This window comes from Atractosteus spatula, chromosome 12 (assembly GCF_055471065.1).
Source record: "Atractosteus spatula isolate fAtrSpa1 chromosome 12, fAtrSpa1.hap1, whole genome shotgun sequence".
Lineage (NCBI taxonomy): Eukaryota > Metazoa > Chordata > Actinopteri > Semionotiformes > Lepisosteidae > Atractosteus > Atractosteus spatula.
The window spans coordinates 8,935,141-9,511,856 of NC_142717.1; the positions used below are offsets into that span (position 1 = coordinate 8,935,141).

The 576,716-nt window shown below is 34.8% G+C and overlaps 6 protein-coding genes across 6 annotated transcripts; 1 reads left to right on the forward strand and 5 right to left on the reverse strand.

The window, feature by feature from the left end:
• Positions 1–211,284: 211,284 nt before the first annotated feature.
• fam135b (family with sequence similarity 135 member B) lies at positions 211,285–278,495 on the reverse strand. Its single transcript, XM_088929474.1, has 20 exons — positions 278,295–278,495; positions 254,118–254,214; positions 245,401–245,480; positions 234,930–235,069; positions 232,915–232,985; positions 231,167–231,340; positions 229,630–229,756; positions 224,363–224,516; positions 223,833–223,882; positions 221,159–221,314; positions 220,271–220,344; positions 219,409–219,563; positions 216,723–218,814; positions 216,038–216,204; positions 215,362–215,453; positions 214,970–215,067; positions 214,045–214,196; positions 212,925–213,035; positions 211,910–212,023; positions 211,285–211,496 (listed from the first exon to the last, which is right to left on the reverse strand). Exons 2-20 carry the CDS (start codon positions 254,192–254,194, stop codon positions 211,291–211,293), a joined length of 4,290 nt encoding a protein of 1,429 aa, XP_088785600.1. The 5' UTR covers positions 254,195–254,214; positions 278,295–278,495; the 3' UTR covers positions 211,285–211,290.
• A 7,162-nt stretch (positions 278,496–285,657) lies between these two features.
• col9a1c (collagen, type IX, alpha 1c) lies at positions 285,658–328,500 on the forward strand. The gene is made up of 38 exons (XM_088929666.1): positions 285,658–285,686; positions 293,041–293,117; positions 297,743–297,811; positions 299,074–299,203; positions 302,317–302,713; positions 302,866–302,946; positions 303,928–303,948; positions 305,277–305,378; positions 307,077–307,112; positions 308,498–308,569; positions 308,856–308,900; positions 309,923–309,958; positions 310,374–310,397; positions 312,431–312,484; positions 312,831–312,902; positions 314,000–314,041; positions 314,437–314,493; positions 314,890–314,943; positions 315,509–315,562; positions 316,922–316,975; positions 318,452–318,505; positions 318,778–318,831; positions 319,738–319,791; positions 320,255–320,308; positions 321,045–321,098; positions 321,693–321,737; positions 321,854–321,907; positions 322,071–322,124; positions 322,512–322,565; positions 322,969–323,040; positions 323,186–323,221; positions 323,349–323,393; positions 323,549–323,581; positions 324,944–325,090; positions 325,898–325,952; positions 326,097–326,279; positions 327,703–327,780; positions 328,298–328,500. The coding sequence occupies exons 1-38, from the start codon at positions 285,658–285,660 to the stop codon at positions 328,498–328,500; spliced, it is 2,835 nt and encodes a 944-aa protein (XP_088785792.1).
• A 5,356-nt stretch (positions 328,501–333,856) lies between these two features.
• Positions 333,857–334,848, reverse strand: LOC148822624 (uncharacterized). The gene has a single exon (XM_088929357.1). The coding sequence runs from the start codon at positions 334,748–334,750 to the stop codon at positions 333,938–333,940; it is 813 nt and encodes a 270-aa protein (XP_088785483.1). The 5' UTR covers positions 334,751–334,848; the 3' UTR covers positions 333,857–333,937.
• Positions 334,849–340,116: 5,268 nt separating this feature from the next.
• col22a1 (collagen, type XXII, alpha 1) lies at positions 340,117–425,412 on the reverse strand. The gene is made up of 64 exons (XM_088928484.1): positions 425,297–425,412; positions 423,935–424,492; positions 416,491–416,568; positions 408,980–409,091; positions 407,498–407,621; positions 406,643–406,918; positions 405,893–405,973; positions 405,034–405,147; positions 404,316–404,360; positions 402,701–402,763; positions 402,251–402,289; positions 399,328–399,381; positions 398,814–398,867; positions 397,339–397,392; positions 396,640–396,693; positions 395,224–395,268; positions 392,133–392,186; positions 390,216–390,269; positions 389,251–389,286; positions 388,247–388,276; positions 387,888–387,941; positions 386,859–386,912; positions 381,116–381,169; positions 380,279–380,332; positions 379,848–379,901; positions 379,031–379,084; positions 378,122–378,175; positions 377,781–377,825; positions 377,606–377,668; positions 376,424–376,477; positions 375,375–375,416; positions 374,604–374,636; positions 374,208–374,261; positions 371,196–371,249; positions 370,082–370,135; positions 369,534–369,587; positions 369,189–369,242; positions 368,581–368,685; positions 366,649–366,693; positions 362,815–362,892; positions 361,102–361,137; positions 359,315–359,368; positions 358,505–358,549; positions 357,944–357,991; positions 356,868–356,981; positions 355,706–355,759; positions 354,936–354,989; positions 354,767–354,820; positions 352,526–352,579; positions 352,003–352,056; positions 351,387–351,440; positions 350,693–350,746; positions 349,831–349,875; positions 348,656–348,709; positions 348,368–348,421; positions 347,084–347,137; positions 346,404–346,475; positions 344,998–345,033; positions 344,874–344,918; positions 343,995–344,174; positions 342,880–342,946; positions 342,101–342,283; positions 341,481–341,558; positions 340,117–341,222 (listed from the first exon to the last, which is right to left on the reverse strand). The coding sequence occupies exons 1-64, from the start codon at positions 425,391–425,393 to the stop codon at positions 341,035–341,037; spliced, it is 4,866 nt and encodes a 1,621-aa protein (XP_088784610.1). The 5' UTR covers positions 425,394–425,412; the 3' UTR covers positions 340,117–341,034.
• A 10,641-nt stretch (positions 425,413–436,053) lies between these two features.
• On the reverse strand, positions 436,054–438,255 carry LOC148822626 (uncharacterized). Its single transcript, XM_088928643.1, has 2 exons — positions 438,197–438,255; positions 436,054–436,969 (listed from the first exon to the last, which is right to left on the reverse strand). The coding sequence occupies exons 1-2, from the start codon at positions 438,230–438,232 to the stop codon at positions 436,112–436,114; spliced, it is 894 nt and encodes a 297-aa protein (XP_088784769.1). The 5' UTR covers positions 438,233–438,255; the 3' UTR covers positions 436,054–436,111.
• Positions 438,256–487,660: 49,405 nt separating this feature from the next.
• Positions 487,661–567,050, reverse strand: kcnk9 (potassium channel, subfamily K, member 9). Its single transcript, XM_088929299.1, has 2 exons — positions 566,459–567,050; positions 487,661–488,502 (listed from the first exon to the last, which is right to left on the reverse strand). Exons 1-2 carry the CDS (start codon positions 567,048–567,050, stop codon positions 487,661–487,663), a joined length of 1,434 nt encoding a protein of 477 aa, XP_088785425.1.
• Between the last annotated feature and the right edge of the window lie 9,666 nt (positions 567,051–576,716).

Sequence of the window (576,716 nt, forward strand, 5' to 3'; positions counted from 1 at the left end):
GAGTGCTGAATGAATGCACGTTTAGGCTTAAGTAGCCAAAAAGACAAAAACAACTAATACATTTTTGCTTTATTTGTTAATATTCCTGTGATTTTAAAGCCCATGGCAACAATTTGAAGTTGAATCAGGTTCCTTCGAACTGTTGTTGCCGGGCAATTCAGACACCATTCCTTTATGGGGCAAAGCACTGTATACAGCCATATAGGTCAGAAAAAAATCTTTAGAAAACATTGAAAGAACTATATTCCTAAGTATCATTTCAGCCCTAAAACACAGCCATGCCATCAAAAACTGTCTACATTGTATGGGAATAAAACCCTAACCCTAGCTTGGGGTTTTGCTAGTTAGGGTTAGGGTTCAAATATTTCTCAAAGACAATGTTCTCAATATTCCGCTCATTTAACTGGAAAATGTGCTTCTCTGAATCAAAATATTAGTTTAAAAAGACAATACAACACTGCCAAAACCAAAAGAGTGTGTCAGGAATGGTCCAATTCATTTTTGAAAGGTTTTCTTTCATTGGAAATTTCGTTTTGAACGGAGTGCTGAATGAATGTACGTTTAGGCTTAAGTAGCCAAAAAGTCCAAAACAACTAATACATTTTGGCTTTATTTGTTTATATGCCTGTGATTTTAAAGCCCATATCAAGAGATTGAAGTTAAATCAGGATCTTTCGAACTCTTGTTGTCGGGCAATTCAGACACCATTCCTTTATGGGGCAAAGCACTGTATACAGCCATATAGGTCAGAAAAAAATGTTTAGAAAACATTAAAAGAACTATATTCCTAAGTATCATTTCAGCCCTAAAACACAGCCATGCCATCAAAAACTGTCTACATTGTATGGGAATAAAACCCTAACCCTAGCTTGGGGTTTTGCTAGTTAGGGTTAGGGTTCAAATATTTCTCAAAGACAATGTTCTCAATATTCCGCTCATTTAACTGGAAAATGTGCTTCTCTGAATCAAAATATTAGTTTAAAAAGATAATACAACACTGCCAAAACCAAAAGAGTGTGTCAGGAATGGTCCAATTCATTTTTGAAAGGTCTTCTTTCATTGGAAATTTCGTTTTGAACGGAGTGCTGAATGAATGCACGTTTAGGCTTAAGTAGCCAAAAAGACAAAAACAACTAATACATTTTTGCTTTATTTGTTAATATTCCTGTGATTTTTAAGCCCATGGCAACAATTTGAAGTTGAATCAGGTTCCTTCGAACTGTTGTTGCCGGGCAATTCAGACACCATTCCTTTATGGGGCAAAGCACTGTATACAGCCATATAGGTCAGAAAAAAATCTTTAGAAAACATTGAAAGAACTATATTCCTAAGTATCATTTCAGCCCTAAAACACAGCCATGCCATCAAAAACTGTCTACATTGTATGGGAATAAAACCCTAACCCTAGCTTGGGGTTTTGCTAGTTAGGGTTAGGGTTCAAATATTTCTCAAAGACAATGTTCTCAATATTCCGCTCATTTAACTGGAAAATGTGCTTCTCTGAATCAAAATATTAGTTTAAAAAGACAATACAACACTGCCAAAACCAAAAGAGTGTGTCAGGAATGGTCCAATTCATTTTTGAAAGGTCTTCTTTCATTGGAAATTTCGTTTTGAACGGAGTGCTGAATGAATGTACGTTTAGGCTTAAGTAGCCAAAAAGTCCAAAACAACTAATACATTTTTGCTTTATTTCTTAATATTCCTGTGATTTTAAAGTCCATGGCAACAATTTGAAGTTGAATCAGGTTCCTTCGAACTGTTGTTGTTGGGCAATTCAGAAACCATTCCTTTATGGGGCAAAGCACTGTATACAGCCATATAGGTCAGAAAAAAATGTTTAGAAAACATTAAAAGAACTATATTCCTAAGTATCATTTCAGCCCTAAAACACAGCCATGCCATCAAAAACTGTCTACATTGTATGGGAATAAAACCCTAACCCTAGCTTGGGGTTTTGCTAGTTAGGGTTAGGGTTCAAATATTTCTCAAAGACAATGTTCTCAATATTCCGCTCATTTAACTGGAAAATGTGCTTCTCTGAATCAAAATATTAGTTTAAAAAGACAATACAACACTGCCAAAACCAAAAGAGTGTGTCAGGAATGGTCCAATTCATTTTTGAAAGGTCTTCTTTCATTGGAAATTTTGTTTTGAACGGAGTGCTGAATGAATGTACGTTTAGGCTTAAGTGGCCAAAAAGTCCAAAACAACTAATACATTTTTGCTTTATTTCTTAATATTCCTGTGATTTTAAAGCCCATGGCAACAATTTGAAGTTGAATCAGGTTCCTTCGAACTGTTGTTGTTGGGCAATTCTGACACCATTCCTTTATGGGGCAAAGCACTGTATACAGCCATATAGGTCAGAAAAAAATCTTTAGAAAACATTGAAAGAACTATATTCCTAAGTATCATTTCAGCCCTAAAACACAGCCATGCCATCAAAAACTGTCTACATTGTATGGGAATAAAACCCTAACCCTAGCTTGGGGTTTTGCTAGTTAGGGTTAGGGTTCAAATATTTCTCAAAGACAATGTTCTCAATATTCCGCTCATTTAACTGGAAAATGTGCTTCTCTGAATCAAAATATTAGTTTAAAAAGACAATACAACACTGCCAAAACCAAAAGAGTGTGTCAGGAATGGTCCAATTCATTTTTGAAAGGTCTTCTTTCATTGGAAATTTCGTTTTGAACGGAGTGCTGAATGAATGTACGTTTAGGCTTAAGTAGCCAAAAAGTCCAAAACAACTAATACATTTTGGCTTTATTTGTTTATATGCCTGTGATTTTAAAGCCCATGGCAAGAGATTGAAGTTAAATCAGGTTCTTTCGAACTGTTGTTGTCGGGCAATTCAGACACCATTCCTTTATGGGGCAAAGCACTGTATACAGCCATATAGGTCAGAAAAAAATGTTTAGAAAACATTAAAAGAACTATATTCCTAAGTATCATTTCAGCCCTAAAACACAGCCATGCCATCAAAAACTGTCTACATTGTATGGGAATAAAACCCTAACCCTAGCTTGGGGTTTTGCTAGTTAGGGTTAGGGTTCAAATATTTCTCAAAGACAATGTTCTCAATATTCCGCTCATTTAACTGGAAAATGTGCTTCTCTGAATCAAAATATTAGTTTAAAAAGACAATACAACACTGCCAAAACCAAAAGAGTGTGTCAGGAATGGTCAAATTCGTTTTTGAAAGGTCTTCTTTCATTGGAAATTTCGTATTGAACGGAGTGCTGAATGAATGCACGTTTAGGCTTAAGTAGCCAAAAAGACAAAAACAACTAATACATTTTTGCTTTATTTGTTAATATTCCTGTGATTTTAAAGCCCATGGCAACAATTTGAAGTTGAATCAGGTTCCTTCGAACTGTTGTTGCCAGGCAATTCAGACACCATTCCTTTATGGGGCAAAGCACTGTATACAGCCATATAGGTCAGAAAAAAATGTTTAGAAAACATTGAAAGAACTATATTCCTAAGTATCATTTCAGCCCTAAAACACAGCCATGCCATCAAAAACTGTCTAAATTGTATGGGAATAAAACCCTAACCCTAGCTTGGGGTTTTGCTAGTTAGGATTAGGGTTCAAATATTTCTCAAAGACAATGTTCTCAATATTCCGCTCATTTAACTGGAAAATGTGCTTCTCTGAATCAAAATATTAGTTTAAAAAGACAATACAACACTGCCAAAACCAAAAGAGTGTGTCAGGAATGGTCCAATTCATTTTTGAAAGGTTTTCTTTCATTGGAAATTTCGTTTTGAACGGAGTGCTGAATGAATGTACGTTTAGGCTTAAGTAGCCAAAAAGTCCAAAACAACTAATACATTTTGGCTTTATTTGTTTATATGCCTGTGATTTTAAAGCCCATGGCAAGAGATTGAAGTTAAATCAGGTTCTTTCGAACTGTTGTTGTCGGGCAATTCAGACACCATTCCTTTATGGGGCAAAGCACTGTATACAGCCATATAGGTCAGAAAAAAATGTTTAGAAAACATTAAAAGAACTATATTCCTAAGTATCATTTCAGCCCTAAAACACAGCCATGCCATCAAAAACTGTCTACATTGTATGGGAATAAAACCCTAACCCTAGCTTGGGGTTTTGCTAGTTAGGGTTAGGGTTCAAATATTTCTCAAAGACAATGTTCTCAATATTCCGCTCATTTAACTGGAAAATGTGCTTCTCTGAATCAAAATATTAGTTTAAAAAGACAATACAACACTGCCAAAACCAAAAGAGTGTGTCAGGAATGGTCAAATTCGTTTTTGAAAGGTCTTCTTTCATTGGAAATTTCGTATTGAACGGAGTGCTGAATGAATGCACGTTTAGGCTTAAGCAGCCAAAAAGACAAAAACAACTAATACATTTTTGCTTTATTTGTTAATATTCCTGTGATTTTAAAGCCCATGGCAACAATTTGAAGTTGAATCAGGTTCCTTCGAACTGTTGTTGCCTGGCAATTCAGACACCATTCCTTTATGGGGCAAAGCACTGTATACAGCCATATAGGTCAGAAAAAAATCTTTTGAAAACACTGAAAGAACTATATTCCTAAGTATCATTTCAGCCCTAAAACACAGCCATGCCATCAAAAACTGTCTAAATTGTATGGGAATAAAACCCTAACCCTAGCTTGGGGTTTTGCTAGTTAGGGTTAGGGTTCAAATATTTCTCAAAGACAGTGTTCTCAATATTCCACTCATTTAACTGGAAAATGTGCTTCTCTGAATCAAAATATTAGTTTAAAAAGACAATACAACACTGCCAAAACCAAAAGAGTGTGTCAGGAATGGTCCAAGTCATGTTTGAAAGGTCTTCTTTCATTGGAAATTTCGTTTTGAACGGAGTGCTGAATAAATGTACGTTTAGGCTTAAGTGGCCAAAAAGTCCAAAACAACTAATACATTTTGGCTTTATTTGTTTATACGCCTGTGATTTTAAAGCCCATGGCAAGAGACTGAAGTTAAATCAGGTTCTTTCGAACTGTTGTTGTCGGGCAATTCAGACACCATTCCTTTATGGGGCAAAGCACTGTATACAGCCATATAGGTCAGAAAAAAATGTTTAGAAAACATTGAAAGAACTATATTCCTAAGTATCATTTCAGCCCTAAAACACAGCCATGCCATCAAAAACTGTCTACATTGTATGGGAATAAAACCCTAACCCTAGCTTGGGGTTTTGCTAGTTAGGGTTAGGGTTCAAATATTTCTCAAAGACAATGTTCTCAATATTCCGCTCATTTAACTGGAAAATGTGCTTCTCTGAATCAAAATATTAGTTTAAAAAGACAATACAACACTGCCAAAACCAAAAGAGTGTGTCAGGAATGGTCCAATTCATTTTTGAAAGGTCTTCTTTCATTGGAAATTTTGTTTTGAACGGAGTGCTGAATGAATGTACGTTTAGGCTTAAGTGGCCAAAAAGTCCAAAACAACTAATACATTTTTGCTTTATTTCTTAATATTCCTGTGATTTTAAAGCCCATGGCAACAATTTGAAGTTGAATCAGGTTCCTTCGAACTGTTGTTGTTGGGCAATTCTGACACCATTCCTTTATGGGGCAAAGCACTGTATACAGCCATATAGGTCAGAAAAAAATGTTTAGAAAACATTGAAAGAACTATATTCCTAAGTATCATTTCAGCCCTAAAACACAGCCATGCCATCAAAAACTGTCTACATTGTATGGGAATAAAACCCTAACCCTAGCTTGGGGTTTTGCTAGTTAGGGTTAGGGTTCAAATATTTCTCAGACAATGTTCTCAATATTCCGCTCATTTAACTGGAAAATGTGCTTCTCTGAATCAAAATATTAGTCTGAAAAGACAATACAACACTGCCAAAACCAAAAGAGTGTGTCAGGAATGGTCAAATTCATTTTTGAAAGGTCTTCTTTCATTGGAAATTTCGTTTTGAATGGAGTGCTGAATGAATGCACGTTTAGGCTGCAGTAGCCAAAAAGACCAAAACAACTAATACATTTTTGCTTTATTTCTTTATATTCCTGTGATTTTAAAGCACATGGCAACAATTTGAAGTTGAATCAGGTTCCTTCGAACTGTTGTTGTTGGGCAATTCAGACACCATTCCTTTATGGGGCAACGCAGTGTATACAGCCATATAGGTCAGAAAAAAATGTTTAGAAAACATTAAAAGAACTATATTCCTAAGTATCATTTCAGCCCTAAAACACAGCCATGCCATCAAAAACTGTTTACATTGTATGGGAATAAAACCCTAACCCTAGCTTGGGGTTTTGCTAGTTAGGGTTAGGGTTCAAATATTTCTCAAAGACAATGTTCTCAATATTCCACTCATTTAATTGGAAAATGTGCTTCTCTGAATCAAAATATTAGTTTAAAAAGACAATACAACACTGCCAAAATCAAAAGAGTGTGTCACGAATGGTCCAATTCATTTTTGAAAGGTCTTCTTTCATTGGAAATTTCGTTTTGAACGGAGTGCTGAATGAATGTACGTTTAGGGTTAAGTAGCCAAAAAGTCCAAAACAACTAATACATTTTGGCTTTATTTGTTCATATGCCTGTGATTTTAAAGCCCATGGCAAGAGATTGAAGTTTAATCAGGTTCTTTCGAACTGTTGTTGTCGGGCAATTCAGACACCATTCCTTTATGGGGCAAAGCACTGTATACAGCCATATAGGTCAGAAAAAAATCTTTAGAAAACATTAAAAAAACTATATTCCTAAGTATCATTTCAGCCCTAAAACACAGCCATGCCATCAAAAACTGTTTACATTGTATGGGAATAAAACCCTAACCCTAGCTTGGGGTTTTGCTAGTTAGGGTTAGGGTTCAGATATTTCTCAAAGACAATGTTCTCAATATTCCGCTCATTTAACTGGAAAATGTGCTTCTCTGAATCAAAATATTAGTTTAAAAATACAATACAACACTTCCAAAACCAAAAGAGTGTGTCAGGAATGGTCCAATTCATTTTTGAAAGGTCTTCTTTCATTGGAAATTTCGTTTTGAACGGAGTGCTGAATGAAAGTACGTTTAGGCTTAAGTAGCCAAAAAGTCCAAAACAACTAATACATTTTGGCTTTATTTGTTTATATGCCTGTGATTTTAAAGCCCATGGCAAGAGATTGAAGTTAAATCAGGTTCTTTCGAAATGTTGTTGTCGGGCAATTCAGACACCATTCCTTTATGGGGCAAAGCACTGTATACAGCCATATAGGTCAGAAAAAAATCTTTAGAAAACATTGAAAGAACTATATTCCTAAGTATCATTTCAGCCCTAAAACACAGCCATGCCATCAAAAACTGTTTACATTGTATGGGAATAAAACCCTAACCCTAGCTTGGGGTTTTGCTAGTTAGGGTTAGGGTTCAAATATTTCTCAAAGACAATGTTCTCAATTTTCCGCTCATTTAACTGGAAAATGTGCTTCTCTGAATCAAAATATTAGTTTAAAAATACAATACAACACTGCCAAAACCAAAAGAGTGTGTCAGGAATGGTCCAATTCATTTTTGAAAGGTCTTCTTTCATTGGAAATTTCGTTTTGAACGGAGTGCTGAATGAAAGTACGTTTAGGCTTAAGTAGCCAAAAAGTCCAAAACAACTAATACATTTTGGCTTTATTTGTTTATATGCCTGTGATTTTAAAGCCCATGGCAAGAGATTGAAGTTAAATCAGGTTCTTTCGAACTGTTGTTGTCGGGCAATTCAGACACCATTCCTTTATGGGGCAAAGCACTGTATACAGCCATATAGGTCAGAAAAAAATCTTTAGAAAACATTGAAAGAACTATATTCCTAAGTATCATTTCAGCCCTAAAACACAGCCATGCCATCAAAAACTGTTTACATTGTATGGGAATAAAACCCTAACCCTAGCTTGGGGTTTTGCTAGTTAGGGTTAGGGTTCAAATATTTCTCAAAGACAATGTTCTCAATTTTCCGCTCATTTAACTGGAAAATGTGCTTCTCTGAATCAAAATATTAGTTTAAAAAGACAATACAACACTGCCAAAACCAAAAGAGTGTGTCAGGAATGGACCAATTCATTTTTGAAAGGTCTTCTTTCATTGGAAATTTCGTTTTGAACGGAGTGCTGAATGAATGTACGTTTAGGCTTAAGTGGCCAAAAACTCCAAAACAACTAATACATTTTGGCTTTATTTGTTTATATGCCTGTGATTTTAAAGCCCATGGCAAGAGATTGAAGTTAAATCAAGTTCTTTCGAACTGTTGTTGTCGGGCAATTCAGACACCATTCCTTTATGGGGCAAAGCAGTGTATACAGCCATATAGGTCAGAAAAAAATCTTTAGAAAACATTGAAAGAACTATATTCCTAAGTATCATTTCAGCCCTAAAACACAGCCATGCCATCAAAAACTGTCTACATTGTATGGGAATAAAACCCTAACCCTAGCTTGGGGTTTTGCTAGTTAGGGTTAGGGTTCAAATATTTCTCAAAGACAATGTTCTCAATATTCCGCTCATTTAACTGGAAAATGTGCTTTTCTGAATCAAAATATTAGTTTAAAAAGACAATACAACACTGCCAAAACCAAAAGAGTGTGTCAGGAATGGTCCAATTCATTTTTGAAAGGTCTTCTTTCATTGGAAATTTCGTTTTGAACGGAGTGCTGAATGAATGTACGTTTAGGCTTAAGTAGCCAAAAAGTCCAAAACAACTAATACATTTTGGCTTTATTTGTTCATATGCCTGTGATTTTAAAGCCCATGGCAAGAGATTGAAGTTAAATCAGGTTCTTTCGAACTGTTGTTGTCGGGCAATTCAGACACCATTCCTTTATGGGGCAAAGCACTGTATACAGCCATATAGGTCAGAAAAAAATGTTTAGAAAACATTAAAAGAACTATATTCCTAAGTATCATTTCAGCCCTAAAACACAGCTATGCCATCAAAAACTGTCTACATTGTATGGGAATAAAACCCTAACCCTAGCTTGGGGTTTTGCTAGTTAGGGTTCAAATCTTTCTCAAAGACAATGTTCTCAATATTCCACTCATTTGACTGGAAAATGTGCTTCTCTGAATCAAAATATTAGTTTAAAAAGACAATACAACACTGCCAAAACCAAAAGAGTGTGTCAGGAATGGACCAATTCATTTTTGAAAGGTCTTCTTTCATTGGAAATTTCGTTTTGAATGGAGTGCTGAATGAATGCACGTTTAGGCTGCAGTAGCCAAAAAGACCAAAACAACTAATACATTTTTGCTTTATTTGTTTATATTCCTGTGATTTTAAAGCACATGGCAACAATTTGAAGTTGAATCAGCTTCCTTCGAACCGTTGTTGTTGGGCAATTCAGACACCATTCCTTTATGGGGCAAAGCACTGTATACAGCCATATAGGTCAGAAAAAAATGTTTAGAAAACATTAAAAGAACTATATTCCTAAGTATCATTTCAGCCGTAAAACACAGCCATGCCATCAAAAACTGTTTACATTGTATGGGAATAAAACCCTAACCCTAGCTTGGGGTTTTGCTAGTTAGGGTTAGGGTTCAAATATTTCTCAAAGACAATGTTCTCAATATTCCGCTCATTTAACTGGAAAATGTGCTTCTCTGAATCAAAATATTAGTCTGAAAAGACAATACAACACTGCCAAAACCAAAAGAGTGTGGCAGGAATGGTCAAATTCATTTTTGAAAGGTCTTCTTTCATTGGAAATTTCGTTTTGAACGGAGTGCTGAATGAATGTACGTTTAGGCTTAAGTGGCCAAAAAGTCCAAAACAACTAATACATTTTTGCTTTATTTCTTAATATTCCTGTGATTTTAAAGCCCATGGCAACAATTTGAAGTTTAATCAGGTTCCTTCGAACTGTTGTTGCCTGGCAATTCAGACACCATTCCTTTATGGGGCAAAGCACTGTATACAGCCATATAGGTCAGAAAAAAATGTTTAGAAAACACTGAAAGAACTATATTCCTAAGTATCATTTCAGCCCTAAAACACAGCCATGCCATCAAAAACTGTCTAAATTGTATGGGAATAAAACCCTAACCCTAGCTTGGGGTTTTGCTAGTTAGGGTTAGGGTTCAAATATTTCTCAAAGACAGTGTTCTCAATATTCCACTCATTTAACTGGAAAATGTGCTTCTCTGAATCAAAATATTAGTTTAAAAAGATAATACAACACTGCCAAAACCAAAAGAGTGTGTCAGGAATGGTCCAATTCATGTTTGAAAGGTCTTCTTTCATTGGAAATTTCGTTTTGAACGGAGTGCTGAATAAATGTACGTTTAGGCTTAAGTGGCCAAAAAGTCCAAAACAACTAATACATTTTGGCTTTATTTGTTTATACGCCTGTGATTTTAAAGCCCATGGCAAGAGACTGAAGTTAAATCAGGTTCTTTCGAACTGTTGTTGTCGGGCAATTCAGACACCATTCCTTTATGGGGCAAAGCACTGTATACAGCCATATAGGTCAGAAAAAAATGTTTAGAAAACATTGAAAGAACTATATTCCTAAGTATCATTTCAGCCCTAAAACACAGCCATGCCATCAAAAACTGTCTACATTGTATGGGAATAAAACCCTAACCCTAGCTTGGGGTTTTGCTAGTTAGGGTTAGGGTTCAAATATTTCTCAAAGACAATGTTCTCAATATTCCGCTCATTTAACTGGAAAATGTGCTTCTCTGAATCAAAATATTAGTTTAAAAAGACAATACAACACTGCCAAAACCAAAAGAGTGTGTCAGGAATGGTCCAATTCATTTTTGAAAGGTCTTCTTTCATTGGAAATTTTGTTTTGAACGGAGTGCTGAATGAATGTACGTTTAGGCTTAAGTGGCCAAAAAGTCCAAAACAACTAATACATTTTTGCTTTATTTCTTAATATTCCTGTGATTTTAAAGCCCATGGCAACAATTTGAAGTTGAATCAGGTTCCTTCGAACTGTTGTTGTTGGGCAATTCTGACACCATTCCTTTATGGGGCAAAGCACTGTATACAGCCATATAGGTCAGAAAAAAATGTTTAGAAAACATTGAAAGAACTATATTCCTAAGTATCATTTCAGCCCTAAAACACAGCCATGCCATCAAAAACTGTCTACATTGTATGGGAATAAAACCCTAACCCTAGCTTGGGGTTTTGCTAGTTAGGGTTAGGGTTCAAATATTTCTCAGACAATGTTCTCAATATTCCGCTCATTTAACTGGAAAATGTGCTTCTCTGAATCAAAATATTAGTCTGAAAAGACAATACAACACTGCCAAAACCAAAAGAGTGTGTCAGGAATGGTCAAATTCATTTTTGAAAGGTCTTCTTTCATTGGAAATTTCGTTTTGAATGGAGTGCTGAATGAATGCACGTTTAGGCTGCAGTAGCCAAAAAGACCAAAACAACTAATACATTTTTGCTTTATTTCTTTATATTCCTGTGATTTTAAAGCACATGGCAACAATTTGAAGTTGAATCAGGTTCCTTCGAACTGTTGTTGTTGGGCAATTCAGACACCATTCCTTTATGGGGCAACGCAGTGTATACAGCCATATAGGTCAGAAAAAAATGTTTAGAAAACATTAAAAGAACTATATTCCTAAGTATCATTTCAGCCCTAAAACACAGCCATGCCATCAAAAACTGTTTACATTGTATGGGAATAAAACCCTAACCCTAGCTTGGGGTTTTGCTAGTTAGGGTTAGGGTTCAAATATTTCTCAAAGACAATGTTCTCAATATTCCACTCATTTAATTGGAAAATGTGCTTCTCTGAATCAAAATATTAGTTTAAAAAGACAATACAACACTGCCAAAATCAAAAGAGTGTGTCACGAATGGTCCAATTCATTTTTGAAAGGTCTTCTTTCATTGGAAATTTCGTTTTGAACGGAGTGCTGAATGAATGTACGTTTAGGGTTAAGTAGCCAAAAAGTCCAAAACAACTAATACATTTTGGCTTTATTTGTTCATATGCCTGTGATTTTAAAGCCCATGGCAAGAGATTGAAGTTTAATCAGGTTCTTTCGAACTGTTGTTGTCGGGCAATTCAGACACCATTCCTTTATGGGGCAAAGCACTGTATACAGCCATATAGGTCAGAAAAAAATCTTTAGAAAACATTAAAAAAACTATATTCCTAAGTATCATTTCAGCCCTAAAACACAGCCATGCCATCAAAAACTGTTTACATTGTATGGGAATAAAACCCTAACCCTAGCTTGGGGTTTTGCTAGTTAGGGTTAGGGTTCAGATATTTCTCAAAGACAATGTTCTCAATATTCCGCTCATTTAACTGGAAAATGTGCTTCTCTGAATCAAAATATTAGTTTAAAAATACAATACAACACTTCCAAAACCAAAAGAGTGTGTCAGGAATGGTCCAATTCATTTTTGAAAGGTCTTCTTTCATTGGAAATTTCGTTTTGAACGGAGTGCTGAATGAAAGTACGTTTAGGCTTAAGTAGCCAAAAAGTCCAAAACAACTAATACATTTTGGCTTTATTTGTTTATATGCCTGTGATTTTAAAGCCCATGGCAAGAGATTGAAGTTAAATCAGGTTCTTTCGAAATGTTGTTGTTGGGCAATTCAGACACCATTCCTTTATGGGGCAAAGCACTGTATACAGCCATATAGGTCAGAAAAAAATCTTTAGAAAACATTGAAAGAACTATATTCCTAAGTATCATTTCAGCCCTAAAACACAGCCATGCCATCAAAAACTGTTTACATTGTATGGGAATAAAACCCTAACCCTAGCTTGGGGTTTTGCTAGTTAGGGTTAGGGTTCAAATATTTCTCAAAGACAATGTTCTCAATTTTCCGCTCATTTAACTGGAAAATGTGCTTCTCTGAATCAAAATATTAGTTTAAAAATACAATACAACACTGCCAAAACCAAAAGAGTGTGTCAGGAATGGTCCAATTCATTTTTGAAAGGTCTTCTTTCATTGGAAATTTCGTTTTGAACGGAGTGCTGAATGAAAGTACGTTTAGGCTTAAGTAGCCAAAAAGTCCAAAACAACTAATACATTTTGGCTTTATTTGTTTATATGCCTGTGATTTTAAAGCCCATGGCAAGAGATTGAAGTTAAATCAGGTTCTTTCGAACTGTTGTTGTCGGGCAATTCAGACACCATTCCTTTATGGGGCAAAGCACTGTATACAGCCATATAGGTCAGAAAAAAATCTTTAGAAAACATTGAAAGAACTATATTCCTAAGTATCATTTCAGCCCTAAAACACAGCCATGCCATCAAAAACTGTTTACATTGTATGGGAATAAAACCCTAACCCTAGCTTGGGGTTTTGCTAGTTAGGGTTAGGGTTCAAATATTTCTCAAAGACAATGTTCTCAATTTTCCGCTCATTTAACTGGAAAATGTGCTTCTCTGAATCAAAATATTAGTTTAAAAAGACAATACAACACTGCCAAAACCAAAAGAGTGTGTCAGGAATGGACCAATTCATTTTTGAAAGGTCTTCTTTCATTGGAAATTTCGTTTTGAACGGAGTGCTGAATGAATGTACGTTTAGGCTTAAGTGGCCAAAAACTCCAAAACAACTAATACATTTTGGCTTTATTTGTTTATATGCCTGTGATTTTAAAGCCCATGGCAAGAGATTGAAGTTAAATCAAGTTCTTTCGAACTGTTGTTGTCGGGCAATTCAGACACCATTCCTTTATGGGGCAAAGCAGTGTATACAGCCATATAGGTCAGAAAAAAATCTTTAGAAAACATTGAAAGAACTATATTCCTAAGTATCATTTCAGCCCTAAAACACAGCCATGCCATCAAAAACTGTCTACATTGTATGGGAATAAAACCCTAACCCTAGCTTGGGGTTTTGCTAGTTAGGGTTAGGGTTCAAATATTTCTCAAAGACAATGTTCTCAATATTCCGCTCATTTAACTGGAAAATGTGCTTTTCTGAATCAAAATATTAGTTTAAAAAGACAATACAACACTGCCAAAACCAAAAGAGTGTGTCAGGAATGGTCCAATTCATTTTTGAAAGGTCTTCTTTCATTGGAAATTTCGTTTTGAACGGAGTGCTGAATGAATGTACGTTTAGGCTTAAGTAGCCAAAAAGTCCAAAACAACTAATACATTTTGGCTTTATTTGTTTATATGCCTGTGATTTTAAAGCCCATGGCAAGAGATTGAAGTTAAATCAGGTTCTTTCGAACTGTTGTTGTCGGGCAATTCAGACACCATTCCTTTATGGGGCAAAGCACTGTATACAGCCATATAGGTCAGAAAAAAATGTTTAGAAAACATTAAAAGAACTATATTCCTAAGTATCATTTCAGCCCTAAAACACAGCTATGCCATCAAAAACTGTCTACATTGTATGGGAATAAAACCCTAACCCTAGCTTGGGGTTTTGCTAGTTAGGGTTCAAATCTTTCTCAAAGACAATGTTCTCAATATTCCACTCATTTGACTGGAAAATGTGCTTCTCTGAATCAAAATATTAGTTTAAAAAGACAATACAACACTGCCAAAACCAAAAGAGTGTGTCAGGAATGGACCAATTCATTTTTGAAAGGTCTTCTTTCATTGGAAATTTCGTTTTGAATGGAGTGCTGAATGAATGCACGTTTAGGCTGCAGTAGCCAAAAAGACCAAAACAACTAATACATTTTTGCTTTATTTGTTTATATTCCTGTGATTTTAAAGCACATGGCAACAATTTGAAGTTGAATCAGCTTCCTTCGAACCGTTGTTGTTGGGCAATTCAGACACCATTCCTTTATGGGGCAAAGCACTGTATACAGCCATATAGGTCAGAAAAAAATGTTTAGAAAACATTAAAAGAACTATATTCCTAAGTATCATTTCAGCCGTAAAACACAGCCATGCCATCAAAAACTGTTTACATTGTATGGGAATAAAACCCTAACCCTAGCTTGGGGTTTTGCTAGTTAGGGTTAGGGTTCAAATATTTCTCAAAGACAATGTTCTCAATATTCCGCTCATTTAACTGGAAAATGTGCTTCTCTGAATCAAAATATTAGTCTGAAAAGACAATACAACACTGCCAAAACCAAAAGAGTGTGGCAGGAATGGTCAAATTCATTTTTGAAAGGTCTTCTTTCATTGGAAATTTCGTTTTGAACGGAGTGCTGAATGAATGCACGTTTAGGCTTAAGTAGCCAAAAAGACCCAAACAACTAATACATTTTTGCTTTATTTGTTAATATTCCTGTGATTTTAAAGCCCATGGCAACAATTTGAAGTTGAATCAGGTTCCTTCGAACTGTTGTTGTCGGGCAATTCAGACACCATTCCTTTATGGGGCAAAGCACTGTATACAGCCATATAGGTCAGAAAAAAATGTTTAGAAAACATTAAAAGAACTATATTCCTAAGTATCATTTCAGCCCTAAAACACAGCCATGCCATCAAAAACTGTTTACATTGTATGGGAATAAAACCCTAACCCTAGCTTGGGGTTTTGCTAGTTAGGGTTAGGGTTCAAATATTTCTCAAAGACAATGTTCTCAATATTCCGCTCATTTAACTGGAAAATGTGCTTCTCTGAATCAAAATATTAGTCTGAAAAGACAATACAACACTGCCAAAACCAAAAGAGTGTGTCAGGAATGGTCAAATTCATTTTTGAAAGGTCTTCTTTCATTGGAAATTTCGTTTTGAATGGAGTGCTGAATGAATGCACGTTTAGGCTGCAGTAGCCAAAAAGACCAAAACAACTAATACATTTTTGCTTTATTTCTTTATATTCCTGTGATTTTAAAGCACATGGCAACAATTTGAAGTTGAATCAGGTTCCTTCGAACTGTTGTTGTTGGGCAATTCAGACACCATTCCTTTATGGGGCAACGCAGTGTATACAGCCATATAGGTCAGAAAAAAATGTTTAGAAAACATTAAAAGAACTATATTCCTAAGTATCATTTCAGCCCTAAAACACAGCCATGCCATCAAAAACTGTTTACATTGTATGGGAATAAAACCCTAACCCTAGCTTGGGGTTTTGCTAGTTAGGGTTAGGGTTCAAATATTTCTCAAAGACAATGTTCTCAATATTCCACTCATTTAATTGGAAAATGTGCTTCTCTGAATCAAAATATTAGTTTAAAAAGACAATACAACACTGCCAAAATCAAAAGAGTGTGTCACGAATGGTCCAATTCATTTTTGAAAGGTCTTCTTTCATTGGAAATTTCGTTTTGAACGGAGTGCTGAATGAATGTACGTTTAGGGTTAAGTAGCCAAAAAGTCCAAAACAACTAATACATTTTGGCTTTATTTGTTCATATGCCTGTGATTTTAAAGCCCATGGCAAGAGATTGAAGTTTAATCAGGTTCTTTCGAACTGTTGTTGTCGGGCAATTCAGACACCATTCTTTTATGGGGCAAAGCACTGTATACAGCCATATAGGTCAGAAAAAAATCTTTAGAAAACATTAAAAGAACTATATTCCTAAGTATCATTTCAGCCCTAAAACACAGCCATGCCATCAAAAACTGTTTACATTGTATGGGAATAAAACCCTAACCCTAGCTTGGGGTTTTGCTAGTTAGGGTTAGGGTTCAGATATTTCTCAAAGACAATGTTCTCAATATTCCGCTCATTTAACTGGAAAATGTGCTTCTCTGAATCAAAATATTAGTTTAAAAATACAATACAACACTTCCAAAACCAAAAGAGTGTGTCAGGAATGGTCCAATTCATTTTTGAAAGGTCTTCTTTCATTGGAAATTTCGTTTTGAACGGAGTGCTGAATGAAAGTACGTTTAGGCTTAAGTAGCCAAAAAGTCCAAAACAACTAATACATTTTGGCTTTATTTGTTTATATGCCTGTGATTTTAAAGCCCATGGCAAGAGATTGAAGTTAAATCAGGTTCTTTCGAAATGTTGTTGTCGGGCAATTCAGACACCATTCCTTTATGGGGCAAAGCACTGTATACAGCCATATAGGTCAGAAAAAAATCTTTAGAAAACATTGAAAGAACTATATTCCTAAGTATCATTTCAGCCCTAAAACACAGCCATGCCATCAAAAACTGTTTACATTGTATGGGAATAAAACCCTAACCCTAGCTTGGGGTTTTGCTAGTTAGGGTTAGGGTTCAAATATTTCTCAAAGACAATGTTCTCAATTTTCCGCTCATTTAACTGGAAAATGTGCTTCTCTGAATCAAAATATTAGTTTAAAAATACAATACAACACTGCCAAAACCAAAAGAGTGTGTCAGGAATGGACCAATTCATTTTTGAAAGGTCTTCTTTCATTGGAAATTTCGTTTTGAACGGAGTGCTGAATGAATGTACGTTTAGGCTTAAGTGGCCAAAAACTCCAAAACAACTAATACATTTTGGCTTTATTTGTTTATATGCCTGTGATTTTAAAGCCCATGGCAAGAGATTGAAGTTAAATCAAGTTCTTTCGAACTGTTGTTGTCGGGCAATTCAGACACCATTCCTTTATGGGGCAAAGCAGTGTATACAGCCATATAGGTCAGAAAAAAATCTTTAGAAAACATTGAAAGAACTATATTCCTAAGTATCATTTCAGCCCTAAAACACAGCCATGCCATCAAAAACTGTTTACATTGTATGGGAATAAAACCCTAACCCTAGCTTGGGGTTTTGCTAGTTAGGGTTAGGGTTCAAATATTTCTCAAAGACAATGTTCTCAATATTCCACTCATTTAACTGGAAAATGTGCTTCTCTGAATCAAAATATTAGTTTAAAAAGACAATACAACACTGCCAAAACCAAAAGAGTGTGTCAGGAATGGTCCAATTCATTTTTGAAAGGTCTTCTTTCATTGGAAATTTCATTTTGAACGGAGTGCTGAATGAATGTACGTTTAGGCTTAAGTGGCCAAAAAGTCCAAAACAACTAATACATTTTTGCTTTATTTCTTAATATTACTGTGATTTTAAAGCCCATGGCAACAATTTGAAGTTGAATCAGGTTCCTTCGAACTGTTGTTGTTGGGCAATTCAGACACCATTCCTTTATGGGGCAAAGCACTGTATACAGCCATATAGGTCAGAAAAAAATGTTTAGAAAACATTGAAAGAACTATATTCCTAAGTATCATTTCAGCCCTAAAACACAGCCATGCCATCAAAAACTGTCTACATTGTATGGGAATAAAACCCTAACCCTAGCTTGGGGTTTTGCTAGTTAGGGTTAGGGTTCAAATATTTCTCAAAGACAATGTTCTCAATATTCCGCTCATTTAACTGGAAAATGTGCTTTTCTGAATCAAAATATTAGTTTAAAAAGACAATACAACACTGCCAAAACCAAAAGAGTGTGTCAGGAATGGTCCAATTCATTTTTGAAAGGTCTTCTTTCATTGGAAATTTCGTTTTGAACGGAGTGCTGAATGAATGTACGTTTAGGCTTAAGTAGCCAAAAAGTCCAAAACAACTAATACATTTTGGCTTTATTTGTTTATATGCCTGTGATTTTAAAGCCCATGGCAAGAGATTGAAGTTAAATCAGGTTCTTTCGAACTGTTGTTGTCGGGCAATTCAGACACCATTCCTTTATGGGGCAAAGCACTGTATACAGCCATATAGGTCAGAAAAAAATGTTTAGAAAACATTAAAAGAACTATATTCCTAAGTATCATTTCAGCCCTAAAACACAGCTATGCCATCAAAAACTGTCTACATTGTATGGGAATAAAACCCTAACCCTAGCTTGGGGTTTTGCTAGTTAGGGTTCAAATCTTTCTCAAAGACAATGTTCTCAATATTCCACTCATTTGACTGGAAAATGTGCTTCTCTGAATCAAAATATTAGTTTAAAAAGACAATACAACACTGCCAAAACCAAAAGAGTGTGTCAGGAATGGACCAATTCATTTTTGAAAGGTCTTCTTTCATTGGAAATTTCGTTTTGAATGGAGTGCTGAATGAATGCACGTTTAGGCTGCAGTAGCCAAAAAGACCAAAACAACTAATACATTTTTGCTTTATTTGTTTATATTCCTGTGATTTTAAAGCACATGGCAACAATCTGAAGTTGAATCAGCTTCCTTCGAACCGTTGTTGTTGGGCAATTCAGACACCATTCCTTTATGGGGCAAAGCACTGTATACAGCCATATAGGTCAGAAAAAAATGTTTAGAAAACATTAAAAGAACTATATTCCTAAGTATCATTTCAGCCGTAAAACACAGCCATGCCATCAAAAACTGTTTACATTGTATGGGAATAAAACCCTAACCCTAGCTTGGGGTTTTGCTAGTTAGGGTTAGGGTTCAAATATTTCTCAAAGACAATGTTCTCAATATTCCGCTCATTTAACTGGAAAATGTGCTTCTCTGAATCAAAATATTAGTCTGAAAAGACAATACAACACTGCCAAAACCAAAAGAGTGTGGCAGGAATGGTCAAATTCATTTTTGAAAGGTCTTCTTTCATTGGAAATTTCGTTTTGAACGGAGTGCTGAATGAATGCACGTTTAGGCTTAAGTAGCCAAAAAGACCCAAACAACTAATACATTTTTGCTTTATTTGTTAATATGCCTGTGATTTTAAAGCCCATGGCAAGAGATTGAAGTTAAATCAAGTTCTTTCGAACTGTTGTTGTCGGGCAATTCAGACACCATTCCTTTATGGGGCAAAGCAGTGTATACAGCCATATAGGTCAGAAAAAAATCTTTAGAAAACATTGAAAGAACTATATTCCTAAGTATCATTTCAGCCCTAAAACACAGCCATGCCATCAAAAACTGTTTACATTGTATGGGAATAAAACCCTAACCCTAGCTTGGGGTTTTGCTAGTTAGGGTTAGGGTTCAAATATTTCTCAAAGACAATGTTCTCAATATTCCACTCATTTAACTGGAAAATGTGCTTCTCTGAATCAAAATATTAGTTTAAAAAGACAATACAACACTGCCAAAACCAAAAGAGTGTGTCAGGAATGGTCCAATTCATTTTTGAAAGGTCTTCTTTCATTGGAAATTTCATTTTGAACGGAGTGCTGAATGAATGTACGTTTAGGCTTAAGTGGCCAAAAAGTCCAAAACAACTAATACATTTTTGCTTTATTTCTTAATATTACTGTGATTTTAAAGCCCATGGCAACAATTTGAAGTTGAATCAGGTTCCTTCGAACTGTTGTTGTTGGGCAATTCAGACACCATTCCTTTATGGGGCAAAGCACTGTATACAGCCATATAGGTCAGAAAAAAATGTTTAGAAAACATTGAAAGAACTATATTCCTAAGTATCATTTCAGCCCTAAAACACAGCCATGCCATCAAAAACTGTCTACATTGTATGGGAATAAAACCCTAACCCTAGCTTGGGGTTTTGCTAGTTAGGGTTAGGGTTCAAATATTTCTCAAAGACAATGTTCTCAATATTCCGCTCATTTAACTGGAAAATGTGCTTTTCTGAATCAAAATATTAGTTTAAAAAGACAATACAACACTGCCAAAACCAAAAGAGTGTGTCAGGAATGGTCCAATTCATTTTTGAAAGGTCTTCTTTCATTGGAAATTTCGTTTTGAACGGAGTGCTGAATGAATGTACGTTTAGGCTTAAGTAGCCAAAAAGTCCAAAACAACTAATACATTTTGGCTTTATTTGTTTATATGCCTGTGATTTTAAAGCCCATGGCAAGAGATTGAAGTTAAATCAGGTTCTTTCGAACTGTTGTTGTCGGGCAATTCAGACACCATTCCTTTATGGGGCAAAGCACTGTATACAGCCATATAGGTCAGAAAAAAATGTTTAGAAAACATTAAAAGAACTATATTCCTAAGTATCATTTCAGCCCTAAAACACAGCTATGCCATCAAAAACTGTCTACATTGTATGGGAATAAAACCCTAACCCTAGCTTGGGGTTTTGCTAGTTAGGGTTCAAATCTTTCTCAAAGACAATGTTCTCAATATTCCACTCATTTGACTGGAAAATGTGCTTCTCTGAATCAAAATATTAGTTTAAAAAGACAATACAACACTGCCAAAACCAAAAGAGTGTGTCAGGAATGGACCAATTCATTTTTGAAAGGTCTTCTTTCATTGGAAATTTCGTTTTGAATGGAGTGCTGAATGAATGCACGTTTAGGCTGCAGTAGCCAAAAAGACCAAAACAACTAATACATTTTTGCTTTATTTGTTTATATTCCTGTGATTTTAAAGCACATGGCAACAATTTGAAGTTGAATCAGCTTCCTTCGAACCGTTGTTGTTGGGCAATTCAGACACCATTCCTTTATGGGGCAAAGCACTGTATACAGCCATATAGGTCAGAAAAAAATGTTTAGAAAACATTAAAAGAACTATATTCCTAAGTATCATTTCAGCCGTAAAACACAGCCATGCCATCAAAAACTGTTTACATTGTATGGGAATAAAACCCTAACCCTAGCTTGGGGTTTTGCTAGTTAGGGTTAGGGTTCAAATATTTCTCAAAGACAATGTTCTCAATATTCCGCTCATTTAACTGGAAAATGTGCTTCTCTGAATCAAAATATTAGTCTGAAAAGACAATACAACACTGCCAAAACCAAAAGAGTGTGGCAGGAATGGTCAAATTCATTTTTGAAAGGTCTTCTTTCATTGGAAATTTCGTTTTGAACGGAGTGCTGAATGAATGCACGTTTAGGCTTAAGTAGCCAAAAAGACCCAAACAACTAATACATTTTTGCTTTATTTGTTAATATTCCTGTGATTTTAAAGCCCATGGCAACAATTTGAAGTTGAATCAGGTTCCTTCGAACTGTTGTTGTCGGGCAATTCAGACACCATTCCTTTATGGGGCAAAGCACTGTATACAGCCATATAGGTCAGAAAAAAATGTTTAGAAAACATTAAAAGAACTATATTCCTAAGTATCATTTCAGCCCTAAAACACAGCCATGCCATCAAAAACTGTTTACATTGTATGGGAATAAAACCCTAACCCTAGCTTGGGGTTTTGCTAGTTAGGGTTAGGGTTCAAATATTTCTCAAAGACAATGTTCTCAATATTCCGCTCATTTAACTGGAAAATGTGCTTCTCTGAATCAAAATATTAGTCTGAAAAGACAATACAACACTGCCAAAACCAAAAGAGTGTGTCAGGAATGGTCAAATTCATTTTTGAAAGGTCTTCTTTCATTGGAAATTTCGTTTTGAATGGAGTGCTGAATGAATGCACGTTTAGGCTGCAGTAGCCAAAAAGACCAAAACAACTAATACATTTTTGCTTTATTTCTTTATATTCCTGTGATTTTAAAGCACATGGCAACAATTTGAAGTTGAATCAGGTTCCTTCGAACTGTTGTTGTTGGGCAATTCAGACACCATTCCTTTATGGGGCAACGCAGTGTATACAGCCATATAGGTCAGAAAAAAATGTTTAGAAAACATTAAAAGAACTATATTCCTAAGTATCATTTCAGCCCTAAAACACAGCCATGCCATCAAAAACTGTTTACATTGTATGGGAATAAAACCCTAACCCTAGCTTGGGGTTTTGCTAGTTAGGGTTAGGGTTCAAATATTTCTCAAAGACAATGTTCTCAATATTCCACTCATTTAATTGGAAAATGTGCTTCTCTGAATCAAAATATTAGTTTAAAAAGACAATACAACACTGCCAAAATCAAAAGAGTGTGTCACGAATGGTCCAATTCATTTTTGAAAGGTCTTCTTTCATTGGAAATTTCGTTTTGAACGGAGTGCTGAATGAATGTACGTTTAGGGTTAAGTAGCCAAAAAGTCCAAAACAACTAATACATTTTGGCTTTATTTGTTTATATGCCTGTGATTTTAAAGCCCATGGCAAGAGATTGAAGTTAAATCAGGTTCTTTCGAAATGTTGTTGTCGGGCAATTCAGACACCATTCCTTTATGGGGCAAAGCACTGTATACAGCCATATAGGTCAGAAAAAAATCTTTAGAAAACATTGAAAGAACTATATTCCTAAGTATCATTTCAGCCCTAAAACACAGCCATGCCATCAAAAACTGTTTACATTGTATGGGAATAAAACCCTAACCCTAGCTTGGGGTTTTGCTAGTTAGGGTTAGGGTTCAAATATTTCTCAAAGACAATGTTCTCAATATTCCACTCATTTAACTGGAAAATGTGCTTCTCTGAATCAAAATATTAGTTTAAAAAGACAATACAACACTGCCAAAACCAAAAGAGTGTGTCAGGAATGGTCCAATTCATTTTTGAAAGGTCTTCTTTCATTGGAAATTTCATTTTGAACGGAGTGCTGAATGAATGTACGTTTAGGCTTAAGTGGCCAAAAAGTCCAAAACAACTAATACATTTTTGCTTTATTTCTTAATATTCCTGTGATTTTAAAGCCCATGGCAACAATTTGAAGTTGAATCAGGTTCCTTCGAACTGTTGTTGTCGGGCAATTCAGACACCATTCCTTTATGGGGTAAAGCACTGTATACAGTCATATAGGTCAGAAAAAAATCTTTAGAAAACATTGAAAGAACTATATTCCTAAGTATCATTTCAGCCCTAAAACACAGCCATGCCATCAAAAACTGTCTACATTGTATGGGAATAAAACCCTAACCCTAGCTTGGGGTTTTGCTAGTTAGGGTTAGGGTTCAAATATTTCTCAAAGACAATGTTCTCAATATTCCGCTCATTTAACTGGAAAATGTGCTTCTCTGAATCAAAATATTAGTTTAAAAAGACAATACAACACTGCCAAAACCAAAAGGGTGTGTCAGGAAATGTCAAATTTATTTTTGAAAGATCTTCTTTCTTTGGAAATTTCGTTTTGAACGGAGTGCTGAATGAATGCACATTTAGGCTTAAGTAGCCAAAAAGACCAAAACAACTAATACATTTTTGCTTTATTTGTTAATATTCCTGTGATTTTAAAGCCCATGGCAACAATTTGAAGTTGAATCAGGTTCCTTCGAACTGTTGTTGTCAGGCAATTCAGACACCATTCCTTTATGGGGCAAAGCACTGTATACAGTCATATAGGTCAGAAAAAAATCTTTAGAAAACATTGAAAGAACTATATTCCTAAGTATCATTTAAGCCCTAAAACACAGCCATGCCATCAAAAACTGTCTACATTGTATGGGAATAAAACCCTAACCCTAGCTTGGTGTTTTGCAAGTTAGGGTTAGGGTTCAAATATTTCTCAAAGACAATATTCTCAATATTCCACTCATTTGACAGGAAATTTTGCTTCTCTGAATCAAAATATTAGTCTGAAAAGACAATACAACACTGCCAAAACCAAAAGAGTGTGTCAGGAATGGTCAAATTCATTTTTGAAAGGTCTTCTTTCATTGGAAATTTCGTTTTGAACGGAGTGCTGAATGAATGCACGTTTAGGCTTAAGTAGCCAAAAGACCAAAACAACTAATACATTTTTGCTTTATTTGTTAATATTCCTGTGATTTTAAAGCCCATGGCAACAATTTGAAGTTGAATCTGGTTCCTTCGAACTGTTGTTGTCGGGCAATTCAGACACCATTCCTTTATGGGGCAAAGCACTGTATACAGTCATATAGGTCAGAAAAAAATCTTTAGAAAACATTGAAAGAACTATATTCCTAAGTATCATTTAAGCCCTAAAACACAGCCATACCATCAAAAACTGTCTACATTGTATGGGAATAAAACCCTAACCCTAGCTTGGGGTTTTGCTAGTTAGGGTTAGGGTTCAAATATTTCTCAAAGACAATGTTTTCAATATTCCACTCATTTAACTGGAAAATGTGCTTCTCTGAATCAAAATATTAGTTTAAAAAGACAATACAACACTGCCAAAACCAAAAGAGTGTGTCAGGAATGGTCCAATTCATTCTTGAAAGGTCTTCTTTCATTGGAAATTTCGTTTTGAACGGAGTGCTGAATGAATGCACGTTTAGGCTTAAGTAGCCAAAAAGACCAAAACAACTAATACATTTTTGCTTTATTTGTTAATGTTCCTGTGATTTTAAAGCCCATGGCAACAATTTGAAGTTGAATCAGATTCCTTCGAACTGTTGTTGTTGGGCAATTCAGACACCATTCCTTTATGGGGCAAAGCACTGTATACAGCCATATAGGTAAGAAAAAAATGTTAAGAAAACATTAAAAGAACTATATTCCTAAGTATCATTTCAGCCCTAAAACACAGCCATGCCATCAAAAACTGTTTACATTGTATGGGAATAAAACCCTAACCCTAGCTTGGGGTTTTGCTAGTTAGGGTTAGGGTTCAAATATTTCTCAAAGACAATGTTCTCAATATTCCGCTCATTTAACTGGAAAATGTGCTTCTCTGAATCAAAATATTAGTCTGAAAAGACAATACAACACTGCCAAAATTTAAAGAGTGTGTCAGGAATGGTCCAATTCATTTTTGAAAGGTCTTCTTTCATTGGAAATTTCGTTTTGAACGGAGTTCTGAATGAAAGTACGTTTAGGCTTAAGTAGCCAAAAAGTCCAAAACAACTAATACATTTTGGCTTTATTTGTTTATATGCCTGTGATTTTAAAGCCCATGGCAAGAGATTTTAGTTAAATCAGGTTCTTTCGAACTGTTGTTGTCGGGCAATTCAGACACCATTCCTTTATGGGGCAAAGCACTGTATACAGCCATATAGGTCAGAAAAAAATCTTTAGAAAACATTGAAAGAACTATATTCCTAAGTATCATTTCAGCCCTAAAACACAGCCATGCCATCAAAAACTGTTTACATTGTATGGGAATAAAACCCTAACCCTAGCTTGGGGTTTTGCTAGTTAGGGTTAGGGTTCAAATATTTTTCAAAGACAATGTTCTCAATATTCCGCTCATTTAACTGGAAAATGTGCTTCTCTGAATCAAAATATTAGTTTAAAAATACAATACAACACTTCCAAAACCAAAAGAGTGTGTCAGGAATGGTCCAATTCATTTTTGAAAGGTCTTCTTTCATTGGAAATTTCGTTTTGAACGGAGTGCTGAATGAAAGTACGTTTAGGCTTAAGTAGCCAAAAAGTCCAAAACAACTAATACATTTTGGCTTTATTTGTTTATATGCCTGTGATTTTAAAGCCCATGGCAAGAGATTGAAGTTAAATCAGGTTCTTTCGAAATGTTGTTGTCGGGCAATTCAGACACCATTCCTTTATGGGGCAAAGCACTGTATACAGCCATATAGGTCAGAAAAAAATCTTTAGAAAACATTGAAAGAACTATATTCCTAAGTATCATTTCAGCCCTAAAACACAGCCATGCCATCAAAAACTGTTTACATTGTATGGGAATAAAACCCTAACCCTAGCTTGGGGTTTTGCTAGTTAGGGTTAGGGTTCAAATATTTCTCAAAGACAATGTTCTCAATTTTCCGCTCATTTAACTGGAAAATGTGCTTCTCTGAATCAAAATATTAGTTTAAAAATACAATACAACACTGCCAAAACCAAAAGAGTGTGTCAGGAATGGTCCAATTCATTTTTGAAAGGTCTTCTTTCATTGGAAATTTCGTTTTGAACGGAGTGCTGAATGAAAGTACGTTTAGGCTTAAGTAGCCAAAAAGTCCAAAACAACTAATACATTTTGGCTTTATTTGTTTATATGCCTGTGATTTTAAAGCCCATGGCAAGAGATTGAAGTTAAATCAGGTTCTTTCGAACTGTTGTTGTCGGGCAATTCAGACACCATTCCTTTATGGGGCAAAGCACTGTATACAGCCATATAGGTCAGAAAAAAATGTTTAGAAAACATTGAAAGAACTATATTCCTAAGTATCATTTCAGCCCTAAAACACAGCCATGCCATCAAAAACTGTTTACATTGTATGGGAATAAAACCCTAACCCTAGCTTGGGGTTTTGCTAGTTAGGGTTAGGGTTCAAATATTTCTCAAAGACAATGTTCTCAATATTCCACTCATTTAACTGGAAAATGTGCTTCTCTGAATCAAAATATTAGTTTAAAAAGACAATACAACACTGCCAAAACCAAAAGAGTGTGTCAGGAATGGTCCAATTCATTTTTGAAAGGTCTTCTTTCATTGGAAATTTCATTTTGAACGGAGTGCTGAATGAATGTACGTTTAGGCTTAAGTGGCCAAAAAGTCCAAAACAACTCATACATTTTTGCTTTATTTCTTAATATTACTGTGATTTTAAAGCCCATGGCAACAATTTGAAGTTGAATCAGGTTCCTTCGAACTGTTGTTGTCGGGCAATTCAGACACCATTCCTTTATGGGGTAAAGCACTGTATACAGTCATATAGGTCAGAAAAAAATCTTTAGAAAACATTGAAAGAACTATATTCCTACAGATGCAGCCATTCAAAATGCGCGGGCGATACCGCATTATTTTCCGGTACGCTGTACGCAGTCTACCGCAAGCTACCGGTAAATACCGCGAGTTACCGGTAAATACCGCTAGCAAAATAATAGTATCCGGAATTTCCGCAAGGTGGAGCTAATAAAGCTCAACCTCTCATGTTTGAGCTGTAGCCATCAAAGTCTTTAACGAAGATATTAATAATAGTATTAATAATAAATGACCTTGGACAAGCTGTAAACTCAAAGTATTGCCCTGGTCCACATTCTTTTTTTCATTGACCGTCTTTGTAAAAGTAACGCCACAGCATTTCGCAATCACGCATTTTTTTCCAATCATGCAAAGTACAGTGATTCACCATGCCTTTCACATGCTCATAAGAGATTGATTTAGGGACATAAACATATTACCGTATGCAAACTGTACTGTATACAGTATGTATATGTATATTTAATGTCTTAACTGTGCCCGTTTAAGTATTGAATATTCATATCTAATTTTACCACTGAAGGGAAATCTTAGTAGCTGAGCATAAAAACAATAGGAGCATACTGCAACGCGTGTGAAGGCCATAAACGATATTAATTTTGGAACATAAACATACAGTATATGGCTGGTCTCGGTACTTTAAAGAAAACATACACGAAACATGGTTTCATTATGACCAGAATCTTGAGATATTTTTAACTTGATTTACAGTATTTGAGAGGTATGTCTTAACACCGATACTACAGTGCTTAAGTACTACTCACGTATATGTTTCTAGGTTTATATTATGCATTTCATACGGTCAAATTACTTTTGAGCAACTAATAAGAAGCGCGAAACGGTATGCGTTTTACTTTCGTTTCGTGCTGGGACCCGTGGATTGATTAGAGATATCAAGTACATACAAGTCATTTTTTAAATGTTGTAGTTCGTCTTGAAAAAATGTTACGAGTACATCATCTATCAACAATTACACAGGTTCTGTTTCCATATTGCGGATTTTGGTTACGTAATATTATTTTCTAGATTTCACGTTGTGAATATATGATTTGGGCAAACAGAACCGCAAAGAAGTACATTATGGGTTGTTGTTTTTTTTTGCAGTTTTATCTAGAACAAGCGATGCTTAAACCTTTGTCTGATTCTTGTGAAACTATCCACACGACAGTTACAGTACCTAGGAGTTGACTTCAGTGATGTCACTGATGGGATGTTTCTAAAAATCCATCCTCTGTAAAACGTCTTCTCTAGTTGTCCTGCATATGTATTCGCTAATGAAGCTGTGTGTTCTGAGCCTGGATCTCTACATTTCTGTATGAACCACCTTAGAGGGCTAAAGACAGCTTGTGTTTAAATTGAGTGTAAGGCAATTTATGCTTCTAAAGTCATGGTCAGCATTTTTGTACTGTGCTGTAAACTTGTTCTGTGCCTAGTCACATTATTTTATAGCGTTTTCATAGCGTTATCAAATCTGGTGGCGCTGTGTTAGTTTCCTGACTCCCATGTCACATGGTCTGTGATTGTAACCTGTAATACCGGTTTAATTCGTCACAGCCAGCACTCCGGTTGTAAAGTAGAAGCAGGCGAGATTTCCAGCGAAAAACACCTCCCCCTTCTTCAGGTGTGAGGGTCTTCTGCTCAGAATGAAACGCTAAAATGTAATGTAGGCTCTGAATGGGTTCTGACTTGCTTTAACAAAATATGTTTACAAATCCTTTCACCTGGCATTTTCGTAGTTAGAAATTATGGAACGCTCTGTTAAAAGCAAGGGAGTTTTTATGTCCGTTGCAGTTCTTTTGCAACATGAATATAATTATATCGTTATTAATTTCTTGAGATACGCGATTCCATATTATATTCCCTTTTAATCAAATTCTAAAAGTATGCTTGTTGACTCCGGTATCGCGTTAGTTAAAGACTTCGATGCTTAAAATGTTTAGGAGAAATGGAATACTGGTGTGTATGTTTTCTTTAAAGTACCGAGACCAGCCATATACTGTATGTTTAAGTTCCAAAATTAATATCGTTTATGGACTTCACACGCGTTGCAGTATGCTCCTATTCTTTTTATGCTCAGGCACTAAGTAAAAGGAGATGCTTCATATTGCTTGACTAATTTTAAAAACTAAGTTAGAAATGCAGACGCTCCCTCGGTGCGCTGCTCTGGTGCGCCGGCTCTTACACAGTGCCTGTCTGCCGTAAGCGTTACAATATACATACCCAACACTGCTTGTACCCATCTGTCATGCAAATAAAACACCTTGAATTGAATTGAATTGAGGGGAGAGGGGGGAATACTAAAGCCAATACTGGCTCAATACCCTCGATGGGCTTTGACGTGCTAATGCGTTGGTTTAACAGTCCGGGTGTGGCAGGCTTCCAATGTCAACTCGACTCGATTGGAAGACAATGAACGTATTTTGTGATATTTAGAAATATAAATTTGTTTGGTGCGAGTGAGGTTTTATTTAATCTCTGACCAAGGGAAACGTTTCATTTTTTCAAAGAAATGTTTGTTAAAAAATAAAGTCATAGTTCTATGGGATTCAATCACAGACCATGTGACATGGGAGTCAGGAAACTACTGTAACACACAGCGCCACCGGATTTAATAACGCAATAAAAACGCTATAAAATAATGTGACTAGGCACAGAAAAAGTTTACAGCACAGTACAATAATAAATGCTGACCATGACTTTAGAAGCATAAATTACCTTACACTCAATTTAAACACAAGCTGTCTTTCTGTATGAACCTCTAAGCTGGTTCATACAGAAAATGTAGAAATGCATTAGCCTGATTATGATTAAAAAACACATAATTAAACACGCGTTTGCGATTTAAATCAGAACACGATTTAAATCAATATAAATGTTTATATTGTAACGCATACTGTCCAGCCTCCATTTCTCTATAAAAATTTACTCTGTTGCACACACACACACAATAGAAGGAGGAACCGCTGTCAGAAGGGAAGATATGTTCAAAATATCGCAAATATCGTTCATGTTGCGATATTTTGAAATATAAAAGTCAATTTATTGTCCATAATATCGCTATTCTATTTTTTCGAAGAAATGTTTGTTAAAAGAAAAGTCCGGCACCAGCTGGATTCGATCACACAACCTCCCAGTTGCTAGTCACGCACCTAGACCAGTCGGCTAGAAGACAGCTCGCATGAACAGGCAGGCGAAAAAGCCCTACACAGCCCTGTCGCAGCACACGAATACCGTTATTAAATTCTTTAGATACGCGATTCCATATTATATTCCCTTTTAATCAAATTCTAAAAGTATGCTTGTTGACTCCGGTATCATGTTAGTTAAAGACTTCAAAGCTTAAAATGTTTAGGGAGAAATGGAATACTGGTGTGTATTTTTTTCTTTAAAGTACCAAGACCAGCTACAGTATATACTGTATGTTTATGTTCCAAAATTAATATCGTTTATGGCCTTCACACGCGTTACAGTATGCTCCTATTCTTTTTATGCTCAGCTACTAAGATTTCCCTTCAGTGGTAAAATTCAATATCTACAACGGGCACAGCAAAGACGTTTTTACTGTAAGTCTTTCTACGACAGACCAACGGACCACGAGTGCCCCTGTCGGTCAACCAATCACGTACTGCGGTGCCACGCGTCATCTTGCGTCATACTGAGCGACGTCACCTGCGGTACGTGTCTGTGACGCGCACTTTGAATGGCTGCATCTGTAAGTATCATTTCAGCCCTAAAACACAGCCATGCCATCAAAAACTGTCTACATTGTATGGGAATAAAACCCTAACCCTAGCTTGGGGTTTTGCTAGTTAGGGTTAGGGTTCAAATATTTCTCAAAGACAATGTTCTCAATATTCCGCTCATTTAACTGGAAAATGTGCTTCTCTGAATCAAAATATTAGTTTAAAAAGGCAATACAACACTGCCAAAACCAAAAGGGTGTGTCAGGAAATGTCAAATTCATTTTTGAAAGATCTTCTTTCTTTGGAAATTTCGTTTTGAACGGAGTGCTGAATGAATGCACGTTTAGGCTTAAGTAGCCAAAAAGACCAAAACAACTAATACATTTTTGCTTTATTTGTTAATATTCCTGTGATTTTAAAGCCCATGGCAACAATTTGAAGTTGAATCAGGTTCCTTCGAACTGTTGTTGTCGGGCAATTCAGACACCATTCCTTTATGGGGCAAAGCACTGTATACAGTCATATAGGTCAGAAAAAAATCTTTAGAAAACATTGAAAGAACTATATTCCTAAGTATCATTTAAGCCCTAAAACACAGCCATGCCATCAAAAACTGTCTACATTGTATGGGAATAAAACCCTAACCCTAGCTTGGTGTTTTGCAAGTTAGGGTTAGGGTTCAAATATTTCTCAAAGACAATATTCTCAATATTCCACTCATTTGAAAGGAAATTTTGCTACTCTGAATCAAAATATTAGTCTGAAAAGACAATACAACACTGCCAAAACCAAAAGAGTGTGTCAGGAATGGTCAAATTCATTTTTGAAAGGTCTTCTTTCATTGGAAATTTCGTTTTGAACGGAGTGCTGAATGAATGCACGTTTAGGCTTAAGTAGCCAAAAGACCAAAACAACTAATACATTTTTGCTTTATTTGTTAATATTCCTGTGATTTTAAAGCCCATGGCAACAATTTGAAGTTGAATCTGGTTCCTTCGAACTGTTGTTGTCGGGCAATTCAGACACCATTCCTTTATGGGGCAAAGCACTGTATACAGTCATATAGGTCAGAAAAAAATCTTTAGAAAACATTGAAAGAACTATATTCCTAAGTATCATTTAAGCCCTAAAACACAGCCATACCATCAAAAACTGTCTACATTGTATGGGAATAAAACCCTAACCCTAGCTTGGGGTTTTGCTAGTTAGGGTTAGGGTTCAAATATTTCTCAAAGACAATGTTTTCAATATTCCACTCATTTAACTGGAAAATGTGCTTCTCTGAATCAAAATATTAGTTTAAAAAGACAATACAACACTGCCAAAACCAAAAGAGTGTGTCAGGAATGGTCCAATTCATTCTTGAAAGGTCTTCTTTCATTGGAAATTTCGTTTTGAACGGAGTGCTGAATGAATGCACGTTTAGGCTTAAGTAGCCAAAAAGACCAAAACAACTAATACATTTTTGCTTTATTTGTTAATGTTCCTGTGATTTTAAAGCCCATGGCAACAATTTGAAGTTGAATCAGGTTCCTTCGAACTGTTGTTGTTGGGCAATTCAGACACCATTACTTTATGGGGCAAAGCACTGTATACAGCCATATAGGTAAGAAAAAAATGTTAAGAAAACATTAAAAGAACTATATTCCTAAGTATCATTTCAGCCCTAAAACACAGCCATGCCATCAAAAACTGTTTACATTGTATGGGAATAAAACCCTAACCCTAGCTTGGGGTTTTGCTAGTTAGGGTTAGGGTTCAAATATTTCTCAAAGACAATGTTCTCAATATTCCGCTCATTTAACTGGAAAATGTGCTTCTCTGAATCAAAATATTAGTCTGAAAAGACAATACAACACTGCCAAAACCAAAAGAGTGTGTCAGGAATGGTCCAATTCATTTTTGAAAGGTCTTCTTTCATTGGAAATTTCGTTTTGAACGGAGTTCTGAATGAAAGTACGTTTAGGCTTAAGTAGCCAAAAAGTCCAAAACAACTAATACATTTTGGCTTTATTTGTTTATATGCCTGTGATTTTAAAGCCCATGGCAAGAGATTTTAGTTAAATCAGGTTCTTTCGAACTGTTGTTGTCGGGCAATTCAGACACCATTCCTTTATGGGGCAAAGCACTGTATACAGCCATATAGGTCAGAAAAAAATCTTTAGAAAACATTGAAAGAACTATATTCCTAAGTATCATTTCAGCCCTAAAACACAGCCATGCCATCAAAAACTGTTTACATTGTATGGGAATAAAACCCTAACCCTAGCTTGGGGTTTTGCTAGTTAGGGTTAGGGTTCAAATATTTTTCAAAGACAATGTTCTCAATATTCCGCTCATTTAACTGGAAAATGTGCTTCTCTGAATCAAAATATTAGTTTAAAAATACAATACAACACTTCCAAAACCAAAAGAGTGTGTCAGGAATGGTCCAATTCATTTTTGAAAGGTCTTCTTTCATTGGAAATTTCGTTTTGAACGGAGTGCTGAATGAAAGTACGTTTAGGCTTAAGTAGCCAAAAAGTCCAAAACAACTAATACATTTTGGCTTTATTTGTTTATATGCCTGTGATTTTAAAGCCCATGGCAAGAGATTGAAGTTAAATCAGGTTCTTTCGAAATGTTGTTGTCGGGCAATTCAGACACCATTCCTTTATGGGGCAAAGCACTGTATACAGCCATATAGGTCAGAAAAAAATCTTTAGAAAACATTGAAAGAACTATATTCCTAAGTATCATTTCAGCCCTAAAACACAGCCATGCCATCAAAAACTGTTTACATTGTATGGGAATAAAACCCTAACCCTAGCTTGTGGTTTTGCTAGTTAGGGTTAGGGTTCAAATATTTCTCAAAGACAATGTTCTCAATATTCCGCTCATTTAACTGGAAAATGTGCTTCTCTGAATCAAAATATTAGTTTAAAAATACAATACAACACTGCCAAAACCAAAAGAGTGTGTCAGGAATGGTCCAATTCATTTTTGAAAGGTCTTCTTTCATTGGAAATTTCGTTTTGAACGGAGTGCTGAATGAAAGTACGTTTAGGCTTAAGTAGCCAAAAAGTCCAAAACAACTAATACATTTTGGCTTTATTTGTTTATATGCCTGTGATTTTAAAGCCCATGGCAAGAGATTGAAGTTAAATCAGGTTCTTTCGAACTGTTGTTGTCGGGCAATTCAGACACCATTCCTTTATGGGGCAAAGCACTGTATACAGCCGTATAGGTCAGAAAAAAATGTTTAGAAAACATTGAAAGAACTATATTCCTAAGTATCATTTCAGCCCTAAAACACAGCCATGCCATCAAAAACTGTTTACATTGTATGGGAATAAAACCCTAACCCTAGCTTGGGGTTTTGCTAGTTAGGGTTAGGGTTCAAATATTTCTCAAAGACAATGTTCTCAATTTTCCGCTCATTTAACTGGAAAATGTGCTTCTCTGAATCAAAATATTAGTTTAAAAAGACAATACAACACTGCCAAAACCAAAAGAGTGTGTCAGGAATGGACCAATTCATTTTTGAAAGGTCTTCTTTCATTGGAAATTTCGTTTTGAACGGAGTGCTGAATGAATGTACGTTTAGGCTTAAGTGGCCAAAAACTCCAAAACAACTAATACATTTTGGCTTTATTTGTTTATATGCCTGTGATTTTAAAGCCCATGGCAAGAGATTGAAGTTAAATCAAGTTCTTTCGAACTGTTGTTGTCGGGCAATTCAGACACCATTCCTTTATGGGGCAAAGCAGTGTATACAGCCATATAGGTCAGAAAAAAATCTTTAGAAAACATTGAAAGAACTATATTCCTAAGTATCATTTCAGCCCTAAAACACAGCCATGCCATCAAAAACTGTTTACATTGTATGGGAATAAAACCCTAACCCTAGCTTGGGGTTTTGCTAGTTAGGGTTAGGGTTCAAATATTTCTCAAAGACAATGTTCTTAATATTCCACTCATTTAACTGGAAAATGTGCTTCTCTGAATCAAAATATTAGTTTAAAAAGACAATACAACACTGCCAAAACCAAAAGAGTGTGTCAGGAATGGTCCAATTCATTTTTGAAAGGTCTTCTTTCATTGGAAATTTCATTTTGAACGGAGTGCTGAATGAATGTACGTTTAGGCTTAAGTGGCCAAAAAGTCCAAAAAACTAATACATTTTTGCTTTATTTCTTAATATTACTGTGATTTTAAAGCCCATGGCAACAATTTGAAGTTGAATCAGGTTCCTTCGAACTGTTGTTGTTGGGCAATTCAGACACCATTCCTTTATGGGGCAAAGCACTGTATACAGCCATATAGGTCAGAAAAAAATGTTTAGAAAACATTGAAAGAACTATATTCCTAAGTATCATTTCAGCCCTAAAACACAGCCATGCCATCAAAAACTGTCTACATTGTATGGGAATAAAACCCTAACCCTAGCTTGGGGTTTTGCTAGTTAGGGTTAGGGTTCAAATATTTCTCAAAGACAATGTTCTCAATATTCCGCTCATTTAACTGGAAAATGTGCTTTTCTGAATCAAAATATTAGTTTAAAAAGACAATACAACACTGCCAAAACCAAAAGAGTGTGTCAGGAATGGACCAATTCATTTTTGAAAGGTCTTCTTTCATTGGAAATTTCGTTTTGAATGGAGTGCTGAATGAATGCACGTTTAGGCTGCAGTAGCCAAAAAGACCAAAACAACTAATACATTTTTGCTTTATTTGTTTATATTCCTGTGATTTTAAAGCACATGGCAACAATTTGAAGTTGAATCAGGTTCCTTCGAACCGTTGTTGTTGGGCAATTCAGACACCATTCCTTTATGGGGCAAAGCACTGTATACAGCCATATAGGTCAGAAAAAAATGTTTAGAAAACATTAAAAGAACTATATTCCTAAGTATCATTTCAGCCGTAAAACACAGCCATGCCATCAAAAACTGTTTACATTGTATGGGAATAAAACCCTAACCCTAGCTTGGAGTTTTGCTAGTTAGGGTTAGGGTTCAAATATTTCTCAAAGACAATGTTCTCAATATTCCGCTCATTTAACTGGAAAATGTGCTTCTCTGAATCAAAATATTAGTCTGAAAAGACAATACAACACTGCCAAAACCAAAAGAGTGTGGCAGGAATGGTCAAATTCATTTTTGAAAGGTCTTCTTTCATTGGAAATTTCGTTTTGAACGGAGTGCTGAATGAATGCACGTTTAGGCTTAAGTAGCCAAAAAGACCCAAACAACTAATACATTTTTGCTTTATTTGTTAATATTCCTGTGATTTTAAAGCCCATGGCAACAATTTGAAGTTGAATCAGGTTCCTTCGAACTGTTGTTGTCGGGCAATTCAGACACCATTCCTTTATGGGGCAAAGCACTGTATACAGTCATATAGGTCAGAAAAAAATCTTTAGAAAACATTGAAAGAACTATATTCCCAAGTGTCATTTCAGCCCTAAAACACAGCCATGCCATCAAAAACTGTCTACATTGTATGGGAATAAAACCCTAACCCTAGCTTGGGGTTTTGCTAGTTAGGGTTAGGGTTCAAATATTTCTCAAAGACAATGTTCTCAATATTCCGCTCATTTAACTGGAAAATGTGCTTCTCTGAATCAAAATATTAGTTTAAAAAGACAATACAACACTGCCAAAACCAAAAGAGTGTGTCAGGAATGGTCAAATTCATTTTTGAAAGGTCTTCTTTCATTGGAAATTTCGTTTTGAATGGAGTGCTGAATGAATGCACGTTTAGGCTGCAGTAGCCAAAAAGACCAAAACAACTAATACATTTTTGATTTATTTGTTTATATTCCTGTGATTTTAAAGCACATGGCAACAATTTGAAGTTGAATCAGGTTCCTTCGAACTGTTGTTGTTGGGCAATTCAGACACCATTCCTTTATGGGGCAAAGCAGTGTATACAGCCATATAGGTCAGAAAAAAATGTTTAGAAAACATTAAAAGAACTATATTCCTAAGTATCATTTCAGCCCTAAAACACAGCCATGCCATCAAAAACTGTTTACATTGTATGGGAATAAAACCCTAACCCTAGCTTGGGGTTTTGCTAGTTAGGGTTAGGGTTCAAATATTTCTCAAAGACAATGTTCTCAATATTCCGCTCATTTAACTGGAAAATGTGCTTCTCTGAATCAAAATATTAGTCTGAAAAGACAATACAACACTGCCAAAACCAAAAGAGTGTGTCAGGAATGGTCAAATTCATTTTTGAAAGGTCTTCTTTCATTGGAAATTTCGTTTTGAATGGAGTGCTGAATGAATGCACGTTTAGGCTGCAGTAGCCAAAAAGACCAAAACAACTAATACATTTTTGCTTTATTTCTTTATATTCCTGTGATTTTAAAGCACATGGCAACAATTTGAAGTTGAATCAGGTTCCTTCGAACTGTTGTTGTTGGGCAATTCAGACACCATTCCTTTATGGGGCAACGCAGTGTATACAGCCATATAGGTCAGAAAAAAATGTTTAGAAAACATTAAAAGAACTATATTCCTAAGTATCATTTCAGCCCTAAAACACAGCCATGCCATCAAAAACTGTCTACATTGTTTAGGAATAAAACCCTAACCCTAGCTTGGTGTTTTGCTAGTTAGGGTTAGGGTTCAAATATTTCTCAAAGACAATGTTCTCAATATTCCACTCATTTAATTGGAAAATGTGCTTCTCTGAATCAAAATATTAGTTTAAAAAGACAATACAACACTGCCAAAATCAAAAGAGTGTGTCAGGAATGGTCCAATTCATTTTTGAAAGGTCTTCTTTCATTGGAAATTTCGTTTTGAACGGAGTGCTGAATGAATGTACGTTTAGGGTTAAGTAGCCAAAAAGTCCAAAACAACTAATACATTTTGGCTTTATTTGTTCATATGCCTGTGATTTTAAAGCCCATGGCAAGAGATTGAAGTTTAATCAGGTTCTTTCGAACTGTTGTTGTCGGGCAATTCAGACACCATTCCTTTATGGGGCAAAGCACTGTATACAGCCATATAGGTCAGAAAAAAATCTTTAGAAAACATTAAAAGAACTATATTCCTAAGTATCATTTCAGCCCTAAAACACAGCCATGCCATCAAAAACTGTTTACATTGTATGGGAATAAAACCCTAACCCTAGCTTGGGGTTTTGCTAGTTAGGGTTAGGGTTCAGATATTTCTCAAAGACAATGTTCTCAATATTCCGCTCATTTAACTGGAAAATGTGCTTCTCTGAATCAAAATATTAGTTTAAAAATACAATACAACACTTCCAAAACCAAAAGAGTGTGTCAGGAATGGTCCAATTCATTTTTGAAAGGTCTTCTTTCATTGGAAATTTCGTTTTGAACGGAGTGCTGAATGAAAGTACGTTTAGGCTTAAGTAGCCAAAAAGTCCAAAACAACTAATACATTTTGGCTTTATTTGTTTATATGCCTGTGATTTTAAAGCCCATGGCAAGAGATTGAAGTTAAATCAGGTTCTTTCGAAATGTTGTTGTCGGGCAATTCAGACACCATTCCTTTATGGGGCAAAGCACTGTATACAGCCATATAGGTCAGAAAAAAATCTTTAGAAAACATTGAAAGAACTATATTCCTAAGTATCATTTCAGCCCTAAAACACAGCCATGCCATCAAAAACTGTTTACATTGTATGGGAATAAAACCCTAACCCTAGCTTGGGGTTTTGCTAGTTAGGGTTAGGGTTCAAATATTTCTCAAAGACAATGTTCTCAATTTTCCGCTCATTTAACTGGAAAATGTGCTTCTCTGAATCAAAATATTAGTTTAAAAATACAATACAACACTGCCAAAACCAAAAGAGTGTGTCAGGAATGGTCCAATTCATTTTTGAAAGGTCTTCTTTCATTGGAAATTTCGTTTTGAACGGAGTGCTGAATGAATGTACGTTTAGGCTTAAGTAGACAAAAAGACCAAAACAACTAATACATTTTTGATTTATTTGTTAATATTCCTGTGATTTTAAAGCCCATGGCAACAATTTGAAGTTGAATCTGGTTCCTTCGAACTGTTTTTGTCGGGCAATTCAGACACCATTCCTTTATGGGGTAAAGCACTGTATACAGTCATATAGGTCAGAAAAAAATCTTTAGAAAACATTGAAAGAACTATATTCCTAAGTATCATTTCAGCCCTAAAACACAGCCATGCCATCAAAAACTGTCTACATTGTATGGGAATAAAACCCTAACCCTAGCTTGGGGTTTTGCTAGTTAGGGTTAGGGTTCAAATATTTCTCAAAGACAATGTTCTCAATATTCCGCTCATTTAACTGGAAAATGTGCTTCTCTGAATCAAAATATTAGTTTAAAAAGACAATACAACACTGCCAAAACCAAAAGGGTGTGTCAGGAAATGTCAAATTCATTTTTGAAAGATCTTCTTTCTTTGGAAATTTCGTTTTGAACGGAGTGCTGAATGAATGCACGTTTAGGCTTAAGTAGCCAAAAAGACCAAAACAACTAATACATTTTTGCTTTATTTGTTAATATTCCTGTGATTTTAAAGCCCATGGCAACAATTTGAAGTTGAATCAGGTTCCTTCGAACTGTTGTTGTCGGGCAATTCAGACACCATTCCTTTATGGGGCAAAGCACTGTATACAGTCATATAGGTCAGAAAAAAATCTTTAGAAAACATTGAAAGAACTATATTCCTAAGTATCATTTAAGCCCTAAAACACAGCCATGCCATCAAAAACTGTCTACATTGTATGGGAATAAAACCCTAACCCTAGCTTGGTGTTTTGCAAGTTAGGGTTAGGGTTCAAATATTTCTCAAAGACAATATTCTCAATATTCCACTCATTTGACAGGAAATTTTGCTTCTCTGAATCAAAATATTAGTCTGAAAAGACAATACAACACTGCCAAAACCAAAAGAGTGTGTCAGGAATGGTCAAATTCATTTTTGAAAGGTCTTCTTTCATTGGAAATTTCGTTTTGAACGGAGCGCTGAATGAATGCACGTTTAGGCTTAAGTAGCCAAAAGACCAAAACAACTAATACATTTTTGCTTTATTTGTTAATATTCCTGTGATTTTAAAGCCCATGGCAACAATTTGAAGTTGAATCTGGTTCCTTCGAACTGTTGTTGTCGGGCAATTCAGACACCATTCCTTTATGGGGCAAAGCACTGTATACAGCCATATAGGTAAGAAAAAAATGTTAAGAAAACATTAAAAGAACTATATTCCTAAGTATCATTTCAGCCCTAAAACACAGCCATGCCATCAAAAACTGTTTACATTGTATGGGAATAAAACCCTAACCCTAACTTGGGGTTTTGCTAGTTAGGGTTAGGGTTCAAATATTTCTCAAAGACAATGTTCTCAATATTCCGCTCATTTAACTGGAAAATGTGCTTCTCTGAATCAAAATATTAGTCTGAAAAGACAATACAACACTGCCAAAACCAAAAGAGTGTGTCAGGAATGGTCCAATTCATTTTTGAAAGGTCTTCTTTCATTGGAAATTTCGTTTTGAACGGAGTTCTGAATGAAAGTACGTTTAGGCTTAAGTAGCCAAAAAGTCCAAAACAACTAATACATTTTGGCTTTATTTGTTTATATGCCTGTGATTTTAAAGCCCATGGCAAGAGATTTTAGTTAAATCAGGTTCTTTCGAACTGTTGTTGTCGGGCAATTCAGACACCATTCCTTTATGGGGCAAAGCACTGTATACAGCCATATAGGTCAGAAAAAAATCTTTAGAAAACATTGAAAGAACTATATTCCTAAGTATCATTTCAGCCCTAAAACACAGCCATGCCATCAAAAACTGTTTACATTGTATGGGAATAAAACCCTAACCCTAGCTTGGGGTTTTGCTAGTTAGGGTTAGGGTTCAAATATTTTTCAAAGACAATGTTCTCAATATTCCGCTCATTTAACTGGAAAATGTGCTTCTCTGAATCAAAATATTAGTTTAAAAATACAATACAACACTTCCAAAACCAAAAGAGTGTGTCAGGAATGGTCCAATTCATTTTTGAAAGGTCTTCTTTCATTGGAAATTTCGTTTTGAACGGAGTGCTGAATGAAAGTACGTTTAGGCTTAAGTAGCCAAAAAGTCCAAAACAACTAATACATTTTGGCTTTATTTATTTATATGCCTGTGATTTTAAAGCCCATGGCAAGAGATTGAAGTTAAATCAGGTTCTTTCGAAATGTTGTTGTCGGGCAATTCAGACACCATTCCTTTATGGGGCAAAGCACTGTATACAGCCATATAGGTCAGAAAAAAATCTTTAGAAAACATTGAAAGAACTATATTCCTAAGTATCATTTCAGCCCTAAAACACAGCCATGCCATCAAAAACTGTTTACATTGTATGGGAATAAAACCCTAACCCTAGCTTGGGGTTTTGCTAGTTAGGGTTAGGGTTCAAATATTTCTCAAAGACAATGTTCTCAATATTCCGCTCATTTAACTGGAAAATGTGCTTCTCTGAATCAAAATATTAGTTTAAAAATACAATACAACACTGCCAAAACCAAAAGAGTGTGTCAGGAATGGTCCAATTCATTTTTGAAAGGTCTTCTTTCATTGGAAATTTCGTTTTGAACGGAGTGCTGAATGAAAGTACGTTTAGGCTTAAGTAGCCAAAAAGTCCAAAACAACTAATACATTTTGGCTTTATTTGTTTATATGCCTGTGATTTTAAAGCCCATGGCAAGAGATTGAAGTTAAATCAGGTTCTTTCGAACTGTTGTTGTCGGGCAATTCAGACACCATTCCTTTATGGGGCAAAGCACTGTATACAGCCATATAGGTCAGAAAAAAATGTTTAGAAAACATTGAAAGAACTATATTCCTAAGTATCATTTCAGCCCTAAAACACAGCCATGCCATCAAAAACTGTTTACATTGTATGGGAATAAAACCCTAACCCTAGCCTGGGGTTTTGCTAGTTAGGGTTAGGGTTCAAATATTTCTCAAAGACAATGTTCTCAATTTTCCGCTCATTTAACTGGAAAATGTGCTTCTCTGAATCAAAATATTAGTTTAAAAAGACAATACAACACTGCCAAAACCAAAAGAGTGTGTCAGGAATGGACCAATTCATTTTTGAAAGGTCTTCTTTCATTGGAAATTTCGTTTTGAACGGAGTGCTGAATGAATGTACGTTTAGGCTTAAGTGGCCAAAAACTCCAAAACAACTAATACATTTTGGCTTTATTTGTTTATATGCCTGTGATTTTAAAGCCCATGGCAAGAGATTGAAGTTAAATCAAGTTCTTTCGAACTGTTGTTGTCGGGCAATTCAGACACCATTCCTTTATGGGGCAAAGCAGTGTATACAGCCATATAGGTCAGAAAAAAATCTTTAGAAAACATTGAAAGAACTATATTCCTAAGTATCATTTCAGCCCTAAAACACAGCCATGCCATCAAAAACTGTTTACATTGTATGGGAATAAAACCCTAACCCTAGCTTGGGGTTTTGCTAGTTAGGGTTAGGGTTCAAATATTTCTCAAAGACAATGTTCTCAATATTCCACTCATTTAACTGGAAAATGTGCTTCTCTGAATCAAAATATTAGTTTAAAAAGACAATACAACACTGCCAAAACCAAAAGAGTGTGTCAGGAATGGTCCAATTCATTTTTGAAAGGTCTTCTTTCATTGGAAATTTCATTTTGAACGGAGTGCTGAATGAATGTACGTTTAGGCTTAAGTGGCCAAAAAGTCCAAAACAACTAATACATTTTGGCTTTATTTGTTTATATGCCTGTGATTTTAAAGCCCATGGCAAGAGATTGAAGTTAAATCAGGTTCTTTCGAACTGTTGTTGTCGGGCAATTCAGACACCATTCCTTTATGGGGCAAAGCACTGTATACAGCCATATAGGTCAGAAAAAAATGTTTAGAAAACATTGAAAGAACTATATTCCTAAGTATCATTTCAGCCCTAAAACACAGCCATGCCATCAAAAACTGTCTACATTGTATGGGAATAAAACCCTAACCCTAGCTTGGGGTTTTGCTAGTTAGGGTTAGGGTTCAAATATTTCTCAAAGACAATGTTCTCAATATTCCGCTCATTTAACTGGAAAATGTGCTTTTCTGAATCAAAATATTAGTTTAAAAAGACAATACAACACTGCCAAAACCAAAAGAGTGTGTCAGGAATGGACCAATTCATTTTTGAAAGGTCTTCTTTCATTGGAAATTTCGTTTTGAATGGAGTGCTGAATGAATGCACGTTTAGGCTGCAGTAGCCAAAAAGACCAAAACAACTAATACATTTTTGCTTTATTTGTTTATATTCCTGTGATTTTAAAGCACATGGCAACAATTTGAAGTTGAATCAGGTTCCTTCGAACCGTTGTTGTTGGGCAATTCAGACACCATTCCTTTATGGGGCAAAGCACTGTATACAGCCATATAGGTCAGAAAAAAATGTTTAGAAAACATTAAAAGAACTATATTCCTAAGTATCATTTCAGCCGTAAAACACAGCCATGCCATCAAAAACTGTTTACATTGTATGGGAATAAAACCCTAACCCTAGCTTGGGGTTTTGCTAGTTAGGGTTAGGGTTCAAATATTTCTCAAAGACAATGTTCTCAATATTCCGCTCATTTAACTGGAAAATGTGCTTCTCTGAATCAAAATATTAGTTTAAAAAGACAATACAACACTGCCAAAACCAAAAGAGTGTGTCAGGAATGGTCAAATTCATTTCTGAAAGGTCGTCTTTCATTGGAAATTTCGTTTTGAATGGAGTGCTGAATGAATGCACGTTTAGGCTGCAGTAGCCAAAAAGACCAAAACAACTAATACATTTTTGCTTTATTTGTTTATATTCCTGTGATTTTAAAGCACATGGCAACAATTTGAAGTTGAATCAGGTTCCTTCGAACTGTTGTTGTTGGGCAATTCAGACACCATTCCTTTATGGGGCAAAGCAGTGTATACAGCCATATAGGTCAGAAAAAAATGTTTAGAAAACATTAAAAGAACTATATTCCTAAGTATCATTTCAGCCCTAAAACACAGCCATGCCATCAAAAACTGTTTACATTGTATGGGAATAAAACCCTAACCCTAGCTTGGGGTTTTGCTAGTTAGGGTTAGGGTTCAAATATTTCTCAAAGACAATGTTCTCAATATTCCGCTCATTTAACTGGAAAATGTGCTTCTCTGAATCAAAATATTAGTCTGAAAAGACAATACAACACTACCAAAACCAAAAGAGTGTGTCAGGAATGGTCAAATTCATTTTTGAAAGGTCTTCTTTCATTGGAAATTTCGTTTTGAATGGAGTGCTGAATGAATGCACGTTTAGGCTGCAGTAGCCAAAAAGACCAAAACAACTAATACATTTTTGCTTTATTTCTTTATATTCCTGTGATTTTAAAGCACATGGCAACAATTTGAAGTTGAATCAGGTTCCTTCGAACTGTTGTTGTTGGGCAATTCAGACACCATTCCTTTATGGGGCAACGCAGTGTATACAGCCATATAGGTCAGAAAAAAATGTTTAGAAAACATTAAAAGAACTATATTCCTAAGTATCATTTCAGCCCTAAAACACAGCCATGCCATCAAAAACTGTTTACATTGTATGGGAATAAAACCCTAACCCTAGCTTGGGGTTTTGCTAGTTAGGGTTAGGGTTCAGATATTTCTCAAAGACAATGTTCTCAATATTCTGCTCATTTAACTGGAAAATGTGCTTCTCTGAATCAAAATATTAGTTTAAAAATACAATACAACACTGCCAAAACCAAAAGAGTGTGTCAGGAATGGTCCAATTCATTTTTGAAAGGTCTTCTTTCATTGGAAATTTCGTTTTGAACGGAGTACAGAATGAATGTACATTTAGGCTTAAGTGGCCAAAAAGTCCAAAACAACTAATACATTTTGGCTTTATTTGTTTATATGCCTGTGATTTTAAAGCCCATGGCAAGAGATTGAAGTTAAATCAGGTTCTTTCGAACTGTTGTTGTCGGGCAATTCAGACACCATTCCTTTATGGGGCAAAGCACTGTATACAGCCATATAGGTCAGAAAAAAATCTTTAGAAAACATTGAAAGAACTATATTCCTAAGTATCATTTCAGCCCTAAAACACAGCCATGCCATCAAAAACTGTTTACATTGTATGGGAATAAAACCCTAACCCTAGCATGGGGTTTTGCTAGTTAGGGTTAGGGTTCAAATATTTCTCAAAGACAATGTTCTCAATTTTCCGCTCATTTAACTGGAAAATGTGCTTCTCTGAATCAAAATATTAGTTTAAAAAGACAATACAACACTGCCAAAACCAAAAGAGTGTGTCAGGAATGGACCAATTCATTTTTGAAAGGTCTTCTTTCATTGGAAATTTCGTTTTGAACGGAGTGCTGAATGAATGTACGTTTAGGCTTAAGTGGCCAAAAACTCCAAAACAACTAATACATTTTGGCTTTATTTGTTTATATGCCTGTGATTTTAAAGCCCATGGCAAGAGATTGAAGTTAAATCAAGTTCTTTCGAACTGTTGTTGTCGGGCAATTCAGACACCATTCCTTTATGGGGCAAAGCAGTGTATACAGCCATATAGGTCAGAAAAAAATCTTTAGAAAACATTGAAAGAACTATATTCCTAAGTATCATTTCAGCCCTAAAACACAGCCATGCCATCAAAAACTGTTTACATTGTATGGGAATAAAACCCTAACCCTAGCTTGGGGTTTTGCTAGTTAGGGTTAGGGTTCAAATATTTCTCAAAGACAATGTTCTCAATATTCCACTCATTTAACTGGAAAATGTGCTTCTCTGAATCAAAATATTAGTTTAAAAAGACAATACAACACTGCCAAAACCAAAAGAGTGTGTCAGGAATGGTCCAATTCATTTTTGAAAGGTCTTCTTTCATTGGAAATTTCATTTTGAACGGAGTGCTGAATGAATGTACGTTTAGGCTTAAGTGGCCAAAAAGTCCAAAACAACTAATACATTTTTGCTTTATTTCTTAATATTACTGTGATTTTAAAGCCCATGGCAACAATTTGAAGTTGAATCAGGTTCCTTCGAACTGTTGTTGTTGGGCAATTCAGACACCATTCCTTTATGGGGCAAAGCACTGTATACAGCCATATAGGTCAGAAAAAAATGTTTAGAAAACATTGAAAGAACTATATTCCTAAGTATCATTTCAGCCCTAAAACACAGCCATGCCATCAAAAACTGTCTACATTGTATGGGAATAAAACCCTAACCCTAGCTTGGGGTTTTGCTAGTTAGGGTTAGGGTTCAAATATTTCTCAAAGACAATGTTCTCAATATTCCGCTCATTTAACTGGAAAATGTGCTTTTCTGAATCAAAATATTAGTTTAAAAAGACAATACAACACTGCCAAAACCAAAAGAGTGTGTCAGGAATGGACCAATTCATTTTTGAAAGGTCTTCTTTCATTGGAAATTTCGTTTTGAATGGAGTGCTGAATAAATGCACGTTTAGGCTGCAGTAGCCAAAAAGACCAAAACAACTAATACATTTTTGCTTTATTTGTTTATATTCCTGTGATTTTAAAGCACATGGCAACAATTTGAAGTTGAATCAGGTTCCTTCGAACCGTTGTTGTTGGGCAATTCAGACACCATTCCTTTATGGGGCAAAGCACTGTATACAGCCATATAGGTCAGAAAAAAATGTTTAGAAAACATTAAAAGAACTATATTCCTAAGTATCATTTCAGCCGTAAAACACAGCCATGCCATCAAAAACTGTTTACATTGTATGGGAATAAAACCCTAACCCTAGCTTGGGGTTTTGCTAGTTAGGGTTAGGGTTCAAATATTTCTCAAAGACAATGTTCTCAATATTCCGCTCATTTAACTGGAAAATGTGCTTCTCTGAATCAAAATATTAGTTTAAAAAGACAATACAACACTGCCAAAACCAAAAGAGTGTGTCAGGAATGGTCAAATTCATTTCTGAAAGGTCGTCTTTCATTGGAAATTTCGTTTTGAATGGAGTGCTGAATGAATGCACGTTTAGGCTGCAGTAGCCAAAAAGACCAAAACAACTAATACATTTTTGCTTTATTTGTTTATATTCCTGTGATTTTAAAGCACATGGCAACAATTTGAAGTTGAATCAGGTTCCTTCGAACTGTTGTTGTTGGGCAATTCAGACACCATTCCTTTATGGGGCAACGCAGTGTATACAGCCATATAGGTCAGAAAAAAATGTTTAGAAAACATTAAAAGAACTATATTCCTAAGTATCATTTCAGCCCTAAAACACAGCCATGCCATCAAAAACTGTTTACATTGTATGGGAATAAAACCCTAACCCTAGCTTGGGGTTTTGCTAGTTAGGGTTAGGGTTCAGATATTTCTCAAAGACAATGTTCTCAATATTCTGCTCATTTAACTGGAAAATGTGCTTCTCTGAATCAAAATATTAGTTTAAAAATACAATACAACACTGCCAAAACCAAAAGAGTGTGTCAGGAATGGTCCAATTCATTTTTGAAAGGTCTTCTTTCATTGGAAATTTCGTTTTGAACGGAGTACAGAATGAATGTACATTTAGGCTTAAGTGGCCAAAAAGTCCAAAACAACTAATACATTTTGGCTTTATTTGTTTATATGCCTGTGATTTTAAAGCCCATGGCAAGAGATTGAAGTTAAATCAGGTTCTTTCGAACTGTTGTTGTCGGGCAATTCAGACACCATTCCTTTATGGGGCAAAGCACTGTATACAGCCATATAGGTCAGAAAAAAATGTTTAGAAAACATTGAAAGAACTATATTCCTAAGTATCATTTCAGCCCTAAAACACAGCCATGCCATCAAAAACTGTCTACATTGTATGGGAATAAAACCCTAACCCTAGCTTGGGGTTTTGCTAGTTAGGGTTAGGGTTCAAATATTTCTCAAAGACAATGTTCTCAATATTCCGCTCATTTAACTGGAAAATGTGCTTTTCTGAATCAAAATATTAGTTTAAAAAGACAATACAACACTGCCAAAACCAAAAGAGTGTGTCAGGAATGGACCAATTCATTTTTGAAAGGTCTTCTTTCATTGGAAATTTCGTTTTGAATGGAGTGCTGAATAAATGCACGTTTAGGCTGCAGTAGCCAAAAAGACCAAAACAACTAATACATTTTTGCTTTATTTGTTTATATTCCTGTGATTTTAAAGCACATGGCAACAATTTGAAGTTGAATCAGGTTCCTTCGAACCGTTGTTGTTGGGCAATTCAGACACCATTCCTTTATGGGGCAAAGCACTGTATACAGCCATATAGGTCAGAAAAAAATGTTTAGAAAACATTAAAAGAACTATATTCCTAAGTATCATTTCAGCCGTAAAACACAGCCATGCCATCAAAAACTGTTTACATTGTATGGGAATAAAACCCTAACCCTAGCTTGGGGTTTTGCTAGTTAGGGTTAGGGTTCAAATATTTCTCAAAGACAATGTTCTCAATATTCCGCTCATTTAACTGGAAAATGTGCTTCTCTGAATCAAAATATTAGTTTAAAAAGACAATACAACACTGCCAAAACCAAAAGAGTGTGTCAGGAATGGTCAAATTCATTTCTGAAAGGTCGTCTTTCATTGGAAATTTCGTTTTGAATGGAGTGCTGAATGAATGCACGTTTAGGCTGCAGTAGCCAAAAAGACCAAAACAACTAATACATTTTTGCTTTATTTGTTTATATTCCTGTGATTTTAAAGCACATGGCAACAATTTGAAGTTGAATCAGGTTCCTTCGAACTGTTGTTGTTGGGCAATTCAGACACCATTCCTTTATGGGGCAACGCAGTGTATACAGCCATATAGGTCAGAAAAAAATGTTTAGAAAACATTAAAAGAACTATATTCCTAAGTATCATTTCAGCCCTAAAACACAGCCATGCCATCAAAAACTGTTTACATTGTATGGGAATAAAACCCTAACCCTAGCTTGGGGTTTTGCTAGTTAGGGTTAGGGTTCAGATATTTCTCAAAGACAATGTTCTCAATATTCTGCTCATTTAACTGGAAAATGTGCTTCTCTGAATCAAAATATTAGTTTAAAAATACAATACAACACTGCCAAAACCAAAAGAGTGTGTCAGGAATGGTCCAATTCATTTTTGAAAGGTCTTCTTTCATTGGAAATTTCGTTTTGAACGGAGTACAGAATGAATGTACATTTAGGCTTAAGTGGCCAAAAAGTCCAAAACAACTAATACATTTTGGCTTTATTTGTTTATATGCCTGTGATTTTAAAGCCCATGGCAAGAGATTGAAGTTAAATCAGGTTCTTTCGAACTGTTGTTGTCGGGCAATTCAGACACCATTCCTTTATGGGGCAAAGCACTGTATACAGCCATATAGGTCAGAAAAAAATCTTTAGAAAACATTGAAAGAACTATATTCCTAAGTATCATTTCAGCCCTAAAACACAGCTATGCCATCAAAAACTGTTTACATTGTATGGGAATAAAACCCTAACCCTAGCTTGGGGTTTTGTTAGTTAGGGTTAGGGTTCAAATATTTCTCAAAGACAATGTTCTCAATTTTCCGCTCATTTAACTGGAAAATGTGCTTCTCTGAATCAAAATATTAGTTTAAAAATACAATACAACACTGCCAAAACCAAAAGAGTGTGTCAGGAATGGTCCAATTCATTTTTGAAAGGTCTTCTTTCATTGGAAATTTCGTTTTGAACGGAGTGCTGAATGAAAGTACGTTTAGGCTTAAGTAGCCAAAAAGTCCAAAACAACTAATACATTTTGGCTTTATTTGTTTATATGCCTGTGATTTTAAAGCCCATGGCAAGAGATTGAAGTTAAATCAGGTTCTTTCGAACTGTTGTTGTCGGGCAATTCAGACACCATTCCTTTATGGGGCAAAGCACTGTATACAGCCATATAGGTCAGAAAAAAATCTTTAGAAAACATTGAAAGAACTATATTCCTAAGTGTCATTTCAGCCCTAAAACACAGCCATGCCATCAAAAACTGTCTACATTGTATGGGAATAAAACCCTAACCCTAGCTTGGGGTTTTGCCAGTTAGGGTTAGGGTTCAAATATTTCTCAAAGACAATGTTCTCAATATTCCACTCATTTGACTGGAAAATGTGCTTCTCTGAATCAAAATATTAGTCTGAAAAGACAATACAACACTGCCAAAACCAAAAGAGTGTGTCAGGAATGGTCAAATTCATTTTTGAAAGGTCTTCTTTCATTGGAAATTTCGTTTTGAACGGAGTACAGAATGAATGTACGTTTAGGCTTAAGTGGCCAAAAAGTCCAAAACAACTAATACAGTTTGGCTTTATTTGTTAATATGCCTGTGATTTTAAAGCCCATGGCAAGAATTTGAAGTTAAATCAGGTTCTCTCGAACTGTTGTTGTCGGGCAATTCAGACACCATTCCTTTATGGGGCAAAGCACTGTATACAGCCATATAGGTCAGAAAAAAATGTTTAGAAAACATTGAAAGAACTATATTCCTAAGTATCATTTCAACCCTAAAACACAGCCATGCCATCAAAAACTGTCTACATTGTTTAGGAATAAAACCCTAACCCTAGCTTGGTGTTTTGCAAGTTAGGGTTAGGGTTCAAATATTTCTCAAAGACAATATTCTCAATATTCCACTCATTTGACAGGAAATTTTGCTTCTCTGAATCAAAATATTAGTCTGAAAAGACAATACAACACTTCCAAAACCAAAAGAGTGTGTCAGGAATGTTCAAATTCATTTTTGAAAGGTCTTCTTTCATTGGAAATTTCGTTTTGAACGGAGTCCTGAATGAATGCACGTTTAGGCTTAAGTATCCAAAAAGTCCAAAACAACTAATACATTTTTGCTTTATTTGTTAATTTTCCTGTGATTTTAAAGCCCATGGCAACAATTTGAAGTTGAATCAGGTTCCTTCGAACTGTTGTTGTCGGGCAATTCAGACACCATTCCTTTATGGGGCAAAGCACTGTATACAGCCATATAGGTCAGAAAAAAATCTTTAGAAAACATTAAAAGAACTATATTCCTAAGTATCATTTCAGCCCTAAAACACAGCCATGCCATCAAAAACTGTTTACATTGTATGGGAATAAAACTCTAACCCTAGCTTGGGGTTTTGCTAGTTAGGGTTAGGGTTCAGATATTTCTCAAAGACAATGTTCTCAATATTCTGCTCATTTAACTGGAAAATGTGCTTCTCTGAATCAAAATATTAGTTTAAAAATACAATACAACACTGCCAAAACCAAAAGAGTGTGTCAGGAATGGTCCAATTCATTTTTGAAAGGTCTTCTTTCATTGGAAATTTCGTTTTGAACGGAGTACAGAATGAATGTACATTTAGGCTTAAGTGGCCAAAAAGTCCAAAACAACTAATACATTTTGGCTTTATTTGTTTATATGCCTGTGATTTTAAAGCCCATGGCAAGAATTTGAAGTTAAATCAGGTTCTCTCGAACTGTTGTTGTCGGGCAATTCAGACACCATTCCTTTATGGGGCAAAGCACTGTATACAGCCATATAGGTCAGAAAAAAATGTTTAGAAAACATTGAAAGAACTATATTCCTAAGTATCATTTCAACCCTAAAACACAGCCATGCCATCAAAAACTGTCTACATTGTTTAGGAATAAAACCCTAACCCTAGCTTGGTGTTTTGCAAGTTAGGGTTAGGGTTCAAATATTTCTCAAAGACAATATTCTCAATATTCCACTCATTTGACAGGAAATTTTGCTTCTCTGAATCAAAATATTAGTCTGAAAAGACAATACAACACTTCCAAAACCAAAAGAGTGTGTCAGGAATGTTCAAATTCATTTTTGAAAGGTCTTCTTTCATTGGAAATTTCGTTTTGAACGGAGTCCTGAATGAATGCACGTTTAGGCTTAAGTATCCAAAAAGTCCAAAACAACTAATACATTTTTGCTTTATTTGTTAATTTTCCTGTGATTTTAAAGCCCATGGCAACAATTTGAAGTTGAATCAGGTTCCTTCGAACTGTTGTTGTCGGGCAATTCAGACACCATTCCTTTATGGGGCAAAGCACTGTATACAGCCATATAGGTCAGAAAAAAATCTTTAGAAAACATTGAAAGAACTATATTCCTAAGTATCATTTCAGCCCTAAAACACAGCCATGCCATCAAAAACTGTCTACATTGTATGGGAATAAAACCCTAACCCTAGCTTGGGGTTTTACTAGTTAGGGTTAGGGTTCAAATATTTCTCAAAGACAATGTTCTCAATATTCCGCTCATTTAACTGGAAAATGTGCTTCTCTGAATCAAAATATTAGTTTAAAAAGACAATACAACACTGCCAAAACCAAAAGAGTGTGTCAGGAATGGTCCAATTCATTTTTGAAAGGTCTTCTTTCATTGGAAATTTCGTTTTGAACGGAGTGCTGAATGAAAGTACGTTTAGGCTTAAGTGGCCAAATAGTCCAAAACAACTAATACATTTTGGCTTTATTTGTTTATATGCCTGTGATTTTAAAGCCCATGGCAAGAGATTGAAGTTAAATCAGGTTCTTTCGAACTGTTGTTGTTGGGCAATTCAGACACCATTCCTTTATGGGGCAAAGCACTGTATACAGCCATATAGGTCAGAAAGAAATGTTTAGAAAACATTGAAAGAACTATATTCCTAAGTATCATTTCAACCCTAAAACACAGCCATGCCATCAAAAACTGTCTACATTGTTTAGGAATAAAACCCTAACCCTAGCTTGGTGTTTTGCTTGTTAGGGTTAGGGTTCAAATATTTCTCAAAGACAATATTCTCAATATTCCACTCATTTGACAGGAAAATTTGCTTCTCTGAATCAAAATATTAGTCTGAAAAGACAATACAACACTTCCAAAACCAAAAGAGTGTGTCAGGAATGTTCAAATTCATTTTTGAAAGGTCTTCTTTCATTGGAAATTTCGTTTTGAATGGAGTCCTGAATGAATGCACGTTTAGGCTTAAGTATCCAAAAAGTCCAAAACAACTTATACATTTTTGCTTTATTTGTTAATTTTCCTGTGATTTTAAAGCCCATGGCAACAATTTGAAGTTGAATCAGGTTCCTTCGAACTGTTGTTGTCGGGCAATTCAGACACCATTCCTTTATGGGGCAAAGCACTGTATACAGCCATATAGGTCAGAAAAAAATGTTTAGAAAACATTGCAAGAACTATATTCCTAAGTATCATTTCAGCCCTAAAACACAGCCATGCCATCAAAAACTGTCTACATTGTATGGGAATAAAACCCTAACCCTAGCTTGGGGTTTTGCCAGTTAGGGTTAGGGTTCAAATATTTCTCAAAGACAATGTTCTCAATATTCCACTCATTTGACTGGAAAATGTGCTTCTCTGAATCAAAATATTAGTCTGAAAAGACAATACAACACTGCCAAATCCAAAAGAGTGTGTCAGGAATGGTCAAATTCATTTTTGAAAGGTCTTCTTTCATTGGAAATTTCGTTTTGAACGGAGTACAGAATGAATGTACGTTTAGGCTTAAGTGGCCAAAAAGTCCAAAACAACTAATACAGTTTGGCTTTATTTGTTAATATGCCTGTGATTTTAAAGCCCATGGCAAGAATTTGAAGTTAAATCAGGTTCTCTCGAACTGTTGTTGTCGGGCAATTCAGACACCATTCCTTTATGGGGCAAAGCACTGTATACAGCCATATAGGTCAGAAAAAAATGTTTAGAAAACATTGAAAGAACTATATTCCTAAGTATCATTTCAACCCTAAAACACAGCCATGCCATCAAAAACTGTCTACATTGTTTAGGAATTAAACCCTAACCCTAGCTTGGTGTTTTGCAAGTTAGGGTTAGGGTTCAAATATTTCTCAAAGACAATATTCTCAATATTCCACTCATTTGACAGGAAAATTTGCTTCTCTGAATCAAAATATTAGTCTGAAAAGACAATACAACACTTCCAAAACCAAAAGAGTGTGTCAGGAATGTTCAAATTCATTTTTGAAAGGTCTTCTTTCATTGGAAATTTCGTTTTGAACGGAGTCCTGAATGAATGCACGTTTAGGCTTAAGTATCCAAAAAGTCCAAAACAACTGATACATTTTTGCTTTATTTGTTAATTTTCCTGTGATTTTAAAGCCCATGGCAACAATTTGAAGTTGAATCAGGTTCCTTCGAACTGTTGTTGTCGGGCAATTCAGACACCATTCCTTTATGGGGCAAAGCACTGTATACAGCCATATAGGTCAGAAAAAAATCTTTAGAAAACATTGAAAGAACTATATTCCTAAGTATCATTTCAGCCCTAAAACACAGCCATGCCATCAAAAACTGTCTACATTGTATGGGAATAAAACCCTAACCCTAGCTTGGGGTTTTGCTAGTTAGGGTTAGGGTTCAAATATTTCTCAAAGACAATGTTCTCAATATTCCGCTCATTTAACTGGAAAATTTGCTTCTCTGAATCAAAATATTAGTTTAAAAAGACAATACAACACTGCAAAAACCAAAAGAGTGTGTCAGGAATGGTCAAATTCATTTTTGAAAGGTCTTCTTTAATTGTAGATTTCGTTTTGAACAGAGTGCTGAATGAATGTACGTTTAGGCTTAAGTGGCCTTAAAGTCCAAAACAACTAATACATTTTGGCTTTATTTGTTAATATGCCTGCGATTTTTAAGCCCATGGCAAGAATGTGAAGTTAAATCAGGTTCTATCGAACTGTTGTTGTCGGGCAATTCAGACACCTTTCCTTTATGGGGCAAAGCACTGTATACAGCCATATAGGTCAGAAAAAAATGTTTAGAAAACATTGAAAGAACTATATTCCTAAGTTTCATTTCAGCCCTAAAACACAGCCATGCCATGAAAAACTGTCTACATTGTATGGGAATACTGTAGTTCCTTGGGGAGTTATTATTTTTGCTTGTGTGTTTGATCCTTTGAACTGAAAATAAAAACATTTTTCCCTATCTTTGGATTGGATTGTTTTCCCATGTCAGAGATAAATAAGAACTAATATTATTGATTAAAGGATAAGAAACACTTGACAACTTCAGCCCGACACCAACTTGCTGGTCTTTATGCATTGTATTTCCACTGGTGTTTACTTAGAATATTGATTTGTTTTGTAGAAAGTGTCACCATTGCTAGTTCCAAAATTACTGTAATAATCAGTAAGTTAGTGCAAGTCTCTTCAGTTATGATTTCCCCCTTTAATGTCCATGCTTCCAACAACGCTTCACATTACCTTGTTTTAAGAGCTTTAGAAGATGATTCTTTAAAGTCTTGTCCACACTTGAGCATCCTGATACTTGGTAAGCATGGGTTGCAGTATATCCATATATAATGCATTTTGCCGTGCCCATTATTGCACTTGTTTTTTAAAGAACTAAAGAGAATGCCACAGTTAAGGATACAGCAGCAAATATACAGCTGCCCAGGTTCCGATTAAACATTCTGAAGCTGTAATACCTTTCCATTCCAACACTGCTTTTATAATCTGTTTGCTGTCATAAAAATAATAGAAAAATAAACTCCAATTAGGATTGGCACAGCACACAGCAATATGAATAGAATGCATTTTATAAGGTAAAAACAAAACCAAAAAGGTGATGCATAAAACAGTATTTATTTTTAAATAGCTGATTGGAACCTGCATGTACTGTAACAGGAGATAGGAAAGGGAGTATGGATCCTGTGCAGGACTCTGGAGAGAGAAAACTAATCCAAATCGCTAGGCAAAAACGTAATCCAAGAAACAAGCATGAAGGTCTGATAACGGTAGACGTTGCAGGAGAGCAACAGTCCGAAACACAAGACTAAATCGTAAACGAGGGGGCAGGCAAGAAGATCTGATACCAAGTAGGGTAGTAGTTAACGCTTGGGAGCTCAAGGAAAATCCACAATGGTGAGCGAAGAAGTGAGGAAAAATGAACTGAAATAGAGACGGGAGTGAACGGTGTTTGCTAAACACAGTGCGCGTGGGAATGCGAGATGGGTCAGAGACACGTGCGGAATGCGTAACACTACAATAATGTATAAAACGTTAATATGTGATACTATATTATTTTAATTTTCTTTTGTGTTTTTGTACTGTATTCTCAGCTAATTATGCAACACGGTATAACGTTATACAGATGCAGCCATTCAAAATGCGTGAGGTATTTCGCGGCATACCCCGGTGGGCGTGTCACAGTATCACGCGGTATGACGCAGTTAACGTGGTGTCACGTGGTTAACTATCCGGCGTCGCCTTGTAAAACCGCCAGGGGGAGCTTAACCTCTCATGTACAGCATTTGAGCCTTTAATTTTGAACTGTGTATTACAGCATGTTAATCATCAGTCATTAAAATGTTGGTATATTTTATGAAAGCAAGATTGCTCAGTTGGACAAAAGTACACAGCCTACCTTTATCATAAATATTTATGCATCAAAGCCTTTACTGAAGATATTACTAATAGTATTAATAATGGATGACTTTAGACAAGCTGTATACTCAAAGTATAATTTCTTTAGCACATTTGTACAAGCACTTGGAATCTGTCCAAGCCATACTTTGTCAGGCATTTTGTTTTACTTCAACGGGCATAAAAACTTCCTTGCTTTTAACAGGGCGTTTCATAATTTCTAACTACGAAAATGATTTAAAATGCGACACTTATCATTCAACTAGAGCTTAAAATATCACAAGGATCCTCAAGAGCACAGCAAAGAGTGTATTAAAAGACACTTGTATTTATCAACGCTTTCTTTTCCGTATACCAGATTTTATGGAACCACTTCAGAGGGGTGTCAGCCAGTCAGATTCCAGGATTCGGCACTTTAAAGGAAAAATACACACCGGTATTCCATTTCTCCCTAACGATTTTAAGCATCGAAGTATTTAACTAGCATGTGAAATAGCGTGTGAAAAAGTGGTAGTTTTAAGCTTTTCTGCTAATATAATATGGAATCGATATTGATTTAAATCGTGTTCTGATTTAAATCGCAAACGCGTGTTTAATTATATGTGTTTTTTAATCATAATCAGGCTAATGCAACATAAATTGATACAGTATCTTTGTCTTCTAAGCATCTTAATAAACTTTCAGCATAGCTTTCTACCCGTCAAGATTTATATTTCTTGGGATTTTGGGATCAAACGTGGAAGGATTAGATTATAATCGTTTTTATTTGTCAAATACGTGATTGTATTTCTGAATGTTATGTGACACCTACAGTAGTTCACTGCTTTAAATACATCGAATTAAGAAAGTTATGTGTAGCACTTTAGATCTTTTTTCTGAACCAGGGAAAATCTGATCATGTTTCTCTATAACAATAATAAAAAAAACTTTATTTTACATATCGCCTTTAAAAGTGGCATCTCAAAGCAATACAGTAGATCGAAAAACAGTTAAAAGGGACCAGATTAAATACCAGACAATCGCAAACGCATTTTCAATAAAATTATTTTATTCATTCAGCAGTTTGTGAGAGGAACATCCAGCAGGGAGAGACACACACACCGGTTTTCATTGACAAAATTGTTTTTTTTCAATTCCTTTTGTCTAACAGGAATGTTTTGTTTGTGGACAAACTGTTAGACAAGAGGAAAAGACCGCCTCCTCCTACGAAGCATTAATCGCGTATCTAAGGAAAATTGCAGTATACCTTTGTTCATGCACATCATTATACAGTACAGTATCTCAATTTGTATTTCGATAAAAAAAATCGTTTGCCCAGCCACTACTGTTGTTATTGTTTTTATCCTGTAAAGCGTTTTCTTTTTCTGCGTTTTCCATTTCCTTTTTCTGATCACTCGCTTTCTGGATACACATCTCACCTGTCCTGTTCTTTGTTTTCCTGGTTTGCTGATTATGCCTGCTGCGGTCCACTCCTACCCTCACACCTAAAGAATACTATTTTAAATTTCTTGGCGCAGTTCATTAACCCTTGTATGTGCTGTCCGCGCCCAAAATGCAATTAAAAAAAAGTAAAAAACCGCGCTCAAAATGCAATTTAGAGCTTAATAAGATACACTCCACAGGCAAAATTAAAGACAAAATTAAAGACGATTAAAATCTGTAATCTTTCCACTTGTACTGTGAGTCATCGGACAGTTTCTGCTTTGTGTAAGGATGGTGAGAAAGCTGTGTTCAATGTATTTAAGGGACTCAGAAGTAAAAGAAGATGCTTCATATTGCGTGACTAATTTTAAAAACCAAGTTATAAATGCAGACGCTCCCTCGGTGCCGCGCCGGGTGTAAATATCAAAGTATACATTCCCAACAAGAATTGTACCCATCTGTCAAACAAATAAAACACCTTGAATTGAATTGAGGGAGAGATGGGGGTAGTGGGACAGAGATACTGTAGACAGACTCAAGGCAAATAAGATACTTATGGGTACGCAGGCATTCACGACAGCAACATACGAAACGTTTGCACGTACTGTATAGTTAAGTTATTACTTGGTTTTCAAAGTGCAACGAAATACAATATTGTTGTTGCTGCTGTTCTGGTTGTTTTTATCCCGTAAAGCGTTTTGAGAAGCCACCTTTAAAGGCGATATATACTGTAAAACCACTGATTCTTATGGAATGTGCTCCGCAGGAGATTCAAATTTTTATTTATTTATTTTTTAATCGCGTATCTTAGGAAATCTCAGTATAACTTTGTTCATGAACAGTGGCATGTTACATTATCATTCGTTTTTTTAACAAGGCTCGCCAGCTAATGTGAATCGAAACCTGTCTTGCTAGCTTTTAAAGTCGTGCATGTGTAAACTGTACTAGAGGGCATGCAAGTTACTCTGCCCCTTTCAGCGGCAGGGAGTCCCTCTGCTGCAACACACAGCAGACAGAACGGGAGACTATTGCCTTTCATATCTGACACCAGTGAAGTAAAAGGGGTGTCTAAAGGGGTGATTTTAGACCACATTTTAGTTACTTTATTTTGTTTACTTTTAACATTTCTGTAATTTACAGTAGATGTCACAATAGAAGCCCGAAGCCTATTATACTCAGTCTAGCCTTGGATCCTCTGAGTCCCTTGACTCAGTTATTGCATATTAATTTCTTGAGATACGCGATTCCATATTATATTCCCTTTTAATCAAATTCTAAAAGTATGCTTGTTGACTCCGGTATCGCGTTACTTAAAGACTTCGATGCTTAAAATGTTTAGGGAGAAATGGAATACTGGTGTGTATGTTTTCTTTAAAGTACCGAGACCAGCCATATACTGAACGTTTAAGTTCCAAAATTAATATCGTTTATGGACTTCACACGCGTTGCAGTATGCTCCTATTCTTTTTATGCTCAGGCACTAAAATCTCCCTTCTGCTTTGTGTAAGGATGGTATCAAGAGCAATCTTAAGTGGTGAGAAAGCTGTGTTCAATGTATTTAAGGGACTCAAAAGTAAAAGAAGATGCTTCATATTGCTTGACTAATTTTAAAAACCAAGTTATAAATGCAGACGCTCCCTCGGTGCCGCGCCGGGTGTAAATATCAAAGTATACATTCCCAACAAGAATTGTACCCATCTGTCATGCAAATAAAACACCTTGAATTGAATTGAGGGAGAGATGGGGGTAGTGGGACAGAGATACTGTAGACAGACTCAAGGCAAATAAGATACTTATGGGTACGCAGACATTCACGACAGCAACATACGAAACGTTTGCACGTACTGTATAGTTAAGTTATTACTTGGTTTTCAAAGTGCAACGAAATACAATATTGTTGTTGCTGCTGTTCTGGTTGTTTTTATCCCGTAAAGCGTTTTGAGAAGCCACCTTTAAAGGCGATATATACTGTAAAACCACTGATTCTTATGGAATGTGTTCCGCGGGAGATTCAAATTTTTATTTATTTATTTTTTAATCGCGTATCTTAGGAAATCTCAGTATAACTTTGTTCATGAACAGTGGCATGTTACATTATCATTCGTTTTTTTAACAAGGCTCGCCAGCTAATGTGAATCGAAACCTGTCTTGCTAGCTTTTAAAGTCGTGCATGTGTAAACTGTACTAGAGGGCATGCAAGTTACTCTGCCCCTTTCAGCGGCAGGGAGTCCCTCTGCTGCAACACACAGCAGACAGAACGGGAGACTATTGCCTTTCATATCTGACACCAGTGAAGTAAAAGGGGTGTCTAAAGGGGTGATTTTAGACCACATTTTAGTTACTTTATTTTGTTTACTTTTAACATTTCTGTAATTTACAGTAGATGTCACAATAGAAGCCCGAAGCCTATTATACTCAGTCTAGCCTTGGATCCTCTGAGTCCCTTGACTCAGTTATTGCATATTAATTTCTTGAGATACGCGATTCCATATTATATTCCCTTTTAATCAAATTCTAAAAGTATGCTTGTTGACTCCGGTATCGCGTTACTTAAAGACTTCGATGCTTAAAATGTTTAGGGAGAAATGGAATACTGGTGTGTATGTTTTCTTTAAAGTACCGAGACCAGCCATATACTGAACGTTTAAGTTCCAAAATTAATATCGTTTATGGACTTCACACGCGTTGCAGTATGCTCCTATTCTTTTTATGCTCAGGCACTAAAATCTCCCTTCTGCTTTGTGTAAGGATGGTATCAAGAGCAATCTTAAGTGGTGAGAAAGCTGTGTTCAATGTATTTAAGGGACTCAAAAGTAAAAGAAGATGCTTCATATTGCTTGACTAATTTTAAAAACCAAGTTATAAATGCAGACGCTCCCTCGGTGCGCTGCTCTGGTGCGCCGGCTGTTACACAGTGCCTGTCTGCCGTAAGCGTTACAATATACATACCCAACACTGCTTGTACCCATCTGTCATGCAAATAAAACACCTTGAATTGAATTGAATTGAGGGGAGAGGGGGGGAATACTAAAGCCAATACTGGCTCAATACCCTCAATGGGCTTTGACGTGCTAATGCGTTGGTTTAACAGTCCGGGTGTGGCAGGCTTCCAATGTCAACTCGACTCGATTGGAAGACAATGAACGTATTTTAGCCCTAAATGAATTAATAGCAAACATGGTTTACATAAAATACATTTTTCCAAGAAAGTTTATAATAATACGATCTATAGTTGAAATCTGAGCCTACTTTAAAAATAAAGGAAAAGCATTTTCAGAGAGTAATCATGCTGTGTTTATGTAGAAAAAGCGATTAGGTTTACGAGCAATCTAATTACCTATTCGCTTAAAACGCTATTAAAAATTTACTCTGTTGCACACACACACACAATAGAAGCAGGCACCGCTGTCAGAAGGGAAGATATGTTCAAAATATCGCAAATATCGATCATGTTGCGATATTTTGAAATATAAAAGTCAATTGATTGTCCATAATATCGCTATTCTATTTTTTCGAAGAAATGTTTGTTAAAAGAAAAGACCAGCACCAGCTGGATTCGAAAACACAACCTGTCAGCTGGTAGTCACGTCTACAAGACAGCTCACATGAACAGGCAGGCGAAACAGCCCTACACAGCCCTGTCGCAGCACACGAATACCATTATTAAATTCTTTAGATACGCGATTCCATATTATATTCCCTTTTAATCAAATTCTAAAAGTATGCTTGTTGACTCCGGTATCGCGTTAGTTAAAGACTTCGAAGCTTAAAATGTTTAGGGAGAAATGGAATACTGGTGTGTATTTTTTTCTTTAAAGTACCAAGACCAGCTATACACTGTATGTTTATGTTCCAAAATTAATATCGTTTATGACCTTCACACGCGTTACAGTATGCTCCTATTCTTTTTATGCTCAGCTACTAAGATTTCCCTTCAGTGGTAAAATTCAATACCTACAACGGGCACAGCAAAGACGTTTACTGTCTTTCTACGACAGACCAACGGACCACGAGTGCCCCTGTCGGTCAACCAATCACGTACTGCGGTGCCCCGCGTCATCTTGCGTCATACTGAGCGACGTCACCTGCGGTACGTGTCTGTAACGCGCACTTTGAATGGCTGCATCTGTAAGAGCTTCAAAATTGTAATCTAACACCTAATTATAACACATGAGATCAAACAGCAACACAATTATCACGATCATTTTCGGTTTTACAGAAATGAAATTAAACTGATCCTTAATAAAATAGTCATAATATTGTAATATAAATAATTTCATTTTAAATTGCTTAGTGCATTACTTCATTTTTACAGGAGAAAAGGCTATGAGAATCAGTAATGCTTGTGAAAGACAGGGTGAAACATAGCACAATTATTAATTTGTCCTGACCTTCAAAACAGCAGCTGAAAATTTGTTTTAGATTTTTTCTGCTTCTCTACATAAATTTAAAATAAAAGTAACAGTGCTTTAGTGAAAATTAATGACAATTAGCACGTTAAAAGCAATTCTTATGAAGTCTCTTTTTCATCTGTTTTATATTATTTACTTTCTTTTTCTGACCAAAATGTGTAAATTGAAAGAGATCCATCAAACAATACTGAGAAACTATTTAGAAAATAAAAGAAGAAAAAGCAATACAATGTTGCTCTGATTTAATTTTACTCATGTATTGTTAAGATGCCTAAATACAATACTAACAGGCTTTATTTTTTCTCTGTTAAACATTTTAATTTAGTCTCACACACAAACATTGTAGCTAGCTTCTCTATTAAAAAATCTACAGTATACAGTATCATCTAAAGATCTACAGTATATAATTGAATTTGAATAAATGTGGGACAATTAAGACAAGAAGTATTCTTTCTATATACTAAATATAATGCTTCTCTTTGGGGAAAAAATAAGCTTCTCCCACAGACTAATTATGAAAATGCAATTTCAGACCTCAGAACTCTTTGCAGCAATAACTGACAAACAGATGTTTGATGTTGTGACTAAATGACACCAGGCACCAGAGAATATTAGTGATTACTAAAATTCCTTAATTATTGACATGATACACGACAGTACCACGCAACTTTAAAGTAAAAGGTTGAATATTGAAGTTGAACTTAAATATGTGTATAAAGGCTAAATTTTGATAGCATTTTAAAGTATTCTGGATATTGTTGACTGTGGCATATTTTCTCCCTTTTCAAGTCTTGAAACTTTAAGCTCTTTCAAAGCTGTTATTGGCCTCAAAGTGACATCCCTTACCAGCGTCTTTCTTGCCTGGCTGCTCAGTGTGGAAGGAAGGTCTGATCTAGGCAGTGTCTAGGTGGTACACTGTACATTCCATTTCTCGATGACTAAGTAGACAGGGATACTCAGAGACTTCAGTTTTTTATATTCTTTTCCTGATCTATGCTTTTAAATGACTTATTCCTCACCTTCTTTGAAAGCTCCTTAGTCTTCATGGTTGAGTCTATAGTTGAATTTTGCTACCTGAACAAGGAACTTCACAAAGACGGATATTTTTATTCTGAAATTGTTTGAATCACAATTATTGCACTCAGACAGAAGCCACTCAAATGTGTGGCCCAATTAGATCATTTTGTGCACCTCAATTAATGTAGCTATGCCACAGCAAAATCAAGTGTAATCATGACTGTTCATTTTTGTCTTTATTATTAAGTATCTTTTTTTTATCTTGAATGTGTGAAATAAGTTGACTATAACAAATCTGAATTTCTGCTACAAAGTTTCATTACTCTAGTGTCAAAACAACAAAATACGAAAAGTGCAGACTTCGGAATACTTTAACAGGGCATTCTACATAAGTTTAACACTTTTTAGTATAATTATTTAAACTCCTTTACACAAAAGAAGACATATTTCTATTTGCAGTATAGCAGGTGTACCCTAACAGAATTGTATATAGCTTTTTCCAATTACATTTTTTATAAACTCAAGATTTGTAATACGTAAGTTATCAGTTTCTTACATTGTGAAGATTTCAATCAACATTTTCTGAAGATAAGAATGGATATTGTTGTGAAGCCACAGATCCCCCAGTACACAAACACGTTTTACCTTTTCTTGACATATTTGTCTATCATGCCTCTCTTCTGTATCAAGGTAGTTTTAGCATACTGTACCTTATCAAATTGTAAAGTTTCAAGGTGACTTTGACTAATATCTGGCTCACATTTTCTATCTTTGCAATTTAAGGAAAGAAAAAAAGAACATAATACTATCTAGGAGTAAATAGATTATAAAATAATCTATTATTATTTTAATTATAATAAATGATAATAAAATCAACATACACATTTCAACAAAAGCAAAGCCTAGCAGATACAGCATGCAGTAAAGTATCATAGCAAACATGAAAAAAATGTATACAAAAAAATGTATACAGTAAGTACTGAAACACATCTTTAAACAAATTGTATTGCATAAAGGTACAATTGGTTGTGATATATGCTCTTTTGTTTGTTTGATTTAGATGTGGGAGAGGCACTGTGTGAATTTAGGGGATCTAGCACATGTGCATATTCTCCAATCTTCTTCAGAAAAAGGTATAAGCAATTTTATTTACTGTAAAATTTACACTACACTACAGAATGAGCTCTGCCCCACTCCGCCCCACTCTCCCCCACTTTCAAGGTAGCAGTTCAACTACTGCTACCTTGAGAGCAAGGATACACATACAGTAACATGGGATTGGCAGGCATACAGGGTTTTTTGTGCCTTCAAGAAACTGCAGGGTCATCAATTGTTTTTGACTATGTATGACAATACATGTGTTTACTCAGCTTATTCTACATGTGGCCAAAGATTCATGGTTGTATAAACTGAGTGAAATTATGTAGAAACTTTATGGGATTACATTCACACTGATGGTACTGTAGGTGCACAAATGTGTGCAGGTCTCAAAATGCAATCAGCATAAATGTTGTGCAGTTAGATAAAGTTAGCAATGATGATAAGCTGACTCTTAAAGCTGGCATTATGGGACTGGCATAAATGGGACCATTACACTCCTACAATATGTTTCTCTTGCATAGGTCTCAATTAATGTTTCACCTATACAATTATCACATACAGTATGATATAAGACTGGTATTCGTCGTAAAACACTTTGACCAATATACACAATCTACAACCAAGAAGCTTTATAATGCAGAGTCATGCCATTACTGTTGCAGAGTTTTGTGCATCACATACAATCTGCTAATGTCTTAATCAGGTTTATGGATTCATACCTAATATTTGGAACATTACACAGTTTGTCACTGCTGTGAGAGAGACTTTATCGGTAAAAGTCACAATTATTTACAACCTCCCCTATTTAGCAAAATCTTATTCCAAACTACACAATAGACATTTGGGTTAACAAGGAGGTGTACTGCTTTGATATAGTGACATGAGGAAACATTAGGAATGGAAAGAGATGCAATAATAAAACTAGGAATGATGTGTTTTGCTGTGTGCTGCTGATTCTTCCTTAACCAAGTCTACTCAAATGAGATGTAATTCCTCTAAAACATTGACTTTCAACTGAGTGTATATTTAGGGTATTCTGTTTTAACTTAAGCAAATGAGATATCTTAATTAAAACATAATGGAGAGTACAATGAATCAAGTTTGTGTTTGTCTGTGTTGACTTGGTAGAATAAAGCAGACAGTTTTTTTAGCAATGGTGACACAAAGATAAATAAAGATCTTTAGCTGTTAATGGAGTAATTTAAACAAAGTCATTTGTGTAAATGGTACACATTTACCAGAATGTTTAGTATTTAGATGTGTTGTATTCATGAATTTTATCAATTTTAACACTATCTTCATTGTGAATACAAGTTACCAATCATTTAATGCTGTGCTATTATCAGTGAAATGCAAATGGCAACCTCAGTTATACAATTTGCCCGTTTGTGAATGTGGCATTCATTCAAGAGTGTCATTTTATTGTAAAACTGGCAACAAAAACTGAGTTTATTCAAGTGCAGCCATAAATTGAAGCTTGGGACAACCATCATTTGTAAAAATAGAAAAGAAACAGACTTTTCTTTGTGAAAATTTGTCATTTCAGCACAAGTTGTAAAAGTGAATGGTAATTCCAGGGTTTCATTAGTGTATGTATTATTTAATATGGAAATTAAATGTATTTAATAAGCTACCTCTCTACCATGGACATACTTTCAAATATACACTTACAATAATATATTTTGTATGGTTGAAATCATTTCAAACCTTCCTCCATCATACATGTTGCTGAACAACTATTTTGTCACAGCTTTTTGCAAACACACAGCCATCATTTCTAAAGACGTGTAAAGAATTTATATTTATTTTTGTATTTATTTTGTATATACTAGGAGGTCTCAAAATAATTTTGCTTACCATCTCATTTACTTTATTGTAAACATGAGTATGATCAGATATCCACAAAAGTGGCAGGCTTGCTCAGGAAGGTTCTGCAGTTACAGCCAACCTGCCAAAATAGACAACTTTTGGCCTTTAATTTTTGTAAATAGCAACAGCGGGGATTATTATTTTTTAATTATGGTATATTGGTGGATTGAGAGTTTCACATGGGTGCAATGAAGTCTTTGTTTTTTAATATATAGCAATATTGGAAGGTTTGCCAAAGAGTAAAGCAATTCATATTTGTGACCTTGAGATTAATTGAATGATATACACAATCTGTTGTACATTTTTAGGGTAATTTGTTGTATACAGTACATTTAATCATAGTAGAACAAAAACTTATTTTGTATTCAAACCAGTGATTAAGTGGTTATATGTATGATGACAGTCACTTAAAGTATATTTTAGAATGTACAAGTCAGTATTTAGTTGCATGCTCCTTCAAGTCAAAACTTTATAAATTTTCATTGACCTCACCAAACTCTTTGTGCAATTATTTGAGATGCTTTGCCAAATATTTATTTCAGTCATTTTGAGTTTTTGCCAATACATAGGTGGTTATGACATCACCTTTTCAGCAAAATGCATGTAAAATGCATGCTTAAATGGATCAAAATCAAAAGATTGACTTGGCCAGTGTAAGACTTTCCATTTTTGCTTCTGAAGCAGTTGTCATGCTGCCCAATAAGTGTGGAAGCATTTGTTCTTTCACATCATAGACATCATGCTGCTGACATCATTAGTTACATTATTAATAGAGACTAATAGTGAGTTAGTTACAAATGAAGCCATGTTTGCTCAGTGATTAGATATGACTGACAAGCACTTATGGACATCAGATCGAATATTGGCACAGTTAAGTCTACACCAATAATTACTGCCGGCTATCTGGACTGTTGTGTCTCACTTGTACCTGTACTGGGAAGAAGATGGCGTCATAGGAAGAGGGGTAAAAGAGCGGGCATTCTGGTAAGATTGAGGCAGTGCAGCAATCATGCCCCGCTCCCGAGTATACTTCTTGCTAATATTCAGTCACTGGACAATATGCTGGATGAAATGAGCGCAAGGCCTGCATTCCAACGAGACATCAACAACTACAACGTCCTGGCATTTACCAAAACCTGGCTTGACCCGTCCATTCCGGACCCTGCTATCCTCCTGGGAGGATTTTCTATTCACCATCAGGACAGAACAACGGATTCGGGTAGAAGCAAAGGCAGCAGGGTATGCTTCATTGTAAACAATTCCTGGTGCACAGACGTGGAGATTATTTCAACACATTTAGCTCTACACATCTTGAACTACACAGTTAGGGCAGCTCGCAGAAAAGACATTTCATTGCCAGCAACTACTGCTGCATGCTGTATTGTTGTGCATTTGATAAATAAACTTTGATTGACAATTGATGATTGAGGTGTACCCTTAATGGATAGTTCACTGCAGGGCAGGACAAAAACACATTTAAGTTTCTATTTAAGTTTCACATTTTTCAGCTTCAAAATCGCCAGCTTTTCTTTAGAAGCAAGTCATTTCTTTAATTTTGAATTCCAACAGCAGATTCAGTAGGAGAATCCCAACTCTTTATGAATATCTTGTTATGTACTGTAATAACATACACCTGTTTAGAAGTGGGCACCTGTCAGCTAATTCTTACAATACTTTTGCTCCTACAAAATAAAGATATCCAAAGCTATCAATTAGTTTATTTATCAATTGGTTTAATAATTATGAAATTTATTATTATTACCTGTAGCCCGCTGCTTGCTGGGAACATATGCTCCAGGTAGGTGACATATTGGTTCATCAACATTTTTGTAAGTCAAACAATAGACTGTTGTGGCTACACTTACTGTGTGTTAGTAAATCATGTATACAACTGTTAATCTTTATCCCTGACTTATGACATATTCATTTGAATTAATAACTGCACAAAGTCTTGTCTTTATTCTGGCTTGAAACTGTGAGTCATCACTTTCTGAATGAATTCCTGAATTTGTAGTATGTTTCTGCCTCTTCTAGTTTTTTACAGTTGCTTGTTGCGTAATGTTTTCTGAATCAGAATTAAAAGGTAATTTAACACTTTCATAAATACCTATGAAATAAACATAAAGTAAAAATTTCTGTAAACTGTAGTGACATCTGTCAATTTAAATAAGTCACACCTTTTCTTTTATTAATTCCAGTCCTAAAAGTCATTGTTAGCATAACTAATTCTATAGAAGTGGCTGATATGTTCAATACTCTCCCAGGTGCCTTTATAGATTGGAGCTCAAGAATTCCTTGGTGTGAGCTGTAAATATATCTACATTATTAAAAATGTAACACTTTCTACATTACCATTTTGACAGCTGTCTGCAATATTTAATCATTTATCATCATAAGGTGTTCATGCCAGAACTCTCTTAAAATCTTTTATTTCAACAAAGAATAGTTTTTTCTTTCCTCTGCAATCTGTTTTGTGTGTTTACCTAAACTTATTCTAAAACCAAGTTCTATCCTTATTTCATGTATTATACCTATGGAGGTCATGTTTTTTGTTTGCTCCTAGTTTGAATGAATTGCATAGATGACAAAAAATGAAATTCTCATAATACAATGAGTGGGTGGTGGGCTATGGTGCTTGAATAATAGGGTTGTGGCCTCATGAAATCGTTGAAGTGTATGGATTCATGCAGACACAGCAGCTGTATTAAGGGAGTGCTTGCCTAGACAGTGCAGTGGAGAATAGCAGATGTTACGAGCCAAAATAAAAATTGATCTTCTGGGTCCTGGCCTATACTAAATCAAGTGTTATTGTGCAGCGATGGCTAAACTTTATAATGATAGCTGGTGTACTGTGACACCATCACTGGATTTGACCAGATTCCTATTTCTTCTACTCAGATAAGCCAAAGATCTGAATAAGTTTAGCACTGAATTATTGCTATTTATGAAAATGCTTTGAATTTCTTTTGCATTGGAGCACATTCATAGTATACTTTAATCACCGGATGCCACTTTAAACGTATAATTATTTTCTATTCTGCTCTATATCTTATATTGGATGTGGGAATAGTGTATTTGTAAAAATATTCACTTTTCATGTTCTTGCAAAATACTTGTGTAACCAGTTTATCTGTTACATTGTGCCATTTCACACATTATTTTTGGTAAATATTTAAACATTGTTGTCACTTTATTTCACAGGTTTTTGTGATTATATGTGTTTAACAGGTGTCTCTTAGAAAATTAATACTTTGAAACCATACAGTACTTTGCAAGTTTGAATGTTGTAGTCTGAAATGTGTTTAGGGGGGAAAAGCAAAGGGGATAATTAGATTCTGTTCATGACTTTACATACAGTAACATGCTAGAGTTTTCAGATTATGACATTCAGTTTTATCTTTTTGGGGCTGGGAGTAGGAGTGGAAATTAGTTGGGAGGGGGTTGTGAAACATATAATAGCAACTGTTAGGCGCTTGCGGAGACAGGATGATCAAAATCCAGAAGCTTATGTAGAATTATTCCGTATCAATCAAATAATGGAGGAGGACAATAAATAAACTACTCAATTAACCTGTACTCTCACCCAAAGCATTTATGAAACACTTTCTGAAATCATTACATATTTCTGCAAGAAAATACAATATCTATGCCTTTCCAATATTTTTATGCATCTATCCCTGCATCTCTGCATTACTGACATAATTGTGTTTTCCCCTTATGAAATTCAAAAGGGATAAACAATCATCTTTTAATTAAGGTCATTTTTGAGTATTCTTCTTTTCCCACATAGCATAATAAGACAATCACTACAATTATCTTAAACCAACCAGTAAAAAGAACTTGGTAGAAAAAAAACATTTCTATCATAAAAAATAACAAAAATGTCACATAACATAATTAAGTGTTTTGTGTTTCTGTATTTAGCTTTTGTAATTAAATCGAGGTAAATGCTGCATGTATTTAATGGATTTCTACATCATCTTAATGTTCTCTTTTACCCTTGGATAATTTGACAAGAGATTGTGTTTTACCTGATATGTGAAAGGTGTAAGCTTAAATTCACCTGAGAGCATTGCTGTCTGTTCTATCTCCCCACAAACTCCGATATGCACTTTCTCTAAATATATGTTCTCAACTAGATTTGTGCACTTTAATAATTGCCCATTAAATAAGAAAGCTTTTATTCTGAATGAATTCAATATTGATTATAAAACTGATTTCTACAGTATCATCTACAGTATCTCCTAACTATTTGCAACTTTCTTTATTGAATCCAAGTGGCTGCTGTGATTGTTGAGAGTACTGATATGAAACCATTGACCAAAGTTAGTTGTCATTTAAAATGCATATTAGAACCATCATAAGGGTATCTTTATTCCACCTGAGTAATATTGTTCAGGTAAAATCTTTGCTCTGCATATCTGATGCTCATTGATACCTACCTGCAATTCATCAGGATTAGACTATTGTAAAGCCCTACTTTACAATAAAAGAAAAGATGGGGCATCTTCTAAACAACTAAAAAGGCTGGAGTATGCCCAGAGCCTGTATACTATAGTACATACACTATTCTGCATCAACATCTACAGTATCTCCTAACTATTGTAAATTTGTATTGTATTATAATAGTCCAGTATTTTCTCTGGGATCTTTTGTACTCTACTGAAAGCCAATCTACACTCAATGAGCTATACATCCTACTCATGTACAGCACTGTGTCTGTGGAATTCATGTCCAAATCCATTAGAGACTCTGTGACTGTCAATATTTTTAACACTAGATTAAAAACATAACAAATATATAATTATCATCATATACATTAAAAGTACAGCTTTTAATGTGGTATGTTGTTCAACGTAGTATGAACTCTAATTATTAATATGAGAGAAGCAATACATTCAGCAAAACGTATAAATACAGTATGTCCCCACACTACCCAACAAAATGATTCAAAATTATGAATGGTGCCCCAGTCTTGAACCTTTTATGGAATTCACTGAAATAGTTACATTTTTGTTCTTTGTAAACAGTTTTTAAACTAGTGCCTCTTTTTAATAAAGAAAAGACCAGAACTTACTTATACCAAATATGTTGTAAATAAACTTTTACTCATTTCAGAAAAAAATAGTTATTCATTGCCAAGTGGAGGTATTGATAAACATTGGTTCCTAACTTGGAGAAAGTATATTTCCACAAAAGAGCTGCTATTTTTGTAGGCAACAGGCAAAATCAATTTATTGATTGTCAACAATTGCTTATGACGTCATTTGTAAGTTTTTTGTATCAAAGAAACATTAAGAACAATGATGAAGCATTGGCTGGCATTGATTCACAGATTAAATTAATAAAACACTTTAAAGTATTCATTTTTGATTATTTGCATACTCACATTTTAACAGTATTCCTAAAGGAATAGAAGTGTAATTATTTAAATGATTAATTACCAGCTCATTTCTGCTCACTTGGACAAAAATAAATATGTGGCCATTTCTCTTCTGGCCTGTCTCTAAGCTGAAATTATTCTGTTCAGTGAGGCACAGGTGGTGATTTTCCTAACCTGATTTGGTCATTAAAATCCTCTAGCTGCTTCAATACTTCTTCCCTGAGGCCCAGATCAGCACACATCTCCAGTGATTAAAATGCAACCATTTGGCCTTATGAACCTATTACAACCCCCTTTCTAATGATCTTCTAATGACTGCCAGCCCTAGCCAAGCCAGCAAACAGATAATGATGTCAATTATGCAAATGAAAGTGATGACTTCAAAACTAATAAGTTATCTCTAGTGGGGGGGGGAGTTTATTTTTAGGAGAGCATAATAAATCTGCTGTGTTTCAAAATACTTTCAGAGGTTAATAAATGATTCTTCGGAAACATTGATTCCATCATTTAAAAAAAATCGTAATTAACGTAAAGCTGTTCTGTGGTTTGCAATTTTTTTTTCTCCCTATTCTTCATATTTGGGAAGTGACTTTGAGGTTCAAAATGAGTCTTCTGAGCTGTGGTTATTGATATAGTGTTATTGAACAGGACAGCTGTGACGTGAGAGGTGAACCCTAGTATGACACATCCCAAACATATTTTATATCTAATTAGAAATGAGCAGTTATTTCTATTGGACATTTTTCTCTTCAGCTACCAATCTTTACACTATTAAGGCATATTTGCTATAAGACAAAATTAACTTTAAAGGAAAGTCGGCACATATTCAGTTCTTTAGAAATACAACAGAGGTTTATTTTGCTCAAATGAAGTGATGCAACTAAATTTGGTTGCTTCTAAACATAATAAAATAGTCAGGAGCTAATTCACTCATGTGGCATTAGTTTGCATGGATTATAATTGGCTCAGCCATGACTGCAAAGAATGTAACTGTAAAAATAAGATTTCATACAGTACATTTACAAAGCTAAATATGTATACTATTACATGATTGCAGATGTTAATACAGAGAAGAGTATGATGTTATAGAATCCAAAATTACAGTACAGTTTCTTAATGCAACAAAACATGAGATATCCTACATCCCAATTAACCCTTTCAATTAATATCAGTCTTACTTAATCATGGATCTGTGAAAATCTGTAAAACACAAAAAGGACAATAGAAACCGGTTTTCAATCTAAAGCATGTTTTTGTAAATTTGGGCTACATAATACACTAATTGACTTTGAAAAGCAGTGTCACCATGGCATAAAATACAGTAAAACATGAAGATAAAACATAATTGTAGTAATGTGATGGTTTTAATTTACTGACACAATTAGAAATTAAAACAGTAACTGGCCAGTGTTTTCATGCTTACTAGTAATCAAACAGATTATTGTATTTATTGTTACAACATCAAACATGTTACAAATAAAGTTATAATATACAGTTTGTGAATATATCTGCCCTAAAACTGATGGCTGAACACTCAGAGATTACAAATATAATGTATGAATAATAGTAGAGTTACTGTAAAATAAATGGACTAAAACACTTGCAATTGTGAACCTCATAATATCAATCTCCTATAACTCCTATAAGGTTTAGAGTTTTTCCCCATCCAACAGGTCCCTCATTTGTTTGTCACCTTTGAATGGTTTACAGCTGACCACTGCTAGGGTCCTTGTCCAGATGGGTCTCCCCTTGAAGTTTCAGGCAAAGAAGTACCGAGTGTTGGGCACTACATCACTGGAGGTGTCAAAAGGGACCTAATTTATGGTTGTCCCAGTTTGTGGTAAAAGGAAATATTGCTGTATGTATACTAGAGACAGCTACTGTATATGAGTCCCATCTCAGGCAAATTCTAAGGTCTAATAAAGAGGAGCTACATTAAACTGTGCAAAGGTTATTGTCTTATCGAGGCAACATCAAGACTATTAAAATCTTTTTTAACACATAATTCTAAGCATAATAATAACTTGTGTTGCTAGAAACAGATCCATCTACAAAACCTGAAGAAAAGAGGGCACAGGCTCAATCTTTCCTTGAAAAGCACTATGAATAGAGAATTCTTTTCAATTACATACAAAATACAAATTGAATTTCTGAAACCCAAATTCACCAAAATAAATTGCATGTGGTTTCTAGAGTTCTATAGGATTACACATTGAAAAAAAAAAGGTTTTAATTAATAATCACTTAATAATAGGTAAAAATTAATAATTCAATTAAAAATTAAAGAATCAAATTAATGATCTTTTCATTAAACTGACTTTCAAATTGCTTTATCCAGGGTGGCACAGGATATTTTGATCTAAGTGTCCTATGTACAGTTACAAAAGTGAATCTGAGGCTAAATTAGATTAAAAAGGAAGACAATAGTCATCACTGCATGCCACAACTACAAAAAAGTTTCAGTAAAATATATGACTCCATTGTAGCATAATAAAAATAAACATTTCAAGCAGTTCTTAAGGTCTTTAAATCAAAATAGAATTCAATTTCAGGGCTAGATTTATAGTTGGAAAAAGACAAATTTATATTTAAAAAAACAAAGTATTGTGATCATAAACGTAAACCAGTTAAGTAATAGTTTACTCAGAAATTCTACACATGCACTGTTTACATATGTAAATAGAGTATTATAAGCAACTGTATTACAATTTTTATTATATGAGTGCTAAATATTATTATAATTATTATTATTTATTAAAACAAGAAACAAGGAACATGAAATGCTGCTGAAGAAGGACATGAACTGCGTTATACTGTATATATATATATTTAAACACAAGGAAAACTTGACACATTTTCCAGCGACTTTACAAAGCTTTTCAGCATTGTGAAATGTTGACATCTAATTAATATTCATATTAGTAGTGACTGCTTACTCTTTAAATACACACCATAACCTTGAGAGGTGTTTCTCATAAGATACAGCATGTTTAATATATTAAAGAATGTAAGAAAGATTACCAATGAAAGCGGGCCACCCACCACTCACCCCATCTACAGTAGCTCAAGATAGCACATAAGAGATTAAATAAAGCAGTTATAATGCATGATGACATCAAATATAGTCATAAATAAAATATTAATATATGAGCCTTTACTTAAAGAAAAAGTTAAGGAAACTGTAACGCATAATAGAAATCTTATATTATGATACTCTTTATTGTACGTCTTATAATAAAGATACAGGTTGCACTATAAGAGGTGATATGAAAATTAAGCAAAATCCTTAGGTTAAAAAATTAGGTTTAGATTTTTACATTTGAATTAAATTAAATCTAAACTGCCTGGGAGCCACCAGAAGCCACAGACAATATCTTCAGATTGCACTGCAAAGGTGACCGCTGTGATTTGCCATCTATTGCCTTGCTGTGTTACAGTATCTGTATCCACTCATCCTTAATTATTATTGGAATATTTATTAAACCATTATGTAGTCAATTTAATCTAAGTAATATAATTACAAAAGTATTGTTTCTACTTATTTACTAATCATTATTTGAATAATCATAAAATATATGATACATAATAGTTGTTTAAAAAAATCTACAGCACACCTAGGCAGAAAACTCAATTTAATTTTGTTGAACAGGTAAAACTGAAAAAGTCTGATAAAGTGAAATTCCTTATGACTTATTTATGAAACATCATGTTCAGTTTTAGCCTATGATTGTCTTTGTGTGTGCAGTTCTGAGTCTCACTGTTAAAGCCTGATCTTTTAAATTCTTATTAACCCCAATTTTGCGATAATAAATCAGCGTGTTTAAGAAGACACAATCACAATATGTCATGCAAAATGCACAAGGACTGAGGCACTAAAAATGTAGGTCATAGAGTGTCTTTGCAGAACAAAAAGAACCCCCCTGAAAATAATGAAACAACCTATTACCTATACTGCCTTGCCTAAACAGGTTTTATAAAATGTATAGGGTCCTGGGCAAAAAGAATATCTGGACTAATTAAAAACAGCAAATGCATTCAAAATGATATGTAGACTCCATTCAATATCCCCACACGTTATTAGTAATGCTATTTTAATAATTCTATTTATCTATTACATTACCAAAAATATAAACATAAAATATCATGATAATGTGTGTCTTTGGGTTTCTTCAGTGTTTAGAAAGAGCATAAGTTGTTTGTAACGTTGTCAAAGTCCATTTGTTGTACAAGTGCTGGCACAACTGCCATCAAAGATAAATATTCAGATGTTTTTAAAGAAATGTTAATCTCAGTTAATTTTTTATCTTTACCATCTTCAATAAAATGTTTTCCTTCACAATTTCTAACTGGTATAGTCAGGAAAATTCTTAGAGCATAACTATACCTTTACAACAAGCATACTTGCTGTAAGCTATGCCTGTGCTGTGACTTGGCACAAAGACATGGAGGATGATGACCTTATCAAAAGCAATCTTGATGTCTTTAATCAGTGGTGCCTCAGAATAATTCCCTGTATCCACTGTACTCAGCACTTCACAAATGAGGAAGAGCAGAGATGACCCTCTCACATGAGCTATGTGGGCAAATATTGATGGCTCATCAAGATATAAGAGATATCCTAAATTTCAAACACATAAGTGCATAACCTAAAGCTTCAACATATACTGTAACTAGATAGCTTGTTCCAGACTCCCCCAACCATTTGTGCACAAATATGCCACTCATCTTCAGCTTTAAATTCCTTCCCAATAGTTTCCATGTTTGTACATATTTCACTGTTTTCATCCATTCGGTTGACTTTGTCAATGTCTTTGAGAAATTAAAATAATTTAATATCGTGCCCTCATAATCAGCTTTGTTGTAGATATGTTGTTTTAGCTTGTCAATGTAGGATATTTCTTTAAACTCCGTTCTAAATGCTCTTCTCTGGACTGATTCCAGAGCATCATTATTTTTTCTGTAATGTTGTGATCAAAGCTACTCTAACTGAGGTTTTTACTAGAGCATTGTATAGTTCTAACATAATATACATATCCCTTGATTTAAAAAAATGTTTTTATCATTTGCGTTTTATTGCTTTACCAACACAATATAGGAAATGTACAGTACCAATATAGGAAATGTACCTAAGTGTTTCACATTCTTCAAGGTCAGTGTTTCCAATTTTTCCATTTATCATTTATGTTTTTTCTACCTGTATATACAGTTCTATGTGCACTCTGCAATTGTCTACATTTAAATAAAATATCATTACATAGATATCAGATATAGAGTACATAGATATCATCTAGCAGGTATTTGCCAAGTACTAAATATATATTGTCTGTTTTTTTACAACTTCTACAACTATTTTTTGACCTAATAATACAGTCTTTATATAATGCTAATGACTGTACATAGGATAAGAGTTGCATATCATGCATGGTGTGACTCACAAACATGAAACTGGATTCAAGCTTTTTGATGCATTACAGTACCAGGGAGAAAATGTGAAGCTCCTTTTCTACAATAGAAATTCCTATTGTTACACCCATAAACCCGTACAGCTGTATAAGATCACCAACAGAAAAGTCTTCTCTTAAGAAGAGACCTTTTTGTGAAACAGATCTTTCTAATATTACAGTACAAGAGTAAAAAGAGGCTTTCTGTTGTATTCCATAAACACAAAATTCCCACTAAGTACTGTATATAAAATATTGTTACAGAAAAGGTAGTTAAATTAAATAATTAAATATATAGCTGGTCAATCCCTACACCAGACTTAGTATAAATTGTGCTAAACTGAGTACTATTTATATAAATTCAAAAATCACACATACCACTAGGCAGGGAAAACAGAACTTGGACATTAATCTTCACTGAAGAATTTTGTGGTGAAGAAAAAAGAGGCTACGTAACTTACAAAACAAAAATGTATTAAACAAACTAATAGATACAAAAAACATAAATACTAATAAAGGAATAGAAGTTAGTTCTTAGAGCCAGTTACCTTAAATGCAATCTTTTCCTACTAGATTATCCCAAATCATTCAAAAGTGAACATAGAACTTTATAAGGCTAGATGAGACTACCTTCTTAAATGAAATAATCATTGATTGAAATAATCAATCGAAGTATCCTAGGGAAAGGAGACAACTTTTGGTCCGTAAGGAAAAAATCTCCAAATGAACAAGAATGACAGACTCATTCTGGTAGTTTTAAAAAGTTAACTCATATGATTCCACAAATAAGAAACCACGTTTACTTCGCTTAAATATAGTCCCTTAGGTGCCCTGTATGTATTAGTTTTCAGTTAATCAAAAAGACATGGGGAGGGGGGGGAATTATTGCATTTTTGTATGCAAAGTTTCTGTTCCTTGCTGTCTACCTTTTGTAAAGCAAATGAGCTGTTGGTTATTTGATGTCAGTATCTAGCCTGAGAAGTCTGCTAGATCTCCACATACAGTAAATCAGGCTGTTATATTGTTAAAAACTACTCAGATGTGCAAAGACGTCAGTTCCCAACCTAATTATGCTAGTGCCTAATATATGTTGGTATTCATCTTTAGAAAAAAAACTTCAACTTCTGTGGAATGCTGCAATCTAAAATTTGATTTAAACTGTTTACAAGCATGGGAGAACAAACTAGTCAATAGCTTTTAATACAACTCCTTACATATTGTTAATTGGAATGAGGAAAAAATCTACATAGCTTTAGTAAAACCTGCTGCACCATTATCCAGAGGTTTTAGTCTGGAATGCATTATATATAAAATCAATTATAATACAATAAGTTACTTCCTACATTAGATACTGAACAGAAAGAAAATCTGAAAGCTATAATACAATGCAGTACATACAGTAGAGTATATATGCATAAAAGCATGCATTTAGAAATGTAACAACTTTAGTGAATACCACCACATGTAATATGTATATAATGCAGTCCATGGGTACTTCCACACTATAAAATGCATTCATTCTAACAAAGGTGAAGCTCAATATAAGATGAATCTACTGTATATGAAAAAAAACAATTCAATTAATACCATTGTTGAAATGAAATGCTGTTTTGCTATGATAAAATACATTTCAAGCATAAAAATCAAATTCTCATTCATTATTCTTTTTTCACCTGGAATGCTAATGCCATTACTTTCACACCATTTTCATAACAAGTCCATATTCAGCGATTGTAAATTTTTCACCATAATGTCTGGGTCATAGGCTAATATTTTATTGATACGTTTGCCTCTGGCGAGATATTGCTAATGCAACTTATACAAGTACAGTACTGTATGTGTGGTAGAGGTGAATGGGAGGTCACTGGTTACAGATTAACAGTCAGCATCTGGTATAGTCATATTTTCATTAAAAAATATATTAAATCTACTTAGGTGTTTCAAATACTGTATAAACACCTACAGTTTACAATAACAATCAGAACACCTAGACATTTCAAATTGAACTAATAAAGGAGTAGTAAACAAACTTGTTTTGTGTGTTTTATATGTATTATCAATATTAAATACAACAATATGTATTCATCCAATTTTTTACAGCAAAGATTTCTGTCAATATAATAAAATATATAACCTTGTTCCCTTCTTCTTATGTCTTCTGTGTTAGTTACATAATAATTCAGTCAATCCCAAATTCCTCTTTGTACTGTATACTGTTATATTGTTAACATGGTAGTGTCACACTACTTTTGGACAAGACTTACATGGCATTATATTCAGATTGTTTGCTGTTGTAGGATATTATAATTTGAGTAAACCAATGATTGCTTCAAAACTATGTATTTCAGACAATGCTGAAATTACCATACCAAATAATAAATAAAGAAAGACATTTAAGAGACGTTAATATAATAATAATAATATATATATAAGATCACTTCAAGGTTAGAAGTTTGCAATTGCTACCACATTTTTTTATTTCATAGATATCCACAATCCCATCCACTTTTAGTACACGGAGGAGGATTTATAGACTACAGGATCATGAGAAATTTGTGAAATGAAGTGTAAAATAAAGATTGCAAATGACAGCTTGTGCACTCATGTAACAAATGATTGAAGATAATTAAAATGGATCTGCAAAGGGAAAAAAAAACAATGCAAAACCGATGCATTCTTAATGACAACGTTAAAATTTCTTTCTCACTTATTGTAAGACTATACAATTTATGTATCTTAATAAGAATCCTTGGTACTTATTAGTCCATTTGTCTCCTTAAACAAATATGCATTACACTAAAACACAAACCACATAATACATGTGTACTTCCGTATGATGTCACAGTTACCAAATAAAAAAAATCGACTAAGACTAGAAGTTCCTGCCGTGTTACTGAAATTTTCTTGTAATACTTTTCACATGGCACCCTAAAAAAACACATCTTAGAAAGGTAAATAATGAAAGTGGGACGTTAATGTGTATGTTGTTGTTGAAGATCACCACAAGGTCATTGTGAACATGCAAACACATACTCCACCACACTCTTCATACATCCCTACATTGCCACCTTATCACTGTAGTTTTTTTTGTGTTATAAGTGGTCTGTCCTGTCCTTTCAATCTCTCTCTGGGTTTCTAGTGCTAACCTATTGATCCTTTCTTGGGGAAAACTGAACAATCTTCTTCCATTAGCTGGTTTTCTCGACTCAAACACACACATTACACTCTCTGAAACTCTATCTGCTTACACAATCTTTTCACCAGAGACTGGAGTATTCAGTTACATTCCTGACTAAGTCTCTGGCACCTACATGTATCTCTACACTCTTATTCTTATTTCTCTTCTCCTTTTATGTATCTTCTTGTCAAAATTCTTTTGAAATGCAGTGAGAAGATCATTCTTCAGTAACACTCCTGCTGATCCAGTCTGGCCAGTGTCAAATCTGTATAATATACTGATGGAAAAAATAAATGCAACACCCCCTCCACACTCTGGCCCTCCCATCTGCATGGAACTGGCTGAAAAGTGACTCATCTGTGAAGAGGACCTGATGGCACTGTTGATGAGTCCATCGCAGCCTCTGCCTGGCCCATGCCAGTCGGGTGTGACTTCTAGGAGGTGTGAGCAGAGGGCCTCTCACAGGTCTACTTGCTCTAAGCAGCAGCATGGAGCCTCACTGTCCTGTCATTGATGCGGGCATTGTGTCTGCCGGCCGTTCCAGCAGCAGTACGGTTGGCAGATCTGAAACAATCTCTCAGATGGACCAGTCCAATGTGTCGGTCCTGCTCTGGTGTGGTCACTCAAGGGCAACCGGATCTTGGACAGTCATCTGTCCTGTCGGTCTGCTGAAACCTTCTCTGCAGTTGGGCCACAGTGGAGCAGCTTACTCCGTAGTGTTTGGCAACACTGGCACATGACATGCCTGCCTGCAGCATGCCTATGGCCCTCTCCCTTGATTCTGGTAACATTTGAGGCATTACGGAATGCACAGAAAACTGACTGTGTAGGCTTTTTCTTGCTGTGACCTAAACTTTAAATTAAGGCCATTGTTCCACCTGGACCTCATTGGGTAAAGGTGTACCCAACAAGCTTGTGTGTGATTGGCAAGTTGCAATGCCTCACTGCACAAGCTGTATTGCTGGTTCGAGGGCTTAAAACAAATTGACAATATTTACTTCACTCACTAAATCTCTCTTGCTCTTTTTCCAGACCAGAGCCTGGATGCACACTGAAATTGTATCTTCCTAACCATTTTGATAAGCCTCTCAATTAGTCCAGAGAAGTGTCTAGGTCCATGGAGAGTTATCCTGAAACTAAGTTGCTTGTGTTTGTAGCTGCACAGTAACTTTGAAGCTTAAACACAAAACATTCTAGGCCATGCAATAAAGATTATCTCTCTGAATATAGTATTCAGCAGTGGAGTTGTGGAGTTTGTCAATAGACATTTATTGTACATTATGTGATGAAGAAGAATGAGCCATGTGTGATGAGGAAGAATATTGCAATTGAAATAAAACTAGGTGCCATATAAATCAAACATTCCAATAACGTTTTCTTTGCACACTTTGGGGGCATACCTGAGTTTAACACGTTTTGTACACACTTGGATTGCTGAGAGTATTGATGTTTATGCTCTTGAGATGCTACAGTTTGATGAGGGTGTAAAATAATTGAGGAAACATTGACCACAGTCACTTAATATGATATTGAATAAAAAACAGTGTAGTGCAAGAATAACATTATACACAATAGCATATAAAATGTTTGAACAAATATGAAATTAATCTATCTTAAGGTTCAAATGGAAGTCAGAACATTTCCCTAATTCTTTTGACCAATACGGTTCTTTGAGCTACATGTGGTACAAACTTTGGACTTCAAGGTGACTTTATCTCCCAAAAATATACCTAACTCATTTGCCGTTTCATAATACAATGCACTTTAGTCATAAACTACATGCTTTCTCTTAAAACACTATATCACTTTTCTCTACTCATCATCCTTTTCAAACCAAGTGAATCAATGAGCAATCATATATTTTATATACAGTAATGTAATATAAAGCCTTTCCTTCTAACTATGGAGCCACAGGGAACTAAATGTGATAAACGTATACAGTATATAGAAAACAGTTACAGTACAAAGCCTTAAACTAGTTTTAATTTTGGCTGCGACAAATAACATAATAACAAATAACATAGGTCTTATAAGTAAGTTTTAAAAATATCCACTGTTGCAGTGACTCTATTGGGTGTGGGAAAATAATTTCACAATCCCAAGAGAAGGGTTAATCACCCATGGTGTGGAGTCTGGTCTTATGTGCAGTATGAAGACCTGAATCTACAGATCTCAGATTAAATGTTGGACTACACCCAACAACTCTAAAAAAACCTGGAAATTCAGTACCTTATATGCAAAATAGTGTTTTTTTCCACAAGAAGCCAATGTAATGTACGCAGGATATATGCTGAGGCAGAGTAATTTTAGTCAGCACACATGAATTCTAGTAGATTCAGAAGATGCTGAAATATATTGTAAAGAACAGGGGGATGATACAATTGGAAAATAAGGAATTATCACATCAATTATAAAAATCCAATAAAGTCAGGTCCTGATAAATATTTATTATAATAAGTTACACATGTTGTTTACTAAATCTGTACAAGTATTTACACTTCTGCAATTGCCAGAGTTCTGCCTTCATCAGATATTGAAAACACATAATCAACTGTCTGAAATAGACACACAACACTTTATAAGGACAAAATGGTCATCTGTGGTCATAACTAATAAGGATCCTACCCAAAATAAATCACTATCTTAAACAGATTCTAAATGAATGGGAACTTATTCATTATATAAATGAATGAATCAATGCAAGATTACACAATTAAGAAATCATTATTTCCAACAACATATACAACAAGTCAAGTTTATGATGTTTTGAGTCTTACTCCTTTATATGTCCCATCCTCAAGAGCACTGGATTAATGACCTTATGTAAAATGATGTAGTCACTATTAAATTGATTGGTGTTCTAAGATGGCTTTCACTATTTATTCACTTGGCTCTTTTACCATTGTGACTAGCTTCAAGTGAGCCATTTTGATAAAGACAATCTATTTTAATACTTAAACAGTGATCATCGTATCATACTTTTAGAATGGGGAGCTTTTCTTTGTAACTTTAAACGCTCTGCTATCCCCCAAACAGTAACAATATTTAGTGTTTAGTAACTTATTGAAATACAGGCAGAGAATCAATTCTTCAGCATCAGACAGCAACGGGCCTGACAATGTTATTTAGATGAAAAAATACTTTTCTTCTAATGAGATTCAAATAATAATATAGGGCATCCCTCTTTGTAATCTCAGACACAGAATTACCTAGTGGTCTTTGCGTGTGGGAAAGTAAGGGAGGTGAGTTTGTCTTTGGATAATGGTCTTCCCAAGGACAGTGACGATCTAAACTCCCATGATGGATGTCAAATGCTGGCACCTGGATATCTAATAGTCACAGGGCATGATCAATCACCCAAAGGAACATCCAACAGTGAGTGATCTGTAGGGTGAATACCAGAACTATAACTGATGGCGTCTCACCCAATAACCAACTTGTGATGTTGCCCCATATAAACTGTAATCCAACACATTTTTACTCAGTGGCTATCTCTGTCCCTCCAACTGAACCATCTGACATTTACAACCATATGACTGTAGGCAGTCTGAGTCAGAACTTAAATGTTTCTCCAAGAGGCCAGGCTGAGAGAGTGAGTTAGTAACGTACAGAATTCTGCCCAAGATATTCTTCCTGAAACAAAAGAAATCTTGTGTTTGTGAACCCACTGTTATCAACTCCTGATCAAAGAAATTATGCAGCTTGACTCCTTCATGTCTTCATTTTGAATATATGAGCGTATTTCTGAAAAACTATGGCTGGAATGAACTCAGTTCTCTTGTCTACCTTGCAGCTGGACCTTAAGAAGAGAAACTGTGCACAGACTGTTTTTAAAGACTGAAGCCAGCATTACACTACTTTGACAAAGCTGCCTGAGACCAAACACAAGGCCAAAGCTCTTTATCTCTGTACTCTGTCTGCGCCGGGCCCCTCCCAGCATAGAGAATTTGCAAGTGAAGATCACAAACCAATCCAGACCAGCTCCATTTTACTAGCGCAATATTTAAAGGATGTTTGGACAACTGATCTTTGAGTATTAAATTGTGTAATTCACATTATAATTACCCCAAAAGTTTATTTCATGAAGTTTATTTCATGATGGTAAATACATATTTACTTGTGTCTGGGAATATAAATATGTTTTAATTATGAGGCTGATAGAACCTAAAGGCTAGATTCTAACACGTTTACAGTTGAAGCATATTTAAACTCTGAAGTTATTAATTCTGCTCTTTGTAATCTCTGAGTGGATCTCGGAGAGGATGATCATTCAGCATTCACAGCAGATAATTTCACATATACATCTTGTTACGTTTGTTGTTTGTTTTACATGTTTTAGTTGTTAATACATTGCATATTGTGTATTTAGAATCTGTGAGACTGTAAATCATAATAGTTCAGGTGGGTAGCTGCGTCAGCATGCGTAGGCTACAAAAGAACAAGTAATAGGTTTATTCCAAGCTGAAAAAAAGAAGAAAGAAAACACAACGTTTCGGCCGTGGAGCCTTCTTCAAAGCCTGAAGAAGGCTCCACGGCCGAAACGTTGTGTTTTCTTTCTTCTTTTTTTCAGCATGGAATAAACCTATTACTTGTTCCTGTAAATCATAATGTTTGATTGGTTCCTAAAGTTGTCAGGTACTTTTGCAAATTACTGTTACAAGATCTGATTGTTACAGCAAATCCAAACCACCATCTCCTACAGAGGTGAGACAAAGAAGAGCTGGAAAGTTTTTTGATCAGTGCAAGAAATTCAGGTAGAAACTTAATAATAGGTTTAGGTGGAACGTAAACCAGGACTATCAGTGGAGACGGAGATTCTCCTATATTAAACATTATGCATTCAAAGGATATATTGGATGAACATGCTACTGTATAAACACACATATTGTGTCCAAAACCAGCATCCAGAATCCAAGACCCAACAGCTGCGAGACAGCAGTGTTATCTACAACACCACCACTACCATACCATTTTACAATAATGGAAAAATAACTTGGCATTTAAAGGTTTAGCTTTATTATCATTGTGCTCAGCAATAAAAGAATGAATAGCACATTATGCAGTTGCATTTTTTCTGTCATTCTGAATAGAAATTGAATAGAAAGCTCTCATAATTAGAATTATTCAAATGTCGAAAATGGATAGTGTGTAATTATGTACTCACAAATAAAGTGCTGTACCAGAGAATGAATTAATTAAAGGCATTTTTCAAAATTATGTATTAAAACAATTAATTAGTATTTAAGTCTCACAAGTATTATACTGAAGCAAGTCGTTGTTTAAGGAAGGGAAACAGAATACACATTCACTAATTAGCCAGAAAACTCTTGTTATATTTAAAAAGCAAAGTCATTTATATAATTTACGTAAACCATCAATAGAGGGATACACAAAAGTGTATTACAGTATATGCTAATGAGATACATTCTAAAACACGTACTGTCTTTCATGATTAAAGGGGTTAAATTGAAATGTGACTATAAGCAAGCTGTGCCGAGATAAAGTGACATTATGCAGAATAAAGGTGGGACAGCTACAGTTGTTAAAGGTTCAAAAGAACTGAGGAGGAAAGAAGACATGAATTAATCTTTTCAAGAACTCTATAAAAACTTGGAAGGAAACTGCAGAATGAGGTTTAAATGTTAGACGCAGATTCATGTTTTTTTATTAACAGTCATGAAAATTGAACAGGGTCGGTACCCATATACACATACTAATAGGTCATATGTGGAGTCATCATTTTTGGGAGGCTGTTCAATGGTTTTGTCTTGCCATTAAACAGAATTATATTACAGAAATGCACTACATCTTAATCTCTTTCAACTTATATATATAGGACCTCAGATATGTGCATGTGACAGAGTGCTTGTTATTTTTTCTTTCTTTCTGAATGTGAAATACTCCAATACTTCCCCCTACCCTTCTGGTATGTTTGAGAGAGTGTATGTGATACGAATGAAGTGTGAATGATACTTACCCTTTTGTTGTTTCCCAAAAATCACTGCAGTGTTTTCCCCATTTGGAGTATTGTATTGTTTTGTGTTGATCAAGATGGCCACCAGTCACCTTTCCTGTTTGTAGTATCACACAAATGATCTTAAAGGGAAAGGTTACTGGTGAGCCATCTATTAATAACCAATGTAAGGTTAGTTGTTTTGTTTAAGTGAATATATATCAGTTGCATGACTCTGTTAAAATTTATAAGTTATTTTGGGATGGTTAAATACTTTATTTTGATCAATCTGCCCATCTCTGTTAACAAAAATGTGAGTGAGTCCCTTTAAGAGGATGCTCCTTAGAAGAGGAAGGGCTATAAAAAGGACTGGGAGAGCTCAGTATAGAGGAGGGTGCCTTGGAGGAAAGGTGTGGAGAGTACTCCTGTGTGGTTTTTTTTTTGTTATCTCTATTTTTTGGGCAATAAATCTAGTTTTGTTTGCATTTGAAGACTGCTTGTGGGAGTTTCTTTTCTTTTGAGCCAAGCCTGGTCACTTGGCCAGTGACAGTGCAACATTGCTGTATAATTAAATTAAGTATAATAGGCATGTAAGTGTACCAACTGCTGTACACTACATGTGAATTAACCTACAGTACATACTGTGATGTCCAACTGCGGTGGGAGAGTTTAACCTCTACCACAATAGGGTAACTGTAAAATATTGATTAACCAAGTGCATTTGGCACATACACATTTTCAGTATCTTAAACATCTTTCTTGGGATATCAATGTCACGCCCTCTGCAGCCAGAGGGCTCTCCTACTCTGTCCTGTCTCTCGTTTCCGGTGCTTTGCTGTCCTTCTGGTGTTTCTCTCTCTCTGGGGCTATATATTTCTGGGTCTTTCATTTGCCTTTGCTCAGCATTGACGTTCGGATGTCCTGAAACCCGCCTAGCTCCAGGTCACCCCACGTTCGCTACTTGAGGGCATAGGTTTCTATACGGCATTCCCTGAACAGCTGAGCCCAGGCTAAACCCCTGTCTCGCCGCTACGCATAGGGTCTTTTTCACTCTCCTGCCTCTCCATGGTTTGTCCCATCCAACATCCATGACAATCAACTCTGTGCCGTCTGCGTGGTTTCTTCTAGTATGAAGAAACTAGAATAACTGTTATTTACCTGTATAACCAAATAACTGTTATTTACCCATAGTATCTACCACATGGATAATTACTGAGTGCGGATTTGGGCACCTACAGTATGGTGAAGGCTGTGCAGGTGGCGGCACTTTGCTGTGGTTGTCGCAGGGTTTTGATGTAAGGAAATGTGCTTGAGCACCTGCCTCTTGTTTACCGCTGTTGCTGGGCAATAGCAACAGTGATAATGGACTTCCATTCGACAATGTACGAGACTGCACTCAATGATTGTAAATTCTGACAGAAAGAGTAAAAAAAAATTACCTTAAGGAAATACTGACAGCTGCAGCTTTACCAGTTCTGCACTTCCAATACATATCAGTGGTCAAAACGTATACCTCTGTGCTTCACAGATGCCTTCATGTGGTTTTCAATATAAAAAACCTTGTGTGGCTTTGCTTTATATAAGCAAAAGGGTCAATGGTCCTTTTTTCAGCTACTAAAATTTCCATTTATTTTATGATTCCATATTAAGTAGATTTAAAGAATTTGGCTTCCAGTACCTGAATGTTACTGAACTTAGATGTAATCTCCTTTTCAGACAAAAAAATAACTGTACAGCCACATTACATTTTAAAACGTTATCTAGTATGTATGTATTTTATGTTATATTTTCAAGAAAATGATTATTGGGAATGATATAAGGAAAAAAAGCTTAAATTAAGCTACTGTTTTAGGAACATTTAATGCAACACAAGTGCAATCTATAAATCTGTTTTGAGCAGTGGTATGCCAGACAGAACTGTATGCTTTCCACTAGTGCAAATTTTGATGCACATTCTAGATGGCTACATATGTAAATATTCCTTACTAAAAACCAAATGACAGTCATACCACATCACTGCAGTAAAATCTGGAGACTCGACCTTTCAACATAAGCATTGATGATCTGCTCAGGGTTAATATCTCTTGTAAGGTCACTTAGAATGTGTAGTACACAATCTTGTCTGACCCATTGTTAATCACAATCAGTTTTAAACACATCATAGCAGAAAATAAAAGTGCTCATGTGCCAACAGGTAGGGTAATTCCCAGTTTCAGATTTTCAAAAAATCTGAATAAAATGTCATTGGAAGTCACTGCTTTGAGGCTCTCAAGAGAGATTTTCTTGGTTTCTATTTTTTATTTAATTTTATCATTTCTAATTTTATAGTTCTCATCTCTATGTGAGCAAGTTCAGAACTGAGTTCTGAATTGAATAAAGGGGCACTTTCACATTTATTGAGCATTTTGTTAATTTCCTCACATTTCTGCACTGCCTCTAAATTTCCTCCTGATGTTGACTGCGGTCAAAATCTGTGATTTACATTTTTCCAACAGTGTGTCCCAACACAAGAAAATACAGCAGTCTCTCCCATTTATCTTTTGTGCTCTCATTTTCACCCAGCTGGTATTTTTGTTGCCCCAGTGTTCTGGTAATAACTCAGCGGTCAAGCAAGGCAGTTTTCTTGCACAGGCCATTTGTGAGCAATGACTTTACTGGCATCATCATTAAAAGGGACATCATTCAGTTCACAGAACCATTGAGTTTCCATCCAGTCATGACGTATCATTGTTGTGCATACTAGGGCTTTGACAATGCTGTGCAATATATTGGAGGGTTGATAAAGTGTTTTGTCTTGTAACTCTGATGTGTTGTGTGTTACATAAAGGATGCTAAGCACATACAGTATATAAAATGATCTAGCACAAATAACATTCTATTTCATACACTTTATTCTACTGATAAAGTGATACTACTTGCATCAATAAATCTTAGGTAAAAAGGCTCAGACACTGACAAGAAAATAATAAGAAGTTTAACTATGTCAAGAAGTCTATTTGTTTTAGTACTGCAGGTACTGTAGGCAATTTTTTCATGTGCAAACCCATCTTGTGTTACCTAAACTAGACAATTTCATTTTGATTCTAAGCATCTACTGACGGAGATGTCATAAAAAGAGGACTGTTTCATAAAGCATGATTACTCCGTCAACTATATACCTTTTGAAAACATGTTGATAAAAGGCAGGATCTTGCTTTGTGGTTTCACAAAGCAAGATTGAATTGCATCTGGTTAAGTAGATATAGCAACATATACACTATTCTGAACCTGCTCCGACTCAAAGACTGATTAGTTCCCTGCACAAATAATGGGAGTTTTCTTTAGGGATCCACTTGACTTCAGTGCTTTATGGAGGAATACAAGTTTAAAGATAATCCTATACAATAATAGGATATAATTTAATAATAATTTATTTGAAAAATACCTTTTCAACAGACAGGCTATACTAGTATATACTTCACGATCTCTTAAACCCATACATTGTTAATACTGATTGTTGTAGCTCAAAAGAAACTGTGCACAGGGCTGAGATTCCTTGTGACGGGTTCAGTTTTTTACTTTGTTGCCAACTCTGAGTGCTTCAGTGCAACTGTATGTTGTGCAATTAGGAAAGTGGTGTGTGCACAAAAACACTTTTTCCGTGCATTCATAACGTTTCCCAGCCATACATTAGTGAATGTCATTAAGCAGGGGTTTCATCAAATAGCTGGTGATATTCTCATATATAATTCTATCTACTGTAAATGTAGCTTCTGTTGCCCCATGATCAGAACATTTCTTGCAGCATTTCCTAATATAATTGGTGCTCTAGACCGCTAGACATCCTCATTAAATGCCCCACAGAGCCAAACGAATAGGAACAAAAAACATTTTGAAACATCAATTTAGTAGAAAATCAATTCACAGCATCAATGTAAAGTAAAAAAAAAAAATTCTAAAAAAAATATGAACGTTGATTATACAAAAGACATTTTTTCCTGGCTTAAGGCTTTCTGCAACTTGGGGGGGAGGGGGAGGTTCCCTCCTCCTCCAGTCTTACGCTGTTCACACTTCTTGTTGGCTAAAATTAGAGAATATTTTACTTGGCCTGGACTTGCTGTCAGGTCCTCCCATTGTGGTCCTGCTACTGTAAATACGTGAATTACATAAAAAACATTGTAAAATTACACAATAGTTTAAAGAGGAGCTCCACTTCAAGTTTAATGAAGGCAACGAGATCCAAATATAGCAGTCTACTGCATGACAGGACATACTACGCATGTTGAATTAAAAACAGAGTAACCAAATTACTCAAATAAAAAAAAACCTCAAATAATGTTACTAAATAACTATCTGCTATAACCAACTAAGTGACATATGTATTAAACAGAACATAGAACTAGCGTTACTCAATAACTACCTGATATAATGATCTAGCTGCCATAATAATGTAAGTTAAGTAAAGCAAACACATACGTGCTTGCACATTTTTACTACTTTGATTTATCTTGAGAGATTTCATTGGATTTCAAAATTTACTTCCCCATTCAGTTTATTTGGCAAATCTTATTGCAGTGGCTACAGTAGCTCCTACAACAGATTTTAGCCTCATCGTTTTCCATAAAGAAAATGATGAGGCTGAAAGGCTAAAAGGCTAAAACTGTGAGGCTATGAGGTTTTCCATAAAGAGCTGTATTTCACTGTCACTGGGTTAAGACAAACATTCTTTCTCCATGGTTTTGCTGGCACAGATGAAGGATTCTATGCTCAACTCTCCTTGCTAGTGAAGTGCAGTGTGAACTTGAAATTATTTATGAGTTGCTTCATCTGCATAACCTGAACTGAAACCTGAACTTGCCTTCGTGAAGCAGTGTTAACATGAACGTGGAATTGGGTCAATTCTGTCAGGAGAACTTGAGAAAGTCCTGAATTAGTGAAACCTGCTTCGTTAGACACCCCCCCAATCAGTGTAAAGCTTAGAAAAGAACATAAACAAATCTTGAAGAAAAATATGTTCCTATCCATTTCACTTTGCAGGCCTTAACTAAATTTCAATTCAATTAATTAGGCATGGAGCAGGTAACAAAATTATTAGTATTTCTTCTATGTTTTTGTTTTAACAAAGATGGAAGTGTAATGGGTATACGTTATCTTCAGGCAGTCTCCCAAAGCTAAATGGTAGAGACCACAAGCCAATTATGCTGACAGTTAAACCATTCGGCACAGAGGAAATTGTCTGCCTTTCCTGAGGAAGCTCTCCAAGGTCATAAGCTCATTGATCTCTACAAGGATAAGGGATCAGTAAACTCCATCTTATGATGAAGTTTCTGAAGTAGACAGACGTGTTTGGATATTTGGGGGGGATTGTCAAACAAAACCGCCAACACCTTTTAAGGGTATTTGGCTGTCAATTAATTTTCTGACTTTTCTTCATGTGTGTATTCGTCTATATTTATGTCCATAAAACTAATCAAATTTAAATCTAAGAGCATATCAATAAATAACAAAACCTTGCTTTTGTTACAAAAATACTTATCCCATTGTTTTTAATACAATAAGGCACTATTGCACAATAATATGCGTTATCAAGGGCCCATTATCATGTGCCACCTGTCCAAGGTAATAATAGTTGGTTACCAAGATGGTTGGTTTTAATCAGTCAGGGTCAAATGCTGGGGTGCGTAGTATAATTCAAAGAAAAGTTCCTAAATGGTGATTGTGTATGTATGTAGCTATGCACTTGCTGATTAGAGCATAAGAATACAAGATTAATTGTATAAAGAATGCTCAACAGCCAAAATGTTGTGTTTCCTCTTTTTACTTTTCAGCGAGGAATTAACCTTTACTTGTTCCTTTACAAGATTAATGGTTCCCTCTGTTTGTGCTGCATCGGCTTTGTGGATAGAACATCAGTTTCCATTGTTATCTTTTAAGTACCTTTCATTATACAGAAAGAAATCGCTACCAAAAATAAAATTAAATAAAGCAGTAGCTTTGTGGTTTGCCCTGACAACGCTTCCCTGCCCTATAATTACAAAGTCGCCGGTATCAATCATTCTGCCGAGAGACGATCCTTTTTATCCTCAATTACCTTGAACGTTTTGGACAGTGATCAGACAAACCCTGTCTTTACTTGACAGCAGTGCTGTCATTGCTGCTAATGGAATTTTAAATCTTCTACCACAGTGGATTTCTGCAGGGAACTACTTAAGTGCATCTCCCAATTAATGAAAGGGTAATTCTACCAATCTCTAAGGAGCCAGTAATAGGCTGCAATCAATAGCAAAAGATGTGCTTTGCTTGACAGCAAGCAATTTTTACCTCTTTCTAAAGCATTGGGGGTTCATTTGGTGAGTACTCTATCAGTGTTTAGATATATGTAATCAATATTCAATGAAGAAGTGTTATAAAGAGATGGTGAGTCTATGTTATGCATAAAAATAAAAGGAAGACCAATTTTAAAAACATCTTCTCCAAAACTGTCAAACCAATATTAAAATGAATTTATTTTTGTTTAAAAATCTAAATTATGAAAAGCTGTTTTTGAATTATTTTTTCTTGGTATAATAACTTATATTGTAAGCTTCTCAACTAAAAATTAAAAAGCAAATTTGAACAAATTGTACAAAAACAAAACTTTTAATATCGCTAAAGAAAAGATCCAATCTAATTACTCGTTATTTAAAAAAAAAGATTTGTCTCAAAAATCTGAAAAAAGATAACTAATTATTTTCAAAGATAGTTCAGGAAGATCTACACAACTTGTGCCAAGGGAAAACAACATATTTAAATGTAAGTAAATGACTTTGTTTGTTGTATTTACTTCCTTTCTTGCTATCATAGTTTACCATAGGAATAAAATTGTAACTTCTACATTATTACCAGGACTCCTGAAAAAAGGTGACAGAGAATATAAAGATACACTCCTCCTAGCAAAGGTGCACCAGTATTTTAAATCCAGTATACTAGTGTTCCAAATTTGTTGTGCAAAGAAACTTTGAAATATATTGTCTGACTTTCATGTTTGACTAATTTGCCATCAGCATTACCGATGTGACAGCACTTTAATCAAAAACATTATACAACAACATAAATGATAAATATGTTCTCTGTATCATCAAGTTTTATTAGATGTGTCTGAACATTATAGCCTTATTATAAAGTTCTTTCAGTGTCATATAACTGGCACAATTCACATTTCCATTCTTATGTCTTGAATAGATTAAGCTCTATTAAAACTGTCTCAGCGTAACATGCTTTTCAAGGTGTGCACACTGTCAAGGACAGCTGTATAATGAGGTTGGGGTATTATTTTTATTAAGATCTTGAACCTGACTTGAGTTGGGAATAGAAATAAGTTTCAGAAGGCTAAAGCAGTATTTTAAATATCAATGTTGGAATAGGATTAGGGTCAATTGCTGCACATAACAGAAATATTCCAAAAAGACGTGCCCTGCAGTAATGACTAATTTGTGTAGTGGAAGCAACATTTTAAAACTCCAACCTATTCTATTAACCCTTTTAATGCCAATAAATATATTTTTTATAAATTAAACTAGAAAGAAATTATCTCAACTGTAACTATACCTTGAGCACTGGTAATGCCATTTTTTTGGAGAAACTTTCCTTTTGGTATAATCAAAAAAATGATTTTCAGGCAACCTTGAGTACAAAATGGGTGAATGGGTAAAAGTTGAGATTCACTCAATTTAAGTTAAACCTCTTAAATTAAAAGTAGAAAATAAGTACTATAATTCACTAAGAAGTTTGTACGTGCAAAAATGAGAACATTACCTATACAGTATGCATGTATACTGTTTATATAGATTTTTAAGCTTCTGTGAGAGATCATTACTTTGGGTCTCAGGGACCTTTGCAAATGAAAAACGTGTCTTACAGCAATTGGTTAGGAGTCTGAGGACTCCATGTCTTTCTGGTGAAGGTCTGTTACACTGATTAGTTATCATAACAAAGTTGAGGATCTGGTGTTCAGATCACCATCAGAGTACATTAGCATTGTTTATACAGTATATCACAGCGCACATGTTGTGTTATGACCAGGCTTGGCTCAAAAAAAAAGAAACTCCCACAAGCAGTCTTCAAATGCAAATAAAACTGGATTTATTGCCCAAAAAATAGGGATAACAAAAAAAACCCTCACAGGAGTACTCTCCACACCTTTCCTCCAAGGCACCCTCCTCCATACTGAGCTCTCCCAGTCCCTTTTATAGCCCCTCCTCTTCTAAGGACCATCCTCTTAAAGGGACTCGCTCACATTTTCTTAACAGAGTAGTTCAGGTGGGTAGCTGCGTCAGCATGCGTAGGCTGCAAAGGAACAAGTAATAGGTTTATTCCATGCTGAAAAAAAGAAGAAAGAGAACACAACGTTTCGGCCGTGGAGCCTTCTTCAGGTGTGACAGTTATTCTGTGTGTTGCCAATACACATTTTAAACCAATACTGGTTTTCATTCAATTATTTTACTACAGTCCCATTACATAATGAATCCTTTAAACATTTTTGTAACTTTACAAAGTTTCCATCTGCTCCAGAGCTAGTTTTTTTTTGTTTTGCTCAAATATATTCACACAGACACAGCTATCAATGTCACTAATACAGGAGTGTGACTGAGTGTGAGTGTGTAGCTTAGTTTTACTGTAAATTTAGGAAAACTACATCTAAGTAAAAACATGTGACTAATATAGTGACAACAATAATACATGTAATACACACGTGAACATACAGTATATAATATTTATAAAAAATATATGTGGAAATGTGAGAATATTTATTAAAAAATCAAATGAGTGGAAAAATAAAAGCTGTATTGCTATTATTTGAGCACAGTCCTTTGTTAGGGTGGGTTAGGACTAGAAGCCCTCTCTTTAGTTTTTAAAATTTATTTGAATACCTGAGGTAACTGAAATGTTCTTCTGAGACAAAACATTTTCTGAATTGTGTTTCTCCAAAAAAGAATTTGGTTTTACCTTTTTAATAAAATGTTGAACTGTATTCTTCAAACGGAGATATAACAATCTTAATGATAGTGAAATTAATAAAACCCATTAATAAAAGAGATGAATCCCGATGTCAGTAGTACTGGCGATTTTCTGAAGCATTAAACATACCAGAAATGCAACTCTTTAACTTGGCATTATTGTGTATTTCTGGCAATGCTTTACTACTGAAGGCTACGTATTATAAAGCCATTAGCTGATTCTGTTTTTTTCTTAACACACTATTGAGTAAATACAATGACCTGCATGCATTGATTAAGGAGAAGTCAGGGTGGTGAATGTATATAGAAGATTTATTACCTAGATGTAGGACAAATTAACAGTCATCAATCCCTACCAAATCCATCACATAAAAGACTGAATGCCAATTTCCACTTTGTTGAAAAAATAACTCCTTACTAACGATTTTAATATCTTCACCCATGTTTGACAGCTGATAAAAGATAAGTGCGTCTGTTTTGTATTTGAAGCATGTACTATTGGTTGCAGCTGAGCGTTCTTCCTGAAAGGGGAGGATTTACTTTCAAAGGTCATGCAAGCCAATGATCCTACTTACTCCCTTTCAAGGATGAACAGGTTGTTTGTGTCTAAGTGCAGTGCACTTTTTTTCACGGCAAAAATGCTTATAGAATCCAATGAAAAGAGCATGCCCTTTGATATCTAATTCTGGATGAGATAGAAATAAAAGCGGATCTTAGCGAATGTTAATTCCAAAAATTATAAGTCAGAAGTAATTAGGTAGAAGATAACAGTCGGTATCAGACAAAGATTATTACCTATAAATGTTTTTTTTAATGCATTATTTGATAATTATTGGTAAACAATAGTACTTTACAGAATAATGGTTGTGAACAAAGGCAAAAGAGGAAAATATTTTGTTGAAAATCTTGATCCATAGTAAAAGCTAAATGGTACATCAAGGGTATAAAATGCAGCCTCTTACTGTGGAGAAAATATGCTGCTACTTTACATCCTGGCCCTAAAACAGAAAACTATTTTAACACTTAACAACAATGAATCATGCAGACCTTAAAAGAGTATCTGAGGTGATCTGGCTTTAAGACTGGGTTTTCCGAAATGCACACAATAGTGTGCAACGGGATAATTATTTTTGGCTCTGTACTATTACTATTATCTGTTAGAGATTATTACGGAATCAAAATTCCATCAGCTTTTGTTGTGGGGGTTCTACCTGTTGAGTTGCCTTCAAAGAGGCCTTTAATGTGCAATATCTATTAGCTACACCTTCAGTCATAAATTAAGTGGTATCCTGAAAACTTCTGGAATGAAGTTTTACCTTAGGGTTGAAATCTCCCTGCTGTAATGAAGATAAAATACTCGAGGCAACGAGGAATAATAACCAGCCCTTTCGGCAATGCTAATTCTAGGCTCTGAAGAACAAAAACAGTCCATGCATGAACAAGTGTCAAAGATGGCTGGGTAGGAAAATATTTATTTCAGATTTCAATTCAAGAGTCCAAGAGGTTAAACATTTTAACATTTTTAGACTAGGGGTAACAGATTAAGACAAGAAAAGGTCAAGAACTTGATCAATATTACTAACACTATAAATATTTATCAGTTATTCTAAAAAAAAGTTTTATTTTGTTTCTTAGAGAGACCCAAAGGATAATTTCCATATAGTTGAGATTATAATCAGTGATAATAAAGCTTTCTAATGAATTTGGTTTATCATTTAATCATCTAATGCAGTTCATACATAACACACACAGCATTGGAAGTTAAGGGCCTATTATATGGAAACCTGAGATACATTTGAAATATGAAAATGGCATACTGTAGCTGGAAATCGTGTAAAGATGCTAATAATTATCCAACAACAAAATTATCTTAAACCATTCCAGACAAAATAAAATTGACCTTAAATTACTGTATATGAGACATTTTCCATAGAATTGATTTACTTTTGAGATAAGATAAACATACAGTAATTACAATGGATTATCATGAATATCCAGTTTTCATTGTCTCTATTTAATACTTAATCTTCATTGTTTTCAGTGATAGAAAAAAAAGATGGTAAAAAGTATCAAATATGCAAGGTGAATGGACAAACATTGCACCAAACCACTGTGTACATTTTGGTAGAGACTTAAATAATTGCTGTTAAAGGTGCTTCCTCCCAATATGCAGCTCACAAGTCTTAATACTTTGAAATCAACATTTTTTTTCTGTTTAGTTTTTGCTAACGTGTACTGTAACTTGTCTTAGTTGTCTAGAAAATAGGAATTGTCTGAATAATTGCATTAAGCACTGTATTTAGTTGCCAAACGTCTGTAATAGGTCATGTTTTTTTTAACTTCTATTGATGTTTCTTCATTGTTTTGTGTTTAAATCTCAATGTTGTGTTAGAATAGATTAATTCATCTGTTGTTGAAGGTCCTCTGTGCCTTTAATAATAAAAGTAAAATCTATTACTGTAAATGCAAACTATTTAGCAGTAAACCATTAGAGAACAATATTTTTTTTTCCAGAAGATTGCTCATTTTACAGTGTTTGTTGCTTTCAGAAACTTGGTTTCTCTCACTTCAATTTTTCTAAAATGCACATGCTCAAATTTAGAAAAAAAATTTAAACTTTTAAATAGAATTTTGAGTTTAATTTTGTTCTTTTTTTCTTCATACCATAATTGAAAATTGAGCTTATTCTGTTCCCTCCAATTTGTAGTGTACCTAAGCTACTCTTCTTTTTGAACCATTTACTATTTTTTCAGGTATGTAGAGCGTGGCAGAATCTCTATTTTACTAGCCGCATCATTACTCCTGTTCCTGTTTATTAGTATAATTATTCTGAACCAAAAGCCACATGCCTAGCCGGGAATTCAAGCAATCCTAATAATGGGGCATGATCTACCTTTGTACTGCATGTACATGTATGAGACGTAGTCGAAATTCAACAAAGTGTCAATAAACCTCAAGGTAAATTATACATGAGCAGTCAATATGAAATGTTGTAGTTACAAATCCATCAAAAAATCGATTGTCAGGTGTACATCATCATTAACATCACTCTTCTTTCCACATTTATAAAGGTACAAGGCTGTTTTTTCTACTACAAAAATGTACAGATACAAAATACAGATACCAATATAAAAAGCCAAAAATACAGATGTGAGGTGTAATTGATATTATAAACAAAATAACTCTCTATCAGTAGAAAATCACCATATATTATATATTACATATTATATATAATATATTATATATTATTCTTTCTACATACAGAAGAAAAAAAACACATTGAATGGGAATAGTAAAACAAAATAAAGTGGTTATCAGTGTTACAACATTATACATGTACTGTATGTACTGTACCACTGCCTCATCTTAGAAATGCACCTCTAAACAGTACTACAATAATGAATGGGGACATTTTATTTGCATTTGTTGTTACTTAGCTGTGTCAGTACATGCATTGAGAAATTTGTGTTTGTGGGGTTTTGGTTTGTCATTTTTAATAACAATGCACCGATGCCGAGGCTCAGCGAAAGCGAAAGCTAGCATGCTCTGGGAATGTTACTGGCAGAACCACTGCAGTATTGAGTTTCTAGGGCTTTCAGGGTCCATTCTTCCACCCTCACTAGGGACTTCCAGCACTACAAGCTGACAGGAAGAACCCTTGATTGACCAGGACAGGGTCAACCCAATGCAATAACCTACAAAGGGCAACCAGAGGGAATGTTTCCACACTAAAATCTTTATAAAAGATCAAATGATTACAGTACAGCTCCTGTCTGATGAAGGCACCCTTACAGTGTCAATGGTATAACTAACAGCAACACCTTAATATACTATATATATATATTCCACTTAGGGCAGCATGGTGGTACAGTGGTTAGCATTGCTGCCTTACAGCATTGGGTCCCTGGGTTTCAAACCTGCAGTGCTATCTGCAAGGAGTTTGTATCTGCATGGGTTTATGCTGGATGTTCCGGTTTCCTATTTTATTCAAAACCTCAATGCTCATTGACCAGAAGGGTGGTATTGGCAGGATGATGCACTATGTGGGTTTTGTGCTATACTGTACAGTATGTAATAATTTTGAATTACACCAAACTTTGCAGTATAAATTAAATGCTTTGTTGCAAACTATGCATTGACTCAAAGCACAGAATTCTAAATTCTAATCCATAAACACATCTTAAATCACAGCTGTAATGCAGATAAAGTAAACAAACACTTGTCTGTAAATACTAGGCATATACAGTATTACTCTAGGTTGAATGAAAGCTTATCTTACTTTTGAAATCACCATAAGAAATGTCTTAGCAAATATGTTTTACTAATGTATTATTCTATGTGCTTTATTATGCTGAACATTACTAAAACAAGAAAGCTTTTCTCATTTGCATTGCTACAGTATGGTTTACTATGTAACAGATGTGTTATTGTTACTGACTTATTTTACTTTCCCCACATTATAACAGGCTTTATTAACATTAATAAAAATTGTATTTTGTGTGGTGCCACTATATTTTAAAATAGATCTCTTTTTCTAAATTTGCATATGTCTTGAGAATATAAGGTTTCTATTGTGTATTTATTGTGTTTTGAAATACCTCATACTTTGGACCTGTGGATGATGATATCCTCATGATCTTGCAGTGAAATTAGTCTGAAATGCCCCATTAATCCAACTGAATCCTGTTATGATTTCTGTAAGGTACTCCAGAGCTCACAGCATGTCACAATCCTCTAACTAGAGAGAAGTACATCCACCAGTCATCATTAATATGCTACAGAGATTCTTGTATTAAGTTAATTTAATAAATTAATGTTTATTGCGGTTTTTAATATCAAGAAGAAACAATTGCTGGTTTAACTAAAAAATGCAATACAAACTTTTCCCAATTTAGATACTGCCAAAGCATATATTTTTTAAGAAGTTGACTTTTATAGTACTATTATCATTTGTCTGTATCTTTTGATTTTGGGCTAGGACTTGTGACATTTTGATTGCTTTAAAATGGGTTTACAGGGACTGTAGCATCTAAATGGCCTATATTTTTTAAAAGACGTACTGTATAAAAGGTTATATGGAATGTTTTTTTTTTAAAGGAGCAAAACCATTGCAATAAAACTGTCAGAAATGTCAACCACAATAGCAACACAGTTTACTAAAACTGTATTAAACCTATTTGCTCTTTACAACACTATGATGTCTGTTTAGACATATCAGTCAAGTTATAAGACTTCTGTTTCTAATGAGCAATGATGCATGTAATATTCAATTGAATATGAACCTTTTCATCAAATTGCATAAAACAGAAATGTTTTTTACAGTTCATTATATACTACATTTCTCCACAGTGAACTTTAGCTGAGGGAAAACAGTTAATTAAAATTAAAACTCAATAAAAAGACCGTCATAAACCTGGATATCAGATTGCCTCTGTGCATTATCCTGCAGTTCCTTCTCCTAGTAGATACAGAACAGACTGGGATTTTAACCCTAACCTAAACATTGCAGACAGAGCACCTTTTCAACAATCCAAGTGCCACTTGCATGCCGAAATGTAGATTCCATGTCTAACATAAGGCACTTTATTTGTTCTTTAGGAGTAATTGTGTAGTCAACATACTGTACCTGCTCTAAACTTACCCAGATGCAACTTTACACAGTCAGCTCCGGAAAATAAAAAAAATATTTATTCTGTGTAAAATTCGTCCAGCATGCCTACGAGAGCTAGTAAGTGAGCCTATACAGTTGTATTATGTACTTTTATTTACTGTTTTTATAACTTTAATATCTTGAAGTACCACAAAAAGTTAGTAGGGGTTTTAAGCATCTGCTGATTTTAATACTCATTCTGACCTTGTCACTAACGCTATACAGTATATGTTATGAAGTAAATTGGGTTGGTATGAACTACATTTACCAGCTACCCAAGAGAAAGAATAATAGTAAGCTACTGTAAATATTGTAGTTAAAGCTTGAGTTCTGAATATATAATGTCATGACAAGCCAGACCAAAGGGTTCTTTTCTTTGAGTCTGTACAGAGTTTTGGGAATCTGATTATTTAATCTAATTGTATTCTTGAGAAAGAGTTCTTTTGGTGAAAAAAAGACTAAAAACTAAAAAGACTCTTTGTTAAACTGAGCATTTGTTTAAGATATTGCAGGTAATTAAATTAATCCAACCTTTTAGACAGGTGTATACATCTTAAAAGTGTAATTAGGACTCCAAAGAATTACAGTTTTATTTTGATGCTTATTCTGCTTCCTTAAATCTATAAAAATTCCATGTGGTCATTAGGAGAGGATATAAACTCTACACAGAAGGTGTCCCATTCTGGGACTGAACTCAAGAACTGTGAGGCAACAATGTTAACGGATGGCTACCAACTTATATACATATATATAGTAATAAAAGTACTGGATTTTCCAACATTAATAATTGCTTGCAATGTGATTAGTTTTGCAAAAACCACAAAATAGGCTATTTCTTTGAATTTAGAATTAGTTACCTTCCAAGTGTGCAGTGACCATTTGTTTATGCTTAGAAATTTTAAAAAAGTATATTTCTTTTTATAGAATAATGCAGCTCTGGAAAACAGTGCTGCTGGTACAACTATGGACAAAACAGCTAAGAATATAGATACTTTGCTTGAAATAAATTTGGAGAAATTTTTGCACTTTTCTTAGCATTTTAAGTCCTTTGTAAAAAATGACTGTTAAGCTTTTTTTCAGCATATTCCACATCTCATTTTTTTTCCTTTTTTCCTTTTGCTTAGGATCATTGCTTTCAGCATTGAAATCTTTATGGTTAGCAATTTTCAACAAGAAGATGAAACATTCCTTTAAAAGCAATCACTGCCTCTCAGATGACTTAGAAATGTGTGTCTGAAAAAAAAACAGCATCCAACTTGAAAGATAAAGTATACTGCTTTTCAGCAAAGAAAACCATAGAAAATGAGAATGGACTTTCACCCTCAAGACTCAAGCCTTAAAAACTGTACTTTTATATTTGATACCTCCATGGGTGCCCCAACAAAAACCTTAGGGAAGCTATGGTTTAACCAGCAGAACCTTTGTTGAAATTCGATTTTCATTTTCAAATTTCCTTTTCTCCCGTGACACCGTATGGTATAAAACGGTTTGGCAAATGACATGACATGACAATTTTCCTTTTCAAAAATTAAATTCCATTTACATGTTTCTTTTAATAGGCTGACTTTCTTGTTCAAGATCTTATACAAGGATTCATTTTGATTATTTTTTTTATACAAGGATTCATTTGATGCAGATATTAGCTTCAGGCATTTTCATTATGAAAAATAAACATGAACATAAATACAAACACTTTAGTTATTACAGTTGTCACATATGGGTGAGGAAAGAAAACCTTAGCCTTATTGTTACATTTCACATCCCTCCTCTAGAAGGCACTCTGACCCTTTTCTGTTATGATTAGGTTCCATTATTTCCTGGTGTATTTGTTTAAAAGCCTAGCGTCTCCGTAGTTCCTCCATAGTCTGAAGGCCCGTCTATCCACGGGGCTCAGGAGAAGCCCGAGGGCAAGGCCTTTTCCCCAGGCATCCTGACCATCTGAGTCCAGGGCTCGGACCGCCTGGTCCTGTTATGCTTTTAGTCAATAAACTCATCAAGAAGGCTGGCTCTGTGTTGGGGCTGAGCTTTGACCCCCTGGAGGTGGTGGCAGAGAGAAGATTGCTGACCAAGCTCACAGCCATCATGAACAATGCCTCTCATCTGCTACATGGGACTGTTATTAGACAGGGGAGCACTTTTAGTAACAGACTGCTCCAGCTACGGTGTTCAAGGGAACGTGTCCACAGGTCCTTCCTCCCAGCGGCTGTCAGGGTGTTTAACACTGTCCTAGGCTAGGACTGCTAGCCCTTCATCTGCTCATCTATGGACAGCATGTTGCACTAATGTACTTTTTTGGGCAATGCATTACTTTACTGTTTATGCTGTGGTACTTTCAATCTGTATATACTGTGCCTACTGTATGCACATTTTGCACATACTTTATTATTTTACAGTGACTCTTAGCATATTTTGCACACACCTAACTTTTTATTTTATGTATTTTACTTTTTATTGCTGTACTTATTTTAATTTTTAGTCTATTCTGATGTCTGTTTTACTGTAAAATATAATATGATAAATATCTGGTCAAAAACATTTTCCACTTTTCTCAGTGACCACTTTTCCAAGAGCAGGTAGACAATGTAACAACATTAAAGGGTTTGAAAAAGAGCTGTAATTATAACTAAGGATAAATAAAGCTCTTTTCCAACCGCTCTAAGTGCATATACAATTCCTTTCCTTAAAGTGTACCTTATTTTTTACATATGTTTACTGTATATAACTTATTTAATTAATATATTTAAATGCTCTCACCTCCCTGGGGAACAATACTTCTAATGCAAACATATGTACTTACAGCAGATGCTACAGATTTTGTAAAATAATCATATTACTCTGCTGGAAATGAATTCAATTTTGAAACATTGTTGAGTTACAAAAATGTAAAAATATAAAGAATATAAGAATATAATTTATAAGTAAAACAAAATTGAGAGAATTGGGCTATTTTGTAGTGTATTAATATTAGGTCTACTATAATTATATCTATAAATATGGACATGGTGTTAAAAATGAAGCCTATAAATAATAAATAATCACTAAACTGCTTTTTGCACCACATAAGGCCTGGTGATAAGCCTGGCTTAAGATATTTCATTGTGATTTTCACAGTTAATGCCAAATGTATGATTGATATGAATATGGACTTTCCATATTTAATCTATGTTTAATTTTCTGACACTTTTCATGTTGTCTCATTTAAATGACTTCTAAAACAACTGCTTGTTATTAAGTGATCTCAGATTTGTTAACAGTTAACACGCATCAAAGTCAATGACTTTCAAAGAAAAGGAATGGCTACATTCTTATATTTAATGGTAGCATTATAAAAAATAACATTTGATGTGTATCTCTTTGTTTGGACAGAATATGATTTGAATATTATTTTTTTATGAGAAAGAGATAGACTTGCTCTGTTTTAGGATTTTTGCTAGCTGTAATAAAAAAACTTTACCTTGATCTGTATGCACTAAATCTAGGCAGCAAATTAAAAATATAACAGGTTGTACATAAAATAATGTCCAGTTAAAAAGATTGTCTCCAAAATGATTTCTATCAATTAGTATTCAAATTACTAATGATTATACCATTTTTTTCTATAAACAAGCATTAGAAACTTTGAAATGTAACATTGTAAAAAGAGCTTTTAAAATTCAAAATCTTACAGTATTGACAAAGTTAAACTAGAAAAAAAACAGGCCAAATGGTAGAATTGCAAATGTGCCAAAATGTACTTTTAGCCTCCTGAAAAGAATATTTGCAGGAACTATTTCTCGAAAAACTTCTATTTGAGAATTTAATTAAACTCACTATAATTTTCTGCACATCTCAATTTGAAAATCAAATAAACTATATATTGGGTCTCTTACTAATAAGATACAGTACATCATTAAGTGTCATAGTAGAAGGGATATTTCATTTGTTGCTTTAGTTATTAATGACTGTTTTTAAGCATTTTCACTACTGGTAGTGTTACCTCAATTATAAAATGAGGTATTCCTATATTTGTTAAATGTCATTTTTTTATGACACTTAAAAGTGTTAACGATGGCTGATGATTCAACTGTGTAGCAGCAAATAGACGTTTTTTTCAAACAGCTGCATACATCAGTGGTGCTCATTGTGCTTTACCAGTTTTATATCACTCTTTGTTTCTCACCAGCTATTTCTCCATTCACCCTTATTAGCTGCAGGATTCACTGAATCATAGCCAACAAGCAACCTGTGGGAAGAAATATCCCATTAGTCTTAGCTAGAAGCAAAGAAAATGGAAGATTTGTATAGATCTTGAAAGAACATAGGCCAGAGGCTACCCTAGAGTATTGTGCCATGGCATGTTGCTCACTGCCCTGAATGCTGTAACAATGATGGCAGTTCATACTATGCAATCCTCTTAGGTCACTCTGGAGGCAATGACAATAATGATATATTTCTTTCAGAACCCTTTGCAATGCACCTTCACAAATCACAGAACAGAAACGATGCCACTTAAGCCTAAGAAATTTTCAGATTTGCTTTGGTTATTTGTCTTCTCTGAAAAAAACGTTTGCAATCTGAATTGATGGCGTGTGAAATTTCTTTTCATGTCTTAACATGTTACTGTAAAATATAATATGATGAATATCTAAATGAATTATGCATATTGTAAATTAAAATTCCTAAATTAAAGGATGTCTTGTCAAAATACAACAGCAATTCAAATACCATGTTCTTGTATACATCTCCTGACTTGTAATGTCAAGTTGCATATTGTACTGTAACTGCACTGCAGATCAGGACACAACTGCTTAATTTAAAAAACTATAATAAAAATCCCAGAAATTGTATATTTATTTTAAATGAAGTTAAGTACTTGAAAGACAAAGAACATATTGTAATGTTCTGGACTAAATAGCAATTTTTATAACTGACTTTTACCCAGGACACACAATGCAGACAGGCAGAAAGAAACACGCTCTGCTATAAACCTTGTTATTTAAAATATGGTGAATCCAAATCTTTGTTTTTAGGATATATACTTACTGTAATTTTGAAGCCATGCCTCAGCAAAACGTATGTCAGGTGGAAGGCAGTTATTCATCTGTTACAAAATCCCATTACACACCATGAAGCATTGCTCTATTAGACCTGCATTATTTTGTGCTGAGTGTGCTTAACTGTGAAAGTCATTCAAATACCTTTTTCTCAGATTTTCACCACACAGTGACCACAGTTACTTAAATGAAAATGCTATATGAATTGATAGCAAATATTTGCATAAATTTAATGATATATTAAAATCTCTCCTCAGAAACTTTTATCACAATACATTTAAGATAAATAATGGAACAGTTATTTATTGCTATTTAAATAATGTATTAAGGCAAAAAGATCCTTTTTGTATTAGACTTAAAGAATTCTGTATATAATTCATAAATGACATACATGACATTCATAAATGAATGGAGTGTCTCTCTATTGCTCGTATTGACATGTCTATTACAAAGATATACTGTAGGACTGTAGAGATTCCAATAGAAACATCTTTGAGTTTCCTATGATTGTTACAGGCAGATGAACACAAATTTCCACTTTCTCCATACATCCATAATCCTGCTCTTTAACATAAAAGGACGTTCCCTTTCCGAGATCTAATTTTCTGTCTGAGATGACAGATGTCACCACATTTATGGCAGTATTTGACAGGGTTCATGGAAATCCTTACTGATAAAAGTCAATAGTCATGTCCTCCATTTTTCAGCATTTTCCACCAATGGAAACTGAAGCTGTCCCTGGCCACAATTGCCCATAGTGGCCAATGTCCCACAATGTAGTACAAAAATTTAAAACATTATTTTTGTAAATTTGTATTGTGCCAAGTTACAGCCTAGTTTGATGGTGATGATACTGTTTCCTGGCAACAACTTGAAGAAAATGTTGTTTTTCCTTATACATGTATATTACAACATCAAATTTATTCTATAATTTCTCTTCTGAAACAAAGTGGCTGCTTGCTTCTGAGCCAGTGCCCAGTTTTAAACATCGTCTTCCCAGAGGATTGCAACTGACAGATATTAGTTTTGAGACTATGGCGTTTCTGGGTTTACTTTTTAGGGTCAAATGACCAGAGCATGTGTCATCTAGGACCAGATACCTAACTTCCCTTAATGTTAGGGAAACTTAATAGAGGTGAATGAACTTAATTTTTTTTTTTAAATATACATTTATAATATAATGTAAGGTTATTTTGTGAAGTTTTGTGATGCCTTGCCTGAATAGGTGTTGAATAGAGTTTTTGGAATACTATGGAGATTCTAATATATCAGTTTCAAACAATACAATTTATTTCTTTTTTTTCTTAAGTTGAGGTGAAATACAGGCAACCTTTGTGGACTGAGGATAATTTGATCAAGCTGCCAAGGGTGAGCCCTTGGCATTTGCTATGGACCAAGAGAGCATAGGGGCACACCAATCCAATCACTAAACAGAACTGTGACAAATAGCTCTGACAATCTTGTCTGAAGAACAGACATGAGACTGGAGCTTCAGTGAGTAGAGCATCGTAAGCTTTCCATGATAAATTGTTTCAAACTGTCAATCTGTTTCACTGGCTAAACTTTCATCAGTCATATAACAAGAGGCAAAATAAATGATAAAATACATAGTTTCTTTTTATTTTTGTGCACCCAAGTTATTTAAGTACATGAATCTTGTAGTAGGAAAGAATAATAAACATTAAAAAATACCAATAAAACTGCCAAGAAAAATGTATCTAAGAGAAATGACTCTTGAGGCTTTTATTCCATTACAAAATATTGATTTTTAAAAACATTTTAGGTTAAAGCAAGCCTTTTTGCATCCTTGTATGGAAATATGAAGACAGAACTATATGAAGCAAAAATGAATTAAGTAATTTAATTCTGGTCATAATGTAATGCTGGTCTGAGCAAGGAAAGATAAGCTGATAAAATGACAGACTTCTTAGACTTAATGACCTTTTTCAGTGTGTATAAAGCTTTTCATGGTCTGAGATTGTCAAATGGATTATTAAGATCTGTGGGTCTATAGCAAGATATACCCGTGTAAAATTTCATGGATTTTGCCCACTTTCTGAAAACATGAGATTAGCCATTATCTCAAAGTGATGGCATTCACATATGGGTCCTCTGTTTCTAGACTTATAAAATATTTTATTTTTATATGACGCCTTTTTACAAATTTTAAATTGACAGGCATATTGTTAACAAAAGAACTATCCAAATCCAGAACTCTGAATACAAAGTAACCCATAACAACCCTTTTGTACACCATTATCTTTGCCCCTTGTACAAAGTAAAATAACAAAAATAATTGGAAATATAGTAAAAATATGAAAAAGCACTGTAGAACAGATTCAAGATTTAAACTAAAATAACATATTTTCCCTGAAAAAAGAAAGTATTTAGAAATGTTATCAGACAGCAGATATTATCGGTCTGAAACGGCAACTTTCTTGAAGGTCACATTTGCATAACAGTTACCATTGACTGTTCACCCGGCAGGGACAGCTTTCAGTTCCAGTAGATATATACTGACACTGGCAGCTCAACTAAAAGTATACACATGAAACCCTGCAGCCTTAGCTTGTATTTTACATATTTATAGTAGTTCATCCAATCATTGAGTTTCTGGTATTCCAACTGTACACAAAAGAAGAATTAGAAGAGCACCTTTTATCACTGGTGATAAACATTTCTTGACAAATGATGTCAATGCTAGTTCAACTTGGAACACTCTCTTACACACAGTAGCATTTTTTGTTTCTTATATACTGGAATGAATAAGAAATATACTCAGCATTAAATTAATGTGTGTTCTATTAATACCATTTCAGCAGGAATAATATCAAGCTACTCTTTTTAAGAAAAATTAAAACAGTTTTTAAAGTTAAAGAAATTGGTTTATCAGAGAAAAGGAGCAAAGTCAGCAACTAAGGCAAAACTGAATTTTAAACACACAAACAATAACTGAGTGTATTACTGCAATAAAAAATACACACCTTTAGAAAATGTATTTTAATAAAAATGAAGCAATCATCAGTATTTGCAGAAAACAGAATATTTAACTGTCTTTATTAACAGATCTTTTGGACAGTAAACAGAATTTCTTCACTTGTCTAGCTCTGTAGCTTTGGTGTGATCTACCCTTTGGAAGTCTGGCATTTACACATTCAGTGTTTCCAGTTACTCCATATCCAATGAGTGCAAAGAATTTTCAGATTTGTTGTATTTATACAGAAAATGCAAATTCTCTTCTGAAAATGCACATCTTTTCCTAAAGGGCAGTAGAGTTTTGTTGAAGAAAAATATCATCCTGACATGCAGATGTAAAATATGTGGAATGTTTAAATAATTAACCTTTTATTTAATCTCTTATAAGTTCATTTTCCTGTATACTTTTTATTGTACTTTTAACATCTTCAAATTGAGATGCTTATTATAGTTGCAAACAACTTTTTTCTGGTTCCTCTGCAATGCTGAAAAAGAAGAGTTTTGCCACTCCCCTTCTTTGCCACATTGCCACCTCTTCTTCTGTTGAGTCCCCTACCTCTGTAAACTCTGTGTAATGAATACCGATACCTAACAATCCAAGGAATTTGGTGTCTATGCTTTCAGGTAACCATTGTTACAGGAATAACTAAATATTGCCTTTCATTTCAAAGAGCAGCCACCAACTAAAAGGATTGTCTACTTTCTCTGTTGCATGGTAAACAAAACAAGAAATGGTGGGGCAAGAAAGTGCCAAAGCCCTGCCTCTAATGGAATGCACTGCCACACCATCTGGAGTGCCAGGATTATCTCATCTACAACCCAGTGGAAGAGGTCCTACCTCGATATGTCCAGCCCTTGCACCCCAGAGCTCTAAAAGACTATCAAGGAGTCACCATAGCATATCATCCCAGTCTGGTCTACTTAACAGTGTAATTGTCACCAAATGGGTACCATATGTTCAAGATGCTGGTCCTCATACAAGGCAAAGGGAGGAGAAATGAATGTGATCAACACCATCACCTAGTTAAAATGTAGTAGAGATAATGTTAGAGAGAAATATTTCAGTTGCCTCAATAGATCACATAAGAGTCCTGCACTTAAAGGGTATGGAGAACATCATCACATTTATTGCAGAGGAAATAGCACCAAGCACAACATTAAGACAGAAGCAAGTTAAGAGAGGGTGAAGACACCACTCCAAGGCTAGTGAACATCTGGTTAGAAGATCTGCCAAAAGGACACAAGGGTTGCAACCCCATTAGGAGCTATACCACAGTAAAAGTGAGGATCCTGGACCTCAAGACCCCTTGGTGTGTGGTCCATCCTTATGAGTATTTTAGTTTAGAGCACTGAAATAAAGGGCTATAAATACTGCTCTGAGCTCCGAATCAGTCATGTAAACAGACTGGCAGGTGTCTCTTCAAAGGCTGCTCTCAATCTTCCTGCTTCAGACTGTGCCTTAATCTATATTGGATGCTTCCATGGTAAATATTTCCCTAAACAAATATGTACCTGTATATTCTTGAAACAGAATTAGCCATACATGGCTATGAACCCACAGATACACAAGGGGGATTGACACATTGGCACAAGTGCTGACAGTCATCTCCATCTGCTCACCTTTGAGCAACTCATTTTTGAAAACATTACAGGTAACCCAGCCTCGTACAACATGTGTGACTGAAGCAATGTTGTAAGTCTCTAGGGGTTACAGATGAAGATGGAGCAGGCAGTGCCACAGCCCTGAGATGTGGACATGATGATTGCTTTCTAAACCATCTTTAGTTAAGGGAATAACAGGCTGAAGCATTTTTCTTCTTTGCTCAGATACCTCCTTGGTCACCTGTGATTGGAATATCATTAAACACCAGGGGGAAGGCAAATAAAGATGTCTAGAAGTCTCTCATTATCTTTGATTTAGACCTATGCCAGACCATGCTGGTGATGTTGCACTGTAATGGTGATAACAGTAGCCCAGGTAGAGGCTTTCCACAACCTGTGAGACATGAGAGACCAAAGTTATTGCTTGATAAAATCAGCTGGACAGCTAATAGTTGAAATTTCTCAAAGGAGGGCAGCATGGGTATTTCCTTTACAAGAGCATGTCATACATTTTGTTACCTTGAAGTTTTGTTCTGATGATAAATTGTTATCCAAAATACTACATTTTGTCATGAAGCTTTTCATTTTTCCATTCATTTTATCAAGAAATGTAATGTATTTCACTATGTATTTGAGGGAATCAAGTATTCTTAGAGACCAGATGCACATTATATTGGCTTTTAAAAAATATTTGACAACAGAGCCAGGTTTTATTAACTGGAGAGTGCTGAAGTGAGTAATATAGAACACTGTTTCAAAAATCTATGGTTATTACTCATAGCAAAGCCCATTAATATTGATGTCAATAAACCCACAATCCTTTTTTTGCATCATGGCTTTTAAACAAGGATTAGTGAGAATGCTTTAGGAAGCTATATATTACCCTGTAGCCAGTAATAACCATATCAGTGTCAAGTGAGGTTTTGGTCATTGGACATGAAGGAAATTACACATAGAGAGTAGAAAAATTATTAAGTCTAAATGTACTGTTAAATTTCAAATTTTACAAGCAAATATTGAGGTATAACAAAGATTTGGATTCTTTTTGTAGTAATTTTAAAACTTGAGGAAAAATAACAAGAAGTGCACAGATGACTGAAAGGCGCATTTTCTCATACTGTATATGCCACTACATAGGATAGAATACGACGGATATCTTTTCTGTATTTTAAAATGGAGCTTCCTATACAATATAACAAATCCTTTACAAGAACCTTATCCAAAAATTAAATTCTATATATGCCTTAATGTAAATTAAAAATGTATTTGTATTTTCCCAAAACGATTCAGTTTGAATGTAGAAATATTATAAGATCCTTCATCCAGCAAAAAACATTTTTTTATCAAATAAACTGTCTTAATATTACTAATTGACAGAATTATTTTAATTTTAAATAAATATAATTCAACAAGGATATAATATGATATTTTAAATTAAGTAACTCTCTAGATGATCTGCTGTACGCTTTATCTCATATCTACTGTACCCTTTAAAACTTCTACTGTACATCATAAGACATGCACTAATACTGTAAAATATAACACCAGAAATGTTTTCTTTTATATAATTGTAACAGAAAAAGTTACAAGACAGTTAAAACAATATTCACACTCAATATTCAAAATATACATTCTAGAAAATATAACTTATTTAGGGAATCAAATTAGTACATTATACATTCATACCACAATTGTAAATTAGGTAGATAGTTTCAGGATGAATATGGACAGAACAATCGGTACATGCAGAACAAGTGTTTTCTAACATTTGATTTTTGACCATTTTGGATTGACAGACACATGGCTCGGCAAAAACTGCACAGTGGGCCCAATTTCTTTTTCCAGGAAACAACCGAACAACACTTTTCCTGTATTTCAAATGCATGACAAAATACAGCAAAAAATATCACACGATGTCCAGTTGTTGAAAAAACCTAGACCGTAACCCTCGCTTGGGCCCTTCTGGAACATATATCAAAAACTTCGGCTTTGAAAACTGTGCTCAAACATCCTCATGACTCATGACATGCTGCCTGCCTCATGACATGAGGTGTATACAGTACAATATATGACTGTGCAATCATAAATATGGTATTCATACTCAAGTGTTAAACAGTCATCAGTATGGCTTAGAGATTTTTCTGCCAATTTGCAAGTTCCTGTCTTATTACTTTTTCTTTCCCTATTCCTGTGTGAAACATATAATAATTTCCAGGCTATTTAGAGCCATGATTTATAGTACTATCAGTCTTGGTGAGTTCCCTATGGTTGTAAAACCATATGTTCTTGAAGTGCTTTTCCTGTGTAGAACAGATGGATTCTACTCCTTTAGACATAGGATGGAATTTCATGCTGGTATAATCATCCTTTTGAGGTAATCTTTTAATACTTTATATCTTTTCATACCCATATGTCTCACAAATTTTTCCTTGCAGTGTTTGCCATTGCCAGTGCAGTTTCTTTTGTGGGAAAAAAAGTAGCAGTAAATATCTAATGAATTTCCACCTTACTTTATCAAAAGACCCCCCCCCCCCCCTAATCTCAATTGCTGAATGTTCATTCACCTTATGGTGACCCAAAATATCTAATAAAAAAATTAATTAATTCTGTAATGTAAGATGCTTTCCTGCCCCTGTGGTCTCTGTTATAATCAATAGTGTGAATCTGGTCTCTCTTTGGTCAACCTACCACAGAGCAAACATTGATTCTCAAAGACAGAAGGAACCATAGCTGAATGAAGAATGAAAAATGACCCATGTTGCACATTAAATTCAACTAAGCGGTTTATGAGAGCTGAACTTTTTCCACATCAGGTTTCTAAGCAATGCACAAGCAAGGAATGTTGTAGCCTACAATATTGTTCTTAAACACATGCATCTCTACCTGTACAGTTTTAGTTGCAAGAGAATATAAGAGATTGTAAGTTTGGAAATGAGTTATGTTTTTTTAAAGGGAAACTCCTCCATGTTAATGAGGAGGATCAGATGCAAGAGCCTGATAACATTCTCCCGTCACAGTGTCACACCCAGGTTGCAATCAAACATAAACCTTTAGTCAACTAAATCTATTTATTACTGTATATGCAACAGATGTTCATTTTATAAAGCTCTTGAGTTTTAAAAACAAGTGTAACAGTAATAGGAATTATAAACAGACTAATTGTGGCCTCTTCCTTCTTCTTGTGGAGCAAGCTATATCATTTCCCTAGTATTATTTTAAAGGGGAATAGAATATTCAATTATTTAGAAAGGGTACAGATTTAATTGAGATACAGTCTCATTGTTTCAACAAGTAAAATAACATCCTCCCCCCAAAAAAATTCCCCTTCAGTTTGCTATGTTGTGTTGATGTTTTCTATATCAGTCTAAACATTTCAGATTGAGAGTGTGTCTGAATCCCGCACATCTTTGGGAAGGCTATTCCATAATTGGGGAGCTCTAAAAGAAAATTCTTCGTTGCCAGATGTGACTTTTTTATTTCTAGGAACAACTACAGTAGGTAACCTGCTCCTTGTGATTGAAGTGTACGAAAGGGATTATAAGGAACTAAAAGATCACTCAAATATTGTGGGCCAAGACCACGCAGAGATTTATACAGTAAGTGAACAACGACTATTTATAATCAATGCGGAATTTAACAGGAAGACAATGCAGAGATGAAAGAACAGGACTAATATGTTCAGGTTTTCTAGTTCTTGTGAGTACTCTAGCTGCCGCATTCTGAACTAAATGAAGTCTATTTAGGGACACTGAAGAGCAACCAGAGAGCATTCAGCGTGAATTCAGAGTTCGTACGGCAGTGGGAATGAAGCTGAGATTGAATTGGGCAGTCCTTGAAGAAGGATTTATAACGTATTCCAGAAGGGAGAAGCTGAAAGAGATTATGAGCTGGGTGAGAGGGGTTTGAGATGATTTTCTTGGCACGAATGGAGGTGCGGCTTGAGTAGAGAGATGAGATAGAAGGGAGTTCACAGCCAACAAGTTTTGCAGCTTTGGACGCAATCCTTTCCAGTTTGCCTTTTGAGTAGTTATCCAAGCTCCCATACCAGACTGTAATAGAGGTTGTCAGAACACTTTGGATTTCTGACCTGTTCATTAAAACTTTTGAATTTATGCCTGTAAAATGAATATCACCATTATTGTTTTTAACTATTTCAAATCCACTGCAAGAGTGAAAGACAATTGTTTTGGAAAAAAAAAATATACAGAGCCTCACATGAACTGTGAATATTTGATTTATTTTTTAATTTTAATATCAATTAGATTAAAATTAGCAAAATACTTTCATTATTGTTACGACCCCAAGTGTCTAGGGGAAAAGGGGTGTAACATTTAGGATAATTCTTTTGGAAGCAGGGGGGTTTTGGTGAGGGACTAGGAAGCGTGATAAGAAGGGTAAGGAACTAGAGTGGTGCCAAAGGAAAGAAAATAACAAACAAAATGGAGCTGGCTAGGACAGTGAGGGAAAACTAATCTGACTACAAAAGAAAACCCGAAACACATGGTCTTCGGCGTCTTCAACACCCTAGCTAACCTGCACTGACTACCCAAAACCATACAAGACAAACGGCACTCACCCGTACTAACTAGTGTACTAATACAAAATCAACTAAGTGTGTAAAGTGTACCCAACAACCTAAACTAACCTTATATACAAAAGTTCACACAAAAACACAAGTGAACCAGGAATACAAATAAGGGAAAACAAGAGTAATCAACAGGAGCAGGGTACAAAAGAACACAAAAGTTGAACATGTAACACTGGGGCAAGGTAATGACAAAACAAGGATGAACAAACAAATGAAAATACAAAGAAACTAACAAAAAAACCAACAAAACAACAAAGCCGAAGCTATACGAAAATACACACACAAAGCAAAACAAAACAAACCAACAAACGAAGCCGAAGCAATAACCAGAAGCGAAGCGAAGCGAAGCGAAAACCAAAACCGAACGGGACCAAAGTCAAACGAAAGGCCTCTCCTTGCTGAAAACCTCCAGGTTATATACTGAATAAGATGCACTCTGATTGGCTGAGAGGCTGATTGATGAAGATGTCATACTGAGAGTGTGGTGTAATGGTGGGCCAATGGGGAAGGGAGAACAATCAAGGGTCAGCAGTGTGGAACATAATAGAAAAAACACACACAGAACACACACTGGGACGTAACAATTATGTTTATATAAATACTTGTTTTTTTATATTGTTATATTGTAGGAACATAATTTTAATTCAATATTCCACACATTTCAATGTGCTTTGTTGTATATGCCCCAGTACTGTATATGCAGTGTGGGCAGTGTGATTGAATTAAACCAATTGCTCAGATAGATTCTTAGTAAAATCATTTACAAATTGTGGGTTATGGTTGTTTACTGTAATTATCCATTCATTTTTGATATCTCACTATTTTTATAACCCCCTATTTGTAACAATATAGAGAATATATATATATATATGTTGCCATGTTCTTTTTGTACAGCGAATCTTTCATTTATTTTTCCAATACTGTAAATCAATTATGAGGCAATCATTCTGAAATGAAATACATAACAGTGTTAACATGATCTACTGGGAACACTCAATAACTGCTTGGAGCAAGTAGTATCATTACTGACAACTCTGACTCTTGGCTCTAGGGTCCGCACTCCCATGAGATGTTTGAAAGAGATACTAAGAGTTCAGCTACATGAGAAAACACTGCTATATAGAAAACCTTTCAGGGTAACAGGCTGCATATCCATATGACACTACAAAATGTACACATTTGCATTCCTTGTACATCGTCACATAGGAGGATGGAGAGTTGTAGTTTTTAATTTAGAAACTCCGTAGCATATAAGAGGTAGATTAAGCAAAACATGTATATTTCTATTCATGATAATGCATTTTTACACATGAGAAATTATTTTTTCCATAATATTAATTTAAATTATGCAAGAACATTATACACAATTTTAATGCTTTATATTGATGCATTGTATTTTATATCGTACTGTTCATAAAAACAGAAATAAAATAAAAGAGAAAATTTTCATGTAACGTATCAAGAGACCTTCCCTCTCACCCATGAAAGAAAACAAAAAGGTTTGTAGGTGACCTCACATGGAGCTTGAATAAACCATTTGAATTTTGTTATTTTTTATCGACGCAAATAATACTGGAAGTTGTTGCTTATGGTCCACCTTTGACTACCTCCTATTCAATTTCATCTTCCAGGGTTTCACAACACCATGGTGATTCTACCTAGACAGGCTATACACTCCTATCTTTCCAGAATGCTTTCCAGGAAATTATTTTTTATGCAATAGCCATAGAAATAAAAAATATAGGCCACAAAATCTGAATTAAGAATACTGATGTTTACTGATGATCACATTACTACTTTGAATTTATATGATGACAACAATATGAGGTTCACCAAAAAACATCTTTCAAACTACACACTTTAAAATGAATTCACTTAACACTTTTACACAGGACTGAAAATACAGACAATGAAACAACTGAAAAATTAAAAAAACGTAAACATACATTTAAATAAAATATATTTCTTTTAAATACTCCTATGACAGTGTAGAACACCAGAAAATAATAAAAATTAAATTTTAAATGATTTGGATATTATGCAGTGTGTTGAGTAACTTAAAATATAAAGTGATGAATACATTTTAATTTATTTCGTTGTGTAGACTTGCAGCAGAACTAAATAATTTTGTGCACATGAAAGACAGACTAGTGAAGCTCACAAGAAAGGTTACATTGGAAGTTATTCAGTCCATCCATCTTTTCTGGTTGCCAGTAGGTAATTGATCCAAAGATCTCATCAATTTGTTCCTTAAAAGATACTAGGATATCACCTTTGACAATATGACCGTACCGTACTCCAGCAGCCCCTTTGATGTAAAAATGTGCATACCATTCACCTTTTTAAATACATTTTGCCTTAGTTTCCATTTTTGTACTTCATGTCTTTTTCACAGGTAGCTTCTTCAAGCTCATTACCTTACAGATGACCCTCATTAATGCAGGTGCTGAATTTAGACATTTTGCAAAAGTGTATAATGAGGAAAGGAACTAAATTCTATGGGGAACAGAAACCATCCTAATCCTGGCTAAGAAATCACATGGTACTGTATATACATTACATTCCTCAACAAACCTACTGTAAACAGTATGATGTATGCGTTAAAAGCACAACAGTGAGATACTCTCTATACATAATCATACAAAATTGTTCAGATACAGTACTGTATGTGAACTATCCTGTCAGGTGTTGTAGAGCTTACAATGTGTCAAATGAGGAACAAGACTGCCAGTGGAAATTAATTCAAATTAATTAATGTAATACCTTACATCCCAAAGGTCTCTAAAGTGCTTCACATAAAGGAAGGGGCCCACTTCATTCATTACTAAAAGTGGATGTGTCTTGTTTAGGTTCTGAGATCTGACAAGATCTGGCTGCAGAGTGGTAAAGCTGCTGTCATATGCTTACATCTCATTCTTTCCTGAGTAGGTGCGTTCATTGTTATTGGTGAGTCACCGCAAAAAAGAAAACAGTAAGTGCTGTTTACAAGTTGGAAGTGTACATGATCTCCAAAAAATACATTTCTTCATACACTGGATCAACAAATTCTGTAGATTCTGTAGCAATTTACAGTAATAAAGCAAACAACTTTACCAGTCCATCAGCTGCATTATTTTGCTAATGTGTCAGCCCTTGAAAACTAATATTAAGCAATAACAACACCTAACCTTAACTATTCAGCGAAGAACATCAGTCGGACAGACACTGCTCTACAAGGTGAACACATGATGACAATGAAATATAAAGTCCAAAAGGCTTTATGGAACATGGCAATCTTCTAAGGTGCAATTGTGAAAGACCGACATGGCAAAAACAAATCTGCATTTTTAGACAATGGCAATGCACTCCTCCTTAGCATGTTATAATGTTGCCCCCAAATACTCCTTCTTTACCTTCTACTGTCATTATTATTTTTTCTTATATTTTTCAAGACACATCAAAAACATCTGGAGTACACCAAACAGTAAGCTGTCAGCACATCACAAAGGTGCCCACAATCACCAAAACTCCACAGGGTAACAAAAGAGGAAAACCACCACAAGATGTGTGGCAACATATATCCATCCATTTTCTGACTGCCTTATACAATAGGGTCTCATGGGAGCTGGAGGCAATCCAGGCAAGCCAAAGGATGCCAGTCCATCGCAAGGCAGACACAGACACACTTACACCAGGCCAAATTTCACAGAGACCACGTTACCTAACAGTATGCCTTTGGACTGTAAGGGAAAACTGGAGCACCTGGAGGAAGCCCATGTAAACATGGAGTGAACATACAAACTCCATGCAGATAGCGCCACAGTAATTTAACTCAGGGCCCCAGTACTAACCTCTGCAACACAGTGCCACTCACAAAATAGCTCTTAATCCATTTTAAGTCTTTCGTTTTTTACCTCCAAGTTGAATTGGAGGTAAAAACTGTTTACCGAACTGTTTTCCCCCGCAGTCCAAAGACATATTGATAGGTTAACTATAAAAAACCCTAAGCAATCCAATAGGAAGTTAAGAGCTTATCCTCTCAGTTCAAATTCTGTATTACCTGAAATCAGGCCTTCTAAAGCATTTAAGTACAAAATGTACAACAATAGGTAGTCTGTTCTGTTTAAAGCAGTGTATTTGGTTTCCACATAGTATCATGTTGTACAGTACTGTATATTGTTACAATACACAGCATAAGTACTAAGCAGTTTATTAGGTGTTTATTGATTTGAAGAGTAAAATCTGTTTAGCTTTCTTCTGGGAATTATTCAACAATGTTCCCATTTTCCTTTAGTTTCAATTCAGATTATTATAATTTCTCCAGTGAGGTAAACTACAAGGCTCATTAAAGACACTGTCTCTCAAAATCTGTTATCAAAGCATGTATTACTGCTTGAATTGATATTTACTGTATGGAAGAGAACACAGTGCATGAATAATTAAGAAAGAGAATGCATAGCTAATAGAAAATGTATTAAATATGTTTAATATTGTAATTTAAGAAATATTTCTTCGTTTTACTTAATATATATATTCATTATGTATTGGTTAAATTTTTTAATATTTAAATCTGCAGCTTTAAGTAGGCAAAACAAACGCAAATGTGCTGTGCAGAATAAGTTAGTAATTTTATTGTTTGTGTTTTGTGTTTTACAATCATCATCATGCAGCAACTACTGCATTTATCTAAGTTACAATAGTATAAAAAGAAAGCTTGATTTGATGTTTTTAGCTTTAAAAGGACAAAATACATGTTATGTTAAAACACAAGTAATTACAGTTCTATTTATACTATAGAAAAATGTTCTTTTGTTGGTACTATTTGTGGGGTCAACTGCTGTCACTAGTTTGAGATACTGTACCTGTGCATATCATGTCACATCAAATTATTCCTTGTTACCAGATTAAGTAACTATGTTATTTGTAGTGTTGTTTATGGATTGCAATGAACTGTAATTCAAGGCAGGAAAAAATCTTTTGTAGGCTAGGGGAGAAATATGCCTCAATAAGAGGAAGAAATGTAACTTGCTAAATAATATAAATTGTTACTTATACAAACCAGGCATTTCTTAGAAAATTAAACGTATCAATTAAATTTTGGGCACATGGTGTGTCCCATTTTTGTGTCCCAATTTCTAATAATCATATACTGTATCTTATCATATTTTTTATAACATTAATCTTATAATGTTCTTTTTTACCTAATTTAAAGCACTTTGAGATGCTTAGATGTTTAAAAGTAGCAATTTAAAATGAAGTATATTATTATTGCACTTAATTTAGCACACCCAAAACTCATCGTTGCACAAGCAATATGGCCCATTGAAAAATTAAAAGATATTAAACATATCCTCAAATATAATATAAAGAGAATTGTGTATTTCATGTATTGTTCTGCAGTACTAAAGGTAAACAACTATCATGGTCAGATTCTAATTCTCTTTTACTATTGAGAGATGCACAAAAACCACAACAACTGGATTGCTAGATCAAAGTCTTTACTTATTTTGAAATGTATCCACTAAAAATGCAGGTAAAGCTTTAGGCAAATTGCGGTGTGTTTCGGTATACCAAATTTAGCACTTCACTGCACAAAGAAGATCAATAGGTGGCGTTAGATGTGAGTGAAAAGGTAGCTTCATTTAATCTGTTTTACTGCTTCCTTAAATCCACTTAATATGGAATATTAATCTTGTAGCTAAAGGGCAACTTTGGTAGCTGAATAAAAATAACCAAAGTATAAAAAGATTTCTGAACATTATTGATTAGGGTTATTTTATAAATATGAACATTATGTAATTACTGAATATAGCTAATAGTGGTATCTGAAAATAAAACACAAGGTACAAAACAAAATTCCACCTTTTTCACAAACATTTTCTACATCAAATTCCTTTACTGGAACACTTGTCATTATTTTTGTAAAGATATAACATGCCGGTTTAAACTACGTTTCCCATGAACACTTGCAAGGTACAACTTAAAAATAATAAACAACATATATTGGAACAAACATAAGTTATATACTGTAAGTACTTATAAACCTCTAATGTTGGGTGGGACCTGCCAGGGCTTAGGATGCAGAAATGTGGATATCTGGGAGGTGAAGTTTTTGCGAGCAGTTTCTCAATCTGTCTTATACTTGGCTTTCTCCGGTGTTATTTTGGAATCATCTGTTCCTTCTCTGTTTAATCAAATTCTTAATTACATATTTCCTCAGATATGAAAACGTATTTTTCCTCCAAAGTTGTTACTATGTTTCTCAAATGTCAATGTGTTATGCTCGTTACAGCTATGGTACTTATAAATTTATTTAACATACTGTAAATAGAATTTTAATCACTTCTGTTTTGTTTGTTTTGAATTACACAAAAAGAGGATATAATCTAATTAAATGTATAAAAACATGGCAAAAACATGTATAAAAACAAGTTTAATGCTTTTTAAAATAATCTGATGCAGGACTGCACAACTTTGTAACACAGTGAATGCTTAACGTGGTGTGTGGAAGTATTCTGGACCATCACCTGAAACACCTTGTTTCGAATTTGTATACTGTTTCAACATTGTTAATTAATTTTATATTGTATATTACAGTATGTTAAATATTAAATTAATATTTGAAATGAAAATAGGGCTGTTTTAAACAGCTAGGATTGAAAGCTAAGTTATTCAGCAAGATATATACAAAATATTTCAAGTAGTACCACACTTGAAGAAGACTCCACAGCCGAAACATTGTGTTTCTTTTCTTCTCTTTTCAGCATGGAATACATCCTTGTTTATTTCCAGCTTATGCATGTTGATGCAGCTACCTACTTGAACTACCTCAGCCCACTTCTGCTGCGACCCTCTATGCCTTCCGCTAAATCTTTTTCCAGATCTATTTATCATCCCTTCTCCTCCTCCCTGGGCTACTTGTCCCCTTCTTTACCTAAACCAGCATTCCGTCTCTTCACAGCCTGTTCCAAGACCAGGCTTTCTCACTACCTCCCATTCCTTTACATATGTCGTCATTATAACATAATTCCCAAAGGATTGTGTCTGAAATTTAACACCTTTTCCTTTGACTCAGATACTACCCAAAATAACATACACGTATACAACAATTTTCGAGGTAACTAATGCTTTCTACCATGTTCTCCCTTAAACAACAAATTACTCTTTCTGACAACATCAAAGAAGTTAGGAATTTTTACTAACAGCTCCACATCATCTTCTCTTTATAACTAACCTCATCAGATCCCTCAACTCCAAGCTTTACCAGTTCCTCACTGCAGAGAAGGATAAAACATTCAATCATTGACACCCAAAGAAGGCTCCACAAGCAAAACATTGTGTTTCTTTTCTTTTCAGCATGGCATATACAGTAAAAATAGTTTATTATTATAGCTTCTTGTGAACGGAATGTGCTTTTTTGGTTTACACCTGCATTATAATAATATATATTTAATGCTAATTTCAGCAACAAGTAATTAGGAAACAATTTTACCTAGATTTTGATTAGGGAAAATATATTTCACACATACTGTACTGTAGTCTATATACTGTACAGTAAAATATATTTTTAATAAACGAATTCTTAAATAAAATATTTTTTTCTAATTTTTCTATCTACTATTTACACACAATTACTTATAGTTCTGTATACTGTATGTAATTAAAAAACAATAATCCTATTGAAAAAGGAAGTGTTTAAGAATTAGCATTATATAGTATTGTGTAAACCTATGTAAACATTTAATACAGTACTGATTTGGCTAACACATGCTGAACACATGCGGCTGTGGTACTTTAAAGATTCACTGTGCCACCTGGCAGTTTTACAGAGTAGTGCAGTCCTGCATCAGAATATTTGAAAAAACAAATGCCGTGATGCAGTGCCTACTGCAGTATATGACTGAATCCTCACAAATTCTAGATGGCTACATCTGTATATCACATTTTCACATGAACAAGTTTCTGAAAGATAAAAAACTGGCCAAATAAGTTTGTACTGTATATTCATTTTGAACTTTCACAAATATTTCCCATTATTTGCCAAATAATTCCTGGAATGGAAACAATTTTACTTTGTCTTCATTGCTTTTCCCCCCCCTATTCCCACAGCATGGTACTTAAGGACTGGTACTAAACATTTTCTTGCAGATTTTACTATGGGTTCCATCCAATTTGGCAAGAGTCAATTTATATGTGTCAGAGACAATTCATACATGTGTGTTTAACACGGTGATGAAAGGGTTACTTTTCAATTGATTCAGAGTTGCACATAATTTAAAACTTGATTTGTCTCCATTTTGACATCTTATACAAATATTTATATAAAGGTTTTTTACCCATACAGAAATAATTTGTCCAATAAAAATTTTATTATTATACATTTATTATATCAATTATTCAAATAAAACTGATATATATATATATATGTTCTAAATAAAGCAGTGATTAGAAAACACTCTGAACTGGTTTAACAATACAATATAAAGAAAAAGAAAGATTGTTTTTAGGCTCCATTATTCTCTTGTCTCTCTGTCAACTAAATTTAATTTAGAATATCAAATAGAAAAATTATATTTGTTCTCTCTTAGGATTGTACATTAGGTTTATATTTCCTGTTTCAATAATTCATGTAATCTGACTAATTTCTCATCTGAGCATATCAAATTTTACATTCATTATGCAAAAATAGATTAAGCATTTTGATTAGGTTTTTGATAATCCAGAATGGAGCTCCATATTTCACTTCAAGATACTAGTGAGACTGACGTATTATTGAAATAAAAAACCTGATCAATGTTCTAGACTTTTAACTAATATTACAGCTGCAGGAGTTGGAATAGCATTCCCCACCATGCAAAATATAGTAAAAACAACATTCTCAGCAGCAAACCATGGAGAATTTCAGCAATGTCCTATTTAATCCAAAAACAGCTTTTGCACAGCTTTTATAGTAGATATTGGTAGAAGTATTTTGATATACAGTCATTGTGTCAATTACCTTAAGTTGACCAGTTTTATAATGGTATGAATTATTAACTGTTTTTTTAAATTCCAAATTACTGTATGTACAGTAAGACATTTGTGAGAACTTTGGATAATTATATTGAAGGTAAACGTTCATTGGAGACAATCAAATAAATTAAAAAACAAGTCAATTTTAAGCCGTGATTTGCAGTATATTTCAAATAATGTTCCATATTTATGGTGAATTTCCAGAACAAAGCTCAGCAGTGAATGAAAAGATGTGTTAAGGTTTCTAAAAAAATAAGTGAATTCAGTTATATTAAGGAAGGGTAATTCACATCTTTTCTTTTTTATGCAAATCACTGTTTGTCAGAATTTCCAGAAAACCACTCAGCAGTGAATTAAAATTTGTTAAGGTTTCTAAAAAAATAAGTCAATACACCTGTATTAAAGCAGGATTATTCACATCTTTTCATTTTTATGCAAATCATTGTTCGTCAAGAAAAACTTAAACTTATGTTTAATACACATTTGAATGCACTGTTATAAGTTAATTACTGGTTTTCAACACATTCTCCACCTTTATAGTCTATCCTGAACCTTCTTAATACTGTTTTATAAACCTTTCTCATCAATTGCTTTAGAAATTGTAGGAAAATAACTGTTTTAGGTCAAACCAGATCATGCTAACTGGCCTGTTTGAATTTTTTAATTTGATTTTAAAAAGTAAATGTCTTGTATGTGATAGGTATTTTACATTAACCATGAGACTGTTTCCGCAGCTTTCATGATTTTTATATACAGTATGTATTTTAAAGCACAAATCATTCATTGCATTTAACATACAGTACAAAAGATATGGACTTATCATTAAAAGTCCATATAAATCCTTAAAATTGAAGAGAGGTGATTTCATGCTTGACTGCATCATTTCACAAAGTGTAGCCTCTCCCTCCTGATGTTAGCTTTCTGACCCATATCTCTTGCAGATACTTTAGGATTGGTTGGATCTGATGTTGCTGAAAATGGCATAGGCAAAGAAGAGACTGGTTTGATAGAAGACGGCAGTTTACTGAGTGCTCTTGAAGCCTTTCCAGAATTTTCATACAATCAGATGTTGTTTTTTTTTATGTTGTTGATATTGTGTCATATGTATTGTTCCAATTAATTTACCATTAACCATATTTATATCTATGAAATTCATAAGGTTGGAATATATTCTCCTGATAAATTAATGAGGCATCGATATTTGTTTCCTGGGAGGAAACTGACCAAGGGAGTTCAGACTCTATAGAAGCCTTTGAATCTGTCCCGTAATATACTACAGTGTCTTTGTACGAGATTGGCCATGGCATTGAGCCACTGTGCAGGGAATATACAGTATCTGTCTTTACAAATTTAGTTTCACAAGGAGGTAAAATTACTGGTCTGACCCACTTCACTCTTTTATGCATTGTTGTGCAAGCAAGTGCTGGTTTAAATTTACTGGTAAATTTAAAAAAGTGGAATAGTAAATTCCGAGAGTTCTTTTATGGTTACATGGAATAAATTAAACAAAACAAAAAGTGATACAAAGATTCAAAGTGTATAATATTCTATTTGAATAATCCCTCAGGGATTACAAAGATACTAGTAAAGGCAGGGTTAATATACTGTACATGGACTATAATACTTCTTGTCAAACACATTTAAATTAGTCTTATATAATTATGCCAAACACACTCAAAAGACAAGCAACTATTTAGTTATTTTCATTAACTAAACTTTATCAATCACATTTGGAATAATTAATTCCCAAGGTTTTTACTATGAGCATTGGATTTACAATACAAATGATATGATGGTGTAGCGGCAAGGCTTAATAAAATACAGAATTAAGTGTTGCTGTGCTTTCCCAAAATGAGGCCCCATCTCTCTCTTCATCTCTGTGGTGCAGCCACAGAGAAACTATTCATGCAGGCTGATTTAAAGATGTTTTCTTTTGATAAGGGACAGCTCCCAAATGGGGATGCACTTAGCTAAGCCTGGCTATCATGATCAATGGTCATCCATTGGCGCCTAAAAGTCTCCAAGATTCCAAGGGAGAGCCTCATCCAAGTGGTTTACAACCCCAAGGTCAGAGGGCATGGTTACTCATCATCAGCCAATCAGGAACTGGTAGGGCAGAGTAGCCCACGTGGGTCTCTGATGCCCATGAAACTTTCAGCCAATGAATGAGCTGAAGTTCCTCCAGGTAAAAACAGGCAACACAGAGGGCAAAGGGAACAATTCCAAAAAGGAGAATTCCAAAGGGGTTCAGACAATTCCAGGGCAGGACGGCCCGCACTCCAGAACAGTTCCCAAGGGCAGGACATTCTCACAGCACGCCTCCTGACCATCCTGAGACTCAGCCCGGACAACCACGTAACGGCCAGTGCGTCTGAGTGCCAGAACTTTCCTTTGTTCTAAGAGTCGAGAGCGGAGGTTGTCAGAGAGTAACCAAAAGATCCACCCGAGGTTAGCATCAGCAGCAAGCCTCGTGAACAGGTCGGAACTGTGGACAGCTGAATCAGTATTCAGAACTAGTGCTTCATCAGGAACGAACCGGTCTTCTTCCTGACCTGCTGGGACCCACAGTAACTTTTCTCCTGAGCACAACTTTGCTAGTTAAAGCCAACACGAACTAGCCAGTCTTCAGAGAGCAGCGCAGAGCATCGCAGGATCTCCACTGTCGCAAGCCGCACAGCACAGCCTGGCACGGAGCCAGAAAGCGCGGATTGGACAGCAACAAACCAGCAACTGTTTCTTTGCTTGCGCCTGCAGGAGATCTGAATCCCCAGAGATTGGATGAGTATTCAACTTCACTGCATTACAGCTCGAGAATTCAATTGTTATCCCAACCAGTTGATATCAATTTAATTAAAGAGTTACAGTATGTACTTGTTTTGAGTATCTAATGTAGAAGTTATAACCAAGTTCATTTACGAAACGGTCTAAATGAATGATATACCGACCGTATGTCCTCTTGATATGTGTAACTCTTCGTAACTGGTTGAATACATACCTTTTGTATTCTGCTAACCATCACGATAAGATCTGTTAGATTTACATGCATATTCTATGTATTAATAAATGTATCCTCGTGTATTAGTACCTGAGTGTGTGCGTTGTTTGAGTTATATCGCATGGTTGGATTCTAAGGCCATTAAAAGAATCATTTTGTGATTTACTGCCACAATTAATAATTGTCCCAATAAATGCCCAAACCCCTACAGAACTGATGCCTCGTGAGAGCACACTACAATGGCATAGGTGGGGAGAATTTAGGACGTTTGCTCACTGCGGTTGTAGCTACTACATTGATTATGAATTGATGATCAGGGGTGTTGCCAGAAGTATTAATTTTGTTGGCCAGGCAGAGAAAATCTTGGTTTCACATATTTGCTCTCTCCCTAAGAGTTCCAACTTACTTGAAGCTAAATTTGTTTTGTTTTTCTGAAGATCAGACAATGGTGGTTCCAGCCGTGTGGTTGGGTAACTTGTCAGGCTGCCAGAGTTGGAATGAGAGACAGGCTGGATTTTCATTGTTGTACAGCACCTACAATGCCTCAATGTTACTGACTAATGGTTAGACTTCCAATGCTTCAGCTAAATGCTTTATGTTGCTGTGTCCAACAAAAGCAGACACAATCTAGATGTGTATGAAGCAGGAATTTCCTTTATTACGTATGCTTCCAGGAGTCAAAGCCGATGAAGCACTGACTCAACTTATTGATACAAAAGGATGCCATTTATACAAAATCACAAACAGAAAACCCATCCAGAATAGTTTCAGTACAATTTCATGCTGTCCTGTAAAGCCAAGGCTGCTAGCCTTGTTCTGTGATAAACTGTAAGAATTGTAAGAACATTCTTGGCTACCTTTAATCATTGTTTAAGCAGATATTGGGCACTCTTAGTTCTGGTCAGACTGCCCGAAGCTAGCTCTGCCCTCACGTTCCAGGCATGCAGCCAGCTCACACTTAAGTTGCAGTTAGTAATTTTCCATTATTCTAGCAGGATAGTTAGTAAATGATTTACATAGTAAACGCAAACTAGTGTAATAAGGCAAATAAATGTTTGATACCTCAGTCCCCCCTTAGAACATATTGACACATTTTCCAATCATGTTCTACGCAAACAAATGTAACAGGCGTTCTGATGGTTTTTTGTCTTCAGAATGGACTATCATCATAGATGTGGTAACCTTGGTGCATGAAGTTTTAATATATGATATGACTAGGACAAAAATAACAAATATTACCAATCCCACCAATAAATATTGAGCCAGGGTACCACCACATTAGCCGAACACCAACTTTAACCATGAGCTGATGCCCCATTCATCAAGATTATAATTGTGATACTTGTGCTGTGCTGTGCTAAATCTGTGATGTGTTCCGAATTGTCAGGAATGTAAGTACAACACTCAGCTCCAATTACTGCACACGTCCCCTCTTGAGAGCCAATCGATTTTGCATTGCGACAGTCCTCATGGCCAGCATAGTTAGTTAATTATTTGCACAGTAAAAGCAAACTAGTGTAATAAGGGAAATAAATGTTTGATCCCTCAATGTCAAATTTTAATACACTAATTCTCTTAATTCAGTTACTTTATTATTTAAAAATAGGAATTGTGAACAAATAGAAGATGATTCCAGTTGGGAACATCACTTGTAAGGCAGTTGCATTGCACTGCTCAAGATTTCAGGTAAAGTTTCATACATCATTTGGAAAGAAAACCATTTGACCCTTGCTTATATTTCTAATATATCTCCAGCTGGAATCTGGTAAAATTGTTATATGTGATTCTGCTGTGGCCTGAATCCAGTCTGGTAGTTTTTTTAATGAAATTTGCTTCTTAAAATATTGTTTATTGTGTATATGAGGTAGACATAATTTATGTTAAAAAGGGTATACTTTAATAAATACAATGTTAAGAGATTAAAACGTTTCTTTCAAATATCCCTGCATACTTTTAATTTCCTAATTTCTGTAATGGTGTTGTGGTGTATTTTAGCATATTACATATAGTAAAATTATGCCATAATTTATTTTAAGGATTAAATGTTTCAGAACATGCAATACAGTATATTAGGAAACATGCATCAAGAAATTTAAAATTAACAGCAGCAAAGTGTTGCCCAGGATGCACTTCAGTTTCATATACCTGGGAGTACACATCGACGATAGACTGGAATGGTCTAAGAACATCGCGGCCATCTATAAGAAGGGACAGAGCTGACTTTACTTCTTCAGGAGGCTCAGGTACTTCAATGTATGTAGTAAGATGCTACATATGTTCTATCAGTCGGTGGTAGCGAGCGCCATTTTCTACGCAGTGGTATGCTGGGGCCCTGGGATTAGAGCAGTGGATTCTAAAAGGCTGAACAAGCTCATCAGGAGAGCAAGCTCTGTCATTGGGTCTGACCTGGACCCCTTGGAGGTAGTGGCTGAGAGGAGAATGTTGTCCAAACTAGAGGCCATCATGGACAACGTCTCCCATCCCCTCTATGACAGGCTTGTAGAAATGAAGAGCACGTTCAGCAATAGAACGATTCATCCACGGTGTGACAGGGAGCGCTACAGGAGGTCATTCTTGCCTTCTGTCATAAGACTGTACAATGCATTTTTTGTGCAATATATGCCAGGGACCCGTGCAATACATTTATATTTATATTTATATCTATATTAACATCTATATTTATATTCATATGTGCAATACAATTTTTCTGCGTACTGTTCTGTTCTTTGTGTGTTCTGGACTGTGAGTAACTCTTTTCATGCACCCCTCACTGTACTGATTGTATTGTATTATTATTATTATTGTATCATTCGTTACACTGTGGCTGTGTTGTCTGTGTTAAGCTGCTGTTGCACTGCAATTTCCCTCACGGGATCAATAAAGTATCTATCTATCTAATGTCAAGACAATGAACTTACCAAAGAAATGCTCACTTCAACTTGCATGAACTTTGATCGATGCAGTCTGAATTTATTGGATTGATATGCTTTCAGAATTGTAGTTGCTTATGTTCAAAGGGCAGTTCCCAACACAAATATCTAATTCTTTGAATCATCAAAAAGCGAAAGCTTTTAGGGCACTTTAGGTTTGAAGGTTCCTATAACTTTGAAGTGATTAACAAAGTAATCTACTTCTGATTAATTTAGGATTTGTGGGATTGTTCTTCACTTTGGTAGGCTATAGGAGATGTTTAATCAACTATGCATGAGCTGGCTGTAATGGATTTTTCACAGAAAGTCCTCTGCCAGTTATTAGGAAGACAGCTCATGTGGAACAGCCTTCACCCCAAGAGAAGAGAATTACACCAGTTTGTGAGAAACTGGCATTATTGAACCAAAAAAGAGAAAGATTTGATTCACATGTTTCATTTCAGCTGGCCTAATGAATTGAAGTGTTATGGAAATGTGAACAGGCAGCTTCTGAAAACATAAATGTAATTTAATATGACATGAATCATTTGCTGGCCAAACTTATAATCTTGAAACAGCTCTGTGGAAGCCCTGAAATCATGCTTATTACTAAATCTTAAATACTGTATATCTTCTTTCATTACTGAAATAAAGATTTTAAAGGAGCTATATGGATTTGACTACTTGACAAAGACAAATACTGTAGTTCACTTTTATTACTACTTAATTGCTAATTTAAGAATTAAGGGGTTGGATCTTTTGGAAGTGCATTTCATTTGTAGAACAAAAGCACTACCTTCCCATTTTTTTGTTTATTAAAACCCTGAATTTTAAGATAGGAAATAAATGTGGGGTTTTGCTATCAAAATACTCCATATCATACAAACATAAAATGCATTCTTACTGATATTTTATTGGTGATAATTTTGTCTTTTTAAAACTTGGTAGAAGTCACCATAATTGTGTGGATATTATTATTTACTGTTTACACAAAAGAAGGCCAAGAATGTTTTTTGTCAAACTTTAATATTATATTTTGATTTAGAATGTTTCTACAAAAAAACATTTTGTATGTTTATAAAATATTCACAAAATTTAACATTTGAACACTCGTTTTCTGTTAATAGGATTTTTTTTAATGGTATATATTTAATTAGTAATATATCAAACATAATTATAATTGTATACTTAGATTGTAAACATTATCATTATGTAATAGTATACTGGTATTTATTCATTGTCCTGGCTGCTAACCACAGCAGGTTGTGTTCAGTACAATTCATAAGTAAAGAGCACCATATATTACTCTATAAAAGCATAAGAGATTTACTAGAAAGATTAAATTACTTGCAATACAGGTGGGGCTGTTTATGAACCAGTCCCAGTACATGTTATTATGAATGTAAAAAATAAAGACAGTTTTTAAAGAAGACTCAGTGAAAGTACAATATATCATTCAATATGCTTCTAAACTGCATTGCCATAAAACATACTCTGAACTTGCATTGAGAAAGAAGGTACAGGTTAAAGAGATGGCAACATCTTTCAAATGCATAACTGAAAAAAATAATTTTCCTTAAACAGGCTATGCGTGCAGCAAAGTTCCCTGCAGATTAATATTTTAGATTCTGTGCAACAAAATACATTTCCCACTTATTGTAGTTTATGCATGGATGATTAGAAAAAATGTATATGGGCAATTTTGGATATTGAATAAATATTCAAAATATTTCATTAATTGATCTCTGCTGACTGACTTTCATATGCTTAAGTGAATCTGACAATAAGCACTAACAGTCAAAGTGATGATTAGGCAGTGGTGATTTAACCCGTTGAATGACAAGTTTGGTAAAAACTCAGAAAAGAAAAACAGTATCATCTGATAATTTTTATATATAATAACAAATGAGTTCATCATATTCCAGTAGTTTGCACTTCAAGGTAATTCAATAACATTTTTAAGGACTTTGGGGGTTATTTCTCTATGTTGCATACTTTATATTCCCAGTCGAAAAATGAATCACCTGCAGTTGGTCTCAACAGATCTCTGTAAAGGGCAAACAAAAATCATTGCCAGCTGAAAATTTCTTTTAGGTTGTGAGGTGGCCTTGGTCTCATTAACTCATGTGTTCTGATCCTGTACCAGAGTGACCTCCTGTTGGAAAGTAGTCTTAGAGACCTTTACAAAACAGTTTAATGCATTTAGAAACCCTGCACTCTTAATAGTGAGTTTGGCACTGCACTGATGGACAGCGTGGTCTGCCCTGTTCGTAAGCTACCCGGCCTGTTCATATTCACAAAGTGAAAGCATGCATTTTTTCAAACATGAGAAGTTTGGATGCACATTGAAAGGTTCCACTAGCTGTTTGCCAACCTTTTCTCTCTCATTCGAAGGCTTGGAGGTTCTTTCTACCATTAGCACCTGGTTTTGTTCTTTTTAGAACTCTGAGATACATTTTTCTAAAAACAGAAACATGATACAGTTTTAACATTTTTGTCTTTTACTAATATGTCTTACATACAGTATAAGTACTATTACTATTTATTGCACAGTCTCATTTTTGATTATGAGTCATGACAAAATGCATTAAAAAGTATGGGAGATAAGAAAGCTTGTAGGTTTTTGTTATGAATACATTAAGTGAGAGTGCAACATCTGGAGGGCTGTGCCAATTCTTTATTTTTGAATGAAAATCCTGAAATGAAATTAAAAAACAATATTAAAAGCAAACATTTAAATCATGAGAAAATTTATTTAAGACTCTCAAATTCCTCTCCTGCGCATTATATTTATGTGATTTAATAGGGGTTTAAAATTTGAGATTTGAGAACAATTTAAGATTTTCTGTAGTATTAATTTGGAATCTTGTTGAGAACAGAAACTAAAAGTCTATCAACAAAGACAAGTGTAACTGAAGTGCTAAAATGCATTCAAGATGCATTGAATATTAGTTCATACAGAAAATGCCCTAATGCAATATCATAATGAATATGTTTCATGGGCAGGGAGCAGTTTTTATTTTATGATTAATGCTAAAGATCTAGTCAGCCTATGTTACAATTTGATTTAATACAGAGTACCTGAATAAGTAAAGTGAATTACAGTATGTGTATTGGAGTCTTTATCAGAGGACATACAAATTACTGAAAATAAAAATCAAAGAATTTGTCAGATGTGGAGCTAAAACATATCGTTTTCCCCTTTGGCTCTTCTGTGCGGAATTGAACTCTGCCTGATCCTTTGCAGCTCACACACTAATGCAGCTACACACACAAGCCTCTTAAAATCTTTATATTCTGGTTACATAGGTATTAAGGGTCAGATATTCAAAAGGTACAGTATGCATGTTTAACAAAAGGGATTACATGTATTTGTGTTTGTCTGATCTGTTCCAGACAGAAATTGCTTGTGTATTGGACAAAGTGAATAATTTCATTTAACAAAAGCCTTTTTTCTACAAATTGCATTCTTTTGTTTGGTTCCTTGTTTTTTCTTCCCTAATCTAAATAATTCAGTGTTTCAGAACACTTTAACTTCCTTTATAATACAGGAAACCTATGTTTTGTACTGCCATTACTTTCTGAGCACTCAATTAATCTCTATTTATGCTCTCACTTCTGTTGTAATAAAGCCTAGCTGCAGTCAGAGGATTTTTACATAAAGATACATGTATCCTTAAGGATGTATGTTTAAGGGATTATCCGGATGAGTTCTTCTTATTATTTTATTCAATCAATTACAGCAGCTGGCCTATTTGAGGAAGCATCCAACACTTACCACAATATTCCCAAGCAATCATTAAATTGACTAATGTCCATTAGGTTGCTTCTTTCTTCCTTCCAATGATATGAGTTGTAGTGTTTCATAGCCGTTCAGGGACGCCAAATATGTAATCATAGTGGCTCTCTGAAGGCACCAGTTCTGTAGGGTTTGGGCATTTACTGAGACAATTATTAATTGTAGCAGTAAATCACAAAATTGATTCTTTTGATGGCTTTAGAATCCAACCATGCGACATAACTCAAACAACGCACACACACAGGTACTAATACACGAGGATACATTTATTAATACATAGAATATGCATATAAACCTAACAGATCTTATCGAGAGGGTTATCAGAATACAAAAGATATATATTCAATCAGTTACGAAGTGTTACACATCAAGAGGACATACGTTCAGTATATCATTCATTAAGACCGTTTCGTAAATGAACTTGGTTACAACTTCTACATTAGATACTCAAAACAAGTACATAACTCTTAGGAATTAAATTGATATCAACTGGTTGGGATAACAATTGAATTCTCGAGCTGTAATGCATTGAAGTTGAATACTCATCCAATTTCTGGGGATTCAGATCTCCTGCAGGCACAAACAATCAGCTGCAGGCTTGTTGCTGTCCAATCCGCGCTCTCTGGCTCCGTGCCAGGCTGTGCTGTGCGGCTTGCGACGGTGCGCTGCAGATGCTCACTGACCGGCTAGTTAGTGTTGGCTTTAACTAGCAAAGTTTGTGCACAGGAGAAAAGATGACTGTGGGTCCCAGCAAGTCAGGAAGAGGACTGGTTCGTTCCTGATGAAGAGCTAGTTCTGAATGGTGATTCAGCTGTCCACAGTTCTGACCTGTTCACGAGGCCTGCTGCTGGTTACTCTCTGGCAACCTCCACTCTAGACTCTTAGAACAAAGGAAAGTTCTGGCACTCGGACACACTGGCCGTTCCGTGGTTGTCCGGGCTGAGTCTCGGGATGGTCAGGAGGCGCGCTGCGAGAATGTCCTGCCCTTGGGAGCCTTCTGCTCCTGGGCCGTCCTGCCCTGGAATTCTCCTTTGAACTCCCTTTAGAACAGTCCACAGAATCCTCTCCAGAATCTTACTGAATCTCCCGAATCTGAATCTTGTTGAATCTTTCTCCAGGCCTGTGTTGCCTGTTTTACCTGGAGGAACTTCAGCTTGTTGATTGGCTGAAAGTTCCATGGGCATCAGAGTCCCACGTGGGTTACTCAGCCCTACCAGTCCCTGATTGGTTGATCAAGGTGAGATATGAGTCACTTAGTCCTGACACTTAGTAATGCAGTCCAGATGTCCATCCGGCACTCCCTAGACTGATAGGCGCCAGTGGATGACCATTGATCATGATAGCCAGACTTAGCTAAGTGCATCCCCCTTTGGGAGCTGTCCTAGGAAACCTTAAATCACCCTGCACTAATGGTCTCTCTGTGGCTGCTCCACAGAGATGAACAGAGAAATGGGGCCTCATTTGGGAAGCTCAGAAACACTTAATTCTGCCTTATTATTAAGCCTCGCCGCTACAGAGTTTAGTATCTGACAATTGTGTATATTGTATACTCTCCCATTTCCAAAATAAACTGGATAAGGACATTATTTAGTCCACACAGGCATACAGTACTGTAAGTATGGAGAGAGTTATTGGAATTTCTAAGGTCAGACTCCAAGCATTGTTATATAATGATACCTTGACAGATTATTGTACAGTATAGTAGATGACTATGCACATTACCATATTCATTATTACTGCTAGAGGCAAAACAGTAATGCTCCCATACAAATGTTTAAACTGCAGATATTGGTCTACATTTTGTTAACCGAATGATTACCTCAATTGAAGCTGGTTATTTTATGAATTTTGCGGACACTAATGACTTTCCCTGATGATATGGCCTCCCGAGTCACAATGATCATTTCTATATTTAGGAACTATAGTATGTTACATGCCAACAAATACAAACAGAATTTCTTAACTGAATTTCAGGAGGATTATGGCAACTACAGTACGTTTCTTGTCTTGGCTATTCTAAATCATAATCAATCCCAACATCATTTCTCAAAGCTATATGCTATATATAGAATATTTAAATTCTTCTTTGCATTTCACACTCACTCAATCCTCTCCCATGCCTTTCCACCTTTGAGCGGTTCACTCATAACTCTGCTTCTCATTGAGGTCCTAGCCTCCTCATCCTATGGTCAAGGGGCTGAACCTCAGCGAAGTTGGTAAGGACAAAATTCACTTATCGAGAAACATCCTGAAACACATCTAATTTTTGGGTGTCATTATTCCTCGTGAACACTGAATTGGAAGAATTGTTCATCTCCTCGCTATCGTGAGAATGAAATGGTATTCTTCAAGAGCTGATGTTAAGTTTGTGAGCATGCCTTGTCCATTTTTGCTGCTGTTTAAATGAACAGAATACCACATTTAAAGATATTCTAGGACTTGTGTTCTGCATATACTGTATGTAGTGTAATGTTAACCCCTGCTAGCTGGATTACAAGAAAAACAGTGACTTCCAATATGCAATGAGGAAATCTACTGGTTAGCAGACATGTAGTACATCTGTCTCCAGACAGAAGTTAGAGGTTTGAATCTAGATAAATGAATTATAGTAAACTTCCTTTTTCATAAATGTTTTACAGTATATTTATGGATTTTCAGGAATGCTCTTTTTCTGGCATACTTTATATTGAGTGTTGTGTGATCATTTTTATTTCCCACTTTAGTATTTTATAATAATTTATTTATCTTTACCTTCGGATTATTTTTATTTGTTCCTTCATTTATTCACTGCGTTTTTGTCCTAGATTTATAAAGCAGCTATTTTAAAGGAATTCTCTTGAGCACATTACTAATTAAATAATTTAAATAAATTAGTAAATTTCATTAAATAAATAATGAAGATCATTTGCAGTAAAAGTTCAAATACACATATTACAATCAATTTTTAATTTGATGACATAATTTAAGCTACAAAGGTTTACAGATTTCATTAATATGAGAAATATCTGCTCTTGAAATGTAGTGCTTTATTTGAAAAGGAAATGCTGTATTGCAAAAATGATCTAGGCTATGAGCAAATCAAGTAAACATTTCACAACTTTATTAGTTTAACTATAGATTGTTTGTAAACAAGTCTACCACATTACGTATGCATTGATTTGTAAGGGGTTACTATCAAACTGTCATATATATGAGAAATCACTGTATTGGATGTATAGATAAATACTATTTTTGGATTAATCTGAAGAAGGGGCTAAATTTCAGAAAGTTTACTAAATATACTGCTTCACAAAATAACAAAAAAATGGAAAATAATATTTTGTAAATGATGTTTTGAAAGAAATATCTGTAAGACATTTTTATTGTCTGGTGTAGTATACAGTAGTATTATATCTTGCACTAATTTTCTGTTTGCAAAAATTCTCAAAAGTGTTCAGAACTGAAAATGCAATTTTAATATTGTCAATGTTTAACTTTCATTTTTTGTGTCCTTCAAATATTCAACATCCAGGGGGGACCTGAGCCCACTGTGCTTCAGAAGCTATATTTTTTACCTCACTTTTCTTCATTATATCTAATTTCTGCTCCTTCCTCTGCCTGTCTGTCCCTTTCATTCCTTTCAGCTTATTTCTATCAATTTCTGTAGTTTCCTGGGTGAAGCCACCACCTTGGTCCTGGTCCTATCTGGTGTCTTACCTCTAGCTCTGTTTTCCTTCTTGTTTTCTGGTGTCTAATAGAATACAGAGCGGTTACCAATTCCCTAACTTTTCATCCCTATAATTTCACTATTACAGCTCTCCATTTTTTTCCTGTATGCAAGTTCTATGAACACATCAAGCAACATTTCAATTGACATTTATACTGCAGAGCCTTATGCGTGGCAACCTACTACTCTATTCTGCGAGTGTTAGATGCCTCTCCTACAACATACGCTCCTTTATACCATGCTTCAACCTATCCACTGCTGCTACCTCCAGATTGATCTTACACCTTCCACCTCCTTCCCTCTCCTACTGTCCTCCCTCTGTCTCAAGGGATACAGAGCTTGGCTTTCTGTTCTCTGTGGCTTTTCTTGCCTTTCACTCTCTGTGTGAGTAGGAGGGAAGATGCCTGTGCTCCTGCCTTCTCATCAAGGTTTGAACCTCCACCTTGGTGGATGAATTTCACCTGGAGTTCAAAAAGTTCCCAGATCTCTAACTCCAGTCTGCAAATGGTGTAATTCAACTTCACTCTTCTGATCTATTTCACTCCTAACCTTGGCTACTGTGCATCATAAATCAACCTGCTCTTCAGAGCAGCCGTGACCTACTGTATCTCGATGATGTTACAGCCTTTGAGGTTGAGTATAAACAGTGACACTGGGGCCATCCCCCCCGATGGTCTGCATGCATGCATCATAAGACCATGTCAGCTTCTTGATTCTCCTTCATTGGCTTCATTGACCCCCTTGAAGCCCCCTTGAAGCCCTCATGCTGCGATCCCTGATTCTTCAGGTGTCCTGTGTAGCAGCAACAATGGATCTTCTTCCATTCTACTCCTTCCCTGTTGGTGCCCTACTTATTACAATGTAATAACCCCACAATCACTTTTTCTGTACCATCCTCGATGCCAGGTGTCCTCCTAGTTACAGCAATGTATCCTGACCCACTTGGAGCAGCATCAGCCCCTGAAACTCTAACCCTCCCCCCACCTCCACCACCCTCGCTGACATCATTGGGTGTCCTATCTGTCATATCCTTGGCCCCAGCAATATCTAATTTTGTCATCTCTTCCAATTTCTTGCTGTCATCCCACCTGGGTGGGGTTAGCCCCAACCCATTTCTTCTTTCTTCATCTCTCCTCCACCCTATTTTCCCCTTTGTCATCTACAATTTCAAGTAAAAGTTATTTCTTTTTGCCAATGACAGAAAGAGAAATTTAATTATTTACTTAGAGAAATTGTAGTCACTGTGAGCTTAAAAATAATATGTATATATATTTGAAGGAGACCACCAGGTAAAATAGTTTTTATTTGATCTTATTTTTCTTCAAAAATTATGATGAAGGCACAATTGTACAGAGTATCTTTATTCATTTTGATTTTTTTAAGTAATAGAAATAGTGTAGAGTACTTGTATACATCTGTTTTATACAGCAGCACACTGCTTTAAATAAAGCAGTACATTTTAAGTGATTTACTGTACACCTATTAACTAATACCTAATATAATATAACTAATACTAATATAATCTGATGGAATATTTAAGCCTGTACTATATAAGTGAATACAACTGACATATGTTTTAAAATAGACAGTGTCTAAACTGGATGCTCATATTTTTTTTCCAAAAATTTACAATACACTTTTTTGTGCCCTGTTTCTGAAAAGAGAGGGAACCTGGCCTCTGCAATTCACTTGTTTTGGATAATGTAGCAGGAAGTAGAATGATGAAGCGATTGATAGAATCAGATTTTTCCTAATCTGACGCTTTCTGTGAGTAGTTGTTATTAAAACTTAAATTTAATCAAATCAGATCACTCAACAGACCTACCACAGACGCCATTACAAATTACAAAATTGTAATAATAATTCACATTAAATTGTTGCAATTAAAATTAGAGCTAGGTCATTAAGAATATCACTGTTCCTCACAATAGGAATTGTTCTGATCCTGGTCCACAATTCTGTCTAGTTAACCTAAATACAGATTTTACATATTCTTTTATAATGGAGTTTAAAATATAACCTCAGTAAGTTTTGTTTTGCATGTGGTGCTTGCTCTTGTGAGAGACACACCATATCTTACTGTTTTCTGTGGTTGCCTTTCTTATTCTGTCTCTTTGAAGGAAACCAAACTCCAGTGCTCCAGCTGAGCAAATCACAGAACTCCAGCTGACTTGAAAGCGAAACCAACCCTCAGTGCTGCCTTCTTGCCATGCCAACCTCCATCTATTCCTGTTCAGCAACAGCAGTCTACTCATAACTCTTCCAACAGCTGAATCCATGTTTGGCTCTATATCTCTTTCCCAAGCACATCTTTTTATTCTTAAGCAAGCTTTATTTTTCAGACCTCCAGACAACCACCATGCTGCCCTTCCTTTTTCCTCACCCTTCTGGATGACACCACATCCAAGGAGTTTCAGAACCACTGCTCCACTAATGCTACCACCACATTTTACCTTCTGTGCCCTTCTTTCCCTGTCCCAAGCAGAAAGCATAAAGTTAAAAAAAAAATTATCAGCACACCTCATTACTGTATTAAGATTCGTCACAACTACTGACATTAACTTTAAAGCTGTAGGGATGCAAAAAGTCATAGTACAGTAAGATCTGCCACCTACAGTATATCCAGGCAGACTGTTATATGTTTAATGCACAGTTTATGTATTAATAAATGTATCTTGATTATTAAATCCATGTGTGTGCATCGCTGATCAATTGATTTTCTAAAAGCCATAACAAACCACCTCGTGATTGCAGCTACAATTAATAAATTGTCCCAGTAAATTCACAAAACCCCTACATACACAAGACTAGAAAGACAATGCTTACAGTGCTCTTTTATACAGTGAAACAAACAATACAAGATACACTCCCACATTAATCTCTGCTTGCACTGTGGCTATATATGGTCATTCTAGAAACCTGACCAGTACATATATTTTCTTTATTGCTGGCTTGCGTAACAAGCAGCCCCTTCTGCGGAATAGACCATTTGTTCCAGGAGAGGTCACTCAGTCATTTCCCGGAGAACTATGCCAGCTAGGTGTAAAGATACAAAGTGGCTATATTATCTTTTGAGACAAAACATCTTGAGACAGAGTTGTTAAAATATCTGTGCAGAAATACATAGTTAACAAGATATAATACAAACATTTAGTAAAAATGTTTAGTTAATTCCCTCAAAGGTTACACTAATTTTAACGGAGAAGCATCTGTATGAATCTGAAACCTCTATTCTATTAGATCTTTATACCTTGAAATAGAGTTCAACATTGAAAGGGATTTATCTGTAATAATTAAACATATGGAAATTACTTTTTTTTTCTTTGGTGTTGCAATTTATTAAGCCCAACTCCATTAAAACAATGAGACATTTGTGAGTTAAAAATTGGGAAAGCACACTGAAACCTGTTTTTACTGTCTCTTACATGAATGTAAAACCATTCCTTAACATTTTAATTAATCCCTCCTGGAACAACTCAATTTCCTTGTTAATACTGATAAGTATAATAAAAGGCAATTCCAAAAACCTATTCAAACTGAAAGGGAATATTTTAATGTAATAACTAAAAGTCACACTAACCAATGAGAGAATATTAAATTATTTTCTATTCTGGTACAATATTGTAATTTGCATTTGTCTTCCTCACTATGATGTCATGGTTTTTAGAAAAGGGAGTTTACAATAATTTTAAGTTCAGCTTCTGTTTAGTATTCTTCTAGATGAAACAGAATAATAGCAAATTATTTCAAAGTTAATCGATGGCGTTGTACACCATTTCATAATGTGTTATAAAGGACATAGGATGAAAAAAATAATTAAACTGGTAAGAAAATAGAAAATGCATTTCAATTAAATCAAATAAACATTATAATGTAACATTACTAGATGTTTTTTACATGTAAAATCTGGACATATTAGAAATCCTGCTAAAAACAAAAACTGAAACCAAATAAATTGAACCCAAGTCAGTTCCAAAACTACATTTCTACATATTTTTATTAATTTCATTGCTGTGAATGTTAAAATTTTTAGACCCACATTATTGTTCATATAATACAATTTGTTGTAAAGAAAGCATTATATTTAATACAGAAATAAATGTTTCTGTATTAAATACTAAGTTTGTTTTATAACATCAAAAAGAAAATAGAACAGAAAATTTGAATGATGGTAGTTTTCCTCTCACCACATTTATTCAGTATTTGTGAAAAAGATAAGTAAGTTTCAAATGAGAGACTGCAATCTGACTTTTCTAATTCATTTTGTTGCTGGTGACCATTATAGACCTTCTAATTCTTCCAGTTGCTCATAATTAATTGATCCAAAGATCAATGTTCAATGAACCATTTTTTTTTCACTCCAGAAACAGTGGAAAGGTGTGATATAAATAATAAGAGCCAGAGTTCCTTATAGAGGAAGAATGTTAAAGGAGACCCAGAAAACTGCTGTGAACAGTAGGTTTTGATTATGTTTGCAATGCTACAGTAAACTGTCAAAGTTTTGGAAAGGCTTAGGTCAATTGTTTGCAATGTCATTTAAATTCAGCAGTGTGGAAATTTCATTTCTACAACTGCTGTCAGGGTGCTTTTCATTATGATAAACATGAATGACTGCCCACAGCTACGATAGTTTGGGAATACACATAATTTCAGAATAGTAGTACCTACTTTTTGTGTAGGCAATGACAGGAAGCTCAAAGTGTGTAGCAGGCAGGTTGTATGTAGACTGTTCTAAAAATAAGCACTTTTGAATGTAAGTACACTGTTACTGATGGGCACCATGTATGGTGCAAGTAAAGGATAAGCTTCTCTCAGTTAAACATGACTTACATTGTACAGTGTATGATTTTATTATTTGCAATATTTACTGTAACAGACTCTTGGCACTGATTATGAGTACAACAAAAACAATACAAAAAGGTAAAATTAAACAAATACACAAAAATAAGTTAATTTTTCCACTTGTACTCCTATAGTTATCGGTTGATGAAATACCTATTCACGTACTTTTACAGGTAGCTATTCTCTTTTCAACCTATAATTCAAAACTGAAACTTGCAGGGCTCAAAAGTCAGCCAGTGAGCAGACAATTAGAATTCTTGCACCAAATAAGTGTCCATAACCTTAAGATACCCCATAACTCTCACGATTCAATGGGAAAAAAATGGAAAATTCCCTGACACTGCTCAAAGCCGGAGAACATGGAAACTTCGCATGGAAGAAGTGCCAATCCACAAGCTGTATGACAGCAGTGCGAACCACCAATCTACCATGCCGCCCTGCTCAAAATCATTCATTCACTGACTATTCATCTTGGTCAAAGATGTTTGTCATGAATTTTAGGTAACGTCTTGGTATTAAAAAAGGGTCAAAGGGTGACCTAATGTGATTATAAGCGTTCCTACTTCTGCTCTCTAACTCCTAAACATTTTTGATATTGTTAAATTTATCTCATTGACTTAATAGAAAAAAGAGGAGTCTTCAGCAGTTAATTATCTAAACAATGTAAATGTAAGCTACAGTATCTCTCTGCACAGCTCTGTCATCCCAAAATTTATGCAACTGAATCTTTTGTAGATCAGCCCCAACTCCTGAAAAAAAGGTTATGTGTGAACAAGGTCTTAGTGATGTCTCTGTGGATTCTCAGCTACAGGCACATGTGGCACAGACAGTTATATTAAGGCTGTAGGACATAGCCTGCATTCTGAATGACAGCTTTTATGAGATAAGATAGTTAAGAGATAAAATATGCTTAAAGGCAGATTTTAGAGTAAAATCATGCATATTTGTATTAGACTAAAACATTAAAATGAAGGTGATTTCAAATTGTCTATGCTCTAGAGGACTTCATTATTCCATTTTACTATCACATCTTAAACATGTATTTATTCAGCTGTGATTAATATTTTCCTACATTTTAATTTTGTTAGCTTTTTGCCTATTAGATCACAGCTGGTAGCCACAAGGAAATGTGTACCAATATATTTAAAGCATTTTCCCATCTGTGACTATAAGATTTGGGGCAACAAATTTTTGTCAGTTATTTTCTTTAAGCTAAAATCATTCACTTCTGATTTCACGGTAGCACTATCATTTGGAGTCCCATAGTATTTCTTATATAATTTAAAAATATAACATCATTTTATGTTAAAATGTATAGTAAACAATAGTCCTAATAAAATAAATAACAATTCTGCAGTTTTTGTGAACATAAAGTTGTGAAACACTTACTCAGTGTTTACATAATTAAATATATAAGGTAATAGAAAACGATTAATTGAAAATCTCTAAACCCCTTCCTCCATTTATTGTCTGTCATGTTCTCTTATTTGGCATTTTTATTTTGATTAGCATGGTTTGTTATGTACGCCCATGGTTTAATGTAAACTTTATATACAGTAGCACACAAGATAACTTTTTTTTCCTTTACATGCGTTGCCCATGAATAAGGAGGACTGGGTGTATATTTTTTTAGTCTTGCCTAAGAGTAGCAAAAAATCCTAACATGAGTGAATTTTCTTGACAAAAACACAATAATACTTGTAATTATAACAGATATGTACCAACAGCACCTAATGGACACAAACATTACATAACTGAGAATGCACAAACAGCATTATGATATCCTAATGAACAAATAGGTATACAGTATTTACTATTACGCTAATCTCTAACATGCAGAAATGTAACAGAATACACTTCAGGTATCTCAAGGACAGTTTTACTGTTTTGGTCCCCTTTAATGCACCTACAATCTCCCTAGATAGAGAATATATAATTAAGTTATGAGCAGAGCAACCTCATTCACTGGATGAGCTTTGCTATCAATTGAAACAGAGTAAGTCAGAGGGGAGCTTTTTATACAGTAAAATTAATATTGATATATTATGCCATTGTCCAATTTCAGAGTGTTGAAAAAGATAATGGGATCCATACTACTATGGTCGTTTTCAACTAAAGTATCGTTTTCTGTGCAAATGTGTTTGAATGTCATGATTCCGTATTATTTAGAAATTTCTGTTAAATTTTATGGACTCATTTACCAATTCTGTGTTTAACATTTTACATACCAGATAATATCTCTAAAAGGAAAAGTACCCTGTATCCAATTTAAATGGTTACTAACCAGAGATGTTAATGATCAATGACATTATCATTGAATAACATGAGCTCAGAAAGGGAAAAAGACAGAACTGGGCTGAATTATGGCTCAAAAGATCCTTGTGAGGAAATATGAAGTGCCTTTTATATGCCAGCTTCACCCAGCTCTTTCACAATATACCTTAACTGTGATCACTGTATCAGTGTAATTATAGAATATTGGTATTAGATGGTGTCTTGAATTTCATGTTTTTCAAAAAATGTTTACGAACTAGAGGGGCAAGCATACTTATATTTATATAGTGGAGATGCTCTCAGAAATGTACATGCTTGCTTTATACTTGTAGATTTGATTCTGTACCAGCTCGGTCCAAAAACCTACAAATGTCTGGGTTTTTGGCTAGTCTTTGGAATAAGATTGACCATATTTTCTCATTGTATGTAGAGCTACAGAATATTAAATAACAACATTAGCTGTATAAAAGTCTCACTTTGTTACCAATACATAAAAACATTGGCAGCTGTAAAGTGAGACCTTTAATATTTACAACAAATACATGTCTCAGTTGAAGTATAGCTATTGTGATGCAACTGGTGGTTGGGGTTCCATTATGCTATCTTTAAAATTAAGAGGCCCAGGAAAAGAGAAAATGTTATTTATAGTTCACAAATGCAAAACAAGAACCCAAGTTCCTCTTCAAGATGCTAACTGATGTTTCAATGTCCCTTACTACACATTGTGGTTAGATAAGCTACTTACTGACTTCCACAGTTTCTCTCTGAGACTCTTCTCTCAAAAACACTACTAATAAAATCTGCTAAAATTTTCAGAGTGACATCTTCCAAAAGTAGCAGTTCATGATTGATCAGTGGCTTCATTTTTCCTCTGGTAAAGTTTGCAAACAGAAAATCTGCTATCTGCTTCCAGACAGTTAATGAAAACTGGCCATTGGAATCCTCCACCTCCTGGTTTTTAAATTGTAACTCTTTTTAACTATATTTAAACCAACTATTTTTCCTCCCCTGAACAGGCGACAGAAGGCAGTAGCTAAATTGACACAAGCCTCAGTGGAATGTGTTTCAAATAAGGATCTACAATTTGTCTAAACGTATTGCCATCTTATTCTAACTTCTTTTCCAGCACAAGTGAAATTTTATCACTTGTTCTATTTTATAGATATCCTTTCTTCATGCTTGCCTTTCTGCCTTTAAGTACATCACTATTAACAACAGTGATCCTTTATTTGCTGTGCTAGTTTTTGTATTTTCCAAATGCTTCACATCATAATAAAGGACATCAGGCACAAAGGTCACCATTCTAACACCTTTATAATAAGAAGACCATTTGGCTAATGCCAAAGCCATGAGGTTAATTACACAAAACATAAGCTTGAATTTGCATTTCTTTGTACTGTTTTTGAAGATTTAGAATGCACTGTCATAGTCACAAAAGTAACCTTTGCCCTTTTGAAAAAATGTTCTGTCATTAATGTGTTTAATTCTAGAACCCATGCAATAATGCAATGATTTTATACAGTATACCACAAACAGTATTGTGCATTATAATAACACTGACACATTCTGATATTTTTCAGTTCAGAATTGGCAGTAGAACCATATCAAACATTAAAATGCAGTTTGCATTGCAGCATGCCTCATCTCAGGTTGTTTAGAAACATTCTGTCTTTGCTTTTCTGAATTATTCAATTTTGCTTCGTTTTCAAATAAAAAATCAGTAGCTATAAATTATTTATTTAAATAATTCTGCATATCAACAGCAGATGATGTCTCAAATATTTTATTCATTCCCGGCTCTCAAGTTAAAGGAAGTCTTGTCTCCTTAAATTAAGCCCTAGATAGTGATTCTTCATTATCCATGAGTGAAAAATAACAGGTGAGAAAACAAAGGGATAGTTGTTTTACATTCCATATGGCATCCCCGACCACTACATTCCTGAAGTTACAACATTCCTTTAGTGTGTTAACTCCTGTGTTCTTAAAACAGCGTCAGTGCAGTACTAGTTCCTGAACAAAGGTGAGCCCATGAGAAATGAATTGCATGAACTGGGGAAGATATGTTGTCATGGAAGCTCTTTGTTGATTCCTGCTTTGTAGATATCTGATGATTGGAGCTGGTTTGTGCACTGCACATATCTTTTCACAGTACTTTAGACACAGACTTGCTCATACATTATTTTCCAGAAATGCCTTTGAAAGTTCTTGTTATTTTGAAGGTCTAACTGTTAAGCTTACTATCGACAATCCAAGTTTGCATCTGAGACAAGCCAGCAAAAAGCTTTTTCATCATTTTGAATAGATAAGTACATAAATAAAGAAATATTATTGAATGCAGTACTTCCAACTGTGTACTCTAATTGCAATAACCAGCTGAAAGGTTATCAACACTCCATGAAACATATTATTATTCACACAGGTACCAAGTTTGCATATTCTGTGTTTAATCACAGTATGAGGCATCAACCTCACTTACTGATGCCATAAAAAGGACAAATATTTACATTCTTTTCATCAGGAGTTTACTCAAGTTTGAAAAAAAAACTTACTTTATATGTTTGTGAGCAAAAAGACTTTAAATTATTTTTCCCAGTACATCTGGGTAGCCCTGGAAGATTTTTGTGAGCAACCTGTCAGGGTGGGCTTATTATTGTGAAGACTCTATTAGATGTGAAGTAGGTCTGACAGTGCGCTTTTTTCTGTAAGGTCTAGAGTCAGGATAGGACATATATAACATCACAGTATTATATATGAGGTTCATGGCTTCATAAACATACACTGCTTCAAAAACATTGATTTTTGCACATTTACAAAACCTGTTTTCAAAAGCATGCTTGTAGTCAAATCACCCAGACTTCAGTAAACATACTCTTGTTTACTTTATGTTTTGTCAATTTATGTTTTGTTGACTAGTTTTTATATATAATAGTACATATGCATTGTAACAGTGCCCCTGATCAGGGTTATATTTATATTTTATTTATGTTTACATATATCTTTGCTCTTTTTTGTAAATGTCCTTGATAAGCAAATTAATTTAGGTTTTACTTTTTAGTGTGCGTCATTTTCAAAACTACCATATTATATACTGTATTATAAAGTGGCTTAAAAAGCCAACAGTTTCAACATATTGTAACATCTGTTTATTTTCAAAAACGTTTTACTCTTATAGTGTTTCACAGTGAGCCAGAGCTTGTCCTGGTGTAAAATAAATCCTTTTGAAGACACAATTTCAAACACTTATTAACCTCGTCACCATTTCTGTGGACTGTGGGAGGAAATTAGAGCAAACCAATGTGACCATGGGAATAATGCACAAACAAATCAAACTCAGAAACAAAAAGCTGTGAGGCAGCAATGCTAATATCCGTGCCACTGTGCTAACTTTCATGTAAAACTCACAGTAGTACTATATTGTATTAAGTATAAAAATATACTTGAATAAGGAAAATTACCATTTGAGTTGAAAGGAAACTACTTGTTTTCAAACATCTAATTATGATAAATTAAGTCTCAGTAATAATAATAAACATCCTCAGTATATTTTTCTATTTCTGAATCTATTCTGTAGTTGTACAGTTTTAAATGAGGTGTTTTGGTTAATCTTTTTCATTTAAGAAGTAGAGATGAATTTCTGCTATGTTTTTTTAGTGACACTATAGGAGCTGTGGGTAGATGCTTTGAAAGAATAAGAAATTGCTGCAGAAATTCAAAAGTTTCACGGTTGGTAACCTATCATAATGAAATATAGTCTGTTTAGTTGACACAGTATACAAGGTAGATAACAAAGCAAGAAAAGTAATATGGTTATGTGAACAAATGTCTACCTCAAACATCCTGTTCAGTACATGGTACCAGCTCAGAATGATAATGCATGTTATTGTGAGGCATTCAGCAGACATCACACAGAACAGGAAAAGCTGCAACATAAATGTATAGTTTGCAGCCAAGGGTCAATAAAGAAAACAGATAAAATAGATAGAGAAAAATAGATACAGGTTATTAGTGCCCACCATGGGGTGCAAATTGAAACATTTGTCATTTGTTTTCTAACATACTGTACACCCAAGCTGAATGATAGCAAGTTCTTTCGGTAATGACAATGTTGTACTTAATGAATCGCTTTTGGGAGCTGAGACATTTTAAAATTAATTTGTTGGATAGTGCCTCGCTACAGGGGAGAAGAAAGGCATAGGAAATGTAGTGAACTGGAAAAAAGGTCTTGCCACAGAGGTGTATATATATTCAGTGCTCTCCAGATTTATTCATACTCCTGATGAAAAGGAAACATAAAACATTCTATTGTATAACAAAATGGGTTACGGATAGGACAATGTATCATGTTTAAAAATCAAAATGTTAAACTGTAATGTACAGTAACTGTAATAGCATTGCATGGAACAAAGTTATAGCTGTCATATAAAATGTAACTGAATTTCAGAAAGCACAAGTATCATTTACTTACATGTTTAAGTACTCCTATAAAAAACACCCAACACAAAGAGAACTAGAATTATATTCTTCCCTTTAGAAATGCAATGAAGCCCTACTGTATATGTTGCTATATAGAGGCCATTGAATGTTTGCCATATCATTGGGGTATAAAAGGAGATAACATACAGTATAACATTCACATTATTAAAGCATTAAGGATGTATAACAACATACTAATATTCAGTCAGCTGCATGCATCATTATAGTTATGTTTAGAGAGCTCTCGAAAAACTACAGGCATTGACCTCCACAAGCTGGTGGGTGAATATGAAAAAAGTCACATAAATCTGAATCTACCACTTTCCACTGTAGTGTCCATTATTAAGAAATGTAGGTCTACAGCTATAGTGGCAATCCTACCAGGAAAAGGACGCAATGGTATCTCACCACCATGAGATACCCATGAGACTACCTGTGAGACAGGTAGCCCAGGAGGCAACACAGCCTTCTAGCAGATCTCCAATAGAAAGTGATATCCTCAGGATGACAAGTTGTGTTGATGAAATGTTGAAAACCAACATGCCCGCATGATTGTGGCTGGGTTGCAAGGAATAAACCTCTTCCAAGGGTGTGCAACAAAAACTGGAGACTCAGATTTACAAATGTACACAATTGGATAATTGGAATTCTGTCTTATGGTAAGATGGAAAATGAGTTTTTTGGACATACTGTACTTATAAGCATTATGTTTGGTGGAAAAATGGTTAAGTTCAAGATGAGAAATCAATCATGCTCACTGTGAAGCATAAATGGGGATTAAGACAGGGGGAAGCATACTGTCTAAAACATACTAGGACATATTGGCCAAACACTTGGTTCCTACTGTCAAAAGCTCTAGCTTGGCCAAAAATGGAAATTTCAGCCTGGCAGTGATGCAAACCATAGATCCAAATCAACATAGGACAGATTAACTGTATACAAAAAATAAATCTCCAAGGCTCAAATCAATTGAACATTTGTGTTTCGAACTCAAGAAAGTAGTTCACCAATGGAAACCAAAGGAGTAAGGGCCTATAATAATTCTGCCTGAAGGAATGGAAAAAATTCAATGCATTTGCAAACTTGAGACATTTCAGAAGCTTGTAGCACAATGCTGGAGGCATTAAAACAGTGTAATCCCTGCCAGAGGAGGATTTTCAAAATGCTAAGGACAAGGGTGTGAGTAAATGTGAGCCTTTTGTTTAATTATTTATAACAGTCTGGATTTTGAACTGTGCAAAGTTATCAAAATTACTGAATGAAGTGTTTCTTTTTTTACGAAAGACAAAACATACAATTCTTAAAACCTTCTGTAATATTTTATGTTTTTAACTTGTTTTAATAAAGTACAAATAAATGTAATGGGCACGAAATATACATACAAATTAAATAAAGGATTTTACAAGACTCTGAGAACTGGTCCATAAGAATCATCCCAAAAAAACAATCATGGCAACTGTCATGTCCTGGCAAGCCTGAGTTTCCAGCCCTCAATCTGGAGTGCATTCCCATTAGCATAAAACATTTACAACATTGTAGGGAAATGTTTTTTTGAGCAAATCAAAAAGCAAATGTATAAAAAGTTAAAAATTTTATGACAGTTAATTTATAACATTTAAACCATGCCACAGATAACAAGTGTAAAACTAACAACTCTTTGTGGTGGCCTTCACACTGCAACTGGATCAAACGGAACACTGTTTTATGTAAAAGAAGGCTCTTGTTGTTGTACTGCTGTTTACCACAAAGTGGTTTTAAGTGAGAAAATGAAGTCAAATAATGATTAGCTTGTATCATTGAATGAAAAGGAAAAGAGGTCGATTTGAACTGGTCTCCATTTCAGAAATCCTGATATGTTTATTTGTACTTGTATACAGTACATGCCATATTTCATGTCTCTGCAAATACCCCAGAAATACTGTTTTCAGAATAATCAGATATTGTGTAAATATTGTGTTTTTCCATCCATAAATTCTTTTGCAAGAAAATTAAATGTTGCAATCTTGGTGTTGATATACTGTGATGATGTTGACAGCTTAACCGCAGAACGCAACTCAGTCAGCATGTCACCTTAAAATCTGTGCATTTGAGTGGCCAGTCATTACGTCTGGCAGAAGGAGCCCTTTCAAGTTCAGTTTTTCACCTCCTGACATTTTCAGTTGCAGAGTCACGATAAACTCTTCTATCATTGGTCAATCTTAAGAAGTCCAGAATGGGAAAAGTCCTCACAACTACTCCCTGTCTCTCGTTAATCATAAACTTGGATAAACCTGCATAACTTGGTTTAAGTCTTATTGCCAGTTTTCCCAAATCCTTATTAATCAGTGCTAAGCACCTTCCATAATAATACACTGGAGCCTTATATACCAGAATATGCTTCCTAAGTGTCCTGAACACCAAATAACTCTTTATTTCTTACAGTAATCATCTCTTCCTAATCATTTTCCTACCACAGACACTGTGGTATTAATATTAAAACCCAGAAGCCCATAGGACTTCACCTGGACTACTGTATATACATTCTCTACATTCATTTCTGAGTACTCTCTTTCTTTCCTGCAGAAGCCTAGACTAGTTGCTGTTAAACTCATTAAATTCCTTGCTGCTAATATACACCAGCTCACTAATCCAGAGGGGTTGCCAATTACACACATGATTGAATTTATAGCACATAACCTAACCATTATAACAAACCAGTACAGCATCTGGAGGGGCAGTACATTCTTTGCTGTATACAGTAGAAATGATGGAGAATGGGGAACATCATTAACTTAAAGTGAAAACTTTGAGTGGTGATAAGTCAGTTAGACATTTGATTTTACACGAAAAAGGTATCTTGTTCCTGACACACAAAGAAGTGAATGGATATCTGTAAAATAAAAACACCTCAACAAGAAAAACTATTTAAAGTTAAAATGAATGTAGACAAAACACAAGAAAATGGAAGACCTTTGTTTTCTTTACCACAGCCTTCACTCATCCCTCACTCAAAGGTCATTTGAAAGTTTTAGGAAATCAATTCACCATGCTCTGCTCTGCATAAGACTCCCTGCTGTCAGAACCCAGTGTGAAAAAACACACAGACAACACTGGCAACCTGACAAGAAAAAAAAAGCATTCACCTTTGCCCTTTTCTTCCTTGCAGAAACATACTGTTGCTTAATTCCAATGGCTTCCATTTGAGTCACAATCCAAGGTTGTGACACATTATGCTAACTGTTCAAAAAGTGGACTATTTAAAAATAAATCAGTGAGCTACAATTACTGATAATTCTTCAAAGGCTTTGATGGAAAACATAATTTCATATTGACTCAAAGGCATTTTGCATAGGGTGTGTGAAGCTGAGAAATATTAAAAAATGCACTAGGAACATGACACACAGGAGTAAATCTAAAGCAGTTTTATAACCCATTCTGAAGTTAATCTAGAGAATTTCCAACCAAGTTGGAAAATAAAGAGGATGAACAGGAAAATATCTATTGCAAAGGTTATTACTACAGATATATAGAAAACCATTTATTGTTATAATCATAGATGTTCCAATATCACTAAACTGCAATTTATGTATAAAACAGTAGTTTGTAATTTTGAAATATATTATGTTCTGTATTGAAATATATAAATTATGATTCTATAACAGACACATATGCTCAGGTGTGTGAAATAAGTTCTTACTTTTTGTCAGACATTTTTCAACTAAAATACTGGATCTGTATTACTATTGCTAGAAGGTTCTCTTAACCTTTTTTGGAGTACTCACTTATACTGTAGATCCTAATATTTCAGCTTCCAAAGAACAAATTTCCCCTTAAAAACAACATTTTTTATTATAAATGTATTAAATACCTTTCAATTTATAGGTCCAGCCAAATACTGGTTAAACAGTTTACTTGTGTATGCAGAGAAATAGCTTTGAGAAGATCAATTATCATTGAATTAATTTCTGGTGCTGTTGGTAGTGTTGTGAATCTGGTCATTACTAAAAAAGGGATTGTAATATTTTGTATTTTAAAATTAAATTAAGATTAAAGTTACCTCTATCTAAGGTAACTTTAATTTTAATAGTCAAAGGTTTATTATTTTTAACCCTTGTCTGAGTATGTTTAGAATGTACTCATGTATTTCTGGTAGCAACAGAATTTTATTAGCAACATCTCACAGATTTTCAGTTTCATATGATATTTTATTGATTTTCCTAATCCTATTGAAGCTACCATGGCAGTGTTCCATACTAGTGTCCATTCCGTCAACATCAATCAGCAAACCCAGTGTTCAATTATTTCTTTGTGGTACTAGGCTGACAGTTCCTGAAGTGTACAGCTTTTTGTTTTGTGTTACACTGCTGCTTTTGAGAACAGTAAGCATCTGCCACATCTTGTTTTCATAACATTTATGGAATAATGTCACATAACTACTTAATTTTATAAGGATATAAGCTGCCAATTAAATTTTAAACTTGTTTTCAATAGATAGAACCAGCATGTTTCTATGACCTCTCAAAACAGCTGCTACTGTTTATTATGGATATTTTTATTTATATAATTCTTTTCAAAGAAATTCAGCAACTTTAAGGTAGAATTATGTTAACACTTTCCCGTACATCCTTGGTTGAACGTATTTTAATTGATAACTGCCAGGTGAAGATTTGGTAGGAGAAGCCAGAACTCCTCCTCTTCCTCAAGACTTATAGCTAATCTGCTGATTTCTCTGTGGCCTTCCAAAGATGCCAAAGCAGCTGTACACTTCAGGAACTGTCAGCCTAGTACCACAAAGAAATAATTGAACACTGGGTTTAAATCTGATCATCTCTATGTGAAACCCAGATATGTATGCCTCCAGGAAGCCTATCTATATTGCCGTTTTCTTCATCCTGGTTCCTATCCTGAAATAATGTTGTTAACTGTTTTTTAAAGGGTTCCCAAGATCCCCAACATATCCATCTCATCGCCTCCCACCTGACTTCAGCTCCAGAACCACCACCTCTGATTCAACTACAGCTCAAAACAAGTGTTGGGTTGGAGGTACATTCTTCGGGTGAACTCATTTTCCAGACCTCAGGTTGGCATCACCACTTTGATCCTCTCAGGGGAGGTTCTCACCATGTGGGTTAGGTAGCCACACTATCCTTACTTTCCAACGCTATTGTTTACTTGCTAATCGCTTCATTCTTCTCTGCCAGTTCCCTTAGAGCTCAGCTCCCAATTTTGAGGCAGTGCCACTTGAAGCAGTTCTCTATGAGTCTTGCTTCATTTCCAGTTCTACTCTGTGTAGCAGTCTAATCATCCAGTTTCCTGTAGGAGTCCTTTAGCAACTCCAAAACCGATTCCAGTAGGAGTACCTTGCTGCACGGAACCTTTATTCCTTCTCTAACGCTGAGGGCTTAGATCCCGGTTGTGAGTCAGTTCCTCTTGAAGCAACACTCAGTGAGTCTCATCTTTTCCCAGTGAACAAATAGTCTCACTTGCTGGTTTTACAACATCAGTACCACTCTCGGATGTTGTGGAATGCAGTTCAGTATATTATCATAAATGATGGATTCCTGATAAAACAGATTTTAAATTGCAACTTCCAAAAGGTATTCACTCCCTTGCTTTCCTTTTTTTAGGTATTTCCTTTCCTTATGATCCAGATATTCGATTGAATCTTTTGAAACGTGCAGAATTTACAAAGCCATATTGATTTTTGATGGAAAATCCCACTTCATGAATTCAAAATTTTCCTTCTAATCTCACAGAAGAAAGTATAACCACCTACATTTTCCTTGAGCTGCCTGTCTCCAGTTCATCAGATTCCACTCAAGGAGGTGATATTGATCTCATATATTTGGAACTCTTGGTGTACAGATGCAGTGGATTATTGTGCTTAATCATTGCCTGATCAGTCCATGAAGTCTTGATGCTCCATGTCATAATTTTTTTGTATTTTTCAAACAAAAATGTTAATATCCAGTCAGGAGTGCTAAGGCTAACTGTCTTTTTCTTCTCCGTTTTTAACATCTTCACAAAAAACGGATTTGATAAAAATAAGGCTATAACAGTTCATCTAAATGGACTTCTGCATCAATCCAAGTGCTTGGAAACCTCATGTAACAGCCATCCCTGTGGCAGAGGCATGACTAGGAGCTTCCAGACATTATTATTAGATCGTCATCAAATTACTTGGAGAATGTTCTGAGAGAAGGAAGATATCTTTTTACAACATCTTTCATTGTGGGGAAATGACTGGACACCAGCTTCCACACATAACTTGAAGAACAAAACCTTGATCATACTGTATGGCATGCAGACCAAGACCATTTGAAGTCTCATTCTGCTACAGCCTTCTTTAATCATTGTGATATTCCAGGTGGTACCGTACATCTTCTACCACCTGATTGAATTATTGGGAAAGATAGATAGATGTTGCTTAGACTCTCTATTAAATGATAAGCATTCTCATTATTGTTATTTTTATCAGTGAATAATTATCATTAATTGTGTATGCTTCAGAGAATCTTCAGAGATCCAAATTGAGTTTGATTGTAGTCCTGAAACTAAAAACATGCTGAAAAAACATGCATACTTGTATAGCTTGAAAAGCACTATTTTTACCTCACTAATAACTGTTCAGTTTATTTCCCATGAGCTTATCAGTGAACTTGTGAATGGTTTAAAAATCAAAAACTAGAAGTAGACAAAAAATCAAAAAGTAGAAGAAATTAAATTAAAAGAAAAATGTATTCTATACATCAGTACTGTTTTTAGTCCAATTATGTAACTGTCCAGTTTATAATCTGACATTTTAAAAGAAGACATAACTTATTGTGTCAATTAACAAATACAGCCATCAGTGTCCAAGTTTCTATGAAGACTTACTGTATCAACTAATACATAACATAACGTACTGTAGATTGCTTTCAATACTTAAAGAATGGGAAATAACCAAATTGAATTAACCTTTATTGCCCCTAACAGAATTTGTCTTGCACATCAACAGATCATAAACACATATCATACAGTATACTGTATAGAATTCATTTTAAAAACGTTAAATATATGTTCATGAAATAAAGTTGTTAATACTATTAAACCTGCATATGTTGAGCTTGTCTTGATAAACATCTAGAACATCTATCTCACTGCTTGAGAATATTTCATTTTCCAAGATGCATAATATACATTAGTAATTTATTAAATGGCCATGCACAATTAATGCATACGCTATGTTCAATGGACTGAAACTGAATAAGGAATGATATTTTGCCATTCAAGATCCGTAGTAATAAGATAAGCCAGTGTGGGATGTGGCTGATTAGAACAACCTGATTTATTTCCAGTGACCAAGATCAATTCTGATTTAGGGGAAAAAAAGGGTTATTAAGCAAACAATGTTGAAGCTAACTGCACAAATATTTATACACACAAAGCTTCAAAGTGCAGAGAGAAAGAAACAGATTTTTGATTTGGCTACCCTTTTAAGGGATAAAACAGTTTTAATGAAATAATCATAATGTTATTAATGGCAGACAGAATGCATTTTAGACAGCACTGACAGCAAGATTAGACTGTTTCCCAAATGATGCAGTTTGGGCATTTATTCCACTAGATGTGGGCCATTTCATCTCAGACTTTTCTAAAACTGAATTCAGCACTGACCTTTACAAAAGCACATAATTTGAAATATATTTTTTTATACACATTTAAGGTTAGACCATTAGTTCATTCCCCTTTGGAATAATACAAAAAGATCAGCACCATAACATAAGATATGCATTAGAGACTTAATTATTTAAATTTTGTTCTGAGCAATAACTGGAAGCTACACACGTTGTGGCTACTAAGTCACCCATGAAGGTAATTACACGCTGATTGCATGTGAAATGGACATTCTCTAATTTATACCACTTTCATTTGTAGAATGAGACATTGCAGGGGTAGTAGAAGAGTAAAAGAGGAAGAAATCATTTACAGAAGAACTTTTTTTTCATTGCAATTTTCTCTGAAATGTGTGTTTAAAAAGAACTGCAGTATATCAGGACTTTTTTTTCTGATGTGCACCATTGCAAAATATCTTTTGTTGCATTCCTTGTCTGCACAGTTTACATCTGATTGCCTTTATTTATTTTCTTCCATTACAAAATCCTTAAAACATTCAAGATGGACCAAACTTACTAACGCATTGTGCCTGTTTTAAGAGCTGTTCGAAACCTGTTGGAAGTGCAAAACAACCGTAAAGATATCAGAGAGGTTTTAAAATACATTTTTCAATAATTCTTGATGTCTACATTATCAATTGTGCCAATTGCTTTATTTGAATGAATGCACAGAAGCATACAGCACATCCCTCAAACTTCTGGGTTTGACCCAGATAATTTTTGCCATTTCTAGTTTCCCAATACTTTTAGGAGCACACATTTTGTTTAATTGCAGTCTGTATGTGATTCAGACTGAAACACTACAAATGCAGTAATCAAGTGTCCAGTTTATGATTTATTTTAAGATCATTCATGCCTGTTATCAGGTGAAGGAGAGATACTGTACATGGAATTTCCAGCTCAGTACAACAGAGTTTAGTTTTTCTGCCTTCCCCTTTATCATTAGTGAGTAGTCCTGGTGAGGCAGACAAGGATATTATTCCAGAACATTTTTCTTTCTTATTAATACACAAATTGGACTCATTTGTGTCAAGACTACAGTTTTAAGTTGCCTTCTACTATTAATAAGCTCGTCTCACTAAAGTATTACACCAGAAATTTATAGTTTTCAGTTCTTATCCTTAAGATATATTCCCTTAGTACAGTACATGTTTTCTTTTTGAATTGACATAACGGCAAATAGGCAATACAATTTTCTCAAATTACCATTCAGTAGAGCGATAGCATAGCTGAATAAATATAAGGCAAAACAAAAAAAGTACCATATAAAGAAACAATTTAAGTGCCACCTGTTCTATGTTTTAAAAGCTGTTCCTTGTAGTTTATACTGGTGCCTTCTTGGTCGTGTTTCACTTTTTACTCAATTGGGTGGATTGTCAATGCCAAAGTATAGACTAGAATTACAGAACACAATTATCTGGTTGAAATACATCTAATAAAACATCTGGCTTATTGTTTGGCTCCCTTGCAAAAATGTTTTTCCACCACTAGAAATATTATACATCTTAAGATAAATGAACTAGTGCTAGAACAGAACAATTCTGATTAAGAGAAACATGTATTATGTCCAAAATATCATAACTGTTGTTAATCACTTTTAACAAGAAATGTGTCAGCAAAAACATAATGATAAATCTAAATTATGAAAAACATGTTGACAGTCCTTTTCAGCCTTTGAATTATTTATTAAAATGCTTAATGTGGGCTCCTCTAAATGTGAATTGAACTAAACAGAACTGATCTTTTTTATGTTTACCTCTACAAGCTTTTTATACTTTTTTCTTTTGACAAATAAAGTATTGATTAGATGCCAATGGACATATGTTTAATTAAAGCCCAATTTTCTGTCAGCAGTTTAGCTTCATTAAAAGTGCTGTCTCGGAGACTACTATTGTTTCCTTGTTCTTTAAAAGGTCAAGAATGATGCCTCATTCTAGATGTGATAAATGGAAGGTTTTGTTTTGTCCTGAAAGGATTCACCATGTTTTCAAGGAATGCATACATCCTCAGTTTATGGCTACTCTAAAAAAGAATGAAGTGCCGCAGAGATTCATACTTATGGAATGGCCTGTATTGAAGAATCTCATCGATAAGGCAATTCATTCGTATCCATGCTCCATCATAAATATTTTAGACACATTTATGTTTAAGTCTTGGGGTCACTTATCACTAAGTACTTTGGTTTCAATTCCTCATTACACTACAGTACAATGTACAGTACATTGTTATATGCTCTTAATAAAATATACCTTATTTTATTATGCTAATTGAATATTCTACAAGAAAATGCTTAAAACAATCAGAGCAATAGTTTTAATAAGATGGTGATTGTGACTCAAATGTCAGTTGGTTTATGATATACTGTCAATAAAAAAATTAAAGCACATCGATATTTTGTCAGCTTAATTACTGTACTGAACTATAAGTAAGCAAGTTTGTTATTGTTTTACTACCTATTGGGTAGCACTTTACAATAAGGTTGTGATATTAAGGGTTTTTAAATGCTCTATTAATGATGAACTGACAAGGATTCATAGTTTATTGAAAACCAACTAATGACTTTCAGCATGTTACTCAAATATTTGATCAGGAATTTAATTTCCATTATAAAAGTTTGACATTACAAATATTTTTTCCATTATAAAAAGTTTCTAAAAGTTTTATATAAGGAAAATTATGAGCCTATCCCAGTAAGCATCAGGTGCAACACAGGATATACTCTGAAACCCAGTTGATTAAAACTTTCTAATGAAAATCCTCACTACACACATCCTCAAAATACACATTGTATGAGTTATTTCACCTTGTGTGAATATACCTGTGTATTTAAAAAAATAATATTTTTATTAAAATATATATTTTATATATTAAAATATATATTTATATTTAATCAATGTTTATATTAAAGTTCACGTTAAAGTTAGTGGGAGTTTGTTTTCTATTATTTAAATAGAATTTTCTGTCATTATAAATACTAAATGAGACTTTAGAAAAATTAAAAAAAATATTATTATTTTTTAAAGTTTAAAACCCTAAGAGGGATATTTTTGCTCTTGCTACCCTTGATCTCATTCTGCTCCCAATATGGTGGTGCTAGTGACATCCCCTCAGCTTCCTGCTGATCATTTCTTGGCAATCCCATACAGCATGATACCAATGGCAACAAAAGCAGTTTCTTTCCTGCAATTGTCTGTTTGACAAAACAGGGTGGTCAGGGTCTTCCCCTGCACTGGCCCAGCGATCATACTGACTCAACCTCTGATCCCACCCAAGGCTTCATCTTGTGAAGGTTCACTTGTTGCCACTCCCATACAGGCTTGGCTACTTCAGGGTAGCCCAGCCAGTATATGTACCAGCCAGTATATGCATTCTCTAATGGCTTGTGTGTGTCTCATTAGCTTCCTAAAGCCCTCTACAGCTTCTCCTGGAGTTTTAACTGCTCATGACCTAGCTTTGACACCCTAATAGCTGCATGGAGTCCCTCAGTCCAATGTCTTTGCCACAGCTTCAGTTCCCCTATGTTATTAAAATGAGCAAACATAAGGGCACACACACAGAAGAGAATAAAACTCACATGACACAAATAAAACTGCTTATCAACAAATCACATGCACTATTTTTTTTCTACAGGGCTCTGGGGTATCATTGTTTTGTTGAAAAGTGAAAGTGTTATGCCTGAATCAGGTGTTATGCCTGTACATACTGTACTGTAACTCCATCTCTGTTTCCATCAGTCTTGACAAGCTTCCATACTTGACAGTAGGAATGGTGTTGACCATGTGATGCACCATGCTGGTTTTGTGTCAGATGTTACACTTTGAATTTTAACCAAAACATTTCAGTTTTGTCTGATCACAAAACTATTTGCCACATGTATCCATATCACATACTGTAGGTACTTCATTGCAAACTGCATGCAAGAGTTTGTGGAACCAGGATATTATCTATCCACGGATATGTTCTCCCATTTCAGACACTGAACTCTGTAACTTTTTCACAGGCACTGTTTGCGGCTAAAAAGTGTCTTCGAAATGTTTTATACCCTTTGTCAGGTTTGTGTCTTTATAAAACTTAATCCCTGAGTTGTTTAGAAAGCACCTTCATGGATGAATATTTGCTTAAAATTCAACACCTGACAGAGGGTCTAGCAGAAATGAGTTTATTCTGAAATCATGAAAAATCATTAATATTTAACACAAACAGAGGCTACTAAATTAATTGTGTGGCTTGTTAAGGTACAGTATTTTGTATCACTTATACAGTATGGAGTTTTGTATTTATTTTTTGCTTTGATTGTGTGGACTATATACTGTAGCAAATATTAACTGTTACTTCAAAGTGCCATGACTATTTTAAAGAAAATAACATGAAAAAACTGTAGTTTTGAAGTGTTTGAATAAATTTGAAAGTTACTGTATGAGTTATACAGTATAAGAGCACTGTAAGAGCATAATAATAGAAGACACAAAATGAAATGAAAAAACAAATAAAAGAATTGTAGGTTCATTCCTCCAGCTGCCTGTGTTTTAACGATTGTGTGATATATACAATACATACTGTAATCCTCTAAGAACATTACTAAAAACCAAGTGACAGGAAAATTGTCATTAGCAATTGACAGGATAGGATTAAATCTCTGATAGCAATGTAGTGGAAGAAAAGCAATCAATCGAGATGGCCACCTGACTGCTTTTTTCCAATGTGTGTCCTACAGTATATTGCAAAGTGCTCCTGTTCAAAATTTGTTAATGCCATATTGTAGTATATAGCTATATATTAGTATTAGTACAGGGATTTCTTTGGATGCTATCAAAACTGCATGAAGCTGATGCCCCTCTCTTGTGGTTACAAATAGACTTTTTTTTTTCCTTAGAGATTATAAAATCCAATTTACTCTGGCATTTCTCCTAATGCCAGTTATGATTTGGTCCTATTATTTCTTATCTCATCACCAAATGGAACAACACTAAATTTTAAAAAAGTGGTACAATATGCCTAGTTTTCAAAACGCAGTCCTCTTATTTATTGGTTGTCCCATGTTTTTCCTAATGGTCTGCTTTACGAATTCACAATCTGGAATATGTCATGGAAGTACATTCTAGGATCTCCATATATCGTCTGAGTTTCTCTCCTTGCAAAAAGTAATTTTTTTATAGGAAGAGCAGTGGTACTAGTCTTTTTGCTCTATATTTACAGTACCTATTGAGATTCTTGTATACTGTAAATCACTGGTGATCGGTGAAAGGGTCATATCCCAATAAATGTTTTCATCTAACAGACATACTGTATTATTTGCAATAATTGGAGCTGGAGTCTAAATACTCTGTCTGTGAGGTACACCATTTTCATTTTAAAATATAAAATGACTACTTTGAAAATGTTGCTAAAAGGTCCCACTAACACCCCCAATTGTGCTGTGTATGCTCAGGGAGAAACTGGCACTTTTTCATGTTTTACAGATGTAGCAGTGTTCTTCAGAGCAGATTTACTCAACTCTACCTACTATTTACAGAAGCCTATTCTTCCAATATGGTTTCTTCTGTTGACTGATGACACATCCCTAAAGTTTTACATGCAGAAGTGGAATTGGCTGAGGAGAACCATGTCGAGCTTGCCCCAGAATACTGCTATCTGCAATCATTTAGAGTTTGGGAGAAAAAGTTAGAGAGCTGGGCAGGGATAGTAGGAAAGGGAGAGGGTTGGGACTGTGTTACAGGGGAAGGGGACACGGTAGAAATTGTTTGTTTTTTTCAAGGGTATCTTTCTTTTTTTATTTTTACCTCCTGTACCTTCCCGCTCTTATGAAAATGAACACCATAATGTTCTCTAGTTACAAGTTCCTTTCCAAGTTGACACCTACTTAATCCTTTTTTATTTAGGAGAATGAAAGCTGAAATTAAAACTGTGCAACAATTTGCAGTATATTGTTTTTGTTGTCCATATCTGTATTATGAGTGATATCAATCGGTAACAAGATGATGGTAAACATATTTACAGCGGTATGACTATTACCATTTGTAACAGTAACATCTATTAATGTAAAATCGATAAGCCCCTGCCCCATGATATTTCTGTATTATAAAAATAGTGTTAAAGTCTATAAAATATTTAATAAATAATTGTGAGTTAGCAAATAATTAATCCTGCAGATATACAGGAGATAACTTAAGATATCATTCTGTATTAGACAAATTAAATGGGTGGAAAAAAAGACGTTTTTTGGGGGGAATAAATTGTAAAGTGAAAAACTGTCAACCTTTAAAATGGTCTGCCTTCATCAACAAGTAACAGCTTTGACAAAGCCATTTGACCAGCTTTTATTGGGCCATTAAATCCACTTTAACATTCAACAAGCTTTTACAGGGTCATTCAGACAGCTTTGAAGAGGCCATTAAAAAGGCTCTGAATAACAAGAATTTAGGATGATAGCCAGGAATTGTTCATCTTGTCCATGCCAATAACCTATCCGTGACAATGTGGTAGTGTAAAATTCAGTTTAAAACAATATTTGAAAACAGTCTTATGTATTTAGCTTGTAAGATATTTGAAATAAATATGATTTGAAAGTACTTCAAAAAGCTTTTACATCAACAAATTGTATTTGTATCAGGAGTAAATAAAAGCAACAAAATATCATTTTATCTGATCTGTAATTTCGTTTTACTAAATAACTACCTTTATGTTGGTGTTTATATTTCATGAATGCATAATTGTCACAACTTACGTGTAATAAAATAAACAACATCCACAGAGAATGATCTTTTTCACATTAGTGTCTTTTCAAATTCTAAAACCTACAGTATACCTTAAGCCAGCCACAGTCTATTAAGATATTGTCAGTCTTATCACCTGTTTCATCATACAGTATTCAATCTGAACTGCTATTAATATTTTATAAAGTGTCTTTCATGATCCATCATCTCAAAGCACTATGCAATTAAACCAACGAAACAGACAGGCATGCACAAAATAATGTATTAAATTAAACAGAGTTTAAAGCTAGATTTTAAAATTGAGTTTTAAGACAGGATTTGGAAGAAAGCAAGATTTGATAAGAGCAGAGAGATCATTCCAGTCTTGGAGCAAGAGAAGAGGAAGCCCAATGTTTGGAACATCGTGCTGGGAAATGAAAGAAGCCGAAGTCTGAAAGAACAAATGTGTGTAAGTGTATTCTGTTTGCTGATGTAGTCAGGAGACAAAATATTTAAGTCATTGAAGGTGAACAGCAGTATTTTGAATTTGATTCTGAAATTCACATGGGACAAAACTTCCTCTGGTTATATGTGCTCATATCTTTTAGTTTTGGTTAATATCCAAACAGTCAAGTTTTGAACACACTGCAATTACAAATAAAAGTATGGTTTATATAATTTGATACTGTTAATAAGTATTTTCAGAACGAAAGTTAGTAATATGTTTGTATTTAGCACATTACAGATATTATTAAAAAAAACAAATGTGCCAAGACAAATGTGTCAAACAATCAATTATCATAATAGTTACTGTAACTATAGTGTAACTCTGATTGCAAATCAAATAAATGCCAATGGAATGTACAGTATATTATATTCCTCTAATGTGTAGATTAATTTAATTTTGATCTTTGACAATCGTACTCTTTGGCCACTACAACTTTTTTGATTGAATAGAAATAAACGTTTTACTAGGTTATAATTAGGTAGTCTCTGTGTTTTTATTTCTTCTAATCAAAGACATGAAAGATGCAATAGGGATCATTTGGGAAAATGTGGCAGCAGTTGGGATCGTTTCGGAACTCAAAGAAATTTTTGATGGAATGGGGCATGTTTTGGAGGCCTTTATATATAACAAATACAAACTCATCCCATTATTGTGTAAAACGTTGCCATATGCAGACATTCAATAATTATAAGAACAAATGGTAATAGAATCATATTTCTGTTAGGTTTATTTTAATTCAAATAGTATAGTCTAGCTACAAGACATGCATGTAAAACAGTTCTTAGAACTATTCATCAATACCAACTGACCTGCTCATTTCATAATTCAGTTTAAAAATAGCTTCTCTCAATTCTACTATGTTCATTAGAAATAGACAGAGCAATTAGTCTTCTAGAAGAAATACAGAGTAATGTAAGATTTAACACACACAATTTTAAATATTAAAAGTAAGACCTCTCCCTTTTTGATTTATACTGTAATTTCAGAAGCAACTGTACTCACATTTGTATGGTACACATGGGTCATAGCCTGCTATTGATTTCACTCCACTTTAATAGATGGCTTTGTTTAGTAGTGAAAAAGTGAGCAATTTTCCTGACACTAGCCGCCTGTTTAATAGTCTCGAAATAATCTATATTTCATTAAAATGATGACATATTGCACCCAAGAACTCTTCTCTCCCCTACATTATTGATTCCCAGCAGTTTAACACTTGTAGTGTATAATAAATCAGTCTGTTGTTGGTGGCACTTCTTTAAAAAGTCAGTCTTTATTATTTAAACAATGGACCAACACATTTTACCATTGTTTGGTGGAAACTAAGGTCAGTTCACTGTGAATTTATTATGCCTCCCTAACCAAGGATTTTAGATTTTTCTCCTGCAGCTTCAAAAGCATATTGTAAATATAAAACCCAAACCAGTAAAAGTTATGTCCACACCTAGAGCAGAACTTGTATATCTAACTGGGTTTTATCGTGAACAGCTGAAACGAACAACAACAGAAAGTATTGAGTTTCATCATTTTTAAAAGTCCAGAGAGCCAGACTGCAAGTTTTCTGCCACTTAAAAGTATGGTTAGTGGTATAAGGCATGTCATTAGCAAATGCTCAATTACAGAGTCAATGCTTTGGAGATTAAATGGATTGCTAAAGCTAATAAAAAATTACAAGGGGGAGTTTTAACTGTAAATGATTTTGCTTTGTCTAGCAAAGAATTTGTGGGGGAGTAATAAGTGAAGCTTGGAATGACTAAGAGGACATTTTCATTATGCTGCCCTTTCAAACATTTAAAAAAAATAAGCATCTATTAGAACTAAAAGGCTCAACTGCATAATAGATGATAGCAGTGAAAATGTTACGGGAACCAAAAAATAGCAATAAGTTGATTAATAAATGAAGACGCATGAATGAAGAATGCTTAATTGAGAAAGCAGTGGGTGTTTTAATAAAGTACTCTTGAGGTGGCATTCCATTTCATGCTAACACTCATTCGCACTGTCATCCCCACAATGATAATCTTTCTAAAGTAAATGGTACCTTTGAGTGACCACAAGAATAATAACCACTTTTCAAAAAACCTGAAACACTGTACAATAGCATACAGGTAATGGACATTACAGGCGATGACAACAACTGGGTCCTGAATAAAGAATAGCTTTGTTTGTTTTTGTCAGTAAAGTACCACATTGAACAAAAAACCATTAGGCTACAGTATACAAGACTCAGAAATGTGGACATAAAGAGGAATTCCTATACCAGTTCTTTCAGTGTGTAATATGCTCTATCAGCTCATCTACTACTGTTTACACTAGTATTAGTATTATGGTGCCTAAAAATGGCTAAGCATTCAGTGGTGGAATGGAATGAGCTTTGTCATCTTTCATGGATGAAACTGACAATTTAATATTGCCCAAACATGACATGGATAACTATTGTAAGGTGAGCAAAGAATATTCTGGACTATTAAACCCAAACTGTTCTCAAGTAGTTATATACTGCATAAATTCAAATTCTAAATAACATAAGCAAACACTTGTTCAAGTAATAACTTTCTTCTTGCACAATCAGGCCTATCTCAGGTTTCACCTTAATTCAATTGCTGAAGCTACTACTCATTTCTCCAACTGAAGAACTCTGAAAGTAAAACAAATTAAACCTACTGTATAAGCACCTTACAACTAAAAAGTCTTTAATAATACATTTTTAAACTAATTACAACTACTAAATAAAGTAAATGGTACCTTTACTTTACAGCATTTACAATATCTGTTGAGAGAGATAAATGAGTACCAGTAACCATCAACTTTATTCTGTTTGTGAAAATATGTGATTTGAAGTAATGGAACAGTTATTTCATCAAGTGGTGAATATATAATAATGTAATCTTACCTTAAAACTGTGGTGACTTAACGGTTTGTCAGGTGGACTGAGATACAACCATAAAAGCAAATAGAGAAAAACACATGAGAAATACCAAGTTATATAAAACTTTCTTATACTGTTAATATCCACAAAATTACATAATAATAGAAATTGATAACATTTCTACTTTATTTTGCCACTGGATACAAATTGAAATTTTTGAAAAAGTATACCGGTTTCTAAAGCCTGAAATATTCAACAGTCACAATTCTGGTCGTATAAGATAGCTTCTGTTATAATATAGGTCATACTTGTAATATTATAAAAATGTAATAGTAGTTCAATCATTTAAAAATGTTATGTACCCTGGGTGACACAGTCATGTGCTAGTTAGTGATGCTGCCTACCAGCTGGGTTCGATTCTGGTCTGGGGCATCTTTTGTGTGGAATTTGCATATCCCACTGGATTATTTGATCGGTGTCTCTGAATTGTCCTGAGGAACTGTGTGCCTTGTTATGGATTAGTGTCTCACTTAGTACCAGCATGCAGTCCTCTGCCCCTGTGTGATTAGATCCATGATGCTGTTCTGTAGCTCTAACCAGGAATAAATCGATTTCTGACAATTCAAGGATGAATAAACATTGACAAGTGAAAAGAATTTAGGACAAAGACTTCAAATAGGAAGAATTATTAAAAACAGAGGTCAAACCAGTTTGAAGAACGTTATCAGGTACATAGATTTTTTACACCTCAGGACAGGCTGCAGGTAAAGACAAAATAAAATAAACAATGCTCCAGTCTAGTGCAGTATACATGATTGTTTTTTTTTTCTCAAATAGAAGCCTGGGGCACAAAGGTTAGAATTATTGTTTTCTTTAATGGAAGCCTAGTGGGTTGCTAATAAATGCTGGCCAATCTGTCTGTGTATGAAAAGGGTAAACATTTTTGACATTTAAAGTTGACCTTATCTCTTTGATTACAGTATGTGTCCTCTGACAAAGATGGATTAGGTCCTCTACCATCATTACTTCTTATAAAATGTATCCATTTAAGATAACAAGGTGCCCTTGTAAACATAACCTTGTATTTATTTATTCATTTTTCCCAATGTTTTGTCATTCTTTACTTTCGTTAGACTTCAACTACTGAGCATCATGAATATTTGCAAAATGATAAAATCGGCAGAGTTGAACTGCAATATACTATAATGTACACAATCCTGAAGGCAGGCATCTAAGACATGCAATATACATATATATTTTACACACATTTTTTAATGTGCTGTCTTGACTTCTACAAATGACTAAATAAAAAATAATATACAATAATATAATGATTTCCTTGTACTATAATACTATCTAAGCTATTTGCACATTTAAATTTAACAGTCAAGAGTCTTCTTTTATAAACATACTATAATGAAATATTTGTCCCTGTCAGTCTTCCCATTTTAATAGTCTTCTGATTTCCATAATGTGCTATATCTGGAAGACCTTTTGATACCAACAAATACACTAAGCACAGTATTTTAAGCTATATACTGTACTGTAAGCTACAGTACAAACACAATGCAGGAATTCATAGATAGAAGCACACTGCTTTTCAGCATATTTTATATGGAAACCCAAGGCCTTTATACAATCTGGTAACCGTCCAAAATGAATTTCTTCATGTTTACCGTGCTCCTTCAAGTATTGTACAGAACAGAACATGCACAGCACTTATTTTCTTTTGACATTACCCCCTACTTCAGCGACAAGAGGATTCTGAACTTACTTAATTTGTGGTGTATGTGATGGACTCCAATATTCATTTGACAATTTTCTGATCCTGATTCAGCAGTTGGTAGTGAGACTAAATATTAAGTTAATAATAAGTTCAGCTGGTAATTATGATGTATTGAAAAACTCACTTGATTTTCATATATTGTCACTTGATGACGTTTATAGATTTTTACAAGAAAGTTTTTGATTAGTCAAAATGTTCAGATAATTCTTTACAAAAATAAGCAGTTATTCGTGTAGGTGATGTTTCAAATTATTTTAATGTTAATATAGCTAAAAAGCTAATGCCAGTATTAAAACATTTTCCATTACAGTTTTTGCTTTTGTTTTAGATCACTTTCAAAAAAAGCTATGCAGCAGTCCACCTAAAAGAGAACAAAGAGTTTCTATTGCATAACTAAATATCTGGTATTACTGTATGATTAATTCATTTTGAAATAATCTGTTTCATAGTTTGCAGCAATACTATATGTAAATATGTGTCAACAAAAGATCAAATGTTATAAGCCCATAGCACAAACTTTGTATTTTCACCTCAAAATGTTAAAAAAATTACAGCCTAGCTCTGAAACAACAGAGCTGCAAATCACATCAAATCTGACCAGAAAATACCAACCTACAAATACACAGTCTTTTTGACAAAAATTGAATGCCTTATGTCATGTTTGTCTACAGACCAGTATGAGTTTTTTTCTCAAGAGGATAAAGACCTGAAGAATCATGGTATGTACAGTTCTTATAATTAGAAATTATGTAACAGCCTATTTAAAGAAATCAAGAAATCAGAGTGCATAAACCTTTAATAACTTTGTGATTTTATGGCTTAGCTTTAAAAAAACTGACTGCTCAGTATGACATGTGGTGTCCTCAACTATTAGTTCCATGTCAGTGTAACTGGTGAAGACACATCTTTCTTCTTCCATGTGTGGTGATTTTGAATAAAAAGAAAAACTTCTTGTGTGTGTGTAACAAAGCTTTGACAGCAATGAGACAAGAAGCATATAATGAATCCTGCTGTTTAACCTCAGCTTCTGTTTTGATTACAGAAAGACCAACACAAGATTAACCAGGTGGTGCATGACAGCTCCTTTTGAATATGTGCATTTTGATTTTAGGCAAACATTGCCCTACGCTGATCCTCATTATGCAAATAAGTGAAAATATTTTTGAGGAAAGAGGGTGTGTTGCTTACTGTATATGAATTAAAATGATTTGGTTGGTGAAGATTATGCATCTTCTGGCAATCATATGTTGTTGATTAAGCACGCATAATGGGAAGACAGAATGCAGAGTGAGGTAATTTCATACCAATCACTATTCATTATTTAATATCATTATGACACATTGCTTTCTTGGTCTCGGGTGACCCCATAAAAAAAACAATAAGGAATGATAGAGGAATCAAACCATTTTTTAACTGATGAAAACCTGCAGATCATTTAAATTGCAAATGGATTTGATTATCCATCAAACGGTCATTAGTGTTAGGCCATATTGTGAAAGTTTTTTATTGTTATTTTTTTTCCTAGATACACTGAAAAAGACACAGTTTGTGTTGGTTTATAATTAATACAGTATATTCAGCTTGTTTTGCTATCTACATTAAATATCTAGACTTGATAAACAAGATGAAGAAATACCAGTTATACTTGCATAAATATTGATCAAAAATGAAATATCATAAAAAAATATCAAATTTAATTGAAATATGCAAAAAAGTGTCATTAAAAATGTAAACTTTTGCTGTTAAAGATAAAAATCAGTTTATGACAAATTCATGAAGGTCAGTATCTTAATGTACTAACTTAAATTTCATGTTATTAACCAGAATTGTAGTAATCATCTGGGACATTTTTTCTGACATTAAGAGAACAAATAAAAGCTTCCCACAATATACTGTATTTGTGCATTGTATACACATTCTTCAGACAAAAAGTAAAGAATAAATACTATTAAGAAGCATAGTTTTTGCTGGCACTATAATTTAGGTGTCAAAATTGCATCTTCTTTTAAATGAATGCAATTTAATGTCATACTTCCCAGTACATCTGAGGTTTACTCGACACTCTAAAAATTGGTTCAGTATCACAATGGGTATACTTATCATTCACAAGATGAAAGCTCATTCCACTTATGGTGTGAAGTATTTTTCAAAATAATTAGATATGTAATTGCATTTTTCTTCCTTCAAAAACTGGGACAGAGAAAAGTGGTGACTTTATCAACAACTGAAAAGTAGTATAGTGTCAGGTGAAACAATGCAGCCCACATTCCTCCACAGCATTTTCTGGAGTCAGCACTTAATTGTTATAACACATAGCAGAGAAGAGAGCATGGCAATGTTGTTAGTAGAATTGTCGATCCGTGATTTTATTCCGATTTTTAAAGTTGGTACTGCATTTAGGTGCAAAATGTTTGCAAAGTGTGGGATTGTAAAACTCACTGACATTAGAGCACAAAAAAACTAAAGAAAAAATATATAGTTTTATAGGGAGTATATAGTTTCCAACCTGTCTACATTCAAGATAAAAAGCTCTACCCATTCTAAAAGGAAATACATTGGACAACTGTGAATTACCCTCATGTTTTTATCATATGGACTCCGCCTTATCATCTACTGCTCTACCTGCCTTTGTTAACATTCTGTCTTAATTTACTGAGATCAATTTAATTCATTGGGTGGTGCAAAAATCTTAGCTTGGAGTTTATGTTTCATACTGTATGCAAGACATTATTAAATGCACAAGCAAACAGAGACCAGACAGGTTAATTGAGATAGTATTAAATGTAATTTGTTAAAATATATTTTAAAACGTATCATCAGTGCATCACTTTGAGTGCGTTCCAAATGCAACTCCAGAATTAATATTTTATGAGGAACTGTCTGAAAACTCTTCTGAAAATCTAAATATGCCATACCATACTTAGTTAGAAACAGTCTACTTCACAGAAACTGGAATAAACTCTTGTTCTTTGAGATGCTAGGCATGTGGAAGACTAAGGAAAGTTACAAAAAAACTGAATATATAAACTGCTAATTTACCCCTTGGAATATGGCGTGTGTTTTTTATGCCAAATAGTAGATACAATTTTTACTGTGCCAAAAATACATGCAGTGCATTGGCTCCCATACATCCAACTCTGCAGGAGGCAGAAATGGCTTGGGGATCCACTGCCTACAGCTTCTCAGGTCCTCCTGTTCTTAGCTGGCACTGGCAGGACTTGGCAAGATCTGGCAGGATCAGCAAGAGTTGTGTTCTTTTCCTCATTGACATGGAAGCCGCCTCATCTCTGCTCCAAGACAACAAGAATTCATTTCATTGAGCAGTAAAAACAGGGAAGAACAGATAAGAGCATTAGATAAAATATATCTATATAAAATATAGATAAAGAACACATTCATTGGATTCAATTTGTTATTACAACATGATTGTGGAGAAGACAACACATATTGAACGTAAGTGTAATGTACTAAGAAAGTCCATATTTACTTAATAGTTACCATTTCACTAACATCTAAGACAAGTGTCATTTCTCAATCATCTTTGAACAGTGAAGCCCAAAATCATGTCAAGATACACTGTAGTAGACTGCCTCTTGACTTGCATTCTAGATGGCTGCATTCCCAAGAGGAATGTAGCTGGCTAAATGCTGGGAATGGAAATATAAAATTTCTGGTTATATTTATATTATGCTTAGTTTGTTAAAAACATAAATTGATGGTACAGTAAAATGGTACAGTAAAAGCATAAACTACAAGAGCAAAAATCCTTGCCCTAGACTGGATTATTATAATCTTTAAAAAAGGAAACTTAATACATACAATGCTACTTTCAAGAGCTAAAGGAACACATTTAGAGCTTACGTATTAACACAACATTTGAGTGCTTTCCTTCTGAAATGACCTGTCATATGGGAGACTAAAGGACATTTGAAAGCTCATATATTTTCTACATCATGTACAGTAACTACTTGACAGAAAGTAGTGTGTGGACAACTCATGCATGGCAAATTCTGGCTAACTATGCTGGAATCTGTCTTCACCATTTACTCAACAGTAGTGATAGTGTTGAATTATTTATTCATTTAATAATGTTTTCCTATTGCACTCAGTCATTTATAAACCTGTATTGAGTCATTTCTAACTATAAATATTATATAGGCAATTTTAAATAGAAATATAAAGTAAATTTTGCATTTTGTATGATGTGAAATAACCACTTAACTTTTTAGAAGTAAATATCTTTAATCTCATTAATGGAAGAGCAGTACAGAATTATAACAAATCAATAATCAAGTAATTGATATCAAAAACATATATACTGATGGAAAAAAGAAATGCAACACCTCCTTCTCCACACTCTGGCCTTCCCAGCTGCGTGGAACAGGCTGAAGAGTGACTCATCTGTGAAGAGGACCTGATGCCACTGCTGACAAGTCCATCGCAGCCTCTGTCTGGCCCAAGCCAGTCGGGTGTGACGTCTAGGAGGTGTGAGCACAGGGCCTCTGACAGGTCGCCTTGCTCTAAGGCCAGCAGCATGGAGCCTCAGTGTCCTGTCACTGATGCGGGCATTGTGTCTGCCGGCAGTTTCAGCAGCAACACGGTTGGCAGATCTGAAATGATCCCTCAGTGTGGTCCAGTGTAATGTGTCAATTCTGCTCTGGTGTGGTCACTTGAGGTCGACCGGACCTTGGACGTTCATCTGTGCTGCCGGTCTGCTGAAACCTTCTCTGCAGTCAGGACACAGTGGAGCGGCTTACTCCATAGTGTCTGGCAATGCTGTTACATGACATGCCTGCCTCCAGCATGCCAATGGCCCTCTCCCTTGCTTCTGCTGACATTTGAGGCATTATGGAATGCACAGAAAACTGACTATGTGTGGCCTTTTTCTTGCAGTGACCTAAGCTTTGAATTAAGGCCCTTTTAAAGGTGACCTGATCAGGCATTTTTCCACCTGGACCTTGCTGGGTAAAAGTGCTCCTAACGAGTTTTCGTGTGATTGGCAAGTTGCACTGCCTCACTGCACAAGCTGTATTGCTCGTCAGAGTTCTTAAAATAAATTTAAAACTTTTTGTTAAAGTACATAAACTATAACTATAGTATTCTCATTCTAGAAAATGTTGCATTTCTTTTTTCCATCAGTATACAATATATAGATGGCATTTTTAGAAAATTATTTCTTCTATTAAACCTACATTTTTTTTTCAAATTGCTTTCCATATTTAATGAGATGCTTTATTAATGACCTTTTTTTTAAAAAAACTATTGACTGAGTTCCATCACGTGATCAAATGTATTAACAGTATGATGGTTTTAATAAAAGTGATGAACTAGTAATTAAAATAAAGTGCATTTATTTTAAAATCACCACAGTACTATTCCAAGGATTGAACACTACAGGCCAACTGCTGGTTTAAAAGCTCCAGTCGTAACTTGCTCACTTAGAATCTACAATGAAAAGAACAGCACAATGGAATGGCATAGAGATCCTGATGGACAGCATTTTCTCTCCATATATTATATGAACTTTGGAAAGAAGTGAGCTTGCTGTGAAGCTTAATAGCCAAGCTAAGTTAAAAGCACTGTAGCATTTAGTCCAAGGACACCTGTCACTAAATTCAGCTGTAAAATAATCCTCTAATTTTGTACGTTGAAAAAATATATATGCTTAGCTAAAGTTACCACCATCTGGCACCACGTTTGTGGAGATGATGCCAATGGTGTACTAAATTTAGCTAGATTAGGAACATTTTAGATTAGTGTGTCGACCACTCTTTGCTTTTAGAAAGCGCTGTTTATTCCAGCTGTTTTCTTTTACTTATACCTTTCAGTTCCTGGTTTCAAGTGTATTTTGGCTCAACTTTGTTAATAGCTACTGTAGATCTTTCACTTTATCGCGTTTATTTTCTATGTTTCCTAGTTGTTGTTATTTTTAAATCTTCTATACTGGGAGATACAGCAATAAAATGCAACAAAGGAATACTAAAACCAACCATTTGTTGTCCTTTAATGCCTCTCAGAAAATTAAAGAGCATTAATTGTTTATCCTTTTATCTGCTATAAAAGTGGTAGGTTATACAGTTATAATTATTTTAATTAAAGAATACAATTGTACAATTCACTGGCAATAATTAACTTGCCATACATTGTACACTATAGTACAAAACGAGATACTGTACTTTTTGTAATTTGGAATTTGGAATACACTCCAATGGAAAGACCTGGAAAGCCTTGACTTTCTGCTTTTAAAACAATTACCTGTCCAATTGATTTCCAGCACCTACCAGGAGCAGTATTTCATTTCCCTCAGAAATTTCTTGGGAATGTGGTCTAGACTTGGCTGTTATCTTGTCTGGACTGGTTGTGCTCTTACAGGAGTAAAATTTTCAGAGCCTTTTTATAATTAACATTGTTTTATTTTGAGTTTTTATGAGATAACATTGGTTATTTTACAATAATATTTGCATTTTTCCAAGACAAGGAGAAACACCTTTGTCAAACCCACCATGAAAAATAAGCCATATTGTATATTTCTGTACTTGTCTGGTTTAACTGTTTCACAGTGAACATTTTAACACTTTCACAATAAATAAGTAAGCACTTTTAATTTACCTATAACATTAAGGATGTTTGTATTGGTTACTTTCCCTTCAGATTACACCCTTCTAGGAATATGTTTAAATGTTAAACACATTTAACCCAGGAGTGCTTAATTCCAGGGAATTATACAGTACTTGATATCTTAAAATAGATGTACTGTACTGTATTACTGTAAATGATGTCCTTTATACTAATTACTTCCCACAAAAGGGAGTGTGATAACATGATTTTATTCTTCTTAATGAAGTTCATACTGTCATGATGGCATTCTGGCTGCTAAACAATTACTTTTAAACAAAGTTTTTGCAAGATACTGTGTTTTTGTCTATTCTGTCTGGTTTTTGATTAATAAATATTGCATAATATCTTAATGTTATCTCAGAATAGTGCAATGTTGTTTTTTTCTCTGTGGTGCTAAAAGGGTTCTGTAAATACTGTAACGCATACGGCTGACAGGCACTGTGTAAGAGCCGGCTTACCAGAGCGGTGACGTCACCGCCCTTCCCTGTAATAGCAGGACCACAGCCGCTAGGCTGGGGAGAGATCTCTCTTTAGCTCACCAGGCTGGGTCCCTGTTGAGTGACGCCGGAGGTCCGGGTTCGCTTCCCCGACAGTGCGGGGCCGACCGTAAGCGGCAACGGCAAGGGTGCCCGCCAGAACCCCGAAGCGTTAAATTGGTGTCAGAAGCGGGGTGGGATATCCCTTCGCCGAGGACGGCGAGTTAAGCAGGGGAGAGTGTAATGCATACAGCTGACAGGCACTGTGTAAGAGCTGGCTTACCAGAGCGGTGACGTTACCGCCCTTCCCTGTAATAGCAGGACCACAGCCGCTAGGCTGGGGAGAGATCTCTCTTTAGCTCACCAAGCTGGGTCCCTGTTGAGTGACACCAGAGGCCCGGGTTCGCGTCCCCGACAGTGCGGGGCCAACCGTAAGTGGCAAAGGCAAGGGCGCCTGCCACAACCCCGAAGCGTTACAATACACACTATTGTAGGAGGCAATTTCTACCGTTTTAAGTGCTGCTATAGGTGAACTGAACTAACAGTTTTCTCTATTTTTTTGCCTTCTGGTGAAGTGTTCTGGGTGTTCCCTGCCTTGTGCCCTTTGCTTGCTGAAATGGACTCTGTCTCCCCCGTGAACCTGAACCAGAAGAAACACTTAGAAAATGGATGGATAATTTCCTATATTTAGATTTGACATTGATTTTGAATTAGGAAAGTTATTATTTGAAAGTACATTCTGATAACAGTACCTCTGGTTTGAATATCATGTGTGTAAAGGAATTTGTCCTGTCCACTTGACCCTTAAATAATATTGTTTATTGTTGTACATTTTGTGATTGTTTCTCTAAGTCTGTCATTATACTGTGCCTTATAATAAATGATTAAATAAATGTATTCTTTAATTCTAAATTATCTGCCTGCCTTGGTTGTGACAGTTTTTTTTAACAAAATATACAATTTGTTTTTGAAGAAAAATGCTAATTTATGATTTGGTATAAAATATTTGGAAATAGCTTTCTACAAACAGCAGAAAAACTCACTGCTCAATTCCTTAAAGTGAATGTACATGTAAAGAAAATGATAGAGCATCATGTTGCATTGCAGTTACTAATCAAAATAATTGAAACAATTTGGCAAACATAAAAAATAATATTTTAACTGATACATATTAAAATAGACATTTACTTTGCCTTTAGAACAAAATTACAAAAGTAGTGATGTTTTACCTCCTATATTTTTTTAAAATTAAATCCCTACAAAATTCATTTTATTGAGTTGTGAGAGAAAGCCAGATGTTCATTATACTGTACATTACAAATCAGACAACTTGAATATGTTTCAATTCTAAAATAACTCTGCCAATTATATTTGCATTTACCCTTAAGTTTAAAATTAAATAAAAGATTTATTTATCATTTTCACTTTCAAAAGAAGAATTAGGATTTCTTAGAGGTTTTGCATTTTGATTGTCAAGTATCAGGGTATGGATCTTAACTTCCAATGCAGACATCACCCAACAAGTGACTGTCTAAATACTTTTATTGATTCCTGGAAATTACAAACAATGTGATGAAGGCCAGGAGTTAGGAAATAAGCTTGAAGTTAAAAGACTTTATATAAGATTGTATCCTAAAATTTGACATTAACGTAGTGAGAGTCTAGCTTTAAGAGCCAGTTGTAGGTTATAAGGCTACAGTTTGCCCCTCATTGCAAAAAAGGTTTACAATGTTCTGTGAATCTAACTTGCTATAGATTTGATTTAATTGTTCTTAGTCTGTGGGCTGATTTACACCCTTAAAAAGTCTATTTTGACAAATCCACATGTTAAAAGTATTTCTCTAAGGTTCCCTATAGTTTCCCTATGGTTTTCATATGCTTATTCCATCCAGTTACTTTCTCGTGCCATGGATTCTTAAGGCCTAAATTGTATTTTACTACATGTGTCTTTCCATGCTTTTACCATGATTTTATACCACATTACCACACTCCCACAAGTTTTATATTTTTATGTAATGTTTTACACTTCAGAGTTTCCTTACTCTGCACCATCAGACCACCTACACATGAATGAGATGAGTTATTTGTAGCAGCACAGTGGAATCCAAGCTGCTTTGATTTGCTGTTGGTGATTTTTTTTGTAATGCTTTTCTATCCCCTGGCTTAAGAAACCAGAGTAGAATAAGACACAACCAGATGGGGAGTAATAACTTGCTCCACTTCTGCTGGTCTCAGTGCTGTTATGATTACTGACTATGGAATTGTAATTTCATTGACCTTTACATAATGAAAAATGTAAGCACTGAGCTGCTGTATGCAGAGTATGGTAATTCACTTACAAAGAATTCTGAACAAGAGTCTAATACCACTATGCTCACTAACAGTCACCAGCTGTTTTTTTTTTCTGTTTTTAACATCCTCGGTGACTTAATCCTGGGCAGACAGTTGTTACTGTTCTCTGCAATATTAATTAGGAGAAAGCAACTGCGTTTTATGAGAAATGGCAATCAGTGTAGTACAGGCTTTGAAATTCCCTTATCCCCTTCTCATTCCCAATTACTTATTATTCTAATTAGATTTTTGGGCTAAATTTACACATTAATTTACATTTGTCATCTGTGTCATATGAACTTAGCTCATTTTTCAGGGGAGAAACCAAGACCCACTCCTCAAATGCCACGTTAACTGTAAATAAACAACAACATGTATAAAGGAATACAGTATGTAAAGAAACTCACAGCAAATGGAACACTCTGAAATCTTTTATTTACATTGTACTTATTAAGAGTGTATTTACTTATGTGTTGTTTGCAGTATCTCTGTTGAAAATAGGTGAGATCTTGTAAATAATTTGTATCTTGCTCAGAACAATTTACATCTTTCGTCTTCCTCCTTTCATTAGTTATATCCAAAACAGAGGCTTTTGTTTAACTGCCTAAGCAGACCCAAGACCTTTGCAGATAAAAACAGTTGACAGACCTGGTCTTTCAGAAAGACAGAACATCCCTACAAACCTCAAAAGGAACAAAAAGATGTAAGGTTCTAGCGTTGTATTATTAAATGGTTAATTAAGAGATGGAATGCTACAGTTAAATAACTCCATAATGCTCTGACTTAATTTATCCATATCCAGGTCTTCTTCAATGATCTTTATGTGTGTGCAAAAAGTATTTTTGTGTGGGTGTGCTTTTAATTTCCCCTTGTTTATTTTTTTCTTTTAACTTTAACAGTTATTTCTTTATGTGCTCATCTCATTTATTGCAAATGAGAATTTGGGGGGATTGGAATATCTCTTGAAGATGATTACTGATGTTAGCATAATAATTCCTGTGCTATTACAAGATGAAAATAACAACAAAACAAATGTTTTTCTTTTGATTGGCAAACTTTAGTCATGAAAGTCATACATATTAATGTATATGATTAGTGAAAACCGTGGTGCGGTAAAAAATCAATTGATATTATATATTTTGTGGCAATAATTGGTTGCAGTGACCACTACTTAACTTGCTACCCAGATGATAACATCCAGTTTGTGGAAAACAAGGATTTAAAACTACCCTGGTATCTGAACCTAATTCTTTCCTGAAAATCTGTTCAGAAGGCAGGAGATCGTTATTCAAAAATAAAAATTCCATTATTTCTTATGGGGAAAATTCAACCCTGTTCCAAACCGAAAAGAAGTTCACTCAAAAACCACCCTGAACATATAATACCATACAGACCATTATAGCAAGCTTAGTGAACAACGCAGTTCTACTCAAATAAGCCAACTATAGCTGTAAAATAATTAATGATATAATATTTACATTTTTAATTATTTCATAGTAGATCTCTATCCAAGCGATCAGCTAGAACGATGTGCATACTGTTGTTGACTATTATGCCGAAGAATCTTTTTGTCTTCCTTAAGACCTTAAGACCTCATAATGAACAGCAACTACAAAACAAACAAAAAAAAAACTTTGAAAATGAGAGCTTTCGCTGTGATTGTAAACAAAGCACTGCTGTCTCATGGCGTCCTTAACCACAATGTCAAGAAACAAGCAGCTCTTTGGTGGCCCTCAATCCAGATATTCACAAACGGTTCTTGGCCAAAATCGGTCACTTTCAAACTTCAAAATTTGGATTAGTGAAATTTCGTTCTTATAACACATTACAGGGTACAAATTCTTCATGTTTGGATTAGCGAAAATTTCGTTCTTATAACAAATTACAGGGTACAAATTCTTCATGTTTGGATTAGCGAAAATTTGTATAGCGAATGTTCTTATACCAGGGTATGAGTGACCTGTAGGTGGCAGGTCACTTCCTGCCATCTACAAATGACATGCAGTCTAAGTGACATTGTGTCTTCAAATTGTGTTTTTATGCTTATGTGAGGAGGTAATGGATGGATTATCCAGAGCCAAAACAAAAGAAAATCTGTCAAAAAGGATAGGTCCCTTTTTAACAGAAAAGAAAAATGTTAAAGCAAAATGTGGCTAGATCATTCACTTAACTGTTATGTACTTTATGTTACTTCAGTCATACTTGAGTAGGGAGTTAACATTTCAATCATAGGGTGATTATGATAATTAATTTGCTTTTTAAATAATTTTGGGGTTTCATTTAATTTAAAATAATTAGGTTTATTGGCAAGGGATTTTAACCAATGGAAATTCAATGATTTATTAAGATGACACAGCATTGAGACGTAGGTTCTAAGAAATGTAATTACTTTTGAATTAAAATGTGTTACATTTTGAACTAAAATTACATTAAATTAAAATTTAATCAAGCTAAAACTTGAAATTAAATTATTTAAAATTAATTTAAGTTAAACCAAATACATTTTGTTTTCAGAATTCCACAGCCCTGTAGTGAAGAATAGTTGTAAATTCTATTACAACAGCTACAGCTTGTATTATAACAACTACAGCTCACAAATAAAAAATGAGCATATACTGTATGTTAGTGTATTCTCTGGGAATTTTATTTTTTGTTTTTAACACAATGCATTGTGATTGCGCAGCTGAAATGAAATAAATAACAAATCTAAAATATTTTAACTATTTTGGTAATTTGCAGAGTCACTGCACCATACATTCAATTTGGTAATAGTGTCAGGCAAATCCTGTATTTAGTACGTGTATTAAAAATGTTTTGGTTGTACCCTGAATCACCCAAAGGCTTACATGATTTTCTCTGAAAGAAGTGTCTGCTGCTCCTGTCATTCAACACATAAAGTGAACCAAGGAGATGTTGCAGTGCTAGTGAAATGAGAATGGTAATAGAAAAACCTAGCTCATATCTTACAGTGATGTGATAGAATGTTACAGTATGTGGTGCAAAATTGGTGGAAAAGGGGGGCTTGTCTTCTTTCTGTATGTTCATTATTAACTGCATTTATCTATGTCAGCTCTGTCTTTTTAAAATGTTTTTTTAAAAAATGTTTGCAGACTACAAAGAGTGCTCCTGTAGTGAAATAAAAACTTTTACTGTACATGCACATTCATACTTCAGAACTATTTAATAATTTTCTGCAGACGTTCATTATAATTTCACTGTGACCTAGTGGTAGCAAGTCAATTTATTAAAATTGCTCATTATTCAAATAATTCTTCAGGCATTCCTAGCTTAAAAGGTTAGATAAGCATTTAATAGTTTACATCATTATCTTAAGAAGGAGATTTATGGCTTTGCATCATATAAATAATTATGTCTTCAGACATAATTGAATAAAAGGGAAATTTTACATACTCAGAGCACCTTTTGCTTTTTTTAAAACAATTAATCTTGAAACATCCAACACTTTGCACTTTGTATAGCAAGGCAGCTCATTATTTAATATTATGACTGCTTTGAATGTTGGTGCATTATTTTCAGTTTCATGGAATATAATGGCTTTCAAGAAGGCATCAATTTACAAAGGAAATTAACTTTTTTATTTCTTTTTTTTAGATAAAAGGCATCCGGTTTCCTGTTAAGATATATGATTATTATGCAAACTAAAGTAATTATTTGGAATTAAAAAATAGATAAGGAAGATTTTGAAATTCTGAAGGATATGCATTTGTTGTTGGATTTGACTGAAATAATGCTAACATTGAGGTTTGTCCAACCACCTAAATTTAAACAGATAACCAGCCTCTCCAAACAGATATCGAAAGAAAAGAATTACTGGGCCAGAGATGCACAATTTTAGAGGCAAAATTACCAGCCACAGGGCCAGCCCTAACTGTGGCATGTTAGAGCCTTATTATACAAATCACAAGAGTCTTAGGGTTTTGCTCACAAATATTTGATTTTGTGTACAGTATGTGTATATACAGTTGACAATCTTAATAATTGTAAATTTGTATATACAAAGATAAGGACCTGAGACAGGTCTTATTTTAACTAGTAATGTACCTCTGGATTACCTACACACATTAAACATTATTAGAGGGGAAATGAGACCATACATCTCCTCTCTAAACCCTTAATCACAGGGTAGAGTGCACCAAACTGTACTTCTCCCTTATTAGTTCTAAACTGGAGAGCTTCCTCCCATCTGACCTACAGGAAATGCCCTCTTCCCTGGGTTAACCATTAACTCTTAGACTGTTCACACTGTCAAGAGACTTACTCAGAATTAGCCAACTTCTCCTATGTTCTTTACCTACTGTACTTAAAAAGAAGTCTAATTGACATCAACTGCAGCAGATTTCATTCTTCTTCCAATTACAATTCTCTAAATACAGACATTACGTGACAAAATTGATGCAGACAGCTGCTCCATTACAGAGCCCTTTTGTAGATATGTGCAATGAAAAATATGTATGTATACCATATACAACTCTACCTTTACCATACTGTATATGAATACAAATTATATAAGAACATGTTATGAATGGTGAAGGTGAAACCTCAAGGAAACAAGTATGCAACTGTAATGACCCCATAAATAATGAATATACTGTATAGGATGGGGAAGAGATGGAGAATGCATGTGGAAATATAGTAGACACAGCATGTGGAAGCAATTGAATATTGGAAAATATTATTATAAAATGCATATTTAAGTAATGATTATGTATTTAAAATAACATTACAGACATCATTCTGGAGCTTTCTTTTTCCTGTTTCTTTTGACAATGACACCTCTCCAAAGGTGCAAAAAGTGCTTCCGTTCTCAGAGAAGACACTTCTTGATAGATTTACAGTATATATTATAAGGATATTAGCTAATTACACCTATTTTCTTTCTGTTCAGACTCCATGGGAGTGAGGTGAAGTTTACAGCTAGAATTTATTTGTGAATACCAAAAGCTTATCATTATACTCATTGCTTGTTTTTGCACACATGAATTAGGATATATGACACATACAGTACTGTACACATCTTTGTTTTTCTGTGTTCTCAAACTTTACTATTAACATATTTTTAAATAAACATACAAGCAACTATTCTGGAACACTTTTTGTTCACAAATGTTTGTTTAGTGTTTAATTTTATAACTCTTGAGTTGACTAATGGAGGATTATTTTGCTTTTTGTATTAAATTGATTAAATTTGCTGTGATCCTCATGGCTTTAACTGTATTCCCATTTTCATACGTATACAGTAAGTGCAAGTTACATTTTCAAGTCATGCAAAATGACTAGTTCTTAAAAGCTACAGTATATGGCCATTAAAATTTTAACATACAGCAGCCTATTAAGGTGTTTATAAGTGATCATTATTAATGATTAATGCTGAACTCTTCAGCTTTCATCCATGATTTTTGTCATATCTTCCTGTTCTAACAATAATAATAATAATAATAATAATGTTATACATAAGCTCTTTTCAAGCTCCAAAGCTTGGTCCTACATGCAAAAAGTATTTAAAGTCACAAGCCTTTAGTAAAATGCCATATGCAAACATACAGTATGGAAGTTTTATTGTATTATATTTGATTATGATTTGAAACCTATGTCTTCACAAGCAGGCCATTTAAATAAATGCACAAAAAACATATTTCTTCCTACAATATTGAATGAAAAATTTCAAGATGGGTTCAAAATTAAGAATTTATTTTTTCCGTCACAGAAGATAAGATTGTAGCGTCATTTAAAAAATATCAACTGTACATGTTTATATGATGTACAGTCTTATGAACAATACTACCTTTTTTTCCTTAACCTTGTTATGTACAGTATATGTGTTATTGAACAAACAATTACCAAACAGTTATTTACAAAACTTGTAAATAATTTGCTTTATGTTGAATGGTTAATTTCAAAAGACTAACTGCCTGCTGTGTAGTAAAAAAATGCATCTGTCATTCATCTACAATGGAATATTTGACCTATTATGATTTGAATAAAGACACCAGACAATTATTTATGGGATTTAACATTTGCTTTGTAGTTTGCTTTTTCTGTCACTAAATGTCCTTAAAGGACATCACAATGTACTTAATAAAAAGATTTGAGCTGTATTAATTTATTTTAGAGCTCTTTTTTTCAAATTGCATGGGAGTCAGATGCAAAATTAGTGTCAACAAACGTGCAGCAAAACCCAACAACTGACACGGATCATAAAAGTAAATGGCTATTTTATGCTTCAGATGCCACGACAGCTCTTCAGTGTTATCTGATCAGCTACCACTATGTCCCCAGCTTTTTATGATGGTAATTTTGACATTTTGGGCATGGAAGTGCCATACCAAAAGGTTGCAATGGACAAATACAAGAATATTCTAACACTTGAACCTTCTTAAAATTCATGTTGGAATCTGGAAAATTACAAGGTGTCCCAGTATGTCTGTCAATAGCTTAATATTTATGCATTAGTTTCTTACAGCGTATGAGTTTAATTTGATGTTTTTCTTATACTTCTCATCAAAACGATACGAAATACTTAATTGTGAAAAACATTTTGCACACTTTATGCATTTTTATGCCAGCTAGAAATCGGAAAGGAGGAATAAAAAAAACTACACAGCGCTGTTAATGCGAGTTTTCTTGTTATTCAAAAATAGAGCCTATGTATCCAACAAAGGAGTGTTAATTGTTTCTGTAGATTTTTTTTCCAAACATCATTCTCCATTTCTTCTCATGCCAATAAATTAATGCTGAATTAATTACCATGTTCTTATACTGTGACATCTTACATGACTGACTCAATATTGTTAATGAATCTATAGAAACATATAGATTTCTCTAACAGTTACTGTATAACATAATAATGCACTTTCGTGCAATGACCAGGGTACAGAGAGCCATGATCAGGGGGATGAAATCCTAGCCCCTGCTACTGCAGGCAAACATTTTACATCTCTTGTAAAAGCATCTGAGGTTATTATTTGTTATGAGGCAATTATTTATTTGTGCTTTTTGCCCATTACATCCCCAAGGTGTACTTCCTCATGAGAGGTTATATTAAGTTCCATATATAAATAATACATATGTACAGCTTATGTTGTTTGACAGCAATGTTATGCCATGCAAAATGTATTTATATAACATGAAATCTAGGGGAAAGCCACATACCACCTTTTGAAAATGTGTAACCTGAGAGATTTAATTGAAAAAAGTAACGTATGTGAATGTTTTGTAGCACTCAACTTTTTTTGTGTTCTGAAAAGGCTTCTATTAGACTATATCACATTTTATTTTTCAGTTAATGGCAAACATGGTAGAACCTATTTTCCATTACTGCCATATGTAAACTGCCCTTTTGTTTTCAATGAACATATCTGATTTTACTTACAGTTTGGATGCTTTACACAAGTATCATTTTTAATATTTTCAGATACACCTTCTAAATCAAATATTGCCTGAAGCAGGGACAGTGCCAGAAGGAAATATACATTACAGGTTGTATGACTGCACATCTTAGTATTTAACTGTTTAATGAAATGAAGGAGTTTTCCATTTAGAATGAGTAAATTTAGTTTTTTTTTAGTAAATTTGTTCCTCTTGTCAAAGACAGGATAATTGGGAAGTAGAAAACAACAGTCAGCTGTCCCAACTATATCTATGTTCAAGTCTCATTTTCTGACTTTCTCTTTTCAAGCCTCCTGATTGTACAGAACAAAGTATAGTCATTAAATAATGGTGATCACATTTTATGTCTTCATATTTTTAAACAGGTCTGTTGAGAATAACAGAGAAAACAGTTACAGAGCAATTACATTTTCAGACAATTACTACACCATGTGTTTGCACATACTTCCCAGCAATGTATTATTTTGAGCATTGTAGTGGATTTACAGATCACATCAGGTGAAAGTATCAATCGATACAGCCCTGTATGCACTGAAAAATATATTCACATTTTCTTACTTTTGGTAAGAACACCTTCACTTGCTTACCTATCTTCTGTCCAGTGTCTCTTCAAATTGATTGTAATGGTTGTAGAAGTAAAAGATGGAATTAAAATAAATCAGAAAGTGTCCATTAAATATGTTGCTCTGTGATGCTTTGGCATTCCACCCAGGATTATAAATTGATATTTAATTATTAAATATTATTAAATATTTGATGTTTTTCCAAAGAAAATTTGGAACAGGCAAAGAAATGTGAACAGCATATGTGGTCATGGTTCCTCTGCAGGTACAATTTAATCAACTGTGTGTCCATCTTCAAGTTAATTCTTAGTTTAATTAATCAATCTTGCTCAAAACTACAGCTATATTTCAGAGACAGGGTCTACAAAATTGATTCAATTATGGTAGGTAGTTTTAAAAAAACCTCTTTAAAATTCTTTAAAAACTTTACTCAGATATAGTTCTTAATTTCTTACCAAAAATAAAAACTACTTATCAGACAGATATTTAATTCAGGGTTTACAGGTGAGTTCTGGAAACCGCTTATTATTGGTTTTGAGGTTCTATATATTTGTTCAGATGGTTCAGCTTCATAGTTTCTCTGAGTTGAGACTGAGACTCTTAGTTGTCAAATTGGCAAGCCAGATCAGCAAGATAGCAATTGAAAAAAGAGGTTACAGGGGATTGCAGTAGTCAAGAAAAGGACTGATTTGTCATATGCACATGAAATGAAAAGCATTCCTGGTTTGTATCTCCTATTAGTCTGGGAGGAATGGTCTAACCGATGAAAGGTAATCAGGTGATTATCCTACCTTATATTAATAATATTAAATTAATTCTATAATAAATGTAATTCATTTGTATTTGCTGGAACAAAACAGTAGCACTCTATTTTCAGAGGAACATAGATTTTGTTCTTCAAGTTCTTCATATTTCATATTACATATTGTGTGTAATGTCACCATGACATTCTTATTCACCACAGGTCACATTGATTTATTTATTTAGTACTTAAAAGACTGGTCCAGTACAAGGAAAAGAAGCATGGGAGGAGAAAGATTTGTTAAATATTAATTAATGAGACATATTTTATGCAGTATACAGTATTTAAACTGCATTGCTGTTTTTATGCTGTGGGATGTCACAGAAAACTAGACGTTTTCAAAAGTGCAGCTAAGTTCATTTTCTATTCCAGCTACTTTTTCCTTCAACGCAATAACAGCATTAGATTGGGATGGAGCTTTTTTATTTGGTTATTTGTGTGATGCTACAGTATGTTTAACTGGTGTGTCTACTACTGTAGTTCCAGGTATATTAAATAAAAATTGGAGTTTCACCCCTTACATATTTATTAATAATTTCCCCTCCAAAGTTGTGATTGAATTCTTCATAACTGATTTACCAGAAAGAGGGTTTATACAGTACTTGTTTGGACAACTCAGGTTTTCCAGAAAGTAGCAGCTGAAGGTTTCCAAGCTTAGATAAGTTCAGAGATGCCCAAAACCTTGTGATTCAGGAAGGGTCAGCATGAAGTGAAAAAGTTAGGTTCCACTATCATGTGTATTACCTCAGTCAATTTGTACTGAATTGAAAATTCAGAAACATTCAGGAGAGCTTAACTCACTTTTGGCAAGTTTTCAGAAGAGGTGGATAATGACAGGTTTTATGAACATAAGATTTAGAAATGGTTAACAAGCACCTAAAGATTTCAAATATAGTACTTGTGTTTTCTATAAAAAGGTTTTTAAACATATCATTAATTGAGGTTGTGGTAGTGCAAAATTAACAGAAGTATGAAGATCTAAATTGAGCTCAAGTTGATTTCTCTGGTCAAATCAAATATTTCACTTTAGGTTGCTCTTTCTCAGGTCATATTTGAATAGGATTCATTTCATATGAAATGAATGGAATGACCTCATAACATTAATATAAACATCATTGTTTAATCCTGGAAGACTGTTGACATTGCTTCACTTAATTGTCATCTCTGTCCATTATCTAGCTAGATCATGTATTGGTAATTATCCTTAAATTCATTTTTAGCTGTTAAATGTATGTCCTCAGTTATGATTTTACTATAATGGTTAGAACTTCTAGAAGTTCCAGAAAGATCTTTTTGATATCTGTGAGGAGCATTTCATAAGCGTGAATGTTTGTCATTATTCTGTATCCATTTCTTCCATTTGGGATGGTCTGAGTTCTCTAAATTTCTGAGTTCCTAAGCTCTGATTCACCTTGAATTTAGTTTTTTTAATGTGGATTTTATGTGATGTAGAGTTAAAACTGAATTATATGCTTTGTGTACTATTTTGGAGAAATGTCTAAGATTGAGTACTAATACTGTACATTTAGACTTTTTCTCTGTAAATCATAAATATTGTATTCCAGACTTCTTGCACATGAGGCAAATTATACTATACCCCTATATTCAGCAGGGAGTTTCACAGTGAGAGTGATTCTGAAGATCACTTCAAAAAGAATCAAAACATTAGATGTAACAAATTAAAACTACAGTGTTTTCCCAATCTAAAAGCAATACAATTAACATTTGAAATATTCTTTCCATTTCAGAGATTACATTGCTTCAAATGTCACAAGCATTTGGGTAACATAATTAAAAGGCTTAGACAATTGATATTAATCACATTCATGCCAAGTCTTCTGTCCTGATAATTAAAACAGGAGGTTTTGTATAGTCCTTCACAGGTGCATCAATTATTAAATGTCCCTAGCCAAACACCTGACAATGAGCCAAGTGAATAAGTGATTCACTAAGGTAACATACAATACAAATAACATATGATAATGTGAAAAAAATCTATGATCAATTATATTCTTGCAAAATTAGAAGATAAACTGTAAAGCACTTTAGGAACAAATGTCCCACTCAAGTACAATAAACAGCCATCATTAAAAGCAAGGTCTCGAAATTTATCAGAACAGGTCAGTGTGTGTCTCGGGTATCCAAAATTCATGGAGGCAAACAATCTGACTAAAATATCCAACAACTCTGTGTTAATGTACCAATTCATTAAAAATAATTTATAATGTATGCTGTATATTCTTATATCAATCAGACACAGGGAAGATAATTAAGCTGAAGACAAGTTTACAAACAAGTAAATGGCACAGAACTACAGTACCACCACCTACTCAATGTAAACTCTCTGATCTTGAAGAACTATATAGTTGTTATAAAAGATTATACTGTATGTAACCAAATAAACTGAAATACTTATGTATTCAAAAGTATATATAAATCTATTTTTGGAAAAGTACTGTATTATCTTATGTGCTATATTACAAAGGTAAAGACCTAGGGATTCACACTTTAATAACTACTGTATGACTATGAAACTTTTCTTCACTGAAAATTTGGAAAAGGTGTCTTGCAAAGGCTTTGCCCTGTCCAACTAGATCTTTGATATTGTCAAACAAGAACACTGTGATTGGATAGAGATAGATAACCAAGGAGAACAAGTATTTTCATGGCTGATACAATAACATTACCGGCCTGTGATAATTTGTGTCTGCTTCATACAGTATTTAGAGTATGCTGGCTCAGTCAACATGCAAACTGAATCTTGGCTGTTTGACTGTAATGGGAATTCCACTTGGGCTGGATCAATTTGCCTTCCCAATGGGCCATATGTTTAACACACTTGGTTTAGGGAGGATCTTTATTTTAATACACAGAATCCCTGTTTTCCCTTTACAGTACATGTTGAGACATGTAACTGAGGTTACAGGATGACTTCTTATTTCTGTTTCTGTACATGCCAAGACTCCAGTACAGATCTTTTAAATTTCTTTATAGTCATAGTCACGATCTATTGGTGTCTGTAATTCGGTGTAATTAAATATCTGTCCTTTCAAATTTTGCCATCTGGTTATTAGTTTATTACCATGCTGTGCTGGAGAACAAAGAAAACACATGTCATCCAGGTTACTGCACAGGATTCCCCTAACAACAGGAGGTGTGAAATTGTTAACTTTTAGAATTTATTTGCAAGGCAAGCTGGTGTCAGTGTTTGATTTGATTAATTATTGCATAAGCTTATACTCCCTTTATTTAACTATCCACACCCCCACATTTGTAGCAATATTTGGATATTTAAAAATAGTAAAATATTTATTATTGTAAATCAAACTCACATTGTATTTTCCAGGTAAAGGTAGATGCACTTCTATAATAATAATACTTCAGTTAGTTATTATGTGAAATTCATCTAGCTTTAGTGGCCAAAACACTATAGTATGATCATTTGTAATGCCTTTTATGAGCATAAAGGTTATATATATTGAGCAACCTCTGGGAGAAGATGAGCTATTTATGCATTTCTAAAATTATCTAAAAGTGTTTTTTCTGAAATCTACTATTGCTTTTATTTAATTTGTGTGGCACTGTCAGTGTTACTGTATAAAGGTTACATTAATAACTTGTTTTAAATGTCCCTTTATTGGGAATGGAGGTGACTTTAGCATTACATGAAAGAATGAATTATTACATTTTTAATATAACTAGATCTGGGATGCTCTTCTAGTAAAGAAGATGATGCAACCTGAAGATGATGGTTTATCTCTAGTTCTGTAATCCAGTTTTATATTTGATTTACATCATATGTGCCCTTTAATTCTCTTCAGAACAACTGCTTTTACTTAAACATTGAGTTATGCACCAGCATATAGGGAAAAGGCTCTTTGTATGTATGTACAGGTAGTATAGTCTTAATACATAAAGTAAGTGGATTTATTTGTGCCGGACATAGGAAAAGACAATATAAATTAATTAATTTGCATTCATGTTATCATTAGATCTGAAGATTTGTTTTCAAAAACTGAAAAAAACTCTGTTTCTGTCTGAGCATGATAAGGAAAATTCAGATGCAATTTAATCTTACTGTCTTTGTGTATTAAATATTTTAGCTCTGCAGTAAAATGAGGTATAAAAAGTGGTGTATTTTCTCATATTTAGATGGCATTAACATTAAAGGTCAGCAAGATTCACACATGATATATTGTCCAATACATACTGTGATACTATGAGGGGTACAGCCTTTGAAGGGTCGTGCAGCCCTGAAACATCTCACTGTGTATGGAATTTTTCTCCTACTCAGCACGGTCACTAGAGCTGCTGCATCCTGCTCTTTTTGAATGCCAAACATGAGTAGAAAGAGATAGAGACCAGAATTGACATGGAGGCTGGCAGAGGGCAACCTACAGTACAGCCGAAAGGGATGTCAGCAGAAAGAAGACCAACTGGTGGAACCTGGGAGAATCCAATAACTACTGCACCTGTGAAACGCTAATTATAATGAAAACAGAGATATGTAAGAGATCTGTACTAAAGTCCTAATAAGATGCCGTGAATACTGTGCCTATGAGACCATGTGAGACTGCACCTGTGATACAAGTCACTACACTTGACTACATGTCACTGGGCTGTGATACCAATTGCTTTGTAAGAAAAACAGTTATTGTAAATAGACTGCAGTATAAAATACAGAGTATAAAAGCAGTATTAAAACACTCTGGCTTTCAGACTTGTGTTGGGTGTGTCTGTGACCAGGGACCCACCTATGGACCTGCTGTGAACCTCCCCACATGGCATCAGAAAACATGGATTATGCATATGTACAGTATTCACTTTTTTGTGATCTGCACCTGTTAATGTCCATAGCAATTACTATCATTTCATACCCTTAATATTGCAGAAATAAAAACAACGTTTGGAGATTTCTTGAATTTTCTAAAAAATACAAAACGATAATAAAAAATTAAAATGAACATATACACATATATACATTTGTAAACCTCTAAATTATATGTACAGATAATTATAAATTATATAGATAAAAAACTCGCAAAGATGAATAAAGGTGAAGCATTTTAAGAATTTACACATAATCAACAAAATTGCATGATATTCCCAACTGTCTCTTCCAGTTCTTTCAACATAGCATTTTCCCTGGGTTTCATTATTCCTTTCATTTGCATGATTTAGCCCATTGTGCAATAATCTACACAATTTGTCCTCTTAATGTATCAGGTTTTCTTGAATTAAGAGAGACAGATCTTAGGATAAATATCCACTCTGCAAGATGTTCTCGTCATACAAGCTATGAATATAAAGTAATATGTATAAGATGTTAAAAATACAATGTGTATATTGTAAAACCTTGTGCCTTATCCAGACATTATGCTTTACACATACATGTACAATATATTAATATATTAATGACAATATCTAAAATATTGAATTGAAATACATCTACTTTAATTATTGTTTGTTTAATGACACATTCGGTATTCTTTTCTCTGGTGTATTTTTTCTTCTTTTTTATGTTGACTATTGGATTGTATGCTCATGGTGTCTGTAAGAATTTAAAATGTACTTGTTAAATCAATATATCTCCTACACCTTCTTTCTGTATGTGTAGGAGTCACATAGTTAACATTTTGTTAAGGGCATCGGTAAATCACAAAACTGATGCTGACCTACAGTATATGTCATTTCAAAGATTAGAAATAAGCCTTTTTAAAATGGTAAGTTGTATACTCTTACTGAGTGAGAAAAGATGTCTAGAAAATAAAAGCATTGCCTTTAATGCATTTGGAATTTCTTCTGGAGTGCCCTAAAAAGGTATTGTTTTTTTCAAATGTTATTTGCTTTAATAGGAGTTAAGGGATATATTAGAGTGGAACTATTTAGCAAGAAAACAAAACTACAGTACTCCCAGAGTTATACAGTAAACCTGGCCTACACAAAAAAATGTTATTTGTGAACATTTACAGATAATACATTAAATGTATATAAAAGTTTAAATTTACTGTATGCTTTAAATATAATATTGCATTGCATTGTAAGATAATATTGCCCACATTGTTTAAACTCAACAAACCATTAAAGCACTATTATGTTTTACTTTTTGTTACACTCTATTTCACAAATTGAAAATAGAAAGCTGCTTAGCTGCATAAGTGTCTGGCACCATCTACTGGAATATTGTGCTGCTATTTTCTTCTTTTTTAAACCATCAGTAAATACAATGTCTTATCTAGTATGATGCGTACGACTAACATAATATTGAAAACGGAATTCTTTTTTAGGATAGAATTTATTGAGATTATTATATGCTATAACCCCAATTTTTGTCTTAATATAGTTTATTTAACAGTTCTAAAAATGGGAAACTCACAAAACAAAGAGTAGAAAACATTTTTTAAATGATAAATACTTGCTGAAAGAAAGAGAAGATTTCATTCCATCTGATAATTATCTCACTCTCACAAATACAGCCTTATCTTGATTAATGTCTTCAGGGTAAAAAAAACATGAATATATATTGGTACTTCACAATGTTTTCAAGCAACTTAGGCAGTTGTTTTAGCAATTACAGTATGTCTTGCATTCTATCTCTGACAGCTTCTAAAAATATATATTTAAGCAATAAGACACTAGAGGCCGTGCTATATCGTGGATAGTCACAGTTAAAATGCGTTGTTAAGCCTGACGCGAAGCGAAGGGCCAGCAACCCTTTGAACTGTGACTATATCTGTGATATAGCACAGGTCTTGAGTGCCTTATTGCTTTTATAAAACGGTCCCCAAATATGTAATTGCTGTATAGAATGAATTTTAATTTAAAAATGTATTTAACACGAAAATTAAGCTGTTTACGTTCCTCCACCTGAGAATACAGTCCCTCGTTGCTATGCAACCCAGAAACACAGCCATAAGTAACTAGCAAAGAGAGGACATTAGCTAACCAATATGATAAAGGGATAAATGAGAATATCAGAATTGATCATACAAGCATTGAAAAACTGTCCAATCCCTAGTTCATCAAGCTGTAATAAAATATAGATGTAAATTTAAAAGGTGAATAAAAATATAGATCATAGGATGATGATAATTTTTTTCAGCAAGAAACCTGATAAACTGTAATGATGAAATTGTCTGTCAATATGGCCTTCTTGGCAACCAGCACAAACCCGGATCTGGTGATGCACAGAACTACCTCCAAGCAGATAGATTCTGCTGTGGGATGTTCTGTCTGCACTATTCATGTGCAGCGTCATCCTGCTAGCGAAGATCAACCAGAGTTTTCACCTCTTAAAGGAATTGATGAGTTGGCTTCAGAACTTCTACTGGACATACTGTAGGACGAAAGGCTTTCAACATTAATTTCTTAAGGTTGTACCATTGTCTTCCTAGGACTGTGTCGTCTTACATTATCAAGCTGGAAGACCAGAAAATCCAAAATGGATTGCATAAAAGGAAGATTTGTTGGCTCAAAGACTTTGTCAATGTAGCATTAATCAGTAAGGCTACCCTTAATCTGCACCATTGACACTTCTGTGTTAAAGGAGATTTCTCTCCCCATCATCACACTTCCACTGCCCAACCATTTGGCTCATGCAATGCAACAATGAGGATAATCTGTTTGTCAAGGGCAAAACAGCATTCATCAATGTATTAAAATGTTTTTTACCATAGTCTCCACCTTCACCTTAAATGTTCTATGGTCTATAGAAGATAGTGATTTCATTTCTCCGCTGTCAATGTTACCTCTTAATGGTCTCCAAGCATGCAGATCATTTTCATGCAGTAAGCGATTGTCATGCTGCTGATGTGCAGGTTATTTCTTCTTAGAATTCACTGTGCTGTAGTTATTGCAGTCTGAAAATAGACATAAAGTATTTATGTAAATTCTGGGTGTGAAGGTCCTGAGATGATGTGGTTATGAAGATGATGAATGAAGGTCCTGAGATGATGAAGTTAACATAACTTGTCCCACACAGAGTCACTTTCTGACTAGCTTGTTGATTGAAGAAGCAGAATGTCTCATGCTCTCAGCAATTTTTTCTCAAAGCCTTCAATGAGTGTCAAGTTAACCCACAGGATTAGTTCAGTTTAGTAAATTAGGAAGAAATAAATTTGTGACTGAAAATAAGAGACAATGCAGGACACAAAAAGTAGTAAGTACCTGGAACAAAATCTCTAGATGTTACAAAACCTATAGCTTTCAAAAAACAACAAAAAAATAGATCATCTACAATTTGTCCTTATGTGTTGACTTGCAATTAAATACCTATTTATTTGTTCACACTATTAAATTATCCCCCACACTAATGTAGCCTCACATAATACTAGATATGAGATTAGATTTAGGTTAATTGGGTAGTGTTTTCCTAACCCGCACAAGGAGTTTAAACAATATTCAACAATCAATCAACCATGCTAAGAGTAATGAAGGGTTAGTATTGCTTTTTATTTCCCTGGTCTTTGTGTTAAAAAACTCTGAGCACTTGGTTTTGGGTTACATCAATGTAAGAGCACTCAAATAATTTTATATTACTAGCTACTATGCAATAAATAATGACAATAGTAGAAGTATAGGTATAGTACGTAAAATGTTGCACATTTTTATTTATATTATGAGTGTACAAGTAACCTTTGAGTCAATACAAAGTAAATACGACTGCCAATGGGCATAATACAAAGAAATGTTGGATTGCAAAAAACTTTTTATTTTATTTTCCCTATACAGTATTGCTAAACAGGTTAATTTGCTTGGATTTACTTGTCCAATGGGCAGATTGCAACCTCCTGGTGAGCTAACATATTTTCCTGCAACACCACATTTTCTTTATCTACAGTATGTCTTGTCCCTCTACTAACCCAGCTTCATTCATTATCTTTGTTATTTTTTGTAGAAATTATTACAAATAATGAACCGGTCAGAGGGCACAGTTTAATCAGAAATACAGTTACAATTGCTTTTCACTATTGCAAGCTGTGAAGCATTTGCAAATGCTGTACAGTTGAAATTAGTTTAACATTTTCAAAGCTACTTTTGTAAACCTATTACTGAAGAAGAGAATAGACAAAGAAGAGAAGAAAAAAGTAAGAGCAATAAACAAGTAGGATCAGTCCACCATATACAAATTAAACTACACTGTTTAAATGCATTACACCCATGGTAACCATTAAATAAAAGATTTTATTTAAAAAATTGAGTTCTTCTGTTTAACATGTTGCTTAAGAATAGAGAATCACAAGGCTTTTGTGAGAGTTGAAGACATAAAAAAAAACATCTTCTCCTCTGAACTTTGGCTTAATAAAGTATTGAACCATCAGAGACAGTTCTTCAGGAGACTGTTGCCAAATAATGGAAAGTGCCTTTATGTCAGCAGGAAAGAGGATATATACAAGTAAACTTCACAGCACTTGTGTACCGGTGGGGTCTACCATGACTATATACTGTATTGCTTTCTTTTCCTTTGAAATGATAAACATTTCTTTTAAAAAGAAATGAACCAAGAAACATGACAGTTTTTTTCATTTTTGTCACATATGCAGTGTCACAATCTGTTATAATAAATCATAATCTGGTGATGGTTACACAATATGTGATTTTTGCTTTCTAAAATTACTTTACCTAGAGTAAAAATCCATAACCAGGTCAGCCTGCGAAATATATCTGTTGTTTGAGTTTCTATGAATTAATTAGCTAGATTAATTCCCCTTTTTAATATTCAGGTAACAAATCTACCCCTTGTTTTTTTGGTGGGGAAGTGTTTGTGCAAAACAAATGCAGTTTACCATTTAAAGAAGAGAAATAAGGCACATGCAAACACATTGTGAGCTCCTTGTGTTGAGCCATCTGTTGAAGTACACTTAACGGTGAATGAGTGAAAACGTGACCTTGGATAACAAATGTTTGATTCCTCTGAACTTCACAGAAATGACAATGCTGTAAGTCGGTCTAAGTGGAAAGCGTAGACAAAACTTAAAATGTTTCACATCATGCTGAAATTCATATGAAAATAGAGAAAATGTTTACATACAGTAAATAGTTAATACACATCTAGAATCTGTTAAGGACCTTGTGTTTTTACTGTATATATAGCCGGGACAGCTTAAACTGCTGAAATATTAATGAAGACAGATGTTCAAAAATGTCCTACCTAAAAGATTGTCTCAGTGTTTTATAATCAACTTTATATATATGGCCGACAGTTGTACTGGTGGGTGTGAGTGAGGGAGTGCACAGCTGTTATAAATGTAGTTGGCATAATCATTACACAATATAGGTGTGTACAGAAAAACAGAACGTTTAGCCGCAAATATCTGAAAGCACAGGACTTGCCCTAAAATTTAGTTTTTGTTTCTTTTTTTCTGCAAATAGCTCACCACCTTGTACCCTAAGAGTTTTCAGTCCTCATCTCAAAAAAGAGAAAACCTGCATACCAAACGTTTAACACATTTAAAACTCATGTTTTCACAAAACATTTTTTCCAGAAAAGTAATTTAGTTTGCACAGTGTATCTTCTTATTAGCACTGACTGATGTCCTCAAGTTAAATGATCTTTTACTCCAGTTTTTTTTTTAATCCCGGGATGTTACGGTGATCATGATGTCCTTGAGTGTGTCATGTATTTCATTACTGAAATAAGAATAAAAGAAAATGTTCCTCCTTCTGTACTTGAAAAGGGATTATTAGTCCCCAAGTGATAGTTGGGGAAAACACCATCACTAAACACAAACTCATGGGAATAGTTTTTACTATATATATGTACCACAATGAAATAAATAGCATTTCAAATTGACTCATTATACCATCTGTCCCATTAACGTTACTATCAGCGCAGACTGAAACATTACAAAGTCAAAGACAAATAAGACTATAATAATAAAAAAACAAATACTTCAAGGCAAGAGGATGCATTAATATGAGTGATAGCTTGTGTCAGACATTAAGACAGCAATATTTTATAAAAAATGATTTTCATTTAACTTATTTTAAAGCAGATCAGAGAAAATATTATGATTTTTTTTATTACAATAAGCATGGCTTTCTTTAAATTTGACCTATTTAGTGTATTTTATTATTTTTTTAGTAAACATTTATATAAACAGCCCATTTATTTGTAGGTATCAACACTTTTAATTAAATGCTCTTCCACTTTGTTTTACTGGAATCACACACTTCTCACATTTCCTTGAGATTTAGGACAGCACAAGATGTAAAAAGTTATAAAGACCTTCTGTACAAGTAAATATCTGCTTGACTTCCAGAATATTGTTACAATGGTGATTAGAAAGCTAATTTTTGCAGTCTGTCTAAGAAACAAAGAGTAGGAGTGTTCACTGAGCTTTAGTTGGTTAAAGGGGACCTCTCGGGGAATGACTCTACTTAAACATGATTAAAGTAAACATTTAACACATTTCTTAAGATAAGAAAACACAGGAAAGACAGAGTTAGGCAGTTAGAGAGGAAGAACAAAAGCAAGGAATGGAACAGAGAAATAAAGAAGGGTACCAGGCGAAAGGGTGTTTTTATCGCATCAACCTTAAAGACCTAATTCTTTCTAAGTATTCGAACGTTGCCATTCTGTTACTTTAGGAAACTCTGATTTCCTTTATGAGGAATCTCCAGGCTAAAGATGTTCTTTTCAGGTTAATGCTGACTTTTTAGTACGGGAAGATAGATTCACATTCATTTTGGAGCGCCCAGATTTAGATGAAGGCAGATTTACTGTAGATTTGGGTCATGTTCTGTTTTACTTAAGACACAGGTTAACTCTCTCGTTGTACTACATAGTGTTCACATTACTGGGTTTTTTCAGGGATGGTAAGAACATATGCCTCTGATACACCTTGTGTCATGTGATGTTTAGTTTGTGTTATTCTTATAATAAATAAATTTTTGTTTAATTTAGTTTGCCTCTGATTTCTGCAAGGGCCGTACTAGAGAATAAAGCACTGAGTTGCTTCAAACTATTCCAAACGCTCATGCATATTCTTAGCATATTTTGACATATTTTTGACAATTGAGAAATATGATTATTTACAATATTTGAATGTTTTAATATTCCACTCTATATTTTATGTTTTCTTAACCTCCTACGTGAAACAATATGCTCCATAGATTCTAGGTCTGCTGATTTTGACACCAACCACTGTGTTTGGGGACTCCCAGAGATGTTTAAATGCAAGGCATAGCCAACTAAACAGCAAAAGTTTCCTAACAGGGGTGCTGGCAGTATAAGCTGATAAAGAATTTACATGAGAAACACGTTTCAAAAATGTTTTGATTTGTTTGGATTTAGTAGATTAAATTAAATAAAAATTCATGTCTCTGCAGGTAAAGGAATTATAAAAAGAGATAAGTAAATTTCCCTTTCGTTTTCCTTTCTCTCTCACCCTTAAAAATAGAACTTCCTGCAGAGCACATATTGATCTACATTGTCCTTGGTTTTGAATGGAGTTGACGACCAGCAAAAATGTAAATATATGTGCATTTATTTTTTCTCCAGATAGCTAAGTTAAATGGAAGTTATATCACTCAAAAGAGAAGTTTTTATTTAGTGATCTTACATTGGAAAGCACAGTGGCAAAGTGCTGAGAATTGCTCACTTGCTGCACAGGGGCCAGGTTCTCGGACCTGGGGTGTTATCTGAACACCAGAACACTAGTATAGGACATTAGTGGAGGCTTACAAAGCTAACAAAATAATGCTAGTTCAGACAAAAAGCAATAGCATTGATATACAGGTTTTCTAACAGTGTCACTGTCTTACATAGTCAAAAGTCAAAATGTTCTCTGCTAATTTTCCTTTCTGGAAGGACTTGGTTCTATTAATCTTTCTGTGCCTTGACAAAGGAAGGTGATGCCTCTCTCTAAATGCAGAGGAATGTGGCTAAAGAGGCCCCTCTGGCCTCTGGCCCCTCAGTGAGAGACACTGTAAACCTGTATCAAAGCTATGGACATTATCTTAAATTCACAAGACGTGGCTGGTCCACCACATGGAAAGATCCACCAATCATTAGGGTGGGTAGCAAAACTACACCTGATAGCATCTCAGCCAATAACCAACTTGATATCATAAGGTGATATCATACTGTACCTTAAAAGCAAGAACCCAGCTCAATTTGATTGGTTAACCTACTGAATCCTTATATCTCTCCAACTGATTTGGCGGTTGGACTTTTCCAACCATGTGACTGCAAACAGCCGGAGTCAGGACATAAACGTTTCTTCAATATGCCAGGCTGAGGGAGTGAGTCAGTAAAGTATAGAATTCCGTCCCAAATATTCTTCATGAAACGGAAGAAATCTTGTGTTTGTGAACCAGCTGTTATTTTCACCTGATCGACAAAACAAAACAGTTGGACCCTCTCTTTTGTCGACATCCAGATTACCCAAGCATATCGTGAACAAAGCTATACTGTAGCTGGGACAAACCGAGTTCCCCTTTTGTCTACAGGTACCTCTCGGCCGAGACCCCAAGAAGACAAACTGTACACAGTCTGCTTCAAAAACTGAAGTCAGCGAGATGCTAGCTTTGACTGAGTTGCTACACAAAGCAAGGCAAAGCTCTTTCTCTCTCTCCTCTCTGCAACCGGGACCCTCTCAGGATGGTGGGAGCAGCTGCCATGGACCAATCTGCCCTGTTTTACCAGAGGGATGTTTAGTTCATCAAGAGTGTCTTACCAGTTTTGAACTTCTTTATTCACATTTTTATTTTCAAGAGTTGAACTATTATTCCAAACACATTTGATGTTTAGTTCACAAAGGTAAAATGCAGATGTATTTGTATCTGAGAATAAATGTGATTTAATCATGTGAACTTTATGAGATGGACTAGACCATGACACATTATAATCAAAGTATTTTAACTCGTAAGTTACTAACTCTGATCTTTGTAATCTCTAAGTGAATGATCAGCTATTTGTATTACAGGAGATCGTCACTGAGATACTCTATTACGTTTGTTGTTTGTTATGCATGTTTTTGAGGTTATATCAATAAATTGTATATTGTGTATTTTGAATCTATGTATGGGGATTATAAATTATTATGTTTGGTTCCTAGAAAGTTTCAAGTATGCTCACAAACCCCACTTTACCCACAATTCTGAAATCTAAACTGATTACAACAAGCTTCTTTTCCATTTTGCACAGAAACATGGTTGGATGTCGCTTAGTACCATTCAAATACACCAAGATAGATTTTTCTTGCAATGTTGTGTGTTTATACAGTATATAATAGCAGTTCAGTCAGATCTTAATAAATGCAATAGAGAAATGTACTGTATTAGAGGTTTGTTTGATGTAACTCAAATGTAAGAATGAGACTGAAAGAACCCACCCTTTTGTGATGGAACAAGCTGGGGTGCTGCATCAAGAGTGAAGATGGAGTGGTGGGAAGGGAGTGAGACAGACCTGCAAAGGGGAGAAGAGAATATCAGTAGGCGAGATATATTTGTATAGGAGAAGGAAACTATGCTAGATTAGGATCTGACCTTACTTCTGAATTACTCCATTTGTTATGAGACTCATATAATTGTATGAATAATCCATACAAATATACTGTACATTAATATTCTAGATTAATTTACTAATACACATATATTTTACACATTTGTCTACTAAATCTACAAAAGTACCTTCAGAGATACCTATAGAATTGGAATGTTTTATATGGCTTTAATCTTATTATGAATATAATCTGTCATTGAGTCTTTCATTAATTAAGATTATAGCTCTGCTGAGACTAGAGGTAGTGTGTGGGGAAAAAAAACATGTCTCACGCTGAGCTCATGAATAAAATTACTTTACATAAAAAATGATATGAAGCTTTCACCATAGCTCAGTTCATTTTTCCTGTTTCCCTTTGTGTCGTGGTCTTACATAGCTAGTATAAGAAATACATTCTGTAGAGTTTATATGCTTTAACAACAACCTTTTCTAAACTATATGCTAACGATGATGCAAAAGCTTTCATAATGACATTAACATAATATTAATCCTAACCATCACCATAAATGTAGAATATAATATAACCTCCACTATTTCAAATGTTATTATGAATAGCTTTCATGTGTTTTGGAACAGTTGTTATTAACGTTGTTACAGTGCAAGTGTATAAAAGCCATGTAAGACCATATTCAAAGAAGAGTTAGATGACAAAAAAATATATATTAACAGTAATTGCTCTTGTTTATACAGTATGTGGCATGCTCTTATCCAGCCAAGAAAAAAGGAATGGAAGAGGAGCAACGCGGGGAATTTTACAAGTTCGGAATTATCATTTACAGTACATATATAATTCTACTCACCCTGAATGACTCTTAATACAATACAATGACACTCACATTGCAATACAATAAACAGAATATCCACAAGTGCAGTTACAGTTTTTCTGAAAATTTCCTCTATAGATCCATAGAACATAAAGTAACAAGGACATAATGGTAACAAATAAAGTAAGAACTTACGTTTTGAGATCTTTGGAATGTTAGACGCGTAATTTGTCACATACTGAATGACAGATTTAACAGTAATGTGGCAGATTTATCAAACCAGAATTGATTGTTTTTTGTACTTTTCAAAACTTGAGCTTTCTTATCTAGTATAAGTTATAGCTATAAAATATGCAAATTATGATCATAAAAAAATGCAAATGTATAGCAAGGTATAGATTAAGTAGATTAATATGAGCAAGAAGTGCGAAATGGAGCAAATTGTAACACTGTCTGCTCAATTAACACCTTTATTGCTTGACTTGCTTGCAAGAGTGTACTAAAGTGTTCATTGTACTCTTGGCTATTTTATAGCTTTGAAAGGTCAGCCTTACTAAGTATGAAGCTATTCACTGCGAATCCGGCAATTTACTGCAGGCAATTACTCAACAACTTGATATTGCAATTTCCATTACACCACTTTTAATAATTGTGAATGTCCTTCTTGCCCAGCTGCATAATTTCATTGCAGTTTAGATACACATTTAAAGTGAGGGGTCAAACAGATGTTATTTTTGTGCTCATTTTTTTACATTAAACAGAACAAGTGTGTGGGATTCTTTGAACTCGCTCAACAGCTTCAAGAGAACTGTAAAAAGGATTAATGCATTGCATTTGATTTTTCATGTCATTTTTAATTGAAACACAGAGTTAGACAAACGTTATTGATTCCTTTTCTTAAGGACATGACCTTCCTATTAAACATAATGTCACAGCTATTAATAAATAATTCTTCAGGATGTGTTTAGTAATTTTTTAACTAGTACAACTGCCAATGTGAATAATTTACAATAATTTGAGGCTGCGTTTCCCAAAGATTGTTTTCTAAATAGCAGGACCAGTTTTGACTAAATATGTAATCCTTTTAACTGTAAAATTTAAGGTGATTACTTTTTTGAGTATTTCACATTTTTCAAGCAATAATAATTCTCTCCAGGAGAAATATTTTATGCTGTATATAAAATTTAAATTATGCTTTATAATGTAAAGGGAAATGTACATCAAATTATTTTCTAATTATTTTTAAAGTACCTGAGCAAGGTTTACTTTGAAACATGTACAATATACATTATATTTCTGAAATTCACTTTAGATTTGGGAATTCTATGTGAGTTTCAGAGAATTTAGTGGAGAGCATGGCAGTACAGTTAATAAGTATAATACAGGCAGTACAGTCACTAAATATAATAAACACTGTTGTGCTCTCTGTAATATTTATTTACAGTAGATTATTGTAGATTCAAAATAAATCCATGCAAATTCAGAATGGAAATATATTTTCCACAGACTTCTGTAAACATCCAACTGTATTGCAGGGAAGAATCAAATTTAATTTAAAAAAATCTAAATTTCAGTTTAAATTAACTTGACATTTTTAAGTGTGTACTGAACAGGATCCTGCATCTGCATGTAACATCTCATAAAGGCATTTTTCTGATACAGATAAATTGTAGACAATAAAAAACCTAGCAGCTACCATGCTACAATATGAATTCACTTCTGAACTTACCCAGCATAACTGATCTTATAAAGTTGCTTATTTTATGCATATTAACACATACACTTTAAAAGGTTTTTGAGATTACAAGTAGTGCTCATAATTCAATTGAAACAACATAACAAATTTTGCACTTAGTTCATTTGACCTTCACACTGTAAATCCATAAAAACGTAACACTCCTTTAATTGAACCTTTATCCACACATCAAACAAATATTGTCTTGAAATAGCATATTAACAATGGAGATTTCAAACCCTTGGGGTTATATCTGAGCTAAAGTTTTCTCTGGGTTCTCCCATAGAAAGTTTCCTTGCACAGTCGAATGACATGGTGTCTAGGTTAAGTGGTGTCTGTGTGCCAGGGGCCTTGGGTTCATTTCCTGGGGTGCTACCTGCGTGAAATTTGTCTGTCTCCCCATGTTTATGTGAGTTTCCTCTCGGTGCTCCAGTTTCTTCCCACAGTCAAAAGATTAACTGGAAAGTTAATGGATTCCTGGGAAAATTGGCCCTGGTGTGAGTGTTTGCGTGTTTATGTCCATGTATGTCCTGTGATGGATTGGCATCCCATCCAGGATGTATTTTGCCTTATGCCTGTTACTTGATAGACCTTGGCTCCCTAATAACCCTGTATTGGATAAAGTGGCTGGAAAATGACTGTGGAATACATGACACTGAAAATAAATCGGCAACTCTGTTTGATCTACTATGTGTTGCTGCCCTCTAGTGCTCAAATTATATGTATATACTGTAAACACATGATATGATCTTGTGAAGCACACAAAAGGTTTAAATGGTTAAAATGAGTTTCTTTTTCCCTTAATTAGGAAAAAAAAAATCTTTTTCAGCTGTACAAATAAAAAGAGCAGCAAACTAATGCCATGATTGAAGTATCAAGCAGTTGCAAACTTTGTGAATGTTCGACAAGGTGGCCTGCTAGAAGCCTTTTAGTTTAGTTTCTGTAGACAAAGCTTTAAACTTTGCTCTTACATGTGAATAATAAAAGGCTTGTGGATACTGAGAGATAATTTATGACCCTTTCAGTGTTTATTTCTGATTGATTCTCCACCAGCCCCACTTCCACCAAGAACAACTTGATAATTCAATCATTCATTGGATCATTTTATAGGGGCTTCTGTTTGGCCAGACTGTCCTCCTGCAAGCCAAGTAGGTTAAAAATTAATTAATTAATTAAATCTCTAAACATGTAACTCAGATGCGATGCAATGTTTGTTGGCATTTTTGCTTGTACCTCCTGAGCTGTTACTTAAAATGTCTTGTCTCTGATGGAAACATGGGGTTTAGCTTGTACGATGAAAGGAAGAAGCGAAATTTCAGTTGGTGAGTTTTATTGACATCACTTTCCTGGCTGTAGAGAACAACAACACATCCATAAGGAAAGATGAGGAAACCGCTGCCATGCACAAGCAATAAACGAAGCTAGAAAGACTGACCTTAAAACTAAAAGAATATAGAATTGTCAGTGTATATTTCTCTTTCCAGTACCTTGTGAAAATGGAACCTTTCTTAAGAAATATGATTTATATTTCCTCCCATTCAAAAAAATTGAAGGAAGTTGTCTTGTTTAAATCTGTACGTACAAATGTAATTTTTAATACATCTGGCTACTCAATGACCACCTATAGTGTGGCAAAACTCCCCATTTATGTACTGTACATGTAAGCTGATGCAAAATAATTTTTATATCTTTTCAAATATATGCAATGAAAAAAAAAATCAACAGGTATGCTTCAAAACTCGTTAGTTTGACTGCCTTCCGACCTCATTTTACCATTCCTGCATTGCTCACCAGAAAATAAAACCCTCTTGTAAGTAGCATTCCTGTGACTGCTGTCCCAGAGTACATCAGATATCAACTTTCTTCCTCTGCCCTTTCAAAGTTCTGTGTTGAATGTTTCTGCTCTCCTGTGACATGCTCATTATAGCTGCCAATCTTCACAGTTTCTTTGCTTAAAACAATGATGTTGAGTTTCACAGCCAAACATCAGATATATATGTATTAAGAATTTAAGAAAGAACAAGACAACTCTTAATTTCTTATCCTAATTTTATGTTCTAAATTTGTTTCAGAATTTTTAAAATTGTGAGGAGTAAAGGGGCTCATGATGAAAAACTTCACATCACATTAATGCCCATTTCCCCTAAAGTGGTACATTTCCTTAGAACTTTGAATTGTTTTTGAGACACAAAGCATTATAAATGAAACTGATCTTGTATGACTTTTAATTTAGAAGTGTAAATTCAGTATCATCTGTAAACCAAAATAAAAAAATAGGTTTCAAATGTGCCTTGATTTAGATATAGTGTACAAAAGTAATAAAATAACATTCATATTTAGGTTAAAACAATATAAATGTGCCTACAGATTATCATTAAATATTTTGCTGCCATCCAGTCTGTTATACAGGATTGGTTTCCCCTTAAAAGTAGGACCTAAATAAAATTAGATTAAAATGCATAAGAACAAAAGTTCTATCTTTCTATATAAAGCCACTGGTCAGCTCCAAATGGATTCAAACATCTTTTTACAAAAAAAATTATCTTGCTCTTGTATGTGAGACCTAAAATGATAGTATAAGAGACATAAAATACGTTGAACACCTACCGTGGGCTTAGTGCACAAATTCACCACAAAAGTTATTGTTAAAGCATTACATAATATTTGTTCATTTTAAACCTGCATTATACTACAAGGAATTTGAAGTACCTATTTCAGAGTTGCCTATCTATTAATATAAATTGGGTTATAACCTTGTCTTTTACTGTGTCTTTGATATGACTGAATTCGTATGAGTACAATATTTAAGCAGTAGCCAAACATAATTTCTGTCTGTGTTACATATCTTCCTCTGAGAGTCAACCTCTAGTTTTGAATGTGACCTTGGAATTTTAGCTGTTTTCAGGCTTTTCTCTTTCAGGATGGGCTTCTGTGTTAAGAGAAAAAAAAAAGCTAAAGCATTATTTTTTTCACCCTACTCTACTGCTCAATGGTCTTTAATCTTAAAATTTTAAAGTGAAAATTAACTGTTCTTAATAGAACTACACAACTTTTTCTGTAATGATGAATGCTGAATATACTATCAAACATTGTTTAGAAATCTATCAATAGTTTTACTTTTGCAATTATGTCGTGAGCATACAGTACGTAAATTACTGTGTAAATACTGTATATTAAGTCTTAAGAGTCTGTAGAGTGTTCTCTTAGGAATTTCATGACTTGAAATCTTGAAGGGACTAAAGACATAGTTTTGGAATTGTTTTATTACCATGTTTGACTTTAAAGAAATAAGAACCTCAACCAATCTGAAAAGGAAAAAGTTTATTATAATATATTATTTTATTTTTTTACACATGGGACACAAGCCACAGCAAAGCACATAAGCATACATAGAAAAATAGTAGAATCATATTGGCACTGATGATCTTTTGTTTATATAGATAATATCTGTTAAACAAAATAAATACATAAATAAATTAATACGTTACAATCTCACAGTGAATTAACTTTTTTTACATTCATTACTCAATTTACAGGAGGAATTGTGTGAAATATGAACCAGATAATAGCAGACAAATGATAATACAATAATGATAAGGATTCACTTTACAAACCATTGTTTTATAACAATTCAAGCTGCCTGGGTAGTAATAAGTACACCTCTGATGAAAAACAACATAATAACAATAGAACAAATAAAATACAGGTACTTATATAAGGAACTTACAGGAATCCATATTAAAAGCTGGCAATTGTGGAGAAGATATTATAGTGAGAATGATGACATCATTGGATATTTAAATAAAACAGGTTTTGATTTCAGGATCTAATTAAAATAATGCTATATTGAAAGTGAGACTTTTAAGGTTGAAAAGAGCAAAGGCATAGTTTGAAACTTTCTTCAATTCAGATTCTTTTAAGACTGTTTAAGCCTATTGTTAAAGCCATCAATTATCAGAAAGCCTCTGATTTCTACCAGTTTCTGTAATAGTGTTCCTTTGCTTAGATATAGAACTTGTTACTTGTTGAGAGATACAGTAGCTGACAAAGTGATATGGCATTTCTAGTAAATTATTATTCTTTAATTTTTCAACATCATATCCCAATCAATATTTTCAACACTGTGCAATGTAAATAATGATATATACAGTATGAGCTGTTAAGTACTTTCTTGATTTTAAAGATTTTTTTTAATGTAAGTGTTCCCAATCATTATGAACTTTAAAATACCTTGTATTTATTTAAGACTTTTTCAGTTGATGTCATATCTTACAGTAAAAAAGTCAGAACAAATGTATCTGTGTATGTTGTGTTAAGAAATATATTTAATATTTATTTCTGAACCATAATGTTTACACATCTTTGCAAACATTTTACATAATGACAATATACAGATGCAAACATGATTCTTCAAAAACATCTATTTTCTATCTCATAGTTGCCCATTTATTGTGATTTGGTGACATATTACATATTTATGCCTGATACTATGCTTCTCATTGTAAAGCTTCTATAATTTAATGAAAAATTATCTTAATTACTTCGGGCAAAACGATATAATTTACAGAAAGGCTAGCATTTGTTCTTTAACAGAACAAAAATACACCTTAAACTTTTTTACAGCTTTAAAAAGTCTCATGATTGATGAGGCATTCCAGTTGAAATTCAGAAATTTCTTACATACAGTAGTTAAAGATAACAGAGTCCAATACAAGCACCTAAAGGAAGCCGTTCAAGTCAATCACAATGACACATAGTTCACAAAGCAATGTTGGTCCAAACACGAAGAAGACATCTAAATAGAAAGAGTACATTCAAATGTCACCTTAACATACAGTATGTTTTCAGGAATGTCACCTGAAATAAAATTTAAACAATTTTAATGAAATAATGTGAGAAATGGCAGGTTCTGTTGTAACTTCTGAAATATGATTCAGAACTTCGGATAGACCCCCAGATATGGAGTAAATCTGTGGCTAAGGAATGTGTGTTATTGTTTTTGTTTTGATCTGCTCGCTGAGGGAATAACAGCACAACTTTAAGGATGATACTAGTAGAAGTCCCACTCAGAACCCACTAGAATGAGCCAAGACCTAGCTGAAAAGGTAGTGAAGAAGTGGGGGGAAAGGAATCTGAAGTGAAGAGTGCTGGGGATAGACACTTTTACACGTTTTATACTTAACTGGGCATAATTCTGTGGTTTGTCTTTTTCCCTGAACATTTGTTTTAGAAAACTATTTAATTAAAGTGAGAAATGTCAGTCAAATTCTTCATTTGTTAGCTGCTCTTCAGCATAGCATACTTAGAAGTATTAATGAGTACTGGAACCAACAGCATGTGTTGTATTTGTAATACCCTGCAGTATGCACGGCAGATTTGTGTGCACACAGTACAGGATGTTATATAGGAAGAAAGCACAGAGGTGTGGAAGAATTTTAACAAATTACCAAGAAAAGGCAAGAAAACAGTGCGTGAAACATTTTGGTTTGATTAGAGAGTTACAACAATAAGTTATAACAAAATAACTGTGCACATTGTCTCAGTCTCAAAGCACCAGTTTAAAAGAAAATTTTGGATTAATTGAAGTCTAAATCTCTGGACAGTAAACATTAACATGTTTAAATTATGCAGCAGTTCATTAGAGAATGTACAGTACAGAAGCTCTTGGATTGTGATCTAATATTGAAATTAAAGTTAATTCTATACTTGGGAAGAGGTCTTTTTTTCATTAAACATGAAAAACAGGTTAAACAACAATACAATACTGAATATGGTTAAAAATGTAAAAGCATAAATAAAGCAATGAGAAGATGGATAGAGATGGACCACATTCATCCACTTAAGTAACAATTTGTGTCATACTGTCAAAGTTTATTTATGTGTCTACTTCTCTTGGTATCAAGAAAAAAAGAAAAGGCGTTAACAATTTATTCTTTTATTTTACATAAAATGTATATTTTATAATTATAAGATGAAATTATTAACTCCTTGTACTGAAAATGTGTATTATCAAAATGTAAACATTATTTGGTGAAAGGAAATGAAAATACCTGGACTAATTTTAATAGCAGTCTCTAGTGGACTCCATTTACTGAAGTGCAATGCTCTGTTAATTTATTTTCTTAATGTTATGTTATTGGCCATCATAATACATTTCATAAAGCCTTTTTGATGTTCATTTTCCAGAGTAACCCATTTGGAGGGATAAAACAAAAATGCTAAAAATATTCTCTGAAAGTTAACTTTAGCTTGTTTCTTTTTTTTAGTTTTACTGATATGCCTTGAAAATTTACACTATTGCATGTCAACAAAGCTGCTCTGAGACAACAAATAGAAAATCTAGATGACAATATTAACATCAATTCAAACGTCAGGAATAACAATTGTGACTGTTATTTTTGAAATGGTGCTTTATCTAACCTAAAAAAGAGACATAGGAATATACAGAACATTCTGAAATTATGATATTGCATGATATTGGTTACCATGTGTGCTTCTAAGTAAAACAAAACAAAACAGTTGCTAAAATATATAAAGCTTCCACACCGAGGGTGCTTTTTTCTCACATACCTATCATTCAATAGAAAATGAAATGAAAGCTTGCAATCATTTTCGATCTTCTTGTTTCAGTTGTCAGCAATTAATATCAGTGTTCTTTCATGCCTATGGTGTGAGTTATAAAACTGTAGGTAAAGTACCCACAAATATTTTAAAGCAATAGTACCTTCAATCAATACTTTCCGCAAATCTGAACTCTTTAGCCTTTTAAAAGTTTAAGGCATTTAAGGGTAATTTTTAAGTAAATATACTAATGGATCTCACATGTATTGTAATAAGATGTACATAAAATTAGAAAGTATCACTTTTTATGAGTATAATACTTCCATTTATGATTTGGCTTGATTATGTCATTAGTATACCACATAATGAAATGTTGTGCAATATATATGATTCTAAATAAAGTACATACATATGTATATGAGGTATAAAGATTAAAGAGCTAACAAAAGATGGTGTTCATTAATAAATGTCCACTAGTTCATAAAACATTCCACTGTAAAATTCTGCTACATTACCCACAATTATATTCTTATTAGTTTTAAATTATGATCTCCACCATCTTTTTTGTAATATTATTAGTTATACAGTGCAAGTAGTTGTAATAAAATGCCAAATCAAATAGTTCTATGTATATTCTACCCTAATTTTAATCTAATGTTACTTAATAATTGTAGCGAATATTCAGAGCATGAATTTTGGTACTCCAAAAATTAACTGTACGAGACATCCCGGTTTTCTTAAAGAATCAAGTACAGTAAACTGGTATTGAGAAGAATGAAGTTTCAATAAGAATAATATATTTTATAGTATGTACTTGATATTAAATAACTTGAATTATTTTAATTAAAGTCTTGAAATATCAATACTGTATAACATATAAATCAGATTGGTTGCAAAATGCCTATCAAAGGGGAAAACTGTAATTAAAAAATGTAAAACTGTAATTTTATTTTCAATGTTCTTTCTTACTGTACCATACAAAGTTACGAAGACAACAAGATAAGGATATTTTCTCATCTATTATAACTTACATAATTTTTTTACAGTATGTGCATGAAAATGATTGCTTTAAAGCTAATTTTTATAAATGTATTATGACTATGTACAGACTCTTGGAGACAGTTCATTTCTGGACGAGTTAATTTGGGATATAAACTGGATGATTATAACTGAGAAAAATCCTATTTGAAATAATTAAGTCCAGCGACCAAGAAAAATTTCTCCAAGAAAAGCTCAGAATCTAATACAGCAATGTGAGCAGCCCGTCCAATCAAAGTATTGGCGGTATTTGGCAGAGCATGGAATACATTCTGACGTATCAGTGTACAGTCCTTGGCGTCCAACAAGGGCTGAAGTAGATTATTTATCATCTCTGTATATACTGGACCTTAAAAAGAAGAAAATAAGTCTTAAAATGTATCATTGAATTTTCTTTCATGTTGTTTATCCAAGGTATGTTGTGCTGGATAATATTTACCAGTGAATCACTTTATCCAACTATTACTCATAAGGATTTGCTAGATTTGCTAACTCATCTAGAGCAGCTTCTTTTTTAGACTGGTAATGTTCAGTAATAATTTACTACAACATGCAAGGGATTCATAGTAACAATAAATGTCATTGAAGGTTTTAAAGTGTGACCTATATTGAGGCTTACTTGTTTATCGTGATGTTGATTTTCACAGATTAGAATGGACTGCATGCTCTCTAATACTCTAAATATATAGGTGTACACAGAACAAGAGAGCAATATGGATGTACAGTATTAACAACAAAAATATCTTCAGAATGCAATCATACCTGTACTTCTGTCTCTCAGTGCCGTTCTACACATCTCTATTCGAGCAGAATGAAAGGGAACATAGCGATCTTGTGGAGATGCCACTAACACAACATTTTTAAAATACTGTAGTCCTGAAACAAAGATTAAAAACGTGTTGATTGAGAACATGGCAAGAATTAAGTGCTTTCTCTATTGTTAATATGTTAAAACCTAGCAGTAACAATGAAATTATTATGTTATATCTATTGGGCAAATTTAATATGATATTATATACTGTAGCAGTACATTTTCTACCTCTTGTGTTTGTGATTTGCTTTTAATCATTTGCAAAAGATTAATTTGTCCTGCAAAATACTTTTCTGTGGTATGTCAGACAAGAGATTCACAAGATTTCATAGGAGATTTTGAAAACATTCTTTTGTTTTTTAGGTAGAATCTCCTGATGATACTTTTAGTTTTTTCGTTGTTCTTTACATTGGAGTTCACACAATTTGTTTGGTAGACTAAAGTGCAAAAGGCAGTTAAAAAGAAACTTTACATGAAACTTCAATGGGCAGTGGCAGAAACCTGTAAACTTAATAAACTGTAAACTAAAATTAATCTGTAAACTTCAACTCTGTGTTAGAGCCCAGTTTGTGATGGTTGACAAGGGGTAAGATGTTTCAAGACAAAGGGATTGTCACAGATATAATACCTGTACAATGGAACTGATTTTTGATGGGGATAACAACTCTTACTCTCAAGAATACCACACACAACAGATGTGGTTTTGTGAAATATTTTCTAAAAACTGTTTTGCAATTCTTTGGCTGTTTTCAGCAGCTCTGATGTTATATTGTATAAGAACACATCTCTATATTAAACAGAAAACAAATATGTTTCTGACAAATCTTTAACAAAATAAATAATCTAGGCATTAATATATATTAATATATTATATTAATAATATATACATAATATCTGTATCTTCTTCAGGTGTACCTACCGCATGTGAAAATATATAATTTTAAGGCTTCATTGTTCCTCACATACCTGGTTTCTGACTCAACAAGTACAGGAAGGTTTTGCGAGGATCTGAATGATCTCTGAAGGTCAGTTGTAAAAGTGATCCAGATTTTTTCAGTTTCTGCATTAGCCATAGTCCTGAATTAGTCAGAATGTAGATGAGAATTCATCATTAAGTACAGTACAAACAAAAAACAACTCATTATGCTTCTTTTGACTAGACTTTCTATTGCTTGCATACTTTCATAAAATATTATTAGTTGCTCTATACCTTATAACTAAATTCATAACCATTTATTACTGTTCTACCAAAAAATACAACAGGTGCATACATTTTCATAAGAATCCAAGCTATAATCCTGAGGCTAGGTTTCTGTGTATATTTTTTTAACCTAGAATGACAGTGACACACCTGGCATTTTAGGTTGCTGTTGAATCACTAAGAAACCAGTGGTAATAATAACCAAGTGAGATCAATAATGTTGTTTAATTGCCTAGAGACCAACTACTACTACTATTTCAGAATGCTTTAGCATACTGTGTATGTTCCAATTTATTGAATACTTTGACTAGATGATTTTTTTCTAGTAGGCTTTTAATTAGGCAGCACACCTTTAATGTTGTTATTTCAATTTTCATTCTGGCTTACAATGAGTAGAGAATTTAATGTTTTTGTTATTTTCTCGTTGTAAGATATGTCAGTTTTTATTGTATATTATTATCAATTTTGTTCCTAAATAGGGAGTCCTCTGAATGCCACAGGATGAAAGTGGATAGAAAATAATGACATTTCTTTAGCAGGAATAGCCCGATTCGCTAACCATAGTTCTAAAATATTCTGTACACTTGTGTAAAGAATACATACAAGTAATTTAAACATTTTTGTAGTTTTATTTCTTTTGGAACATTTGGAACAATAGTGAATATTCTTTTAACATCTTATGACAGAGAAAAAGTTTGCGGACACTTTGGAATCATCTGTCCCATTAATTGGTCCTGATGTGTGATCTGAAAATCTAAGTCAAAATAATATGTACAATCTGATCAGAACAAATAACATACAGACAATTGTACTTTTTCTTGTCTACATTTTTAAAATCCATTTAATCTCAAACAATTGGAGATTTGTAATTGATTAAGGCTTTACCTGTGCTGACCAAAGTGCTGTTGTTATAGAGAGTTCCTAGGTGGGGGCCAGACAAGGAGAGGAATGTGTGAAGCTTATTGAGGTAATATCGAAACCGGGGACGAGTCAGCACTGACCGGATTATGACATTACCCAGGGAGTGTCCAATGAAACTGTAAGGGTAACACAATTGATTAAATAAATGAATCACAAAAGATAAATATTTACAATAAATATATTTTTGTTTCACATACTTCTGAAACTTTGCATCTTCTTTTACAGATAAAAACATTACAATCTTTGCACTGTACAGATAGAATACTTCACTGCTACGTAACTCTTGAAGGTTCATTTTGGCAATATAGTGCCAAAGAACATCTCTGTTCATTTTTAATATGTGGAATATAATTCTATTACTTTAAAGTGGTATTTTCAAATACAAACATTAAAAAAGAATATAAAATAAACCTATAACAAACAGCTGTAAATAATATTTAAGGTATTGGGAAATTTGAGTATACTTTAATTATCCATTAAACAACATTACATTAATTCCGATTACTGTATATGTAACAATGTTCCTTTTTATTTAATATGAGTTATTAGAGACAGTCTTATAATGTTAAATTGATATTTACGGCTATTATATACAAATTATTTACTGATTTTGAATGAATAAAATATTTCTTAAATATATATATTTGGTGCAAATTGGTTTAGTGGTTTAGAAGCACTGTTGTAATTCATATACTTTGAGAATTTCAAAGATGTGTATAATGAGTAACATATTTATTAAGTGAGTATACTGGAGGTACGGGTTAGTTTGTGAATCCAATGCTATGATGAAAGCCTCTGAAAAAAATGCCAGTTTTTTTATTTTTTCTACACTAAATGTGAGTTTTGCATATGATAGTGTGAGAAAGCTCTTAAGTGGTTTCTTCATTACCTTATCCTGGCTATGGTAAGGTTATAGAGCTGAATGTGCTGAATGATCTCATCCAATAGTCTGTCTGTCATTGTGTCAAAATCAGCAAATGTATCTGCCTGTAGAAGAAGAAAATAAATGAAACAAGGAAAATAAAGATTTATATTTCTGTCTTTGACAAAGCAGACAGTCAAAGGCCAATGTAACGGATATTTAACATAAAGTGGCTTAAATTAATATTAAACATGATCAGGGCAATAACAAATAATAGGCTTAAAAATATTTTCTAAATTTATATTTTGGTCAAAAGCAGATGAGATTGATTAAGTTCTACAGTCTTTTCTTAAACTGCTTTTGAAGAATTATTTCACAATGTCATGTTGGATGCAACTATGTTTCAATATCTGACATACCTGGTTTCTTTCTGACATTAAAAAGTCCAGTCTGGATCCAGGAAGACCTAGCTCAATAAATGTCTTCACCAGGCGTAGATCTGCACTGTTTCCTGTAAGACAACATCAAGAATGTGCTCTTTTAATTATTTAAATAATTAAAAACCTTAAACAAAAGTAATTTCAAGTTAAAATGTATTTAGTTATTTAATAATAAAATCTAACGTTCAAACAGATATTTTATTTACTGTAATTATATTTTTATAACAGCTAACAAATGGGTTTGTATAATTATAGAATGTTCCATGGTTGACTTCTGATAATGCAATCTTCTTAATTAGTTACAGTAAGTGGATTCCAAAATTAAGGAGCTGCTTATAACAAAAACTTTGCTGAAATAGATGCACATACAGTAATTTGACACCTACAGTACTACTCTACCTTGCTGAATGAAATTCATTAATATATAAATTAGTTCCTTCCACCAGAGGGCGCACTCTCCTTATTAAATTTCCTCAAGCTATTTCACAGCATAGCGAATTATACACCTCTCTTTTAAAGAGAAGTTATTTGAAATTTGTAATTTGAAAAAGATGTGTAGTATTCCACATATATCAAACAATACACAGTCTGAACTAACAAATGTCACTGCTTTTGTTATTTTATCAAGTATTACTGCCGTATTTTCATGTCTTACCGTCTAATCCATGGACACAGACCACCAAGTGAATTCCATCCTCAAACTCTTCATCCTCCTCCTCAGGTGGGAAATATGGCACCTCGGAGGCCAACTGGGGCAAATCACTGTACATAGTGCCCTGAAAGTTCATCTCATTCAGCAAGTCATCTTTGGCTTTGTAGAAACTACGCAAAATAAATTAAAATGAAAAGGATTAAAAAGAAAATTTGAAGTAAAATAAAATATAACAACAACACCATGCATTAAGATTGCGTTTTTACACATTTCATTTAATAGACATTAAATTTCCTTCTCAAAATATCTGTATGATCCATAGGACTCAAGAATTCAGAGTAACTTAATTGGAATAGGATTTTGTTACATTTATTTTTATTAGAAGTTGGTGTAAGCAAAAATATAGGGACATGTTATACTGATTTGTTGGTTGCTTCCTTATCTACATAATTGCTTGCTACTCAACTGCTTTACAGACCTTGTTAAGCTAATACACCATTGCACACTGATTTTCTTTTTCAAGACAGAATAGAAATTTCTGGCCGCCTCACATAGCTGGATTTTACAAACATTTAACCAAGAGTTCTTTGGGAAAAATGCAGCAAAAATCATGAGAAATATTAAACTATATCAGGTTCTGCAAACTTGCACTGTCATTTGACTTGCCATGTAGTAAGACATCACTTACTGTATCATTCTCTCATTGGTTTCTTCATCAGTACTGAAAGAACTGGAAGATATTACACCAAAGGATCCAAGGGGTTGTCTAGTGATGGGTGATGCTGTTTGCCTCATTGAAATACCACTGACAGATGGTGAATCTCTGAGCACGGATGAAAATGGCAGGCATGTAGGGGCACAGGACACTGACAAATTAACTACTTCAACCACTTTTCTGTTCACAAATGCTAACCCTGAACTCGGGATTTTTGAAGTTTTTCCTTGACTAGCAAAAAGCTGGTGCTCAGAGTCATCATTCTCACCACCACTGCAGTTAACATTGTCTTTTTCAGTTCCTTGGATTTCATTTTGGCTCTTATTTTGCTCAAGCACTTGATCTTGATCCACTTGCAATATTGTATCATGCTCATTCAATTCAATGTGATGGAATATTGGTTCGACATCACTGGCTGGGTCTTTGTCCCTGGTGTTAATGGATGTTCCAGTCTCATTCATAAGACATTCTTTTTGTTCCAGCAGATGAGTTTCATTACTGTGATGTGGTAGCTCTTGGCTATATATCAGTATATCTTCAGATGTTGACACACTACCATTTTTGCAGTTTCCTTTACTCTCAATTGGTTCAGAAAAAACTGTTTTTTTAACTTCATCTGCATCAACAAATTTTTGAAACAGCATTACCTCTGGTACACCACTTAATACTGATTCAGCTTCTTGAGGGTTCAACTTGTTCTTATCCAATTCTAGATCAGCAGGTCTCTGAGTATCCTTTGAGTACTCATAGCTTTCCACATAGGGTATAATCTCCTTTTTATCGGTACAGGTCTTCCATTTAAATACCGCACATTCTGTTATATCACCTTCTAGAATATCCTCTAGAGAAGAATGATTTCCAGTTGGATGATCAAATTGTCTGACTGCATTTGCACCCACAGCAGCATAACATTCTGGGTCATAGCCACTTGTTATGTCACTTTCTGTGTCAAGATGCTGTTCAGCAGCTTCTTGATCCTCATCAGCTTCCTCTGGACTACTGATCTGTGGAGCAGAGACTGACTTTGTCAGTTTACTGAGCTCTATCTCCTGTTCCTCTTCCTCATAAGGCAATGAACTTATGGAGGTTAAAGAGGCCTGTATTCCGCTTGGTAAGCTTGCATTACTCTCAGTCTGGCAGCCTTCCAAAGAGTTGCGATGCATAGCATGCCTCCTCACCAAATGTTGCAAAATATCCCGGTCATTGGAGAAATCCTGTGGTCTGATGCGAACGTCTGGCCATGCTACGGAGCTGGGTTCACTCTCAATCCCTGAATCCGAAATAACAGATGAAGATCTCTTCATGACTTTTAAGTTGCTGCCACAGGGTATCTTTCCTGCTTTGTTTACGTCTTCTTTGCTTGTGTCACATTCACTGGACACAGTTGGAGACCTGCTATGGTCTGAAGCTGGGTAATCTGTGATAGACAAACTGGTTAACAGCATGTCTTCATTCCCATAAGCTTTAAACTCAGGATGCTGCATTGCTTCTTTCATATTCATATTATCTAAAATGTTTAATTGAGATGCATTTACATCAGTCTCAACTGTGTCATTTTGATCAATATTAATAAAAACTTTGCTATCAGGTTCTCTTTCACATTCAGGAATGTGATCCGAGGTGTTACAGGTATCTGCAATTGCATTTGATGTTACTACAATGACTGCATCTCCCCTATAAGGGTCTATATCACTAGGCCTAACCTCAATATACTTCAGACCCGTGTTAGACTTTTCTTCTGTTTTGTTAAACAAAAGCTCCATATGATCTGCTTTCTTCAGCTCAAAATCACTTGAGTAATCTTGTGAGGGATGAGTCTTCTTGAAGTTATTATTGCTTTCCTGGAGTTCACCTATCCTTGAAACATAAGATGGCACCTCTTTAGACCCCTCACTGTTGGAAAGGTTTTCATTTATTGCTGGTGTTTCAGAAGCATGTTCTGCTGTTAAGCATGCAGTGATATCAGCAGCTGGAGAGGCGTCAATATCTGAAGATGCCTTCTCTGCATTTCCATCAGAAGTTGGCACATGTGGTGAGGACAATGTGACACTGTCCAAACTATGATCTATAGAAAGAAAATTGAAGCATTACACTTCTGAGTAATCAGTAATATATACATACATGCAGACAAATACAAGTTAAAAAGTCTCAAATTATCAAAATGTGAATTCTTAAAAAACAAGATAGCAAAGCATACGTGACTGAAATATTCAGTTGTTACACTAACATTTCTGACAAAAACGTAATCAAAACAACAAAGCTGAAAACGAGAAGGATTGCAATTATTGTCTTATACTGTATTCATTTTAACAGTTTATTATTAATCTTTTTAAAGTGTTTTTTACATTATATAAAATGGAGTGCGTGTAGATACTGTATGAGTTTTATATGTGCTCATTATACTGTATACTTGGGCCTTTCATATTACAAAGCAAAATAAGAACTAAAGCCTAGATTAAAAATGGAAAAAAATGCACACAAGGTTAAAACTCAACAGCAAAATTATATAAAGTACATGGGAATCCAATAACGAATAAACAAAAAAAACATACAATTATTAAAGTACCTATTCAAGTATTCAATTGTTTTGGATACGTAACTGTGCTGTTATGTGTAAATTGAACAGATATACTGTAACAGGGAAAAATGTGTAACTGACCTGCTCTGGGAAGGTCTACATATCTGTCTTCAAAAATAATGGGAAGAGTATTCCAATCCCCATCTATATCTAGACATTCCACTGGTAAAGGGGGCATCCTTGTGAGGTACTCTGATCCTCTCACCTCTGATGCAATCTGGCTGTGTCTCTGGATGCTTTTCCACACAAACAAATTGCATATTATATTATACATGCATAATATTATCATATTAAACAAAATCAAAAACATTTTAGTTATTATTTTAATGATATCACTATGAATACACTTTAATAACTTTTTTTAAATACAGACAGCTTTTATACATACAGTATGTACTTAAATATAACATATACAAACATGCTTATTAGTACGTGTATTTATAAATACAATATACTGTACTGTACTTATTGGAAAAACAATCTTCTGTGTTGAAATAAAGATATACAGGTAATACTTCTAAAAAAGGTTCACATGTAAGCACTGCTAGTGAATTCTTCTCTTATTATCTTTCAAATTTGGAATTGTTTATCCACTCTGACAGTCCTATTACTGAATCATTTGCCATTTGTTTCTTGTGCCCTACCAACAGCTTTTGGAGGACTGATGTGCTTTTCACTGACACTTTAAAGTATGCAGCATATGACAGGTGATGCAACTGAGTGTCAGCTGAGGACAAACTACCTGATTCAAGCCCATCTAGTCCTAGTGTTGCTCAGGCAACAATACACTGCTGATTGGTTATAACAGTCACAGTCAGCTAATATGTGACTACAGATGATTCTGAGGGCAACCAAGAACCTTTACAGACCCACTTACATGGGAAGGACTCAATTTAAATAAATGTGAAATAAATATATCTGAAAAAAATAATTAAATACTTACAGCTCTTCTTGAAATGTTAGAGATACAGTTTTGGGATGTTCTGTAAAAAAGTATGCCTCTGAAAATCTTCTGACCTGGGTGCAAAAAAAGATTACATCTGCAATAATAATAGAGCCAATAATATCCTTAAATACTAAATATAGCCTCCACTACAAACACAAATAAGTAACAGAATAATTATAAAGCATTCGTGTCACACAATGCTAAAAAATAAGTATGTTGCTCATTTCCTTTGCAGTAGAAGATGCAGAGTTTATATATGAGGTGAAAAAGAAAAATACCATGCACTCCAAAATACAATTTAAGGTGCAATTTCTCTGCTGGTGAATGTAGTGTATTGGCAAAAGCAAGTACAAAAAACCTTTGTATAACATGCTCCTCTGCATTTATTATTTGATAGTAGCTGCAATAACAGAAATGCTAAAGTAACTGTTGTCATCATACTTAAATGCAAAAAGTAAAGATCTGTGCTATTCTGAAAAAAAATATGACCATTAAATTAATATTGCAACAGCTAGCACTGTACATGTATATGCACCTTATTACTAAGAAAGTGGGTCTATATAAAGTATATAAATCAACATTTCCAAAAATGACATTTTTACATTATACATTTGCAGCATGTATTACAAGTTTTGTCAAAGCTTGAATAACCTTTTCTAGGAAACCTTTTTTTAATACAGTTTGTTATAAATGCAACTTTTTGAGTACGCAGGTATTTAATGGTGGTTTAAAATTGAGGATAACACAACTCATATCAACCTATTAGACCTTCAACTGTTTATAAAGCTAATTGAAAGACAATTCAATTATGATTGCCAGACTTACAGTATATCATACTTGACATATGTAACACAAATGTGTAAAAAATAGAAATGTTATATTTACCCTTAATGTGTGATGGTCCTGAGCCAAGTAAGACATAACTTCTGCCTGAGGAACTACGGTTTCAAGAAACTGGCTCCAGAGAGCCGTGAGGTGGGAACAGAGCTGGGTTAAATCTCTGCTGATCTGTTCAGCTACCTTATCATGACTGTTCTGTACCTGCAGGAGAGAAGAAATGTTAGGCAATATATTTCATTGGGCATATACCTTACCACATAAGTTATTTTCACTATCTTAACATTTTTTTTCACATTGTAAATACAGTGGAATTAATGCTCAAGCAGTTTGAATTTAATTTAATGTTTCTTTTGGAGAGAAAGTGATTTATTCTGATTTTCTAATATATGAGTTAATAAAACATTTTTAACATGGAATATACTCCCATTTCCTCAAGAATGCACTCTAAATCTCCATACTGAATGCAATCATGAATTCTTTTTCTTGAAATCCACAGTTCTGTGTTGAGTTTGTACACTGGGTGGCACTGCAGCTTTTTTCCAGTGCTGTTTCATAGGCTCTTTATACAGTATATATATAGATTGACTTCAGAGAAGCTGAGTTCTAGAAAATTATAATGCTGAAAATAATGCTGAGTACAGTGAAAGAGTAATTGAGCAGAGTATGAAGAACAATAATAGCACTGCTCTTCAAATGTTCAAACCACTGTGATATTGAAGAATATGTGGGTTAGCTGAATAATAAAAAAATTACAGGTGCCACAATTGGTTTATAGTTTCTGAAGTTCTGGACAAATCTGTCAGACTGCATTGGAACAGGGAATACATTCGTTTTTGTAATGCAACACACTACAAAGTGCTTTTAAAAAAAGCCTTTTAAAAATTAAAGGAAAACATTAAATAAAAAATTGTACAGTAATCTCTTTACTGACTAAGTTTTGTACTCCTAATATCCTTTCCTTAGCTATGATTTTTTTTTTATCTGCTTATGTTATTTCAAAAGTTTGATTTAATTTTATTTAACATGAGGAGACAACATATAGGGACAGTATACTTAATATTTTAATATTTAGCATTAATGTGGCTGGCTGAGGAAAATAATAACAAAATCCTCCTCACTTGTGTGGAATGAACCAGGGAGGGTGCTGGAAATGTGAAGATGGGGTGGAAGGAGGAATGCCATTAAAAATGCTCAGAAAGGGTACTCAGAAGGTGAAGTACTAGTACATAACACAGCAGACCTCCTACTTGATTTATGTTTAATATCACCATTTCAGTTGTTCAATTACGTTTTAATTGGTCTGGCTAGACCATGTACAGTATATAAAAGGATAGAGTATACTTTACTGTTTGGAATTAACTCAGCTGCTTAAGTCATTGGCAGCCTTCTTGGACATAAGGTTAAGCTTTACAAAATACACAAAGGGTATGAACTCCAAAACAGAAGCAGAATTCTTCAGAGACAGAGGTGCTGTTTGTTGGGTTAAACTAGTTTTGATAAGGTCTCAGACTAACGCATCAAGCAGTATGCGGATATCTATAATAAATGTATATTATATTGCGATTTGGATGATCTATAATAAGCAAACATTATGATATGATAAATCAACCATGTGATTGCAATTACTGCTGTCTGAGTCAGGAAAATGAACTTATATTCAAGATGCCAGGCCAAGACAGAATGAGTCTGTAAATAAACAGAAATCTGCCAAGATTCACTCTACACAAGAGACATCTAGTGATTGGCTTGCCAATTTTAAATTTCACATGATTAAAGAAAATAATATAGTTCAATCATTTCTTGACAACCTGAATATCAATGTATTTTCTATAAGAGTTATACAGCTCAGTACAAAGTAGGGTCTCTGCACCAGTCTCACTGGAGCGAATGGAATGAGTCAGACGTTGCACACAAACTGATTGGGAAGCCAAGCCTATCTCTACTCTAACAAGGAATCCACGAGCAACATGTCTTCAGCATCAAGCTCAGCAACAAACTCTCTTGCTGTTTCCCACTGCCAAGTGTACAGCAGTCCCAGAGCTAGCCAGCAAAGATTACACCCAGCCCCGCTCAGTCTCTCAGCTGAACAGCCTGACGGTGTATCAATTGCATGGGTAAATCCTCAATGTTCACATAAATTAATCTCAAAAGTTAAACTATTCTAAACACATTTGGAAAAATTTAGTTCACAACAGTTACTGTATTTGCTTGTCTTTGAGAGTATTAGTGTTAATTAATTGTATGAGACTGATTAACATATGAGGTAGGCAATATTAAATGTTACCATTGACGTGTTTTAAGTTATTCACATCTTTGTCATCCCTTAGTGAAAGGTTAGCCATTTGTACCAAAACTACTCTTGTCAGTTTGTTATGCATGTTCTGTTGTTATATTAATATATTTTATATTTAAAATCTGGGTGGAGAGATTTGTAAGGCTTGCAACTCTGTCAAAATGATCCCTAATAGCCATAAAACACTCCTGGAAGATGTTCAAACTTCTAGACATCACATCACTACACCCCCATTTTTTTTTGTTTAGTTTTAATTTAATGGATCTATTAACTATTTCAAATGATTAATCATTGAACAATTTTCACAGATATATTGCTCTTAAAGAAAGCAACCTAAAAGTACCATTATTTCATATACTGGACCTATGACCTACAGTACTGTATATTGTTTTTGCCACAGAGAAGGCATTCTTTTAGTGAACTAACCTGCAGTTCAATGGAAAGCTGAGTTAAGGTTCCCTCTATGGGGAGCTCTTCTAAAGACAGAAGCAGAAAAAAAAAATTGAAATGCAGTAATAATAGCAAGGATATTCAGGAAATACATCAACAGATGGAAAACGGGATTAAACAGCATTTTAAAACTCAATTAACACAATTCATCTTCAGCTACCTCTCAGGAGACTGCCAAAATAAACTACTGTACCTGTACATTACACACCGGTTCTCAATGAGTAGTCCTTTCAATTCACTCTATAATTTACTATATTTTTTTTTTACTTTGACATTGGTTTAATTGGCTTGTGTGGATAACTACATAGCATATTTTAACAAATTATTATTTTTTAATATAACTAGAGAAAAGAGAGAGACATAGTGATAAGGCAAATTGCCTTTCGGATCTACAGTAGTTATTCCTATTGCCACAGTACAGTTTCTCATTACACTATTGATTAATTTGCTGCCTGTGCACTCTTAATGAGAAAACAATTTCTTTCCAAATAATATTAAAACATTACCTATTTCCACTTGAGGCAGGTCAGGTATTTCTTTCATTAGGCCGATGAAGTAGGTGCGTAGACCTCTGTGTGCAGAGAGCAGAAGACGACAAAGTCTCCTGTGCCATGTGTGTGCACGCTGCATGCAGTTTTCTGAGGCAACATAAAAACTGCCCTATAGGGTCACAAAGGCAAAAAATAATAATTTAAATATGGATACACAACATCTGTAATAAAAATTAAGTCTATAATACTAACTGGTCATAATAATTTCCATTTTCCTAGTACACTATGTATATGGCCTTCAGGTGTTAAATACAATTTGAAAGTCTCATTCAGTAATGTGCTGTACAGAGAGAAATAAAGAAGAATAAACCACACAGATATACAAATATGCTTTTTATCTACAAAGATACACGTATGCTTGAGTTTATCTTATTCAAAGAAGGTGTCTACTGTATTTAATATACTGTATAAGTTTGTTTTACATTTATACTGTCATAGGGACCCTCTACCAAATGGTCATCTGATCCCTAGTGTTCACAGATGTCAGGTTCATCTGTTTTGCAGTAAAATCGAGTTAAAGTATTTCTGACCCATGTTCATATAGGCACACATAATCTCAATCTTCCTTGGCCCTGCTTCTTCAGAATGACCAAGGTCTGATTTATATACTCAAAGTTCCTGGTACCACCTATAGAGCAGAAATTTTGAGTTACAAGGAAACCTTCCTTTTTCACACAGAGTATAACATACTGTAGACAATAACTTTACAAAATGTTATACATAATTTATATGTTTCCTAAAAATAATACATAAATACATATAAGAAGTATTATGATGTAATGATAATAAATTATGCACCAGTGTGAATAAATGGATGGGGAGACTAGACTATTAAGGTAGATGACCTTTCCAGGTTTTACACAAATGTTTCTGAAACAGCAACACATCCATTACTTATTGTATTTGCAAGATCACATTGAGTGTTTATTATGAGAAACTTTATATCAGTTTTGGATAGCTTGACTTTCTTCACTGTCTACTTTTTTGTGTTGTTTGCTTTGTTTTCCATTTAATACAATTCTAGAAGCACGTCATGAAGGCTGTGCTCAGATGTAATATTTTTATTATGTTAATGTTAAATCTATAAAGGCAATGCAGTATAAAATGAAATATACAGTACTGTACAAGCCCAATTTACATATACTGTATTGTATCTAATGCTGTGATAAAACTGTTTTCACTATAATATTTATTACACATAAGCTCCTTTCTTTCCTTTCATTGAAACCAAGACTGTCTGTCTTTCATATAACATGTGTGTACAACATCTAAAAATATGTGTAGCATCTTAAGGAAGTGAATAAATTACGATCAAACAGTGAACTGGTAGTATGCTTTCTCTAAACCCAGCTTGTGTCCAACTGTAAAAATCAGTGCTTATGTGGCATGGTATTACGTAACTCAAAGGACTCTGACTTTGGCTGCATTTTAATTATTTTTCCTAGGACGAAGGACATACAGTAGCTTTAAATATATGATAGAATAGAAAAAAATTATGCACCATTACATCATATTCTGTGGGAGTTTTTATTCAGTTGTATTTGTTAATAAACTAAGGACTGTACACTGTAGTTAAAACTCTTTATTCCAGGGTGGGACTTTCACAGAGTTTAACAAAATACTATACAAACAGACTATTTTTAAATATTAAAACAGAAAACAAAGTTAGATTTTATTCTTCTAGATGTTGTATACCATGAGTGACGGCGAGACAGGGCTAATAGTTGGCTAACAGGGTCAGTGTAGAGTAATGAATCATGTCCTTGGAATGGGAGGAAATTCCCATGTGACCATGCAAAATTCACACAGAAAATGCCCATGCCCAGAATCTTATCTAAGACTTAACAGCAGCCCTTCTTACCACATCCTTGTGCCAAATTTTAGTTGTAATAATCATATAATAATCAGATATACAGTACTGTAAGTGTAGATTTAGAGGTATGTTGGGGGTCCGCAAGGGAAGGGTAAGATACCACATACCATAAGGAACCACAGTCTTCAATCAAGGTAACAGACAAGGGTGAATCATAGCTACACAAAATACAGTATACTGTATATGTTTTAGCACTGAATAAAGGTTTCATGCAATATGCCTGAAAAACAAACCATCATATATTTAATAAATATATGATGCATATTATCAGAATATTGTTGTAATGTATCCAATTATCTATCAGTATCCTATGGTGTTTCTAGTAATAGCAGTAATACATGTGTTATGAAAGTTGTTGACCAAAGCAAATAACTTTAACAACAGCAAAGGAAAAGAAATACAGAAAAAATAAATTAAATCTCTCCTCATTGTTACATACAGTAGAACACATTACAATTTAGCTGATACTGCTGGAATTATTGAAAAAGTGCAAAAATCAATAAAATGGGACTTCTTTAAAACTTTGTTCAGTCAAATGCTAGGTTATAAGGCAGTTAAACTACAAAGCACTAGAAACGTGGCAGCTCCAGGTAGAACTCTTACATAAATAAAGCAGGAAGCAGCAGGACTGTACTATACAAATTTCACCTGCAGGTACAGCATGGTAAACCCAGACTCATTACTGTGATCAAAAGGGCCCCCCTGTGCAGCTCAACCGCCTCGTTATTAAACCACCCCACAGGACACTGGTGTAAAAACCCGGAAGAGAGGGCAAAAGAACTCTCATTAGAATTTATAGTGTCTGCTTTCAGTCCAAGAAAAAAAAATATCTCACACCGTCAATTAAAGCATTTTAACCATTAGAATATTATATTTTCTAACATTTTCTATAAATTGTCCTAGATGCCACTGTATGTCTAGAAATGTAAAATGTACTCTAACAGAATTTTGGGAATAAAAATAAGTTTGCACATTTTTTTTTCTTTTCTTAACTCTAATTACACAGCAAAGATTGTGAATGGTGGTCATTCTGTTTGCAATTACGGAATATTAAAATTGCAAGGTAACACTGTTAATGTGGCTTTTATTTTCATGACTTTCAAATGTTTGCATTATATCAAAAAGGTTTCAGAAAATTACTATGCTGCATACTGTTTTTAGAAACCTTCAAATTACAATTTCTTACAATAGTTTAAATGTCTTCCAAAAAAACATTGCCATCAGGAAGGATGGTATTGTTATCAGGAAGGCAAAAAGCATACTTTTATCTTTAAAAACATTATAGATATAGTATAAGGCCGTGTCCCAATATGCACATTTGTGGTCTCATGCCCTTCACATGCGTGTTCTCGCTCAAGTCTTTGTTAGTGTGTACCATTTCTAATTTGTGTTTCAAAAGGTTGCTCACGAGCACCCCTAATGAGCACTTTATGAGCCTTTCTCTGAAGTCCACATCAGTGTAGACTTTACTGAAGGTAATTACCCCAAATTCCTTGCAGAATGGTGATGTTTCATGTTCTAACCTATTAAAGTGGAATGAAATTGCCATGGAGAATATTAGTATTAGTATTTACTAATTTCAAGTATAGGTAAAAGTGAACTTTTTCACACTTTTAAAATTCATAATATTTTACATTCTGTATAAACAAAATTTAATTAATCTACTTTAGATTTAAAATTATTCTAGATATGAAGTGTTGACATAAAGCTACTATTTGTTTCCCCATTTCGACTGATGAATTTGTTTACCTACTGTATTGTGTATTTTGTACATGGAAAGATTAAGTATTTAATAGTACAAAGCTCTGAGGTTTTGCCAAGCTTACCATATTTGTTTTACTTTGCCTACTTTGGATCAATCCCGTTTCATGTAAATGAACGTTATATATTTCTCATACTGTCATTTCTGTACTGGGAAAGATGTAATGTAAGGTATAAAGCTTTAAATAAATGGAGAGCTGTACTGCCAGGTTTTCCTAATTTAGTTTATTTATTTTGCGTCAAACCTGCTCAACATGAATGAACACGTTAATGTCACTACTTTTGTGCAGAGACGAGACATTCAATTTCATGCAGAGGATGAAAAATTATTTTAAAAATTCTCTGCCAATGTGTACTTAGCCAATGGAAAAGAAGCAGCTTTAAAGCAGCAACAACAGCAAGTATTTTGAGAGTGAGCTATAACCAATGAGTGATATCATGCAAGGATGTCCTGTTACCCTTTAAATAATGGTGCACCCTTGAATGCTTGTCCACAAGCTTGTTCTACGTCACAGAAGTGCTGACTTGGAGGAAGAGCTTAGGGCTTAGTGTGGCATTTGGGACACGCCCCAAGTGGTTTCAATGAAAGCAATGTTCTTATTCATGTGAAAGAATTTTTGTATTATAAGGTAATTATTTAACCTTAAGGTACAATAATACAATAAATGCAATCAATGTTTTGTGTTGACCACTTTTGGTTATGGGTTTTTATTTTGACTACATTAACTACATACAGTACTTTTCAAATGTCCTATTACTGTACTTTATAACTATAAAATTGTAATGCATTTGTAGTTTGTATAAGGCTGCTCATTTAATGGTATACTGTATTGAAATTGAATCTGAATATTATTCTGCATGACTTGACCTTTTAAAGATAAAACTCTCACAAATTTAGCTTTTACATTTTTATTATTGAAATAATGCAATTATTTTATTTTGTAAACATGGGAAAAATAATAAACTAGTTACATTAGGACACGCTGAGATCTTAGAATTAAAAAAGCCATGTTAGTAATGTTTGTACGGCACTAATGAAAAATCTGGACACTGTAATTTATGATCTTCCTCACTAGTGTTGTCGTTATGCTGGGCTGGTGTTTGACTGATGAGCTACCTTGCTCCCATGTGAAGTGAAGACCTGTTCCACCCCATTTTGTTTCAGACATTAATCTTTCAGAGGTCCTTAACCAACAGCACAAACCTTTTAAATTAGGTCAATCGACTACTAGATTTGCATATGTTGAAAGACTCTTGTAAAATGCTACATCAAGAGCTTTGTAAAGTGGCAATCATGTGTAAACTATAAAGCAGAAATAAAACTGAGTTTAGGAATATAATATATTTCATTTTTGAGTTGGAGAGAGAAATACTGAGTTCAGTAATGTGCAAATGTGGCATTCATTTTAGAGGAATAGAGTAAGTTACTGTTGCTTGTTACAACTAATTTGATGATAATTCATCTTATGACACTGCTGTCCAACTCAGTGCTCCTACTGTAGCAGATCCAATCTTCCATTCTATGAAAGGAAAAATGGGTCAGGAACTTTAATATTTATTACGAGCTACACTGGTGCTAACATCTTACCTCTGTTATAACAGGCTTGCAGTATCCAGCCCCAAACATGAGGTTCTCTAAAGACATAGCAGACTGATCTGTTCCATTTTCTGGAGAGCCCTTTCCCAGCCATGAGCTCTTTCCTGAACGAGCAAAACTGAAAGAAGAAAAAATACAACAAAACAATGTTCTAGAAGCCATAAAAACTAAAACAATTTGTTTAAATAGTCAGGATTCTGAATGAGCTATATTTAATTGAGAAATGTAAATGTAGATAGAATTTAATAAGCTAGTTCAGTTACAAAGATACTGTATCACTTAAAAATGCTGCAGGGTTTTGTTTGGGGAGTATATGAGATTATTTTTCAAGGAGAACTAATTATTTGCCCTGCCCACAAGAAGTAATGACCTGTCTATAATGATGATGGAAGCAGACAATAACACACACATGCTTGGTTAAAGTGCCGACATGTTCACTGACAGCACCCTACAAAGAGTTCAGATTTAGAGGGGGCTGACAGACACATTTAGGTGGAGAACACAAACAATAGTCCCATCATCCTTCAAACAGTTTGTCCAATAAAAGCAGCAACCCAGAAGCCTCCTAGTACCAAAATGATTCCAATTTTTTTACTCAAAACCTAGACATCTAGAATAGGCACTTGACATTTGCACTTCCCCACAAATCTAAATGTACATGTATCCCCAAAGCTAACATGCGAAAGTCACAAAATATTATGTTTCATGAGATGTGTTCTATTAAATGTATAATAGATTTCATCAATCAGAAGTTGAACAAAATGTGTCCCAACATACTAACATACAGTACAGCATGTAGCAAAGCAAAAGTTTTGGTTCTTTTTGTTCTAGCAACATTAGAAATCCCTCTGTCATAATAACATTGTTTTCTTTTAATATTATATACTAGGAAATTTTCACACCAATCCTTTCATGCTGAAGTGTTGGAATATTTCCAGTTGTGAGGATTTTCCATCACGTCTATTTACAGGCAAGAAGAGCTGGCATAAATCCCTCCATCTTCTTTCAACATTTGATAAATTAAATCCTTATTGACAAAAGGATTCTATTTCAGTGGTATTTTTTATAAGCTGTAAACAGTACTTTGTCCTTATATTGCAAATTGATTTGTGGTACATGAAAGACTTGGGAATTCTGTAGAGCCGACAACAAAACCCTCCAACCGAGAGCCTTTATTTATAGCAGGCAGGTTACAGACATTTCAATGCCTGCAAGCAACAATTTATAATGAAATTTGCACATGCATCTTTTTTGACAAAGCATGCTACTAATCCCATAAAAAATCGGAAGAAAAAAATCGGATGAATGTAATTATGTGTCCATCTGATGGAGTATCACCCTAGATATAAATACTGAACTTCAAATGGACTTTCTTTTTCTTGAAGGCTAGTAATTGTTACAGTAGGTACAAATAAATCTAATATACTGTAGTAATGCAAACAAAAATATAAGCACTGTGGAAAACATGCACATAAATATCAAGTTACATTTGCACGTTGCTAACATCTATGGTGCTGAGTTATGCTACCTGATCAATGGTTGATGTAAGGCAACCAGTGAAGCGTGGATGGAGACTGATATTACAGAAAGGTGGAAGTAGTCAAACATAACCGGGACATGGTGGTGCAGGCCTCTCCGTGGGTGGAAGTGCAGACCAAGTGTCCGACTGCTGATGAGAGGGACTGAAGAAATATCATTCAACCTGCAAATTCAACCAAGAAAACTCATTATAATGGGTAAAGCGATACAATTCCCTGCTTCTCAGATTAAAAGTAAAATATTAAGATCTGACACTAAAAATCATAAATCTAGAAATGGAAAGAGTGGATACCTTGTTGCCTTTAAAGATTTGTGGCAGAAATGAACAACCTTGTTGTTGGGATTCTGATAGTGTGATGTGTCATTCACAAGCAGACGGTCTTTTCATTCGCCAAGTCAACACGGAAATGTCAATTTTCTTCTTTTTTTTTCGAATGCTAATGGGCCAAAACCAGACTATCTCCCGGTGCCAGAGTATCTTACTTTTAAAGATACAGATCATTAACTGGTAATGGCTGGGAACGATAATCAAAACAGAGTGCTCTGATTCTGGCACGTTGTGTTGAGCTTGGCAAGGACCTACTCAACCTTTCAATGTGTTACTCTAGGTGCTAAAAATGGAAAAGGAGAGGATGGAAGTGTGTGGTACTAAATGTTACCTCTTCTCTGATATTGGTGCATCTAGTTTGAAATGAGGTAATTATGAAATGTAAGAGAAACAAGTAAAGGGGAAAGATATGATATGATATATATGCACAAAATGAATTAAATATCTAAATTATCCTTCTCTGTTAGATTTCATTTGTTTTCTAAAAGTATTAGCATATACTGTATATAGATGAATTTACATATTATTATATAATAAAAAGGCTGTCACCTTCTTTTCAAGGGGATTTACATTGAAAATTATTTTACTGAACTGTAACATTAACATAATGTGAAAGATACTGTAGGGTGCTTTAAACATGATGTTTTGATTTCAGCATAGTGCATTGAGTTATGCAAGTACAACATAAAAATAATTATAATACAAAGATGGAAAATAAGAAATCTACTGTATGTCTAAAGGAATCATTTCTGTAATTATTTAAGTAATTTAAAATTATTTTAAGTTTGGCTTAAACATTGTGTGGTCAATATTTTTAAAAATTAATTAAATATGAACTACGGGATATAAATGGAAAATAGGGAAATTTTTATGGCCAAACAACTGATACCTCATCGCTTTTGATTATGTTAAATTACCACTACTCTGTTGATGAAAATAATGAAAACAGATACTTTTTTCTAAATGATTATTGATTTTATCATTTAAATTGGTCTTATCACTCAGAACAAATCAGGGCCCTAGTTTTGTTTTGAATAAAAAAAAGCTAAAGGTTTGTTCTCACTAGAGGTTCTTTGAATTCTGCATGATTTCTCATCATGTTATTTGTTATTATTCCAGTAGTATGATCAGAATTTGAGCAGAAGACATTTTATGAAAAGAATCCAGTAAATACTGAAGACAGTGAGCTGCCTCCTTTTCATCCCTCCCATATCTCTGGGGTCAGGGACTGTTGCATTCATAACACAAAAAAAATATCCTATACAGTATACTATGTTTTAAATTAAAACTGCCTAAAACACGTTCTGTTCTGGAAATTATACTTTATGATATGGAAAGAAAATTTCCAAGTGTGAAAGGCTGTGGGAAAACAATTGCCTAATGTCCAGGAAACTGAAACAATTACATACTGCTGTTCGTTGTCAGTGAAGTGCAGGTCTAGTTTGAGTTGAAATTCTACTTCACTCAGTGCTTCTTCTACCTATTAAAGAAAAAAATACAGGTAAAAGGCTACAAAGAATTGCATTATTAATATAATCCAATCATATTTCATTTAAACAATTTAATTTAATACGTGGAACAACATCAAAAATGATATTTGTGAATAAACCATGCACAATGTGATATCACATCAGGCAGCTCACACTAAGGGCATTGATCCAAACCGGCCTACTCAGTTAGCACACCCTACCACAGACCACCAGGAAAATCTTTTGCTCTATCATTTGACCTCATATCCTATTTTTGCATGCACTCTCCTCCAAGAGTAGTGTTACAGTATATTATTGCCTCGTTTTGGGAAAAGTGCTAGAATTCTGGTGCTAAAGCAGGGTGACTCCAGATATTTTTACACTGTCTTTTGGAGCAAAGCTTAACTAAAGATTTTTGAGCCCTTTGTTTGCAGTTTCCCAGGTTCAAAGATCTGTCTGTCATGTTACGCTGTCTTTAGGAGCACGACATACAGGCACTTTCTTCTCATGCCTCAGCACTAGCTTTTATCCTCCGACCTTCCATGCTTGAGGATGGAACATAGGATTGCTGAGCCGTTCACTCTCATAAACACGACAACAGCAAAGTGTGCTTCTAATTTGGAAACTTCTTTAGCTCTTCCCCTAATTAGGAGCTCTCAGATTCTCTGTGTATTCATCAGAGTACCTGTGGTGTTGATCTGTGGTGTGGTGCCCAACCTGTTTGCTCTTTGGCTTCCTATTGGTAGTGTTAACATGGACCACACTCCTTCGGCATGTCTCCAGAAAATGGCTGTTTTACAATGCTCGCTTTTCAAATGAATCCCCTCCAGGTCCCTAGATCTCACTCATTACCCTTCCGAGTGGAACCTGCAGCCTGCATCCCTTGCTGACTTCCCATACCACTAATGCACACACACAACCCTCTGCTTGATGCTATATAAATTGCTGCTACACATACCGAGCAATACAGCCTCACGGCATGCTGCTACCGAAGGACCATTCCCTGCTATCTGTCTGTCCTGCCTCTCTCATACATAATACTAATACATAATAGAACATTCTTAACTATCTGTAAATTGATTTTCTGTTGTACAAACACACCCCCTAAGATTAATACTCCAAATTGACATTAGAATTGTGTACTATTCTCATATACTGTAGTTGATGCATAGTTTTTAATGTAGTTTATAATACTGGTCATTCACGGATTATGACCAGAAATGCTGGTTCCAATGGTACATTGGATACACATACAGTTGAGTGAACTGGAGCAATTGGGGTGAAGGATCTCACTCAAGTTAGAGCAAAAGTGTACATTGGGTACACTGCCCCACATTTAATTTAATTTTATTATATTATATTATATTCATTCATACAGTAAACAGTAAAATTCAAGATTTCAGTGTTAATAAAGTCAAAAACAGGTTGAAGCAAATTAAAAAAAAACAGTAATGAGATGTATTATCACCTCTAATGCTGGACTTTTCAAGCATTCCCATTTAGAAATGGGAAGTCAATTAAAGAGCTTTAATGAAAAGAAAACTGAAGCATAATATACCACAACATCATCTAATCATTGCAAAAATAAACAACAGGCATCTTTGTCAAACAAATAATCCAATTTCCCTACGTAATGAACTATGAGTAATTTTGAAATACCGTATTTATCTTTATATTTATCTGTTTATTCTTAATGTTAAGTTTTAAAAGGCCAAACAAAATGAAAATAATGCAGAAATAATCTCTCCAAAGATGTGAAGAACTGAGATGATAACTATTGTTGCACCAAAAAAAGTCACAAAAAGAAAAAAAAACATACAAATGTTTATCTTTTTAAAAATTTGCTTTTGTACACAATGTAATTAGAAACAATTCAAAGATGTTATCTTTTTGAAATGTAGCTGTTTTTTTTCTTTAGAAAAACTAGAAGGGCTATAGATTAATGAGTGGCTTACTCTTTCACCATCCAGAAGCAAGTGAACCTTGAAGTTCATAGAGTCATTAACCGCAATTTCTTCATTCCTGTACAAGATCTGAAATATCTTGCTGAGCACAGTACAGTCAAGGACACATGCAGAGGTAGAGCTAGATTCACCTAGGAAGAAAAAAATAAAGTAAAATAAGATTACATTATACCGATGCACAACATAAATGCAACACCATGCATTATTTTAATCATATTAGGTATATCCACTGTTAGCATTTCCAAGTTTGAAATAACAGAGTTCAAAGGAGAAGGACAAACCAGAACTCCCTCCAACTACTGTATCTATTCTCTAGGGAATGAATATAGGATATCAGACTTTCCTTTCCAGTATTCCTTGCTCGTGTTACATTTTAGAGCAGGTGGGGAGGGTCCTGTTTTAATCTTTTCCACTTTAATCAGTTCTTGTTCCTCAAGCCATGTCAATTAAATCTGATATACTGTATATCCTAAATCTTTATTCATCTGGGGGGGGGGCTTTAGCTGTACCTTCTAAATCACTAATGTGTGAAGATGTTTCACCCAGTTATTGAATATATCAGCAACTATTTCATGTTTTTTTTTCCCTGCAAGAATTAGTCTTACTGCCAGATAGTAATATCAGTAATTGATATGACCTCTTTCAAGGACTATCAAGGGTGTTTTGGTGTTATATGAGATAACAACCCTCATCACTAAATGGCATTTACAGTGGATCAAGAGCAAAATTATATTTATCTGAGAATAACATTAAAAATTGTTTCCCCTGAATGGTATCGGTGTTATAGTAATTCTACTGATTTGGGGAATGTTTTTTATTCTATGAAATTCTGTGAATTTCTAAAAACAGTTCTAAAAACAAGAGATGCAAAGAACGAATGCACAGTATCAGTATGTTCACTCTCTGCCTTCCCTTGATGTGGCCTCTTACAAATTGCTGGTGTTTTCCTAGACAAGGCTGCTGATAAAGCAAAGAACCTTCTTATGTTCTTATGAATCTCCTCTTCATTGTTTCTCTCGACTTTGCACTACAAGCCTAAGTAAACTGGTATTGCATATGAAATCCACCACCTGTCTACTAGATAACATTCCTTCTGCTTTGTTTCAGTCCTGTTTTCCAGCTCTCTGCTCTACCATCCTTGAGATAATAAATGATTTCTTGAGCACTGGAGTGGTGTCAAAGGACTTTAAAATGGCTTTAGTTATGCCTATGCCTAAAAAAAAACTTAACGAATGGCTCAGGAAGAACTAAACAATTTTCGTCCTATATCTTACTTGCCTTTTTGTGAAAATTCTAGAATGCGCTATTTCAATACAATTTAACAATCAAAATAACCTCTTTTAACCCCTCCAATCTGGTTTCAAACAGGTACACAGTACAAAAAAATGTCCTTGTTAAGGTTACTAATGATCGTCCTAAGGCAGCTGATTCTGATTCTCTATCCTAATTCTAGAAAAGTGTGGCTTTTCACATCATGATATTTTTCTCCCATATTGAGACTGTGTTTGGAGTTTCTAACATCTCTTTTAAATGGTTCAACTCTTCTCTTACTTATTGCCAACACTTTGTTTCTCTTGGAGGTTTTAGTGCTGAAGTTGGGTTCTTTAAATCTGGTGTTCCCCAAGACTCAATACCGGGCCCCATGCTATTCAGCATATACAGTACCTGTTCCCACTTGGTCAAATAAAATCACATTCTCTGAATTATCATTTCTATTCTGATTATACTCAGATCTACTGTATGTCCATACTAAGAGGTGATATTTAATCCAGGCTTGACATTTGACCCTCATGTGCAGAATCTTGAAAAAAAAAACATTCTTCCATCTCAGCCATCTCAGAAATATTGCTAGACTACGTCCTATGTTGTCCTTGACTGTAACAGAAAAGCTGTTCAATACCCTTGTTTCAAGTCAAATTCAAAATCTATATGGCTTGGCACCTCAGAACCTATCTGATGTACTCCTGTTTGCTCCTCAACATGAACCCTTTGTTCTCACTTAGGTCTTCTACACGCTGTATGTTCCCCAAGGTAGTTCACATTCTATGGGTAACAGGACCTACACCTACAGTTTCTCTTGTTACAGTTTCCCCACTGCACTACCCTGCACTCTGCCCTAACTGCTGTGGAGACAGGATATGCAGGGCACCTGGCTACAGTTAGAAGTGAAACAGAAGCAGGGGCTCTGAGGTTTTTACAGTAAACCCTACTCAGTCTCTCCTCAGAGATTTGGCATTGACATCGAGACCTTCACTTGACTACCCAATTCACCCTTCAGCTTCCCAGCAGAGTTCTTCTGTTCCTGGCTCCCAGTTTCCTTTGTTGCCTGGGCTTCATCTATGAAGCACTGACAATGGTTGTTCTGTCCAGGGCTTTGTGGACTAGAGATTGGGACCTCTCTTTGGACCCAAATCTCAGCACATGACTTGCTTGGCACAGTCTCTGGTGTGTCCCTTTGGTCTTGGCAAAAGACCCCCCCCCCCAAAACAAGTGCACACCTCATTCAGCTCGGCATTTGACACCTTCCTTTTAACCTCCCAGACTAGGAACATCCTGCCCAGCCTTGAAGTTTGGACCCTTCTGCCCTACTCTATACTCTGGTGCAAGCACAGCTCCGGACCCTGGTGGCTCTCCTCCGTCCTGCACCTGTCATCCCCACACTCCTCTCCTACATTCCAGTTCCAGCCAGCCTGCCTGTATCCTGGGTGATTCTGGAGGACTATTCAAAGTCTTGTGCTGCTATGCTCCTGGAGCCCAGCCGCTAGGAATCAGGATTGTACCTGTGGAGAGCCGGACACCCTGGGCTGCCCGTTCTTGGAGTCTGAATCTTCGAGTCTCCTGGCTGACTCTGTTCTCAGTTTCGTTTTGCTGTTTTTGCAGATTTTCATCCTAGCCACCTACATTCACTTTTGGCATTTCCACATGTACTGTAAAATGCTTCCTTCCTTTATTGTTTTGTCAAAACATAAATAATCTTTTGGCTAGGCAAGTTTTCAGCCACATCTTTTGGTTGTTTTCCCCATTCTCCGTTCTGTTTTGTCACACTTGATGGATTTATAGCTTTGAACACTTTGAACTTGAATCATTTCTTTAAGAAAACTGGAACAAAGTTTGCTCGGGAAACAGAAATCACCATTTTTACTGTACATTATGTTGCTTTTTATCAGATGTGTACAGTATTTGTCTGTGTACTGTATCTCTATGCAGTTGTTTCAAGCAAATAATTAGAGTAGGAAATGAACAGTAACTTGCTCATTGATTAATTCTACAGGGCATACTTAGGCTACACTAAGTTATAATTTCTTAATTAAAAACTAAGTCTTAATTCAATTAAATGACCAATTTATGATGAAAGAAACTGACTTAATAATCTTGAGTATCTTAATCGGTTACTCAAATTCTAATAATGCTTTTACCTATAGTGGTGATACAATGAGAAAAGGCATTTATGTCAAAAGTGTCCATATTGCCTAAGACAGGAATACAATTTGATTTTAATTATTGGTATATGCAGCCATCCAGGATAATGATAATGATAGTAATACAGTATTGTTGTTGATGTCAAAATACCAGTCCTTTGACATTTTCAGAAGACTTTAGTATACAATGAGCACAAAGGGTAAACCAAGATTTCACTTATAGTGGCACATTTTATTTTTCCCTGGTCTCATACAGTATACTGTATATCCCAATGCACAACTTTAACAACATTTTAAAGAGCCCTTGAGAGTGAAGTTATATGAATATATCAGATATGACTGCAATTATCGTCATTATCTAATGTCATATTGAAAAATGAATGACACAACAAACGAAGAATAGTGAAATGGTTATCTCAAAAGCAGTTTTAGAAACCACTGTGCAGAAGACTACAGTACACATTGAAACCACAAGGGGCAATATTATTGTATTTTATAATTGACAAACAAGAGTAATGCAGGAATGAGAGAGTCACCTAATAACACTGAAAAAGGTAAGAATTTGATGATCTCAAAAGAACTGTATGAAATTATTTTGGTTAAAGTCTAGAAAAGTCATGACTTTGTATATACCAATAAAATTCATCACAGAAGACACCTTTGTTTATTTTACGTTTTAAGCTCAGCTACTTTTAATGCAATCAGGAATTCAGAAGTATGATCAGTACATTTACATGCACATGTGTATACTGGGTCTTTAGCAAGCTTCATAGGTGTTCAGACATCACAATACACGGTGCCACAAAATATGTTCATTTCAGAAAAAAAGTATTTTTCTTTCCTTTAAAACCTTAGCTGCAGACCTTCCTAATTTCAGGAATCCATTTTTAGGAGTCAGATAACAATGCATTTATTTAAAGTGGTTTTGAAGGGAGACAAGTGTATGGCCAGACTAAAGACAATAGGTCTGTGGTCATGTGCCACATGGCCGATATATCATGCGATGTGGACTTGTTTTGATTTTGATAAATTATTTGAAAGAGGAGATTAAGAAAATATTTTATTCCATTAGGCTGCAAAATTAAAATGTCAAGCACACTCAGAAAATTCCAATATTCATTCTTCATATCCTGTCCTCTCAATTTAAAATGTTTACCTTGCTAGAACCAGCACAATAGCTAATTCATGACTAGAGAAATAATTCCTGTGAAAAGAGGCTCCAGACTAAAGGGCATATTGCAGTTTTGGCTCCCAATTAAAATATTGATCTTCATAAGGACAACTGAGTTTGCAGACCTGTCCTCCAGTTGTCAAATATCATACCACTGACACAACAATGTTTAACTTATGATACATTCAAAATACTTCAATTCACATTAGGTGTAATTAAATAATATTAAATGAGCATTGCAAACACACATTAAAATAAGAAAGCAATTACATTGTTCAGCATGTGATCCTGGAGAAAGTTCAGAGACACTGCTGCCAAAAAACACCTTTTCAATTATATGAGCTTGGCCAAAAGATGATCATTACAAGATTCTGTCCTTAACTGATATTCCCTGAAACATGTACAGTACAGTATGTTGTGACTTAAAAAGGACTTCTGGATGCCAGTAACAACAGTACCTGAAATCTTTAAATGAAGATGAATGTTATTAGATGTGAGATTTTCACTACTGATCAACATCGAAGAGTATATGCTCATATGCCTGAAGTACATACAGTGTCTGAATATGACATAATACAGTATGCCAGAATATTCAAGTGTTTCTCTAGTCCGCTGGCAAATACATCTAAGGTACTATTTTTTATTATTGAAAAAAACAAATATGTCAACTTCAAAGTGAACTCCAACTATAAGACAACAGCTAGAGGTTATTCTCGATAAAGAACAAACACTCATTCACATTAATTCTTATTATTAAATACTTATTGCTAGCTTGTGCATTATTCCTGCTAATGAGTGTTACACATAGACCATATATATGAATATTAACCTCTAATGCTGCTTGTTTGCAAGCATCCCCAGATACCAGCTGATCAACATTTGTTATTCTCTTCTCCAAAAGAAAGGAACTACCATAATTAAAATTACATTAGATAGAGCTCTCTTAAATGTAAACAGTGCCTAAATGAAGTTGGTCATTGTATTTTCCTTAGTTTATATTTACTTATGTTAAAATCCTGAGAGCCAAATCTGGGTTCTGCAAGCTCCGTTGTAAAGAGTGCACTATACGGAGAGAAACGCATAATATCAATTTCTTAAGACATAATCAAGCTTGTTGCCAAGGAGGCAATTAAGATTTGTGTCTGCTGTATTTTCAATGTGCGAGATGTGGTCTGTATGAATTCAGTCTCTCGGTTCAAACCAAGCTTTAAAGGGAAATGTCGGTAACCGGTACTGTATTATACAGGAAGAGATTTATCAGTCTTCCATACATCTTCTGAATTAATTTAAGCTTAACGTCATTTATTTCATTATAGCTTAAGCAAAGACACACATTATTAAATTATGACTGCACAGTCATCAGTTATCTAATGGATTTTCTTCATTTTTTTCAACAGATTATATTGATTTACATACAGTATACAGTATCCAGTAAAGTACACAACAATTTCCCACCCCATCACAAGATATATTCAGTCATGAGTTTTGCAGTGAATGTGTTCAGATTATTTTCGCATCCAAGAAATTGGTTAGAAATATAGTGAATTTCGATGTTTTTTTAAATTGTTTTTGTTATTCTAAGTCTTACAATAGCAATCATGGTGAATGATATTTTTATGTCTAGAGACTTCATCACTTGGTATGCAAAAATAATGAAAATCGACTGGAACCAATTCCTTTTACACATATAGAGAGTATGAAAAAATGAAAGACATCATATGTGTCATATATTATTGTGTTCACAAAGCACATGTGTTCCTGAGTACTTTGAGCCCTATTCTTAATTGAAGTACTGTATTTCATATTAGCAAGTGCAATGCTTTACAATTGAAGTTGAACAGGTGCTGTTCAGGTATTATTTGTTTACCTTTTTCATTCTTTTTAAATTAAAAAAAGTCTAATTCTCTTACATTCCACAGAAAAAACTGACATATTTCATCTGAATATGGTTTTAATTCAAAGTCTGAAATCCTTACACAGTCCAATAATAACAAGCATCTGAGCTGTTGATTTAAGCAAAATAGATATTTGTGTAAGTAGCTACTGTATGAACATTTATTATTTTCTAACATTATAACACTGTATAACTGATGACAGCACTAATCACTGCCTGTAAAATGAAACTGTTAATAAAATACATAAAAAATGTTAATCTACATCCTCCAGTTCTAATTGATGAATACTAATATTGTATGTGAAATTATACACAATAAATACAAATGCAAAATAATGCAGTATGTCCTGGTTTAAACATCATAAAAGCAGCAATTCACAGATATTCACATAGTGATTGACACTCAACAAAAAGACCTGTTGAGGCAAACAGAAGTGGTGAATTCACAATTTGGAAAAAGATTTTTCACAAGGAGTCAGACTGTATACTGTCTGTCCCAGAACCAAGCATTTCATGCTATAGATGCAAAGAGCCCAGGCTAATGAAAAATGTGTTGGAATTAATAACATTTCTGAAAGAACCTCTCCAAGCAAGTATTCAAGACAATGAAAAGTTACAGAGATAAATGTTTGTGTCTGGGCCTAAGTGCTCTCTTGGGGGTGCTGAAAAAATATTATTACTCATCTAGCGATAACCACTACAGTAAAGTACCTCTCAACTGTTTCTCTTTCTGATGAAAATCTGTTGATCTAGGCAGATTTCCAAATGGACTGATAATACTGTCACCAAAAAACTGAAAGTTACAAAAATAAATATAAGCATGCTATCGTTACACCTGGGCTGGGACTGACACACCAGAGGCAACCTGAACATTCCTCCGACCCCATTCAAACGAGATCAGGATGCCTCTCTGTTCGACTTTTAGATGTTGGCTTGTGAGAATGTGTGCATACTGTACATGCTTAATATAGTTTCCTTTTTACAATAATGCAAAGAAAAGAGGATACAAGAGTGAATCAGTATTTTTAATCCCTTTTCATAAATTCAGTGATGTTATGCTCTTTTCAGCTGTATCTGACTGATATCATTACTTCAAAATCAAGAGCCATTATGTATATTATACTGTATATACTGTATATCTTGTTTACTTGTTTACTGTCTTCCTCATGGTCAGTTTTTTGAACAAGTGCATTTCCTTTGACCAATCATAGTACTGTATAATCTTCTTGCAAAGTGCCTGAACCGCTATCTTTTTAGTCTCTTCTTACAATGATGTAATATATTGTTTTGCGTTGTAACAAATGTGTTTCTTTCTGTCTCTTCTTGTTTTCCAAGCCTAAATCTTTACATGCCTTTTTGGCTTGTTTGTAATTTCTGTATTATTATTCCAATCAGTATCCAAGTTTTGCATCCATTTTTTATATTAATATAAGCAAAATGCAATGGCCAAAAACATAATTCTAAGCATAAATAGTAATTTCACTGTTGAAATAGTAGATACTATTGTCCAATATCAGCTGTTTTATTTCAGTTATGCTGTCATAAAGAAATGGCACTGATGCATCCAAATACATCCAAATGATGACCTTTTCTAATTTTATGCCATTTGTTTTTGATTCATTGGGAACAGTGTACTGTATGTGTTAGACATCAGCTTGAAATCTATCTTCAGACTTGTCTTCATGTTTAGTTACAGTATGTGCTTCTTAAACTGCTGTTTATTTGGTTTTGGTGGAAACATATAATAGTTCTTATATTTCCATGACTGTAAGTTTGTAATTATTTGGAATTCTGTGGAATCTTATAGAGTAATGAAAACTGAATTAAAATACATGAGACTATGTAATGTATACATGTACTGTATATCAAGTTGAAAAGTTAATATGACACATGAGTTGTTACTGTCAGAATCACACTTATTTTGCATTGCATTCCAGGTATGCAATTAGGAATTATTCAGAAATATTCTTATATTCATGGCCTTCTATGGATCATATTAGCAAGGTTTTTACTGAGGAACAGGAATATTCTTCCTGCTGCTTTCAAGAGCAAAGATTAGAAACACAAATTCTGAGAGGAAACAGCTGTGTACCATTCAGAATGATGCCTTTGTTTATTTGCCTGAACTGAAAGAGGGTAAGGCTGACAAACACAAACTAGAAAATAATGATAATTCCTTTTTGCACCTCTGAGACTGAATTCTGATAAAATACATCAATTAACTACAGTTAATTGTTTGGAAAGTGCTTTAATTAAATTAATTAAAGCAGTAACAAATTAGATCTGCTACTTATTTTTTAAATACAATAGTTTCACAACATTTTGAGGAGAAGGTGTGTTCTTTTTTCCTGCTAAACTAGTACAGCAAAACCACCATTACAAGTCTACAAAGCAGTAAAACATACAAATATGGATGTTTAAAAATGTTGGATAAGAAATATCAACAACAGGTGTCTAATGTATCGTGCTGGAAGAATATTTCAAAACTACTTTTAAAATGGTGAATCAATTTAAAAAAACAATGTGAAAGTAAAGCCTTCAATGACACATTTCTGCAGTCCTTTTAAAATAACTTTAAGAGCAAAAGTTCCTACTATCCTCTTGTATGTTGTTTTCAGTTTTGTGAACATCTAAAACTGTCAAATTGAAACAAACTGGCTGCATTCCATTTCACAATGAAGGCATTCACTAAGGTGATTGAGACTTCAGAGAAAACTGAGTATGTGTTGTACTGTAATTCCAAGGATTTTTCAAGGTCCTACAAATGATCATAATCTTCATGATAATTACAGAGTGGCCAAATTACTCTTAACCAAAAGAATGTGTGATACGTTTGATATTATCTTCACTAAAATATACATTTCACACATCAAATAGACTACTGGTTTTCTACAGGCATGTACATACAATGAGCTCATTACGGTCCTTTCCCAGCCAACGTTATAAGGAGTGATACAGAACTGGTCACGCATAATAGCCTGATTCACTGCCAAGCCAGGTGGAGCAAAGGCTTGTAGTGTACAGGGCTATCACTTAAATTGGGGCCATACAAGCCGTGAGCTTCAGGGAAAAAATAAAAAAGATATAGTAGCTATTTTGCAAGGTGTGAATGAAGAAAACATTAGTGCTGGTTAATAATGCAGTTCAAATGTAAGACTTTGCATTTAGTGTAGCAGAGATACCAAATGAAATAGAACAGGTGATAAGAAATAAAAATGCATAAAGTTCAAGATATCATAGGGAGAATTTAAACGACTGCAGAAGTTTAAAGTCAGTGGAAGATGTGGAGGATGAAGGGAATGATACAGTAATAAATACCTCTATATTATAAAAATCCAGAACATAAAAATGAATGTAATGTACTTTAGTAAATTAATTCAGATATCATTATCAAACTATCATAACATCATTAGGTTTATATTTCAACAAATCTGTGTTTGCTTTAAGCAAAACTAAACTTTATATTTTGTATATTCCTTCAAAAACTCAAAAAAGGTTTTAGTTAATACTGTATATTTATGCAATGCTTTTGCTGCAGTATTTATGAGAGAATCACACAGTGTGTGTACACTACTGTATATATGTACTTACATAATTAATGGACTGTGCAGAGACTGCCTGGGTTGACTTAACTGGCAAATTAAGAGGTAATGAGGTGACCTGATTTGGTAAGCAGAACTGTTGCAGATTTCAAGGGAAAATGTATAATGTGCCTTCAGCAACAATTGCTTGCAATTCCTACTACTGTACATCGAAAGCCAGCCTTATAGTCATGTGGGTTAGACACTTATTTGGTCTGTGCAGAAACTCATAATTTTAATTAAGACTAATATGAAATGGTGCAGTCATGAAAATCAGGTATTGCTTTCCTTAATAAATTGTTAAGAAAACTGCAGTAATTGGCAACAGAACTGAGGGCCCTGTACTCACAACATGAGTGAATGTAAAACCCGATAAAACAAAAGACAACTCCTTTACCTGTGTTTCCTGGTATCGTTGTTATTAATCTATGTGGAACACGTGATGATATTTTCAAACCAACTCGCACTTGGTAGAACCTATGAAAATAAAACATCATCAGAAGGGAAATTTACTTCACAAATTACTTTTGAAAAACACATGTTTTAAGTAAAAGATATTGTACTGTACCTTGCACAAAGTAAGTTATAATTATACCTTAAACATAATATGTATGCATATACTGTATGTTGTTGAGAAAATCCAGCTGATTTTAACAACACTCAAGACACATGTAGATTTCTAGGGTTTTCTACCTTTTTAAAAAAGACTAGAAGAAGTCTATGATGGTTCTCATTTTGCCATTCCTGTGACAAGTTGAATATTTTAAGTAATACCAGTCACACTCTGTGGTTACTTAATTGTTTGGCTAAACCTACAGATGCTGCCATCTAGAATGCAAGAAGTATCAGTTGGTACACCACTGTAAGCACCATAAATATCTTCAGTTGTTAGCAGTCACTTTCTTACCTGTATTACAGCCTATAAACTCTGAAGTAAATGATACTGTATAATATAAGACTAGATAACCTTATTCAAATGATTGTGAACGAATTAACTAATCACGCTCTATGGTACATTCAATATAAGCTTTGTTTTGAACAAATGTGGAAAATATAGTGGATTTTCTTTGAAAACAAATTCCGTAGTAATTGCAAGTCACATAGACACTAGGATTTTGATCTACAGCAGATGCTGCACTTTCCCAGAGGTGCTGCAATTTATATGCTATCAAAGAGGGTAAAACTGTATGTGATCTGTGATCACACACTATCATCAGTTTTACCAAGTGCTAGCAGAAAGCAATAACGTGCATCTTCACACGTACTGGGACCTTATTATTGCCATTTTTTTTACGTTTTCAATGCTCTGCTGAGAGAAAAGGTTTATTACACATCACATATCTTTACTTAATGAAACGCAATGACGGTTTTGATATGTTTATTTGTTTAATCATTATAAAATAATTTTCAATAGTTTCATTAATTTATTTAATCATTCACCAATCAATAAAAATAAGGCACAATGTACTTAACTATTGTATACAGGTTTACAGATTACAGAGTTATTTTTTAATTACTACAATAATAATAATAATAATAGTCATCATCATCATTACAGTAAAGTATCACAGTTGTCAGAAATGACAAATTGCTACATACACTTAAATAAAAGCAATTTTAGTTCCACTAACAGTACACTGCAGTAAATCTAATTGGTTGGTATCAATTGCTTAGTCAAGAATTCTCACAATTTAAAAACACCAGTCAATACCAATTCATCAGTGACACAATACTGTATGTGTCACCCAATCATTGCAATTACCAGACCAAGGAAACATATTCTATTTGTAAAGGGTATGAGCTGTGGCTTCTGGAAGCAATACAGCTCCATAATTCAACTGTGGGAAGGGTCTCTTGTAAGCTAGAGGAAGGTAATATTGCGTAGTCATTGCTAGATTAAATTATTTATACAAAAAGTACTTAATTCAAAATAAATTATACAGTAGAAATTAAATATTAAAAAACATAACATTTCCCTCAATTTTATGATGCTAATCATTTACTACATTTCCTCCACTAACTCACTAGTGCTGCATACAACACTGCATTTGGTTCAAATCCCAGATTTTGCATAACATTTTCTCAAACACTATGCTCCTGGGTACCTTCAGTTTTTTTATCTCTCCCTACACCTGTCTTCTACCACATGTTCTGAAATCCCTCCCTTTCTTCCTACTCCCACAACCCGTTTCTTTCTTCATCCAGCCAAAGGACTGGCTCCGCACTCCTCAGTAGTAAAATTAACTACCGTCAGAAATCAAAACTTCCTAGTTCCTGACCACTGTTCAGGATCTGTTCATGACTCATACAGTATGTTTAGACAGCACCTGTGATGTTTCAACCCTCTACTATATTGTTCATTAACTCTTACACTTTATACTGTAGCAGATTCACATACTGTACAATACCTGTACATGTAAGGTAATGAATGGACTGGCACTCATTCACCATAAACAAGGTATACAAATCTAAAGTAAATTTAAATCACTGCTCTGTTTTCATTTTGTATAATGCTATATTATTTGTATAATGCTTTAAATCTTCAGAATAAAAGCAGCAAAAAAATGATATAAATTACTCTTTTTGTGCATGGAATTGTAGAACAAAATGTGACAGACCATTAGCTACTGTAGTGCTCTGTTGGGATGGCTGTGAGCTGATGCATTTATTGCAGCTGTGAGCTTTCCTATTTAAATGGCCTGTCTAGTAACATCAGACACATGGACGGTGAGTAACACCACATGGATGATATGAAAAGATAGCCCTTTTTTGAAGGAGAAGGGTCCAAGGGACAAAAGCTCCTGTGATCCCACAGACATTAGCCTGACGTGTGTTTGAATGAGCATTTCTATTTGATGCAGGATGGCCAGGTATAACTGAATGGGCCTCGGTGAGTGAGTTTAACACAGGCTGTCTGGGTGTGAAACAAGTGCCAGCAGCTGTGGGACTGTCTGAGTGTTTGTGAGCCAAGTCATCTTTAATGATTCATTAGACCACCCATGTACATACTGTATATACATATTAGACCACACATGTGCAGAATGATACACTATTTGTTGTGTATAACAGATCAATAGATAGGGATGTCCATGTTTGAAGGTCTAGGCAGGAGTGTCTATAGAGCTCTACTTGGAGCGATTGATGACAACCTGACTTCACAGGGCTACAGTATATTGATCTAGTTCTAGGACTTCACTTGCTGCCCTTACTGTGGGATCATTCAGACATGGCAACATTCCAGCTGGACAATACACAATCTAACACCGTTTCATGTAACAATGGCTTTCTGTGGAGATGTGAAAGTAACAATTACATTGTGGGTGCCAGACCTGGGCTCCAATTAACATTTATGGTATGAGGTGGAGTGACATGTAGTATCCAGGATTCAGAGACTAGAGAACAGGTATATGTTTTTTTTTCACGCTCCATGGAAGAAAAGGAATAAGAAAAAGAAAAATGATAGATAGTCACACAAGCTTCAATCGGTTCAAAGCATGTTTCGCTGTTATACAGTATACACTTACCTGTACTGCTTCCACCTTTTATAAGTGGTTAAGTTTGTAGTTATAGTTATATAGTAATAAGTAGTTATAAGTAACTCTTGATACTCAGTATATTCTGGGATCAAGAGACTTGAGTATGCATAAAGTAACATAGTGTAACACAGGGTAACACAAAGTTTGACACTCCCTTTCTGTTAATACATAACAATAATTAATCTCCAATCTTTTCCATGAAGGTACTGTATGTTTACTCCTAATACCTTTAACTCGGCAAGTGTCTAAAAGCTTCAGTTAGTGTAAGTACAATTTGAAGTACTGTACATCAAAAGGCATGATACAAGGCTGAAGACTTATATTTTTAATTAATACATCAGAAGTGTACCTTTATACAAGTGATTTGAAATGAACAAATAGAATACAATACATGCCAAAAATCTAATCATAATCTAGTCATTAATTCTTAATGTTTTAATTTCACTGCAGTACCTACAATACGAGGCCTTCAATGTCTGCTCTGTGGGGCAGTGGTTTCATTTCAATCATGAAGTTCAACAGTGAACAGATGGTTAGCTTTTTCATTTGCCAGATAATTAAAAAATGCATTGTTACATTTATTGTGCTTACTACATCCTTTAATAAAAGTTGATAGTTAATGGTCATTTTTTTTTCAGTGGGAAAATGCATTTCAAACCGAGGGCATGAGGTCCTTTAATACACAAAGGCTTGTGGGAGTCTGGAACAAGCTACTCAATTGATGTTGTTTATACTGATACCCTGGCTTCTATCAAAAAGTCTGAATGAGATCCCCATAACTTAGCTACTAGCAACTAAAAAGCATCTTACTATCCATAAAATTTCTCTTATTCTCACTGTCTTAACTGGGAAACAAAAATGTGTCTTTTAAGTTCAAGAAACAATTTCATTTTGTAATGTGATTTTAAGAATCACATGGCATACAGTATGCCAACTCCTCTGCAGTGAGCTGAGTCCTATCTCTTGGCAAGATTATGGCTATCAAAGACCTGAAAAAGAATATTGGCATCTTGAAATACTATATCGATACTGTGTAAAGCTTAAAGAACTCTCTCTTCAGGAAATCAAAGCCAAGAGATCAATCAGAATGCAATTTTAACTAAAAGGCAAATAAAGTGGCACATCTAATTCAGCATCCATTAATACAAACTAAAAGGCTAGCAATACTCTTATCACCATTTCCTGGTTTAAAAATTAAATGTAGATTTAATCAGTGATTTATTTAAGTCAACCTCTACGGTGTCTTTGTTTACTCACATGTGATCCATCTTAATATAGAATGCCTCATGTTACTTCATTGTGTAAAAACAAGATTTTATATTGTATTAAATCATATTGTATTATTGTATTTTCTTGTTAGTGTTGCCTCTTTTCCTATGATTATTTGTCATCTAAGTTGCAAAATTGCAACATGCCTGAAAGCAAAACAAATATATTAGAGCTTTCATCAGAGGAGATTATGCATGAAAAGGTTTAGCCTTTTTTTGCGTTTAGCAAATCAAATCTCAGTAAAGCTGGCATTTCAGTGAGCCACAAGCCAGATGCAGTTCTTAATCACTCTCTACACTGATATACAGTACATTAAATACATTAAAGTATAAAAGTGTTACTACAGTACAGACTTTAAAAGAGATGTAGTAACTGTGGCTACTGTTTAAGCTGGTCAACCTCAATTTGTTTTAAAACTGCATGTTTTGATGTACAAAATACAAAATAAGGTATTTAACACAAAAATCAAATTCTTCATTTGCAGAGCCACTAAAAATCCAAAATCCATTTTTACAAGGTGCACTTTTCCTTCATGTGTTGATATCATAGTGAGTTTCTATTGTGAAAGTTTGTGTACTGTGCTTTATCCAAATGTGAGATGTTACACTGAATTAATCTCTGCACACATACTGCCAAAGTAAACAGATAGTAGTGACATTTAAAATGTTCTTACTTTACATTTATCAGTACAATAGTAAATACATTTTCTTACTTCTCAGGATACCCAAATGATTTTGTATTGTATTCCAACTGCATCTCCAGACCTTGTAGCTCCAGAGCAGATGCAACTAATCTAATTAAACAGCCATTTAGAAAAAAATGCATTTCCAGTACTGAAAAAGCAGAAGCAACAGAATACAGGCATGTACCCATGAATTGAAGAACTGTAATACAATACAATAAGATATTTTTTTATTCTCTTTTAATATTTTTGTGACTATCCGAACAGACAGGTTTGGTCCTTTCACGAAATTGAGTGTATTTGACCTCCAGACATTTCTTTTCAGATGCAAATGTATGAAATGCAATTGAATCATATAAAATATTTTGGAGATTATGACAAGTAAACGTATTTAGCTGTGTGTTGCCGCCCTTTAAGGTTCACTGTTTTCTTTTATTTATTTTATGTTAGCCTTGATTTTGGATTTGTATTGAGAGCGTGAGGAATTTGTGTTCGTGTAAACGTATTAAACCGCCCCCCTGTAAATGAATAAAGTATTCTGAAATAACTGAAAGATGAGAGGGGGGTTTTAACAACTTTAGAACAAGACTGAGGTGAGAAAGAAAGAATTTAAGCATAGTAACTATGTAGCACCAGGCCATGAAAAACACCAAAGAGAGAATGAGACACACGGTGTAGATCTTGTGGCACAACAACATCGTAGGCTGGGGCCTATAGTAGCTTTAGCATTGCTATGTCTGTGCCAGGAATAACACAAATTTACCTCTTTTAGCCAAAATACTTTGGGATAGACTGCATTGTCATTTATGTCTGCTTTTATAGAATGAATCCAGTGCATAATGGGAAGCATGTCGGCATAAGGGAAAAACTGTCCAGATGGTTTTGTTAAGAGAGAGAAGATTAAATCTTAATATTCTAACACTCACCTTACAGTTTAAATTAAAAAAATAAAAAAGCCTTTTAAATATATACATATAAAACAAAACCTTTTTAACAGAGTTTGAACTGCTGCAGAAAGTTGGGCTTTTCCATACACTTTCTCTAGGTTTTAGCATCTGGATGTTATCAGGGAGGCTGGTCTCTTTGAAGCAACTTATGATTGCCACTGTCTTAGAGAACAGGGTGGCATTTGAGTCTTCATGCCTAAGCATTTGGGTCTTGGCTGCACTTACACCAACATTTTCTACTAGGCCTGCTACTCTGTGGTTTTCCTATATTATCTCCTCTGTTGGTAGCTACTCTTGAAAAGGAACATATATGTTCAGTTACTCCTCTAACCCTGGTTTTGTAAAATAGAACAACAGCTATCAAGCTCTTTTGCTTGCTTAGTATCCCCCTTGCTGGTTCATCAACAAAATAGGAAAAGAAGGAGGAATACCAGCCCTAAATCTCCTCAGGAGAGGAAATGAAGATGTACATTGGGATTCATACTCGTGTCGTTCACTCGGGACATGCACAGTACAGCAGGCAACATCACACGACGTAGACTGTACATTACAAATGGGTACATAATAGTGATAGTATAGTATGTACAGAAGAACAATACATACTGTATGTGGTAGTGAACAACAATACATGGTAGTCCATGTCAACACTTTATAGGACAGACATGTATTGAGTTTTGAGGCATTACATCAGAATGGTGTAAGTGATCCTTTGTACTATTGCCTCTAGTGGCAACAAAGAGGTGTTGAAAGTACGTTGGTAATATTGCACTCTTCCTGAGTTATTTGTGATGATGGTAGACAGAGTAGACTCTGTCCTAATATCACAGGAATGGCAATATACCCCCCCCCCATTGGCTATTCTTCTCTTTCAGCGAATCAGAGTCAGTTACTTGGAAATGTCTAAATCAACTCCTGCCTTAATGACTAATCACTAAGTAAAGACACGAGTACACATATTGTATGAGAAAATGTGAATATAAAATAAAAGTCCTTATACATTTTGAAGATTATATTAATAGTCCTGAAGGCTTGTCTTTCTTAATGCAAATACATCCTGAGATTTTGAAGACATCAAAAACAATTTTAAAAATCTTCTCAGTGTTCCTTTGTTTTGACATTGAAGATGAAAGCAAGTTAAAAAGCATTCAGCAGAATTCAGCATGCTTGACAACAAAGTACACTTCACTGTCTTCTTAAATCACAAGTGTTATTCTATTAATATATCACACCTGCCTTATACAGTATAGAGAGACTTATATAAGAGTTATTTTGTAAAGGAAAAAAGAGGAGTAATCAGAGAGGCAATAACACTGAAGGATTTTTCTAGGACTAAAATAACTTATAAAACACCGAGAGGAACCTTTAATGAATTACAGTCCACTGTCATGAAAAAATATTACGTGATTATTATGATTTGTCACGCGCACTGTTAAATGTCCACTTCATCATCAAGAAAAGGGGGAGGGCTCATAGACGTATGGTAGAGATGTGCTGTGAAGATTTGCAATAAAAATGTCCATTAGATAATGAGATCTTTACTGAAATGGCTCCAGCAGTGGTTTTGGTCAGGAGGTTCAAGGACTTAGAAACATGCTATTTTTAATAAAGCAGAATAAGAGAACAGCCCTCTAATTTTAGAGCATCTAATGAGTGGGCTTTATTACTCAGAGCTATACTCCATTTATCCCCTTTCTAGTAAATTTCTTTTATTTTCAATTTTCTCTTCTTAGTCTGTCTTTGTGAAATAATAAACATCTCATAATCCACAGTTAATGAGCATACATTTGTCTTATTTGAATTTAGCTTTAACTTGAACAATTTTGCACTTAAATATCTATATGCAGTTAAGGTGAATAAGAGGTACCTCACTTTATTTTTAACATTTTATTTATTTTTGAGAGATTTTTCTAAAATTTTCTTTAAAATACTGGGGTTTGCTGAGATTTGGTGTTATGACATCATATCTTATTTTTTAATGTGTACCTATTTACTGTATTTAATTTTATGTTTAAATTTACTATTTATGTTTTATACTTGAGTCTGTAGCAGCAATAAGAATTTCAAAAAAGTCTACAGATGAGTACATTATTGATCCAAGTATCTTTCCCATTTTATCTTGAAGTGTGCTGGGGATTCATCTTCAATACCATGGGATTAGAAATGCTGTTTTTGCAGATTTATTTCAGCAATGTTATAAAGGTTATAACATTTTACCATTATAATTTAGCACCTCTAGTGTATTTGTATAATGTTTTGCTGTGCAATCCCTGGCACTCATGTCATGTTTTCACTGTACTTTGCTCCACAGCACAGTGACTATAGCATGATAATCCATGCTAAAATTTCATTAGAAAATATATTTTCAAAATGTTCCAATGATTTTGCTCATCTTGATGAATGGACACATTGTATAGTTGATTAAGGTTTATTTTTATGATTTATACAGTTTAGGATTTGTTACTGCACATACCATTTATAAAGAGGGATTCCAGCAAAATATTTTTTCATTTGGAAATGTGTGTGTGTTTATCATCAGAAAACATAAATCATATAAAAATAAAACATCACAATGTAAAGCATCTAAAGCTAAAACAGAAAAAATGAACCTAAAAGAATATGCAGGTATATACAGTATGTCCTCTTAGCCCAATGTGACAGCAATAAAAAAATCTCTGCTTACCCTCTTTGAAACAGATCCACATTGTGAAACTTGTGTAACTCCACAGAAAACTCCACGGTTCCCTGTACTTCAGACATGATCTATTCCAGTGCATCACCTAATAATAAAAAGAAAGTTTTAAAATGTAACTTTTAATAATTTATTTTTAACATTATAATGTCTTTTATCATCAAATATAAAGTGCATATGTTATTAAAATGAACAATCTTTATTTTTAGAATAAACTGAAACATTTCTGAGATTTCACATGCAAATGGTCCTAGGACTGAAATTAAGGAATATACAGTAGCTACAACTATAAGAGCCGCACATTAAAATATTATAAATAATATGAATGTATTCAAACACAAGCTACAAATATTTGCCCTCGATCAAAGCTAAGTCTGTGGCATGTATTTAATGGCAAATTTTGTTTATGCACAGTTTAAATGAATGAGTAATGAAAATTAAATGACATAAATAAATGATAAAATAAAAGTGCCACACAATCCAAAGGAGTGTTTGAGAATCTTTAAAATAATAAACATTAAAAGTGCATTTCTGGATGTTTGAACACCACCACAATTTGTCTTTAAGGGAGAAAATGGAAAAGACCATTTAACATTACCTTTTCATTCTACTAATAAGGTGCTATAAAAAAGTGCAGGATTCTAATAGAGAGGCAGCTTAATTCTCAAGAGAGGCTCCAATTGCCTTCCATAGTATGTTTAAAAGTAGGAGAGTTATTAAATCACACCAAATCAATGGATTATGATTCTTAAATGCAAAACTCAATTCAAACTTTAGCAAACATTACCTAATTGAGAATTGACCTCAAAAATGAAAAGTGTTTACAATTGCTGCATTGCCTGCTCAAAAAGATCTTTATTCGGCATACTTCTCACATGACCTAAGAATGTTATCATGAAAACACATCAATGAAATGCTCTGTATTAAGTCTTGATTCTGTCTTGATTACCCTTAAAGGCATATTAAGGTCTGAAAACACTAGGTAGTGGCAGTAGACTTTCCTGTTCCTGGCATCCTACAGTGTTGTCACACAACCAAATGTCATTATCCCAGAGTGTCCCTAGTGTTTCAATTTCCTGGAGTAGAATTCTAGCACTCGCCACTCTTTTCCAGCTTCTTCCATAACAGTACAGTTTCTATGTCTGCGTCTTACTCCATAAGTTGCTCAAGAAAAGTAAGACATCCCCCCAGGTAAGGGGTGTTGTTTAACACTGTGGTGCCCATGGTTACTGTAATTCCCTTGTTAACCTGGTAGGACACCTGACAGGAAGTAACAGCCCTTCATAGGATAGGGCCTGCATGATATTTTTGGCATGTTTCGCCCAATTTTGTTTTGCAATTTCATTCTGCACATCACAAAGCCCAACAGAACTATACCAGCATTTACTCCAATTTGGGAATACTCTTGAACAAGCACTGTCCAAAAACCCCACATCACATTGCAGTTCGGAAAAGCCAGGACAGGGGGCTGTGTGAGTGCCCCTTGAGAACCTGAAAAGTCTTCACGCAGTTCTCTTTACATTTTTCACTCAGCCAGGGCACAAGCGTCTATAAAGTTCAGAGCAAGCTTCCAAATAGCAGAAGGGTCAACAAGTCTTCTCAGCTCTTTGATGCTGGTGAGAAAAGGTCATGCCTCTACTGCTCTAATTTTGGCGGGGTCAGTTGCCGCTCACAATTATATAATTATATAATATAATATATAAACAGGTCCAATTATATAATTGAGGACATCACGAGCAAAGGAGGCTGTACTTCCCAGGATGTACATTAGCTTCAAGTCTGGAATCTGCAAGTTAGACACAGCTTTTACAAACAGCTTTTTATAGCACTTGCATTGTATTTGGATCCAGTATTGTGTTGTGAATGTAACGCCTTTCTCTGTATCTCCAGCAGTGTGGTGTCTAAGGCTGCACTATGCAGATTTATTCACAGTTGGCAAGTTCCTTAATTACCTTCTCTTCTGCCCTGACGTTCTCTGTTTCCCAGTCAGACAGAATGGAATGCCAAAGCCATATCCATAGCACAGGTCAGATCCAAGCTGTTACCTGCTCATGTATGGTCGTGACATCCCTCAAAGGAGAGCTGTGAGAGCCATCTCATCTCATGGATCTTTCAGCATGGTTCTATCTAGTTAAATGTGAACACATGCTGCAAAAGACATCAGTCTTCTCTCAGTATCCCTACACTTCCCTGCAATTCTCTGCTGACAGCACATGGGTTTTTTGACAATAAGTGGTGGAAAATTGCAGTACAAACTCTTTAAGAAGTGGCTAGCATTCCTGCTAAGTCCAGGGGTATTTCTGGTGCTGGTCCCCTCAGTGACTCTGAGGTGCTATTGCCTCTCTCCCTGATATGTCTCTGAAGGAAGGCCAGCTGTAATGTTACTGCACATTATCCACTCTATGATACCAGTGTTAACCTCTGAGTGTGTCTGAAGGATTATAAAAGCATTTAAATAATGATAGAGGTATTTGTACAACAAGCACTTCCAAAGAGTCATGTGTGGCTTTAATCTAGGCAAATTGGTAAGAAAATGCCCTGAAGACAGTACTGTGGTAAACAAATGCAAGCATAAAATCAGCTCTAAAGATGAGCTGATTTCAATATTCATTGTCAAGCAGTATTTTAGGGTAAATTATAATGTTTTTTGACTTGTAAGCTTTAATGTACAGTATCCTTCATTTATTAAATTGAAAAATAATATGCACTGGATATAGAACTCAAATTAGTGTTGTTTTCTCCTTTGCTTGGTTGAGTATCTACCCTTAATCCAAATATATACTGAGAGCAAACAGATTGGAGCAGTTTAGCTTCCTCATCTTTTAATCTATATACCAGTCTCATTTGACTAAATCCTTTGTTTTAAAAATATTTGTGACAGTTTTAAACAAAACAAATTTAATAAAATTAAGCTTAGCATTAGTGTTGGTGTCTGGTGTTAAAAAGTGAGTCATCAGTGTTATAGTAACGGTACTGGAATGACAGGAGAAACACAATCATCTCAGTACAGAACCACTGTATTTAATTAGTCAACAGTGAGTCATTTGATGAATTACTTTCCTTGATCGTCGTATACTTAGGAAGAAATGCTATAAAGCAATGTGTGCTTCATATCCAGAGCACTACAATAAATTCAAGCAAGCACCAAAGTTTAGCCTTTCATTAAGAAAATGTCAAGTTTTAAAATTTGGAGAGGATATTGATTACACAGCTATAGGACATCATCAATAATTTTGAAGAAATTAAAATTAAATTAAATATATGAAAAAGACAATGCTAATTTCGAATAGTTCAGTTGCTGGCCAATTTTAATAACATACAGTGGGCTCAAGAATTATTGGAAATATTGATAAGGATGAACAAATACAGTACATAGACAGCACAGATAATGAGCTATATTTTATTACTAAAATGGGGAAAATGGGAAAACTATCAGGCTTTTGTTTTAACAAGATAATTTCAAAACAAATGGTTTTAAATGAATATTATTAATTTTTCTCAAAAGAATACTGTAGGTGTCAAAATGATTGGAACCCCTACGTTTCTTAAGCAAATAATACAAAATGAATTCTGCAATGAAATTCTGCTTATTTAAATACAACTCAATCCTAAGGAATGTTTTTTTTTTTAATTTCCTGATTCACAAGGGCATAAAAAAGAGGTAACACACATGAGAAAACCTTTTGTCATCCATTCATCATGCCTGGGAAAAGGCAAAGAACCGAGAAGTGGCTATTTCACAAATCAGATAACAGATACAAAAAATACATAGAAAACCTAAATATACGACTTTATATTAAAAATTAACCACTAAAACAGAAGTTACAAGGTCAAAGGGTCACAGCTGGAGAACGTCAGTGTCTGGTTGCATCTTGGGGTCACCAAATCTCCAAATCAACAATTAGACAAGACATCCATGCCAACAGGCTATTTGGTAGAGTTGCCAAAAGAAAGCCTGACAACAAAACCAATCTGAAGTGACTGGAGCTTGCCAGACACCATTGGGACTTTGATTAGAACTGGGTGCTGTGGTCAGGTGAGGCCAAAATTTAACTCTTTGGCCACTCGCACCATCAGTATGTTTGGAGTCAGAATAGAGATCGATACAAAGAGAAGAACCTCATACCCACTGTGAAATATGATAGTGGATTGTTGATGTTGTGGGGCTGTTTTGTTTGCCACTGGCCCGGGGCCCTTGTGAAAATCAATGGCATCATGACCTCTAACAAGTAACAGGATATTCTGGCCAAAACTCCTCGTTGACGCTCCGAGAAAGCAGTGACTTGGCCGCAGATGGACCTTCTAGCATGACAGTGACCCTAAACACCCCTCAAAATGAACAAAGAAATGGTAGACTGCAAACAAGATCAACATATCTTAATGGCCATCTCAGTCTCTGAACGTAAACCCGATTAAAAGCCTGTGGTCTAAATCGAAGAAGGCAGCCCATAAGGACATCGAGGATCTGAGAAATGTCTGCATAGAGGAATGAACCAAGATCCCTCCCAATGTTTTCTCTAATCTGATTACACATTATAAGAAAATATTTGTGCTGTTATCGGTGACAGGGGAGGTTGCACCAAGTACTAGAAACAGGGGATTCAATAACTTTAACACTTATGTTTTTGATATTATGTATTACTGTACAATTACATGTATTACTCATTAAAAAACATTTGTTATGAAATAATTGTATTAGAATAAAAGCCTGTAGTTTTCTCATTATCTATGCTGTTTATTTTGTATTGATTTTATTCATGTTTTTTAACGGTGACAATAATTTTTGAGCCTGATGTACTGTACTGTATATTGAAGTATATTGAAATTTAAAAATCTTTTTTGAACCGGTACAAAACATACCTCATTGGCATTCGCCAATGAAAGGCTGAGTAATCAAATAACTGAAAGTAAAAATGGAGTACAGTATATACGAATTAGTACATATTCAGGTCAAGCACACTTTAGAAATAACCCTATAAAAACATTTTGAAACAGTAAAGGAGTCACATGCTAAACATAATTTAGCAATATTCTTAGAAATTACATAGAACATCACATCATTTGACCTTACATCTCCCAGTAAAAATGAAAAATATTGTTGATATACTCACAAAACTGATAAAAAATTATCACTGCTGATCAAAAACCTTTGGTCATTTTTTATCTCCAAATAAATACCAATGATTTTAATGTTCATGATTTTCCCAGTTAATTCAGAGCAACAGTCTAAAGTCTATTTTTGTCAACTACCCCAAAACAAAAATTAAGAAATATCAACACATGCTTTAAGGTTATTACAGCCAAATACTGTGAAATATCCAGGACAAGTTGTGATTTTTTAAGAAAAATGTTTCACATAACATAAACCTTTTTTTAGAATCTAATATTTTGCACCACAATTATATAACTGAAAAGTCTGCCAGCGTAAATACCCAGATACAGTACCTGGCCTTGTGACCTCAACATTCTAAGAAAAATATCAATCAGTAGACTATAATAGATCATTCTTTTTCTAATCAGTTATTAGAGTATATTAGAGTCAGCTTCTAATATAGCAGTTCTTTGGTTTTAATTATTAATTGTTTTCCGCAGTTGTCTTCCATCAACATTCCAATTAGCTGGCACAATTACATGTATGCAATTGTAGGCTTTTGCTTTGTAAATATATCACATTTTACGCCTTGATTTAGTTAACTGAAGCTATTTCTAAATTAAAAAGGCATAATCAGTTTTTTTTTCACTGCTTTTGTGTCATTATAAACACCGCCTTAGCCTGACTAGATCAGTATTCTGCCTGATGTACAGTAGTTTGCACACACTGAGTACAGATGGTAAAAATGACTCATACAGTATGCCAGGTGATTACTGCTCTGTCTTTCCTTTGAGGCTGGGTCAGAACTGAATTATTCCAATAAATATAATGCTTGAAATGTAGGAAGGTTCATGGTAATCAATATAAAAATAGAAAAGCAAAGAATAACAGAAGAACATTTTAGCCATCTTTTTTATCTAATTGTTTATACTGCAGTACATTGCTCCTTGCCATATCCTAGAGGAGAAATATCCACAACTGTGTTAATAAAGGTGCATTCAGCTATATTGAGAAGTGCCAGCAGTTCTTAGCCAGGCCTGATTTAAGGAATTCTTCTAAGCATGAATCTACCTGTGTGGAACATTATTAATGGTACTGAATTGCCTAAATGTCTGAATGAAAATATCAGATCAAAGGCTTAACAGGCTGCCAGAATACACCCGGTGAATTCTGAATAGTATCTTGGATCAAGAAAAGCCATCTGTGCAAAAACAGTGTTACCATATTAAGATGCAGGGCATCATGCTCTACCTAAAATGATCCATTATTCATTTTTGTGACATTTAACATGAATAAAAATCTGATTATATAATAAATGTTGTCTCACTAAGAATTTTTGAACAGATTGAACATAATTACTTCTAAACTTAACTTAAGAGAAGAAGGTTTGGTTTGTTGAGATGAAAGTGGGGAAATTTTTATAATTTCATAAATCTAGTATAAGGAGTCTTGCTGATAAAGAAGATCCAGTATATTTATCAGACACTTTTGACCATGCTCCTATAATACAAATCTATAGTGCAACCACCACCATAATGTGAGTTTACCAACAGGGTTTATTTCCCTCTAACAATTTATTCAATTCCTGATACCTTCTGAACACTACAGCATTCGAGTTAACAGCATTATCTTAAAGCAAAGTAATTAACCCCTGACCTGTTCTGTAGTGTTTCAGACTCTTCTGTATACACTGTGCTGTGCACGGATGTATAATCCCGTGCCATAGCTCCAGTTTATATGATTGTTATTCTACTGTATTAATATATTCTCCTAGCTGCTGGTAGTCACTCTTAAAGAAAGCTATAGTCAAACTATTGTTGATACATACATATTGTTGATAAATAATTCCAATACATAATTCAGTGTCAGAGCACCCTTAGAGCTTAGTTACAGCAGTAGTGTCATTAATAAAATAACAAATATTAATATTATACGTATTAATATATTCTACAATTTACTGTTATTAAAATCAATTGAATTTCCTTTGTTTTCTACCTCCATGGGGTTACAAGTTGGAACATTACGTTTACATACTGTACTGTAACTGAATTTTGTGTAATAGTACAGGAAGCAGACACTACATACAGTAAGTACATGAATTAGTAATGAAATAGAACTAGAAGCAGCTGAAAAGTGAGCTGAGGGTATTACTGTTGTTGTTGTTATTGTTGTAGATGTTGTCATTGGAGGGAAACCAGTCCTATGAAAGATAATTTATCAACTGCTACATTAGTATTCATGAAATGTTAAGATAAAGCATAACTGCCTTTTTCAATGTGCTCATACTGTGGCAATAACAACATCTGCCCCTGTTTGTCCTATTCTACTATCAAACTATATTAAGATTCAGCTATTACAGTACATTAAAATAATTATACTTATAATAAGTCTCACAACTTTAAATTAATTCACCACATTATTAATATAATATGTTACAAAGCTCAGGGAAGTCAGAAACCCAATAATCACAAATCCTTTATTTTCTGAACTTCTTTCCATATGTCAGCTCTCACTTGAAGTCACTGCTATATACAGTACCATGTGCGCCTTTCAGGCTTCACGCTCTTAATTTTAAAATGCATGGCCAGAATGATTCTGGGCCACCTGTATCCTGCAGTTCCTGTGTTCATGCATACCTTAATGTTTTTAGAGAATCCTGTTTATGCATATATGCCGATGAATCTCACAATGGGTTTGATTTATGCTTTGTTTGTTGTGATGTTGTTTATAAAGAACAAGAAAAGGGACAGCATTATTAATAATAGAAATTAGTTATGTGTTATAACAAAATGTTAATTTTTAGGTTAATGAAATATCAGAATTCATCCATTATCTTTTAATCCAGTATCCATTAAAACGTACAAAGTGGGATCATACTCCAGACAGAAACATGCAAGACAAAGACATGGACACTTTTACAGACACCGGTTAATCTGGTTAGCATTGCTTTGAAAGGAGGAAATTGAGGCACCTAGAATAAACTTACACAAACCTAGAGTTTTGGTGGAAACTCTGCAGAGAAGCTATCGCAGTTTAAAACTGAATCTAGAATTGACGTACTGTACTGTGAAACAGGAGTGCTGACTGTTATGCCATCCAATAATAGAATACAAAGAAAAAGTATTTGTATTTTTCAAGCTCAAACTTCTTTTTTAAAAAAATTAAATATTCTCTGGAAAAGCACATCTTTTGTTCGTTTATAGTGCTTAATAAACATGCCTCATTATTTACCTCAAGGAAATGACATAGTGTACATAATTACATAAATAATTAAACCTGAGTCCATGGAAATCTGAAACAACAGACTACTGTTGGCTTATTCATTTAATTTTAGGCAATCTAAAATGTGCTCAACCCTCCAGTACATATTAATTAAGACTAGACGGTCCGTGTTGACATACAGTAGGTGGAGTGAAAAGCTGTATTTAGTCTTGTTCATTTGGACAAGCAGCTTTAGAAGTGGTTGAGAAGGAAATGGCATCAATAAAACTTGTCATACATTATTTCCCTTTACTGCTAGTAAAACTGTAATATTGAATACCCATCCATCAATTTTCTACCTACTTTACCCAATTCAGGGAACCTATCCCAGCAAGTGAAGAATGCAAGGAAAGATACAGCCTGGACTGGCCTGTCCATCTCAGGGCACACACAGGCACAAACACATACTCATGTCAGGGCTAATTTTCAAACGATCCAATTAATCTCCTAGTACAGTATGTCTTTAGACTGTGGGAGGAAACAGAAGCACCTGAAGGAAACCCATGCTAACATGAGAATATACAAACTACACTTTTAGTTCAAGGAATTCAACCCAGGACTACAGCGCTGTGAGACAGCAACACTAACCATTGTTCCATTGCGCAACCCATAATATGGAACATTGATTTTATTAATGTTTATATGCACGTACTTAGGCTGTTGGTAAATGTGATACTACTGAAATATCTCAAATGGGTTTAATAAAGACATACTGTATACAGTACCATGCCAATAATATATACTGTGTGTTAAAGACATGCCTACATTACACAATTTAGTCTTTGTGATGTAGTGATGAGAGGGTCTTTATTTACTGAATCAAGGAATTAGAAATTGAAGCTGTAAATCGTGACAGTGCTTTGAGACTATTTAAAAATCAGCTGGACAGAAAAACAAGCAGTCACTGCACACAGATTCCAAATATACAATAAACAATGTATTAATCCAACTCAAAACTCAAGATGAATAGTATATTGTATATGTCAAACAACAGGTTGTGAAATAAACAGTTGATCATTTGGGGTTTATAAATTATATATGGTATATAATTACATTAATAATAAACCAGATATGAATTGATAATGTCATGGTTAAAAATACTGTAGCATTCCACACACCACCAAAGTTTGACTGTCTCATGATCTCTGTCCTTTCCTCCTTGCTTACTTTTTTTCATCCTCTCCCATAAAACAGAACGAAAGTCTCTATTCTATCTCTTTCGCTTTGTGTCCATCCAGTGGATAATTTACTTTCATCTCTGTCTTCTCTCAAGCCTTCCTCTTACTCCCTGCAGTGACTAGCACACCGCTGTAAATAATAGGGCAATAAATCTGTGTGTGTCTGATTCACCTTCTTCACCAGTTTTTCTTCACCACCTGCACTAAGAAACACTGGAGCTATCCACAATACATTGACTATATAACATCTTATGCAATATATACAGTACAGTATATATAGTGCATATATACAGTAATACAGTAATATATATATAGTATGTCAAGCAGTGCAATACCTTTTTAAACTGAAAATCATGGCTGATGACGACTGTGACATCATTCAGGTTGCATCAGTTGTTCAGCAAATTTACAGATGCCAATGTTGGACATTTATCTTTACCACCCATTAGAGACCTTTAGAGAGTACATTCCTAGTGGCTTGCACAGGTCCAAGATGCTGGTCAAGGCAACAAGGATTATCAGAATTAGATCAATAGATTTTTCTTTTTGTGTAATATGAGTTGCGACAATGATGAAAATTAGAATTGATAACACAGTCACTCCTGGGACGTGCTACAGTACAGGTATGTGCATGGGAGCTTGCAGTGTTGCCAGTGAAAGCTACATCACTCTCCCCATCAATGTCAAAACTTACAACGATGCACAGTGTGAAAAAGCATGAATGACCCTGACAAGTGAAAGTTCCTGGAAAGAAAAAAGTTCCCTCTAATTTCCCTCAGCAAGGGAGTTCCTTTTGTGCGGGTCAGAGGATTGTGACAATGAGAAAGGCTGATTAACAACTGGTGATTTCAGACATTTGCAATCTGTATATTACAAAATACCTAAATAAATGGCACACAGACACATTGTCTCTAAGAACAGTTCAACAATACAGTTCTTGGAGCCAAAGGTGAGCATTATGTTATATTTAAGTTCCCATTTCCAAAAGCTAATATCTCTTACAGTAGGCCTGTTTAAATAACAAGCAATTTACAACCTGTGGAAAAGTATTAAATTGATCCGTTTAAACCATAATTGGTCTATTTTATCTCTCATTTTAGGTAGTCAACTAAGGGTAGTCAATATTGCCTATAACACAAGAGTTAAATACCCATTCGCAGTCTCCCCATCATGTACATTTTCATTATTTTGATTTGGTGACAGCTTGATTTTTTCATTAAAAGCAGAAACAAATGATAATTACAAGAATGAATCTAATTTCTATATCTTTCACTTCTTAAATTTGGAAACAGGACAACTGTAACACTCTGCTGGCCTGCTCTAGCTAAGCCCAGAACTCAATAGAACACAATAGTCAAGACGCAAGTCAAGATGTGACTGCTTATTATGTTAGACATGAACATCTCATGTTGTTTTTTAAATTGATCATTTATTTTTCTGTATGCTTTGAACATATTTTTCTAATGCACTTCATAATAATTCACAAATACAAATCCTGATTCTAGTATGGACACTATGTTTGTGAATTTCAAATTAAAAAAAAACATAACACTTATATTTGGTAGTATGAAAGTTTAACCATAAAAACGTACTGTAATACATACATTATGGATATGAATGGTACAAAAATACCACAAAAACACTAAAACAAAAAGAAAAAAGCCAGTTTCACTCTTAGTAGTGGATAAAGTGGTGGGTAGTACATGTGGAAGGGAATGTAAAGAAATACCAAGAAATCTTAATGGAATGATTAGTTTTTTGGTCACTTCATGAAGATTACGATTACGTTCTTACTACTACAGTATGCATAACACTGATATGCAAGAGGCTTATTGGTCTGCTGAAATTTTGTATCATGGTTATGCAAGAAAATAGGATTATGCTGAGCAAAAGGGATTATTTTCTATGAATGGTCACAATAGGAAAGGCTCTGAAATAACTGAGGAATAAAACGGTTTTCTGTCTTTCTGGATTCATAATTCCTGGTACTTTTATTGAATCAAATCATGCTATGAAATCAGCTTTTGTTTTGATTTTCTTTTCCTGGCAGCTACAGTATAAATATTTGCCTGTTTAATGGCTTCAGATTTCTATTAAAATACTTTTTGTCAGTTTCCTTATTCTTTTAAAACACAGAAAGAGGTACTTATGACAACAGAATATCCTGGTATAAAATACATTATTGTGGAATATATGGTTATTTAATCATACAAACTACAGTAGCATGTAAAAGCTTCTTTCAATAAGTGTTGATTCTCGGTTTGCAGACCATCCCTTCAGTCCAGCCTTCTGATTCTACCCACTCCTTCAAAGAATTATATATTGATCATTGTATAATATTTTTCAATCATACAAAAGAAAAATTAGATTTATTTTTTTTTTGTTCACATCAAATGTAAAATCATTTCAGGTTTAGCATGCACCAAGTGGACTAATTTGAGGACAGCTAATGTGGAACTTTGCTTAGGAACATCCCAACTTCGGATTTAAACAGTTCCATACACAACAATGCTCTCCTGATTTCAGTGCAGAATGCACTAACAATCTAACACATCGCATTGCAGAATGATGAACTAGGTGGAGCATTCATGAGCAATGCTGGTCTTTTTATTGCAAACCTTTTTACAGATATGTTTTTTTCTTGGGTGTAATGAGAGGGAGTTTGGTTAAGACTACACAGTTTGTGATTTTACAAACAAGCCCGGTAGTTAGGACTTCAGTTTCATATCTCATTCAAAGAACGGAACCTCCAAGAGCAAAGTGTCCCTTGTCACCATATTATTGAATTGATTTAGAAATTCTGCTCCAGAGGGAACAGTGCCATCTACTGTGGAGTGTGTCACTGTTGCTTGTTCACCCTGCTGAGAATGATTCATAAATTAATGACTCTTGAAGGTGACTCTGTGAGTCATGAATTTTCCTCCCACACACAAACAACTTACGGATTTTCTGATTTGGTTTTAAAAAAAGGCTTCTTCTGTTTCAGGATTGTTTGAGCTCATTTCAGGTGGTACAGTACGCATTTTACACATCTGCTTTTATAACTGGAAATGTGTCTTATTACAGATTTAATCCCTATTAGAATTATTTAAAATGTTGGTAACATTCATTAGGATATGCATGGGTACGTTAAGTTCAAATAGGCTGCCTTGACAAACTACAGTATTACTGTGATAAAATAAATCAAGTATGATTTTGCATGACCTTGTGCATCATGTTGTGTCTCATACAGTTAGGTTATAAACTGGCATTTGAACTGTGGATGTGGTCTGTGAATAAATTAACTATTGAGATACTGTTAAGTGAAACTGAAACCACCATGTTTCTTGCTAAATTATTTGTAGTACTCAAAATCAAGTTTATTCTTACAAACACAAGGAACTGTATGAAACTGTGCCTAACTAAAAACTAAGCAATTACAACAGCATGTGAGTACTTGATTTCAATTTTACTTGGAGACTAGCAGCTAAATTATATTTATCCATATGCTAATCATCTTTATTCTGATAAAATACAGAAAAGGGAACTAAAAATACTTTTACAAATGCAATTTATACTATTATATTAACCATTTAACTGTTACTAGGTTTGAGTGTGTGAAGCAAAAAAGAAATGGTAAATGTAATACACTGACTACCATATTTTTAATTTGTAAAGGAAAGCATGTGGGGTGCAAGTTGAACCCTACAGTTTAGCAACTGCCCACATTGTAGACTTGAGCTCTCCAAGATGTCCTTGACTTGTAATTATGACCCCTTTGACTTCCTAGGTGAACATGTACTGTAGCTTTGCCATTGAAAGTCACAATACATCTCTAAGAGAAGTCAGATGCTTCTGACTAGTGCATATTACAAAGGAAAGTGTGCCATGTTCCATTTTTCCACTCTTTTATGACAGTCATAACAGTGTAGCCAAATTAACAAAGGGTGATTCTGCACCAGGGAAGTAACCTAATAATTGTTTGAATCCAATATAATGAACATTAAAAGGGAAGACTGACAGAATGATTCTTAAATTGGGTACTGAATCATATTTTAAGACTCAGATTAAATTAACAAATTAGAAACTGTTAAATATTCATAGAGACCACCCATCTTCAATTGTATCTATTGGGTTCTTATGCTCAATGCAGTATGTTTGTACTAGTATTTTTTTACAGTCTCATGCAGTACTGATGATTATATAATAATATTGGTAATTCATCAGGAAACTTTCTTTATATGTGCATGTAAATGTTGCAATTATGAATACAGAATCAGTACTGCTATTAAACTGTACCTTAGAATGTTAAAAAATAGTATGTCTTATAAATCAATGTAATAGTTTTCACTTTCAATTCAATCAAGGTAGCAGTGTATGTTTGTATTCATCATTTTTTTTGCATTTTTTATATCCCTGTCCAAAATAAAATATATATATTTTTTTAAATCCTTACTTTGTAGGCTATCTGTTTTGTCTCTGTTTCTTGTATAGGTACAATTTTAATTTTAATGTGCATACCTTACCCACAGTGCACTGCATTTTCCCCCTTGAAGTCTATTACTTTTGCCATAATTGTTTATGATTGACTATAGACAATGTTTACATTCTTAAGCTTTTAAATTCAATTTGCACAGATGACAGAAAACAGCTGTATTCAACATGGTCACTGTAATTTTTAACGTCAAGTTGGATTAACGAGAACTTGTTTTGCTTCCCATTTTAATATGCCACCATCATTAGGCTGTTACAGGTTCAATGTACCTGTACAAGGTGCAAAAGAAATTGCAAATGCTTGTAAATTGTGTGATAATTACACGTTGAAATCGGATGCCAGATCAGTGTGCAATGATCTTAAAATACTTAAATACATCATTTTAAGGCTCAAATCACATGAGATGACATCATTGTCACCTCCTTATCATGAGCTAGAAGCATGTCAGCATGTGAACCAAAGTTATACTCCCATAGATGTTTTTTAGCTTGGATGATGCAGGTTTTTGGTAATTCCTACATATTGGTGGTTTAATAAACATTTGCCAGAAGTATTGGAATTACTAGCAGTGGTATCTGAAAATATATTTTCAGTATAGACATTGTCCCAGAGATATTGGCAACATTCCAATATGGTAAAAATATTGTAAAGCAAGTAAAAAAAACAAAGTCAGATCAATCGTAAGTACAGTATACAATACATTGATCCCAGCAGTAGTGAGTGATGTGCTCTAAAAATAATACTTTTGTACTTTTACTCTCCCGGTGGGCTAACCTTTATAACTCATCATAAATGTTCTGACTTCAAAAGAGCCTAAAACAATATACTCATCAACAAATTTCACTTGTTACTAGGAAGATTCATATGATCAAAGCAAAGCAGGTCTGACAAGCTCAACGACCTTGTGTTGTCTGTAAATTTCTAAGGTTGTTGTCTATGCATTTCCCTAAGAATAGTTTGCTGACTCTACACCAGAATGGTTTCGAAAAACAAAAACAGATATCAGCTTGGCAGGCTCACACTGCCAAGCAAAAAGAAAACTTTTTTTAAGAGACTGTTGCAGAAATATTTGTTTTTCATAAAACAGCAGAAGCATTTAAGCTGCTAAATTCCAATATATGGTGTATTAAAAGAACACCTGATATGACACTCCTTCAGGGGCGCAGATAAGCAACAGGAAAATATACCCAGTTTTCTTTTTGGAAAATGCAAAGTATTCTCTCTGGTCTTAATTTCATGTTACCCTTGTACATACTTTCTAATAAATACAGAAAATAATGGCCAAATTTAGTTAATAAAAATGACATTTACTGGAATTTCAAAGACAGGGCTCATTTCTTTTTAATTTAATACTTTTTACTTTTTAAAAAAGGGAACCAAAAGGTATATTTTACTGTAATTTCTTTGAATGTAGGATGCATTATCATAAATAAAGTGTGTAGCATAATTGCTTTTTGATACCTTAAACCTTAGTAACAGAAAACCAACTAGAAAACCTTCAACCAGAATTGGAAAACTTCCATTATTTTAGCAGCAGAATGCTGCACTGCAGGTTATCTGCAGAAATCTAAATGTCAGGCTAGAACCGAAAACAATAAATATGGGATTTTATAGTATTACAAATAAAGACATAATACCATTTGTGTATTTCTAAATACAAGTGTTGTGTTTTTGTTTTATCAAACGTGATTGGTTTATTGGACAAACGCATTCTTTTAGTATACTAGTCTGTTTAAAGTTCATCATATAATTTATGTGATCTTGCATACAATATTATTTGCATAATTACTGTGTTGTAGTCAGTTTAACAAAAACCTTCATTAACTGCTTGCACATATTTATCTTTGGATTCTGACACACTCATTTTGCTACTGAAACACATCTAAATTGATCTGGCTTCATGTGCATTACAAATGACACTAATCAGTAAGATTCTTATAGTACACTCCAGTTATCTTTTGCAACAAAGAACTTCATGGCAACAAAGATAATTAACAAACAAAAAAACACTGTTATGGCCAGCATTTGTCGCACAGTAGGGGAGGAATATCATTGTGTATACATATAGTGACAAATGGGGGACCAGTCCACCACTGGATGAGATCTTTTCAATTACATTAATTGCAATGTCTTGTAGTGTGAGGCAGGAAACAGGAGCCTCACAAATGTTTCTTCCAAAGTGATTTGTTACAAAGTGCACTTCCAGCATGGGGCTATATACAGTACCTATCTTCTACCAAGATGAGTTAAAATAAATCCTTGCTCCAACTTTAGAGCACCTGCTCACTTAAAAATACCTCAATGGGTTTTGTACTCTACTTCTCCTTTAGCGGAAGAAGCAAAGGTCTCAATGGTTCCTATCTTGCCAATAAAAGGCACGACGCTGAACTTGTCACTACCTCCTATACCCCTAGAGGCTAGCTAATAACAAACAGCTGAGTCTCATCACACAGGAGGTTAGCTAATTAGAGTTGCCTCTGTCTTACTGGAACATGGCAGAGGAAACTACAAACATTAGAAGACAGGGTTATAGGCGGTAGAGTCTTGGTCCAAAATATAATCCTTTTATAACTTGATTGATGCAGTTTATAAAATGTGTAATACTGTACAATTATATCTAAGAAGGGAATGGTACTAGTAAATCTACAAACAGACTACTTTAGTTCTACAAATAGATTAATGTTATTTGTATGTCTTGTACTGGATTCTAGATTTCACAAAAAAGGCTGAAAATACAGCTTATGGTAATCAAGTAATTATGATACTAGGTAATATTCTCTGCACAATGGACACTTATTAACAAATAATAAATTTGGGCAGATTTCTTTTAGGAAACGTTCATAGCATGTAGTGCGTGATATAATGACTAGAAAAATTACATTGACAATAACAAGATATAAACGTCAGAAAGTAAGTATTGCATAAAATATTTTAAAACAGAACACTGAATCATATGTTTTTGCATATGTACTGTATGGTTATGATTTAACATATTTATTTTTAAGGTTTCCACTTTGTTGCCTTACAAGATCTTGTCACAGTGAACTTCAAATTGCATAAACATTTAGTTAAAAACTAAACATTCTCTATGGGACTATACGATACTCATTTTTTTACATACTCCAACTATTTTCTGTCATTGCTGCATCTACATGATGCTGTTTGATTTTGTTTTCATTTTGTTTGCATTCCAGTATTTCACATTCATGTCTGTCCCTTCACATAACATATTTCTTGCTGTTTGCTGTGTAAATCCAAAGTCAAATGTACAGTATTTAATATAAGCTTTTTGTGTTTTTATGCTTAAATACAGAACGACTGTAAACCAATTGTGTCCAATGTTTAAAGTTTAGCTAACAACCTATCTGTGTTTCTGTAGGTTCACATTAAAAATAAAGCAAGTTTGTAAAGACATTTTTTCTGTTTTTCAAAAAAGGGTGAAAATGACATGTGATTAACCCAGGGATGCTCAAAGACAGGATGTTAAACTTGATGTACTGCATACCAAAGCCATTACAAATGCATCTTCATACTGATTAATTTGCACAAAAGGTGAGTGTGAGTACTGTATGTGTTTTGTTAATGAAAACAGAACTTTGCAATATTTTTGCATATACTGTATATTGCAATATATTAAAATATTGGAGGAATATTATTTATGCAATAATTATTGCTTTTAAATGCAATGTTCTTTTTAAACACATTTTTTTTTCTTTGGCACTAACTGCCTTTACTTATTTACTTAGCTATTACATTATTTTCCTACTGTCTATAGAGTAATGGTATTAACTCTTTTGTCTTGGATAACGTCCACTACAGGCCTGAACAGTCTGGCATGCCATAGTATATGCATGGTAGGGTTGCTAAACTATAATGGATGCCATTTGTACTGTAACTCAAGTAAGTGCGGCATTTCAGGTGCATACTTGAAGGTGGTACATGAAGTACTGTAGCTCCCCTGTTTTATGTAAAGCACTTTCGGAACCTTTCAGTGAAAATAGCTACAGTATATAACCTAGTGAAATACCTTAATTCAATGAAGTTAACTTCTCTTCACTAGGGTTAATTATCCTGGCCGTGTCACTTCATCTGCAGGGCAGTGTCTCACAACACATGCAAATGGATAAGAACCTTGTGTATTTCATTTTCCATGAATTTAAAAAAGGAAAATACAAGAGGTGCACACCAGGTCAAATTTACACATTACAAATGTTTCTAAATGTGTCTCTCTGTAGGTCTTTATTTTTAAGAAAAAAAGAATAATTAAGGAACAACTGATTTTGTTTATAAATATAATTAATTGAATTTTTATTGGTAATTTAAAAAATTAAGATACAGTTTACTCATGATTATAAGTTATAAGTTATAAGTTACTCTTGTTTAATAATATACAATTATACACACAATATAAATCTATGGTCCAATATTAATTTTAATCTAATTTACAAATTGTAAAAAATATTAATTGGACATGAAGTGTGGACATGAAGTGTGGCCTAACATTGATTAAAGTTAATGGAATTAGAATCATGCAATAAAAAGAGTGAAAATCTCAACCAAGGTCTAACTCAGCAAGCAACAAATAAATCAAAGAAGTTAGTTGTGGGCAGATTTCAGAAAGACAGGGGAAAGGAGAGATGTCACCAGAACAAGGACTGAACTTGAGTGACTTGAGAATTGTTTGCTGTCACAAATGAAGTGATACACTGAGTCTGTATCAGCCGCAAAACTTTAGATTTAGACCATTCTGCAATGTATGGATATTTAAATCTTTTGCTATCTTTATTTTGACTGTTATACAGTACCTTTTATAGTGAATTGTATACTTTTTATGAATTTAGCTCTGAAATGATTAAACCTTAGCAACAGACAAAATTTCCTTGAGAGTCTAGAGACCTAGACCTAGAGAGTCTAGAGTCTAGGGCCAAGTTATTGAAAAGGATTAAAAGAATTGGTGGAATTCACCAGAGAGAGAGAGAGAGAGAGAGAGAGAGAGAGAGAGAGAGAGAGAGAGTGTAAGTTGTGCCAAGGTGTATCCCTTCTTAATAGCTCAATGAGATTTAATTAATTAAAATCAAAATTCATTATTCACTTGTCTTTATTGTGGGTTGAATACAAAAATATTAAATGCAGTATGTATTAGAATTCAATTTCATAAGAAGATGCCTTCATCTGCAGTTTATAATTGGGAGAAACAAGATGCTTACTATACCATTTTGATGGCTATGATGGATCTCTTCTTGTAACAAGCACCTTGTACACCACTTGTAGACACAACAAGCAATAGGAAACGCCATGTATTTCAAAATTCTGTCACTGAATCATATCCCCAGTCTAATAGTGCAGCGGTGCATCAAAATTCAGCACAAGTGACACAAAAGCAATTTAGTACCGTTCAGAGGTGAATCCCACATTTCCTTGGGAGCCCATAATGGATTAAAATATATGCATTATCCTGAAAGAGCATTACTCCTTGTGTCATAGAACATTAGTCATGTTGGTAAATAATGGTAAGTTGTTAAATCACTTTAAGTCTCCTCTAAAACAAATCTGTCCTCAAAGGCATATGGTTCTTAACACAGGTCCTTTCCAAACTGGCAGGATGTAGAAATACCCTCAGACCTTAATATGCAAAGGTTCCTGTGCTATTTAATCATTCTTCCAACAAAAAATAATGTAACATACTTTGAACTGATGTGTAAAACAAACTAGGGTGAACCAAACCTAATGGTCGTCCAACACCTGGTAAGCAACTGACTTTGCAGGCACTAAGCATGAAAGGTGCAAGCAATTTAAACTAGCACCTATACTGTATGTCTGGAAACTTACTCATGAACAGTTTTAATACGGGACACTTTATACCTTAATTATAAACCCCAATGACAGGATTGAAATGCAGAACTGGCAGGGGATACTCTTAATTGGTTGTCTCCAGTTCAATACAACACCTTTCCCTGAAACAAAATGCTGAGTGAAAACCTTCTAACTTGTAGCCTGTGAATGACTGTCTTTCTGTTTCATCAGAAAGCTCAACAATATACTGTATAGCCAGAGAAGCAATACCCCAGAAGATTAAGTGAAGTGGTCGTTCCCTCTTCTACCCAATTCTTTGGTCCGAACTCCATGCAGCTTTCATATCTTAACACCTTTAAAGATACACTGGGGACAACACTTTGAAAAACAGTACTTACAATACATGTACACACATCCAGACCGATGTGAAACAACTTTTGAGTGCCTTGTATTGCAGGAGACAAAATAGTTACAGTGCACAGGCCTTTGACAAGAAAGCGAATAGATGACCAAGAGATGTTAAATCCACTTACCATGTTTAAAATACAATGATCAATGATACTGATTGCTCAGAGTAAAAAATATTTTACAAACACCTGATAAAATATAAACTAAAATATACTGTATAGGCAGTCTATTCTTGAAACAAATTTCACTAAGAATCTTGTTTACAAAAATGTAAGGTGCCTTTAAGTGACATATTAGATTAACATGCATGCCATTAGTTTATCAAATGCTCTTTATAGTCAGAATTGGTTGCTAGGAATAAGGGTTGACCCTTTTACATATCATAATGCCAGCTCATACTTAAAGAACATTATATTGTCCGTTTCATATTATTAACTCTTGACTATACCAACAAACTAAAAATATTTACTAAAACAAGTCTGTCCAATGTTGCTTCTGTATCACAAAATGGTGACCCCCTCCTTTCAGACCATATGAATGATTTTAACTGTGAATTTCATTAATGAAAATTGAAACAGAAATTGTTTTTAAAATTAGGAAAAGGTAAGTACTACAGTAGCTTACATAAAGCATTCTTACTGGAAAAAAAAGAATCTACACAAGACTTAATTTTAGCTTTTTGTTCAATCTGCTTTGATCCATCAGGCTGTAGAGGCAGTATTATGCCAACAACCCAAACCTCTTTACTGCACTATAATACATAAATGAGTTTCTCTGTCGATCAGTTTCATTATCCCAATGGGAGGGACTGTATGGCATTTGGCCACCTATGTAATTTAATGGAGCTGTAAATAGAAATGTACTGAAAGAAAAATAGTTTTAACTGTGAACAACTTTTTTTGATCAAATGACAATACTCAGATCTAAGATGTATTTTTAATACATGTAACTATTTAAATACACTTCTAAAACCAACAGTTCAGTACTTTTGCTCTTTATAATCCTCATAACATTATTTACCACACTAAAAACAGTACATATACTGTACAATATGTAATGTATTTTAAGATAAGCATACAACTGCTGTATCTACAGTACCAGTAAGGAACTGTCAGAAATACAATGAAAAGTCCACTTAGGAATTTTGACATTGTTTAATGGTTAACTGTGATCTACACAGAAACAGGATATAATTTGTATAATACAGTATACAGTATAGTGTGTGTACGCACAAACCTGTAAAACAAATGTATCTCTGAACAGATTGAGTAAATCTGAATGGGTATTTAATTACATTTTCTGTTCTGGGTAGCTGTACTGTCACTTAATGTACTTACATTTTGTTATCACCTTAAATGCAGTCCTCATTAAACCAGTATGGTGTGCTATAATGTGCAGAAAATGAAAAATATAAACTATTCTTCTTGACACATGAAGCTTTTGCACATGTGAAGCCTTGAAGCCATACAGTATATCAGTATTTGAGTATTTTCTGCTAAGCATTAGCCATTAATGTGAGGGCTTTATCACCATAAGTAGAGTAAAATAATCTCTTGATGGTCCAAGCCATGACTTGTGGTTTATATACCAACTAGGGAAGAACTAGGACTGTGGACACCATTTTGTTTTAAGACCAGTATCTTCCCATACATCTCATTAGGCATTGTGATTGTAGGCCATCTAAATACTTTTAAATAACTTCATAGCAGGATTAAAAATAGGTTTAACATCCATTTTCTAACCGCTTTATCCAATACAGGGTCTTGGGGTTGCTGAAACCTATCACTGCAAACAACAAGTACAAGGTAGGATACACTCTGGACACCAGTGATGTAACTGGCAAAAAACACTGAGTTAACAAACCAAAATATTGAGGCAAATGAACCAATAAATTTGCCTAAAAAATATTTCCTCTATTTTTGCCAATTAAAATGAAATATTAAATTCAAGAGAATTCAGTCAAAGTCAATCAGTTACGGCATACACATGTGTTATGTTATGTGGGTTACTCTTTAATAATTCAAGACAGTAATGAATAAAGAAAGGCTACAGTACCTCTCAGAGGCACGTTTATGACTAGATTTATTGAAGGAAGGTACGATAACATTACAGGTATGTGATGATTGACTTATCTTTGTGCATGGAAAGGACACTAACAAGCAATTGCTGATAGACACAGTACAGTGCATGTATAATGATACTACAACACATTGTACAGTTTAAAGAATGGCTGGATCTCATGAAGAGTCAATTTTAACACAACATGAATGGTTTGCAGTCATAATCAATGCATTGACTATGTTCCTTCAATCACTTACCATAATTAATCTAAAAATGTTTCCTTACACCAATACACACTTTTAGATGAATGGATTTGGCAAGCTGTGTATTTTTCTGTTCACCTTAGGTCACAAATTCAATGGATGTATGGTATGGTCTCTATGGATGCTGGCTGATGACATTAACAATATTTGCTTGAAATCTTGCCTGAATGGCTCTGCTGGGAAAACATGATGTTATCTTACTGGAACACTGCCCATGCCATGTGTCATCTGATTATTTCAACCATTTCATGGCACTAATGTTCTACAAAACACTACCACTAGGTTTGCAAGGCCTTGTCCTCTGAATGAAGATGAACTAGTCCATTTATTGCATATTAGAAGAAAACACAGATAAACACATGTAGATTTAGGAAATGTACAGATAAACACGTTTAATTAAAACCGTTAATTACAGTTCATTTATTTTCTTACATCATCTGAATACATTAAGTATAAAGAAGAATATTGTGCACACTCGTAGTTCAAAGAATCAATTGCAGCTCATGCAATGCTTTATGAATGAATATTCTATTCAGTAGTGTGCTTTAAGTCTATTTTTCCATAAAACGTTACATTTTAGTGTTCACTTTTTTATTAGGACATAATTCCTGAATTATGCATTTCTTCTAATTGTGGTTTATTTTCTGATTTAGATGATAATCTAACCTTTATGCTAATAAAAAGCAAATATTACTTCATATTTCAGAGCATGATTAAAAAGCATCTCTTCCACCAATTCTGTGTGCAAGATGGAAAATGATACAGTATATGGGTAATTTCTGAAAAAGAGAATTCTGAGATTTGTATCAACACGTATTTATATAAAATATTTTATTAAGCACATCTTTACTGATGACAACATCATAAAACTACCATAGGAGTAATCTGAAATTGGGCCTTTGATAATGCTGATAAACACTATGCTACTTAAAATGAATCCTTAAACGACTAACACTGAAATAGACAATAAAAAAAATCTGATGCATTGTATGTTTACAATGATTCTTCAAATTAAAAAAAAGGTTTTAAATATCTTCTAAATCTGTGGTTTGTCACAGATCTATTAATATTCTAAACAACTGTTTCTTCATTAACACTTGCTAGAGTCAAACTTGCAAACATTGAACTTGATCACATTAAAACGTAAACAGAATGTGCAAAAAAAGGTATTTTAATGCACCTTGGACACTTGGACACTGCCTACGGATTTCTGTGTTGATATTTTAGTAATAGTAATAGTTGCCGAAAAAGTATATTAAACTACTGAAATGTGCTTGTTTATACAGTAGCATTTACGTGCTATCGGATTTGTTTGAATGTCCAATTCATGAGAAACATTAATGTGACAAATATAACAATAAATGACAGAAAACAATAGCTGTAATACACCAAATTATATCAGTCTGTGACGTTTATTAAAACAGCATCATACCTTTCCTAAAAATAACACTCCAATGCATTGTCGGGTTTCTTGTATTTCAAACTGTAAGCTTCGACATTATCAACGCGACCTGTCCCAATCAAAAAGCAGCGCCTCCGCTGCATGTTTAACAGGATACACTTCACTTCAATATGGTACACAGCGATCCCATTTTAATTCCAGCTATGTATATATGATGATTAAAATAATATCCTTACCTGTCACACTGCTGCAGTACGACAATTTCAGCTATCCTCTTCCCTTATTCCACTTTATCTCTCTCTTTCCTTTACCTGCAATAATCTTTATTGCACGGGTCTGCAGATGCACGGCGACAATGTTTCAGTGTTTATTGCTATAAGCAGCTCGATGTTACTGCTGCTACTGTTGCCATGGTTATTCAATCAGCCCCTCTACACTGAAACTCTCTAGCATGCATACGTTTTCCTAAGACCAAAAAAAAAATCAATTTTGCTAAGTGCTGCGCCAGTCTCGTGGTGCCGTTGATTTTCTTCCGTGTCCTTTTTCTTCACCTTGCGCTGGACCGTTCCTGTTCCCAGTGATTGTAAACCGTTAGTTCAGTTTTTAATGTTTTGGGTTTAGTCGCTTGCACAGTGCATACAGTACTACAGTCGGACTGACGTCACAGCAGCCTGGGAAACAAAACTAGACTGCAATCAAAAGCGAATGGCCGATTGACCGGTTTAGCCTACGTGGGGGGGGGGGGAGAAAGATAATGAATGATTTGATGTTTAACCTGTTTATAACCATGGCTTTAACAAACTACGCCCGTGTTTCCCCTTATGTTCTTTCAGCTCGCCGTTTCTATATGATTTGTCATATTCACTACAATATTTTAGTTGTTCAGCGTATTAAAGGCTAGTATTACCCGCTTTTCAAGAACCATAGTAAATGATTGCAGCCTTGTTTTAAGTTAAGAAGCGCTGAACTTTTCTCTATTGAGAAACGTGCACTCAAACATTAATTGAGCACAGTACATTAAAGTGGAGAATTAAACATGGTTTGAAATCTGAAACTTTTGAAGTCTGGAACGTTGAACACTAGTCTTTCATGACTAGGTACTTTATTGTAGACTCCCTCTATCCTGCTGTATGTCCAAGAATGTGCCTCCCCCTGTTTACAGTGAACTGCTCTGCACTCCAGTTTAGTAGCTGGACAATCGGCACGGAGAAGGCTGGAGATATGGGTTGAGCTCCAGTAAAAGGGGGTTTATTGCCCTTTACTATTAAAGTGGACATGTTACATTTTACATTACAGTTATTTGTCCTTTACTCTTACAGTGGGCATGATCGTCACTAGGGGAAGGAGAGACAGAGAGGGAAAGAAACCCACAGTCTCCTGTCCCATGAGGCGAGAGAGAAAGAGAAGATAGGGGTCCCCCCCTTATATAGGATGATGCAGAGGACACAGGGTAAAAGGTGAGGGTGGAGAGGTGCAGTTCATTGCTGGGGGGAGATGGGAGCAGAACGCTTTGCTCACTTTTCATTGTTAACTCTGAAAGATTCAGTGACTTTGTGAATGTTATTGAAGACCTTAATTACTTGAGTCATGTCCCTTCATACTGGTCTCTGTTAAAGACAAAAACGATTCAATTCTTTACCCTGTTTGTGTTGGACAATCCTTTCAGTCTGTTGCTGTATCTTGGTGATTATCTCTGGACTGATTCCAGAATAGCAATACTTTATACAGTATGTACATATTTTGTTATGCCCAAATGTGCATGTCTTAATCTAAATGAGGGCTTACTAATACAACTTTAAAATAACATATCGTGCTTTAACTTTCATAGTTTTCATTGCATAGAGTTTCAGGAAAAAGCCTGTGAAACCCAAAAATAAATATGGAAATTTCAAAGTTTTACCATGATAGCTGGTATGTAAATATGCAATAGGGTGACTGTTTATGGCTCAAATAAGAAGATGACAAAACGAGTGGTATTAATGAAACGTTGGCACTGAGAAAACCACTGCTTTATAAAAACAACAGTCCTGCCCATCTGAGGTTCACCAAAGAACATACAGTATACTGTAGATGATCTATAAAGCTTCTGGAACAATGTTCTCTGGATAGAACTCTTCTGCCTCTTTTAAGAAAGACTATGTTGCTAAAGGCTAAAGAACCACATCTCAGCTGTCAAGCATGGTGGTGATGATTGTTGTCTCAGGACCTGGACATCTTGCCAAATGATTCTCTCATCCATTTTCCTTACTCTTATCTTCAGGTTTGAAAAATCTAGATTAATGAAGGCTTTCTCTCTGGCAAACTGAATAAGAAAGTCATTAGCCACATGTACATTTTCAGTGTCTTTTTCTGACATCCATATTGTTTTATTGCTCTGAAAACACCTAACATTCTTTTGAAGTATTATTATAATGTGATATATAAATTAATGCCTGTAATTATTATTACCTTTTTGTCACTAACAATGTATTTCTGCTTAAATGAACTGTTAATAGTAATGAAACATTACATTGATTGATTGAAAATCTAAGATCTCACTGGCTATGCAAATGACATTGGACATGTGATGTCAAGTCACTAGACCTACTACTGTATATTTTATCTATGGGAAAAGCAAGGACAACCATTGAACAGCAACCCTGGAGAGTGCTTGACGTCATAAAGCCACTTACAAATTGTAATTGTGCAATAGGAGTGTCATTCAGCAGAAGCCTGAAACCTGGAATTACAACATCTGCAAAAACATGGAGTCATCATGGACCAAACTCACAAACAGACACAAAATGTACTACCAGGTGTGAAATTATAGAACAACTGAGTAACTTTAAAGCTAAGCAATTATGTTTTATCAAGATGTTGTATTTCCCTATGTGTCTCCGAGACAGTGTTTCAGCTATGGACTTAATTTCTAAAAGCCCTGACAACCTGAAGTTTAAAGGGAGATTTTTATCTCAGTTATGAGAGATATTATCAGCTTATCTCCTTAAATCAACAATCTGTGGTATGATTTTTCTTTCTTTGTGGACATTTCATTCATTTCACATTCATGAATCCCTGTTCTATTTTGACTTTCACAGAGAGATATCATGTCATGTAAACTCTTCTTAGATTTGTACTTATTTTTCTTTCACTTGGGGTTTTCTGCATTCTTTTAAATCAAGAAGCAATGGAGGACAATCATTAATTAAACAATAAAGAAATGTAGTGGAATTGTAGAATACTTATAAAAATCAACAGGTGTAACTAAACAGATAAGGGCTAAAACTAATAGCCAGCCCATTGAGAAATATTGCTAATAGGCCAAATAAATAAGGTGAACATGGAGATCTGGGCAACTATGAGGCTTTTGTTACTGTACATTGAAAATGGACAATTTCTCTGTATGTCTGTGAACTATTACATTGCTACAGTATGTTGAACAATTTCTAAGTTGAACAGTTTCTAAGTTTCTAAGTAATATGGTATGTTGATGTGTATTGCATACATTACTTTGCCTTGAGCAAGTCTCCCTACTTACTGTATATTTAATTTCAGTGTAATAAGCAAATTGTTTTTCAGCTCTAAAAATGAAAGTAAATAAGAATGATTAACGTTCTCCATACATCTAACAGGGTGAACATGTTTCATACCTTGACTGGTTTTGAAACTGCTTGTTCTCTGAATGTCTGCCAAGGCTTTAAAGTGCTTTAAATTTACAGTATCTTCTTGTATCTTCTTCTGTCTATCTTCTTGTGTTCTTAGAAAGTATAAGCTTCATGCACCAAAGTATCAAACATATACAGTACTGCGTAAGCAAATATTTCTGTAAAAATCCAATTTAATATTCATAGATTCACTTTTGTGAATAAGAGAAAGTGTATAAGAGAAATTCACGTTTTCGACAATTATTTTAATTATGCTACAGAATATTTTTTTATCTCAACTGATTATAGGGTTTACCGACACAAGCAGCCAGATTTAAAACTTTGTTTATTATATAACTTAGTTATTGTCTGTCTGCTGAAGAATACGGTCTGAAAAGTGAGAACAAGCTAATCCACAAAAAAACCAATAACTTTCTTCTGAATGAAGGTACTCCAATATTCATGGTGTAGTGATTTGCATGTTACATTGCACTTAATTAAACCACTTAATTATCTAGATATTTAAACCTTAGATGTGTTGAAAATTGAACACAGAGAACTTCTATTATGTATCGACAAGAACATTTTTTAAATTGTTTTACAAGTCTGTATTAAAGTGTAATCAGGTCTGACCACATTTTTTTGTTTCAGTATAAAATATAAGACATTGTTACACCCGGAGTCCAACTAATTCATAGTCACTAATTTAGAAGTACAGTAGCTACAGTACACAAGTATATTCAAAATGGTAGGTCACAAGTTTAAAAGTCAGGAGGTCTGATTTGGAAATCACATGCTCTTGTTTACCAACTTACATTTATTACATTTAGTTAAACCATGGGCACTTTATAATGTTATAAAAAAAGACCAAAATGTAACATTTTTACAGTACTGTTTGTTAAAATCTATAAGTGTCATGCAAGGCGTGACCTTACCAATTAGCTGAGAAAGCACTGCAGTCTGTAACACTGCCTCCATTGTGTCAGCAATTTAGCAACCCGCTCTCTAGAGCATTCTTTTATCAAAGTACAAGTACCTTCTTCAGCATTCCTGAAGCCCAGATCTTGTAATGATTCAACATTAGGTTGTTATGGAGATTTTCAGCAGTAGATCAATTTACAGATAAAACTACAGAAAAATGTTTATTCTCGTTTAAAAAATAAACATTATTTGGCCTTTTCCAGCAAATTGTATTTCGTTCCTTTAATGAAGAAAAATATGAGCCATGCACTGTGTATTAACAATGATTCAGATGGAATGGAAAGACTAATGAGGAAAATATCTAGAGACTTTCACTTAAAGATTTGTTATTTATGATAAAAGGGGTTTCAGAAGATGCTTCCTTTGAAGTGCTAATGAAAAGGCTAAAATAAACACTTACTCTTAATATTTTCTGTTGCATAACCTGACATATGGAGACAATAATCTTGTTTTATCATATCTAGAACCAAGACGTTGTGAATTTGAAATCGGCTAATGTACACAAAGATCTAAACCACTAAGAGTGGCGATCTCAGAAGTAGATGTCAAGTTAGAAAAAACAATTGATTTCAATCTGGCTATAAAGCACCTAGACAACTAAGCATATTTATGAACATTTGGTGCATTATGTTAAAATAATAATTCATTAATAACAATTTGTTAGATTTTACCACCTGGGTGACTGCATTAAACTCACTGCACACAGTACACACAATATATTTAGCTAAAATAAATACATTTTAACTGGAGTTATGATATATACCATAGACATATCTTTTCTAAAGAACATGTGTATTATATATATTTTTAGTCAATTGCATTTGTGTAGTGCAGTTCATCAAGCAGTTCCAAATCCCAGATTCCAGATCTTATGTACATAAAGGGATTTAGGATGAGATTTCTCCATTTAGGCATCTCAGCCATCATTTAAGTGCCCCATTTGTTTAATATCAGAAGCTGTTATTGTTTCCTGTTACCATGATTGAAATACTGACATCAGACTCAAAACATGTGGCTTTTCCATTATTTCTATTTAACAACTGTTGCAGCTCAGGGTAGGGTGTGCTCTGTTGTCTATGCTGACATTACAAGAAGCTGCAGATGTGTGATGAGTGAAATGGGAGAGGTGAGGCAGCAGGGTCTCCCTGCTGATAAGGTGTTACAGTGGCCCATAACTGTAGCAGGTAGACCATCACCCCCCCCCAGCACACACATCTCACCTCAACTATAACAGATGTTTTACAGGAAAATGTGTGGTTTTAAATTATAGGTACTGCAAACTACACAATAGCAGAGTCTTACATAAATTGATTTAGGTATATTATTTCAAATGTGATAACAAAACATGTCGAAACATTTGTTGTTATGAACAGAAGTTTTTAATGACCCCATATTAGAGACTGAGACTTCATGTGAAAAGGTTGTTTGCCTACATATTGTTTGGGAAATATTGCATTTTATCTTAATTTTTTCAGAAGTATTTTTCTTTCCCATTAAATACAATAATCTATGAAATTTCTATGTGTGGTAACATTTTATTATGGAATTTTCATTTACTATGCTTTGTTTCTTCAGTACTTTGTTAATTGCAGTGGCTGTTTATGGCTGTTAAGTGTGGAATGTTTCAGCTCTTTCCATTCCATATTCTCAATGTCAAGTTAATTTGGAGTATACTGTACTTGGAATAAAACATTCAAGAATATCTTTAATTAAAAATGAGCCTTAAAAGCTTGTTTAGAGTAACAGCTGACAGGACAAAATGTTTGGGCATAAGAAACTAAAGCTTGACATATACAGTATACACATCACTAGAACAGAGGTGTAGTTGCAAATCCAAATAATGTAAAACCCAACAAAAGCATTACTGTGCCAAATCTTAACTAGGTTGATGATTTAGCAATGGGACAGAATGTATAGGAGCATTCAGTAAAAAAAAAAGATAATTTTGTAAGACAGTATGTCAACAATTACTTCAGAACAGATATTGTCAATCACCCAGATTGAATCTAATATTAATCAGCCTTTATGCCAAAAAGAAAACTGAAATCACTGCAGATAAAGACAAAAAAATGTTACCAACTATTTGATTTTCTTCAAAGGTAGGACTGTTCTTTCAAATGTTTCCTGCTTAAAGCATCTCTGGACTCATTTTTGAAGCACTTTAGAGGTCTTACTAGTGGTTTTACGGACCTTCATTATTACAAATCCTGGACTAAATCATGGTAATTTAGGTAGGTCGCTCCAGGACAGTTCTTAATTAGGATCTGAGCAACTACTTCATAAAGTGAGCATATAGAACCTGGGACGCTTTTGTATTAATTATGCATTTTACATTATAAAAACATGTAAAACTCTTTAATTATATCATGTGTTTAGTAGTAAAAGTATGCAAATGATGGATATACATGGTTTCAGATATACAGTATTTTTCCCCAGATTTTTTTTTCAGAATCTTTGAACTGTTAAGATGCTATTTCAATGCTATATTAATATAATGACCACAGCCTTCTTTATGATAGTGACCTTTTCATAAAAAGAAAAAAGGTCAACCTAGTCAGTACCTACAATATAAGAATGAAAAAGTCCTATTTTCCCCTCTAATTAATCTAAAACTATTCTGGATATCCCTGATGTAAAACTACTCATTAGCAGAATTACATATAGCAAACAGATGTTGTTACAAAATTCTACTATGTAATACAGTAAAAGCCCTAAGGCTTCTATTTCTTTCACGAAAGGGTCATAAAAATCAGTCCCCACCTTCTTGAAAACATTTGGCCAATCAGAATTTAATGAACAAAGGTGGCCGCAAAAAAAAATGAGACTTCTCAAACATTTTCTGCATCTCCTTTGCAGGTTCTTTTAGCCTTCTATCACCATGAACACTCCTTAGAATCAGTATATTCCATGTTCATTTCACCTGATATTTTGGCTTTAGAAAGTTTTCTCTTTTCAGTTAACATCATCAGTGTACTCCTGTCCTCAGGAATTAAAAATGGAATACCATATATTTTTCTTACCAAGGTAAGTTCATTATTATTTTTAGTAGTAGTACTAGTAATAGTAGTAGTAAAATGTGTCTTTAGTGCTGTTACACACTGATGGCAAAATGAATATGTAGAATGCTGCCGAGAGATTGCAATGTACTTTAGGATCAAGTTCTCATACTGTACATTCCCCTGTGAGATTATATTTGTTAAGGAAAATTAAATGTATGGGGTTTGCATCTTCATGGAAGAGATTATTCATGGTCATTCATTCCTTATCTGTATAAACCAAATGTACTTGAAAGACCTGAGGTCATCTGCAAAACCCACAGCTGTAGTTTAAAATAAACCACTGAAATTCAATTGGGATATTAATTTATATTCAACTCATGATCCACCATTCACCCCATACAATCTCTGCCATTTAAAGTTTTTATCTGATCAATTCAAACTATATTTTTTCTATTTCATTAATTCAAATCTGTGATGAAGAAATTGCAGACAATTCTCTTAATTTAACCAAATGTTTAGGTTATACAGAGGCTTCTAACACCTGTATACCTTTCCTTTACTTTGATATGTACAGGTATTTTTTTTCTTAAATATTAGTTACAAAGAATATATTATAAATAGAGTATATATACAGTTATTGCATCTTGTATATTTTAGCAGGTACATACTACAGTGAAAGCAGAACTTCATTTGTAATCAGGATTTCTTGGCAATGTATGGTCCTGATCACCTGATAATCAATAGCTCCAGAACATGGATTTGACACCTTTATCGTTTTAATTTTCTGGCATAATCTGTCTGTGCATGAACTGAAACCAAACAGAAGGGCCTTTGAAACATTACGACATGATTGTAAAGTCTATCTGCAGGTCAGTAACCCACCAAAGTCATCTCTATCCTAACACAAACCTAGAGCAATGTTTTGCTTAGCAGGTATTCAGACTGAAACAACTGCACATCAAGAGCTTCAGGGTTGTACCAGAACTTGCATGAAGATTAAGTCAAAAATTAAAATTATTGAAAGTTTTTGGTATAAAATAGAATTATCAGTCATAATACAGTGGAAAGTATTTTTAATTTTTAGTTTTTACTCTAATACAAGATTTGAGATATGCTGACTCAGTTCTTCTTATTCTGCCCCCCAAGAAAACAAGCTCCACAGAATGGGTGGAGCCTTGTAGTGTGCAGCTCCAGATGTGTGGAGCTCATTGCCCAAATCCATTAAAGACTCTGTGACTGTCAACGTTTTCAAACATCTCTAAAAGACACATCTCTTCACTAAAGATTTTAATGTATAATATACTCTTGGTTACACTAAATCAGTGTGCTGTGCTTTTCCTGTTGCATTCTTTGTGCTTCTGTCGGGTGTTATATGTGTGCTATTGTAGAGTAGTTTCCAGTAGTTTCGTGTTCCTAAATAAGTGAATTAATATTACGCAATATATTAATGATAGCTTTATAACTTTAACATATCTATGATACCTTATAAGTGCTGTATTTGTAACAAGCATTAATTACTGACAAAAAATATGAAAAGGCACCATGTACTGTATTTGCTTACCATGAGGTGTTTAGTTTAGCACTTCATTCATAAATTATGCATTCATATATTTTAATCATAGACATACTTTCCTTAAAAACTGATGTTCAAACCTTTTTAAACAAAGAAGCAATTACTTTCACTTAGCTTGTCGGTTGACATCTGATTAGAAATCCCCTGGAAACAATTTGTGTTTTTTAACCTTTCAGGAATCTTTCACAGATAAAACTCATGAAGCTAATGGACCTATCAATAATAGCATACATTAACAAAGTAAAAATGGTATCAATAATACTATTGAATATATTGTGCTGTTTTTTGTTTTACATCAATTTACTGAGATAGTCTAATAAAATGAAGTTTGATGTTTTCATGTAATTTTAGCTATTAGTCTCAACATGGGTATACAGTAGTTTAGATATATTATCTGCCAAGCAACTGGAGCTGATTTCAAATCTATTTTTGAAAGACCTAATCTAAAGCTCAAATTTACTGTCAATCTGAATGAATATTTCTCATTTAAGCTCTAAAAAAACATTTGGCTGCTCTTGGATTATGGGATAGGCCCTAGGCCAAGATTTAGATATTCTTTTGTAATCTCCCCTTCCACACACAAGCCAGAAATCTGCCTCAGTGGTTTTAAAAACATGTACTGCCTTTAGATTTAGAGTAACATTTTGCAAGCTTCCTCTGGGATGTTAAATGATATATTTTAAAAGGATCACTTGTTGGCTTTTGCTTTTAGAACATATCACATGTTCACCACATTGCTAAGTGCTTTGTAGAGACTGCATAGCTTCACAGTTAATATTAAATTTTCATCAGCAGTTTTGTTTGGAGTCGTGACACTTATGACGCACCCAGCCATTTGATGACCTTCCAAAGTCCCTTTGCAAGATAGTTTAGAGTACACACATTTAATATAAAACTACCCGCTTACAGTATATAAGCTTATTAATTATTTTGACTGACAATTCTAATTTGTTAGAAAGAAGTTTTTGTATGGAGATCTATTAAGACAGATGACTTTCAACCAGTAGTGCTGGAACATGTCAGATGCCACAGACTTTAAGTCTAAAAATCTGGCCTATGCCCTGCAGGGATATTGCCATCTGTATACCAGAATCATACTTCATACTTGCACTCAAACTAAGTAAGCAATTTGGACTGCACCACTATAATTTTAGATACTAGAAATATGCAAAACTTAAATTAGCAGTGCATTTTTTAATTTATTGTTTTCATGGATGGTGTTGATTGACAAAACACCAGATGAAAAAATGATTCACCGTCTGAGGGATTATGTTTACGGATCATAAAATATACAGTTTTGATGGGAACACTTCATAATGGCTCAGATTAAGTTCAGTTATTTATTTTCTACAAGGTCTTTGGTTAGCACTTTACATCAGTGTTCATCATAAACCATAAATCGTCATAAATGATCATAAATCTACTTGTTTACATTTTCTAAACAAATAATCAACCAGGAAAGGTAAATCAAGTATAAGCGCAAATCAGCAACATTCCTAGCATTTGAAAATAGATTAAAAGGCATATTTCTTATTCTAGCAATAACAAAAAATACTTGCAAAGAATTTAACTGTAATGTTCATGTTCTATAATATTCAGATCTCATTATCCTATGGTTGCCACGCATCACAGTGAGAGTGAGAATGGTTTAATATTATGAATAATACATAGATTATTCACATATTAATGTTTATAGAGCTCCTTAAAAAGGTAATGTCTTAGAAGCTTATTAAACTTTGTTAATTACATTTTTATGTACTGGACATGAAGACTTCTTATACCCTCACAGTGTCTGACAATAGCCATTTGCACCTCTATAATATTGTAATAAGGATATCTTACATGACTCTTTAGACAAGGAAATTTTAAACGCTCCAAAACTTTTAAATATAAAGGAATGCATTTAATCCGTTGACGTACTTTAGAGTGCAGTCCCACATTCACATTTTTCTCTGCTACTGAATTACACTGAGACTAAGAATAGCCGTTTCAGAACTCCACAGGCGAGAAAGAAGGGGGAGGACAACTTGGATAAAGCTATTCAGTTAGGATGGTAAAGATAGTATCATTAGAATTATAACAAATATCTACAATGGTATAAAGTAAAAGAAATGAAGGAAATAACTTTCACTGGCGGCAATCAAATAAGGGGTGACAAAAAATGTTTTAATAGATTTAATTAAATATTTTAAATATAAAATTAAAAAATGACACAGAAAATGATGACAAAGGTCATATTTTATTATGAAATCAAATTGGGTATGATCTGCCTGAGTATGATCGCAATCTTGGCATCGCTTTGACCTGATCATCCCCTGGATAGTCTGCTTTCGGAGATCTGACACTCTTCCTGCAGCAGCAGATGAAGGCTGGCTAATCGCTGTTGTCTCCTGTTGATGATACTGGTGAAGGCAGGCCAATCACAGTCTCCTGTTAATGATACTGGTGAACTGGTCCTACCAGTTTCCTTGAACTTATGCTATTGTAATCCAAATCCTTCCCAGACTGAAGTGTTAAGAAACAAAGACACCGCTGGATGAAGTAATTTATCAATATACTGTTATTGCTGAAAAGACTGGTTAACCTATATCTGCACAAGAGCTTTTACAAAAGGAGACCCACATTATCACATTTCAACCATCCCATCGGTATGCAAAAGTCAACTAAGTGCTCCCTATAACATTTCCACATGCAATCTTCTATCAAGCCTGTCAAGTATAAAATCATATTCAAAAAACAAGCACTCCTCCACTCTCTCAGCTGAGACCTCAGGTGTTCTCTTGCAACAAAAGATAGTAATTTCATCTCTAATCTTCCAACATGTTACACTGAATACCATCTTTGTGGAGAACGCACATCATTTTCAAGCAGTGAGCTGCAGTCATGTTTCTGATCTGTAGGTAATTTTTCCTGGAATGTGCTGTAGCCACTGTAACCTGATTACACTGTTGAACATGACAGTCCTGAGACAGTAGGCTGACCCTTTGTTTTCCAGGTTGTGGCCTGTCCCTCATAGACCCATTTTCCAAGTGTCTCTGGACTTTCTACTGTTATGCAAAGTAGAGCATCTCATTCTCTAGGCAACTTCTCCCAGATGTGGACCATACCAAAAGCAACCAGATGATTTACATGACTACAGTTGTATATGATCAGATCCTTTACGGTTGTTCTGTTATTCAATATTCGATCTCTAAGAAATATTTTCCAAGGCTTCTTTTTCAACAACGAGTCACTTTGTCATCTTGATTTGCACAGAAGAGCATTTTTGTTCCAGCATGAATTATGCAGTCCCCTTACCGGTTTCTTATTGGCTTAATTAAACTGTGTTCCACCTGCAGTTTGAAATGTGTGTAGAAAAAAAAATCTTGATCTCCTGGTGAAACACCTTAGGCTCTCGGTACACATATTTCAATACCCAAGGGAAACAATGTAGGTTTAAGTACACTAAATATTTTGAATACAGAACACAATGTATCTAATTGCTCTACATACAAATTGATGATACATTGTAATGTGTTACTTTAGATAGATAGGATTGTATTACATTGCTTTGTACACAGAGCTAAAGCCTGATTTGTTTGTGGCTTTTGCATCCTTAGGGAGAAGACTGCTGAGTAACTTATTAGTCATTCTTTGAGCCTTCCCACCCAAACAATGTCTGCTACTGGCCTCATAAGTCTGATGATAGATGAAATTCACATTATTGAGGTGAGGGGGTGGGCAGCACATTGCTTGCATCAGCTGTATACAACACAGAGTGCATGAAGGCAGCTGAAGTACTAGAAAATGATTTTGGTGATGCTACTCAATACGGATTCTTTACCATCTCCAAACAAACTAAATCAACAAAGAGTAACATTGCCACCAGATCTCATTCTAATAGAATAACATTCAATTATTAGCAGTCATTCAATTATTACTTTTCTTTCTATTGAAAACACTTGAGTTTCAGTGGATGCATGTTTTGAACAAATTCCTGTATTATCGTTTATCAATACTGTACAATACCCACATTTTTGTTTGTTAGAATGATGTAAACCCTGATATGCTTCTTAATTCTAGACAATTCCCTATTGTCATTTACTAGACATATTATACTAATACAAGTTTGTTATCATGGTAGCAAATCATAGAACAGGAGATGGATTGCTTGTTATTGCTGAGGCTTATTGTTTAAATAGCCTAAACAGTTTTGATACATATTAGAAACTCAGCATCCAAAGTATTGTTTTGTAGGCAGTCAATTTTTAATTTGTTTTTCTTACCCCAAACTCCCCCCCAACATTTAAAAATACTTATACATATTTCTAAATTATTGAGTTTTGCTTCGGTGCTTAGTTTGATTTTTAGAATGATTAATATAAGAAGATCTACATGTCAGTCTAAAGAGCTAGACTGTGGAGATCAACTCAACTCTCAGGGAGTTTCATAAGCAGTGCACTAGCAGATCTTAAGATCTTATGAAAATTATCAGAACATACTAAGGTGCATAAATAGCATTAGAGTTTGTGACACACCTGGGTGGATGTGTACCATAGCAGCAAGATCAATAGGTTGATCCTAGGTAAACAGACACTCTTACAAAGCCAAAAGGTAAAAGTACCCTTTATCTAACAGTGTGAAGAACAACAAACAAAACTAAAAAACAAAATAAAAACATAGACAAAACCCAAAGGTTCTTTTTAAAATCCCTCTCTAAAGTAATAGGGCAGCTAAGCTGCTTACAGGCTTCCAAACAAAGTCTCTGCAACCTAAAAAAAAAATATTTTTTCAAAACTCCCAGTGCAAACAATCTGTCACTACTCAAAATACAGTCACACAATCCCTTCTCCCTTCTCCCTTCTCTGCAGAGGATGTGCTGTCACCCTAAACAGCATGTAATGACTAACTGAAAGTCTCTACTTCCTGGATTTGCCTTTAAAAATGCCTCTAAACCAATTGTTTTACACCAACTGGTCAGGTGACTGATCGTAGCAGGTTATTTCCAACAGTTTTCAGAAGAATGTTGTTCAGATGTCTGACATCTTTATCTGAACCATCTGTCCCAACACAAAATAAACAAAAGAAGAGGCATAGAATATTTGTGTTAATGTGATCAGAGTCATCTTTCCATTGTTTTAATGGAGGCTGAGTGGCTAAGAAGGACTATACAGTATGTAATGCTGTAAGATCAATCACCGACAGTACTGCACATCTGACATCCTCCTACAGTACCTTTACTCCTTACGTCAATAAAGTCTGTTGAGAAACCTACCAGAAAAAAAGTTCTTAAACTTCATGTCAGATGTTTTGCTTTATTTTCAATATTCTCCATTAATACTGTAATGGTTCTAGGGCTTGTGCCCTCGCCGTTCCCCACCCCAGCGCGTTCTTTACCGCATGGGCGCAAACCCGGGTTGAGCCATTGCTCAACAGGGGTCTTGCCGGCTGAGCTAAAGAAGACCTTCCTTATCCTAGGTGGCCAAGATCCCTGTTATGCGCAGGGTGTATTCATTACAATACCTTTAAACTCATTTACCTATAGGGTCTTAAAATACAAGGCTTGTGTTAAAATATAAATGCTTTATTTTGAACCTGCTAAAGATGAACATTACAACTGGAATTATGGGTATAACAAGTTATTTTTAGTATTAGTTTACTATGTTAATGCAGTTAAATGAATGAAACATCATTAATTTGTGAATATTACCGATACTAGTTTAGAATTGTTTTTATTAATTATTTATTAATGTCCCTCTAAGAATAATTATATTGTGTACTATTGCTGTTGCAATGCTGCAATTTTATATATTTTTTTTCTCTTTAGAAAACATCTTTGGAGTCACCGACACACTTCAGCTTATATCGCTCTCCTTTCAGTACTATGGACACCTGCTATTTGTCGTAAGTAAAACCTATATCACTAAATTCTAAAAACCTGGTAGAATTTCATGTTCCAAACTATGACATACTTCAGAATTTGTTCTGTAAATCACACGTAAGAATGTGATTTGTCAAATTATGTTAAAGATAATTTGGGACTGGTACTTGCATGCCCTTAAGCACTCAAAAGCTGCAATTTTAATCTTATTTTCACACATTACTTGGCCACATCAATAACCCGGTTACATCAATATCTTATAGATGTTCCCAATTTAGAAACAGGTGACCTACACTAAACTGGGGCTCTCCAGGACCAGGGTTAGAAATTTCTGGTCTAAAATATGACTAAATAGGCAATACTATTTGTATACCTGGTGATGTTATTGTTTGTTGTTACTGAGAAACTATTCTGGCACATGTTTTTTTTTTCTGGCACAATGAGCTTAGATATGCTTTCTTCTTTGTGAATATTGTTAGAATGGCATGTAGACATGAATAAAACATCTTGGCTTTCTCCATTTCAATATGCAGCATTACACTGACTCAGTAGGCTGCATACAGTACTTGTTATTTTGCACTAACCATTATCTCATTTTTTTAATTGGCTGGCTCAGTTAGTTGGCTCTACAACCATTCTTATTGTTATTTTCCCCAACCTTCCATATTATCCTTGCTGAGTTAATTGGCTGTGTATGAAAGGTTTTTAGTTACTCTTGAAACAGGTCTTTTAACAAGTTATACCCTGTGCTTGACATTTGAGCTTGTTTTTTTTTTTACTGAAAGTGATAGTAAAACTGAAAACCTATAGACAAAAAGTTCCAAGCCTTTCTTTTCTTACATTCAATTTTCAGGAATAGTCTCTCTAAAGAAATGGAACAAGATCAACTTAATTTATAGTAGAGCTCTTAAATTTCCCTTTTAGATAAATGTACTGTTAGGCACTGCATGCATTACAGTTAGTGGTGTCCCTGATGTTTAGTTAAATTAAAACTGAAATAAGTTGGCCCAATCATTAATTTTACTCTGTATAATTCATTACATTTTAACCTAATATTGCATGGTGTATACAAAATTGCATGGTGTATAAATAGGTTTATAAACAGAATGTGATTGATCACTTAAATGATTTTTTTAATTCCTTTTCCCTTTAAATTGACTGTTCCCTAGTTTTGATTTTCATGTAGCAATTCCACCTCAAGGACTTTATTCCTGTTCCTATTATTCATGCTCTTTTATTATTTATTTGACTACTTGAATGACCTGATACAGACATATTGTTGAAGTTGATATTCTGGTTTATTTCAAGAAATTGCTGGATGAGATCCTTATTATTATTAGCCTCCCTGGTTCAGGTAATTCTAGTTGTTGAATAAATAATAAAAGAGCTAGTGTTTTGGTTTACTTATACAGTATGCCAAGATTCTAATTTATACTGTAATTAGGTAATTACAAATAATCTTTTACTTTGATTGCATCACAATCTCCCATTTCACAAAAACTCATTAGGAAGTCTGATCTGGGATTTCAAATGCCTTCACAAACCTACTTCTGAGTATCCAAGCGAGACACATAACATGAAACCAGTAATACCAAATTGTTTCCAGTATTATAGGGATAATAATGTCTTCTGAGTGACCAAATAAACTGAGTCACCCGAAAAAAAATACAGTATATGATTCCCTTGCACTTTCCACTTCCAAACGTCAAAGCAACTGATTCATAGACATCAAGTGATTCATCATGTGCCAAATGTCTCCTGAACCTGGATTCAAATTGGTGTTATGGTGCCCAAGCTGCATATTAAAAATGTTTATCAAGATAAACTTGCTGTGACACAAGACCACCTGCCAGGAGCTGTGGATCTGAACACATGAAGAATTACTGTATTGGAATGAAGTCTCTGTAAAAGGCATACAGTATGAATGATGAATATGTGGAATTCATTAAAATAAATGACCAATATTAGCATTGCTACCTCTCAGCGCTGGGGCTCTGGGTTTAATTCGTGGGCTGCTATCTGCGTAGAGTTTGTATGTTCTCCTTGTGTTCACGTGAGTTTCCTCCAGGTGTTCCAGTGTCCTCTTACAGTTCAAAGACATTCTGGTAGGTTAATTGGTTTCTGTAAAACCCTGGAATGAATGAGTGTGCATGTGTTTGTGTCAGTCTGCCCTGTGATTGACTGGCATCCTGTCCAGGGTGCGCCCAATGTTTCCCGAAGTAGGTACCAGGAGACCATGATCATGACTTGGATAAGAGGTCATTGAACGTGATGCGATCTTGCACTACCAAACTATGAGTAAAAAAAAAGCATTGGTGGAATCCATTAGAAGAGTTCCTGAAGTATTCAGCTAAAAGCTGGGTGATCACAAGTACTGCCTAAACAGAACAGGCACTGAAAGGTGGAGACTGTAAACAGGGCAGAAAGGGGTGAGAGAGAAATAAGAGACTGAAGACAAACAGAATGATTGAGATGGTGATAGATAACTAATCATAACAGTAAGTACAGTATGTTAATCTTTCAAGTCCCTCTATCATCAAATTATTATCTGCTTTTTCCTGAAACCCTAACCTACACAAAACATTTCAAATGAAAGACACAAAAACTGTTTTATTTCTGTGCAAAATTCTGCATGGATGAATCTAGGTCATTCTACAGTAAAGATCTTTTAACTTAATGTATTGTTGTCCCCTAAGAAAAACAATCTTGTGGTTGACTTAGCAATTTTCTTATATGGGTCTTTTCTTGAAATAAGTATTAACTTCATGTATGGTGCACAGTATATTGAAAGCAATGTAAATGCTTGGGAATTGATGTGTGGGACTATTTACTGATTTCTCTTAGGATAAAGTGAAATTTGTCATCAGTTTTATTGAAATTTAATTACAGTACATTTAAGTAACAGTCTGTTTTATTTTTTTCCATAAAATTGGGTAGTTTTTTCAGTACCATTTACTAAATTCTCAATACTGTACATTTCACGTGAATCAGCCTGTTAAATGGTACATTTTTAGTAATATTTCTTTAATCATTTTTTATCATTCTTTTAGTGTTTCATAGTAATACTATCATTTTTGCTGAAGGGCAATTAATTAGTCACTCAACTCCCTATTTTCACAATTGATAATCAATTAAAAAATATGCTTACAGAATTACCTTAGACCCTAATTTGGTGTATGACTTTATTGGTTACTTTACTTGCTTACCTTATTACTAACTTTACTTATTTTCAATCACAAAAATACCCCTTTGTTCTTTAGGAGAGAATTTTCAGTGTTTTTATATGTGGTGTATTTCTGTTCAGCAGATTACCTTTTACAGGACTTATCTCTCCATATACAGAACGCTCAGTACAGAAATACATTTAACCACACCAATGAGACAAAGTCACAAGGAGAAGCATGAGCTGGGCATCAATTGCAAAGATTTGATTTAGGTGATTATATATTAATCCCCTGCAGGGATTCAAACTGGGAATTCTCTAGAGGTAGATATGCTACACATCTAATACCTGGTTATTGGCTAGTGTCATCATAGATAATCCATATCCTGACAGCAGGGGTCACCACTTACAAACAGCATTAGTAGTTTGTCTTTTATTTCCATCGAGATTTTTATTCAGAAGGAATCTGGACAGAATTTACCTTTGAAATCCACTATAAAATAAATGTCCTTCTTAGTCAGTGCTATGATTACATACCAGTCTACTTCACACGTACTGTATATGGTCATTATAACAAATAGTTAATCATTTTGGCTCATTTTTCCCTATTTCACAGGCTTGGCAGGCCACTTCAGTCCCACAGTGCTATCAATGAGAGCTACTGTACATCTGTCCTTTCTCCAGAGCTATAGGTCTTCCATTACTGCTGTGATCAGCAGTACAGGAAAAAGGCAAATTGCTTGATAAATGCACACCCTGGAAGACAGATGTTTTAATCTGTTCAATTCTAGTACAGGATAGCAATGAATTACAAATAAAAAAAAACAATTGCCAGATCTAAAATCTAAAAGAAGAAAAATGCATTCATGGTTTTTCTAAAAGATTTCACTTATTCGCTTATTTACTTTCACACCTTGGGTGAATTGAAATGTACTGTAGATACAAAAAGACTCAAAATTGAGTGGAATGGAGAATAAGTTTTCAAAAGCATAAAACCTCACAGGCACTAAGGTAGCTAACATATGAATAAAATACATCAACGAAAATGTTTTTGCCAGATTTTTAAAGCTGTACAAAGCATGTTTAAACTTCCTAAACAATTAAACAACAGATATACATGTATGAACATGATGAAACAAGCTCAAATAACCAAATCAATCTACTGTTTAGATGTCATCAGAATTAGCAGTGAAGCAGAAGCAGAAGAAATAGAAACTGCAGGGATGTGTATTTAAAACTGAGAAGATCCAGCACTTTTTCATTTAATATGACATATGAGAGTCTAGAACAAGCTACAGTACCCAGCCTTTTAGCCAAACCTAATGTCCTGGCTTTTCTCAGGAAACATATGGATGACATCCTCATATCAATTAGCAGCTAGAAAATTAATGAGCTAGATAAGCCAAATGGCTTTCTGTCATTTGTAACGTTTCCTAAATTCTTGAGTACGTTTCTCATATTAATGAGGTGCATGTTCTTTTGCAGTTGATCTTAGCCGCTTAGATGGCGACACTTCGTGTCCAAAGATAAGAGTCGGACAAGATGACCTTCCAGGTAAAAACGGGTAATATTTTTATCTGTTTTCATTGATAACATGGTTTGTGTGATTAAACAGTACATATGCTAGTTAATTAAAATCATGCAGTGTGTTTTTTAAGTAAAGAAATCAATGGCTCTGCATTCAGTGTAGCTCTCAATTCTGAATTAAAGTGAATTAAAGATTGAAAGTGCTTAAATAGTTTAAGGCTTTAATCCAGCACAGCACTCTATGTTCAGTTTATGTTTTTCTTTGCAACCAAAAGCAAATATATAAATGTAAATGAAACTCTATAACAGAGGGTTTAAAATTTCTTGGCTAAAGTTCAAGTCTTTTACATTACAGGCAATAATTCCTGAAAGACTTATTCTTAATAGCCCTGACATAGCAATTTACAACTAAAATTCATTTAGATTAACAATAAACAGATGTTTTTAATTTATTCTAGAAGAGGAGAATATTTTAGCAGCCTGTTAATATTTTATAGAACTATATAGTTTTAAAGAGATTTTTTATTGATTAAAAGCTAGTTATGGAGAATTTAATTTTAAGTCATGTAAGAAGATTACAATAGGAAACAAGACATGGTTCATGAGGCATCCAAAGTGGAAAAGCATGAAATATGAAGATGACTCAGCAAGTTTGAATTGTGTGCCCTTAAAAAGGATATTTGAGTTGTTTGCCCCATGAACACACTGTAAATTTAGTATATTTTTCCCTTTTCATGCAGCAGCAGAATGAATTAAATCTAATTCAGTCAAATGCATTTCAGTTAAAGAAAGAAACCAAAAACTCCAATCATAAAAAGTATACTTCAGTATAATGGGAGGCTTGTTCAACGTAAATGGCTAATTTTTCTATTTTTTTCTTTCAGGTTTTAACAAACAGCTTTAAGGATATGATGCATCATGCATACAAATGTTCTTCTGTTTGTTTATGCTTCAAACATCTGCTATTTTATTGTTAATTTATATGATCCTGAAATCTTTGTTGTTTGGTTTTTAAGCTACAGTAATATCTGGACAAGCCAATATTTTTATTATTACAATTAGTATTTCTCAATATACCTAGGTTTGTTTAGGCTTGAGTCAGACTGATTCATTGGAACTGGCTCAGATTTCATATTGAAAGCATTTGTCAATGGGAATGGGATATTAAAGAAGTAACAAGCTACATGATAACAGACGTACAGTACCATATATTGGATAATACCATACAGTACATAAGGTTTTATTTAGAAATAAAGAGATATGCCAAGTCTTTTTTTCTTCTTCTGAAGGTTTTGATCTGATCAGCCAGTTCCAGCTGGATGTCATCTCACTTAAGGGGGTCAAAAAGGTCGAAGGATCCACAGCATTGCAGGTGGCTTACAGACTTGATAAAGAAGCAAATTTCCAAATTCCAACAAGGTACGACAAAGAATCCTACAGATGTTGTATCATTACAGGGTCTGTGCAGGTGTTACACTACGGATTACGGTAACAGGTAATCAGTAGTGCCAAGTCAAGTTTAAGCTTGTTTCCTATTTTTTGTATGTTTTTATTTCTGTGAAACATTACTCAACATACAGTGTATTTTAGTATATTCCCTAGTTTTTGCTTCCAACAACTGCTTAAAACAAATATTCAATTAGTTTATTTCTATTTGCTTGAGATTATCATTTCGCTTGTTGTCAATTATAAGTACATCTACTGTAGGTTTTAATGTTTCATACCACCAGAACATGTGATTTCAAAGACAAATATATTTAAAAATGAAAAAATGAAAATGAATCAAATAATAATGGGATAGCCAAAACAGACATTTCTATTTTCTGGACAGAGCCAAGTTTTGTCCAGTGCAGTTCCTTGTTTTACCAGGTTAAATGACATTTAAATAGTTTCTTTAATTTTTTTGTGTAGATGATTCATCCAATCGTTTGTTTAACTGTGATGTATTTTTTTAAGTTTAGCAAGAGGTGTATAAAACATATGCCTTTAAAAACAAAGTATGAAATAACAGTATCCGTTACTTAATGAAAGAAAAGATTTGGTTTTAAAATTCTTGAAAAACATTCCAGAAGCTTTAAATATCATTATTAATACACATCTCATTCACAGATCTAAAAAAAACTCTGATAATGATTCATTAAAATGCACCACCATTTTTTTAAGGAAATGCAAAAAATATACATTTTTAAAGTCTTTATAAAAGCAATACACTGTGTATAATTGTCCATTATAAAGCCTCTGAAACCAAAAAATGAAGAATTTATAATTGTCTCAGAATGTAGGCTATCCAAACCATATCTGTGTCATTATTTTTAAAATAATTTAATGAATAAAATAGTTTCCCTAGTCAGGTTTACTTGTTTTTTGTACATTACAGGACACTAAAAGCCCTGTTCTTTAAACTTGTGCACGCAGGAATTAGAAGGAGTCTCCATATACTCTTTACAGTATTCATATTAAAGTTTCAAAGTTGTCCCTGAGGGCAAATGTTATGACATACCAACTGTTTTTTTACAAGGATGTTGGCATGTGATTACAGCATATCACTGTCCTGTAATTGAAAATTCTAGCTCATACTTAAGTTCTTGAAAATACTTATCTTTCCATTACCTGATTTGTAAACATTTTTTTCTACTTTTAAATCTGAATTCCTTCTTCTTTGGGATTCACTTTATCTTTACCTCATATCTCCTTACACACTATTTTAATTTCCTTCTAATTAATTAATCTTAATGGAAAAAAATAATACTATTGCCATTTATGATTAATGAATAAGTGAATATTTTTCAAGAAATATGTCGTCTTAACTTTATTTTACTGTATGTAGCACACTCTTCATCATCTTATTTTTTTTATTATACTGTATTACTGTGTAAACAGAAATGTTCAATATCATTAAAGGTGTTAGGAGAAAAGTTTGTTTGTTAAGGTGTGCTTATTGCTAAACCTTTGCTTTTATTATAATACTAAATATATTTTTACACTTTTTCATAGATTGCAGGTGGTTTTCCAGACATATTTTATCTTTGAGAAGAGTGCTGTTTCATCTATGCATCTATTTAGATGCATACACCAGAAAATTATGTCAAGACCTGGCTTTCCTAAGTGTCCTCAGAATTTCTCTTTGTATTCATTAAGCCACTGCATTAGATGTACCATAAGGGCTAGGCCAGGATTCAGTTTGAAAGCTGTGCAACCACAGGATACTAAAAAGTCACCTTCTTTCTCTTTATTGTTCTACAGGAAACTTCTTTTTTTTATTATGTTGCCTTGATCCATTTACAAGATGGTAAAAACAGGCGGCAGTATTCATCTATAAATGTACCACCCATGGCGCTTTTTGCTTGTTAACAAGCAGCAAGTGGTACAGGAGAAAAAAAAGCATGGCTTTGGTAAACTTTAATTGATGTCTCTTGCTGGATGTGCTGTTGCCAGGCATTATTCTGTATTTATAGCATCATTAAAATATTAACATTGTTTCCATTGTCAAAAAGGATTACACAATTTTACATAAGCTAGTATGCTTGACAGAAACTAAAATGCTTTGAACATTCATTTCATTAGTTTGATAAATTACAAGTCAAAACTAATTTTACACTCCCTGAAACAACTGACATACTGTATATTTCTGGGGTTTTTTTTTCAAAAGAACCAAATTAAGTATTTTTCTGACATGTCAGGTTAAGCCCACAATCAGCCCCATGCCTTCTACTGTATTAAAAATAATCAAAACTCCTAGTTAATGGCTGAGATTCAACATTATTAGAAGCTACAGTGAAAAACATTGTCTGAAGTACCAAGCTGCACCCTCTGTATAATTTAGGAGAATACATGTACAGAATCTAAATCTTCTGTGTACTAATGATTATATTTAAGTTAAATACATCATTAAAACAAAAAACAAAAATCACAATGAAATTACCCTTGAGATTTCTGAAATAAAATAATATCTAACCCTTTTCCACTTTTAATTTAGCTTGATATTTAGCAGTTTTCATTGAGGCTTATTTTCATAGGACAACTTAATACGATAAAAGTTGTGAGGTATTTCAGTACTTACAAAAGTTAAGAAGTGCAATCGATAGTAACAATCTTTTATTAGGTTTGAGAGGCCTGCATTGCAGAATTTGTTTGGGTTACATATTGGAATTATTGTTAGTTTAGTGAGGTTTGTTAGGGGAGTCGTGTCAGTGTGCGTTGACTACAAAAGAACAAGTAAAGCTAAATTTGACACTGAAAAGTACAAAGAAACATCTGCAGAAGACTCAAAAGCCCAAATTTTGTGTTTCTTCTTCCTACTTTTCTGGGTGGAAATATTCATTAACTTGGTCCTTACTGGTTTTGTGTCAGACGGTACTATTTAATTAATGCAAACACATGAAATGTAATCCTAAAAGTCCTAAATAAAGTTTGCATAAATTCTTTAAAATATTGCGACAGAATATGATTTACTGTATACTGTATGTAACTTTGTGGCTATATTGGGGCACAAAAAGGCAAAATTAATGATTCTGTTATCCTTTACATTGCAGGGTAATCTTCCCATATGGTTTGCCAGAGGAGTATTCTTTTGTGACAACATTCCGCATGGTCAAAAACACTGTCAATAAAATATGGAACGTGTGGCAAATTGTGGACGATGATGGCTACAAGCAGGTGGGCCTGAGACTCAATGGTGACCAGCAGGCCCTAGAGTTTTTCCTCATTGGCATAGACAGCAATTTGCAGGTGGTCACCTTTCCAGGACTGTCCCAACTTTTCAATAATAAGTGGCACAAAGTGATGGTGGGTGTGGAGCATGACCAAGTAACCCTTTATCTGGACTGTGAGCCTGTTGGATCCAAGCCTATCAAAACCAAGGGAGAAGTCAATGTAGAAGGGGAAACTCTCATCGGAAGGCTTGATGCTGATTCCAGTACATCAGTTGTGGTAAGAGCTTTCTTGAAATAACTTTGGTTTACCCTTTGAAACTAATGTAGATATATTTACTGTACAACTATAGTTAATTAGGCAAGTAAAAATCATTGGAATTTTGTACCTAGCAAAAAAAAACTGTAAACTTGTGTTTTTTTTCTTTACAGTTTGAGCTGCAGTGGATGCTCATACACTGCGACCCCCAGAGGGCCCAGAGAGAATCCTGCTCAGAGCTGCCTGTACAAGAGGTAATAAAAATAACATAATAAAAACATCACAGTTTTTAATATGTAGAGGGTTTATATAAATTATAGTATAATGGGCTCAGTCTACATGCATGGCACAAAAACGGTGCTTTAAAAAATAGAAACAGAATTCTATTTCTGTTTTTCTGAGGCACATAAAATATTCAATAGTAATGCAGAAGTAGAGCTGTATTATTAGTATAGAATTGGTGTACTATAAATGCATTACATGATTGGTTTAAAGATCAGTCTGCAATGTGAAATTAATTCTGCATACAAGACTTCTAAAAATTCTTCTTGCACACAGTACACAAAATGTATTACATTATCATTTGCTTAAATCAAGTACAAACCTCAGCAGAAACAATAAACCTGGGTATATATGGTTAGGAAGACATCATGGTGAGATCACCTCTTGTAGAGACAAACGTTGAATGTTAAAATGTATCACAGGGTCTAACCCTTTACAATTACAACAGTTTGTCAGTTTGTGTCCCTTTTATCCCAAAGCAGTATTTATTTCTCTATTATATGGAAAATATTTAGTTTTAAAAATGGTTTTGGTTACTTGGAAAGCTGAACCAGGGAATAAATGACAAACCATACTGGAATGTTTTACTTTCTTGTACGTTTTTTACATTTGTAGCTAATATAATAAAATACTTTTTAAATTGGATTGTTTTGAATCTACACTGTAGAAAGACCCATATCACAGTATTTGTACAGTATATTTAAAGATGGGAATTTCTTGTACTGCTGGCATGCTCTTTTCTGCTTGCATTGTGTCTGAAGACCTGCTTCAAGATAAGAGCTTAGAACATTTAATGGATTGTAAGTTTGAAAGCTCTGCTAAAGAAAGAAACTCAATGCTGCCTTTTTTTTTTGGAAGGATACCAACTTCTTCTGCTGAATCACTTACTTGGTTAAGGGGTTACTTTGTTTTTACTAACCTTACTTTTTGTTGTTTCTCTCCTACTTCTTCAGAGAGTCATTCCCAATTCTGAGGTATTTATTTTCCACCTTTTACTACTGTATCTTGTTCTTTTTTCTATATCAATGACAAATAATTTTTTTCATGCTTCATTCTGTCTGAATACCTGTTGTTTTTTACGGCCAAATCCCATTTTCTACACTGAAGTGTCTTGAATTTTCTACTTAACTGAAATTGGCTCCATAAGAGAGTTTGCAGTTCCAGGTAAAGAGCAAGTTGGTACAATACTTTTACCTTTTTTTTGTCTTTTTTTAGTCTTTTACCTTTCTGTATTTTGTACCAGTACCTGAGTTACTGACATATTTTGGCCCATTTGATTGAAGTCAACATAAAGATTATCACACCAACAGGTTTTTGTTCCACAAGCTAACGCAATAAATTTTTAAAACAATAAAAATCCATTCTTTTAACCTTGATTATATGTACAGTAATTATGCAAATTACAAGTTTACATCTGAGGACTAAAAAAAGTGCAAATTAAACTTGGTGGCAGACTTGTGAAAAAGATTAATTGAAAACAAAATTATATTCGGTCATTTATCATTCTGCAATGCTCACAGGACATATGAATGCCTGAGCTTTTTTGGCACGTATTCAATATTATAGTTTTTAAAACACAGCTTCAAGCACCACTCCAGACATGTTATATATTCTGTGTTCTGTTGAAGGTACTTTAATTGAAAGGGCTCTGGAGAGCAACAACAGAAATAGACATCACTTATAAAAAAGCCACACTGAGATTACAGGTTTAAACTATAAATTGTTTCAGACATTTACTAGTTGTGTTGTTTAGCTTGTTTATGGAAGATCATCCTGTGCACTAGCTTTCAGATCAAATAAATATTTTCAACCTCATCTTGCAAAGATGTAATCTGCAGAGACAAATAAGAAAGTCCAGCTGGTTGGATAAACATAATATACTGTTTGTACAGCTATTAAGTACACTACCACACAAACAAATAGAAAAAATTATGTAGAAAATGTGAGAATTGTAATATCTTAGTTTTGGGGTTGCATATACTGTGTTTTAACAAAATTAGAGTATTTTGTTTTACAGGTAACAAATATGGAATTCAAGCAAAATCCAATTTTAATATTGTATCAATGTTTATTAACAGAATAACATAAGATTCATAGACTATTAGAAAGTGTCAGTGTCTCACTGACTAGGTAATAATTAATAGTGCCGTAATAGTCTTACTATTGGATCTCAACTGAAACTCATTATATTTTTAATGATTTCATAAAGCTTTCTTATCTACTCTTGCCTGTATATGCATTTATATTTTGCCAAACTCCTAAATTTTGTTTTCTGTTTTTTTCATTTTTCTATTCTTATTAGCCTGACCATAGAGGCCCAAGACTTGTCCCTGGAGCCCCAGGTCCCCAGGGTCCAGTCGGCCCCCAGGGGCCCCAGGGAGAAAGTGGCAGAGATGGCCGTGATGTAAGTGGAAAAGAACCTTGGAAGCTTTAGCCTTTCTGACCTAAGCACTCCTTTCTTAGTGAAAATACAGGCATATTATTGACAGACTCATGATGGTGCAGCCGTCAGCATTGCTGCCTCACAGAGCTTGGGCCCTCGGTTCAATTCCTGGGACACTATCTGAGAGATTGTTTGTTTTCCTTGTGTTTGTGTCAGTTTCCTCCCACAGTCCAAAGACATGCTGGTTGGTAAATTGGCTTATATACAATTGGCCCTAGTGTGAGAGTGTGCGTGTTTGTGTCTGTGTGTGCCCTGCAATGGACCAACATCCTGCCCAGGTTGTATCCTACCTTGTGCCTGTTGCTTGCTGGGATAGACTCTGGCTTCCCCCACAACCCTGTGTTTAGAAAATGGAATAATGGATGGATGGGGATTAATGACATAAATTACAAGTGAAACATTTTTCAAAGTCCACATATCTTGAGAATATTTATTTCATTATATATCTTTAATACAGTAGGCAAGAAAACACAAGATTTTCTTTATCTTTTTGTAGGTGTAAAAAAATGTTTGCTGTGCAACACTAAGTAGAGTGCTCTAACAGCAAAACATAAATACAATGGAAGACATTGTATTTGCAACAAGAGCAAATAAGGTATGAGGTTATAGTACAGTCACAAATAAGCTTAAATAACAGTCATGTAACAAAATCAAACAGATCACCGCCTTAATACATGTGACCTGAAGAAGGTTGCATGTAGTAGTACTAGTATCAACAGTTTGACGTCACAAGATCTGCATCCAGTGTGGAACAGTTGAGGTTTGCAAAGGAAGGTTTGTTGGTGATTGTGCCATCCTGATTTTTGCAGTTAGCTGGGTCACACAGGACAAAGGAGGAGAATGAATAGGTATGGGAAGGAGAATATGAGGAAAAAAAACAATAAGGGTGCTTTCAAAAAAGAAAGGATAAGAAAAGGTATTGGAAATAGAAGTAGATGATCTGATTGAAATATATGTAGGCAATGACAAAACTATTAAATTGGAATTAAGATAGAGACAGTTACCCAGAGAAGAAACCAAAGCATATGGGTTGTATAATGCATTGAGATAGACCCGATACTAGGAGACCAGCAAGGACAATGAGAATTGGGGTCTAGAACATGAGGTGGATGGTGTAAGCTATTAACAAAAGAAACCCTATGAGTGTAATTTGGAAAGAAACTTTTGAAAGGTGCTGTGGAAAAGATGTGCTACAGAAAGATAACATAAATAATACCTTCAGGTAAAGAGGATTGCAAAAGAGAGGACAGAGAGAGATGAGCCTGTCAAAGTCAAACAGAATAATTCAACAGGGGAAAGTGCAAGTGGAATAAAAGAAAACAGAGAGGCTGCAGATCAACGGAGGTCTTTAAAGGGACAGGAATTATAAAGATACTGTAGATAAGCTACATGACAATAAGGGAGAAAGGTGAGATGAAAGCAATCATTGATCATATTTGTAAGAGGTGAGGAGAATAGTTTTAAGCACAAAGAAGAAAGCACAGAAAGACGTTCGGTAAGATTTGCAATATTTCCCAACAGGAGCAATAAAAATTTCTTCCCATAACTCACTGCAAATTGTTTTTTTTTTGTGGAAGGATTTTTATCAAAGCAGTATTTTGTCTTTTTCCCTTATACTTTGGCAATTTTAAGTTCCAACTGTCACATTTTCATTTGCAGGGTATTCCGGGCCTCCCTGGATCTCCAGGAATTCCTGTAAGAATTAAACTTTCTAAATATTTACGTTGTGTGAAGTCTATTTATATAAATTGAGAAGGAAGATCAGGTCCGAATCTCACCTGCGTCTACTCTGCTATGTACATACATAAACTGTATACATTATATCTTGTTCCTGAATTTCCCTGTGTGCATCTTTCTGACCTGTCACCCTATTTACACCCTAACAGCAGCTCCTTAGCTCATTCCTTCTGAAAGTGAAAGGGGTTCTGTCAGCCTCATCATTAGTCTGCTGTGCCCTCAGCTAATCAAGTTATGTCAAACAAACCTCCAATACATTTTTTTCTCAGTATCACAGGATATGAGGGAACTACTGAAATCATGATGAAAACATCAAAAGAAATCTATTACTATAATTGTAAAATCACAAAGATATTATAAGGAATATGCAGAAATGTTTTTTGTAGCAGGTACATTGGTATTTTAATGAACAGATATGACATATAGTCTTATATTCTTTATCCTGGTCCTGTTCCTTTTGTATACAGTATGTGCACAGAAATGTTCCTGTTCACTGGTCTCTGTGCCATAGATGCCATATGTCATTCCAGCTTTTTCTACTAATGTTCAATGGAACCCAAGTGTAATTGGTATCATATCCACAGCATAGCTTTTATATTCTCATCTAGCAACACTGCTTCCCAGACAGTCACACTTGGACTTCCTCATTGATTGGAATTTGCACATAACAAATTCATCCAAGTGTATCACAACGAGTCACAAATATTCAATTAATCAAAATGATAACAGAACATTTAACTATTAAATATCAAAATCTGTATGTTTTATTTACCCATGAAATTACAATACATATAGAAATGGAGTTTTTCTGATTCTCATTATACAAAGAATAAGTGTAATTCTGAGATTCTGTTTGATCTAAAAAAAATACAGAGTTACTGGTTGATGATCTATTCAGACATAATAGAATAGTAGCATAATATACCACTTAAGTGTTATTATCATCTTAATTTTCCTACTTTTGTTTTTAATCAATGAAATAATAATCTACATGACTTTACTTACTGTGAACAAAGAATCAGTGAAGAAAATGTATTACATTTTATCAAAGCCATATGAAACATGATATTACTTGATTTCTCAAGTGTGGTTTATTCAAACTGCAACTACAGAAACAAGCAACTCATTTAAGCAATGTTCAGTCACGTTTATTTTTAGGATTACATGGGGTCAGGTAGCAGCTACTCTCATGTCTATTTTCCTTACAAAGTAAGTTACGGAAAGGCACAGAAAATAACATGTTTTCAATTGATAAAAAGTTTAGAGTTGCTTGAGTGTCTTAACATCATTGCTAGTTGATTTATAATAGTTATAACATTTTTCATAAAATATGTTTGGTTTAGGGAACAAAAGGAGAACAGGGGGAAATCGGTCTCCCTGGACAGAGAGGATTGCCAGGCCTCCCAGGAGCTGTTGTAAGTTTAATTTCCTCTGCTTGCCAACTTTAGATCATTCTTCCAAGTAGTCAAACACTACAGAACTACAACATCAGAATGCACTACAAAGCCGCAAGATGTTTATTTGTGTGATGTAATAATTTAATAATGACTGAATACCCATAGATACAGTATATTTCTTCAGGGCATTGGGGGGGGGGGGGGGGCATTAAGAATTTATGGAACTTCACTTCAGCTTTTTCAATTTGATTTTTTTTTTCTTTTGAATGTGTGCATTAAAATAATCTCTTCTTGATTTATTCAGGGGCCACAAGGGCCTTTGGGGCCTAGAGGACCTGTTGGTGAAAGGGTAGGTGGATTTAATCTTTATTTCATGTTTTCTCTCAATTAATACTAGGACAGTCTATATTCTTCTGCCAAAGTATTTCATTTTCTAATCTGGCCATACAGCTTAGCTTTTGTTAATGTATTTTTACAAAACAGAGCGACGACAAATTTACTCAACATTTTACTTGATTACGATAAAATGGATAATGGGAAATATGTTCGTTTACAGTTGACAGAAGCATTATGTCTTACACTCAACCTTTGTTTGAAACTAGGGGTAATATTTGACTACACTTCATGTACTGACAATTACCAGAAAAGGAGAACTTCAGTTTAACACTTGGGGTTGTTTTTCTCACTAACCAAGTGTTCAAATAGATTGTAAAATGTGTGATTGTAAAAGCACACAGGAGTGTACAGCTATGTAAGTCACATTACAACTGCCCTGTAATACATTGTAATTGAATGTAATGCTGGTTTTCTGTGTAGAATATGCACAATAAAAGGTACTGTAGGCCATGAGCTGATCCTTATGCAAGACAGGTGAGAGAACTGTTAAATGTGAAGCCTTACCCATGACAAAGACGTCGTAAAAGTTTGCCTTGCCATTGTAGTCTTTAAGTATTGATATGCAATGAAACTGAATGTTTGCTGGAATAAGAATGCCCCTGCATAATATAGAGCATCTACTGTATATGTTCAGTGGTTCCTCACTACATGATTATATTTAACTTTGTTTTCCTACAGTATACTCCTCAAGTTTACAAAAGACCAGTAATAAAATTGTGTTTGCAAAACTATTCAAAGCATAATTGTAAATGATATCATGCTGCAAAACATTTTAATGTCTTCCCCAGTGTACCAGTGAAATTCTTAGAAGTGCAGTTTCTATCAATAAATATTAATGTTCCATATTTCATATACAGTAGTTGCTTTGTCAGCTACAGTCGGTGCTAAATCTCAGCTACAGGAAGCCATCTAATATTAGAAAAATGTAAAAAGGCATTTTGAAAATTGCACTATTTCTCTTTGAATTGTCCATAGGGACTTCCTGGCTTTCCTGGTCCACCTGGCCCTCCTGTAAGTTTCAGTCTTCTGGAGTTAATTTATAATGCTATTATTTATTAAACTGTGCTGTCATACTAAGTATACTGTAGTTTGCGGACAAAATCAATAAGACAGTTATGGTGTATTTTTGCTTGAAAAATATCTCACATTGCAGTCACTGGAGTTTGGATTTTACTAATGCTATATAATCTTAAACAGTGTTTATTTTCTCTCATTGTTAAAGTGAAATTAAATATTCTTTTATTCAGAATATCAGATTATTATAAGAAAGCCAGGATCCACTACTATGATTTTAACTGACATAAATTAAAATACAGTCAGGATGATGATGACTGTATGTGATTAAAACAAATATAAAATTAAAATGCTGAGATTTGATTTACATAGTAATAACATTCTATTTTATGTTTTATTTTTTTTTTCCTAGGGACCCGAATCAGTTGGAACTCCAGTAAGTACAGATGGCCTTTTTATCACTTTCCCTATAGATAGCTTTTATTACTTCTCTTTGCAAAGGTACACATTTTCATCAATCAATAGGCTTTCATTTAGGTATAAATTACTTCTTCATTTTCAGAAGGTCATTGATTAGATTCCTTTTGAGTGCTGCAATCTAACTATTGGAGAATGCACTCACGTCAGTTAGCATGCAAACTGAATGTAGTGTATATAAATTGACGTACTGATTCACTCATAAGGTGATCCTTAATTTATTTTATTGTTTCAAATTGTAAATTATGACCCTGACTACAAAGAGATTCAAATGAGGCAGCAGAGAATAAAATACATTAACAGAACTTGCCTGTATTCATTTATATGGTTATCGCTTTTAAAAATAAAAATCCATTGTTTTACCACTTGGTAGAAAAGTCTATCAAACTACTGGGGTATAAACTGGCCTAAACTCCATGCCATACTTTTGTAACTTTATATCCACCAAGTTCTTGAAGTAGAAGTATCAAACTCAAACACCCTACCTGGAGGGCTTTTGCCCCAGCCATTAGCCTCTTCTATTTAATTAGTCTAATTAATTGGATGAACTACTATTACTTCCAACCTGGCTTGAAAATATTCTGTACAGTAGATACCATGGAATCTACTTAGCTGTTAAATTACATTAAAAAATTTGACCTGATAAATAAAACAATGGGATTAATTACCTGCCTAGAAAGGAGTTATGTGATACTCTTGCCTAAGTGTATTTCAAATAATGTGTGAGAATTGATCATTTTTTTAATAACTGTACTGTATGTTTTTCTGTGGATTGTTCTTATATGTTTTCTCATATGGGAATCTATCATGTCAGTGACATACTGTATATTGTATATCATACTGTTTATCCTATATTAGATTATATCAGATCTGTACATCTATATAGTCCTCAAATGGGCTTGTGCTTTACCATTATAGTTCCCTGATAAGCATCCTTATGTAGTGTGATTTGAGAAATTTTATTTTCCTCTGGAATATGTTCTAAACCTTCAGGATGATGGAATAACTGATTTTTAGGCAGGACACATGCAGTATAAGAGCATTGCCTGAGAGTATACAATAGGCTAACGGGACAGGAAAGGTGAAATTAAATTGAAATAATGTATTTCTAATACATACTGTATGTACATATGTATCTGATTGGATTAAATTTCTTAAATGGACCATGGACAGTCATGGACAGTCAGGTCCTCAGTTTTATTTCTTATCCAAATTACGGCACCTTTTTATAGCTTAGTATCCCTATCACTGTATATCACTGTACTGGGACATTAGGACCCACACAGACTGCAGGGTGAGGGCTCCCTACTGGTCCCACTAACACCTCTTCCAGTAGCAACCTTAGCTTTTCTAGGAGGTCTCCCATCCAGACACTGGCCATGCTCACATCTACTGAGTTTCAGTGGGTAACCATTTATGAGTTGCAGGGTGATCACTTGGTTTGCAACAGGTTGTGGGCTGCCTGTTATTTATCTGCTCGGTTTTATGATTTTCTCCATTTTATATAGGAAATTAAATTAGTTACACGTGTTACACCTACAGGTACAGGTAGCTTAACTTTAGAAGTCTTCACTTTGAGCATTAGAATTTAGAAAAAAGTATGCATCACTTCGTAATTTCACAAATTGGAACAACATAGAAAAGTTCTGAATACTTCAAGAAGGCACTGCATACATCAATGGCTTCTGAATGTCATCTCTTGTTTCCATTATTATCCCTAGTGTAACTACAGTAGCAGCTATATGGTGCTAATCTTAGTTTCAGTGCTGCAGAGAATCAAGTCTCCAATAACCATGAGTTAATTGTAGGTGTGCAAAAGGCTTTCCAATCTGAACAACTACAAATAAAAGGCCGTTTTGGCCATGTAGCAAAGGTAAATGAGCCCCAAGCTGAAATTCTTTTAAGAAAGGTTTTAAAGCTACCAAATTAGTAAATTGGCCAAATTTGTCACCAAGTTGTTGTTTATTTTCTATGTCTATGTATTCTTTTCAGGGGCCTCCAGGAGAACCTGGTGAGCCAGGTGACCCCGGAAATATAGGACCTGAGGTGAGGACCTGTCCTTCCTTTATCTTTTATCCTTCCAAAATCTTTATTTTGTTAAGATTGCAACCAATATAATTCACAAAAATGCACATGTCTAATGCCTTTTTAAAAAAGGAAAAATTAAGATGGTTAAAATCAACCAAAATGTAGAGCTGATTAACTATTGCAAAATACATTGAATCTATAAAATACAAGGAAGAAGACTAAACTAAATGATGCACTTCCTACTCCCACTATTTGATTTACAGTAGTTATAGGTTAATAAAATTCTAAGGAGAAAACACATAAGGAAAGGATAATTCACATGATTTTTGTCCTCGGAGGGTAACTGTCAACTTGTGCCTGACAGGGTCCAGTCGGTCCAAGAGGCAACCCTGGCCTTCCTGGTCCTCCTGGTCCACCTGGCCCACCAGGACCAGAGGTAAGTACATTTCATGTTGAAGCTTTGCAGAAAAATTGCAGAAATCAATAGTATAGGAAAATAATATCTTTATTCAGTCTAGTTATACATTGGGATTATTACAGCATTGATGAGTTCCATGTGGCACTGATACAACTTTATGTAGAACTTATACTAAGGATCTGAATAAAACAACATATTTGCTTATATCTACAGTACATACTGTAGGTGAAATCTGGCACAATGTCTAAGCAGTGAAGTTATTTCTTTAACATCACAGATTTTAAATCGGAAAAGCCAATTTGGGATTCAATTCTGTGATTTTCCTAAAATTATTTTTTTCCAATTGTGCAGTAGATGCGGTTGAATTATTAATGATGTTCTCAATAGTTGTAACATAGAAATGCCAAGCTGACATCTTCCCGGGCAATAAAAAGTCAGTTACAGGAGTACATTGCCCTGATGAAATAATTGGAATAAAAGAAATGGTATCATTCAACTTCAACCATGTTGGTAGAGGAGTTCCCTCAAAGATCTGGAGATCTGGCAAACTCTTCAGCCTCCTGTGCCAATGTGAACACATGCTGTTCATGAAAATGGAGGACCTTAAGCTTTTGGGGTTAAAGGGTGGTACAGTATGGATGGACTGCACCCCTGCCTCCCTCAGTGTTCTCTTTACTCTCTGCTAGGCCATCAACTTACTATATTCTTCTATACTATATTCCAAGATGGCTCCCTCTTTTAAACAAATTTTGAAATTATCTTTAAAAATGACCTGACTGTCCAAACACTTGGGGTTATATGAGTCCTCCACAGGAGTGGTCTCCATATATCCTGTAAACTCTCACTCTAAAAGCCTTAAGTCTTACAATACGAAATTCAGAGAAAGCTTTATCATCAGATCAGATCTTCTTAATCAGTTCCCTATTTTGTGCTTGTTGGTTTACTATGAAAAAGGTTTATTTTACAGACTATATGTTGAAACTAAATCTGAGCATTTAAATTTTCAGGCAGACAAAAGAAGGAATGGGTACTCTACAGTATCTTTGGTCTGCTAACCATGACAGTAACCTAGTCTCAAGACCTCTCTTGATATTGATGGTTATTTCTACCTTCAGGGGCCATCTGGTGTATCCACAGGAGAGGGGAGCGGAGATTTTGTAAGTCAGTGTTAAAGAGTTACAGTAGGTTTCTTTTATTCAGTGTTTATCAAAGAATGCTTTTAAATACAATGTAATTATTAATTTGAAAAAAAAAAACTAAGTTCCATTTTCTAGGTTTCTATATTACCAAAACAGGAAAAAAACACAACAAATATAATATGATACGCATATATAATATATGCAGATGATTAATATTCAGCTCTTTGACAACAATCCAATGACTGTAAAAACAGATTTGAACGTTGCTGTCAAGGAATTACAGTTTACCTCGGTATGAAAGATACAGTAGCATTAGAAAGATAAGATTAATAGAGTGACTTACTTATTGTTCATTATGCATCATAAAAATATAGATTTGTGTTCACAGAAATGACTATTATCATTGTTTGTAGTGCCAACCATCATGTCCTGCAGGACCTCAAGGGAATCCAGGACCACCGGGCCTTAAGGTAATTAAAACACGTATGCATTTATACAGTCAAACAAATAATTTACACTTTCTGTTTAACAGTTCTGCCATATGTTACAACGTCTACAAAATTGTTTCTCCCATGCTTATGGAGAAATTGTGCATCATTTAACTTTGGAATGGAGAGATCTCCTTGCGAATGCTGACAAACTGAAATCATTTTGCACAAGGTAGCCTTGGCCCCAGAATTGAAACGTGGGAATCAACCACCGTTGATGGTAAATGAATAGAATTTGGAATTTGGAATTCATCCAATCCAGTGAATATGGAAAATACAGTAATCATCTATAAAAGGTGTTGCAGTAATCTGAAATAAATACTGCATTTTCCATTAAGATGTATTTTGTTGATGTATTCAATACCTTTTGATTTTCAGGGTCACAAAGGCATCCACGGTGAAAGAGGAGAGACAGGAAAACCTGGACAAAAGGTAAAGCCTTCTGAGTGAAGGTCCACTATTATCTAAATAAATTAACAAAATCACATAAATATTAATTTTTTTAGACTTCTGACATTGCATAACCATTGTATATTGGTATAGAAGAGATATGTATGACAAATACATTTGTCAAATTTTAAAAAAGCTCATGCCTTTTTTCAGCTTTCCTTTTATTTATATTCTTCCTGTCAATTATGGTGTTTCCTTTTGTTTCTGACTTTCCTGTGAAATTTTGTAATCACTGTATGTCAGTGCCACCCTGGATAAGGTCATCTGTTAAGCAAATAATAAGAAGAACAAATAATATTACATATGAGGGAAGACTGTTCTTCAGTCTGGTTTGTTTGGTTGATTGTAGCTTATTGATCTAAGAATGCCTTCAAGACATTTTCTGAATAATCTGATTGACTTGGCTTTATATAACATATAATATGACAGGTTGAGTCATACATTTAAAACAAATGTCTGTTGTTCTGATTCTTGATTTAAATTTCAATATGTTAGTTTGAGTCAGATCACGGAGACTAATTTTTTTTTCTTTGTGTGCTCCATAAAGGGAGAGCCAGGGGCGTCTGGTACACAGGGCATTCCTGGTATCCCTGGAAATCAGGTAAGCTTATTATTAGCTGGAATACTATAAATTAAGCTCCCCTTCAACTCAGAAATTTTACTTATTACACCTTCTTCCTGGTATTGAAATTATCACGATTTGACATACAGTACCATGAGATACTCTCCATGTGGTGTGTGAACGGTCTGTATTGGGTGTTGTGTCACCATGCAGCTTTTCATCTCAGCATGTAATGCTGTGTTAAAATGTTAAATAATAATGTTTTCCTGCATAAAAAAATGTCTACACTTTATTTTGCGTCAGCATGCAAAGGAATAGGCAAAGTTTTATTCTATGCTGAAACTTTTCAGCTTGGAGCTTTCTTCAGGTCTGAATCAGCAAAGGGGTGAATACTGACAATGGCAGGAGTAAAACCCAGGTCTATTGGCCAGATCAGACCAACAATCTCCTGTTTTTTAATGCCACTTAACATTATTGATATTATGAAACCACATCAAAAATATATTTATATCTCCCTTGAGCACTATTACAGTATGTTAATACATGTAATCGCAAGTCAACAATTGTAAGTTATCAATTGTATGCTCTCTACTGCACAGTTCATTGTTGTGCAATCTTAATTTAAATTTCCCATTCTCCTTCTTTAAAGAAAGGTTACTTTTTCCATTTCCCTGCAATATTTTAATCTGTTTTATGTATCCAGGTGAAATTAGCATTCATGTCTGTTTGCTCTCTTGAAACAGAATAATTTTATAATTTTCATCTAATTACTGCATTTATCTTAAAGCCTCCCTAAGGTATTATTATGAAGCGGTAATTCAGCCATGAATAGCAAAGTACTCTGAAGAGTTTTAACGACAATGAGTGTGAACAACAGAGTTCTTGCCTAAAAACTAAATCAAGAAAAGAAAGGCTTAAGGCCAACATGCTGATGATCATTGTCTTTAATACAATTTTTATCACGATAAAGGTATTATTACAAAATTAGAGGGAGTGGTTAAATAAAATGTACCCAGTCAGTAGGTGACAATTTGAGGCACATGGGTCCTTTATATTCTTTGCCACAAGCTTTTAACAATATATATAAAGTGAAATGTATTGCCTTTCACTCTTAGCTCACATATTTACTACCTACGTCTGTGCACCTAAATTTAAAGTACCATAAATATCTCTTTTTCAAATCACAGTACTTTTAAAATACACATCTACTTAGTAGGAAATGCCCAAATGTGTGCCAAGTCCATTACATGATCACACCCATGCCTGATGATTATGTGGATATTAAGTGGATCCCTCGATAGAAAGTTATTTTATTAAAAAATCTCTGATGTCTGTGAGGTCAAAGACTGGTGTATTTAAAGAACAATGGTATCTGTTGTTTTCTTGTTTTTTTAACAGGGACCAAGAGGAATGAAAGGATTTCCTGGCAACCCTGGAGACAAAGGTGATAAGGTGAGCAGAAAAATGACAGCCACGCTGGTTTAAAAAAATGAGCGCCGCTTGTTCTGACTTGCTTTGAGAAAAAGACAGTCAACCTGGTGATTATTTCAACAGTGCATGTTTCCTATCTTCAGTGTATCAGGACTGAGAATACTAATAAGTTGGTTGAGTATCATTTGGTGATTCCAGATTCAACAAATGAAAAAATGAACAAATTAATAAAATGAATTAGCAACTGGTGACTCTCAATTAAAAGTAAACATGTTGAAAAAAATGAATGAAAGGCTGAGATTTTTTCATTTGTTCTCAGGTAACCTATAGCAGTTGCCAAAGAGCAATTGTAGTAGTTGTAGAACTGTATTTATTGCTCTTTTGTTTTATAATTACAGTATACTGTATTTCTATCTAGAAAATAGTGTTCCACAATTTTAGAGTTAATTTTTTGTCACACAAAATCACTTTAACGTTCAAGTGGGTAGCTGCACCAGCATGCATAAGCTGCAAGGAATCAAGGAAAGCTTTATTCCATGCTGAAAAGAGAACACCTGTCAACAGTCAACACCTGAAGAAGGCTCCACAGCCAGAAGTCATGTTTCTTTTCTTCCCTTTTCAGCATGGAATAAACTTTTACTTGTTTTCAACACTTTTACCTTGCCTTTTGCATATTCCTTTTCCCACTTAAAAAACAATAAAATTGTGTTAATTATGAAACTTATTATTCCTTCAAGAAAAGTTTGAAGATATTGATCACTATTCCCAGAGTTACTTTAACTTGCATTTCATTTTGTTCAGTTTACCAATTGACATAAAAAAGCTGGGCATTTATTTTCTTAATGGAGAAAATCATGTTAAATGTTCTTTCTAACAGACCAGAGATTCACAAACTGTATAATTTCCATTACATTATATAAATAATCAGTACTACTATGACATTTTACTAATCATATTTAATAATGCTTAAACACATTCCATACTAAGGACAAAGACTAGGTTTTGCAAAATTGAGATCTAATGAATACAGAGTGATATATATTTGCAATGTAAATGTAGGTAGTTAATTGTAAACACTAAAAATCAATATGAAAGTGCTGTGCCTAATAACTTCAATAATTTATGTATGACTTTCGTGAAGCACATTTAAACAAATCTTGCCCATAATAGTAATGTAATTGTAATTATGTAATTAATCAATAGTAATTATGTATAATACCATTTATGGTGACAAGAACTTTCACTATCTTCATGAACGAAGCTGAATTTACCATTAATGGGATATGTATCATAATAATAAACTTTATTTTATATAGCACCATAAAGAGCCAACACATACTGTAAGTTCTTAATTAAAGAAGGTTAGTATTATTACTTTTACTGTTATTTTGTTCATTTTACTTAATGTATTTAGATGCTTCCTTTTATGTTCCCACATAAAGCTAAACATTTATTAAACATAAGAGAGTAAGTGTGTCTTGTCACTCATCTGTATAGGGTCCTCCTGGGTTCAATGGGATCCCAGGACCTACTGGACCACCAGGCCCAGTGGTAAGTCAATCTGACTTAGAAAAGATACGTTTTAAGACCCTCAGGATCAGGGCACTGCAAAGCAATTTCAGTGAATCATTTAAAAACCTTTACATTAAGTTACTGTAACTATGGCTTTAATGTTTTAAAATTAATCATTTTATTCAATTGTTTTGTTCTCTTACTTTAGGTATTTATTTTGTTGGAAACTATCAGGGATTTTATACAAATGGCTTATGCATAAATACGAAGATTTAACTAGTGTATGGCTTATTGTTAAATGTCATCTGTAGGGGCAAGAAGGCAAGAGAGGGCCTCAGGGTGTGGAAGGTCCCAAAGGAGATGAAGTAAGTAGATCACCCACCTTCACTTTTATGCAGTTCTTCTATTCTGCTGAACTAAACATACTGTAGGTGCTCTACAGTAGTGTTGTGTATTTTTTTATGTCCTGAAATAATTAGAAATTGGACCAGTGCTTTGAAGGCTGCTAGGAATCAATAAAATACTGTACAATAACAACCAGTGTCATACGTGGGTGTTAAATGTACAATATACCATTCATTGATGCTGTACCTATCCATACATAGAAAACCAACAAATGTAAGTATTTGTAAATCAATCTTTTGATCATTCACTCATCACATAATTTACTGAGACAAGAATGAATAACATTTGAGTTAAAATATATTGCCTATTACTGTCTTCCATATTCAGTAGATTACTGTATATATGTTTTACTGAATAGACTCTCATATTCATAATATCGACAAAAAAGTTCAACTGCACTTCAAGTAACAATAATTAGTAATTATTTTACGTCAACTCATTTTGTTGATGATGTGAAAATGAAACACAAGACATTTTTGGTTCCAGAAAGAATCTTTGGGCAGAATTGACGGACTCATTTTCATCCATCCTAGCGTCTTAAAGAAACTTAAAGTCTGACATGAATGCGGTAGTCATCACAGAAGAGAGTAGTAGTCTTTGGTAGAAGAGAATACCAAACAGAGGGGAGCTATACTGCACAAATTATTTTTAGGGAGTTGAGAATAGACACTGTATGCATATCCTTGACTATGTTACAAACATCTGGTATGCTCTTTATCACAAAGGCCCATTTTGGTTGCATTACTAGTGCTTTAGACAGAAGAACAAGCTAATTTGTTAAAGCTAAAGAAAGATTATTAGAAATATGTAATAATACTTTATTCTTAGTGTACTAATATGCCTTATGTGCCAATGTTTGTTCCAAGGGTCCAAGAGGTCCACAGGGAGAGGAAGGTGAAAAAGGCCAGAAAGGGGAAACTGTACGTATTGTTTACTAATGTTTAGTAATTGAATATTGATAAATCCCCCTTTTTCACTGTTAAATTTGTATGAAGGTTAGCTTTTTGTAGTTTTACCTATTGTATTTGTGAAATCCTAAAGTCTCAAAGCACTTTAATTTGTTTTATTTTTTTTAGAATAATCATGCTGACAGGGTGATATCCTGTTTTTAATTCATATACATCTAGAAGTCTCTCCAATTAACTTTACTGAGTTGAGACCTACACAGGAGGTATAATTCTCTTGCTCGGTGACAGCACAGTCCTCAATTATACTGTGGGGGTTTCGAAGATTTACTCCTTGATGCCATTTAACTACCTCATTATGAGAAATTACAGACATACTCAAGCTATCTAATTGCAAATCCTGGCTACTACAATGTGATTAAGAAGTCATTGTATTAGAATACTGCCATGGTATATTTAATGGGAATTATGTTTGTAGGGAGCTCCTGGTAAAGATGGAAATGATGGAAATCCTGGAGTTGATGGCAGTAAGGTAAATATTTCATTTCAAATTATAACACAGGTATTTTATTCTAATTGTACCACTTTCATGTATTTTCTTTTTCAACCTTTACTTTCTATCAATGTGGTATCAGGAAGTCAGTGTGGTCAAAAATAGCTTGCATTATGATTTATCTCTCAAATAACACGAGCAAACAATGTTTTCAGATCAATCAAATGTTCTTTGCAGTTTTTGAATAAAATCACAAACAGTAAAACTTTCCCATTTTAATAAGCCTCATAAAAGTTTCATAGTCTTTCATTACAAAAAGGGATAGCAGTAACCCAGAATAGCACAAAAAAAGCTATTTACATCTTGAAAATATAATTTTCATTATCTTTTAATCTGTTAATATTAATATTAAATAGACATATAAATAAACATGTTTTAAAAATCAAAGATCTACCTATAACACCCTAATGAAGTAATTTCTTATATTATCAAATTATTTAGTTATTTTAGGATTTTTTGTAGAAGCAGAAAAAATGTTTTAGAAGAAAATTCATGACTAAATATTTTTTTATCATTTGGCCAAGGTGTCATTTCTAAAATCTCATTTAAATGGGCAAATATGAGACTTAAACTGTATGTTGCCTGTGGTTAGGATGGAGGTAAACAGAGACTAACAGTGAATGTGGAGCTTTCTGATAACACTTAACTTGATAGGACAGATACACACAATTTTTGTCGCACAGCACTGATGTGATTTTTTTTATATTTTCTCAAGGGAGAACCTGGATTACCAGGCACTGTGGGTGTCAGGGGTCTTGTGGGAATCCCAGTAAGTGCAAAAATGCCAATTATATATAAGTGAAGATCAGAAACTATAGTTATTGTCTTACAGCTCACATGGGACCACATGATTATACTGGGTGAAATGCAAACTCCATTTTCGATAGTGCCAGTTGAAGCATTACCAGCACTGAAAGATGAAGCTCATGTCGAAAACGTATATCATACATTTATGAAAAGTAGAGTTGGACACATTCTGTTTAAGATTGTTTTGGATTTTCATCTCCTGGTGATTTTAGAATCATTCATTATTGAATAACCTTGTTTCATATACAGGAATATATACTGAGATAAAAAAATGAATCACATACTGTATGTGTTGGAACATTTAAAGTTTCAAATTACCATAGATAGTATGTCTTTGAATTGTTGGAAAAATAAACTAGCAGAAACCCATAAGACAAATGGAAAAGCATGCAAATTCCACCCAAGGGCACTTCAGGAGGAAAACAAGACCCAAGAACAGTGTGGCACCAATTTTAACTGGCACACCACCATGCCATCCATTTGTATTATTTTTTATTAAGGTGTCATGAACAAGTCATGTGGAATAAGGTGTGAATCCTGCTTACTGTGATTTTAGGGGCTACCAGGAGCACCAGGAATGAAGGGCCATGCAGGAGAAAAGGTAAGATCTAAAAAAAAAGAAAAAAAAAGATAACCATATCAAAGTACTCCTTTCCCAGATGAAACGGTTCTTTTTTGAAATGGCTTCTTGAGTTCATTGAAATTGTTTTCATCCAGGGTGAAACAGGATCCGAAGGGCCACCTGGCCCAGTGGGACCTCCTGGAAAACCAGTGAGTATGACTTTTCCTTGGGGTTGCAGGTCTTTATGAGTAATGATTTAGGCTGAAACGCTTATCTGTTCTGAAAGGATTACTAATTCACATTAAATAATTAAGAGAAAACATAACATGGAGTGTGCATTTATTGTTAAATATAACTGTTTCATTCTTTAAGGGGGAGCCAGGGGCAGCAGGTGCAAATGGATTACCAGGCCCAAAGGGACCTCCTGTAAGTAAGAATTTATTAACAGTTCATTTCATAAGGCACAGGCCAATTTGACCAAAACTATTATAAAAACCACCAAAAAGCTATGAAATCTTTCAATCTGACTTTATCAGTGTTCTTTCTGAAAAACAAGACCCTCTTTTGAATATTGACACACATCTACGATCTGTGTAGCCATGTGAACTGGTTAGGAGGCTAATCTGGCAAAGAAAAATAGGGATTTGTAAGCCTTAGCTGATTCAATGCACAATTGCACACCAAAATGAACAACAACGTCTTGCTAAAATTATAATTTAGACAAAACCTATCCACAATGATTGTTATTTGTGGAGTGTGAATTCAGGATTCACTAGATTCACATACAAAATTATCTTTAAATGTATTTTTAAGGGTGAAGGTGGAAAACAAGGACCAGTAGGTGCAACTGGTCCACCAGGAGCTGTGGTAAGTTCAATTGTTAACTTTTTTTAGTGATCCTCTTTTGGGAAGTTGTTTGGGATCAAATGAAAAGATATGTAATATAAATGTATTACCCATTTAATAATTTAGCCAGATAATGGGCTCCCAAAAGATTGTTTTTGTTGTAAACTGAAGACAGACTAAGCCAACAAATGCTACAAGTGCATCCAGCACAAAGCTTAAAGTGTAATTTATCCACCCTGTCACACATAAAAGCCACAGGATAAAACACAAATTCCAATCTGCCCACGGTTTGCCAAGCTTATTTTTTAGTATATCAGTGTGGTGTCATTACTCATGAAGACCACACTATATGAATCGAGTATGAAAAGAGATATATCCACACAGTAGATATTTTGCATCATCTCTTAAATTATTTTACCAACAGGGTGAACAAGGTGACAAAGGAGACCTTGGTCCTCGTGGTATAAAAGGACACACTGGAGACAAAGGAGAGAAGGTAAAAAGCTTTATTTTTGTTTTCAGGAATATAATAGGATTATAATGACTGTACTGCCTTACAACTATTTGATTCTTTTTAACATGGCCAAAAGGTTTTGTCAGTGCCATTGACATTGTCAGTGTATTTTTCATTCTTCCTTTAGGGGTCAGTTGGTCCTGTTGGTCCAAAAGGAAATCAGGTGGGTTAGTCCTTTCTTAGTCTTAACCTTTTTATGTGTTTGTTCCCTAAGCCTGAAAATGTATAACATACAGTATGGTGTTTGGAAATGTAAGTGGTAATTTTCGTGTCATTTCTCTGATTTTCAGGGAATTCGGGGTGCAGCTGGGGACCACGGACCCAAGGGGGATATGGTACATTGTGTTTCTATACAACAACAATAATAATTTGCAAACAAATAAAACATATTTTAGACATATTAATTAATACAGTGTTCAGTAGGCTTTAGGCAACTTTTTGATATGTAACATTTCATGAATTCACCAAAACAACAATGTGTTTGTTGCAGGGCCCTCCGGGTGTCCCTGGAATTAAAGGAGAGGTATGTTTCTCTTTATTACATATTTTAGGGAACTGAAATATGTTATTTATTTGTTTTTGCTTTAACTGTATATTCATATTAACCTGTGTTACAAGAAATGTTCACATAGGTGATAAACTAAATCTATAGTTTATTTTTCAATGTGTATCTTAACTATAATAAAGTTTATTATAGTTCCTAACTCCCACATCAGAAAGACTACAGAAACTAAAATTATCCTGCAGCTAGGATCACAGCTTCCCCCTTCCCTCAACGACAGACTCATTTTCTTCTAAATTCTCTCTATTCATTGTAGGTTTCATTTCACACCTCTCCTCACCCATCCTGACTTCACACTACCCGATTGGCCACTCTGTCTGTCCCCTGCTCCCACCTCCCGCCCCTCCTCTCTCCCGGCTTTTGTTCTCCTGCTACTGTACATTACCTTTGCTTACTGCCCTGTCTTTCTCTCCCTGAAGAAGGCTCCACGGCCGAAACATTGTGTTTTCTTCTCTTTTCAGCATGGAATAAACCTATTACTTGTTCCTTTGCAGCCTATGCATGCTGACGCAGCTACCCACCTGAACTACTATAATAAAATTTTACAAGAATCTTTAATTAAATATCAGAGGACAAATACTTTGATTAAGTCTCAATTCTCCCTAAAATATGAAGTTATTCTATTTAGCTGACAGCACTTCCTGCATTCACACAGACCCTCTGTAAGATCCAGAGTGTATGGAGGCTGAGAGCTCACTCTCACTCTCTTGGGTAGCAGGATCCCAAACTTTGTAGGAATACACAGAAACAAATAATACACAATAACAAACCAATACAATCTTGCCAGAGAGATTACTCTGACTCACCCACCTTCGACACCTTCGAGCCATCGTCTTTTAACACAGGATCAGTGCTAATTGTAGGAGAAGCCCATCCATCACTGACATTACAGCAAGCCTGCATGCGCCCGGCAGACCACAGGGGTCGATGTGTCTCACAGAGCCGAGAAGGCCATGGTAGACTAATCCCACTCTATCATCATCAGCAGTTGGACAATGTGTGCCACTGGTTGCAGAATCAGGCTTGCAATCAGCTAGAGACATGATCTAGGCTCATAGATCATCAGAGCTCAGCCTGCACTCAGATACGTGCCTTTTCTGATTGAATCACTGGAGAGGTCTCAATCATTTTAATACTTGTATAATACTATGTATAATTATTTGTAACAAGGCACAATCTATTAAAAATGACGGGCTTCAGACTTGTATGTGAGTGTGAATGGGCATATGAGGGCATAAACCTTACACGGATGTTTTTGGTATGTCTTAGTAATTCATATAGTGGTCCTGTGTTAATTAAAACTATCCACACTTCTTTCTTCAGCCAGGAGCTAAAGGAGACAGGGGCCCAAAGGGTCCAGAGGGTGTCCGCGGGTTACCAGGCCACACTGGTCTCACAGGCCCCATAGGGCCCCGTGGGCTGGATGGGGAGAGGGGGGTTCCTGGTTCTCCTGGGCCTCGAGGAGCCCCTGTAAGTAACAACATCCACCAGCATTAATGTAGAGACCAAAACACCTTTGGTCTCCAAAGGTCCAGGTTAAATAACCAACATTTGCAGCTGATTTTACTTCCGCATATTTAATTTGTACTAATACAGGCCGATAAAATATTCGAGGACAGAAGTGGGCCTTTGTTTTGATATTTGCCTTTTTAATGCTGCGCATTGGCCCGGCAGCAAGAGTGCACAGAACAGACATGCAAAAATGTTTCCAATGACATTTTGAGATAGAATTAATAAGCACTGTATTTTTGCATATTTTCATGAATAAACAATGCTTACCGATCTCTGATGTCTTTCATTAGTGATAATCAATAGTTCATGAATTTTAAGCTTATTAATACTTTTATGTTTTATGTACCAATTCAGTAATACAGTAGGTGGTATAAATAATTTACACTATTTCTGCACCTTTTCATTAAAAAGCAATGCTTGATGATCTTATTTCCTTGTTAGACTTTATCTTTTCCTTAAAATGTATGCTTTTGCCATTGAGTGCTTCTGTTTTGCTCACTTTTGTCAGGTTACAATGTACGTTGGTTTTCAATGAGAGTTTGAAAACCTTGATTCATCCATGAATCATCTGGTTTTTAATATTAGTCTTAGCATTCAAACCAGATTTGTAGGTTGTAGCTTACAATATACTGTATATACTGTAGGAGCAAGAGTAATAAACGCTTACTTGTTGGATTAAGTTTTCTGTAGATTTTTTCAGTTATCACTACTTTTCTAACAATGATATGTTATTAGATTTAAGAAAGAACATTTCTATTCATACAGGGTCTGGAAGCAAGTGACCAGAGAATCAGGGAGATCTGCCAGAGCATAATTCAAGGTTGGCATTTTTATCTTTAATTGGGAAAGAAAAATCTTTGTTTAATAAACGTTCGACACAGTAAATTGATATAAAAGGCATATATGTAGGAAAGTAGTTCTTTTTTTCCTTCAATTTACTTAAAACGTGTTTTTTCCTGTTCAGACCAGATTACTGAGTTGACAGCTGATCTCAGAAGGCCAGCAGCCCAAGGGGCACCGGGCCGACCTGGGCCAATGGGCCCTCCTGGGCCTGCTGGGCCTGCTGGGTCCACTGGACATCCTGGACCAAGAGGATCAATGGGCCCCAAGGGGCCACCAGGCTTTCATGGAGCCCCTGGACAGAAAGGTAGAGGACTGATGGCTGGGTTGTCTTTATTTAATAAAAATAAAAATGTCTGTTAATGTAGGCTGTTACGTTCATGCATCTGTACTTAAGTCTGTTTTGCTGAGAGTGCAAATGTAAGCCTCCCAGCTTTTAGAAGCTTCAAAGCTGGTCTTTATTATTTTAGTTATAATAAAAATCACATCTGTTTGATGGGACAAAGGCCCCCTTCTTGAATGACCATACCATTGCAAAGCAACTTTAAAACACTGAAATCTTATATTGTGTGTTCTAAATTCATTCTGGTTTCATTCATTCTCTGTTGCGCAGTGTTAGGAGTGAACTAAAGTAAAAGAGGAATGTGTTCATCATGTGAGTTCAGGCCTATTGCTCTCTGTAAGGATTAAATCTTCTTTCATATCTACTTTTTGTGTGAAGGAACAGAAAGTCTTGTAGATTTGTTCCCCCAGAGGCCACTGCACCTGGCAGCCTTCTTGGCTCAAATGCAGTATTTAATGAGGTCCAAAGTGACGGTACAGTAGCTGCTAATTGCTGATCAAATTGTCAGCAGGTGAAACCAAAGATCCAAAGGGTACATCTGACAACAGTGCTTTATGTTAATAGGATTGTGTTCTGCAATTGGAGGTGTTATGCCCAAGAAATACAGTAGTTTGAGTGTTTCTTTTTCTAGATGCATGTGCTTTGAAATGGGTAGAGATGCTGAATTAAAGTAGTTATACGCACAGGAGCACAAATTCATTATAACTTATTGTTCTTTTAACATTATAGAAATATGTAGAAATTCTTATTATGTGTCGTGTTTTCATTGACTAAGAGAGTTACATTTTTGTTAGAATAAAGTTCTGAGTTTTAAATGAATTACAAATACCAATTTCTGACATCATACTACTTTAAAGACACCGATATTACAATCAGTCGCAAATAAAAAAAATTGGATTACAATTTAAGAAATTTGATAATTTTATCTTCTTTTGATGTGAAGTGTTTTGTCTCCATAAGACTATTATTGGTTAAAGTTAAATTTTATCCAATATAATTATTTTAAAATGTACTGGAAAATGATAAAAATATAATTCACATTTTTAAAATTCCTTTAATCACTCGGTATTCTCTGTCAAAGTACTTAAAGTACATCTTACTATTCACAGAATCCTTCGATTTCTGTGTAGTGCATTTGATTGCAATTCCATAAATTAATGAAAATCTTATCTGATTTTCAGATATTTAAAAGTCTCCTAATGACAGGTTTTCCCAAACTCTAACCGGATCCAAATAAATTTTGTAATACTGTTTAGAGTAAATATCTTTTCTTCAATTTATAAAATAATGCATTTATTGTATCTACTGTATTAGTGAGTCCTTGTTGTGTTATTATCTGCATTTAACACAGTTTGCAGCTTATGATTCCCATTTCTCTCCACTACAGGTGAGGCTGGGGAAAAAGGAGAAAGTGGAGAAAATGGAATTGGAATCCGTGGGAGTCCAGGACAGCCTGGCCCTCCAGGTACATCACTATACATGCATTTAATGAACAGCAGTTAAAAAGTCACTTCATTCAATCCAGGGATTCCAGTCTTACTGTTGCCTCAGACTGTATCCCCCAATGCACCAATCCTGAATGCCACACGTATAGTGAAATTCAGTTATGCTAATGGATGAAGATATGTTATTTTGTATCCTTTACACTTTATTATTACATTTTGAATGATCAATTTTTATCTGGGGGTAGTATACAAGTGAGATCAAATATGTATCATTGCATATTTTTTGTTGCATCCTATACTATATACTACTGTACTGTATATATGGAACAAATAATAGGTTTATTCCATGCTGAGGGACCTCATCTGACGAATGCTCCACAGCCGAAACGTTGTGTTTCTTCTCTTTTCAGCATGGAATAAACCTTTACTTGTTCCTTTGCAGCCTACGCATGCTGACGCAGCTACCCACCTGAACTACTATATACTATATCCATATTCCCATTTTATAGAATTGAAATATGTTGTGTTTTGTTGCAGGGGAGCCTGGGATCCCAGGCATTGGGAAAGATGGCCGGGATGGGGCTCGTGGGGAGCCAGGAGCGAGAGGGGATCCTGGTCTTCCTGGAAACAGAGGGCCGAGAGGCCCTGCTGGGTTATGTGATCCTTCAAACTGTGTGGGACCTCCCCCAATGTTCATGCCAGTGAGCGGAAAGAAATCCTCCAGTATGAAGGGACCATGAAGATAAATTGTTCCTATGATAACTTATGAAATAAAAAAAACAACAACAAATGTAATTTGGGGTCATATCCAAAATAAACTTGAAGAGACACAACCCATTTAATGGAAGCTATGGAGGACATGTCAGCTTGCATTTCCTTGATCTCTAAGCTATAAAGAGGTGGCTTTATATCAAAGTATGTATACAACACATTAATAATGTCAGAAACTAGTATACATTCATATTATTAAAAGAAAAGTGAAAACAAAAAAACAAAAAACAAAACAAAAAAAACAGTCTATTCCATCTGTTTAGTGGTGATTTTGAAAAAAATTCTGTTTGCTACTGGTCTATTCAGACTTCAGGTATCTTAGACACAAATTCTGTCCATTGTCACATTTGATGAGCCTATCAAAACCTGTAGGGCATTTCACTTTTATCTAATCTAGGGTTTTAATGTTCCAGAACTATGCTGAAAGTTTTACACAAGAATTTCCTTCACCATTCGTTAATGGTGCATAGTGATTAAAAAAGAGAACTTTCGATGACAGCTTTTAAATGATTGCTCAAAGCAAAAAATGTGATTATTGCACTATGCATATGTTACCCTTACGAGCAGCATGTTAGACAGGAGTTATCATTGCCATCTCTCAATACTGGAGCCCCTGGTTCAATTCTGGACCTGACGTACTATATGCATGGAGTTTGAATGTTCTACCCATGTTTACGTTGGTTTCCTCCAGGTGCACGATAGCCCCATAGCCCAAAAACATACTGTTAGGTTAATTGGCTTCTCATAAAATTGTTCCTGGTGTAAATGTATTTGTGTTTGCCCTGCAATGGCCTTGTGTCCCATCCAAGGTGTACCCTGCCTCACCCCAGTTGCTTGCTGGGATAGGCTCCGACTCCCCTGCGAAGCTGTAATGGGTAAAGTGGTTAGAAAATGGATGGCTGTTACATTTCATTCCCCTTGTATACAAAAATATATACAGTATATATACAGTATATTATTTAATGATACTTTTTAAAATACTAGATTAAAAAAGAAGATGTTGACATTTAATGCATTATATTTTGAAAGGGGATACATGCATAAAAGGTTAAAAATCCTACCAATCCTAATCTTAAGAGTCCAACCAAGTCCAAAACGCAGACGTACAGTTCTCTACTCAAAACTTTCAAAAGATGGAAAGTGCACTCAACTCTACATTCCAAGTTGCAAGTGGACATATTTTAAAATGGTTCTGACCTGTTAGTTAATAAAATGAAATAGAGAGAAATCACAACCAGTGAATGCACAGTGTAATGTATGAAGGTCAATGTACATCACAAGAGTATTTCATGGATCAAAATTAAATTAACATTTCGTTTATGCTCAATGGGATAAGATTTTTGCTTTTATTTTAAGTAAATGGATATTTATATGCATATACTGTATAAACTTAAAATCCCTGTGATTTTAATATGGTGTTTTTAAACAAAAGTTGGGAAGAATGCAGATTACAATCTCAGCCACTTCCACAAAAAATATAAATATATTTCTTCTTATACATATGAACTGCTATTATTTCAGGGAGTTGCCAGAATCTTCATTCATCCAATAACAACAAATGGAACAGTCAGAGTGTTCATATTGAGTGCGTAAATCTTGATTCTGCTATTAGCCTTAAGAGTCTCTATTCTCTATGCTTTTCTATCAACCTTCCTGCTCACTGGCAAGCATCAGTAAGTTGTTACTCACGACAAGTTCCTATGCTATTTCATCCTTACTAAATGTTGACAACGTTGAAGTATCAATTAAGCTGATCATTAAGTGAGTACTATTTCATGCCACCCAGACACTGCCTTATGTTTTTGTGTCCTTCCAAACTGAGCAGTGCGTGAAGAAGAAATTTTTTAGCGATGTCACTGTAAAGTGTAATTTGGCTTTGAAAGAACTACATAGTTCAATGGTTTCAGTGGGACAAAATGTACATGAGTCAATAATATCCCAGTCATTTCACTAATCTGATGGTGTGAGTGGAAAACCCTAGTAAGATTCCACATGGGGTCAAGGCTTTAATATGTTGCTGCAAACTTTAGCAAAATGTTTTGTGTTCACACAAAACCATTTTTTGTTTCAATACAAAGTGTAACATCTGATGCAACATCACTCGGTCAACACTATCCCCACTATCAAGCATGGTGATTACAGCATTTTGTTATAATTCTACTTCTCATTAGCAGGGACTGGGAAGCTTGTTAAGACTGATGGGGACATAGACGGACTGCTGAAAAACTTTTTCAAACCCAATACATGGACACAAATTCACTTTTCATCAAGACAATATAACCCAAAGACCACAGCTTCAATGGGGTGGCTTAAGAATAAGAAAGTTAATGTCCTTGAGTGACCCAATCAAAGTTCTGACTTTTCTTTTATATTATATAATATATGATATATAATATTTATAATATATAATTCTTTTATAGAAAGACTTAAAAAGTGATGTCCACGAGTGATCCCCAAGCAATTGTAGAGAACTTTTGCAATAAATTGCAGTAAATCAGAATATGAATTTGGTAGATACTCAAAAACACTTGTGGCTGTAATTGCTGCAAATGATGCTTCTACCAAATATTGAGTTGATGGGATTAAATGCTTATGCAAGCAACAGTCTTTTTGTCTTTAGTTTATGCTGACAGTTCTGTGTATTACCCTTAGAAGTCTTCAGTTTGAACATTCAGGTTTTGGAAAAAAATATTAAGTTTAATCATTTTGTATAGGAAGAAAGGGGCTGAATACTATTGCAAGTCACTGTAAAAAAAATATTATTTATGATTATCAGCCATGTGATTCTGTAATGTGGTATTACAGAGATTATAAGAGATTACTGAGTCTCCCAGTAGGTGGTTTCTGTATTCACCCTCTCTATTCCAGCCTCACTAGTTTAACTTGCAAAGCTTACAGTAGCTGAATTTTCTTTCAGGACCTACACACCTCAGAAACAACTCTAAGTTTTGTTTTTTTACACCATGCTGCCTACCAACTTTTTCAAGTCTGTCTGGCAAGAGATGCCTGCTTTTTCTGCCCTCCTTTTGCTCACTCCAGGATTAGCCATCTAAGTATAGCCTCCCACACTTTATTAAGTTTAAATACATCTAATCATTGATCTTTCTCTCCTCTTCATAACTTCTCTGCCCCCAGCATTAAGAAGTTTACACTCTAGTTCTGACTTTTCTGTGTTCATGGCAACTACAGTATTGACCTCGCTACACCTACTCAGAACAGCAGGACATAATGCTTAGATTGTGGAACTATGCATTGGTAATGCACTTAAATGTATGCCTATCATTCCTAGACTTCAAGCACCTCATAGAGAGCACCAGCAAGATAAATTTTACTTCATAATCAACTTGTTTTCAAATGCTGCAGCAGCCCAAAACGTTTTCATATGTGCAGAGCCACTCTGCTGCATCTTCCTGTCACGATCGCTACTCCCCCTCTTAAGGGCGCTCCAGCCCTTCCTTGTTCTGCCACATTACCTGCACCTGTTTTAGCTCTCGCCCCACCTTTAATGCCAGACGCAGGCGTCACCCCGAGGCTTCTCATTGAATCCTGCTTCATGAAAGCCTGGGATCTTGCCGCGTCTGGCTCTGTTACGGTTTTAGTTTCCTGTTCCTGATTCCCTGCCCCGCCGGTCCCGACCCGGTTCTGGTTTTAATTACTTTGGATGGATCCCCTGGTCTTGGACTCTGCCTCCTGTATTGGATTTCCCTTTTGGATTTATGCTTGGATTGTTCGCTCCAGACTCACTTCCCCTGGACACCTGCACTTCTTGGACACGTCCCCTGTCTCCATCCCTACTCCTGCATGTTTTTAATCCTACTGTGTCTTCACCAACCGGATCGCGTCGTATGCATAGGGCCTGGATAGAACTGTTCCAGACACTTCCTTCATTTCCAAGTTCTGCTCCATGTTCTTTGGATGATCTTTCATTGACTTTTCCACTGCTAGAGCTCTTTAAAGATCGACTGGGTGTTCAAATGGCTAAGTTATCTTCAGCATGGAGAAAACAATTTTCTTCCTTGAGTCTCTAGTGATCATCCTCCATTTTACCTCTTTGACCACAAGACAAGCTTGGGTATTTTAAGAGAATTTTCACCTATTCTTTTTGCTCTTATTCTTTGTGAGCTACAGTACAGAACTTCCTCATTAAAACTGCTCTGTGCACATGATCTCTCAGAGCCAACTATCTTCTCAACTTGTTACCACTATGTTAACCTGAATGCCAAAGCACAGTGATTCTAGGAAATAAGGAAATTGGTCATTGTTACCTAGTCCTGTGAATCACTTAGAATTCATTTATAATGCTTTAGGAGCTGCACCCTATTATCATAACCAATATTCATTCTTTAGGGATTCCAATAATCTGCCCTGACCAATAGTTCTCTATTCAGTTACAGTATATATCTATAATACACATTAAACAGAGGCACTTTAATTATCTGTGGATCATGGGAGTTGGGCGAATTCTAACCTTGCCCATTTCTACACTCCCACACATAAATATATCGCCTTCTGAGCATCCTCTTTGAGCATCTATTTTTCACCCCCTCTTCTCCCTTGCAGCAGCTTCCTGGCTCAATCGTCATGATGATAGTTGGCAGCCTTGTCAGACTCATCTCCACTGGCAGGCTGCCATTCCCTCAGCCAAGAGAGATATGCCAAATAAACATTTAATATGTTTCTTCTCTGTATCTCATGAATTAGGATTTGACCCACAACTGAAATAACGATTGGTATCATTATATTTTACATCTCTACTTAACTTCTAACAGTAACAAATTCATTGACTTAAAGAGGTTTAATGTTTGTTTGTTTATAGTATTTATTTATTGCCTTAAAATAATCATTGGAATAGTACAAAAAAAACATTTAGCTATTCTCACAAAATGAACATTTGCATTTTGTAATACTATATGATTAATGGGCATTTTATATCGTCAGCATATTATGACTGAAGTCTGCACAATTGAAAAAGAACAGCATTTCTGTAATAAAATATACTAATTATTATCTCTGTTGCCCCAAGTTGTAAAGTTCTGAAGTCTGCATAACAAAGTAAAGATTAAGCCTGCATAGACTTCATCTAATTGATATGCATAGCTACAAATAACATTGGTGGGATTCAAAACTTTACTTGAAGACTTCATTAAACCATTTATTCTATTTCCTTTCTTCCTCTGAAAAAGAACAGCATTTCTGTATTAGAACATGTTAATCATTATCTCTATTTCCCCAAGTTGCAAAGTTCTGAAGTCTGCATAACAAAGAAAAGACTGAAGGCTGCATAATTGATATACATAGCTACAAATAACATTGACAGCGTTCAAATTTTACTTAAATTTTGCTAAAATATTTTATTATATTTCCTTTTTTCTTCTGAAAATGAACAACATTTCTGTTTAAAATATACTAATCATTCTCTCTATTGCCCCAAGTTGCAAAGTAAAGTTCTATTTGTTTCGGGCCTCCTCTGCAGGTCTCCACAGGTGGCCTTTCAAGTGGGTTGTCTTCAAAGTTTGAGGAACACTGATTATTCTCCCATTCCAAGTTCACAAGTTTCCCAAATCCTTCAGGTAGTGCTTTCAATCTGTTTTTTCCCAACCACAAGGTCCGAAGACTCCTCAGATTACAGAAGCTGTCAGGTAATCTTTCCAATCTGTTGAAGAAGAGGAGGAGCGTTTCTAGCTGTGTCAGGTTTTGAATTCTATCAGACATCACCTTAACCTTGTTATCTGAGATGTCCAAGAATGTGAGCTTCCTAAGAAGGCAAATATGCACTGGGAAATCTTGAAACAAGTTATTTGCAAGATGCAGACTAGTAAGCTTTTGTAACTTCCCAATTTCTTCTGGTAGGAAAGTCAGATTGTTATTGCTGAGAGTCAGTCTCTCCAGATTTTCAAGTGTGCCAATCTCAGAAGGAATGCTTTTAAGCTCGTTGGTATCTAAGCACAGAACAGACAAATTCCTCAGCTGTCCAATTTCTTTGGGAACCAAATCCAACCTATAAGTCAAGCAGCTTTCTCTCTCTGGGCTCATGTCTAAGATCTGCAGTTCCTCCAAGTCAAAAATCTCAGTTGGAACAGAAACAAGCTCTTTCCCCTGTAGTTTCAATCTTGTACTTCCCTTTTCAGGGTCACGGTCCAATCTATATTTCCGAGACTTTCCCCCTTTTGAAATGACAGAAAGAAGAGATTGAGAAGATTCCATCCTACTACATTGCATGTTCTCTCATTTCATTAAAATAGCAAGAAAGATACTTCACGCAACCAAATACATCCATCATGTACTGTGTTCAGAAAACCCTATGAAATAAATCTCCTCAGATCTCTCTCCTTCAGAAAGAAAAAGTTGACTGAAGGTCTTCTGGTAAGTGTTGAGGCATTTATTTTCACTAGTGCTATATTTGGACAACAGCATTGCATGTCTAGGTTGCCTAGATACCAAAACATAACAACAATTGCTCACTGTGATTTTATTTGCTTGGTAAACATGAACTGTGGTAAACCTAACTAATCAAAACTTACTGATGCATACATTGCATTGAGATATCTGCTAATAAAATGCAGTTTTTAAAATAACACTTTAAACATAATGTAACAGATTCTAAGTTCTAGTTAGCTTCAAAATGAAACTAGAACATGGCTGAAATTTAACAGTACATGTGTTACAAATAACTAAATTAAGCTAAAAAAGAAAGTAGTAAATTAAATACATATTTACAATATTAAGTGATGGAAAATATGGTATCCTCCATTCCAATTTATTTACTTTCATATAACCACTAGTGATAGTCAAGTAAACTACTAAAGTTAGCCAACTGCTAAAGCCAGATGGTGTCTTCAGTTATAAATTTCAAGTAGATAGAAAAGACCCCTTATTTTAACAAATTTCATCTGAGCACAATTACACATTGCACATCTTCATAGAAGGTCTCACTAGGGAATGGGCGTATTTTTACAATCCAATATGGTTGAAAGCAACAATTATTTTTAGTTTAAAAACACTATACAGTATATTTTATTACAATATAAAATAATATTTGAATGTATTCTTCAACCATTTAAATCTTATTTAATATATTTATATTTTTAAAGAAACATAATTATTTTCTATTGTTAAAAGTTCTGTCAGCAATTCAACTGCTTCTGCCTACAAATGACCATGAGGAAAAAAGATCTAAAGGTTTTTAATTCATTTTTTGGTTACTTTTTGTCACTGCTGTTTGTTATCCTGAATCATTTGTGTTGATTTCTATTAATGCATGCCCACCATACCTTCATACTCTTCCAATATTCCAATTAAGTTTATAGTTATATAACTGGTTGGATTAACTGCATAATTGTAATACTTCTCTCTATGATGTATAATTGTTGAAAGGTTCTATACCAGAAGCACTCTGGGAATAAGATAAATGAATGGGCAGAGAGATTACTGAAGCTAATTGAGAACTGAAGTTGTAATAAGATGAAATCTTTATTCAGCTTTTCATCTAGACTTACGTTCTGTGTTTATGATTTCTACTTTGTGTATAAATTTAAATTAGTACTGTAAGTCCCTGCTATAAAAAGTGATTATAACAGTGGTTTGAAGGAGCCAAGGCTGTATCAATACTATGAAATATATTGGAGCATTCTTTAGAACAACATACAGTATAATCTGATTTTTTCTCTTGAAAAACTAAACAATCCTGGAAAATAAGCATATTTACAAATAATACAAGAGCAAGAGTTATAAATTTGTTCTATAAAATGAATGTCTTCTAAACTTTATTACAGTTTATACCCTTTCAACACTTAAATATTACAGAAGAACAATTTGGAAGAAATTAGCACCATTCCGTTATCATGAACAAGTAAGGCTTCCCACAGAAACAGTAAATCTTAAAATACTTTGAAAACAACATATATTCCCTATTTTAATTTTTCAAGCACCCATAGTTAAAACAGGAGTAATAATTTACAATGTTTTGTCAAAGCTGAAAATGCTATGAAGACAATGCAGGGGACAATTACACATTGGCAAAATGCAGCAGAGCAAGCAAAGAAATAAAGCAAAAAAAAAAACAAATAGCACCCCCTTTTATTAAACTTGAAAAAGTGCTTCCCAGTATCATGAATTCTATAAAAGTCACAATAGTTTTATATTTAAAATTATGTTTTGTTTTGAATATAGGATTAATTTCTGAGCTATATTTTGTTTTTCTAGAAAAATATACAGTACACTGCTCTTGGGTTTTCCTACTTTATGCAAAAATGCAAATTGTAAACTGAATGTTTATTGACACATAGGCTTGTTGTCTTAAGATAATGATTAATCCTAATAGTTCTGTATAAGTGAGTATAAACATAGCCTTTCAGCTTTATATTTACTTAGGAAAGTACAAATGATGTGAACGGCAAGGAATACCCGATCAATAAGTCAATCAACTTGATTAGAAGATCTGATGGATTAGCTACTACACTTCTTCATGTTGGTTGCCCATTTATGTCATTTACCTTCATTTGTTTGAAGACTCTAATCTTAAATAAATGTGAATTAAAGACAAATATCATACTTGGTTTCACCAAAGCTCTATTAAGGCAAACATCCTATCAGGCAAAAAATACAAGAAAACACTAGCGGATGTTTTGAGTAATTATTGATATTCATAGAAAAGGTTAAAACATTATAACTTTTTATGAAGTATAAAAACTTAATATAGTCAAAAGGAACACGTAAAAACTTTTCCAAAATAACCACAGTGTGTAACCGAATGAAAGACTTTGATGCTTAAAATGTTTATGAAGAAAGTGGAATACTGGTGTGTATTTTTTATTTAAACTACCAATATTCAGTTTACGTAATATGTTTATGTTCCTAAATTAATATCATTAAAAAGCTGTTTTCAAGGGAAGGCCTGGACAAATCCGAAGCCTGCAAATCTTTTAAGTGATTTTCTGGACATCATTCAGTGAATCAATTTAGCCTTTTTACTATACAGAATTTTCAAAAATAAGTATACATTTCATTTATTGGTGACAGTGTAAATCAGTGTATATCTGGCATATACATAAATATTCCTTTAAAATATATTCATTCATTATTTGTATACAAGCACCAGAAAATTGGAAGCCTGAATAAAGCAAACCCTGCTATAAGGAGGAATGGAATATATCTGTACAAATTAAAATCATGGCTCTTTATGTTAAAATTGTATAATGTACTAGTATGTCCATGCTTAGAATATCGTGTATAATTTTGGTATCCACCATACAGTATATAGAAGATTTTTCTGCTCTGTGGTCAGTGGAAAGAAAAACAACCAGATCCATTCTCAGATTCAAAGAAATGTTCTACACTTCTACAAACAAAGAAGACTACGAGGGGATCTGATTCAATTATTCACAATTCTCAAAAATATTGATAAAGTCCACCCCATGAACATGTTCAAAAGGAACAGTAAATCTCAACCCAGAGGAGACTAGTGGAAACTACAGTGAAGTGCAGTCAATACTGAGATCAGGAGGCACTTTATACTAAAAGCTGTGGGAAGCTGTTACACATGACCCTGCCATGTCATTGAACCTGAAAGTTTGGCTTCTTTCAAGAAATGGCTGGATGGGATCTTTCCATCAATCAGTTACTAAAAACCAAATGAGTTAGATGGGCCAAACAACCTCCTCTTATTTCTAAACTTTCTTATTATCTTACTCACAGCATGCAGTGACTAACCTCTAGTTGACAGAACACTACACTGGAGCAGTGACAATGCCGTCTGAAGGTAATAGAGGATTACATTGGAATACAAGAAATTGTAATACATTGACTTTAAATACACACGGAAAATATTGTACTTTGATTTGGAAAAGCTAGAACAGCTTCTCTTGTGGTGCTAAAGATCAGTCTAAAAACTCTTATGTGAATCATTATAGATTTTTTTCTGGGCTCAGAGATTATCCAACTTTTTTGTATCATTTAATTAGACCCCCAGGGATTTATTTGACATTCTTTTAAAAAAAGTCTTACTTGGGAACTCTGTAAACCTAAACATTATAACCAAGCATACACTTGTAGAAGTGTAATGATTCAAATTACTCTAAAAATATTTTCAAAAATATCCTGAAACTCCTGAAGCCAGTGACACATTTCACTGATCTCTATCTATACCACCAGAGAAGGTGAACAAAGCAGGCAGAGCAAAGCAAAAGTAATTTGCTGAAGTATAGACCGTCAAACTGCTGTTTTAACATGCACCACAATCTAGTTGGAGCAGACACAGGGTATTGCCCAAAGTAAAACATTCTCTCTTGTTTCTCACATTTCAATAAGGTGTCACATTAGGCATTTATTTCACCAAGAAAGTAATATACTGTATACACTTTATCACTAAAATGTTTCTCCATTTGAAAAAAAAACTTTAAATCCTTGAGAAAGCTTTCTCCATTTGAACCATAATTAATAGTATGGAATTTATTTATCAGTAGCACTTTATGAAATGGGATTTAAATATGTTTTTGAGTATTAAACACCTACTTACAGTAGGCATATCATCAGGTTCTTCCGTATGAACTATTCTTTAGTATTAATCTAACATAATTTTTCTTTCCCCCAGCAACTTATAAAACCATTACCTGGTAAGAAAATTTTACCATGCTTAACAATCAAACTATGCAAAAATAAAATATTAAATATATGAATTATATCAACAAAACTTGATTGTTTACTTACAGTAAATGGACAAAGGGTTTGTAACATATGTAGCAATACTTGTTAACAGAATTTAATAATGGACAGTGTGTATACCTTGACAACACTACTGTAAATGTTGGTTCAAGGTTGAGTAATAGATCAATAATGGAATATAATTCTTTAATTTAGTGATCAACTGATACATCTTTCAAAAAAGTATTCTTATGAAACCACTAATAATTCAAAACGGGCTTTAACATGATTTTATTTGAATGTATTTATTATTTTGTCAATGTGAATGGGGATCAATCATTTCGTTACACTTCTGATATAGTACATATCAGTGCCAGTTACTCTCAAAGTTTTTTAACTTCTTTCCCCTATTTGGGGGATGTCAAGTGCTCTTTCTTCAGTATGACAGCTAATATTTCCAAACAGTGCCTTAAAATTAAAAAGGAAATTTGTATCATCTGCACTTTTCTATTTTATTTCTAGGTTGCTGCATGTCCTATCTGTTTTTATTTGCATTTCTGTCACTCCCTTTGCTGGAATCATTTTCCATGCTAAGTATCCATTTCAGATGTTGTTTTGCTACAATACTCAATACATTAGCAATACAAGAAAAAGAGAAAAGAAGAAATGCATTTGAGACACAGATAATAAGAGTAATAAGAGAATACAAGTGTGTAAGGCCAATTTATTTTAATGCCCTACCCTAAATAGCTGGAGCAGCTGGAGTGTTGGTTTCCTTGCCTGATTGACTGATTTTCCAAGATGAGAATGTAGATACATGCCTTGTTCTCATTGCACAGGTGATCAGTCAATTAACCACTCAGAGAGCATCCAACATGTATAAAAAGCTATGGTGGGCTGGTATTTGTTATTTATCTTATTCCCCCCCCCCCCCCCCCCCCCCCCCTTCCATTGAACCAGTGTGGTCTTCTTTGTTTGTTTATTTCTTTCTTTTTTTGTTTTGTTTTTATTTTTAGGACTTTTACAGATACAGTATTGTACCCACTTGCAGTTAACTTTTTTTTTTCCCCAAGGATGTGCATCCACTATGAAATTAAAAAAAGGAATACAATTCATATTTCAATTTACCATGCAAGACTAACCAGGCTGTAGCTTTTTTTAGTGACTGATAATTATAATTGCTTTGCCACAAAAGACTTCAATAAGGCCCACATATGTCTCATGTGACACAGTCCTGTGAATTTTTCCTTTCCTTTTCCTTAATGCTTTATGATAAGAAGTTTGAGATGGGATTTTACATGAGAATGAAGAATATAGGAGGTGATCTTAAATCTTAAATGTTCTTAACAACAGAAATAAATCAGAATGTAAGGTCATTTTAAGGTAAAACAAAAAGGAAAAAAGCCACAAGTTATATTCATTCACAAACCTAAATAAAAATTACAGATAAGTCTACATATTAAAAAAAAAATATTCGATCAGCAATTATCCCAGAGCCAAAGCAATTTCTCCATCATCAAAGAAGAAATACATAATCCCACTGGGACAATTTTAACCCACTCAGAAATGCTCACATTTGAATCCAAAGCCAACACTATCCCCGGATGAGAACCAGCAGATAATTTCAAACAGTCGTGGCATGGTTTTGAGACCACAGGAGGTGCTCTTTTATGACATTGCCTTTTTACACATCTTTTTTTATCATTTTAATAATAATCCCTGACAATGAAGATACATTTCTGACACACAAAAAAAATATCTGACCGGCAGCAGTCTTGGCTTGTAAACCCCAGAACTGAGTATATTAAAAAATGAGTTCATTGAATTTCCAAGTTCATAAGAATACTATTCTCCACAGTTGTGTTTTAAGGGCCTTTGACATTGGCAGGCCTGGCAGCCAGACTTGCATAGTAAGCGCACTGAGAGGGGTCACACTGTCCATTGGGTCCTGGTGGGCCTGGGGGACCATGTGTCCCAGGGTTCCCTGGTTCTCCCTGGGGCCCTGGTGTTCCAGGCAATCCATCTTTTGCATAACCTGGGGCTCCTGGTGCACCTACGGATTTGAAAAAAAAAGAAAAGAAAAATGAATATGAATGACTTGTCTTTATGTAACTAAGAGACTCATCTAGTGAGGCTTGCAGAAGGAGCCATCTGTAGCCTTGTCTGCCAGCATTAATTGCAAAGTGTTTGTGTTCATAATTGACTCGGTTTCAGAAAGATAAATTCCCTTTCATGGTGATATTACACAGTAATTGTATTTTAAAACGTTCTGTAAAGAATTAAAACAACACCAGGAAATCCAGGGAAATACCTGCTGGACCAGGAGGACCAATCTCTCCTCTCTGCCCGATGCCAGTTTCACCTCTTTCACCTTTTGCTCCTCTTTCACCTGAAGAGAGATTAGCCTTAGGTTATCCAAATGCTACAGTAGTACAGAAAAATCAGTAAAAACTGTTAACAAAAGATGTGGAAATATCTTCAGTTCTTGTTTTATACTTCATCCAGTTATACTTGAGCTCCTTAAATAATAAAGTAATGAATGTGCTTTCAGGTATATGTAATGATGACAAAGAAGAATGGTCTACTCCTATTCCACAACATTATACCTTTTGAATTGTATTTGTGTTATATTCCATTTATTGTTTTTTGTGCAATGTAAATGCCTGTAGTCTATTTTGCAACTAAATAGCCTTGCTTATTACATTTGTATGGTCACAGAATTTATCCATAATCTTTTATATCTAAGGTTGCCTTAAAACACCAGACAGATATATTAACAGTAATAACAATATGATATTTATGAGGGATTTTTTTTTCTGAGGAAATTGTTAAACATTCCATCCCTAATGTAGAAAATAATAATATTACATTAGCAACTGTTGCAGCCCTGTCCATCAGAATATCTCAGTCAGACTAAATGAAACTGCATACCTTTAGGACCGATGGGTCCCGGCGGTCCTTCTGCTCCATTCTGTCCCGGGCTGCCAGGCTCTCCAGGTGGACCAGATCGTCCAGGAAGCCCATCTTTGCCTGGAGGCCCTGGCGGTCCCGGGCGGCCAGGACTGGACTTCACATGGGCTGGCTGTATCTGAGCCATGAGGTATGCCATTTTGGCTGCAAATGCCGACCACATAGTCCATAAATAATTCCCCTAATTAGTTTCTTAGTTAAACTTATATGCTGTATGCTTTCGTTCTTAATGTCTTTTACAGTTAATTACAACACATTCACTTAATTAAAGGTAGCATTTACTGTATAATACCTCACAGCCTGATTTAAATCATCCAGTTAAACAAATGTAGACTGTCTATGTAATTGAGAGCCTGGTGGATACAAAAACCCAGAAGATACTAGGATCTCCAGGAACTAAGTCTGAGACCAAAGAGCTAGGCATTTTGTATTTTTAGATGTGTGAAGAACAGAGTGGCTAGAGATCGGTCTTGAGTAGATTAATTAAATAGTTTTTCCATTTCGCAGGCTTATACAGTAAGTATTGGTAGCCCATTAATACATTTCAGTTTTACAGTGTCCTTCTCTGCTTTTACATTACAGTACACCACAGGTCCAGAATCACTTACAATAATTACTTAGGTTATTTTCTAGGCAATCCACATTATTATTGTAATAATCTTGAAAATTAAATTAAGTAAACTCACTACAGAAACATACACCATCATGTTAACCATTCACCTGCAGTTTCGTATTCTTACCATCTAACTGTTTAGCTAATTCCTCTTGGATCATTCTTCGCATTTCTTCCAGTGACGTTGACTCTCCCTGTAATTTAAAGCCACTAGATTAATCATTTTGGAATCTTATTCTAAAACAGCTTGCTTTCTACTCTTTATAGTACTTAAACAGTGATGCCTCAGTAGTCTAGTGCCATTTCATGTACAAAATTGCTCCATCCATTTTTGTTTTCACTTGGCAAAAGAAAGCAAGCAGTGTAGACTAGATGGAGATGAACTAGACAGTATTAAACCTAGTGGCAGAATCCCTGTACAGACATATATATCATAATAGACCTTCAGTATAAAGTTTATGTTTCAAGAATTTGAAACCCATATTTTATTATTAATAGTTTAATGCCAAAATACTGTATATTTTGTGAATGATAACAGGTTAAAGTTATTCTAGGTGGAACTGCAGCAGTGTAAACATTGTCTTGTGACGACTGTTCTGTGATCCATGATGCAATGAACATCCATGTACAAGCATATAAACACACCTAACTAAATACACAGATTGTCAACCTGTTACCTGTTTATACATTGAGCACAAATTCGGAGCGAATTTCTTACTGACTTAAATGAATCCTTTCCATTTGTTACGTAGTGTTGGAAATCAGCCCGTTGTTTTGAGACGCTCTGCTCCAAACTACTCTAGAGAGAGAGGTGATCTCCCACTGCCAGTGGGGAGAAATAGAGACAGAGGTGCACTTCCTACTGCACTGTGACACATCTTCTGGGATTAGAGAAACATTCTTCCCTAAATTCAGAAATCTAATCCCAGAGTTCCCACACCTGCCAGAATCACCTGCGAACTCAGCCCAAAATGTGATTTCCTGTCACAGCCTTAGGAACAGTGAGCCTGTCTCCAAATAATGCTCCATATGTTTACAGTATATGTAAATATTGTATTATATGTCTTTATTGTAAATGTCTGTAATATTTCTGTTGATTTTATTTTATTTATTTTTGTTTTCATGTTATTTTTAAATTTAATTTAATTTTATTTGCTTTGGCAACACTGATTGTACTCATTGGTCATGCCAATTAAGCATCTTGAATGGAACTGAAATTGAATTGATTGATAAGATACTCACCCGGGGCCCAGGGAAGCCTGGCTGTCCGGGTGCCCCCTGGGGCCCTGCTGGCCCTCTTTCCCCCTGAGGTCCCGTCATGCCCATCATGCCTGTGTGTCCTTTCCTTCCTGGTGGTCCAGGCTCTCCAGGAAGGCCATTGTCCCCTGGGGGCCCTTTATCTCCCTTGATGCCAGAGTCCCCCTGTACCACACCACAGTCAAAGTTTTCCATTAATAAAATAAGACTATACGACCATAACATGTCTGTGATTCTAAACAGCGATACAAATCATTTCCACTTTCAGAAGATGCACAGTAGCTGGATGATATTTTCATGTTAGTTAAAACATTTTAGTTTCAGTGACTGCTGCTTTAAAAAATGTTCTCAGTTTACAAACTCTTAGTATGTTAATTTATGGCTCTAAAAAAAGGAAAACAACCTTAAATTTCAATGAATAAGACTATTAAATAATCAGTTACCAGTTAAGGAAACCAAATCAGGAAACCTGACTTGTAATGTTTATAATGAGACTAAAATAAGTAGCTTTGAAAAGGTTCACTGAGAGAAAAATCACCGAAGACAGTTGTGATGTTCAGATTTGTTTATGGGCACAGTACTCATACATTTTCCGCATCATTCACCACTAACTAGTGACAACAGCCATGCCCTCAAATGTATATGAAACCAAAAAAACACTCTCCAACATTTAGTTTACATGTATTTGTTGTTTAGAACTCTATTTATAGCATTTTCCTTAATGAATGTAATTGTTCAACTCTCTGGATGGGAGTGGACACATACCCCCTGTTTACAGTACATTCAGTTTTTCAGGAATGCATCTGCTGTGTAAATTGAGAACTACTGTACAGTAACTGTATTTACAATATCTGTTCCACTTACCCTTTCTCCTTTAGACCCACGGTCTCCCATCTTGCCTGGAATGCCCTGAAAAATAGTTTTATTCGTGTCTGATAAAGGCCCCAAGACAAAAATGAATAATTCATCCACAATAAGTAATACTTACATCCTTTCCTTGAAGGCCTGGTTCACCTGGTGGTCCCTACATAGACAAAAAAAAGTATTTTTTCCCTTGTTATTTGTTCCCTTTTGTTTTTATGGGCAGACATAATTCAAAATTCCTATAGCTTTCAACTGTCAAGAAATGTGAGAATGCACGATGTTTAAAGTTTTATGATACTATTTATGACATGATTGCTTGTCCTAATAGCAAAAAAAGGAATATCTGTACACTCTAAATCATACAGTATATTTCTTTTTTAAAAGTAGACCACGTTTTCAGAGTCCAAAATTTACCAGTAACTGATAATTGTTTCAACTGATTTTATTTACTTCTCAGTTGTTACAAACAACCTCAATAAATGGGTTACATCATACAGCCATTGGTGTACTCTTTAAACTTTGAAGTGCTGACAAATGAAAACATTTGGTATGTTTCCATTCTTACTATATAGCAAGCATAACAGTTTATTTGCCGTCATATTTAATTTAAGAGATGTTGGTGGGCTGTTGCCCCAGGCTGTTGTCTGAAAGGTTAACCTTGATGGGGGAGTGGAAGCACTTTCAAGAATACCTTAGTAAACATGCAATTTTTACAGGAAATTTGTCATATGAGATTTAATCTGTTAACACTGAGGGTAACTGTCACGGATGTCGGAAATAACGAACCATGGAATGGCAGGAGAGCGAAAAGACCCTATGCGTAGCTGCGAGATGGGGGTTAGCCCGGGCTCAGCTGTTCAGGGAATGTCATATAGAAACCTATGCCCTCAGGTGGCGGACGTGGGGCGACATCCGAAGGACATCCGAACGTTAATGCTGAGCCCCGGCAGAATGAAAGACCCGGAAATATATAGTCCCAGGAAGAGAGAAACACCGGAAGGACAGCAGAGAACTGGAAATGAGAGACAGGCCAGAGAAGGAGCGCCCTCTGGCTGCAGAGGGCGTGACAGTAACCCTGGCTCCTTTCTCACCAAAGAGGTGATTTCACATTCCCAATAACCATGACTCCAATAATAGAGACAATATGGAACCATCCTCCTCACTACAATACTGTTAAAGCACACAATCATGACTTCTGTTTTTATACATATTGAAATAGTTTCCAAGTTGTTGCTTCTGTGATTGTGACATTTCCTGTTTAAGCTAGTGCATTTTACTGGAGATCTGCAACGCCCGTGATTGGTTGCACTATTTAAACTATAATTAGAAGAGGGTTTATCCAAACTGGAGGTTGCATGTAGGACTTTAGGATTTTTTTTCAGGACACTGAGACAACTCTTGGAAAATCAGGAAAAGCTCTAAGCAGCTAGGACATAGAGTCAGACTTCTAATCTATTAGAAATTTAACATGAAATCTTAATAACATGAAAAAGAATGTTTAAGTTACAAATAAAATAAATATCTACTTACTGGAGGCCCCCGTGGGCCTGCAAAGCCGGGCAGTCCAGGGCTTCCACTATCTCCTTTATGACCCTGGGGTCCCTGAATTACAATTAAAAGAAAAATATGATTTTGTGGCAGGTGAGTTAAAATGACACATTGATATGCTTATTAAACAACGTAGATTAACTCTATGGAAGGATTGTGAGTGATTAACAGTTACTAGTAGCTATAATAAATTAAGTTTTCTTGAAAAAGATAAGTCATATAAATCTAGGGATGTAATTAAGAGAGAGAAGTTTAGAAATACATTTGTACTCTTTTCCCTCTTTGACTGAAGTTTTGTTAAGTAAACAACTTCATATTCATTAGAGAAGGAGATATGACTGAAATATAGATGTGATTGCTGTAGCTCTATTCTGCTCCTATTAGAATTTGAGTCATTTGTGAGCAAAAATCCATATTATATCAGTCCCTTTAAAGCAATGAAAACTGTTATGCCAAAAGACTGGATCTCCTTTTTTGAACTGTCTACAGTAGGTTTCAAGGGGGTGATGCCACTTTCTGCAACATGATTAGTGCCACTGAGCTCTGTTACTGTATATAGATATAGCAGATAACAAGTCTCTTGGTCATGCTGCATCTTTCTAAGATTAAACACTCAGAAAAAAAAGTAATACTCCATAGGTTATTTTAAATCTTCCACTTACTGGATTTCCTATGGGTCCTGCTTTTCCTTGTGGTCCAGGTGGGCCACTTTTACCCTAATGAAAAACATCCAAATCTCTTGTTAAAAATACAATAAAATTCAAACTAATTTTTAATAATAGTTGCATAGTATTATTAAAGAAATAATCATAAAGAAACAAAAAAACATGTTTGGTATTTATCCACTGGTGTGTTGAGTCTGTATGTTCTCCCCATGATCTCTTTGGTTTCCTCCAGATGATTTGGTTTTCTCCCACATACAGTATAAACTCAAATGCATGTACAGATGGTCCAAATACATACTGTGGTTTCATAGGCTCGTGAGAAAACTGGCCCTGGTATGAATGTGCACATGTCTGTGTTTGTATGTGTCCTGCAATCGGCTGGCATTCTATTCATGGTGTACCCTACCTTCTGCCAGTTGCTTTGGTTTGGCCGTGACCCTAAATTGGGTGAAATGGTTAGAAAATGGGTGTGCTGGATGGACTTAACCAAATGCAAGCCTAAGATCAAAGGTGTCCAACACTGGTCCTGTAAAGTCATGTTGTTTTCTTGCTTTCATTCATTTTTCAGGAATTAATGATTTGATTGAGGAAATACGAACATGCTTTATAGAAAACTAATAAATGACCATCCAGTGTTACCTATCAAACCTTTAGTACTATGGTTGTTCCAGACCAAGTTTAGAAACCCTTGTTTCAGAAGCAATCGTGCAGTGTCATCATACAGCACTAATATAAAAGCAATAATCGCACTAATGCAAATGGGAGCAATTACATCCTTTAGCTTGGTTGTGTCAAAACCTAAGATTTGATTCTTCAGTACAGGGATCGATGTTCTCAGGTTGGTGTTGCAAGTGGTGTTGCTTGACCAGTAGAAGCCTTTCCAAAGAATTTCCAAAAACAATACTTACTATGGTGACCAGGGACAGCAGGTGCCACCCTTTAAAAGACACATTAAGCTCACTTCCGAACTACTGCTATAGCACTTTTATTGAAAGAGTATGGGTTTTAACTCTAGTGTGCTGGATAGATTACTTTAATTATTTACTTCAATTAATTCACTGATCTGCTCGGTAGTGGGGGTGCCATGCTGTCATGTTGGCTGAAGTGAGCATCAATGTTTTTTTCCTAGATGTAAAACATTTTGAGATCTTTGGGTTTAAATAGTATGTATGTAATATGTATGTATGTAGTGAGCAATAAGACTGGATTAATGAGCATTATGTAACCTTTCCATGTCTTTTTGCAAAACCCAAGTTCACATTTTCTGAAAGAATATCTCACCTGTTCTCCTCTAGGTCCTCTGGGTCCCTCTGCACCTGGGCGACCAGGGTCACCCTGAAAGACAGCCGATGAGACAGTCTTGCATTTTTGTTTTGCAGGAAAATGTAACGATGAATTGATCAATACTAAACTGGCCAATAAATATGGCTTCTCAGTAGAAGGGATTGCTACAAAAAACTCAAAATCAAATCAGAATTCGCCCTAAAAAGTATAAATCTTTTGGTATAAGTGGCAAAGCTGCCTGTGAAATTTAAAAGAAGTAGAAAAGCACTGAAGCAGGTCACTTACATCTTTTCCAGGTTTTCCCGGGGGTCCAAGGTGTCCAATTTTTCCTTCTTCACCCTTGCGAAAAGAATACATACCACTTTTTCATTTTTTCTTTCAGCTTTGAAAATGGAAATATAATATACTGTATATCTATATAGAAAATCAGATGCTTATCACAGTAATTAGAGTGTACTCAAGGAAAATGTATTCCACACATACTCATGATGGATAGTGAATATTCCATCTTTGTTCCAGCTGTACCTTAAGGAACCATGAAATATTAAAATCTCTTCAACTCTACCTTAATTATGCATTTAAAAAGAATGAAGACAAGTCATTGCCTAAGCAGTAAGTTCAATTTAAAACACTCTTGAATTGTCTTTATCTTTTATATCCTTCATTATATTCTGCATATATCTATGAACAATCTAATGTACAGTATATAATACACTGCAGAAAATAACTAATGCAGCAATCAAATAGGTTGTAGGGTAGCATGGATCTCATTTATACTGATAAATGCAAAAAAATATAGTCATTAATTGTAAGGAAATGTTGTTTGCTCATAAGTGTGGTAGGTAAATAGAAATTCAGTTTTAAACTTTTTTGATTCGACATAACATGCAGTGTACCCTCTCCCTAACAAAACTGTGTTGGTGTAAATACTGCATTTGGTGTCAAAACCGAATTAGCATAATAAGTAATTGGAGACATGGAGGTTAAAGAGCGTACATGAATATGCATCCTGCTATTTGAAAACCAGGAAGCTTGAGATTTCCTCATATCTATTCAAAAAGCAATTTTAGAAATTCATCCGTCTTTGAGAAACAGCCAGAATTTTTAATATCCCTAGAATTCTCAGCACATGAATAAATACATCTCTTTTCAAAAGCCTCATTTCAGGTTTCAAAATCAGCCTCATTTGAGACCTCTGCAGAGGACACTGATTAACAAACATAGCATGACTCATCTCTCCGATTAGGGCACCTGCCGATCTGTTCCTCAAAGATTCCTTAGCAGAAAAAAAACAAATTCTAGTAGGCGGTATGCGCATGTTCCCAAAGCCTAAGTGGAAATGGGTTTTCTTTTCTGGCTCAAGAACATAAAATAGAAAGTACTTTTCTGATTCTTATAGTTTCTCCCAGCACTGTTAATTGTGTACAGTAATGTTAGAATGATTTAGATAAATAGCTTACTTTGGGACCAAGAGGACCAGGTTCTCCTCTGTGTCCTTTAAAACCCTGGAAAAAAAGTAATTTTTATTTTGAAGTTAGAAAATGTTTAATTTAAAATGTGACTCTCAAAATATAATACAGTATTTAATAACTGGCATTTACTTAGGTTTCAACATAACCTTTATTTTCTCATTGTACAGTAAGTATTTGGTTGCCAATATATTAGTGTACCATCATTCATTTCAGCAGCATACTGTATGTAGAATAAGTGAGTGCACTGAGTTTGGACATTCATGTAGTTTGGAGAAGAAAGAAACAAGTATAAAAAGAATACTAACATTTCTGTAGAATTCAAAGAAAACACTGGGGAAATGCATCTAAAACTGAGCTTTAAGGCAATATTGTTCTGTAGGTAATTACAGTAGGTCAGTGAATTGTGCCTAACACTTTTAAACATGTCTTTATAATAATCTATATTACATCTCTGAATAAAAATGTCTTGGCATAATTGTTGTTATGTTTATTACATCTTACAGTCAGCTTTTGACAATGTGTGCTGAACATATTGTATAGAAACAAAGTGTGCAAAGTCAATGCTTGTAGTTTACTGAATGAAAAGTCTCTCAGATCCCAATTATATTATCAAATTATATTAATGACGTTAAGTACACTGGTTTTATTACAAAGTAATGTCATGCACTTAGACAATGACATTTTTGCATTTTTCTGGAAAACTATAAATTTAATTCCAGAATGTAAGCAAATAACACAAAGACTAAATGCAGATTCAACAGAATGGAAGACGAGATATAATCCAAGGCATCCTTTAAACCAGTTTTAATCCAGATGAACTGGGTGAACAACTGTTTTAACTAATACTTACAGGAAGTCCTCGCATTCCATCTCTGCCTGGAGGACCTGGTTCCCCCTGTTTACCCTTTGAAGAAATACACAGAAAACCACCAACAATATAGTAGCCATGGTAATAAACCTTGGATCATAAATACAGACAAATCAGTTTTAATACATTAGTAATGAGACAAGGAGCACATTAATGGTGGTAAAGTCCCAACAATGCTGACAGAAATACACACTACAAATGAAAAAAGATATTCCATTGTAATCATATTTGTAATTGTAAGTCCAAATGGTCCTTAAGCATTATCTGGTATAAAGGCTACACTGACTTTATGTCCAGTCCATTAGAGATGCTCAAACTACACAGGTATCCTCACTGAGATGAGGAAATTCGATTTTTTGTTTCAGATTATCCATAATAAATCAGGAAGACAGCAAAACAGAACTATTTTCAGAGTCAAGCAGTACAAGATATGGTTGGCCTGTTGGCCTTATTATTTTTCTTTCACTTCCAGGGACTGTATTTGACATAGTTTAGAAGAGCTTTCGAAATCTGTTTTAATATAGGAATTCAACCTGTTTCTAAGCAACAGGATTCTGCAGCAGTGCTGAGGTATGAAAAAGAAGTTACCCAGGATTGTATCACCAAGATAAAGGAGACAAGGACGTCAAGAGGCATTTCTATAGGGTGAAATATATTGATTCTGATGGTTTCCTACCGGATCTCCTGGCTCTCCTGGACTGCCATCTTTTCCATTCTTTCCTGCCAATCCCTTGAATGAAAGAGAATGAAGAAAGCACATTTAGAATGGCATTATTAAAATCACACTTTTATTGGTAGTGATTGTTTTGATGTGAAATTGTAATGTAAGCCTTAAGTATAAAAGCAGTCACAGTGGCATCTCAGACCAATTAGAATTCATTCCCCAGTGCTATCAACAACTTCTAAATTCTGACCTGCTAACCCCAGGCAATTACTCATCATGTGATTACGGTGCCACTATATCAAAATGTCACACGCTATAAACACTAATCAGTGCAGAGCAATATTCCACTGCTTTCCTGTAATGGTTCATCATTGAATATTACATTGATTGATATGTTAAATTCATTAGTTCTTTCTTTTCTATCCTTGAGGCAGAAAATCAGTAGTAAATATTCAGCACTGACATTTGCACTGTTCTAATCAAATTATAGTGATATTACCTATCCTGTAAAAAAAATACACATACTTTTGCTCCTGTACAGTTCATACTGCACATACTGTATATCAGTGAAAAGGATAATATCTGTCCTTTCTGTAAAAGATTATTGTAAAAACATGCCTTTACTCACCATTAACCCTGGTAGTCCCGGTGGCCCCTGGATTCCTTTAAGACCCTCTTTACCCTGGAAAAACCATATTGGTTAATTTATGACTTTTACTGTTTAGGTTGCATTAATCCACTAATCTTAAAAAAAAAATAATCATGTTTTGTTTCTTGACTAACATCCTGAAAACAGATGAAGTATTTGAATCTGTGGTTCGTATTAGTTTGCCAAACATGCAAATTATATTGCCTATGTTAAAATAAGCATAGGTTTGTTATTCTCTGGGGAAAAGTATTTCTGACAATTGAAGGAAAGAGTTTAGAGAGGCATGACTTTAATATAAATGTATATTTTACAGCAACTTTGTATCTGTTTCATTTCTGAAATTAGACACAATATATCCTGTATATAACACCAAATTTATATACATAACCATATTTACCATCTAACACATAACACCATGGTTACATCAACACAGAAACTGCTGTCTTCACTGTGGTACATTGGGTTGTAAATAAATGAACTTAGCTACTGTATGTGTTCTTACCTTTTCCCCAGGAGCTCCTGGTGGACCTGCAGGTCCTGGGCTACCATCTGTTCCCTAAGAGAAAAGACAAAAACTTTATTCGATTCAAAACAAGTCACTTCTTAAAGATTTATTCCATGCTGTAAGAAAAGAAGAAAGAAACACAACATTTTGGCCGTGGAGCCTTCTTCAGGTGTGAGCTCCACGGCCGAAAAGTTGTGTTTTCTTTCTTCTTTTTTACAGCATGGAATAAAACTGTTACTTGTTCCTTTGCAGTCTACGCATGCTGACGCAGCTACCCACCTGAACTTCTTAAAGATGTCTACTGTATCTACCATATATACTGTAGTACTCCTTCTAGTAGTTTTAAATCACAGTACTATAAACATAGATTGTTACAAGTGATTGTATAAATTATTTGACTTTGGTATTATTTGACTGATATCTTAACCATCCTTACATGTATCTAAATAATATAAAGTCTAAAAAACTAGATACTGTATATTTCAAGACAATACAAAGGAAATAACGGTAATTATACTAAATTGCAGTTATGAACATCTTAGTTCATTATGTCAATTTGTTTTGCTATTAAACATTTCCAGAATGTTGTTTTTTATTTCACATGATTCTCAGATAATGGGAAAAAAATATTTTATTCCTTATTTGTAAAAACAACACACAAATATACAGAAAATAAAGAGGTTGCTGTACAGTATTATAAATATCAGCATGACACTGATTATCCGTATATTGCAAAAGCATGTTCAAATAATAACTGAAATGCTTCATAGATAACTAGAGTACTCTTATATCTTCATTAAACTACAAGAAACGAAATAAGATTTGGTTCACTGTGGCCTTGAATGTGACCTTACAACAGCAGACTTTTAGCCAAAACAGAAAAAAATCACACAAACACAATCAGAGGTGTGTGTACTGAAGAGAAGAATCCTCAAAGGCGTTGACAAAATTAACCTCAATGGATTTCTTCAAAATCAACAGTGAAGCATGAAGTGAAGGTTACAAGCAGACACTGAGGGACATACAGTACAACCGAGAAAAGGAGGCTGTGCTTTACACAAATGGATATGGGAGTCTACAATAAGCTACTCAGCCATGTTGTTGATGTCAATAAAATGGCTTCTGTCAAGAACGGGTTGGATAAGATCCTCAGATCCATTAGCAACTGAACTAGATGAGCTGAGCGGTTTCCTTTTGTTTGCAGCCCTTCATATGTTCATATGTACATAAAAAGCAAGAAATGAAATGTATGAAGTGTATGGTTGAGCGCATTCTACATTTCTCTTTGAAACCTTAATGAAAATATTACTGTAAACAGTTGATATTCCAATGACTTTCTGAGTTGAGATTAGCTGAAAGGCCTGACTAGTAAATGTGTATTTTCTATTTCTATAAGCAGGTGGCACAGTGACACAGTGACACAGTGGTTAGCATTGCTGCCTTACAGCACTAGGTGACCTGAGCTCAATTATGAACTTGGGGTGCTACCTGTGTGGATTTTTTATGTTCTCCACATGTTCATGTGGGTTTCCTTCAGGTGCTCCAGTTTCCTCCCACAGTTAAAAGACATACTATTATCTTCTGGTAAAATTGGCCCTAGGTGTGAGTGTGTGTGTGACTGGTGTCCTATTCAGGTTGTCCCCTGCCTTGCACCTGTTGCTTGCTGGGACAGATTCTGGCCCCTACAACCCTGAATTGGAAGCAGCAATTAGAAAATAGATGAATGTTTTTTTATTTACTGTTGGTAGTTATTTTCTATTATATACCCATAAACAGCAGAACCACTAGATGTTAAAGACAAAACTTGATGGTTGCAGCCCCTGAGCCACAGGTGATGAATGAAATCTTGCAACATTTACTCAACTCAACTCCTCTGATGCCCCAATTGCCAGAACTATATGCTATTTGCATGCTGGAAGTTTTAGAGTGCCTTAAGAGATAGGTAGTGTCTAATGGAAGATATTTCACCCAGCAGGTCCCGAGAGTAAGCACAGTGCTAAATTCCAATTTAACCCAAACTGGTCAAAATTCTCCCAACATCAGTAGCATTATGTTAACTGTGCACCCTCAGTCCTAGTTGGGCAATTTTAGTCATAATTGTCATAATTTAGTCATAATTTTAGTCATAACCACTTTGACTGATTGAGCTCCTTACAATCTGTATTTTCACTGAAACATAGCATATTTTGCACTAGTAACAGTTTCAGCTACTAGGTAAATTGAGGAGGGAATACTTACAGATTGCCCTGGTAATCCTGCTGCCCCAGGATATCCAGGAGCCCCTGGTAATCCCTGAATAACAATACATAGACAATACATAATTAAGAAGCTTTACATCATGTTCAGAAGCACATGACTCACATTTATCATCTCATCATATTTGTATGACTAATATTTTTAATATTACCTTTTCACCTTTCTCTCCAGCTTCACCAGGAGGTCCGCGATCCCCTTTTCCACCCTGTTGAGAAAACATGCAAACAAATTAGAGTGACAATTTCTAAGACTGGCATTTCAGTCTCCCTCACCTCTAAACATTGCTCTTAGTTATAATATACAATCTGATATCACACATTTCACGTCTTCGGAGCAGGAAGATAAATTGTGTAAATTAAGCATTATGCCTGCTTATACATTCCAGCCACTGAACCTTGTTTTGGTTTTCAAGTACAGCAATTTGAAATTATTGTGGAAGAAGAAAGCAGCCCTAAAATCAATATAGAGGCTTTTAGAAGCTATAAACTGGTACAGTAAATGCTTAAAAATAATGTCACACAATCTAAATAGTCATGTTTATGATTATATTTCTCCCCATAATTTAAGGGAACATTTAATTAAATGGATATGATCTGTTTATTTTTAGCTCAAAGTAGAGGACAAAGCCAGATGAAGACAGTGACACAAAGAAAAAAACATTATGCAAGACTATGAAATTATGAATAATGCAACTTGCTGTATTAAGTATCTTTGATCCTGGTGCAAACCATACTGTAGAATTGCAGTTTTCTTTGGTATAATAAAATATATTTTAGAAACGCTGATCTACAGTATGCCTTGTATTTCATCATACATACAGTATATCACATACTGTAGAGTATTTTCAATTTTCTGGGACTATGCTACAGTACACTCCTATAGTGGACTGCCACATCTGGATCAGAACTTATGAAAACTTACCTTGATGCCATCCATACCACGTGGCCCTGTGGGACCTGGAGGCCCAGTGGGTCCCTGTAATTAAGGAAAGCTCTTTTATTAAGGTACTTTGTCTAAGAAAACATAGAACAAACGAAATGACACATTACCTCAAATTTACCTTGTGTAAAACAGATGTGTTGTATTTATATATTATTATATCCAATACACAATACAATAGAAAATGGCTAATTTACAGGGCAAATTGAAGGGAGATAGTATTTAAGTAGCAACTGCAATGGGAAAAAAATAAAATGACTATATAAATGAAAAATCCCTCGGGAGTGGTTATGTTAATGTATAGTGTTTTGCTTATTGGCTGTAGCAGTGGTATCATAACCACATTTTATGATTCTATATTGATAATACTAATAATAATGTGAAAAATCTTTACATGAAAAATGTTAAATGTCCCATTATTTTATTTTATTTCATAATATTAATATTAATAATATTAATAGAATAATTATGAATTAAAAAGAAGTAAAGAACATTGTTGTTGTTGTTGTTGATTTGTTCCCATTATATTTCTATAAGCTATTACAATAATCATATTTATTACATACTGTAAGTACCCTCCAGTAAAAGGCTGCAGTATCCAGCTTCTCTGTAATCCACACTTCTAAGCTTAGAATTACAGTTCTAAGTTTGCTGTTTTTAATGCCAACAATTTCGATGTCTAGGGGGAGTCTGCATGCTTCTGCTCAGACTGCCAGTTTTTTGTTCCAAAACTCACAAAAAATTCTACTAGTAATGAAACAGTAATTAAATGGTATTTAAGATTTTGTATTTTTGTTTCAAACTAAATTAAAAAGAAATGCTTAAAATCCAATGGCCATACTGTATACATGATTCTGTGTTTAATTTTGTTTAAAAAAGCCCAGTCCAAAATCTGAAAATAACAGTCAGGAAATGTATTGTTCAACAACAATCAAAAACATAATACCTGTATGTTTATAAAGGAAACAAATTAATCATGGACCTGTTGAAGCTCCTTTTATATCCTGTGTTTTAATGTGCCAGTTTTAAACAGGTCATATTTTAGGTTAAAATTTATTAAATAAAATTCCTTTTCGAAAATGTAAAAGAAAAACACCTTCCACCTCAAACAATAAAAGATTTTATAGTGTAGCACTTCTCATACCTGGTACCCGTCTCGACCATCTTTTCCTGGAGGGCCTGCTGGCCCTTTGTCTCCTTTAAAACCTGGCATACCTGGCACCCCAGGAGGTCCCGGTGGACAATCTTTACACATATCCTGAAACAACACAACTGTAAAACATAAGGACTGGTATCCTATACAGAGATAACATTCTTAATTACAAGACATTTTGTGCTTCACTGGTTTCTGAGATTGTCTTTGCTTCTGTCAATATTTTTCTCTCCAAATATACTTTATTATGTGTCATTACAATTCAGAAAACCCATTACATCTCAACTCTCAGCAAAAACTGCTGTAGACAAGAAAGGGAAATGAGGAAGTGTCTGCCCACCCATCAAGCCTTTCATCTTTGTTCCACTGAGAGTTGAGAAAACACTGGCCAACCATAATCTCTAACAGTTCTCTTTCTTCTTTTTTCAGCATGGAATAAACCTATTACTTGTTCCTTTGCAGCCTACGCATGCTGACGCAGCTACCCACCAAATATCTAACAGTGCTTTAACAGAGTAAATTGTGTGCCTACACCTAAATCATAAGATTCCCAGTATTTCAGTCACAGTCATCTAGTAACATGACCATTGTTCCCAACCCTATACCTAACAGTGCTGAGTAAGTTGTGCGCCTCCACTTAAATCATAGGATTCCCAGTATCACAAAGTTTAATCTCTGGCCTGAATGAGTGTCTTTGCCAGATTTGTTACTCAGGTGCCCTACAAAAATGTTAAAATCTCTACTATAGGTCCTGCAGCAGAAAATGTAATAAAAATATTATCTTTCTTGGAGCCAATTGTGAGTATTTTAACATCACTGCTGAGAAAGAAAAAATAAAAATATTAATTTCTTTTTCCTAATTTCCCAGAACAATGTCTTTTTCCAGGTTTCAGATGTACATGAAACATAGTTATAGGAAGGTAATAAAAGCCAAAGCATATATTGAAAGAAAGCTGTGAGTGTGAAAAGCTAGCTTTTTTCAGTGTAAAGCATTTGTGCGTATGTTTTATTTTTCTTGAAAATAAAATCCAGTCTAACACCTCATTTTAATTCAATGTTGTCCTCACCTTAAGGAAAGCTGAAAGATCTTTTTCAGAAAGTTCTGCGGCTTTTCCCTGTAGAAAGAACAAACAACAATCTTATAATAATGTAATATAATATTTCTTTATTAGCCCTATACAATTTCTTGCATTAGGAATTCATCTTTTCACATACCCCAGCTTTTCTCCATGAGACACAGACATACAGACAGGGAGAAAAGCTTGGGGGCAGAGCACAGGGTCATCTATTCTACAGCCCCGCTGGAGTAGTTGGGGTTAAGGGCCTTGCTCAGGGGCTCAACGGAGTAGGATTCCTCTGCCGGCCATGGGATTTGAACTGGCAACCTTTCAGTCACAGGCACAGAGCCACCGCTCCGCCTTATTGTAGACAGTACATTAGTTTTGCATATACTGATCAAGGGTTTTTACTCATTTTAAAGGCATCGTTTCTTTAGGGCTTGTGGTGTATATTAAGTCATATTATCCCAGATTTACTTAATTAAATATTACTGTGAAACTCTTTGTATTTACAGATTGAGTGGCTACCAAACAGCATTGTATTTTTATACTGTGAAATGTAATACATACTGGCTCTCCTGGAGGACCCCTGTCACCTTGTCTCCCTGGCAAACCCTGTCATAAAGGAAATACTGTATAAACACACATAAATATACACAAAAAACTTCCTAAAGAAATAAAATAGTTTAATTTGTGATTTCATACATTTATAAATAACACTTTTGGAAGGAACAATGTCTTTTTAAGTCATGTTAATTATTAAGTATATGAACACAATCAATAAATCATGCTAAGTCATGCTAATCATGCTAACTAAGAAAAACATTGTAATGTTTGTCCTTTTGTTCTAGATTTCAACATATTGTAGTTCAACATATTAAACCATAATAATAGCAGCTGGACAGTAAATAGATGTTCTGTTAAAATTTTACAAAATTGTTGGAAGAGTGTATGTAATTATAATGGCAACACTGCAAAAAGCATATTGATGCTACAGGAACTTTGAAAACAATAGTTTCTGAAACTAAGGAAATACAGACAGAGCAAAGAGACTGAAACTTTTAGTCTTCAACAAGACTATTATAAGGTTTCCTGATTCAAGTATTAATTAATATTATATATAACTCGTTATATAATACATAAATGAATAATTATATATGAAATATAATATATGTATTATTAAATAATTATTGGTGTATGAAACAAACTATCCAGGTATGTTCAAGATATATTGTATTTCAGGAACAGCAGTCTAAGATCTACAGACCAATAAACTTCTTGCAAACAAAGAAGCTAAATGGTTTGAACGATCATCTGTCTGTTGTCTGTTGTTTGCATTTTTTAATGTTTTTATCTAGTCATTGTATTAAGTGTTCTTACATTATGCCCTGGTGAACCCTGTGGACCAGCAACACCAGGTAATCCTCTTAGGCCCTGAAGAAAAAATAATTATAATGTAGGCATTCATGTAAAACATACAACTACCATTGTATGTGGATATCACCATAAATACAATATTTCACAGTGTGCATGACCCTTCCTACCAATCCATTCATTCATGACAATGCAGGTGATGCTGAATTATAATTTTTGACACTTTGTATCCTAGGAAGGCAGTTTGTATTGGATATCTCCAACTGTTGTCTTTGAATTTACAGTTGCCTCCTGAACCACTATACCCCTGTATCTACAGGCTTCAATGTATTAATAATAGATGCTATATTGTAAAGTGGTTGATGGAGGTTTTATCCAGATGCGATTATCCAGAATGTGTGTCAAAACTCACATCAGCAGAAATCACAACGCGGTATACACAGTGTCCTAACTGACATACCTCTTTCTGCTCTTCACAGCTTAAAACAGATCACTATATGACACTTGTGTCGTGCCAGATGTTTCAGATGGTTTTGTTCTAGCTGGGCTAGTGGTTTTATTGACGATTAATTTTCCATCACATCTCAAAGTGTCATTATAAAGCCAATAAGCAGCAAAGATTTAAGTTTACGGATGTTATGAAACTCTCTTGAATCCCACACCTCCACCTTTCCCCCTTTCAGAAATGCTGCTAGAAGTTGCTAAATAATCATTCTCAATGACCCATTTTCAATGTCTGAACAATGTAATCATTATATTTAATGAAATTGTCACTAGTATGTACTATATACAGTATAATTAGCACAAGAAAAGACTATTGGGTTAACAAACAGTTAATATTTTACAGATTCTTCTTAAAACCACACACTGCTGTGGTACTTTAAGGATTTGTTGTGCCATCTAACAATATTGTAGAGTAGTGCAGTCTTGCAAAAAAAAAGTGATCACGTGCTGGAATTGTGACACCACTGAACCTCGCACATTCTAGATTTCTGCATTTGTATATTGTCTGGAATTCAGTAATCTATGACAAATGTACAGTAGCTTTGTCCTGTACTATGCTATCAAATTTGCAGTGTAGAATACATATATTCAGTATGTTTTTGTTCCTTTTCACCAAATGTATGAATACATCTGGGGAGTACTCTGTATTGCTCTATTCAAAATTGTAATTATATATATATACTGTTATTATTTGTAAAAAACAGATGATTAAACTGCATTAAAATTATTTTGGCCATACTGTAGATTTATATATTTTTTAGGATTTTTGTTTTTTTTTTAATTGTTGGAGACCAGGAATACACAACTTTTAATAATGGATGAATTTATTTTTTCATAACTCAAATAATCATATGAAATAATGCATTGTGCTTATTATATGTATATTATGTACACAATATATCACAATATACTCTATATATTGAGCATTTTATGATAGAAATCTATAAAAAATAGATTTTCTTTTTCTTTGAATCATAAACAGTTTACAAGCAGTTCTTACATTAATCAGAGGGAAAGAGTTTAATACAAAAACATATGTATAAATATTTTGTTATTTTTATCATATTTCACAGCCCTGTAATAATATTTCCTTTTAATACATTTGTTTTTTTCTTTGTTCATATTTGCTGATCATATTCCAATTTGATTTTGAGCATAAACATAGCTCTGCCCTAGTAAATTTAATAGTCTAAGAACAGTGGTAAAATATATTGAATTCGCATGTTATGTTATGTGCATGAAATACTTCTGAATTCCTTGTACACACCAAATCCACAGTGATTGCTTACCGGTGGTCCTTTTTCACCCTGGGCTCCAGCTGGTCCCTAAAATGATGAAGTAAAATTGTTAATGTAGTGCCCATGAATAAAAGGGACGACAACACTGAAACAAAATTACAGTATAACCTACCACATTCTACTTACATTATGCATAAGGTCATGGTAACAATAATTAGAATTTAAATTGATGTCCATCTGTGTGCAGATTTGTAGAAAAGGTAAGTCTTGCTTAACAAGCTCTTTAGAGTTTTTGAAAAAAAAACTAAAAACAATAATGAACTCACAAAGTACAACATTTCACCACTTTCTTTATAAAAGAGTAATTGTCAAATGACAGGTGGAAGTCATTCTGAGAAATGCCAGTGTATTTTGAATTAGAATTGGCTAATAGAAAACACAGAGTAAAGTTAAGGTGTGAAAGCTCAAAACTTTGATATAATCAGGACTGTGCTAAATCAATCTGTGTTAAGATCTCCTTTCTATGCAGTTTTTATGAAGCAATCTAGATATTGGTCTAGTTTGTAAACTAGTGAAGTTTATACCAAAATCTAATGGGAGAACTTTGAAGCACTGTATAAACCGCAAAGGAATTTTCAAAGAGTTTGATACTGTATAATTAAAGACTGAGCAAGCACATGCAGTTGATGTAGACAAGTGCACAGTATTAAATGCAGGTAATAGAAACATAAATCATGGATATAAAATAGGAAATGAGGCTTCAATATGAGAAAAAATATGTTTATGCTAACATATTTCATACAGATTTGCATAATGCAGTCCTTAAAGTAAGAAAGTAAAATTAAAAAAAGCAAATTAATTGTACATACAGTACAGTACTGTATAACCATTTATTAAAGCTCATTTTTCTCAGCTCATGCATTTACTCTGCATAGATTTATGAGATATTAATATAGTGGAATCTTCCAGGGAAAAGAGAGGTTGAACAAATTTACTTGATTTTGCAGAATGTCCGTACATTAAACAATTGATTTGGTTTAAGATTTAAATTTCACCATATCCTGAAGTGCAGTGCAAAAAATGGGAACACTGTCAGAAGATGACACTACTGGTTACAAAAACATGCAAGCAGTATTGGAATATTACAATGTTTGGGAGCACACAGACAATAATTCAATGGACCTCCCAAGAAAGTAGGAAAAGCAAATTGCTATTTATATATGATTAAAATGTAAATTCACTTTATATCTGTGTAGCATAAAGGAGGACTTGTTTTTCTTGCTGCTGTATATATTGTAGCAGCATGCACAGTTGATTGTGATAGAAGTCAGCAATGCTTTTACACATACTGTACCTGTATATTGTGAAATTGGGTGTTTCCAATTAAAGAACACTTTAACTTTTTAATAAAATGAGGTTATGTGATCATCTAACCTAGTGATAGTCTTATTGAAGACTACTGGGACAATAATGAAATTTACTTCAAGAAATCTGATCATAACCTGTTGCTTGAATGATAGTGTACAGAATGTTCCCATAAAAAAGGCAGTTCAGAATTTTAGGAACAATAACATCGATACAATCCAACAATGTATTGTGCCAAAACATTGATGAATGTACTAATGCCTATCGTATAAACTTCTAAGATCTCAGATTGCAAAAAATATCCTTTCATGATCTTATTGGCTGTCATGTTCAATTGTTTTGGGAAGCAGCTATACATGAAAAGACCAGTAGCAAATGTGAGGAGAGGTAATACTGTACCAGAGGTCCAGGACGCCCAATACCAGGTGGGCCTCTGTCTCCCGGAAGACCCTGTAACCCAGGGGCACCAGTCTCACCCTAAAAAGCATTAGGAAGAAAGTGAATTTTATCAGTGTGAGTCCCAGTTATAAATGAGATCATCTTAGGAAAGAATTGGCTTTAGTTTGGCTTTAGTTTACTTGACAACAATGATGTCTAGAGGTTCTGGCAGCCATTAATCATTAAAGACTTTTCTTAAAGCAAGCAATTTCTGCATGCATGGATTCTCTATACTTTTAAATATAAAAAAATATTTCTTAATATTTATCCTCTATTTGTAAAGAAAAACTTTGCCATTTTTTTAGGGTGGTAAACTGTTAGTATAATCTATATAATTTTCTGATTACTATTATTTGGAGAGAATTTTATTATGTAATAAATACTATGATATTACTGTTATTTTAAGTAAAACTTCAGGTGTTTTTTTACAGTCACTCAGTAAAAAAAAAACAGTTAATAAATTATAAAGGTAAATGTCCATATTTATTTCAAAATCCAAAAAGATTAAATATTTTCAAATTAATTTCTATGCAGTTACTTGCGAAATATTAAAGAATACTTGCATCTTTCAGAGCCAGAAAAGAATATTCTGCACTTTGAAAACAATCTCCAAACAAGACCAACACATAAGATAAGATAAGATCACTTTATTAGCCATATACAATTTCTTGCATTAGGAATTCGTCTTTTCGCATACCCCAGCTTTCTCTCCATGAGACACACAGACAGGGAGAGAAGCTTGGGGTCAGAGTTCAGGGTCAGCCATTGTACAGCGCCCCTGGAGCAGTTGGGTATAAGGGCCTTGCTCAGGGGCCCAATGGAGTTCCTCTGCCAGCTGCTGGATTTGAACTGGCAACCTTCCAGCCACAGGGCATTCACCTGATACACACACTCTCATCTTGCAAGAAAATTGTTTTTACACAAACAACTTGAGGCCATGCTGGGATAATGTCATGTATTATAAGTATGACACTGCAGAAAGAGCAGCAAGTGGGGTCCCGCTTGATCAATGAACACTGTACATCATCAATCTTGACAAGTGAAATTCTATAGTGACTCCACACTCTAGTCCAGACCACAACATTTGATTGATTGGCCTGTTTTGCACAACAATTAACATATTTTTGTGAACATGTGCACAACACTAGCTCACATCAATCACAGTGGTATACATAGACTTGATGTAAGAATTCAGCCTCTAACATATCATGACAAGAAAGCATTGTTCTCTTGAAAGGTAGAACATATTGATTACTTTCTGTGTTTTGTCTTTCTCGATTTTCATAGTGTTTGACATTAAACAAGTTAAGTCACTTTATCACCCAGGCTCAATCATTTAATTAGGAGTTAGGTGAATTTAGTGTTTAACAACAAAGTCACTAGAGTGTATCACAGTAAGTCAAGAATGATAAATGAATTAAAATGACACCAAACATATTTATTTTGTGAAATACTGCATGAAAACTTTAATTTTCTAAATAAATATGCAAAGAGTAATAAGGCTGTAGACACTGAGTATAATTACTTTCATAGTTTATACAGTGCCTTGCGAAAGTATTCGGCCCCCTTGAACTTTTCAACCTTTTGCCACATTTCAGGCTTCAAACATAAAGATATAAATTTTTTATTTTATGTGAAGAATCACCAACAAGTGGGACACAATTGTGAAGTGGAACGAAATCTATTGGATTTTTGAAACTTTTTTAACTAATAAAAAAATGAAAAGTGGGGCGTGCAAAATTATTCGGCCCCTTTACTTTCAGTGCAGCAAACTCACTCCAGAAGTTCAGCGAGGATCTCTGAATGATCCAATGTTGTCCTAAATGACTGATGGTGATAAATAGAATCCACCTGTGTGTAATCAAGTCTCTGTATAAATGCACCTGCTCTGTGATAGTCTCAAGGTTCTGTTGAAAGCGCAGAGAGCATCATGAAGACCAAGGAACACACCAGGCAGGTCCGTAATACTGTTGTGGAGAAGTTTAAAGCCGGATTTGGATACAAAAAGATTTCCCAAGCTTCAAACATCCCAAGGAGCACTGTGCAAGCGATCATCTTGAAATGGAAGGAGTATCAGACCACTGCAAATCTACCAAGACCTGGCCGTCCCTCTAAACTTTCAGCTCAGACAAGGAGAAGACTGATCAGAGATGCAGCCAAGAGGCCCATGATCACTCTGGATGAACTGCAGAGAACTACAGCTGAGGTGGGAGAGTCTGTCCATAGGACAACAATCAGTCTTACACTGCACAAATCTGGCCTTTATGGAAGAGTGGCAAGAAGAAAGCCATTTCTCAAAGATATCCATAAAAAGTCTCGTCTAAAGTTTGCCACAAGCCACCTGGGAGACACCCCAAACATGTGGAAGAAGGTGCTCTGGTCAGATGAAACCAAAATCGAACTTTTTGGCCACAATGCAAAACGATATGTTTGGCGTAAAAGCAACACAGCTCATCACCCTCAACACACCATCCCCACTGTCAAACATGGTGGTGGCAGCATCATGGTTTGGGCCTGCTTTTCTTCAGCAGGGACAGGGAAGATGGTTAAAATTGAGGGGAAGATGGATGCAGCCAAATACAGGACCATTCTGGATGAAAACCTGTTGGAGTCTGCAAAAGACCTGAAACTGGGACGGAGATTTATCTTCCAACAAGACAATGATCCCAAACATACAGCAAAATCTACAAAGGAATGGTTCACAAATAAACGTATCCAGGTGTTTGAATGGCCAAGTCAAAGTCCAGACCTGAATCCAATCGAGAATCTGTGGAAAGAGCTGAAAACTGCTGTTCACAAACGCTCTCCATCCAACCTCACTGAGCTCGAGCTGTTTTGCAAGGAAGAATGGGCAAGAATTTCAGTCTCTCGATGTGCAAAACTGATAGAGACATACCCCAAGCGACTTGCAGCTGTAATCGCAGCAAAAGGTGGCTCTACAAAGTATTAACGCAAGGGGGCCGAATAATTTTGCACGCCCCACTTTTCATTTTTTTATTAGTTAAAAAAGTTTCAAAAATCCAATAGATTTCGTTCCACTTCACAATTGTGTCCCACTTGTTGGTGATTCTTCACATAAAATAAAAAATTTATATCTTTATGTTTGAAGCCTGAAATGTGGCAAAAGGTTGAAAAGTTCAAGGGGGCCGAATACTTTCGCAAGGCACTGTATATCTGTTTCAATGTGTAGAGTAATTTTTTTTTGTTTTTTTGTCTTTCTGTATTAGAAAGATACTAATACTGTACCTCATGTACAGTATGTCTAATCACTTTTTTCACAATTGATAGTTTTCATATACACACTTAATCATGAAGTTTGAAGTTTGTGCATAACTTAGCTGTCACTCATCTCTTGCTTTGACATTGTTCATTTACATTGAAAACTGTTTGAAAACTTTAAATTTTAGTTGCAAACACATTATATTGAAAATATAATACAATTATTTTCATTGCACCAATAGTAAAACAAAGGGCATATTTTATATGAGCTGATATCAGTTTTCTTTTATATAGGGATTTTTTTTTTGTTGACCAGCTGAATAGCCACTGTCTATATACAGAGCACTTGACTTGATTGCTCAGCGCTAGATATTCTATTTACAAAGTGTGTTGCAAGGGAGAAAGACTCTGCTAGAGAACTTCAATTATTCTTCCTGTTGCAGTGCTGAAAAGTCTTAAACTTAGAAACTTTTTAAGTTGCTGAAATGTGTCCAAGTATTATGCCTTGTAGATTGCATACTTTCTCCTTAGGAAAATGTGATTCAGTCACTCCACATGCCAGTTTTTATTTCTCACCTTAGGGCCAGGAAGTCCTGGCAAACCACGTGCTCCTGGCTCTCCCTATAAAATTCAGAGATCATAAATTCATTAACACATACTCAGCACAAAAAGCACACATGGAGTCAAGCAAGGTTTCCCTAATGAGAAGGAACACCTCTGTAAATGGAAATTGTTTTAGAGAAGAAATTGAAACCAGTGGTTTTGGAACTTTGAATATGATTATGTCTCGTGTTCCTATATAAGCGTCAGACAGCTGCTGGTACATCTAGTGGAACCAGATTTTGAGACACAGAATTAATAGTTGTCTCTACAGCATGTTGCCATGACCCTTTTTAGTGTGTTTGATTATAGCCACATGGTGGTCATACTGATTTGAACCATCCTCCGCACTTTCACATCAGCAGGGTCCAAATTTTCATTAAAGAACAGGAAATGGTTATCAACTGTTCACATGAAAAAAAAGAAGATAAGAAACGAATTGAGTTGTCTGAGCTTAGATTGAAAATTCAGAATCCCAATACGGAACTTCATTGGATGGTCTTATATTTATTGGTTCTCTATGTTTTTTGGCTTTGGCCTCAAATGAAGTCAAAAAGCATTGTGAAAGCTTGTTAATACTAGAACAATACACAATTCCCTTTATTCAAGGCACTAAAACCAGATTCTTACATAACTTGTTTATTTGTTTGTTTCAAAGTCAGACATTTACTTTATGAATGTCTACCTGAGTATAACAACCTCCATATTTAATTAATTTTCTGATGTAATTCATTGTGAAATTTGTGCTGATACTGTACAGTATGCCTTCCGTGCAGACAGCATTTTACTGTATATACAATATTAGATTATGATCAATTACAGAAAAGCAGACAGAAAAGCAGAGGACGTAAGTTATCATTATAGTCTGATGTTTTACTTGTTAACAAAAACCTGGTGTTAGACCACTTTTATTCCTCTAGCAAAATTCCTTAGCCTGTACTAAATCCAAACCTTGACCTATTGGTTCCTGGTTGGGATCCTTCCAGTGAAAGAAGAGGCTTCTTGAAAACAGAAATCCACCATCAGGAAATGGGCTAACAAATCCATATGATTGACAAGTGGTTTGAAATTATTCTTAGTTCTAGGCCTTACTATTTTAAGTAACAGTTCCCAAACAAAATACAACTGTCTATCAGGAAACTGTGTAATGAATATTTAACTATAGGAAGATGGGAGTTACACCAGCATTATAATCTTAAATATTGTACATACACAATGATGTTATATATTATACTATAATTAAGTATAATAGTGATGATGCTTACATTAATAAAATAAATGTGTACATTTAGATTTTGCTACCCTTAACATTAGCACTACATGGTGCTTCATTCGTCTGAATGGTGTGTAAAGCACATGAGCAAGATGATCCAATGTGTCCGTTTTCTTTTACTACGTCATCACATTTTATGAGCGTTTGGCAACATTATTGACTTTTTGATTCATAAAACACTGTCAAAATGTAGGAGACATAACCGGGAGTGTGTGTAGTACCATGAGGCACAAAGAGAAAAAAACACATTGCTTGTTTCCTGGGAAGAAGGTGATGTAGATGTACCATACCAACACTGTGTTAAAACTGTGTATATATGAGACTTTGCCAGCTCCTGCTGAAATTGTATTATGAAATTGTGTTCTGCATGTTAATGTGGAATGGAGTGAGCTGAAACTGCATAAGATGAGGGAGATGTGCAAAAAGATCTGTGACAATGAAAGTAAATCAGATATGCATAAACAAACGTCCTGAGCAACAGAATACACAGTAGCTGTTGTCGGTTTCAGTCTTGTTCAGGAGACAACAAGTAAAAAAGAATAGCCTTTGCTGTAGTAATTCCATAATAAAAGTAAACAATAGCATAATTAAAAAGATGATCGAGCTGTACAAAAAAGACGATATCTCTGTCTTACAGGTTCTCCATCTTTCCCCTTTCCAGGCAGCCCAGGAATCCCAGCAGGCCCAGCTTCCCCTGGAGGCCCTGTTGGTCCCTGCGGTCCATCTTTTCCTTGTTCTCCCTGTACAATTGAAACCCAGGAATCAAACACAACACTTTACATTTGACAAAGCACTTTTGTCAAATCCACCTGCATAGCTCAACTTCTGTTCCCTTTTCCCTGGCAAAGGAATACAGATGTACAGTAGCTTTTAAACATCATATTTGATCCTAATCTCCGCTAATGAAAATGAACAAAATTAAATATATAAATCTGTGTTTTCCATATTGGAAAATTAGAGGCTATATATGCACAACAGTTCAGGAGGAGGTATGCCAGCCATGAACTGACTTTTTTCCTCTGCTTTCTCCAAAATATCTAGGCTAAGTAAATTACAACATTTTATTGTTATTAGTCATCCAATGACACCTTTATTGAGGTAGTCAAACTGAAATCACGGTGTAAGGTGAGGTCAGTTTTCATAAGAATGGAAGATATATGCAATTTCTGAAATCAATGCAGCTCATAACTGAGGAAGATTAGCATCTTCACAAAGATCTCTCCAGTCACCAGCTCCCTCTTACCTTTTCTCCTCTGAGACCATCATTTCCAGGTGGGCCAGGATTACCTGGTACTCCCTGCATATTGAAAAGAGAGTATTCCCATATTTATTGAGCAATTTACAAGTACGCTGATGACCACAAAGTTCAGAACTTCTTCTTTCAAGATCAGGTTTCCTTAAACTGGTAACCATTTTCCAGCAACTAATGTTGTAGTATTAGTAGTATTAGGCAAAGCATAATGACTGAGTGGATAAATGAAATAATTTAATTATCTATTAGATTCTACAATGATCAGAGAATTGTCCATAGAAATAGTTGATAAGTAAAAACCAGTGCATGTGAGATAAATTTGCTTAATGTGCATACCACACTCCCAGGTAAACCACGGACACCTGGAGGGCCTTGTAATCCTGGTGGACCCTATAAAAAAAGATTGATGGTACAGTATATTACAAAAACAAATACACTTTCAATATCTTATTAAAGTCCCTTTTTGGAGCTAAGAAAATGATGCTTTCTTTAATAGAAAATAGCCCTAGATCACGTTGTCCTTGAAAAAAATAAGAAAGAAGCTATTTTAATATATAGAATACAAAAGTTTGTAAAACAGAGGCCTATACATTTATAAAGTATATAATTACATATACTGTAATGAACGGCCGACATACAGGTTGTATGAGCCGGTTACAGAGCAGTGATGGCACCGCCCTCTACTCCCCTGCGCATAACAGGGATGTTTGCCGCCCGGTCTGGCTTCTTTAGCTCAGCCGGCAATATCCTTCCCTGTTGAGCGACACCGGAGACCCGGGATCGATCCTGAGGCAGGGGGACGAACTGGGGCAGGAGCGGCAAGAGCAGAAACCCCAAGAACCCGAACCCGCTAAAATACTCACCTTTCTTTGACATTAACTTACCGGATCACCAATTCTACCAGACTCGCCCTGGAGTCCAGGCTCCCCTTTCGGACCCTGATTTAAAATAAAAAATTGTATAAAAATATTATATACAAAAAAAATACACCTTAGACAAGTAAGCAAAGTGGAAGTAGATTCAGGACCCAGGATGTAAGAGGCTTTAACAACCAGACCAGGCATCTGGACCAGTCACCCTGCTCAATAATACTGAGGTAGCTGATCAAGATTTTTTGAGAAACCCTTTGATCTATTTCTTTAACAAAATTCTGCTAATAAAATGAAAATCTTAATTTGACCAAATAAGTCAAATATACTGTATATTTATTCTTTTTTTTCAAAGCCCCTTAGCAAAAATAACTGACCTATTAAAGGCATGAAAATCATGCTTACTGTATATGCACAATGCTTGCTTAGAAGTAAACAGACACCTATAAAAGGCATATGAAAACTCCTTTAAGGTCAGTAGTCCTATGACTTGTAGAAATAAAGTGACACATTGTATAATACCCACAGTGTATAAATAGCTTTGCTATGAAATGGAAGTTGCTAGGATATGTTAAATATTTATACATTTCACTGATACTTTAAATTGGGCATTTATTCACTTCTGACTAAACCGCTTATAAAAAAATAATTCTGTGGAGGTTAAGTGACAGAATAACTCATGAAATGCTAAGGCATTGGCCTTTATGAGGTAATGTTATCTCTGCATACAGCTCAGATTTTTAATTGTAACAGTTCAAGAGACACATGTCAGTATTTTTCTTTAGTTTGTAGTTCCCCACAAACTTTCAAAAGGTAAAAAAAAGTGTTATATCATATTTTGTGTTCTCCAGGGTGATTTGTGTTAAAAATGAATGGTTGTCTGATTTTTACTGTCATCTAATTGTTGAATGCCAAATACTGTATGTAGAGTTTAACGCAGTTTAACGCTACTCCTCTTGGTGTGTCTGCATATGTGGTCACATAGGTGCTTACATAGGTCAAACACAGTTGTTTAAACAATTATGACAAGTTGATGATATAGGTGATGGTGATGACGATGAAGATTGTGGTCATTTATTTAGTATGACTCAATACATACTACTTGCTAAACAGTTGAAAACATACTTACAGGAGGGCCGGCTGGTCCTGTACGACCTTGCTCTCCTGCTACTCCCCTTGGCCCCTGCAAAAAAAAGTACACAGATCAGCTTCATTGCAGAGATTCATTCATCTGAAATATGTCGCCTTTTCATATTGCTACTGTACTGTATAAATTGTGCATCTTGAAAGTGCTAACTGATTTTAACCTAAGTAAATCTCTAATGTACTTAAGCATCATTGCATTGCACTCCGTCTGTTGCATAAGCATCCTGTTGATTCTGTAAATAAAAAATAACCTTCTCCTTGAAAGTGCAATCTATGTAATGCAATTGAATGCAAAAACAACTTCCTCTGTGACCATGCGTTAATCATTAAACTGAAACAATGTAGCAGCAACTAGATTAAAAGTCATTTTGTCTTCTTTCATGAACATCTTTATTCTGACAGCAGTAAGAAAATATTTTGTTTTGTTCACTACCTCAGCTTTATGTTATTTTTTACCACATTTTTGCAGTGTCACTTAAAAGCTTCATTGCAAACTGAGATGAGTTTGCTTCTTTGTTATGCAGACTAGCTTTTGTTGGACACTATCAGCGCACACTGAACTGATTGCGAGGCTCATTAAGGTAGTTGTGTGCACCAAAATATGATTTGTCACCCCAAAGAGTTTGAATACTTATGCAATCATGACTTCAATTTAAATAGATATTAATGATCTATTTACCGCTTTTTGCCTTTTTGCTTCAAATACAGTATGTGGAGCACATTTTATATGTAACAAATAATAATATATATTATACTACTTCAAAGTGTCATTACTGCAAGCTTTAAAGAAAGAAAATGTGAAAACAGTACAAGGTTCTGAATACTTTGGCAGAGAACCATATGTCAAGATACTTTGCAATGTTTAAACCATTATCTCAGCAGGACACCATGAAAGTATTAGTTAAACAATATATTCAATGCATGTCTAAAATCTTTGTATTAAACAGCTTCATGTGAAATGCATTGGATATGACAAAAAAGTGTCAACATTTATAGTTGTATGATCAAATTAATGTGATTAAATTACATTTGTCCTTTTCCTACAGAAATAAATAGGTATTTTAAACAACAACATCCCTCATGTAAGAATGCAGGAGTATTCTGCCCTGATCCTAGAGCCATCATCCACTGCTGCTTATAGGTCATCCATAGAGTAGGAAAAGACTTTCAAATACCTGTGAATTTTGATCAATTTAAGTTAAATGATTCAGTTAAGTTAGGCATGCCCAGTTGTGCTTTCTATGAGCTACAGGGTTGAGGTTCACTTTAAATGGTTTCCAAACTACAGATTGAACAAAATGACCTGTTTTAGTGCTCAAAATAATAGATTGATTATTGATAGATTAATAGATTACTTCAAGTTACTTGAAATTATTTCAGGTTTTGAAGATTGAAATTTTCTGGGTCACCTATAAAACAAACTGGCCTGTGGCTCTTAGGACCACTGATGGTTACCCCTTTTCTTAGCTAGCCTAGAAGTACAATACACAGAATATCCCCAAATATCATGCAACATACTGTATATACTGTACCTAGACAGAATATACCATTCTTTATAGCACTGCATATACCTGTAAGCATTCATCAAATTGCCATATAAACATCATTTAACACCTCTGACTTAAATATTCTATGGAAGCAAACAAAAAATCTGCATGCTTAATCTGTATCTTAATTCCTTCAATAAATATTTTGAATTATGTTTTCTTTTCCTCCAGTTTTGAAAAAGATAATTTCATGTTAAGAGTACTGAGGTATCTGGTCAAATTGATTTGTGTTAATGGCTGTCATGTTGCTGAGTAACATCACCTTTATACACAACATATCAGATTCTCAAAAATGTGGTAATTTTTTTATTTTATGGTAATACATTCATCATCCAATCTGTAATGCATATCCAATAAGCGGTGTCACGCTAAGAGCAATTTCTGTTGGATGTGGGTGGGAAACTCCTTCAGTATTGTTTCCTGGAGAAAGCCCACAATGTTTGCAGTTTTCAGTGCTTCTTTCAGGACACTCTGTCTTTATGGAAGATTTAGTATTTTTGCGTTGATAATTCACTAAATTTAGCATATTTGTCAATTATTCAGAGAGCAAAGGGCAAAAAAAGAAAAATAATGAATTTGTATTTGTTATATTTCGTATGAGGTACTGTAATTTGAACACTTCACATACAGTAGGTGCGATGATCTGGGGTACTCATATGATAAGAAATACACAAAAGACAATTGCTAAGAGCTAGCAAATCGAAGTCAAGATACTTATTTTTCTGTGCAATTTCGAAATATTTTGTAGCACATAATACCCTTAACATCATTCTGTTGGTGAGTGGGAAAATACTTAGGTTTAACTGGTTTAAATTGAAACAGTTGTCTGATATTAATTTGAAGATCTAATATTCTGTTACATAAAAGCGACTGCATGAAGTCAAAGCACAGCTTTTATCAGCACTAAAACTTGTTTTATGAAGCTTCTTCTGCCATCTGGTGGCTAACTGTTAGTATTGATTCCTTTTCCCACACGAAAAATAGAGGTCATTTCCTTTATGAATTTTAATTCTCTCTTTTTAGGCAATCCTAAAATGCAATACATTGCAATGCTTTCACGTTTCTGATTTCATGGTATTTCACGATGTCAAACTGAAGACTGGCTGACAACTGGTAGCCACACTGTTGGACGCCAGTGTTGCATGGCCATGAGAAAATTACTGGCAGCCCCCTGTTTTGGGGTGTTCTCAAATATAGGAATCAATTGGGCAGTTTACACCATACATACATTCAATGTACTGGTCCTACAAGACTACAGTGTAGAATTGGCATTGCCAAAAAACATGTTTACCTACTGTAGGAGATACAGTAGCTACCATTTACTAATGGGAATACACAAGTTGTCCAATTATTGATGCAACAAAAATCAGTATTAACACCTGTTAATAGGCAGGCATTAAAACACATTAAAGAATAGAAATTCCTGCAGCACAATGCTTGTTACTCACAGGATCACCTGGCTGTCCTTGATCACCCTTCTCTCCTTTTTGTCCAGGCTCACCCTGAGATTTAAAACAGTATTCCCCTTATTAAAACATATTTGCAAAATGTTAGTTGGAACACTGTCAATTTTAATAAATGTGAAAATTAAATGTATATTTCAAAGCACTTGTATGTTTGATTTCTACTGCTCGTTAAACTAAGAACTCCCCTAAAGAGGTGTTGTTACTACTGGTGTGTAATTCCTTATTCCTTGATAAAAGTGAAAGCCAATGTGTTTACACAATTCTTGTTGAAGAGACATTCACAGGTATTCTCATATTGAGGCAGTTATTGTAGATATCAATTGGACAATCAAATATTTTACAAACAAGTATATCTTGCAGTAATAAAAGGTTCCTTACAGGTTCTCCAGGCTCTGCTTCCACCGTTTCAACCTTAAAAGAGATAATAACACACATAAATAACCACTATATATACAGTAAATATGAACAGTATACTGTACTGTATATAGTATATAACATTAGTCCTTTTACAAAATTACCAAGAAAACATATATCATATAGTATGAATATTCATATTCATATTTATATATATATATCTTCCTAAACAGCTTTGTAACGTTCTTGTTATAATTATAATTCATACCTGTGATAATATCTGCATGGAATTATACACTATATGCAATATATGAAGTTCTACCCTTTTCATTCAAATAAAGTAAGAGAATGGTTAGTTATGCCACAGTAAACCCAACTACAGCTTTGAAAAAGATACAGAGTTCAATAGCTGAAGTGAAAGATCTCCACGAGTCAGCAATATCTCAGTCACTCCACAAAGTTGAGCTGCACTGCATGGCAGAGTGGCAAATCCTGCATGGTCTTTGCAACACAGCATTTTTACTGATACTGCAAATACGTAGCAAAAGCATTATTTTCTTAATATGTCATATTTATAAATTAGCATTTACAGATTACTGAATTATTTATTAAAATTTAAAGCAATGTTTTGCTGTCTCATTTTTATAAGCATGTACAGTATAAGTGTTTTATAAGCAATTTGGACAATTATTCATAATTATTATCGAAGCTACAGTATTTTTTATTCATGTGGTAAACCCATCCAATAAGTCATATGAATAGGAGGGACTGATTGGAAAAAAAATCTGTACTTACTTTTCCTGGGGGTCCAGCAGGCCCTTCTGGACCAACATCACCCTGGATCAAAGCCAAGAAGTTGTTAGTTTGGATACTGGCATATTATTTTGTCTAATTGAATTAGTTTGGCTTGTCAGTAAATATCACACTCTATGCTGAATATGCTTGTATTGGGGACGCCAAGCTTTCTAAAATTAATTTTGGCAAGCTGACTAGATCTAACTAATTATTTAATAGCACAAATGTATGATTTCTTTACTTTATCTTACAGCAATCTGTATTTGAGATGTATATACTGTAGCATATGAGGCAATGATATTAGTGGTAAGGCAGAAGAAATCTTGAAATTATACATCTGTGAGCACTCAACAAGCTAGGTTTAAATGGTTTTAAGTAATTATCACTTATTTTAGTTCTGTATGCAGCAGAGTGCTAAAATAAACACTATATTTTTTTAACAAAATATATGTTTAACAAGTATCATACTGCCTTTCCATCTGCATCCTCCATTTGTACACTATCATAGTATTTCAGGTAATCATTGTAAAAACCATAATGCTCAGAAAAAAAATCAGTAGGGGTGTTGTTTTTTTCATATCCAATGTGTTGCTGAAATATAAGTTAAATGTTCCAGACACCTAGCTTAATGCTAAGCTTAAGGCTTTAAAACATAGGTTTTAAATTTTTGTGAACACTGTTGATGCTGAGCTCCTAACTGCGAATCTACCTGCACCTACAGATCCAAACAATGGGCTTTGCTTTATTTAATTGTTCTCCAGCACATAGACAAAACTCATATGATGTGCACAATTAAGAGGATTACAGAAATATATGGTATTTTGTATATTCATTAATGAGCCCATTACCCCCACCACTTCCCTCCACATACACAACTTTGAATAAAAGTAGTCTGCAGCTGCCAAGTTTTAGGGACCAGCAGATCAACAATGGCATCAACAGTATGCAACTGTTTTTTTTTCTGTTAGGATATTTTCATGTTAGTTTCTGGAAAATCCAAAGCTGATGCTGTCCTCTGGCTATCTGTGTTCAAACTGCATCCATCTTACCTTACTGCCTTTTTCCCCTCTCGGTCCCATGGCTCCTTCTCTTCCTGGTTCACCCTTGAAGGAAAATGTGTTAAAGGACAGATCTAATTATAGTTTTGACAGGAAGGAATGTATGTTTAGACATATACAGTATACATGTCAGATGGCTTACCTAGAGGAAATAGTACGTCCACAAACACTCCAAACCCAGATTTGTAGTATAAAAGGATAATGAGACACTTAGTATTAACCCTCCAGTCTTTATCAATATACTGTATAAGGAAGGCTAAGAAAACTATGTGGTACTTTTTCAAAGTCAACACCAGTTTTCCAGAAGGAATATTGAAACTAGAGGGAGTAACTGATAAATGGGAGCTATATGGAAGTTCATTTAAAACTAACAGGAAGCACTTCTTTACGCAAAGGGTGGTAAAAGCAAATCTCTACAGTCATGATGCTGAAGCTGATCCCTTGACTTCTTTCAAGAAACAGGAGGATGAGATTAGTTCAGTTCCAAGTTCATGCTGGACGAGACATTGAATGACCTCTCATTTGTAGCCTGTCCTGTTTGCTTATGCTTAGTTTAGTGAACTTATAAATGAAGAACCTTCGTCAACTTCTTGGACCTGAGTCTTGGTAGGTTTCCACCCCTTGTTCAACTTGAATTTCAAAGAAGCAGAAGCAGAGATCCTTGGCGTATTGGACACACATAATTCCATCCGAGCTACATACAAAACAGCAGGGTCTGCAGTGGGGACTTGAACCCACAACCTACTTGTTCTGAGTTTAGAGACTTATTCAAGAAGCAGCACTGCCCCATCTAGCACACTGTTACAATACTTATTCAAGAGGATGGCCATGACTCTCTCAGATTTAAGGTTTCAAAATTACTCATAATTAACAGGGAGAAAGAGTAACAGGTGGAAATAAGCAGATGCATTTAACACTGAAAATAGAGTACAAGACACTCTGTTACGAAAAAAATGTTGGATGAAATTCACAATACAGGTTGTTGAAGATATTATTCTTTGAGAAGTGACTGGACAGATTCAATTCAAAGGCTATAGATTTCAGAATAAATTAGCTCTGGGTACAAATGGCCTCCTGACATCTAAAACATTTCTTACATTCTTATGTTCTTAGCAACTTGGTAATTTAAATTGGTTATACATTATATTGGCTGAGCATAACAAGGAAACTTACTTGACTTCCTTTTTCACCTCTTGCGCCAATTAATCCAGGCAAACCTGGAGCGCCTGCCTCTCCCTGCGAGAAAATTACAACAGCTCATATTGACAGAGGCATTGACAATACTGGCGCTGTCTTTTTTACAAAATTTTACAAGAAAAATCAAAACACAATGTGAAGGGGCGCTCACTCTGTTTCCCTGTAGACCGATTGGTCCTGGTGGTCCCATTTCTCCCTGTAAAAGATGTAGGAAATTATTTTAAATATTATTTAATGTAGACACAATTATTTTAATTAATTTCCTAATATGAGGCTTTTCTTTTGCTCTTTTGAAATCCAAGTGAGGTGCCAATATAATGTGATTACTATTACCATGCGCTCTTAGGGAAGTTTAACAAACCTGAATATGTGACATTTTTTAAAGCTCTCAAAATTCTTCCTAATGTCTCTTTAAACATATAAACAAGATTAGTATTTGCCCTTCTATAATTCTCAGCTCTGAATCATAAAATAATTTCCGCAATGCCCTACCTTAGGACCAGGTTTTCCAGGGAAACCATCTAGACCTGGTTCTCCTGGTGAACCCTAAAAGATAAAAGGAAATAAATGAAAAGTGATTATTTAAACATCTACAGAAATCTATGTTAGATCCCTGTTTGCCTTTCATGGTAGAAGTCAATGTTTCACGTAATAGTGTTGGTCCTACTGTGTTCCAATGTCATGATGAAAAGGGAATTCTTCATCCCTGTGCCTTCCTCTCCTGAAGAAGAGATCTAGAAGCATCTAGAGAGCTTCATGCATGAAAGTTTAATAAAAGCCTACAGTAGGGTGGTTTGGAGAAAGTCACAACTGATTGGCAACATGCATGTATTGTATTCCTAAAAGGTTATGTAATCCATCCATCTATTTTCTAGCTGCTTGATCCAATACAGAGTCGCAAGGCAGGATACACCCTAGACAGAACTCCAGCAGTAGTCACACCCGGAAACACACATAATCACATCAGGATCACTTTTCCCAGAAGCCAAGGAATCTACCAGTATGCCTTTGGACTGTGGGAGGATATAAACTCAGTACAGATGGCCACCCAGGTCTGGAATCAATACAAGGGCCCCAGTGCCATAAGGCAGCAATGCTAACCACAGTGCCACCATGTCACCCTTAACTTATATTATAGCTATTATAACTAAAAAGCAAATAATATATAGTGTAGTTCTATCTAAAACTTCATTGGCAGTACCAAAAGATATTTAGAAGGTCAAGAAATGAAAAAATAGTATTATTTTCTTATGTGGCCTGACTGTTTCCCATGACATACATGAACAAAGAAACAGTCCAGCTAATCCAAACTACAGAAGTGATATCCACAATTGCTTTAGCTACAGCAAGGGGCATGAATGCCTGTCCCCATTGGCAGTTGTGTTGGTAATAATTACTTGCCTTTGGCCCATCATTTCCTGGAAGGCCATCCAACCCATCTTTACCAGGTAAACCCTTGGAGAAAAACAAACAATTAAATTTTCAACAAACCTTCATACTTCTAAAGGACTGTCTTTTCCTTCAATATAATGTATACTTTGTGATAGGGCAGAAGACTGGCGGTGACAGTGAAGTCTGAAGAGAATTTATATGGAATTATACTAAACAGCGACTGTTGAGCCACAGGGTGGCAAATTCAATTGGACTGTGAGGTTAAAGTAAGAAAACCTGCAAAAATGTTTGAGACACCCTGTAATATAAAACAATAACATTACTGATTTACTTGAATTGTTATTGGATAATTCTGTTTAAATCAACAAATCTATTTTTTAAATGTGCGCTAGTTTTTGCTAGGTAACTAAATCATTGTAAATAAAAGCAACAACATTAAAATGAACATGAAGCATACCAATAACCTCACATATTTTCATACAACACAAAATTTCACTGTGCTTTACACCTTTTGATGTCCACAAAAGTAATGATTAAAACACTGGTATCCATGATAATATCTCTTTAAATCTGTTCATAGCAATTCTTTTCTTTTTACCTGGTAATATTTATTTCACAACTTTTCTATATTTAAATCACATTTCAGATGCAGGGAAGAGTTAAGACAACTGATTGAGTAAATGAGCAAGAACGAAATGTTACAGCAGGATGTTATGACCATAGATAGTGATGGTTTGTGTTACCCTAGGATAAGCCATTATAATAAAGCAGTATAAAACATCTGACCCTAACTACTTCCCATCTTAACCCACATTAAAGTACTTACAGGTTTTCCTGGCTCTCCTGGTTTGCCGGAAAATCCAATTTCACCTGGTAAGCCCTAAAAATATATTACAAATACATAAAGAAAGTGAAGTTAATTAGTTAAACTAGCAGTTTTGGTCTGCAGTAGATTTAATATGATTTATTTGATTAGTCTGGTGTAGACGTACAGTATAATAATGTAGTAAATGAGAAGAGATACATCTATAGCTCAAATGAAGCATTCTTATAACAATCCTTTAATTCTTAACTAGCTCAAACACATAAACTTGGAAAAGTACCTTTTCTAGTTGTAGTAGAAAATAAAAAAATACCATCAAGACAAAGCTTAAAGATAAGGGTTTCTCTGTGTTTGGATTGGATAACAGGTAGTCCAGTTATGAAGTGAAATTCTTTATTTTCAAGACATTACAATTGATAACAATAAATATTTACTGGAGGTCCAGGATGTCCCATATTTCCAGGATTTCCAGGAGGACCCTGAGGACCCTAAAACATTTGTAAAATAAGGAAAACAATAATTAAACGTACAGTATTCATGTTTACAACAAAATGAAAAAGAAAAGATAAATGGTCACCAATGGCGGCCAGGTATCTCTCTCTGTGTAGAGCATGTGTAGAGCATAGCATATCCACAAGAGGGGGAAAGTGAGCTGCATACTGTGAACGGTGAAGAAACATGAAATTTATAATAAAGGATAGTGGACATACAGTGTTAACAACACTAAAGGGGAAAAAATAATATCATAGCTGACATAAGGGTAAAAAGGAATTACCAACAAAATAAATTACTTTCATTTTAGGACTTCTAAAAACTGACTTTTAAAAGAAAAGACATATTGGGAATGAGATCTTTCTCTGTTTTCACTGCCTTAACATTGCACCAATTCCCTCATGGGTATTAGGATATTTAGTAATAGCAGATATGCATGGAAAAGAGTTTAGCAGATCCCATGACTCACAAAACAGAATGGATCCTCAACTACGGAAGCCACTGTAGACGCTCCATATACAGCAGGATTATGTAACTGCCAAGTATGGCCTGTTAATACCATTAAACTGAAAGGTGTATACTGAATTATGTGTGTATGCTCTTGAATAAAGAATATGTACTGTATGTTCTACAAAGCATGAATATGTATTAATAAAGAGTATTTTCCCCAGAAATAATCCTGTATTTGTTTGGGAAGTGAAAGAATAAATCAATGATGTATTATTTTATTTTGAATTGATGAAAATGTTAAAGCAAAACAGACAAATGCTTATTCTTACTGGTGGTCCTGGCAACCCATCAACTCCAGGCAGCCCACTTTCTCCTTTCCTTCCCTGAAACAGTACAGTAGAGCAGGTGATCATTAAAGCATTTTTAATGCAAGCTAAGACTCCTGAAAGTTTTAAAATATGCATTTTTTTCAAAGGGGAAAAGTGAACTTACAGTATTTGATATCATGTTTCAAACATTAAACAAACAATATACACCATAACTTGGAACTTAAGATAGAGATTTCTTCTGCAAGGAACACAACATAATGTTATTAGATGTCTAAAGAAATGCAAAAAAAGATAGAGTCTGGAAACTCCAAACTTCTTTGAAATTTGAAATGAACATTAAATAGCTTTACTTGGTAATTAAAGCACAAATTCACACTACACTTTCGCATCGAATGTAAAATATATAGGTATATACATAGTTATATTTAGACTGTGGTTATGTTTTTTTTATTTCTCTGCAGGGTGATCTGCCCTGATATGATGCTCAGCCAAATATCTTAAACGTCTTTATACTTAAAACATTACTATCTACAAAAGACTTCTGGTTGGAGGTACTTATGGAATGGCCCCCAAGGACTCATACTTAAAGGATGTACAGTACAGCAGGCAGGTACAGTACACTTAAAAACTTAATCAAGGTACAGTACTGTACCTGGCAAAGCAATTACAATCTATGTTTGTTCAGCAAGAGTAACAGATCACTGAGGAAATTGCTTAAGGGAATGGGCAACAGAGTCATTCTAAAACTGAAAGGAAAAGAGTATAATGATAGATCAGGGAATCTGCAATCCTAGTCCTGGAAAGCCCCACTCTAATTAGTCACTCTTTTTTTAAAGATTCTTCAATAATTTACAGGTATTTCCAATCAAGCAGTTACAGTATTCAATTCAGATAAGAGAACTCTGGGCCCTGAGGGCTGAGGAGTACTTACTTTTTTGGCCAAAATTCTCTCTTACTTAATTGAACAAAACATCTGTTTGATTGATCACTATTGAATTGTTCCATACCTTCAGAAATTGGCGATGTGATTGGTGACCTAAAAAACTGGATTGATTGGGTTGGAGCTTTCCAGGATTAAGAAATTGGAGATCCCTTTTCTAGATTGTTTCATCACTAACATGTAGAATTGAAGTTCAAGAGGATAACATAAAAAAGTGAGGAATCTTCTTGAGATAGGACACTCTATATCTTCTAACTTTGTGTTACTTCATAGGAATAAACCATGCTGAATTATTTGTACAGTACAGTTCATAAAACCACATGAGTTGTCTAACTAATTCAGGAAATTCATTTTCATGTTCTCCAGCCAGCCACAGATAAGTGAAAGAGATTAAAGCAGTACTGTAGCCCTACTTTTTATAATTAACTCCTGGCCTACTACTACAGCCCAGTGTAGTCTCAGGTCCTGCTTGGACGTTTCACAGGTCATCCATCTGTCTGCTAAGCACTTGATCCAATACACGGTTGGAGGGGAGCTGGAGCCTCTATCCAGGCAAGCAAAGGATAGAAAGCCAAATACTCCCTGGATGGGACACCAGTCAATCACAGGGCAGATCCACTCAGAATTTTCTCAGAAGCCAATTAACCCACCAGTATGCCTTTGGACTATAGCAGTAAATCTGAGGACCCGGCGAAAGCCCATACAAACACAGGGATAGCATACTGTACAAGCTCCACTAGATTGCATCCCAAGAATTGAACCCAGGGACCCAACACCGTGATGTGGCAATGATAACCACTGTGCTACCATGCCACCCTTCACATGTCATATGTTGTGGAAATTTTAGAATGATTAACTTTCTGTTTCTGTCATGAATCTGGTGCCCATTTTTTTAGTATGAAGTTTAAAAACACTCAGCAGTTACCTTAGATACTATACTTTAGAACATGGCTTTCAAAGAAAGAAGTTAAAGAGGGCTAAAATATTAGCTCAGGAGTTTTTTTTTCAATATACACTTGAGCATAATGTATATTTTTGATAGGTGGTATAATTTTAATTTGAATAGAACTTGTGCTATAAGCCATTTTCCACAGTCAGAACAGGAAATCCAACAAAATTACATGTTTCATTTGGTATGGTAGCACTTTCTCACTGTGAACCTTCTGTTATACCAACATAATTGTAGTTCATCTCTCGTATTTCTGTTAGAAGGATATTTGAGCAACAAAAAAAACGTTTTTCTCTTTTTTTTCATTTGGAACACTGTTAGATTCAGTTAAATCTTCAGCTCTCTCAAGACCTTTCAGGTTAGCAAGTTATTAAGCCAAATCATATTTTAGGGGGTTGCATATAAATGACAAAAAAGATAAAAAACACATCCATAATTTAATGCAGCTGTAAATTCCACCTGTAACTCGGTCTTTGATGATGCTCAAGTGCAGACAGGAAACTGTGGCCACTGTGGGCTAGACTGTTCAACCAAGTTATTCTACAGGCAGCAATTCAGAAACTGAATATACCCAAAGGTTTGAGAAGTCAGAATCCCTGTTTCATAAAACCACTTCTTCTCTGTTGGGAGTCATGCCTCTTAAACCATCTTTAAACTGTAGCATATTTTAACTAAGTCTTTGTAGTGATTATTGAGGTATTACTATACTGTAAAGTATGACATTTAATTCACCTGGTATTTAGATATATGAAAGCAAAAGTGCAGACATTTAGAACTTAATACAAGAATTAAATATTTTTATATAATAAAAACATTTGCACTTATTTTTTTTATGGAATAAAATTATTTAAATATTAAAGACACCTAACATTTTTGTTTGTTTTGTTGTTACATTTCTTAATTTCTGACATGGTAACCTACATAACAGTAAGGAAGCGCATTGCTGCCACCAAGGAAAAAAAAAATCCTCGCCCTTATCTCTTAATTACGAGAAAATTATCTCATAATAACGAGATAAGAATTATCTCATAATTACAAGATACAAAATTATCTCATAATTACGAGAAAATTATATCGTAATTACAAGATCGTAATTCTAGCGTACTTTATGTGATCACGTGATAGCACTATTGTCATATAATACCTACTGTATATCAAGTACTGTAGGTAGCTGTGTCAGCATGCATAGGCTGCAAAGGAACAAGTTAAAGGTTTATTTCATGTTGAAGCCCTCACAGTCAAAACGTTGTGTTTCTTTTTTTCTCTTTTCAGCATGAAATAAACCTTATTCCTAACTTATTCCTTTAATACCTATATCGCTATGTGTGGACTTACAGTTTTAAGCAGTGGAAGTGATTGCACTTATAACTGTTCACAACAGAACCATCACTGTTTTGATCTCTAAATCCCACAAACCTGGCCCTCAGGCTTGTAATGATTCTGTTCATATTTGCTAAAAATTGCAAGATTTCATTATGACTAAACCCCTGTCGAAAGTGAATCTGTGCAATTTCTGCAGCTCTGGACACCGACACAATCATTAAACTGAAAGTGCTAGCCAAGTTCGCCGTAGCTTCTACATGCATTCAGTGCAAAACATAACAGGTTCTACAGTACATACACTGACGTAAGCATTGCTATCTCGTAATTACAAGATAATTCGTTCTCACAATTATGAGATGCAATTTTTTTTTTCCCTTGATGGCAGCAATGCGCTTCCATATAATAGTAAGTCCTCATAACTAAAAATCAAACCCTTGAGTGCGTGAGCCTATGTCTGATGATTTCCTTAAAATGTGTCTGAATTGAGTTAAATATATTGAGAAAATCTAAAATTCTTAAAATACATTAAGATTCTGTTAAAAAAACAATCATTTTAATTATTGAAAGAGGGGTGAAAATATGACCACACCCTTCTTAAGTTGTGAAGATCCATTGGTCAACATGACTGAAGATGGCTTCTGTATGAGAAAAATTGTCAGGAGAATGAAATTTTCTGGTTGAATCATCAGAAGCACACAGAACAACCAGGAAACCAGCTTTTTGATGAACACATTACGTCATGGGCTGTCATTTCCATCTGTTCTATCTCCAAATTTGTTTTTGGATTTCAATGACTACAACTGAGAAATTCCTGTAAGCAATAACCTGCATATCAGAAGAAAGGCTGGATGTTTTCATGAAAGTGACCTGCACACTTCAGGATCATTCAGAGATAACATTGACAGTGAATTTAATTAAATCATTGTCTTCTATGGACCAAGGAACATTTGAAGAGGTGGCGAATAGAGTGATGGAGTGTTTTATTTTTTTCACAAGCAAATGCCATTTTGTCCTTGAGTGACTGGACAAAAGACAGCATGTGTGGAGGTGTCATTGTCAACATTATACTGACTTTCAAGTTCTTTGAGAAAACTGGAGGGAGGGTGGAAGTTTGAGGATATGAGGAGTTATTCCTTTTAACACAAGAATCTTTGGTGCAGATTAAGGCCAACCATACTGCTCTGTGATAAATTGATAAATTGCTTGGAGCCATTGGATTTTCCATTCCAACAAAGATGTCTAGTGCTGCAAGACCAGAGTGCAAGGATTATAATGATACCACTTCAGGAAAAGAATGTTGCTGTGGATTTTTGCTCCAGACCCCAATCAATTTATGGGAACAGCTCATCAATACCATTAACAGAAGATAACCACAACTTGCCTGTCTTAACCTGTTTTTGCTGCAACACAGGGAATTTGACAGAACATCCCACAGTCATCAGAGGCTAATTCCAGTCTATATGTCAACACTGCCAGGATTATCCTAATATTCAGGGAGGTTGTTCCCAGTACTAACTTTAAAATGTTTCAAATCTGACAGTGTGTCACTTTTGATACTGCTCACCCATCAGAATCCCTCTAGCTGTATTAATGTTCATACAGTATGTTTTGTGAGTTTAATATTTATGTATAAAGGATTTGATTAAATCTTTTGTGCATCATCTTAAGTAAGGGCATCAATGAAGGGTTTCATTCTCTCACAACTAGTTAAGATACAAACTAAGTAATGCTGAATATTGCAGTAAGTTAAATATTTTTTGCCAAGCTGCAAAGAGTTGCAAAAAGCCCTTTGGCTCAACATTATCACCTGTGGCTCTTCTAACAGACTAGACCATACTGTATAAGCATTCATGCAAAACATTATCAATTAAAAAAAAATTTTTATGTCTGATTTTTTTTCCCTTTTATAAGAGCCAGAATAAAAAGCAATTATTGCTTTACACATCACAGAACTGTAGGTATTTTACAAGTTTCTACACATTTGCTATGCTTAAACAAGTCAGACATGGAAAAAGTACTATAGAAATCTTTGTTTTCTTTATCAGTTTTATTAGCTAGTTTCATCAGTCTTTGATTTAAACATACACACAGAAGTTTTTAATTGATCAAATTTCCAGAACATATTTCCATTTGACCCAGAGTCTATCCAGGTAAGCAATGGGCACAAGACAGGAAACACCCTGGATAGGACACCAGTCCATCACAGGGCAGACGTACAGACACGCTCACCCTTACACCTAGTGCCAATTTTCCCAGAAAACAATTAACCTACCAGTATGTTTTTGGATTGTGAGAGGAAAATAAATCCTGGAGAAACAGGAGAGTCCACACAAACATAGGACGAACATAAAACTCCATGCAGATACTACAGCACCTCAAGCCCAGAATTGATCCAAAGTCCCCAGCACTGTGAGGCAGCAAATCCAGTCATTGCACCAGAATACCATACTACTAATACTAGAACATTTTCCCCCATAACTGATATTCTGAATAGCATTAAGTGTGATCTTCAAATCTTCAGTTTGACTTACTCTTTGACCTTGTAAGCCAGGCTCTCCAGGTAGCCCATCAGAACCAGGTAAACCCTAATGAAAAAAAAAATACTTGTCGTGAAAATTATTATGACTTCTAATAGTCTGTATTACTAATATTCAATAAAAGTGGAAATGCTTGCAAAATATGTGGTCTACCATTAAGGTAAATGAAATTGAAACTGTGCCAACGTATTCCACAGCAGTACCCAGGCAAAATATATTGATTTTACTTTATTTAAAATGACACTTAGCAAAATAATTGTATTATATCTGATGCCAGAAATAAGTAAAAGTGAAAAAATATTAATAAATAAAATGTTGAAATACTTTAATAAGCAGTCACATGTACACTGTACAGTATGGTTTTCTTTGATTTAAAAATAAACAAAAAGGATTTGCAGTGCAGAACAGAGAGAAGCAAGCTGCAACAGACCTGATTGTCATGACTCAATAACCAGTTCTAAAGATTTAATTTCACAGGCAGCACTTTGACGATATTTCCCCTATAATCATGGTAAATTGAAGTGTGTAAAATGATTTCATGAGTGAGACAAAACAAAGTGATTCATGAGAGGAAAAATGAAATAGAAATTTTTGAACAGACAATACAATGTTATGAATAAAAGCATTTATTTATTGAATTTCATAAGCTGTGTTCTGTCTCTGCATATAAATCTGAAACGCAACTCTTCCGAGAAAAAGCCTTTTCTTTTGGGTTAAATATTTCCAATAAAAAAATTATGTCAAACTCTAAAGGTCAAATCTGGGCATGCAGGATTTGAACTAATCATTCTGTATTTTAATGATACCATTAACATTCCTAGCCCAGAATCTGGCATGATTATAAGCACTGTTTTCAAGTTAATATTTTTGTACTTTGTCCCTTTTTTATCAAAAGATAACTTTTTTTTCAGTGCATTGAGCAGGATATTGTAATGGTTATACCTTCTGTTTCCTGTAAGAGTTACAGTGCATTGCATTGCATTCTTTGGTTATCCAGGTTTACATTTCTAACTTATTACTTACAGGGGGTCCTGGAGGTCCATCAGGTCCTGGGGGGCCGCGGGGTCCTGGTGGTCCCTAGACAGCCAGATTAATGTGTTAGAAAAAATTGTCTTTCACCTGAATCTGAAAGTGTCCTATTCTGCCCGCTGCCATAACCCATGGTTTCAAACTTGACTTCCAGCCAGTCACCATTTTTTAAATGGATTGTTCACTCAACTTCTTATATGACACAGGGTGTCATCTAATAATTCAGCAGTGTTTAAAACATTGACACACAGAGTTAAATCACAAAAGTAAACTTATTAAAAATGATAAGTAAACATAGATAAAACCTCAAAGCAATGGATTAAGTCCCAGAGCATGAAAGAAACTGTACTTACTTGTTCTCCCTTAAAGCCTTCCTTTTGAATCTGGAGATGGATTCGCAGAAAGAGATAATAGTTTAACAGTAAATACATTAAAAAGACATTGAATGTACAGTAAATCAAACAATGCTGCAATCATATAGACAATGAATTTCAATGACTATTAAATTGAAATATTTAAGCACCCTGCTGTAAGTAAAAATATTTGTGGCAATAGCACAATAATGATAAATCCTTGCTTGTATAGCACATTCACACAGAAAGATTCCAGAATGCTTTATATTAGGGGCAGGATGTACTGTACAGTATGTTACTCTCAACCAAGTTGCTGCACTCACCTCTGTCAGTAACACAACAATTAAGGAAGAAAGTTTACTCTATTGATACAATCACGGTGGACATTGAGGTGGGCTAAATGGAGTAAGCCCTAAGTGGGAACCAGCCAGGATCGCAGAGTTAGCTAACCTATTCGTAGGAATATTGCAGTGGAATCTTTATGGTGAATAACAGGGTCTTAGTGTAATATCCCATCCAAAGGATGGCATATCCTACATTACAGTGTTGTCTTTCACTATTATTCAACCATAATTTCACATTTCTGGTTCAATGGAACTAGTGCCATAAAAGACCTGAATCAATATTGCTTTTGTTGGTTTTCTACTGTTTTGATATACATTATTAATTTGCCGATAGCTGAGAGTATAATATTGCTAAAGTAGTAATGCACCTGCAGTGAAGGAAATGGCAGGCTCACACAAATAGAAGTGTGATTGAGTACAGTTTGGGCAAGATCTTCCAACACTAATCTATAGTAGAAAGGGCCTATGTTAAGAGACCTTGGCAGTATATGTCTGTTTGTTTCACAATCTCTCTCATTCTCTCTCACACAGTAAGATACTGTAGTAAATGTAAAGTAGCGATGTCTTTGCCATTGATTGACCTAGAAATGTATGTCAGTTCCAGGCAATATTGTTTATAATACATAATGCTATTTCACCTTAAAAAAATATTATTCTTACCACATCGCCTGGTAAACCAGCCGGCCCCATTTCACCCTATGCAGAAAAGGAAACATTTTTTTTTAAATCTTGGTTTACACACTAAATAATAAAAATAGGAATAATGGGTTTAAACATGGATTTCTCTTTTAAAAGGTATTTACTCACTGTGGTTACCTACTGCACACCTTTGACATTTAATTGCATTCTTTCATTCTTGGCTTCCTGAAGCCAATTTAGCATGATTCACAAGCATGAATTCATGAATCTAAATATAAATATGAGCAAAGAGCACACACAAAAACTAGTAATTAAGTATAGACAATACGAAGTATCCAGTTGCAAGGAGACAACACGAAGGATCTAATTACAAACAGACAATATGAAACAACCAATTACAAAGAAGATAAATGAGCATGCCTTCTTCTATTAAACTGGAATGTCTGGAATTGTAATGAAGGTTCACAGTTTATGTACATTCTACTGCATCCAAGCCTTTTAAGATAATCACAAAACACCCACAATAATTGAATCTATGATCTTTTATTTTTCCAAAATCAGACTAGATGATATTGGCAGCAGAGTTTTCTTCCTTTTAGAATACAGTATGCAATATTACATCCACTTGGATCTCTGTCCATTTCTTACATTGAGCTGAAACCCAGGCTGTGCAAAAGAAACATACAGTATCATGGGTATTGATTTTGACCCTGTATTTGCCAGTATGGCTAGGGTAGTTTCTTTTTCCCAGCTTTGCACTGGCATCAAAAACACCAAAAGGACCATGTTATTTTCTAAATAGCAACAGTAATTTTAACTTGATTTTGAGGTCCAGAATCTACATACATCTTTATACAGGTATACAGCCTAAATATTTGTAAAAACAAAACATTCAAGAGAATATTAATTATATTAAAAATCATAGTTTATTCCATTCAATTTACTCTCTGAAAATGTTAAACAAATCTCTTCAAATATAGTCATACCTTCTGGCCTTTGGATCCAATAACACCAGGCAATCCAATGCTTCCTTTATCTCCCTTTGACAACAGATTTTGGAAAAAAACATATGTAATATGAATGATGCCAGTCAAATATATATTTTTTTCTCCCTGCTTTTAGCTTATGCCCTTAGGACATACTGTATGAATGTTGCATTGTAAATACCATTACATACATATTAAAAGCATTTCATTTTATTAAAAGGTTTATTCAACAAAAAGAACTGTATGTATTAAGTTAAACACACTACACTGACCTTCTCAGCATTTGAAAATGCAATGTTAATCACTCCGCTGTTATAGAACTTGCACTGTAATAGTTTAAATCTATCCTTAAGTTAATTTTCAAGAAGTAGTCATGCATTCTTTGCATTTTCTGCAGAGGAATCTAGGGATGAGATATTAATTTTGTATGAGGCAACCTGCAATGAAAAACACCTTCCATGGTACTGAAATAACCCTCAAGGATATTCCTTACCAGACTAAACACAGATGCTACACCTGTCTCAACATTTTACAGTTAAATTCTCCTGCCCTAAATACTCTCTGGCATCCACCATGAGACAAGACAGCAGCTGGTCCTTGTCAAATGCACGGCAGTGCTTCCTTTTTTTGATAACAGCTTTAAGCTGTGCAAATAAAATAAGACTGAGATGGTAACACCTGATCACTTAACTCTGGACCATCAGATTCTCACTAGAAGCTTCAATCATAAACCTTCCAGACTGCAAGGTAGGTATATTTTTTTCATACAAGGTTGTGAGATTCTGTACATTCCCAGCGGAACTTTTTATTTACTGTAATCCATCAACAGTATGTTTAAAGGTTTGATATGTAGAAAGACGTTCTTTATGAATCAAGTAAAGGGTTCATTTTGTAAATGTCTACATACAGTACAGAGGTATAGTAACAGTAACTACAGCAGTTACCCTCCAAATGTTTTGGAGTAGTACTATCAAAACTGCTATTTTTGATTTAGAATCAAGTAATAACATCAATATGAATGAGAATTACAATATAGTATACATTTTATTTGATTATATTAGAACAAAAACATACTTTAATTTTAAAGTTATTGTAAGTAATTTATTAGTAAATATTGTATATATGTTTTGTAAATTTCAGTATGTAAAAGTCAAAATTTGACTGCATATCCCTTTGAGGCATTTACTTCCTAAGTATGTTCATGGCCCTTTGTGCTCACCATAACCTTGTGTATTCATTTAAGATGCTTAGCCATGCCTTTGCTGCTGTAGCCACTTTGAGTTCTTGCCTGTTTTTTGGGTGTGTTGATCTTAAGTTTTCTAAAGGCCTGTAAAATGAAACTGGAATGGAATGAACTCTTCCAATTTGATTTTCCACCTTTTTCACCTGATGAGAGAAAGGCTGCTTCGGCTGCATGTTTTGGGTTAATGTTACGCTACGTGAAGTGTCTCCCGGTAAAGTACGGATGCATTTGCCCCAATGTGTTAAGACAAAATACTTTTGTAAACTGCAGAATTCATTCTGCTGCTGCCATCAGCAGTTACGTTATTATATGACAGAGGAGTGAGCCAGCTCCAAGAGATGTCAACGTCTGCCCAGGCCATCAGATTACCTCCTCCATGTTTCAGAATTTGCTTGGAAGTGCAAAGATGAACCAGAACATTTGTGATATCATGTTTTATAGACAGATGTGACAAAAAGACAAACCTTAACTAAAACTGGACAAAGGAAATTAATATAATATAAATAAAAGGACGTTAATAAAAAGTTAACTTTTTTACCCATGCTTAAAGTAAGTAAGTAGTCATACTGTATTATTATACCCTACTAACAAGCAACAGTATATACAGCACACAGTACAGTATATACTGTAAACCTTACAAATACATACAGTATTTGAAATCTAGTCAGACTTACATCTCTACCAGGGGCACCAGGTTTGCCAGGAAATCCATCAATGCCACGCTCTCCCTGAAATTGAAAATGAAATACTGTTGCTGTGATGCTTACCTATTTCTGGCTTTAAAAAAAATATTCTTACAAATGGATGTTCTTTAGGTTTTTGAAAAATTGATGTCTTTCAGCTCTAAAAAAAGAGAACATTGAATCTTTCAAATTATGTGCCAATTGCTTGTTTGGCTGTTCATCAAAATGTAGGCTGAAACTGGAAATGTTTTGATGTATTGTGATTATTAAATTAATATTAACATCAATATAGTAATATGCGCAAATTCAGTTGTTTAGTTTATAATTAGTCTGTATGATATTTTGATGTTTTTGTGTTACTCTGACATTTGTAGATTGGACTTGATTTTTTCCTAAGCTGCTTTCACTTCTGAAAGAAAAAAATAAATTTTGTGAAGCTGTGATTTTTTCCTATTAACAATCCAATATTTTAAGTTAAATGATACTATATTATTAGATAAAACAGTTGGTACATGGATTTATGGGATATAAACCTGCTCTGAGTTGGCTCTTCATAGTTATTTTTAAAACATTAATTTGCAATACAATAATGTTATGTTTTGTGCAGCAGTAGAAATGGTGTCACTTTTCAGTTTTGCATCATTTAGAAACAATATTATCTATTTTGGGATGATAATATTGTACTGTATATGGAAGCACAATAGTCATATACAGTGGCATATATTATTCTTAAGTTATTAAGGAAAATTTAAAATATTTAGAAATTACTGGGGCTAACCATTCTGGAAAATCTGAAGAACAGGCTAAGAGACATGATCCAGTTTGTTTTGTGAACAGCAGTACAGTACAGTACATGCACATGGATACTGTAGAGGACACATTTGCCTCATTTGAAAAACAAATAATCATGATGGTATTTATTGTTACTGCTTAGTGTAGAGAATAATGCAGTGCTGCTGCTGAGATTCTCCCTGTGATATACAACACCATGCTTCTCAGTTTCTCCCTTTCTTGTACAATAACAGCCCCCTTTCTGCATAGCTATCCCACACAGATATTCTCTTCACCCCCTACAGTTCCTCTAAACTCTTCCCCAGGCCTGCTGTGCTGACAGTGCAAAATAGAGGTGGCTTCATGTATTCACAGAAATTATAATTATTTTAACATAACAGAAAACACAATGCAACAATCCCTAGTATTTCTAGGTTTACAAAAGAAGAGATTTATTTAATAGATTTAAGATTATTTCCTAAAATGAAAAATGTGTCTGGAAAATGCTTTTTTTCTGTCAGAATGTTTAAATGATAAAAAACCCATTCGTTCTGACTACAGTTAAACCTTAAATACACATGCTATTAATCAAAATTATTTCACTCTATTTTCTCTTTTTATTTTCACTATATCCATACAAGTTGTACTACTTTATACAGTAATTTGTATGCAAGGACAATGTCCCTTCAATTTAATAAGCACTTGCAAGAACAACGAACAAGTCCAAATTTAAATGTTTTTAATAGCAAAATTATGAGGTGATGATTAAATTACATAAGAGAAATTAATTCCACACCAAATAAAGGTCACTTTTGACTGTGGAATGTGTCAAACCAGTAAAGAAGGCACCTACAGTATGTGTCTGTTTTTTCATTCTTCTTTTCAACTTGGAAATAACACTGATGCAGTTTCCCACTATAAGACTCTTAAAGCATAAAGAGTTTGCTTGGATTCTTGCACTGGTGTAAAGATGTGTCCCCCAAGCATTAAAAACTATTGTACATAAATTAAAACACCAACTTAGAACTCTTCATTACTGGTATTATGAAAACCTTTATATAGTAGGTATTGATCTCCCATATGGAATGTATAATGGGATTCATTAATTCAACTAACTAAAGTGATTAATAAGCAATGTTTCTAACAGAATGTGTTTGTGCATATCTTGTCCAGATTTAAACTAAAATCTCAGTACACACAAAAGGATTGTCAGCTAATTCGTTGGAGAAGGCAGGCGTCTCTGTGATAAATATAAATCTTATATCAACATATGTCTCTGACAAAGCACTGGTATTACAATATTAAAATCTATTTGATATAAAAGCTAGATTATTCCATGTCCCCGCAACCAACAAATACAAAAATGCTTTTGACGTCTCTAATTTCATTCTAAAATGGATGCGTTGCTTCATTTTAAGGAGGTATTGAACTTTACATACAGTAGTTGAAAAGGGTACACGTATTTTATCTCTATAATTGGCGTTTTCATGAAGATTAAGAGTGTAAAAATGAAGGCCTTGTTATCTCTTGATTCTCTAATATATCAGTATATATCTCTAATATATCTCTTGATATCAGTGGTGGATGTTAGTGGATAAACAGTACTGTAACAATACAAACCATGATCCCCAATACAAATCCATGAGCCCCAAAATACGTTTTTTTATAAAAGCTGAATCATCTGTTAAGTTTCCCTGCTAACTATTCTGTCTGATTAAGAGGCCAATAATATCATAAGAATACTACTCTGGGCCTACTTTATACTGAGTTTTCACTCATCCAAGATATTAAATCTGAACAAACCTACAGTAATCTAGATTGCCAAAATTATTTAAAATAAAAGAATACCCTTTCAGTTTGGCACACTGAAAAATAGAACAAGCCAAACAAGTGAAACAAAACATTATTCAAGAATATTAACACAAATGTGTTATCCTGTCACGTTTACTGAACTGTTGAAGTGACTGATTGCCAACATGAAACAAATGCCAACGTACGGTAGACACCAGCTATCATATACTGTACTGTATATACACTGAAGAACATCTGTGAGTTACTGTATTGTGAGTGCCTCAAGAGCATGACAGTCTTGTGTGTATTACATAGACATCTATATTTATTTTAGCAAAAGTTGTTATATTAAGTGTGTTTTTGGTTTTATTCCTGCATTTTAAAGCTTAAATAATGAAACGTTACAAGCCACCAATACCTGTTCTTTAACTCCTGAGAGGCTCATCTTCTCACATGGGAAATAATGCTTTGTAATAATGCTAAAATCTGCTTTTAAGATTTAATCTTGCAATAATCTTACCTTCTCACCATCACTTCCTTTATCTCCTTTTCCGCCTTTCTCTCCCTGCGGAAACATGTAAGGTCAATGTACTGTTCACCCCAGTGTTTAATCTGCAGTTAAAATACAAGACGGACATTTACCAAATATCAAAGTTTCCATATGAGATGAGGCCATTCTGGTCATCTAACCCACTTAAAACGTGTTTCGGACACCAGGAATAAAATCAAGGCCTCCTGGGTGAACATCAGGAATTCTAACTAGCCACTGGACCATAAGAAAAGGGCTTGATCCTTGAAGCCATTTTGTTGTCTTTTTGTTCCTTATTTCATTCAATGTCTGTTTTGTTCCAATGTCTCAACAGCCTCACCTCATCTAGCATTCACTGTGCTTTCTGATCTGGCACGAGAGGTCAAGCAACTAAAAATAAAGTATTAAAGCTAGTTGTTTGTATGGATTGCCACTCCCTTTGTTAGGAACACATGGTACACATCACAAACCAAATGAACTAGATAGCCTGAATGGCCTCTCCTTGTGTGTAGTGTTCTTTGTTAACAGGCCGGTATCTGGTAGAAGAAATGTACCATTTAATTTGGAAACCTATGTAAATATTTTTAAATCAAGTACAATGTAAACAACATCTCCAAAGACGTCTCATTCAGTGTGCTGTAAGTTTACTTTTTTGTTTTTCTTTTTGTTAAAAGTTAGTTTCACCGTTGAAGCACGACAAAGAAAACTAATAATAAAAACACCAGAGAGCTACAGCCTTCGCTTTCAGTGCAGACCTACTTTGTATAACCTAGCATGTTGGAAGTCAAGTTATTAACCTGATATTTTATGCAAAGGGACTGGAAATGTGCTCTATATTTCACTGACTGAAGACTAAACATGACCTCAAGCCCTTTCTGCAGATGTAAGACTGTGTGTTATTGGGAAGAGGAAAACCAGGTGTTAAAAATATGGAAATTGGTGAAAAAAAGCTTTTTACAAGAGTGGTATGGTGAAGCAGAAGTTACATAATTTTACCGCCTTGCAACGATATGGCCCTGTTTTCAATTTCTTGGGTGCTGTCTCTATGGATCTGTTTGTATGTTCTCCCCATGTTTACAAGGGTTTTCCCCAGGTACTCCAGTTTCCTCCCATAGCCCAAAGACATACTGGTAGGTTAATTGGCTTCTAGGAAAACTATCCCTGAAGTGTGTGAGTGTGTGCTTGTTTGTGTCTGTGTTTGCCCTGTGATGGACTGGCGTCCCACCCAGGGAGTATCCTGCCTTTGGCCCGTTGCTTGCAGGGAGATAAGTTTCATCTGTTCCACAACCTTATATTGATTAAAGAGGATAGAATATAGAGGGATGGATGGAAAAACTTTGCACATGTACAGTATATGTAATCATTTCTGTGGAATGAACGTGTCTCACTCAAGAAAACAATACTTACAGGTACTCCTCTGGCTCCAGGAGACCCTGGAGAGCCAATTTCACCTTTTGATCCCTGTGTAAAATTTAAGAGAAATGGCTTGAAATACATGAGGTAAATAATAAATGTTAATTCAGAAATACCAAGTTACAAGTCAGTTACAGACATATAATTCCCAAAGTTATAAAATAAGACAAACTATCAGTTCTTATTATTGTAAAACACTTTACAATTACAGTACATATATATTGACTTTTTGAAAATTCTGCAGTTGCTCCAGCTGCCTATCTCTGTTATGTCTTATATTTGTATCTAGTTCAAGTAGGTAGGTGAATCAGCATGGGTAGGCTGCAAAGGAACAAGTAAAGGTTTATTCCATGCTGAAAAGAGAAGAAAGGAAACACAATGTTTCAGCTGTGGAGCCTTCTTTGGGTTTGAAGAGGGCTCACACCTGAAGAAGACTCCACAGCTGAAACATTGTGTTTCCTTTCTTCTCTTTTCAGCATGGAATAAGTATTTGTGCCTATCCTAGCACAAAAATGCACAGAAAGTTTGTAAATCTTTGTATGATCTGGGCATTTTTACACATACTGTACACTGCAGTGTCAAACTCTACAGTTTAAGATGTTTCGAAAGAAATGTTTTGTGCTTGTACAAACTTTACCATTAAATAGCAATCACTAATTGATATTACTGTACTTTTGTAACTTTTATTTTTACCTTTGGTCCCAGAGGTCCAGGTAAACCAATTTCACCAGGCTCTCCTGGATCTCCCTGGTAAAAAAGAGATACACCATACAGTATGTAGAAATGGCTTTGAAACATGCTTAATGTTAGAAGTATGTACAGTAGATGACAATAGCCTAATAAGTTAGGATCATGTACCACTACAGTATGTCAGCTGTTGTTTAGTGACTGGGGCGGGTCGATTTCGGCACCTTTTTAATTGTAACAGAATATTTTACACTTTACAGGTTGAGCTGAGAGTTTCTTTGATTATATTTCCTCTTGCAGTCATGGGCTGTATTGGTTGAATAAACAATCTCTTTCTCTTCATAATGATTTTTGATCTTATAATGCCACATACTGTACATTTTAAATAACTTTGTCCTATTACTTTGATTTCACAGCATATGATATGGTAATATACTGTACAATCATGCCTTGGACTAAGAGACGCTTCACATTTTGATTTTTAACAATTTGCAGAGAGCTATTAGACTTTCTGCTCAAATTAAAAAAGTAATACATTTTTCTTCACTAAGGAGTGAAGAAACACATGACCAGGTCATGTAAAACTGTTATACTGTACATGGATGACAGAGCATTACAGCTTTAAAATACTCAACACTCTCCTATATAATATAAAGCAATGCATTATACAGTAGATGTGTACATAATATATATACAGTATGCACTGTACTGTATTAACTGTATATAACATGTACTGTATATATATAAAATATGCTGTATATAAAATAATAGTTCCTAAGGAAGTCCCAGAAGACAATGTGAAGCAGCTCTTGAATCGTGTTCTAGGGTCTCTGTTTTTTTTAAATAGCTCCTGTGTTCTCCCACTTGTCTTAGTGTTATTGGAGTTCTGCGCGGTTACATGCAATTTTCCCTTCTTGAAAAACAAAATCTCTTGGTATGCTGTTCGCTGGGAAGAGGTAAAAGGCATTTTTCAATACTCTGGAAGCCCACTGACAATTTGTTTTGTCTGGGCGAGACAGAGTTCTTGTTTCTCAAACCTGGCCTTAAGAAATCTCTTCAGACACTTTTCCTCTGGTAAAATTAGCTTGGATAAATAATCTCTCCGAGGAATTCAGAACGGAGAATAACACAAAACACACAAAGTAAGATAATTTTGTGAAGTGAGAAAATAAGAAATGAAACTCCCCCCCCCCACCTTTTGCTGCTGTAATAGTTGTCTGAGATAATTATATTTGTTAACTTGGAAATTATGCAAAACATGTTTTTCAATGTTTGCTTAATAAATAAAAATGTCATTTTCCTAAAGCTGTTGAACAGCTTTTGGGGAAAAAACATCCCTTAAGTAATTTAGAATCAAAGCTTTATAAAAATGGAGAGAATGGACTATTGAATTTTAAACACATAGCATGTGGGAAATAAGAATCTAAAATTCAGCAAATGCTCAGGAGGCTAAAAGGAAATATTAAGTTTAATTTACTTACCCTTTCTCCTTTATTCCCTGGTTTCCCAGCAAGACCTGCAGGTCCATGTGTGCCCTAAATATACAATTTGTATTACTGATATTTTAAATAATAATAACTTTGCAGGCAATTGCAAATAATACTAAAGTCTCAGTGGAAATACTGTATACATCTCGTTAAGAGCTGTTACACATCATCACAAGCTGTCATTAACTTAATATTTTGATGGAGGATTTTACTTTGTCATTTGTTATTTTAAAACATAAAAGTAAAAGATTGAAGATATTGGTGGAGGTTCATTGGTTAATTAAATAATTCATGGAATGAATTCAAACAATAATCTGAATAATATGTTTGCCAGTCTATCTTTAAATGTATCCTTCCTAAATAAGAAAGTATGCTTTGGAAAATGTTCTTATGCTTTTTATCTGTAGTGGTGATTGTATCAGGATAATTCAATTCTCATATTGTCCACTTTTGAATGTAAATGCTGGCAGGCAGTATTAAACTAGATTAAAATTATATGATTTCTTACCTTGTCCCCCTTTTCTCCTCTTAATCCAGTTTCCCCTTGCTCACCTTCCTCGCCCTGAGTGGAGATGTTCAAGTTTTTTAGAAGATATTAAATATCAAGAGTAAAGTACAAATAAAATCTAATTTGCATGAGAATCAATAAGTATGAACCACAGTTTACAGTATGTGGAGAGATATATTTAGATGTGTAATAATTGCTGCTTTATGCTTTAAAACTCCCATTACTGAAGTCCTAGCAAGTGCTTATGAACAGCCACACAGAATTCCATGTGTGGGCTTAGTTGAGAAACTCTTTGCATGACTTATGATCAGTCCATATACTACAAAGCAGAATATTCCACATGCCATACAGACCAATACTTGATGAGATATAACCAATGAAATATAAATAATAAAGTGTTGAAACCATTCTACTTCCAGCATCTTGCGAAACTTCATAATTAAAACCAACCAATTAAAATCGTAATCCTACTGTTCTCTATAACACCAAAAATAAACTACATTACATGCGATGAGCCCATAAATGTTTTTTCCACTGTCAGTGCTTGAAAATGACTTGCTTTGAGTGTGATATCCTGCGAAAGTACTAGTGTTGATTCTGTTTACATCCCTAAGATGTAATTTAATTGTTTACACAGATCAAGCCTACCTCTGGAATTCAGTTACCCATACCCTTTATCCTTCCTTACTTAACAGTTGACCTTCAATGTAAATATGTATTGTATGTATATTGTTGTACCTGTCTTTATTTTTCTTCCTCTGTCTGTACACCAACACTGCTGCTGTGAAACAACTTGCCCCCCCCCCCCCCCCCCCCAGGGATAATGAAGACTCTCTCTCTCTCATACTCATACTTTGTAAAATATTTAAGTGATTTTTTTTTCACTTTTGTGGGTTTTTTAACAACTTATTTATATGATACAGCACATAATTATTCTTACAGGTTCAATGAGGGCTTTTGTAATGTCCACGGCTTTATGTACTCTACAGTATATTTGTAAACTAAAAAGGTCCATTATTTTTCCTGTTTCAAAAGCTTGAGCTGACTGTTTTCTATCCAGTTATTACCATCAAAGAAAACCCAAAAGAAAACAAACCATTATACAGAAGGTGCCTGATGGTTCTAATTAAAGTAGATGCAATGGAAACCTATTGCTTTCAACTCATTTCTTTCCCATACTTACTGTAAATCAGACCTTTAAAAGAATTCTGATTTTAAATGTACAAATGTATGTATCTTATTCATACTGTTTCTGTGATGTTTCCCAAAACTCAGTACCATTTAAAAATCAATGCGAAAAATAAAGAGTAGCCTGCAGATAGTTATGACTAGTTACTTCCATATAATACCATTGAACATAGTTTTCTTATTTCTCTATTGTAATATGTATATTGTAATATTTTTACGGGAATGAGGGACAGTTGCATAAACACATCTATTGTCAAAAGACATATACAATATTACACTTAGCATCTGCCATTGGTATTCAGGTAATACTAGTAGTACCGATAGTAATGTACCTTACAGTATGTTATGTGATTGGGGAAGTTATTGCATCTTTGTACGCATAATTCCACAACTTCATCTGTTTACCCTTTGGAAATCTTGAGCACTGTATTGTATATCCCTGGCTATGTTATCAAATGAGTATGAAATACTGACCCAGAGATTTAATTAAATCTACTGCACTTGTTGGCCTTTTTAGAATAAGCCAGACTGCTGGGTGCTAAGGATTAGCTTAATGTATAGAGTTCACTAGAAGTGGACACAAAAACTAAGTAATTGAAAAGCAAAACCAAATTAAGTAAAGTAATAAAAATAATTTTGACCACTTACAGTTTCATGGTGACACAAACATTCACTGAATAAAATCACCAAAAACCTTGGCCTATGAACTGTCTTCCTTTCTCCCGCACAAGTAGGAGTTGCACAGTAATTAAACATTGTGCTATGATTTTTTAGATGTAATCTAAACCTTGACCACATTCTAGTATTTAAAGAGTGTTTTTGTTGTAATGTTCCCATTCCACATCAGCAATCTAAATAACGTCTGCACTCCCAGTACTCTATCCAGAAAAAAAAAACATGACTTCCTGTATGTGAGCTCAAAGAGGAAATCTGATCTTTAGATTAACTGTAAATTCTTAAAGCAGATGATAAACTACTGATGATTAATGATATCATTGTGAATAATAGTGTACAAAAGTTGATTGTCTCGAAATAACACAAGAGAATATCATATTAGTTAGCACAGAAATTACAGTATCTGAAAATTTCTTTTTTTCTTCTGATAACTTCAGAAAGTTGTTTATGTACAGTTCTTCATAAGTATGTTGTCATTTCCTATTTTGCCTTGAGCTTATTTAGAAGTGTAGCAATGTATTACCTTACAACATAAAACTGAAAGCTATATACATTTTCTATGTATGATGTTTTGGAAAAAAAACAACTATAGCATTAATATAAAAGGAACAAAATGAAAACCAGTAGACACATTTATGCAAACATAAATGTGTGTACTGCCTACACTTTCATCATAACAGCTAGGTTCAAACCAAATTCTTTCTACTTATGAATGAATGTGGAATGGAGTAAACATTATTTAAGGCATTGTTTGTGTTGAAATGAAATTGGTTCATTTCAAAAGGAGAAATTATATGTTTGGATACCCAGCCGGTACTTTCCTGGCAGAAAAGAATCTCTTTTAAAATATACAGTAGGTGTGACTGTGTGGGAAGAATATTTAGTATTACAGATCTTTCTGTGGTCTCTGGGGCTATCATTTTGGTACTGTTATCTTAGTCTGCATTTTCAACGGAAAAAAATCAGTAGTTTATTGCCTTATGACAAAAAACACAAATGTTCTTCATTCATGCAAATAGTTGTTTTTAGAACAGAACCTGCATTTGTAAAAAAAACTTACCTTTTCACCTTTTTCACCTTTGACAAGAATCCCCCTACCCTGAAATTAATAATATACAGTATAAGTATTATTTGAGAAAAATACAGAAATTATATGTTAATAAGATATTGGTGTACTTTGAAAAGTAGCTATGCAAACATTAGTAATATTTTAATGATATTAACAATTTGTATAAATGTAATAAGTGGTCAAAATCATCTAAAATTCTGATTTTATTCATACAAGAAAAAGTGATTTTAAACATAAATATTATTTTTTAAATAAAAAATCTGAGTTTTTCTGAGTAGGAGATGGTTGTTGTGAAACAGTCATACAACCTACTGTATATGGATTTTTCTTTATACTAAAACTTAATTCTCATTCAGAGGTGCTGTAGCATTTCAAAGGGTTTTTTTTGTCTCGTTTTGCTAATTTCCTCTTCAATTGGTTTGAAACAATTACAGTACGTACAGGCTCTCCTTTTTCTCCTTTAAGGCCAGCTGGTCCAATTGCACCCTGACTACCAGGTTCCCCCTGTGAAATGCAAATGGGTGTTTATTGACTGAGTTGATTACAGGTGCAGCAATGCCATTTGAAAGCAATGTAAATTATACAGTAAAAACTCATTACAAAAAAGAGCCTAATTAATTTTTTTCGGGTGTTCTGTTTTCTGAACAGTGCTGTATTTTAGCATAATAAAAACAGTGATACATTTGCATTTTATAATAAGTGTAAGAAATTAAATTGGAATGAATACAAGAACTTTCTGAGCTGAAAAAAGAGGAAGTAAAATGACATTTGTAAAAAGTAAGGTGAGATTAGCTTGTTGTCACAGGGCCCTTTCTATTGTGTTGTCTGCTTGGGCCCAGGGTAAAAAAAAACAACCTCTAGACAGAGACCGGACAACAAATTAAGGTATAGCACAAGTTTTATTTTTCTTTCCCTTAACACAAGGAGAGGAAATATTCCAACCATCTTTAAATTCTGCTGTAGAACTGACTACAGTATACTGTATGCCCTGAATGTTGGATGGGGGCTGGGTGTGGAGTCTTCCTTCTGTCTTGGCAGCAGGTAGCATTGCTGCCTCACAGCACAGGGACCCTGAGTTCAGTTTTGGGCCTGGGGTGGTCTCCTCCCACAGTCCAAAGACATACAGTACTAGAAGGTTGAACTGCCCTGGTGTGAGTGTGTGTTTAGGGTGTATCCTGCCTGAGATAGGCTACAGCTCCACCACGACCCTGAATTGGATGAAGTGGTAAAAAAGAGGGAAATGGCTCCTAGGGCAGTGCGGTGGCTCTGTGGCTAAGGATCTGCTCCTGTCGCTGGAAGGATGTCGGTTCATATTCCGCGTCATATTCCTACTCCGTTGGGCCCCTGAGCAAGGCCCTTAACCCCAGCTGTATAAATGGCTGACCCTGTGCTCTGTCCCCAAGCTTCTCTTCCTGTCTGTGTGTCTCATGGAGAGCAAGTTGGGATATGCGAAAAAGACAAATTCCTAATGCAAGAAATTATATATGGCCAATAAAGCGATCTAATCTAATCTATTACCAACTACGGTGATTTTTAAAGAGAAACTACTTCCATGTGTGCAACATGTCAACAACAACAATATCAATAACCATTATCAAAAATGTATACATCCATTTTTTTGTTTTATATTTAAAACAATTGTTAAAATAATTCTTAACTCAAGTATTGTGAGTTATGGACAAGTGATTAAATGCCAGTATGTAAAAGAATAGGGAGACCAGTTCCCCTCCAGACCACAAGAGGGCACTGTGGCAGCAGGCCTGCGGCTGTTTGGTTACTGCTTCCCAGACAATATATTTGGCGCTGACCTTGAATTTGGTTTTGTCTATATTGCTGGTGAGATAAATATTATACTGCAGTCTTAAATATTCGCCCAGATGTTTACAATTAATTTTTTTTCAGGGGACTGCTGCTGACTTAATCTTGCTGGACATGGTTCCACAGGTAAATTATTTTTGTATCTTGTTAAATCACTTCTTTCTACATTGGCCTATAGGGAAAGGTTGCATGCAGGTAATACTGTTTACAGTACTGTTTAAAGACTGGGAAATATTACCCTTTCTCCTTTTGAACCTTCAATTCCAGGTGGGCCAACCTCTCCCTGCAGAAAGCAAAACAAATATAATAAGAAACAAATCGTGGTGCCAGAAAATCTTTTTTATAAGTTTACAACAAGGAATTTAATTCAGAAAAACAGAAAGCAATTAAATTTATTGTTAAATCTATATTTCTCTACATACATGAATTTTCTCAGTTTTAAGGGATCATTTGTCAATACAGTATTACTAACTGGCTAACCAAGTCCGTTGGGTATAATGTATCAATGAAAGGTTGTATTTACATTGCAAGCACTTAATGTAATTCCATTATGAATTATGAAATTATGGAAATGTGTCAATTATTCTTTGTGCATTAAAAAACAGAACTGCAGTTTACAGTTCCAGCCTTAGTATCTGAAGCATTCTATAATATACTAATGCAAAACACTTTGTGTTAGGTGTATGAAACAAGAGAAGTGAGATATTGGGTGTTTCAATTTCCAGTATCTGAAGCATTCTGTAATATACTAATGCAAAACACTTTGGGTTAGGTGTATGAAACAAGAGAAATTAGATATTGGGTGTTTCAATTTCCAAGAAACATTCATTCACTATGTCAGACATACTTAATTAGCCTCAAATGAGTGATGTATTGGTTTATGCACTTAAGCTTCTGTAACCCAAATCAATATGTAACAATGGGCAAGAGATGGAGTTCCTTCTAAGGGTTCTTACTTTTTCACCAGCCGGACAGGTACAGTTCACTGATTGGTGACCACTGTGCTGCTCTCCGCTTCTCTGTGTTGTGACATCAATGACAGGGGCCTCTGTCACAACAGTGACTTGGCACTGAAAATGACAAACCATAGCTAATAGTCAGCTTTTAGCATTTTTTTATTTCAATTAAGACAGGATGGAAACAAAATACACAGTATATTTAGGTGCATATTACTGTATAAAAAACAGTGCACTCAATGTGTAGAAAGTTACAGTAGATTTTCTGTTATTTGTTGTCTCAGATAGAAGTGGCAGAGAGAACCTACAGTAACAGTGCAGTCTGCTACATGCTTCTAACTCTATACATTCCTGCAACTGTTTAGAGATCACAGTTTTGGACAGGCCAGCCTTGGTGAAACTCTCACTAGCATTGTGGTGTGAAATTAATTGTACACATCTGCGTGGATATTCCCATAGGTGGAACATTGCACTGTTTCACTAGTCATGTGATGTCACCAGTTGAACACATCTGGGAAAACCAAAGCCAAAACCAACATTGTCCACAAATTGAACAGGAATTCATTTAGGCACACCTTAAAATAAATTATATGTTGTAGCATAATCTGTACAGCTCTTAATGGGTTTCACACATTTTACTGAAATCTTCAGTAAGTCTGTGATCACTTAGAAAAGTCAAAACTGATTAATACTGTATGTAGTCCTTCATTAATTTCTCATAAGGAATAAAGTTAATTGCAAAGAGTCTGATATATTTGAACAACTTCACTACTCTAAAACACGTTTTGCCATGTGGGAAAGTGGAAAAAAATGTTTACATGAGATTTTGCACCACAGAGAGCACAACTGCTGAACTTACAGGACCAGAGGGGATGTCACAACAGGTCTCCAACTCTGCATGCTTCGAGTCACAATAGATCACCATTCTCTGAAGGTCAAACTGGTGGAGAAATGTATATTTCCAGATGGTTAAAAGGAACATCTCAAAGGAAATAGATACTACTCTTATGGTACTTATTATTATTATGGTATGTGTATCTTGAGCATGTATAGAACATATCATGCCCTGGAGTGAGCAATGTGAAGTAACTAGTAAAGCTATAAATTAACTAATCAAGCCTAACCTACATGTGTCTGGAAGGGAACCAGACCATCCAGGAAAACCCCATGTAAGCAATGGAAGAACATTCAAACTCTACACAGAGAGCCAGCCTTATCACCAAACAACATGCTAACCTTTTATTAATACTGATCAATTAATTCACTGCATTACTTATGCTTGAGTCTGCCATGACTAAATATTAAAACACATAATGAAAATGTAAAGAAATTCACAAGATTGAATCTAGATTAATGAAATATTGAGCTAGACCACTTTTTTTTTACATTTTCCCAATTGCATAGGTCAAACACACATTGTTTGATACACCGTGCCATTTCCCCCTACTGTCCTGTCTCCTTAATACAACAATGAATTGTATCTATTTTTCTAGTAGTAAAATAAACTTGTGATAGTTCACAGCTAATTGTATCCTAAATTAAGAATAAGCAAAATCTAAGATTCAGTGCTCATGTTTACAGTATATGGACCAAAAATGCTGTTACTCACATCAATGGGCACACTGTCATAGAGCCTCTTGCCAATGACAGTTTTCCCTCGGATGTCAATGTCTTCCCTGTCATCGATGGGCAGAGTTTCTATGAGTTTGCAATCCAGATAGAGGGACACTGATCTGGCTTGAACACTTAGGGCTATCTTGTGCCAGTTGCGGTCAAACAAGTTATTAACTTCAGGGTTCTTAAAGACGGCTCTCACTGCATCCTTTGTTAGTCCAACGGCATTGTATTCAACTGCCTTGTTCTCTCCATCTAATCTAATGGACACCTAACAGTGGTGAAAAAAACAACAAAGGGAAATGAAATCTTTGTCATAAAACTGAAAAAATCATGTACAGTATGTTGTATGGTAGTACTTTGATGAACCTTCTATTTAATGCACCAGTCAGTATATACACGCTACAGACTAATTTCGGGAATAGATTATTTCTTTAGCCTTTAAAGGAAGTAGTTCTTCAGCCTTTTAGAATTGTAATTTGATCTTTGGAAGGGAGTGTAAACTATTACATGCTGTAGAATGGCACAAATATTGCACAGGTTTACTGACTTTTGTGAAGACGTAACAGCAGGTACAGTATGAGTTACACTTAAAAGATGACTCTGGGTTACAATGTTCTCTCATAAAGTGGTTGAGTCTGTGAGACTACTTTCAATGATATTTCTTATTCTTCTTTGCAATAAAGGTAAATGAGAAGGGACCATAACTTAATTTAACATACAAAGTATGGGATTACTGCAGTTAGCCTTTGTGAAATCCTTAAATTCCTTGGCACTCAAGTAACACGTAACTGGAGAAATTTTGTTTCATCGTGTTCTGTCAATTTATAAGCCAAATGATCTAACGAACCTGTGGTATCCCATACTTGTCAAAAATTTGCCAGAGGTACCAATCTTCTCGTCTGGAGGTTTTTCTGAACTTGAATGTGGTCACAAAAGCATATTCATCTGGAAGACCTTGAGGAAATACATCTCTATTACAAGAAAAAAGATTGTTATTTTATAAGAATGATCGTGGTCTACAGACAAAAACTTAGTTTCATGAGCAATCAAGATATCCCTTTCACAGTATGTACATAATAAAGGTGCAGTACAGTATATTTTATTAAATATACAGTAACAATCTTGACCATATGGTTTAAAAAATACTGTAAGTCTTATATACCTTTATAAATGACCAAAAGTGCATTATTCAGCATGACTTATTCTACGTTTTTTCCTATTAACAAAATTTAAAAATGCCATCAAAGTTTAATTTTTCTTTAATTTGACCTTCTTTTACGTATGTTATTTGTTTTTCGTTTTTCACTCCTACCTGCTGATATGAGGGCATTTTCAATGGCTAAGGCACCTACCTTTCACAGATGGGTTTGAATACGCAAAGCTTTGTATGAACACTGTCAGTTTTGGAATAAGCCAATAGGAATGAGCCAACTATCCTTGGCAACATGAAGTATCAATTTAATTATGACTAGTCCTGTAAAAAAGTTATCAAACACTGACAACCACTGCAAAACTTGAAATACCGACTGAAATTTATTCCAAACCCATAGAGGTGTATGAGTCGCATATCAAGTCATGGAAATGGGTGTGGGTGTAGTGCCTTCAGCAGAATGAATGTTCAGCTTGAGTAATGGTCTGGTTATCCATACTTTCACATTGGCTGACAATGCCAGCTGCACTGAAGACTTAATTAGGGGAGACAAAAATGTGAAGCCAGCTATACTAGCAAACAAATTCAACATTTTCTTGGGTAAGGTGCACAGTATGGTGAAAGTACCTTTCAGCAATACAAATGCAATTTTACTTTGTTTTGTAAAAAGGAGCAAATGCAACATTTTTAAGCTACGGTACCATTGTAAAAATACCACCAAAAGTTTTGTATGCACATCTTCAGGTAATATCAGAGTATATACAGCATTGTTTGAAAAGTGAAGGTCAAGTCATGAAATGAAAACCTTTACCTCTTCCTGCCTTAATGCACTGTCAACTTGATATATCAGAACAGTTAAGCTCTGATGTGTTGCTATCCATGCAATTTAACATGAGGTTAAGTACTGTAGATAAGCATTCCTCCTTCCTACTATACGTGTGAAAGCAACACAGAAATGTGATAAGCACTTTCAAAACCGTTGACTCAACCCATGGATGCTGCTAAATCAAGTTAAAATATGTGAAAACAGACTGATTCTAATCTTCATAGGACAATCAAAAGTGTCAGTGAAGGGATTCATGTAAGTGCTGGCAAACAGAGTATAGCAAACATTTTTTTCCGGTTACTAACAAAGGTATTTACTTACAGATGTACAGTTTGTAAAACTAATTCACTTACTCAGTCTGCTGGACAATAGGCATGGTTCCAAGTCGTACGTAGGCACTTTGACTAATATCATCTTTCGTTCCAAAAATGTCTTTCACATTAAAATATTCCATAAGATCAAAACCTGTCAGGGGGAAAACACATATGAGATAGATTTATGTCCGACGTATGTATATATATATCAAAGAGAGAAAAAAAATACAAAATTAGCTGTATTAGCTGTTAAATGTTATAATGGAGTACTGTACATGTGTTATGTACTTTTACATTTTCTGAAGTTCAGTTAATTCCCACTAGGTGGGGATACAAGTGTGAAAAGAGTGCCAAAAAGAAACAAGATACTGCTCGTCATAGCACATAATCAAGATGAACATTTTGTCCTTTATGCTTATGCTTATGCTTCTTTATGTTACTTTAAAATTTGACTTATTTTGTATTTCAAGTTCTAAATTATTTTATGAAATTATTTTTCCCTGGAAACGATCAATGCAATGCGTTATTTTCAAGAAAATTCCCTGTTTCATGCGGTCTTCCTTTTGAAAAAGATCTTACAGGGAAAGACAGCGGGGGAAGTAGATTCATAACAAAATGCTGCAGTAAGGTCCTCCAGGACTCATTTCAGATACAACCCCTGCAGGTCCTAGAAACCTGCATGAGGTTTTTATACTGTATGTCCTGTAGGATATTAATACGCCATGAGCACATAAAATACATACTGTATTAAAATCAAACAGATTACAATACAGATCTTCCTCTGCTATACTGAACATGTTGGCCCATCATCAAATCTGCCTTCCAGAAACTCACAGAATTGCAATATCCTCTACTCCAAAACTTTAATGATTTAAGCAGTCAATACTGGTGTCTTTTAAGTCAGGATTTATTTTATGGTAGGTTTCCTCACAGAGGGAACTTACAGCTTTGTATTTACTGGTATAAGCATTAGAATTCTAATTCTATCTCTGAGATAGACACCTTTATCATATTAGGGGAATCCAGTTCTCAGTTTATGTTCCTTAAAGGTTTCTATAGTTATAGCCTGGCTTTGTGCCTTGAACTTAAAATTGGCTTCCCATCCAGAGCATACTGTAGTTCCACCCTGAGTTCTATGATAGGTTTTAGGTTGCCAAGACCCATGCCAGGTATACTGTAAGCAGATTTCTGATAATTAATGGATGCGTGAACTTTGGAAATTTGTAAACTGGTGTTTAATGCTTTAATAACCAGGCTCATATGACGTGATGGCAGGAAGCAGACATTTACAGCACATATAGTACAACCGTATTTGTAATACAGAAAAGTAGGTTGCTTGGATAAATACCTTTATAAATAAAGACATAAATCATACTATATGGGACACACACCTGGGGCATGAACCTGGGTCTCCGGCATAACGCAACAGGGAACCAGTCACATGAGCTAAAGGACACCTCCCCTAGCCTAGGCAGCTGAGGTCCCTGCTACACGCAGGGAGGGCGATGACGTCACCGTGTCCAAACTAGCTCTGCTACACCAGCATCATGGGTAAAGTTCTGGTGTGGGGAAAAAGTCTGGGCTTGAAACCACACCTGATTGGATACTGTGTGTGGAAAGGGCAGGGAAGTCATACAGTAGCTGCTGCTGAATGGGGGCCCATTTGTTTTCACATTTCTAGAAATTAAAGTGGACACTGTGTTACCAATTCACTTTTTTATTATTCTGTTATCTAAATCAAGTTAACGTACTGTATATTCTCATTTACATTCTCATCAATTTAAGATCCATTTTTACAGCATGGCAATTACTGGAGAAATTTGATCTAAGGACCCTCCTGCTCACTGTATAATAGAAGCATCCACCCTGAATTTGAACCCACAGCTCTCCAGAGCCCTAACCAAAACTCCACACTGTTGCCTCCTGCTTTGTGTTTTTAAAACCCAAAGCCTGTTAAAAATGTAGCAGTGCTATTTAGGTTATCCTAAAATATCTGATCCACACATTAGTGTCACTGTGGCTCAAACTGAAACTATATTGAGGCTGCAAATAAATACAAGATTAGAGTATAGAAGGTATTTGGCTTGATATTTGCCACAGGCTTTTAGATTTGCCAACCCGCAAGGTGGTTAACTTTGACCACACCCATTTCCTGCTTAAAAATAAACACACAAGTAACTATAGCAATATGACAAATAAAGCTCAGGAAATCCCTGAGACTGAATTGTAATAATCTGAAAGAAATATACAAACAGGGAATAATCCCATTGTTAGTTTGTAGTTCTGTGGTGAATTTATACACAGGTTAAATTGCAATGACTTTAGTAAATTAATTTAGTCCCCTCATGATTTAATGCCTCTGCAATCTAGAACAGTGAATCTCAGACCTGGACCTGGGTTCTTAATTGTGGAGAAATTGATTTCAAATTTCCTATTGTGTGTTGTTACAATATATTTTCTTTCAGCTCTTAAAAAGTTTTATGGGATTTGTAATTGGTATAAAACCCATGCCAGTTCAGAACCTCCCACCTTTAGATGTGTTAGCTGAAATGTGACCAAATGATTTTAAGAAGCAGAAAAAAAACAATCTTTCTGGGAATGTGTGATACTCATTGCTAATCATTGCCACCTGGGTCTATTAATCATAAAGTGGTTGCCTAAATAAGGTCTAAAATAGGTTACCTATTAAGAGTTTTTAATCTTAAATGAGAAAGAAAATTATAAGTTAGAGGAGAAACTGGAGAGTTTTGTATGTTCATGTTTTTGGAAATACAGTAATATAACTAGGGTAATTTTGAAACCAAGGACTGTGTACAGTAAAAGGTACTGTAGAAACCACAAAGCTTGTCAGTTACAGGTACCATGTGGCACCACTGTTTAAGGGCCCAGTTAAAATAAAAACTAGCAGGCACAGCAATCCCTCAGGTGAAAAGTCACTCCCCTAGTGGGACTTACGTGGTGTACTCATTTTGATGGAGTAAATCCATAGTTTTAATACTAAACTAAGTTGAAGAAATCTTTAAAACTCCAATCTGCTGTGCAACCTAACTATTCCTAAATTACATAAGAAATACATACTGTATACTGTATATGAATTCTAGCTTATGCAGGATATGACTTATCGAGGGTGACTTGTAACATAAAAAAATGCTTTAGTACAGGTATTATTCCGCCTCGCAGACGAATTAATGGAGAGATGGGGTGAGGGGGAGAGAGTGAAAACATAAACAGTAGGCAAAGAAACATTCAGCAGAAATGTCTGAAGCTGTAAGCCTGCACCAGCAATCTCTTTCTCATTGTGATCAGAAAATGCTTCTTAGGATGAAGAACCATTTAAAAAGAAACTTACTGCTTTGACAGAATTGAGTTTTATTGAAGGGGTTTTAATGAAGGCCAACTTAAACAAAATTATAGCTGCTTAAAAGGGGACAGGCTGCAGGCTCCAGCTGTTCTTAAATGAACTTTTCATGGGTACTGGGCTACTACATACAGTACAGTATCCTCAGAAATCATCACTTTAACTGCTATTTTTCCACGTAGAACCTACAGTATCTTCATTCATGTCAGACAGACAAGCCAAGACAAGTCAGAGCACTTTAATTTAGTACTTCAAGCTCTATTCCACTATTAGCCCTTTATTCTTATTCCCTTTGCTATTTTCAGTCTGTGCCATGATATTGGTTTATTCTCTCTGGGGCAGCACAGCATCTGCAGTTGCCATTAGATAATCCCACTGTCTTCCAACCAAACCCTAGATTATCTACAAACAATAATTATCTTAAAGCTGACATAAGTGATAAGATCCTAACCCTCTTGTAACAATTTTCAAAGAGTGCCCATCAGCAATAAAATCATAATCAGTCACTATAAAGAAAATTTTTATGGTGTTTAATTTCAAAATGAGATGACTTTCATGCATTTACTAACCTTACTGATACAGATATCGGAACTATTAAGACCTAATGCAGTTGTTTGTTATTATATTTAATTCAATATGTAATCCTTGTGTCCTTATAGCTTCTACATAAACATTTAATTTAGTACACAGATTGGGAGAATCATTCATCTATTGGCTGTTCCTTGTGATCGAGGATGATTGTTTCTAATGAATCTGAAGTTGACTACTGAGGCCAATACAGTTACCACACACTCTCTGTCAAATTGAGGAGGTGTTGTCTAATGAGATATCTGGTCGTGTGCTTTAGATTGTGGTCATGATGAGATCTTTTCAGTGTTATTGTTTCCTTGTTCTGACATCTTTTGGTCTAAAAATGTGGGACATCTATCCAGCTGTGGATGATCGTACAATAGTACAATAGTTAGTACACAACTGTGGATTAACTCAGGAAGTCAATTGCAATTGACCCTGAGTACTTTAAGCTGTATGTGTGGTTTGAACCAAAAGTATTACTCAAAAAATAGCAAGGAAATTACAAATACAGTACCATCAATGATTAAAGACTCTGATTTTTTCAGTGCGTTTTAAAGTGGTGTTAGCGAAAACAAGTCCATCAAAACTATTTTAATTTTTATGTAAAACTATGGTCATCATCTGCCACAAGCCTCGTTCCAGCACTGAAATATATATTTTTTAAATGTTACATGCTCTTACTTATGCAACAACATTAAATGAGCATTTTTTTCATACGAGTGTCACATATTTGACAAACTGGTGTTACAGTATGTGATAAACCGATTTTGAAATCTGAACTAAGACTTTTTAAAGCAGCTGTTGTACAGTAAGACAGTCATTCAAAGCAGCATTTTATATCAAAGCAGCCTGTTTTCTGTCATTGAGTTTTGCTTTAATTGTGAATGAATCAATTTAATTGTGAATTATTAATTAAGGAACTAAGACACAGAATATGGGCACATTGTTTTTCATGTCTGTCACAGAATGGTATTCTCTATGGAGCACTGCAGATACACAGTAGATGCTACATTGAGGTTTGGGATGAACCAAGTCAAAACTTGTAATTTGGATTGGCAATGCAAAACATGTAATCAGCTCTAAAAGCTATTTTGAACTTGTATTGAAACTCCAGGCTTGAATGGTTTAACTACAGAAAAGTGAAAGAATTAACTGGGAAATGAAACCAAAGAGCCTGCAAGTTCTTTTGATCCCGTAAGCTGGTGACATCTGTACACACAGCCTACTGGGATAACTTTGATTAAATATTCTCAGAGGAGCGTTCAAGCATAAAAGTCATCGCCTTCTTTCTATCCAAAGCATTTTCATGGTATTGATAGCCAGGATCATAGGTGTCTTCTTCAAGAACCTTAACACACCACTTCATCTTAAAGACTTCAGCAACCGATGACCTCTGAAAAGTGGTTAAGCTAATTAATTCAGTTAAGCTAATAATTACTTAAATTAAGCAGTTCACTGTAGTTGTAATTGAAAAATGAAGATCTTATGGTCTGGAGTTGAATGCCACATGTACACTGGAGTTCTTACTAATATCTGAAGTGGGACTGAAGTGAAAGCCATTTTATGAAACTTTGTACTATTCTGTTACTTTTGTTTTACACATAATCCATGTGGATTGTTTTTTTTTCTCCTTGCAGACCAGAAACATCTTTTATTTAATACTGTAGAGCTGCCTTAGCCCAGATAGATACTTCTTGTGCTGCTCCATGGAATACTAAAGTAATTATTTTTTTCAGATTTGGCAAGGTCTTCTGAATTCTGGTACTGAATACAGTAACTGAATTAATTTGTAATAAAGGAAAAGCACTTGTCCTTGAATAAGATACTGTACATTTTACTGTACTAAAAACCCTTATTCTTATGCAGAAAAAAAAGTATTTTACAATGAAAACATTAGGTTCAGATATTACAGAAAAATGGTTTTATTGACTGATTTCTCACGTAACATTACCCTGTTCAATATAAAGTGCCATTAGTAAGTCTGCGCACTCTTTTCAAAACAATACATTTGATATTACTTTTCAGATTGTTTGAATATTTGTTCTTAACATGGATGTTGTGTGTTATAATGTGTAAATAAAGGTAAAATGAATTCTCATTTAATGTGTGATGTCAGACAATGTGTTACTTTGCAAAGGGTGTGTAGACTATACAGGCACTGTAGATGCCCCAAGAGACCACTGTTAACTGATTGTGAATGGGAATTCTCCAGAGGTAAAGCTTTATTGTTGAACATTTCTAAAGAACAAAGAGTTTATGGTCAACTAGAACTTCTTTAACTGACCATGCAAGATTGACACCACTCTTTTGGATCTTTATGGGTTTGCTAACCTCTGGTATATGGTGTGCATCAGAATCTTATTGAACAAAAGAAAAATTGGAAAAGATAGGAACTTGCAAAGGCAATCTTTGATAGACCTACTGTAAATGAGGACTTAGCCAATGTTATGACAAAACCTGAGTCTATCTTCTTTAATGACAGATACCACTTCTTACAGCACAGTTTCTTTCAAAACCAGTGCTTTAGCAGGCTTTTTCTTTTTCCATTTCCCATTCTTATCCAGCTAGACTTAAGGTTTGAACAGCATTAGACTCTAATGCTCCTAAACCTGATCTCATCTGCTACATTCCTCTTACCTGTAAAACACTTCAATGAGTGCCTTTTCAATTTAAATTTAAGACATTTATTTTAATTACAACAAAAGCTTTAATATAAGGGCAATCTGTGACTATAACTTTGCTGAAGGTTAATGTAACTGCACAGTGACATGCTGACACATCTAGGGTGTAGTCCTGCCTTGTGTCCTGTGCTTCCAGGATAGGCTCTGGATTCCCATGACTCTTACCAGTAATAAGCAGCTTTATGATGACAGATGGATAAATGTTAACATTAACAGTAATGTAAGACTACACAATATGGAAACTCCAGCGTCATTCTGCCGTTTTTCAAAGCAAGAAAATAGTTCAACGTCCGAACACTTATTAGTGGTTTCACAGGCCCTAATTGTCTGAAAGCCTTCGTTAACCAATGTAATTTAGGTCAGCATGCCTTGAGCTATTTCTAATCAGGGTCTCTCAAACCATCCTTGAGAATTTTAACCACATTTATAGTGACAATATTGTAGTAGCCAAATAAAGATAAATTAGATCCTCTTTCAGTTGGTTTCTTCTAATTGTTCTTTTCCGAAGCAATTTTTGGACGTTTTTTTCCCCTGATATTATTGTTCCTTGTCTAAGGATGAGAATGACAAATTTAAACTAAATCACAAATTCCAACTCATATACAGTACTTGATGCTTGCTCTATCATAACAAAAGTAACCATCAAGCACTATGCATTTATAATTTACTGGTGTGATGTGTTATTTGGAAAAGGCAAAAAAAAATTCAGATTTTCTGTTAATATCCATTTCTTTTTCTTTTTTTTTTAGATGGAATGACTAATTGCAAGAAAATAAGAAAAGTCACAAACAAGAATAGGCTATTGAAGTCATCTTGCTTGTTTGGTTGCTAGCATTTTATTTGATCCGGTAGTATCCAGGTCTTTATTTTCTTTTGTATTCTCAGAATTTTAGCATATTCCTTATTACCTGGAGTAATCTGAAAACCATTGTCCTTACCTGGAATTTCATCCATGTCTTTGCCACTGATGGACTTAAACCTGTCGCCCTCAATGTGAACATTTGGACAGAGCACATCTATGGAGACAGAAGGGCGAGAATCAACATAAAATAATAAAGAGTGTAAAAAAACAGTTCAATCATTAAATCACAATATCCAGCATATTCTAAACCACTTTTTTATGTTGGTAATTTATGACAACTTTAATTACTTAAAGAGTGGCATGGTGGCACAGTGATAAGCTCGGCTATCTCATAGCCCTGGGGCCCCGTCTTGAGCTGTTATCTGTGTGGAGTTTGTATGTTCTCCCCATGTGTGTGTGGATTTTCTCTGGGTGTCTTTGGGACTGTGAGTTTCTCAAGATTCCTCCCACAGTCCCAAAGACATACAGTACTGGTACAGTAGGTTAATTGGCTTCTGTAAAATTTGAGTAAAGTAAAGTGCGAGTTCATGTCTGTGTGTGCCCGGCGATGGACTGGCATCCAATCCAGGGTGTATCCCGCATTGCTCCCAGTGCTTCCTGGGATGGGCTCCAGTCCACCGTGACCCTGAATTGGATAAGCAGTTATTGAAAGTGATGTAATGTGCTGATTACTAAAATAGCACTGCTTCATGCCCCAGAGTTTAATTTATAGTTTTATATTGCGTGTTTAAAATTCTAGCTTACTTCTACAAGGAAAGCTAAGATTACTCAGTCTTAGATCTGTGAGGCACACCAATTAAATGGATAGAAATGGATCTGGAATTTAAAAGGATCAAGACATTATTAAAGGAATCAAATATTGATAAAGTATCCTTCCATCTTAGGTTAAATGGTACAGTAATACCAAATAATACAATCTTATGAATCTTATTCAAGTAGTCCCTATTTTAGGTGACTTCACAACACTTAATGCCTTTCTGAATCTGAGTATTGTTTCAGAAAATAAATGTCCTCAGAAATATGGTTGATTGTGGATGTAATATTTCAGTACAAATACAGAATATCAGTAATTCATTTTTCATTCATGTCATGCACTGCTTATTTTCAGTTTCACAGATAATTAAAGCTCTGATATGTGGCTCAAGATGCTTGGCCCCACCTCTGTAGGGTGGGCAAAATTCCTGCTGGCAGTTGACGTGCTTGATAGACATAAAAAAATGGACTGTGGCTCCAAGGGAGTGAGAGCTGAGAGTCATCTTACTTTGATGACAGTCTCATATTTGTGCCTATGTATTTGAAAGCCTTGAGCTTTTCCTTTGAGTACAGAATGGGCATGCCCACTAGTGACAGAAAGAAAGGCAACACTGACAGGATTAGTTGACATTGGCAGACCGAGTGACACTTTTCTATTTGTGGTCTTTGTATCCGGTAACATCACATTTTGACACTGACATAGACACAACTGGTGGAAAGGCCATTCCAAAGAAACCTCACACATGAACAAGGATTACTCAAGGATTAGTTGTGAATCTAAGTATGACTAAGAAATTAACCTAAATACTAGGTGTGTATTCTAAACATACAGTATATTAGTTTAATTATACTGTTTACCTGTAACTATTATATGTAATGGCTTTTTCTATATCCACTGTATATACAATGATGTCCAAAAGCATTCACTCCCTTCCAATAATATCCCATTTTATTTAATTACAAATGATGCATGCACTATTTGCTCCAAAACTGAGTACTTTTTAAACACCTTTTATGGATTAAAGAAGTTAAATATGAACCTGAACTAATTTTGGTTTGGTATAGTAAAGGGCTGAATATTTAGGTAATGTATATATTTTATTTTTGAATTTTCACTGCTGTTTTTGTAGACAAATAACTTAAATCATCCATAAAACTGTTTATTGTTTCAAGGAGATTTCAGGTTTTGATTGTAAGTCTTCAATTAAAAAATGTGACTACATCATTTGTAATTCCAAAAAAGTACACACTGGTAGAGGTTGAATACTTTTACAAGGCACTGCACTTACAGTATATGATCCCCAAATGTTCCTTAAACAATTAAATGTTCAATAAAAAACTCAAGCAAAAGAGGCTATCAGCTAAAAACATGTTTTGATGGAGTCTGGATATGATAACTGACATACTTCATATTTTTATGAAAGAATGTGTCTTCATAAAATGAAGTCTGCCATATAGTTTTCGCTTGGGTCTGGGTCACTGTCGACTAAAGAAGTTCATTAGGTTGTCATTGTCAGTGTCTTTGAGGATTTGTAATACTTTGAATTAAGGCCCCTAGTGGTCTTTTCTGTTCAAGGCTAAAAAATTGTGCAAATGACTCAGTTTTCACCTGATAAGATGTAAAAACCACCCTTATGCTTTGAGCTATCTCTCTCTGTGAAGAGCCATGTTCCAGCATCTTGCCAGCCTAACTGATCACATAATCACCAGAGAACTACAAGCAATAGCTCTATTTGGAACTTCCCATGCCAAAAAAACCCACTAATTATAATCAGTTTATAGTGGAGCTATGAGATGTTTCATAACCAGTCTCATTGAATTCCTTATTTTGTTAAACATGGTGGCATTCTTTTGGCTTAGGTGTCAGTACCTGTTGTAGCATGAAACAAGTGCACACAAATGCAGCTTCTTTCCATCTCCCTTACTCTGAGAGTGTGTCTCAACAAGGCAGCCACACAACCACCCTACTGTTGAGGGATAGGAGGTAGATCGGTCAAGCTTTTTTTATTCACATAGAATGAGGGTGTTGAAGTTGGAAAACTGCAAGGCAGGCAACCAAACCACGCTGGCTGTTTCCCTTTTGACAGTCTTGTACAATCAGAGCCTGTAATTTTCTTTAATCACAGCTATAAAAAGGACTTTGTCAAATCAAAGAAACTAAAGTTTAGCATCCTTTTTTCTGGGGTGTGGATCGTTCAGAACCTTTTCCTTACTTTATACAGTGCAAGAATTGAAGATTCTAATTTGGTAATTTGGTATAAAAGTGCTCAGGTAAATACAGTATTTACAGTACAAACCAGGAGCCTTAGTATTTTAATACAAAACAGAGTAGAGGCACTTGTAATGAACAATAAACACAATGCAAAATGAATGGAAAGCAAAGATTCAAACAAGGAAGGCATGTATTAGTTTCATTTAATTTGTCATTGTGCTTTTTTAATTCTAGGATATGGTGCCTCAGTTTTTGCACTGAATCGTATTTATTTTACCCTGTAAAATTAACAGTATTTTTTGGCTGCTGTAAAGGTTCTAATATCTTTTGAGTGTTCAGAAAAAAAAACCTGTTAAGCTATTTCATTAAAACTATTCCAGATGGACCTTCAGATACAGGATATGCATATAATTTCTGAAAGTGTTTTCTTATTGTTTATGCAATAAACCCAGTTTGATAAATGTGTTACTGAAATATTATAGTTTGAGAAATTGGTTTGGCAATGAGCAAAGTTTTGCACACCTTATAAAAAGAAATGTAACACTAAGGGTTGTATAAGATGCATCAGTGTTTTTTTTAATTTACAGTTTATTAAATTTTTTGTTAACACTATTTCAAAATTCAAAATTCAGTATTACTATCATTAATGCACGCAAAACGTAGTCTATGACAATATACAATTATTAACCACTTTAAAAGTAATACAGTAATTATAAAGAAAATTTTATACTGTATTTTAAGAAAAATATTATCTACAGCTAAGTTTTAAATGCTCTGAAGCAGCTAAGATACTGTACCTTCTTTATTTTTTTCATTTTATCAGTGCTGTTTCTCCTTAGGTTAAAATAATATTGTAGTCATATTTTATTTAGTTGCCTATTTAAAAGTGTGCATATGAAAGCAATAATTCAGCTTATGCTTTATTTCAATTGTGTTGTAGGAAGGTACTGTTAATGTGACTAGATCCTCAATGCAATTCTGTTTTATTTGCTAGCAGAGTACACTTTGTAGCTGTTCAGACGTGTTCCCACTTCAAAAAGGGGAGTAGAACGGTTTCAAAGTCATGATTACATGCTAAAATGACAACTATGCATAAATATTTTTAAAATGGTGCTGCAGCTTAATTTTCTCAAACCATGCTCAAAAGAAACTGGTCTCTGTCATTGTGGCTGAAAAACTATAATTTAAAGAGCAGCCACACATTCATACAGTGTAAGTGGCAATGGGAGTACCCTTAACATAGTCAGGCCTACATTTCTTCCTCACTACAAATCCATAAAGCTGTGGGAGTTCAACATAGAATACGTTTGCATAAACAAAAGAAAAATATGGAGTGAAAAAAACAAAATGTCTAACACTTTGCAAATTAGTGTATCTCAACCTTCTGTTTGCATCACAGAAAGTTTTGTACTTGTGACTACAGGATTTACTGTATTCAGTCTTAGCTTAATGCAAAACCATTGACCCTGAAGACTGAAATTAGAACTGAAAAAATCTCTTTTTGACTTTGACCTACCCTAGGACTCAATACCAGCGATTACTATTTCAGTTCTGAAGGTATGCCTACAGTATGGCTGATGTTCTCAAAGAATATTTTACAGCAGTGCTGCAATAGTGGGGGTTTGCATTCTGGTTCACTTGCTGTGCCTTTCACTCATTCACGTTATCTTCATCTTCCCTCTTTTACACCACTAAGATCGTCTTTCTATTCCGGGCAAAGTAGTGGTTAGTATAAAAAAGAGCAAACTCATTTTGTTTTATTTGTGGAAGAGAACGACTTTACATCTACTTGGTAAAGTCAAGCTGTTTCTATCTACACAATGTACTGTAAATTCATTCACTAAAAATGGTTTGCTTTAATATGAACTGTTGTAGTCATAGCAAAGAAATATAGTCAATAATTATTTAAGTAGTATTTTGTATACACTATCCACCATGCAGCAACTGCTCTCTAGAGTGAAGAAAAAATCCCAGAATTGCTTTGGACAGCTGTAGCTGTATTTAAGCACTGGGTGCTCTTATTGATAGTTATATTCTTAGCTGTACTTGGTCCATCTGGTAACTCCCTTTGCCATTCTTGTTAAAAGAACTACTGACCCACAGATGGTTACAGAAATCTTCCCTGTGATTCATGGACCAGTAGGGTACTAATCAAAAACAGATTAGTAAATAGCTACTTCTTTAGCTAACGTAAACATCTGTGGATTAAGACACCCTAACTTATTTCTGTGCCCTGCTGTTGAATTTAGAAACTTGCACGATTTGATTAGAGACCATATGTTTTGTGGGTATGGGTGTATAAGAAAATTGGAAAGAAATTACGGAGTGAAGTTTGCTTTAAATCAAAGTTTGCCTTAAAAATTATTAAAGGTAAAATTCTAGTTTGCGAGTAGTTGACTTTAAAATATTCAAAGGCACAGTCAATAGTGCCTTGCCACAAGAAAATTACCACTTAGAAATTGCCAACATTTTAGGTTAATGATTGACAAAGGAAATATTCATAAACTTCACATACTGTAGTGCAGTATCTCTACAGTACATAATTTAGAATAGTATAATTTGTTTTAAATTAGGTCTTATGTGACAGAGCTGTATTTGTGTTTCCTTCTGAATATTTGTATAACCAGTGATCTATCAAGCCCTTTCTTGCAAAAAGTCCATCTTTACTGTGACCTGCTAGCTTACAATATTGCAGGGTTTACAGAGACTCAGCTGATAACCAGCAGTTATGATCTTACTGTACTGTTAAGGTACTGTAGAAAAGGCAGTATTTTTTCTACTTTTCATCAGTTTTCAAGACAGATTATATTTTTTTAGTTTGCTGATTATATATATATTTTAATTATCCAAAATATAACAATAACTTCACTTTCCCATATCTATACAGAAATTAAGGATTTAAAACATTTACAAATTTGTGCCATATCTACTGTTCCAATCCTTTTCTCCTGAAATTGCATTTTCAGGTATACACATACTGTATCTCCCGATATAGAGTCAAATGTTAATTTAATGTTTTTCCAAAACCCTCCCCTATTTTAAAATAGAACAACATTGAGAGAACGTACAGAAGCAGACTAACTAATGACACTAGATATATAATTTCCCAAAACATAAAACAAATGTTCATCAGAAAAAAACTAAATTCTATAGCTCATCAAGGAACTTTTGTCATTTATCAAGAGTTTGTCCAGTTGAAGACAGCTTTTTTTTGCCATGAAAATGTAAAGCAATGATTATTGGGCTAATCTGAGTTTTCAGTTACTTACAGTACCTGTTTCTGAAGCAGTCGATTACTAGGAAAAATTAGGTAGTATGATAATGCTGAAGGGTGCAGTGCTTGAAATATTAGAACTATAATTTTCAGAACGAAAATAACTTAACCATTTACCCAAGTTGTTTTCTTGCCACTGATATTCTTAGATGTATATGTATAGTGCAAAGTGATCCGAGAGATTACAGTTTAAAAAAGGATGAGATTGAAGCCTGTGTCTTGTGATGAAAGACTATCACACAGCACTGTTATCATATTTGTTAGGATGCCCAACATTTTAAAATAGACCATTTTTAGTGTAACCGTTTTAAACAAGCAGTATTATTCAGATATTGAGACATGTAACATCTTAGGTCAGTATGATATCCAGACATAAAGGACTTATTTGACCATCTTTAGATGCAAAACTTGATCTGCCGGGCAGTAGAGACGCATGCTTGTTCAGGGAACATTTGTTTTAAATTCATGTACTGTAACTGAGCATTTCATTAAAACACATTGCACATTTCTGGAGTATTGTGTTAGAAATTTTACTTTTTACTTTCTTCCTTCACTGCCACCACCATGGCTATGTGACAGTTGGAGTACTGCTCTGTCCCTGCCAGGATTCAACCACATTCACAAGCAGGCTCCCGAGACCAGGTCTTCTGTGTCTGCTAGAAAGTCTACACTCTCCATGACTCAAGAGGCTGAAGTCACTACTGTAACATACTTAATGCCACTCTGCTCTGTTATATTAAAAGGACACTTTTTCACTTCGTATATCTCATCGATACATTATATTTCTGTCTAACTTGTAAGCCAAAATAAAACTCTATTTTAAAAGGTGTAATAACAGACTCTGGAGATGGCCCTGCGGTATCATTTGAAGTACCATATTTACTGTTTGGATTAAGATTTCAGATATATTTGCCTTCCCTCATAGCTAACTTTAGTCAGGAATATAAATCATTTAGCCTTAATCACCTTGTCACTAGCAGTACATGAATGTAAAATATTGCTCCTTGGCAGCCAAGCTTTACAGCTTGTATCCTTTACAGCCAAGCTTTATGGTTGATATCCTCCATTTAAACAACCCACTACATCCAGGAAAAATCTTCCATTCCCAGCCTTCCTCATTAATGACACATAGTGCTCATCCTGTGCAGTATTAATTCAATGGTGAGAAAAGTTGGGAGAAAACTGTTAAAGTGAAGAAGCCTGATTCTTAGATACTTAAAACTGTCATATATTTTATAATATAATATGTTATAACATTGTTATAAATCCTATAATACTTACTCTCACAGAGCCGTCTCCTCAGTTTCCCTCTTATCTTGTCAATGGCGTTGAAATCAGAAACGTGAAACACATGAGCAGACTTTGGTTCTGAAGCAATCTCCTCCAGCTCAACTCTGAGAGCTTCGCCAATGCCAACTGCAAACATCCTTATCCCGGCCTGATGGGCAGCCTTGGAAGGTTCCAAAACATAATCCTGGCTCCTTCCATCTGTCATCAAGATGGCCACCTTCTTGATACCTTGTGCATTGGGCCTCGCATCTTGGAAGATGCGAGTGGTAGTGTAACTAATGGCATCTCCAGTGTTGGTGTTTCCTCCAAGGTACCTGATATTCCGAGCTGCACTTTTGACTTCTTCCAGAGTTCTGTATCTCCCAAGGTCAAACTCTGTGGTAGGCCTGTCACTATACCGAACCACAGCCACACGTGTCTTGTCTGGTCCAATGTCAAACGTCTCCACTAAGTTGGCCACCCACTGTCTGACCTTTTCGAAGTTCTCTCTTCCCACACTGGATGAGGTATCCAGTATAAAGACCAAGTCATACTGAACGTTTTTACATCCTAAATGAAAATTAGAGACATATGGTTAATTATTTCAACATCGTATATTCAAAGTTAATTCTGAAAACATTTTTTAAATAGTTTTGTTCACATGTACATTCTGCTTTCTGCACACCTTGTGAAAATACTAATTTGAGAATAGAACTTTAGGTTTCAAAATGCCTTTAACCTTTGTCTGAACTCTGGACCAAACTGGAATATATTCAATTTCACTTTACTCTGAAACTGGAATATATTCAATTTCACTTTATGGTAAGCTTCAGGTCAATCAAAAAGGAAACACAATTCCCTGGAAAGTTAGGGAGAAATGGTTGAAAATGTATGAACCCCCTTGAAAGAGAACAGCAAGAAGGCCTTGTTCTCTTGATCAGCAAGGTATATTGCTTCACTTTTATGTGTTTCTTTTCTGATATTCACTAGGCTATACACTTGACATTTAATAAGTTAAAATACCTCATCATCTGTTCCTAATCATCTCTACTGAGATGATTTATTGTTTATGCAATAGTCACTCAAATAAATCACTGTCAGCTATGAGTAATCAATTAATCAAAATTATGCTAGAACATTCTATCTATATCCAAAATATGTTCTCTTTTCTAAGAACATACATCAATAGAGTAATACATTTATGATGTTCAGCCTATCTGGCTGTTTTACATATTTCTAATAAATTATCATGAACTTGATTTCAACGTCTGTTCATATTCATTGATTTCATGCTCTTTCAGGAAAAGGAATAATGCTAGGAAGCTAATAGCTGAATCCAAGTAGGAAATGGAGATGTTGTCTATAAATTGTTACCTGCTCTTTGTGCAATTGTTCTTCCACCTGGAAGCATCAGTGCAAGGAATATTAGAATTTTACAAATCCGAAATCCCATTCGCAACACCATCTCCATCTCTTTTACAGTGACCGTTGAATAGGATTGTGGTTACCATCAATGTTTCGTCCTGTGGAGACAATTATTAAAAATGAATCAATAATATTTTCAGGTTTGTAATTTATAGAAATAAACCTTTAGCTTGATGACACTATTTAATGTCTCGGCAATATACAGATACTGAAAACATTTTGTTAGTAATGCTTACTTAACTTGTTGTCCTAATATAAATGAACCCTTATCAATTGTTACTCAACAGAAAGTTAACTTTGTAAGTGAAAGAGATAATCAAATGTAAAAAATATGTATACATTTCTTTTGTTAGTGTTTTACAAGTAATAATAAATTAAAGAAATAGAAAATGGGTTACCTTGAGGCTATTATGATTATTGAAAGCTAAATTAACTTTTACTTCCTTAAAGAAAAAAATATATATTTGTATTATTTTCTTGTCTTAGTCAGGACGTACTGTATGTGGTACTGTCGCAGAAAACATACATATGGGATATCTTGATCTGCCACTACAGTGTTTAGACTGTTCATCTATGTTTATCCAGCATCTGAGACAGTTCTTCTATGAGTTTATTTGGTATAAATTTAGCTTAATTATATCTGTTCAGCTGAGGAACAAGATGCACTATTGTCTTGAACAACTTTGCTGAAATAATGTAAATTACAGCTTTGTGCGAAAATGATTGTCCCACAAGCTGGAGGACAATATGCCAAACTAGAAGCTTGTCCAAGGGATACAGAGTATATGCACTGCATTGATGTTGGGATGTGGTAACACATTTCAGTGTTTATTTTTACTTTTTTAGAGAGGAGATTTTAAAGAAATCCTGTTAATATTCAGTAATGAACAAGAAATGCTAAATCTCCTGTAGATAAAGCAATAAAATGATATGACTGCCTCCTCCCGACAGGCACTTCAGAATAGAATTCTTCAAATAAGAAACTTTTATGAGCACTTTTCATCAAATGTTAACCTATATTTTTAAAAAATAGGTTAACTTTAATCCTTGGGTTTTTTAATTAAAAAACAGACTATCAGCAGGTTTCTGTTGGACAATCTGTGTATCATGCCTTGGTTACTGTTGGTAACCTGTTCTCGCTGTCTACAAACATAGTGGTATAAAGGTTGTTTGGGAAAGGGCTGTTACGCAGAAATATGTGTGGGTTTGGTATATAAGATGATGTGGCATTTGGCACTCCCATCCCCTATAAACTGCACACTTCCTTGATTTAACAATTTATGATATCCATTTGCAGCTGCAATGGCAAAGACATGTTTTAAGAAATTAGTAATATTTAAGATTTAGAGAAAGCATCTTTAAGTCTATAAATATGAAATCAGTCAAATCCTATATGCACCCATGGTGCATCTACTGTACAGCTTCATATAATACCCCATTTATGTGATGCATATTGTGGCCCTAGTTACAGTAGGAGCCTGTTTTTCTGATGGATGATATCCACCAGACAGTTTGGCTTCACAGAGAATACAGAGGTGCAAAATTACAGTTATAGTGTTCTAGAGAATCACAGTGTCCAACAACCACCAGATCTCTTTTTGGATTCTTAGTAGAGACCACTTTTTTTAGAATTTGGATTACAGATGGAAGTGTCCTGCCCTCAAGCTCCCGTATCTGATTCAAGGTTCTGAAGTGGGGCAAATTTCTTTGGTGATGTGATTTTGAGTTAGTGAAATATGTTACTTTTCACCGCCTGGGACCATCATCCTTATTCTCTTTCTCCAGGTGTTTCTCTGACAATCCATGCTGCATATCTCTCTGAATGCTGAGAATCATGTTTTGCTGAGAATCTCTTGGAGCCCATGGAGTTTCTTAAGTTCCTTTTCCAGTGCATTAGCTTTTTAATTCAGTATCTGGATTTTGTGGCAGTTACCAGTACCACAAATGTATTATGGCTTTTGGAGTTCCTCCACGATGCTCCACAAATTACAGATTATTGGTTTAAACACCATTTTTGAAGTATTAAATGCTTAGCATACTGTACATGATGCAAAGAACTATATTTTGGTGATAAGAAACAGCTGCACTGTTGCTAAACAGTAGGTTAAATACTGTCAGCCTTCCTGCCTACAATTAACACCTACTTACAGTAGCTCCTACACAGTTTGCACTGACTTGCAAAATTGTGTCAGTCATCAATCAGTCAAAATAAACGTTATATTACTTTTTTTTCAAGGAAAAATTCCAAATTACTGGGTACAATAACAGGCAAAAAATATTCTTATCCAAAAGGGAATTCACCTGGCTTGTTTCTTTTCTTTCTAAATCTTCCTCCAAGTGCAGTATTAGCTGCTCTGTCTGCCTGTTTTCACCTGTCTTTTGCTTGTATTGTATGGGCTTATAGGGATCAAATAATGAAAGAGATGTTTGGGTTTTGCTAGTCCTCTCTCATGTCAGAAATGCTGATAAAATCATGGATTTACAGTCTATTCAATGTGTACATTGTTGTTTTAATATGCAATTTACATATTTACATTATGTTACTATACTACTGTACAGTATAAATTAATATTCTGTTTGACCTGAGGAGCTGCTGCCTCATTTGCCTGCTCTGACATTCTCCACCAGAGAATGTTAGGTTTAACTTGCATCAGCTTCCTTGGTTAGCTGATCCAGTGAGATTGTGAGGTCCTTTGTGGCACATCTCTGTTTTTGCATTTGAAGTGTGAGCTGATGCTCTGCTTCAGTAGCACATGGTGTGTCAATGAACAGATGTCAGAAATTCCTTCAGTGATAGTACATTCCTAGCCAAAGCCATTAAAATACACAATGTACTATAGATGTAAACCCTCTTGAGTTAGAATACTGGAAGTGATTATTTCATAGAAGTAAACCACAAATTACCTAAACAATAAGAAAATGCTCCTGTTTACCTTGAATTATCAGTCAGAGAGCTTGAGGCTATCAAAGGAGGCTTAGGCAATTCAAACTGTATTCAGGTTATGGTATTTTGTTAACTTGAAGGTGATTTGTTTCAATGTATTTAGATTGATTTTTGGCAGAGTAAATCAAAAACCTGACATATTTGAAAAAGTAGAAAATAATAGCTTTGTAATATGCCATTTTAGATATATACAGTATGCTGCACACCTAAAACTGTTTATTGTTTTTTTAAATATGTTCCTGTGACAATTAATTAAATATAAATAGATTATCAAAATACAGTTATTTCATTCATTCTAAACTATTCTTCTGAGCTGATGTTGAATTTAAAAGCTATAATCTTTTACATAACTATAATTAAACTAGAATTTTATACCGTGCTTTACATGTTAACCACAGAAACTTCTGTATAAATAAAGCATGGTTTCCAAATCAAAACTAGGATGCCAAAAGTCATCAAATTATGTTTTTAAAACTGATAACACAACAAAGTACAATGTATTGCATTAGTAGATTGAATAAATGTCAAAGTGTTACTGAGTCCCACTGAAGACATACGATACATGGCAATAATCATCCATACACACACATGAGCTTTGTGTTGGTATTTGATTCTAATCAATAATTTTACAAATATTCTGTACATTTGTACAGAATATTAATTATTCAATAAATAGCAAACATCTATTTATAAATATATATAGAAAAGGTATTAAATGCAAATATTTGATGTCAGAATGCACAAATAAAAATCCAAAATCTAATTATAATCATGGTAAATATGTGGAAATATGTGCAAAAGGCATTCAGATATGGATAATAAATGTTAAATCGCCAGTGTTGGATTGGTATTCATTTTAAATTGGCAGCCTTTTACTCTTTCAGAGAGAAAAGAACAGTACTTACGGGGAATAATTATAATTCATTACAACACACTAATATCCTACAATAAGGAGCCAAAGATTTTCATCTGTAAGCAACAGAGAATTTTGACACAGACACAAGATATCACATAGTGTACTTGGAGTGGCAGCAGCACAAAATCTCATGACAGAAAATATTTTAAATTGAATAGAAAACTGGCACTGGAAGTAGCATCAACTTTATTAAATGGGCTTCAAATGTGTCACCTGTTTAGTCAGTTGTACAATGTGTAATTTAACAACACACAGTATATTAGCAACAAGCAATTAAATAAAAAAAAACAATAATACAACTTAAAGAATACATGACCATCAACACATCAGCAACAGTTGCAGGACCAGTATAGTTACAGTAAATACATACTGTACTGTAACTTCTGTAAATCTCATTAATAAGGTTTTATAATTTACAATTCTCTTCAAGTTGAAGTCAGAAGTCTTCACATCAGAGCTAGACTAATTAGAGATTAGAGATATTTTGTTAACGGTTTTACCTTTATGCATTTCATATCTTAGCTAACATTAAAATGTGACCTGTTTTACATTTTTGAGATCTACATTAAAATTGTTAATTTCAATTTCAGTCAAGAACATCATATAGGAAAGTGATTTGATTGTGATTTTACGAGAATGATTGCTTTTTGTTTAAAATATATTGTGCATAAGGTTCTTTAATAATAGATTAGACTTGCTTTTATGTAAACTAGCCTTAATCTACAGTACGTGTACAACCTGACATTAATTTCTGTTTTTGCCCACAAGTGGGTGCTACATGCATTTTGTATTTTTTTTCACTTTCCGCAGGTGGTAGCTTTATGTTTGGTCACTAAAAGATAATTAACTTTGCAGGATGTACTAGTCAACCTCATTTTCTACACCATGTACAGTACTGCAAGTGTAGTATACTTGAAATTATTTCAGATTTGTTTAAATTTATAAAATGATTTTCTTAAATTAATTTAAATTAAGCACTAAATTGAGCATTCAGCATTGTCAGATATTTCAGGAAATCTAGCAAGAAAGAAAACATTTTGCATAGTCCACAGACTGCTTTCCTGTAGTCCAAGATTAATCTGACTACTTTATTTTAATTTACATTAAGATAATTAGTGTCCAGTAAGCCAGCCTTTAAAATTTAACTCAATTTACAAGGACAATGAGGCTAAATTTCACCAGCATACTACACAGGTTTAAATTGTAGCCAAAGCTCATTTAAACACAAATCTAGTCAAGAGAACCTTTATCATTATTAGATTAGAGTATAAAAGTATTGTACAATGAAATTACTAAATTATGTATAAGTGGTTTAATTAATAATAATTCAAGGTTTGTAAAAAGTGCCATCTTGTATTTTTTTATTTGTATATCTGTTGGATGTTTCTTTATGTGCAGTGTAAAACCAGCCATTTGGTTTTAACCATTGGTAACAAATATCGAACACATGATAGACACAAGATCCTTCTACTAGACTGAAAGAATTTTAAGAGCTTCAAAGTAGTTTAATAAATATCTGATTGTCAAATTTTGAGTTCCATGAAAATAAATATGTTAATATTTGATTCTTACTTGGATTTTGGTTAAAAAAATCTTCTGTTGACCATCCACAGTTCTGTCACAGTCTTCCTCAGATTCCAGTTACATGTACACTTGTTCTCTGCTCTGCAGGGTACAAGACTGTAGCATCTTCTAAGTAAGAAAGCCTGAGGATTGCTTTTTATTCATAGAATGTAAGTAAAAAATATTTTATTTGTCCAGGGTGACAATCCAGTGTAAAGTCTTGTTAAAAATGAGGTAAAGTTCTCTAACAAGCTTTGGATCGGTAGATTGAGTGGGAGGAACTACACTGAAAGTATTGAGTTTCAGAGGGAGGCTCATGGAAATAAAAAAGGCTGACAGCTCCATCCAATTATAGCCGAACTTTCAGGGTATTTTTGTCTTTTTACTGCACCCATCTAAAATACCCTGCTCAAAGGAGAACTGTGCTCTTAACTTCACTGCTAACCTCATTGTCACTTTAAACACAGTCCGTGTGTTCTCTATATACATTCTGTGGTATCTGTTAAGTTTTCCAGGGCACGTAGATTAAACAATAAGAATTCTTTTTGACAAGTACAGTTTTTCTGTACATTTTTCTTTCATTATTGTCTGCTTTCCAAAAATGTGTTTAAAAAATATAGCTTTCCTGAGACGTACGGAGGGCTTACTTTTCCTGTTGACACAGTAATACATTTTCCACCTCGTTTCAAGTGGTTTGTAACAACAAAAAACAAGCTTCTGTACCAAAGAGTAACATACACCGATGCCTTTTTATGTTTTGAATTCGTAATATTACTTTGTAACTGCTTTAATATCTAGATATCAAAATGTCCAATAATTGCCAACCTGTTGTGGAAACAATTGACAAAATGTCCAATTTCTATATCATAATTTGTTACAGCACATTCATCAGAATATTATTAAGATCATTTGTGTGTCTTAATTCCCAATGGTTCATCTACTTGATTGCTTCTTAGTTCAGTATTTCAAGCTTATTTGTTCTTTTACCTGCTATCAAATTGCTAGAGACAGGCATCACTTGTATTTCTCTGGCATTTATGGAATATGTCATAATATTTCCTCTACTCTTTAGACGGTATTGTAGATTTCTAAGGAGATATAGTTTCCCATCTAACACCTTCAGTTCTTTACTGGTTATCTTTAAACAGGATCTTTAAGATGATCTCTACTGGTCCATATACTAAGAATAACAAAATCAGCAACATTACTACTACTACTACTACTACTACTAATACTACTACTACTACTACTACTACTACTACTACTACTACTACTACTAATAATAATAATAATAATATAAAGGCATGTTGGTGTTGAGTTGGGGGACTTTGGCTCAATTCCTGCAGTACTATCTGTGTGGAATTTGTTCTGTTTCTTCTTGTGTTCACATGGGTTTTCTCTTGGGGCTCTGGTTTCCTCCCACAGTCCAAAGACATACTAGTAGCCAATATGCATGGGCAGCATCACTACACGGAACATAGAGAAGTAAGACTCTGCTTCTCGAATGGAATTAAGATGGAACAGACCTGCTAGAGCCCAGAATGGAAGTACACCAGGATTAACACGAATATTCTTTCAAATGGTGTTAAGGGATCTGTTTGTACACTTGGCTGGGTAAAAGTGGTCATGAACTCAGTTTAACATCTCTTATGATGGGCAGCACCTCCTACAGCACAGTGTTCCCTAACCAGCATCCTGAGTCTTTGGTTAGAAATTCAACCAGGAACTGACCTGGAGTAAGAGTGCTACCTACCAGCACAATAATACCGCCTACAACACCAACCTGGTTTGTCTTTGAAGACACCCAACTGTGTACTAACTAGGTCCATCCAAGCTTAGATTCTAATAACTGGTAAGATCAGGAAAAAAGGAAGTGAAAATAGAGAAAAATAGGAGATTTTCACCATAAAACTCTCAGGACTCAGGCGATTTGTGTTGGATGCAGTGAAAGCTGCGTGGTTTTACTGTAGTCTCTTTGGCCTCCTCACCGTGTAATTTGAGAGTCTGATGTCGCTGACTTTATAGTGTCACTGACTCTGAGACCTCCTCAGTCATCTGGCTTCACAGCAACCAGTGTCTGCCCCGCATGTGAACTGTCCGACACAAACTCTTTCACTCAAGCAGATGCTAACCACAGCCGGGTTGTGTAGCAAACAATAAAAGGAGAAGAAAGTAGATTCTACTACCAGGATGCACACTTCCTGTTGGAAGTCAGATTTAGAGAGTGCACTTGCAGAAGAAAGCCTTCATACCTCAAAGCAAGAGAGCAACCAGAGGCTGGTGGCTGGGTAAAATCTCCAATATGGCAATTTCTCTGTTTCAGAATAAAGCAATAGTGAAAGTAACAATATTCAGACCATATAAAATTGGCATGGTGGGGAGTGCTGTGTTTCACTCTGCATTGATTGATGTCAATTGCTATACATTTTAAAATCACACTACATTCTAAGGCGCTTTATATACAGTACTTGTATTATTCTATAAGCCCCAATTGCGCCCTCTGCTGCACTTATTGTTGTACAACATCAACTAGATTGTTACAGAAATAATATTGAAGGTGCTGCATATTCATCTTATAGTAAGAAGATCTCCTCAGATTTGTTATTAAAATGTGAAATAAAGTTCTGAATTATTTTGGAATTCTTTTTAAGACAACTGCTTCAAAGCATTTTTTATGAAAAAGCGTGTGTGAAGGGGAGAGTTAGAGAGAATGTATTGTATGTGATGTCATTTCTTAGTCAGCAATGTCTGCTAACTATAGAAGTGCTGGACTGGGAGAGGAAGTCTTCTGATGTTTTAAAGCAGATGGACTTTGGGAGTCCTGGCCACATTATGGAAGGACATATTTGTGAGTTCAGCTGTTTGTGTTAAAGCAATCTGTGAAAAGTCAAGGAGGTAGGATTGACAAGTGTCTAACCAAGTCATCAGATAAAATGTACAATACTACAGTATTACTGCATTCCTGTGTGCTACTGCTGCAATAGATGAATATATTCTAGGAATTGCACATTCATCAATAAGGATGTGATTGTTTCAATTTTCCTTTTTATTCGTAATTCGGGAAATATTCCTCCAAAGAATAAAAAATATGCAGAAGACTACAAAATGTTTAATCTTTAAAATGTTTTGTCAATAGATATAATGGATCCTTGTTTAGTACATTCCATTGTGGGCGTTTTGTCTGTTGATATGTCATCCTAAGACACTGCTTTATTAACCTTCAACCAATCCAAGTGACTGAAAGATTTAAATGATTTTTTTTGTATAAATTTTAATGTACTATAGTACTGTAGGCGGGTGATAAAGCAGTTAATCAGTATTGCACATGGTTCAACTTTCTATACAGAGCAGAAATACAAAGGGAAAAATGTACTGTACTGTACAATATCACAAAAGAAGAATTAATTTCACTTTTCTTGACATGAAAATGCAGTGAACAAAGCAGCACATTTTCCCTCTCTGAACATTTAAGTGTATAATCAGACTACTGACTGTTTTTGAGTAAACAGCTTTTCAACATCCATCCATCTTCATACCATATATATCTTTGGATCACCCATTGTACAATTACCTGCACAGCTTGAACTTATCCACTCAAGTGCTTAGAGCTGATGTTTTGTGTTTATATTTGATATTTGTACCAGTTTTTTTTACTCAAGATTGGTCATTCAGTAGGTAGTGCTGTATGGGATTATAATCTGTCTCTGTCTGTGTTAGTTTTCATTTGCTCCTTATGTTCACATGGGTCTTCTCTGAGTGCACTGGTTTCCTCTTACAATCCAAAGACATGATGTTTGTGTGCCCAGTGATGAACTGGTGTCCTGTCCAGGATATATCCCTATTTTATAGACTTTCTATGTCAGGTTAGGTTTCAGTGCATTAAAACCCTCTAAACAAAAATGCGATACTGAAAATGGATGGTCACAAAGTGTCAAAAGATAGCAGAATACACGCTGGATTCCTAGATGCTAAAAGAGTACTGCAACATTGTCTGTATTCTGAAATAATGAATGCAGCACAGGAAACACAAGGTATTGCTTCAGGGAAATTTCTAGAACGGGACCAATGAATAACGTGTTTTTTAAATATTTTTATTTTTGATCTTTAAAAGTAAGGAAGTATTAATAACAAATTGGTTGTGATTGTGGTTCCAAGTTGTAACCAACAACATAAGTTTTGATTTTAATACCTCAAAGTAGAATATACTTTCGGGGAATTGTACTGAATTAATTCTTCAAAACTCAGATTTTGAACTCAGACCAAGAAAATAGTGGGCTTTTAAAAATAAAACATCCATTTACAAGAATCTTTTTTTAAATATGGAAAATACTGGAAATCAGTATTATTTAATATTAATATACATTTATTTAATGGCAGTATTCTAATATTGACTACAAAAGCTGGAATAAAAGAACAATAAGATACAGTATTTATTTAAGAGAATAAGATAATATTTCCTTCACAATATTCATGCTTTTACCCCTGAATTTATCACCATCACCAACTCCATCATCATCATTGTTGTTATTTTTATCATTATTTTAATTTATTACTTTAAAATGAAAGTTTTATATTTTGGTAGTTCCGAATTTGCTGTTATTATTATGTGTAGCTGTATTTCTACAGTCATTTATAATACTGTATATTAATGGCTAATCATTTATCCATTTTCTTCTGATTTAGGGATGTGGGGGAGCCAAATGAATCCTTAGATTTTGGCGTAAAGGTTGTTGAAAGATGCGATTGCTTTGAACTACAATATTTTGTTGGAAGCTCCAATAGTCCAGAATGAGATTTTCTCTCTCAAGCTAATGTGCCACAAAAAGAGAAACTCATTGTTTTCATTTTGGCAAAATTATCCAGTAGTTAGTAGCATAGCTTAAAAGCAAATCACAAATTAAAAAGAGGTTAACCATGGTTTGTGTTAGGCTTACAATGCCTTCTGTGCTTATTTTTAATATGCATTATAGGCTTTCGTAAAAAAAAAAGTCTTTTCAATATGTATTCATATTTTCTGTATCCACAAAGATATGTCAAAAGCCATTCAGTGTTTGTTATCACTGTGCCATATTACTCACCCAAGTGCTGCGTTTTGGTTTTTTAAAATAATATTGAAATGACCAAAATGATGATGAGGTTCATCTCAATCATGTAAGAAGCAATAATTGACTAAGCACCTTGCAAGATTTGAGAAGTACTGTATGTTTTAACAATCTTGCAGTAAACATCTTGGATATCCCCAAAAGCCATACTGCTAACAATCTGTCAACCAAAGCTCTCTTCTCTTCCTGTGTCACCAGTATGCCTAGAGTACTTTCTTGGTGCTTTCTGCAGCATATAACTAGCGTCCCTCATTGCTGCAGAGCTGCTTCTTAGTATTAGTTCTCTGAGGTGGCTTGCCATCATCATCAGATAATCCAGCTAGTGTTGACATCTTAGATTTACGTTGATCCACTTCAAAGTCTTTACCTTTCCTCAGCCTCAGGTGTCCTACAGCAGAACCCTGAAAGAAATCAGGATTTCCACTGCAGTTCCCCCTGGCAATTGAGACAAGAGCTTTAGACTTCTGAATGCTACTCATAGGTACCAATGGTTTGCAAGGAAAGGTGTTCTTTTTGAGTGACGGCTCTCTTCTGATTCCACAATTACTGCCTTGGAAGAGAGCTGAATGTCTTTCAGGGACTGAACAAAGTTTCTTTAATCTTGTCTGGGGTATTGCTGTTTCTCTGAAAGAATCGTGAGAAATATTTATGACGGTCATTTCCAGCCCCGTTTTTGCATGCTGTTTCATTCCTTGGAGGTTTGATTCTGTACCCATGACTTCCAATTTCTGGGCAGCTATTGCAGCTTCCTGCTCAATTTCCTTAATTTTCTGTTGCTGTGACTTCTTGACATCTTTGGAGAGCTCCAAGGGAGCCAGCTTCACAGGCCTTCTTGGCAATACATTTTCAGATTCTTTCTGTATGACCTCTTGAGGCTGTGACTTGACTTCAGTGTGCTCCCTCTTTACTGGGCTTTTAAGAAGGGATCTTCCAGCAGTAACCTGAGCCTTGTCCTGCTCTCCATTGCTCTGTGACAGATGGAAGCCAGTTGTTTTTAAATCTGTGCCATTTGTAACTGGCAATCGGAGGTTAAGGACACTCACATCGCTGATTGTATTTTTAATTTGGGAGGTAGGCAGATCATTAATCTGGGGTCCCTTAAAAAACAGTAAAATATACAAAAAAAGATATACAATACTGTAAGATAAAACATAGAGATCAACAGCTGTTATAAGAGTTGTATTATAAAACCTTATAATTAAGGTCTTTAAACAAGTAAACTATACTTAAAATTATTTTTAACCAGTTTTTTTAACCATCCAGTTCTTTTTTAAAAACTTAAATTGTAAATTTTCATTTGACAAAACGGATCATTTTAACATACTTGTAGACAGCACCCTGAATCTTTCAACATACTGTATATCCTTATCTATAGTGTATTAGCAAATAGAAATGTTGCAATCTGTCTTTCTTTTCTATTGTTTTTACTCTCACCTCTCACCTGGCAGTACTGTACAATTAACCCATAAGCATCTACATTTATCTGGGTTTGGCAAAGATAACACTAAAAATTAACTAAAGATATAAAAGTACTTAATGTACTGTACACATTTTGATTTCAGGGACTTTTTGTGCTTATTAATGATAGATAATTGAGAATTATAGATAATTTAGAATTTTATTTCACTTTTTTTACCTTCTCTTTTACCTATCACTTTTACCACTGCCTAACATTTGCCGTGTGTACCCCAGATATGTAGAAAATGCTATTTATTCCAGGGCAAAGCACAGGCAGACAAAGCCAATTTGCTTTCCTATACAACAGTACTTTACAAGGAATGTACAGTAACTAACATTCCTTTATTAATTTATGAACATTAAATCATCCAAAAAACTGTCAAGGAAAGGATTTTGTAAAGTTGCCTAAAGAAATGTGCCTTTGGTCAGGCACACTTAACTTTGTACAGTAGATGTGATCAGGTATTTTAGTGTTTGCAGGTGTTTTTGTTCTCCAGATTATAAATCTATGACATGTGACAAAACTTCAAATGAACCAGTAAGAGTCAAGTAAAATGTACTTTGACAAAAGCCTGCCTTGCATATTACCATGTTTATTTAAGACTACAATGTACAATAGAAAGAAAAATGTTAAAAGAAGATAATAATAAGGACCTCAGATATCACCTATACTTTTTTTTCTTATGATTCGCAAGTTGAAATTTTTGAAAAATATATATACAGTATATATTTGATTTTACGGTTCTACAAATTAAGATCTGTATCATCACATTGTTTCATGTGAAATTGTATACAATTTAATGCTTTGAAATATTGTTGCATTGATTCAAGTTTCAAAATATTTTTTTAAAAGAAGCATTACTTACAAATTGACCTGCTAGCCTTTGCTTTCTTTTAAACATTTCCCAGGGAGTGAGTACGGATTGCAAATATTCTGTATCTCAGTATCTTTGGCAGGATGATGCAGAAGTAACTTGGCTTTAGTGATTGACATTGCCTGGGACAAAAGCTTAGCAACATTTCTGTAAGGTGATTAAAGAGATTAGGGTCACTTTACAGGCAGTGAAATTTCCAGTGATTTAAATCCTGCTAAAGTCTTTGAACAGAGGCCTGGAAGCCAATACATTTACTGACTTACTCACAATAATACCTTTTCAAGAGGTACTGTATATGGTTGTATGACAAAAAAAAGTACATTTATTTATTAAACTGCAGTTTAAATTTTGTACTTAAATTCACTAGATGGAGACAAAGCCCACTGTAATACAGTTGTAAAATGTCAGCATAGTGATGCCCTTTATTTTGCCAAGGTTTTGTGCATTAGAGCTGCAAATGTCTTTTGCAATTAGTTTATTAAACAGTGCAGGCTCAGACTCTGCTATTTTAGCTGATTTTGTTGCTGTCAGTCCTGGGGTTTTTTTTCTTTTTGCTGTTGCTTGTTTAATTTAACACAGTTTGTGTTGCAGAGATACTGTATAGTCAGATTGGAATAATTTACTTCATAGCTAGTTGTAGAAAATAAAGAAAAGAGGAAGATCAGCAAAGTTAAATGGAGTTAGCCCTGATTTCATTTAACTACATTCAGAGGAATATTTGCAAGGTGTTCTATTTTAACTGTAATCTACTGGAAGATTGAAATTGCTCCTGAAGTGTTTCACTAAAGGCAAAGCAAGAGAGGTAAATGAGAAATAATGCAAAAAGTCGGGTTCCTGAAATTGGTTTCAGGAGGCATTGGTTTTAAGCTTTCTTCTGCATAATCAACATTCTTTTCTGTCTTCTTAAGTCTAGGCCTTAGGCAAAATAAAATGTATTCATTTTAAGTGCTGTAACAGTCTTTTTCTAGCATCGGTAGGATTTTGGGGGCTTTTGTATGCTTTAAAAGGAGTTGAAAAAAGCTCTGGCTTGAGCTATCTTGATACTTCTACATGCTTACAAAAACATATTTTTATTCACAGTCATTAAAATACAACACAGTGAAGTAACAAAAAGTGAAGTTATAAAAGGTATAAAAAGTATGCAGGGATGAAAAGTAAATAAGTGCTTGAGCGATACAATTTTGAGGAAAATATTTCTGCTTATTCAGCACTAGGGCACAATGTTTTTCATGGAAACAATTTTTCCTTTAGTTTTGCGATCCCTGGTGTTCAGCCCCATTGTTCACATTTCAAACCTTCTTAAATTAGAGGAATAAGTAGGATATTATCAAGCATTTTATTGGTGTTAACAAAATCTGCACACAACCGTGTGATTTGAATGGAAGTTTGCAGTTTCACAAATGAGTGTTCACAGCAGAATAATTAATAAGGTTCACATTGGCTATAACTGTATAGCAATAACTATATTAATACATATTTGAATAACACATTTACTATAGAGCAATGACATTATATGAAAACCTGGTAGTGTTGAATTATATCTCTGAAAGCTCTGTAATGGAGTATATAGCATATAGTATATAGATGAATATAGCAGAGCCTTGTTATTTTTTATTCAATTTCATCATTTGTCCTTTTTTCCTGTTACCATGGTATGATTCACCACTATTTCTATTTGTATTACCACATGTCACTTCTCTACCATTATACTGTACTAGATACCAGTTTTCTATGTTTAATTATGTTGAATTTATATTTACTGTACATCGTGAGTAAATTAATGTTCAAATATTTGTTTGAAAAAAACATTTATCTCCATTGTAAACAGTAAGAAGCTTGTAGCTGTTTTCAGTTTAGGTTCTTTGTAAGTTTTTGGTTTGGTATGTTAGTACTTCTCGAATTTTAAGGCCATGGTTAAGTAGTAAGGCTAGTAAGGCCAAGTAGGCTAACTGACTCGCTGTGTAATAAAATGTAATATAACAAACTAAGCAATTCTATTGAAAAAGGATGGATGTTACACCTCTTTAAATATATATTTTGGGTAGGAGTCACCCTGCAATACACACTTACAGTAGCATTTCAAAAATGACCATGGGAGATCAACATACAGTAGCTATACAAAATGCACGACTTTAATATAACCAATACTTTATGTGCAGTATTGATTCTGCTAATAATTAATATTTAATAATGCAGCTTTGCCTCTTTTTGCAAAGGAGTGAATTGGGAAGGTAGCAAGTTGAATAGTTCTGTTTTACAGCATGCACTGTACCTCTGATTGAAGGTTACCCAATCCTTAGCTATACTAAAATATAACAGTTACTGTATCTGACTGCTTCTCTGCACATTATTTTCAGAGTTTGCGCTCTCAGTTTAGGAATTATTAGCACAACATGAAAGTATCCATTATTTCACAGAATATGTCTCCTGTGGTAAGTCATTCCTGGATGGTTCAAATGAGTCAATATCAGGTCTCAGGAGTAATGTGTTACTATCCCTACAATTGTGCTTCCCACATGAAGGCCTTAAATTATATGGAGGAATGTGTGAAATCAATTCTTTTGGGCAATTATCACGTTTAAGATGGTTCACTGCGTTTAATATTTGCATGTTTCCAGTTAAGAGTCCAGCCTCCTTCTATAAAAAAAGACTGTAACTAAAATCAATATCATCATTCTCTTAATTTTTATAAATAGGAATGTAACATTATAGTGCAGTTCTTAAAAATGAATTTTCTAACTAGAACATAATACAGTAATATAGCAAATGATTCATTTATTTATTTCATATTACTGTATCTGTTCTTTTTGTATTTTTAGGAATGTAATTTCATTTTTATATATACTGTATAATGTGTACATTCCCTTTTAGGACAGTAGAGAAGTGAAGGCTATAGAAACGTCTAAATGTCTACTGAGGGAAACCTGTTAAGATTTTAGATTAATCAAAACTCATAAAACACATATTAAACACAAATTAAAATTACTGGTGAGGTGCAGTATTGGTCTGTGTTAGAAAAATAGCACCTTTGCCGAGTAATCTTAATTGGGTTCCTTAGTCTAAAGACTATCCAATGTAATATTTTTCTCACACTGGAGTACACTATATAAATCAATTTAAATATTTGCAGTCTTCTAAAAATGGTACAATAAAAAACCAACCCTGTGAAAAAACATTTATTGTCAGCTTAAATCTGTAGAAAATAATCAGAAGATCTAACTGTCAATCACATTTAGATAGTTTAACATTTTTTGGTAGTGTATCCAATGCAATCTTGGTACAATAATGTACTACAAATCAAATTGTAATGCAATCAGAAATATAGTCATTGCAAGGACTCCATCCTATCAAAATATTTATTTCTTAAGAAAATCAGCTTCAAATTACACTATTATTACTTTCTCAATACATTGTAAAGACACATCTAAAACAATTATCAGAATTTTACTTTTAGCAATATTGAAGGTGATAGGCAGAATTCTATTGTTAGTTAACTCTAAGAAATTGCCAAGTTGTGCTTTCATGTCATATCTTATCAAAATAATATAATCTATATAGTCAATACAGAAATTAGCATGTAATCACTCAACCAGTTCCTTCTTGAGGAAGCTCTTCAAGGTGACAAGTCTGTCCAGGGAAACAATTGTGATCTCTAACACAAACTGATAAAACACTTTCACCCATGAACATGTGCCTTAATTTTATAGGTTGTGCAGCTATTGATGAACCGGATATCTAAAGTTGGGGAAAGTGTGTTTACCTTCCTGAGCATGTGCCCCAGGATGTGAGTGTCAAGTAAGGACAGGTAAAGAAAGAGATTGCAGGCTGACGAGACTGGAGAAAGACAGTAAGGCTGTCTGTTTGCCAGTAACATCCAACGTTTTTTTATGCAATATGTGGTGGCAGACCTTCCCTGTCACAGGTCAATGTTCCATATTTTCATATTTTTCATATCAGTTTCTTACAATCTAAATGTTTAATATACCTGAAGGAAGCAAGGTATGGTAAGGATAATATGAAAAAAGGAGACATCAAACTCACATATTGTCAGAGGTTGACTCACAAGAAATAATTAGGTACACTAATCCTTCATGGCAGCATTAGTTTGGAATTTAGCCTCCATTGCGTTTTGATGTTATTTGCTTAAGGGAAGTATCATATTAAAAACTGATTTTATAAATGACTGAAGTCTTACAAAAGCTACTTTTTCTCCTTGTAAAAGATTATATTGTTATGTTGATACTCATATTCTCTTTACACAACAAACCTCGGTACAATTCCGTCAGGTTACTTTTTTAATAGTTTTCACAGAGTCTGTGGCATGCCTAAGAGTTTTAATAGATGATATGCCAGGGGAGTTATTCTTTTTCTGTCAGATTTAATGAGAAAAAACAAAACTGTAGAACCGAGAATAGTGGATGTGAGGAAAAGTTGCTTTAATAGGAATGGGAAAAGAAAAACGGTGTGTGAATGACAACATGTTCTTGGAAATACAGGCCCTCTCAATTGGGAAAGCACTGTAATATTCTTTTAGCCTTTCAATGATTTATTAATTGACTTTCACATTTTTGGTTGTTTACTGTTATCATGTAAATTGAAATGGAATTCAAATCATTAAACACTCTGTAAACTGCAAATTAAATGCTTTCAAGGGTTACAAAATTGTGATAATGTACCTAAAAACGTGCTTCACAATCATAGCTGAGGCTCTATCATGCTATGGAATATTCAAGAAAAGAACATCACCTAAGCCATTTTTAAGTCTCTTAAATTCAGACAAAGCTGTTCAATGTGAGGTCCGCTTCAGCACCTGTTCATTAAATAGCTCATTGTGATGGCAAAACTGTCCTCTGAGGCAACTGGCTTTATAAACATCATCATTTGAGATGCAAAAAATTACAGGCTTAATGCTGAGAATAGTCTCAGTTCCTTTACCACTGTTTTTATTGTGTCGCCTCTTTAGGTCCTTGACGTCCAAGGCTGACAATTTAATTATTAGGGTGCATGTAGGGATAAATAGCATTGCTATGCACGGCCTCCCACCTATTAAGCACTAAGTTGAAAAATACAGCTGCAAAAAACCCTGTAGATAAATGTCCATGGCTCATTTTCTGTCGACATCCTTCCTGCTTTTGTCAGTAAGAGATACACTTTCTCCCACTGAAAACCGTTTTTAAACTTAAGGTAGAGGTAATTAGCACTGGTTGTTGGGCTACATTTACCATGATGATAATGATAATAATAATTATTAGTGGCAGTAATGCTGGATTCATCAATAGTGCGAACGCCAGTATTGTATGTAGTAGATGCCTCATCTTTGTGCTTTTGACTGAAAATGATCATCGACCTCATTTCTTGTGGGTTCAGTTTTTATTGTTTGTTTATTGGTAATATTGGTGCAGGTATCTTGCAGAGGACTAGATTTTAATACCAGGAAATAACCCCTGTCTTTCTATGCAGCAGAATCTCAGAGCAAAATACTACAGTAGCTCGTGGGTTTTTTTTTAATAATAAACACCTTTCAGGATTGCTAATTATTATATTCAGGGAGCTGGTACAAAAACTAATAGAAAGTGTAATGATAAATGAAAAATATTTTTTATGTTCATACTTACCAATTGCCTGGTTTATTTATTGGTGTCGTTTCAATCTTTAAGCTCAGACTATTTTAACTCATGACTACCGGAATGGCACACATTTTTTATTATGTGGTTGTTTTTTATTAGATGAAAACATTTATTCAGATACTTGCTTCCATATGCCAGGAATCTCATTGTGCTCAAAATCAGAGCAAAAATACAGGACTTAAATATAATGGATCTTTTACCTATTTTTAAGACAATATAGTCAATATTGGATCTTTTGGTGTTGTGCATCAGGGAAATTTCACTATGTCAAGGGATACAGTTTAAGAAAATCAGCTCCTTCTATCACAGCTGGTCAGATGCAGGATGAGTATTGCCACCCTACACTCCCTCTATGTGCTTATTTTCATTAATAATGACTGTTGATAAACATGGTTGTATAAATGTGTTCCCAATATCATCAGTAAGACATCTTTAGGGATCAATACATGAAATTGTCTTTCATTGATCCTCATTAGTGGTTTAATAAAGTGTAAGGTATTTTGTGGTAAGTTAAAATTTGAGGTCTGTACTGTAGTTTAACCTCAATGAGAGGACAGGGTAATCGTACAGTCCTTACTGAAACATTGACCCTCCTGTAGTCTTTTTTGTCACTTGCTAAAGGATAATCTAAGAAGAAAGAGAGCACAAATACCTTGCACAGAGATGATCACTTCTCACTTTTATTTTTACTTTCCAACAGATATGTGATTATTATGTCCAAATGCATACTACAGTACGTAGAAGTATAAATGGGAATATGGGGAAAAAATACAAGTGAAAATTTAGTAGCAGTTTTATGATGATGTTGCCTATACTGTACGTATTTTGTATCTATGAGACAGCCACCTCACACAATATAGAAATGCTGGTTTGTTAAAAGAATCCATAGCAAGCTTAGAAAAAAAGCTAACATAGTTTTGAATGTGAGTACTTGGAGATCTTTTGCTGTGAAATAATGAATGTAAGCTATTTCCATGTTAAACCAATTAACAACACTAAGGAGTTCAGAGAAAAAAAATTGCAGAGGCAAATTCTTCTTCATTTTAATTAATTCTGATTACCCCATAATAGTATAAAATAATTTCCATACAGTATGCAACAGTTGTATTCTTTCAGTTACATTTTTGCTATGAGCCATACATTTTAAGACTGGAAAACTATTGAGGGAGTACTCACATATGAAAACAAAAAAATAAAAGTGGTTTCATTTTGCTTTCAACACAGAAATCTTTCTCTGCTGAGAAGGAAAAAAAAGTGGAGCATATTTTAGACTACTGCAAAATGTCCTGAAAATGGAATGCAGGTTCCTGGTTCTTTCTGATCTTATAAAACCTAAGTGCAATTATAAGGCATCTATCTGCATGGACCTGAATTTGATTCAGGAAGATGAAAGCATTTCTTTGACCATACAGTACAACAAGGACCAAAGGAAGTAATGGTTCCTTTCTAAGCATCTACTCATTTCAATCTCTGAATTTTTTCTGTCCAGTAAAACAAACAATGTCTTCTATCACCATCACTTTTCCCTGAGTCTTGTTTCTTACAGTAGTACGTGTTCAAAAGCCAGGTGTGAGTCAGCTAGCAACCCAATTAAACCTTAATAAAACAAGCATGCTTAATGCTGAATTTCCAAGGCATTATTTTACAAATTAAAACTTCAAACAGACTGCTACACGATGCATTGTTAAGGTTCAGAGCACCAGGTATTTGAACTATATAAATGAAGTTCTAAAAAAAACTTTGAGGTCACCAGTGTTAAGTTTTCAAAAAACAGGAGCAATATTTTTTGTTTATGAAATATTAAAGAACAATTACGGAATGAAATGCTGCACATACTGTACATTGTTTCAATATCGATTTTCCAGAACAATAAGACACATATTCGAAACCTGTTGTGGTTGAAAACCAAACAGCACACTGGGCAGGTGTACTAAAATAAGCCACTTAACTGGGGTCCTGCATCAACTAAGGTTGTGGATTAACCTACACATTTTAAAGCTCTTTCACAATTGTTGTGGTACAAAATTGAACCTTGACAGATTTCTTTAACCCCAGCCCTGTTTGTACCTCAAAAGATTGCAGCTGTTTTTGTACATCAAAACAAGATCAAGAGATTAAAACACAGCCTTTAACACTTTTTCAACAACAGTAAATTTTAAAATAATGCTTCAAAATTAGAGTGGGACAGTGGCACTGAATATTTTTGCTTCGCAACGCTGGAGCCCTAGGTTCAGTGCCTGGGGTGATAACTGCATCTGTGTGGAGTTCTCCCTGTATTCACATGGGTTTCCTTTAGGTGCTCTAGTTTCCTCCCACAGTCTGACAGTTCAAGACACACACTGAGCGTTATGTGATGTGATGGGTTATGTAAAAGCATTGATATAACACATAGGAAAGAATTTACAATTAAAAACACAGTCATAAATTATTAGCAGCAATGTACTACATTTCAGGTTTTGTTACAAGTGAATCCACTCCCTGTTGACTGATTGCATTAATTCATCCTTTCTAAACAGTAAAACATCAAAGCTTGCTATTTTTTTAAATAAACATTTGATATTATACAGTATATAATATTATGTGTATTTAACATATTTTATATATTTCCATTATAAACACATTCTATATTTTTTACATTTGTAAGTTTTAGTAGCATTTAATTAGTCATGTACTGTAAACAATGTTGTTATATTTTTATTTACTTATCATCATAACTTCAATACAGCTCATAATTTAGTCTTCTAAAGGTGTACTAGCTCTCTTGGGTCTCTATTTCAAATTTCTGTTTGTACAGTAGGTTTGTTATTGATGTATTAACAATAGAACTATATTTGTTCATTTAAGGGCAGTCTATGGGACTATAAAGAGGGAATCAAAATAGATTTGAAGGTGATTCTGTTTTTTGGTAACATGAATACAGAAGTACTGAAGAACTCAGCAGCTACAGAACAGGCTGCTTTTGCCCTTGTTGGAGCTCATTAGTGTAGTGTAGCTATGTTGTAAATGAGCTCCTGTTGTTAGGTTGTCCTTCATTTCAATTGGCAGCTCTAGTTATTGCTAAGGACAAAGCTTCCCAACAGATTTTTAGGACATCAAATAAAACTTTGTTTAATTTAATATTTAAATGAATCGCAGAATAACAACAGTGAGATTTGAAATCCTCAAAGAGGTACCCATGCAACTCACCAAGCTAAGTGAAAAGCTGTGTAATTCATGGCACTGTTCATGTGCTTACTGTACCTTGTGCTTAAGGTGCTGAAGTAAAAATTGCAACCTTATTTGTTATCAATGAAATGTTATACTTGTACTATGTTTAATGACAATATAAGCACATGAGAAAGGTTACAAAAGAGGTTAATTAGATTAATCTACAGTTGCCCATTTGGTAGTTAGTAGCTTATTGATTCAAGGATCTAATGTACTGCAGCTGTTTTCTGAGGAAGGTACTGTACAATAGTGTATAGTCAGTGAATTCACTGGTCAATGGTCAAGGTACATGGTGTAGCATTTCTTGGAATCAAGCCCCCAGCCTTCGGCCTGACAAGCATTCACATTTGAACACAGGTCATGCTTGAGCAAAAGAAAAAAATACTGTTGGTTCTTGCTAAAAGGTGAGTGTGCATAATAAAGGCGGACTTCAGATGCTTCCCAGTACCTACCAGTCTTATACCATACCTCGCAGAGCAGACACCTGATAAAAACTGCATGCTTTCCCCTTGACACACACTGTATCCAGTTATTTTGTTACCAATACTAACTATCCTTTTGGTGTGCCAGAAATCAGGCTTAGAGGTGTTAATTAATACTAACAACTGTGATAACTGGTTAATAGACTACACAATGAATGTCCAATTTTATGATTAAACGTTTTAAAGAAAACAATAATTATGTCATATTTTGAAGCTTGGGCACTTGTTACGTTGATCATTTGATATACGTTTTTGGGAATCTGTCCATAATTGCTAGTTAGCATGCTGGAAGGCACATACCTCAATCTCCCAGCTCTCTGGCACAGAACACCAATTTGTGCCTCCGTATACTTCAGTGAACACATCACTTGTAATGTTCGAATGTTTCCCTAACTGCCTGTAAAATATAGATACATTGAAGCTTTAATAAATATTGCCCTTAGGCCCAACTGTTGTTGCTGTAAATAGACCCATGTGTAATTCACAGTAAATGGCCATATTTCATCATATTGTCAAAGAAATACAATATGTTTTCACAATCCGTCACTAGAGTTCATTTACAGTTCACACTTAGCAAAGGGAATTCAATTTTAAAAACATTTCTCTGTATGGAAGAAGAAAGCTTCTTTTCCATATTTCCAATTTTAGACTACTTCCTAAAACATTCAGTGTTATTTATGCAATGTCTTAGCATAATTTCAGTGCAGAACAACTTTTTTCTATAAATGCAAGGTCTGATGAGACTGTCATTTTACTAAATTAAGGTTGGTAAGTTTGTCTTTGATTTAAGAAATACATTATTTTGTAGTGTTTAGTGAGAAAAATGGTTTTGAACAGCAGGTCATTTGCTTTCTACCTTATCACAACTAAATTGAGTACTTTGGAACAGGCCTTTCAGGGACATCTGCCTTAGGTCTTTCCATATCTCAGAAATTATATCCAATTTTAGCATGATGTCCCTTGCATTTTCATCAGCACAGACTGAGAATGCACTTCCTCCTGAGGCAAAAAATGTTCCTTTTCAGATTTTAAACTAGTGTTAAAATGACTTTACAGCTCGGATGTATTAGTTTTTCATAATATTAGCTGAAGCAATATATGTATGCCACAAAATGAGATACTGCCTTTCTTAAGGCTATACTGAATATATGTAACAAATACATTAATTAGATTGTGAGTGCATTGTGACTGTTTTTACCAGTGAAGCAATTCATAATATGGATTGACCCCCCCAGATACTCACAGTACCGAGTAGTTTTCATATATTGTTTTATTACTTCCTGTTTTGACAACATTGAAGTTTTAAAGTAACATGCTTAATGCACTTAATTTAGTTTACTATTTAAAACTGGTTGATAAAGCATAAATGAACACATTCAAAAGCTCAATTAAAGTAGGGAATTACAGGTATGGAATGGTACTGATTTCACATCACTACTTAGACAGCTTTAAACACACAGCAATCAGAACAAACAAAATATTAGACAGCTGGCAGGGCATGCAAATGGAAAAATAAATTAACTCTCACATTAAAAATACTTTAAAGAGGCTTTAAAAGGAAATCTGTAAAGTTTGTATCACCTGTAAACAAGGTGAATCTCATTCAGTAAAGAGTATTAAAATAAAACAGCTTACAGTAAAAATCTTCATTTTGATTGGAATACTCTTTCCATGTGAAATGACTGCAAAGAAACTCTTTTAAACATTATTAGTGTACTTGTACAAAATAAATGAAGAATAAAACATTATTTTCACAAAAGGAGAACCAGAAGAGAACAGTGTAGTCATGATTTGGAAACTCATACAGTATGAGCAGTCCACCAAGCAATAGGTAAAAGCACAATAAAATAGAACAGATATAACACGAGTCTAGTTCAGTCTAAACACATTAACAACAACACATGACCCATTGGGATTTCTATGCAGATCTTTCAGTCATGCTGTGGTCAATGGAAACCTTTTTGGCTGCATAGATCTACATTAACTCCAATAAGTGTTTGCACACTCTTGTAGGTGGAATGTTTCTTGGAATTGGCATAAAGAAGAAATAAATATCAGCATGGTGATAGCCAACATTTCTAACACTTTAAAATTCTTGTCATTTGACCTGAATTACTGGCACCTTCCCAGGGTGTGCCAATGACATTACAATAACTTCCATCTCACAGTTTGGTGTCATAGCACCCCAAACATTTCAACATTCTGTCAGAGCTTTTTCTGGATTTTCCTTAAAAGTGAATTCCCCTTATCTCTTGAGTTTCTGGGGATCAAACTTGACTGTATTCGTGCTCCTCTTTACCACTAGCTTAACTCAATGGTATTATCAAGTTTCTCCCTAGTATCCTTTGCTCCTGATCTAAGCACAAGCTTGTCTTTTTTGGCCATTTGAATTGTGCTATGCACATTACTCCTCAGATGCACTCGTATCTCTCATCTCCCTTTCTTATCTTCTTCTGTGGCATCTCTGCATCGACCCCCTTCCCCCCACCCAATGTACTGTAGGTGAAGAGGAAAAAATAAGTTGTGGCTTATGCAATCAGAAATGTAGTCAATGCAAGGACTACATCCTATCAAAATATTTATTTCTTAAGAAAATCAGCTTCAAATTACACTATTATTACTTTCTTAATACATTGTAAAGACACTTCTAAAACAATTAGTTTTAACAATAGTTTTACTTTTAGCAATATTGAAGGTGATAGGCGTAATTCTATTGTTAGGTAACTCTAAGAAATTGCCAAATTGTGCTTTCATGTCATATCTTATCAAAATAATATAATCTATATAGTTAATACAGAAATTAGCATGTAATCACTCAACCAGTTCCTTCTTGAGGAAGCTCTTCAAGGTGACAAGTCTGTCCAGGGAAGCAATTGTGATCTCTAACACAAACTGATAAAACACTTTCACCCATGAACATGTGCTTTAATTTTATAGGTTGTGCAGCTATTGATGAACCGGATATCTAAAGACTGAAGGATCTGAAATGGCATTAACTTTTTTTCATGCTGATGTGAGCCTGCTGTGTTGCTTCATATTGATATGACCCATCTGTCTCACTTTCTTCCATAAACTACTAACAGAAAATGTCTGCACTCATGCACAAGTTGACTTCCCACTTAAACGACTCCCAAAGCAAAATCACCTCTATCTCTCTCATCCTAGCGTTAATCCCGCATCAGCAGGGTCTGCTTGTTGGCACGCCCGTCTCCATTTGGTGGTTTGAACCAAATCTTTAAGATGACGTTGCCATTAAATGCGACCGAGAATACTCCAACCGGCGAATCGCTCCGCCTGCCGTGGGGGGGGCGTAGGAGAACAAAGTAATGTAGCCAATTCATAGAGAAGGATTATTAGGAGGCATAGGAAATTTGGCCAGGACGGTTACATCCCTACTCTTTTCGAAAAACACCCTGGGATTTTTAATGACCACAGAGAGTCAGGACCTTGGTTTTACGTCTCATCCAAAAGGCAGCACTCATTTTACAGTATAGTGTCCCCATCACTATACTGGGACATTAGGACCCACATGGACCACAGGGTGAGCACCCCCTGCTGGCCTCACTAACACCTCTTTCAGCAGCAACCTTAGTTTTTCCCAGGAGGTCTCCCATCCAGGTTTTGACCAGGCTCACACCTGCTTAGCTTCAGGGGGTTACCAAGTGTAAGTTGCAGGGTGATATGGCTGCTAGCTTCAAAATCACCTCTATCATACAGTACAAACACCTCCCTGTTGAGCTCTTTACCGAGTGCCATAGCTCAAACATGGCTAACACTCTCCTCTTCTCAGCTTAACCCACAAAATTACTATTTCTGGCCTTCTTCAGATTTGCCTGAGGTGCTGAATTCATTGCCACTAACCACACCTTTCATCTTCATTCCTGTGTATCAATCCCTTTGTTTGGTCTGAACATTTTGAACATGGACTTTATATATTACTATGGATATTGTTTTCCGGGTTGGGTTTTCATACACTGTAACCCTGAACTGGACTAAGCAGTTATTGAAGATGGATGGATAACTCAAAACTGAGCATCTACTTTACTATAATTTATGAAGGAAGTCAAACCACAGTATTTACAAGCTATGTTGGATAGACTAAATAGTTTAAATAAGCCTATTTGTGTCTAAGACTGCATAATATAAATTTGAAAAAAATGTAATGTTATTACAGAATAAAATGAAATTATATCGGGCATAGACTTTAAATTTTCTACGAGATAATAAGTTAAATATCAGTTCTCTTTCATTAATTAATCTCACAGTAAAACTTTCTACTATTATAACCTAATTGGGTTTATAATTAAAAATATAATTAAAGCCTGCAGCTCTACCACCTTCGGGCTTGGTCTTGCTTAATTTTGAAATCTAAGACCTGCTTAAATCTCAGCTGAGAAATTTGAGGAAAATGAAAAAAAAAAAATAAGATCAAAATACCTGAACAGAGAAGTTCAGTTGCAGCCTTCCTTCACAAGTCCACACAAATATCCAGAAATTGTGAAAGGTGTTTTATTTATTTAGGAGGTGCGGTTAATGTTTATGAAGCTAAAACTTGAGGCTACAACCACACATTAGGCTAAAAACCTGTAACTGTGACAAAGCTGAATACATTCAAACAATCATTTTCTAATTTCTTCTTCCAATTCAGGCTCCAAAGACCTGGAGCCCATCGCAGCAAGGAACAAGCCAGGGTACACCCTGGACAGGACACCAGTCCATCGCAGAGCATACAGAGACACAAACATGCACACACTCATACCAGGGCCAATTGTCCCAAAAGACTATTAACATATGAGTTTTGGATTGTGGGAAGAAACCAGAGCACACAGAGGAAACCCATGTGAACAAGGGTAGAACATGCAAACTCTATGCTGGGTACAGAATTGTACCCCAGACCCCAGGACTGTAAGGCAGCAATACTAGCCACTGTGCTTCCATGCTGCCCAAGCTGAACACATTTTATTAAAATCTAGCCTGTTGAGTCTCTGATCAAATTCACTCTCATTTAAGATTCCACTGCTTTGTCACTCCCATATGCTGCCATATGTCTGCCATCTGTCACCTCAGACATTTGTTGGATTTCACTGCATGATTGTGACTACTGTAAGGGCACTGATGTAAAGCAACTCAAAGCTATTTGTTATGAGGAAAAGGCCTCTATAAATCTATACTCATGCATTCAATGTAGTACTGACTTTCATAACTTTTTTTCTTTTATGTTTGATTTAGGGAAGAATTTGTAATTTAGCAGATATCAATATTTGTGTTCTGTGCTTTGGCAATCAGGAATTTGAATTACAGAATGATTTGTCCAATTCATTGGCATTTACATCCAAATGAAGCAGTTTTAATATATCAGAATTCTCTCCCATCAAATTTTTTTAAAAGATATTCCCTGCATGCAACCAATTTTCTGCTGCTACTAATTTTAGATTTAGTCATTACTTGTGATTCCCACAGAAGTTGTTTGTGAATATCCATCTATTTTCTAACCGTTTCATTCAATTCAGGGTCGCAGGAAAGCCAGAGCCTATCCTGGCAAGCAACAGGCGCAAGGCAGGTTACATCCTTGTGACTGTGTCCATTACAGGGCAGACAGACGAACACACACTCACATTTAGGGACAATTTTCTCAGAAACCAATTAACATACCAGTATGTTTTTGGACATTGTGCGGAAACAGGAGCACCTGGAGGTAAACCATGCAAATAGAACAAAAACACACAGATTTAAGGCAGATAGTACCCCAGGTTTGGGAATTGAACCTAAGGGACGAGGGATGTAAGGCAAAGAAGCTAACCACTGCACTACCTGTATGTGAATCTGTAGGGTTTAAATTCAACCTAATAACATATTTACATATCTGGTAAAAGTTGTTGTACCATGTTTCATGGATGTATGGAGATCTACACAGATTTGACTCTATTTTTGATATTAGGTCTATAGGTTTATTGTAAATTAATATTTAGTTCAAATACACCAATTTTCATTTCTATTATAAGTGGGCTGTACAAATCTAGGAAGGCTCATATTCTAAATGTTAGTACAGTATCCTAGTAATGTTGTGAAATGCTTGTCTGTCCTAGGTAATTTATAGGTTTCAGTTTTTTTTCAGGTACTATTTTCCTAACCTCTCAGGTTTGGGTTTCTCCTTTTTTATGTTGTTTTTATACTTTTGTGGAGGCACAGTCCTCATTGTTTGTATCTGTGTGGGTACACCTGCATATTTGAAAAATGTAACATGTTCATTTGTGCACAGTAGGAACAAGTAAAGGTTTATTCCATGCTGAAAAGAGAAGAAAAGAAACACAATGTTTCAGCTGTGTGTGTGAAGGTGTAAAGAAGTGCACTATATATACTGTAATACACTTAAATGTTCTTCTTAGATCAAGTGGCTCAGTGAGGTCTCTTGTTCTGACAGTCACATTGAGGCTTTGGTTCTGAATCCAGTGATAACCTTATGGGAGTTTATCTTTGTTTTCAAATAGCACATTTACACTTCTGTAAGTATCAGCTTATTATTGTTTTTAAAAATCATTACAAAGACATTAGTATACAGATTTCTGACATTGTACAAAAATAGTAATTGAATTTGGTTTTTGAAAGAGTACTTTATATCTTAAGACAAGTATAAACTAATTTTATTTGCTATATTTTTAAAATGTATTTTTATTGTTTCTGAAATTAATGAGCATTTACCCACTGCATTTATATTTCTGCATTAATATTATTAACAGATCAACAACCTCATGTTTTGTGTTGGATCCAACGAAACAAAAGGAAATTATTTTTGTTCAAGTTCAAGTTTATTGTCATTATACAGTACTCATATACAGGTACTATTTAGCTAGCTCTCAGATGATAAGTAGTACAAAAAAAAAACAATACAATTGCATAATAAAAGAAAGACAGAGGCAACAGGCAGTGTGCAAAACAACAACATTTTTTGACTACTTAGTAGAGGACATTTTCTGTATAAGTACAAATAGTGTAATGCATTGCTTTCTTAAGATTTAATTTTAAGTCTGACTGAAATATTTTTTCTTCACTTGGTCCTCGGCAATTAAGTGGATAATTAACGGCTTTAATTGAAAACCTTGTAGGTTGAGGAGTCTTTCCTGTTTTAAAAATATTTTACACAAGTGACTGCAGCCCAGTACCTCAGTTTATGTTGTTTACATTGATATAGGTTTGAGCTGAGCTGGGCATAAAGGTCACCTGTTCCAACAATAATTCATACAGGATCCTGTGGAATGCTTGTCATGCAGCTTTATTTGCTCTGTGGGCAATCTGACATTGATTGAATACCTCCAAGAGAGAGGAATGTGAGAGTGAAAGCCATGTTTTTGGTTTATCAGTGTTTCAGAACCATGATATTTCTGAAAATTCACCCTTTGTATTGGGGTAGTCTTTTGGACAGAGTTAGGATTATTTTCCTTGTTGATAATCATTTTGATGGGAAAGTTCTTTTACCTAAGCGATCTTGTATTCCCACTTCCTGCACATTTGTTGTAGTGATTTCAGATATTTGAGATAATGTTAGAACATAGGACAGGTCTGCAAACAAGAAGGGTCCATTTAACACAGTTGGTATTTAGTCAGCTCTCTTCAAGTAAAAGTTTCTTTCTTAAATGAACTCCCCTTAAGTTTTCAATTGTGATCCTGTGTCCATGTTTCACTGCAAATTCCCCTGGTTTCAGTCTATATCCCTTAGAATTTTGCGTACCTGGATCAAATGTCTTTTCAGTCTCCTTTGGTTTTGTTTTCTCAACCCATCCTTATATGACATTCCACTGACACCAGGAATCATTCTTGTTGCTCCTCTTTGACACTTCATTCTAGGCCTATAATATACTTTCTCTGGATGCTGACAAAACTGAACACAATATTCTACAGTATATGAGATTTTACTAGTGCTTTGTAGACCTTAAGCACAACTGGATTTGAATTTCATACGTTTTTCTATATACACAAAAATGCTGACCACATTGTGCTTCACATAGTCTTGAGTGGAGTGTCCAGAAGTGTAAGGAATTATTATTATTATCCTAAGTCACCTGACCAACTGGCATAAGACAATTTAGTGTACAAATCAGGAAGCTGAGGTTTTTTGAGTCAGTGTTTGATCTGCTGTCTGATTACAGAAATGAGATTCGTTGTTATCCAATGAGCACCAGAGGTAAGTGTTTTCATTTTAAAACAGAGAGACTTTATTTTAATGCAAAACCCCAGTTACCAGAAAAGCCGCCAAGGAAAAAGTCCACAAGCATTGTTCTCTGAATCCAGATCTGGTCAGTGACCTGGTGTGCCTTCTTACACCACAGTGAAGAGACAGTGAAATTCCAGGCAATCGCCTCTGTCCCAATGTCCTAAACAAATGTGTCTCAGAATCCAGTTTTGTGGATTTGGGTACAGGGGGAGAAAGATGACGGTTCCAACTGGTGTGATTTGTCCCAAAAGATTGGGGCTTTTTTGTTTTCTAAATAGAAGGTTCAGGACTGTTGCCAGGGTGGGGGGAGGGGGCTTTGAGTGCTCCTCCAGGTGCTACAGTAAGTGACACAAGTGTCCAAGTGGCTGTGCTAATATGGCCAAGTGTGCTGATGCATTGATCTATCTCTTCCTGTTCTCAGGACTGTCCTGTTCTCATATCTGTACCCCCCATTGAGAGTGAAGAGTTCATCAAAGGGTAGTGGCAAAGGTACAGATATAGAAGAGGAAGGGTGCAGAAAAACATAAGGAAAAGAGATTACTATGGTACATGTTCTGTAGCTTTTTAGAGACAAAATGTTCAGGCAAGCTTAGAACTGGCCAAGAACAGTAAAGGTCCATTCATAAAGACTTCACACACTGAACAAAATACACATTTTGTCTTGATATACTTATGCTGTAATGCCTAAGGTAAGGTATGAATATTTTATACATCACTGCTTCATCTGCTGTATAGTAAGACTTTCGGCGCATGGTGGCTGCAATGGTGAATTGAAGGAGTGAGTCTCATCCTGTATGCAAAGTGTTGTGAGATCCTTTAGGATGCGAGTAATCAATTCATCCATCTCTAACATTGGTGTTTTTAATGAATCTGTTTTAAAAGACCAGCAGGTCTCAGGAGTTGCTGCTGTGTGGCAAGCCAAGGAAACTCTCGCTGACTCAAGCCCTCCCAGCCTAGTGGCACTTAGCCAGTCATGCACTGCTGCTTATGGGAACTTTGGTATCAGTCATGACATAATGCAGGCTTGAACCAGCATGTGTCCATGGAACAGTGCTCAAACTATCCTACAATTGAGCAGCTTTACAAGGGGGCACTCATGTACCCTTGATATAAATATTACATTTGTTTGACACTGCAGAAACCACTAGGTGAAAATGCATAGTGAGTCACCAAAACTCTTTTTATGCTGGAAGTGTTGTCTCAAACACTGTCATCCAAATAAAATCCTTAATTTGTGTCTATTTTTTCCAGAAGTTATATTCCAATTCTTCATTTTCTATAATGTCTAGTGGTAAAATACCTTTTTTTCATTGTATATATTCTGATCCAAAGATATGTAGAAATTCATATTAAACAGTACATTTATAGAAAAAGGAAAAAGAGTTCTCTTTAGGAGTAGTACATGAAAGTAACCCTAATTTGAACAGGTGTTTTTGCCTTTTAAAATGCTTAATAAAGATGAATTGTGTTTAATTTCAATGCCATTGGCACTACAGTGTAACAGATATCTGTTTAATTATGTTTGCTTGTGCAAAAGGTCTGTACATTGAAATCAAATTGCACTGGGCTTGTTGCCATGGAAACTACATATTCTCTTACATTTTATGTACTAAATCTGTAATGCTCAAATGGTCTACATTTCATGAATTACATTCCATAAAAAACACTTTACCTTTCATCAGGCATTCTGTAGATGTCCATTTTTTAACCTGACAATAATAATCATTAGATGAACAGCACAAGTTCAGCTTTGCAACTAACTAATACTTATTTTAAGGTAACACTATAAATTTTAACATACCTGTACCCCATATACACTCTCATGCACACATAAGAGCAATACTTGCACTAAATTATGGTTAGGAATATTAAAAGGCTACACTAACAAAAAAATCTCCTTCCTTATGTTTTTGAATTTTTCAACGAATAAATATATATTGTTGCACAGTTGTTTTGTTTTTAACTGAGACAGGTTTTGAGCCTCTCCTAACCTTATTACTCAACTTGATTCTGTTGGATCAATAATGAAATCCATCCATTCATTAACTAATTTAGAGTGATTAACTGATCTTATATTACCATGGTTCCTGTTATAGACTTATTGTACTGGACTAGTTACTAACATCTAATGTACATAAAACTGAAAATACATACTGTGAAATCTAACATATTTCCACAACATAAGTCTGAATTGACAAAAGGAGATAAGAAACGATTTCAAAATAACTATTGCTATGTAAGCCCACAGCTCTCTTTTAAAGAATAAACAGGTGAGTGACCCAAAGCTTTAGATATTAGTTCTTGTATGAAAACAGAAGGTGTAATTTAAAGCAAGTACTATTCAAAAGAGTATCCTGACATGAATGATATTAAGCAATATGACCGTAAACCTTTCTGAAACAAGAAAATACAATAGGAGTGTACATGGATTTATTTTCCACAGCATCTCAGTATTAGGATTTCTTATCCAACGGTGATCTGTTTATGTACATAAAGGGAAGTAAATAGAAGAAGAAAAAATATCTAAATAATCTATTTGTGTTTGCATTCAAATACCTAAATATTCCAATGTGGTATGAAAGTTGTGTATGTGTTCGAGTGGCTGGGTGTGATCTATGTCCCATATAACACACGTCAAGGTCCTATCAATGTGATGGTCATTTTAATGAAAATATTGCTGTTACAACTAAGACATGAGATGACTTTATGATGTTTTTTACTATGGCAGTCTTTCAAGGACTTTTTAAATCAAACTATTGTTGTCAATCTTCAAAACAGTGAAGAAATGATTTTGTGTTGTATTTATATAACTATGTTTTCCTTATAAATTGGAATTCTATTTCATTTTCATCTTTGTTACAAAAAGCACTCCAAGCAAGCAAAAAGTAAACACTTTACTAACAAAGAAAAGCTAAATAGTTTTTTGCCAGTCTAGTAACTGTCAGGGAACCAGCAGGGAGTTTTCCGAGGGTCCTGTGTGTAGCTGTGAATTCAGAAGCAAACAATCTAAAGTCGTAATCCAGAAGCAAGGTCGATAGGAGAAGCTAGAGATCAGATAACCAGAAAGAGCCGAGACAAACCGAGAAGACAATCCAAAAGGCGAAATCCAAGAGACGAGATCAAAAAGGGAAAAGTTAAGTCCATAAACAGGGAAATCCAACAAAACAAAAACACACACTAGATACTGTAACTCTAAGGAGGCTTCTCACTAGTGAGCATGGTTTGGTGCATGACAGAACTTTAAATTCTGAAGGGAGAGGGACGTGGTTGGATAATTGGTCCAGGAGTGAGAACTTGTGGAATCTGGTGCCTGTGAGAATGTGATGGGTTCAGTTAGGAATGAGATCATGAAACAGTGGGTTTGGGAATGTAATGGTGTTTTTGCGAGGGAGAGTGTGGGACTTAACAGTAACAGGCAGCATGGTGGCACAGCTGTTAGCGTTGCTGCCTCACAGAGCTGGAGCCCTGGAGTGCTACCTTCATAGAGTTTGTACTTGTATGTTTGTGTGGATTACTTCTAGGTGCACCAGTTTTTATTTTCTCCCACAGTCCAAAAATATTGGTAAGTTAATTGGCATCTGGGAAAATTGGCCTGAGATGTTTGTGTATCTGTGTATGTGTATTGTGTATGTCTGCCTGGTGGTGAACTGGCATCCTATCCAGTGTTTTCCCTGCCCTGTGCCTGTTGCATGCTGAGATAAGCTCCGGCTGCCCCACAATCATGTATATTTAAGAAGTGGTTAGAAAATGGATTGAGAGATAAGATACTCTAATAAACTCAAATCAGACAGCTGCAATTCAACTCAAGATAGGACAAGTGAGGAGCTGGAATTATTGTAATAACTTCTTGCGACACAATTAGGATGGAAGATACAACAAAAATGTTGTAAAACGTTAAGCATCTATTTTGTGTATTAGACATTAAAAATCTAACATCTATGGAATTCGGAATTGACATGGGTATTAAATGCTGTTGTTTATAATAACATTATATTAATTAGACCATAAAAATATGTTATTTCCTGTTTAATAAAAAACTACTATAAAAGTACTTCAGTCATTTGATTAGTTTTAGTGCGGGAAGGATTATGATTAGCATCTGATCATGGCATACTGAGATTTTAATAAGATCATTACCATTCTAGTTTCATGTTAGCTTTTAATTTAAACTTTACTTTCAGCTCTCATTTGTTTATGACAATAGAAGGAGTGAATAGTAATGTCACCGAACAGTTGTAAAATGCAAATTAATCACTACAGTTTAACTCTAAACAGTCTTCAAAGTCTGCAGAACAAAACTCTATACATATGTACACACGGTAATAATTATTCTGTGTTGCTAAACCTCATGGTGGTTGCTGTTTCAGCTGTGTTCTTACAATGCCTTTACTTACTATCAGCTGCTGGTGTCATGTGCTTCACTGGGAAACTCTAATGGGGTGGAATGACCCCACTAATCACTCCCATGGTGTTCCTGTGGGTGGGATATGCCATGGGGAAATCATTACCAGAGATACTGTATTCCCAGTGTGGTTAAGGGTAGGATTCTTTGAGGTTATATTGGAGGTTTGTGTACATCAGTTCTCAGTTGATTCAAACCTCCAGCAGGTCCTTCCAATGCTTGTGTGGATGGACAACATAATAGTGGCATCTTATGCCAGTCTCCAATGTGGTTAAAGGTTTCAGACCCTTAATTCAGTAGTAGTACAGATCCCGCTGTAGACAAAATAGCACCTTTTATCTGCCAATGATCCTTAATCAGAAGGGGTGCAGGGGAGGTCTGTTATCCGTAGAATAGTGTCTCCAGACTCAGGTGCTGAATCTCTGCAGGATGGACGAATCAAGAGTCCAATTATAGAAGGTCTTGGATTTTGATGACAGAGCATGATAACTCGCTGGTTTGTGTCTGACTGGGTACAGACTTAATTTTCTTCAGTAGTCATGTCAGGCTTTCTGGAGAAGGTCAGAAAAGCATGGAAAACTTGCTCATTGCCCTGTTCAGCGGACCCAGATCTTAGAGCCTCAGAGTATTCTGGACAGCCTACCCTGGCAGATTCCAGTTCAACTGGGTCATTTGTTGGACTCTTAAGGCACAATTTGGTATCCAAATCCCAAGGTGTAATGACCTCTGAACATGAAAGTTTGTTGACTCTAGGCTTGTTATCAGCCACTATAAACATTTCCTAATGCAAAGCAGTTCTATTCTTTTAAGTAGAGTCTGTTCCATCAGTAGGGCCTAAAGCATGGTTCATCCAGTGCACTGTCAGGCTCTCTATGGTGTAGGGTCCAGTCCTGTCAAACAAGCACCTTGCCAGTTTGTTGTCAGAATTTATACAGCTATGTATAATATATCATGGGGTAAACCACAGCACAGTAAATAATAACAACAAAAACCCCAGACTGTACGTGCTCTTAGTTTTGCTTATTGCTTTTTTAATGCAAAACCGTAATTAATCTATGACTCATTAATAATTAGAATGCAATAATGTAATTAACAGATATGTTGATATGTTGTCTGTTATGTTGCTCCTACTCTGGTCCTTAGTTTCCTGTTCTTTGCTGTCCTTCTGGTGTCTCTCTCTCTGGGGCTATATATTTCCGGGTCTCTCATTCACCTTCGCTCAACATTAACGTTCAGATGTCCTGAGACCCGCCTAGCACCAGGTCGCCCCACGTCCGCTGCCTGAGGGCATTGGTTTCTATACGATTCCTGAACAGCTGAGCCCGGGCTAATCCCTCGTTCCGCCGCTACGCATATGGATCTTTTTCCGCTCTCCTGCCTCTCCACGGTTCGTCCCTTCCGACATCCATGACATATGTAAGAAATAAAATCATGTGTTGTGGCCTATAACTCACAGTCCTATCAGTATCCAAATATTCTCTAATCACATGACGGCTAGAGTGAGCAGCACATTCTATAGTCTCTGTGTAAAAGTAATTTGTTTGTAGTCCATGAGCTATAAACTGTGCACTACAAGCTATCTGAAGGTAGTTTATCTACATTTGTCCCTTTTTTAATGGACCTGCCAATATTATGCCCATTGTCTCAAATTGCATACTTATAAATTGTAAAAGCGAACACACCAAAATGTATCTTTTTTATACCTGAAAGGAATAACACATCTTACAGATATGATTATATGATTTATTGCATATTTAATTTAGTAATTAATTTTAATTTTTGAAATACCACAAAAGGTGTGTAAATGTTCTACAGTATGTATACTGTAGTAAGGTTTAAAGGTCTAATGTTAAGTACTTTATGGTTTTGCAAATTTTGTACAGTTTATGCAGAAATTTAATTCTTGGACAACAAATAGACATTGCTTACAAACTCACTAATTAGTAGATCAATCAACTGCCTTATTAACCACTCATATAAATCACACTATCACACTGCTCATGGATGGATTTTTCTTTGTCACTTTTGAAACACACAGAGCAATTTATGTGTTGGTTAAGGGCCTTAGTTCTTACAGTATATTTCACTTCACTGCTTATGAGAATGCCCATTGCTGCGAAATGTACAAAAATAATGGCAAGTACATGTAGGAATGAAAATTTGAAAAAAATGCACAAATTTGTTTTCAAAAATCATTATCACCTTTATGTTTTGAGTCAAGTTCTTCCTTAACTCCAGGAATGCCCACTTATGATAAACTTTCTGGTTTGTTTTATAGTTTTGCTAACTGCTAACTGTTTTATTATACAGTAGCTTCTACATAAAATTATTAGAACTTCCTTCTATTGAGCTGTCTGCTCTAGCTTTTTCATTTATGTAGCAGAGAGGTATCACTTAAATGTTTCTGAGAAGGAAGCAATATACTGATATATTGCTTTTTTCGGTGGTCTGGTGCACATTCTGTTATTAAAGTAAGATTTGATGTATCTCATCTTGCAGATGGCATAATCTGGAAGGATTTGTTCAGAATCATTTTTGGTGCTTTAGAATCTCTCTTACTAATGCAGTGACACATCTAAAAAATAAATAATTGCCAATTTTCCTCAGTCCAAGGTGGTTCACTATATTAAACGAACAAATTCCCCGGTGTTTCAAGTGATCTGTGTGTTTGTGACATTGCTGAGTGGATAAAGTTTAGGCCACTCTTACAAGATTGTTTGCAGCCTGCCAGAAGAGTGAAATTAACATCCTTCCTCCCAGAGTTTTGGGAACACAAAATCTGCTGGGATTGAGTTGCTGTAATGTTACACAAAAAGGCTGTTGCCTGAAAAGGTAATGTAGTTGTAGGCATTCTTTGCATTGACTGTAAATATAGCACTTTTGATTACAATGGATCTCAAATCACTTTATATATAGGAGGGGACCAACTTCATACTGTTACAGACATTGGAATCTTTAAAGATCAAGGATGTCAGGACCATGTTTTAACATCTAAACCTAAATTCAGCATCTTCTACAGCAGGGATTGGCCCTACGTGCCATAATTGTAATAAAATTTCCTGTGTAAATGAAAGCAAGACATGCAGAAAAAGTCTAATAAACCACCATGAAAATGCGTAAACCCAATGAATACTGTTTGGCAAAGAAAAATGATTCACCTGGTTTATTTACTGCATTATTTTTAGCGGGACTAGTCTATTGTTTTCACAGGAAAGCTTGCAATCAGTGCCCCTGAAACATTTTTCACACTTAAGTGTAAAGTCAAACACTTTAGACAAAATGGCAGCTGCTAAGAAAGGAAAGTTAAATGTTCGGTCATTTCAGCCCTTTAGAGATGAATACGGATTAGTTCAATTTAAAAACTATGCTGTTTGTGCTCTGTGTTGGAAGAGTGTTGTTTGCTGCACATCAAGTGTCCAGCAACATTTAGGCGAAACACAACAGACACTCCAAGGATGAGGAGGACAAGGCTGAGTCTTTACTAATTTCTGTGGAATTCAAAGTTCTGGGATCTGCAAAACAGACATGAGGCTACTGAATGTGAACAATGCATCTCAGGAAATCAAATTACCTGTTTGATGTCCCTGCCAGTGAAATTTGACTGAAGAAAGTGACATTTTCATTGCTCTCAGCATTTGGATCAACATGCAGTACTATAACTCCGAGAACAGCCTGAGATTTGAGAACTCGACAAGGGACAGCACAGGCAAGGACCACACTAAATGGTAAGTCATACATTTTAATTTACGTGTTTTAGATAGTAGTGTCCCTGGTCACCATACTGGAGCACTGGTTTGAAATTTCTGGTATAGAGAAAAGAGTGCCACCTATTGGTCAGTCAGTACGCCTTACAGCAGCAACCAGGTTTTCCAAATTCCTAGGTTGTTTTTTGCAACACTAACCTGGCCCTACATTGTTAAGCCTTTGAGGTCCAGTGAGATGGTGGTAGCATTGCTGTTCATGCTAAACATTCAGTACTGTAAATATTGTGTAACTTGTAATTTGTAAGAAAAGATCACAAGTAATTATTGCTCCAAGATGATCTAGTTCAGTTCACTCTTAAGAATACCCTTCATATTCATGATTTTATTCTTCAGAGATGTGTTAATCCTACTCCTAATCAAAGAAATTTGTTTGTGGTCTTTATCTTACATATCCTTTACAACAAGTGTAATATTTATATTCCATGCTGAAAAGAGAAGAAAGAAAACAAAACATTTTGGCCATGGAGCCTTCTTCCGGTGTGAGAAAGACAGGGCAGTAAGCAAAGGTAATGTAGCAGGAGAACAAAAGCTGGGAGAGAGGAGGGGTGGGAGGCGGGAGCAGGGGACAGACAGAGTAGCCAATCGGGTAGTGTGAAGTCAGGATGGGTGAGGAGAGGTGTGAAATGAAACCTACAATGAATAGAGAGAATTGAGAAGAAAATGAGTCTGTTGTTGAGAGAAGGGGAAAGGTTTGACTCTAGCTGCAGGATAATTTTAGTTTCTGTAGTCTTTGTGATGTAGGAGTTAGGAGAAACATCTTTGAGAGCACAGAAAGAGAGATTAGTGTGATCATGGCCATCAGAGGTGAAATAAGAAGCAATAGGCTTGGAGAAATCTTTAATCTTCACAGCCCTAACATGTTCTCTGAAGTGGTCTCCAAGTCTCCTTCCTGTTTCCCCAATGTAGACAGCTGGGCATTTACTGCAAGAGATACAGTAAATAAGGTTGCTGGAGGTACAAGATGTCATCTGAGTGATCCGGAATTGTCCTGAGGGGCCTTGAATGAGTGTGGTGTTAAATGTGTACTTGCAGGTGATACAGCGAGCTCTGTTGCAAGGGAAAATGCCTGGTGTGGATGGTTGCTGAGGGCGATCAAGGGAGCTGTGAACAAGAAGGTTACGCAGATTAGGTGGTCGGTGATATGTGATGATGAAGTGGTCAGAAAAGAGAGCCCCAATGGAGGGATCATCCTATAGGATGGAAAGGTTGTCGTTAATAGTCCTGGGGATAGAAAGTGTGTTGGGGTGGCAGGGAAGCACCAAAGGAATGTGGTTGTTACAGCAGGAGATATACAGTAAGGTAAAATTGTGAAGGTGGAGTATGGTAGTCCTAGAATACTGAAAAACTTAGACCTTGGAATAAAATAATGTATCCCAGATATTTATATATGAAACCAAACGTTTCTGACAAGGAACTGACTTTAGATGTACTTTACACATACTGTTACTGAAATCGTCATGTTAAAAAGTATGGTCAACATAGACCATAAGCTATTATTTTCTATTAAAGCGGAACAAATTGTGTCACATGCAAATGGAAACAAGTGGAAACAAATGTCCACTATGTACAAAGTATAATTTAATTTCTACCTTACTGTACATGAGTGATCAGAGTGTCACTATTCCTAGCTCACAGGGAGAAAATACAAACTCCATGCAGATATCACCCCAGGAACTAAACCCAGAACCCCACTACTGCAAGGAAGCAATGCTTGCCACTGTGCCAGCTCCACAATTTTCAATGGATCACAAATACAAACAACATAAAAAGAAGGCAATAATAAAATTAGCAAAATAGCTAGAGTAGCTAGAAACAAGACTTCTAATCCCCAAATTACCAACCTAACATATTAAATATACAATATACTAAAGAGATTAACCACAGTGACACATACATGTACAGTAGGTAAGAGAATTAATACAGTCACATTCAGACTGTATTTATACTACTGTATACCATGCTAAAAAAAATAACAAGAAGAGGCATTGCTTGGATATGGTTAAGAACTCAATAGTATATGTGCAATCTATGTGAATATGAGATTATCTTATTTAATAACATCAGACAATACTTTTTAAACCTTATTATAAGAACTACACACATACAATGATTTGTAATCCAATTTGTTTGCTGTTGTTGCTGTTCAGCTCTACTATTTTAGTCTTTCCCTACATTTTACAGGGATATGTGTGTGTTGGTACCACTACTGTACCTTCCTGACTGTCGCACTCTCAAAAATCCCTCTTTTTGAAGGACATTGGATGTCATCAGCTAAATAAATAGACCACAAGTAGATTATTTCAAACGAATACTCAGTTAAGATGAATTAGTATCAGTGAAAAAGTAAATTTAATTATTTTCAGCATCTTAACCATACTAAGGAAAACTTTATATTTTCAGAATGTGTTCATACTCTACTTTGCTCTACTGGGTACTGAAGCTACTCAATAGATTTTTTTTTCTTAACTAGATATTTTCTGTGCTTTTTGAGGAAATGTCTCTCAAGGTTGTTGTTTTTTTTGGTTGTTGCTGTTATGGTGGCAAATTTATCATTGAAAATGAGATATAAAGGAGCCCAGTGGAACTTGATATGAATGCAGAGCACTCAATCCATTCAGTTTGAAATTCCCCATTTTCATTTTTGATTTTTCTCCTTTGAAGGCATTCCAACCCGACTTCAATTATGCCAGTTTCACTTCATGTTTAATTTCCATTCTCTTTAGTAAAATGCATGTTGCCCTTAACAGCATGAATGCTGCAAGCTTCCTTTTTCTTTTCAAAATCAATACATTATTAACGACACAGTTAAAATGCGGATATATCCATATCTATAGCTGTCCTTGTCCTAGACCATTTAAATGTAACAGGTTTCTCTGGAGCTGTAATAGATTACACCTACAAAGAAAGAGCACTTCTTTGTTCCTCTTTAGAAAAAAATATGTATTTTCCAAATCACTTTTAATTTTGGAGTTTGGATTACTCTATAAGTCAATGAGTAAAAAAATTGTGTTTTGACTTCTGAGAGCAGACAGGGCTTCCAGAATTACTGGTGAATGTTGGAGCTGCCTCTTATCAGGTTAAAACAGTAAAAGAAAAGCAAGAGGATAATCATCAGGTACAGTAACTGGTATTACTGACCATCAGAAGAAGAAATGTGATTTCTGAGACGTTATAAAGATTTAATACATCCATCCATTTTCTAACTGCTTATAATCAAATACAGGGCCGATGGGGAGCTGGAGTCTATCCCAGCAAACAACGGCTTGTGACAGGGTACACTCTGCATAGGGAACCACTCCATCACATGGGGAGTGAAACTCCAAGATGATAGCACCCCAGGTCCAGAATGGAACCCAAGGCCCTAGCACAGCGAGGCAGTAATGTTAACATCTCTACCACTGTGCCACCATTTACTTTAATATATTTAATATTGTAAAAAATGGGGGTTACAAAAATGGAGAAAATCAGGTTTTGACCAAGTGGATTAGTCAATAAGCAAAATAAATAATCATAACCCCCTACTTGTAAATAATTTCTCCAATAATATACCCAAGCAGTCGATATAGTTACTGTATGGCACAGTTTTGATGAAAAGAGCAATAATTCAGGCAGACTTGGTTCAACAAATATTTATTAACAATAACAATACACACACTATACTACATACCACATAAACATATAACATGCAAGTTTCCCTATGCGTATATTACAAGTTTCAGACAAAGTGTTTCAGAGGCCTACTGTATGTCTAGACCACACAGACTGGTCAGAAACCCAAACTGCTACCAAAGTTTTTAACTTTAAATAATGCCTATAGAGACCAAAAGAAGAGATAGAAGGCACACACTTTTTGTTCTGTCTCTTGTCTCTCTCTCCTGTCTACTCTCTCATGAACTGTTTTCCCTTCTTTTGATACTCTTAATCATTTTCCCAGAACTTAATAAACTATAAGATTCTTTTGATCAACTTACCCTTGATGTGAAGGTCTAGGAAGGGGAAATATTCACACTAGTTAGAAGTTACTGCATTGAATCTAAATTCTTGCACCTTGTCACCTACTGTACCTCAGCCTGTAGCAATATAATCATATAATAAAACCAAGCAAATTTTCAATGTCAGTTGTACTGTATATAGATGGCATTAACCATTGTACCATATCACACTGAATTGTTCCTGTCAACAGTTAGCATGTCACTATATTTTACATTTACAAATAATTTAGCCCTCAGTATATTTTGTGTAGAGATTTTGTATATCTCTAGTATACAGTACATTATTGTTATTACATCTTATTTATGGACTTACTGTACATTTCATATCTAATGCTCAGTATTAGCATCAACCAGAAAAAATAGTGATTGTAGAGTGATTAAGCAAAAATGAAATGAGGATTTAGTTCAGTGGTACTGTAGAATGCACTGTTTCACTCTCATTAGTTTCCTGTGTGTATTTCCAAATCATTAAATTTAAGAAAACTTTTCATTTGCTGTTTTTTTTCCAAGAAAACTAGCAAGGCAAATAATCTTATCAATTTCAAACAATCAAATAGAACACAAATTAGAGGCAGTTATCAAGAAATTAACAGGAGAGTTAAAGATGTTGTAAAATAAATACTTAAGATAAATAAATACTTAAAGAAAAACAATTTAATGTTCTCCCACGCTACTCTCCCCAAGAAGTAAGTCTTACCCCCTTCCTCCAATCTGCAGAGGACTCTTAGAATCATGCAGATACTGTAGCATTAATTTAGAAGCAGGCTCAAAAAATCTTTAATAACATCTGCTGCTACTCCTCAGCCTCAATGAGTTCCCTCTCTGACCTCCATTGACCCAGGCAATGGAGTGCATCTTATGTAAAATATCAATATAAGCAAAATCTCACTGGTTTCAGTGAAAGGAATGCAGAGGCTGCCAATGTAGAGTGACCATCCTTGTAGCAGCAGTACTGCCGGGCAGTCTAGTTAAATCTGAAAAAAAGATGCATGTGAAAACCATTTTGTTTCAATTTTGGCATCCTTTCCCACCAATCATCATACTGTGATAAAATAGCAATTAACAGGACCATTGTGTAAAGCAGTAGATCTCAATCCTGGAGGACTGGCTCCTGGACTCCTGGTGGACCCCTGTCTATTCTGTTTTGGGTTTTTTTGCTCCAGTTGAGTTCTTAATCACAGCTAATTGATTTCAGTTTTCTATTTGAGACCTCTTTTGAAACTTGCTTTCAGCTCTCAGAGAGTTGAATAGGATTTGTAATTGATTCAATGCTGCACTAATTACTGAGTTTCAGGACTGCCCTCATTCATGCGTGTTCGCCAATATGTGACCAATTGGACTTATTATGAAGGAAAAACTAAATTATTCACTGTGGTAGTGTCTGATAAATTGGAATTTCTCCTGTGTCTGTTCCTCCTAAACAGTTTACCTATTAACTTTATAGTTAAAAATAATAGAGAAAATTCTTAATTAGCAGGTTGAGGAGAGACTGAATACACTTTTGAATGCTGAAATTGCTGTAAGTGCAATTTAGCTAGGTTTTTAGCTTGGTTTAGCTCATTTAGGTACTGTACATTTTGAAATGAAGGCCGGAGATCAAATAAAAGTTTAAACAAGCAAACATATCTATTACAGGCATTGGAGCCAATTTCTTTTAAATTATTGAGGGTGTTCATCTTAAAATGTATTCACATTAACAAATCATTTCTCTGCAGTTAAGGGGAATGTGTTCCTTCACATTGTGTTCCTGCTAATGAAGTTATTTATGGCATCTCCAAACCCCAGTGAATTCAAATCTATGTGAATATCGGACAGAGAAATGTAGTTTCTTTGCAGCAGAGCCTATCAGTACATTGTTCATTATTTTGCTAGAAGCTTCATAGTGACTGTCTGTGCTTTTGAAACCAGAAATCCCATTTAAATACCAGGGTTTGTGGGTTTTTTTTTTGTAGACCTGATGTACGAATTTTAATCAAATCAATTTCTGAAATATACTTTACATACTCCCTCTTCAGTTTGCCCAGATGAAATATCAGTAATTTATTGCATTTTAATTTGATAGGTTGTGAATCATCGTAATTAACAGTCAGATAAGTTGACAAGAGTTCTTGAGGATTTGTAAGTACAATCCTACAGTGATCTCCCAAACCCTGATCTAACAATAACATGACTAGGTTAAGGGCACGTGAACACACATAGCACGCAGAGAGCTCTCACCTATAGTTGCAAACACTGAAATTGGACAGAAATGCAACAAATACAAGGGACTCTCAGGACTAGAGTTAGGAACCACAGGTTCAAGTTAAAGGCCAGAGTAAAATAGGTTTTGTTATCTGAAAGAAAGGACTAAATCAGGGGCACACAAGTCTAGTGCTTAAGGGCCACAATTCAACAGGTTTTCTCAGTCTTTTTAAATCAGCCCCAACATAAATACGAAAAGAAATGCTAATCTCTTACCAGCAATCCCATAATTAGCTCAATTGAAGTATTAAAGGAAAATATAGAGACACCGTGACACTCCAGGACTGGATTTGGACATCCCTGTGTTAAATATTCTTGTATTGTTACAAGCATAAAACAGGAGTCTCAGCATTAAACCAGACTGCTACCTAGGCCCACGACTAAAACAATTGACTTAGAATATAGTTTTGAGAAATGAAGTTTGGTAGAAATCATAGAAGGATTTCTCACAATGCAATGTGCAGTATGGAATTTGATACATAGCCATTTCCCCTTCCATACAAATATACTAAGAACAGCCTAGTGTAAATTAGTATATCTGTTTAGTTTCAAGTTTACCCCGTGATTTGTGTTCAGTTCAATTAAGGAAGGAAATGGAGTGGAAGCTTTGAAATCATTCTATTCATTTTTATTATAAAAGTGCACATGTGCAGCAAAGGAATTTGCATCCTACTATTGACATTAATCTCAATTTTGTAAACTAGCACTCCTGTTTAATAATGAGTAGATTTCACAACAAAGATATTTGAAGTGCTTACCATTGATTACAATCCAAATCAAATTCGTCAGTGAAATATTCAAAGGTATAAGGCAAACATAGAGCAGTTACTTTTTATATCCTGAAAATGTGCTAAAATAATTTTAAAAATAAGAAATGGAAAGATTAGGCAACATCTCATAAAGTGAGATTCAATAGCTAGGTATTTTTAAGGCTGATAGAGACAAAAAGTGCTTGTGCAAGGAACTGAAAACACAACTTCCACTAAAGAAAGATGAGACATCTGAAGATGAAGTTGTAAACTTGCAGAGATCATTTGGTTTATGAGTGCATCACTGAGAGGTTTACATGTAAATCTTTTATCATTTTAATGAACTCTTTCCCAAAATTCTTATGCCTAACACTAATCAGGGAATAATTATCTCACTATCAAAAGCTTTTTCACCACCAAACGAAAGGACTGTCAAGAAATTTTGGTATTGGTGACAGCATGAATAAAATGAAGCAGACAACACATTTTACATCATCATTTGGGTTATAAAATGTATTTTATCATGACAAATCAATATTTTCATTAAGTCCCAAGTCTATATGCAAGCACTTTTTTTGAAAACTTATTTTAAACTTCTACTGTAGTTTGTAGTTTTATCATCTGCATTTTTTGACACAGGGCACAAGAGCTGAAACACAGAGACGATTTTCTATTTTTTTTAGTGCTAATTAAATCATAACTTTAAAAAATGTCTCTTTGGAGAAAAGTCACTCACTGTAGAGGTCTGCATCATCTAAAGTAGTGACAATCCTAGCTGATCACAGAGGTGAGGAAAAATATGCAGTGTATGCCATAAAACCGAATGCTCTTCCCTTTTGTTCATAATTGTAGTTCTTTTTTTAACTTAGTCAGAGAAATCAAGGCAATAAGAGCAGCACATTCTCTGTCTGAGAGACAAGGTAGGTGAAGGCTTTTGAGAGACTGTTTAAATTTGTCACTATCATATGGAAAGCCAGTGGAATTCAGAATTAATTAAAATAAGGTCAGTGTCTATGTGATCCCTTGAGTTTTTAGTAGGGGGAATATTCACAAGCTTTCACTGTTGCAAAATCATAAAAACTGGAACATGGTTTGGTCTACTCCCATGAATATAATACTTCTGTTAAAGCACGTGTATAAGAAACTGAATGCCATGCAGAACACTGAATGCCATGCAGAACACTTAGCACCAACCAATTCAAGATTCTCTGAAGAAGCTTTTTAATGTGTGCTCAAGTCCTGATTTAGATCCCAATTCTTTAATTTGTCACAATGGGATTTTTCAACATGTAGTTGTATTCCTGATGTAGCCTTTTATCGTATTCTGTAAGATCGTTCATGATTCAAAGAGATATTCCAAAATTCTGGATTTGAAAAGTGAGTAAATGATTCATTCTCTAGTACTGTATTGCTGGAGTGCTATTGTGTGGTTTATTCAGAACATCTGGATGTATTTTAAGGTTGTAGTTGTTGTGATCTGAAGAAAATGTATCAAATGTTCACATTAAGAAACAGCGAAATTATTATGGTGTGAAAATCAAGCAAATTCCAGGCAACATTTTATTATTGTTCAAAAAGATCATAGAATCAGAATGGTTAAACACTAGTAAAGAATTGACTAGCCTGAGGTTAGATGTAAATCAGCAAAGAGCAACAGATGCAGTGCACTGTAAGGGGGCTCTGCTATATTCAAAATTCATTAAGAACTGGGTTAAATACAGCACTGAGGTCTGTGCAAATAATTTAAAATATATTCAGAGATTCACTTTATAGAGAGTGATATTAAGAGTGTCTATAAGTGTTTGGTCAATTTAGGTCAAAAGATGTGCATTAGCTTAATAACTTTTTTACCTGCTGAATTCGCAAAAGATTTATTAAGGAGCAAGGAACAAGGAGATTAGCTCCATGCAGAAAAGCAAAAGAAAAGATAAAGAAAATTTCAGCTTTGGGGCCATCTTTGTGGGTTAACTTTGTTCCTTTGCAGTTTGATGTTCTCCACTTGAAGCTCTTCATATTTTTTCCTGCAAATTTATGAACATTGTGCTGCTGAGATGAGATTCCTCTCTAATAGTTACTGTATCTGGCTGTCCTTCTTGTAGAAATCACGGTGACACATAATTCTCTGACCCTGAATAGAGATAATAAAAACACAAGTACAGTTGGGCTCCTCCATAATATATCCTCTACCCATATGTTGTTTAACAATATCATCTCCAGAACAAACATCTGATGCAGAGTTGGAAGGTGAACCTCTCTTCTTGGGGGACAGTTACCACACCAACACTCACAAAAACATAGCTATGGACAACATAACAGCCCCCCCTGCATATCACTAGTAGTATGACATTTTAAACAATACAGAGACGAAGAAAAAAGAGAAATAGGACAGCTACTGTATGTAAATTGCACCACTCCTCTCTGTATACAAATGGAACTGCAATTTGATAGTGGAACAGAAATACATAACAAATTTGAAACAAAACAACATACTTCTGAGTGTCTTCCAGGCAAATTAGATTCTTACAAAGGGGTCTCTTGGCAAACAAGGCAAAAGGCTCTAAACAAGAATTTGAAATAAAGATGAACCAAAAAGCCACTACTTTAATGTTCTGATGTTTATTAAAAAAAAGCTACCTTTCCATTTTTTTGAATATGAGATTAATAGTTTTATCCAGGTGTTTGTTGTTTTATTGATTTTAACTTCAAATGTTTCTTTTATAATAGCGGGATTTTAATTAAGAGTATGTTAAGTGTATCTTTTAAATGCATCACTGAAACTTTACGTTGTATGGAAAAAAATGCCATACCTGTCCCATTGAAAGAGATTATTTCATATTTAAATCAAATTAAATTAAAGAGATGAGACACAGATAAAAGGCATCATACAGTACGTTAATAGTTTTGGCTAACTATGGACGCCGGACAGCATGGTATCATAGCATTTAGCATTGCAGTACTGGGGCCCTGGGTTCAATTCTGGACCTGGGGTGTTATTTGCATGGAGTACAGTATATACTGTATATTCTCTCTATGTTCACATGGGTTTCCTCTGGGTGCTCCAGTGTCCTCCACAGTCCAAACACACGCAGTGCAACTTTTGCAGTTGCTGATTAGGTGCATCTAAAATAAGCCATAAAATGTATATCACCAACAAGAATACCACTCACAGTACATTCCAAAAGACAACTGTCAGCATCAATTTCTGAGGTTCTGTCTGTCTGGATGTTTGTATGTTCTCCCCACCTTCACATGGGTTTCTTTCCACAGTCCAAAAACATACTTCTAGTTTATTTGGCATCTGGAAAAAACAGACCCTGGTGTGATTGCATGAGTGTCTGAGTTTGTGTCTCAGTCTGCCCAGGGATGGACTGGAATCCTGTCCATAGTGTATCCCGTCTATTGTTTGCTGGGATAGACTCCTCTATAACCCTGTATTGGATAAAATGGTAGGATGGATTAAGCATGCACGCATGAAAACAATGATCAAAATTAGAACATTTCTCACATTTATGTCATTTACCTGAATGGATTACATTGAATTTGAAGAATGTTTAGCCTGTGCCAGTTAGATCAACCTTGAAAAAATATTGAGAGGTCAATGGTTCCTCTATAGTACAGTAGTTCCAGGTTGTGAGAACTTATCTATCCTAGATAGTATGATCCTGTATCCTGTAAGTTGATATTTCATTTGCACAAGCAGGACAGGAGAAATTACCTCTAATGTAGGTGTGGTTTAGTAATTTCAAGCCGTATTATGAAGCCCTGTATTTCAAGCCCTGAAGAAGGCTACACAGCCTAAACATTGTTTCTTTTCTTCTCTTTTCAGCATGGAACAAACCTTTACTCATTCCTAATAAACATACTGTATGTCCAGTCAAACAGAGCAGAAATGACCAGAGGTCTGCATATGATTTCTGTTGAAAAGTGTTGACTCAGTTCTTGAGTTGGGAAAAGAGTAAGAGGAGGAGATCCTTCTTACTTGATCAATGTTTTGGTTCAATTGTGAGTATTCATCACATTGTACTTTATAGTTTTTCACTGTAATCTAGCTGCATTAGACTATTCTATTAATATATAATCTATTAATCAAAATATACGTATAGTATGTTAATAAATTCATTATACTTTTTTGTTGTGGAAACTGGAAAGTCACATTTGTATTCTTTCCTTCCCAATCTATAGCAAAAGTTAATTCAGTTGAGTTTGTTAAGACTTTTGCTAAGGAGTTATTCTGTTATGCAAAGAGTACAACTTGTTTAGAGGCCAGATCATTAAAACCTGTTAGTTTTACACATGTTCATGCAGACACTTAGAATAAGCCTTAATTTGAAATCCACTATGAAAAGATGTTAATCACATTTAAAAAATACAATTATACAATGCATAAAGAGACATTTTCATACATAGCATTTTCAAAATTATTTCTTTTGTTTGCAATGTTCTTTTCAGTATATATTGAAATTTTAAGCCTCGCTGGATCAAATTAACAGAACTCGATTTCAAAGTCCTTATTATGAATTGGAAACATCAAAGAAAATGTGAAGAGAAATGCAGAGCTGTATGTAAATAAATGTCTTCTCTCAATTTTGTAAGTGTTTAGAAGTTAAAAAAAATTCCATATAAGGAAATATACATCACTTCACTCAGCCCATATAATATACTCTATATACTGTACACAGTAGACATTCTTGATTTTACATATGAGGTTAATTTTAGTAATCTGCTAACTAGTCATTTAGCACATATAATGTTGTAGTTATTAACATGTTGCTTTATATACAGTAGCTTGTGTTTTTTTTCATATGGTTGCAACCATGAAAACACATATTCCAACTTATGTGCTGTCCTTGAAGTTTGGATTGGGAACTTCAATGGATAGAAAACAAATATAAATAAATAAGGATAATGAAAAACAGATATTCTGTAATTAATGGAGTGTCACATAAATCTGTATTAAGATCACTGCTATTCCTGGTTTATATCAATTTAGATTCTTCCACAGTTAGTAAACTAGTCACAATTTCAGATGATATGGAAATATGAGGATTAGCAAACTCTGTAGAAGCTGCAAAGGGAATCAAAAAGATTTAGACCAACTTCAAGTCTGGGCAAACACCTGACAGACGACATTTTGTACAAAGATATATACAAGGATTTTATATAAGTATAGGTGCAGTACGTGCAGGACAAGCCATTTTCATCTTCTAGACAATGTACTGTATAAGTACTAAAAAGATAAAGAGAATCTTATGATATACAGTTTAATTAAAAGTGTAGGCCATATTTTACTGTACATTTTACAGTTGTGCAGTGCACTTGTAGTGTATGATATCAATAATATAATGTAGCGCTAGAAGCAGTCCAGACAAGATTAACCAGATAAAGTAATGGGCTTAAAGAAATGTCCTACTCTGACAGACTAAAAGATCTGAATCTTTTAAGTTTTGAAAAGAGAAAATTTTGAGGGAACATGCTTCTTATAATCAATATCTTCAAAGGCATTAGAAATCCCAACCCTTAATTGTAAATACTAATAGGACACTAATACAACCTAAGCCAAGTGCATTTATAATTGAGAACATGAGTTTGGGAGAAGCCATGTTGATAACATTGCTTCTATCACAAAATAGCTGGATGAGTTCCTCAGATCAATTAGATAGAAAAACCAAACAAGTTACAGTAGATAGGCCAAATGACCTCCTCTCATATGGAACGATAATGTTCTAATGAAAGCCCTTTCGTGAGCTTTAGAGACACAATATACAGTATCTTTACAATAGAGATAGATTACTGTATTTGCTTTTTTTAAGGCACAAGGTTACTCTTTTTAAACTGTACAATCTGAATTGATGGGTTTTCAGAATTGTGAATCATAATAAAGGGACCAATAAATTTAAATGTCAATATCACTAAGATAAACCTGTTCTACAGTTCAGGTCAGTTATTCTGTCGCAGGCTCGGGGTTCATGTGAACTTTGTGATCCAAATGAATAGAAACTGGTTTGAATCAGCAAACAACACTGACGCCTACTCACCATATGGACAGTGGGGCCTGACCCAGAAATGCTCTGCTGAACCTGTTCTCTAAGGTTCAGCAGCTTGGCAGCTTTTGTTGCTAGGCTTCAACATCAGACTGAATGACAGGATGGGAAGAAAACATCTGACCATAAGCTCCCAGGATTACAGTAGATGCTAGTTTTGCTAGCAAACTACATTTTATGTAAACAATTTCAAAGATTTATTAACAGACAAAAAAGAGCTAAAGTGGAACAGACACCGTGGAAGGAATCTAATTATTTCATAGAAGAAAGTACAATAAGATCAAAGATTTAAGAGAACAGTCAAGAGAATATTCAGATACTGTTTATCATGAAATGCATATCATTCACAAATGGGATGAAATCAACTCTCTTAGTAGTGATGTGATTTACTGCTTATACAGCTGTCAAACTCACTCAAGTACTGTATATTAAGGTCAGTCATGAATGATCAATTAAATTAATCAAAATGAAATCAGAAAAATAGCCAATATCCAAAAGTTGTATTGTTCATACAAGCATAAATTTAGTGATAGTTATACTTCATATAAATATCTGTTAAAAGTTTTGAAATATTATTCATTTTTAGGTACAGTACTTTACTTAATCATATCTAATTGAATAGGAAAGATTCTCATTTCAAACATACAGTACTGTATTTTAACACAGAACACATACACTTATTTTTTGTTATATACATGACCTGTCTAGTCCTGTTTTGTTTGCAAATCTACATATGTAAATTTAATTCCATTAATTACACCTTCAATGGAGCACAATTCTTGCCAAACATTCTGTGCCTCACAGAAGGACAGCAGGCGATACATACAGTACTGCTGAATGTATTATTTCATGTATAATTGTTTCTACCATCCTGACTGTTTCAGTGCTCTCCAACAGCAGTCATACAGTAAGTCAGGTTTATTTCAGTAAAAGTAATTTTACAATTAACAGTATATTGGTAAATAAAATGCAATTTTTCAGTGTTACATTATTATAATAATAGATTAAAGGTGTCCTGAAACAATTATTCAGACAGAACCAGTAGTTTTGAACTTCTTGGAGATTTTTTATTTTATTTTAACACTGTATTGCCTGTTTTGTATCTTCTTTCATGATTCAGGGTGTGTTTGAGTGCTGTTTATATTCTTCGGGTGGTTGGTCTGCATCAGCAATCTCTCACCCCAACCAAATAAAAACTTGTTGGTTGTATATGAAGAAAATGAAATTCTGGGGGAAAAGTTTGTCTTTTTGCTAATAGACAACACATTGAATACCTTCCTTTTCTTTCCGTTTGTACCTTATTTGGTGATGACTTAATGTGAAATATCTTATTTTGTGTTTGGATGCATCTGGCATTTTTAATGGAGAAAATGTTTGTTTTTTCGAATGTTGCCTAAATATGCATTTTCAAAGTACACTTATACAGTATATGTACTACAGTACATTCAAATACAATATGACATATGAAAAATGAGAAGAACATTAGAAGTAATAACAGTACGTGACTCATTGCTTCAGGGACCTTAGAAATATCTAAATTAAAATGTGTTATAGGTTTTTTCATGAATAGTGAATCATACCTCTCATAATAATACATTGCAAACCTGCTTAAACATTAATTATTTAAGGCACAGGTTTTGAAACCCATTTCAGTTTGAAATGTCTGTATACAGTAGATACGTGTTTTACAAATGTCTTTGGGAATCTGTCAGTTTCAATTTTCCTAGTCCATTCTTTACACTTTTTACACTGCAATACCTATTGCTTTAGTTTAAGTGCTAATATAGAAGAATGTTATGTTCTGCTCTTCTAAATACAGCATGCACAAAAGGAAAAATATACAATTGAAAACGTGCCATAGTCTTTTAATGAAAAAAATAGAAAAAGTGCATTATCTTACAACACTACAGTAATTTATAGTTTTTTTTCTTGTAAAGACAATGTAAAATATTTACAGAGTATTTTAGTGCATTCATTACAAAAGATGCAGTCCCATTATATAATTACATTTTGTACACGGGTTTGATGTCTACTTTTATCTGTAAACATTTTTGTTTCTCTACAGTATTTATCATAGCTTGCTAAAGCCACAGTATCCCCTTTTAGTTTTCAAAAACGGGTTAGAAACAAATAATGTGAAAAACAGTGGTAGCAGATCAATAAAAAGAATGGTTTCAAGAAGGGAAGATTTTGATTTTGAAATCTAGACACAAAGTCTAAAACCTTTTGAGATTTTGCAAAAGCCACATTCAGTAGTTTTATATTCAGTACAGGACAGAAACCAAAGAAACAGGCATACAGTACCAGTTGCCGAGTATTCTGTGGCAGATGTAAATTTGAACGATTTCCAGAAGGTCAGTTAAATCTGTCATTTGTACAGCAATTACCTGGCAACGGAGGAGATACAGTAAATACTGTACCTAAGGTAAGCTTGTATATAAATGCCAACCAAGGGATTGTTAATGCTGAGCAGTATTCTCAATCCTAATTGTCCAATAACTGTCATGTAAACACGCACAAAATAAAAAACAAACAAAAAGCAAGTTACCTATAATACACAACATGTCACGACTGCCATACTGAATCTGAAGTTGATCATTTTTCTGTATTGAGGTATCCAGTAGGGATAGCTAAGCCACACCATTAAATTAAGGTTTCTCAGCAGCACATCTCATTAGCACCAAAAGCCAAAACAGATCAATAAATCTAAATTAAATTATTTTTTCATGCTTATTGATGCCATAGAAAATGAAAACGATGCTGCAGCAAGCAGAAAGATCTGTATGGTGAAACTGCTCAAAAACCTACTGAAATAGCCACTTAGCAACTGACAAGAAAGGCAACTTTTAATAACACCGTTGTAGACGAAGTCTTAAGAAAGAGTACAATGGTTTGTACAATAGATAGAGAGAGCCTGGTTTAAGTAAATGAAGGTATTATTTATATAATCAAAAACAATAAAATTACTTTGTAGAAGCAAGATTCTTCCACAACCCCAACCTAAATTTATATTTGAAAACAATAGTTTCATATCAATGTGTTAAATACTGTGTCTTTAAGAATGCTGTTCTTTAAGCGTGTTGGTTCAATATAATATTATTCTATATTCTTGCTTCTTTCCAACATGCAGGGAGGGAAAATGCTAGTAGGCCTGTTATGGAAACTATTCAATGTTTTGCCCAGTATGGATGCAATGCATTCAGGCCTGCATGTTCATATAAGGCAGGCTAATTGGATTTCAAAGGCTAGGTCTACAAGCATGGAAAAAAAGGAGTTTGTTTTTTTTCTGTCCTGTATTTGGCTCATCTGCCAGCAGTTCAAGTTGACGTTATTGTCTCCTAGAGAAATGCTCCTTTGAAATGTAAAATATGTCATATGAGAAGGGGAAATTGGAAATGCTCCAACTCAGCTGTTGTTCTTATTCACTCTCCAGATATTGCATTTACATGAGGATTTCTGCTATGATCATGCAGGTGTGTAAAAACATGACTAATCGCGAACAGTATTTGAATGTGTATCTCAATGTGAGAGTTTAATATAGGGATTGTGACCAATAGGCAATTAGTTTTTACTCATGTTATTATCTTGAGATTGCCAATCCATTTACAATTTAGTAAATCAATGCTAAAACATAATTAAATTGAATAAACGTATATGTATTCTATTAATATAGACTTCAAATTAGTAAAGAAATATGTTATGGTATAATGATAAATATTATGGATTAATCATAGTGTGTGAAAAATGATGCAGTAGAACATAATTCTGTAATATCAATGTCACCTGGTAATTGTGCTTACTTTGAAAGTTTCCCATAGTAGATTTTTCATTGTACGCATTTAAATTAAATGAAAAATAAGCATCAGCACTCAATAATCACTTTTTTATATTGACCTTTTTTACCAAACAAATTGAAATAAACATACAGGGAGAGAAATTCCAGTAAGAATGGCATTCTTAAGGTAGTGTGTTTTATTATCAGATGATGAGTCTGCAGGCAACAGATTGTGCATTTGTGGTCTTCGTCTGTAGAGATTTTCATTTTGCAGGGCTCCTCAATTGATTTATCAAAAAATGACAAATTTATAATTTATTCGTCTGTCTGGTGGATAGAGATGGTGTTTCCTTTGCACTGTATTTGTTTTCTTTTTCTTAAAATCACCAATTATGATTTTATTGTAAAGACATACAATTTGGAATCATAAACCTCTGTTTGTATCTCAGCTCAAGGAGATGACCCCTGTACAGGAATTATGAAGAGGTGCAGGCTGCTCTGCTTTTCCCAACCATGAAACCATTCACCCTTTGATACAGTATGCTACAGGGTTCAGCACCATAAGGGGGAGAGACATGTCCCCCAAAGATTTCAATGCAAACATTCAGGTACCTTTGAAATCACAGCAGTTGCTATTTTGTTGTGAATTGACAGAGTCCTGACCAGACAATCCCAATGCTAGACTGTCAGCACTGAGACAGTTGTAAACCAATACTTGGAGAATCTTAGTCACAGTCAAGTAATGATATAACCCAGGATCAAACTTTCATAGCTACTCAAAAAATCCATATGCCTGTATCATTATAAAAGTGAATGGGTATTACAGTATATGTTCCAATCTTTCATCGGCAGCTAAGAATGAATCCCTAATATCTGTATTTTATCATGACCATAAAAAATCTGCTGTTCTTATGTTCTTAGACATATAATTTATATTCCATCTATACATGGATGGAAGCAAATGATATGTGCATATTGCTAGTATGACCATTATTGCTGGAAAGTGCCACAATCTACAGTATATTGCTAGTCTTGTGAACTCAGTTCGGCTTTTTCAAATTGTTGCCAATTACAATACCTCTGATTTTTGACAAATTAATTAATTTTTTCAGATTTCATAAAAAGATCAGTACCACATTTTTAGATAAACTGTATTTGGATTGCACTCTTTCTATTGACTAAAGAATATGAGTGATTTGTGCATGTTATGTTACATTTTCATAGCAATGGCAGGAGAAGCTGTAGTTTCTAAATTCTACAGTATGTACTGTAGGGTCCTTTGGATAAGCATCTGAACTATGTAGTCAATAATTTTAAATAAATGTTCTAAACTATACTATATAAGCAGGTAATCTGGCAGGTATTAAGAAGAAGCTACAGTATTTTGTTTTATTTTTTAAAGCAGGAACATATGAGAACCAATCTCAAACATGCAGACCCAATGGCAATCCTTAGTTTTCACCTTCAAATGAAGAGAACAGAACATAGACATCAGCTAGAGAAAGGACATACTGTACAGTACTTTCTCTGCAAGCAAACAATTAATGACTAGAGTTGCTCTTGCATTATAAGCTAAGCCTCTACTTCAATATAAAAAGGCATTCCAGACTTTTAAACTTAATGATTCCTTGCCCCATAGCTGATCAACATATATAAACAAGTTCTGATGTTGTTTTCCTGTATTCAATAATCAGTGTTACAGTATATGCACATTTATACTGTGTATTTAGAACAGTTAAGAAAGCATTTTAAAGCCAAAAATAGCTATGTGTGTCATTTCATGCAAACAAAAACACTGTTTTATTTATAGTAACATTTAAGCAAGTAGGTCAGCCTGGAAAACAGCTTTAGAACACTACAGAAAAGAGAATAAGGAGTATTCTAATTTGGGAAACAAAAAACTGGAGATGTTACATTAAATCAGATTTTCCTTTTTGACTCAGTTTAACAATTGGTGTGATATAGGTTATCATTTCTTTGCTTTACAGAATCTCTTATGCTGTAATGTTTCTTTGTTTAGTGAATAAATAAAAGTGATTTGTTTTCATAGATGGTGCAGATTTGATTAGGAAACAAAGTCTGACTTTGCTGTAATTTAAGTAAATGTTTCAAAAAGATCCCTTCAAATATTAATATACTCAAGAACTGTAATGCTACTCAATAAATCAAGAGTTTGAATGATTTTCACAAGCATTCATTTACTAATTTTCAAGTTTGATGCTACTGTTGAAAAAACGTCTACTCAGTTAATAAAATTCAGAATAACTCATACAGTTTGAGTTATACAGTAAAATATACATTTTATATATAGTTATATTGAGTTGTTATCATGGCAAAATTACAAAAATATGCTTTTGTTTTAAAGTTATTATTAAGTCAAGTTGAATTTTGGTGTTTCAAACTGGTTCTCTTGACACATCCATCTTTTATGACAAAGATAAAATTGTATTGAAAGCCATTTATACAAATATCCTTCAACAACTGTTTCTAAAATATTGCTGCAGGAAGCACAAATACATGAAATTCTTTCACATGTCACTTATTTTGGAGAACAGTTATTGCTTTTTTCATTATTTTGCAAAGACTAGAAACTTGAATTCGTGAATTGTTAGAGATGGTTACTACAAACACTATTTTTTAAAGAAAAATATTAATGTAAGATACTGTGTGTGCATTAAAAGTTACTTTTTTAAAACCAGTCCATAGTGTAATAATATAATTCTACACATGCCATGGAAAAAGCATACTGTATTTATCAAATAGCAATGCTCTATTGTGTATAAAATCTAAAACACAACTTCTAACTATGACTTTCTCCAATCCTTCAGAAGGATTACTAGGCTTTATTTGGCTATAAAATGTGATAAATCACTTACTGTATGTTTTACAGATTCTGAGTTGGTTCGTAGGGGAAAAAAGAAACAGCCCTGTTCAATAAGTAACTATTAGAAGGATAAAGCAGAGGTTCATTTAATAATAAAAGTAAATTTAAAATAAAGGTGGGGATTGTAACCAATGCAAACTAAGAACACTAGATTTCCTCATGATAAGTATAGTAAATACATTCAATCTTAGCAAGAATGCACTTTTTGGCTGGCAAAACACTGTTTCTAATTTGATGTTGATATAACATACATGTAAATAAAAGACTCCGCAAATATTTGCTCCACCACATCGATATTAAAACCGGCTTATCAGACTATGTTTTGAAATATTTTCTTGCAGGGATTTCTGAAAGTTATTATACTGTAAGTGAAGCCCAATGAAGGGCAGAATTTGAAGGTTTATAGTGGTAATTAATCAACCACATTAAGTGTATTGGAACAGTAAAATATTTTTGTCCAATTTTCTTTGTTTTAATAAAGAAACAAACATGATGGAGTATATTACATAAGGAGACAGAATGATAAACACAGGTTTTGCCATTAGATGTACGAAAATTAAATAAATGTTTTGTAAATTAGTGTTTCTGTATCTCTGTTTGAACTGGAAAATGATGTATGCTAGCTACGATTTGTGTTATTTTCATGCTTGAAATTCTGCTCATCAATGTAATGATGGATGTTGTTGTTGTTATTATTATTACTATCCAATATTATAAAATTGCTGTTGTATCATTATATACTACTATTTTCATGTATATTGTCCAAAGAGAGTAAGACATTCTAGGAAAAAAAGACCAGACCTTTTTGTTTTCAGTGGAAAACAAATATTAAACAAAAAAAACTAATAATCCAAAGACCTGAAATGTGTTAAAATACATTTCTTTTTTAATTTGAAACAAGAAGTAGTGCAATATTACCACTTTTGTTCTTGTCACAACTGTTTTACCTTCATCAGAATATAGCTGAAAACTGAAATTCAAGGCAAATAAGATGTAGTGAATTTGAAAACAACATTACATGTGGGGATACTGTTTCTTTAACACTTGCTTAGAACAGCAAAGCCAAGCCATTATATACACTTCAATACCAATTTTTAACCAAGGAAGGCCCTGCCATTCTTTTATTTAAAAAAGAAAAAAAATACATTGAAATATTTACTGTATAACCGTCTTAGTCCAAGCATTCCAAAAATAGACTTCCAGTTCATGCAGGTAGCTGCTGCACAGAATTATAAATAAAGAAGAAAATAAATATAAAAAATAAATACTGAAAAAGTTAAGGTTAATTCCAACAATTTACATGTTGTTTTGATATAAAGGCCATTATCCACAGTAATGCATCACTATATTCATTTTTTAGAGGGGAAGGGTAATGTTTTTTTTTTAAAAAACAGAATGAATCATACTTTCTCCTGCAGGCACCTATAATATTTTAAATAAATTAAGTACAGATGATCAAAATGGTTGAAAAAACAGAGAAAGAATTTAAGAATTTGGCAATAATGGATTTACAGTAGGAAGAGGTGATGATTGCTTACTGTGGATAAACCTTTATCTACAGAACTATTCAATCATAGGGTTATCACTTCCAGTTTGTTCAATCACTCAAAGGGGGACTCATTAAAGTGTTTACTCCAAAATTACATTAGCACCATTTTTAATTCTAGTTATTGAAAAAAATATCCGGAGTCATGAAACATCATGTAAAAGCAATAATTTTAATTTTAATACAGCAACCTTCTCCTTTTTCTGTTTTTTAATGAGCATTTTATAAACTTTTTTATTATTTATGAAGAGCAAAAAATGTTGTCCTTGTCAATTTTGGAGTAAACGGTTTAGTGAATTCTTCCCCCAGGGTGTTGTAAGTTACTTGGGAATGAAACAACAAGACTTACACATTACAAATAAATTAAGCTTTTTATGAGCAATTCTGTAAAACTGTCATTCACCTCCCTACAGGATATACTAAATGTTCAGTCATTAATTAAAGACTTGCGCAGAATAGCGATAGTTGTATAGTATTTGAAATATTTTGATTTGATTTTCAGTATCTCCTTTAATAAACCAGTTAATAACCTATAAAGTATTATTTTATAGGTTTATATGTTGGCAATAGGTAAAGTAAGTATTTTAATTCTCAGCAAACAGGAATACAAGAAATTTTGGTTAAATATTATGGTTTAATTACGTTACTTTAAACTTTTCACTATATTATTTTATTGCAATTCATCCTTCTAATAATAGTCAAGAAGTTTTGCACACCTATGCACACAGTACATACTGACGCTACTGTAAAAATAATCTATAGAATAGGATTTATAAAACTGGGAAGTTCCAGATCATTTATAAAAATGTAAGGAGGGAGGGAAAAGGCACATATACTGTAGTAGTTTCATAATGTACCATACTTGTATACAAAATATAGTCATGAACAAGTAGGCTTGTGTTTGCAGAAATAGTTGTCCAAATGACAAACACAGAATTCCAACAACTTTTTGATGGGTGATAAAAGTAGATGTTTCGTATTGATTTTCATTTAATCACCACCTTCTTAGTTTCTCTGTGCTGTAAAAATGTCATTTCTCCTTGTTTGCATCCCTGTGTAAGCCACTGTTCACAGCTATATATTTATAAAGAATGATACAGACATAAATCGTACCTATCAACAAAATATCCTTCCCCCATTCTTCTGTAAATTGCAGAATTGCTCATAAAGTCTTTGAGATTAAGTCTTCTGTTCTCATAGAGTCTTTGTAACATGGAGAATGATTGTTTAATGTTCTGCTGTGCTAATGAGCTTGCCCAATCTACACTGTTCCACCTGGATGCTTCCCTAAACAAGATGATGCATCTCAATGAGCTTTTCCTGGGAAAATCTGTATTGTTAAAAAAATAAATTAATTTTTATACATTGATTTTGCAGATGGGAGAGTTCAATACACTGTGATTTGTAAATGCAAGACCTCCTCACCCCCACCCAATGTAAATTGTATTGGGGAGGTTTAGAAAACAAACATCTATCCAATCTGAACCTGAGAGCAAATGTTTATAAACCCCATGACAACTCATACGTTTGTTGACAAACAATTAAGACTTTTAATAAAAAGTAGCAAAATCAAAGTAAAACAGTTCCCATTCTGGTTAATTGTTGGAATTATTTAAAATGTCGAAATAAACATAATAATAAAAATTCATTTCAAGATTATTTGCTTGTAATATTTAATTTCATTGCTAGATTACTATTATTTTTTGTTACTCAATATGCATACCAGTTTTACAAAGTGCATGCGTTTATTAACTTTTTTCTAACTGGCAAGCTAAAAAAAATCTCTGCTGCCCCCTTTTCCATTTTCGTATTTTACACAATCTGTAATCAAACAAAAATATATATATATATTTATATATAACCTGCTTTTACAAAATAAAATTTAAAAATCAAATGAAATCAAATAACCATGGCACACCCATTATATGACTGCTTTTAATGCGCATGCTCTGATTGGCAACAAGATTTTGGCTTTTTAAGTCTTTATTATGATGTTTTCTTTTAATATCTAAGCAACCAGTTTCCTTTGTCTAAATATAATTGCTTATAGAAAATAATACCTGATGCTCTTAAAATATTTTTATCTGTTTAACTGTGGCACTGAAATCGCACATAATTGCGATCTATTCAAGTTAAGGTTAAACAGGCATACTCCCTTTTGTAATAATTATTTCCCAATGCTTTCCCCAAGCTTCAGTGTGCAACATTTGGTATGATACCAAGGTAAAGAGATTTAATTGTAACCCACCCAAAACAGGGGAGCAAAGGGAAGGGCTGAGTAAGTAAGGCGCATTTTGTTTTCAAATTCACCATTCCTCTGGAAAATTAAGTATCCATGCTTCATGCTTTGTTTCCCCAAGAACGCCAAAGTTGACCATTTTATTGTTCATCTGAAAGTTGCTCTTATCTTCCAGCTGTCCATTTTTGGACTGAGGAAACGGAAACCCAGAATGAAAGAGAAAAACGCTAAGAAGAGGTGGGAGGAGGGGAATTTAGAAACTAGTGATGAAAGAAAAGACTAAGGAGTACCGTACGCTCAAATTGATTTCCTTCTTTTCATTAATCGGTGATTGTCTGTGAAACTATGGAGGCCAGGGGAGACTGAACTGATAGGAGAGGGGAAAAGGCTATTTTTCAAGGTGCTCGGTGAGATTTCCTCAATCTTGTACGAGACAGAGTGAAAGTACTGAGGGTTCAGCTGTGAGCTGAAAGAGTTCTGGTGGGAAACCACACGGCTGGTAAACTCATGAGACCGGTAGCACATGCACGAGCAGACGGACTGCAGATCCGTCACCTCTGCTTTGTAACGCTGCCGTCCGTGCTGGGAGTCCTCCTGGATGTGGATGATCATGCTGTTGCGGTTGCCTGCCAAGGATGCCCGCTCCTCGGCATCCCGCCTCTCGTCTTCACTGTTCATGGTCAGGAAGCGGAGAACCACGAGATTGAGGAAGGCCCCGATGACCGTCAGCCCAACCAGGATGTACATGAAACTGAACGCCACGTACAGGGGCTTCCTTTGGAGTGCTCTGTTCTTTTGCAAAGCCACAAAATCCCCAAAGCCTATGGTAGTCAATGTGATGAAACAGTAGTAGTAGGACTGAAAGAAGCTCCACTCCTCGTAGTGGGAGAATGCCGCAGCTCCAATGCAAAGGGTGCCGATGCACGAGAAGAAGCCCACCGTCACCATGTTCTCCATGGAAACCTCGGTACTTCTCATGCCGCAGCACTTCTTGATCCGTTTCAGAAGGTACTTGACGAAGGTGTTCATGCGCTCACCAAGGCTCTGGAACATCACCAGAGTAAGAGGAATTCCCAGCACTGCATAGAACATGCAGAAGGCCTTACCAGCATCTGTACCAGGTGCTGCATGCCCATAACCTGAGGGGAAAACAACACACAAGAAAGTATTAATTACTAACACTTAACTGATACTAATAGATGTCAATTGGTTATTGAATACCTCCTAAAATACCTCCTAAAGAGTCTTTGTTCTCTGTTACCAACTTTTATATGATGTATTTTGCAGCTGTTCTCTTTTTCTTGCTGTGTTAGAGCACAATCCAAAACAAATATTTTGGGGGGAGGGTTCTGGACCCACAACTGGAAAGTAAAATCCTCAGCTGTATAAACGGATGCAAAGGTAAGTTGGTTTGGCTAAAAGCTTCAGTTACATACTGTATATATTTTACTTTGTATTTAACATGGTTCCTTTGAATATAATTCTCACCGCAGTTTGTTTACAAACATATCCCACCATTAATTCCCAGTAAAGCATTTGTTCTAAAAGACCTTCCATGATTACCAACATGAATTTGGAATGGAACCCTAAAAAAAAAAGAGATGCCTAATTTATCTTATTAGGGATGAAAAAATTATTTAGATGTTCAATCAATCAGATATTTCCTCTCTTGCTCTTTGTGAGGGGGTGAGAACTTAGGAATTATTGATAAAAGTGTGCAGCGTAGAAGCCCATGAAGCTTTTAGCTTAATTAGAGATTCTTTTCAGGGCTGTGTTCCAGCACATGGACTATTCTGAAGAAAGGACCCCTCCCAGGCTGAAATTGCTGAGTCTGCCGGAAAATTTCTTTAAAATTGTTATTAACAGCTTTTACTGAAGATGATGCTGAGGTAATAAAAATTAACATTTTCAAATGGTGGAAGTCTTGTGTTTTATTTATACTGTATCTGTGCTTTCCAAGACAACCCGTTGGCACTATTTCCCTCCTTCTTTGACAAAAGCACACAAACACATTTTGTTTATTTCTATTTGATTGCAAAAATATTTGCAGAGCTGAACTCATCAATTTCATTTCCTTTTGGCTTTCAAAAGGCTCACCATATGGCTGAATGGGGCATTTTAATTCCAGTCATTCTTCCTCTATGACACCTTAGAAATTGAGAAAGCAGTGTACCCACATCCCAGTTATCTTTGTTAACAGAGATGCCTGTTATCCTTATTCTAATACTACAGCCTCTTGTCCTTGGCTGTAAATGTGCATTACGCCTCTATAGCCCTGAAAAAACTAATAGATCCATGCAGTATCTTTCATACCCTTTGTATACACCTGTCTGAACTTTGAAACAGTAAATCTACGCCACATTACTCCTGTACCTTCTTTAGATACAAACCTTTCCTTTTCTCTTTTTTATGTACATAAATCTTTCAATTATCTTACTCTTCTGGACATCCCTATTTATTTCTGAGTCTGCACCAAAGTCTTATGGTCTGTTACAAGAACTAGTGTGGCAAGAAATTACTAATAGGTTTCAAAGTGAGCTTTTAAGAGTAATACGAGAAAAAGAAATACTTCCTCCAGAAGAAAAACAGTATCATAAAATCCATATCAGCTTGTAAACCAAACCAGGGTTGTTGCTTTAAGCATTGTTGGTGAATTAATAGATGGAAGGCATCACTCAAGACCAGAATGCCCTCAGTGTGATACCATACTGTGCTGTAAGGGGAGTCCTTCAGATGAGAGTTTAATCTGTGCCCTGATTATTTAATCATTAAATATCCTATGGCACTATTAACAAGAGTAAGAATGTTAATACTGAGTGATCTAATTAGTCTACCTAGAATAAGATGCCCCCCCCCTTATTTCAATTGGGGGGGATCAATTGGTTTTCAACAACATTTCTGACTTCTCTGTATCATCTGTATATAATAGTTGTTGCCACCCACCCAAGTTGGTATTGTATCTCCTAGGTAGATGAAGTAAACCTTGTCTTATACTGTATGTAAAGAACTTTAGGGTCCTTTGAGATAAGAAGTATTATAATAATGCAATTAATCAATCTTTACACAGAACATTAACAAGAATACCCAGTTTTAAAGTTTTTACTTACAGTATATACACATACAGTATACATTCACTTTACAAGGAACATCTCAAATGACCAGTTTATGGTGTGTGTTATGCAGTCACTATGAATTAGGGGGATGAATGTTAGTTCTTGATGTTTCACAACATGAAAGAGATTAATTTTTTATCACAATTAATGTATACAAAAAGTTGGAAGTCAATTTTGGAGTTGGAGTCTTCCCCTCAGTATGGTATGAAATGGTAAGGAGGATTGAGGAATGATCTGAACAGCAACTGTAAATGTTGTACAAAAAGTACAGAGTTGGCAAGCAAGCTGGGTATCAAACCTGGATTATTCATTTGTATCAGGAGCTAAAAGTCTTGCACATTAATTCACCTGTCTACCCCTTTTCCACCCACAACCTACTATTTCTGTCAGCAGTTTGAGGATCATCTATCATTTGTATTTTAATCTGACTTCCCCTTCTGTTTTTTATTTAGGTTTTAAAGTAGCAAAGCCTTAGATGGTACTGTGTTTAAATGCTTCTTTTCACATTTTTATACCCTGATATTAAAATGACTTCAAAATAGAGAAGGTTTTCAGTTGTCATAAGAGCAGAGCATGCCAAGAACTGCATTTTGCTGACATTTTGTTCTAGAATTTTAAACTTGCTTTTGCTCGGCAGATTAACCAGAGCTGTTTTAGAAATATACTCAGTGTATGATGTAATTACAAAACTCCCAGATCCCTTAAAATACACTTAGGCTTGAAGAGTTGAACCCATAAATGGAAAATGTGATTGTTTTTGTCTAGCTTTATGTCATCACATTAAAGTTTTTTTTTTCTTTGCAGTAAATCTTTTACTTTTAGAAGCCATCCAGTTTTCCCAAACTAGCTACTTGACGAGTCAATGAAAATGTCTGCTTACTATAAATTTGGCAAGTACACCTGTTTGCAGCATGTTAAGAATAGTTACAAAACCATGTGTTTTCTATAACTATGTTACTTCATAACGTCATTATATATTTATATTTAGACCCATCATTATTTTATGACTCCCCAGCACTTTAGTTTTAATAATATGATCAGCATTATTAACTTGATTAAATATAATTTCTGAACTATTAGTGCATGATACTGCATATTCTAGGTGCACATACTGTACTGTAGATGGTGGTTGTGTAAGTAATGTGTCTATGTTTTTACGTTTGATTCATACTGTAGCTTGCTGTAAGGCAGAGCAGCCAGAGAAACATTTTAGATTCCTTCAATAGGAAGGTCAGTAGCTACGGTATTTGATTGAAAGTGTTTTTTAAGTACATGTCTTTCTGTTCTAAATCACAAAATGACTGGATGGGTACGATGTGTTAGGCAGCTGAAATTGTCAATTAGCTGATAATGCAGAGTCAGAGATGATGCCAGTCTTTAAGAGCTTTTGACAGTCTACTGTACAGTAGCTCAAATCCACCATGCTAAAACTAACTGTAGTTGAGCAGAAACAATATAAATGCTTAAAACAATTAAGAAGGTATTAATGTTAGAAATAAGTTTTTATTCAAGCTGACTTTTTATGTAACTGTAAATTGAGAAAATAGGAACAATGATTGCAAAATTTACTTTTTGAAGATAGTGTACTACTTTTGGTTATGATGGTGAAAAATATATATCTTTTGAGTATATATTTATGTGTTCATTTATTTCACCTCACTGCTCTGCCTTTTATCAATGCATAACCTGTAGTTCAGTGACAAGATACAATAACAGAAGTACAGATAAATTTAATGTGATGGCAGGAATAGAGATCGGTAATCTCTTGACTGTTGATATAAATATACATAATTGCTTGCAATTCTCTAATGTACTAGGTCTAGATTTCACTAAAAAAGTAAAATCCTGTTCTGCTACAAAATATTCCACTTAGCTGATATGTTTTGCACAATGTTTCTTGGAAAAATTGCTCAACATTTCTCAAATAGTTGTATATGTTATATAAAACAGTTTATTTTAAAAATATTTCGAAAGGATAAGCATGTTTCATTCTGCTGTATCACTATATTTTATTGTTTGCTTCACAGTTCTTTGGAACAGTCAATACAATGTCCATTACCTTAATACCAGGCTTTGTTGTTGTTTGATGAGTGGGATACATGGATTGTAGCACATGCCAAAGTTTGCTGCTACATCTATGTGAACACTGCCAGCAATTCTATCCTCTCTGGATCATATCTTCAGACACAGCAATTAGTAAAATTAAAATGCTAAATATGGTCGTACTATACACATCAGAATTCTACAGCAGAACACACTAGGGTACATGAATTTTCAAGAGACACACCAAACTTGTAAAAGTCTTTTCTTTATACAGTACATAAATAAGAAAGTTTGTCTGAAATGCCCTGAAAATACTTTTTAAATATTTAAACCTTGCATATACTGTAGCATATTTTATTTTGTTCACTGCAGTTCAACCTAAATAGAAAATTAGATACAATATGCAATATGTTTTAAAGATGGTGGAGTTGTTGGAATATTCCTATGATGTTTTTTCTTAGATTTTGATTAGATTTCATCCAAACAACTTTGCCTCCTTTCAGGTCAACCTACAGTACAACATTTCAGTTGTATTTAGGTCAGTTGCTTAGACTAACATCTTCAGAAAGACAATTATGCAAAGCAATCATTGGATTGGCTGTGTATATAAGTCTTCGGCTACTAGGTATCATCACTAAGCATTTTTGCACTTACAGTAGTTGGATTTAAGTTATTATTTTAATCAATCACACAAGGGATACAAGGGTTTCTGATGAGATAAAGCGATTATCAAAAAAGCGATACCAGCATCTTGCTTAAATTCAGGTAAAATTACTGTTGAAATAATTATGTTTTCCCTCATAAAACCGTGGAATGTGATTAAAAAAGTTACCAATGTATACTTTTGCAATTTGAATTGACATAGGTTGAACATTAACTTTTTTTTAAGTTTAAAAACACAACAATAAAACACAACATCCACAAAAAATGGAGCTTGTAAAACATGGGGAAATGTATCTACAGACAAGAAAAGCTCTGACCATGCTGTCACAGTTTTTTCACTAGCATACTGTAATCTACTGTAGCTACAGTATGTCTTTGTACAGTAAATACAAAGAATATTTAAGAGGGAGGTTTAAGGGTGTCCTAGACTCCACCCAAACTAATAAAATAGATTTTGTGGCTAAAGAGCACCAACAAGAGACACAGCACCAGAAGATTGATTGGTAATTGGGAATTGGGAATCATTATTGAGAAGGAACATTTGTGGACTTAGTGTCACAGTTATACCAGTCACTTCTGTAATCACATTAGTCCCATACAGTACACTTAAAAGTACTCTATCACAGATCACTCCAAAAACAGGTGTTGGTAGACACCAAGTATTAGGAACAATATTCACCTGGAGCTACCATTATTGTGTCACTTACTGTAGTTTCTGTGTGTAAGTTTTAAAATTGATCAGTTAACTTGCACAGAAGGAAAATGGAGGTTTATTGTGTTTTCTTGAGAAGGGGCTTTCATCTTGGCTTAAATCTATTGATAGTATGATTTGTTGTAATGTTTAAATGATATCCCGATTTCCCAGGGTACTAGTTCATGGTTTTAGAAAAAAGAAAAATTGACCTCTTGTGTCCTCAGATGTATAATTTAAAGAGGTTAATTTAGAGATACATCCAAATAAGCAGCCAACGGTCATTGCAATGTATAACATTCTAATTTTCAAAACCCTTTTGTGATATTTTTATTAATAAAATGTTTAAAGTGTTTATTTGCAGTGGGGAAGTTAAAAAAGACCCACCCATTTATGATAAAATGGAGAAATGTATTAGCACCTATGTGATGTAAGTAAAATGCACACAGGACTATTTCATTCTAACTTAGCCATTTCAGACAGCTTCATTAAAGAAGACAGCATAAGAATAATTTGTTCAAATAATGAGATGACTGACTGATCCCAGGAGCCATGCTATACCTTCTGCTCCTGCCACAGCTTCTGAATACTCATATATCATGGCCAGTATGATGAGGCGGGCAGTTCTGCCATACTATTTCAGCAAAAGGCTTTGGTTTATAGGTCCCTTTATCGCCATCTCTCTCCTGTATCACCTTTCAATAATGGCTTCCCAGGGGCCATAATGCTTAGAGTGCTGTACTTGTACAATATTATTAATGGTATCAACATCTATGTTGTCTATTTAACTTGAGAATAAATGAAGTCCTGAGAGTTATTTGGCACAACTTTTTACAATTCTTGTCGTTTTCAGCAGCAGCTAATTCTTGATAAAAGGTCCAGACAAATCGTTCTTTGATGTTTGTTTGCTTTATTGTTTAAATCATTTCATTTTCTTATTTAAGAGGCATGGTGAGCTATTGATTCACATATTCTTTCACTTCCATTTTCATTTTCCTTTTCACTCAGAGATTCCTTCATTTTAATAAAAAAAATACAATTTCAGTAGGATGAATGGGTGTTCTCCTTTTCAGCCACTTTGCTGAATTGCATTGGAACCAACAGCTGAGCTATTCAGTCAAGAAGGATTCCTACAGTAATTCAATGCCAATTCAGTTCAGATATACAGTACTGTATGCTAACATGTTGAAGTGGGTAGCTGCATCAGCAAAGGAGCAAGTAATCTTTTCTATCCTGAAAAGAGAAGAAAGAAAACACAACGTTTCGGCTGTGGAGCCTTCTTCGGGTGTAAAAAGGATAGGGCAGTCATGAAAGATAATATAGCATGGGAAAACAAAAGCCAGGAGAGAATATGAGGAGGGAGCAGGGGAGAGGTTACATTCTGAAATAATGCAATCTGCCAGTTTGATCTCACTGTGAGGGGGCATTTTTTAAATGCATTAAGAGGGCCAAAGAAGCAGTCCTAGAGCTGGGTACAGGCTGAACTGCTCCCAGTCAGCATCTGGTTAATTTTAATTTCTGCACATCATACAGTATGTCTGAAGGGGTGTTCTCTCAGTTTGCATGGCTGTACCAGCCTTTCAATGCTTTTAGGTTTTGTTTTGTGTAAATAATCAATCCCTCCATTCTTTTTTGGATCTTTTAAGTTGAATAACAAAATTGATTAAAACATTCCTTATGTACTTTATGTTACTCCTCTGATGCACAATGATTTTGTGTATCCAAATACTCTTCAATTGCAATTGCATTGAACCTGCCACCTGAATAAGTTGATAGTTACAATAAAAGCCGAAGAGAGTAAGGAGGTGGTAGCTGCAAAGCCCAGACTCGGATCTATCATTTCCCAGTCTCAAGGTTGACAACCAAAACTATAATATGGCCTTCATGTCTTGAGCTGTCATTGTCAATTCTTCACAGAGCTCAGCTCTGCTACAGCGCAGGAAAGAGACTGTCGTCCACCCTGGAGAAAGAGTGCAATTGTCACTATTAATTTTCCTTCAGGCTGGGAAATCCTGACACTGTGTGGTGAGCTGGTTTTCTGCTGGCCATCTCATTCTGGATAAGTTTATTACATCCACCAGGGAGGTAAAAGGAAAAAAAAATAAAGCAGAACACAAACTGAAGTGATTATTGGAGGTCTTTCTTGTTTTTTCTTCTCAATATCTATTTCTGATCCTTCTTTCTTTTTTCAGTGTTATATTTCTTTTGTTATTTTCAGTTCTACTGTATATTCCTTTTGTTTTTTTTCCGTCTACCTCTTTCACAGGAAGCCTTTGATGTTTTTCTTAGTAAGTTCACATCTGTTCCAGTTTTGATTTTATCTTGACTATTTTTATTATTTTATTTGGAGTGTGGGAGCAAGATGCAATTTGTATTGCAAGCATTTGTGAAAATATTGTAAATTAATGTTTTTTTTTATTTCATCAACGATGTGCTAATATTAAGCATGTTGAAGTCTAGGAAAAAATGTTACATTTATCCAATTAATTAAGTCTACCAATCAATAGATCACTCTGTAGAAACAAATATACCAAAAGAAAGCACACCCACCAGAAAATAAAGACAAATATAAACCTTTAAGGTAGGACAAACTGCTTAGTATGGCATTGCAATATATGATATATATATATATATCTTATATACAGTATATGTTGTTAATAATTATTCCTTATTTTGTTTTGCTTCTGTACTAGTGCATAGTGTTATGGTACATACAAACAGCACAGACACATTGTAGAAAGCTGGGTAACGTCCATGATGTGCCAAGTGATCCTTGATCACTTTTATGTTTGTGACAATTGTCCAAGAGCATTGTTACCCCACATATGGACTCTGTATCAAAACACTGGTAATACCAGCCAACAATGTGTGTGACGGTATAAACGATTCTCAATATCTTGGAAAGAACATTCATAAGTCATAGTCAATCATAGTATGAGAAAGCTATCATGACCACACAATTCAGGATTGACCTTTGCAAAGTAAGAGGAGGGGTAGAGTTTCTTCATAGGGCTTCATGCTATGGTTATGAAGTACAGTAGACTCAAAACCCACATGCCTGGCAAACTTGAAATATTTAAAATATTCAAGATTAAGATAATGAATACATCAGATGAAATGTCCAAGATCAGACATCAGACCTCTTCACTTCACTCATTTTCCATCTTAACTACAGTCACAGAAACTGGATGTGCCTGGTTCCGTTCCTCCGGTTCCGTTCCGTGCCTGGTTCCGTACCCCCCTTTTTCCCCCCAACTCTCCACTGGATCCCGCTCCAGTTTTTAATCCCGTTTGTCTTTGTCTTGGATGGACTGCCCGGCTCTGGACATTTGCCTCGTCTTGGATTTCCCTTTGGACTCCCTTTTGGACTGTTTGCCTTGGATTCACCCCCCAGAACACCTGCGCACCATGGACACGCCCCCTGTTTTCATTCCTGACCCCTGCATGCTTTTTTCCCTGTGTTTTCCTCACTCTTCCTCGGATTGTGTCGTCTGCATAGGGTCCTGAAAGAATGCTTTCGTTATATTGTCAATACTGTTGAGGATACCTGAGTGAAATATACTAGTGGACTTCTCTGTTCAAGACTTTAAAGATTTCGTTATTTTAATCTCTATCTTTAAGCTTAGAAAAGTATCCAGTTGCTCTTCTCTGGACTGATTCCAGGGTAGCAATTATTTTTGTTGCACAGCGACCAAAGTGTACAGAATATTCTAAATGGGTTCGGAGCAGTGTCTATTGTCTTTTTTTCAAGGTGTTTCAAAGTTTTCCCATTGTGTACAGGTACAGTTAGTATCGTTTATGTTTTTGTTACCTGAATATAACTTTCTGCACGTATCTAAAATGAAATGTATTTTCCAGTCTTGAATTCTTTCTGAATATTTTTGAATTTTCTTTTCATTTTCCAAGGTGTTTGTAACCTTCATTAGTTAACTATGGCAACAGCCTATGAACAGTATTTACTTTCCTTGTAGCTCTTGTAATTTCTTGTACAACTGATAGAATTCACTTAATCGTGTGTGAATTACTGTGTCTACAATAGCAGTTCTCCCTCTTCTATGATAATACTATTTAATGTAGAACTTGGCACATCCTGAGGCAAGCTGTTCATTTCTTACCTAAGAGAAATATTCATTTAATACATTTCCCTTTTGTTCATTGTCATCCAACTAAGTACACAGAATTTCCAGTCTAAGTACTGGTTTTATGATGATTATTAATAGTAGTATACCTACAGTACATTAAAACCATGAACCAATTAATACATTGTTTTCAGAATTTTTAAGTTTTCAGAATTTAATTTAATTCTGAAAATCTACTTCCAATATAAATCTATAGCAATTTTCCAAACAAATGTACAGTATATAAGTAGATGGATTCAATAAGCTAGCCAAGTTTTGCATTCCAGGGTAAAACACTATGCCTGCAAGGTTTCATATTGTTCCAATGGGGTCTCATTATCTAAAGATTCCATAAGCCACCGACCTCCAGCTAAGCCAGAGAATCCCTGCTGATTTGAAAGCAAATCAAACCCAAAGCGAAATTAAATCTAAATAAAAAAGCTCTCTTGCAAGTCTCCCAGCAGTTGGTTTTGCCTCACCAGCCTCCATCTCTTCGTATGCAGTTACAGCAATCTGCTCACAACTATTCCAGCAGCCAAATCAATTTTACATCTTTCCAAGTTCTTTTTTTTTCCCAAGCAGACGTCTTCAGCCTGACCTCCTTATGCCTGAACACCAACTTGCTTTGCCGGCTTCTATGCTGCCCTTATTCCTTATACACACCATGCCTCAGCAAAGTTCCAGCATAGCTGTACCCCTGGGTCCACTCTTTGCCCTGCTCTCTGTATTCATCCTTTCTCTAGCCCCTTCTCCCATTCACCAGAATGTAAAAAGTAGAGTATAAAACCTAATAACAATTACAAATGTATTTAATTTCACATGGTCTGTGTTTCTTTCCCCTTATAATTCTTAACTAAAAAACTATTTATCATTAGATAATTCTCTAATGTGCTAAAAACCAATAAAAGACTGATTTCTCAACTGGGAGTTTTTTCAGTGGCAGTTTCTTCATGCAGGTCTGTCTCCTTATCCAGTTACATTAGGTTGCTCGCATCCCTCCCAGCTGTTGAATCCACCTTCGGCACTGCACATCTATTGCAAGACAGCCATACCAGTCTGACTTCTGCATACCCTGGAATCAATTTGCTATCATCCTCCTCCCTTGACTGCTCCTGATGATATCACCCCATAGTCATGTCTTTGCTCCTTCCCTTCCCCTATCCAAGTTTATATTCTGGCCATGCTTTCTCCACTACCCCAGCAATATCTTTGTTATTTTACTCCTTCCCCTAATCCTTTCTTTTTCTGCTGTCCCAGGGCACTGGTGGGCACTGGTGTTTCCTTTGACACCTCTGCCTATTGAGCATCAACACAGCGGTTTCAATTAGTCTAAATGTGATTTGGGCTTCTCATACAGCTCTCACTTCCCCTGGTGCCCACACTCCAGGCAACAGTAGCAACGGGTCCAAATCCCCACCTTCACCCCCTTGCTAGCATCCAACTTAATGTTGTATCAGCCCCGAAATTCTCCTCCCTAATTGCTGCTCTGGTGATTCCAGCACATCGGATTTTGTGAGACCTGCATTGTCTGGTGAAGCCAACTGAACCATCACTGGTCCCTGGGCTCCAGCTCAGAAACCTATCATCTCATCTCTGGCTACCACCCGCCTTCCCCACTTTATGATTATACCTCTATGTAAAATCACTCTCATGTGTTCTGGTTAAACAAGCCTCATCACTGATCTCTCTGCATGAACTTTCTTCCATCTAACATTAACAAGACTGCTCCCTAGATCTGCCCTTCCTCTGTGCTATGCAATCACTGACCTCACTATAAATGTCCAAAGCAGCAGGACAAAGCACTTAGCTTGTAGCAACTGTCATTACAAATAATAATTAGAACCTCTTATTCCCAACAATTGTCACATTTAAATGTGAAAACATTATGGATGATGGAAAGGGGGTGAATACTTTTGCAAGGCACTGTATGCATTGGAAAGAGTGTCCTTAATCCTTCTGGATATACTCCGAAATCAACACTAAAGGACTGGACATCTTAAATAATTTATTTCCAAAGTCATGCATAACTAATGAGTCTAGACAAACAAATGAAAGACAGATATTTAAAGAGGTAATGTGAGCATTGGAACCCATGCTTACAACAGGGAAAAAGTAAATGGGACAATAACTGAAGGGATAGCTAGATAATTTTCTAAATGGGTTTTTCAGATTAACTGAATGATCCCTAAAATAAACACTTCTTTCTTCTTGCTCATACACTGTAGTGTCACTTTTCTGCAAATCTATTTCAACAGAATTGAAAGATTGTAAAATATGTAACACTTACAATAATAATAATCCTTATAAAAATAGAATAAAAATGTTCCCCTACATACTATATGTAGAAGTATTAGTAATAATTGCACATTTTGGAACTTTTGTGGTCCTTTAATGGTAAATCACATTCTAAGACACAAAAAACATATACACCCATGACAAAAATGTGCTAGGGTTTTGTTCATATAACTAATATTAAAAATGTAAATAAATTAACTAAATAATTCTAAGAAGTTTAATGTGGATTTCATTAATATTGCAGGAACATATAGTAAGAATAAATTAAACTTTCATTCAAACATAAAGAATTCATATAGCCTGGTTAGTACAGATAAAGGACAATGCAGTAGTCTCAGCATTAAAAGTAAATTCTTATGAGATTTTATTAAAAGAATGTGAAAACAGTAAGAACATCACTTCTAGCTTTTCTGCAGTGTCTTAAAAAATTACAAATGCATGTGGTAGCTGGTGTCATTATCATTTGATTTGCATTTCTCAGGCCTTTATTAAATATTTCTTTATTAAAAATTCTGGACTACTGGATTTTTTAATATTGAGGGTTGATTATCTGTCATAGGTCTGGTCCATAGTTACTGACTTCCTTCTGCTTTTAAAAAATAATCCTATATCCCTGTTGTCAAGGGAACAGAGCTGCCTGCTGTACCACATAGTACAATAATCCTTAATGTTTAGATTTGTCTGTGTGTGTTTAGACTTATTTAAAACATTCTGGCTACATATGGCTGAAAGAGGCTTAAAAGAGTTGCAGAAAAGCTCTGTCCCCATTCATACAACATTTAAGATATATTTGTACATATAACACAAAGAAATTGTGAAGTGTCATAGATTATTTAAAAATTTAAATCAGTAGTTAAAACCATCCTGTTTGGTCTTAAGCACATATTTATTATCATTTGAATTTTCAAAAGAATACTGTGAAAAATCTTCTGTTTCTTTAAATTTAAAGTCATTTATAAAAACAGGAAAAAATAAACAATTGACAAAGATGTCAGAAATTTCTAAGTGACATTCGATCTTTTCTCCTTTCCTTAATTCTCAAACTTGTAGCATAAAAATATTTTGAGATTAGGTTTTGAAGAATTTTGAATAAAGAATCTAGGTATTTTGCTTATTTATTGTGACCTGGTAGAAATAATTCTAAATATTAAAACTGTAAAAGAGTTTACAAAACAAGAAACCTGAAAACTGAAACGTGTTTAATTCAAACATTTTTGTGGGACACCACAAAAGAAAACTGACACAAAAACAATGTTGTTTTTTTCCTCTTAATATGGCTGTGATGTACAAGACAATTGAACACACTCCAAGTTTCATATTCTGGGCAACAGCATGTAGGTACAGGACTCCATTTGTAGTGATTGATGGTAACTTGAATATATGGCACTACAGTACACTGACTCTAAGGTTTTCACTTGCTGTTCTTCGTGTGAGTTCCTTAGGATGTAACAGTAAGAGTTTAAGTAAAAAAGTATTTTATACAAGTTAAGAATAGGTCAGTTACACAGGGGATGCCCTACTTGTCAGATTTGAGCCCCATTGGACATTAGAGAGATTAGCTGGGATGATGTGTGGTATCTGCAGCTCAAATGTCAGCAAGGAACTCCTACTAGTTCAGACAGTATGAAAAGAATAACAAATATTAATCAGCATAATGAAAGTACAGGCCTTGCAAAAGTATTCAAACCCAGCCTATGGCATCCCATTTTGTGAAATTATAAAATGATGCACTGTGTTTCAGACTTCATATTTTATTTAAAACTGAATGCCCTGTTCAGAAGACTTCTAAGACATAAGTTTATACTAAATGTCAGGAACAAAAATTAAGAGAAAAAAATGTAATACAGTTATTACTGAAGTATTCAGACCTGTGAACTCCGTACTCAGTATATTGTGGATACACCTTTGGCAGCAATTAGAGCTGCAAGTCTTTGTGGGTATGTTTCGACCAACATTGTAGACTGGCTTGATGCAGTTTTTTTCCACTTTTCTAGACACTGCACTCAAAATGCTTTACAGGTAATGGGAACTCTCGTCCACCATCACTTGTGTGTAGCCCCCACCTAGATGACGCAATGCCAGCCAAGTGTGCCCGTACACTCACCACACATCAGCTATCAGTGAGGAGGAGAACAGAGTAATGAAGACATTTCATAGATCGGGATTATTACAGGTTATGACTGGTAAAGGCCAGGATGAAAACTGGCCAGAACATCTGGGTTACACCCCTACTCTTTTCAAGACATGCCCGGGGACACTCCAGTGTAGCTTTGACCTTGTGCTTTGGTTCATTGCCCTGTTAAATGGTGAATTTCTGTCCCAGTTTTAAGCCTGAAGCAGGCTTTCCACTAACATTTGCTAGAACCGTACATTGTTCCATCTATGTTCTTGTAGGTCTTGACACCTTTTAGACTACCTGTAGATGAGAAGCAGACGTATGACAGAACCCTGCCAACACCAGTATGTTGTTGGTTGATGTTGGTTGTTGGTATGTTGAATGGTGTTGACTGAGTGATGAACTATGTTGGGTTTGCATCAGATATAAAACACAGATTTCAGACCGGGAAGTTCTAATTTTGTCTTGTATGACCACAAAACCTTTTGCCACAGGTATTTACTGTAGTATCACTATAATCCTTGGTTGAAAACCCAATGCAGAATGTGCCATGTGTCAGGCCAGCTTTGTGAAGTGACTGGAATACTGTTGCAGATTTTCTCCCATTTCAGCCATTGAACTCTGTAGCTCTTTTAAAGTTGCCCTCATCTTCACAGTTGTACTCCTAATCAGTTTCCTCCTTGCCTGACTGTTCGGGTAGAAGCCAGATCTAGGCAGTGTCTGGTTGGTAGGAGATACATTCCATTTCTCAGTGACTTCACAGAGCTCAAAGGGATATTCAGTGTTTTGATTTTTTTTATATCTCTCCTGATCAGTGCTTTTCTACAACTTTTCCCCTCAGCTGTTTTCAAAGCTTCTTGGTCTTCATAGTTGAATCCTTGCTTGAAATTCACTACCTGGCCGAGGGACCATACAGAGGCAGGTACATTTATTGTGAAATCATGTGAACCACTATTACTGCAAACAGACAGACTGGAACTCAACACATTGTGTGGCTCGTTAAGGTAATTTTGTGCACCTAAATTAATTTTGATCTGCTATAGCAAAGGTTTAAATAATGATGCAATCTTGGCTTTCCATTTTTCTTTAATGTTAATTACCCAATTACCTGATTTTTGTTTTTCTCTGAATTTGCTAATGTTATTTGCTATTTCTAAGTAGCATGACTATAACCTTTAAAGCATTAAAATCTGGAAACTTTGAAAAGGTTTGAATACTTTTGCAAGTCACTGAACCTGTCATGTTTGTTCTATAAAACCTCAATGTAGCTGCTACAAGAAATTTTTATTTAACTGATAATGAATTTGTGAAATTGATGTTGTTATCATTAATAATTTACTTGGATACTCAGTATATACACTTGCCGGATTTAACTGACAACGTCCTGTTTTTTACCCATGTTGTTAAATTTACAGTAAATGAGGGTCTGTATTCTGATAGGATCCAGAAGAGGAGAGACATCCCATCATGTCACTGATCATATTTGCCAGCCAGATGAGAAATACAGAAGGGTATCTTTACCTCCTCCTGCATTTTCTGCTCACATCGCTCTACAACACCTATCAACATTTTACAGCAATATCTTAGCTGACACCTCAGTGAGGATTCAACCGGCATATTCTTATAAACAGTTGTCCCTCAGCCAAGCAAATACCTGTATGTACGAACAAATATTTATAATTAAATCTGTGCTTAATGGCCACTACAGATTTATTGTTTTTACTGAATTCTGTTTAATTAGAATTTAATGAAACATGTAACCTCCACACAGAATACTTCCCATATAGGAGGTAAGCTATTCCCATTAGTAAGAACATGAATGTACTGTGGCATTCTGCCTAACACTTAACTAACACATGCAGGAATGTTAGCTAAAAATAGGAAGTAATTTCTAAAAGTATAAATCTCTGTTGAACATGTAGAATTGTTTGCTGTCAGATAAACACATTCTTATGTGGGACAACCTCCAAAAATAGCGAGGGGAAGAGAGAAGATAACATTTATTTAATATCATACTCTATGGTAGTCAAATTGACTCACGTTGACGATAACTAGTATGCATTTTGTTTTTATTTGATTTAAGTTTTTGTTCAAACCAGGAGAGAATCTCCTTGAATAAAGGTTTCATCGATGGTGAATATGCTGCACTTTATGCTTTCAGTCTTTTCTTTATATAGGATTTGTTAGCACGTTCTGCATGGAGCTAAGTACTCTAAGTATCAGTTACATGGATTAAAATACAATACGTTCTCTGTGTATTGCTTTTCAAGATAACAATGATTCATTCTAATGAGTAGAAAAAAAGTAAATAATGACTAAGTTTTAGTTATTAATTTTTTTGGTGGGTTTCTATGTATCCGACACAGGAAACGCCTCATTCCTGTGTGAATTTCATATACTGTACACAAAATGCCACATGTTCAACATTGCCATCCAGGGAACTCTGGTGATAACATAAAATTCAAACTGGGATCAAAGTAATTTACTATTTAAATTGTTTGATTAAGTAAAGATTAAGAGCATTCTTAGCGTGGTATTTCTTGTGCAAACTGGAAAAAAATGAATAACAAACATTTCCAAACAAAGGATTCAAGAAATACAATGTTTTTCTACACACCAGCTGCAGCATATTGGTTGCATTTACCTACTTATAATTATTGTGCTCATTAAACTGGAAACTGCATCAATATCTATAACCTACAGTAATAAAGACCACTGAAAACCTTTTTTTTGCTTTTCTCACTCCACTGATCTGGAACAGACCGCCTTTCAAATAATAAAATGGAAACTACTCTTCGTTATCAGAAATTTGATAACAGAGTTCCTTATATTTCACTATTTCATCGGTAATGTCGGTAATGTAAATAATTCAGCTCTTCCACCTGAGTAATCCCTTTGAAAAATGTACAGAAATAAAGGCATACATGGAAAATTGAGATTCTGTTTTCATCAAACTGACAGTGTGATTGTGAAGCAAAATACCGTACCACGTTCATATTGTCCTTCAGATTCATGTGCCTGTTTGTTTTCTGCTGTTTTGTAAATGTATAATTACTTACGGATGGCACAGTGGTGCAGTGGCTAGTATTGATTCCTCACAGCACTGTGGCCCTTGGTTCAATTCCTAGGGTGCTGTGCATTTAGTTTGCATGTCCTGCCTGTGTCTGCATGGGTTTCCTCTGGGTGATTTGGTTTTCTCCTATTGTACATTTCCTTTGGGTGCTGCGGTTTTCTCATACTGTACATTCAAAAGACATGCTGGTAGGTTGATTGACTTCTATAAAAAGTGGCCCTGGTGTGAGTGGGAGTGTGTTTGTATCTGTGAGTGCTATGCGATGGACTGGCATCCAGTCCAGGGTGAATCCCACCTTGCAACCAATGCTTCCTGGGATAGGCTCTGGGACTCCATGATCCTTTCATTGAAATACAGCTTATGAAGTGATATTTATTAATTTACAATTCCTTAAATTGCTTTATTATTTAACTTTGCCTTTTAAAATCGAAACTACATGGAGTTTCAGCTCCTTTTATTTAAAAGGCACCAGTGCAGAAGCAGTTTGTATGTACTATAATATACAATATATTGGGTCCGCTTATGCTGTATATACATTTTACATCGTGTATTGGTGTCTTGGGCAATTTGTGCTTTTATTGGATTCTCTGGTTACCTCCAACCTCTCAAACATACACACTCTAGGTTTAACTATCGACTCCAGTTGTCCATTTATCCATGGCCATGTGATGGGCTAATGTTGTAGCTACTTGTGTGCTCCAAACCTGCACCATTGTACTATACAGTATGTTTCCAGGATAGATTCTAACTTGATACCGTGATAAACAACGTTCTGATAATGAAAGGATTGCTAAAGATGTATGGCTTGTTTCTCTCTGCATCTAAGAATGAATAGAAAAGCTTTATTCTCCAGGAAATGTCACAGAGCCTATTACCTTTGCCATCCTAGTTACTCAATCTATTACAGCATGTTTACAATAAATGTACCTGTATACTGAAATTCAAGAACTCAAAGATACAGTACACATATCTTGCCAAACAAAAAATATGAAAACGCATTGGTTCCTCAGATATTGATTTGTGAGCCAAGGACGTTACACGAAAACAGAAATCTAATGTCCCTTTCGAAAATGAAATAATCCAGTTTGCATTTTATGTGAAAGGTATAATGATTTTAAAGCTGCTTTTATCTGTATAGTTTTTAAAAGGCATTGCACTTTTCACAAAAAAAGCTCATTCTTTAGGGACCTTTGCAGCAAAAGATCATAGTGCTGCTGTTTATAAAAAACGGAGCTCAGGGAATTGAAGGATGATAACATAAAGAAAGATAATGCTGCATGCACAGTACAGCTTTGCCTCCATCTGTTATGTAGTACACTTGAAAAATTATCTTGCTGTACTATACCTGAAACTTTTTTTTTCAATGCCAACTTCATATTTTCTTCTAAATATGTACAGTGTTGCAAAGAACCAAAGCAGCAATACTAATGACCATATTCTGTTTCTACTCATACTAGCGACTGTACGACTGTACAATTAAGAAAAAAAACATCAGGTGGGTCCATTATGTACTGTACATTGACATATATACAAACTGCACGGCATGCCCAAGATGAACGGAGATCATGCTAGTGTGCAACAGCAAACACTGAACACCAGTCCTCTCCATTGGTAAATCTTGATTTTGTCCCAATCACCGGGATGCCCAGGAGCTTATTGCACACAAAAACAGCACCAATCCTGAGCAAACCAACAGCAATTCAAATACTGTTCTTGAAAACTATATCAATAACGTTTGGTTAGAAGGTTTGTTACTTTCCAATATATTTAGAGTCTTATTAATAACTTTATATTCCTCCTTTAGTGAAGTATTCATTTCCCACAGATTAAACTCATTATTTGTTAAATGGCCAAGTATGAAATTCTGCTTTATTGGAAATCCTTGACCACGAAGTTTGCTGAATAATAGCTTTTTAATGTTGTTCTGGCTGAATTAAGTAAATCTGTATGACCATTCTGTATTGAAATTTATGTGGTTCATTTGTGTTGTGTGTTTCTTCCATACCCATATATAGATTTCTGAGAAAGTATGAAATTGCCATTTCTAATGAACTGTATAATAATAATAATAATAATAATAAACTGTACATTACACAAATAGATATAGACAGTGTTTTCTTGGATAAGGAATGAAAGCTATCCATTATGAAGGCATGGGAATAGTTGAAATATGGAAATAGCAATATAAATATAATTATAATGCATAGTTAAATATAATTTAACAGGAAATAAAATACAAATTTGATTTATAACACACTTTTGTTACAATTTCAACCTCGGACCTTCCATGAAGAAATAAGACAATCCTTGGTTCTTCCCTTCAGCCATGAATTGAATTCTCTTTTCATCTCTTATATTTAACATTTGTTTTATATTGTATACTGTATATTTCATTATGCAGGAGGCACAATTTAAATGCAAAACTGACCGCCTTATTTGGTATACATACACTATTGTACTAATACTTATGTTATACTGTATAGTGCAATACACTTTATGTTTCAAATGTATGAAAATAATCACATCACCTTCATTCATTTTAACTAGTATCCACAAGAGCAATTGTTATTTACGTCTTTATTGATTTTTTAAGAAGATCTGTTTTAAATACTGTTTTTTGCTGTAAACACCGTTACCATAGAATGCAATATAAGAAAAACAGATACATAAATTATGGTCTCAAAGGTATATTTCTTTTTTGTGCTACATTTGGTAAATATGCCGTATGCTAATGGAAACTAGAAAAATGACTCTGGTAATGAAAATTCTTACATACTGTAGCCTCATGAGGGGACAAAATTTCATTAGAACATCTAAACATGTAAAATGTCCTACATTACATAAAACTGCACATTGGTAGATTTATGTATACCGTAGTCTCGAATAAATAAAAGGAAAATCACACTCATAATAGAGTAAACTTCATGCTGAATGATGATTCATATTCAAGATAGTAGAGACTTACCTGTATAGTTACAGGGTATAAAATGACAACAGTTGAATTAAATAAGGACATACAGTACTGTAGATAAATATAATTTTAAATGTGTTTATATTTTTATTGTATATTTTATTCTCTGCTTCTACAATTTATAATGTCTACTATTTTGTGCCAGTAGTGGAAAAAAATTGAACACCCTCAACTCATATTGTTGTAGGAGGAACACAAAAATGTGATTTTAATTTGTCTACTATAACCAGAAGAGTGCTCATGTGCTGTTTGTAGTGCCACACTAAACATCCAAGAAATAAAACTATAATGAAGACAACATGCTGCTAAATACATTGGCCTCTAAGTCCACAAAGCTTTTGTGAGAAACAAACCAAAAGTGTAATGACATTTTACAAAGCAGGAAGCATTCAGTATTTGATATATAAAACACATTGCAGTCATGATCAAGAATTTATGAACCCCACATCATAACTAGTAAATGTTATGATTCAGTGCAAGCATTTTCTACCTCAATGTGTCTATGAATATGTACCTCTTGAGCAAAGCCAAACTTTAAAATGTTTTAAGTGTTCAAGTTAATTCATCCTCTACAGAGTAAAAACCCTTTATCCACATCCACAGCTAAGTTAATTATTACCAGAGTGCCATTTAGCCCTTTTTAGCTGAATGGTTTTGTACATCTATTTTAGAGGTTAATCCAACTCTTTTATACTCTGAAACATCTCGCTGTATTAATTGCTATAGGGGATTGCATTTTAATGATCCGAAACAGCAGAAAACATAAGATATGAATGTTAACAGCTTTCCTGAAAAGTGGGAATTACAAAATGTTGGTAACAATAGCTCTACTGTTTTTGGTTTACATAACACTGTTAAAGATCTGGTTCTAATTGTAACCTTAAAAATGGAGGATACCACAAGTTGTTTCCTAATATATATTAAAAACTCTACAGGTATATATAATCTTTATCACTTTGCAATGGTTGCAAGTGGTGTATTTTGTCCATGTTAGTCTATTATTTTATTGTGGTTTCCAATAATGGGCTGCCACAGTAAATAATGACTCCAAAAGCTTTAGACATGATAGAAATCAAAAAGATGGAACTAAAAGTTGGCACAATGGGTGTTTTTTACAAAAGCTGGATGATAAGGATCCTGTCCTAAGAGAAAGAAGCACTCCTCGTGTTATCTTACATAGTTCACAAACTATATTATATCCCCAACCCCAGGAGTGTTCCATGCATACATACAAGAACATAATGTACAGTAGATATACATTAGTAGCATAACTACTACACAAATATTTTGGTAGACAGAGAAGCTACAGTACAATCATGTCTGATAATGATTGTATACCACAATTTGTTCTTTCAAATACAATGATAAAATGCATAAATATTTCATTGTGCACAAAATTTGTGCTACCTGTATTTACTTTTCAAAGAGTGTGGAGATAGATTTTTAATTGCTTGAGTGGAATTGTTCCTTGAAATAAACCACTGAGCGTTATTCCATAAAAAACGCTTCCAGACTTCACTGTTTGGTATGCAAGTAAAAATTACTAATTAGTTGACTAAGAATCTGTGTCATCAACCATTTAAGAATATATTGTTTTAATCAAAACAACAACAGAAAAATATATGACCGATGCCTGCCTTTACAAAAAATACCACTCAGCTTCTACTGGCATGATTGACAACAACCTGTCTATTAGACTTTGTCCAGAGACTAGTCCAAAGAAATCAACTTTTTGAAGGATAGTTTGGAAAAATTAGGGTCATCAAACTAGCCCAGTACCATCACATCCATCTGATTCACCTGCATAATTGTTTTCATACCGCAGTGGCTAACGCATGCAAATCTCCAGGAAACAATAATTCATGCATCAGCAGAATGACTTTAGCTTACTGTCTGCATGAAAATAATCTGCATGTTCACAGGCCATTCAAGAGTAGTGTTGACAGTTGAAAGATAAAATCCACTTCTTCTTTGGACCATAGAAAATCTAAGTAGACAGTTCAGAGAAAAGTGAAGTGTTTAATTCACCAATGAATGCTGTTTTGACCTTCACTAGACCTGACTGAGGATAACATGGGTGAGTATAGCGAAAGTTAGTATAGGCCAACTGTTGGAGGTTTGCAAGTTTAATAATGCCAGGGAGAATCTCCTTTGAGTTTTAACCTTTGTCGAGTATTGAAGACGGTCTTTCCTTTCAGAAACTGAAAAGACAATGTCTTAAAGCCAACAGTTTCTCCATTCTTGCAACCCAATTTGTTTCAGCAGTACAGCATATAGCATTGTATAGTCCTAGCATTACTGGGATTATTTTAATAAAGTGACACTGAGGTTGTAATATAAATGGGATGTACTTTACTGCAGATGTAGACCTCTGCAGTAGGTGTGGGGAAGAGGCCATACCCAATACTAATGTATGTACTAACACCAATGTTACTAGTTTATTAATATTTATTGACATATTAAAATTAATGGTTAATTTTGACATTGTAGCGTATTTCATAATGACAATATGGTATGTTATATAAAAGACTTATTTAATATCCATACAGACTTGTGTATTGTGTTTTGTTAATCGGTATACTGTAAACTTACTTTTAATTTGAAAGAAAAGCTTGATTCTAAGAACTGTATCAGACGAGATTATGGGGTACCCAAGTGAATTTTCCAGTAGAGTGAAAATAAGGATGTTCATAATCTTTGCTGAATGAAGGACAACAGATATTTGTGAGTAAAACACAAGACAGTAATTTACTCAAAGGATATCTCAAACACCATAAACATCAAGACCAATGTTTGATTGAATTACAAATGTCAACAGAACCGATAGTGATAAAACTGATAGCATTTTTGCAGTGTGTCTAGCTTGCCAGCAATGGTTGTTAAATAAAATGTATACTTTGAAAAATAAAAGAATATTGGACCAATTTGCCAGCAGCATTTCTATCCCCAAATGACTGTTTCTATGACATTCTTTGATTCTAAGTCATTGAAGATCAAACGCACCCAACTCTGGTTGAAGTCTGGAAAATAAGAGCTTTTCATACAGCCAGAGAAGGGAAAGCCACCAAGGGAAATTAAAAGCCTAATATACTCAGAGGGGTATTTCAAAAAGTAAAAGTTATTCATACATAAAACAAATAAGTGACTCGACAACGTTTGTTGTATAGTATCTCTTTGCTAGGCGGTCCTTCCTGTTGTCTGTTCCAGTAACTGCAGAGTTTCTACATACCATTTTTGATGTATTAAAGTATTCTGGATGCTGTGTAAACCACAATTCCACTACATGTTGAACCTTCTAATCACTGGAAGCTCTTTGACCATGGAAACCCATACCCATGGGTCCAAAAAAGTTCAAATGTGAAGGAGACTAAACTTTCATATGGAGCATATGTTAGGGGTTCAGAATCCAGTCCTTATTAATTTTAATTATTTATTATGAAAAAGGGACAAATTAGTTGTGATGTGTATGATACACGGTGCTGTATTACAGACTAAGGTTAATTTACAGATTAAATATTAAATTACATTAAACCAATAGTGTTCTTTTCTAGAGACTAGAGACAGAGACTAAACAAAATAAGCAAAATCCAGGAAGTAAGGCCTGAAGAGGAAAAAAAGTGCCAAAGACAAAACATAGTCGGTCTTAACACATTTATAGTGTCATTATGCCAAGAAAACTTCTTTAAATATTTAATCACAGAAAGCATTTCATTCACAGGTTATACCAACACTATTAAATTCCCTACAATAGCTAGTTCTCAACTGGAATACTAAATAATACATTATAAACACCATATTTCAAATGAGATAGAAGTCTCAGTGAAAGTGTGCAAAACAAATAATAGTTCAGGTGGGTAGGTGCGTCAGCATGTGTAGTTTGGAAGAGAACAGGATCCAACAGGATCCTACCACTGACTACCAGAAGGAAGTGGTATCCACTATCTCTCTTCTTTTCAGCAACAGGAGCTCCCCCAGGAGGCGAACCGTCTCATCATCGAACATCCCCAAGTATCCCAATTCTACCTCCTTCTCAAAATCCACAAATCTGACACCCCTCGATGTCCCATTGTCTCAGCATGCAATTGTCTGACCACACTCATCTCTGCTTTTCTCGACAGCCTTATGAGACCTCTGGTTGAAATGCTTCCCTCATATATCAAGGATACTAACCATGCCCTCCCACTTTTCAATGATTTCCAATTTCATGGTCCAGAATGCTACATTTTTACCATGGATATCATGTCTCTTTACACCATCATTCCCCACAATGACAGTCTTACAGCCCTCAAGCACATGCCAGACAAACGCACAGCGCTTGATCCACTCACCCACACTCTAGTGCATCTTGCTAAATTGGTGCTAACATTCAATGCCTTCTCATTTAACAACCTTTTTTTTCAGCAGGTTAGTGGAGTCGCCATGGGCACCAGGATGGGACCTAGCTATGCCAATATTTTTGTTGGCTGGATAGAAGAATTCTTCTTTGCTTCCTATACTGGCTTTGTCGCTGAACTCTACAAGCGATACATCAATGACTGCGTCGGTGTTGCTACATGCTCTAATGACCAGTTAGAGCACTTCCTGCATCAATTCACCAACTCTCACCTGTCCCTCAAATATACAGTTAAAATATCTTCCACCACTCTTCCATTTCTAGACATAAATTTATCTGTTAACCATCCACGACTCTCATCCTCGGTCTATTACAAACCCACAAGTTCACATAGCTATCTCCTGTACAGCTCTTTTCATCCCACTCACACTAAAAACTCTCCCTTTTTCACAGTTCCTCAGGCTATGTCGACTCTGCAGTGGCGACATGGATTTCCAGAACCAAGCACTCAAAACTTATTCTTTTTTCATCAACAGAGGATACCCTACCCATGTTATCGATAGGGCCCTCACCCAGGCCAAAAACAGCCTTCGGATCATCATCTCGACCAGGAACATTCTCACAACTGCATTCCTTTGGTGCTTCCCTACCACTCTAACACACTTTCTATCCACAGGACCATTATTAACAACTACACCATTTTACAGGGCAATCCTTCCATCAGTACCTTTTCTTCTAACCACCCAGTCATCTCATACTGCCAACTACCCAGTCTACGAAAACCTCTGGTTCACAGCTCCCCTGCAACAGAACTCGCTGCATCACCTGCAAATACTGTACATACAGTATCTAACAACATGCTCATTCAGGGCCCCTCGGGTCAATTCCGGATCACCCAGATGACATCCTGTACCTCCTGAAACCTTGTTTACTGTATCTCCTGCAAAAAATGCCCAGCTACTGAATCTAAGTTGGGGAAACAGGAAGGAGACTAAGGGACCGCTTCAGAGAACATGTTAGGGCTGTGAAGATTAAAAATTTCTCCAAGTCCATAGTTCCTCATTTCACCTCAGATGGCCATGATCATACTGATCTCTCTGTCTCTGTTCTCAAAGAAGGGTTTCTCATCTCCCATAGCAGAAAAACAACAGAAACTAAACTCATCCTGAAACTAGGTTCACACCATTCCCCTTCTCTCAATGACCGACATATTTTCGTGTAATCTTCTCTATTCTCATGCAGGTTTTGACTTCACACCTCTCTTCACACTTCTGCACTTTGCACTTCCTGAATGGCCTCTCTGCCTCTCTGCCCCTCCTGCCTCCTTCCCTCTCCCAGCTTTTGTTCTTCTGTGCTATTTACTCTTTGCTGTCTGCCCTGTCTTTCTCACACCTGAAGAAGGCTCCACAGCCGAAACTTTGTGTTTTCTCTCTTCTCTTTTCAGCCTTTCATAAACCTATTACTTGTTCCTTTGCAAAACAAGTGATAGGCGAGGACATGCTGAAGGACATGCTAAATCTTTTCATTCTCAACGTAAAGACTTCTACAGTGGAGAAGTGATTTTTCACATTTTAAAATAAAAAATAACTCTGTAATGATTTCATATTGCGTTAAGCGGACAACTTGTGATATTGCTAAAAGCTTTGATTTGTAGTGAATTGGTGGTTTGAATTTACAGTACTTATGGCTACTTGGAATTAATCAGTCAGAACAAATAACAAGGTACATATACATTTTCATAGAATATAATATATAATTTCATTAATATAACAATAAAATACAACAAATAATTCCATATAAAATATGAATATGACTGAATATGGATATGACACAATCTGCTGTGACCCACATGAATAATTAATCAATCTCTCAGGGGTTACAAGAGAGAAATGTGTTGACTAGAATTTTGAATTAGTGTGTGTAGTCACACTTGTGATAATCAGTTTCACCACAAACATCAACATTCATTAATGTTGGATATGTAAAAAAGGATATGTAAAGGTTTAATTAATTTCATGAATTAATTATTATTTAACATTTAGTTGTTTGGGATAACAGCTTAATTCTTGAGTGTAAAATGTAAACATTGAATGTTTACTTAAACTTAAAACATTTGGACAGGTTTAGTTCTGATACCATGTTAAATTCCACAGGGAGAGAAATTGCTTGATCTACAGTATGTTGGAGCTTGTCCAATCTTCTGGCTCTGTACCAGGAGGATGCCCGTTTCAGTAGTTTAATCAAAACCTATTTAATGCAGCAGGTTAAAAATTTATTATGATAATGTATTGGAAATGTATTTGGCAGTTCAACTGCCTGAAGCACCCTGACCAATAGAGTGAAACTAACAAAACCCCACTTGATGAGGTTCCCGCCTCTGTGAGGAACAATCCAGTAAGCACTGCAAGGGTAAAGTTAGGATAGAGGTAGCTGTGCAAGAAAAGATGTGCAAAACAAGGTGAGATATTATATAAGAAATTATATACATATGTAGAAGAATGAAAGTGGGAAAGATTATAACTTGACCTCCTTCAGAAAGTACGGGAAGAGGGAAGGGTTCATTGCTAAGTAATGCGTTGAAGTTTGATCTACCCCTTGTATGTGTATTTGGATGTGCTTGCAGCAATGTGCAACCATGTGCTTGTTAAGGCTCATCTGTATTTTGTAGCCGTTACACTGAATATTCACTGATATTCAGTGATGTTGAAAAGTGTCCCCCTATGCTCCTTTGGTGATAAAGGGAAATTACAAATTGGAGCTCATCACAAAACCTGACTGCCCTGCACTAAAAACTACTTTTGGATTCCCTCTGTGATCCTGCTTGTTTCCTTGGAAGTGAGTAGACTATTTCCTCCATCAGACGTCATATACAACTCATCACCCTTTGTTGACTTTTGGTTCTTCTGATAATCATTTACATTACACATTGTTTTTATTCTGACTTTTTGTCTCTGGCAATTGGCTCTTTCTGCCACTCCATGAGTATTCATTCTGAGTAACTGTGCAGACCCCAGATCTCTCTACTCTTCTTCTTAAGCTCTACCAAATTCTCTCTTTGCTCTCTCATGATCTTCCTCTACTTAAGCTCTACCAAATGTTTTCTTTACTCTCTCATGATCTTCCTCTACTTCTCTCTCCTGCCTGGTCCTTCAGCTGCAGTTATGATGCAGAGTGTTTTGAAAATTTACTCCAATGTCTGTATTCTTCCTCTCTTATCAATGGTAAAAATAGATGCTGCTACCCAGCCAGGCAATGCCTCACTCCTCCAGTTGCTAAAGCCTCCTCAAGCAAGCCATTCCTTTTCCAAAGCAGTGCACTTCTTCACCATTGTAACTGACAAAGGAGCTATCAGACAACCCACCTGTCCAGAACATGTGGCGTAACTTTCTTCAAAATTCACTTGACTTCCAGTGCCAGATTTCCCATTAGACACTGTAGGCAATTTTTAGGGCCCATGAAGGAGGAAAACACTAGTGACTAATGAAAAACAAGCTGAAACAACATGCCTACGATCGACTCTAGGTGCTCCAAATCAATAATCATATGATATCTAGTGACTGTTCTAGAAACTAGAAGTATCGAAGTGATGGTCCCTCGACTCGCTCCGTCAATCACGTGGTTAAACATTAGAATAGTTTAAAGTGCATCATGTCAATCAATGTCATTCAATTGGCGTTTACCCCTCTTTTTGCACATTTCGGAATGAAAGTGCCTAGGGCCTACGAACACTAAAATCCAGCCCTGTAGACCTCTTTAAACTATCTAATAGCACACAGAGTTCCACAGGCTTATTATCTATCCCAAGTCAGCTCTAGCAAAAGTGATTAGGCATAGAGCTTTCACTCTCTCCTTCCTTGCTCTCAGCGACTCTTATAAGACTCATGGTAACTTCACTGCTCCTGATTTGAGCCAAGATAGAGGCTACCCAAGGGGGCCACCTCTCACTTCATCACAGAAACCTTCAGGATAAAATGGGCAACAAAACAGTTAATAGAAGACAATACTTTGAAATGGATAATATATAAACTAATAATATAATATCAAAAATGTAATAGCCAAAACAATCATGCATGGATGGTGGCAAAAACTATGAGTTCAACCAACAGAAATTAAACAATGAATAACCTTATTCATACATTACTGTAATGGCCCAGTAGCAAGAAACAGCAGGCCAGCTTCATAAACACAGGAGCTGACAATCATGCAAGGTTTTACTCTTTATTTCTCTGTTGAGCTCTTGGCAAATAATGAAAATTGTTTCATCTCTCGGGATGAAACTGAAGACCATGTCTTGTGTAATGATCATAAAGAGTAGAATTATTCTATTGTAGTTTAAATATACAGGCTGGAGAAATCAAGTTAAATGGTTTGAAAAAAAACCTTCCTCCTGACTTCTAGCTCAATCAAGGTGATTAAAACCCCACTTCACTATGGAAAATGAAAATGGTTTTCAACTTTCACTACAATATGCTGATGACATAATATATATATATTAAATTAGCATTCACAAACAACATTATCATCTCAGACACATCAATTATGTTAAAATGTAATAAAGCCACAACAAGAAGTTCCCCATTAACAAGCCCATATACATTTGAGTATAAGGTACTTTCCATGTTGATGAAAGTTCTTTATTCTAATATTTTTTTAGGAATCATTCTTAATATATGCAAATGATGTAAAAGGGTATTATACACATTATTGCCTTTCTTTTTCAGTAATACAGGAACCATGTAAAACTATTTATGAACCAGACAAAGTGACAATGCAATGGTAACAGTCTTACTGTAATGGTATTGTATATGTTATATGATATAATGTACAGTATGGTATATGGTACTGTATATGGTATATAGTTTGGTCCCACAAGACCAAGAAGTTTGTTGTTTTCATGCTCTTGCAATAGATTTAACTTACAGTATGGCAGAAAGCATTGACCTAAACAAAAAAAAACACTGTAGCACTACAATTATACAATATGTAATAATAATAATTTAAACATGAAAACGTTTCAATAAACTCAAATCACCATCCAAATCTAAACACATTGTATATAATAACTTATACACAATAGGAGAACAAAGAAAAGTTGTGAAAAGGCCCAGCTCATTGGTTTTGTGAGGCCAAGAGTAAAACTAAATTCTACATTAAAAGATTTAGTAAAAAGATAGGTCTTTAAGTGAATTGTGAAAATGTCAGCTGTCACAGAGTGTCTAATGGATTTGGGCAATGAGTTCCAAAGATGTGGCACTACACACCAGAAGGCTCAATCGCCCTCTATTTAAACTCTATCACAGCCTGTCTGTTTGCAGCCTAGTCTTATAAAATGGCCTAAATCAGCAGATCTCAGATTAAAAAATGGAGCTTAAACATCCAGTTCCTTATACTGTATGTGAGCAGGAGATCCTTGAATGGAGATCCATTCAAAATTCCATTCGGAGCCACTGTAATTTATAGAGGAGAGGAGTTCTGTGCTGTTTTTGAGTAGATAAAGCTAGCACAAAAGCTATAGGAACATGATACCCTAGTAAGTAATGCATTGCAAAGGCTAGGCAGCCAGAAGAGCCATACATTGTCATAGTGAAAGGCAGTTCTTCCCAAGCATGGGACATTGTTTAGTACAGGGAGAGAAATCAGATTTCCTGGCTCCATCTTCCTACACAACAGCTAGGGATATCCTGTCCCCTTCAATAATGTGCAGTTTGTGAAAAATTAAAAAACTCTAGATAAAAATTAAAATTAGCCAGACTATCAATAACATGTTAGTGCAGCATGGTAAAGAGCAACACAATCATTAAGTAAAATAGACTGAGCTATCCTAATTGGAGTTTTTTGTGATATTCTACACCAAAGCAGTTGAATTCACTAAATTTAATCCAACTACTACTTTAAACAGTTGGTTTGTACTTTTAGTGATTAAGCAATTTTAGAAAAGAAAGCTCCATTCTTCTGCTTTGCTCATTGGAATATTTAAAAATGCCAAGACATGTGAGAGACAATATTGCCATTGTAACATTTTTAGAAGGAATGTGTATAAAACACATCACCCAGGCATGAACCAAAAACTCAAACATAATTGCATAAAGGAATAATTTTAGAATAAATACAGTGCAGCTTGCTAAAAGGTAAACCTTTAACCTTAGGTAGTCTTCACTGGAAATCATAATTTTCTTCTAAAGTGTACCTAAAAGCCAATATTGTATATTAGGGAAAAAAGTAGAAACGGAATTCCTATTTTGTTCTTATTTTGGATATATCCAAATGATAACAGTTCTTTACTTCAAACTTGGATTAAACAATGTTTAGTGTACAGTACATGTATTTTTTAAAGAAGATGGCCAACTGAGGTCTGTGTTACTATGTAAAATCTGGTATGTGTCTGCATAGTGGAAATAAAAATGAAAGTAATGTTCTTCTGAGGCAAATTTAAAAGTTCATTAATATTTTCTAGGTCTAATATGTGATGTTAATAAGTGTGATACAAACTAAAAAAAAATCCATATGTTCCATAAAATACATCTACGGTTCCAATCATACCATCGTAAGTTTCAGAAAGAAAATCATTTGGAATTTAGTGTTTGACTTTAGTGCACGTAACCTGAAATAATTAGATTTATTTAAAGACAACATCCCATGATATCGGCTTGTCAGGTTTGTATTGCCGTCCAAGGAGGGGGACATTGTCTATGTCAGGGTGCAAGATCTTTCCTCCAGAAGGGGCAGCGAATGCGAATGAAAGTTCCAGTGGGAACTTTGTGATTTAATGCAGATGGCCTGCTGAGAAGAGTAAGAAAGAATTGGTCTGTCTGTGTAGAGAGATGTCTGCTCTAGAAGATCAGAGTACTCCACAGGGTGTAACAGAGAGGTCCTAACTCTATGTATGGAGGATAGACAGAAAGGGTCTTAGGTTGACTTCAAAGAAGGTAGCTGTCCTATGCAGAACATGTCCTATGCAGAAAAGTGTTACCATTATTTGAAGCATCTGGAGTTGAAGGCAAGTAGTTGCAACAGAAGTGAGGTCGCCACCAATGTGTTACAAGAATTAAGTGAGACAGGGAGGAAACAAGAGATGAGTAAATATTGCTAAGAGAAACCCATAAGGAGATATCAGCAGCTGAAGGTGGACACAAAGTCCAAGGACTGATTGGCAGAGAGTAAACAAGCCAGCAGTCATCAAATGAGAGACTTCAGAGAGCGGAAGGAGTAGGAGTCCACAGAAGAATGACATCTGGAGCAAGAGGCTCCAAGAGAGTGTGAGAAGCACAAAGATCCAGGAGGAATGGAGTCCAAGAGAGATCAGGATTGGATTCCATGTGAGGTACAGTAGGAGCAACCTAGACATAGTGAGAGTCATCAAGGTGCAGGGAAGACTCATGATGGGTAATGGTCTGGGTGGTTATCCTGTCGGCCCACTGGTGAGGCAAAGAACGCAGTAATGTCAGTCTGTGCAAACAGGAACGAGAGAGTCTTCCACTGTTACTCCCCGAAAGGGACAAACTAGTAGAAAACAAAGCCCAGATCCATTGAATCCAAGAGTCCGTGAACAGAGGGCATGAGTGAGAATGAATGCATGAGCATTTTACAAGATTAATATGCAAGCGATAATATGATACTGAGAAGGTCCACAAGCAGAGGTCTTAGAGACTATTCAGAATAAACACCACAAAAGGAGTGAGCATAAGAAACAAGAAAAGTTACATCTCATGCCCTAGTTGCCCCGACGATGTTTTATAGCACAATGTTTCCCCAAAAGACTGTGATGATGTCTATACCCCTGGGATATCACAGGTTAGTGTACGACTAAAGACATTTTTTATAGTCTACACCTTATAATAAAAAATAATGTTTGAATAGGCAGAAGACAGACACCATTCAATGTTTAACTGTTCCTTCCTATGTGTGGGTGAAGAGGTACTGGACAATTAAAGCTGCTGAGAAAAGTGGCAGATCTACTTCTTACATCTACTTACTTTATGTCAGATTTATACAATTTGCATGAGTAGAAAACACAAGTAGAGGAACATGAAGTTTCAATAGCTATAATTTTATTTTACTAAATAAAAATGGAATGGGTTGCATATGGTTGCTCTAGGCATTCATATTGTCAGTGGGTGTTCTCTTAATAAAAAATGATATGCCAATCAGCATGAGATTTTTCAGCCCACTCTTTTGCAGCTGTGTCTATAAAGTTCTAATAACTGCTCACTTTATTTGGTTTGTGTGGGATAATTGTCTAATACTAAAGTCATATTTTTCTGCTCTGCTGCTGAAATACTTGTTCATTTTACTTACTGAGCATTCTGGAGTACACTAGGAAAATGTGTACATGAAAACTCCACCTACATGTGTTAATTATTACATCTGTAAATATATACAATATATATATATATCTATCAATACATGCCAGTATTATTATGCAGCTTTTTAAAACAAAAATGTTAAATAAATTTACAGGTATAGCATATTTATTAATAAAATCATGAAAAAGCATTGTCCTTTCTATTAGAATTTCTGCAGATTGTTGTCTATTTCAAGCAACAGGTCTTTGTGTATTAAAAAAACGTCAGCCATAATTCCAAATTTATAAATGCCTTTGAAAGTAAATCCACAACCTCTTCAGATTTTTTACTAATTTACATAATATATTAATAAAACTCATACTAATTGTTAAACATTGTAAAAATGCTGTTTTGTTTTAATATTACATACAACGTAAGCTTTTGCTAGCCATTGTAATGCTTTTTCACCACATCCATCTTTTGGCTTCTTTATATGCAAATAATAATTATGGATTTGGTATATAATTTATGTATTTTAAAAGTAACTTCAAGTTAGTAAAGAGTGATAGAAAACAATAACAATATGCTAAAAACAAACAGAATTTCCAAGAAATTTCTTTGCATTTTCAAGGCCGCATAGTGATAAAGGCAACACTTATCAGAGCAGAATTCTTTAATTTCTTGGGAAGGTGCTTACAAGTACATAATGGAAATATACACAAGACACTCATGGAGAGTGTTTTAGGTTGACAAATCAAGAAAGTTAATTAACTCTAAAATGAATATCTTCTATGCCAGGCATTCAAAATTTAAACTCTTAAGTGGAACAGTCAGAGACAGTAGTTAGACTGACATTCATATAAGATCACTTTATTGGCCATATACAATTTCTTGTATTAGGAATTTGTCTTTTCGCATACCACAGCGCGCTCTCCATGATATGCACACTAGTCCATCTGCATAGTACCTGGTTTTATTAACAACTGCTCATAGACAACACTCAATGACAGCTGTAGAAATTATGAATGTTAAGGAAACATTTAACATTTTTTTACAAAATTGCCTCGTAGCATGTCCTCAGTTCACAGTTCATTTAACAAGAATAGAAATAAATGGCACTTCTCAGATGATGATCCTCTGTGTGGCAAAGTGTACCTCCGGGAGAGGGTGATGTGACAAAATGTGCACTTGTTCAGATCATGCTGCTGTAACTGCCCCATTCAACATCCTCATATACCAAGTTTTATTTTTGTGACTCTCCCTGGAGGATACCTGGCCTAAAAGATATTACTGGATACAAGCTCCAGGACTTCGGGGGATAAAGTGTTGTGGTTAAAATTAATGCATTTTCACTGGAAATGCAGTACAAGGACTCACTTTTATATCAGCCATAGAACTGTAGTCCTTTGTTTTAATCAGTAGAAACAAAAAACATTTAAAAGGTGCAGAGAAGTGTAGCCAAAGTAGATTACATCCATATCCAGTGTGCTGTGGCAAACATGGACTCCTAATTATTGTTGACCTGATTAGAAAAGAGGTTCTTGTGTTTCAATCAAATTTCAAACATTATACGAAGAAAAAATAATTATTTCAAGTTATGGAAGACATCATTCGATCTTTACCTTCTTTAGTAACACTATTTAATGGGAGTGTTTCTTTTGGTAGCAGCTTTACCTCCACATAACCTGATCTAGTTAAAATCAGAACGTAAGCCAGAAAAGTCATTACTGGGATTGAAGACATCAGAGGAAAATCAGGTCGTTTCTTCAAATGGTGTTGGTGGACCAGTAGGTAGCACTCTTCCTTCTGTACCAGTAATTCTAAACTTGTGTTGTAGTATGATAACCTGGAATACTGCACTGCAGAAGATGCTGTCCTTCACATGAGACAATAAACTCACTATTTGGTCATTAAAGATCCCATGCCACTCTTCAGAATAGCAGTATGATACTTGGTATCCTGGTTAAATTCCACTCTGGATTTCAAAATCTTTAAAAATCTTGGCTTCTTAAACTTCAACTAATTCAGTTGCTGAAGCAATTACACAATTCTCTTTCTCATCTGTTGCAAAATGAGAGGTTGCTAGCACATGCAATACTGGCTGCTACAAGTCACCTAGGTGTGAGCTACAATTCAGTGGTGATTGAAGTGGCTCCCTTCCTATATGTAAAGTGTTTCTGAAACACTTGAGATTGAAGGAATTATCATCATTAATATTTTTCAGAAAATTAAAATTATACTATTTTCACTGTAAATTATTTCTATCATGGATTTCAGAAAGGCATGCTGTGGAAATGGCAAGGAGAGCAGTAGAGAACCTATGTGTAGCGGTAAAACATGGGTTAGCCCGAGCTAAGGAGGTCAGACGGGTAGAAACCTATGCCCTCAGGCCGCGGAAGAGATGACCTGGTGCTAGGCGGATCTCAAGACATCCAATCCCTCAATGCTGAGCGAGGAGGAAAGGGTGACCCAGAAACATAAAGCCCCAAACAAAGACAAACCAGAAAGACAAGCAAAGCACAGAGAAACTAGAAACAGGACAGAGTAGGAGGGCCCTCTCTGTACAGGGTGTGACAGTACCACCCCCTTCACGGGTGGCTCCTGACGCCCAAAAAACAAATGAGCTGCACAGGACTTGGGGGAGGAAAAACCTCATTTAACTGAAAGGAAACCTCTGGGAGTCCACAGCTGAGAGCTACCTCCTCCTCCAAGGTTAAAACCTTTGAGTAAAGGAAGGGGGGGCCAGGCGGGGCTCCAGGGAGTGAGACAAAAAACATGTTCAAAAGCACACACAACAAAAAATATACCTGGGAGACCAGGGCAACAAACCACACGAGAAAGACTCACAACAGATAGGAAACAAGAGGGCAGGGAAACAGGGGTCAGGTAGACCAGGGAACACGGAAACCAGGAAGTGAGAAATCCAAACACCAAGAGTAAAAAAAAGTAACAACAAAAAACCCAGGAACAAAAAATAGAGAAACATTGCACACAGGGCAAAAAATAAATTCAACATTCTGTCATGGATACCGAGAGTGACTTCCCATGGAAAGCCAGGTATTCGGACGCAGATGTCAGGAAGGCAAACCTCTGAATGACTCGCTCACAGGCACAGATGTAGGAAGTGGCATCCCATAATTAGAATAGGAGAACTGAAAAAAAGGCCCAAAGCGATGCAGGAAAACAAAAAATGCTGCTCGCAGGGTCAAGGTATGGCTCATTCTATCACGGATGTCAGAAAGGCAAGCCGTGGAATGACAAGAAGAGCAATAAAGACCCTATGCATAGCGGCAAAACGGGAGTTAGTCCGGGCTCAGGAGGTCGATACCTATGGGTAGAAACCTATGCCCTCAGGCTGCGGAGGAGATGACCTGGTGCTAGACCGGTGTCAAGACATCTGATCCCTCAATGCTGAGCGAGAAGGAAAGGGTGACCTGGAAATATATAGCCCCAAACAAAGACAAACCGGAAGGACAAGCAAAGCACAGGGAAAATAGGAACAGGACAGAGTAGGAGCGCCCTCTAGCTGTAGAGGGCATGACAATTTCCATATTTTTCTCTAAGAGACAAAATGCAAAAGAGAAGAGCTGAAAGCACGTGATGAATATAGTGCCAAGAAAATTAAGGGAAAGGTAAAAATGATGTATGCTGATAGAAACAAAATTAAATGCTCTCTCTTCTCCACACACACTATTATTATTTATAAATAATAAATAAAATATATAAATAATTTGATTCATATAATAATATATACTGTAATTATGTAAGGGAAGTTACTATATTTTAAAAAAACAATCTGTTAAAATATTTTTCATTATTTAATAATATGGCAAGAACTACGTTTGAGAGAGCTACATAGTGTAGCTTCTTCAAGGAACTAAACCACTGTCTCTCTTGGCAGGAAGACTGACAGTCTGACTATACAAGAGAGAGCTCTGATATGGGTGTTGTGGTGACTTCCTGTCCTCTTCGTTGTAGTGTTTCTTATTTCTGTTCTCGGAAACGTACAGTATCTGCCCCTTATTGTGTTACTGCCTTTAACATCTTTAAAATAACTAAATGGTGATCTTGATATAATTACAAATAAATCATTTAAAAGACAGAAGACAAGCTTCTTATTGTTAGTAGAGGGGAAACCTGGGATGTACAGGTAAACAATGAATCCCGGCAAATAATATAAGACAGTACAGTATTACAACTTGTTATTTTTTAACTAAGCAATGTATTCTTGTTATGAATACTCAAACAATAAAATTGTGACATTTGTATTTCCTTTAAAATTTAGGATTGAGGTGTAATGAGAGGAAGCAAGTTCCGTATACTTACTGTATGTAACCACATAAGCAATACACTGTTGTCAGCATAGAAATCCATAAGAACGTACCTTCCATCCATCCACCCATTTTCTAACGGCTTTATCCAAAAGGTCTATTCCAGCAATCAATAGGTACTGTACACCACTCCATCAGAGGGCACACACAGACACAAACACACATACATTCAAATCAGTGCCTGTTTTCTCGGAGGGCGGGTTAGACTATTAGAGGAAATAAGTATCTCAAGGAAACCTGTGTGAACTCAGGGAGAATGGATTTGTATGCTATCATAGCATGTCTTGGAGCCATCTTAAGGCACTGATAAGGTCCCCCAAATGAAGTCTACGTACTTTTTGTAATTTTTGTTGACTTCTGATTGATGTTTAATTTTCAATTTTAAGTTCTGGGATGATTAATGTCGTATATATCTGTAACTCCTTGTTTAATTTTGAACCACCAAAATACAAAAAAAAGCATCTTTATAATTACTGTAAATACTTGAGCAGTATAAGAATTAATAAGGGATCGTTCCTGCTCCACAAGGAAGGAAGTGTGTAGATAAAAAAAAGAAATACTCAGCTGTGTTTGTGTTGAAAGAGTCAGGAAAGAAACATTTTTTTCTTTCCATGGTGAATACCTGAAGTAATTAAATTAAGACGATTGCATGTGGGAGCACTCTTAATTTATTAAGGAATGCAGTCCACATAACCCATTACAGACCCCTGCAACTTGGCAATAAATGTCCCAGTAGAATGTAAACCTACAATGTTCCAACAGACTTTCTATTGAATGTGGAAAAAAGGTATTTTATTAAATATTATTACAAGCTTTTTTAATAAAAAGATACCAACATGTTCTCTAGACCTACTGAACTATTACCTAACACCTATCTACTATAGTTAAATACCACAACTACAGTTACAGGACATCCCATTAAAACCTTTGTTTTGTCCTTAAATAAATAGTGCAATTAATTGTCCTACAGTATTTTCTTTGTGCTTCATGAATTTCAAAACCTGTGTCTCTAATTACATAGCCTGTCCAACCTCTGCCTAAGTAATTAGCCAATCATCATTTGCTAGAAAAAATGTTTATTCGGCCCACACCAAGACTGAACAATTGAAACAAACTGTTGTAATTGCTGGCTATAATATATATGCCTAAAACGTGAAAAACTAGTGAATGATGCATTTGAAAATATATTATCTTTGCATTTACTACAACAAATACATATTTTAGAGTTCAATGTGTGTGGCACTAACAATATTCTTACAAGAGTGACAAAGTTTAATCTTCTAGGAACCATCTTAATTTCTGTGTTTTGCATATGGTTATTAAATAGGCATTAATGCCAGATTATTATCTCCAAGAAAGAAGATAAGTAACACACATGGAAGACTTACACTGGAATTTTTTCAAACTATTTTAATAATCTAATAATGAGATTTATTTTACATACAGTACTGTAGCACCTTTCTAAGAACTTTTCCTATTTTTCGAAAATTAGTCCTGTTGTTTGGAAACAAGCTTAATAGATTCACTAAGACAAATCATGTCAAAGCCATGTGTAGTTCAACACAGACTCCTGGACTGCTCTGTTAGATACAGGAATGCCCATTCACTTAACTTAAATAATGGCTGAGCTGTGATTTCTAAGGACACTGTAGATGTATTAATGTTCTAAAGTACACAAACCACAAACCGTACAGTATTTTTGTGCTATTCATAGTCTACGTTCACTTACAATTTCTAATTAAATTCCTTAATTACTTCTGTTGTATCTATTTTCAGACATTTCAGCATACGTACGAACAACTAAAATACAGCAAAGAGAGTTAATTAACTTTTGAGCACACAGAGGTTATACGTACCTAGGTGCCAATTAAAGCAATAAATTTATAATTTTTGGGGTAAAATCATAATTCTCTTAAGAAGCAATTAAAATAAAACAAATCTATGCTATAAAAAAACTTTGGGAATTATTGCAAACAATGAAGTGCACTAACCATTTTAAGGTCAATTAATTTGATAGAATATCTTATTAAAGTTCACTTGCTTTTATGAATCTTTTAAAATGTAACACAGAAAAGATTTCTATTAATACAGGGCTACAGAACATTCATCTGTAATTCACTTGTACTGTAAGTTTTTTATTATACATTCTTTGAGGAACAGTAGTGAAATGCTGTATATACTGTATAAAAACAAGAAAAAATTAGCCAACACCTAGCCGACACTGGTGGCTACCAACAAAAAGAAAATGCATGAGTTTAGCATGTATTCTGCAAATAAAACTAGTGCTATTCAAAGATTTGTGTTAGGACATATTGAATCACATAAATAACAGACATCACAAGAAAAGGAGTTTAACCAAGTCAGGTTTAATCTGCTGGAAGAAAAGAGCTCTTCCCTGTCTAGTGATCTCGGTGAAGAACTTATTGAACAGAGGTTGTGCACACACATCAATAACAGTGCTGCTAGCCTGTCAAACATGTTTATGTCACACCAAGAGAGAATTGAGAAGTGAACAGTATTCGGTCTGAATACATTAAACATTCTACAGTAAGTTGCAGCAAAACATTTCCTTATAAATCTATGAACATTATGCACACCAATGGGGTACCTATTGACAGCAGAACCTACTGAGGATGGTTTGTGTTAACACGAATTAATGATTCTTGGACAATTTTACTGAAATGGCGTTGAAAAATCAAGATACATTTGCAGATGCACACAAAGCAAAGATAGTCATCAAACTAAACTACTGTAATTCTCCTTAGAGTCTAAGAAAGAGAAAGGAGGTATTTTCCACATTAAAAACCGAAAAGTTGCGATGATGCTATATGGTGGATAAGATGGTTCCCCTCCTATTTGCAAAGCATTTTGGGATCCTTTGGGATGAAAATTTCGGTATTTTCGTAATATGGCATTCATGTCATAATGTCATTATTATTGTATATACTGTACATAATAATGAAAACAGATGAAGAAGTAGACATGTTATACAAATTAAATATTAAAACATAATATTACTTTTAAAATTATGTAAATAATATACTTATTTTCCACAGAGTTGTGTTCTCCGCATTTGCATTCATTAGTGTGCTCAGTACCAATATCATATTTATGTACGTGATTGTCCCTCAACCATAAAAAATGCCTTAATGCACTTTTAAATGTGATCCACTTGGCTCTCCCTTCTAGATTCTATTATGGGTATTTTTCAAAACACAGACTAACAGTAACAGAAAAAAAAGATTTCACAGTTTAGTGCAACTGTAAGAATTTCCATGACTGCTTGAAAAGAAAAAGACGTTTACTGTACCATATCAATCATACTGTGGCTAAACATGCTAATGCTTCTGTGAGTGACAATGAAGCATTGTGCACCACCAATTTATGATGATAACATACTCTTTAATGTCTTTGTAAAATAATATCCAGAACTTTTTTTTTTCTGGAACAAGTAAATATAAAAATAAATCCTACCTGATTTCAAGAAAAGAAATCCAAATGTAATAACTGAAGCATATGTTTATACCATAGATGGTGTGCAATCACGATCTAAACTATATCAAATCAGATTTGCAGTCCAAATTTCAATTTTAAGCACTCCAGGGATAAACATGGGATTTGGGATACTCTAATCTAACAGTAACAGAAAATGTGATCAATACACAATGCTTGATGTTTTCAAGCGTTGCTCATAAATATTATTCAGCACATTTATTACTAACAATGAACAACATATCATTGTGAAATTAGCACACGTAGAAATATTTCTTGCAAACTCTAGAACAGCAAACACTTCTTGTAGAATTCTAATCATTTCCAATGCTTCTCATCACACTAAGGCTCTCAAGTGCTGCTAAGCAACAAGGATTAGCAAAATACCTCCTCAAAGACAGTGTCACTAATTCTGTGTCAGTTCTTTGTATATATCTTTCTAAGTGATAATGAGGAGTCATGCAAGCTTAGGTTCACTTAGGTTAGCTTACCTTGAAGCAGTGCGTTCACACATCACTGAGCAGCATTGATTGGTTGCACAGCTCCTGGCAACTATCAGTTATTGAGTATGTTTAAGTGTGTGTGCCGTGTTAAATATTTTACAGGTAAGCACTTTGCTCTTTAAAGAGTGCACTGAATTTGCAATTGGATTCTCCACTGCTCTTTTCTTCCTTTTTCTCTTTTTGTCCCACAATTCAATGAATTAAAGAAAGTTAAACTGCGATTCTGTCCTTGGTTGTACCAATCATTCTTTTTTACTTTGGCAGATCACCCTGTTTGTTTAATTTGACCTGTTCCTGCCCCTTATCTCAGCCCAGCCCAGAATCAAAGCAGACCAAGCAGATTCAAGAAGCATGGGAGATAACAGGTACCGTAGCTCAGGGGCAGCTAGGACTTTCTAAAAGTAACCTAAAAGTAATTCTGGAGAGATTTCACATCATGGCTCCATCCCTAAATCCATTGTTTTAATTTTTAAAACATTTTTACATATATTGTCATACTAGAATTCAAACTCTACCATCTTATGATTAGGCAAAAGTGAACAGTGAGCTTTTACAAAATAAGCATTCATTTATTTTGCTCATTTATTCATTTATGTATTCCTTAAATTTACATAGAAATTAAATATTCTTCTCCGGTGCTTAATTTGTAAATCATGAGGTGCCGGAGCTTAATGTAAATGTGAGAGAGCGGATGTACGAGAGGCAACAGAGGTACTGGAGCACTTAACCGTGACATGCATAACATCGAAGTAATGCAGTTTCAGCTATTTTTTTTTAAAAAGCACACATTAAACACAGCTCCTAATCAAACGTAGGTGGACATCATATGACACCTGAAATAATATCTGTTACTGCCTGTTATGGTAGCTGACATGGACAGCATCACTAGATTATACAGTAAATCTTCATGGGTCTATACATTTCTTTTTGCACAAATGTAAATGTTATTTTTTAATTAATCATCTCGAATACCGTGATCATATGCTTTTAAGCTTACTCTATTTTTGAAACATTTGTACTCTGATAGACCTATCGTTGTGTCTGTAGGGTTTCAGAATCTGACTGTATAATCTACCACTAACCTATACTTAATATATACCAGGACACAATGCCGTTGTGTCACCTTCTCAAAACCTGGACAGTGTAGACTTTTTTGACAGCGGAAGATTCAGCCTTCCGGTGTAACAGAATAGCGCAGAGTCTGGTCTGAGCCTGCAAGTGACCGTGCTCATATCCAGGCAGGATACTGTATTATACACATATTTCCTTTTTCGTTATTTTTGTAACACCGTGACATAAACACATTTTTGGTTTATAAATGTATGAGCAGGTGTTTAACAAGATCAAGGCACTTTTTTGGCTCAAACTAGAAGTCTCATCTAGCATTTGACAGATGTTAGGTGCGCACGGTGTTATCTTCATAAACAATTTTCTCCTCATTTCTGCATTTCTGAGAAAAAGTGCTGCTGAACATTTGAGTAAGCAAAATGAATGCAAAATCCAACCATATCAATCCCACTCAGTTCCTGACAATTTAATATTCACAACCATAAGCAGGTTCATTAAGTTTGGCTTTGTCTGCATTACTGAAAACTCTGGATGTGGTGGATATTTGATGAGACTGAACATTGACAACGGTCTGCACTAAAATGCCCACATTTTTGTCCCTCAATGCCCCTTGCTGCTTTTTTTAAAATCTAGAGCAGAACATGTCGCAGATCATATTACCCCCTCTTTAAACGGGGTCTCATGGTCAACATCTCCTCTGGAAACAAGGAGGCTACTTTTGGAGTCTTAAAACTGTGAATCATTTTATCTATAATCAGCAGCTGGTGTTTACCATGGTGAAATTCAAACATTTCAAATGGTGAGAATCACCTGTGTTCTGCTCCACAGATTCATATCCTCATCACTTAATATATCATCTCATGTATCACTCTCCTCACTTTCCAAAGTAATGCTTTTAGACAGAGCATCGCCATTAGATACAACATTAGAAGCAAAACTCACACCTGCCTGCTGCTCTGATCTTCCTTCATTTCTAACAAACATGGGTTTAGATTCGTGTTCTAGTAGTTTTACTGAAAAAGTATATTTGCTGTCTTTTTGTCATTTTTACTTCAACAATGTTTACAATGCAGAATTAGAAAAGGCTAATTTATTGTAAAAGATTTTTAAAGCATTATGTTACACTCATGATGTCTGTGTCCTCTTACACACACATTGCACTAAATTCTGCAACATACAATAACAGTGTATGCAGCACATCAGCAGTGCAGCAAATTGTGAGGCTCTGCATCCCATTATGCTTTTTGACACGTCATATCTATTTTTAAGTTCTTTTTTAAATTGTAAATGTACATTTTAAAAAGGAGGAGCCAGCACTGTGTGTGGGAGCAAGTACATCCAAAAACAGAGAGATGCCAAAATCTGAAGTCCAGCACAAAATAAAACACAACTCTTATCAAATATCTGGATGTCATGAGACACCTGAAAAAATACATCACTGTCTGTAACATTAGGCAACACAAAAAGCCTATAAAACTGGCATGTAAAACTTCATGGGTTTTGTGCATTTCATTTTCCTCACAATAAGACAAAAAATATCTTTCAGATCTTCTAAATCTTGTATTAACTACTATAATAGCCCCTACAAGTAAATATTAGGCTTTATACAGATAATGTTAACTAGATTGCTTCAGTATATCCTCAAATTCCTACTGAGTCATTACTGACATTATTTCTGCACAAATTTCTCAAGGTTGAATTAACCCCATGAGACATTTCTTTTAGGAACACAGACATACAAATATGCCTAAATCAGATTTGGCTATTCAGGCAGTCATTTATACACGAAGAACAAATAACGAGGCATATACTGTATTTAATATGATAGTACAATTTTTTTAAAATGGCAAATTATTTAACGTGTTTTCATTTTTTCCTTCCTTGGTTCTAAAATATAAATTGATGGGTTTTTTTCTTTGAGTGAAAAAGGGTTGAAATGAGACTTTGGGATAATTTGCCCTTTTATATCATTGGCTCCACTGTATTCCTATATCCCTGCAATTTATCGGCATTTGCCTGCAACAAGCTGGCCCGCACAAGCGTCTAAATACAATCTGCCAAGAATGGAAGCTTAAAAAAAATACTGCATGTGGAGCTCCGCATAAAACCTGAAGGTGGAGCTCTAAACTCAGTCTTAGATGGCTTTCGTATTCTCTACTAAAGTCACTGTGTGTCCAGGATGCATCACATTAGTGTTACATAGCACACTCTTATGCTTCACAATCCCAGGGGCACACTATGAGTCTCCTGCACACCAGTCTGCAAAGACAAATAAGTGAACCTCAAAGGCTAATGTCTGTGCACAGTGGTCTGGCAATGTGCACATATCTGATTACAGCCTTCAGGCAATAGTCTTACCTATGTCTTGCTGCACAATATTCAACTGCTTCTGTCCATTAACAATGGATAAGAACTGGAGTAAACTGGCAGCTTTGAAAGTATCTTTAGTGTCAAAGCTAAAATGAAGTTCGAGTAGTTAACTGCGAAAGCACGCGTACTGTAGGTTGCAAAGGAACAGGTAAAAGTTTATTCCATTCTGAAAAGAATTTCTTACAAGTGTATTCTTTATGATGTTGAAATGATCTTGTGTCCAGTGCTTGCCTTGAGATTATTTACTCATACACTAACCAGTAGTTTGTTTGGCTAACTAAACAGTTGTTTGACAGATCATAATTTGCACTAATTTTAATCTATCAAATTAGGAGAGCATGTCTAGGCCTAATTAGAGTCTGTTAAACTACCCCATTAATAAGTATGTCATGGTGTTTTAGTGTAAGAAATTGGTTAGGGCTAAACTAGGGCACAGTAAAAGTGATGAATGGTTATATATAGATGTTTGTACACGTAAAAATAGATACTTGGATATTTATACATATTCTGTTCAGCTTTTATATAATTTTAACTCTACAAATCAGAGGAATACAGGTTGTTCACTGAATTATCTAGATTTTTTGTCTTTTTTCTACAGCTACAGAAAAGTTGCCAACAGTTGCTAGCCTGCTGAGGACTACAAATGGCTAAGATGTTAAAAATAGAAAATAACAAAGGTATGAACTCTTATCTGATCTTATTTCAAATTTACATAAGAGGTAGTTATTCATATTTTAATTCTACTGATGTCACACACCACCAGTTCATGTCATGGAAGAACTGTTGCATGTTCAATCTAAATAAATATATTAACAGAGTTACAAAGCATTTTTAGAAAAAAAGGGGACATACTGTATAAAGATGCCAATAAAACATTGCATTTTCATTATTGTCATTTGTATGTTTTTAAGTAAAACACCAGTTATTGGTTGAGGGATATCAACAGCCCAGGAAAGACTGCGTAGAGAGGATTATGGACTAATCACATCTGAGTATTCCAAGTCTATGACCTCTAACATAAACATACTTGTTTAATTTCCCAATGAAGACTTTTTTATTTTTCGAAAGCTATAAATATTTTAGATTGCTTTTTGAATTATTTTACATAAATATGTATGAGTGGTCTCTAACATGAAAAATCATATGTTTATTTATGGAATGAGTGCACATGACTGGTCACCCAACAAAAAATAAACAGTACATGTTGATCAAATATGTGATTTTCCCATGAAGAAAAAATGCTATTTTAGTATCATTTCATGGTTTGCCCTTTAGATCTCAATTGAAAACATAGCCAACTGAGAATTGTTCTGCAACAGTTTTTATACCGACAGTATTACTCTCACATACTAAAATGGAAACATGGGTGCTTTTATATCTATCAATAATATGAAGTGGGTTCGCTTACAACAACTACAATCCAGGCCTTCAATCGAGGCTTTAGATAAATAGAATGTACTTACAGTATTGAAACATGCTGGCTAACGAGTCTTTCATTTTATCTAATCTTTGATTATTTCCTTTGCACTTTTTATTAATTACTATATACATTATATTGTAGATCTTGAACAACATAAGTTCAAACATCTTATTTGTGGTATCACCTTCTACCTGTTTGTATTTATTATTTGCAAATGTGAATGTAATTTCTAGCTCTATTCGAACCCTAGTTGTTTTCTCTAATACATCGGTATTTCAGGCAAAACTTTGTTACAAGCATTAACTGTTCCACAAGCCAAGTACTTAAGTGACTTGTTTCTCTCATTCTGTTTTATTTATTTAGTATAATAACAACAACCTATCATCAAGACAATAATTTGAATATTTAACTTATAACCAAATCACAGAATTACTGTATTAACCGAAAACCATATTCGTAAAAACATACTGTCAATATGTGATTCATTTAAATACATTTTGAAAATTCAGCAACAACAAATTGTCATTTAAAAATGCCCAGTATAAATTATTTAAAAAGGACTTTCCACAGGAATTATAATGACAAAGGAAATGTATTATTATTGCTGTATTTAGGCAGGGAACAGCTGTGTTTCAGGAGTGAGATGCATATAAATGTTCACTTTTTTGAAAAATGTTTAAAGGTATGCATTTGAATAAACACCAAGTGAAAATATTGTGATTCTACTTTTTTGTATGTGTACTGTATATTACATTTCTCAAAACCTAACAATTCATAATTAATTAAATTAAAGAGGGGAATAATAAAATGTAAAACAGTCAGTGAGGCATAACTACATATAATGATGTAAACAACAGAAGAAATAGTATCATTTTCGTGATCATTGAGGAAATATATTGTGATTACATAATTATTCAATTTTTTTACTTTATTATTGCCTCCCTCAGACATATGTTAGTGTATAAGGAAGCAAAATAAGCTTTTTAGAAAGGAAACCTGTAGAAAAGGGGTGAGTAAATGCCTACAGATCCAGTGATATATTTGTCTTGTTCGATCAGCTAGGTTCACAAGGGAAAGAAAGGGGCATCTGATAGATAAGCAAGTTATTTTCATATGAAATTTCTTGATACATCTGACACAACCATCTTGAACATATTCAATGTTCAGACCATATTTTGCTTTATAAAATACTAACTTCTCTCACTAGGAATATCGTCTCCTCGTGGAATGACAATAAAGCTAATTTCTGGTCAGTCTTTGTGAGGTTTGTACAAAGGTTTACACCTGATAAACTTTAATAAGTATAACTCTGACAAACCTCTAAGACGAAGACTAAACTGTCTTCTTAGAGGGTACATCACTGAAAGTGACAGGATTGTCTAGTCCTGGTCTTGGTTACTGGCTTAATTGAACCAATTGAACAGCTTCCCCCAGCTCTTCAGATACTGTTACTTAAAGAATCCTAGAACACCTGTAGTCACACCAGTCTTGCAGGACCAGTATTGAACAGCCTTAAACTAATGGATTAAGTGTCCACATACAGTATATACAGTATATATAAATAGAATCATAAAACACATTTTAAAAAGTGAAGAAAAACTACAGTAGACCTCCACTTATTGTCTTCTATTACATCAGGAGAATCTTTGTAAGGTTCACACCTGTTGTCTACAGACTCAAGGTAGACTTAAGTTAAAAATAATATCCAAGGGACAGGATATGTGTGAAAAAGATCACTAATATATTGTTCACTTGAACATAATTTTAGTATTATAAATGGACATTACTACATGGTAAGCAAGCACCTCTGAGTATGGTTCTGATGGACACACAGCAAATCTCTATTTACTGTATTTATTCAGTAGGGATTAATCAAATCAATATAATTTTTTATATATTTAAATTACATCTTTTCAAATCAAAACAAATCAGAAAAAACCTAAATGATAATGCAGTACTGATTTATTTCGAAGTTAAAATCAGTTTTGTAAGCAGGATAATCCTAGTATTCAAAGGTATATTATATTTCTGTTTAAATTCTAAAACTGAAGGCATTCCTAATGAGCAAAAGTTAGCCCAAGTTCCATTCCAGCACTTGTATGTGGCCATTACGAGTCAGCAGCTGCAGCAGAAAGCATGGGATACAGTACTTTACAAAAAGAGATCCAGGTAGGAATACCACATTGCCAAGTGATGTCTTGAGTGCTAATCTAGTCTTTATGAAGTTAATTTGGTCAGTGTACTACAGTCAAAAGGACAAGCAAGATCAGCTGGATATAGTTACATTGTTACACTGTAGAGTAAGCAGTTGTATGAGTTATAACAGTCCTCATGCAGATTATGATTTAGTAGCAGAAAGTGAAAAATATATGAAAAAGCACACCTTTTATTGATCCCCCCAAATGAGGAATTAAATATTACAAGCACACTTCCAAGAAAAAGTTATCAAAGAAACAGACATCTGTATACCAGACAACACAGCCTATCCTGATGTGAATATCTTACACTTGGGATATTCCACCTTCACTTTCTTATGTTTAATTAGTGCACAGTTTTGAACAGTGACAAAATGAAGAACATCCTCTCAACTTGTTATAAACAGGGACTTTAAGGAAATTCTCATCATTAGAAATTGATTTCCCACGAGAACACAAGCTAACTTTAGAAAACAAATGCTATGCCATAAAGTACAAAGTCCAATACCAGAACAGGTTCCAGACGTTTTCCACTCTTTTTAGTAATTGGATAATACGTGTGCTCAGAATTAAATACACCATTAGCCCTGAGCTCCTTAACTCAAAGCTCCTGGCCTTTTTAATCAATTAAAAGCCTAGTTTAACAACAGAATCAATCTGAACCTCTCTTACGATATAGTAGAACACACAACTTTCTTGTAAAAGAAATTGTACAAGCTTCAGAAAACAAGTGAGCTAACGCATTAACTTTGGTTTGAACTTTTTTTTTTCATTTTCCATTTTTCTGACGCAGTTACAATTTTTGCTTTCATAAAAGTGCCCATTCACAACAATCCACGAGTGCTGTGTCTCAAAGACTATGGTACTGTAGCATGACTGGAAATGGTTTAACTTCAGAAAGATTTAATCCAAGCTAAACATATTTAACACAGATAACACAGCTGAACATACTGTATACAGATGTGCCCATTCAGAAGGTACGTTAAAACCCCCTAATGTGTTATTGGGGCTGCACTTTACCGCGGCATGTGATTAGATGGCGAAAGATGATCAACAGGTGGCACTTGTGGTGCGTTAGATGTTAGTGAAACAATTGCTTCATTTAATCTCTCTACTGTGCATGTTTAAATCTGCTAAATATGGAATATTAATAGCTCTAACAGAGATTTCTGTGGAATCTTTGTGAATACCTCTGGTTTACTGATATATCAACTGCTTCATCTTGTTCTTATACAAGTTTGTTGTTCGTTTCGCATCTGTCTGAGGTTTATTAACTCATATATTGATTCTTTCATTTGCACACTTTGATAGAGTATTATGTCAAGGGGCAAATGTTAACTCGTTACAAAAGCATCACAAAAAAGAGTATTTTATGTTTCATTGGTCTCCACATTAGTCCTGAAGAGTCCCCATCCATCAGGTTTTATAAGTTGCTTCAATTTGCAGCTAAAGACCACATTGATTTTGCTTTATTAAACTAATAATTGACTCAGGTGATGAACTGAGGACTTAGCTGGCATGAAAATCACAGCAGCTCACGAGGACAAAAGTTAGAGACCCCTAATAAGACCATATCAATTACCTCACAAAGGAGAGGGGAAAAATGAGATGAGGACACTGTTAAGAGTGTTCTTATTTGATATAAAGATCTTTAACTTTTAATTTCAAATCAACGGTCTGGTTCATGAAAGTCGGCCTTATTAAAAACCCAGGTTCCAAAATGAATAAAATACAAAGTAATAAAATGTACAAAAGAGTTCATTTTTTTCTGCGAATAAAATAATAAAAAGTCTTCTAGCTGATAATGGCCCCTTCCTTAAGAACTCGCTCAGATAACTATGATGAAAAGTAACCCAAATCGCTGAAGATTTATGTAATTCAAAATAGATTAAAACTTTTATCAAATCCTCTGTGTTAATCTATTATGTGCTTACTGATTAATAATTGGAATGAAGTTATTACAGTTTACCCTTTCTTTTTCATGCAACTTTCATGCTACCACCCTCATGTCAAATGGATATATCCATCTGTACTGAAAGCAATAGTAATAAGAACATCCATCCATTCTGTAACTGCTTTTCCAATTCAGGGTTGCAGGGCAGTCGGAGCCTATCATCACAATCAATATGGGCAAAGCAGGGTACACCCTGGACAGGACTCCAGTTCATCACAGGGCAAACAAAAACGCACACACACTCACAGTCAATTTTTCCCAGAAGCCAGTAGATCTTTGGGATCTTTGGGGGGAAACCCACACAAACATACAAACTCCAAGCAGCTCGCAGCCCAGGTCCAGAACAGAGCTCAGGGTTCCAGTACGGCAAAGTATCTAAGCCATGCCACTGCACCACCATGACACCCATGTAATGAGACCATCTTTAGTAAATGTCAGTTCCTAAGTGCTTCACAGAAATGCTAAAAAAACAGACCACTTGATCTAACATTATGAAAAGGAAATGGAAGAAAAACATTCAATACTTCAATGCAGTATAATGTGAATGTATGTAATATAAAAGAGAAAACATTTGCAAATGAGAGGAGGCCATTCAGTACAGTAGTTAATTTGGTATCAGTAGCTGAGGACCTGACCTGAGGATCATATTCAGATGTTTCTTGAAAAATGTGATGGTATGGGCTTTAAGAACACAGCTAGGAACCTTGTTGTAGACTCTAGACAATTCTGAGTAAAAAAATTGCTTCCACTTCTTATTTTTAAATGTCCTTCCCCTTAGTTTTTATTTTTTGTGTGTCCTCTGGTTCATGTTTCATCGCCTATTTCAGTTCTGAAGACGTTCATTGGGTTGACTTTGTCAGTGTCTTTGAGGATGTTGAATACTTGAATTAAGTCTGCTCATAGTCTTCTCCGTTCAGCATTTTAAAAATCAGTCCTTTTATCTTGTTGGAGTTGGGTATTCCCTTTAATACCTTAAGTATATATTGTATAAATTCCTTGATTTTAATGCCATATGATTAACCACATACCCTTTCTTCTGCTGTACTTAACTTTTTTGATCTTTTAAATACTTTCTAATATTGTCTAGAAAATGATGTATCTACATAATAAAATATAATGTAGATAATATGTAGGTAACTCAAATATTATTTTATATTATAAAAAAAATATTATTACAAATGGGGGGGGGGGGGGTTACAAGAATAGTGAATAACAGAAATTGATTGAGAGGCTTCGTCATGAGCTAAAATAATCATAACTCCCAGTTTATAATGATCTCTCCAAGAATATACCCAAGCAGCTGGTATAATTAGAGGTGTGTGAATTCTTTATCCTCTGGAGCAGTTTTGGTGAAAGGAGCAAAAATTCAGGCACACTGGGTTAAACAAATATTTATTAACAATGACAATACAAACACTACACATGCAACAAGTTTACAGAGAAAGTTTTTCAGAGACCAATGTCTATACTACTCTGAAAACCCCAGACTGCTACCAAGTATTTGATTCTAAAATAATGCCTACAGAGGCCAAAAGAAGAGATAAGCTGCCTTCTAAACTAAATACAATACAACCTACGATTCAATCTCTCTCTCTTACCTGAAAGCCAAAAGATAAATGGGAGCATACAGTATATTCCTATTCTAAAAAGCACCCACTAAGCAGGAGAGGCAGTTTTAAACCCAAGTGATTCTTCACTCAGGTGAAAACCTATATACTTTTACATTTTGTACTCAAACATAACAAATATAACTGACTTCCTCAAGAGAGGCAAATATAATTAAACAGGGAGGTAAACATAAAGATAGTTACAAGAGGCCATTTGGTCATAATAACCCAGTTGGTAGCTAATAGCTAACTGATCCAAGGATTTCCTCGATTCATTTCTTGTAAGAAACTAGGGTATTGGCCATAACAATATGGCTGGGCAGCTTGTTTCAGACTTCCACAACACTGAAGGAGGATATAGGTTTTGCAAACATTACAGCATGTTTCTTTATTTAGGGATGAGGCACTTCTGCCAAATGGGCTATGTGAGCCCAGTGTAAAATGAATAATTCTGGACAGAAGCCAAGGAATAAATTAAGGTGCGGGATTTATTTTTCTTCACCTTGACACAAGGACAGCGAATGGTCTACCATCTTTGTGAACTGTCAAAGAACTGACAGACTGGCCCAGGCGTCTCCCTTTTATCTTGGCTGCGTCTCCCCTTTGCTACCTCCCATGGTGATTATTAAAGGAAAACCTTGCTTTTTATGCACATTGACACAATAATGATATTACAGTCAACTCTAATTTTCCCTACCAACAATACATATACACGTGTCCTTTGTATGTTTTATATTTTTCCAAAAAATCCCTGTTTATGCAAGTATTGTGATTTTTGGATAGACACAGGTGTATTTAAATGGGCAGAGACACCAGTTCCCCTCCAGACCTCAAGAGGGCACTGTAGCAGAAGGCCAGCGGCTGTGTAGTTACCGTTTCTCAGATTGTAACTTGTTCGCAACACAGCCTTTTTAGAAGTCTCTATGCAGACTGCACAGATTCTGCAGCAAATCTCTCCACGTTTGGCATCTACAGTACGTGATCTTAGTCAGAAAAATGTCGCCAGCTGACTGAAAAGTCTGCACAGCTGCTCAGTTTCTCAAGAGATACTGTAGTAGAGCAGCCACGGTTTTGAAGAGTAATGGCTGCCAAACAAATATGCAGGCAGACAGAACCTTCATTCCACTTACCAACGCCATCTAGTTAGCAAAATTAATTTTCATGTATAAAGTACAGTCATTAATTAGATCTACAAAGACATAATCATATGAGTTATGGTAAATGCATAGGTTTAATGTAGATTGATAATTGGAATGTTAATTCTACACATCAGTGTTTAACCTTTCTACGCTGTCTGATACACAAAAAGGATAAAACTGCCTACTCATAAAAAAGAACCATTCAGTTATGTAAGATACCATGTGTTGTGGGTAAAGTTTTATATGCACATATGTCATGTCAGGCTTGGACAGTAACACTGCTGTCAAAGAAAGGGAGAAAACAGGGCACTTCTTCAGAGAATAGTATGTAGAGTACATATCATATTTTACACAGACTACATAGCTCATTGTAGACCTTCCAATAGTGCCTTTTCACACTAAAATGACATGCAATCATTATTCCATTATTTGTCATGTGTTAGAAATACAATAATATCACACTTTGACTTATATTGGAAGACAGCTTGTTGCATAACGTTTTTGTGTGACAAGACAAACATAATGCTTATTTTATTTCTTTACAGCAAAGACTTTTTCATCTATAACTATTGTCATGATACCAGAAATCCTGAAGCTTGTGAAACATAAAGACAATTTAACTACATCCATGTCTTTGATCATAAGCTCTGATAACACCAAATCCCTCCTTGGCTCTGCACTGATCAGCAGTTCCTCTACAAAGCTGTCCACACTATATCTGCATGGACCATGATGTCAGACTCAAGTCTGCCATCTAGCTGTGAAAAAGTGCAATGAACACAGCATGCATTGGCTCTGTCGTTGAGAATGGTTTTTCCTATACTGTAGGTTAGTAAAATGTTATCTGCAGACTTAAAATGACAAATACCTATTGCGTATTTAGAAGTTAATTTTTTTTAACTTTTAACTTTATTAGATTGATTTTAATACTCTTTCCTGCCAGGCATCGAGGAACATCGATCATAAATATGGAAATAAATAAGCATTTCTGTTATAAAATTACTAGTTTTATTTTATGCATAAAAGCCACAGGAAAATACAGGGACTGTAATTGGTTGCATCACTTTGGTGAAAAAAAGTCAGATTAATGACTTCTTCTTGACATGTTGCTTTCAGGAACTTCTTCCCACTTAGCAAATTGGTCTAATCTACTTGCCAAAAAGATCAACACAGCTGGCTTTAGGCTTTGAAAAGCACCTTTGTTTTAACGTCATGATCCCATTTTCCACCTAGATTTTCCTCGCATCCCTTAAACCTTCTCTTTTTCCCAGTTTAGTGAATTTTAATAATTCATTTTATTACTGCTTACACCTCCAGACACTTACAGTAACATCAAAAATACAAATGAAGAATAAGTGACAGTGTTACAAAAAAAAACTATGATTCTAACTGGATATGTGAAATAAAAATATAATGCAAAAAACAATGTTTTGGTAAAAAAAAGGCTAAAAGATTGTTTTCGAGATCAGAATGGATTTTTACATAAATCCTTCTAACTGAAAAAATAAAAAAATCCTTGTTTGGAACAAGGCCCATTTTTTTTTTAGTGTAAGGTGCAGTCACTGCAGTATTCCTGAAAAAAGTGATCTTTCTGAAGTACTGTTGCCAAACAGTATTATTAGTGAAAAGAATAACTTTTAAGACACAGAGCCTGAAGACATTGCATTTACGGATTGGAGTTTTGTTTTATTCACAGTATCTGTCCCTCATGCTACAGCACCACTGAGGAAATCTAAATGATGTGCACTGCTAGTTTTAAAAATGACTAACTTCCCACAAGCCAAAATATAGTGGAATTTTATATAGTCAGAAATGATTGGTGCCACATAGGACAGTAACAGAGTACTTAGACTGCAGAGAAATGTCAGTTTCATCAGTTTTTACACAGGCTCACCACCACATGGGCAAATACAACATAAAGACATTTGAAATTAGAATAATTTCATTTCCTAATTAATCTTTCATACATTTATGCATTGCAAATGTATCATCAAAGACCAAAGACCTCAAATACCACACTCATCATCTGAACAGCTTGAAGAATAACCTCCTTTGTAATTGTCATTGGTATTTCAAGTAAATACAATTCCTGTCTTGATTAGGTTTTTAAGAGTGAGTGTTGGTTGAAATATAGTCAACAATGTAATATGAATCAACAGATGTTGTCCATGCTGAACCAACTGCAGCACAGAGTGTTCTTTTCTAAATCCTATAATAGAAATTCTATTCAGAAGTACAGTAATAAAATAATAAAAAATAATAAGGAACAAGTAATAGGTTTATTCCATGCTGAAAAAAAGAAGAAAGAAAACACAACGTTTCGGCTGTGGAGTCTTCTTCAGGTGTGAAGAAGCATATACCTGAAGAAGGCTCCACGGCCGAAACGTGTTTTCTTTCTTCTTTTTTTCAGCACGGAATAAAACTATTACTTGTTCCTTTGCAGCCTACACATGCTGATGCAGCTACCCACCTGAACTATAAAAATATTAAGCCTATTATGCTAAGGTAAACAACAATTTGGCTAACTTTGTAATTTTATCTATAAATCTAATTTATTTGGCTAATTTTGTAATTTTATCAATAAATCTAATTTATTACACTATACTATAGTGTACTACTGTATATTACATTAGAGCCTTTTATATCGAAGTAACCTTCACTACTGAAAAGATCTACTGTATTTCTGAGCTTTTAGATTGTATAACTTTTAAAAGTCAACCTGTATTATTATGATTTCACACCTCTGTCGATTTCTGTGAGGTTCTTTTTATCTCATCTATGGTATTCAAGTCTGCAATCCTGTAGTCTTTCTAGATTTCTTTAAGTCATAACTCAAATCCCAATCACTAATTGGGTCAATTAAACCTCTTCCCCATGTACTGTATATACTGTAGCTGGTGTGAGTTAAAGAAATGTACTGTAGAAAGCCTGCTGGATTCCAGACCCCTGAGACCACAATTGGGGATCTCTGCTTCTGTTTTAAAAGATGAAAGCGTGGAAAAATGTGTTATAAAATCTTACTATGAACTGGATTCCTTTGTATCCCGCTAGGATAAAATAAAATTTCCAGAAGATAAAACTTCCAGAAATCTGAAAGACCATACAGAGGTTAATACTGTATGGGAGACATAAAACATGCTGTAGTAGCAGTACACAGCGAAATCAAACAAGTAAACATTAAAAATTACAAATTTCAGCAAAAGCAACTCTCCTCCCACTGAAAAACAAATAGCAGAACTCTCTTTTTAATTGATACAAAGGGAGAAAATGTCTTAACTGAAACGAAGACTTTTTGAAGTGTATGAGCTGTAACAGATGGCTAAATATTGTATGATGGGAAAATTCACTCCTGAGAGCTGAATGACGTCTGCAAACTGCTCCACCTCAGATCCTGAGGTTTATAATACCAGTCAGATAAAACCTCACATGGATCGCAGCTCTGAATGTATTCAGCTGTGTAGCACATATCCCTGCTACCATATGCCTACACAATGGCAGACTGAAAAAAAAGACACCGCTATAAATAGATTTTATTTTTATGACAAGTGTGAATGTATGCATAATGTTCTCTAGCTTATGTAGCCGGAGAAAGAGATAACGTTCTGCTTTGTATGAGAAAGCGGCACATACAGTATCTGCACAGGTCAATGTATCCATCAAAAAGTCTGCTTTGAATTCTTATGAAAATCAGCATGAGAAAATAAAAACGCATTCAAATAATAACAAACACACTGTACCTGTTTCCACATGGAACAGGTGTGTGACAAACATTATGTAAAAAAATCCTGCATTCTTTCATTTTACAATTTAACATGCAGTGGTCTGTGTCTGGCCATTTAACAATGAAAAAAATTTACATTTCTTTAAAAATGTGTTGATGATGTAGCAATAATAAATAGCTACTGTATGTCATACCTGCTTGATTTGCAAATCCTTAGCAACAAAATGCAGCCCAGAGAGTTATGGTTCTAATTGATGGAAACACTGATATTTGCATAGACATTGAATAAAATCAATTCTTTACACTGAACATTAGCAAACTGAATGAGTACACTGAATATCAGCAAAATATGAATAAGAAAAAACAAACAGAGATAGAAATAATACTGTTCCATAGCACTTCTGAATTGTTTGAATTCAAATGTAATGTAATGATTTGAATGTGTAATAATAATAATAATAATAATAATAATAATAATAATAATACTCCCATAACTTCCATATTCACACTCACAGATATTGACTATATACTGTAGTATATACTCATACTGTATACATTCACAATCTCAGATTCTCAGTCTGCTGCTCAGTCTCACAGTTCTGTCCTTCATTGCAACAGAAATATACATTTGAGATTAAAATCAGAATTTTCAAAGGCAGATTAATGGATAAATTAATTCTAATCGAACTACCGAAAACGATATTTTGGTTTTCGTAAAAATATTTTGCTCAAATCATGAAATGTAAAGAAATAAATAATAAATCGGTCAGAGATGTAGCTCAATGGGTAGAGTGCATGCTTTACATGTATGAGGCTCTGGCTCCAATCTCCAGCATCTCTAGTCTGGACTTTGACCCAGCTGCCGTTTCACCCTGCAACTCATCACTGGCAATTCTGAATCTCAGCAGATGTGAGCCTGGTCAGTACCTGGATCGGAGACCTCCTGGGAAAGCTGGAAGATGTTTTATTGGGACCAGTCCAAATGCCCCATTACAGTGATGGGGACACTATACTGTAAAAAGGCATCGTCCTTCAGATAAGATGTAAAAATCTGTAGTCATAAAAAATCCCAGGATGTTTCTCGAAAAGAGTAGGGGTGTTACCCTGGTGTCCTGGCCAAATTTTCCCCTGGTCTCCTAATAATTCCCATCTACAAGTTGGCTTCATTGCTATATTCTCCTCCCCACTTATAGCTGACTGTGGTGAGCGTACTGGTGCACTTTGGATGCTCTCACATCACCCAGGTGGGGCTGCACACTGGTGTTGGTGGAAGGGAGTCCCCATTACCTGTAAAGTGCTTTGAGTGGAGTGTCCAGAAAAGTGCTATACAAGTGCAAGGAATGAAGAAGAAGAATTTTGATTACAAGGTAAATGTGAACCATGCATACATTGTAATAAATTAATATGTTGTATTTTAATTAATAAAAAATATATGAATGTGTCTATGAGAAACACATTACTGATTCATTTTTTCTTGAATGTATTATTTACAATATGTACTATGTTAACTGAGCCTTAAAAATTAGAGCAAAACCAACCTACAGTAATACACATTTCCAGAAATACTAATGCTTACTAAATATTTAAGATTCTCATTAAAGGAAGATCTGTCATTTTTCAGAAAACAAGTGGTAAAGGGCTGAAATACAATATTTTAAGCCCTCAGTTCTGGAGCAATGAAATGTTGTTGTCCTAGTGATGCCTACTGTCCTTCATTGTCCCAGGTGGCTGTGTTACTGTCCTACATAACTGCACTCAGTGCTCAGGTGTCTGTATTGCCAGGGCAATAAAAGTTACTGTACTTTTTTAAAGATTTCTGCAATACATTTTAATATACTAAACATAGATCAGCACATTTTTTCACTGAAAGACTGAATTCTGAAATTGAGCATCTGTACACACATGCACACATACAGTACTGTAGTATGCAGGAAACAAAGTTAAAATAAATGGCAAATAAAATTATGCAATACCATTCAATGTAAAAATGTTATACATCATAACATATTCATTTATTGATATGTTACATCCATTATACAAGCAGTCAGAAAGTGGCACACAATAATTTTAATAAGAATTCAAAAACTATAGTAATATATAATATGAAGTTGAATGTACAAGCTGAACACTTTTATGGGTGAAGTTAGTTAAAAGTCAGCAAAAATTGTTAAAAAATTAAAATATTCACTTTAAAGAATATGTATACTGTACATCATTTGTAGTTCAACAAAATGAGACACCATTGAAAGAGGGTGATTACTTTTTCAAGGCACTCTTTACAGTATATAGCTGTATGTTTTGTTCAAAGGTTTGTAAAGAATTCAGTGCACACTGCCTAATTTTGTGAAGGTCTTCAACTTATGTTTTTTTTTTATTTCTTAAAGCTATAATATGATTTGCAGCATCTGTGATTGCAGTAATAAAACAAACAGCTGGCAACAACAAACCTACAATCACTCTTGCCAGGTTTAATGTCTTTTCATGGTGACACAGCATTATTGGAACAAGAGATGTTTTCTATCTCTTTTCATCTGGGCCATATGGGCAGCAGTTACCAGTGTGAACCACAGCCCCGTCGCTTAGCTGTCTCTGTCACACTCACTCAGCTGTCACTCTTCATATTCCAGCTATAAAAATAAAACTGGAAAAGGTTTTAAACCAGATCCATGGTTTTTCCATACTGCTAAATGTACAGTATGTATGACTTGAAACTGACATTATAAGGCTATTGGTACATTATAAGGCTAATGGTACATCACAATCCTTTACCAAATGAAGAAAATTAAATGGAAAGTAGAAAGGCTTATTAAAGAAATGAAATTTAAATAAAATGTAGTCAGCCTATCCCAAACTGCTCATAATTGTGACATTCTTCCTATTCGATAGAGGCATTAGACCCCCTCCCCAAAAGGACAATAACCAGTGGATGTTCTGATGCTATCCAAAGTCTCTGCCTATTATCTTCTATCTATTACAAACCCCAAAATGACTGCTGATAACTGAAAGGGAGGAAAACATGTTTGCGGGTGGTGAGTACTCTAATTCAACCTACAAAACCAGTCCAGTTTCAACTGAAGCCAACTGGTGGTATTGCTTCTAAATATTGTGGGTACTATGATGCCAAATAACAGCCCTACTGCCTTGTTTAACATTGTGCATTTCGAACTATGAGCTCCGCTACCAGGGATGGAGAGCCAGCAAAAGGCAAACATATCCAGTCAAACTGAAATATGTTTTGGAAAATTTGATTCTTTTTAAGCTGTTTTTTTTGGGGGGGTTTTCTGTGGTTTTACTGACTGAAGCGCAGGCTTTGGAGGTGGAAACATTTCAAAGCAATTAATCACCAAAATGAGGAAAATCGACTGCTTGGCAGTGAGGAGGATGGAAATGTTAAGTTGGTGCCGCAAACGTGCTCAAAATACTCAGTGTCTCCAAGGCAACCATGGCACTCACCTTGCAGATATCTTTTAGATCTCAGTCATGTATTTCCTTTTTTTGTGATACACCAGACTTTTTATCACCTGTCAGTACAGCATATCTTCCTCAACAAAGCATGTATCTTATTAATTATACATTATACATTGAAAAATAGAAGGGTTCGCTAAAGTTACGATGCAACTTGCATTCCGTTCCAATCCCACTACTACATCTCAATTTACAATATTCATTCCCCTATATGCAACCTCTACAAATACTACTTTCAAGATTCTATGTTTTAAATCTGGAAATCTGTGGCCACAGTAAAAAAAACACATGGGTGAGTCACAATTCTTATGTTCAAATTCCTAGAGAGGGAAATAGTGTATATGCTTGTCAGCACAGCAGATGCCTTCCCTGCAGTCCTAAAGTTGCTCAAAAAACAGCAATATACTCAGGAATATAAAATAGATTCACACAAGACCGTACTGCCATACTGTATACTGTATGTAATTAGAAATTAGAAATAGTTTGCTGTCATGTTAGTCTAGCTCTTATGGTACAAAAGAAGAAAAACTAGGTGCAACAAAACCTCAACAAGTTCTTTTTTTATCAAACTGAATTTCAGGGTGTGTTACACAGAATATTAAAAACTACCCTATTCCCTAACTACTTTGCCTATTGATAAGATCATTTTATGTGAAAATCAGCCTTTATGTCTGTTAGAAAGGCCAGCCCTTTGCCATTCAGATGTAGTAAGCTTCATTATTAATTCAGTTTGGTTTGTTAATGCAAGTTAAATCTTTGTGAATTATAAAAGAACTAAAATAACTGTAGTCAATGATACAGTATATACAGTAATACATAACTGTAAACAATAGATTTCTGTATAAAGCATGCCATCCATGATAGAATGAGAACTGGCTTTTCTGAGTACTTTCTGATTTTTGTATTGTATAGTCATTCTTATTCTCAAACTTATGTGCTTAACAAGAAATACAAATTTGCAAGATAATACCACACCAAAAATACTGTAGTTACAGTTCTTATTTTTGTAATCACTGATGAAAACGCTATTGTCGAAGATTTCAAAGAGCAAAAAAGTCCTTTTAAGGGAAATGCAGCAGACAACCCATTTAGGCTACTACCACATTAATGTGATTATAGATATTGAGTAGAGATAATGTTGAAATGTTGTCAGCTGTATTGTCATATATAACAATTTTAAAATAGTCTATGTGATTTGTTAATGCCAATAAAGAGTCTTACTGTATGTAAAAACACTTGGCAAACTCCAATGAATAAAATGTAGGTCCATTAGGCCCATAATTCCCTGAGCTTGTATTCAATGGAAAAGTACTTATCAATTCAGACACCCAGCAAAATTTGAAAGGAGTTTATGAGTGTTGTTTTTGAAGCGGTGAACCCTTTGCTATCTGTTTTTTTCATTCAAAGTGAGGAATTATGTACAAAAAACATTTATGAATGACAAAAATCTTTGCAATACTTTGAACATGTTTTAAATATTTATATTGTCAAATGCATCTCTCCCCAAACCAGAAAACTAGATTTTCAGATAAGTATACCGAGAAAGACACACACACAGAATAAGTAGGATCACTTGATGATTCTTAAAACACATCGGAATCAAGCAGTAGGCAGTATAACTATGCTAAAAATCAAGATTTTTTTGTAAAAGGTACAATATGACAGTAGTGAGCAGGGAGAAAAAGAAAAGGAAATTAAAAAGATATTTGTTCTGTTCACCAAATGTTTCCTCCTCCATCTCAATAATTAGATACTAAAGGTGAAACCCCAAGTGATTGTTCATTAGTTACAGAACCCATTACATTTTCCACCAAGATTAACTGTGACTGTTAAGAGAAATGAATGAAGTGTGACCTAGGATTAATGTCACTTAATAGTGTGCAATAAGGAAGTCTTACCTGCACTACACCGCATACAGTATTCACTATACAGTCTCTATACAGTATATTACATTGTATGACTTCAAAAGTGAAACTTGCCAAATGCCAAATTTATAATGTGAGCCACTGAATTCATAAAGACACAACACATTTTACTGTTGTGTTTGTTAAATGTTTCCTTTTATAATGCAGCAGACTAGAGATTAGTGCTTTATATCTGAAACTCAGTGAAATGTGACCAAGAGTACCAGTTGTGCAGCTACTGTAAATGGCTCACTCTAAATGAACCGTGACTCCTATGACTTCCTTTTCACCACCTAGGAAGCCTGGCTTTGGTTTTGAATGGCTTTTCATGTTGTGTTTGTGTTTGTTCTCCAACTGCCCCTTATGACACTATATGATGTATAGTCAGCGTATAGAATCTATATATGGTATCAATAGTCTTCAATTCTTTGAGCCTAGACCATGTCATTAGACAAAAGTGACAAGATTACATCTACACGACACCTGCAATGCACAACTGGATGAACTCCTCAAAAGCTGGGTGGGCTTCTGTTGGCCAGGAACCTTTCAGCTTCCAGGAAAACATGAGCTGACCCGCACCTTCAAACATGCCAATATTTCAGTTAGTCTCTCATAAGACACTGAGGATATTAGACTTGGAGGGACCTGACAAGAAAACTCACAGAGACAGAGGTGATTTATTCTGAAAACATGTGAACCACTATTATTGCTCACAGAGGTCACTCAACTATTTGTGTGGAATCTTAAAGTAATTGTGCCACAACAAATACAGTGCGTGGGCAATAATGACTTCTCCACTTCTCCATTTTTCTTTCATATTATCTATTCACTTCTCTCTAGTTTGTTTTTGCTTTGAATGTCTGTAGTAGGTTGTGTATATAATAAATCTTATTTGTTGAATGAAAGTTCTATAAATGCAAGTTTAAAAGAAATAAAATGTGAAAACTGAGTATGGGACTGAATATTTTTCAAAGCAGTGTGTTTGGACGTTCAGCGGAAATTATTAATGTTTCTGAAGCAACAAAAAATGAAAGCAATCAAAGACGCTATCGTGTTATTTTCTAGTCCTGGCATCTTTCCTTTTTATAACAAATCAAAAGGTTTGCAAGGCATGCTAGGTTTTCCTTAAAGCCTTTATTTATAGACAAGACTCAACACAGAATGTCACATTTAAATGTATTTTATATATTTGTACACAAATTTCATTTTGAACCTACATTATTTTCCTAATGGATATAAAGGAAATATGTGTCAGGTGTCAAAGATGTGTCTTGCAGCAATACCTATTTTTCAAGCAATACTGAATGCTTGGAGATTGAATGTGGTATTTAAAGATAATAGAATTACACAATATAATGCACTGGTTTATTTAAACACGAAAGAACAGCCTTGGAAATCTTCAAAGCAAAGTATTAAAAGTACTGAGGCTGAGTCATTATGTGTGCTTATAATGCAAAATAATTACCAATAAAAGATAGCATCTGTTGAATATTATAGTACTTGTCAGTGCTCATGTAGCATCAGAAGAATGAGGCAAAGAAATTATTTCCCTCAAAGCTCTTTAATTGCTAAAAGCTCAGTGCTACCTCTGCAGATCTGCCATGCAGTAATTATTACCAAACAGGAATTGTTAGCAGCAAACAGTATTGCAGTAATCTCTTCACTCTAATAATAATGGTCAGCAAACCCAGGGGTGACCACCCTTAGACACATTTTGCAATTTTGTGACTCCACACATTTGTACATACTGTACAGCACACCATGTACTGTCGATACAATATTTTGTAACAGAAGCTGCATCTCAATTTGATGGATTTGTTTGTCCTGTAGTAGAGAAACATCAATGCCAGCAGGTGGAGCAGGGTGGTGAAGGTTTTTTTAACCTCACGTTCTTGGCTTTGACTTATAGGAACTTATAGGTCCAGAAGCACATATAATTTGAGCCAATGTGGAAACTAGCCCACTGTGATGAAAAGGTTGCAGTGAGTGAGGTTGAAAGTGGTGGCTTTGTAGGAAATTAGATATGAGTGGAAGTAAGATTCCACATGAGGAACAGAAGCAAATAGAATAGGCTCTGGAAATAACTGGCCATTCCCCTGGATTAATGAGGTGATGTATACTAGAAGTCAGGAAGAAAATGGAAACCAGTCCTGTAGTAAGATCCTACAAGAAAGAGAGGAGAATGAGAGCCCACATAGCTTGAGTCTAATTTTCCCTGTACTTAAACAGCAGCAGACAGGTGTAGGGTCTGTGTGGTAGAGGGAGAATCAAGCTGGCTGCTGCTGGTGTCAGGGGTGCAAGTGGTTTTTAATGAAGACAGAAAACTGTGTCCCTAGCCAAACAGGATCAGCCAGTACAGCTGAATGAAGAGTGAATGTGGTACTTGAAGATCTTGAATTGGGAAAACAAGTGGTAAGTGTGAGAGTGAAGGATTTACAAGGATTATTATTAGGAAAATATGATTAGTTTAAGAAAGATAAAGAGTGATTTGCAGCCCAGAAGCACTCATATTGAATACTCCAGGATTTCGTTTATAAGGTTGCAGTGTCTCATTATGGACAGTGATTAGTATTTATTAAAGTGAAGATAGAACACTGGCTGTAAAAGGTTAATCTAAGTTAAACACACCACTATTTCTTTATATAAAAGTGACAAGTTAGTGATTATTGAAAATAAGAGACACAAAGCAATTGAGAAGAATTCTCCCTTTCTAGCATACTTAACATTTACTGATGGTGGAAGAGTTAAGCTGAAGATTGGAAGAGGAACTTTACTGACCAAATAAGTGGAAGTTCTGTATACAGAACAACAGAGCAGTAGGCTGGGCAAAGTTCTACGGAATTATCACTTTTGCCCATTTCAGTCTGTGGACAGAGCCCAAAGACAACTACAGTACCTCATCTCACTCCACAGGCATCCCCTTTTGATACTATTGAAGAGGATCATGAATATGACCAGTGCCACATAAATGTTTCGGGTTGTGCAGAACACTAAGTCTCTATAGAAGTCAAAACAAACACTCAAACCTACATAAAGGGCACTGTGGACAGTGTGAGGGTGTTTCTACCTTGAAATGCCAGGTGTCCAGAGTTTTCATGGAACATCTAAAGTATAGATTCTCTCATTTCTCATGACTTGAGATACAATGAGGTACAAACTCTTGTCTCTAGGTCTGCAATCATGTTCTAACTTAACAAAACAATGTTTAAGACAATATGTTTTTCCATTTTTTATGCTGCTTAACTGGAAAAGACTCTTTAAACTCTGTAGTTCTTCCCTGGGAAACACCATACATAATGGGTCACTCAAAAGAGTGACATAATACAGTAACCTGCTCTTCTATAAATACAGTGTCACATTCAAGACTAGTTAACTAATGATTTAGTTCTCTAGTTCACCAGAGGTCTTCAAATCATTCATGAACCCGCTTATACCAGTAAAGCATTTTATTCAACAATGAAATGGTAGTCATTCACTTGTAACAATTTGCAGCTTCAGGTTAAGCCACACTAACTATTACACAATCATGTGTCAGGGATCCAAATTAAGAGTTTAACAGAGGGGGATTTGGTAGATTCGTAGCCAAGAACTTGAAATCTAAAACCGTACCTTCTGAGCCTGAATGCTCAAACTGAAGACTGCTGAGGGTAATGTTGCTTGGAGGTTTCTTATGGACAAGAGTTTTTTTAAGTTTTGCCACAGATTTCCTAATGGATTCAAGTCCACAGAATGACATTCACTTTCTTATTCTTCAGCCACACAGTGTAGATTTAGCATTGTGCTTTGGATCATTGTTGTGTTGAAAAGTGAATGTTTCTCCCAGTTTTAGGTCTGAAGCAGGTTCACCTTTATGATTTACCAGTTCTTTGCTCCATTATGTTCCTATTACTGTATGTTGACAATGTTCCTAGTCCCTGCTGATGAGAATCAGAACTATAACATAATGCTGCCACCACCATGCTTGACAGTTGAGATGGTGCCGGATTTGTGTCAGATATAACACTTGGTATTAAGACCAAAAAGAACCACTGAAGCCTCTCAACTCTGTAACTCTATAAAGTCTCCCTTGGCTGCACAGTGCCATCCCTAACCAGCTTACTTCTTATCCAACTGCTCCTTTTGGAGTGACCTGACCAAGAAACTCACAGAGAAAGACAATTTTACTCTGAAAACACGTCAACCACTTCTGTTGCACACAGAGGCCTCTAAATAAATTGTGCGTTTCCGTTAAATTTATTTTGTGCATCTGAGTCTGAATTTGAATATTTATGCAATAATGACATTTGTGCTTTTCTTTCAGATATTGTTTTACTTTTTTCTTTTCATTTTTTTGCTTCGAATTTATCGAAAACATTTTGTATATAGAGAATATGAATTGCTACTTCAAAGTGTCATGACTGCAAGCTTTAAAATGAAAATTGCAAATGAATACTCTTACAAGGCACTATATTGTCAGTTGCCTGTCTAAGAAATTTTATTTGAACACCTCCAGTATTATATTAAGTGACCAGTAATGCACTGATATTTTTTATGAAAAGCATTACGCAAAATAATAAATAATAGGACTGTATCCTTGTAAACATATGCCATAAAGAATCATTTCATTATGTTTATTTCTAAACACACTGAATTGCACCAATGATTTTCATACATCTTTTCATTTACTCTTTCCAATGTTATTGATTTTGTTATACTGTGTGTGATCTATGATTAGTTAAAGAAATCGGAACAAAGAATTGTGCTGTACACATCATAGCTTGCACTGCATTTAACATTGCCTAATTTTATTATCACACAGGACATACATAGAATAGTTTTATATATTGTACATTACCTACAGTACCTATATTGTACATTGTGGATGTCATCTATGCATCCATTTTCTAAACACTTTATACAACACAGGGTCACAGGGGAGCAGGAGCCTATCCTGGCAACGTTTACCACAATTGTGGCAAAATGTGTTGTCAATTCCCAACACTTCTAATTGCATAAATATTATTTTCAATGCTGTTGAGTCCCCTCAGTGTGCAGTCAAGTTTTATCATATACAGTATGCTGTAAAGATTAATGAAAAATCTGTGCTTTGTTCTAGCCAAAATACCAGTTTTATGGTTAGAGTTCTCTGCATGTTACTGCTTGTTCAATTTGTTACCTGGCACAACAAACTTTAAAACAGGAGCTTCATGGCTAATTTCTTCCCACAGGACATTAATATTAGCATGCATATTCCAATTAGAACACTACAATGTTTTGCTTTACAGCTTAATCAAGCCGGAAAAGTTTTCTTAAAATAAAACACTAAAAACAAGTTATTACAAATGTTGAAATTAAGCTCTTCCGTTAGATACTAAATGTTATAGTTCAATTATTCCTTATTAGAGTGACTTCAATTCTAATAAGGAATACGTTTAAGTTCAGTCGAAGGAAATACTTCAGGGAATAAACCAGTTCTTCATAGCAGAATCTGGTAAGACAGCCCACAGGGAAATATAGAGGAGCTTCTAAAACTTTAGAATCTAAGTGTTCTTTGAAGTAACTTCATAAAAGGCCACATGAGTCAAGAATTTTAAAATGATGGAAAATGAGGTAAAATATTAAAATGTAGAAAAAGAGCCATTTTGTGATGAAGGGATAGCTATGAGCACATAAAGACAGCAACCAACATACAGAATGGGTGATAAAGGTACACGATATTTGGATCAATGCTGCAAACTTTGGGAAAAATTCTGAAAAAACATATACTGTAACACTGTACAGTTCTGGTAACTGTAGAGAACTGTAAGGAGATGCATATAGAGATACTGGTGCTGTCAAGCAGAAGATCATGGAAACTTTACAGGTAATGGGGACTCCCCTCCACCACCACCAATGGGCAGCATCCACCTGGATGATGCGACGGCAGCCATAGTGCGCCAGAACGCTCACCACACACCAGCTATCAGTGGCGAGGAGAGCAGAGTGATGAAGCCAATTCATACAGTAGGTGGGAATAATTAAGAGGCCATGATTGGTAAGGGCCAATGGGAAATTTGGCTAGGACGCCGGGGTTACACCCCTACTCTTTTCAAGATGCCTAAACGAATACTTTCATATTGCTGTTAAGTATTTTTCTGCATTTGTGTTCATGCAAACTTCAAATAAATAATGACATGTCTTTATTTTCTTCGCCATGTGACTTCTGTGGCTCCTAAACAATTGTTGTACTCCAAGTGTCCCAGTGAAGCATCAGCAACCATTAGGTGGTAATGTCAGGAACTGTGGTAATACAGTTAGAAACTTATATAATATAAGGGACTGCATTCAAATCAATAAATTGCAAAAAATCATGAAAGTGTCAAGAACATCAAAAATCAAGCATTTAAAGAAATTAGTTAACGATATCCAGTTGGTGCACTGTACACCAACAGATGTAACTTTGCTAACTCTATAGTTTATCAATGGCCCACACTCAAAACATAATAATAAACACAAAAAAACTAAAGGTTGACAATTACCACTGGTGAGGAAGAGTGTTCTGTAAACAAATGCAAGGGAAACGTAAACATGGAAGACCGGAGTGCTGTAATTTACGATTTGACAAGGCCATCCATGTACAGTACATGAATATTCCCCTGAAAATGCCAACCATTTCAAGATACATTTAAAATTGATTTTTTGACTGGATTTTTGTCTGATAATGCCAGTTATATGACCAAGACATACAATGACATTCTTCAAGGCTTGCTGCCAAATTCAGTACATTTGATGTGTAATATTCACATTGTCAAAAGCAGACTTTATTAAGCAGACAGCATAACTTTATTATTTATGTCCAAGCAGGAAAATATGTTTAAAAGAACACCTGAGAGATGTAACTGAACAAAAAGCCTATACTATACCCATTAAGTCACCTCTTGAGCCACATACTGTATAATACATCAATTGGTATTTTGCTGCAGACTACTATTCCAAATACATTAACTTTTACCCAAGCTTTATGTAAATGGAAATTACATAGGACACAGTATGGTAAAGGAGCTGAAAATATTGTTGAAGGATGAAAAAAAGGTTTGGAAACTCAGCTCACTTAGAAGGTAATAGTCCACAAAACATACAGTGCTTTGCCAAAGAGATCACTTCCTCCTAATGATGTCCCATTCTGTTAAATTCCAAGCGATATATACACAATTATTAAGAATATTTTTATACACCTTGAACTCTCAAATAGAAGACTTTAAGGTGTGGCAGAATTAAGATGTCAGCAAAAACTCCAAACAAAAATCCCAAACTATTCTTTGCTGATTGCATAATTATTCACCCTATTTGTTTAATAGTTAGGGAACACAAAATTACTCTGACAATAAACACAATAAGAATAGCTTTTGTCTGTGTGCAATCACAATGTATAATGAATGTATGAGGTCCCAATGTCAGTTAGTGAATTTCAAGCTAAGATCCAACCATAAAAACCACATAGCTTTAAAAAAAAAACATAGGATAATGTTGTAGACATGCACAGATCAGGAGAAAAGTTGTAATTGTTTTAAATACACATTTAAAAATTACATTTGTCTGTGCATCCTAACTGAGCAGCCAGAAATCATCTATAAATCAAAAAATTCTCAGGTACTCCACAAAGCTTTACTCTATGCAAACCCATATCAAATTTAACACGGAGTTTTAAACAAGCATTGAAGTAATAATGAAAATATGCAGCAAATGTTTTATTTTCAAATGAGACAGGAGTTAGAACTATAGGTCTGATGCAAAGCCAGTGAATGACCCAGTCAAACACACCCATACTGGTAATTGTGGTGGGAGTAGCATGTACTGTATGTTATGGGGGCTGTTTTTCATCAGCAGGGACTGAGAATCTAGTCATGACAGAGGAAAAAGAATACAGTTAAGTATTCAGGCAAATCTTAGGGGAAAACCTGTCTGCTAAAGATAGAAAAAGATTAAATTTCAGTTTTGTTCAGCTTCTCATCAGCAGGGATTGGGAAGCTCATCAAGATTAGAGGTTCACAACTGAGCAAACTTCTGGTATACAAATCATAAAGGAAAACTTATTTCAGACCCAAACCTGGGACAAAAATTCACCTTTCACCAGGACAATGATCTAAGTGATCCAAAGCACAAGGCAAAAGTTGCTTTAATGCTGTAATGGTTAAACAAGAAGAAACTGAATGACCTTGATTGGTGCAACTTGAATCCATTTGAAAATCTGTGGCAAGACATGAAAACTGCTGTCCATCAATGATCTGTAAAAAAAGTGACAGAGCTTAAGCAGGTTTTCAAAGAAAAAAATGGGAAGAAATTGCACCATTCCAGTGTGCAAACTTGCTAGAGAGAGATTTATGTAGAAAGATGTGCACCTGTAATTCCAGTCAAAGGTGCTTGACACCAAGTATTGACTCAAACAGTTGAATACTTATGCAATCAACACATTTAATTCTTTATTTTCTGCACCCCAGAAAAGGTCAGTTTGTGCACTCAGGTTTTGTTTAGAAATATTCACTTTAAATAATGTATCCATCTTTCAGCAAAATTGCCACCATTTGAAGGGAATGAATACTTTTGCAAGGCACAGTGCAATAAAATTGAGGAATGAATAAATGCATACTAAGTAATGGCACAACATTTGGACAGCACAGACAGCAACAGAAGCAAACTCTGTGTTAACACCTTCAGTAAAGTCAATGAGAACTGCATACTTCAACATACAGTAGATCAACTGAATGTTTCATTAAATCAGTTCATAAATTTCTCAAGACAGCCAGGATAGTTGACCCTAAAATAGGTGCACAGTTAGGTTGTTGATATGCTTTGATAATTATATTCCAGGTCTTGATGTTGAATGTAAATTTGAAGTGGAAAATACAGATATTACGGAAAAGAAAAAGGCAGTGGAATTTGTTTAGATGAACAATTTCCCACTTAAAACACACAGCAATGTCAATGAATGATAGAAGAACAGGTGATAAATTATAGAATTGTTATAATTATAATATATAATACATTTTTTACATTATATACTGTATAAATAATTCTATAATATTTTATTATATTTACCAGCAAAATATAATACACTGGATGCTGTCTTTAACCAAAATGTGACATTTACATGCTCTTTGAGAAATAGTTTTCCCTATTTTTTTACTGTGCAAGGTTACTACAGCTTAATTGTACAGTAACTGCATTCATGTTCTGATTCCTGTATACTGTATTTAATCTCTTTAAACAAAGCAAATCACATTAAATACTGTACATGCTACCGATAATAATTTTAAATGATTATTTTATTATTATTCTTTTGAATAAAACAGACATGCAAATTAAGTTGTAGTAATTACATTGCTATTTGAGATGATTAAGGTACTGTACCAAAATGACTTGATTGTTTAATCATGTAGTTAGAGAAGAGGCTATATCAATCTAGTATTGAGTTAGATATTAAGGCTGTATTAGTGCTTTTTGAACAGAAACAGAGTGAAACCTGCAAATTGCATGTTCCAATAATATGTAGTATTCTGTTACCATAAGGTAGGTTGTTCCTTGACTTAATACAATTCCAAAATCCAAGTTTCGTACAATGAAGTTGTTCTGACTTCTGACGATGAAGTAATGGTATAAATTATTTTTCTCTTTTGTTACGATGTGTAGTAAATTAGTGGTTGGAATGTAGTTTCAGAAGCAGTACTGTATGTGTTTGCACTGAGTAAAATGTATAGTCAAGTTAATTGCATTTATGTCTAATTTTTGTACCGGGCAAAACATGAAACTGCAAGGAGTTTTGAAGATTTACAGTGAAGCCCTACTGTCACAATTTACAAAGTAATGAAATGTGGCAGTTAGCTTTAATGTACTCAACCAAAAATAAAAGCATATTTATAATGACACTAAATAAACCAAAACACTGCAATGAGAATATGACCATTGTCTACCTCACATTTTCATCGTATTTTCTTATTTCCTTGAAAACAACATTTTCACATACAACTCAAGAGTGAAGAGATGAACATAAAATAGTGCAGTATATTATTAGTAGAAATTCCCAGTTTTGCAAAGGAATTAGATATTATGCCTACAAATAAGTGATACTATTCAAAAATGTATTTCATAGTTCACATAATGACAAGGCAGCATTTAATAAAGTTCAAGTGTTAAACAAAAGTAGAATTAACAGTTGCAGTTTTAATTTAATAAGTTGTCCACAAGGGAATATCAAATGATAAAAGAAAATTCCAGGATTAAAAACCCTACTAAATTGTATTGTCTTATAAATGATACCTACCAGGTTTACTGGTATTTGGCCAAATAGGTTTTGCAAAGAAATAGTTTCTGGGATTGGATATACAGTGCAGTACATAAACATGAAAATAAAATAGCTGATGACCATCCTGGTGTACACAGCAAGCCTATTTTGCTATATTGTTAATGTATTGTTGTTGAACTAATACCTACAATTTTTGGAGCTCATCTGCCAAATTCGTTTTGAAGAAAATTAGTTACCAGGGCACAGTTCATTCCACCAAAGAGGGACAGTCCAGCATAGGCATAAAACATATTACTGGAACATGTTAGTTGTAGGTCCGAAGCAGCTTTGAGTATGATGAAACATTCTGAGCTTTAAGACAGTTGGTGCTGTTCTTCCTTGAGAACCAATGGTAGTCAGGCTGCCATCTTGTTTCTAGTAGGAAATTAATTTTGACATGTGTTAATTGAATTGTAAAACCACACTGACCAAGGTTGGAATTAACTGGCGTAACAGTCTTTAACCAGTCTGAGTATGAAATTTCATTTCACCAAGAACAGTAGCTCAAGCTTCAATGTGATTGTCAGCTTACCACCTTTGTACTGCATATGCAGTAATACCAGTCCATCAGACATTAACTGCATGTTAACTACAATCATACTAAATTTGGTGTTAAACATTTTTAAACAGCATGAGTTAGTGTGATTAGGACATGTATTAACAACAAATAAGAAGAGCTGGTGATCAGTCAGTTATTTACTGTACTGTATGTTTACACACAAAAGCTATTTTCACATACAGAATATTCATTATGTTGATATTATGCTTCTTAATTTGTCTTTAATTGGCTAAACTCCAACCTCCTGATTATATGCAGTGTAAAACTCTAGGCTGAGCCCATGTTTCTCAAAATAGCATGTTACCTGTTGTAAGGTTACAATTTATCGTAGCAGCTTTTCAGGTGCAAATCTGAAATCTGTTTTGGCTGTTGATAAGTTTTGCCAAGTTTCATTTCAACTGGCGCAGCACTTCATAAGAATAAATTAAAAGGATGTGGGGATTTTTGCAAGTCAGGCTGCGACTTGATTCATCCAGTACCATGATTCCTGGCATAATTTTGACGACTTATCTCAGTGTACTGTATATGGTATTTGGTTTCCAGAAAGACTTATCTTTGAACACGACCAAATTCAAAGGTGAAAGTAAAACTTTACAATTACTATAAACAGTATATTACTTACACTAAAAAACAATGTTAAATTACTATCTGAGTCTAGCTCTCGAGGTAAAAACTACCCATACACTCTTTTTGCCTTCCAGGTTGTCCAAGGTTTTTCAGTTGCTGTACAAATGCCGGAGGCAAAGAGAAACTAAGCAAAGATTGTGCATGACACTTACTGTACAAATCTCTTTTGCTGTCATAGAAGTGGGTGTTCTTATCTCTAAAAGCTTTTCTGAAAATGCCACATAAAGTCAGATGCATATTGCAGTGGCATTAACACTCATACACTTCTAAAAACTCCCATGGCACAGTATATTTAATGACCATGTAGTGAGGACCAAAGTTTTATGTTTCCACTAAAGGATAGATCCTCCTGTAGCACAGTGTCTCTGCTCATCACACTTGAGCTTTGACTTAGACCTTGTAGCCCAGGGAACAGATTGAAACTTACTGCTCCACCAAAACTGTATGCAACGGCAACCTGACTTTACATGAGGGTTTTCCATTCCAATACTTACCAGGGACAACCTAGCTTAGCTTCTGAAATCTAATGAGATCTGGCTACCAAATGGTACACTAACTGCTTTGTACTTTATTTCTGTGCTGCTGTCCATACTTTAGAATTCTGAATATGTCCATACTGTTAGAATTCTGTACCCTCAGTTTTAAAAAGATGTCATCTAATTTAGTTTTCTGTGATTGTAACTCCACCTATGGTATTGTTGAATGGGAACAACAGGGGGCACCATTATTGTAGATTGAATTTCTAGCTCAATACTAAAACATTTCTGAGTTCAGTTCTCTAAAGAAAGCTAATTGCAATGCATAGTCATACAAATGTTCTTATTGATCATATTTGGTTCTGACTAGCAATTACTGGATTATTTTGACATATTTCCGTTATACCCTCTTTGTTGTAACAAGAATATGATCAGGATTATATAACAGAATCACTTATCAGGTAAAGCTTGCAGAATGTTGTTCTGGTTTAGATACTGTAGTTTAATAAGATACTTAAAGGGATCACTCATATGTAATGTAGATATTATATTAAAATTAAACATCACAAAGAAATAAACGATCCATATCGTTATACTGTCGTATACTACAATCCTCTTTTAACATTACCCCGCCTATATCCCGCCCCATCCACCACCGCACACACACACACTCCCCCTTAAGATACTCCGAGTTGTGTTTTTTTTTTGTATTTTGTGTGTTCTGTATAATTAAGTGAGTGATGTAGCCATGAATCATCCGTTTGGAATTGCTACCTTGCATCGCAGAATGGAATGACATCATTCACGGTATACAGTATACTGTAGAGTTCTCTTCAAGATGTTAAAAGATTGCTTTCGGGGAATCGACCAATTACTACGCCACTCCAACCATGGACAGACTGCTAGAGATTATTTACGCAGCGCCTGAATGAGAATACATCAGTGATACTGCAGCTGTAGAAAAAAAAAAAGTATTTTAACTCCATATGTAAGGTTTGTTTGTCCAATGCCCCTTTCGTATAGTGCATGAGTTTGAAGTCAGCTAATACTTAGTGTTTTACATATCGTAGCACAAATCTAAGGCTAGTTTTTCAAACTTTAGTTGTTTTCTTACAAAGTAATTGGAGTGTAGAGCACTTATTGTATGGTGCCTACTGTAAATCGTTCCTTAAAGCACAGAGTCAGCAAAACAGAATGACTCTTACATTTATTTACAGAACTTGAAATTGTACATAAACTGCTGATTCATGAATAAACACGATCGATGCAGTGCAGCCGACAGCTAATAACCTGGAAGCCCTTTGACGCCTGTAAACCCTAAAATTAAGGATTTCTAATGCCTTGACACGCAACCTTATTCCGAATCACTTCCACGTTGTGATAGAGGATGCGTAAGGAAATTACATTATAGACGGCTTTGTTTTCCTCGGATGCCAGATCGATTTTTGGTCCTTACAGAGGAAACAAATAGATAGCCCACAAAACAACCTATGTTCTCACATGTTACATAAATCTCTCACGTTTAAGTCACCACTGCCGTTTATGTGTTTCATTCTCCAGACTTATAAAGGAAGAAATGAATATTGTGATTTACAAGTTTACTTGAAAAATCATTAAGAACCACAACTTCATCATACTGCCTATGTAAATATTGAACACACACATATTAAAAGTATTTCCCTGAAGTTTACCTATTCTTAATTATTAATAAGAGCACAAATTATTAGTTTATGTAATATTAGCGCCACTTTTAACAGTAGGGGATGAGGGTATGACCTTCATTAGCAGGTTAATTAAAACGCTACTGTTTCACTCAGTTTCATAAAGTATTTTTCGCTTATCTTTATGTCTCCGTATAAAAGGTGTAAATTAAATGAAATGACTTTACGGGATACTGCGTGTTAAGTGGCAGTGTCCATATGTGAATTGAAAATGATCTGCTTTAAGCTGTTAATAAAAGACACGGGATTGTCACCCAGGAATATCAAAGGTGTTTTAGTTTGTAGAACCAAATGCAGAACAAATGTAGTTGCAGTTACGAAAGGCTAAATTTAGACCTTTAGCATACTAGCTGGTTTCACAATTGCGTTTTCAAATACTGCGGACATGCCATAGTGGGTGGGAGCTGTTCTTCAGCACTACACTAACGTTCTCCAACTGGTTTATCAGTATGTGCAGTAGTAGTGCAACGTCTCAACACATAAAACCGTCTGCTGAAAAGGCCTAGCGCACAAAACTACTGTAGTGTTTTTAATTGCTAATTGGAAATTTCGAGAATTGTTACTGAGGCAATCACAAATTATAAGGCATTGAAACATGTATAATGCATAGCAATTCCAAATAACGAAAGCAACTGTCATTTACACTATCGTTTTGTAATTAAACAGCTTTTGAAGTTTCCCAAAAAAAGATAAAAACTTAATTATAAACCCTGAAATCACGTGATAGAAAATATAAAAGATTATGTAGTCACGTGCTATACGTACAGTATTTTGCCATGTACAATATCTACTTGTTAATGCATATGGTTAATTAAATGTGACAACGCATACAGCCTTAAACCTTACCAACTCCAAAAACCGAATCCAATGTCTCATCACTTATCTTACATGGTCATTACCTCCTTATGCCCCAAGTATGATTTCATGATTTGAAATCACATTATTAAATCGTCACATGTCCTTTGAAATGTTTATGGCATGAAATGTCCTTTTACTGAAATGCTGGGTCTATAAAATTTTACTACTGTGTGTAATGGAAGGATATTCATCTTAACGGTCATTGCATTATGTGACTTTTTTTAATTAAGAATATTAATATATCCATTCTAAACGGTCTTTAATTCTGTAGCTGTGGATAAAAAAATTGAACACTGATGCCAAACAAAATCTATTCTGTATGCAGTACCTAAATAACAGTTAGCAGTGTGCAGTTTGCTTGTTTTTTATGGCAGTGTGCTGAACACTTGAGGATTATGGATTTCGGTGTAATGGGGTACTTAGATTGGTTTCGTAACAAACCGATAACTGAAACGGAGGCGAATGACTATTCCGTTCGGTCGACTAAATACACTTCAAAACTCCAGCTTTAACGTGTAACACACAGTCACATCATTGTCTAAAAGAATGGTTGTTTTGTGTCTATGTGTAACACAAACCTGGAGCCAGCACGTTATTTGAAAACCAAAAAGCAAAATTTAGACATTTTTAGCACACAAGCTGGATGCTTTTTAATGTTGAAACCGCATAATATAAAATATGTATTTGTTCTTTCTGAACATACTATACATTAATTTGACACATTAAAGTGCTGCACGCAGCAATATCTGTAAGTCTCCACAAGTCTCTTTCAGAAATCTTTCAAAAGTTCCCCACACTACCTGCTTTTCTTTTCTAGAATGATTGCGCATACAGTATGTTGTGCTATCTTTCTATCAACAGACACAAGCTTGTCTCTAGGTCAGAAAAGAACTCTTAAAGGCTTAATAAAAGCTCGTAGAATATAACTTTCTGAAGACTGTGTCGTACTAATCTATCAAATCTTAAAGCAGAGTTCGAGCATCATCGAAGGTAGAAGTAATCAGCATCTTTGTCGTTAGTTTCCAAGATTTCATGCCCTTTTGAAATACAAGGTAAATCAAAGCACTTGTGTGTGATGCACAGCTAAACAAACAAAATGAGTGTTCATCAGTAGAATAGACACACCCGTTATGTAACACTTGTCCTCGGCTCGAATGTTTAACCGTTTCACTATAAAACGCTTCTCAAGCCGTATCATTGAACATCCTCTTGTTGACATCTCTTTTGCGTTCACACTGAATACAACAAAACTGTGTAGTACTGTCGCTGTATAGCCATGCCTATATAAAGAATACATTTTACTTGCATACTTGCTATACTGGTATCTGCAACTGCTTGATTAGAGTTTCAAGTGGCCACGATTTCTTCCATATTAAGCTTCCACAAACTAAACCATGATTAAATTTGGACAGATGCGTGTTGCTCAGTAAGTTTCTTTTTTAATAGTTACATTTCTCTTCGTGGTGCATTACTCTGATACTTGCAACATGCAGCTCCTGGGGTATTGACAAGGCGATAAATTCTTCAGCATGTTGGACATGTTTTACGCAGGTGTTCCAAAATACAATAAATGCAAAGAATAAAGGAACAAAAAAAGTTTATAGAAAACATTAAACACACAGTTGAAGTGTATGCGTACAAGAATCATACAAGTTTAGCTTTCCTTAATAAGTTAGAACCGCAAACTTACCTATAGTGGTAATGACTGTGATTGCAAAGTAAAAAGAGCCAGCAAATTTCCATTGAACCCCTGCCCTGTGAGGTTCGGCCTCCATTATGATAGTCTCCAGATTACGGTAGTCCTCCTCGCTTATGTTATATTTCCCTTGGAGACGCTTTTCCTCGGCCTCAAGCTGCTCTTTCTCCCTCATTTCGAAATCGGACTCAAGAGCATCGAACACCGCCGCCCCGACCAGGAGATAGGTGAACGTGCAGATAATTAGGGACAGGGTCCGCACGTTCTGCCGCTTCATGGCCACCAGGAACCGGCGAGTGAGGGGCTCATGTCCCCTCGGATTCTCCAAGAAGGCGCAGCAGCAGCTGGGAAGGCTCCGGCAGCGATCGGACCCAGGGGGGCAGAGATCTTGGTGGTGGTGATGGTGGGTGCGATGGACGCTGGAGTGGTGAAGACGGTTGTGGTTTCTATTACCGGCTTCTTGATCCGGTTCCTGGGAAGAGGAGAGACACAAGAGGCTGCTCGATCGCCGGGACCAGGTGCCCTGCAGCCGAGAGACTCTGCGCAAGACCTGCCCAAACCAAGTCGTCCCAGTGCGTAGTGCCATCAACAGCTAGCAACGAGACAGCCGTGCTTTTTGTGGTTAACTAGGGTTAAATGTGTAAATGGACGGAATTATACATACTAAATGCATAAAGCAATGTATGAAAAATACTATCGTGAATTTAAATTATATCTTTTAGTTTCGTTTTACCGGTTGTTGTTGGAGACATTCTCTTTAGTTTATATATAAAAACAAAGGTTCCAGGGCAAAAAACAGACGGAAGGAAGAACATCCTTGAACATTTTGTTCCGAAGTTTCTTGCAGTTAGCACCAACGTGTTCTCTGTCGCTACACTCAACAGATGTACAGCAGGTTTTTGAACGCAAAGCTCCTCTTTGGAGAAAATAAATTTAAGTTGCAAGTAACTGACACGCAATGCCATAAATACCAAATCAAACCGGGGATGGAAAAGTGCTCTCTTGTTCCTTTCTACAAGATCTTGAGAACAGACAGATGAAAGAGTTAAAGGCAACACAGCAGTAGACTTGAAAACTGCAACTCACTGGATGATCGCTGTGGGGGTCTGTGATCAGAGGCGATGATCCTAAATTAGATTGAGCAGGAATCAAACATAAAGCAGATCGCTGTACGAAAAAGAACATTCGTGGCAGTAAAGGTCTGGTCTTGAATTGCGTCCGAGGGAGATGTTGCATTCATAGAAATACAAAATAAAGAACTAGACTTGAGGAAAGCCAGTATCTCTTCAATCATCGAATGGACTAAAAGAAAAAATACATTGGTCACTTAAAGAAGCACTCTTAGCTAGTCAGTCTCGAGTCTTTCGAAGGAACTACCGTAGCAAACCTTCGGATTTCCGCCCTGGGTAAAATGCAGTTCACGGTATACAACCACAGCAGCATTCAAGACAGCCCGAGAGATGGGTAAAACGTGCCAGAAAAAAAGACTTGAAAGAATCCCCTTAAATGTTATTCAGTTGCCCCGTCTTTCTATTCAATTAAATCTTCTGAGACTGAGCACAAAAGAATTGTGCAAGTATAGGACTGGTACTGTAGCTTGTCATCTGAATTTCCCGAGGTAAAAAAAAAATCCTAAACAGGGACACAAGAGAATCACGTTAAAGAATTGCAGCTCCTTTATAACATTTCCCCATTGATTATTAATAATATCAGGTTGAAGAAAATAGGACATTTTTTTATTTTAGGTAAGGTAGAAGGATGCATCGCGATAAAAGTGGACCAATAAGTTTCCCAACACCTTTGTCTATTAACAAAGTAATAAGAATAAGAAGCTACTGTTTTGCCTTTTTTTTAAGTTACTGTCAGTGGCTTCAGTTGCGAGATACTTGTAGCAGCTTCGTTGCCGGCGGCTCTACAGTTTAAGCCATGCCCTCCATACTTTCTCCTGTTGGACGTGTTTGCTGAAAAGGTCTGCAATATCCCGGGTTCCCCAGTCTCTCTCCAAGTCCCCCCTACCACTGCCATTCCGCTGTCGATGGCCACTCCTACTTATAAACATATTACAATTCTTGGGGTTTTGCAGATAAGCACGTGGTCCTCTGTTCTCTCTCTCCCCCCCCCCCCCCCCCCCCAATGACAAGGAAATGCGTTTTTTTAGCCATGTGAAATGGGAGAGAAGCGGCTGCATACAGTATATCGCGCAGTCGTGTTAGATTCACAACTGGAATTAAGTCTGGGGTGGAGAAGATGTTAGAACTGATTTACATAATCGACATTACATATGGCTTTGAGGAGTGGATGTTGGCATTGCAATAAAAGATGTTCTAGTAAAGTGTAATTCGGGTAATATGCTGAAGCTTTCAGATGTTGTCACGATACCAATTCTTTCCGCGCTTACTATTGGAAGTTCATTGTGGATTGTGAACGCAGGCGTGGATAACTGTCCCTTCCTGCTTTTGCATAGTACTGTAAATCACTCACTGTTGCCAGCGTTGCCATTAAGACATTTATTGCATGAGACAGTATATCAAAATAGCATTGCCAAAACGCCTTACTGTAATTGCAAACATACCCCGTCATATTTTACAGGTAACCCATATTATAACAAAGTCTATTCCTGAATGCCCATGCTTTTAAAATAATTTAAGGAAATATGAAGTATTGCAAAGAAGAAATAATCGAGACTATTTCAGTAAATAATAACACTCCAAAGCGTCAAGAAAGATTTTTAGGAATATAATACGTAATACGATTTATATTTAACAGCATGTTTGACTGTTATTGGATGCTTGCATTTTAAATGCTTGTGCATCAAGTTTTCAGAAAAATGATTCAAACATAAAACACGCAAAAGTGAGTCATTGTAAATCACTTCTATTTACAATTATGTATAAAATCGCAAGACTTTATTCTCGGGTGAGAAAGCTGACTGGATACATTGTACTGTAGTACCAACTTGATGAATGCGTTTCTAAATAATATCAACAGAAAGAAAGTGATTTTACTGACGCAACATACGGGAACAAGTTTAGAAAACATACTGTACTGTAGGTTACATGCGTCCACAATGTGTTGCATAGAGGAGAATAAGATCAAGGTTGCTTTGTTTGTATCATAAAGTGACTGCACAATAATGATTTCCAGCAAGATGAAATGAACAAGCAAAATGTGTTTTTTCCTTAAAAACTGACCAAAATAAAGTTAACTTATACTGATTTTTAAGATCTGGTTCAAGGGAACCACCAAAATCAATCCTGTCTTTTTTTTTTAAGTTCATACATTTCAAATAGTGGGCTTATGATATTTTGTTACCCACCGTTGATTACAATGGAGTAACTACAAGTCGACTGCAAACTTTCTCTCTTGAAAATTACTTAAATAACCGCCTTAACTGAAGGTGGTGGACTGGAAACTGATGTGGGGTAATGTGTTTACAAAGAGGTGCTGTAGCTGATAAGGTTGACAATAAATTACAAAAACTACAAGTTGCAGACTTAACGCAATTTGTGTTGTGACAGTCAGTGTTATTTGGAGTCCAGAACGAAAGCCCATTCAAAAGTGGTCTTCTGTTGATTTAAATGTAAACTTTCATTGGGGGCAATAGAAGCACGGTTATATTTAATAAGTCATTCAAGGTCAAGGTTACTAAGCAAAGAGCCATACTCTAAATGTACCCTTGATTCCCTTTCCTTATTCAGAAGGATAAATATTTCTCTGTACTTCTGCGGTCAGTGACCTAGACAAAAAACTTGCATATCAGCATGAAAAAGACCACTGTATGTCACGACACCGAAACTGTGGTTTACTTTTGTCCAAGAATTGTTCCACCAAAACTGCATTCCCTTATTCACTGTGAATAAGATTGCAAGTATATACAGTATGATACAGTATAGGATTGCTTTTCCTATTTTTGATCCAAAACGTATTTTCATATTCTTACACACCTCCAGAACAGAGCAAACTTTCTATGTGTCAGAATCAGAGTGACCGGGACGTAAGTACAGTTTTTTACCTCTCAGTAAAATAAAATCTTATTTCTTTATTTGTAGTGAGATAGGGAAAAATAAATGCAAAATAAAAAATAAAAAAACAAGCATGTTCATTTTGTCTTTATTAAAGACGAAAGTGCCATATGTTTTTCTCAGGCTGCTACAAACATCTAGAATTTTGGTGTAGATGCAAAATGTATAAATCTTTCTGAAGAACGACTGAGGGAGGAAATATAAATTACTTATTTTCTTTTGTAAGTTAAATCTTTTTTCTGATTATTATTACACAGAGCAGTTACATGTGTGTAAATGTAAGAACATTTTATATTTCTACTTTCATATTTGCTGCAAATGAGGAAATACAATTTTTGGTGATTTAGTTTAGGATGTTGGCAAATGCTACAGTAGCACTGGTGATTTTTTTTTTCTTAATCAGGTTGAATAAATGTTATGTTGCTTTTGCGGACTTGAAGTAAGAGTTTTTGGTACATTATGTTTTTAGAGAGGCATTACTGGAGAAACGCAGACGCAAATTTGATGCTTGTACTAGCCAATTTTCTGAATTGCAGTTTGTTATTTTCTACTTTAAGAACATCCTACTGTAAAAAACTGAAGTACTGGATGAAAAATAATCACCATTCAGGTGGGATAAGAAGATAGGAAGATTGTGTTTTGTTTACGGTCCTCTTAATCTATTTGAACTGATTAAGGAATGGAGAAATGGTCATTTTATTCACCTTTTGTCCTTATTGAAATAAAATATGTCAAATAGTGTTAACAGGCACAGTAATGCATCCATCCATCCATTTTCTAACTGCTTTATCCAATTCAGGGTCATGGGGAAGCCAGAGTCTATTCCAGCAAGCAACAGGCACTAAGGAGTATACACCCTGGAAAGGACTCTAGTTCATCACAGGACAGACACAAACACAAACACACATACACATAAACCAGGACCAATTTTCCCAGAAACCAATTAACCTACCAGTATATATTTGTAGGAGGAAACCAGAGCACCTGGAGAATATCCACAAGAACACAGGGAGAACATACTGTACAAACTCCATGCAGATAGCACCTCAGGTCTGGAATTGAACCCAGGGCCCCAGTGCTCTGAGGCAGCAATGATAACCACTGTGACACCATGCTGCCAAAATATGTATAAGCATTAATCTTCTTGCAAGTGTAATTAACTTAAGTCTATTCCAGCTGTTTTTTTTTTTCTGTTCCTCTCTTTCAATGCCAAATATTTAAAATTCTTGTGACAAAATCCTCTGAGAGTAAATCCAGGGGTGTTCACAGATGTCACAAAAACACAGACAAACAGATTGTGCAAAAAGGGGTTTGGTTACTTAATGTCCTATGTACCAAAATTATTACATTCAACAAAAGAGCAGTTTTAAGGATTTAGTAAACACCAGACTGTTTTATATTGTCACAGACAATGTTAAAACACTTAGAGCAGATTTAGACAGACTAAAAAGGTCTCTAGTTATGTTTATGCCTTATAATGATCTTTAATTATAATTTCCATTCCACAACATGCATAAAACACTAAATTTCACCAATTGCACCTAAGCTAATCAATAAATAAAATATAAGAAAAGATGCAGAAGATCTTTAAATGTTAATATTGTCATATCGGGAAAAAAAAGCATTTTAAACGAATGCATTTTTTAGTTTAGTTTTAGGTTCAAGTTTAACAAATAAAAACATTCATCCTTAATTTCCAGAGTGGACAAGATTTGGAAAAACTGCTCACAGTATAGAGAGTGAATGGATTAGATGAGCACACTATCTACAGTATATTTACTTTCAAAGGAAAACGAAGCCTCTGATACTATGCATTCTCAAGTCAGAATATGTTCTTGTGATGTTTTAATCAATATGGGTCATTTGTGGCTTGTTATGATAGCTTTACTTTAGTATTATTTGTTTCTAATACCACTAGAAATAATTCAAATGCAAAAAGTTTGATATTTTGATTCACATTTCCAAGTGCTTTGGACTCCAACTGTTAACAGATTATATTTACTGTATAAGTTCAGAAGTGAATATTTTGCTGTAGAGTTTTGTGACTGTGCATTTGTTCACAAATCAACCTTTCAGATTTTGATTCTTGAAACTAGTGATAATAATATATCTAAGCATTCTAATCTCTAATAATACTTAGATATAAAAGGGAAATAAACCTAATAAAAATAAATAAGAACAGCACAAGACAGTTATGCAAATTAGTCATAAACCCTTTTGTTCTAATGCCTTATTGCATTTCTAATGACTCATTGTATTAAAAAAAACACAGTGAAGGTGGCACAAATTGATACAGCAAAGAGCAGATACACAAGTAAAACCAATCTGGGCCTCAGAGCAACACTCTATGTTATGGAAATAATTCCTGGACATGTCGTGGCAGAAAATAAAATCAGGAAATATCACGGAAATATCAAAGAAGAACAAAATACATACTGTAAGTGTATTGCAACAGTGTTGTACAGTATAAACTGTATGAGTTTTCTTAAGTAAAACAGTGGTTGGATAATATTTTCAACAAAAAAAATGGAAAAGCACTGAGTGAGCAATGTTATCTGCTGTTGACACTGAAAGACAGGGAAACTTCAATCTGCAAGTATAGCATTTACTGTATAAGTGAGAACAGCAGAAGCTGACTTCTGCTTCTGATTATTTAAACTGTTCTCTTTCTGTTAGGAAAACCCTTTAAAGTACTCAAGCTATACGGACAAAAGCTCAAACAATAAGTAGTATCACACTGATTCACACTGCTGCAGAAATCATGTGTGGGACCATACAGACAAAAGGTGAGTTCTCAATTTACTTAATCTATTTTTTCCCCGCACATCTGTAAATCTAAAACATGCATTTCTTTGCAGACACAGTACCTGGACAGAAATAGAAATACATTTGTCTAATCAAGCAATTAAGCCAATTAAGTATCCAGGTGTTAAGGTGGAACAAGATCCAGAACACACCAAAGCCCTCCAGGAATGGATTTTAAGACCCCTGATATACTGTAAACAGACACGTACTGTGAGTACTGAAACAAACCAGAGAGGACACGCAGACAGACATCCATTTACTTGTAATGTCATTGTATGAATTGCAGCTGGGGGAGTAATGCTCTTGATACCTCTGCACATCAATAGTATGTTATAAGCCATTCATCAAAACAAACAGAATTTAAGACGTGGTCTGACACCTCATTGTTGACTTGCCCCATCAGCTGGTTCAACCACAACCACAAGGTTTCAAATGGCAGCACAGGGGAATTAATGACAACTGGGCTGACCAGCACAAATATCCTATGATTTTTAGGGAAGCAGTGAGCCATTGGTACACCATATTTTTTCATAATAGTGATAAAAATGAAACATTTAAATTGCATTATACTACAGTATATGGCAGATTTGTCTCTTTTTGTAATCCATTCAAAAACGAGTGGTACTGTATGTAGAGCTCCTGATCCACTGTGCATGGTGCCAATATACTGTAGTTTCTAGCTTCGACTACGACAGGTACCTAGATGTAAAACATTATAAGTGTTTCAGACTTTTATGGTATTAAGTAAAATCAATATACGGAAAATGTACCGTACATATTTGTAAAGTGTATGAACACCTTACCCAGGTTTGTTATTGCCTTCAAAGAACTAACCTGAAGTGCATGCAGCAATAAACATCTATTTTGTGAGGTCACTTAGAGTACATTAACATTCTTTCTTATTGCACAGCCCACTGAGGAAAACATCTAGTCTGCTGCTAATGTGGAATTTATATATTGTATAAAATAATTGATATTTATTTCCAAAATTATATGACATAATAGATACTGGACCATGAGCATTACTTGTCTTATGGGATATGCATGCATTGTATATGTATCTAGACTTTTGTCTAGATGTTAATTCCATTCTGCAATGCATAATACTTTTGGACAAGGGGGAGAATTTTCCATTTCTAGAGAGCAGAAAATGAGGTTTTAAGGTTTTAATACCAGAAGGGTGCATAGGATCCAGGGAGGAAGAAATGATGAAGAGATGCATTTTCGTAGAAAGAGTGATGTGTGTCAGATAACCAAATAAACATATAACAGATGACAGTAAGTACTATTACACAGTAGTGTTATACTGTATGTGGATGTTCTGTACATTTCAGATTGACAATATGCACGGGTATTACACATTATTTAAAGCTATCAACGGTTACCAAAACTAAACTGTTTTATCGTCACAAAATCATTATATGTGTAACCTGTCAGCAGAAATAAACCCTTTTATAATCATCCCACCAACAAAATGATGACCAAAAGCCCTAATATGCAGGAATTTGGTGGCATACAGGTCTATGTTGCTGCAGGCCTGAATATATTCCAGAGTTTGGTTTCCCTGTGGAAGCAATATAAACGACTGGTAATGTAAATCCAGAGTTTAATAAAGGTAATTCATGTTGAACAAGAGTACTGTACATCAGGACTATTTTCTGAAGGTGCAGATGCAATACAGTATATCCTATCTTGCCATTTACTAAGAAACTACAAAACTGCAGAGTTGTCAGTTTGACAGGTATAAGATGCAGAGATGGAATACTTGACTATGTTTTCATGGGTTGCAATTATATTTTGATGAATGATTATGCTTGAATTATAGTCATTGTGTGGATGCTTTTTAACAGTGCACAGCTGAGATGATTACCTGCAAGATGAAATGACCTGTGAGATGTTCAAGCTGAAGCCCTATTATTGTTAAATTGTACTGTTTGTATTGTCCAAACAGTACAAGGCCCTCCATTCCTCTAAGAGAAGAATGAAAACTTTTTTCATCTAGAGCTCATTACATGTGGTATTGACATTTGACTTTTGTTTCAGTCACTCTTGGCCTTTGGTAGTAGATAAGGTTGGTTGGAAATGTATGGTGTCATGTTCTTTAATATTGTGTCAAACAGTATTATGATTATGTGTTCAAATGGGTTGCTCCACACAAATACATGTTCATAAAAATTCTAAGCTTTCATTGATATGAAGAATAAGAAGACTTGAATAGTTTTAGTTAAGTATGTGTACAAGATACTGTTAGTATCTATTTGGGTTTTTAAACTGTGTTTTTAGTTTCCTTCTGAGCTGTGACTTTAAAGGAGTGTAATATCCAGTAATAAGTCTCATGAATGCAAATATCTCATTAGCAAAATACATTTCCATCTTTAGGTTGAAGGCATTTGTTATTATTTGTAGTGCCCCTCAAACATTTTATTCCTTTCATATTACAGAGGGAAAGAAAATTGTAAAGATATGTTTAGTAATAATGCAGTATTTACAAATATTTTCCTTAGAAAAATACTATCCTACAGTATATTCAGTACTTTTACTCATATGTATATATTTCCTCAGCGTTTTATGTGGTCCATAAATAAGAATAATAGCATCCTCAAAGAAATTAAATATACTGCGTTTGAAATGAAGGAAAAAGAGCAATAATACAAGTAGCATGCACTGCCACAAAAACAAAAACGTGAAGGGATAAACCAAATTTCTTTCGGATATTTATGCTGCAGATCTACGAAAAAGAAAAAGAAGACACCCCAAGATCTCCTTTCCCTACAGCCCCTGGCTATTAATATTTTTAGTTAAAAAACAGAACGTTTAAATTTGTGTAACATACAGTATAAGCCTCACAGAAGTGAGTGATTAAACTGTAAAATGAAAGAGAAGGTCTTGATGTTGGAAAGAGTGAAATATTACCTCACCAACATTTAAAGAACCTCCAAAAAAGGTTCCAGTAACAGTGTGAGCACTGACATTTAAAAAGCCATCCATTAATTATAATTTTATAAAGATGGAAATAAAATTGTGCTAACAACTCCCCTCCCTTTTCCATCATTGGCAATCTCCCAAAGGTTATTTTCATTACAGAACTCACAAGAAAAAAAAATGTGGTGTACTATGCAGGAGTACCTGGATAACCTGGATGTTTTCATACTGTACATGCTTTAGGCGTCTGAAGTTGTGTAAATCAGATCTTTGTAGTGAAGAGGAACTTTTTTGTGTTTCTTCTGTTTCACAAAAGTGCCAAGAAAGATAATCATGTTTTCTGATTCTCTGTCTCCCCCATTGAGGCTACAATAAAATATTTCTAACAACCTAGGAGAAATGTTTCAGCCAGGACTAACATGGTCTGTTTCATATTCATATTAAGTATATTTTGAAACCTTACAAGTTGACTCCAAAAGCAAAAGTTTACTATTTTTTGGAAA

Bases quoted from the DNA above. Each gene is read 5' to 3' on its own strand.
- fam135b (XM_088929474.1), bottom strand. From the start codon at position 254,194: ATGTCTGAAGTACAGGGAACCGTGGAGTTTTCTGTGGAGTTACACAAG. The intron at 223,883-224,362 runs GTAATGTTTTAA...TTCTGTCTTTAG, and splicing joins CCTGCCTCAAGTGGAAATAG to AAGAGCTCCCCATAGAGGGA. The intron at 221,315-223,832 runs GTTAGTTCACTA...TCTCTCCTGCAG, and splicing joins AGCTTTCCATTGAACTGCAG to GTACAGAACAGTCATGATAA.
- col9a1c (XM_088929666.1), top strand. From the start codon at position 285,658: ATGGAATACCATATATTTTTCTTACCAAG. The intron at 297,812-299,073 runs GTAAAAACGGGT...CTTCTTCTGAAG, and splicing joins CGGACAAGATGACCTTCCAG to GTTTTGATCTGATCAGCCAG. The intron at 307,113-308,497 runs GTAAGAATTAAA...TGTTTGGTTTAG, and splicing joins CTGGATCTCCAGGAATTCCT to GGAACAAAAGGAGAACAGGG.
- LOC148822624 (XM_088929357.1), bottom strand. From the start codon at position 334,750: ATGCAATGTAGTAGGATGGAATCTTCTCAATCTCTTCTTTCTGTCATT.
- col22a1 (XM_088928484.1), bottom strand. From the start codon at position 425,393: ATGGAGATGGTGTTGCGAATGGGATTTCGGATTTGTAAAATTCTAATA. The intron at 369,243-369,533 runs GTATGCACATTA...TTCAATATGCAG, and splicing joins GTGGTTTACCTGGGAGTGTG to GGAGTACCAGGTAATCCTGG. The intron at 368,686-369,188 runs GTAAGAGGGAGC...TCAATTGTACAG, and splicing joins ATGGTCTCAGAGGAGAAAAG to GGAGAACAAGGAAAAGATGG.
- LOC148822626 (XM_088928643.1), bottom strand. From the start codon at position 438,232: ATGTTTAAAAGAAAGCAAAGGCTAGCAGGTCAATTT. The intron at 436,970-438,196 runs GTAAGTAATGCT...CTGTTTTTTAAG, and splicing joins AAAGGCTAGCAGGTCAATTT to GGACCCCAGATTAATGATCT.
- kcnk9 (XM_088929299.1), bottom strand. From the start codon at position 567,050: ATGGCACTACGCACTGGGACGACTTGGTTTGGGCAGGTCTTGCGCAGA. The intron at 488,503-566,458 runs GTAAGTTTGCGG...TTTTCCCCTCAG, and splicing joins CACAGTCATTACCACTATAG to GTTATGGGCATGCAGCACCT.